At 48.0% G+C, this 567,542-nt stretch overlaps 17 protein-coding genes, 1 long non-coding RNA gene and 1 pseudogene across 58 annotated transcripts; 13 read left to right on the plus strand and 6 right to left on the minus strand.

The window, feature by feature from the left end:
- Positions 1-65,060: 65,060 nt before the first annotated feature.
- Positions 65,061-117,685, plus strand: TOPAZ1 (testis and ovary specific TOPAZ 1). The gene is made up of 20 exons (XM_045199715.2): positions 65,061-65,265; positions 65,825-68,273; positions 77,985-78,046; positions 78,756-78,883; positions 83,536-83,600; positions 85,466-85,602; positions 87,561-87,646; positions 88,369-88,494; positions 90,245-90,308; positions 94,432-94,583; positions 94,795-94,887; positions 95,996-96,111; positions 99,190-99,256; positions 100,339-100,513; positions 101,183-101,283; positions 103,210-103,375; positions 111,911-112,075; positions 113,266-113,469; positions 116,030-116,213; positions 117,403-117,685. The coding sequence occupies exons 1-20, from the start codon at positions 65,061-65,063 to the stop codon at positions 117,620-117,622; spliced, it is 4,965 nt and encodes a 1,654-aa protein (XP_045055650.2). The 3' UTR covers positions 117,623-117,685.
- Positions 117,686-119,846: 2,161 nt separating this feature from the next.
- TCAIM (T cell activation inhibitor, mitochondrial) lies at positions 119,847-146,607 on the plus strand. 2 transcript variants are annotated; one of them, XM_045199714.2, is made up of 11 exons: positions 119,847-119,999; positions 125,920-125,992; positions 128,606-128,741; positions 129,596-129,749; positions 133,640-133,892; positions 136,405-136,527; positions 138,104-138,201; positions 138,481-138,572; positions 141,764-141,996; positions 142,605-142,736; positions 144,964-146,607. In XM_045199714.2, exons 2-11 carry the CDS (start codon positions 125,964-125,966, stop codon positions 145,202-145,204), a joined length of 1,491 nt encoding a protein of 496 aa, XP_045055649.2. In that variant the 5' UTR covers positions 119,847-119,999; positions 125,920-125,963; the 3' UTR covers positions 145,205-146,607. The 2 variants fall into 2 exon arrangements, with proteins under 2 accessions (XP_045055649.2, XP_024421833.2); XM_024566065.3 differs by lacking the exon at positions 119,847-119,999 and adding an exon at positions 120,400-120,516.
- A 7,484-nt stretch (positions 146,608-154,091) lies between these two features.
- Positions 154,092-175,241, minus strand: ZNF445 (zinc finger protein 445). 3 transcript variants are annotated; one of them, XM_053929501.1, is made up of 8 exons: positions 174,849-175,051; positions 166,755-167,025; positions 163,099-163,657; positions 160,768-160,936; positions 160,344-160,420; positions 159,935-160,061; positions 159,378-159,488; positions 154,092-158,659 (listed from the first exon to the last, which is right to left on the minus strand). In XM_053929501.1, exons 3-8 carry the CDS (start codon positions 163,525-163,527, stop codon positions 156,528-156,530), a joined length of 3,045 nt encoding a protein of 1,014 aa, XP_053785476.1. In that variant the 5' UTR covers positions 163,528-163,657; positions 166,755-167,025; positions 174,849-175,051; the 3' UTR covers positions 154,092-156,527. The 3 variants fall into 3 exon arrangements, with proteins under 3 accessions (XP_053785476.1, XP_053785475.1, XP_024421711.2); XM_053929500.1 differs by lacking the exons at positions 166,755-167,025; positions 174,849-175,051 and adding an exon at positions 175,127-175,241; XM_024565943.3 differs by lacking the exon at positions 166,755-167,025.
- An 8,612-nt stretch (positions 175,242-183,853) lies between these two features.
- Positions 183,854-187,449, minus strand: LOC112309735 (zinc finger protein with KRAB and SCAN domains 7). The gene is made up of 3 exons (XM_024565945.3): positions 187,350-187,449; positions 186,910-187,036; positions 183,854-185,334 (listed from the first exon to the last, which is right to left on the minus strand). Exons 1-3 carry the CDS (start codon positions 187,362-187,364, stop codon positions 183,887-183,889), a joined length of 1,590 nt encoding a protein of 529 aa, XP_024421713.2. The 5' UTR covers positions 187,365-187,449; the 3' UTR covers positions 183,854-183,886.
- A 7,709-nt stretch (positions 187,450-195,158) lies between these two features.
- Positions 195,159-211,061, plus strand: LOC112309807 (zinc finger protein 852). The gene is given in 7 exon segments (XM_053929734.2): positions 195,159-195,523; positions 197,429-197,690; positions 202,038-202,206; positions 203,646-203,740; positions 204,062-204,188; positions 205,950-207,279; positions 207,281-211,061. Coding segments are annotated over 7 exon segments (2,130 nt in total). The 5' UTR covers positions 195,159-195,500; the 3' UTR covers positions 207,405-211,061.
- On the plus strand, positions 200,404-202,025 carry LOC112309805 (large ribosomal subunit protein uL23 pseudogene; annotated as a pseudogene).
- Positions 211,062-217,123: 6,062 nt separating the features above from the next.
- On the plus strand, positions 217,124-218,096 carry LOC139441091 (uncharacterized). Its single transcript, XR_011651497.1, has 3 exons — positions 217,124-217,369; positions 217,635-217,731; positions 218,014-218,096. It is a non-coding gene; the product is annotated as an uncharacterized lncRNA (long non-coding RNA).
- Positions 218,097-220,356: 2,260 nt separating this feature from the next.
- ZNF660 (zinc finger protein 660) lies at positions 220,357-225,514 on the plus strand. The gene has a single exon (XM_071222134.1). It carries the CDS (start codon positions 220,528-220,530, stop codon positions 221,521-221,523), a length of 996 nt encoding a protein of 331 aa, XP_071078235.1. The 5' UTR covers positions 220,357-220,527; the 3' UTR covers positions 221,524-225,514.
- A 2,915-nt stretch (positions 225,515-228,429) lies between these two features.
- LOC112309799 (zinc finger protein 197) lies at positions 228,430-284,527 on the plus strand. Of its 29 annotated transcripts, none has more exons than XM_071222133.1 (8): positions 228,430-228,545; positions 232,544-232,626; positions 232,861-233,338; positions 234,544-234,703; positions 235,080-235,171; positions 235,429-235,555; positions 238,048-240,178; positions 253,465-263,814. In XM_071222133.1, exons 3-8 carry the CDS (start codon positions 232,940-232,942, stop codon positions 254,099-254,101), a joined length of 3,546 nt encoding a protein of 1,181 aa, XP_071078234.1. In that variant the 5' UTR covers positions 228,430-228,545; positions 232,544-232,626; positions 232,861-232,939; the 3' UTR covers positions 254,102-263,814. The 29 variants fall into 29 exon arrangements, 15 of the variants coding, with proteins under 15 accessions (XP_071078234.1, XP_045055769.2, XP_071078225.1 ...); XM_045199834.2 differs by lacking the exon at positions 253,465-263,814 and adding an exon at positions 242,525-244,442 and having other exon boundaries at positions 238,048-240,293; XM_071222124.1 differs by lacking the exon at positions 253,465-263,814 and adding an exon at positions 234,292-234,424 and having other exon boundaries at positions 238,048-241,535.
- On the plus strand, positions 281,531-284,527 carry ZNF501 (zinc finger protein 501). The gene is given in 4 exon segments (XM_071222135.1): positions 281,531-281,785; positions 281,787-281,984; positions 281,986-282,333; positions 282,335-284,527. Coding segments are annotated over 4 exon segments (807 nt in total). The 5' UTR covers positions 281,531-281,681; the 3' UTR covers positions 282,492-284,527.
- A 1,829-nt stretch (positions 284,528-286,356) lies between these two features.
- Positions 286,357-291,496, minus strand: KIAA1143 (KIAA1143 ortholog). The gene is made up of 3 exons (XM_024566183.4): positions 291,304-291,496; positions 287,469-287,613; positions 286,357-286,823 (listed from the first exon to the last, which is right to left on the minus strand). Exons 1-3 carry the CDS (start codon positions 291,409-291,411, stop codon positions 286,612-286,614), a joined length of 465 nt encoding a protein of 154 aa, XP_024421951.1. The 5' UTR covers positions 291,412-291,496; the 3' UTR covers positions 286,357-286,611.
- A 38-nt stretch (positions 291,497-291,534) lies between these two features.
- KIF15 (kinesin family member 15) lies at positions 291,535-339,371 on the plus strand. 3 transcript variants are annotated; one of them, XM_045199840.3, is made up of 35 exons: positions 291,535-291,687; positions 292,799-292,841; positions 293,350-293,533; positions 295,487-295,563; positions 299,973-300,010; positions 302,836-302,933; positions 304,176-304,355; positions 305,437-305,646; positions 307,419-307,544; positions 307,732-307,854; positions 312,259-312,382; positions 312,893-312,969; positions 313,194-313,403; positions 314,163-314,340; positions 315,971-316,133; positions 316,781-316,922; positions 318,635-318,832; positions 319,681-319,788; positions 320,214-320,319; positions 321,249-321,414; positions 324,404-324,554; positions 324,762-324,847; positions 326,071-326,140; positions 327,039-327,125; positions 327,722-327,826; positions 328,355-328,477; positions 328,973-329,119; positions 330,141-330,242; positions 330,534-330,698; positions 332,098-332,207; positions 336,758-336,830; positions 337,308-337,345; positions 337,912-338,077; positions 338,486-338,617; positions 338,910-339,371. In XM_045199840.3, exons 1-35 carry the CDS (start codon positions 291,669-291,671, stop codon positions 339,024-339,026), a joined length of 4,242 nt encoding a protein of 1,413 aa, XP_045055775.2. In that variant the 5' UTR covers positions 291,535-291,668; the 3' UTR covers positions 339,027-339,371. The 3 variants fall into 3 exon arrangements, with proteins under 3 accessions (XP_045055775.2, XP_053786444.1, XP_053786445.1); XM_053930470.1 differs by lacking the exon at positions 291,535-291,687 and adding an exon at positions 291,774-291,794; XM_053930469.1 differs by lacking the exon at positions 292,799-292,841 and having other exon boundaries at positions 291,570-291,687.
- Positions 339,372-344,719: 5,348 nt separating this feature from the next.
- Positions 344,720-357,245, plus strand: TMEM42 (transmembrane protein 42). Of its 2 annotated transcripts, none has more exons than XM_071222136.1 (3): positions 344,720-344,921; positions 346,575-346,721; positions 352,883-357,245. In XM_071222136.1, exons 1-3 carry the CDS (start codon positions 344,772-344,774, stop codon positions 352,997-352,999), a joined length of 414 nt encoding a protein of 137 aa, XP_071078237.1. In that variant the 5' UTR covers positions 344,720-344,771; the 3' UTR covers positions 353,000-357,245. The 2 variants fall into 2 exon arrangements, with proteins under 2 accessions (XP_071078237.1, XP_024421986.2); XM_024566218.3 differs by lacking the exon at positions 352,883-357,245 and adding an exon at positions 347,391-349,409.
- ZDHHC3 (zinc finger DHHC-type palmitoyltransferase 3) lies at positions 350,261-388,457 on the minus strand. Of its 4 annotated transcripts, XM_045199725.3 has the most exons (8): positions 388,202-388,457; positions 374,875-375,204; positions 369,079-369,203; positions 363,679-363,775; positions 363,167-363,248; positions 362,973-363,086; positions 360,828-360,958; positions 350,261-352,007 (listed from the first exon to the last, which is right to left on the minus strand). In XM_045199725.3, exons 2-8 carry the CDS (start codon positions 375,178-375,180, stop codon positions 351,756-351,758), a joined length of 1,107 nt encoding a protein of 368 aa, XP_045055660.1. In that variant the 5' UTR covers positions 375,181-375,204; positions 388,202-388,457; the 3' UTR covers positions 350,261-351,755. The 4 variants fall into 4 exon arrangements, with proteins under 4 accessions (XP_045055660.1, XP_024421808.1, XP_045055659.1 ...); XM_024566040.4 differs by lacking the exon at positions 362,973-363,086; XM_045199724.3 differs by lacking the exons at positions 362,973-363,086; positions 388,202-388,457 and adding an exon at positions 379,592-379,749.
- Positions 388,458-388,470: 13 nt separating this feature from the next.
- Positions 388,471-412,330, plus strand: EXOSC7 (exosome component 7). 2 transcript variants are annotated; one of them, XM_024566163.4, is made up of 9 exons: positions 388,492-388,576; positions 392,430-392,619; positions 395,813-395,914; positions 396,216-396,310; positions 403,333-403,498; positions 404,635-404,705; positions 409,122-409,245; positions 410,270-410,425; positions 412,088-412,330. In XM_024566163.4, exons 2-9 carry the CDS (start codon positions 392,539-392,541, stop codon positions 412,190-412,192), a joined length of 900 nt encoding a protein of 299 aa, XP_024421931.2. In that variant the 5' UTR covers positions 388,492-388,576; positions 392,430-392,538; the 3' UTR covers positions 412,193-412,330. The 2 variants fall into 2 exon arrangements, with proteins under 2 accessions (XP_053786447.1, XP_024421931.2); XM_053930472.1 differs by lacking the exon at positions 392,430-392,619 and having other exon boundaries at positions 388,471-388,576.
- Positions 412,331-418,301: 5,971 nt separating this feature from the next.
- Positions 418,302-425,719, plus strand: CLEC3B (C-type lectin domain family 3 member B). 2 transcript variants are annotated; one of them, XM_053930473.2, is made up of 4 exons: positions 418,302-418,823; positions 420,613-421,581; positions 421,716-421,814; positions 425,136-425,719. In XM_053930473.2, the coding sequence occupies exons 3-4, from the start codon at positions 421,733-421,735 to the stop codon at positions 425,534-425,536; spliced, it is 483 nt and encodes a 160-aa protein (XP_053786448.1). In that variant the 5' UTR covers positions 418,302-418,823; positions 420,613-421,581; positions 421,716-421,732; the 3' UTR covers positions 425,537-425,719. The 2 variants fall into 2 exon arrangements, with proteins under 2 accessions (XP_053786448.1, XP_024421723.2); XM_024565955.4 differs by lacking the exon at positions 420,613-421,581 and having other exon boundaries at positions 418,309-418,823.
- A 14,507-nt stretch (positions 425,720-440,226) lies between these two features.
- LOC128781511 (uncharacterized) lies at positions 440,227-445,215 on the minus strand. The gene is made up of 2 exons (XM_053929875.1): positions 443,559-445,215; positions 440,227-442,745 (listed from the first exon to the last, which is right to left on the minus strand). The coding sequence occupies exons 1-2, from the start codon at positions 444,646-444,648 to the stop codon at positions 442,552-442,554; spliced, it is 1,284 nt and encodes a 427-aa protein (XP_053785850.1). The 5' UTR covers positions 444,649-445,215; the 3' UTR covers positions 440,227-442,551.
- Positions 445,216-464,158: 18,943 nt separating this feature from the next.
- On the plus strand, positions 464,159-502,186 carry CDCP1 (CUB domain containing protein 1). Of its 2 annotated transcripts, none has more exons than XM_053930020.1 (9): positions 464,159-464,360; positions 483,627-483,830; positions 488,929-489,291; positions 490,191-490,559; positions 491,893-492,114; positions 493,009-493,389; positions 494,977-495,339; positions 497,819-497,906; positions 500,034-502,186. In XM_053930020.1, the coding sequence occupies exons 1-9, from the start codon at positions 464,279-464,281 to the stop codon at positions 500,461-500,463; spliced, it is 2,502 nt and encodes an 833-aa protein (XP_053785995.1). In that variant the 5' UTR covers positions 464,159-464,278; the 3' UTR covers positions 500,464-502,186. The 2 variants fall into 2 exon arrangements, with proteins under 2 accessions (XP_053785995.1, XP_053785996.1); XM_053930021.1 differs by having other exon boundaries at positions 500,037-502,186.
- A 10,304-nt stretch (positions 502,187-512,490) lies between these two features.
- On the minus strand, positions 512,491-514,301 carry TMEM158 (transmembrane protein 158). The gene has a single exon (XM_053929778.1). The coding sequence runs from the start codon at positions 514,003-514,005 to the stop codon at positions 513,133-513,135; it is 873 nt and encodes a 290-aa protein (XP_053785753.1). The 5' UTR covers positions 514,006-514,301; the 3' UTR covers positions 512,491-513,132.
- Positions 514,302-567,542: the final 53,241 nt, after the last annotated feature.

Raw genomic sequence — 567,542 nt, forward strand, 5'->3', positions numbered from 1 at the left:
AATCATCTTCCGTCTCCCCCAGGTAATTCAAAAACAATAATTATAACAGCTCACACTATTGAACATAATACATGTGAGTACCTGAGTCACCTGATCCTCACAATGATTCTTCGGGGGTCCTTGTCATGCACAGTCTGCAAATGAGAGACCCCGGGTCCCCAGCACTGCGGGCAGGGAACCTGCACAAGCAGCAGGTATGCCACGGAGCTGCGACCTGAACCCAGACCTGACTGGCTCCTGAATGTGCGCCTTTAGACATCATGCTCTGAAAGTCATCAGCAGGGATTGTCGTGCCCGGGAAGACTGTGACAGAAGAGCAGCTGGAGGGGTGTGTGGGAACAGGGAAGGGCCAGCTCTGGCTTTGTGGGTGATGATAGGGTTGGAGGGTATTAGGGCTGGCTGTTTGTCTGCTAGTCTCAGATCTTTGCCCGCTCGTGTTACTGCCTCTTCACCCCACCCCATCCCAGGCTGGTTTGGCAGCCATAAACAATCCCCCTGGACTATCAATGTTTGGGGACCTGGAGAAGGGAGGAATGAAGGTATAGCTGAGAAGGTGCTAATATGTTTTGAGGCAGCCAATATATCTGTCCTGGGTCAGACATCTGTCCTGCTTAGACCAACAGATCGGAGCTGTTTGAATTGGGGAGCTCCTGAAAGTCTCTGTTTTCCCATGTTTTTGAATGGAAGTGATGTGTACCTGTAGCAGGTGCTAGTGGGGTCTCACTCATAGCCACTTGGCTTCCTCAGGAAGCTGCCTAGGGACACTTTCACAAAGTCCATAGTTTCCTTGGGCTACAGCCCGCAAGCTCAGCTGCATGTGTGGGGCGGGTCGCGGTGCCCAAGAGTCAACACTCCAAAACCAGCCTCAACCACTGAGGCTGGGAGCTGGTGGAGAGACACTCCAGCTTCCTTGCCCCAGGGAGAGATGACTCGGAGGAGTGCACACGGTCTTTCAGCCAGAGCTCCGGGTGCCCACTGTGTAACCTGCACCATCAGTCACGCACCCTGTATTTCTTGTCCTCCCTTCTCTCTGTCACCAGGCTTCTTGAAGTCACCTCCCGAATCAGCTACCTGGGTCTTTTTCTCAGAGCCTGCTTTGGAGAGGATACCACCTAGTAAGGGCCGGGAAGACTGCGTGAGGATGCACGCCCAGCCCTCAGCACAGCGAACACTTAAATAACATCTAATCTCTCCTGTCATAGATGATACATACTTGGGGGTGGAGTAGGGTTTGGCTGTGGGATTGCTTTGTACATTTGGGGGCTCTACATTCCCTGAGCTGGGAGGCTTCTAATCTGGGGTTTATTTTGGCCATGAATGATGGTCCACCAAATTCTTGATCTTCCCATTGGTCATTGAGAAGAACTCTACCTTCTAGATCACTTGGTTTTCTAATTAAACTCCCCTGTAGCCTATAAAAAGATTGCATGGAGCAGGTAAAGGCTCAGATCAAATCAAGCAGTTGGCACCCTCTTCTGCTCACCCTTCAGGCCCGAGGTGCCTTCCGGTTGCCCAAAGAGAGACCCGCGCCAGCACCGGAGAGCCAGTGTTCAATCATTCTAATCTACATCAGCCACTAGAAATAAACAGATTCGTGCTGAGGTGTGACTGCTGTGTCTACTGCAGTAGGGACCTCAGATTAAATCAAGGACCAGAAGGAGCACGTGCCCTGGCTGTCTAGGGGGTAACCGCTCATCCCTCTCCACGCACCCTTCCACCAGGCTTAGCGTTTCCTTTAAATGTCTTGTTTCAGCTGAAACTTTCATATGTGTTTTTAATTCTCTCCATAATGTGTCCCTATCTTAGAAAAATAGAACAGGGCCACATGCCCCCGACATTTCCTGACCTCTAATAGGAACCCCCTGACTTTGTTTAATCTGTTAGCTTTTGCGTCCTTTAATTCCACAGGCCTCTATGTGCATTTTCAGAAAGAAAAAAAAGTCCGAACACATGTGACAGAGTATTTGAATTAGAAAATTAAAGTGGCTTGCCTCCTCCACCCACAGCACCCTGTCCTATTTCCAGCAGAACCTCACGCTTTAGTGTAGATGAGAGTCATGGGGAAGTAGGCTGATTTTAGGGTGAGATTCTTTTTCAAGCTGGGATTCCGGTCATTCCAATAAGGATTGTCTTTGGATTCTCACTGTGTTTCTTTAAATCAGTGTTTCCCTAAGAGAGGTGTCCCTTGCACACCCCTGTGCCCACCTCTGCCCTAAGCGTCCAGAGATACTCCAGTGGATCAGAGAATGCTGCTGCTTTGCCTGTCAAAGGCCACCAACAGCTTGAAAATCTGACGCTTCACAAAGAGTCATGCACCTTGAGGACTGAAAGCCCACAAATGAACGAGTTTGTTCATTTCTGTTCTGTTCTTTTGCATGAATGTCATTTTTTATAATCCATGATTATTTATAGCTATTCCAGGACTCTGAGCTGCCTATAATGCATACCCCCTAAAGAGAACATTTATTGCATCAAATAGTAACAAAAGAAACACACAGGCTGCCCCTTGCAGGGGTTTGGCATCCACAGGGCAGGTAGGTGTTATGCAAATAGAAGTCCTTGGGGGGTTCCTGATATCTGAACGAGAACATCTCCACCCCAGTCCGATAGCCATGGTTAACTCTGCCCACAACTATTATTCCACCAGCACATTCCCTGGGCTTCTTGTTTCATACACGATCACCTCCGTTTGGATGGAGATTCACGAAAATTAAGAATACCAACATCTAAATAGCTAATGGTAAAATAATTTCTTCAAGAAGATTTACTAGACAGACCCACAGTGATTCAGTCATCACTTGTCAGCCCGAGCCAGCCCTGCATCATCCAGAGAGGCCACTCCGCCAGCTCCCGACGGGACTTAAGCAAAAGCCTGCTCTTTCACGCTGGATCACACGAGAGTGGGGGCAGGAAGAAGCCTCCTGTTCTGGACATTTGTCTTAGACTATGTTGCAGATTTAACCAATAAGAAGGGAAGGGCCTGGAGACAGGAAGCCCTGCAATTCCAGTTAAAGAGAGAGATCTAATATGTTCCCATCCTCATCAACCAAATCCATCACAGGTATGGAGCAAGCCATAGACCCACACATACCTGGAAACTAACCTCTCTCTAAAACTGCTTGGTCCCAAAGGAAGGTCAGGTCCAGCCCATTTCCAGGAGGAGATCATCCCAATGATTAGGTCTGAGCACATCATTCTACTTCTCCACCATGTCTCCATCGGTTCCCATCAGGTGGGTGTCTGGGAGCACCACATGTTTCCACCAGCTCCCTTCCTCCCACCCTGGCTTTCCTAAGCCCCATCCCCTCCTTCCTGCCCAGGCTCCTGCTCTACCTGGAGAGGCAGCATGGCTTTGTCGGAGGAAGCTCTGGTTCTGTGTAGCATGCAAAACAACTTTCCCACTGACTGCTAATCTCCCTTCAGAGCAGAGCTGGGATGAGTTATATCTTATGTCGGGTTCTGTCAGAAGCAGATTCCAGGATAAGAATTTGAGTGCAAGAAATTTTGCTTGGGAAGTGACCCTGGGAAACATTGTTAGGAGAATGGAAAAGTGGGACAGGGTAGAGTTCCTTATCAAGCTAGTGACTTATGACAGCCACTGGAGCTTAGTGCCACCCACAGGGACGCCCTGGGAGCTAGTGGAGAACAAACACCTCCAAGACCTGGGGTATTCCTCAGTCACAGCCTATTCCCAGGAGCTGGTGATTCCTTAGTTTCAGGCCTGCACGTGGTTAGGAAAATTGCCTTCTGCTGCCAGAGTAAGCCCTCAGGTGACAGCATGCAGATGTATGGAAGTCTGACCACAGGGTGGTAAGGGCAAGGGGATGAGAGTACCAGCAGAGAGAGCTACAGATTCTTAAGGTAAAAGAATTCTGTCTTGTCAAAGACCACTTCCTATCAGTGGTGAGACTAAGGGAAGGAAAGAAGGAAGGGAGCAAAGGGGAGAAAATCCATTCTCACCAATGTATTTTTAAAGTAGCAACCCTCAAGATAAAGATTTGGGAAGATTCTCAAGATGAAGGAAGGGGAAGGATGATCTCTAAGGGAAGACAACTGGTAGGAAAACACTGATATATAATTCCACATGGGGCTGGAGTGCACTTCTTTTATAGAAGACAAATACAGAAAGAAGAGTTCGGGGAGATCTCACTGTTCGCCATGCATAGAAAACGGAGCAGGGATCCCCCAGTTGATGAGCCTTATACCACAGGCTCTGGGGGCAGGCGGCAGATCCTGCAGGTTTGGTAGTTACCAAGGAGCAGCAGCATGGGTCGTACAAGGTCAGAAACACTGTAAGTGAGGCCAACAGGCTAAATACATACCAAGTGACCAGAAACCTGGGCAAGTGGATGAGAGCCACCTTGTGATTTAAAAAGATGAGGCACTTTAAAATAGAGTGTGTTGAGCAACCCATCCTTCCTTAGAAAAAAATAAGTCTGGCACCATGCAAGGGTTACCTCAGGGAACCCCAGCTCTGTACCCTGGAATGTCACCCCCTCACAGTGTGCTCTTACTCAGCACTGCCACTGACCCCCAGGACTGTTCAGCTTCTCAGATGTGTTCTTCCAAGCTACCCCAAAAGGAGATATGAAATAAGGTCTACAGGAGGGTAGCTCACTTGTAGAGTGAGTGAGCTTGTGAAGCAGGAGGTGGGTAGTGGGGAATGGAGAAAATGACAATCAAGGGTAATTAATGAGCAGGTTACTACTGTGGGCAACCGGTCTCAGCCCTGCTGCAGGCCTTCCGAGAACCATGTACAAGCTGCGCACTCATCCATAGGTCCTCATCTCCCAGAGGCATTTCATTGCACATCTCCCTTGCACTTCTGGATTGAGTGTGTGTGACAGCCCAATGGGCCTCATCAACTTGGAGAAAGCTCCAAAGTGGGAAAGCAGAGAGCAACTGTGGGGCCCACTCGTGGCAGCCAGGGAGGGTCCATGCTCAGATCTCCTCTAATGGAACCTGCTGCGGGTCGTCTCCTGCTGCTGCACCCTCAGATCTGTCACAGCACTCGCCCTAAGGCCACACTTTCCCAGGTTGCCCCCAGCCAATGAGAGCTCAACAGGGCACTGGAACCAGACCCTCCTGCCCAGTGAGGGGCTCCTCCAAAAGGCAATCCCTGCTCAGGATGTCTCCACTGGCCTGGCCAAGATTGTCTCAGCACTACACTGTGGTCTGAAGCTTTCCCTGCCTACCTTTCATTCCTGCTCTTTACCCCTCTCAGAAGTTCCCCTTACAAACCTCTTGCCCATCTAATTCAGCATTAGCTTCTGCCTCTAGAATCACCTGAAATGACACAAATCTTGCAGACTAACAAATCTTGCAGACACAAATCTTGCAGATTCACAGTTGGTTTGGAGCTGTCCGCCGCTTTGGTGCTGAAAATCAGAACTAAACCAAGGAGATGTGCTACAGGAACAAAATATATTATAGCTGGGTGCTCCCTCCCTGATTGGGCAACCATTAAATGTGCTGAACATTCCCTTGGGTCTCCTTACCCAGCGGAAGCAGCTGGCACTTTCAAAGGACTTCTTTAAATGTCACAGTGTTGCAGGGGGTGGGGGGGTGCGGCAGGGGGAGGAAACACAGAGATTGCCACAACACCACATAGAATAGCCTGTATGGGTGCTGGTCCTAGGAACATGGATGCTGATAAAATCTGCAAAGTCACCGTCAGCTGTTCACAGCCCAGAGCCAGGAGCAGCACCCATGGTTTCTACCCTGTCTGCCCTCCAGCCTCCTGCAAATGCCTTACAGTGGCAAGGCCTGACAGGAACACAATTGGCAAGATTAACTAAAAATGCAGATCCACACTTTCAGCCTTCAAAATGCAGACTGCAAAGTGAGCGTGGGAAAGTATGAATGAGACGAAGGACCCACAGACGATCCCTGGGGTGGAGAGCAATGTGTACTTTAGTCCCACCAGATGGCACTATGTGGAGTCAGGTGTCCTGGCCCCATGGAGGTGGGAACATAGAGAGGGAACTAAACTTGGATTCTGTCAAGAAGGCTTAAATCTCACACCAGCAAGAGACCAACTGTGTGACCTTGGGCAAGGAACATGACCTCTCTGAGCCTCTTCATCTTCAGTTGTAGAGCAGAGGTAGGACTAGACCAGAGACCCTTTAAGCAGTGCTCCAAGGAACCGTAGGGCATGACAGACTCGTAAGGCATAGTTTGGTAGGGGAGAGAAGGCTGAGTGCACCTGAATTAGAGTAACCCCACCCTTATCTGACTCCCACTTTAGGGTGTCCCAGGATTTTCTTTAAAGCTTGAAGTTTGCGAATTTTACACCCAGATGATCTTTAAGGCCCTTCTTATCCTTATCTTTTTTGTAAGTTGTGGAGCAAAATCTGGGTTCTGCCTTGTGTAAGTATAAACTTGGGAATCCGCCTAACACTCACTCTTCTCTGTGAAATAATGAAGTCGTCACTAAATGGATACGTGTGATGTCAGTTGGCTTTGAGACATCCTTGTCCCACTCCCATCCCTCCGAGAGAACTACCGACAGTATCTCCGTTCTGAAGCAAACACAGCTGAGGCCCAGAGAGGCTGAGCAGCACACATCACTCAGCCAGCAGATGGCTTGAGACCCACCGGCCTCCGATATCTATGTGTTTTCAGCTCTGCTGCCTGCCCATTTCAGAATGGCACAAGGAAGAAATGAAATTATGAATTCTAAAGTATTTTACAGAAATGCAAATCATGGTGTAAACAAAAAGAATTGTTATCCTATTTTAGAGCCAATTACTTTTCACACAAGTGAACTTAACTCCCTACCACAGTACATACCATGTTAAAAAATCTCTCTGGTTATAAGCCAACAGAATTTATAACCCTGGTCCATCATTTGTTCTGGATTCAGTTCACGAACCACTCCTGGCCCACTGAGCCCTGCCTCTCCGTGCACCACGGGTCTTGGCCACTTTCCTGCTACAAGCGTGACACGGGGTAAGAACAGAGTTAGCTCTAAAGCTATATGGCCTGGGTTTGAACTGGCCACTCCACTTAGGGCCTAGAGTGAGTTACTCATCTTCTTGGCTTCAGTTTGCCCATCTGGCAAATGGGGATGCAGTGAGTTTAGCCAGCTGAACAGTCTGAGGGAACAATACTCCACAAAAGACTTTCCTCACTTCTGGCACCAATTAGAAGTTGAGAGGATTCCACAAAACATTCTCAGGGTCAATAATTCACTGGAAGGACTCTCAGAACTCACTGAAAGCTATTATATTCTCACTTCACTACAGGGAAAAGACACAGGTTAAAATTAGCCCCCAAAAGAGACTCATAGGGTAGAGTCTAGGAGGGGTCCAAATGCAGAGCTTCTGGTTGTCCTAGAGGGCGTTGCCTTTCTCAGCCACAATGTGTGACAATATGCAGAGTGTTGCCAATCAGAGAAGGTCACCCATGCCTCTGGTATCCAGAGTATTTACTGGGGCTTGATCACATCCTGTCCGGGTAGCTCACCTTCAGTCTCCGGCACAACTCAGTTAAGCTAATACCTTCAGTCTCTAGTTCCTTCAGAAGTCAGAACGGATCATGGATGGCCCCAACCCCCATCATAAATCGCATTGGTAGACTGTCTGGTGGCCAAAGCCCCAGCAAATGAAGACACTCTTATCAGGCGGGACATTCCAGGGAGCTACAGATCCGCTTCCAGAAGCCAAGGCAAAGCCAGACCACTCTTTGGTTAAAGTGAATTCTTCACGACACAGAGGACAATAATAGTTCCTATTCCATGGCATCACAGAGACACTGAGAGAGATAACACAAGCCCACCATCCCATGTGTACAATTCTGAAATCCCCAATGCTCTGGAAACTGGAATGTTCTCAGAAATTAGCGGCAAAACTTACCCACAGTTGTTTATATAGTTTTATGCCAGTTAGTAGGAATTTTTATACAATTTCCTGCAGAAATATTACTGTGTGTGATTTGAGGATGGTGCTCCAAGCCACCCTGGGCTATAACAGTACAATTAGCATCTACTCCACTTTGGCTTTCTAAAACCCCCAAACACATCTAGACCCAGGGACTTGGATAAGGGATTGTGGGCTATAAATACAGGTACTAACAACAGTTCCTAGCAGACAGTAACTGCTTAATAAATACAAACTATTATTATTTTCTACTGACATAAAGATAAATGTTGTGAAAGAAGACAACACCCCCCCCAAAAGTTATCAAGGTCATGGATTTCACACCCCTTTGGGAAACTATAACCCAAGATAAATTTTCTCAAGAAAATTTCAGGAGTATATATGATTAAAATAAATTTTAGACTTATTTTGCTAGGTTTATTATCACAAGTATTACATATTATGTATTTTGGCATAGTGAATAAAAATTCAACATTGTCACAGCACAGTTAAGCCAGAACTGTTGAGGTTATGAGGAGCAGGACGGGGACCACAGTAGTTTGGGGGGTTTGCCTCAGGCTTCCAGCTTCTGGTGTACACTGACAAGCTCTTGCTGTATATTTAGTTCTGAACTTCCTGAAACTTTCCACCTGAAAAATTTCTTAGAACTTCCTACCAATTTTTAGACAATTTGATTTATCGCTTAATGAGCTTACCAATTAAGTGTTGGCATTATTGTTTTTCCCTCTCTAGAACCTTTTTTTTAAAAAGCGAGTCTTCTAATTGTGTCAAAAGGGTAGAGTTCTGCCTGAAATTAAACCCCAGGGAGAAGTAGATCAGGGCTAAAAATGTCAAAGACGAAGGAAAATTCACAAGAGCCCACCCGCCTCACGAGTGGGGAGGGAAACAGCTGTCCGGGAGCCAGGCTTGCCGTGCACAGGGCTGCACCGTCTTCAGTCCTTTCCGGAACCGCTCGGGAAGAGCTGGATGGACACAGAGATTCTCTTATCATGGGACCACAGTCTCATCCCCAGCCTCCCAGTCCAAAGAGCTCTGAAAAACGGGAGGATTTATGTGTAACTCACTCAGTTACAAACCTGCCCTGGACTGATGAGAGGCTATTTATAGTCTTTATGCTACTTGGTGTGAATATTCATGGGTTTGGCTGCAGACATACTAATGTGTTTGATTATGGGGTGCTTCCCCAAGATCCACTGGGTTGCTAAATAACATGATATTTATGTTGAATTACCTTCCTAAAAATAAAACTAAAAAAAAAAGAATCTTGAACTCTGAAACACATCAAGGGTTTTGGATAAGAGATTACAGACTAACCTTATGTGAAATCCCAAGGGGTAGGTGTTATCTTCATTTTAAGGATAATAAAACAGATTTAGAGATGTTAAGTAGCTTGCCTGAAGTCACCTAATGACTTCAGCAAAACAAATATTTTGATAGGACAACTATATTGATTTTGACTTCCATTGGACAAGACATGGCACAGCACGGTCAGGGAGCTGATGAGACCAGAAGGCAGACTGAAAATTATGAAGACAGTCTTTGCCACTGGAAAATTTATACTGTTAAGATTTCAGACCAGATCCCACAGAGGCCTCCTATCTCCAATTTCAAGGAAACTGTGCCCTCTGACTTTAAGGAGATACATTTCTTCTCATCCTTTGAAAGCAGAGGAATTTGATAAAGGAGTTGCCTGGGGAAGGGAAAAAAAAAAAACGTAGACTGAAATCAAAACAAATCATTTTTTGCATATTAATCAGGCTCCTGATTGAAACTGCTAGCTGCTTCAAGAGAGGAATATTAAAAGTAAAGCACTGCTAATTTAAGCACAACTCATTTGAGAAGATACACCTAGAAGCAGCCACATAGGAGAACCACTCAAGAGGCACTAGCCACCCGCTTCATTTGATGGGATATGCCTGGGTCGGGAGCCCAGTGTCATGGCATTTGTTTTGTCCCTGTGGGTAGAGAATGAAGTCAGCCACTCCCTGTAATCTGCAGGGCTCTGGTTTCCATAAATCCATCCTAATTTACTTCTTCCAAGTAAGGAAAGGGCCCCAGAGAGAAGACCCTGATCTGGGACCAGAATAATTATCCAGGAGCTGTCACAAAGCTTGAGCCCCATCCCCATGATGCTGGGAGGCCACCCTGCCGGGCTCACTGGTGAATCTCACCTGGGGCAGACACTGTTCCCTGCAGCAGGGATCTTCCCAGATCCCCTCAGATCCCTTCCACTGGTCCTCTGTGACCCTCCTTGAGACTCTCACTGCCTGCACACATAACTGTCTTGGGAAGATTGTGCTGGGGCTACGGGCACAGCTTTGTCTGCAGGCACTGGGAGTTTGTCCTCTGGGCCAACCCAGAGCCAATGCAAGAGTATGGAAACTCAGCTCCCTTGCCTCCAATCCAAACATAATTTGCCTCCCTTCCCCCAGCGCCTCTATGGAATCAGGTCAAAGCTGTGACTTTGCCTGAAATTGCCTTTTTTCTAAGCTGCTGCTCCTTCTTTGTCAACTCTTTCTGCACTCCCTTACTGATTTCTCCTGGGAGTTCATCCTTTTAAAAAATCGCTTATGGCCCTGACTGGTATGGGTCATTTGGTTGGGCATCATCCTGCAGAGTGAAAGGTCACCTGTTCAATTCCCTGTCAGGGCACATGCCTGGGTTGTGGACCTGGTCGGTTAGGGTGTGTGTGAGAGGCAACTAATAGATATTTTTCTCTCTTTCTCCCTCCCTCCCTCTCTCTCTAAAAAATAATAAAGTATTTCTTTAAAAAATCACTTCCTGGTTATCCCACCGAAGACCATACCCAAGGTTTTGAGATCTCAGTATAGAAGGTATATGTTATACTTGGAGATGGTGAACCTCAGGTAAACTTTCTGGACTTCTAGGAAGGACCTACTTGCCGGAAAATCAACTATCCCACAGGTGATCTCACTATTTGTCACCTGGGTCTGCACAGAGTGGCCAGGTAGCTAAGCTGCAGCCAATGGGGTATGAACATAAGGGATTTGTACAACTTCCGAGGCATGCCTCCCTTTCCCCATCCCTGCATGGACATGCTGGAAAGCCATTGAAGATCATGTATGTGAGTGTCCCCCCACCTGAGGAATGGAGGAAAAACAGTAGAACGATCCTGGTTCCCAAAATTGTGGAGTTGCCTACACCATTTCATGAACAACAACCAAAATATCTATTCATGTAAGCCAAGTCATGTGGGGTCCTGAATCAAACCAATGAAACCAATATTCTCAATAATATAATTTCTTAGAGTGCAGTAGGATTATGAATTTCAAACTATGTCACAAATAGAGGGAAAACAATCTATCTGCTTTAAGTTGGATTTCCCACAACAGACCCTGAAATGAGGACCCATATCAAAATTACCTAAGATTTACTGGAAAACAACCAGGAAAAACTAGTATGCGTGTGGAGGTGGTGGGGGTTGGGGGCAGGAAGACGGCAAGCAAGGGTGTGATATTCCATAAAGCCCCATGAAAGATAACAGTGGCTCACAGCAGCTCCAGGGACAGTGTAGCTCATGATTACAGGTGAGAGAGCTGGAGAATTTACACGCCCACCCACCCCTTGTCAGGGAAGGGATGCCCCTAGGAGAGCACAAATCACACCTAAAGCACAAGCAGCAGGAGCAACAAAAATAAGCAAGAGGGACTATGTCAAACTAAAAGGCTCCTACCAGCAAAAGAAGCTGTGGACGAGGTGAAAAGACAACCAGTGGAATGGGAAACAATATTTAAACCATATATCTGATAGAGGGTTGATACTCAAAATATGTAAGGAACTCATACAACTCAATAGCAAAATAATGATCATAATCCAATTTTTAAAATGGGCAAAAGACCTCAATAGACATTTTTCCAAAGAAGATATACAAATGGCCAATGGGTACATGAAAAGAAGCTTAACATCACTAGTCCTTAGGGAAATTCAAATTAAAACCACAGTGAGATATTACTGCACACCTGATAGAATGCCCATCATCAAAAAAGATGAGCTATAGCAAATGCTGGCATGGATGTGGAGAAGAGGGAACCCTCATGCACTGTTGGTGGGATTGTAAATTGGTACACCCATTATGGAAGACAGTGTGAAGGATCCTTAAAAAATTAAAAGTAGAACTACCACATGATCCAGCAATTTCAGTTCTGGGAATATATACAAAGGAAGTAAAAACACTAACTTAAAAAATACCTGCACCCTCACATTCATATCAGCATTATTGATAATAGCCAAGACATGGAAGCAACCTAGTTGTCCATCAAAGGATGAATAAAGAAGTTGTACTATATACAAGGTCTGTCTAGAAAAAGTCCAGCTATTATTAATAAAAAGAGAATGGTTTGGGCAACATTGATGTAACCTGGCAGCCAAGGAGAGAGGGCTGGAGTGAGTATGCACGAACAATGATGACTTCACTGTACTAGTCAGTAGGGCAATAGCCACCCTTGAGTGGGCATGTGTACCATGTGGCCATTGCACTAAAAATTACTGAGTAGAGCAATGAATCTGCATTAATTTTTGCATTAAGCTTGAATATTCCTTCGTGGAAACTATTCAGATGATTCGGAAGGCTGCAGCTATGGGCAATGGGTGATTGACAGCTTCATCACAACAATGCACCTGCTCATGCATCACATCTTGTGCAGTTTTTTTGGCAAAACATCAAATCATCAAAACAGCCCTTCTACAGCCCAGATCTGGCACCCTGCAACTCCTGGCCTTTCCCAAAACTAAAATCACCTTTGAAAGGGAAGAGATTTCAGACCATCTATGAGATTCAAGAAAATATGACAGGCCAAGTGATGGCAATTGGGAGAACTGTGTGAGGCCCCAAGGTGCCCACTTTGAAGGGGACTGAGGCATCCCTGTCCTGTGTACAATGTTTTTTGTATCTTGTATCATGTTCAATAAATGTCTCTTTTTCATATTACATGGCCGAATACTTTCTGGACAGACAAGATGGAATATTATTCAGCCATAAAAAGAAGGAAATCCTGTCATTTGCAACATGGATGGACCTTGAAGGCATTATGCTGAGTGAAATAAGTCATACAGAAAAGACAAATACCATATGCTCTCACTTACATGTTTATCAAAGACAAACCAAAAAATCCACTGAGCTCATAGAAAAAGATCAGATGTGTGGTTAGTAGAGGAGGAGAGTCGTAGGAAGGTTATCCAAAGGTACAAATTCCAGCATCAGATGATGGAGTGTGCTAGCTACGGCTTCCAGGGTGGCGCTGAATAGTGGTGGTGGCTTGTTCCTGATATTAGGGGGAAAGCATTTAGTCGTTTACCAGTAAGCATGGTGGTAGCTGTAGGTTTTTTCATGTAGGTGTCCTATTTCAGGTTGAAGAGATTCCCTTCTACAATTCTGCACCCAATTCTGATGCGTGTGTTTTTTCCACACCACCAAGCAGTTCTCCTACACCAGCTGGGTATCCTATGATTCAACTCAAGTCTGACACTAGCTGAGCTCCGGGCTTGATTAATTTGCTGGCGCAGCTCATAGAACTCAGAGAAACATTTCACTTACTAGATTACCAGTTTACTATAAAAGGACATAACTTAGTTGTCATGCACTTCTCATTTTTGTACGGTCTCTGTCTGGTTTTGGTATCAGGGTAATAATGCTGGACTCGTAAAATGAGTAGGGAAATTTTTCTTCTCTTTTATGTAATGGAAGAATGTGTTCAGAATTGGTATTTGGTAGAATTTTCCCGTGAAACCGTCGGGGACTGAGGGCTTATTTTTTGAAAGGATTACAGCTTACACATTCAATTTCTTTAATAGTTACAGCACAATGCAGGTTCTCTGTTTTATCTCAGGTGAGGTTTGATAATCTGTGTATTTTGAGGAGCTGATCCGTTTCATCTAAGTGCTCCAACAGCTGAGTCATTCGTAGAACTTCTTTCAAAGCCTGCGAAGGCTGCAGTGATATCTCCTTTTTTGTTCATTCCCGACATTGGTCATTTGTGTCTTCTCTCTTCTTTGTTCTCAGTCTTCCTAGAGGTTTATACTTTTCCTAATCTTTTCGAAATACAAACCTTTGGTTTCATTGACTTTTTCTATTGTTTTATTTTTTTGTTGTTCCAATCTCATTAATTTCTGATCTTTCTGGTGGCCTTTTATTATTATTTCACAGGTGCCTGAGGCTCTGTTCACTTTTTTCTTCTATGTTTTTTCTGTTTTTCCGATTGGATAAATTCTCTCGATCTATGTCGAAGTTTACGTTCCTCTGTTTGCTATGGAGTCCACTCAGTGAGTTTTTTTGTTATTGTAATTTTCAGTTCTAAAATTTAATTCTTCTTTATTTCTTTGCTGAGACTTTCTATTTTTTAGCATTTGTTTCCAAAGTGTTAACAGATGCTTGTTTGAGCATGTTTATAACAGCTGACAAAGTCTTTGTCAGGTAATTCTGGCCGTGTTACCGCTGCACTGGCATCTGCGGGTTGTCCTTTCACGTGCAAGTTGAAATTTTTGTGGTTCTTCATATTTGAACATGAATGATTTGGATTAGATCGTGACATTTAAGTATCATATTATTAAACTCTGGGTCTTGTTTAAATGCTATGGAGAATGTTGATATTTTTGTTTTGGCAGGCAAAGGACTTGGTTGGGTTCAAGTTGAAGCTATGTTTCCAACGTCACTTCGGTTGTGACACCTTTGCGATGCTCTTCATCTCTGTTACGGATGTTTGCCACTCAGTCTGGCATCCAGGGCTGGGGGGCAATCTGACCATTACTCTAGCTCTCAGAATCTTTTATATGCTACTCGTGATATCATGCACACTGCACAGCTCAGGAGCGAGCCCTGGAGCTCATAGACCACTGTTCCCAAACATTCCAACTGTTCACAAACATTACCAGGCATTTTAGGGGCCACCGCTGAGAACACGAGTTGTAGGGAAGAAGGTTTTTTTTAACTCAGCTCCTCCTTCTCCACAGTCTCCCTAGTGATTTTTGATTCCTGAGATCTCCCCTTTTCAGCCTTCTGGCCAGAAGCATGGGATGTAGTTATCCCACTCTGCCACACACTTCCACGACTGGGTTTGTGTTTGGGCCAAGTGGTGGGAAGACATAAAAAACCAACAAAGGCAGGCCCTACCCACTGCCCCCCACGCTGCAGGATTGCCTGGGGACTGATGTTTGAGAGGACAGTGAAAAGAGAAGATTAAATCCAGGAAACCTCTCACTCTCTCTCTTTCTTCCCCCCACCCAAATCAGTTAGTGCATGTGTAAGTGTTAGGTGTTCACTTTCTAATTCCTCAAGCTAGAAGGGCTGAGGGATTCTTCTGCAGCTCCTCTGTGCTACAGCGCTCATCTCAGAGCTTCTGGCTACATGAAGTTAGACTGGGAGATACCACAGGAAAAAGAGAAGGTCAACTCCATGCCAGGGTGGTGGTATTACACTTTGGTTTCTGGTTGTCTTCTCCAGTCTGCCTGCTAATACCTTTTCAAAGTCCTCAAATAGCTACTCCATGCGCTCTGTCGAGGTTTTAAGGTCACATCCCATAGGAGTGAGGGGTGGTGTGCTTCTCCCTCTTACCCAGAACCTGAAAACCAGGTTTAGGAATTTAGGCTAGGAGATTCATCAAAGATGTGTGCCAAGAACGTGCATTCGGGGACTTCCATCACAGCAGTGTTTACAACAGCTCTATACCCTGTGTTCTTCTCTGGAAGCAACAAAATTTGGTTGTTTTAACTTAAATCTGGCTGATTTAAGCAGAATATACACCTTTAAAGGCACATTGGGTGGCTTAAAAAATGCCAAGAGGGACGAGATGCTAGCCTATCAGGTAAGGTTAGCTGGAACGATGCTCAAAGCCAAGCCATTCGTGTCTCCCTCAAAGCAACACTGTCAGCTTTGGACACTGAATTGCAGTGGACTCTGGTCACCAGAAAATTCATCTTTCTGCCTCTGCCACTATCACCAAAGACAGTTCCCTGCTCTTCCCACTTCCCTCTGACCTATTGTGTCTCTTCTATAACATTCCACAAGGCCACTGTGGCTTTGGGTCTTTTTAATTTCTTTTTACTAATACAAGATGTTAACTGTAAGCACTAAATTATGTACCACGGGTGATAAAGGCAGCGGCATTTTAGAGGGCCACCGCTGAGAACACGAGTTGTCGGGGAGAAGGCTTTCTGCAGAGCAGGGGCAGTGTGCTCTCGGGGGGCGGGGGGGCGTGCAATCAGCCGTGGCTGCACAGCTGAGGTAAATAAACTGTCCTGGAACAGTACTTCTCACTCATAGACCTGGCACCAGCTGGGGAAGTTCTACTCCTGATTTTAATTTTGCCCTTCCCACAGTTTCTGTGACTTCCTGTGGTTTACATCCTCCTATTTCTCAGAGCTGTCAACCTGGCAGCGTAAGTCAACCTGGCCACACTGCACCAACCTGGCTTCGCCAGTTCACACAGGAATCTACTCATGTCAAGTATTTTGTGACTTAACTGCACCTCACCAAGGAGCTGAGGGTCTATGTGAGAGGGTCGTATCTTGGAACACATGGCCTTCGGCCACTTTGCTGGTTATTCCCTCTCTCTCTCTCTTTCTCTCTCCCCCTCCCTCCCTCCCTCCACTTCCCCCATTCATCTCCACTGCCCCCTTCTCCAAACCCAAACCAACCCACAAATCCCTTCTTTCTCTATTCTCACCCAGGCTCCTCAGGGTCTCACTTGCTTTCCAAAAGCTTAACAAAGCACTTCTTTCAAACTCATTCAAGGCTCTCCCCAAGAGAACATTTGGTAAATGATACATTCTCTCAAAGCAACCACAGTTATGTGGTTTTCTTCTCATCCTTCCAGTCAGTTATTCTTATTCAAGTTATTCTTATTTATGAATAACTAGACGTGCAACAAGCAAATGATCTGTGGAAGATTTAACCTACTTAAAAGGAGAGAAATGAGATGTGGCTACCTGTGTATTATCCCTTGAAGAAGCTTATAAAAGTACAGCCCCAGTAGCCAGGCTGCTCTGAGGAGAACCCCATTGGGGAGAACAATGGCTAAAAATAGTACTTGACCTTGGGTAGCTAAAAGGAAAATGATGAAAAATGTTGACCAAAGAGTTTAAAGTGTCTTTGAAGAAAAAAGAAAAAGAAAAGCATACCCATTTTTTAAAACTTCATGGGAGTCACCTTCTGCACTTTCTGGAAAAGAAAAGCTATTGGCCAAGGTGTAGACTTTCAGGCATGACTTTCAAAACAGACAAGGGGCAGCACTCCGGATACCAAGAAGATGGTGGAGGCAACAAGGCAGAAAAGGAGGCTGACAGATGCCCCCGAACACTGGAGAGACCAGAGGGTAAGTGGCCAGATCAGGAGGCAGAGCCATCGCCACAGATCAGACTGCAAAGGGCCGCTTCCACTGTCAGCAAAGTGGACGATGCCTGGGGCGCTGCGGGCCCTGGCACACAGGAACTGAACATTCCCACAAGGGACTGAGGGAGAGAGAATCCGATTCTCTGACACCTTGCTACAAACGTGGTCACCATCGCCAGCCCTCTAGCCACCTTGCAATGGAGATTCTCCTCCGGTGAGAGGAAACAGAAGACCCTGAGAAAGATTTCTCCTTGACACTCACATGCGCCGCCTCCTGACTCTCTGTGACCTTTCCCTTGTGTTATCCCCTTTCTCTTCACCAGTGAAGGGCCACCTGCATGCCAGCAACTGTGAAGGGCTCAGAAATGAGCGACACCATTGTTATCCAGACAGTTCAGAACCTAGTAAAGGAAACAAGCTAATGAAACCTGTGTCAGCTGTGCTCCCAAAGATGAGCAGGAAAACCTTGGTTCACGTTTTGTGGAGGCTTCGTGTAAGAAGGGGAGTTAAGCAAAGCCCTGAAGAACGTACTGACTTCGCTGGGTGGAGCTGGGCTGGGAAGAAGGGCCTTTAGTGGGTAAAGGTAAGAATGTCTGCCATGTGTTAGACACAGTGCTGTCCATGGCTTTAGTTAAGTCTGTTCCAACAATTTACATGCTGAGTGAGACTAGATGCCAGACACTGGGATCCAACTACAGACAGAGGAGTTACTTTCTTTGGGAAAGGTAGAGTCTAGTGGTATGATAGGCAGAATAGAGACCTCCTGCTGGGTCCTAAAGATCACAGACCAATGTAACCACACAGGTCCCTAAATGTGGGTGAGGGACTCTGAAGAGTAAGTGTCAGAGGGACACCATGTGAGAGATTTGACCCGACTGTAATCTAAAGATGACTCTAAAGATGAGACAGGCCGTGAGCAAGGAAATGCAGGCAGCCTCTAGAGACTGGAAGAGGAGATAACATGGATTCTCCCCGAGAGCCTTGAGGAAGGAACACGATCCTGCTGACCCCTCAATTTGAGCCTAGGGACATCGGTTTTGGATTGCCGACCACCACAAATATAAGATAATAAATTTGTGTTGTAAGTCACTAAATTTATGGGAACTACTGGCTGATGCTGCCAATGTTCTTGCTGGGTGGGGAGTAAAGCAGAGGGAACTGGAGAAGGTGTGTCGCTGTAGGAGGAAGCTAACCAGTGTGTCTATGCCGACTCTGCCATTAATTCATAGACTTACTCATTCATTCAACTGGAGCCTGTGCTAGGCAGAGTGCTGGATGCTGGAGTACAACAGAGAACCAGGTAAGGACGTTTCCAGCCCTTGAGGAACTTGCAGGCTAGTTAGAGAGCAGATAAAAAGCCAATGAATACGTAAACAATCCAAACAGTAATAAGCACAATGAAGGAAATTAACACATGGTGCCGTAAGAAATATGATGGTCAGGGAAGACCTGCCTGAGGAGATAATGTTTAAGTTGAAATCTATAACAAAAAAAGAGAGACTGAGAGAGAAAACCTTGTGAAGGATGTAGGCAAAGGGGACAGGGAAAGCCAGGTTCTGTGGCTGGAAAGAGCTGCTGGCATGCCCTAGGGTTTGACAAATGGCTTGTCCACCAGAGAGTCGTAAGCAAGGGGGAGACGTAGGCGGGGCTAGATCAGGCAGGCCTTGTAAGAAATTATTCTTGAGAGTAATGGAAAGACACTAAAGAGATTATAAACAGAAGAGTGTTGTGATCTTGTCTATATTTCATATTATTGTTTGTTAATTTTTTATTTTGAAATAATTATAGACACCCAGGAAGTTGCAAAAATTAAAAAAAAAAAAAACATACTAGAAGTCCCATGTACCCTTCATCCAATTTCTCCCCATAGAAAAATCTGGCATAACTATGGCACAGTATCAAAACCAGGATATTGACATTGGTACAATCTGCAGAACTTATTCAAATTTTTACCAGTTTTATATCTATTTATTTGTATGTGTGTGTACTTAATTGTATAATTGTATACAATTGTCCACTTAATTGTATAGATCTATGCAATTTTGCCACATGTGTGAATTCATGTAGCCACCACCACAATCGACATACAAAACTGTTTCATCCCCACGGGGCCCCCTTAAACTACCCCCTTTATAGCCACAGGCATCCCCTTTCTCACCAACTCTCAGCAACCTATCATCTCTTTCCATCTCTATTAACGTTGTCATCTCAAGAACGCTGTCTGAATGGAAACATACAGAATGCAACTTGATGATAGAGGCTTTTTTTTTTTTTTTCAGCACAATACCCTCGAGGTCCATTTAAGTTGTTGCTGGTAGCAACAGTCAGTTCCTTTTTATTGCTGACTAGTATTCCATGGTAAAAATGTACCACAAACTGATTAACCCTTCACCTATTGAATGACACTTGGGTCATTTCTAGTTCCTGGCTCTTACAAATAAAGCTGCTATGAGCATCCATGTAGAGGTTTTTCTGTGAACATAGTCTCTCGTGGGAACGTAAGAGTGGCTGTACCATTTTACATTCCTACCGGCAACGCATGAGTAAGTGATCCAGTCTTCTCGACATCCTCACCGGCATCCGGTGTTGCCAGCATTTTCAGGTTAGCTACTCTGATCTGTGCAGTGATATTGTGTTGTGGGTTTCATCTGCACTTCCCCAAGCGCTAGCGATGTCGAGCGTCTTTGCGTGAGTTCACCGCATCTTTGCATCTGCTCATGTCTTTTGCGCGTTTTCCAATTGGATTGTTTTCTTTCTTATTGCTGACTTTTGACAGTGCTTCATACATGCTATATATTAATCCTTTGTCCAATCTGTGCTTTGAAAAAATTTTCCTCCTGTCTGTGGCTTGTATTTTCATCCTCTTAACAAGGCCTTTCATGGAGCAACAGTTTTTGTTTTCATGAGCTCTGATTTACAGTTTTCCTTTCGTAATTTGGTTTTGGGTGTCAAATCAACTTTTTACCTAGCCCTGGGTCCTGAAGATTTTTTTCCTATTTCCTTCTAAAAGTTTTATAACTTTAAGTTTGTGATCCATTTGAAGTTATTTTTTGTAGAAGCTGAGAGGGTTAGCTTGGTTTGGGATTTTTTTTCTTTTGGGGGGACAAGGTGTGGCTACACAGGTCTGTTTATTCCAGCACCATCTGTTGGTGCTCCCTCCACCCCCCACTCTATTGCTTTTGCACCTTTGTCAAAATCAGATGGGCCTATTTTTGTGGGTCTCTCTCTCTGTTCAGTGTTCTGCTCCACTGTTCTATGTACCTACTCCTCCGCAATACCACGCTGTCTTGGCCATTGTAGATATGTAAGTCTTGAAGTCAGGCATACTGATTTCTCCCACTTTGGTAGTCTCTGCCAGCTGTTTTAGCTATTCTAGTGCCTTTATCATTTCATGTAAACTTTTAGAGTAGGCTTCGTCTATGACAACAAAAAATAACAAAGCCTTACTGGAATTTTTATGGAAATTGCATTATACCTGTAGATCAGCTTGGGCGGAACTGATACCTTTACTAAGCTGAGTCTTCTAATCCATAAACACAGCATGTCTTCCCATTTACTTAGATCTCTGATCTCAGGCATCAACACTTGGTAATTTTCAGCACAGACTCTGTGCATGGTTTGTCAGATTAATACCTAAGTACTTTATTTTCTTTGAAGTGATTGTAAATGGCATTATTTTTAATTTTAGTTTCTACATGTTTGTTGTTAGTGTATAGAAATATTATTAATTTCTATATGCTTGTCTTGTACCATGCAGCCTTGCTGAAATCACTTATTAGTCTGGGAGTTTTATAGATACTTTGGGATTTTTTTTCCCATAGAAAAACATGTCATCTGCAAATAAGAACTGTTTTATTTCTTCATTTCCAATTTGTATATCTTTTAAATCTTTAATGAATGGATTGTAGAAGGATGACTGACTTTTGGACATAGGAAGTGAGTGGAGAGTGGAGATGTTTGTTGAAATTGGATAGAGGGGAAGGTGGAGGGGAGAAAAATCAAGAGTTCTGCCTGTTGACATCTAAGCAGAAATGTTACACAAGTGATTAATTTGAGGACAAAGTCTCAGACAAAAAGTCAAAGGAAGAGAGAAAATTTGGGAACAATCAACAATCAGTATTAAAATCCAAGGAAGAGAACAGATGGAGGCCAGAAGAGGTCCCTGGACAGAGCCGTGAAGACTAGGTATTTAGTGGTTCTGGAGGAGGAGCCTGCAAAGAGAAGGAAGGGCCTCCAACGTCTTCAGACAAATCATTTCATTTCTTTACACTTTTGTTTTGGTAAGAGCACAATTATACCTTTCAGGGCCCTTCCACAGTAATGTTCTTCAACTTGGGGGCCTTGGGTCAGCAAAGAGCTAGATGGCAGAAGGTTGGACAATGTGAGACTTGGTGCTTTGGGAGTAGTAAGGACATGATTTCCTTGGACAGACAGACTCTATCCTGATTAAGGAGACATCAGTTGAGCACCTCTCTTGCCAAGCTCTTCAACCAACCACCATGAGGAATTAATTCCCCCAAGTCAGTGGCTTCATCAGTCATAAAGCAAAGCATCATGCTCCTGGGAAAGGCTGGTCGGGTTCTCCCGACGCCCATCCAGTCCAGTCCAGGCCGTCCTGACTCCACAGCGCACAGCCCAGAGGCTGCCACTTTCGATCGCCCATGCGCTGCTTCGTTTTTGCTTTTTCTCCTAACTCCTATCACCTTTAAATATAATAAACACGATACATAGGTAAGTCTGATTGTATCTATTGTTTGTCCCCAACTACAAATTTAACTCCTATTCAGAGAGGCCCAAAAGCCTAGGCATGAGGCCAGCACTAGTAGGCGTTCCAGCGTTCTTTGACAAATTCCGAAATAATGTAAATCACCTTCAGATTTTAAGTTCTTCAGGAATCATGGTCCAAAGCTGGCAAAAGGACTGTTAGTGGTATTTGCTATTAACACAGAGGAAAACTACTTGAGAATTTCTGTTTATGAAAAAGAGTCCTGAATTGTACAAAGCTTGAATTGGGCATCCTTCATGTAAAATATAACCAGTTTATAGTTTATTACATATTCATGTACTAATGTACAACCATCAAGCAAGTTTTAAAATGTATTTAATGATATATGGAAAATAACATGTTACAGTTTCGAGTTTAAATAATGGGATATAAAGCTACATATACAACATGATGAGCATATGTTTGAAAGGGGAAAAAATGAATCAGAAACACATACAAACACAGTATATACACCAAAATAGTTGAATGCTAAGATTACAAGTAATATTTTTGTATCCTTTTGTTGTTCTCTACCATTAACATGTAAAGCGTGTACAGTCAGAAAACGCAAACCACCAATATACGGAGTGCATGGGAGACGGTGTGCTCTCAGAACTGACAGTACCTGTAGGACCCCCAGAGCCAATGCCACTGAACTGACCTGCGGGGCCCCAAGGCCTCCTAGAAATCAGCCATGAATTGCCTTAGTTTTGTCCAGGAGTATTTCTCGGATGAATTGGACCCTCTACATCTTAAAGCTTTGAGGTTGCCCCAAGGCTCTTCCAAAATGTTGGGGATTCACCCTCGCCCACCCTCCCCCATCCTCCCAAGTAGGTCACCTAAAACCATAGGTAACAGAAAACCAACTCAACTTGCTTCAACTACAAGGAAATTATTTCACATAGAAGAATCCAAAATGACAGGGCAGCCCCTGGATAGGCTCAAAGTTGACAGGGACACGGTCTTTTCCATCATTCCAGCTCATTCCGTCTAACTCTGATTCTCCCCCCTGCAGTTGCCGTGGCCATTCCAGGCAGCACATGCAGGCAAATGGCTAGAGGCAGAAAGGATTCTACCTCCTTCTTGAAACTAAAGAATGAGGCTACCTTTCAGGAGAGACTCCAGCTGCCTATTTCTCATATTCATTGTGTCACCCTACCCTTGCCTAATCCAATTACCTACCTGCAAAGGAACAGGAGTTCTCTGGTCACACCAATCAAACTCACCCCTGAGGACAGAGTGAGTCAGCCTCCTCTGAAACCCAGGATGTATGAGCATTAGGAGGTATTTGAGAACAGAGGGAATGTATGGGGGGCGATGGGGTACAGGTCAGGCTGGCAGCCACAGCACCTGCTATAGCTACCAGATTCTCCCTACCAGCCAATGGGTTTTCTTATTCCAACTGAAGGCAATGACATGTAGGTTCTCTTTGGACCACCTTTGCCTCAACAATTCCTTCCATAAAAATTCCTTCAAAACACACTTGAAAACATCATATAGAATACGAAGGACTTTCATCCCTGTTCCATAATGTCTAGTCCACATGCATTTCCTGCTTTGGACAGTACTCTTTAGTTAACTGAGCTAAGCTAGACATTGCCAAGTTTGTCATTTGCTCAGAGTTATACACCTCCTAGGAAATCAAGACCTACATCTTTGCTTTGGAGTGCAAAAGTGCTCACGCAGCTGAGTGTGGACTAGAGTGAGGCTGCACAGGTATGGAGTGAAAAACTCATGGGCTTTGGTCAGAAAGTTCTGGGTTTGAATCCTGCCTTTGTTAGTTAATTGCTGAGTGATTTTAGGCAAGATGTTTAACCTCTCAGAAACTACCTTTGTACCGTAAAACAGAAAACTACCACCTACCCACAGGGCTGTTGGTCTGATTGACTACCAATCTTTTCTATCTCCATCTGCCTAGAAAATTCTGCATAGGGAGTCATCAGGCCATATAAGTGGCAACCAATACAGACTGATCTTTCCCTCTGTAGTTTTCAACATTTGACTTAAAATCTTTTTGGAGTGAACCAGAAAAACACAAAACGAGTTGATTGGCTTGCAGTAATTATACTGTAGAAAGTGGGGCTTTATTGCCTGCATGGTTGAGGTCAGAAGACCACCTGTAATTCAGAGGAGCAATGACACGCTAGCCTGGCATTTGGATTTTCCTGTAGATGGCAAGTCACAACACTTTCCGATATTTTCATATCCCATTTATGAAATGCAAAGTGTGTTAGCAGCAGCACCAAGCAATGTCAAGGCTGAACATTGTCAATGGGGCGGGTAATTTATGTTACTGCTCCTTAAATTATTGCATCCCAAACATAGGCAGACTGTGCTGCAAACTGAATAATCTAAAATGTGTAGGATGGAAATAAATGTTGCCGTCAATAGTCCAAGAGCATTCATTTCCATCCAACTTGCCGTGATCTACATTGATGTCCCAAACGGGAATTTCTGGGAGTCCTTAATATCTTGGATATTATCTCTCCTTCAAAGTTAAAAAAAAAAAAAAAAGCAATTCATTTTCATGAGTCTTTTTTTAGTAGGCTTGTGTACCTGATCTTTATGTTTTTTACAGTTTCTCATTTGATGTCAACTATGCCAGCCTGCCTTGGAGTCTAACGACTTTCATGTAGTACTGAGGGTTTTATCTGCCCTCCATTTGCACGAACCCTAAGTTGTCTCATGGAAAGAAAGTAGAATTCCCTCAGGGAGCCTCCTTCACACACCTGCTAGTTGATGTCCATCCAGAGCCAAGCACATTCCTGCCCCGCTGGCCTCATCACACTTGCAGCTGAGGACAAACCAGGTCCATTCCATAGGAAGGGTCTTGCAGTACAGCTACAAAATAACCCGTAGCTGAGAATCTGGGGATGAATGAAATGGTGACTCCCAATTTCCTGGAGTGATGAATGCGGTTTTCTCTTTTTCAAAAGGCATTTTCAAAACATCTTTAAGTCCTACAGTTCACTTATTGAAATGCTGGCCCCATACTACAAGCATTTGTTATATTGGGGGCGGCTGAGAGTTTTACTCCCCAGCAGAAGAACATGCCTATCCCTTCCTGTGCCTGAGGAAGGGCCCGAATGCCCTCCTGCCCGGCAGACTCACACAGATGCAGGCACAGAAGCTTTGAGACTTCTAGCTCACGTCACCCTGATGCAAACGCTGTTCGTATCACTCCTCCCAATGTATTGTTATTTCCCCAGTCTGCTTCCCCACCCCCACCCCCCAAACACTGATCAGCAAGCCATTTATTTTCAACAAAGAGCATATGACCTTTCATTGATGTTTATCACTCATGGAAATGGCAAGGCTGAAGACAATCAGGAAGGACTGAATTTTATGGGAAGCCCTTTAATTAACAGAGGAGCTGCCCAGATGCAAGGCCAGGGCTTCTAGGTGGTCATGTTAGTGCCATGTCCAAACCTGCATTGTGTCTGTGTCTCCATGTCACAGGAGGAATGACAAGGAATGGAGAGCACTGCGTGTCCGGTGTTCCAGCATCGGCTTTGGAGACCACACTCTGAAGGAAGAGTTTAGACGCTCCAGTGGCTGATAATAGCAGCTATCGCTTACACAATGTGCTGTATACACTAAATACGGTGCACAAAGTTTGCACGTATGTGTCATCGCTCTCGCCAACAGTCCCGTGAGCTATTGTTCTGTTCTAGAGGTGGGAAAGCTGTAGGGAAGAGAGGTTGGGCGTCTTGCTAAACATTCAAGAGTCAGGGCATATACATAGAATAGTTGTCCTTATACGAAGCATGTATCATTAGCCAAAAACACGGAAAGGCAAATGTGTTTTCCAAGCTTTAAAAAAATCAGCTTTAGAATTTTGCATAGTAGTGTGCAATACAGCAAAGCTACCTAGAGGTAAATTATTTATTTATTTCTATTTCAGTATTTTGGTTTTTTATGATACTGATTTTTTCCTTTTAATAATAAATGGATGTGAGCCAACCAAAAAAAAAAAAATGGAGTCAGGCACAGAGTCATATTGGGGCTTCCTATGAGACAATGAAGGGGCATCTTGTTGCCGCTCTCCGCTTAGTGAGCAGGCTCCTAGCAGGAGCTGTCAGGCCCCACCCGGACTCCGTAGGCGGCTTCCCAAGCTCAGGGCCAGACTGCTCATTGCCAGCGCCTTAAAGTCTCTGCCTATGGGCCTTCTTTGGCCACCAGAGCCCCTCTGCCCTTGTGGGCAGCAGGCTGGAAGTGCTGGGAAATTAATGCCCAATGAGTGACCAACTCTGAGGTGAGTGTAACAGTCAGAAGTCTCCAGAGAAACAAAACTAATGGGATTTGTTTATGTGTGAATATATACATTTTTCCACACATAAACATTATATATATATATATATATATATATATATATATATATATATAGAGAGAGAGAGAGAGAGAGAGAGAGAGAGAGAGAGAGAGAAAAGAGAGAGGGAGGCAGAGAGAGAAATTTAAAGGAATTAGGTCACGTGATTGTGGAGGCTGGTGAGTCCGAAATCTCTAGGGCGGGCAGGTAGGCTGGCAGGCTGGCAGGCTGGAGACCCAGAGAAACGCTAATGGCGTACAGCTCCGGTTCAAAGGCAGACTGCTGACGGAATTCCTTCTTGCTTAGGAGAGGTCAGTCTCTAGCTACTCAGGTCCTCACATCATGGAGGGGAATCTGCTGTAGTCAAAACCTGCTGATTTAAATGGTAATCTCACCTAAAAAAAATACCTTGACAGGCCATGGCCAGGTAGCTCAGTTGGTTAGAGTATCATCCATATGCGCCAAGGTTGCAGGTTCAATCCCTGGTCAGAAGCAACCAATGAATGCATAAATAAGAGAATCAACATATCGCTGTTCCTCTCTCTCTCTCTCTCTCTCTCCAAAATCAATCCATAAATAAAACAAACCCTGACAGAAACATCTCCCAAATAATTTTTGATCAAATATCTGGGTACCGTAGCCAAGCCGTGCCGCCACATAAAATTGGCCATCATGGCAGTCTGCACTGTCCCCTCAGTTTCCCAGCAGGATGAAGCTCCAGGCACCCACGTGATCACTAGCTTGATGGCTCACTCTGCACTGACTCCCTCCCCAGATCCCCACCTGGCGCCTGCCTCCTGAGCTCACCTCCCAGATAAACTACTTGAACTACATTCCTTGTCTCAGAGGCTATTCGGGGAAGAGGGGCAGGGGGAGACTGAAGCTGAAACAATACTCTTTGTGCTTGGGCCATTTTGCTCTTAGAAGATGGGAGCGGGCCAGATGTGAGAATCCCGTCCTAAGGAGCTCATCACAGAGAGGAGACAGTTGTGACCAAACCACCACCATGGGTGGCAATGTGCTGTGATTAAGAGCCAGCCCTGATGAGAAGTGAACGGCTTTGCCCTTGGGTCAGGGAAGCTTCACCACACAATGCAGGTGGGATGGAGGTGCATTCTGAAGGATGAAGGCATCCCCGTGTGGATGCCAGCTGGGTATGAAAGGTGTTGGAAGATGATACAGCCTTCTGCACCCAGGAGTGACTAAGACACCTTTGCAAAATCACAAAAATTAAATCAGAGACAGAGTCAGGACTGAGTCTACAGACACCTGAGTTCACATTTCAAAGCAGAAATCAAAATATACCAAACCTGTAATCATTTCATAATATATACATATACCAAATCATCAAGTTGTATACCTTAAACTTACATATATGTCAATATCTCGATAAAGCTGGGGGAAAATAAAAAGCCACACAGTAAGAATAAACACATATATATGCCAAATATCAACTAAGTACAGTTCTAATCACACTCAGTAAATCTTCACCATCATTGTCTCTCCACTGACTGCATTGCGCCCTTGTTTTGAAACATTTCTAAAGTAATTATGAGAATGCCTGTAACTCAAGGAACATGAAACAAAAGATAGGAAGTGCACTGCAGCATTTCCAAAGACAATAAAGATAATTAATTCCATTTCACCAGCACCGAATGCATAATTAAAGTGGAAGCCTGGCTTTCTCTCTGCTCAAGGTCATTGCCCGCGCCCTGTTCATGGGAGCTCCATTCTGATTTAATGTATTTCCCCAGGCTTCTCAACACTACCAAAGTGGCCATGGTCATCCTGTGTTTTGTGAGACCAGGCCTGGGTCCACCACATTTACTGTTGAATCACCAGTGCCCATCAACGTCTGACAAACGAGTTAGCAAGATGCCAAACCCTGTACCAGGCTCTGCGAGAGATGCAGCGGAACCCACCGCACCCAGGAAGGAGAGAGCCCACAAGAAATTGGTCATTCTGTCCCTTGGATATCTGTCAATTTCACTCTGTAGTTCTGTCCTTTAGCTACCACTCACATTTCATCCCACCCCCACCCCCCTCCCCAAACAACCTTTAATCTATTTCTGTATCTATAGATTTGCCTATTCTGAGCCTTTCATAGAAATGGAATCATGTAACAGTGGTCCTTTGTGACTGCCTTCTTTCACTTACGAAAATGGTTTCAAGGTCCATCCATGCTATAGTAGGTAGAAGCACTTTATTCCTTCCTATGGCTGAATCACATTGCAGTGAGTGGGTATACATATGGCTTATCCATTCATTTGTTGTTGGCCACTTGGGCTGTTCCCACTTTCTGGCAATTATAAATAATGCTGCTATAAATATTGTGTAGAGCTTTGTGTGGACACACGCTTTCAGTTCTCTTGGGTAGATCCCCAGGAGAACTGCTGAGTCAAATGGTAACTCCCTGTGTAACATATTCCTGCCATCTAATTTGGGGTTTTCTCTCCCAGGCTCTTTGTTTCTTATACCAGTACTACCACCTACGCACCTTTTTCTTGTCTTTTGTTGAATTAAATTAAGTCTCCTTAGTTCCTGTTTTTTCTTCTACTAGTTAGAAAGTTATATATTCTATATTCATTTTATAATGACTTACCCTTAAACTCTTAACCTTTACTCTAAGATTTAAATGCTTAATTCGCATGCATTTTCTAATAAGGCCCCTCTCTTTATCTTCTCCCCCAAGATAGGGCAAGAAGCATAATATGTTTTATCTTCTCATCACATCCCCCACCCCCCACTACCCTACGTCCCTACTGAAATCATCTGGACTTCTAGTTCCAGACCATTCTTTCAGAACATCTCCTCAATTAGTGCTTATTTAGACAGCTCTAGATTTTACTCAGCATCACACCTTTCCACTTCCTCCTGAACTAATTTTTCTTCTTGCTGAATTACAACTATAGTAGTTTTTTTCCAGAGACAGTCTACAGGTGGTATGCTGTAAATCAGGGGTGTCAAACTCATTTTCACCGGGGGCCACATCAGCCTCGCAGTTGCCTTCAAAGAGCCAAATGTAATTTTAGGACTGTATAAATGTAACTATTCCTTAACTAGGGGCTAGGGGGTCGGCACCGCCACCGGGCAGAAACAAGGTGCCTGGGCCGGATAAAACGAGGTGGAGGGCCGGATGTGTCTAAGGGCCTAGTGTTTGCCACCTGTGCTTTAAATCCATGTGTTTGGAAAAGTTTGCGTTCAAACCACGTTTTTGAAAGTCCCTCCTCTGATTAAAACCATGCAATGGCTCCTGATTTACTCAGAGTAAAAGTCACACTTCTTAAATGCAGGCATGACCTGGCACCCCCTCCTCTCGGGCCACAGCACTGGCCACTCACGCATCCTGACGTGCTCTTGGTCCCTCCCCTCTGTCCCTCTAACTGGAGCCATATCACCCTGTGCCTTTGTTCTAGCTCTTTTGTTCTCTGGAATACTGTGTTCTTCCACCAGACAGTCATTGAGCCAACTGCTTCACCTTGATTCTCTGCTCAGATGCCACCTTCTCACTGTGGTACCCCCATCCTTACCGCCTCCTTCCACTGATGAACCTCCAGTTCCCTTTATTTTGTTCTGCAATTTCTTTTTTTCATAAGAAAAAAAAACCTTGAATTTATCACCTTCTAAATATACTATTGTTCAATGGCAGTTGGCTTCAGATCAGTCCCCACCATTCTCCTGCCCTGCTCTGTATCCCAGGGAACTATGTCCCCAGGCTCACTTGCCCTCCAGCTTCTGGGAGGGTCAGCTAATGGGAGGCACTGGCAGAAGGTTGACGGATGGGAAGAAGGGAAAGACTGGGGTATTTCTCCTCTCACTGCTTCCTGTGGCACCTCCATCAGCATCTGTGTCCCCTCCATGGCTCTGTCTCCTTCCTCTGGGATCCAGGGCCTTCTAGGCTGCCCCACGGGACCTCTAGCCACCACCAATAGTCTCAACTTCAAGGTTCTGCCTAAACTGCCTCCTCCAGGAAACATGAATCATTACAGCCACTATGGAAAAGAGTATGGAGCATCCTCAAAAAATTAAGAACAGAGCTACGATAGGACTTAGCAATTCCTCTTCTGGGTATCTACCCAAAAATTTTGAAAACACTTATTCAAAAAGATGTTATGTACCCCTATATTCACTGCAGCATTTTTTTCAATAGCCAAGACATGGAAGCAACCTAAGTGTCCTTCGATGGATGATTGGATAAAGAAGATGTGGCAAATAGCCCTGGCTAGTGTAGCTCAGTGGATTAAGTGCAGGCCTGTGAACCAAAGGGTCACTGGTTTGATTCCCTGTCAGGGCACATGCCTGGGTTGCAGGTCAGGTTCCCAGTAGGGGGCGTGCAAGAGGCAACCACACATTGATGGTTTTTCTCTCTTTTTCTCCTTCCCTTCCCCTCTCTCTAAAAATAAATAAATAAAATCTTTTAAAAATGTTAATCTCTCTGCTGAATGCCAGGATATGACCCCCAGTACCTCCTCCCAATACTGAAGAACTGCTCCCCGCCCCCACCACCCCACCAGCAGCTAGAATGTCAGAGCTGACCTGTCAGCCTTCTCCAGAAAGGGCCCTCAGGGGAGAGAGCTGCCTCATCCAAGCTTGCACCCCTTTCTAGGGGGCATCCTGCACCCACTGACAGGTTCCCATGGGAGTAGGGAGACCCCATGCAATGCGTGACAACTCTGAAGGCCATCCCACCACAGACCTCCCTTTGGAGTCAGTGGAAGCCTTGCCAGGGCTTCACTGCCGTCCAGCACTTCTCTCGGCCTGACCCTGTTTCCTTCCCTTCCCCCGATGTCGCTCCCCATACGGCTCCCCAGCGCTGATCTCCAGCTCAGCGTCTGCTTCTGTGTGAGCCCAGCCTGGGGCAGTCTTGTTGGATATAAAGCTCTATGTTAAAGTTCTTTTCTTCAGCGCTTTAAAGCAGTAATCCTATTGTTTTGTTTGTAGAGACACTGATTATAGTTTTTCCATTTTTAATATTTTTCAATTGTAGTTTATATTCATGATTTGGTATTAGTTTCAGGTGTACAGTATAGTAGTTAGGCAATCCTATACTTTACAAAGTGTTTCCCCTGATATTTCCAGAACCCACCTGGCCCCGTACATAGTTATTTCAATATTATTGACTCTGTTCCCTGTGCTGTGCTTTACATCCCAGTGACTGTTGTGTAACCACCAACCTGCACTTCTCAGTCCCTTCACCTTTTTCACCCAAGTCTCCCAACTCCCCCTCGCATTAGAATTTTAATTCGATCTGATTCTAGCTCTTCTACACTTGTGGCAAACATTCCGATGAGTCCTCCTTGACCTTGCCGGTAGAACCAGGGTGTGGTTCAGGTTTCTGGCGGCCAGATACCTTGTTCTTCCATCTAGCCCCAGGGGGCGAAGGTGAATCACTCAGCCATTGCTTCTCCTATGTTTTCATATCAAAGCCCACACCGGATATGCTCTTTATGTGCCCCTTTCAGTACTTTCATTTATCCTGGGAGGCTCTAGGCACCCCAGGGCCCACCCAGGCTGCCCTCAGAACTGAGATCAAAGTCTCAGAACTGCCTCCCACTCTCAGCCCTCAGCACTTGGCCCAGGGTGAGACTCCGGTCCAAGTCAACCATTCAGTCGTGGTAACTCCATCCCCCTGGTCGTGACTGTTTGGCATGAAAGACTGAGTTGCCTTTTCTAGCCTCTGACCGCTGTTGTGTAGACAGTGATACCCGCAGCTGTACCATCTCGTAGCCCTGCGGTACCAGCAAACAGCAAACGCTCTGTGGGAGGCACAGCCAAAAAATGGCAGCAATATGGATATCTGATAACACTGAACCACTGAATTAATCCTGGAACTTTCCAGCCTCAGGTCTGGTATGTAAAGATCTTTCCTCATTTTAAAAAAATTTTTCTTTCAATTGGATCTTCTGTTGTTTGGACAAAAAATCATCCTAATACAGTGGGTAATCTTGTTTGTTTTTAGTAGTTTGGGGGTAGGATGTAAATAGAAGTCATTGGCTAGAACCAATGACAACCCCTTTCTGTCCTTTTCCTGCTGTCTCTTCCTCCTGAGACTGAGAATGTGTGTGTCTTGTCTCAAGCTCTAGCAGTGATTTGTCACCATAAGAGAAAGGCCACGCAAATGGAGACACTTCAGCCTTGAACCAATTCCAGTACCCCCCCCCCCCCCCCCGCCCCCGGACCTGTTACGAAGCAAACCAACTCTCAAATCTCTGAGCCACTACAGGCGGGTCTGTCACCAACAAACAAAAGTCCTTACTGATTCAATGTCCTCTGCATATCTGTCTAGCAGGGTGTCTCCTTCTCTTCATATTTTACAAGCTCTTTATATGTTATAGAGATTTGCCCTTATCTGCAGTACATTTTCTCAAGCTTTTTCTTGTCTATTAACTTTTACAGTATTGTGTCATGCAAGAGTCCATATACTTTTTCTAGTATAAGCACCACTTATGATATAATCTATCGTAAATCTAAGAATTCTTTGGAATATTAAATTTTTATAGAATAAGGATCTCTTTCTGAATTTTCTCCCAGAACAGAGAGAATTTGTGTGTTTGCAAATCCCTAAGCCAATAGAAATGATTTGATTACATTGGCTATTGGCTACTGGGTGAGGCCAGAGGCTCAGCGGGGGCAGCCTAGGGGAGACCGCACCACAGCGGGGGGGGGGGGGGGGGGGGGGGGGGGGGATACGTTACATGAAGGGGGATGAAGATGTGGAGGAGACAGAGACAGATATTGCTTTCAGAGGTGCCACTGAAAGCAGAGAGAGGAGAAGAAGGACCCAAGTTTTTTCCCCCTCCTCCCATTCTCCAGTCTTTTGCCAACGCCTCCCATTGACTGGACCTCCCAGAAGGAAGGAAAAAAGGAGCACTGGGGAGGAGGAGTCTAATACTGCAGGGTAATACCAAGAAAGTGTCAACCCAGCCAATGGGGACTCCTCGAGTGAAAGCTGTCAAAGAGTCTCACATGCCACCAGGATGCCCACCACGCTTGGTCGTCTGCTGGGAGTAGCCCAGGGGCAGCATAACTTCTGTTCAAACACCTTCATGAATCCTGAGCAGCCGCAGGTAGACTCAGTCAACTACGTTCCCCTTGGCAGGAGATCTGAGCGGCGCATTTCCACCTTTGGTTTTAAAATCCAACATATATTTAAACCACTAGAACAGAACCACCAGTGGTGTCTAACTGCAAAGCATGGTATATACTCTCCTTGTCTGTCAGTTGTCACAGAATAACTGCTTTTTACACCTCAGGGAAAATCATATGTTCAAATCAAATGACTGTTACGTCCCAAACAACGTTCTTAGGCACTGGGCAGACACAGCGGGAAAACAAGACAGACAGACTCTGCCCACATGGAGCTTACATTCCAGAGGGGAAGGTACCATAGGGTGCAAAATAAAACAGTACAGCAATACGATGGAAAACCCTGACGCGTAGGGTAGAAAATACCCAGAGGGAAGGCACCTGGGGAAGACATTAGATAGAGCAGTTCAGGCAGACCCCCGAAGAGGCAACAGTTAAGCTGGAATCTGAATGAAATTGCTTTTGCTATCTCAAATGTCCCTAACTACTGTTCCATGCTTCGAGTGCTTTTGGATTAGGGACAAATTGAAGTCAGTATATTAAATGGTTAGAATTCTTGTGTTTGACATTAAATCAACTGGCTTCTTTTTAAATGACAAATTTAGAGACAAAGTTTTAGGCTGCTATTTGCAAGCATTTCTCTGCAAGTAACAGATCTGGGTAGTATTTATTTCTAATAAGTAGAAAGCCAAATTGGAGTAATTTTTACCGCATTTTCTCTTTAGCACTGGTTGCTTAAGTAGGGGAGACGTGATCTGCTATATAAAGACCTCGAGCAAATAAATGCTACTTAGAGATCGGAGAAGAACATCGTGGGGCAAATTTGAGGTATTGTCATGTATCTTCTTAAACATATATTTCAACATCAATGTTTCTCCTGGTTCCTACCTTCTATCACGTGTTCTTTTGGCCGTGAATTAAATACTATGACTAAGAAGAAAACATTTTAAAATACAGGGGTGGGCAAAAGTAGGTGCACAGTTCTGAATACACAAAATGCAGAGTTTATTCTCGTCATGGTTAAGGTGATTGCAGTGTCCACTCTGCTCTACTAGCCACAGTGGATCCAGGTTCAGACAGACAACCCAACGCAGGGGACACAACGGGCCCCACCCAGTACCAAGTTTCCTCAGCTTCGCTGAAGGATAGAGGACATGCCATGTCCTGGTACGCGCAGCAATGGCACAGCGGAGGTCCTGCCACTCTCAGACACAGTCACTCTGAACATGGGACAACACTGAGTGTAGATGACCTCAGCCCCAGAGCCATCAGCTCTGAGCCCCTTCTGCTGTGTGCCAGCTGGCCATGTCAGCCCGCAGGCATGTGAATAACCCCTCTTTTTCAGGGCAGCTGCATCTCATCAATGTCAATTACTCATTACTCAGTAGCCAATTTGGACAATGTGCATGTACAGACAAAGCACCTGTGCGTAATCCTCCGCCAGATTCTACTTAATCAATAGCGTATCATTCCAACAATTACTTAATGTTGCAAAAAGAAAAGACCAGAAGTCAAATCCTCAGATATCCCTGAGGCTAGAGGAAAGAGCACAGAGCCAGCTGCTAACCCTTTCCTTTCAGTTCACCGCCTGCCTGGTTGCCATTAAAACCTTCTTGGTGCACCCCTGGGCTGTTATCTTACTCTTAGTACAGCAACTTCTACAATATTTGTTGTACAAAAAAATAAATATACTAAAATGCAGACAATCACTGAGACCTGGATCCTGGAATGAGGCTTTGAAATTCTCTCCACAAAACAAGTTAACAATACCCTGTGCCAATCACAAGTGTCCTGATACATATTCCTTCACCAACGGCTGCATTTCTCCCTCCTCCCTCCACTGTTTGCCCCTTTTTTAGGTGTGGACAGAAGCACTCAACACCACAGTGTTCTCCAGCAAGTTCCCAAGGGAATTACATCAACTGAGGGGGTTTAAGTCAACTTCCCAAAATCCTTTTCAACCTGGAGATGATCTTCTACATTGGTTTGGTTTTCATTTAGCTCTATCTGTGAAGCTAAGAGTCTTTTACTATACTCTGTAACTATGGCAGAGATTAAAGTGATGTGTAAGACATACATCAGTTAATATTATGGTATCATTTTCCCAACATTCCAAACAAAAATACCTGTTTTCTCATGTACCACTTATTTCCTTAACCCAGGTGGTCACTAGAGGCCACTACTCGGTAAACTCTGGGTCCCCTCTAGTCTGGGGCATGGCCATATCCCCAGGAAAGAAGTTCTCACTAACCCAAGCTTCCAGGTTTCACTGTGCAGCACCACTAAAATGAATCCAGTGGGGTTCAACACGGTGTGGCCACAGCATCACACAGATATTCACCCCTTGGACGCCATTCTGACTCCATGAACGCTGCTCATCTGGTTTTCATCCACAGTCACATCCGGTGTAGTCAAAAGGCGAAGCAGATTCTGAGACACTGTGTGAGTAGCAGGACGCAGCTCCTCCTGTACCCTTAACAGGATGCCATCCTGGCTCACAACCATACAACACACCCGCTGCCAGGCACAATAAGACAGCGTGTCCAACCCAGTTCAAAGATAGGATTTCTCTCAAGGCTAAAAAAGAACCAATACCACAAATATAACCTAAGCACACAAACCAAACAAAACAATCACCACCCCTTCCAGCCTGCTGTTACTTAAGTTGGTCGTCAGGGTGTGCTGAGTGATGTCATTTTCCTAAATCAACCCGGTAGAATTCTAAAATATATCTTGTATTCTGGCTTCAGTCCAAATCTCCTTCGCAAGGGAAAGCAAATCTAGAGGTTTCTTCCAGCATCTGCCATGATTTGGCACCACAAACATCTAAAAGTATTATTCTCTTGCTCCAAGATGCAATCTTGGGAAAAGATGACACTATCCTTTCCCAGCATCATTATCCATTTGTGTGCTCCATTTCCATCTGCCACAGTTTCCCCCTTTTTCTGTTCATTACCTGTCTCAACTCAGATAATGAGCCTGAATCTCTGGATTCAGCCATGCTGGCCACCCACAGGACAGATAGCAAGGTGAGCCTTGCCGTAACTTTCCCTTTGGTCCATACCCAGGAAGGAGGAGGGGAATTAGGAAAGCAAAGGATGAGGGAAGTATGCCAACAGGCAGCTGGGCAGCCTTTAGAGTCAGTGCTAGTTTAGACACATGAAATAAAGTCACCATCCAGCACTTGTTGCCTTAGAAAAAAGCACAAATTCTAAGAATTAAAGTGACTGGGCCCCGCATTTCAGCCAGGGGCATTAACCATCATTAGCAGGTCCTGTGTGCTACTGGAGTTCCCCAACCTTCCCTGGCTGCTGCTTCTGAAAAGGAGCCCATCATAGTATCATCAGTTTGAAAAACAGCTGACTGTTGAGGGCAATCAAATCCAAATCTCTGCTGACCCAGTTGTGAGCATGTACTGCAGACTTCAGGCACCCTTGCAGGAAGACAGTGAATGCATACTGAGCTCGTTCCTAAGAAAATGAGCAAAATAAACTAATGAGCCTAATAGAATCAGAAGCATAGAATCATGGCGTGGACTGACAGTGGTGAGAGAGGAGGAGAGATGAGGGAATCATTGCAAGAAGGTGGAGGGATTAGTCGAAGGGCAAGTAGGAAGGACCCATAGACACGGACAACAGTGTGGGGACTGAGTACAGAAGTGGGGGGCAGACTAGGTGGAGAGGGGCAAAGGGAAAAAATTGGGACAACTGTAATAGCGTAAACGATAAAACATAATTTAAAAAAAAGGAAAATGAATTGTGCCTGGCATCCTTCCAAAATTCATATAGAAAAGCAAGCTTTAGTTCACTGGAGCCTGTCTGCCTTCCTGAACAGTTTTCAGGTGTCTGGGGTGGTGAAAAGCCACGACAGCCGATATTCAGTCTCTGGGAGCCACCTGCTCTACTCATAGGCCAAACAGGACAATTAGGAGAGTGGAGAGATTATCATTCCTGCTGCTTCTACCCATTCTCTTACAGCTGAAATTTCTTAATGCCCTTCCATGAGGCAGCACTGTTTAACATTTGGTTTAAAGTGTATGTGGTGGGGAAGGGGAAACTATAGTATACATTTGTCATGTCTGCCCGGTAGCAGTGTATCCCATAAGCTGACACTCACATTCGATCTCCCCTGAGGCAGGGTTTCTCCCCAAGCACACTGGAACGGTGAGTGCCGACAACTGTGAAGGGCCTGAGGTTTTTGCCCTACTTGCAAGCTAACAAATTAGCCCACTACGGTTTCATGGTGGAAGGTAAGAGACTCTTGGATCGAAGGACCTTATTATTCATCGAACAAGAAGCATAAGCTGCATGTTTGCATGGGTACTGTGCGTATCAAAGCCCTAAGGTGGGAACAGCTTAGCTAAGAACACAAAGCGTACAAGTGTGCCCGAAGCCTGGTCCTCAGGGGGAGAATCAGGATGAAGAGACCAGCAAGGTAAGCAGGACCCATATTTGCAGGCCTGTGGATCATGGTAACAAGTCCTGAATTTTGTTCTTGAAGATAGGGATCCATGCAACTCCTCAAAGAAGGAAATGCCATAATCTGATTTATGCCTGAAGGGGACCATTCTGGCTTCAATGCAGAGAAAAGATAGAAGGTCAAGTGTGAAAAGTTTAGTTCAAATAAAGATGGTTGGATTAGACAGTGATAGGAAGATGGAAAGATGCAGGTAGATTCAAGGCAAGGTGGAGCTTGAACAAACATGTTGTGTATATGGATTGGTGGGGAGAGGCTCCATGCTGAGGGGGTGAAAGGAAAGTTGAAGGTGATGACTAGATTTTTGGCTTGAAGAAAAAACAAATATACAAGATATAGAGAGATAGGAATTGAGGTTTGGGCAAACAGAGGGGCATTGTGAGAGCTCCTTAGGAACAAAAGTGACTTGAAGTGCACATAAGTTTTGGAGGGTTAGTATTTGGGGTTTAATTAAAAGCATGGGACTAGACCAGATGACGCAGTGAATGAGGACAGAGAAAAGATCAGACCAGTTCTGCAGATGGGGGCAAAGATTCAGCTACAGTTGTGGACATCATGGTGTTTATCATACAAGAACAAAAGTAGCCCAAAATCAATTAGGAGGAGACTGATTAAACAATATTATGCCATCAGTTAAAATTTGTGTTTATCACATATTTGCTTACATGGAAAGAGGTTCATGATATTAAGGGAAAAGCGTTATGATGTAGTGTAATCCCATTTTTATTCAAGAAATTCTCTGCACATGTGCATAAAATAAAAGAAGTACATACTAAAGTATACATTAAAATATTAAAGGTGGTTCTAAGTGGCTAGATTAGAGAGTCTTTTCTCTCTGTTTTCTAAATCTTCTTTGATGAGCGTGTATCGTTTGTGTAATAGAGAACAACTGTAAAAAAAGATTCTGATTCCTTACAGCTCATCTTTGGGACTAAATCCTGCTTCTAGAAACATGTGTGGGCATTAAGCTAACCCCAGTGAGTCAGGACAGACAAATCTACCTTATTCCTCAGCATTTCTGCAGCCCATGGCTCTGAACCTTGGCTGCACATTAAAATCAGCTGGGGGATTTACATTTCTATGCCAGGGTCCTAGAGCACAGGTGGCAAAAACAAGGCCTGTGGGCTAAATCCAGCCCTCCACCTTATTTTATCCGCCCAGCACCTTGTTTCTACCCGGCGGCAGCGCGGAGCTCTCACTTAACTGTTAAGGAGTAGTTACATTTATAAAGCCCTAAAATTACATTCAGCCCTTTGAAGGTGAGGCTGATGTGGCCCCCGGTGAAAATAAGTTTGACACCCCTGCCCTAGAGATTCTGACTAAAACAGTCTGGAAAGTGGCCCAGGAATAACTATTTTGGGGCCTCAGGCAACTCTGATGGGCAGATAGAGCTGGGAACCCCTGGCAAGCCCTGGCTTGGTCTCCAAAGCACAGGCTGTAAATATTTAGAGAGGAGAACAGGGTAGAAAGCAAGCTAGAGAAGGAAGAATTGTGCAAGAAAGGGGAGTTGAGAATAAAGGATGAGAGACAAATTAATCAGGACCCAAAATGCAAAGAGGAAAAGGTTGAGAACTCCTCCCACCTCAAAATAGCTTTTATTTCACACCAGGCACTAGTTAGCTGCAAAAATCTGATCCCGGCACAGAAGCTGATAATCAGAGGCCGTTCCCAAAGCTGCTGGAGCAGGTGTTTCCTCCCGAACGAGGGCGGGCCAGAACTGTAAATCTCATTTTGGAAGTTTCGAGCCCTGGGGATACTATTCTGCGTTGCTGCCACTCTCTCTGCCATCTGTACTGCATCTCAGCTCCCGTTTCTGGGGCAGCCCTCCATCCAACTAGCAGCCCATGGTTTGCATTCTCATACAGCGTGTGAATGGAAAGGGAGAGCCTTTGGCAAGGCAGCTCTGGGGTCTCCTTCCCTCAAAAGATTCGCCAGTGATCCTGGCCCCGCTGGCTTCCTCTTTAATTGGCCTACGCTGTGGGGAGCAATTGAGATTAAACGGCCACTTGCTGGGTGGCTGTGCAACGCTAGGCATGCGTGGCCCCGTTTGGAGCGTTTGTTGTATCCCAGGATTGAATGAAGCCACTGCTGAGGCTCGTGGGGTGTTCCTTGAAGCCATGTCAAAGCAGGCTCTTAATTTTGCAAAACAGCCTCCAAAGTCAAAACAGCTCTGTACTGGAGTCATTCTAGACAAAGGGGTGTCACAGCAGAAACCAGAAGAAGGCACAGAAAAAGCGGGGCACAAGGAAATGTAGGGTTGTGAATGAAGGAAATGGGTTATTGTGCAATTGCCAGCTTGCTTTGAATAGCCCTCGAGGGACAGGGGAAGAGCCCCCCTGGGCTCCCAGGGGCTGCACATTTCTCTGACAAGGCTGGCAGCCTCTGGGGCAAAGGGCATCCCAAGAAAGTGCAGAAGTTCTGCGTTTTGGATGTGAAGGCCCAGAGCTAGGCACTGTTGACTATGACCTTGAGCAAGTCAATAAGCCTCCTGAGGCCTCAGATCACACAGGCTCTGCAAGTGGGTGACAGGAAAGCACAGGAAATTAAAGGTGTGTTTGCATCTTTTCCTGGGAGTGTTCTCAAAGGGGAGCTTCAAGAGCCCTGTTCAGCAGAACGGATGGGGGACCTCATTTAGATTGAGCCACTGTAAATGCCAGGCCCTTAGCACTTCCTGTCACCTGCACTCACACGCCAGCCTCCTGGCCTGTGGGCTCTCTGGCCTCATTTCCTACTACTTGCCTCCACTTTGTCCTCCACCGCACACACACACTCTTGCCCCAGGGCCTTTGCACTTGTTTCCCTAAATGAGGCCTGTATTGGAGAGCAAATCGAACTCATAGAAAGAACAAGCATTTCCATCTATTAAGGGTCTCTTCAGCCCCTGTTGCAAATGAATTACACAAGAGTAACCCCCCATCCACTTTTTCCCTTTCCAGGGTTTCAATTACCCTCAGTCAACCATGGTCCAAAAATATTAAATGGAAAGTTCCAGAAATAAACAACTCATAAGTTTTAAGTTGCACACCATTCTAAGTGGCGTGATGAAATCTTGCTCCATCCTGCTCCATCCCACCCTCGACATGAATCTGTCATCTGTGCAGCGTCCATGTGCCACGGACGCCCCCCTCCCGTTAGTCACTTATTAGCCATCTCGGTTATCGGATCGACTATCGTGGTATCGTAATGCTGGTGTCCAATCCTTACTTTACTTAATAATGGCCCCAAAGCCATTCGCATAACTTTTACTAAGTATATTATTATAATTGTTCTATTTTACTATTGTTATTAATCTCTTACTGTGCCAAATTTATAATTTAAACTTTATTGTGGGTATGTATATAGAGGGAAAAAACGAACTATATAGGGTTCTGACCTATCTGTGGTTTCAGGTATCCACTGGGGGTCTAGGAACATATCTCCATGAGTAAGGGGGGGACTACCATATATCCAGACAGACTAAGAAGGGAAACGGCTGCTTGGGACTATTAGCTATAAGCCAATTATAAAGTAAGAGTTATCAACCACACGAAAGACTTCGCTTGCTCAGCTCTTGGATTCTGAGTGAAATGAGCTGACAAGGCCAATTGTTTAGGAAGGCCCTTCCTAATTTTAATACACAGATGACATGGCTTTAACTTTCTTCTGATGTATGCAGTTCAGCCCCATGTGCTGGGCAATCGTTAGACGGATTAGAAGAGCACCCAGAGCCATCCGCCTGTGAGAAGTGAGGTAGCTAAACAAGCAACCAGGGCAGGAGTCACACACACAGGTCTAGCAGGTGACACTGCAGAGGGGAGGGCCCACCTACAGGGAGCAGCTGCTGCTCAGCCCCCGCCCACTGTACGCCATGGGAATATAGGCCTGGCACTACCGGATACAACTTTTCAGTGCCCCCCAGAATCCAAACTTATGTGAAATTCCCCCATTTTTCAATGTGGCAACTTACTCAAATTAAAAACCAAAAGTGGCACGGGTCAAACTACATCTTCGGAACAGATGCAGCAAACAGACTGCCAGTTTGTGATCTCTGAATTGATACAGCAAGTAAGGAATGAGACCAAGGGTACTCCATAACATAAAAAGGGATGACTCTGAGCCTGAGGTCAGAAAGGTTTTCAGAAAAAAGACACGTCTAGGACAGCACCCGGAGAACAGGGGTCAGACAGAGCTGCAGGCAGGTGTGTGTAAACCTGCCAGACTTGGGGACAGCCAGCAAAGGCACAAACTTGAGATGGACAGCCCCGTACAGGGAGCATGATGGGGAGGCGGGACAGTTCACCTTCCTTTTCTTTCCTTTCAAAACACAGTCCGCCCGTGAACAACGTGGGTTTGAACTGCACAGGCCCACTTACACACAGGTTTTTTTTTCAATAAATACCCGTCCTGTTTTTGAGCAGCGGTTGGGGACCCACGGATGCAGAGGGCCAACTGTATGCATTAATCTACACCGTTTTATGTAAAGAACTTGAGCATCTGTGGATTTTTGGTATCTTTGGGGCGGGGGGTGTCTTGGAACCAATCCCGCATGGATATTGATGGTCTACTAAGTTGGCACCCCTAACCCCCACTTTGTTCAAGGGTCAATTGTATAGGCAGCCCTGCCCTCACTGCCTCAGGGCAGAAGTTACAAGCAGCCCGGGCTCTGCAGAGCATGTTTCCAAAGTCTGAACCCCTGATTCTAGGATAGAATTCTCAAGAAAGGTATTTTGGTCATAAAATGAAGGAACCAACATAGGAAGAGCTTTCCCTGGGCTGTGAAAGTGAAAACAAGCTGAGAAGTCTGGGGGTCCCATGACAGAGGCAACCTGTTCCTCACTTCCCAGGAAGAACCACCTGGGAAGCAGCCAGACCCCAGAAAGGAAAGGAATGTGATACCTCCAGGCAACTGAGAGTCTACAAGACTGCCCAGATAGATTCCCAGCTACAGTCTGGAAGCAGCAAGGAGACTTCAGGAAAATGAACACCCCAGTAGGAACTTGTGTTGACAAACACTTCATAACCATGGAGATCCCTACCAATATCTTGGCTCCTCTGAAAAAGAGGGAAGTTAAAGTTTCTGAAGACCCTGTAAAACGGAGGCTCACAATAAAGGTTATTTTTCACGCACCTAGGTTTGTAGACTAAGGTTCAAACTGGCTCCCTATCAGAGGAGCTAAAGGTGAAGGTGGATAAATCAGAAGTACCATTTGAACTTGAATCTAAGCTCCTCCATCAACAGACACTGTGGTGGGCAGTCTCCAAGGTGCTCCCAGTGATTCCCACCCCAGGGTGTTCACACCCCAATGATTCTGACCCCATGGTGTTCACACCCTTCCACATTGTACCAGGATTGGGCTGTGTGTGACCAATAGCATACAGCAGAAGTGAGGGCATTCTACTTCCAGGACTAGGTTATAAAAAGACTGCAGTGGGTCTCATGCTCTTGCATTTTTTTCTCTTCCTCCCTTTCCCCCCTTGTCCTCCCTGTTACTCTCTCCCTCCCTCACTCCTTGCCTCTCTCTCTGCCTCCCTGGCAGCTTCAAGTGAAAGTCCCACAGGCTGGGCAGCACAGGAACTTGCACTGGGTGATTTAAGGTAAAGACTAATTTTTAAGAACAGCAAATCTCTGCAAGTCACTTCTCCTTTCTCCCACTCATTTTTTACACAGAAGGGGGAACATTTGCTGTTTTTTCATTGCCTAGAGACTTTAGCATCTGCCCCCTTGTCATTTGGGAATTCGGTATTATGGCACTTGCTGATTTTCGAGCTAGCCATTAATCACTTAGCTCCACACTCACACCAATGACAAGGCAGAAATGGTTATAAACAGAAGCACTGAAGGGTTAACCCAATATTTCTTCATCTCCTGACATGCCTGACACTTGTTCTCCATGGCCTATGAAGCTAATGGATGCAAAATGGAGACCCGAGAACCCAGGAGAGAAGCCGGGGTGGGAAAGCCTGGAATCCAGCCCACTCTGCTGAGCTGGATTCTTTCCATGGAAAGAAGTTCCATGGTCCTTCTTTCAGTGCCTAAGTGTTTGCCCACAGGTACCCTTCTGTCGTGGGAGACATCCCACAGGAGGGTGCTTCCAAAACTGTGCCAGTGACCTCCCTAAAGCATGGACCGTAGGCAGCTCCACCACTGCTAACTGTTCCCGCCAGAAAAGTGTGCAATCCTGAACAAGTTCACTTTGGATTCTGAGACTTGAAAGGACTCCTCTAAGTTGGCACAGGTCTTTCTCTCAAGAAAGTGCATTCGCGTCACCTTCGCTCAATGATCCTTCATTTTAACCTTGTGACAAGGCATCCATTCACAGAGGACTGAGTCTGATTTTAAACTCTCTTATCTGGAAGCTGGAAAGCAGAGAAGTACTGACTGTGAGTTCACGATATCTGCAGAAGGACAGCTTGATGGGCAGCCTCTGTCCAGTGCTAAGAAAAGGTCAAAGTGAATGGCCAGTGGCCTTTATCCTAGGCATTTGGATGGGCTGAGCTGGGCTGATGGCCAGAGCAGAGCCTCTGTGTGACCTTCGGCCTCACTTTGCATCTGCTGACATGTAGGGGCTTTTGCTTCCCACCTGTAGGAAGAGGTTTGGGCAGGTAAGGGAGGGGTGCAGAGAACGCTGACCAGGACAGGGATTAGGGGCGCTATGGAGACAGCTCTTCTGCCCCTTGGAAGGGTCCGAACGCCTGTGGGGAGGGGCGCAAGGGTCAGTGAGTTCATGAGAAGCTTGATGACACCCAGGACACAGGCAGAGCTGCTTCAGGGCCCAGGGGACAGAGTGGGACACAGCTGTTGGAGAAGGTCATTCTCAGCAGAGCTGAGCATGACTCTGGGCCCTCAAGGAAGGAGAATCCTATAACCATTTGCATCCCTAACTCCATCTGTTCCCTTGGAATCCGATCTGTGGTTGGACACATCGGCCTTGTCAGAATCTGTTCCACTCAGAATTAGAGGCATTGCAAAAGATTCATGTCTGTCTTGTGTGAGAAGACAAGTAGAAAGGTTTTATGTCACCAGAGTGAGCCTATGGCCATGAGGTGACAGTCCATTTCCTTCAGTCCCTTGGTTTGGTGCCTGCAGCTTGTTTCTCTAACATTACCTTAGGCTTAGCCTTCTGTCAACAGAGGCCATGGACCGTATTACTAGTTTTGCTAAGAACATATCAGGGGATGTGTCCAGAGAGGCCTCCCTGGTCAGACTGCACACCTGGAAAGATGTTTTCTGGAGCCTCTTCCACATACCCATTCCCAGGCCTCCTGACACTTAAAACATGCTTTTTTCCCACAAGCAGTGTTTCTAAACTTACTCTAAAGACTAACATAAGAATCCCAATGTGCAGAACAGGTAAAAGCAAAACTTTTGATTAAATGAGGGGACACGGCATCCAGAGGCTCACCAACCCTAGCTAGAAGCCACAGAGTAACATTAAATGGCATCTCTGAGTGTGGCCAAAAGGGTCCCCTTTGCTTTGCTGCCCAGGGTGATGTCTGTTCTGGTTTTATGGAATGATAGCCAGTTATAGGGGCTCCACGGCTATGCTAGGGTCCCGCTAAGCACCACGGGAACTGCCAGCAGGGACAGCTCCTCTGGTGATGGCAGCATGGCCGGGGGTGGGGGGGGGTGGGGGGTGGGGGGTGGGTTAAGTGACTGAACATTCAGGGTCTAGAGAGTGGTTGTACCTGATGTCGCCTGTGCATCTCTCAGGGGGACAGTTCTGTGATGTTATTTTGGGTATTGTTCCTGGTTGTGTAGTCTCTGAATCTGCCTTTTCATCTTTTCCTGCAAATTACTTTCTTTTCTGCTTAAGTCAATACTTGTGACCTAGGCTGCTGGGAGGGGAGGTGGCGGGTAAGTCATTCAATCTTCCTCCCAGGGCTGCTCTCTCACAGCACCTCGGGCTCTTGAGGTTAGTGCCATGGGGCTTGTCTGTTAAAAATGATTGTTGCCTGAGTTCAGTCACTGTCAATGCTTTTCTCTGGAACAAGCCCCATGTCTATAATGGAAGCGACACATAGATCCCACCAGGTCTTGGCCTCTCCTCCTTGCACACAGGCTAAGCCTATGCATCACTGCTTTGGGTTCATCACCGTGAAGCTGGGCCGAGGGAACAGGGTCCCCAGCTTTGGGTTCGAGGCTTAGGGGAAGAGACCCTATTTAAGCTTCAAGCACGAGTCTCAGGCTCCAGCCCAGTCTTTCCGGACTCTGTATTGGGTCCTGGGGACTTTATGGCACAGACTCAGCAAAATTGGCACACTGCTCTCCTGTGTCCCATTGTTCCTTGTGCACAGAGCTCCCTCGAGGACCTCCCAGGTCAGACATGACTAAGCCAAGGCACAAGTCAGGGTCCTTCACCACTTTGATGGCAGTAGAGCCAACCTTTGCCCATGACATTAACCTGGGCACGATGCATTTATTCTGCTGATAGCCTGAAGGTCTTCTTTATAGGTTTCATCTTTTTTTTCTAGTTACCAAAACTGTTTACCTTAAGTTATTATTTCCAAATAGATTTGAAAACCATCCCCTCATCCTGTTCCGGGGAATGCACATTATCAAAATCACTAGCATATACAGCACTAGCAAAAGGAAGCCTGGGGCAGGGGCAAGTTCTGGCCATAATTACACAACAATATCTCTGAATATATTATCATTGATGAAGTATCAATGTAAATTATGAATGAAGTAAAGAGCTTGGGCTTCATTTGTTTCTCCTAAGCTTACATTTATATTAATTTCATTCATTATTTCCAGTGATACTGTAACACTGATTCTTACTGTCACTAAACGCGTTCTGTCAGCATCAAAGAACTTCCCTGTAAGGCTAAATTAAAGCTTACTTTAATTACTTACTTTAAGTTCACCAATTTCTTTCTCCAGCCCACTAAGTGAAGGTGAGCTGTTACAACACAGTAGGTTCTCTTAATGTCATGGGTAGATCCTTCCACTGGGACTAGAGGCAAAATGGTGTATAATGAAATCAATTTTACCATAGGCTAATTGATATAACCAAGAGTTAAGTTCCTATGGCATATTTTTGGTCACAAAAACATCACCAAACTTCTAAACAGAGATGCAAAACACTTTTAATATTAAACATTGAAATACATGTGAACTATATATACATTAAGAACAATTAATGAAAACAAGTAAGATCATTATTTTCTAACCCATTTACTCCGGTTCAGGGACCCACCCTGGACAGGACACCCTTCCATCACAGGGCCTTCACACCCACCCACTCGCTCAGACTGGGCCAATGTAGACACAAAAATCCACCTCACATGTGCATCTTTGGGACACCTTGGTACCCAGAGAAAATCCATGCAGACATGGGGAGAACATGCCAACTCCACACAGACAGAGCTCCTGGCTGGGAATCATTTTTTACCTCATCAACGTTGTAAACACAACATTGGACGAAACAACGTTGTTTGAGAACCTGCTGTACATTTTTTCTACAAGGACAAGACTCGTGATTCAAACAGCATTCATGGGTCTGAAGACATTAAAAATGGTAGCTACTAAAGTGTAATATCGGGGTCATATATCCATTACCAGTGCAAGAGTTATAAGGTCATCTCAACATAGGCTGCGCCGTCATTTACAGAGAGCAGCCCGACTCAGGGAGAAGCAGCCCAGCCAGCGCTAGAGTCAGAAACTGCCCGTCGTGGTTACCCTGAACTTCAGCCCAAGCACGCGTTTCCCTTCCAAATGTTTCTTTGCCTGGAGAACTCTTCAAGCAGCGATGCTACAACATCCGACATTAGCTTTGACATGTTAGCAAACCCTCACGTTCATGTCTGTGCCAGGATTTGTTGGTGTTTTCAACACTTATAGCCTTGTTTTCTCAGAAATTAAAATGTGGAGGAGATAAGATTACCCCATGTCAGACTTTAAAGAATACAGGCATATTCTGCATAACAGCCCAACATATATCAAAGACAAGCACAGATACGGGAAGCACAGATAGGCCAGCAGTGTAGCAGGTGCCCAGGAAGGAGCAATGAGTATGTATTGATCTTTTGTCAAAAGTAGTCACCTCTCTCCTCTCCTTTTGGAGGAATGCTCCCCTACCCCTCCAGCCACATAGCTCTGGTGAGCCTGCCAATGACAGGCTGGGCCGATCAGTGGTTTATCACATGGCCTTGCCCTGGCCAAATTCAGGCCAATCAGTCCCTCCCTGGGGTTCTTCTTACTGAATTATCAAGGAAACGCATCATATGGCTGGCTATAAAAAATCAAGTCTGGAGCTGCCTGAAACTCTGGCTCTAGCTTCCTCTGTACACAAAGCCTGGGGAAAGAAATCAGCATGCGGAGAGGCAGATACAAAAGCTGGGGAGTCTCAGTGACATCCGAGTCCCCCCGTCTAGATGCCCCTGAGATCAGCCCCACTTGCACCCTGTCCCCCAGTCTAGATACCCCTGAGATCAGCCCCACTTGCCCCCTGTCTTGGGCAAAGGCTGAAGCTTTCACCTTACAGAAGGCTCCATAAACGAAGCTGCCAGCTGGGTCTTAAAGGCAGGGTAAGCCCTTGGGCGTGTGTTACGGAAAAAGAGCATGGGGTGGGCAGGGTGATCAGACTGAAAGAACCAGTGCACTGTCCAGGAATGGAAGAGGTGACTGATCAGAACAGGGACAGGACTGTATACTTCAGGGTACTGCTGTTTTTTAGGGTAAGTACATTCTCATTTCTAAAGTAAATGTTGGAACATTTCCCTCCCATGCCTGTGTCACAACCACCTCATTCCCATCCCTAGAGGAAACTAACATTATCCAGACAGCAATTTTGTACATATGTAAGCAATATACATACCTATTTTAAAAACCCTCGAGTGCCAAGATAAGGCACTTGGTCTGCATTTAGCAGACGATAGGGAAGCACTGTATTACTTTTTCTTGAGGCACAATTTATATATAATAAATCACATGCGGTAGACTCTTAAAAGACCTACATAGTAAAAGCAGTGTCTCAGGAGGATTTTGGCTGTCCGAAGGGTTCAGAGTTTCACTAGGTGGGTTTAACAGCATATTTGAGATGAAAGGGGAAAAAAGATGACCTGTGGTTAAATATCAAAACGTCTAACATAGCTGCATTTGGAGACCCATAAAATATACAGAACATAAAATATATGAAGAAATAATAGTCCCAATGTCCAAATTTGGTGAGAAATGGGAATTTAGATATTGAAGAAGCTTAGTGAGTCCTCAGTGGGATAAATATAATCAAACTACACCCAGGCACATCATAGTCAACTGCTGAAAGCCAAAGATAAAGAGAAAACTTTAAAATAAGCCTGATGAAAAGGAAACTTTACAGATAGGGGAGCAAAATTAAGAATTACAGTTGGTTTCTCATCAGAAAAAAATGGAGGCAAAAAGTCAGTGTAATGGCGTCTTTAAAAGTGCTAAAAGAACCTCGGACCTGTGAGATTGGTTATCATCAAAAAGACAAGAAATCGCTAGTGCTGGTGAGGATGTAGAGAGAAGGGAACTCTCGTGCATTATTGTTGGGAATGCAGATCGATGCAGCCACGGAGGAAAAGAGTATGGAATTTCCTTGAAAAATTAAAAATGGAATTGCCTTCTGATCCAGCAATTCCACTTCTGAGAATATATCTGAAGAAAGCCAAACACTAATTCAAAAGAATATACGCACCCTTGTGTTCACTACAGCGTTTTTTTTACAATAGCCAACATCTGGAAGCAACCTAAGTGCCCATATCAATAACCAAGTAGATAAAAAAAGCTGAGGTACAATTATACAATGGAATATTACATGGCCGTAAAGAAGAACGAAATCTTACCGTGTGTGACAGCATGAATAGAACTGGAGAGTGTTATGCTAAGTGAAATACGTCAGTCAGAGAAAGATAAATATCATATGATTTCACTGATACGTAGAATCTAAAGAACAAAATAAACGAAATTGAAACAAACTCTGACACAGAGAGAAAACTGGTGGTGGCTGGAGGGGAGAGAGTAAAAACAGACTAAGAAGTACAAATCGGTAGTTACAGAATAGTCACAGGGGTGCAAATCACAGCACAGGGAACATAGGCAATAATATTGTACCAGCTGTGTGTGGTGCCAGGTGGGGACTGGAAACACGGGGGGGACACTTTGTAAAGTAGATGATTGTCTAACCACTATGCTGCACTCCTGAAACTAATAAACATTTATAGTGAATGTAAACTGTAATTGAAAAATAAAATTTTAAAAAATATATTATCAAAGTCCTTCTCACAAACAACGCTCCAGACCCAGATGGTTCATTAGCATATTCTATCAATCATTCAAAGAAAGAAACACCAGTCTTACACAAACTCTTTCAGAAAAAGGAGGAGCAGGAAACACTTCCCAACTTGTTTTATAGCCAGCATTTCCCTAATACCAAAAACTAGACAAAGGCAATACAAAAATACTGCAGACCAATCTCTCTCATGAACAAAAGCAAAAGTACTTAGCAAAAATACTAATAAAGCAATACATCATGACCAAATGAGGTTTATACCCGGAATGCAAAGTTGGTTTAAGATTTGAAAGCTAATCAATAACATTTCCCATATTAATATTGTAAAGGGAAAAAATTATGATTGCTTCAATAGATGCAGAAAAACATTTACCAAAATTCTACACCAATTGCTAATAAAAAAATACTCTCAACATACTAGGAATAGATGGGAATTTTCTCAATCTGATAAAAGGCATCGACAAAATATCTACAGCTAACGTCACAGCCAATGATGAAATGCCGAATGCTTTCCTCCACAGTCAGTGAAAAAGCAAAGCTATCCGGCTCACCACTCCTGTTCAGCATTGTACTAGAAATTGTAGCTACTGCAAAAGAAAGAGAAAAGCCAAAATGATCAGAAATAAAGAGATCAAACTTCACAGATGACATAATTGTTTACGCAGAAAAGTTTTAAAATCTTATATATCAATTACTAGAGCTAACAGGTAACAAGATCAACATTGGAAAAATTGTATACTTATATACCAATTTAAACACTGAAATTTAAAAAGCAATACTATTTGCAATAACTTCCCAGCCTCCCTGGCGTTAGGTGTGGCCTGTGACCAACCTATAGTCAATGGAATATGACTAGAGGTGTTCTGCACTGTTCTGGGCATACCCCAGAAAATCCTCCCAAGTAAACCCTCAGTCCTCTCTCCCTGCTTTATCTTCACCAGAAACACAGGCAGCCTTGACAACCTTGAAGATGACAGAGGTACAAGATAGGTGCCCACGTCCCTGCTTTAAAAAAGATACTTGCTACCGGGATGACTACTTTGCTATTCCTAATAGTAAATGTATCAGGTTTGACCCATTAGCTAATATTACCATATTACCACAATTAAGTGCCACGAGTAAGATATATCCACATAGCTGAGCATGCTTCTTGAACAACACTGAGAGGAAGACTGAGATCCACATGTGGAACCACTTATGTAACTGGGATACATTCCACTGTACATGGAAGGAATCGTACACGTATAAAGATGTATTGGATGCATTAGAAAGGCTGGGGTAGAATGGGAGTAGGTTTTAGGGACAAGGGGTGAAAACACGTGGCCACAAAATGATACTCTACCTAGCAACTGCAAGGAGACGAAAGAGACAACATGTTAGAAGATGGGGAAGACTGATGGCAGATGCTAGTAGGAGTCTGTGTGATCAGCATACAGAGACAGTGTTAAGGATTGTTTAACAGGAAGCCCAATGGCACAATTCGCTTTGTAAAAATACAAATACACTTACAGAAAGTGCTTGGTATCTACTGTTGTATTTGCAAAATGGGATGGTATATATTTTCCAGTAGATGTAAAAATATCATAAGACAATATAGTGCTTGTCTATGTGCTTCAAAAGAAAGTTTGCGGGGAAACAGTAATCTGATAACCCAAGGGCTATTAAGGGGAGCCTCCAAACAGGAACACGAACACTCAGACTGTCCTCCGTTCAACCAGAGACTCTGCTGTGGATCTGTAAAGGAATTGCAGAGCTCGGAACACGCAGCACGTGCAGCGATTCGAACTTGGCCTTTAGCTCTCTTCTAGAAACAAAGAGGCTGTAGGACACTTTTATCAGGCACACATGAGAAGGAGGAAGATCCAACCATTTAATAATTCTATTGTTTTAAGTTCCTACATAAGAGAGGAGAGGCACAGCTCCAGTTTAGCCATTTAGGGTGTGAATTACATATGATTTTAGATGAGGCTCTTTAGACTAGAGACTCATCTCGGCATCTAACTGCTGGACAGGGTGCAATAAAAATACATTTAAGGCCCCGTGGAAATAGCAACAGTCATTGAAATTGTACTTACTACTACTTAAAGAAAAACTCCTAATTGAATGAGATTGCTTTGGTCTCACTGTAGTACTCACGTATGTGTAGTTTGGAAAGGGCCAGCTCCTGGTGATATAAAATGCATTTTGATTGTTCGCCTACATTTAGGGAGGTGTCTGAAAGCTACTGATAACATCAGGGAATACCCAAACAGGATTTCAGTTACGAGGATAAAGTATAAAATAGAGGAAAAGCTAAAAAGTCATACTGTTCTTGTCTCATTTCAATTTCAGCAATAAAAGGTTTCAACACACACTTGCAGTCTCGCACTCCTGTGCAACTCAAGACTTCGATGCATCGAACCCGTGCACTGTAAGAACTGTGGAAAGATGTAAAGATAAAATAGCTTCCCGGCTCTGTGAAACTGTTTCAGCTTGCTGAGGATGCAATCGGCATACCCATCATACCTGCTCTGTAGACGAAACTCCAGAATTAGGCCAGGGGACAAAGGCAGGCAGGATGCATTACACAGGAGATACAGTGAGCCAAAATGTGAAACACTCACTTTGAATTGTCTGGGGCATGGGGGTAAGGCCAAGAGCAGAAGGTTAAGAGAAGTCCCCAGCTCACTCCCAGAACTTTTCTTTCAAACTATTAGGCAAATTTTTACACTCCAGGGCAAAACTTTGCATTCCTTGGCAGTGAACAGTTCTGGTATAAAATAGCCTTTGGCACACCACCATCTAGTGGCAACCGGAAGAACTCGAAAGCTTTATTTTTTATGTATTTATTTCTATTTTTTAAACTCATTTGAGCAGAAAATGGGATGTTTATGCTTCCTGGGAACCTGATTTCTCTGCATTCTAGACCTTCTCCAAAGAGGGGGCAATCCACTGGACTTTAATAATGGCAGAGAAGACTGCCTTAATTTGCATGAGCCTGCCCCCTTTCATTATCTCAGGTGAGGATACTAGTACCTATTCCTAAGTTTCTTGTGAGCATAAAAGTGACTAATACATGCTGGGACCGTGCCTGGTACAAGATAAGCATTCAAATATCCTTGCCAACGACCAGTGGTATAGCCAATAATACATATTCCTACACCTAAAAACTCAACTCACCACTCTTTAGAGCTAAACCCAGCCATCCAGGCTTGTCTGCTGCTCTCCACCACCACCCACAAATGCAGGTGGCTGGAGCAGCGGGCAGAGGCAGTGCTTCCACAGAGCAAGGGCAAAAAGTCGATGAAGGAAAAGCTTCCATTCTTTCCCCTGTTTTTAGGACCATGATTCTTTCTGTGACCTCCCAACAGAATTATGATTTTAACTATTTTTGGTTGCACAGATACCTCTGGGAGGTAAAACAAGCATTCACCAGAAAAACGCATGCACAATCTTACATTTGATTTTGAGTGGTTCACTGACCCCCCCCCCACCAAGCTTATTCCCCTGAATCCCAAGGTTAATACTGCCTCAATTTGGAGACTACAGTGGCGTCTGGAAACAGGTGACTGGGGAATTGCCCTCTGTCCCTTTTTTAAGCCCCTTGATTCTGGCACTGGGGGAAGAGGTGTCAGTGAATACAGGACCTGCTGCTGTGTGTTCTCTGCCCTCGGGTAAGTGCGCTTGCCGCTCACTGGGAAAAGCTGACAGCTAACCTTTGCGCTGCTGCAGCCACATTTAGGTGTTTTCTCAAGCTTGATTCTCTCTCCTCCAGACCAGGAAACAATGCCTGGGGGCTACCCTAGGGCAGTGTGACAGCTAGAAGCCAGGGATAAAAGGCCTATTAAATACACTGGCAGCCAGACCCCAGCCACCTGTCAGGTAATTTCAGATTTTAAACACTAACATGAGCCATTGTCCAGGCTCACCAGTAGGCCCACTACCTGTATCTTCCTGAAAGCCACACCTTCTACTGAAGAACTGCTGAACCAAAGGTGACAAGAGCTGTGGCCCAGAAACCACAGGGCTCCCCCACCCCATGGTCAGTACTCCTGGACCGTGGCAGCTGGTGGGTTGCAGTATACCTTCTCCAAACTGAAAAGCTGTGCGTGGCTCACTGTGATTTTAGGGGTGTCTTATAGTTTTATATAGTTCAATAATTTTAGAGAGACATTGTCTGGTCTGGATGGGGGGTATGCACAAGCACTCTGCCCTCCCCTGGTCAAACACATCATATAGCCAGTGGGCTGTAGCATGAAGCAGGAAGAAGAGAGTTGGTTTGGGTGGAGGTCTTCTGATTTTCTTTTTCCCCTCAAGAAAAGCTAAAATTCCATTTTTTTAATTTTGGTCTCAACTTCCCTAACTTATGCGCAAGCCAAACAATGCCTCTGGGGCCACCATGCCAAACACCAAGTGTCTCCGCCTCTCTAGTCGGCCACGGTCCCTGCCTTTCGCTTTTGTCTCCTGGACATCAGAGCCATCCTGCATATGTGATGTTTTCTTTTATGATCTCTTTATACTTGTTCCTTTCATCTGCTCTTTCATCAATTCATTCTTCAGCTATATTCACTACTGTTTATTCTACAGATGTGCTCTTTATCTGTCCTTTTCTCAGGTTTCTGCCTGGGTCTCTGAGTTTTCGCTCTTGCCTCATGCTGCTAACACCGTTTGTTATGTCAAGTTCACTGATCAGCCCTGTTGCAAGTCCTTAACCATCTGTTCCAATGGTTGTGTTTCAGAGGGTTTGTGTCATTTAGTTTGCGGTCTTTTATGTAATGGCATTCCTCCAGTGTCTAGTCATGGAGACAATGGGCCACTCCCTGGAAGGTGTCTGCTACCTTACCTGTAATAAGTCCAGGAGAAGACTGAGAGTCAGGTTCTCCTCTGGTCCTCATGAGCCTAAAGGTTGAGCAGGGGAGAACCACAGAACCACCTTTGACCTCCACCAGACAATTCTCACCTTTAAGCCCGTAGAAAGACATGGTCTTGGGGAAGAGCTACAGAGCACCACCCCTGGGTTTAGAGGTGGAAGAGCAGGCACAGGACTGCCCATGGGTGGCTGGTCAGCCCTCCCTTCACTTCCTCAATTCCTCATACCAGCAGGGATTTTTGTCCGTCCGCTGCCCTGATGTTTTTTGGCCTTCACTGGGGGCTGGGTGGCTGCTCCCAGCTCCAGCGGGGAAGGAGCAGGTAGTGATTGCCCAGGCAATGTAGTGGAAAAGCATAAACAGAATGAAAAAGATTTCTTCTTATAATCGTCCTCAGCTACCTCGCATTTGATAGCTGGGGCCACCTCTCCCGGGGGTTCTCAGTTGTTTTATAAATCTACAGAGTCCATTCTTGCTTCTTACTTCTCTAGGGCTGATTTTTCTTGAAAGACCAACAGCCCACAGTGCTCATCTGGATTTGACAGATGAACATTCTTAAGGCAAGCAACATTGGCTACCCGCTGAAGTCCTATAGATTTGGCTCTAGGTGATTAACTAAACTCTTAAATAAAAAACCTCAGCATGAATTTACAGGGGAATAAGCACCATCATTTCCTAAAGGTAGTGAAATTATACTTTTTAATCTAGAAAAATGAGGCTTTGGCCATCCCACCATGTCCCCAGGGTTGGTCTGCAAGGATTGTAGAACTGAAGAACAGAGACAGGAGATGAGATACAAGGATGCTTATTCTAATCTGTATTTTTAGATTAGCGCCTCATATTGGAAAAATTGAGTGCCTAGGTGGTCGGCAGAGTGCAGAAAATAAATACCTACACACACTATTTGCTGAAGAGGCGACTTATATTTTGATTTAAGAATACCGAGAAAATCCAAAACTCCAAAGCATAAATGAACAATTGGATATTGTTGACATAAAATTTCAATCATTGAGAGATTCCCAAATATCTTTTGGATACTCCAAAAATTTAGTCTCATTTTCTAAGATATAGGATGAGATTTAAGGAAGTCACAGTTGATAAGGTGCTTATCAACTGGATTGCTGGCTAGTTATGACTCTCAACAGCCTGCCCCCTGGACAGGAAGAAGGAATGTGACTTCTACTCTCTGGTATCAACAGCCAAACTTCACTGAGGTTTCCTCCGGGACAGAGGAACCAGCAGCGTGTGAATACTTCCACACAGCAAATGTCTTGGTCCTGGAGGCTTACTGGGTACCAACGAAGTGGTGTGTGTACTACTCCTGGTAGAAGAGGAAAAAGAGGGGGAGGGAGAAAGAACAAAGGAAGAGGAGAGGTGAATACACAAACTACTTCTGGGGTGTGCTTGGTTATAAATCTATCTCCTATAAGGCTGTGAGAGTCTCAGGGGCAAGATAGTCTGGATTTCACAGTTTCAGGCTCTGCCACAAAATACAGGGTGGGGCAAAAGTAGGTTTACAGTTGTGAGTACACAAAACCCAGTTTATTCTTGTACTATTATTTATTAATTATTATATCATTTCCATATGAGTAACTGTAAACCTACCTTTGCCCCACCCTGTATAAGCTCAGTATATGCTTCAATAAAAAAGCCAACTAGTGCATAGTGACTGGATCAGTAACTCAACAATTTGCTACAAATCCTAGTGTCTCCCACTCCCTACACAGATGATTCTAGTTTTGACCAGGTGACAAGCCTCAAAGTTCATTCAACTTACAATCTTGACCGTAATGGAACTTACAGCCCCTAAAACTCCATTGCAGGACCACATAGCCACAGCCAAGGATTTTAAGTCCAGCCCTTAGGTAGGCAGATCTCCAAGAAACTCAACTTTAAAACCAGCAACCCTAACAGTATATATCCCGAGTAAAGAAAAAGGACATAAATGGAAATTCTGGTTTCCATTTCATGTGCTATAGTAATAACCCAACATTTTCCCATAATTGGTTTTAGAAATGTAATAACTACATGTAGACAAAAACATAAATATCCTATTACTTAGAGAAAACACTGTTCCTAAAGGGATGCAATGAAAAGAATGTGTGACTCTGAGTGATTTAAACCTCCCTGAACCTTAATTGAGAAGACACTTCAGCCCAGGTTGTACAAATTAAAAAAATTGTGTCTAGTCTAGCACAGTCCTGGCAGAGAGTAAGTACTAAACAAAGAGTGCCCTTCCACGAACTGCCTCGGAGAGTCTTATTACTCCTGCTATTCAGAATAGCCTTCAGACACCTAGAAACAAATACCAAAAATATCAGTCCGGTAGAAGGAAGGGTGGGGGCCCTGTCATTAGCAGTTCTATGCTACAGAAAATTAGATGGAGAAAAATCATACATCTCACACACAGTGCCTGCCATCCTCATAGATGCATAATTCATAAGGTTATAATTAAAAGGTGATGGAGGTAGATTGCAGCTCCCCATAGAGGTGCCACTCAAAGCTCTAGCTTTAAGTGTGCCAACTGCTCTTGGGGACCAACGCCAAGAACGTGGTCGAATGCTTTCTGCCAAAAGCAATGATATTTTAATCAACATGGAAGGGCAAGCCAAGCTGGGCTCCTGAACCAACGTAGCCTTTGAGATCACAAAGGAATCTTCTTTTAGGGTGTTCTGAACCTGTGCCAGGTGGAGACGAGATAGATGGAGCCACAGCTGGAGAGTGGCCAGAAGGAAATGACTACCTCTGAAAGAGGAGGCTATGTATGTGGAGAAATAAACCAGCCAGTTGGGTCCCTACCAGCTATATCTGTACATGAAACATCAGATTGTTAAATGGCATAAGAGCACACACACTAAGAATTCAAAATAAAATCTAAAGAGGGCTGTGGCCTCAGTCCAGGCCAGCAACCTCCCGAAGGAAGGTGTGAAGTGTTAGGTTGGCCAAAACATTTGTTTAGTGTTTTCTGAACAACGGCTCTAGTAGCACTTAGTTGTCTTTAACTTCATTCAGAATAATTTTGTTAGATTGTATTGTGACAACTATCACATTTTAAAAAACTTATCAAATTGGCGAATTTTTGTGCAGCCATTTTAACATTGAAGATGGAAGAAGATACGCAACATGTTCAGCATATTATGCTTTACTATTTCAAGAAAGGTAAAAATGCAACTGAGGCGCAAGAACAGATTTGTGCAGTAGATGGAGAAGTTACTGTGACTGGCTGAACGTGTCAAAAGTGGTTTGAGATGTTCCTTGGTACTATTGACATTTTGGCCAAATAATTCGTTGCTGCAGGGCTATATTATGCATAGAAAGATGTCTAGCAGCACCCCTGGCCTCTACCCACTAGAAGTAGTGGGAAGAGCTAACATACTCAAAATATCCAAATCAATAAAGTTATTGGTGAAAATGAAAAATATGTCTTTCATCTTACAGAAGAAACTAAATGGACTTTTTGGCCAACCCAATACTTTACAGATGGCACTGAGTTAACTCAGTGTCAGTTATGGGAATGTGTGACTTGCTTTCTGCTGTCAACATGTTTTGCATCTGAAGGGGGAAGAGTCACAGTAAAGGAGTTAACTGTAACTGAAAAACTATAGCAAAAACATAATTCTCTTTGTCAAAAATAAAATTCGGCATTAAAGACTTTTGATCCATATCCCAAACAAACATGGGAAAAGCCAAATTCTCTGGCTGTTTCATTCCCACCCATCTCTTCTGGGATTGGATACATCCTCATAAGCCAACCCAAACACTAGGGAAGAAGTACAAGGACATCTCCAGGTTGAAAGTCAACGGGGTTCTCTCACTGGAAATTGTCTTTAGAGCAGCAGTGGCCTCCCATGGAAGGGAAAGAGAAAAAGCCAGCGAGGCCTTGATGCGTGGATGGAGCTCTTAGGCAGAGCTTAGACTAGGCACTGCATCATTCTGGTTTGGGTATATTGGCAGGCTGCGTTAATGACCTAGGCTGGGTGGCCAGTAAGAGGTGACTTGAAGCCAGTGCTGACAAACCCGAGCAGGTGCCCAAAGAAGCACTACCCTTTATTTGGTAATGTTCACTTTTCACAGGTCTCAGTCCTGGCTTGTCTCCAGATACATTACAGCCTTGAAACAGAATCAAGACCCAACACCTGAACTGAGTTGAAAACAGAAACCCAGGAGTTTACTACCAACTAAAATAGCAGCCATCTGGCCTTTTCATAGCCATGACCAAAATTAAAATGACTGGGTTGTGTTGCCATGGTGATTCAGTTGTTACCATTGCAAACAGGCCTGTTCCCTTGGGTAGGGCAACAAGGTCCCCATGAACGTCATATACCACTGCACTTTACTTCTTTTTTCCAATCATTACAATTCAATTCCAAATTTCTGTTTCTAACCAAAGCCTCAAGGACCCATGAAACATACCAATAGCCTAACCTCCTTTCAAGGGCCATTACACTGGGCAGGCAGGATGGTTTAAATAACCCCAGGCCCTCTGCCCTTGTAGGGATGATTCTAATGTTAGATGCAGAGTTCCCCCAACTTAGGACTTGAAAAGAAGCTAAAATTCAACCCCTTATCAATTTTAGAAAAGCCATAAAGCTCCAATGCAAAAGAATAGCTTGGAACCAAAAGTTACTCCATGGAGGCAATTGCAAATTCCCAAAGACCTAAGGAGAGGCTTTTCAAACACGCCACAGAAACTAGGTCCCTGCTTTCCCCTGGTAGCTGCACAGGACACCATGGTTCTTCAGAGCAAAGTTCAGATGGATGGGACAGTGGCTGGACTCCGTGTTCTCCAGAGAGCAGATTAAATGCGCAGAGGAAATCGTTTCTTTGGAGAGAGGGAGACACACTGCTGACCTTGGCTCTCCTCCACTCCTAGGCACTCAGCTTTTTCTATACACCCATTTATTCTGGGCTTACCTTCCAAAGGTCTTAAAGCTCTGGTCACTGCTACTGGAGCAGCGGGTTTCAAAAAGGACTTAGGCACAGGCTAGATTCCCCCACAACCCATAATGGCAGAGGCTGCTGGCTCAGCCATTGCTCTCTATAAAAAAGCTCTCTATAAAAGCAAGAGCTTTTATAGACTCTGACTAGATTTCTTGCTTAGGAAAACCTGAGGAGGGGAATCCATAATTTCACTCAGCTACTTCACAGAAGCGATGCTGCACTTGAGCAACAGTGTACTATTTCTAATAATCCACAGGTGGCAAACACAGGCCCTCGGGCCAAATCCAGCCCTCCACCTTGTTTTATCTGGCCTGGCACCTTGTTTCTAGCCCGAGGCAGCACCGACCTCGTGGGCCCTAGTTAAGAAGTAGTTATGTTTATACAGTCCTAAAATCACATTTGGCCCTTTGAAGGAGACTGCAAGGCTGACGTGACCCCTGGTGAAAATGAGTTAAGCAGTCAACAATTCCATGATTACAAAGAATATGCTAGGTGGGTTCTTAAGAAAACTGGAGTGGCTGTGTTTTTCGGGAAGTACAGGGTCATTCCCCGGAGCCTCAGGTGCCGTGGGATGAAACTACTGCCCAAACAGCACTTGGAAGCATGGGTTAAGTACGTGATCCTCAGGCCTCATTGTACATGGGTCACACCTAGGGAGCTTAGTAAGGTGCAAGTTGCTGGGTTATTTGAGCACCTGCTGTAACAGCTTTTTGCTCTGACATTACTCATGTATATACAGCAAACCATTAAAGGCAGAGAGAATAGAGAGAGCACATGGAAAAGTGAGCTGTCTTCAGTAATCATTGTGGTGGCGGTGGCAGCATTAATTTTGTAGCTCTGAGGGTAGAGTGTGACATGGGAGGGCAAATGTATAATTCTGAGACATTCTAATCTATCATCCCCTGTCTCCTTGAGAACTAGTATTATCTATATGGGAGAAAGGAAACTACAGAGATAAGATGAAAGAAGTTAAGTAGGAATCCTGCAGTCATGAATTTGAAACAGAAGTATTAGTATGAACTTGAGGTATTTTTATTTAGCTTCCTAACTCTGTCTGCTGAAGAGGCCTAGAAACAATGATCAACCTGTCAGCAATGAGCACCCACGGTACTCAGACGATGGTCTTGAAACACTGTTTCCCATTAAAAGAAACCAAGGCTTCTTGGCCAAATGCATGATCCCAGGGGCAGGACAGGAAATGTATGAGATAAGCCTGGAACATAATAATGTATGTCACATGTTATATATCATACATTATTATGCTGTATTATATTATTGTAACTTTTAACTTTGGGAGGCTACATACTTGATTACCTCTTCACCTGACAATAAGTAGCTTTGTAATATTTTTCTAGAGAGAATAAACAATCTGGTCTTTTCTTGAGCATGGTCAATTAAAACTTGTTCATAACTAGTAGTTTGGAAGTATAAACACAATAATGGCATAATAATATATGATATATAATGAGAAATTATAAATATAGTAATCATATGTTACTTTTATAGATTGTGCAATGTTTGTGTTGTCAGCTTCCTAAACCTGTAATCTCATTTAATATTGAAACTTCATTTGAGCACCTGGGAAGGAAACCAATTTTTAGGGAACAAGGAGCAAGAGTATGAGTAGGTAGACTCATAGGCATCTGGCAGGAGAAAGGAAGAAAGGTTCGGGAGAATTTGGTAAGCGGGGCAGCATGATGTTGAGATCATCAGTGTAGGGTCAGCCTTGGAAAAAGAGGAAGAGCAGCTCATTCTCTGAGGCAGGAGAATGAGACTAAAAGACTAAAGGAGTAAGACTAAACATGCAAATAGAGTATAGCCAGATGATAACATGAAAATAGAATTCTGACCCACGCCCTTCTCCTTTGAGAGAAGCGGCCACCTTTCCTCCCCAAGCAGATCATGTCTTGGTAGTCTTTTTCTTCATCCGTGGCGGACCAGGGGGGCTGCGTTAAAGCCCCCCAACATCTGGCGCCCGGAACAGGGACATGGGCACCGGACAGGGACCTGAGGATTTTCGGGACCTGCACGGACCAGAGGCTTCGAGCCACCATCGCCACGGACAGCACGCCTAAGAGGACTGGAATTAGCGCTTTCATCCCCCCCAGGGACAGGGGCACTGCACAATGTGGCTGTTCGTCAGGATTCTATGGCTGGGCCAGACCGAACAGATGTCCCCGAGGACCAAGGTGGAAGAATGTCGCCACCAGAAGACACACACTCAGAGGAGCAACTCCCCAGATCAACCTCAGGGAGTAATTTGGGGTGGAATTCCAGTCAGCATTCCTGGGCAGATATTCATCATCGCCTGCAGGGCGAGTTCTCTACCAATCTCAAAGGACAAATTGATCAGCTCCAGCTTGAGCTCCACCAGCAACTCGGTGACATTAAACTGTTAACTGAACAGAAAGTGTTCCAGACCCTCCACGACAATCTACAATGGCTGAACCCTAAGAACTGGTTTGATGGACTGAATTTACAAGTTTGGGTCATGGCAGCCCTTGTGTGCGTCCTTGTCTTAATCCTTATTTGTGCCTTACTATGTATTTGGAGGTTGTTTTCTCGAGATCGCGTTCAGAAACAGCAAATGGTGTTGAGAGCTAGGAAAGAGGGCTAGGCAATTATAAGCATTGCTAAGCAGAAAACCTCTCGAAGGTCACTAGAATGAATAAGGAAGAGAAACAAATCGTCATCCGAAATAAGCTTATCAACAGGAGACAGACAGATGGTTCTTATCAACAGGAGACAGACAGATAGTTCTTATCAACAGGAGACAGACAGGTAGTTCCTCCTGACCCCAGAGCTATGCAGAGATAACCGCAACTCCCGCTTCTGTAGCTTGCTTGCTTGCTTCGCAGAGTGTATGAAAGAGCTAGCCTGTGAGCGTTCAGCGCGACTCCCCTTTGCAGCCTTAACAGGCACCCTGGGAGTTCGCTCCTGCGCAGGTAAAAATAAAGTACCATCTAAGTGCAAAAAAAAAAGAATTCTGACCCACAACCTGCAGCAACCTGTCCAGGAAACTAACCCCTTTACTACAGTAGATGGCCCAGGAAGCCAGCCTGCTATAAATAGACTTGTGAGAGGTCAGACTGCTGCCTAGTAACAATCCAGGAAGCTTACCAATGACTTCTATATCAGCCCCAAATGACCAGGACTTGATTAATAACCAAAAACTTAGCTAATTTTTTGTTTCTGCTTCCAACTTAGTATCAGCCAGAGAAAGCTTTCAGCTTAAAGTAATTTTTATGTTAAAGAGACATATTTGGGGAGAACATACTCTGGTTTCCTTCAGGAGATACTCTCATTTCACTCTACAGATGAGGAAACTGAGGCTCAAAGTGAACTTGGAATGAATATGTAACCTGAAATCTTGAAAACATTTTTTTCCTAAATTCCCCTGTTCTTAAACTTGTTTCCCCTTTCCAGGGAGTATTTACAAACTGAAAAAAACAAACCCAAAAAGTTTCTAGATCCTTTACACCTGCTTTGTTTTATTTTACAAAAGTTCCTAAGGATACTCCACTTAAACTGCTCATCCAAACTGCATCACTCTCCCTGCATCGTATTACCATCCTTTAATGCATAACATACTTCGTGTTCAGAACCAACAAGTTCCTCTTTAAACACACGACATGCAAAGACTAACGGAAGGTATCTGCCCTGAGGGAGACACAAGAACGCAGTTGAAAGCAGTGTGCTAGCGACAGGTGTGAGCACCTGACCTCTCCGAGCAGGAGAAAGGTAGCAGAGAAGCTTCCTTGCGGGGTGTTCACTGGAGTGAATATTGAAGGGGGGCAAATATGTAGTTCTCCAAGCAGATGAGCCAAGGAAGAATGTCCAAGACTAGCACGTAGAGAGGCAAAGGCCTGACAGAGCGTGTGGAATCTGGCGAACTCCAGCAGTAATCCAGTGTGGCTTAAGGGCAGGGGACGTGTAGGGTTAAAAGACAGTTTTCTCCCCACCCCCCCCTCCCCCGTGATTTCACGATAAAATCATGACTCTCATATAGATGTAAAAAGTGAGCATGTGTTAAAGATTTTATTTCTCTCATCAGGCAGATTTTATAACCACCAATCGAAAGGATAAGTCCAAAGAACAGACGCATTTATAACTCAGGAATTTTGAAAGGAATGTGCAAATGGATGCAAGCTGGCTGCTTCCACAGCGGGGGTGGGAAGTCAATTGAATTCTATAGGACAAAATTTGCATGCTTATAGACCGTTATCCCGCACTGCTACCACTCACAACTCACACAGTTGTAAAACGGGTCCCACAGATTCAGAAGCGGCTCGTGCAAAAGGGTAACGCCTCGCAAAGCTGCCCACCGAAGGCCGACTCTCCCCCTACGACGGTCGCAGGACAAAGTTCGGTAAACACTCAAGGCCCGCCTCCCAGGGCGGGAAACACCGCCCGGAAGAGTCGAGACTCCGCGGGCTCTCGGGCGTCACGCCGGGAACCTCCAGGTCCCTTCTGCGGGGGCGCCGCCCGGCGGCGGGTGGGAGCTGACTGAAACAGCGCGAAGATGGCGGCGTCACACACTCTGAGAGCCACAGCCGACGTGCCGGCGAAGGGGGAAGACGGGCTGACACACTCCGAGAGCAGAATCGATCGCACGGCTCTGACGTGGTGCCGGGGATGTAGTGGGAAGGAGCGCGTCTCTCCTGGTTCCCGGGCTCCCGCTCAGGCAGCTGGGTGGAGGGCGGGGCAGCCATCGACCCGCGAGGAGCGGGCCTGTGAGGAGCGGGCGCCCGTCTGGCACGGCCAGAGGCCGAGGTGCCTCCGGAAGAGCTGAGTGAACCTACCGGGAGGGCAGACGGAATGGGGCCTCCGGAGGCTCCGGGTGCAGCTAGCGGCCCCTGGCTGACAGTGGGGTTTCCGAGCAGGCGGGCAGACGGCGCAGCAGGTGGGACGAGAGCCCCGCATGGTTCCGAGACCGCAGGGACCTCGGGGAGCCCTCACTACGGTGTGAAGCCCGAGAGGGCGCCAGCGGCTCCTCCACGCGTTGCGCCCCGCGCGCCTGCCCCGGCCAGGCCGGGCTGTCCACTTCCGCTTCCGGTCGGCCCTAGGTGGTGGGCGAGGAGCAGGCAGGCAGACGGGCGGGCATCCGCACCCTGACGCCGAGAGCAGCCTTCGCGCGGACCGTGGGCTCCTCAGCAGGCAGGGCGGGCGGGCAGGAGCTGATGCGGCAGCCACCGCTCTCAGGCTCCACGACGTCCTCCATGCGTGGGGGCGATACGCGAGGCCTGAGGAAGCGAGGTCGGCGGCCACAACCCAGCGAGGCGGGAGTCTGCGGCCCTGAAGCCGGGCGGCAAGAGGAGAGCGGGCAGAAGAGGAGAATGGTGGCCCGGGCCTGTGAGAGAGAGGAGGTGGAAAATGACACGCCAGGTGAGGCGTCCGGGGCTGGGAAGGCCACGGCAAGGTGGCGAGTGGGTGGGTGGGTGGTGAGTGGGAGGGCAGGTCGGACCAAGCACCTGTGGGCCTAGCGGGGCTTGGAAGCAGAGGAGGCCGAGCTCCCCTTGCAAACGAGAAGGCAGACAGCAAGCAGACAGGGCCAGGGGTCACTCCCTCTCTAGCCTTTGCGCCTCAGCCCCCTCCATCTTTGTTTGACCGCTAGTGTTGAATCAGCATGGGCTTTCGTGATGACCAGGAGAGAGGTAAGACAGGTGTGTGCTCATTTAGGAGCTCCTAGTCCGAATTCCCATAAAAGGAATTCCTGTTAGTGATCCATTTTTGGCTAATGTTCAGTGACCGTGATGCCCAAGGTTATTCGGGGTATTCAGCTGTCTTAGAATTTATACAGGTTCGTGTGTAGCTCCTTACCCGAAATTAGGAAAATTTCAAGGGGAATAAAAATGGATGACATCACATTTTTTAATTTGACGTAGTATCGCTTTTTCCACCTCAACATAAAATCTTTTCTGGTATGTTTTGTCGTTTTGATCAGCCAAGGAAAAAAGAAAAGTTACTGGAGCCTCGAGCAATGATCCACAGCCAGGGACTAACCTGGTAAGAAAGGAATCATTAACCAGTTCGGAATCTTTCCAAACAGTGGAGTGTGGTGAATTTCAAAGTACAGCTGTCTTGCAGTCTTTGGGTAAGGAAGTTCTGGTAGATGGCATTAAAAGAAGAATTGGAATTAAAAAACTCAGAAGCTTAGAAAGCCCACCTTTCAAAATAACTGAAAATCACACTACACAAAATATAAAGGTTGGATGCCAAGATGAACTGTACAAGAATACTTCGAAATATTCTTGTAACAGCTTGCCACCTGCAACAGAAAATAATTCCATTTTAAAATTACAGGATTGCAGTTGCTTTCCCCATTCCAAGGATTGTAATGATGAAAATAACCTGACATATAAACCTGATGCTGAATGTCTGCATGTACCAGAGGATTCCTCAGAGTTGAGGAAAGAAAACCTTAGGAATCTTCCAGATAAGAGGGACACAAATAGTATTCCTCAGCTTTCAAAAACTGAAGAAAACTTAATGGGAGTAAATAAATTATTGCTTGGAGAAACTGATTTATACCAAAGTAAAAATAATGGCTTGCTTCCCTGCCTTCAAAATGAAAAAAATAAATCCTCAGTAGAGGAAAGCAATGTTGGGAGAAAACCCAGGAAAAAGATGAAGATGTTTGAAAAAGGAGATAAAATGGTTATCAAGATGAACTTCCCTAATGTATATAACAAGTCTGAGTTGCTGTTACAAGAAAACCAAACAGGTGCTGAAGGCAAAGAAGCAGAAACTTTAAAAGATTTGAGAAAAGTAAACCATAATACACTCTCTGCAATGGATCATTTATCAAGCCTTCCAGAAATAGAAGGAAAAGACACAAGTCCTGATCATCATGTAAATACTATGTTTCAGAAAACCCTTGAGCCACTTTTGAAAGAAGAAACAAAGAGCGTTTCAGAGTCCTTAGGATGTAAAAGTATGGAGCCAGAAGAATATTTTAAGTCGGTGAAAAGCTCAACAGTGAAATCACTTAGTAATTACCATTCTGTTGAAAAGAGATCATGGGAAGACTTAAATGAAACTGAAGAATCAAAGTTCAGCTGTCACAGAACAATTCCAATGACAGGTAAAAGAACTTGGCCTTGTTATTCATGTGCTAGAATATCTGCTCAGTGTTGGAAAAAGGCTTCCATGTCAAAATCAAATTACTCTCATCCTAGTTCTGGGGAAAGTTTTAGGCAAGATGATTTTCCTAAACAGCAAACAAATCAAATTCACGTAACTGACTCCAGATTATCAGTACAAAGTTCCATAAAAGAGACAAATGGTGACTCTTCAAGTGAAGAAAAATTGGATTCTAATTTAAATTGTTTGTCTTCAGCCTCTGAAGTAGTCTCTGCGCTAGAACGTACTTTAAAGGTTACAAAGGAACTTATAATCAATGCTAATAAAAAGATGAAGTCCGAGGAACCGAGCAGTAGTGGGTCAGAGGTAGTTTCTAATACAACTGAAGATACTCAGCTAACTAATGTGACTCAAAACTTAATAGGAAGTAAAAAAAAAGATAAAGGGACTTTAACAAAACTTAATTTGACAGTGGCCTCCCAGCATGGTCAGGAGGCAAATAACTCTATGGGCAAAACTATTCAGCGAAAAGCATGTATTGCTAAGCCAACACTTGTGGTTCCAGACTTGGTTAAAATATTGAACACAGGACGGCTGACTAATTTTAAAATTCCTTTACTCAAGAATAAAACAGAAAAAAGAAAAATAAATGCCAAGTCATCAGAGAGAGAAGCATATAGTCCTCTAGAGCTTCTTGACAATCTATCTGGAACAGAGGTAAGACAGAACAAGAATAAAGAGACCATCTCCACAATAACTTCAGGACCTCAATCTTTGAACATACAAAATAGTGTCACTCCAGGACAAGCTAGTTCTGACTCATACTGCAATAAGAATTCCTGTAGTACTTCTTCAAGTTTCCTAAAGCAAGATAATACTAATAAACCTTCTAACTACATCTCTGAATTAGGCAATATCATTTCCAATAAGAAAGCTGTTTCTCTTACAATCGAAAATAATACTTTTTTTTGTGATCCTGCGTATATAGAGAAAAGTCCTGCCTTCTGCTCTAGTGAACAAGAAACATTCAAAAAAATTTCCTCTGAAGTTAGTGGCAGAAAAACAACTAAGGACTTTTCAGATATTAAAGTTATTCCAGATATTCTTAAAGCATATGAAGATGATGTCCTCTTAATTGATGTAATTCAAGATGACCCAGACCTCTTTGGAGTTTCCAATGAAGGGGAGCTCTCATTTACTTCAGAGGTCCCCATGATAAGCCAGGAGCCCAGTGTTGCTGAAGAGCACCAGTCAACAGACTCCAAGAATGTGGACCTTCCCCCCAAGAAAGAACCAAGTGATAACTTAAGGTATGCATGTACAAGTGTGCCTCTTGGTACTTGAGGAAGTTTCAAAAGCACTTTTCTTCTCTTAGGTGTCACTAATTTATTCAGTAATCATTGAAGTTCCATTATTTTTAACCCATTTATTAAATATGATATAGCATACTATTGCTGAGACAGGGAAATGTCATTTTGCTAAAACTTATCATTGAAATAAAACAATTATATATGTGTTGGAAATCATAATGGAGCAGATTGACTGTCAAAATGGTGGTTTAGTAAATGGCTTTTTAAATTATTGAGATTGTTTCCTTCTAAGTCAATTAAATTTATTTTCATGTGTTCTTTAATTATTGTCAATATGCAGATATACATTTATTTCAGCCAAGTTACTTATTAAGAATAGTGCTGTATGTTTTAACCCATTTTCTGTGACTTCTTTGTTAGATAAAAAAATTCATTTTTGAGGGAACAGAGAAGTCTTGCAAAAGTCTTGGAAAAGTTTATTTGAAGTAGTTAGGAAGTAAAATCGGAAGTTAGACTAATTTTCAGAAGAAAAGAGAGTAAAATTGTTTGTGATTTTAAGGTTATGGTTTTAAATGATGATTTAGGCCCCAATGAGGGCAGGTTTGCCTGGTGCAACTTTAAATGGAGGCAAGTAGTAGTCTTGAGCTACTCTGAGTTGGCCCAAGTATTCTTTAATAGTATGTTACATTTTACAAACTTGTATAATTCTCCAAGCTCTAAGTTATATTTATATGTTATAATACTTGAATATTATAGTGTTCTGTGAACAAACTCAAAAGGAAACATGAAAACACTTTCCACTAAGATTCAGTGGTACATGATTTAAGTCTCTCTAGTATTTATAAATTTTAGTTACTTTTTTGATGCCATAGTCTTGATGTTCTTGGTGTTATAAGAACTTGTAATTTATCACCACATGCAGTACTTTCTATGTGTCAAATGGAGGACTAGGAGCTTGATCATTTATTTTTAACAATGTAATGAAGTATGATGGTAATCTGCCTATTTTGAAGATGGAAAAAATGAAGATGGCAAGTTGTTACTTCTCCAAGGTCACACTGCTAGTAACAGAATCTGGATTTGAACCCAGGCCTGTCTTTAAAATTAGTGGTTAAGCCCTGACCAGGTGGCTCAGTTGGTTGGAGAGTCATCCCATCACCAAAAGGTTGCAGGTTTGATCCCTGGTCAGGGTACATATCTAGGTTGTGGGTTCGATCTCAGGTTGGGACAGAAGGCAACTGATCAATGTCTGTCTGTCTCTGTCTGTCTGTCTCTCTCCCCACCTCCCTCTTTCTGTCTCTCTCCTTCCCCCTCCCTCCCACCCCCCCTCCACCAACCCTTCACTCTCTCTAAAATCAATAAACATATTCTTGGGTGAAGATTAAAAAAAAAAATTAGTGGTTAAGAGCTTGACCATTATAGTCTCACCTAGGTTTTTAAATTTTTTTTCCTTGCCACTTAATAGCTATGTGATCTGGTTTCTCTTCGGATTTTATAAATCTTTCACCTTTTAATAGCTATGTGATCTTTTAGGCAGATTATTTTACCTGAACTGTGAAAAGGGAAGATAATTTGCTTCAGGATTGTAAAGATTAAATCAAAGAATGGATGGGAAAGTTTTTAGCATGGCACTGGGTAAGTAGTAAGGGCTCAATGACAGGTGGTGAAGATGATTCTAACCATGCTTATATACCATGCTTCCTTTGAGGAATACAAAGGGAAATTAGAGCACATCCTGCATTCAAGAGCAAACATTTCTGTTAGCTAACAAGATGTCAACAATGAGCTATTGCCAAAGATAGAGAAATGTTGTGAATTGGGCAGGTAGTTTATTTTTTATTCTCTTGTTGTTGCTTTAGAATAATGGCTGATATTGTAAAAATGGTACATTTTCATTACATCAAAGTGTAGAAGAGATGGAATTCCACCACACCAGATAGCAAATTAATTGCCAACAATTTGTATGCATCATTCCAGACATCTATCTAGGCATATATCTGAATACAATTTTAGAACAATTGGATCATGCCATCTTTTTAGTAATAACATTTAACTTTATTTACACTTCATGGGTGGAGGGGGGACTGAAATGAAACATTCAAAAAAATTTCCTTAAAGGAATTGCTGAATCAATATACTTCTTTACCACAAGAAATTAGTTCCTGAAAGGCTCTTAATAAAAGAGTTTATAAGTTTGAGTTTTGTTATGACTTTTAAAAATTGTGTTCTAACTTCAGACAGCAGCATTTGCTTTCCTGATACGAAAAAATAAACAAATAATACATATTCAGTTTTTCTCCCAATCTTGTCCCCCACGTTTTTGTTAATTTTTTTTTGTTTTATATTGGTAAACCTTGTGCCAATTCCATTATCTTCAATAATCTTAATTTCAAAGACACTTACTTTTAGTTCTGTGAAATTGATTCAGTCCTCACCACCAGTCCTTTGACTTTCCTCTAATCTTGACGCTTTTGATTCATTTCTTAGTTGGCTAGAGTTCAGAGTAGGTTTTTTTCAAGAAGAGTTCATGATTGCTGTGTTCTTTAGGATCTTGGGTACATAGAGTGACTGTAGGCTAAGAGCAAATTGGGTATAAAATTATTAGTTTACATTTTTCCTCCTCAACTATGTAGCCATTCTTTCTGCTTTCTGGCTTTGAGTTTTGTAGTGGAAAAGTCTGAGACCAAACTAATTCTCTGTCACCCCTTTCTGAACCGCCTTCTTTTTTTTCCCCTTCCTGCTTTCTTTCTTGGTAGGGGTAATTATGTATTGGTCTTCCCAGGACAAGGTGAACCATTTTGGCTTGATTCAGATTTACTTTAGACAATTTTTCTATTGTCTTTGAACTTCATTTTTCTTCTTTTATATACTTTTAAAAAAATTTTATTGAATTTATTGGGGTGACACTGGTTAATACAATTCTACAGTTTTCGGGTGTACAATTCTGTAATACATCATCTGTATATTGTATTGTGTGTTCACCACCCAAACTCTTTCTTCTACCTTCCCCAACCTCCTTTCTCTCTGATAATCATCATACTGTTGCTTGTATCTATGAGTTTTGGGGTTTGTTTGTTTGTTGTGCTTAATCCCTTCACCTTTTTCACCCAGTCCCCTAACTCCTCCTCCACTCTAGCAGCTGAGAGTCTGTTCTCTATATCTATGAGTCTGTTTCTATTTTGTTTATTTGTTTATTTTGTTCATTAGATTCCACATATAAGTGAAATCATATGGTATTTGTCTTTCTTTGGCTAGCTCATTTCACTTAGCATAATACTCTTCAGGTCCATCCATGCTACCACAAAAGGTAAGATTTCCTTCTTTTTATGGCCAAATAGTATTCCATTGTATAAATATACTACAGTTTTTTTAATCCAGTCATTTACTGATGGGTATTTGGGCTGCTTCCAAATCCTGGCTATTGTAAATAATACTGCAATGAACATAGGGGTGCATATGTTCTTTCGAATCAGTGTTTCATGTTTCTTCACTTCAAAAACACCAATTATACTTTTATTGGCTCCTCTTTTTCTTTCATATCTGCTTCTGAAGTTTTGGTTTTTAAATAAACTTGAACTATCCTTAAAAGTTATTTTAATATTTTCTTTTTTTCTACACTGGGAATGAGTTTTACAGTCAACCATAATGCCAGGGTAAACCTTAACATGAAAAAATCTGAGGTATGAGAACCAGTGGGTCTGCCAGTAGTTGTGCAAAAAGTTGTTAATGGTTCTAAAACTGAATGAAGCTTAGAATATAACTCCAGATTTTAGCTCTTTCCCTTTTAGCAATCAGTTGTTAGTTCATATACTTCCTTTTCCTCACTCTAAAACACGAAGAGGTTGAAGCCTCTTAGAATGAGTTTCTGTTTTACAGAAATAGAAATTGAAGGTGGAGGGCTAGGCCCAAACAGCATCAGAAATCTGGACTGCCTGTTACTGGCAAAACAGGTAGACAAACTTGAGTTGATTCCATTGTTGGGAGAAGTATTCTCAGACGTGGTTAGGGAGAATGTTTTAAGTGTTTTAAGTTATGTTAGAATGCTTATTCATTGTCAGTCTGCACAGTGGGGAAAGTTCATATTAAAACCCAAAGCATTAGAAGCGTGTTAGAATTAATTCATTAGAACTTGAACTGATGAGCTTGGAAATGTAATTTGTAAAAATTTTGTATTAGCCTGTATAGCTGGAGAACTGAGAATGTCTGTAATAGTCAGTGATGGACAGTTTATTTGTACTAGAACATAGAATTATCTTCAATCACAATTATATTATGTGCTAAAATACCAGTTGAGTGATACTATACAGTGGGTTATTGAGATTTTAAGAATCTGCCAAGTAGTCAAGGGAATTATTATATAGCTAGGGTGGTGGGGGGAACTAATATGTTTGGAACAAAGATGTATAAACTGAAGTACCAAGAATACTAGTAGTTTAGAAAAGTAGAATGAAAGGGCATCTTGGAAAAGCCAAAATTTGTACTGATTCAGGAAGTTTGGATTGATTTAGCTTAATGAAGGGGACAAAGAAAAAAAGTTTGGCATGAGAAGAGAAATAATGAAGAAAATGTGGGCCAAAAGGTATAGATACATATGGATATGGTAGTGTGGGAAGATTATGAAGTCTTGCCTGACTTTTGCAGATAAAGATTGGAGCCACTATTCCCACAGCAACTTTTGCTACCTCACTTACGGCGCTGATTTGATGATAATATAATTTACATCTCTCTCATCTGCTCAACTGTCGGACTTCTTGGGGTAGAAAATGTTCATATCTCATAGAACTTTGTAAGCCCAGTCACTCATACATTGAGGGACAGGAGAGAATTAAGATTTCAGTTCCTACTATATCATAGGCTGTTTCTCAAGCATTGAAATACATGTAAATGGAGACCGAATTCTTTCTTTCTATGCAGATGTTGAAGAATAGTGAGAAATAAAACTTGGAAGTGGGGTGATGTCACATTAAGAAGGTTTGAAAGTTAGGCATCAAAATTTGAACTTAGTACAGAATTGATGCTGATGATTGATGAGTATCAGTGACGCCACCTTTGCAACTTAGACTTAAATCTATAATGAGTCATTGTACCTTCTAGAGCTGGTAAATAATGAACACAAAATTCTCTTGGAAATACCTAGCACTAACGCACAGAAAATAAAAGCCTGTCACTTTTACCCAGGTATTTGAGTTCCATTAGACCCATGCCCAGCATGGATCTATCCTGGGCAGATTACATCATCCCAAGTAACCAAATCCACTTGCCTTCTCAGATTCTGATTTAACCTCAGTTTGTCCCCTAAGAGATTGGCCTTGTAGAGTAGCCTAGTCACCAGTTGTACTATACCAAATGACCAAAAAAAGAAAAGAAAAGAAAGTTCCCACCAGAAGTAAAAGTCATTCTTTCTCTCCCTCATTTACAGGGGTGGGTAAAAGTAGGTTTGCAGTTGTAAGGACATGAAACACACAGTTTATTCTTATATTATTACAATCATAACCTGCATGCCTTTCCATATGAACAACTGTAGATCTACTTTTGCTCACCCCTGTATTTGGACTCCTGGGCCTGCTTTTCAGGAAATTTACTTTGTTCCGTTCTCTCCACCGAATTTCTGAGGCACTCTTAACTGTAGTGCAACATGTTACACTTAATTGTGAGAACTGATATTTGGTGTCTACCCTGTGCTAGATACATTATTTAATATTTTTTTCATGTGATGGGATAATTCAGAGGTTGAAACTGGTTCTACATTTAAAATTGAGTCAAAGTGATTAACTTTCCGAAGGATACACAGCTAGTGTCAGAACTGAGGTCTGAACCCAGGGCAACCTGCTCCAAAGTTTGTCTGACCTACATAAAGCAGCATGCTTGAGAGTGTGGCATTTTTGGTTCTATAACTTTAATTCGATTGTTCTACAGACTGCCACAGAACGTTATTTTACTTTCCATCCTTTCCTTCATCTCTTCCTACTCTTTAAAGTAGCTGTTGGGGCAATATAAAGAAGCGTAATTCTGATTTTTACTTTTTTCTTTTTTGAGCCACATATACCATTGTTTCTTGTCTGCTGAAATAAATGGCGCTGTACTTGACGGAGTAATTGTAATATCAGGAGACCTAGCACCTCACAACATGGCATCAGGCTAGCAACCTCCGACCTAATGATATAGATACTGTAATGTTTAATTGCCCAATAAATTTTGACAGTTCTATTCAGAAACAATACGTGAACATAAATGAACATTGACAACAGTCAGCTACTTAGTATCTCAAAAGGAAGCAATAACATTCTGAACTTTTCTTGGGCAATAGTTTTCAAACTTGTTCTGCTAGTAATAATTCTCGAGCAGTCATCTTCAAACATTGTTGTCAATCACCCATGGTAAAGATACATTTTACATTACAGTCCAGTACATACTTATGAATGTATGAAATAATAGATTTACAAAAACAGTATTTTCCTCACTTCAAGCGATGTACCATATTTTGTACTTTAGTCTGTTTTATTTTTTAAAAAATAGTCCTGGCCCTGGCTGGTGTGGATTAGTGGATTGAGTGCCAGCCCAAGAACCAAGGGACGCCGGTTTGTCAGGGCACATCCCTGGGTTGTGGGCCAGCTTAGGTCTCCAGTTGGGGGCGTGAGAGAGGTGACCACATATTGATGTTTCTCTCCCTCTCTTCCTCCCTCCCTTCCCCTCTATCTAAAATAAGTAAATAAAATCTTTTTTTTTTTTAAATAGTCCTGGTTGGAGCCCATTAAGTTTCATCACTCCCTTGAAAAATTCTCTGGTAGAAGATAAATGACCTAATCTGGGTAGTTCTTCAGAAGCCTCTCTTATTCTCTCAAATCTCTTTTGCTCCTCAGTTCTTCCATAGCCTCAGCCACCTCTGTTCCTCTTTTGCTCCTTCTACCCATTGTTTCCCTTTCATTCCATCAAGACAGAACTATAACTTTCCACTCCACAAATGCAAAACTGTAACATTTATGTGGATTATAATTTTGTATAATTTATTATTTTTTTAATTTAGGTGAATTTAACCTCTTGTGTCTCAAATTGGAAACAAAACCAAATCACTTGTAACAAGAGTAGCACGTGCAGTTTTACTTTCCTTGTCAATTAGTTATTCATACTAAAAAGTTTCTCACACTTGTAAACTATATCAGCAATACTAAAATACAATCTAATACTTGGAAATTAAAGCAATTCACTTGCTATACTTATTTACATTTTTTGTTTTTCAGGAATAACCTCTATGTCTGAAGATCATACCTATTATGAATAAATTTCAGGATAATTACAAACCACAGAAACATCCCTTAGTTCTTTGTTGAATTACTTAATCCTGTTCATGCTATTACCTTATTATTTCATTATTTTTCTTCATCTTAATTTTCACTGCTAGTGTCTTATTCATCTTTCCCTTGGATTATTTTGATGAACTCCTAGTCAATTTTCCTGAACTCTTTTGGTATATCCTGTCCATGGTGTTACTGTGAAATAGATACTGATCTGTCAGTGGCTGCTCACAGTATTTCAGTGGCTTCCAGCCACTGGAGGATAGAGTCTAAATTGCTTGGTGTGGCTCTTTAAGGCTCTTTAGTAGATCTGCATCTATTTTCTCTTTAATAATTATGTTGGGGGGTGGATAAAAAAGTAGGGTAAAAGGCTAATGAAAGATAAACAAGCAAGAAGCTCACTATTTCCACAGTATGTAATGTACTTGAATCCTTTTGCATGTTTCTTTATCTGGAAGTCCCTTTCTCTTCATTCAGTTATCCTTCAAATCACATCTGAGGTGTTTTTCCAGGAATTTGTTCCAATGGTCCTCTTATATATTTTGTCTGCTTGTATGTGAGCCTCCCCTTTATACTGGGAGTTCCTAGACAGGAGAGAGGCATCTTCATTTGGGTCTCCCTCATGTCTGGCCAGGAGGAGGTTAAGTATTGAGTACATACAGAGAAGCTGACATACATGGGCCTTGTTCTCACAGCGCTTTTAGTCTGTCAAGGAAGGCAAATAATTAAGCAACTACAATAAAATACGATAAAAGTGCAAGATACTAAAGGTGTCCTGGGCAAAGTGACATTTAAGATGAACACTAAAGGATGAGTAGGAATTTGCCAATAGGTGAAGAACAGTGAGTAGAATTTTGTCATAGAAGGAATAGCCTATGTGAAGGCCCACAGGGAAGAGCATGTCACATGGAAAAGCAGAAATAACAAGAAACGAAGCTACAGAATGTGCAGAAATCTCTATTGTGAAGGGCTTTACAAATAGAATGACCATAGAATTTATCTTCTGAATTGGAAATCTTTTGAGATGGAAATGGGGAGGTATTAATAATTAATATGCCAGGATAACAGGCATAAACAGACCATCCTAGATAAACTAGAATTCACCAGGAGTTTGAACTTTATCCTAAGAGATAGAGGGATTCACTGAAGGACTTTTAAGTAGCGAGAGAATCTGATTAGATTTACATTTTAAAAATCACAGCTCTGTTGTGGAGAATAAATTGGCAGGGAACTATTGTAATATTTATATCAAAAGGACATGATAATTTCAGACATAAGTGGGACTGGATTTGAGAGCTTTAGAAAGTACAGATTTATTAATTACATGAGAGTGAGGCCAGAGATAGGGGTTAACGATGATAACCTCGTTTCTCTCATTTTAAAGAGGAGTATTACAATTCTCTGATGCAAAGGGACAGGATTGGGGAGGGGTGCTGGTCATGAGGTCAAATTAAGACATGTTGAGTTAGAGAGACATTTGAAATAATGAAGTGGAAATATTCTAGTAGACGTATGAGTTAGGAAAGAAGGTGTGTTGCGGGGGGAAATACTTCATGTTTTCCAAAGACTTCAAAGAATGATGTATATAAAATGTTGTGTTCAGTTTTTCTTTTTCTGGGCTATTTAGGGTAGGTTTAATAAAACCCATTTATTAAATGAATAAATGGTGGGATTATGAGTGTCTATTATAGCTTATTCTATGAACTTTTGTATATTTTTGTGTAAACTTAAAAAAATGGAATAGTATTTGGCCATTTGTTTTGAGTGGCTCTTACACATGTGGTTTTCATTTGTCGAGCCTATGCTATTGGCTTTAAGAACATTGTGTCTTATTTAATCCTCACAATAACCTCGTGGGTAGGTGGTATTCTCATTTTACACATATGATTAGACTCAAGGGAGTTAAATAAACTCGCCACAGTTAACAGAAAGTGGTAGAACAATATTTAAACCCAGGATGGTTTAACTCTGATCTCCATAGCTTTAACCTTGGGACCATATGTTGTCTTCAGTGACCACACACAAAAAAAGCCTTCAAACTGCTCTCATACCGTGTACCTTTTACATTGGCAATAATACGTACATACACATACTTGAGAGTAGAAGTTAAACATTATCTTGTGTTGGTGTAATACTTGAAAAAAAATTTAAATACTTGGTATATGTCATCAGATTTTCTCTGAGTAACAAAATTTGAATGGCAGCATCCCTAAAAATTGAAGCGCATGGAGTTAAAGGGCCAAATTAGGAATCTACTTGGAAATGCTGGGTTCTGAGTCCCTCTGTAGTTCTCTGTCTGTCCTTGGAGGAGAACTGGTGTTCACCAGCTGCTAAGGCTAGTATTATGTAATGTTTGGAGAAGTAGATAGTTCTGCATAGGATATGTTATAATGTTTAAGCTCTGTTTGCTTTATAATAGAGAACTCCCTGTACTGGATCCTGGATTGACAAAGTCAGAGATCTGTGCTTCCTTACCAGCAGGTAAAATTTCACATCTTCAGTATATTCAATATCAAAGTATCTATTCATGTCTCCATTCGGGCCTAGTCAAAATATATTCATTAAAATAGGAAACTTTGCATTTTAGAGTCAGCTAAAACATATATTTTACAGTTTGTCAGTTTTTCTCATTTCAATTGGCTGGCTGGCAGATCAGATTTTGAGAAATTTTATTTGATTATTTCATAAATAAATTTTTTAGGCATTATCTACAAAATACAAATAATTGACCTTATCAATCTTTGTAGTTTTATTTTGAAATTGAAATATATATTTAAGTTTTATCACATTTTAAATCTGAGTTCTTTAAAAAATTTTTTTACAGTTAACATCTAATTATTGGTTTAAATACCTAGGTTTTTAGAGGAAATAATTAATTTGAAAGATAATTTTACTTTGACTTTAAAGTTTTAAAAATATGTTGAAATAGCTAGACATGATCAAGAAGGATTCTTAAATTTATCTTGATATGTCTCAGTTTTGTTTTACTGCCAGTGCTTTTTATACCATATAATAAAAACTATTTGATAAAGAGGAATAATTGTGTAACTTGCTGAAAACTCTACTTCATATTTTTCATATTGGACTTTAAAAGACTATCTGAATTCTTTCTCATTTGTAGAATAATCTTTGAATGACTTGGTTATTTTGTTGTTAGTGGTTTCTACAGTTGAATATTATTTCTTTTCAGCAGATGAGATAAAATATGATTTTAAAGATGCAAACATTTCCTTAGGAGAAGTTACTAATAAGACCTCTCAAAATGAAAAACTGGGAGACTTCAGTGAACACATAAAAAGTTCAGACTTGGATGAAAAGGTACTAGGCAATATTTTGCATTTTCTTATTTTTTGGTTTAAACAGTGGTAATACAGAAATTCATCTTAACAGTGTCATCAGATGACAAGTGTAACTGCTTTTAATTGACTAAAAGAATCATATTCTTTTAGCCAGGGGATATATTGCTTAATGTTTTGCATAAGCACAGTAAGAGGGTTTTAGGAACTTCAGAGGATAAATAGGTTGATTTATAGGACATAGGCCTGACCTACCACTTTTCTGCTTTTATCTGGTTTTCTGTGTATTTTTAAAAATGCTTTCTTAGCAATGTTATACTTATGTATGGATATGAGGGGGGACCCCCCAAAAAACAGAATTATCTTCTGCAGAGTGGATCCCTTGTAGCACAGGCTTCCCCCACTAGGTGAGTGTTCTAGGAACTCATCTGTATCAGTGTACCAGCTGGTGTTGTTGTGAGAGGCTGTGTTGGCTTTTTTGAAAACTCTTTCAAAGCACTTGCCCATTTCATGATAGGTGGTGATTTATGAACACACCTGCCCACACCGCACTGTTTGGCTGTTTTTGACCAAAAAATGATTTTTAAGTTTACCATGGTGGTAATTTGTTAATGATTCTAATTTTGAGTCCTAGATAGTTAAAATGCTAGTGTACTTTATATTTTTAACTTTTCATTTTGAAGTAATTATAGATTCACAGGAAGTTGCAAAAGTAGTACAGAGAGGATCTGTCTACCCTTCACATAGTTTTCTCATGGTTACATCCTAAAGTACAATACCAGAAACAAGAATTTGATAGTATAATGAGTACGCATGTGTATATATATATATAGTTCTGTGTATTTTATTAAGAGTGCAGATTTTTTTGTAGCCACCACTGCAATCAAGAGAATTATTCCATCATTACAAAGATCTCCCATAGGTTACCCCCTAGTTATACCTCCCTCACTACCCCTTCCATGCCTAACATTAATGTTTTCCACCTCTAATTTTGGTATTTTGACAACCACTAATCTGTTCTCCATTTCCATAATTTTGTCATTTCAAGAATGTTATATAAATGGAATCATACGGTATGGGACCCCTTTAGATTGATTTTTTTTACCCAGTGTAATCCTCTGGATATTCACTAAGTTTGCTGCATGCGTCAGTTGTTCGTTCATCTTTATTGCTTAATAACGGTCTGTGACGTGGCTTACTACAGTTTGTTTAGCTGTACACTCATTGCAGGATATCTGAGTTGTTTCCAGTTTGGGGCTATTACAAATAAAACTGATGAACATTGTGTATGAGTTTTTGTGTAAATCTTATTTTTAATTTCTCTGGGATAAATGCCCAGGTCTGCAGTTGTTGGACTGTAGGGTAATTGCATGCTTAGGTTTTAACTTGGGTGAACACACCCTTCAGATCACTCCCCTGTGGTAGCAGTCAGTTGAAAAATCTTTGCTCAGTTATTTAAGCTGGGCTGTCTGGAGTCCCCCTCACATGGGTATAGTTCAAGGGTTGGTTAGAGATTTGGAAGTTTGTAAGCAGATTCTAGGGCTTCCTATCTCCAGTCCCAGATTCCCAGCTTCACTTCCCAGTTTCTGACTTTGCCCTAAACTCTGTCTTCTGGCTCTTTATGTCCGTAGAGCAAACTTTGTCCCTGGCAAGTGGTTCCAACTAGGGCCTACCTTCAGGAGCAAAGGCGTAAAAACAGAACATTTACCCAGTGCCATTCCCTATTTCCAAATGCAGACTTCCCTCCAGGTTGTGTCTGTTTTCATATGTTTTCAGTGTTGCAGACAGAGATTTTTTTATATTTTATCCAGAGTGTATAGTTGTTACCTTCAGGAGGATTAGCCCAATAAGAGATACTCTTCCATTTCTCAAAGTGGACCTATTGTGTATTCTTTTTAATTTTATACAAAGGTTAGCCATACCTTTCTTTATCTTGCTTTTTGAAACTTAATATACAATAAAGATTGTTTCTTTTCGATGTATGTAATGATGCCTTATTTTTTAATAATATAATTATCCACTATATGTATGTACTCTATTCAACAAGCCCCACTATATCATGATGGACACTAGATTGCTCCCATTTTTTGCTATTTAAACATTACTGCAATGTGCATTCTGAGCATAAGGTGTCTTGCACATGTGCAAGCATTTTGGACTAATTCCTAGAAGTAGGATTGTTGGCAGATTGTTCTGATTTATACTTGCAACAACATTGAATGAGAACGCCAGTGTCCTCGCTGCACACTCACCAACTCAGTATTAAATTGTTTTCTTTTGTTTGTATTTGTGTTTACAAATGATTTTTAGTTTTCATTTGCTTTTCTCTTAATGAGTCTAGTTAAGATCTTTTAGTATATTTAAAAGCCATTTATGTTTTTTTCTGTGAACAACTTCTTATGTCCTTTGCCCGATTTTCTTCCGGGATTGTGGTCGTTTTTTATGGATAGGAACTTTTCATTAAACATATTTGTTCTCTGTCTTATGTACCAGGACTTTTTTCTTTTTCATTTGTGTTTTAATTTGGTTTAGGAGCTCTTCACCTTGAAGAAGCTGAAAATAAAAATATTTTTATTTAGTCACATCTACCAATTTAAGAGATACTAAGATGTATTATAAATCTAAAATATTTTTGGCTGTTCTTATATTCTAAGAGTACTTTAAGCTCACATTGTAGTTATTTAAATGTATAAATTAATTTGGGAGGAATTAACAACTTTATATTTAATATTCTCATCCAGGAACATGGTATGTCTTTCTATTTGTTAATGTTTTATATTTCTCAAATGACTTTTATAGTTTTTTCTAAGGGTTCTAACAGTATATGTAGTATGCACCATTATAAAATATGATTATGCACCTTAAAAAAGATTAGTTGTTAAGAGAATGAACCCTATGAATTCTCATTGCAAGGAGAAACCTTTTTTTCTCCTTTTTCTCTTTTTATTGTATCTATATCAAAAGATGGATATTAGTTGAACCTATGGTAATCATAGCACCATATGTAGGGGTTGGCAGGCGTAGGTTTACAGTTGTCCATATGGAAAACAATACAATAATTCATCAATAATACAAGAATAAACTGTGTTTCTCATACAACTGTAAACCTACGTTTGCCAACTCCAGTATGTAAATCAGACCATGACGCTATACACCTTAAACTCATACAGTGATGTTTGTCAATTATTTCTCAATAAAACTATAAAAAATGTTAGTAAAAAATAATAAACTTCAAAAGACTTTAGAAAGATTTAAGTAAGATATTAAGTGGTTATCTCTGCTCAAGTAATGAGTGATTTCAGGGGTTATTTTCTTGGTACCTGTTTTTCCAAAAGTTTAATATTTGAGCATGTATAACTTTTGTTGTTGTTCAGGTACAATTGTCTCCATTTTCCGGCCACCGCTTCCCCCACCCCAGTTAGAAAATCACAATTCCCAAAACACTAATTGTGAAATGTTTTAAGTATGGCATTGTTTTAAATACATATAAATATAAATATTTATTTTTTATGTGTTTTTATTGCACTGTTTTCATGTGGCTCAAAAATTACCTAGCAAAAGTTTTTAAAATTGTACACATAACTAAGGAAAAGCACAGATAAATTTTAGTGCAAACAGGGGCTTGAGGCTATTTCTTATAATCATTCACTCTATTGTCTGGAGTGACACAAAAGAGGTAGACAGATTTTGATAAGATAAAAATTAAAAACAAAACAAAAAATACTCACTCTGTAGTCCTTACTGGTGCAGGTACTACTTTCAACTCAGCTTCCTGCCCAGTCATCTAGCTCTTTTACACACATAGGCTTACACTTTTCCAACAAGTATTTATTATTAGTTAAGCCATAATTCAGGATCCCAGAGTAGAATATACCCAGGTCCCTCTTCACCTCCCTGGGAGAAGGATGGAGGACAGAGGACAGGCAGGGGGCAGCCAGTTCAGATCTTCCCAGGAAACGTGCTTCTGCCTGGTGATCATCCCAGGCCAACACCCAGGATGTGGGGCAAAGGGACCTGTACACACGCTGGTACCATTTGCACACGGAGACCTCACCCCCTTTAGCAGTCATTGCCTTCTCATAGTGGTGGAAGTCCAGGTCCTTCTGCCAACAGTTCCTGGTCTGGTTCTGGCTGGGGAAGCAGCTGTCAAGAGGGGTGGTCTTGTAGTTCTTGATTTTGGTCTTGCTGTCTTCCACCATGTTGCTGACTCCCAAAGACACCCTGAAGCTGCTTGCAGCTCACTGTGACCCTCAGCAAAGATGCTCCATCTGACCAGAAGCAGAACTAAGACCTAAATACATATAAATACTTCTAATGAAAAATAAGTTTATGTTCATAAGTACCACCTAAAAGTAAAAATTACTCAAAGCTTTTTTCTTAATGAAAAGAAGCATGAGTTTAATTGTTCATAATAATTTGAAATGTTGGCTTGTACAATTAAAGGCAATATCAGCAGCTGAGAAAATTGATTTATATTTTTCTCTCAAGCAACGGTGAAAATTCTTAAATCAATATTCAGTATTTTAAGTAATGTACAGTAGAATTGTTTTCCAGGTTGGCCATAAGCCAGTGGTTTAATTAACGCCTAATACATTCTAATAAATCTGGTAAGCCTAGTAGCTTAATCTGGAATACAGATTTTTTCACTTGTACTTTTTAACCATATCTTCGCAGTGCAAATTTTCAGACAAAGTGAGTGCTAAAGATGAACAAGAAAATACGCATGAAGTTTTCAAAAGGTCTGTAACATAATTTTTATTTATGTAGCATTCAGTTATTCATATAATTTGTCTTGAATGTGTTTTTCATTCTCCGCTGTATGTGCTTGGATTACCATGCCACAAGCCATACCTGGGCATTATTCAACTAATGTGTTAGTTATACCTAGATATCAGGGATATTGTAAATTACCTTGGAGGTGTCACTAAGTTTTTTGAGCTCTTAGAATATTTTTGAGGAAAGCATAAGGAATAGTGATAAAATTAAAGGGTGAAGAGTGTGTATGTAACTTTTTGATGGGACGAGTGACAGAAATCAGATGAACAGTACGGTTTGCAGGGACTCTGCATGGCGGCAGTGGTTAGTCCTGAGAGTTACTGCACGCTGACTAGAACGCACACAAACCCCAGATGTAGAGGTGGAGGCCCTCTGATCCATCTTCCACACCCATCCCGCCGTTGAGGCAAAGCACACTCAGATCAGGTGATGAATGTGTTTAAGTCTTTTATGTTAAGCCAGTGGTTTTCAAAGTGTGATCCTTGGAACAGCATCATGGGAGAACTCGTCAGAAATGCAGATTATTGCATCTCACCCCCAAACCACTGAATCCTAAACTCTGGAGTTGGGGCCCATGAATCTGTGTTTCAACAAGGCCACCAGCTGACCGCACACATGCTAAAGTTTGGGAACCATTGTGTTAAGGAAAGGCCTAGGTAAGAGTTAGATTGGCCCAGTAGCCCAGCATGTTTCAAGGCCATTTGGAGATCAGATCTTAAAGAAAAAGTGACAGGGTTAACTCTTTTTTTCTATTGAAAGTATTTTGTTTAAACTGAAAAGTGTCATTAGAGCCTACAGAGTTTTATCATCACTTTGGCTCTACCGTAAGGACCAGGAATGTGACCCTGAGCAAGTCACTATATTAACCGGGGCTTCAGGCATCCAATCAAAAATAAAAGAATTTGACCAGAAATGCTTGACCATCTTTAAAATTTCATAATTCCTACTTCTTTGTTTTATGTTACTCCTTTTGCTTTATTTAGAGGACCATTATGTTGATTGCATATATCAGTGATGACCCAAGTTGGGGACAGAAGTAAATGTATTTTGTATGTTTTTTTTTAATTAATCTCTATCGATGCTAAGTTATTAAGTGTGGGCCCCTCTTCTTACTTACTATCATTATTCTCTTTGAGGAACCCCTGCTGAAAAAGCTTATTAAAATTGTTTTTAAGATAATACAATATCTGAGTAGTCTTCTAAAAAGTAAATTCATTTCTATCTGTCAGTTCTGATATGCTTTCCCATCCTCCTCCTTGCTTAAGTTATTTATTTTTCTAGATAAGTGACTGCCAGATTAAGTTTTTCTAAATTTGATTATATAGAATCTCACATATTAGAATATAGTCTAAGCTGTTTAAATCAGCAACCAAGAACAATACATTTTTTACCTTCTTCCCAAAGTAAGTTCTCAAGTACATGTATAAGTTTATTATATATACTTGTCCTGAAGAATAATTTATCATTTACTTCTTTTACTGCATTATTAGTAGAGTAATTGAATGATCTTTTCTGAATTGGAATGCTAGGCCAGTTATTCCTCAAACTTTTTGTCTGGCATGATCAAAAATATTTTGCTCTAGTTTTAATCCCATCACTTCATTCCCACCCATACCCCAGTCACTTAACAAGCTTTGGTCTTCTAGTTAAGAAGGCAGAAGCAACCTGTTAAAAATACCGAATAATCATAGAATGATAATAGTGTACAGCATAGTATATAGCATATTTATAGCATTAAGTTGTGTTTCTATTTAATTTGATTCTCATTACTTTGATGTTTTTGAAATAAATTTAAATTCTGACTCTGGTTTTTCTACTCACACAGCAGAGATTCTAAAAGTGCAGAGGTCTTGGTTGGTGAATGGCAGCTAGCAGGACTGGGCCCAAAACCTCTGTGCTTGTCGTTCCCACCTTTGAATCTGAGTGCTTATCAAGAAAACACATTACGGAAGCCGTGGATGAATGGTACTGTTCTCTTAATAAAATTCTGGCCCTGGTTGGCTCAGTGGATTGAGCACAGGTCTACGAACCAAAGGGTCACTGGTTCAATTCCCGCTTGGGGCACATGCGTGGGTTGTGGGCCAGGCCCCCAGTTGGGGGTGTGCAAGAGGCAAGCAATCGATGTTTGTCTCACACATCAATGTTTCTCTCCCTCATTCTCCCTCCCTTCCCCTCTCTCTGAAAGTAAGTAAAATCTTTAAAAAATAAAATACAATAAAGTTCTGATGTCCTTTGATAATATAGAAACTATATAGGAAATTCTACCAAAAACAAAAAAGTAAAAAAAATCAAAATAAGCATAGAATATGTTAAAATTAAAGAGGTTTTGGCACCTTTACTTAGTACTTTTGATGGAATAATTTTTGAAGTATCTGTGTTTGTGTGGTAATGACAATACAAGTAAATTATAGGTTATACCTAAAATTTCATATTTTAGTTGAGTACTTAGAATGTATTTTAGAATTTGTGTCAGTTCTTTTGATAATCTATACTACTATGATAAAAATAAGCTAGATTGGGGAATGAATTCAGAAACAATAAAATCCTCTGTGTAGCTCACACCTGACTCCTTTGTACCTTCCCACCCTGACTTCGTGCCACCTGATGTTACGTACTATAGCAGCAAACCCATGACGGTCCCGTGTTTTGTCTTGAAAATCCATGTGTGTTTCATAATGAAAACGACTGCAAAGCTATGCAGCAAAAACGTTAGCTTGCTCCAAATTACATCTGATGCTGCCAAAGCAAAAATGAAATTATTTAAAATTTAAAAAAGTTTGTTTTATCTTTAGGAAAAACTTTTCCATGTCCTAATTCTCATTTTAAAAGACCAGCATAAGGGGCATGATGCCTGGTATATTCATCAGCTCAGGCTGCAATAACAAAATACCACAGCATGGGTGGCTTAAACAAAAGAAATTTATTTCACGTGATTTTGAAGGTTCAAAGTCCAAGATCAAGTTCTATCAGGGTTCAGTTTCTGGCTCTCTTCCTGGCCTACATTTGGTTGCCTTCTTGCTAAGTCTCCACAATGCCTTTCCTTTGGTGCGTGTGCATAGAGAGAAGAAAGCAAGCTTTCTGGTGTGTCTTCTTAGAAAGACACTCTCTCTATCACATAGGGCCTCACCCATTTGATCCCATTAAACCTTAATACTTCCTTTAAAAGCCCTATTACCAAATAAAGTCAAATTAGTGGTTAGGGCTTGAACACAGAAATTTGAGGGGCACGGTTTAGTTGAAACACCTGGCGTTGTGTCTATAGCCGTCTTCCCTTAGAAAAGTTTGTTGTGTGTAATACTTGTGTGTTTAACTTAGAATCAGTCATTTGAATGCAGTGCTGAATGCTGCTGTGCAAGGCTTTTTTAAAAAATATATTTATTGATTATGCTATTACAGTTGTCCCATTTCCCCCCCACTCCACTCCACCCTGCCCACTCCCTCCCTCCCACATTCCCCCCCTATAGTTTATGTCCATGGGTCATACTTCTAAGTTCTTTGGCTTCTACATTTCCTACACTATTCTTACCCTCCCCCTGTCTATTTTCCACCTATCATCTATTCTACTTATTCTCTGTACCTTTCCCCCCCCTCCCCCTCTCACTCCCCTATTGACAACCCTCCATGTGATCTCCATCTCTATGGTTCTGTTCCTGTTCTAGTTGTTTGCCTAGTTTGCTCTTGTTTTTGTTCTAGGCTTTTAAGACAGCATCTTAGCTTCTAATACCGGAGCTACTTAAGGAGCACCTGATATGTAAATCACCCTGGATTTCACAGGGACACTCCATGGCAGCACAGTCTGTGGACTGAGCATGAATAGTCCGAAGTGAAACTTGGAAGCAGATAATAGTGGTCATGTGTTTCATTGTATGACAGAAATGAGTTGTAATCTATTGGTGTGTGATGTCATTCTCAATCATTTATAGATTTCAGGTTTCCAGGAAAACATTGTGTCCTAAAGTTGCAGAATCCTGAAACCTGTGAAATATTTAAGAGGGAAAAGACTGTAAGGGTAAGACCCCATTTTAAAAAATAATAATTTTATACAGTAAATACTTTGGGCCTTTCTAGTCGTATTTATCATTTTTAAGCAGTTCCAGACATTATATGGATTTTTAATTGGGATTGGTGGTAACAGGAAGAGAATGCATAGGGATTCAGAGGCTATTCACAAATAACATAAGAGGTTAAAAGCAGAAGAGGGGTTGGATATCCAAAACAGGAAATGCAGGATGAATATTCCCTGTGCTGAAAGGGAATAGTGATGTAGAGCAATTTATAGGAAAAGTTTGTTGTAAAAAGCTTTGGCTTTGTCATTTGCCTTTTTCTATTAATCTGAAAAGCTGAGGAAAATTTTTATTCTAATAAATACATTCAAAATATGATGCATATTATAATAGAACTAACTTTTTGTGAAAGCAAATGGCACAGGTACACAAGAAGGAAGAGGGAATATACAAGCTTTTTTTAAAGGTGCAAATTAAAGAGTAATAACTGATGGAATATTTTACAGTAACGGAAATTGCAAAAATTCAGACAACTCACTGTAATTGATTTCTTCATTATTTTTTAAAATGTAAATTGTTTGAAGTTTTATTTTTTCATAAATTCAATAAGCAGTTTATCTTAATACTGTTTTAGGTATATATTTCTGATTGCTTCAAATGCTTTCTCACTTGAGTATAATAAGTGTTTTACATTTAACCCAGAAAGGAAATTTTTCCTGTTTGCTAGGTGTTTCAGAAGCCCCTGGGGTTGATGATACCCCCTGGATATTGCAAATTTCATTTTAATACATTACGTGGCTGTGAGCGACCACAATGTAAGTTTGTTCACGTGCCTGAGCAAGGGGATGAAAAGGTAAAGTATGTAAAGTCTTTGAAGTAGAGAATGTTTTAATAACCATATAATCATATGTTTTAATTTAGATTTTCATTGACCCATGATAGAGTAGCTTTGCCTGATTTTGTGCCTTATATAAATGAAATCATACAACCTGCATTCTGCTGTATCTGATTTCTTTGTCTTGGTATTTTTGAGATTCATCTTTTATTTTAACTTAATTGTGGAGTTTTCTTGCTCATTGCTATATAATATTGAAGTTCCATTATGTGAGTATATCAAAATATATCTGTTGGTAAATGTATGTTTGATGGGCATTTGGGCAGTTTCTAAATTTGGTAATTACAATAATAATGCTGTCAATGTTATGTCTTTTGATGAACATATGTACACTTTATGATGGGTTATACTTAAAACCGGAATTGCTGGGTTATAGGGCCTGCATAGGTTCAACTCTAGTAGGTAATGCAGCGCATTTCTATAGTGGTTTACCAGATTATACTCTCACCAGCAATGTCTGCGAGTTCTGGTTGCTTCACATCCTCCTCAGCTCTTGGTATTATCGACCTTTTAATTTTAGCCTTTCTGATAGGTGGTAAGTGATGCCTTCCCTGATGATTCATGAAGCTGAGCAGCTTTCAGAAACTTTATTGGCCCTGGACAGTGTGGTTCAGCTGGTTGGAGCATCATCCTGTAACCAAAGGGTTGTAGGTTCAGTCCCCAGTCTGAGCACATTTGATCCCTGGTCGGGGCACGTACTAGAGGCAACCAATCTGCTTCTCTCTTGCATCGATATTTCTCTTTCTCCCTTCCTCTCTTTCTAAAAGCAGTGGAAAAAAATGTCATTAGGTGAGGATAAAAAAATAATTTAAAGGATTAAAAAATCTTTATTGGACATGTGGATATCCCCTTTTTGGAAATTCTAAATATTTTGCCTATATTCTATGGGATTGTCTTTTTCTTATCCATTTTAAGAATTCTTTACATATTCTGGATACAAGTTCTTTGTTGGATGTGTACAATATATTACAGATACCTGTTACTACTTTAAAGGTTGCCTTTTCTCTCTCCTAAAGGTGTGTTTGATAAACAGAATTTATTAATTTTTTTTGCCCAAATTTTTCAGTTTTTCTTTTATGATGTTAACTTTTTCCATCCTATTGAAGAAATTTTTGCCACAATCATCAAGATATTTCTTTTTCCTATAAAAGTTTTATTGTTTTACCTTTTGCATTTATAACCCTAAGCCATTCAGACGTGATTTTTATTTGTGATGTGAGGTCAAGATACCTATTTTTTTCCCATGTGGATCCCCAGAATACCTAACATCATTACTAAAAAGACCATTTTTCCCCTATGCACTGAAGTAGCACCATGTCATAAATCAGCCAATTATGTATGAATAGGTCTACTTCTAGGTGCTCTGATCTTACCCACTGGTGAGTGTGTGTATCCTTGAGTCAATAAATTGTTATTTTTTAAATGACCTAAATAAGGTGTTTTTATTATAATGTTCAAGGATTTTCCTCCCTTCTTCAATTGCTTGTAATTTTGACTCTGTTTCCTTGACTCTTTCTTTGACAGAGCTTCTCTAATTAGGGCTTTTGTAATAAATTCAGTATATATTTCAAATTAACGTCAGCTTTTTTATTCCATTGCTTTAAGTTCACTTTAGAAAATTGGAATAAGCATAAAGATAGGATTGAAATTTGTGTAATTTTTATGAAAAGTAAAAAGGTAATTTTAACATTTTTTGCAATTTTTGCAGATTTGCATGGATGTGTTTAAGAAATATATAAGTATCAACGAGCTGTGTTTGCTGCAACGTGCAGGTATGAGACAATGGAATGATTACTATAAATTCATTAATATGTTTCAAACAATGTGCTATTGTGTCTTATAGTTTGAAAGTAGTTTAGTATTTGTAAGTGTGAAAACCAAATGCCTCCCCCATTTGCTAAAGCAACTTCCAGAGGATTTAAAGAACCAGTACCTTTTTTCTTTCCCCTTCATTTTTCTCTTTTTTACCTTTGAGAACCAGACGTTAAAGATGAGGACATTCAAAATAATTGAATATATAGGGAAGATTTTACAGTGATCACATATCCCCAGGGAAAAGCTCAGAAAAGACCTGAGAAAACCTTAAGTTTACATTTCAGGCTGATTCTCCCATAGAGACAGCCTACAGTAATAATGAAAAAAATTTTTAACTTTAAAAACAATAACAAAAAAACCCCCCAGCAAACCCTGAGGAAGGGAAAAAAATCTGAGCACTATTGTTACCAGAACAGTAAATTCAAATGCCCACTTTGACAAAAAGTCACGAGGCATACAAAGAAACAGAAAAAGTGTGGCCCATTCAAAGGAAAACCTAAGTCAATAGGCATTTTCTCTGTAAAAAATCTGATAACATATATATTAGACAATGACTTTAAAACAATTGTCTAAAGATGCTTAAAGAACTAAGGGAGACATGGAGAAAGTCAAGAAAACAATGTATGAACCAAATGGAAATATCAACAAAAGATTTAAAAAAACCAAAAAGGAACCAAAAAAATTCTAGATTTGAAATGTGCAATATTTGAAATGAAAAAATCATTAGAGGGGTGTAAAGGCAGATTTGAGCAGACAAAAGAATCAGCAGACAGGAAGATAAGACAATGGAAATTACTGGTCCAGAGAATAGAAAGAAGAAGCATCGAAGAAAAGTGAAAGCCTAAGGGATCTGTGGGACACCATTAAACAGACCAATATACATATTGTGAGAGTTCCAATAGGAGAGAAGAAAGAGAAATGGGCAGAGACAATACATGAATAAATAGCTGCTAAAAATGTCCCAAATTTGACAAAAATCATGAAAATAAGTATCCAATAAGTTTAACAAACTCCAAGTAAGATGAACTCAAAGAAACCCACACTGAGACACATTATAATCAAACTTGCTGAAACCAAAGGCAAAGACTCTTAAAAAGCAATCAAATCATCACATTTAAGAGCTCTTCAATAAGATTGTAAGCAGGCTTCTTAACAGAAACTTTGGAGGTCAGAAGGCAGTGGGTCAGTATTCAAAATGCTAAAAGAAAACATCTATCATCAAAGAACCCTATATCTAGCAAAACCGTCCTTCAAAAATGAGGGATAAATACAGGTAAAAGCTGAGAGAGTTCATTTGCTTGCATGGTGAAACAAGAGGACCCTAGGCAGTAACTCAAGGTCATATGGAGAAATAGGAATCTCAATGAAAGGAAATGCATGGCCAGTTTTAAAAAGCTAGTAATATTGTAACAATGGTTTGTAAATCCACTTTTTGTTTTCTACATGATTTAAAGACTAATACATTTAAGGAAAAACCATTATTAGTATAATCAAAAAGTGTGGTACTGGCATAAAAACAGACATATAATTCATTGAAATAAATAGAGAACCCAGACATAAAGCCTCACTTACATGGCCAAGTGATTTTTGACTAGGATGCCAAGACCATTCAATGGGGAAAGGATAGTTTTTTCAACAAATGGTGCTGGGAAAACTGAATATCTGCATGCAAAAGAATAAAATTGGACTCCTTCCTAACACCGTATATAAGAATTAATTCAAAGTGGATCAAAAACCTTAATATAAAACCTTAAAATAAAGCTCTCAGAAGAAAACATAAGGATAGAAATTTCACAACGTTGGTTTAGCAATGATTTCTTGGCTATGACATCAATACACAGACAACAGAAGAAAATAATGGACAAATTTGACTTCGTGAAAATTTTTAAAATTTGTGCATCAAATGATAGTGTCAACAGAGTAAAACAACAGCTAGCAGAATGGGAGAAAATTTTTGCAAAACATGTATATGATAAGGGGTATACAAGGTCTGTTCAAAAAAGTCCAGCCATTGTTAATATAATGAGGATGGTTTGCTTGACATAAATGTAACCTGGCAGCCAAGGAGAGTGGACTGGAATGTGCATGCATGAACAGTGATGACTTCACTGTACTAGTCAGTGGGGATGGTAGACACTGTTGAGTGAGCATGTGTACTGTGCGGCCGTCTCATTCAAAATGACTGAGCCAGTAGAGCAACAGATCTGCATCAAATTTTGTGTTAAACTTGAGCATTCCTCCGCAGAAACTATTCAAATAATTCAGAAGGCTGCTGCTATAGGGACTTGGTGATTGGCAGCTTCATCACGACAATGCGCCCACTCATGCATCACATCCCATGCAGAGTATTTTGGTGAAACATCAAATCACCCAGGTGACTCAGCCCCACTACAGCCCAGATTTGGTGCCCTAAAATTTCTGCCTTTTCCCAAAACTAAAATCACCTCTGAAAGGGAAGAGATTTCAGACCATTGATGATACTCAAGAAAATACAATGGGGCAGCCGATGTTGTCTGGAAGTGCTATGTGAGGTCCCAAGGTGAACTTTTTGAAGGGGACTGAGGTGTAATTGTCCTATGTACAGTGTTTCTTGTATCTTGTATCTTCTTCAATAAATGTCTCTATTTTCCATATTACATGGCCGGATACCTTTGGGACAGACCTCGTAATTGTAGAGCATATATAGAGAGAGAATATATAGAACAACAACAACAAAAAAAGAATCAAGCAGCCTGATTCAAAAAATAGGCAAAGGACTTGAATAGACATTTATCCAAAGGAGACTAATAAATGGCCAATAAGCAAATTTAAAAGATGTTCAACACCACTAATCATTAGGGAAATGCAAATCAAAACTACAATGAGATACCACCTCACACCCTTTCAGCTGATTACTATCAAGAAAACAGAAAACAAGTGTTAGTGAGGATTTGGAGAAATTGGAACCCTTCTGCACTGTTGGTGGGGTTGTAAAATGGCACAGACACTGTCTGTGTAAAGCAGTATGGCGGTTGCTCAAAAATTAAGGATAAAATTACCATATGAACCAACAATTCTTCTTTTGGGTGTATACTTAAAAGAATTGCTGGCAGGGTCTTTTTTAAATTTAATCTTTAGTGTATTTTTTCCATTACCTTTTAGCCCCCTTATACCCCCTCCACCTAGCAATCACCACACTGTTGTCCATGTCCATGAGTCCTTTTTCCTTTTTGCTCAATCCCTCCACCCCACAACCTCCCCTGCCACTTGTCATCCTACTCTCCATATATGAGTCTGTCTGCATTTTCCTAGTTAGTTAAGTTTGTCCATTAGAATCCACGTATGAGTGAAATCATACGGTATTTGTCTTTCTCCAACTGGCTTATTTCACTTAGCATAATGTTCTCCAGGTCCATCCATAGTGTCGCAAAGGATAAAATTTTCTTCTTTATGGCCAAGTAATAGTCCATTGTGTATATGTCCCATAGTTGTTTTATCCACTCATCTACTGATGGACACAGGCTGCTTCTATATCTTGGCAACTAAATAATTCTGTAGTGAATGTAGAGGTGCTTATATTCTTTTGAATTAGTGTTTTGGGTTCCTTTGGATATATTCTAGATATATATAACAAGTATAATATATATATAAAATATATATATATATATTAAAAAATACATATATATATCCTTATGTTGGTGAGGTTAAAACAACAAGAATGGGAATATGTCAAAATAGTCTGCATCCATCCCCAAATTATACAGTTTCTCATACATGACCAGGCCACTGCCTGAAGGGAACTCTCTGGGGATTTCATATTGAGACCATGATGTAAGAGGCAATTTGGACCTATTTTTTTGTGGAAAGCACATGAGTTAGCTTCCACTCTAGTTTCCTAACATGCCTGATTGACTTCAAATATCATTGTCATTAACTTTTGCTTTAAATTATTTTCATCAGATATTTCTGATATAGAAATGTACCCTTAAGAAAATGAATTTCCACAACTCAATCTTTAAATAGAGAAAAATCATCCAATTTAGAAAAGATGGGTATCTTAAAAGTAGTAAATGTCTAACATATATATTTCTTCACATTCAGTAAACATATTTGTGGAGTACTACAGAAAGTTTCCTCCTGGTATACACTTTGATTTACAAGTGCTGAATGACCTTCTGAATTCTTTACTCAAGCATTGTTTATTGAAAGAAGTGTTTCAGGTAGTGAACCTCAGCATAATGGCTAAAGTGCTGGTAAGTAACCTGAAAATATATCATTGTTTATATTTTAAGTTAATTCCTCGATTATAGTTGTAGTTTGTATAATTTAGCTGTTAAGTTTCCATGTTTGTTGAATACTTCCTAGAGGAGGACACTTGTATTTTCAGCATAAACAAATTTGAGATACCTAAAGTGTACTGAAAGAAGACATGAAAATGAGTGTGATTTTTTTTGTTTTATCCAGCCTACTGCGAAAATATTGCTAGAAATATTTGAGTATGTGGCAACTATGAAATTAAGGAACGCGGTACCTGCTTTAATTGATATCCTTTGCAAGGTATGATTTTATTCTCTCTCTTTTAGCCTCTGATAGTGAATAATCAAAAAGAAAATAATGATTTAGAAAGAAATGATTTTCAAGAAAATAATGATTCCACTTATACTCTTAAACTGACTTTTATTCACATTCTTGATACCAAAGAATTCTATTTTCTGGAATGTTTATTTTCTCCTGAAGTAGAGTTTATAGACCAGCTCCAGGGACTGACAGGCCTTCCCCTTAAATCAATAGTTCCAAGCACTCCAGATGGCTTCTTCCTGATTCGTGAACTTTCCTCATAGTTACACTTTCAGGATGATTACAGAAAGTTCTCCTCTTACAAAAGATTTGAGGTCATTTCTAACAAAAATAAGTACATGAATAAATATATGAATAGAAAATCTTGACCAAAACAAAGAAAGTAAATAGAAAATGGTGGCTAGGAATTAATTTTATATTTGGCATAAGCAAAAAAAATTATGGCTCTCTAAAAAATACTAAAATTTTTACTTTTGTTGAATACTTTCTGTTACTCGCTACTACCCAGCCATCCATTTTAGAATAAGCCTAGTAGCAGGAAAACCCCTCATTTTCTATAGGAAGCAGCATCGGAGCTACTCTAGCAGCTGAAGAAATATTTCAGTGAATAACTCTAGTTCCACATTACAAAACTTGACAGAATTACTTGCCTGCAAATTTCTTGAATCAGAAATTACTGATGACCTCTAGTGGTTAAAGAAGACCTGAGTTGCATGCTTCTCAGGAAGTTTACACTCAGGGATAAGGTTCACATCAGTGCTATAAAAAGGGCAGCATGAGTACCAAACAGGAGGTAAAGCGACAAAATTGTTGAGGTAACTTGAAGAACAGGAAGAATATTCAGATGTCATATTCAAATTGTTATTTTCATTTTTACTTTAAATTCTTGAAGTAGGGTGTCTTATTGTGGTTCTCAAATATTTAAAGAAAATTTGGCTTAATTTTTTAAGGAATTCTAATTCTACTTGTCTGTTTCACTTCCATCAGTCTCTTAGTTGTTTCACACATACTGGTTTTCAACTCTTTCCTATTTTTATGAGAATGACTACAGTAAGGCCTAAGAACAAATGTGTTTTCTCTTCTGCAGCTTGTTAAAGCTGGGATGGTGCTTGACCCAGAACACTTTAACTATATTGTTAAGCTTTTGTACCAAGTGCAGGCTTCCAAACAAGAAATAACTGCAGTTCTAAAAATGAAACCCAGGTAAGAAAAATTGTGAAAATTAAGGCTAAAAATATATATATTTTGTGGGGACTTACAAAGGATGAAGGCAAAGCACTTAATCACTGTTCACATGTCCAGACCTCTGGTTTCCCACTGTAAGCCCTTCTCCCATCTCTCGGTCGTGTCTTAGTTACACTGTCGTTAGTCAAGCTGCCTCTAGCCAGCCCTCCTAGCAGCCTCACCATATCTTTCTCAGTATCTGATTTCATCTCAGTGTCCATCAAGTGTAAAAGGAGTCTCTCATTTCCTCTGGTTCACAACTTAATTGCATTTAATGCATTCTTTTATATGCATATAAATTACTTTCATTCTTTTTTCTCTCTCACTCTCTTGTCATGCTAACTAAAAATTATTTTAATGCCTCTCCTTCCATTTTTTCTCTCACTGCTTGCTTTTCCTATTCAACTTTATGGACCTCCAAAAGCCTCAAAAAAAAAAAACTATGGTAATTGTAAGAGTAGTACCATAATATATAGAGAGTAAAAGGAAAGCCATGGTTTTACAAAAAATTTTATTAAACTATACGTACATAGAGAAAAGTCTCCAAATTATGTTATTCTTCCCCTAAGCCATAGACTGAAAACTTAGCATTTTGGGCAGAGACACCTATGGCAGAGAGCTCAGATGGCTGGCAGATGTTAGTCCCCTGCCAGAGTCAGTGGCAGCTGGCACAAGGGAAGTGTGTGTATCCCAGTTCAAGCAAAGCAGCAGTACCCTTGTGCCCAGGACAGCTACACAACTCCACCCTTCGTGCAATAACTGGGAAAAGGATGTCTTGGTATAAGAAAACTCCAGAACAAACCAGCCTTCGTTTTTAAATTTTCAATGTTGCAACCACACAAATATTTTTACAGTTTATTTTACAGCCCCTAATTTTGAAAATTGTATCCTTACATACTCTGCCTCTTCCTATGCTCCTGATTCAAAAGAATGTTTAGTGTTTTTTCAGAGGTAGTGACATTGATGACCTATTTGATGAAGGTAAGAGTAGGAAAATAACGGTAGTTAGTTAAAGGGTATATGGATTGTGGTTGGGGATGTGGACCCAGCCTTAAGGCGAAAGACAAAAATATATTATTATTATTTTACATTTGAATTTCCCTGACACACTTTGAAATAAATACCCTCTTCTGAACTAGGGAAATTAGATTTAATAAACACTCACACTTTGATTTTTATTATAGTTTTTAATTAAATAGTTTATAGTTCATTTGAAAAGCTTTCACTCTCAGTAGATAATGCAGCTACAAAGAATTCTAACATTTATATTGAGGACATCAGGGAGAATATAGGTGTGTCTGTAATCTACAAAATTTGTTAATGTACGTTTAATGTCTTAAAAATTTATTTTGAAATAATTTTGGATTTACAGAATTGTTAGAAAAATTAGTATAGAGACTTCCCATGTACCCTTCATATAGCTTCCTTTCGTATTCACATCCTACATAATAATAATGCACTTATTAAAAGCAGGACGTTAGCTTTGGTACAAATCTATTAACTATAGACCCCAGTGCATCATAGTAGGGGTACATGGTGTCACTGTCTCTTATTGCTGGTTAAGTTTACCTTGATCACTTAGTTAAAAACGTTAGCTACAGGTCTCTACACTGTGCAGTTACTGTTTGTGCCTTTGTAGTTAATAAGCATCGCAGGGACTTTAGCATTGCCCAGTGTCCTGCCTCTCCTCCCTCCGTCCTGCATTAATTTTGGTGTTCGTCAGTGGATCCTTCCTGCAGGTCGCTACTCCGGCGTTTGCCCAGTGGAGGTTCTGTATCTTCCCCATTGCTTGTGTATTTATTAGTTGGAATTCTTGAGTAAAAAAGAGCTGTTCCTTCCTCTCCACTTATTCACTTACTCAGTTATCTATGTCAGTATGAACTCGTAGGTATTTATAATATTTTATTCTATGGATTATATTTAATTTCAATGCTAGAATTAATCATTTTGTTTCTCAAATTGTTCTAGATTTGACCTTTTAGAATTCCTTAGTTTGGTTCTTATATCCTTTCATCATGTTCTCTTCATGATTTGCCTCTAGATGATTTGTCTTGTCTAATTGCATTGGCTCATACCTCTGATACAATGTTGCTAAAGCCATCTTAACCATTTTTAAGTGTACGGTTCAGTGGTATTAAATACATTCACGTGGTTTTGCAACTATCACCATTATCCATCCCCATAACTCTTACATTTTATAAAACTGATCTGTTTGTTAGTATTTTATCAATATTTTTGCATCACCATTATGAGTAGTATTGTTCTATAGTTTGCTAGTTTAGGTATCAATGTTATACTTGCTTTATGAAAGGAATTAAGAAGTGGTTCTTCCTTTTTATTGATCTGTAATAATTTGTAGAACATTGGGACTGATTACCAAAACTTACCCCATAGTTGGCTGTTATTCCCGCTTCTTTCCCTTTTTTCTTCTTTTCCTCTTTTCAATTGCCAAATGGTGCTTATCTTTTTTATTTTTGTTTTTTATTCCCTCCCACAAGCTTGTCTGCATTTCAGATTGCCTTCTTTAAATCATACAAACTTTTTAGTTCCTTCTGTGTGGTCTGCATTCTGCCTACCCAGAAACTTATTCTTTTTAGCATTTTCAAACTTAGTGTGGACTTAGTCTTTGTAGTGTTTTTTTTGTTGTTGTTAGATCCCTCTGGTAGTTTCCCTTTTTGGTTCTTCCCCACAGACTTTTTTTATTGCTTTGTTTTTGTTTTGGTCTGACTTTGCTCGTTGGAGCAGTGAGGGTGGAGTGGGAACTAGAGATCAAGTGCTGTGATTTAATATTTTTTCTCCTTTTATTCACAATTATTCGAAGCTGCAGTTTTGTATGGAATTTGCTTTTTCCCTCCTTGTTGCCTATTGTTTGGGGAGGAAATAATGTGAGGTAGGTACTTAAGAAGTTTATTTTTTTTTAGCTCTAAAGAATTTTTATAGTACATTAATGCATTCTTTTTCTTCCAGTGTCTTAGGTATAAACTGTAAAATAAATGAATTAGGAGCAATAATGACTTTTGAGGTGCTCAATTAATTAACACTTTCCTATTGTTAAAGGTTACAAATGAGACAATTTACAAAGAACTGGACCTGTGATTTAGACTCAGCCTTGAATGAAGTAGAGGTATGGCACTTACTTTTTAAATAAATTGCTGGCATCCTTGCTTAGAAACTTTGAATAGTAAGTCCATTTTAGGAAAAGTTTTAGAACTGTTACACAGAGAAAAAATGATCAAGGAAAAGAAGTTTAATCGTTTTTTAAGATTTTATTTATTTACTTTAGACAGGGGAAAGGAGGGAGAAAGAGAGGGAGAGAAACATCAGTGTGTGGTTGCCTCTCACACACCCCCTACTGGGGACCTGGCCTGCAACCCAGGCATGTGCCCTGACTGGGAATCGAACTGGTGACCCTTTGGTTCACAGGCCGGCGCCCAATCCACTGGGCCACACCAGCCAGGGCTAATTTTTTTTAATACTTTGAAATACAAACATAATTTCTAGAATTGTTGACTATCCTAAAAATAATTCTGGAAATAATTAGTTTCAAAATTAACTTATGTTAAAGTGTAGTAGTCTAAAGCTTAGCCTTTACTTCTCGTCGCTGGGCAGGCTCACTCAGTGCTCAAGAAAGTTGGTTTAGTTGTCATGATGCGTGGATGCTATAGTATGCCCAGCATTCAGAGCGTAAGAAATACAGGACTTTCAGGGTGATTTTACATTTTAATTTATGATCATTTTTGTACTCATATAGTACTTCTTGGTCTAATCTTAATTAGTAGTTATATCCTTTAAACAATTTTTGGTTGGTTAAAGTGAAAAACTATTGCTTAGTTTATAATAGAAAATAATAGTAAGTTTACTGACATTTACTTTGTAAATGTCAGCCCCTTTTGTAGAAGAAATTCCATAAAATCTATCGCCACTGTCTAGTTCAGGTTCAGGGGTGACATCATTAAGCACATTAGGAACTAGATAGAATAAATGTGTGTTGCTATCTAGAGCTCATTGCCCTGCAGTAGTCAGAAAAGCAAACTGTACAATAGCGTGTTACTAATGTAACACTTGTTAGTAAGTTCATAAGCTTTACAGAGATTATGTCTCATTAATTCCTGTGTATCTAATGACTGCATATGCCTGCTCCATATATGTTTGCACAAATGACAGCTTGCTTTCTTTTTTCTGTTTTGTCTTTAATAATTCTGATAGCATTGTAAAGAAAAAAGTGACTGGACCAAATTGGGAAATTTATACCTTAAGGTAAAAATGGGCTGTGAAAAATTTGCAGATTTCCAGAGATTTTGTACTTGTATTGCTGAAACACTAACAAAAGACTATAAAGAAGAGAGACCAGGTGTTCCATTTTGTGAGTTTGCTGAAACAGGTAAAGTGACACTGTTTTGGTCTGAGTCTTATGTGTTAGGGTGATGTAATGTTCTTAACAGGAATGTGAAGCTGTCAGTATTTTCCATGTTGAGGATAAGTTAATATTACAGATTACAGATACTTCTTCCATTTTTAAATTTTTCCATTTATTTATTAAGTTAGACTAATGATATGAGGTCAAATATTGGTATTTTAATATCAAGTGTTTCATGTTCTTATTTTTCTTTTTATTCAGATTGGTAAAGCTATTGCTAGCAAATTATACTGAAGCACTTGAATTTTTCAATCGTTAAAGTTGTCATAATCTTCACTATTACAAGTCACTAAACTTTGTGTATTTTTGAGACTTTTTTTTTTTGACATGAGCTCTTCACTGCTATATTCTTTATCAGGGGTTGGCACACTTTTTCTGTAAAGAACCAGATATTTTAGGCTTTGCACACATCACATATATTCTGTGTCACAAAGTTTTGTTTTCTTTTCAAACAACCCTTCAAAAAAGTTTTTTTAAATTGTAGTTCACCAGTTATATCTAAAAGCAGGCCTGTAGGCTATAGTTTGCCGACACCTGGTGTCTGTGGCGTATCAATAATTCCATATTAACTTGCCTTTTCATCACTTTATGTGACTGTTTCACTTTCTTCCATATGCCTGCTTTGTGTTTCAGTTAGCAAAGACCCACAAAACAGCGAAGTAGATAAAACTTTGCTGGGAAGAATCGGCATCAGTGCTATGTACTTCTATCACAAGCTGTTGCAGTGGTCCAAGGTACGTCATTAAGTTTTTGTTTGGGCTTGGTATAGAAAGTGTTAGTTTTACATTTTTGAACAGAATATGTTAAGTTAGGAATTTGCTACTAATCATCACAAGTGACAAAGTGAGTCCCAGACTAGGAAGTGAACTATTAGGTGGTGTATTAGGCAAATGTGGGGAGGAGGTGGCATCAGACTGCTACTAGGAAGAATTTCAGTGTAGGGAACACTTAGAAAGCTGGGCTAAATGTCATATTTATTTGAAGCAACTTTCAATTCAGAATTTATTTCACCAGCTCCTGACTATCAATCAGTTGCCTTGTAATTTTGCAAGAGTTCAAGTCACCTTTTTAAAAATGAAACCAGCCACTGTTGAATCAACTATTAATATGTATCTTTTGTTACTTTCTTCTTATAAAGCAGTTATTTCAAAATTGAATGAATTCGGTCACATTTAAGTACTTGGTCACTCATACACATAAAAAGTCATGAACTTATTAAAATTAAAAACAACAACAAAATCATTGTACAAAAGGTCTCTAAGGTCTCCAAGAAGGTTGGCACTTTTTGGGTGGTAGGCCTGGAATGGGCAGAAGGCACCTTGTCCCTGGCCCTGAAATCTCCTTTGAGGTTGGTCATAGCATTAATACCTTGGATATTTAATGTTTGAGAAGTTAAGGACTACCTAACAGGAAGACCCTTTTAAAAACACAGATTGAATTTGCTCAGATTTTGGAGTATATTTTAATTTTATTAGGTTATTGTTATTTCATAAGAGGCTGGTGAATTTGTGTTTGTATTTTAACTAAAAATTTTTACTATTACCCTGGCTGGTATGGCTCAGTTGGTAGAGCATTGCCCGTGACCTAAAGGTTGCGGGTTCAATTCCTAGTCAAAGCACATACCTAGGTTGCAGGTTTGATCCTTGATCCCCCCTCCCCATCTGGGCACATACCATCCCTGTCCGGTGCAGACAGGAGGCAACCAGTCAGTGCGTCTCTCTCGCATCAGATGTTTCTCTCTCTCCCTGCCTCCCTCTCTAAACACAATGAAAAAAATGTCCTCAGGTGAAGATTAAAAAAATTTACTATCTTATTTAGAATGAATATTTCATCTTGGTATTTTTAATGAAGCCCATTCCTTTTTTAAACATAAAACCATTGCAATTAAACTAAAGGAACTCTTGAAAATGCACTATTTATATGCATCTAACTCAAAAATATTATAAAATGTAATATAAAACAAAGGTCTGCAAACTAAGGGCCACATCTGGCCCACAGCCTGTTTTTGTACATCTCAAGAGCTAAGAGTGTTTTTTTATATTTTTAGAGAGTTAGAAATTAAAAACAACAACCAAAAAAGAATGTACAACTGACCAAATGTGACCTGCAAAGCCCTAACATATTTACCATCTGACTTTTGCTAACCCCTGATGTAAAATAATAATGTATGGCCAAGTTCTGGTGTCCAGACTACAGACAGTCTTTATGTAGAGCACGTGAAATAATCTGTTGAATCAAAGAAACCGTTTTCAGCTAACAGTCTTATCCTTTTTTCACTATCATTCTTTACCTAAATCATCTTCATTTTCACTTTCTCTCCCTCCCGGATCTCAGGGTGATCAACAGAAAAAGTGCAAGAACCTATAACGAATAGTTTTCCACACCTAGGCATGAAATCCTTTTGCCAAATGAAATCTTTAGGGGAAGCACAATGTATAAAACACGTGAAAGGAGAAACTGCTGGAAGGGGGCCCGGGGGAGTGGGCGGGTAATCTGAGGCAAAGCCGCGCTTGCTCCTCTTGGAGCAGTTTGAGAACTTTCCATCTAGAATGATGATTCAATTGGGTAATTGGTTTCTCTGTAATTATCAGTGTGACTTTGTATCTCTGTATAAGTCAACATGATTGATTCTCAATTACTGCTCTTTATTTTTACTCTAGGGAAGGAAGGTGTTAGATAAACTATATGAATTAAAAATACATTTTACAAGTTTAAAAGGACTCACAGGGCCTGAGAAGTTAGCACCAAGATGTCAAATTGTGAATGTTGCAGTAGAAATTTTTCTAAAAAATGGAAGCCTAGATGGTGCCATTTGGGTATTAAGAGGTAAGTTCTGATATATGCAAGCATAAAATAATTTGTGTTATAAATTCTTGTCTGTGTAATGAATTACCTTAAGTCAGTGATTCTCAACCTTTTCATCTCATGGCACACATAAACTAATTACGCAAATTCTGTGGCACACCAAAAAGTATATTATATTTTTGCTGATCTGACCAAAAATAGGTATAATTTTGATTCAATCACACCGGACAGCTGTTGTTGGCTTTGGGTGTTGTCATTTTTTTATTTGAAACTCTTAAGGGAAAAGAGGTCAGTGACCCTAACTAAATAGTCAGGTATTGTATGTTTTTAAAATTCTTGCAGCACACCCATTGCAAATTGCTGCCTTAAGTTGACATTGAATTGTGGGTGATAATTTGGTCTAAACCCTGGGTAGGAAAGATAGTTGTATAAAATGAAAGGAGAAAGTTAACCTGGCTTTAAAAAAGAAATTGTATGAAACTGCCCTGGCTGGTGTGGCTCAGTGGATTGAGTGCAGGCCTGCAAACCAAAGGGTCGCTGGTTCAATTCCCAGTCAGGGCACGTGCCTGGGTTGCGGGCCAGGTCCCCAGTAAGGGGCATATGAGATGCAACCACACATTGATGTTTATCTCCCTCACCCTCTCCCTCCTCTCTCTAAAAATAAATGAATAAAATCTTTGGAAAAAAAAAAGAAATTGTATGAAACTTTGTTGAAAAGCTAGTTCTTTCTTTGGCATAGGCACCCTACTAAATTCTTCACCTGGGTTATCTCAATTTATCTTCATAGAAGTCCTGTCAGTTTAGAATTATTACAATCCCCATTTTAGGGTTTAAAAAAATGTTGCCAGGGACAATAAGCAACTTGCCCCAGATGTGTAACAAGTAAGGAGTGGAGGCCAGATTCAAACCCAGACAGTCCAGGTTTGGAGCCCAGGCTTCAGCTGTGACCTGAGATAGGGGAATTCTGATTGCAGTCCGCATAAGTTCTATATTTGTATGTACAGGCAAACATGACTCGCAAAAAAGACAAGTATAGCTTACTTTCCCTAGTACATCAGTGCATTTAGTAAAAGTTAAATTAAGCCAGCAGAAGCAATGAAGGTTGGTTTGGTATGAGGCAAATAAAACTTCAGAGAGCACAGTGGTAGCACAGCATGGTATCTAACAGTAACTCTGGCTACTTGGACCATTAGGCAGATTTTATTTGATAAAATGGGATATGAATGAAGAAACCTCAAGAATCTCAAGAGTTTAAATGGGAAGATGGAATATATGCACAACTAACACAAATAGATAACCTTTACACTAACACTCATACACATGTATTTGCACACGTACATGTTCATACTGACTGGTATTTGTTCAGTGTGAGAGTGTATGGAACACATGTTGTGGGTAGACTTCATGATCAAAAGCTTGTTGGAAAAGGTTTTCTCCAGCTTAACCAGGGAGGTTTGCTAAGTGGGAAGAGTAACCAAGATACAAAACAGAAATTAGTAAAATGCAGGGCAGAGTTCACGAGCTCTGTTACAAAGGAGTGATGTGGCAAGAAATGGAAAGATTAAAATAGTTGATAAAAGAGGGCTTGGGTCATTCTCTAACAGAAAACCTCTGCCTGAAAGTGTCTGGCACAGTCTTTCTCAAATTAGAGAATGAGGGGAAGTTTGTGGGAGGGGTGTGGAATGTTCGGAGGACATTGAAAATCCTTACAATTTTGATGTTTTAGTTTTGATATTATCTTTAAAATTTCTATAAGTTAAAGCACAGGATTCTCTTTTGCAGTGAGTGTTCCAAATGACAGTCATTTTCATAAGTAAAATTTTATTTCTTCAAAAGAAGGACCCACGGAAGTATTAACCAAATTCTCCCCAGAATTTTTTGTTCTTGAAAGGGTTCTGTAGTGACTAGGCCATTCTCAACAAAGGAAAGACATGGTTGAGCCTCACTTGTAGTGAGAGTAATACTCACAAGAGAAGTATACATTAAGGCCCTGGCTGGTGTGGCTCAGTGGATTGAACACCGACCAAAGGGTTGCCAGTTCGATTCCCAGTCAGGGCACATGCCTAAGTTGTAGGCCAGGTTCCCTGGTGCAGGGCACGTGAGAGGCATTGATATTTCTCTCCCTCTCTTTCTTCCTCCCCTCTCCTCTGTCTAAAAAATAAATAAACTCTTTTAAAAAGTATACATTAAAATAACTAAACACCTGTCAGAATAGGAAAGATCAGAGTTTGGCGATTTGCTTTTTATGAGAGTATAGAGAAATGGGCCCTCACATACATCATCTTTAGAGGCTTTTTGGCAAAATATCTGTCAAAATTGAAAATGTGTATTTCACTTAATCTATTAACTCCATGTCTTGGAATTTCTCCTGCAAACACATTTATAGCTGTATACTAGGGTATGTATTGTTTGTTATCTGGAATCTTTTTTTTTTTTAATCACCAATGATAGCAAAGAATTCAAGGTAACTCAAGTGGCCATGAAGGGAATACCAATTAATTAAACTGTGTGGTATCTATGTGCTGGAGTAGAATGAGGCAGGTCTACAGATACTCATTTGGAATGATTTCCAGGTTCCATTGTCAAGTGAAAAAAGGAATGTGCAGAGCAGTGTATATAGTGTGCTACTGTTTGTGTCAAAGTAAAGTGAGACGGATGCCGACGTATGTGCTTGTGTACCCTTAGAGTGTTTGCAGAGGGAAACAAGTAACAGTGGTTGCTTCTGGGACAGAAATTTAGTGCTTGGAGACAGGGATGAGAGGCGGATTAACCTTTTCATAGGTTTTTCCCTATGTCTTTTCCTTTAAAAAATGTTCGTTTATTAGCTACTAACCTTTCTAAAGAAGGGGTTACATACCATGCTCGTGTTGGAGAAACACAGGGTGCTTTACCCGAGTTTGTTTTGGTGGTGACAGGCTTTATGATGAAGGGAAACCTACTGTTTTGGCCTCTCACTTTGACATTCAGAACTCCCCCAGCACAGTAGCTTGTACCTGGAAAATGAACAACAAAGCCCTCCTGCCTTCTTCCCTTTACCAACATCAAAAGGCCTTAAACTCATCATTTCATAATCATAGTTTGGAGGCTGAAAAGTAACTCGCTAGAATATAAATTTTATGAAAAGTTATGCTGCCGTTTATTGAGAAACCGCCTTTGAATTTTAAAATACCTTTTATTGCCTTAATCCAAGTAACATATGTTCATTATAGAAGAAATAGAAAAAGGCAGTTAAGCAAAACTGATGAAAAAGTGCCTCATTCAGTCACCCAGAAATGACTATTACCCACTTGTCACTATACAGGCTCGTTTTGTACCTTGCATTTTTTTTCAGGGAACAGTCTTTCTCTGGACACCCTTCTGTGAAAAGGGGTATTTCCCTGTAACATCACTTCATGGGCTGCATTGTCTTCTGTCTTATGAATAAGTAAATGAAATATATATCTATAAATATAAATACATAGCTATATCCATGAATCCATTTTTCTTAAACCAGCTTATTTTCAAATGTCTGTGATAAACATCCTTTTATAGAAATCTTTATGACATCCGCAGGATAAATTCTGATGGAATCGCTGGGTTAATTGATAAGGGCAGTTTCAGGTTTTTAAGTAAAGGTTGGCAAATATGCCCTTATTCAGAGCTGCAGCGAGTTATTTTGAGTTTATTAGAAAGCCTCTCTACGAGAAAAATTTTAGCGAAATATTACATAGGTATATATTCCATAGAGACATCGTCCTGTTAGGGGTCAGAGGTGCGTGTAAACAGTCCAGACGTTAGTGCCTAATATTCTGGTTGTCGGTTGTGAGACAGACCGGTGCACTCCAGTTCACGCAGACCCTCATCTGGCTACTCAGTATAGTCCACTCCACGTCCTATCTCTGTGAACAGAAACAAAGTGCACCTTTAGAAAGGTTGTAGTGATTATAGTCCCCTTACCAGTCTGTGAAGATGCGTGTTATGAAATACCCTTGCTAACTTTGAATATTATTTTTTCCCTCTTTGCGAGTTCGTAGGGCAAAAGTGATATTCACTGATTTACTCTGCATTTAGTTGTTTACTAGAAAATTTAACTTTTTTTATTTGTCCTTATTCTTTTATGAATTACCAGTTGATGTTCTTGGTCCGTTTTAGAATTGTGATATTTCTCTTCATTACTGATTTAATAATGTGAGATTTGCTACACACCAAGCGTTCTGCTAAGGCACCTCACTTGTGGCACCTCATTGAATCAACACCAGCCTCACCAGATAGGTGATGGTATCCCACAGAGAGGACAGACAGACTCTAAGGTTCAGAGAAGAGCACACAGCAAATAATGAGGTGCAAGAATGCCAGTCTAGGCCTTTCTGTTTACAAAGTTCATTTTCTTAAGCCCTGCACCAGCATTATTATTTACCTGGTCTTTCCTTTAAATGAACTTTATAAAATTGCAGCTAGGGCAAAAGCACAAATCACATCAACAGACCCAGACTGAGCTAGTCAACTACCGAGAAAAATGGCGATTCTGATCTCGTTTTCAAACTCGACCACCAGAATACCCTGGGAGGCTTGTGGAAACACAGACTGCTTCCACCACCCCAGGATTTTCAGATTCATTGAGCTGGGATGGCTCCTGGGAATTTGCATTTCTCACAAGTTCTTAGACATGGCTGATGATGCTGCCGGTTTGGGGACCTCACTGTGAAGACCACTGACCTACAGCACTCTCTCGTGGTGACTTCTCACACCTCACCTGTGTCCCAAAACCATACTTCCTCCAGTTGCTCCCCAGGTGTGTCGACCACTGCTATAAACATCACCATTTTTATTTTGGATTTTTTTATTATGGCTTATCTGTGGATTTGCTTCACTTAACTGTCTTTGTACTTTCTCAGGGAGGAAATTGCTGTTTGGGGAGGGGTTTTTTATTTTTATTTTTTGTAGTTTTATTGAGATATAATTGACATACAACACTGAATAAGGTGTAGAGCATAATGACTTGACTTACATGTATTGTGAAATGATGACCACAGTAAGTTTCGTTAACGTCTGTCATTTCATATAAATATAAAAAGTAAAAGAAAAAAAGCGTTTTTCCCCTGTGATGAGAACTCTCAGAATCTCCTCTCTTCACAACGTTCAGCGGGCGCACACAGCAGGGTTAACATCGCGTCCCCAGTACTGATTTATCTTCCAGCTGGGAGACATGCCTTTGACCTAGTTCCACCTCCTGGTAACCACAAATCGGCCTCTTTTTCTGCTTGAGTTTTTGGGTTTGTTTTGGTTTGGTTTTTAGATTTCACATATAAGTGAGATCATATAATATTTGTCTTTCCCTCTCTGACTTACTTTACTGAGCATAATGCTCTCAAGGTCTATCCATGTTGTCTCAGGCTGCAGTTTTTGAAAGCACGTGTGTGTGTGTATGTTTTTGGTTTTTTTTTAACTGTTAACTTTTTTGTACCAGGAAATTTAATGTAAGGGTTAGCTCAAACACCTGGACTGTGATGACTATCACTGCAGTACTAATAGAAGCATATAAACACTTTCAATATTTTTTTAAACTATTTTCTTCATTGTCAGTCAGTGAAAGTGGCTGTCCTCAGCACAAGGTTGCGACAGGCCAGTCCATCGTCAGCCTGTGTTTCCACACCACAGTGTCACTCGTGTCTAATGTATCTGGGTATGGTCGCCGTTGAGGTCACCACTACCTCTTTCCCAAGTCATTTTTGCCAAATGTGAGCACTGGTCATTTTCAGTGATGGAGTATTAGATTTTTGTTAATTTCTTCTTTGTACTTTTCTGTTGTGCTTGAATTTTTTAGTGATAGTTTATATTTAAAAGTATAAAAGTTGGTTGATTATTTTAAATCAACCAACTTGGACTCATTCTAAGTAATATAAGAAATCACAGGTTTAATGTGATTTTTATATTTAATGTGATCCTTTTATTTTTATAATTTTTCTAATACATAGATAAATTATTAAAATTATAATGTAACATCTAAAATGAGTTTGGGTACCATCAATGATGTATATATCACACTTAGTAAAAACTTTTATTGTATTTTTATTTGTTTTCTTCTTTTGCCCAACTGACATTATTTTCTGTTTAATATAAACTGCTTTTTAAACCTTTAATAAATTTTGTTTTATATCATGCTTTAGGCATTCTCTAGCTATCTCAAAAATATATGTTCACCATTATGGTCTTCACAGTTTTTTGTTGTTACTTTAAAATTTTGATACAAGGTAGAAACCCAATATTATCTATTTCCCCCAAATATCCCAACTTATCCTTTGCTTCTTTGAAACAGCACTTTTATCATATATTAGAATCTTGTATCTGCTTGGGGCTGTTTCTATACTTGTCTTTTCTCCCAGAAATCTTTTTCTGATAGCACTCTGCTCTTTTTAGTTAATATAGCTTTAGAATAAGTGATAATATTTATCTATTTAGGCAAGGCTACCCTCACTCCTTTTCCATACTATCTTTCACTGTCCTCAACTGTTTATTCTTTGGGATGTATTTTCGAATTAGTGTGTCAGATTTTAATACTGTTCTGTAGGGGAGAAAGGGTATGTTCAGCTATCCCCCCCAGCCACATATTCTCCATTGTAAGGTGCGGGTATGTGGTTGTGTCACTGACTAGCCTGGAAGTTCATTCAGCGCGGCCTGTGGTGGTGGTCTGTCCTTCTCAGTGCCTGCACTCAGAGTCTGCGCGGGGAATGACCGAACGTGCATCTGTTGAACAGTACGTGGATAAAGGGTGTCTGTTATAGGAAATTTGCTTGCCTTTGACTACTGAAGTTTTTAGACAAATGGAAAATAGTTCCCAACTGTGGGACAGGGAAAAATATGAGGATTAATGCAATAAAAACTTCCATCACCGTAAAACTAGTATTAAGTACACAGTAAACTGGTTTTTCTTCGTGAGAATTTATTCTTGTAAGAGTCCTTATAAAATTTTCATTTAAGTATTTATGTTGGTAACATTGTGAACTTGTTGAATTGAGCTTATTAATTTCCAAATGACTTCCCAAATACTAGATTCAGTTAACTTTGGTACATAAAATAATCAACTTATTCAAATTTTTAATATAGCTACATAATTTGGCAAAATTTCAAAATAAGTCTCCTAAAATATATCAGTTTTTCAAAACTGCATTATTTTACCTTAATAGTAAACAATGACTACTAAATAAAGAAGAGCAATGCGGTTTTTATGAAAAAATACCATATAGTCTACTTTTTTATGTTATTTATGCACCAGGTATGACTAACAAAAAATAGGAACTTCAGCATTGTGGATAATATTTTCTTTTTTTAAGCTGTGTGATGGGCATACAGAGTTCATTTTATTATTATGCTTTTTTATAACTTACATTGTTATATATTCTTCCCTACATATCAAATATATCTTTTAAGATTTTATCTATCTTTTGACAGAGGGGGAGGGAGGGAGAAGGAGAGAGAGAGAAACATCAATATGTGGTTGCCTCTTACGTGCCCCCTACTGGGGACCTGGCCTGCAACCCAGGCATGTGCCCTGACTGGGAATTGAACCAGTGACGCTTTGGTTCACAGGCCAGTGCTCAATCCACTGAGCCACACCAGCCAGGGCTCAGATATTTTTATAATAAAAATTGTTTTTAAAATTGAGAGGAAAAGCTGTTCCTCAAGAAGACCAAAACTAATTATATATTCTTTATTGTAAAATTATTGAAGTTCACACAAATACCATTTTACATTATGACAAGTATTTATTACAATCTGAACATTTTTGTCATATAAAAATAAACATTAACTTCTTTTTTAAAGTTCTTAGTTTATTAGCCCTCTCAGGAAAAAATCTGCAGGGCCGCCACAGATAAAGTCACTGAAGAGTCTCTACTCCTTCTGTGGCCCGTCTCCAGCTGACTTTTTGCAGCACTGACACTGGCCTTTGCAGTCCCCTGACTTCCCCCATCCTGACCCCACGTTCCTCTCTCCGTGTTCTCGAGGTCTCCTTCTCATACAGCTGCATCTGACAAGTCTGTGTTTGGGTTCGCTTTCCTTTGCACAATCCAAGGAATCATAAATCATGCCAAAGCCAGTTGTCTTGCCACCACCAAAATGGGCTCTGAACCCAAACACAAGGGTGAAAACTGGTGTGCTCTTACACATTTTGGTTAGCTTTTCCCAAATTTCTGCCTTGGGTTCTGTTGCCTTCTCAGTGTGAGGGAAGGACGTCAATGACCATTTGTTTCTGCTGATGTGGTCTGTTGGCCATGAACTTCCTGGTCCAGATAGTTATTGTTGCTCATGATGGTGGCCAATCTCAAGCAGGCAGGGCTAAACATTAACTTCTGAATCAAAAACTGATTAGCGTGCTAAGAAAAATAAAGAATTGAAAATAGTAAGTTATCACAATAATCACTGTGTAAGTTTCTAATAAATTTGAGCCGTGCTTACTTTTTCTGAGTACATATACTCATGTTTTGTCACTTTCCAAAAGATATTTAAAAACATGAATTGTGATTATACTAAGTGTAATTTTCATAGTATAAAGTTTTAGTACTTTTTTCTTTTTGAAAGAGTCAGAATGGATAATCAATACACCACTGTGGCCTTGTGAAAGACTGGACGTACTCAATCGGCATAATCTGCTCTGTACAATTGCACACGAAATCTTAGCCAAGAGCCTTTACAGACAGACTTTTGAAGTTTTGCAAAATCTACCAGGTTTCCAAAATTCCCAAGGTATGATTTTTAAAAATCTAGCTTAATTATCTCTTGCCCATCTGGTATTTAACTATGAACAAGATACAGTGCCCCACCTGTGGTTGAATTTTATATTCTAATATATATTTTTAATGATGTCATTTTCTGTAAAATACGTTTTCTGCAAATTGTATATACTTTCCTGATTTTTTTTTTAAAGCAGAGATGCTTATCTCTGAGTTGTTTGTCAACGGTTCCTAATGGAAGCCTTCTCATCACCCCCCTTGCCCTACCTCAGTCAAGTCACCGGCAAACAGTATGTTACGTGCCTCCAGCAAGCTTTATAACTTAAGAGAATTCATTGCATTGGTATAATGAAGAATACTTTTTATTATTAAAATACAGAACTGGGTTTCCATTACCTTATAACATAGGTGAGCATGGACTAAGTAGAGGAAATTAAGCAGATGACAAGCTCAAGGAAAGATCACTGATGTGGGCAGTGGCACGTAGTGTTCTTGAGTGCTAAAGCTCAGGAGTCCCCCTTCAGGGAGACAGGCAAGGGTTTGGGCAGTGGGTCCAGAGGGATGCGCGTTAGCACCTGAGGGCCTCCCCTCATTGCTTTGTCAGTCAGAGTTGGTGCTTTGGGAAATTTCCTCTGGTGGTAATGTTCAGGAAGAGACTAAAGGTAAGGAGATGAATTTCCTGATAAGACCTGGACCACTAAAAAATCCTGAAAGTGATTAAAAGACCTAAAGCCTGGGTTACAGATTGAACTGTCCAAATACAGGGCACAGAACACTTGGGAGTCTCCAATGTGACTTCATTTTCTTCTAAGTGAAGAACAGAAAGGAACAGAAATACCCGATAAAGGATTTTTTCATTTGTGAGTGAATATTTAGGAGACGATGATTTCTTATTAGTCATGGGAAATACACATCTGAGGTACGACCGACTGCAGTGCCGTCATGGGGGTGGGGGTCACGGACAGAGGGGTTAACTCAGCTTCTGAAGTCATTGCCATTGCCAGGCTTCCTCTCCTGTTCCCCATTGTATGCTGTGGTTGCACACTCCTGTTTGCCAGCCGAGAGAATACATGAGATGCTCAGTTGCATTTTAGTGCCTGTGACTCTGAAAGTGCCAAGGGGAGTAGAGGGAAAAGGGAGGTAGTAAGTTTAAGGGGCCAGAGTAGAGCCATTTCATTGTATCAATTATGTTTTTCTTTTCAGAAACTGTGGAGGTCTCACAGTATAGCCTCCTTTTTAATAAACTCCTAGATGCCTGTATAGAAAGCAACAGTCTTGGTATTTCATCCTCTGTAGCAGAATTCATGATTTCAAAGAACATCCCTATTGATTTTTCCTTTCTTAGAAGATTAATTACTTCTTTAGGAAGGAGTTGTTTGTGGCTCAAAGCCAGAGTCCACTATAAAAGTAAGTTAACATTTAAAATTTTTTAATTTGATATATTGGTTTTGACTTTGATTTTCTAATCCTGAATCTTTGCATAAAATTTACAACTACACATTCAAATATGTACAAAGAGCAGTTGATATGCATTCAAAGATAGTGGTCTAAACAGATTTGTGCTCCATTTTGAAACGTATTATTTCTCTTGTTTCCAATTACTGTATCTTTATTTCTTTGCATATTATCAGTATGTCCACTAAAGGGAATGCAAAGGGAATAAATGACAGGATTTGAACCAGTTAGGCGTATCTTTAAAATATATACGAATAAAACAACTGGGGGCTGAAGTTTAAGAAATCGTTACATATTTTATTTACCCCTGCTATATCCCTGATTTTTAAAACCTACAATATTTTGTAGCAGGCCATATAGGAAGGACAGAGGCTGCCATTACAGCAAACATGATTCATAGCAGTGTTCAGAATATGGCTCCTAGTAATAGACTTTGTTAATCTATTTATAGCTGTTTCTCTCTAACCAATAAGCCTGGAAAACTAATGCTTTCTCTAGTCCCGGCCACCTCACAGGTATTTCAATTAGAAAGTAATTCCAGGTAGCATCTAGGTCTAGAAAACAATTCTCTTCTGCCTTCCTGCAGTAACTTGTCTTATGTTTCTATTTCTATCACTGTCATGTATATAACAACATTCGAATGCCCAGCACTTGTCACCGCTGTGCGAAATGTGCCACACGTCCCAGCCACCCTTACCTTCACGGAAAACCTCCCTGAACTTGGAAATATTTTTCACCCTACTAGCTGTGATCAGTTTAGCAGGCGGTAATTTTTTCCCCAATGAAATGGGCAAGAAAATATGTAGTATTAGTGTGCATTACAAGTAGGAAGGTTAAGTATTACTTGATAAAATTTTCATTTCAGCCACATATATACATGTATGTATATATACTGGGTCATTAATGTGTAAAATGTATTTCTTACAGTAGGTTACAATAAAAAAAAGTTTTGGGCCCTGACTGGCGTGGCTTGATTGGGCAGCATCCCACAAAGCAAAAGGTCACCAGTTCGGTCCCTGGTTGGGGCGTGTAGGAGAGGCAGCTGATCGCCGTTTCTCTCTCACATCGATGTTTCTCTCCCTCTTTCTCCCTTCCTTCCTCTCTCTCTAATAAATAAATATTTTTTTAAATAAAGTTTTGAAAGCTAATGACTGGATAGTTTTTAGTACTGGAAGTGACCTAGGGAGGCAGACTGCCTAGCAGTTAGAAATCCAAAATCTGTAGTCAGAAGGCCAGGGTGCTTACCCAGAGCCCCTCATCTGTAATATGGGAGTGTCTGTACAATACCTAATCTCAAAGGTAGAAAGCTGTCAGGTTAAAATTAGATAAAACCTACATCTTTAGCACAGGTACCGGGCACGTAGTAAGTCCTCAAAGATTAGCCATCATCCACATTGGAAAGATTTCTTAAACTTAACAAAACATTTTAAACAGATTGTCCACACAGATTTAAATTGTTTTGGTAAGAGATAGTAATATAATTAATATCGTCAGTATACAATTTGAATGTCTCGGGACTTAAGGGGATTCCCCTATATATCTGTGTTACTGTAATGAGCACCTAAACAGTTACAAGTTAAATCTCTTCTTTTGATTTATGTAAAATGTATGGAACCTGAATTGGTGAGGATAGCTACAACACACTGAGCACCAGCAGGATACAAATGTATTTTATTCATTTTTATATCTAGTGTTTAGTCCAACGTCAATAAATATTTGTTGCATAGACTACAGTTGGTCCTTGAACAACATGGGGGTTAGAGGTGCCAACCCCACACACACAATAAAAAATCTGTGGATAACTTTTTGATCCCCCAAAACTTTACTATAAAAGCACTATAAGTAAGGGTACTCAAAAGTACTACAATAGGAGCCCTGGTTAGGTAGCTCAGTTGGTGAGATCATCATCCCAAGATGCCAAGGTCATGGGTTCAATCCCCAGTCAGGGCACATAAAAAGTCAACCAATGAATGCATAAATGGAACGGAACAACACAATCAGTGTTTCTCTCTTTCTTTGTAAAATCAATCAATAAAAGAGACTGTCATAATGTGATAGGAAATAAAATCTTCTATTTGTAATTTCTATTTTCTTTCTACATTTTAGGTTCATGATTCAAGATAGGCCATAATTATAAATATATGTAGTTTCTATTAGGCTATGTCCCATTAAAACAAAACCCAAGTAGCTATTCTGGTTTCTCAGTAACTCTGAAATTATGTTCTATTGACTGTAGCTTCAAATAAGTGGTTGCCATGATGAGACTCAAAAGTCATTTTTCATAGTTGTTTAAATACATTTCTCAATTCATATTTAATGTTCCAAAAACATTTTACAAAGAATAATTTTAAATGTACTGGGATAAGCTACTATATAATTTATTTAATAAATCCGCTTCTAATGTGAAGAATTATTCCCCACTGTAAGTAATTATCAGCTACGAATATTTTGGAAGTCCAGGTTTTCACCTGTTAGGGTTTTAGTAAAGGTTGATCTGTTATTTGATTTTCAGGTGCTCTTTCATTGGGTTGCTATCCACCATTAGAAGGAAATTTGTATCGAAAACTTCTGCGGATTCCTTCTTACCTATCTGAGATCGAAATGCTTTTAACTATGGAAATCTTCCTGGTATCTAATGCTAGCAGCATTCAGAGCCCTGGTTCTCCTGCACAGATGCTGCAGATAGTTTTGAAAAGGTTGGTTGACAATGTCTAATTGCATCCTGAAAGCAGGTCATGCCCCCCTCCACCTGCCCTAGGATGTAAATGTTTTATATAGTATTTATGAATGTTTATATGTACATATATACGCTTGCATATGTTTGTGTTTATATAATACTGTGGTGTACATTTGCAAACTTGTAACAGTTCAATTGAGAGCGAATGTGACCTGAGACTGAAAACCCAATTACTAGCATTCAATAAAAATGTTAGTATCTTGTTACAACAACCTCTATAAGAGAGAATTTTATTCATCCTTACAGTTTGAAAAACTGCACATAGTTGGCACATGCCCAGTCTGCCAGGTTATAGGCACCAGTTTCTAAGCCAGAAGGTACTAGAAGGCACCTGACCAACCTTTCCTCTCTGTGACCACCGGTTCCTGTTCCAAGTGGAAGTCCTCACTCCCACCACCCTTTGGACCACACTGTGCTGTTAACACAGGTGGGCCCATTCTTGGGCCTTGCTGCTGGACCCTACGTGTGCCAAGAGCAGGATGCACTGAACCCGAAAGAAAAAGTAATGCTTAATATAACGGCCCATCTCTATTTCAAACCCTTCCACTCCCTATCCCATAGGAAAAACGGCCATTTAGGTGTGAATTTTATAATCAAAAATGTAGTAAAGGAATATAGCTCCAATTTCTGTTATCAAATGTTAGCTACACAGTAAGTATATTTTTACAATTCACAATAGCCAGTGTCAAAGTAAAACGTGTTCGTAACTCCAAACTTGTTTAAATTCAGTATCCTTTTATGCATTATAATAAAATGATGTGATCATTAACTTTGAACATACGAAGATTGAGGCTATTATCAGTGTTCTAGGTCACTTTTTCAAACTGTGGGTTATAGCCCATTTGTGTGGTGAGATTAATTTAGGGGCCTTGCAAGCCCATTATTAAAAATGAGACAATGGAAAATAGAGTACATTGTCATAGGGTACCTCTCGTTTTCTGAAACTTCAGTGTTTGTGTGGGAGGGTATATACTGGTCACAATACCAAATAGCTTACTGTGCCATGGTCAAAAAAGTTTGAAAGCCACTGGTAGAAGAATATAGTAAAAAGTTTGTCATAACTAGTACTACCAAATGTAAGTATCTTTTGAAGAAGTTATATCCCTTCTTTTTAGAGTTTCTGACTCTGTGAGGCCTTTACTTTGTAGATGTGAAGAAAACAAATCTCGGATCAAGGACGATTATCAAGCCGCAGTGGAAAGATTAATGATGGCTGCTCGGTTGTCAGATCCAAAGCTTTTCATTAAGCACATGACCGTCAATGTTAATAAGGAACAGGTGTACAGTTTGGAATATTGTTCTGCCCTGAAGTGGTTGAAAGAGAACATGAAGTGGGCTGGAAAGGTTTGGCTTTTCAATAACCATTAGTTAATGGACTTTAAGTTCAGGTAATCATTGTTGAAAATAAAAGGCAATAAAAATAAAGATGGTTTTCGGTATAGTCAGCTTTACCCTTTATTTACAGTAAATTACTAGTTTTCAAACACTAAAAATTTTGATTGGTGTATGTAATATATGATGGTTTTACCCCCACTGAAGTGATTTTTCAAATCATTCTTTGACTTATTTTTAAGTAAATCTAAGTATGGTAAATCCCTATCTATTCTGAAAAGTTCAAACATTGAAAAATCATAAACTGAATGTTGTGCAGCATTTAATAAGAGGGAGCCATAAAAGAGGAAATATGCAGGCTGGTAACCAGAGTATTCAGGAAAACCTTTAAGGGTGTGAAGTAGGTTGAATGTATACTCAATCCAGTTTCTTTTTCTTCAAACCAGGTTCTAAAGCTTATTCTAAATCTGTAAATACACAATAGTAAAGTAATACTGAAAAATAACTCAAACACTAAAATTCCAGAGTACTTTCCAAGTTACACCAAAATTTTTTTTATTCATTGATTTTAAAGAGAGGAAGGGGGGGGTGGAAACTTCTACTTGTTGTTCCTCTTACTGATATATCCATTGGTTGATTCTTTTTTTTTTAAACATTTTGTTTATTTATTTTTAGAGAGGGGGAGGGAGAAAGAGAGGGAGAGAAACATCAATTTGAGGTTGCCTCTCGCATGACCCCTACTGTGGACCTGGCTTGCAACCCAGGCATGGGCCCTGACTGGGAATCCAACCAGGGACCCTTTGGTTCACAGGCCAGTGCTCAATCCACTGAGCCACACCAGCCAGGGCCGCTGGCTGATTCTTGTATGTTCCCTGAGCAGGGATGGAACCCACACCCACAACCTTGGCCTTATCCAGACAATGCTCTAGCAACTCAGCTCCCTGACCAGGGCCCATACCAAAAACTTAAGTTACCCTGTGAATAGTTTTCCTTTAGTGTATCTTACAATACTATATGTATTTTGAAAATACATTAGGTATGACTAAAGAAAACAGTATTTTAAATATGCCAGAACTTAAATTTCCAAACAAGAACTGTCCCTTCCAAACCACCTTAGGAAGTTAGGAAGGGGACTTTTCTGAAGTCCCCTTCAGAATCTGTACCACAGTCACTCTCTAAGATGGTCACCCTCAATCCTTAATTTGATACTTTAAACATAATTTAAAGTCTTTTGGAGAAAAAGTCTAAAAAAGTGAGCAATAAAAGAGTAAGTCGTGACTACAGGAGCTGAAAAATACTTCTTAAAGGAGTTCCCAGAATTTGGTAATGGCAGCATCATTGGGATAAGTCTATAACCTCACACGACTAAAAAAGTTAAATCCTAGCACTTAGAAATAATGGCTTGCCAGGACGAAATGTGGCGTGAATAAACAGTCGTATGGAAGAGGTATGGGAAAGGAGATGGGAGACGTCTAGGAAGATGACGAGTTCTCTAGCGAGAGCAAACTGGGCGACTGTAACTGCCACTATCTACATGCGGCACCTGGGATCTAAAGTAAGTTTGGGTATTAACTACCGTCAGTCTGAATGCCCTGGAGGACAAGTGAAGAGTGGTAAACAGGCAATTATAGTCTTTTCTGTAAGAGGTCACCGAAACCCAAAGAAAGGAGTTAAATGAGACTGTTTAGATGCTGACAGCAAAGAAGCATTTGAAAGCATGAAGACGCGAGAGTTCATAAATGAAGCTTTTAGAAAAAGACTGGGTGGGGGAAAAAAAGCACAGATTATTTCTAATACATCAAGATCCCTTAGGGCTGGAACAAATGGAGGCTTGCTTCCCCCCCCCCCCCCAGTCAACAATGCCAAAAGGTAGAAAAAGAAAATATAGGTTATTGTTATTTGCCTAATTTCATCTGTGGCCGTTTCAAGGGGAAATCAAAGTCAGGAGCGAAATACAGCTAACAGTAAAAAGCCAAGCTGATGGAAGGGTGCTTAAGGTTTGAAAATATCCAGATACTGAAAGAGCCAAAATGAAAAGGAAATGTAAACCGGAGAACAGAAATTTTTAAAAATTAGCTACATTTGGGACTGACAGGTCATCCCAAGGCGTCAGCTCCGAAAGCTCCGCCGACGGATCTGCCGAGGTAGCCTCGCCCCCTGTTAGAGCGCCTGGGGTTGGCGGTTGAGAAGGTGGGGACTATGGGGGGGAGGGGACGCATGCGCGCGTCCTCTAGCGCGCCCTGGCCCCCCCCCCGTCCAGCGCGTGCTCAGTTGCTCCACCGACCCTGGGGCCAGGCCCCGCCACCTGCCACCCAATCATATCCGACTCCCTCCGGCCCAGTTCTTCGTATTTCGGAGTGCTCAATCGCGCGTCCTTAAGCTTTCCGCGAGCGCGCGGAGCTCCCTCCGGCGGGTAAGAAAGAGGACGCGCGGGGGTGCTGAAAAAGGTGGGGAAGGCGGGGACATCACCTGGGCGCTGACGTCAGCGCGGGTCTGGGTACCGCTAAAGCTATCAACCGACGCCTCGGCTGCGCGCAGGCGCTCCAAGCTAGAAGGCCTGGCACGCTTCAGCCAATGAGGGCGCGTTCTGCGGCTCAGTCCCATGCTGCATCTAACCTCCAGGGACGCGCCGTGGCGGGCGCCCTTTTGCCGGGTGGGGCAGGGCGCGCCCAGCTGAGAAATTTAGAGCCGGGGCTCAGGGAGCGCCGAGAGTAGGAGCCTATCAGAGCTGTGGTCTAGTGGGCGGGGGCGGGCGGGAGCGCCGGGCCCTGCAGCGCGCACTCGGGGGCCGGGCCGGCGCCCCGGTGCGCATGCGCCTGGGCACGGCCGCGCGCGCCCCCGCACGGTCCGCTGGTACGGGGTGGGAGGTGAAACAGGTCGGAGGTGACACAGTTCGGAGAAAGCCTTCCCGGCGGACCCTTGCCGGAACTGTAAGGAGCAGGAGGGGAGGGGCTGCAGTTCCTTCTGGCTACTCAGGGCAGATGGGGGGGTCGCTGTGGGCAGAGCAGTCAGTTTAGCTGGACGTGCTAACGCGAACTGAGACTTTGCCAGGGGCCGGAGTGTCTGCACCGCATGTGTTTTAACTTGTTTTGAAATGAGAAACCAAAGACGATTTATTTAGGCTTCATTGTTTTCGACTATATTTACCCGAAGTCTTTGCCTTATCACAGGAAATTGTGATGATTCTAATCTCATAGCAAAAGATTAGAAAAGGAAGCTAAAGAATCTAGATACTTCGCTGTTGCCACAGTTTATTAATTTATCTAATAGGACTTACTACTTTTGCTTTTTCTTTGCCCTTTTTCCTCTTCCCCGAGAAGCATTCAACTGAAAAGCAATGAAATGTTGCCGACTTTTATCCCTCTTTGATGGAAAAACCTGCTTTTAAAAACCGAGTAAGGTAGTCAGAGCTTAAATGAGTAGCCTGAGCATATTAACTTTGTCAAAATAAGTTACTGTCAAGTAAGAGTTGTGCCAAATGGCCAAAAATCGACGGTAGGACCTCTGTTTGACAAACACATCACTGTTTCTGTATCAAAAGCAATTTAAGCAAAGTTTTTCTAAAACTACCCAGATTTGACTTTCCCACCAACTTAGAGATCACTTTCTACAAAATTTGACTTGAACCTAAACAGAATATTTAATGCCTCCCTTCACAGCTTAGAATTTAGGTTAAAACCAGAATTTTTCATTCTATGAAATAGAAGCTAATACCACTATTAAGTGGGTTACAGCGGACGCTTACATTGCTTTCTGAATAACTTGTGTCCCCATCTTCCACCCCACATCCACAGTGGACGACACCATCTCCTAGGGAAAGACCTTCCACAGCCTCCCGTTCCAGGTGTAGCACTTGAGAGTTTCCCATAATACTCTGCAGATGGCTGTTATTTCATTTACTGCAGTGTTTTATAATTATCGGCTTATGTCTGTTTTTCCACTCCCTCCCTCTCTCCTAGGGCTATGATACAGTTTTTGGAGAGGTGGCATTGTCTTAATGCCTTTTTATTCCCAAGACTTTGCACAGAACCTGGCACAGAAGTGCTTGGTAAATGCCTGTTGATGAATTGGGTGAATTAGGAACCCAGAGTGCCTTCCAAGTCTAACAAGACAGTGTAAGCTTTTTAGTTATTTTGCAGCATGCTTGAGGTTTCTCCCAACGGAAGGATAGTAGCTCCACGGAATACATACAAGAACCACCCATGTAAGAATTTGAAGACAATTGACCTGCAGTTGACCTGGGTGCCCTAGGCTTTCGGACTGTTTCTCACTAGCAGATGAGAGCACCCAGCTCTGCTCTGAAGCAATGTGTATTCAAGGTGCTGATAGTCATTTGATTTCCTGTGTGGCCAGTCCTGTAAGGGAAAGAACCGCAGATACAAATCTTCTAGTCTTCTCAGCAGTTAACTTCTCATAGTAAATTAAAAAGTCGACATTGATCTGATTGTAGTTATCAGTCAGATCCCTTATGGTTTTGTTTTCCCAAGACCTGTTTATTTCCAGCAGAAGTGGTAAAATTGGACCTTGGTCTTGCAGAGATGAGGACTGACCCAAGATCTGTGCCACAGGAAAGGCAAGCAACCCGGCCTGCCAGCCAGCTGGGCTCCATCCTTGCTTCCACTTAGATGTTTTTTTAATCTCAAAAAGAGGGTAAACCATACAGAAAACAAAGAACTAATTCAAGTGAAACTTTTCATAGCCTCACACTGTATTTAAGACTTTTGGACATTGATCCCTTATTTTGATAATTCTGAATTTTCCAATCAAAATGTATTTTAGTGCATGTTTTAGCAACATGTAAACCTTTATTAGGAGGGAGTTATATAATAATAATAACAACACTTGCCACTTTTATGAATTTTTATTTGCCAGATGTTATACATAATTATTTTACTTAAGTTTCACAGACATCCTGTACCTATCCCCTACTTTCACACATAATGTACTCCTAAAAACATGTACAATTATGTGATGTGGAATTCCATATCCAGAGAGCTAAAATATAATTACGATGTTCTGGATTACATTTCACCTTTTAGAAAATCTTTAATGGATATTTGCAACATTTTCCAGTTCTTTCCTAAAAACACAGTGAAGATAACTTCAGTCTAGGAAATATCAGCTAAAGGCCAATGATACATATATTTACTGTTGTTTCATTGATGTTAAACTTGTTAGTCCTTATTGCTAGTATTAGAATTGTAATTTTTCTTTTTCTACTAAATAAAGACAAAATTCCATAAAATATTCACTGACTGTATAAACATTTTCTACGACCAAGATAGTTTCTGGCTAAATTCCTGCCTAGCAGACGGTCAGACATTGTGTCAGCTGAATGTATTCTCTCGTTGAATGAAAATTTTTAAATTTCAAACTGAAGGCCAGTTTGGGGTGATGGTACATACATGTTACACAAGTGTTTCCACTGCGAGGACATACACTATGATTCTTGGAAATCTGGACATGCTGCAAGGCCATACACTAAAATAGCAGGGTTTGTGGGAAAAAACACCACTCAAAACAAGACCTGTGGAAATCTCTCGCTTTTTCACCTGTATCAGTGGCTTCCCAGATTGCTTGATGTTGTGGGAAATGTAGAGATACCTGAAGCCACGAACCATCTGCTTCTTGAACCAAAGAAAGGAACTACTAGGGGATTTTCAGGTTTTTCCTTAAGTCTTTCCATATAGCTAAAGCATTTATGATTGTAGAAAGCCCACCTCTGATTACTCCAAATCATTAACATGCCGGGGAAAAAGCTGCATATGATACATCTTTCCCAATTTACCAACTGCACATAATCTAATTCACATCAAATAAACTTCTTTGTAGCTGAACAGGCCGATCTTGGACCATCCGTATTATTTACTAGTTGACGCTGGAGGGTGAGATGGCTTGCCCTTGCTCACTCAGCTACTGAGTGCGAGAGTCTGGACTTGAGTACAGATCTCAGGCCCCCCCAGCCTCCCTCCCCTACCCCTCGAGCTGGCAGCAAGTGTTAACTTCAAGCATTCTGCCCTGCCTGGGCTTAGATGGGCGCAGCCCAAGGGAAAGTTAACATGAGCTACAGGTGTCATTTTACGTTTTTATCCAGCACAGGCCTGAGGTCATAATTCTCTTAAGCTACGGCAGTGGGAAGCTTTTTTAAGAAACAGCCTACTCACAGAAAAAGCAGGCAGGACACACCTAACTCTTAACCTGTAATAGCTTTTTTAAAAAATGTTTTCTAAGTCTAGAAACCACGATTGAATGTTCACACTGTATTTGAAAACATTTTATTTTCATTGTGAGAACCTGCTGTCACATTTCCAAGTTTTAAGGTCCCTTCTTAGTCATTGCCCAGTATAGTTTAATTATACCTACAATTACAAGGTGAACAGTGAATGAATAATTTTTCGGGACAACTGAAGACCAGTACTTTAAGTATAGGAACTTTTTTTTCTGCTTTGATTATTATTTTTTTAGTTCTCATCTAAGGATACTTTAGAGAGAGAAACATTGATGTGAGAGAAACATCAATTGCCTCCTGTATGGTCCCCGACTGGGGATCGAACCCACAACCTAGGGATGTGCCCTGACCAGGAGTTGAGCCCACAACTTTTTGGTATACAGGCTCCAACCAACTGAGCCACCTGGCCAGGACTCTGCTTTGATTATTTTGATGGAAACAGTTCTAAAACATGCTAAATAATTCTCTGTGCTGCATTCCATGTTTGGAAGCCACTAAGGGTACATTCTCCAGTTTTTGCAATTTTGCTGTAAGTAATTCTTTGGAGACTAATTCTGAACTCTTTAAACAAACCCTTCAAGCTGTTTTTGTGGCTAAATCAGCCGCTTCTATCGATTCTTACTCATAAGTGTGTAGATGTGTAAATTCCCGAACAGTGACTTGGCTGCCTGCCTCTGGAATTCTTGATGAATCAAATTTGAAGCAGCTAGTCTTTCCTAAATTGATGTCAAAATTCTTACTCTCTTTTTATTATGCTTTAATTTTCAAACTTCAAAACACTTTCTTTTCAGTGGTCCGTTTGTTTTGATGTCTTGCTTTTGCAAATGACGAATAAAGTATGTCATTTGATAACCTACATCATTTATCAGATGCAGACATTCTGATTTTATGCACTTTTAAGATACTGCTGCAAGAAACAGTTAAAACAGGTTGCTTTGTTGCAAGGCCTAGGTTTAGTGCATTGTTTAGTAATTCTGGCTTTTCGAGGCTGCTTCTGGGATCATTTTATGCTGAATAACAGATGTTGGTTGGAGCTTCGCTGCATAGTGTTTAATCTACGTCCCATTCATGTTCTTGGATGATCGTGTGCCTCCCAAGTATTCTTCCCATTTCTTATCCACAGTTTTAGCTCACTTACTGGTCTCTTTGTCACTGTCTTTGTCATTACGTGTGAGCGTGGAGAGCTGTTCTTGAGCTAGATTGGGACCACGGTCCAGGACTGTTTCTGGGCAGACAGGTTTCCCCGGCCCAGGGACCCGTCTTACATACTGAATGAGCAACGCTCATTTTTGTTAGGATCATTTGCTTCATTTCACCTGTATGCTAAAAGCATGTATGTTTTTTTTTAAGAACATATGTCACATGGTCATTGTTAATAAACTAGGAAGTAAGAAAACATTAAAGCACTTAACCTCCTACCACTAGCAAACCAGAGATAGCTAGTTAGAGATCACGCATGTATGTCCTTCTAGTCTCGTCTCTGCAAGCTTGGAGCCGTGTACCTGTGCCCTCTTGACTAAGTCTGGTTTTGATTTTTTAAATCCTTCAGATACGCATGTCTTCTGCGGATATTTCTCTCCCAGTCTGTGCCTTTTCTCCTCATTCTCTCTACAGTGTCCTCCAGAGAGCACAAGTTTTTAATTTTAATGAAGTTCAATCACCCGTTCTTTCACCGGTCCATGCTATCTGGGTCCCTGTAGCTTTACCGTGACCCTGACACTGGGTGGTGTCGGCCCCACAGCTGTTGTCCCCAGCACTGAGTTGGCCAGTCTGGGTCATTTGCTTTTCCGCACAAACTTTAGAATGAGCTTGTCGGTACCCGTAACGTGACTTGCTGGGATTTCGATTGGAATTGCATTGAATCTACAGAGCAGGTTGGAAAGAACAGACCTCTTGAGAGTGTCGACTCTTCTATCCATGAACATGCACTTTCTCTCCATTTAGTTCCTTTTTGACTCCTTCTATCCAAGTTTTGTGGTTTTTCTCATATAGATCTTGTACATATTTTGTTAGATTTATAGCTAAGTATTTCATTTGGGCGAGGGCTAATGTAAATGGTAATGTTTTTAACCTGTTCATTATTGATATCTGCTTGACCTTTTAGCCATTAATGGATGCCTGGAAGTTGACGTACATATATATTCAGAAATGTTTTGCCACCTGAGACCTGTAAGGAGGTAAGTTTCATGGTCCAATCTGTAGTTAGTATTGGGTGGGGGGAGAGAATCTGTTATGCATTTGGCTAATTTAAATTTATTGTAATTTTTCAAATTCTAAAGTTATATTGTGGCGGAGGGCAAGAATAAAAAAAGAAAATTCACATGAACAGCCTACTGTCAACATTTGGGAAACCACTCTTTGCAATTAAATTGTATACTGAGGTCATTTGACCGCTATATTTGCTATTCATGTGTGTATAACATAAATCCTAAGTCAGCATCATTCCAGCAAGACACAGGACTCCTCCAGTGGGTGACTTTGGCTCAAGGACCCCCCTGGGCATGGCTGAGCCCTTCCAGGCACTGGGCCACAGCCCCAGACTCCCTGCTCCACACCCCCTCCTTCCCGCTCTCCTCCTACAGGTGCCAGACCTGAATCAGGGTCTGAAAGCTCTCCCACCTTTGCCTTCCTTTCCCAGTAATTGTCTTGCGCATCTAATCCTGGCTTGGCCTCTGCTTTCAGCAGACGCAAACTAACACAGCAAACAATGACATACCTAAAATGTATTTACTGCCTTTAAGAATACAGGAATAGTTGAGGGTGGGTAGGTGGAAGGAAAGAAGAACAAATGAATATATATCATTTACACATAACAGTAGTATGTTCCAAATAGTTTCTGGGTTTTTGTTTGTTGAGTTCACGAGAGGGAAAAACTATTTATAATGAGGATTTAAAAGGGAAGGTTCTGGGGGACCTTGCTTCCTGGCACGTAGTGGGTGTGCAATTTGGACAGATGGAAGTGAGGGGTAGGGAGGATGTATTAGAGCTCAGACACCAAGTTGAAGAAGGAGAAAGGTGAGGATGATCATCAGGCGCTGGCCTGAGGGTTTCTGTAAGGGCTGGCTGGGTATCAACTTCGAAAGATAGATTGGAAACGATTAGAGAGGACTTACTGGACTAGACTGAGGAGTGGATTTTATTCCGCAGGAGTTGAAAGACCTTAGTAGAGGTGTTTTAGTAGGGAATACAGTGATAGTGGGACTTCAGGAAAATTAACCCATATTCAGCGTTAGGGAAAGTAGACTGATTGTGAGGCTGTGCAGTCCAGTTATGTGGGGATATTTGGTAGCAGGAAACAGAAGGAGTGACTTCAGGGGATGCAGTAGGCGAGACGAAACAAGACTAACTGAAAACAGGCTGGGGAGGGCGAGCTAGCTCTGGCAGAAGTGAGTATGAGGCTTTGTTCTCTGGCAGCACAGGGAAAGTGGGACCCCAGTAACAGAAATAATCCTGGAGTGAACTGTCTGGCTACTCCCTCACCTTCGTATCCAGGCAGAGTTTAGAAGGAAAATAGTGACCACTCCTCCTTTTTTTAAAGATCTTATAAAATTTGAGCGGCTGGCGGGACAGCTAAGTGTCTGTCGAAGCTCGGATGGGGAATAAATGGAGTTGTCACTCAACATTTACTTACACCGCCTCCTACCGAAGACTTTCATACCTGGCTTACTGTTTCCTTTACTGTCCACACTCCTATTATAATCCTTAATGCTCAACCTATGTGTTGACTTTATGAAATACATGGAAAACCAAATAAAACCAAAGGTAATCTGAAACTATGTTGGTGGCCTCTCGATTGTTGAAAAAAAATCTGCAGAAATGATTCTCTGTCCTACCATTTTAAAAATAGAAAGCTTTTCAAAAGACTCAGTATACATAGCGTATGAGACAAAACCACGCCCAATATTTAGAGACTTCTTTATGTAGTCTGTTATAGAATGGAAAAGGTAAATTATAACATGCAAAAATAGATGTCAGGGAAGTGCTTGCTTAAAATTACAAGTGAGCCCTGGCTTGTGTAGCTCAGTGGATTGAGCACCGGCCTGTGAACCAAAGGGTCACCAGTTCAGTTCCCAGTCAGGGCACGTGCCTGGGTTGTGGGCCCGGTCCCCAGTTGGGGTCACACAAGAAGCAATCACACATTGATGTTTCTCTCCCTCTCTTTCTCCTTCCCTTCCCATTGCTCTAGAAATAAATAAATACAATATTTTTAAAAATTACAAATGATTTTATTTAAATTTAAAACTATACTTTAAAAAAACACTCTCAGATGAGTTATGCCAAATTTTAAGAATGAAATGTCCAGTTATTCAATTAGAATAATATTAGCATGCCAGTAATGAGAAAATGAATGGGGACAGATCTGTATCTTCTTTCTAAACATACAATTCTCAAAGTATTTTTCACTGTAAGCAGATGACACTGTTGGATATTGGTGGTTCTTTTAACCCATCTGAAGAAAAAGATGATGCAGAAAATCATCATCATTTGCACCAAAACCAGTTAACATTTCCAAGTGGAGTTTTGAGGGGAAATTGTATTATTCTTAATTAATATTCTCATATTGTATCAGAGGAATTTGTATTCACTGTTTTTAGAAACTGTGAGGCACTCACTGCTTGTTAAAACTTGGTAGATTTCAGAAAACCACAAAGTTCTGGATTTGGGTTGCTGCCTTGTTTCTGTGGTGTTTTCCATGCAGAGTAATTCTAACGTTGCCCTCACTTTGTACGCTGGGGATGTGCTTGTACATCAGGGCCCCGACGATTAATCAGTCTGCATCTCTTTGAAAGCTTATGTCTGGAGAAGGTATTTCCACGCCGGTTTTCCTACTCGAGAGCTTTCTCCGGAGCTGAAGCAGTCAATGCTTTGAGGCCGTTCTATTTTGCGGTGCATCCAGATTTCTTTGGCCAGCACCCCAGAGAAAGGGTAAACGTTTACGATTTTCTCAACCCATAGCCCGCGTTTCTGTTTAGATTATTCACCTTGCCGCAGTGAAGTACAGAGGGCCCTGTAAACGTGCAGCTGTCATGGCCGTACATGATTGGCGCTCTGACCCAGTTTGAAATATAGGTACTACCCACTGAAAACATGTTGTTTTTTATGAAATCGGACATTCTTTATGCAGGCAATAAAGCTGTAATCTCTTTAGAGTATTTTTAATTGTGTTTTCTATACCAGTCTTTTTATTTTGAGTCAAGTGGAAGGTGTGAAAGCGGACGGGAGGCCTCTGTTGTCCGTCTGTTGCCTCCCGCCTGCGTGCGTCCAGCAGCGCCGCGCAGTGTGCGCTCAGGGCAGGCAGCCTGGCCTGAAAAACCACGCGGGTCAACATAGTTACGAAGCCAGTGGTTTCTAACATCCGATAACATACCACAAAGCTAAATGCTTTGTAATTGTTTCATTGGTTCCTTTTTTCATTAACACTGACACCCGATTCAACACGAAAAGGAATTTAAAACTCTTGAAAATTAGAACATTATTGTATTATGTTTTTCCAGTTGCAATCAAAACCAGATCAATTTTGCTTCTTTACTTTTAGAAAATACTCTGATTGTGATATCTGGTAGGCGTTGGCTAAAGTTTTTAAATCCAACATGTATGGAAAAATTAAGCCTTGTAGTAGGCAAGTATTTTTCTGCCTCTACCAGTGCTGTGAAATCCCAGCATCTTTTAATACTGATTCATTTAACATCCACAATATGTGTTTAAAAGGTCAGGACATAATTTCTGTTGTTTCCTTGTTCTATTTTATGTGTAAATGCCCCTTAATAATTTTTTTCCAGGAAGTCAATGAGAATTCTCTTCAGAGATTAAGTGTCTACTTAGAAAACCTCCAGAAACCAGGCGTCAGGTCTTTGAAACCAACTCAGCTCACATTTTATGTGAGAGAAACAGACCAAAATTCCTCTGATGGCCAAGAACCCTTCAGTACTTTTGGTACGTTTCCTTATTGCTAGTGTGTCCTTTGCAAGCTTCATGTTAAATAGGTTCATTCAGTCTGATGGTGCCAGAATAACTTTGGATTGAAGCCTTGGTCATAGAAAAATAATATCATTTAATTGATTGGTTTTCCTAGAATTAGATTCTATTCCTGGCCACATGTGTTTCAATAAGCCATTTTTTGCGTTTAAGCTTTTTTGTCTGTAAAATTTAAGTGTTCCTATTTGTCCCCTTCTATTTTAGTGCTATTTTAAGTGTCAAACTATGTAACAATTCATATCTTTTAGAAGTGAGTTTACATTCTCTTATTCATTCCTCCACGTTCCCTGCAAGGCAGGCAGTGTTTGCCCGGCTGTGACTTAGTGACCTCCCATACCGTCCCCAGGGCTGTGGAGACAGAGCCTGGGTCGGGAACCCAGCCAGGTCTTCAACTCCAGCCTTTTGCTGTTTTTTAAATGTAATCATTCCTAACATAAAACCCTGTTTGGTCCTTTGTTACTGCTTTAGCCATCCATGATCCAGTAATACTTAAAATTAAGGGCAAATATGGTTCTATTACTTCTCTAAATATTTAGCTTTTCAGTTATCCTTGAGGAAATAACTCTATTTCTAGAATGACCTTTAAAACAACTTAAAGGTTTACTAAGAGCTTTTTGTGAGTTAAGACTCAAACAATTGGAAAATACACAGTAGCCCTGGCCTGTGTGGTTCAGTTGGTTGGAGCATCATCCCTTAGCTGGGGGATTGCAGGTTTGATCCCTGGTCAGAGCACATATCTAGGTTGTGGGTTCGATTCCTGGTCCGGGCAGGTACAGGAGGCAACCAATTGATGCTTCTCTCTCCCATCTATGTTTCTCACCCCCTAAAAAGGCAATTAAAAAACAAAACGGCTTTGGGTGAGGATAAAAAAGGGACAAAAAAGAAAATACACAATAATTTTTTTTAAACAAAGTATTAATGAAAGTCAAATTTTGATATGCCTTTTAAGATGTCCTATCTATTTCTAGCTCTTTCAGTGACTAGCTGTGTGCCCTTGACTCCGGTCCTTCACCATTAAAATGAAAGAGGTGAAGCACTGTGCGTGAGTGCTGACGCTCTAACTCACACCTCACGCTTGGAAGGCGTGACGGGGAGCTGGGTCCGAAAAGCACTGAAACGGGGTGCTTCTGTCTAAGACAGCGTCCTGCCCCGTCTCTCCAGGGACTCGTGTTTGGTAGCACAACTCCTCCTACCTCTCACCCTCCCGTGACTGAGTGTGGGAGATCAGGAATCGCGAGGTCCTCTCCTTGGCTCTTTCTCCATCTCCATCTGATTTGGAGTTTTATTTAAAACAGACTCTGTTCTTCAGTGTTCAGACACAGAAAGTCAACTCATAACCCTGTTGTGAAGGAAAGGAACAGCGCTACTGGAGAAGGCTATAAACACTCATAGTAACAATTATGAGTGACCGTCTTTATCACTAAGTGACACAGTTCTGTGTGAGAGTGTAAGTGATTGTGGTGAGTGTGCTGGTGTTGGCCCTGAGAATCGTGTGAGCAGCCGAGGTTCTGTCATCGCTGGGGTAAGGCCGAAGATGCGTAAGTACCATCAAATAGACGGATGTTCCTGTTATTACTCAGGGTCAAGGTTAGGCGAGGAATTGAAAAAACCATCCTACTTACACAGGATTTTATGATTTCTCCATGACAGACAGCTTTATAAAGGCAAAGTAAACCCTTCACAATTTTTAAAGTAAAAGTATCACCAGTCTGTTTCTATTTTTGTGTTTGGGAAACTCGAGCTCGTTTCTACAGCTTCAGCTGCTACTTCCCTACCACATCAACTGGCTTTGTCTGAAATATTGAATACATGTGGAGTTCAAGAATAAACCAGGTTTCTTTGTGGAGGAAGGAACAAACAGGGAAACTTAGAAAGTTTCACACAGCAAATTAAGCATTGACCTGGTACGAGAAATAATAGCGGTACTAGAAATTCCTAGTCTAATGCTGCGGTTTATGCACTACATTTTCTATTTATTCTTCCTTTAAAATATTGTTATTAATCGTTGCCTTTGCCTTTATGACAAGGATTGGCACTCTGACGGATATAAAACATTTTTATTCTTTAATCTTTTTACCTGATTATAAAATTAAGACCAAGTTCTTTCTACATTTTTACTTTTAGAACATTATAAATTATCAATCACCTTTTCATTGATAATTGAGATGATAGTAAAGTAAAATGTTTACTAGTGATATTGACTACTGAAATTAAAGACCTGAGTCATTTCTTCATCCCATTTTTTTGGTGGTCTATGAGGAGATAAACTTTATTGTAATAAATTTTAAAACAAGTTAAAGATTTACTAATAGCTTTCTGTGAGTTAATGCAGAAATAAATAGTTGTAGTCAGCTATGTTTGAGTAAAAACAAAAATTCTCTACTTTAAATTAATGCTTAACGAACCCTTCACTAAACAAAAATAGATTTTAGAAAAAAAATAAACAGTAAATGGGAGAAAACATATGGCATATATGACAAAAAGATAAAGTTGATACATAAAAAGTTCTTAGGAATCAGAGAGAAAATTGAGTAGCTCTATTACCAAAATGGGCAAAGACAATGACTAGACACTTCAGGAAATGGTGCATATAAATAGCTAATAAACATATAAATTATTTTCCTTTAGTAATCAAGTGCAAACTAAATTAATTAGGTACTATTCCCCAGTAAAGAATATGTGCCGTCGGACACAGGCATTCCTCGCGATATAGCAGCCCTTACACTGGGTTAAATATCTAATGGAACTGACAAGATAGAAACTGAGGTTTATTTCTTGACCTTGCTCTTCTACGGATAAACTGTCTCTTCCTAACCTCAAATACAGGAACTTGGATTTTCCTTTCCTCTTTCACTGATTAGGGTCATGCCTGTGTTTCTCACTTTAGCATCAAATGATTAAACTAAAAAAATCCTTCGTAGTTTGCATGTTCTGAATTCCTTAAGTGGATATGGCAAGAGAATACGTATCCCTAAGAATGATTTAAATTGTAATATCTGTCGTCATTGGCAAAGACAAGGAAATACATTCAGCTTTTTAGGGAATGTGAAAAATTAAATACAACTTTTACGTCCATCAATTTCAGAAGTGTTAAATAACTTATGCTGCCTTCATTGTATAGGCCAGCACACGGCTACTAAAAAGATTGAGGCTGCTCTAACCATATGGATGTGGAAGGTTGCCGAGGCTGCGTGACAGTTCAGATGGTGGGGGTGTGTTTGTGTAAACACGCTGCACACAAGCACACAGGAAATGTGCGGGGCTTTCTAAGAGAACTTCCTGCAGTGATGTGAGAGCCCCGTGTCTGCACTAATACATCTCCATAATTTCACACAAAGGATGCGCTTACATAACACTGATACAATTTTCAAAACCAATTACAGTACTTTTTTTAAAAAGAAGAAGCATGTTGCAGTGGAGAAAATACTTGAGTTGGTCTCAGCTTAGATTTAAGCCCTTGCTGCAGCCTTTCCAACCTCCTGAGTCTTTGTTCCTATTTGGAAGGAGAGGGAACAGTGGCACATGTGAGGGTGTTACCATCTCTTCAACCACAGACACCAAATTCATGGGCAGCGTTGGAATGCTCCAAATCCCCTTCTTGGGCTGGGAGGGGTTTAGTCATTGGTGCCAAACTAGTGAAGGGAACTGGCTGAGGGACTGATGCAGGTAAAGATGGTGTTGGCATAGATCTGGAGAAGGGAAGTAGTGTTCCATTGACGGATGGATGGATTTGAATCGGTGATGGAATGTTTTAGAAGGTTTTGATTTTATAAATTTTGTATGAAAAAAATTTTAAATAAAGCAAATAATCAACTCTCTTCATTGTCTGGGGGAATTATATTCTCTAGGATTTCGAGCAGTCAAATTTACTTTGCACACCAGAGATCTGCTAAGCACAGTATTATATATTCTCAACTCCTGCAGTTTATCAGTTGAACATGTCCAAAGCTTGAATAGCAGTGTGCATCCCCAGCCTCTCAAAGAGGCGAAAAGGGTGCCTGACAGGCCCATCAAATGGGACAAGTCTTATTACTCCTTTACTGGATTCAAGGACCCGGATGAAGACCTGGAACAAGTCTCGAGAGCGGAAACAACCCTAACGTACGTACGTGTTTATACTTAACTAAACGTATTTGTAGTTAGCATTTAAAATTAAAGTCAGATTTTTTCAGGAAAAGTAGTCCTATCAGTACAGTTAACACAGTAATCATGTGATAAAGATGCTTCATGTTTCTTAAAGTTGGCAGAATACTTCCAATTATATTAAATTATTTATCTTTTCATACCAAACACATACAGGAGATCATTTTAAGTTTTTAAAATTCTATCCTCGAGTTACCCCGAGCACATGAAGAAAGAACATATCTAAATCTTTTTAATGTAAGCTTCTTCATGTGTTAAGCATTTTCCGTTTCTTCGAAGAGTTCAATAGTAAGGTCCTTGCTGTAATAATCAATGCATAATAAAAATGTATGGTGTCAACATTTAAAAACACTAAGTGGAACAGATTGATAAAATTTTTAATGATAAAAACCATGTACAAACATTTCTCTGTCATTTGTCTTGTCTGTAATTGATTGTCTTCAATGTATTCTGAGTATAAATCCTTCTTGCACTCTGAAGACCAGCCACCTGGTCTGTCCCCACAGTTGCCCCTAAAGAATCTGTGCTTACCAGGGACCCTCGCTCCTCGCAGTGCGGTCAGCCACCCTCAGCTACCCACTGGCAGAGCATCTGCTTTTGGGTTGTCTGCACTGACGCAGGAATTCCTCCCGTTGTCTAGCTGCATCCCAAATGAGACCGAAGAGTGTCCGCGGCCTAGTCAGGAGGTTTAGGGCTTCTGCGACACGGCCAGCACTTAGAGGCCGCCGTGTCATTTTGGCCGTATACAGTTTAACCTTTTATTTTTATTCTTGTATTGCTTAATTCATATTCATTATATGTGTAGGTTACAGAAGGGGAGGGAACATTGCTGAATTATACATTTCAGAAGTAGCATTAAAATAATTCTGCAAATTTACATCAAACTGCTCTTTACATGATTTGTAAATAGCATGCACGTGATCAAAATTTATTCTTGGAAGTTTGTTAAGGTATTTCTAACATTTCGGGACATAACATGAGAAAATACAACAACAGTATTTAGTGTGGACTTTTAATTTTAATTTTCTTTTTGTTGAGAAATATAAGCTGAAATCATCTCTTACTATTGTAAAATAAAACACAAAAAATTGGAAAATCAGTTGGGTTTTTTAAAACACAAATTAGAAGAATTATCAAAAGCTCAATTTAATCTATTTTCATAATACATCTGGTAATAACATTCCAATCTACATTTTTGAACATCCTGTGTAATTTTTTCTCAGCAAACTGTTCTTTATCTTCAAAATCATTTTACTATGTACCATATAAAAAAGGATATGATGAAAATGTTAATACCCAAGGATCTTTTAAAATTATATACTATAATAAAAGGAATTTACCAATCTAAAAAAAATCAGTAAATGCTACTCTGTGTTATAAATTTTAGTATTTCCTTATTTTGGAAATATTCTGTGATTATCAAATTATATAACAAAAACTATTTTAATTATATAAAATAGAATTTGGAAGGAGTCAACAAGCTCCATTTGTATCTAAACAATATAATCCCGTGTGTTCTATCTTTCTCATTGAACTGTAGGAAACCATTGAAATGCTATTCTGTTAGCTACTACCAGTTGATATGAGACTTCATTTTTTCTATTTGAATTTTGCTCAAGTAGTCACATTTCGCCTTCAGTGTCTAAGTTCTGAATCTGTCTTGGTGTCCACAGAAGGCCACATTGGACAACTACCCACTGGAAATATCTCTGCAGAATGTTTGGGAACTTTATAGTCATGATTTAACTCATACACGCGTTTATTCACTTTTCCCCGTGATTGTAGGCCAAATCAGTGTTTTTCACATTGCAAATCATAACATACTCTATTGACACGGGGCCAGCAAAGTCGTTTTGCTTTGTTCCTTTTTAAAATTTCTTGAAAATACGTTGTCAGAAGTTTAAATACTGTTTCCAGAATACTTGTTTCAGTTAGGTTTCTGTACGTAAGCAAGCATGTGTGGGTATGCACTGAGTCACCATTTAAAACACACCAAACTGGTTTGCCGTCAAAGAGGCCCTCTCTGGTGGTGCTGGTCACATGGAAAGGGCAGCGGGTCCTGAGGCAGGAGCTCACAGTGGCTGCTGTATGGGTTCCAGCTGGGTGGACCCCAGTTTCTTCCTTTACTTTAATCTGGCTTGGGAGTGCCCAGAGCTCTACCCAAGTCGCTTCATTCAGCAGACTTTAGCAATCTAAGTCTCTTCACCACCGAGTCTCCACCTGCTTCTGGCAGGCTGCCGTGTCTACTACCTTGGTGTCCCTTCCACCTCCATTCCCTGCCCCTCAACCGAATGCCCAGCTGAAGTCTCATCTCAACCACTTCCACCTACACTTTATTTTTTCACTTGTAATTTGGTAAGGGTTTGATCGGAGTTTAGCATGGGGCTACTTTGAAGTAGTGCACATGTCTGTTAATAGTAAGCATGTTTGCGTGGCAGTTGGCATATGCGTATCTGTTTTCTTCCTCTAGATCCTGGTTAGACAACAATGGGAGACTCGCGGTGGAAAAGCTGGAGAGCAGTCTGCCGCTTAGAAGGGAGCTAGAGCGTCTAAAAGACGAGCTGTCTCATCAGCTGCAGCTCTCAGACATCAGGTACCCAGAGAGCCTAGCTTACAGACCAGGATGAGCGTGCGTTACCTAGTGGCAGAGTTCTCCAGCAGTTCGATGTTTGGATCTCTTACTTTAATTATTCAGATAACTAAGTGTTCTTCAATTACCTTCTTATGAAAGTAATCAAAGACTCGTCTGTATAAGAGAACTATCAATTTCTTGTTTAAAATACTGAAGTGAGGTTTAGATACTGATGTAGCTATAGCTGGTTGAAGTTTTTTACATAATGAGTGTAAGAAAAATACCCTTTTTCATATACTCATAATATGTAAAAAATAATTATTCCATCATCATGTGAGGTTGGTATTCGAGTTTGAAAGAGGAAAGGAGAGAGAAAATGAATGTTGTATTGTTGGTTCTGTGTACATGAAAGTAACTTTTTCTAGAAGTTTTAAAAGATTTGCCAGAGCAGACTGTGATTAGTAAAATGAAAGGATTTCTTAACAGAAAAAGAAATAAGCTTTATTGTACGATCCTGTGGAGAAATTCCTCGGCTTTAACTCCCACTGTAGTAAATGTCGACAGGCGTCACCCACACACACAAAGGCCCACTGGGGTTCACGGGGTCTGAGAGCGCAGCCGGGTCCTGAGACCAAAGTACTGGAGGCCTGTGGACGGGACTGCTTCCCCACTTCCTGGAAGACCAGCCAAGTCTCCCAGAAACAGAGGCATTGTGACTAATGGCGTGGTTTCTAATGCTAGACAGCCTGTGTGAAAGACTGTCTATTAGTAAGAACAGCACCTAGCAGCTTCCTCACGATGTTAATTCTTTAAAATATGTCAAAGTTCTTCAATTGTGGATTAAAGGAAAAGGAATTTAAACCAATTTCATTTTATCACAAATGGCGTTCATCAGATTCAGCGTTCAGCTGCAGGAGGAACCTACATTTTTCCAGAGTGCCTTACTCTCCTCATACATGCACCTCCGATTCAAACCACGGGGCGCAGGGCACGGCCGCACCTGCGTGTATCAGAGAGAAACTGTAGGAAGGCTAGAAGCACTAGTTCAAGGTCACAGAGCTAGTAAATGCCAGATTAGGATGCAAAGGTGGGTTTTCTCATGCCGCACGAGACCAGTCCTCCTTACTTTTACAGAGCGGCACCGCTGTGACATCACATGAATGTCAGGTTCCCCTTTGCCACTAAGATCCAGTGTTCACGTATAAAAGGAGCAGATTACATAGTGTCATAACAATCACTTTCTCGACAATTAGAAAAAAGGATCTGATAAACCTAACTGGAATTCCTAATTGGAACTTAAATTGAAAGCAAAATCATCACCATTGAACAATGTGGAGGAAAAAAAATCTTTTCAAAGTCTTTCCCATTTCACCTTCTTATTTTAAAATAGGAACTCACTTTCTGGTTTTAAATCTTTAGATACCTGAACATTGGTAGTAATATTTTTACCCTGAGTAAACAACCCATTTTCCAATTGGGTGCTTCTTGAAAACGAAGCTAGTTTGGAACATGTGCATACTTGAGCATTCGGGGTGAGTGCGTGCCTCCTTCCGCGGTGCCGGGTGTTAACGTGCCGCTGTGCTCTCTGTTGGACCAGGTGGCAGCGGAGCTGGGGCATCGCCCATCGCTGTAGCCAGTTGCACAGTTTGGGCCGCTTGGCACAGCAGAACCTGGAAACACTTAAAAATGCAAAAGGTAAACAATTTCCACTTTCTTTTAAAATATTACTTAGCTGCTATACACATCTGTCAAGTGTACAGGGAAACTAAGTGTTAAAAGTCTTTGCAGAAGTGACTTTATTGCAGCTGAATTTTTAAATCCGTTCTTTTGAATAAATCAGCAACATAAAATTGGGCTTTAGACTTCTACTGAATTTAACCCTGAATTTATACACTAATTTTAAAAAACTTGTTTGCACGATGCTGTCAGTGAGGCAGCTCTGGCAGTGACCCAGGGTCTGTGTTTCCCCATCAGGGTGCACGGTGATCTTTACAGACCACTCTGGGGTGAGCGCGGTGGGCCATGTGATGCTGGGGACGATGGACGTCCACCACCACTGGGCCAAGGTAAGGAGGAGCTTAGATGCGAAAAGCCTCATTTGTCATCAGCGTACTTTCATTTCAAACTATGCTACTATGTCAACAAAATAAAGACGTTTTTAGTCATAGTGGATCAGATCAGATGCTTAATATCATGTAATCAAAAATACTACTTTAGAAGACTGGATTTCTAAGTCAGTTTTTATTTGGAAATTTTATGGTCTTTCAGAAACATCGCCCAAAGGCCTGCATCTGTCGTTTTGATTTTAACAGATTTCTTGTGGTATAACTTACACACAACATACCATGCATACGTGGTGTGTGACTTGATGAGATTTGACATAGGTGAACACCCATGAGACTGTTCCACAGTCGAGACAGTGAACATATCCGTCACCCACAGAAGTGTGCGCCGGTCCCTTTGTCAACCCTCTCCGTGCCAGCACGCCTCCCAGCGCGCCGCTCTGCTTCCTGGCGCTGTAGATAGTTTGTATTTCCAGAGGGTTGTATCACCGGGATCACACGGCACATGATTTCGGGGGTACGGGGTGGCCCGATTTCTTTCACCTAACATAACCATGTTGAGGTTCATCCATGCTGTTGCATGTGTCAAGAAAATTACTCCTTTTTATTGCCAGGTTGCACTTTATCATATACCTCTGCTTGTTTATCTGCTCACCTAGGTTATATCAGTTTTTAACTGTTAGAAGTAAAGCTGCTATGAACATTGTCTACAATGTTCCTATGGACACATAGTTCCCTCCCTCTTGGGTAACCCTGAAAGTGGACAGCTGAATATGTTAGGGTCGTTCAACTCTTGAAGAAACTGCTGGCACTTGCCCTGGCACCCCTCTCGTTTCAGCCATTCTAGCAAGTGTGTGGGACTGTCCCCTCATGGGTTTAATGGGTGTTTCACTAATGACCAGTGATGGGGAGCGTCTTCTCATGTGCTTATTTGCCACCCACATACCTTCTTTGCGAAGTGTCTGTTCAGATCAAATATTTGGTAGAAAATACCTGCAAACCACGTATCTGACAAAGTCTTTGTATCATATAAAGAACTCTCAAAACTCAACAGTGGGAAAAAGAAAGAAAGAAAGAAGGAAAATGACTGGAAAATGAGCAAAAGACATGAAAAGCATGTGGTACATGGTTAGGTACCACATAAGCACATGCCAAAGACGATGAACCCTAGGGAAACGAAGATTAAAACTATGACAAGACGTCACTGCGCACCTGTCATTGTGGCTAATGTGAAAAATAACTCCACCAAATGTTTGTGAGGATGCAGGAGATGGCCCCCCTCCTTCATTGCTGGCAGGCGTGTAAAACAATGCACACCCCCTGGGAAAGAGCGTGGCAGCTGCTTACACTTTCAGCAAGGGCTTCCCTCTGGGCCCAGCTGAGGCACCTTTGGGCATTTACACTAGAGAAATGAACAATTATGTTCACACAGAAACCTGTATGCAAATGTTCGTGATAGCCAACAACTGGGGGAAAACCCTAATGCCCCGCGGTGTTCTTTGCGTGGTTGAACAAAGCTCAGCACATCCACACGACGGAGCGCCACTCAGCGAGGAGGGGCCTGCGCTGCTGGCGCACCGTGCTGAGTGGGAAAGCCAGCCTCAAAGGGTCGAATGCTGCGTGATTCCATATCTGTAACAGTCTTCAAATAGTAAAATTAGAGAAAGAACAGGTCTGTGGTTGCCGGGGGTCAAGGGGTGTCTGGGGCTGTACACGTGCAGCACGAGGGGCCCTGCGGTGGGGCTCGTCAGTGTCTCTGCTGGGGCTGTGTCGCATGAAACTGCACGGGGAGTGCCAGGGAGACTGAGGACGTGTGATAAGTTAGTGGCTTGGGTCAGTCCCGTTTCCTGTGACAGGATACTCCATTTCCCCAAGACGCCCCCCTGGGGGAAGCGGGGTGAGAGATCTATGAATCTACAGTGATCTCCAAATAAAAAGTTTTTACAATGTAGTTACCATCTCTAAATAACCCCTTCAGAAGAAAATTGAAAAAGTAGTCAGTAAAATTATTTTTCACAAAGTGTTAGAAGTACATTATAAATCATTTGTAGACATTTTATACCACTGTTGCTTTTACTGTAGCAGTGTGTTCGATGCCTTTCAACCGCCCTGAAAGCTGCATGACCACAGCTTTCTGTCTGAAATCTAAGTCCTTAACCTGGCACACGAGGGCGTCCCTGACCTCGCGCGGGCTGCCTCTGCAGCTGTCTGTCCACTTGCAGGCAGCCGCAGTCCAGCCACACCAGACTCCTCGTGTGTAAGCGCGCTGCCCCGTTTGCGCATCCACCCTTGCCCAGGCCCTTTTGACTTCCCCTAACACACCCCACACGCTTCTAGCCTTTCCTCAGTCCTATTTCTCGTGGCCTATTGGCCCCAATGGCCCCATCAGACTTCCTTAGAAACCTCTGCTTCACCCTCCTGTGTCCGTTCACCCTGCCGAGGCAGCTCATGTGCTGAATTCAGATTTTTATTGTGTTTCCTTGTCCCCCGACTGTGAGCGCCTGACCAGCAGGGACAAACTCTTAGAATCCGTTCGCTCCAGGGGCCCAGTTTACTGCCTAAGTATATGGTAGGTGCTCAGTACTGTTCACTGCATTTAATTTAATTTAGGTGGATTAAAGTAAATTCTGAAAAATAGACTTGGAGTTGAAATAAAACCTTTATTATACCATTTAATCACTCTAAACCACAGGTGGCAAACACAAGGCCCACGGGCCGAATCCGGTCCTCCACCTTGTTTCTACCTGGTGGCAGCACTGAGCTCTCACTTAACTGTTAGGGGAGTAGTTACATTTATACAGTCCTAAAATTACATTCAGCCCTTTGAAGGCAACCTCGAGGCTGATATGGCCCCCGGTGAAAATGAGTTTGACACCCCTGCTCTAAACCAAGCTGAGATTCTTCCTAAATATCTATTAGTACATAGGATTTATTTTTATTTGGAACGTATTTCCTTTTTTCTGCACTGTTTTCATTTCCTATCTAAAAATTCCTAAAATCCTAATGCAGTTTGTTTTGAGTGTTCATGTTACCAGCATTACATTAAGTCTCTTGCTTATTGCTTACTTGAACGTTCCTTCTAGGAAAACAATTACCTTGTTAAAATATCTCAATACCATTTTTCTGGAAACCTAAAACTGAGTTATTATAATGCAAAACTAAATATTTCTTCCCTCTTTTAAAAAATCCTGTAGCTTTTTGAAAGATTACCAAGTTATTTTGACCTTCAGAGGAGGCTGATGTTTTTAGAAGACCAAATAAGCTACTTGCTAGGCGGCATACAAGTTGTTTATATCGAAGAGTTACAGCCAGTATTGACAGCGGAAGAATATTACTCTCTTCTCAATGTGTTCTATAACCGACTATTGAAAAGTAGAATACCTTTTCACCCTCGAAGTCTGCGTGGCTTACAAATGATCCTCAACAGGTAAACAGCTAAAACAAGAATGAGTCTTATTTGTTCGCCTAGGCGGGGTGTGTTAGTCAGTCGATGCAGGTGATTTGTATTTAGCATGTGATTCTTAGGAATTGCAGGAAAGGATGTTACTATACCTGTTAGCAGCGTTTTTTACACATTAGCAAAGCTAACGAGAGAGAACCGAAGGATTGACTCTCTAGAACACTCTGTAAATACATGGCCATTTACAGGGTAAGTCAATCGTGAGAAAACTCGACAGGGTTAAACTAATATTAAATCTATAGCCAACACATTTTGTGCATATACTGCATATATCGTTTTCCAGGCACTGGTCTTGCAGCTTAAGTGCATTCTCCTTCGCTCTCACACCTTCGCCGCGAAATGGGTTCCAGTCCCCATTTTACAGAGGGGGATGGCCACAGGGCTGGGGAGTACATGGTCGTCCTGGCACAGTGTGCCTCTTCGCGTGCAGCGAGGCTTTATGTCAGTTTGGCTGTCCTTTTAGGGTGGGTTTCCTCGATGAATCCCTTTTCCGTTAATCGGCCTCGTACAATATCTTCTTTGGGGTGGAGTGGGAGGTGGGGGACCGACGGTTTTCCTTGTGTGTCTCATTGCAGTGACAGATACACTCCAAGCCTGCACAGTCTCGGGTATTTTAACGTACCGACCCTCTGTGATCTTGTAAACCTGCAGTGGTTCATTCTCACCAAAGCCCAGCAGGCGAGAGAGAACATGAAGAGGAAAGATGAGTGAGTGCTGTCAGCCCTCTGTGAGGTCTTGTCATTCAGTCTAACTTTTAAAAATGCAGGTAATTCAGCCCTGGCTGGTGTGGCTCAGTGGATTGAGTGCCAGCCTGTGAACCAAAGGGTCGCAGGTTCAGTTCCCTCTCAGGGCACATGCCTGGGTTGCGGGCCGGGTCCCCAGCGGGGGGGTGCTTGAGAGGCAACTACACACCGATGTTTCTCTCCCTCTCTCTCTCCCTCTCTTCCCTCCTCTCTAAAAATTAATAAATAAAATCTTTTTTTTTTAATGCAGGTATTCAGAACTCATAAATATGGGACAGTAACACTGTACTGAACTTAAGAAATAGACTGATGGGTGGATGTTCCAAACTTACTTATTCCCCACCTTGTTCTGCCAGGGATTAGCTGTGGCTGTTTCCTAATAACCCAAATTACATTTACACCGTGGACCTCAATTGGAGAAGCAGGGCTTGTTAAACTAAAAGTCACCTCAGGAGCCCTGACTGGGTACTCAGTTGGTCGGGGTGTTGTCCCGTACACCAAAAGGTTGTGGGTTCAGTTCCCGGTCAGGGCACATGCAGAAAGCAACCGTCAACGTTTTCTCACACACTGATGTTTCTCTCTCTCTCCCTCTGCACCCCCCTTCCTCTCTCTCTAAAATCAATAACAAAATATCCTCAGGTGAGGATTTTAAAAAACAGACATAATCTGTGTCAAAGGAGGGAAGTATCTCCCATTTCTGGGCATTAGAAAAGGAAGAGAACTTCCCAGCAGCCACACTCACCACGTCAGGGTGTTTCTCCTAGTTGCACAGTGTCTCCCTTTTCCCTTTTCTTTTGGCATGAGTGTAATAATGCAGAGAACTACAAGAAAAAGCAAAAAGGATTGTTCAGATATGTTTAAATCTGCTACGGACAGTAGAGGCACCCAAGCACAGCCCGAGAGAGAGCTTGGCAAGGGCTGCCCCTCAGGGCCCAATGCCCCTCAGAGACTGTGCCCCAGAAGGACTGACAGGCCCTCCTGGATACAGAGGCCAGGGCCTGGGGGTCAGGGAAACCCTGGGATGAGGCCAGAGGCTTCTCGGGGAAGCAGTGGGAACGCGGGGCCCTGCGCAGAGGCGTGTGGAGGGCTGTGTTGTTGAGCCTCATGGCACCCTGGCCGCTCCGCAAGGCTCTTCGTTCCTTAGCCAGACTGTTCGAATCGCTTAGAGCAGGAGAAAAGGCCCTGGCAGAAAACGCCCACCGCCCCTGCTGTTGATGGCGCCTGAGAGCTCTTCCTGTCTAATCCTGCCCGGAGCAGACGTCCTGAAAGCCCCGTCAGCCCTGACCCTGTCCACCACCTTGAATCTCGAGCAGCCTGGTCTAGGAGTCACCTCACAGAAAAAAGGAACAGTGCTTGCGGAAGTGCTCTGTATATTGTTGCAGAAAGGGACTCAGTAACAACAGACCAGCACCACTAACTGCAGGCTAACCACAGCGACCATTTCTGTTTCCATACATTTCCTAGCTTATGGGTGTTTTACCACACTTATGCTTCTCTTTTATCAGAGTTTAAGACCGGGTAAAAGTGGACGTTTGGGTCTTTTCAACCAGCTCAGGACTTAATTTAGACCAGTTCAGGAGCTCTGACAGCTTGGCTCCTCTCACCTGTGGTGGCTTCCCAAGTGCTGTCTGCAGGTGAGGGCGGACTGGGCTCCTCCCACCTTGAGTTGTTCCCTTTCTAGGCCTGAGGTCAAGCCCTCTGTGGAACAGACACATCCAGCCTCTGCAAAGGAGAAGGGGGTTGGGAGGATGGGCCTAGCGGAGGGAGAGTGAAGAGGGCCTGGCCTCAGGGCGCCTGATGGTTGTGAGCCTGCTTTTACTCCGTAATCTCTACAAGTCATTACCGCCCAAGGGTCAAACTCGGGGTCATGTACACACTCAGCTTCCTGTTTTCTTCAGTTGCTAACAGCTGCTAGTTGAGGCAGGATAAGAGCTTTTTAAATTATGTATTAATTACTTTTACCCCATTACTACTACAAAGATTTAACAAATACTTTCAGAGATATGTGTGGAAATAGCAGGTCCCGCATGATAACCAGAGGTGTGTCTCTAAAACCATACAGTTCAGCTCTGTGGACGCCACTTTCAGTGTTGTGAGTAGAAAGGTGTAGCCCCCATATCTGAAAATACATTCACATTTTATGTTCTTTTATTTGCTTGTGGCAATATCATTTTTATTTTCGCTGTAACAGGTTAAAGGTTATGGAAAGTGAATTGATACAGGCTTCAACAAAGAAATTTTCCCTGGAAAAGTTTTATAAGGATCCCAGCGTCTCGAGTGTGCAGATGGTGGATTGCTGCAGGCGACTTCTGGGCCGGCCCCTGCCCTGCCTGCAGGGCATGCACCTCTGCGTCTCGCACTTCTACTCCGTCATGCAGGATGGCGACCTGTGCATCCCTTGGAACTGGAAGAATGGAGAAGCCACTAAGTAGCCCAGAAATCTGTTATTTTTAAAAAGATAAGAAACTGTTAAACGTATTTAAACCCACAATTCGCTACATCGATATTATTTACCTACTCCAAGAACAAAGTGTGTAACTGCTGCTTTAAAAGTAGACCTTTTTTAAAAAATTAATTTCTGCTGGGAAACTTGTTTTCAAAAGGTTTTAACTCCTAGTCTTATCGGATTGGCAAGACTAGATAAAAAGCTGTTGGGAAAAAAGAACATATTTTGTGGTATGTACGTAAGGAATTAGAGAGTTAAAGATGTATATTTTTATATGAGCAAATGTGGGTAAGTATGTGACCCAATTCCACATGGAACCTCATAGTCACAGGTCTCATGCTTGAGTGCACACGTGTATTTTGCAGCCAGCGTGGAGAGCTGATGTCCAAAAAAGGAGACTGATGGGTAGCAAAAACTAGATGACCGAATTTTGCCTAACGGAAAGAATAGAGGAAAAAAGCAATTGAGTGGATATATGGTATTGACGATGAATTCAGGAGTCAGATACCAGTTTGTTAAAACATCTTCAGTTGCAGAGAATTTAGTTTTAAGCCTATAAGTTTTCCTTCCCATTGGAATAGTGTAACTGTAGCATGAAACCCAACAGACGCATTTTTCGGAATCATTTAATGAGGTGACTCGTTTGTTGCCGTGAAAAACACTATCCAGAAAATTCTTGTTTCCCAAAGAGTTCTAGCAAGTGGGGTCAAGTGTAACGTGGTTCAAACCATTCGTGTTTTCTGTCGCCCCTCAGCCTCTCTTCCAGTTCCCACCACCGTCTGGAGTGCTGGTTGAACCCTGCGGGCCACCACCGCACCGCCCAGCCCAAGGGGCGTGGTGTGGCCGCTCTGCTCTGCAGACTCCTCTCTGCAGTGTTTCTTGCAGGGTGTTTCTAACCACACCCACAACCTCTTCAGCTTGTTTCTGAAGAGGGCAAGCTGTGTCCTAATTTGGGACACCATTTCCATGGCTCCTAGTGCTGAAACAATGAGACGGGAACTTTTCCCAGTGCGTTAGAAAGGGAAGATGTTTAAAACCACTCTTGATGTATGTTTTAAACCAATCAAAAACACTGATTATTTAAACTTTAAATGTGCTCCAAAGGAATATTGATTTGTAATTATCACAATGTGTGCGCGCGCACGCGCATATCATCCCTTTGAACCTGTGCCTAATAGCTGTACTTAACATTGTTTTCTAATGTAACGAATGTTCCCAGAGTCAAATGATGGGAGTGGAAAATTCCTTACAGGTTATGTAAGAAAACTTACTGGAAAAATACATTTGGATTATGCCATTTCTAAAATCAACTAATACAGGATCCTCAGTAACATGTTTTGAATTGAAATTTGCCTCAGAACTGTTACATAATAAATAATGTCAATCAGATCGTCGTTTTCTCTTTTTATTCAGTTATTAAGAGTTGAACAACTATTTCAACGTGATAGGAAATTATAGGAGAATAATGGCGGCCTGCGCATGCGTGTTCGACTTCCTCTCGCGATCTAACCTAGAGGAGAACCTTCCGCCCCAGCCCGGAAGACAGACAGGATCAGGCCCTCGAACCACCGAGCTCCTGAGGACGAGAGCTGCAGACCTGCCCTCCCTACCAGCTCTGAACGGCGAGCGAGAAGGTAAGCTTTCTCGGGAGAGGGCACTGCAGCAACCCTGCGAAAGAAGGGGCGCCCTACTTGTCTGAAGCTGCTCTGTTGGGCACAGGGTGGGTGTGACGGATCCGGTGGGAACCCGCTCCAGGCGTGGGCGCAGAACACATGGCCCTGGCCTGGCCTGGCGGCCCGCTCGACTCACGCGAGCTCCGGAGCCCTGACTCCTGTGCTCGTCCTCAGGTCCCACCCTCCGCTGATGTGCCTGCACGCCACTTGGGCCCCGGGGTTGCTTCCTGCTGACCCAGTGACTGGAGAGCCATGGCCGGGGCATCCGCCGACTCCCCTGCCATCCAGGGGACATAGCCACCCCGTTTCCACTGAGGCCTGAACACCAGTCCTCCAGAGGGAACGCCCTGCCAAGCCTTCTTCCTTGGCGGCTTGCCCTCCTCGCTAGAGTACCATAAGGTTTTATTCCATCCTATAGTCATCCTTTTACCCAAGTTTACCAGTTTTTATATAGTAAGCATCCCACTTAAATTGCTGTGTGGTTTCTGTCCCCTGCTGGGACCCAGGCCGAGGCTCCGACCCAGCAGGACCCCGGGCAGGGCCAAGGGCAAGAGGCCAGGCTGGCTCCTGGGTGCTGCAGCTGGCTGAGTCCTAAACTAGCAAACCGCTTGTTCATTTAAAACACAAAAGTTACTGCAGCATACATCCTTAGAGCTAAGGTAGCAGCCCGCCTCTTCCTCACAGTAAAGTGCATGGGCTTTGGGGCACGTTTCTCCCTGGTTGGGGCAGCCGGGATGTGTTCTGGAGGGAAGAGCCCCCGTGGACCTGTTACCTGCATGGTTGGGGCCTCGCAGTGTGGACGGGCCTAAGTACAAACTGGCAGGTGAGGGCCGTGCAGGCTACATGGTTGGGGGTACACCATGAAGCCATGGGGCGGGGCGGGGCCGGGGTGGGCGTGGTTGTGAGGAGCGGGAAGGTAGGCTGGGCCCACGGGGGCTCTTAGGACCCGGAGGGTCCTGGAGGGAAGTGCTCCGGTGTGGAGCTCTCGGAGCCTGGAAGCCCCGAGCACCTTCCCTGTACCTCGCCCTGCGCCTCTCCTCTGTCTGGCTGCTCCTGAGTTGTGTGCTTTTATATAAACCAGGGGTCTCGCCAGTAAAATGTTCGGAGTTCTGTGAGCCACTCTAGCAAATGTATGGAACCCAAGGAGGAGGGGGTGGGAACCTCTGACCTGTGGCTGGTAGGTCAGAAGCAGCCGGGGCTTGGGCTTGTTCTGTCTCAACCACCAAGTCTCCTCAGGCTCCAGCAGGGAACCGGACACACTGACATGCCACCAACACCAGAGCCGAATTTTCGACCCCTGAGTTCAGAGTAAAATGCCAAATAGGCTCTGAGGCAAAGGAAGTCTACAAAACGTCGTGTGTCCAAATCTAAGATTTATATTGAGTTTGGAAGCATTCGGGACACTTCTGTAAGAAAGTAGCAGAGCGCCTGCAGGCCGGCATCTAGGGTAGGCTGTTGCGTCCTCCCAGGGCACACAGGTGTGCAGGTGACAGGCCGCTCTGGCTCAGAAAGGCACTTAAGTGGCGTGACCGGGCAAATACTCTCCAGCTCAAAAGGAAAATCAGGTATTCCCAGGAAGGGCATGTCTCAGCTTGCAGGTGTAGGCCCAGAGGACAGAAGATGAAAGGTGGAGGCTAGTGGTGGCGGGCTGGTCCACGGGGGCCTAATGTTGACAGAGAGCCTCCTGGCGGTGAAGTGGTGACAGGGGTCGCGGAGACCAGCGAGGGGCTGCTGGCTGCAGCTTCAGCCAGCTGATGGTGGGTCAGTGTGGGTGGGAGGGAGTTTCTTGAGCCTCTGTATCTCAGTGAAGCCGTTGGAGGGAATGGAGAGTCAGCCTGCGGTTCAGGGGGGCTGGCGAGGCCCTGGAGGAGCCCGCTGAGCGCTCCCACGCTGTGATTCTCTTGGGGCTGCTCAAGAGGAGCTGCAGGTTCAGCTGCCGTCAGAGGTGGGTAGGTGACTTCTCCAGTTATCTCGTTTACCCAGAAAAACGTACTCTGAGGTTTCCTCCCCTGTTCAAAGTGACTCATAGACATCGCTACGAGAGAGAAGACAGACTGCACAGGGGCACCTTCAGTGGCTCCACCTACGCCGCCCGGGGAAGGGAGCCACCCCAGCCCCTGGGCTTCTGTAAACCACAGGCACTCAGGCTCTGTCAGGGGAACCCTTCCCGGATGCACCAGAAGTCTTTCCAGAAGCACTGGCCAGGGGTGGGGGTAGGGGCTGAGTTGGTTTGAGCATCGTCTGGATATGCCAAGGTTGCGGGTTTGATCCCTGGTTAGGGCACATACAAAAAAACAACCAAGGAGCCCTGACTGGTGTGGCTCAGTGGATTGGGTGCCTGTCTGTGAACCAAAAGGTCATTGCTGGTTCAATTCCCAGTCAGGCCACATTCTTGGGTTGCAGGCCAGGTCCCCAGTGGGGGTTATGTGAGAGGCAACCACACATTAATGTTTCTCTCCCTTTGTCCCTCCCTTCCCCTCTCTCTAAAAATAGAATCTTTAAAAAAAAAAAAACAAGGAATGCATAAATAGGTGGAACAACAAATTGATGTGCCTCCCTCTCTCTCTCTACCCCCTTCCTTTCTCCCTTAAAAAAAATCAATGAATCCATTTTTAAAAAATTCTTCCCAGGACCAGGCACAAGCCTAACTGAAGGCTCCAGATGAATTTTAAGGTCTTAATGTCTTTTCAAATTTTTGAACCCTAGCAACCTGGCCTTTGTTGTGTAAAGCGCCTCTCCTGCACAGCCCCACCTACCCCCTCCAGGCGGGTCCCTGCCAGACAGCCCTTCCCCTCCCCAGGGCTTTCCCTGCTCCCCAGGGGGCATCTGCTCTTTCTAGGGCGTACTTTACACCTGGAGCTAAATCTGGAGAGAGAGAGAGAGAGAGTGTGTGTGTGTGTGTGTGTGTGTGTACTAACAATTTCATGGAACACGGATGGTTATGTGCAACATTTTCTATGCAATTTTCCATGCAATTCAATTCTATATCCATTAAGCAAATGGTGGTTGCCACTCCTTAAACTCATTTTGTAAAGGAAGCAACAATGATTAATGACCTACAGTAGGTGGAGAAACCCTTTCTTAGGTGAAGAGGAGAATGGAGAATGCCGGATCTTCTTACAAAAAGAAAATCGATCTTGTAAATTTTACAATACATGACCGGGTGCGGCCAGCAGTATGGCCCCCAGAGAAGGCCGTGCCCTCACCCTTGGAAGCTGGGACTGTGTTTCATCTCACGGCAAAGGCACCTTGCAGATGTGCTTAAAATCACAGATCTTCGACTAGGGACACTAGCCTGCATTAGCCGGTGCCCCAATCTAAGCGCCTGAGCCCTGGAAACAGAGAGCGTTCTCTGGCTCGGGTCCACAGGACACCGCAGAAGGGATGAGAGAGGTTCTTTCGAAGTGTGAGGAGGCCTCTGCTGCCATTGCTGGGGACAACGGCAGGGGCCAAGGGCAAGCCGGGAGAAGGAAATACATTGCCCACCGTCCGTTGGTGGTCCACAAGGTCATGGGGAAGTCAGCACACCCTCCAGGGATGCCCATAATCGCGGTGGCTGCTAGCAAGGGCACGGCGGGTTCAAAAGGCGGCCAGGAGTTGGGGGAGGGAAAAGTATGAAGAGTTTGAAGCTCACCTGTCTGCAAGGTCTAGGGTGGGGAGGTCATTGGAGGGAGCTTCACAGAGGAGTAGGGGCCTTGGGGCGGGGGCGGCCCCTAGCAACCTGGCCTTTGTTGTGTAAAGCGCCTCTCCTGCACAGCCCCACCTACCCCCTCCAGGCGGGTCCCTGCCAGACAGCCCTTCCCCTCCCCAAGGCTTTCTCTGCTCCCCAGGGGGGCGTCTGCTCTTTCTAGGGTGTAAACTTCGAACTAGGGGCACGCCCTCCTCCAGCGTAGCTCGTCCACTGTCCGCGCCGTGGACGCCGGGGACTCTCGGGGGAGGAATATCTCTCGGACCCACTCCCCGCCTAGCCACCTCGGTCCCTCTGCGGACCCAGCAGCTGCCGGGGGTCACAAGGCTCTGGCCCATCGTGCTGACAGGAGTTGGAAAGGCCGTCCTCTTGGACCGGCCCCGGGTCATCCAATGAGTCTGTTCTCCTCACCCGTCCGGTGCTGCCCACCAGAGGTGGGGCGGCGGGTACCACTACGGACTCTTAGGTGATGAGGAGTCTCCGCTACGCCCCCTACCGTTCACCCAGCAGCCTGCCCCCTGCAAATTTCTGCCACTGGCACCTGTGGCCTTGAAGCTCCCAGGGGCTGCTGTGGGCCTGTGCCCAGCACAAGGCCACTGTGGAGGACAGAGCAAAGCCCTCTGCCCCGCCCTCCGTGGCTCCGCTCGGCCCTCCTCGCTACTTGTCTAGGTCCCTCCCCCAGCATCTTCATCTCTGTCCACAGGACCACAGGTCCCAGAGAATGGAAGGTACCGCATCCCACCTGACCCTGGAAATTCAGCTGGCCGTGTCACCAGGCTCTTGAGAAGTGTGCTCTGAGGGCTTTGTCTTTCCCCACCTGAAAACTCGAGGGATGATGACGGGCCTTTGACAAGCTCCAAAGTCACACGGGCACCAGTCTATGACTCACTGCGACATCCCCGGGGTCTCCCACCCAAGAGGCCGCCTCTTTCGGACCAGGCGCCTGCTCCACTCGCTCTGACGCTAACACCCTCGCCTGCCTTTCTGCCTGGCTCAGGGTCGGGGTCGGGAACACCAACAGTCTCGTGGAAAACGGCTTTTTTATGCCCAGATTAGTAGTTTCCTTTCGGTCATTAAGTTGTTCTGTTAACTCAGTACTTTGGGTGTGCTCTTAAATTGTTTCGTTAGTGACTTGGATAGCTCCTAATTTTATTTGTTCATGTTTTGAAGTAATACGCTAGGAGTAAATTCACAGTTAACATAGAGACCGCTTCTGAAAATTTTAAATTTTTCCCAGAAGTTCAAGTTCACACGACTAAAGTAACTGCCCCCACCCTGACATGCTGACGGGCACACGCCAAGACCTGCTTCCTTATACTGGCAGGGAAGGTAATTTTGCCCACTCATTGCTTTGGCAGAGCCACTGTGACAGCCAGTGGTAGGCACTGTGATTGGCCAGGGACTTTGGTGTCATAAAGGCCAGGGGATGTTGCCAGAGAACAAAAGGAGAGGACACCGACGGCCCTCTGCACTCCTCCTCGTGCTTCTTCCCTTCACATCCTTCCCCCCTCAATCCACTGAGCATGGCCTTGGAGCACACGCCCTTCCCACAGCTGCTCCCTCAGACCCACCTTCCCCACCCAGCGTCAAACCTCAAACCCTACCCTAACCCAGAAGGCAAGGGCTGCCAGAGCTCGCCGGGCAGGGTCATCACTTCATGCCTATAAAAGAAACAGAACCCGTAAATTCATAGGGCACGGGGAATGGACCACTTGGAGACGCCCAGTGGGTTTCTTACTGAAAATTAATGTGATAGATTACGCCTCTCGTGTTCCTGGAAAAGCTGGTGTCTGAGCAAAGCTGGGCCCCCATGGGGCAGGGGTTGGCTTGTTCTTTGAAGCCCACCAACCGTGTTTCCTGGAACCTGCATGCTGGGGGAGAGGGTGGATGGAGAACCCTCCTAGGTTTTCACCTCTCCTTTAGATGTGGACAAGTCAGTGGGAGTCAAGCAACAGGGCTCTCCCTCCGTTTGTGTGGGAACATGAAGTCCCAGCACACACCCCCACCCACACGGAAGAGATGTCCTCCGCGCCACCTGCTGCTGCTCTCCAGAGCCTGAAACGAGCGCCCTTCTACGGGTGCCTGCGATGGGTTGCAAATCTGCCCTGGGCACCTCTGGGGAGTGCTGATAGTGCTGCCATCCAGGGACAGAAGAGGACGCCTCTGATGCTGGAGAGGTGTGACAATGAGTTTCATGTCTACTCGCCTGGGCCAGAAACCCCCTTGGGAGCTGCCTGTTCTGTTTTTTTTTTCTGGGTGGGTGTTTTTGGATTAATGTTTAAACTGGTGGACTGTGAGTAAAGCACGCCGTTCTGCATAATCTGGATAAGCCTCATCCAGTCAGCGGAAGGCCTGAACAGAACAAAAAGACTGGCCCTCCCCAGAAAAAGACGCCTCCCCGACAGTCTTCAGACTGGAGCAGAGGCTCTCCCGAGCCTCCAGCCTGCAGGCCCACCCTGCAGGTTTTGCCATAATCACGAACCAGTTCCTTAAAATGAATTTCTATATGGACACATACGCTCTATTGAGTCTGCTCTGGAGAATGCCAGTACAAGGAGGAAGAGGAGCCTCTCCCTGTCCCGTTGTGTGTGGGCAATGCTTCCTGTCCCCAAGGCTCCTACACTGCGGCAGGGCCACTGCTTCTGGTAGCAGCAGTTGAATCTGGCTTGCAGACTGGCCAACTGGGGCCCTCCCCGAGTGGACACTAGCACCGGCCCGGCGGTGCCCTCCTCCTCACAGGTCTGCGTCTGCAGGGGTTCGCTTCCCACTTCTTACCTTTCAACAATGCTAACCCCTTCTATTCCTGCTTCATAGCTTGCACTGTAGAGGTGGGGAGAATACTCTTTCACCACCCAAACTAGTTCAGATGTCGAGACCAAGGACATCACACACATCAAGAGGTTACGGAAAAGTGAATTATTCCCATAACCAGGCTCTCCATGGAGGGGACAGGCACCCGCACCAGTTGGTTTACCTTGATTGAAAGGAGGGGTGAGCAGGTCTGGTTTTTACTGAAGTTAAGGGCAGGGGTTGCATAAACCCCCCTTCTGGAGCTGAGGAGCAGCACCTGGCTTTCTATCGGCTTGCCCAGGTGTAAGGAACAGGGCTCTAGAGTTAACCAAAGTTACCAATGGTCAAACATCAAAAATGAGGTCAGACTCTTACTATACAGCTCACCCAGGGCTGGGGTGGCAGCTGCTTCTCGCAGTCACTACCACCCCAACACCTTTGTATTTCCTTCTGGCCTTTTACTTACATATAACAAACAATTCTTTACAGACTTTTTGTTAAAATAATCACTATGGTTTCTGGCCCCTGGCAAGAACCTGTCCTCACCTCCTGAACAAAGCAGGATGAATGAATGAATGAATGCCACCTCCATCCACAGAGCCCATCTTGAGTCTGTGGCTTCTGGCTTTCCTGGTTACTATCAGGCCAGGAGGAATGAAGGAAAGAGAACTTACAACTTCCCATGAGCTGCACATTTTGGAGATCCCATGTCGACACGTGGGGAACACCATGTCTAAGTCACACGGCCTGCCGTCTAGACCGATCAGCCCAGCTTCGCCACTCCTTTCCCCAGAGCGGTTCACATCGCTCCCGATTTCTGCAGGGGGGAGCCTGAAGCCTAGAGAGATTGTGACTCATTCTAAGTCACATCACATGCAGAGCAGAGCCAGGATTCCTATAAAATCAGACAGCAGAGCCCATGCTTTAAAAAGGTTTTATTTTTAAGTATTTAAAGCAAACAGTTAAAAAAAAAAAAACAACCCACTGCACAATGCTGTTAAATCAACATGCCGAACCGTCTGCATCTATTTCAGAAAAGAACTATCACAGAACTGCAGCCTCTGGGTGCCCACCCCGACTTCATCAGCAGCCCCTCCCTGGGAGGGCAGAGTGGGACTTTCACTCGTCACTCTAATACGTGACTTTACACTCTGACGTCGTGTGATCTGAATCCACAGGAAATACATTATTGCGCCGAACAGCAACGACACGGTTTACTCTATGCCAACAACGCTCACATGCCAGCCACTAGTCTAATCACTGTACATTACCTCATTAGCCATCCTCCACCCCCGTGAGGCTGGCACTTGAAGTTCATTTTAGAGAAAAAGAGAAACACAAGGAATGTAACGGACCCACGGATGCACGGTGTTGAACTTCACAGAAATGGTATTTGTATGTAACTTCTCCCACTTTCTCAGCACCATTTTTGATTGATCTGTGAAAGATGGAACTCTAGGTCTTTCATATTCACTTCTTCAAGTAGCAAAAACGGCCCACTTCTCTGTTCATGGAAAATGAAGCTTTTCCCAACCTTGCAATCTCAACAACACTGCAACGGACAACAGTGCAATGCAGTCTTACACGCATCTCCTTCTCCATGTGGAGTTATTCTGTCGTCTGTCCAGCAGAATCACTGGGTCCTACAGTGCACACAACTTCCAATCATGGCTCAGCTAAACTAAAGTCAGCTCTGTAGTCTTTCACAGAGGCAACTGTGTGCACAACCTCCTGTGTGGCAACCAGGTAAACAAGCGCTGGACCCTGGCCTCGCTCTGACTGCAGTGGGAGATGAAACGTTCGCAAACCCAGACAACACAGGTACCGGGAGAGGTAGGGCCGGGGAGAGGGCCTAGCAAGAAGAGGCTCAGGGAATGCAGGGCCAGCAGGGACAGACTGGGGCCTTGGGCGGGAGGCTGCAGGGGGAGGGAGACAGGACAAGGCAGCCTGCAGAGAGGAGAGCAGAGCTGCCGCGCTGGCAGAACATTCTGACGCCTGGCAGGGTGGGGAGTCCACTCACGGAAACTGGCAGCAGGGATAACTGCACACAAAATTTTCAGCTCTTATCATTTTACCAAGTCCTTGGGTGTGTGGTTGACTCTTGTACAAGGTACCTTGCATTCAGAGCTCATCACTCTTCAACTCAAACTGTCCAAGAGCACCCGACGCTCACAAGGCTTGGCCCTGTGGCTCCCTGGGCCCCTCTCCCCCAGCTGGCTCGGTTCGCCCCACCCTGGCGCAGAAGCCTCCTGTCACTCCCTGAGGTCACCAGGCAAGAGCCCACCTCCTGTGCCTGGTTCCAACACCTACAGGGCTCCCGCCATGACTTCCCTCAGGTCTTTGCTCCAATTACACCTTCTCGGTTGAGGCCCTTCCTGACCAGCCCATTTTAAATCACAACCCAGCCCACTCTCTCCCTCTCCTCTGGTTCATGTGTCCCCAACACACACACCAACCAAATGCTCTATGTATCTCATGTTTATTGCCTGTAATGATCCAAGACCACAGATTTTGTTCTCCGTCCTGGTCCTGCTGGGTCTCTGGCACGTGGGGAGCTCAGCACATCGCTGCCCGTGCACGCCTGCAGCATGGAGTGGTGATGAGGCACAGGGCACTCCCTTCCCCAGGGGAGGAAGCCCGGACCCGGCTCCCCTCCATACGCTGCCCAGGGCAGACATCCAAAGCTGCTGTGCGGGATGAGGCTACAGGCAGAACTCCCCAGGAGGTGCCTGGGCCACCTGGAGGAGTTCGAGCTGCTGCTGCTTACGAGGTCAAACAACAGGCCCCGTGACCACAGGTCAGACTCAGGGAACGTAGGACCCCATCAGCCCCTCCCCAGCAGCCACAGCCCACCACGCCTCAGACACTGTGTCAAACGAAAGGGCTGTGGTCTCCCTGGTAGAGTTAGGGAAGAAGACCCGGCTGGGGGAGCTCCAGCGGGCCAGTGAACAAAGGCCACTCCCGAAGGCCCGAGTCTCCAGAAGGCCACCAAGGAGAATCTCACTGCCCAGTGGGTAGGATGGTGGCCACCCCGAGTTTTGGAACCCTCAGGAGGCGCTGTGACTCACTTCCGAAACAGGAGGGGCTGGGCGCCTGGGAAGGTCGTGCCTGCACCACATACAACTGCGGCTTCTCCAGCAGGGTAGCCAAGCCCCCCACTAGTCACCGATGTGCCCTTTCATGTGCCGAGCCAAGTTGGAAGACCACCTGAAGGTCTTCCCACACTCCGTGCATTTGAAGGGCCTCTCTCGTGTGTGAAATCTCTTGTGGCTGATGAGCTGGGAGGTCTTACTGAAAGTCTTCCCACATGTGCTACACTTGTGATTCTTCTTCCCCGCAGGCACATCCTGGAGTCCGGCGGGCCTGGCGCTCCTGTCACATGCCTCCTCCCGGGCTTCCAGGGGCATCTTCCCACTCGGCTTCAATTCCGGCGCAGCCACCCCCGTGTCCCGGGAGGGCGGCGCCGCCCTGGTGTGTTTTCTCTGGTGGATGCAGAGGGTGTGTCTGCCGATGAAATCCTTCCCGCACCACTGGCACTTGAAGGGCTTCTCCTTGGTGTGGACCCTCTGGTGGTTCACGAGGCGGTAGTTCCGGTCATAGGACTTCTCGCACAGGTCGCACTTGTAGCGCTTCTCCCCGCTGTGGATCCCCTTGTGATCCAGGAGGCTCCTTTTGCGGGTGAAGGTCTTCCCGCACTCCTGGCACCAGAAAGGCTTCTCGCCAGTGAGGACCTGAGGCTGCAGGTCCGGGGTGCCGCCGCTCTCCTGGTACACGAACAGCTTGCCCAGAGAGTGACTCCTCTGGTGGCGGGACAGGTTGGAGCTCCAGCGGAACGTCTTCCCGCACTCCCTGCATTTGTACGGCTTCTCACGCGTGTGCACCCGCTGGTGGATGAGGAGGAACGAGTGGTTGCGGAAGGCTTTGCTGCAGTGGCTGCACTTGAAGCGCTCCTCGGTGGCTGGGCCACCCGCGGGGCCCGGGAGCCCTCCATTGGGGCTGCGGGCGGGCCTGGCCTCGGCTTTTCTCTTCAGGGCGTGCTGCTTCTTGTGGACGAGAAAGGCCGCCCGGTGGGCGAACTCTTTGGCGCACTCACCGCACCGGTAGGGCTCCCGGCCCGTGTGCACTCGCTGGTGGTTGAGGAGCGACTTCTTCCCCGGGAAGGCTTTCCCACACTGCTGGCACAGGAAGGCCGCCTCCACCGCGGCGGTGGCGCTCTGGGGCTGGCTGCAGCCCGGGGGCTCCCGGAGGTGGTCTCCGCGTTTGTCTTGATTGCAGAACTTGTCTTCCTGGTGCATCCTCTTATGGCGAGAGAAGTTGGACCTCCACCGAAAGGTTTTCCTGCATTTGGTACACTTGTAGGGTTTCTCCTGGGTATGGATCCTCTGATGCTGAAGGATATACGACTTACAGTGGAAGGACTTCCGACACTGGCTGCAGTCGAAGAGACTGTCCCCACTCTGGTCCTGCAAATGATCCAACCTCGAGCCGTACGGGCGAACTTCCTTGCACTGGGTAGATTCCAGAAATTTCTGGTTCGCGTGGGTCTCCTGGTGCAGATGGTAGGCAAACATGCGCTGGAAGGCCTTGTCACACAAGCCGCACTTGTAAGGTTTCAGCCCAGTGTGAATCCTCTCGTGGCGCGCGCGGTTCGAGCTCCACCTGAAAGCTTTCCCACACACGCGACACTTAAACGGCTTCTCCTGAGTGTGGAGCCTCTGGTGGTGCGCAAGGTGCGAGCGGTGACTGAAGGTCCGGCCACAGTCACCGCACTTGTACAGCGCCCCCGCCACGTGCAGACTCCGCTGGTGGCAGGAGCTCGCGAAGTCTTTCCCGTGCGCATCCTTGGCGGTCCCCTTCAGCGCAGCATGGAGTCTCTGACGCAGACCGAACCCGCCGATCAGGCGCCGGAGGCCCCTGCCGTACTCCTTGCGGTCGTGGTGGTACGCGCTGCCCCGGAAGTGGCGGCCGCAGCCGTGCTTCAGGGCTCGCTTTCTTCTGGGAACTCGCAAATACACCACGTGTTTGAGACCAAGGCCACTGCCGCCTCCTGGTTCCCCCGATTCTTCTTCTTTCTTGAGACTTAAGCTGGTCTCTCTTTTCTTAACGCTCACTGGCATGGGATCGCCACAAGGCTCCTGCAGGCTGCTCTCCGGCTCTGAAGGCTCTCCGAGCCCTGTTTCCTCCGACACCCTCATCACACGGCATCCTGATGACATGGCCGAGGTTTCTGCTTCTTCCAAAGGCTCGTGGTTTAAGATGAGCTTGTTTGTTTTCATCTGGAGCTCACCTCCTGACACAAAACACAAGAGAATGCACTCTTTTCCCATCCCTGCAGCTGCCGAAAGCACCAAGGGACAAAAAGGTGCCATGAGCGTAGGTGGTGTGGCTTCTGCCTGACTGCCGACACCTTCACAGAACAGTCAGCGACACGGCAAAGTGCGGAAGGGTGTCCCGGATGGCAGAGAAGGGGGAGGAGAAGCAAGAAGGGCACAGCAGCTATAAGTCACATGCAGTGACAAAAGAAAAAGGGTGGAGAGGCCAGTGTGGTGCTTTAGTGCCAGAGAGGGGAGAGGAACCACAGCACGAGACAGAGCCGGGCTGGGGCTCCAAGGAGGCCGGACTGATGGGACTGGAGAAGGGGAACGAGAGTGGAAGGAGGGCTCCTGAGAGCAGGAAGGAGCAGGCAGTGGGGATTCAACGGGAGTGCAGCACGGCGCTGAGGAGCCTCAATAGATGGAAAGAGGAGGCACAGTGCGGCCCTCCCATTGGCAAGACTGTTACTGAAAGGGCGTCTGGGGAAGGGGCAGGGCCAGAAACGAATGTCTAATTAACAGGTCAGTCTGGAGGGGAGAAGCCCAGGGCCCACCACTCCTTGGACACACCAACAAGGATCTTCCTTCCAGCCGACTGTGGAGCGAGCCCCCCATGATTTACCGGGTACGAAAGACCGTGGAAAGAGAAGACCAGATGCCGGGGGAGCGGGGTCTGGCAGGTTCTCTAGAACTCACCTGCAGGGGCAGCACCTGGATCGTCCTTAGGCTGAGCTCCCTGGACATTCAGGCCCCATGGCTCCCTTGTCTCCAGCCAGGAGATCAGTGCAGGCTTGATGAGCGGCCCCACTGCAGGAGAGGGTGGGGGAGGGGGGTTGGCACAAGACGGCAGATGAGTCACACGGAAGCCCTCCCCAGGGCCCTTTGAGGTTTGGTAAGGAGGAGGGAAGAAGGCCAGGGAAGTGGGGCAGGGGGTGGGGGGAGGCTAGGGCAGGAGGCCCAGACAGCCACTCCCCACAACCCTGAGCAGTGACGAGCGAGGCTGAGAGGAGTCACCCCGAAAGGATCACTAGGCTTCTCTGCAGGTGGGAACCACATGACAACTCCCTCAGTCAAACCTGCTGACACATTTTAGATGCCCAAATGGACTAGGAACTTGACACATGGGACTTTTCATCTTTACAACCACCCAGCATGCCGGCACTCTCTTCCCCATCTCAGCCCGGGTCACCATAACGAAAGCTGAGGAGGCAGGAACAAAGGTGGGCAGGGGCATGGGGCCAGCAAGGCCTTACCCAGAGAAGCCAGGTTGCTGTAGTTCTCCAGCATCACATCCCTGTACAGGTTCCTCTGAGCAGGGGCCAGCCACCCCCACTCATCCTGGGAGAAGGTCACCTCCACATCCTTGAAAGTCAGAGCCTCCTGAAAAAACACAGCCCCGTACTTGCAGCCAGCCCACAGGAGCCCAGGAGGAGGCAGGGGGAGGGGTGGGTGCTCTGAGTGCAGGAAGCATCTGGCACAGGTGAAAGAGAAGGCCGTCACACAGCAGAAGGGCGCTGGGCCTGCAGGGGACAGTCTGGTCTCTGGGACATGGGTCTCTGGATGTGGTCACTGGACAGAGACGCAGGACACGGGGAAGCTGCAGCTACTCCATCAGGTAGCAACGCTGGGACGGGACAAAGGACTGTAGGTCTAGTGGCTCACCTGAGGCTGGGCTGTCCCCCCATTTTCTGGGCACCCCTCTCTCTGGGGAAGGGCAGGCACCTGGGCAGCAGGAGGATCTGAAGAAGAAAGAACTATGAGAAAGGGCATCCCACTGCTTGGTACCCCACTGCAAAGCCCCTCTGCCCCCCAGAGTGCCCTCCTGGGCCCACAAGCAGGAATGGCCTGCGATAAACACCCAGTTCATACTTCCCCAGCGTTTGCTGGGGGCCGGAGAGTGAGGGGTGGGGGCACAACAGGAGGAGGGGCCAGGCGGACATGGGTCACAGAAGAGGAGGGAAAGACACAGAGTTAAGGGCCAGGACGGGCAAGGGGTCTTGGGAGAGGACAGACAGTGCAACGACGGCACCACAGGAATCTGGGAGGGTGGCACAAAGCTGGGGTCTCGGAGCCAGGCAGTGAGTACCGGGTTGCCCAGGCAGGAAGTCACGCACTCCTGTTTCAGAGGGAGGCTCCAGGTGGTCCCCCAGAGTAGGGCTGCTCCTGAGAGGTGGCGCAGAGGGCCATGCCTGCGTGGCTTGCAGGGCTCCTGTGCCCATCCAGTGCACATCTGGGCTCTGGGCAGGGGCTGGGTCCTGGCAAGAAGAAAATGCAAGAGGATCCCTTGGGAATCAGAAAGCAACTCAGAGGGGGAAAAGCCACGCCTTTTATTACCTATAGGCAGAGGGGAGGAGAGAGGAAAGCCCAGGAAGGACCCCTCACCTCTCAGCCTCCCTGAGCTCTAGTGTGGGCCATGGGGGTGAGCAGTACAGCTCGACATCAGAAAGTACCTGGCAAGTGGTCAGGCCTCAGGTGCTGCAGTGACATCCACCCCACTAGCCCTCAGCCCCTACCCCTGGCCTGGAACTCAGAAATGAAAGACATTTACTCCTGAGTTTGGCAGAGATGCAGATGGACAATGTCTACCAAGCTCTACGCCCTTACATGCAAAGCGACCCCAGAGGCAGCACAGCTCCCAGGCCGTACCCTGACTGGAGCAGTAACATAGACGGAGAGGCAAAGCCAGCAAAGGTCAGCCACGGACTACAGGAAAAACATGTCAGGTGCAAAAAAATGGCAGTGCCCCTGAAAGAGAAGGAGGTACTCTGCTCTGGGCCTTCAAACAGAGCTGGTGTCGGAGACAAGGCTACCCTGATGTAAAAAACGAGCACAGGCAACTACAGCCAGGGAACATCGAGCTCCCCGGTCTGGGGGCCACAGCGTTCCCCACTCAAACAGGTGCTGGCGTGGCTGAGGCCACGAGGCACCTGCTACCAAGCTACGGACCAACGACTCCTTTTGCTCATGATGATCCCCTGTTCCTCCCAAACCTGCCAAAGGGAGGAGACAGAGACACGACCGCAGAAGCACAGCCAGGCGAGTCTGAGGCTCCACTTTCCCGCACGCTGGTTTCTCACGTCCTGGTCCTTTGGAGGAACCACAGGGTGATTCTGTAACTTCAGGTGCATCCTCAGCCTTTCGGTTCTGAGAGGCTTTCTTCCAGCCTGGTTTTCGTTTTCTCAATTCTAACTAACTTTCACCCAGGTGGGCCTTTCTGAACATTTGGTAACATTTCCATGCATTTTAAACCCTTACATCTAGATCTAAATGTGGTGACTACAACCAAGCCACAATTTTATACCTGTGTACCTTATCTCTTTTAATAAATCACGTTTAGGTCCTTTCAATCTCGTTATTAAAATTATAATAACTGCTCTTTTAGGTTTTTATAAATAGTACCCAATGATAAGCAAAGAGGTTTTCTTCCCTAAACAGTCACCCCTCGTATTGATTTATCACCATTTACAGATTGTAGACCATGTTCAGAAGTGTTATCTGATTGACTTAATTCTATATTAAATGTGGGGAGAGTATGTCAAGTGTGCTTCAGAAATCTTAAAAATAACTTTTATTTGTGCATGAATCATATCTGTAGAGTCACATATTTTCAGAGAAATAACAGTTTTAAAGAAGCCTACACAGATGATAAATGTGGTCTTAAAGAAAACCTCCAGAGACGCGGGAAGCACTGAGCAGCTCGCCCGTGGGCGAGGGAGCGGCAGGGTGCCCGTGACCAACCTGCTGCTCTCCTGCCGGCACTGGGGCTGGCAGCTCCGTTCGCAGCACCTAGGCCAAGGCCAAGGGTGTGATAGGCACTCAAACACATACCGAATGGTTTCTCACTGTTAGATCAGTTTTGCATTTTCTTTTCAATAAACTGAGGAGGCTCTGAAAGGGACAAGAACGTAGGCGAGAACACTGAGGTCGTGGGAGGAAGTCTCATCCCTCACGGAACAAATGCTCAAAAGGCTTACTGAGAAAAAAGCAAAATGGTACTAGATTGTTCTTCCAGGTCTTAACATGTACAAAGAAGCCACAGGCCCAGACTCTAACCCTCCCCCTTACGAGCAAGAGACATCACCGACTTTACAGGCTAGCATCAACTCCCAGTAGACAACATGCGCCGTGGACTCGGCACACTCTTAGTCACTGTGTCCAAACGTGTTGCTGTTATTTATGGATACTGGTGGGCCCTCCTCCTGTAGCTGATTGTCCTCTGGGAAGGTGGGAAGGGCTGCCTGCTAAAAGGCCCTCGGCTTAGGGCCTAGTGCTCAGCTACTCGGGTGTCACGGGAATGGGAAGGGAAGGCTTCCCCTACATTCCTCCACGCTGAAGGCTCAGAGGCCAAGCCCACCCCAGACGAGCGGGCCCTTGGCAGGCGGAGTTCACCGGGCACTGCACACTTGCCCACACTCACCAACCATGGTGTCCCATTGGAGTCTCTCTGCAGTTCTTCCAGCAGGGCGGCAGCCTCCCCGCCACTCTCGGGGTGATGCAGCTGCACCCAGGCCCGGAGCTCGCAGGGCAGGATGCTCAGGAACTGCTCCAGCACCAGCAGCTCCAAGATCTGCTCCTTGGAGAGAACGTCGGGCCTCAGCCACCAGCGGCAGAGCTCCCGGAGCCGGCTCAGGGTCTCGAGGGGCCCGGAAGACTCGTGGTAGCGAAGCTGTCTGAAAAGCTGGCGGAACAGCTCCTGGCCAGGACGGTTGAGTGTCTGGGGCCTAGCAGCCTGCACCGAAATGTAGCCTTCATCCTCCTCTTCTTTCTTTATCACCTGAAGGCGCGCTCGCTCCCTGGAAGCCTGGGCTTGAGCTGGGTGGACAGCGTACCACCTGCCTGGAGGCATTGCTGCTCCTCAGGCTCCACCCAGCAGGGCGCAAACCAAGCCTGTGGTAGTTGAGTCGCTGCTGGAGCCCCGAGAGTACCTTTTCAGCACCTTGATGGACAGTGCCACTTGCCAGGACATCAGACGTCACCTGCAAGAGACAAATGACGAATATTAGTGTTCCGGGGGCGGGGGGGGGGGGGGGTGGAGGTTGTGAGGATGATGGTGGAGCCTGTCCCTGTTAGTTCAGACCATCTCTGGATGTGTGACAAGAAGGCACGTGACTACCCGCCCAGTGCTGCCGGCCAGTATCCAGTAGGGCTAGGTTGTCACGTTTTTGGGGTAAGCTGAGAAAGTGCCCCAGAATGCAGTAAAATACGCCCAGGGCTTTATTCGTGTACATACACGTAAAGAGAGATCTCAAGGCAACAGCCTAACAACCTTCCACCTTAAAACACTGGGAAAAGAGCAAACTGAACTGCAAGCACACAGAAGGAGAAAAATAATCTAGAAGAGACTGGAAATCAATGAAAAAGAGATTAAAAAAGTGAAAAAACAATGAAATAAAAAGTTGATTCATTGAAACAAAACTGATAAATCTTTAGCTAGTGTGACAAAGGGAAAAAAAGACCCAAATTACGTAAATCAGAAATGAAAGAGGAAATATATTACTGACTTTACAGAAGTTATTTAAAATATTTTCACAAGTATTTTTTCATACTCCAATTTTTTTAAATATATTTTATTGATTATGCTATTACAATTGTCCTGATTTTTCCTTTGCCCCCCTTCACCCAGCATCCCCAACTCCCTCAGGCAATCCCTCCACCACTGTTCATGTCCATGGGTCATGTGTGTAGGTTCTTTGGCTACTCCATTTCCTATACTATACTTTACAACCCCACGGCTATTCTGTAACTACCTGTTTATACTTTCTTAAAGAGATTTTATTTATTTACATGTAGAGAAAAGGGAAGGGAGGGAGAAAGAGAGGGAGAGAAACAACATGTGGTTGGTTACCTCTCATACCCCCCGAAATGGGGACCTGGCCTGCAACCCAGGCTACTTGTACTTCTTAATCACCTCACCTCTTCACCTATTCCCCCGCAGTCCCCTCCCATCTGGCAACCATCAAAACACTCCGTATCCATGATTCTGTCTCTGTTCTTGTTTCCCTAGTTTGTTTTTAAGGTTTAATTATTAACATATATATATTTTTTGCCATTTTATTTTCATAGTTGTGATCTTCTTTTTCTTAAGTCCCCTTTGATGAACTCCTTTAGTTTTTTCTTGTCTGGGAAGCTCCTTATTCTGCCCTTCGATTCTAAATGATAGCTTTGCTGAGTAGAGCAATCTCGGCCGTAGGTCCCTGCTTTTCGTGACTTTGAATATTTCTTGCCAGTCCCTTCTAGCCTGTAAAGTTCGGTTGAGAAATCAGCCAACAGTCTATGGGAACTCCCCTGTAGGTACCTAACTGCTTGTCTCTTGGTGCTTTTAAGATTCTCTCTTTAACTTGTGACATTTTAATTACGATGTGTTTTGGAGTGAGCCTCTTTGCATCCATCTCGTTTGGGACTCTGTGCTTACTGGACTTGCATGTCTATTTGCTTCACCAAATTGTGGAATTTTTCTTTCACTGTTTCTTCAAACAGATTTCCAATTTCTCGCTCTTTCTCTTCTCCTTCAGGCACCCCAATGATGCGAATGTTGGACCTCTCGAAGTTGTCCCGGAGGCTGCTTATACTGTCCTAATTTTTTTTTGGATTTTTTTCTTCTTCTTGTTCTGATTGGTTGTTTTTTGCTTCCTTATGTTCCAAATCACAGATTTGATTCTCGGCTTCATACACTCTACTGTTGTTTCCCTGTAAACTGTTCTTTATTTCAGTTACTGTACCCTTTGTTTCTGACTGGGTATTTTTCATGCTGCTGAGGTCCTCACTAAGTTCCTTGAGCATTCTTATAACCAGTGTTTTGAACTCTGCATCTGATAGATTGCTTATCTCCATTTCATTCAGTTTTCTGGAGTTTTGATCTGTTCTTTCATTTGGGCCATGTTTCTTTGTCTCCTTCTTTTGGCAGCCTCCCTGTGTTTGCTTATATGTATTAAGTACAGCTGCTCTGACTCCGGGTCTTGGTAGTATGGCTGGATGTAGTGGGTGTCCCATAGGGTCCAGTAGCACAGCCTCCCCTATCACCCAAGCTGGGTACACGAGGTATGCCCTTCATGTGGGCTGAGTACACCCTCCTCTTGTAGTTGCGCCTTGGTTGCTGTTGGCAGATCAATGGGAGGGATTTACCCAGGCTAGTCAGCTGCAAGGACTGGCTGTGACCACTGACCACCAACCTCCGCCCTCCATGGAGGATCAGCTGTGCAGGGACAGGGTGGTGGTGCTCTGATGTGGTCCGCAGCTGTCCACTGGGTGTGCTGGCCCTGGGGTTTCCCAGGTGGTACATGCCAAAGTCAGCCCCGAACTGTGTTTTTCCCAGGGCACCCTGCCTGAGCTATAAAGCAATCTGAGATGGCTACTACTTGTGCTGGGCTTGGAGATACCCAGGCAAAGCCAAGCTGTGAATCTAGGCTGGCTGTTGCTAGTGCAGGGACCAGGGCTCACTGAAGCCAACTGTTATTTGTTTGATAGAATTTAGGAAGTTTGTGCTGTGGCTCAGTGGATTGGGTGCTGGCTTGTGAACCAAAGGGTCACTGGTTCAATTCCCAGTCTAGGGTACATGCCTGGGTTGTGGGCCAGGTCCCCAGTAGGGGGCGCATGAGAGACAACCACACATTGATATTTCTCTCCCTCTCTTTCTCCCTCCCTTCCCCTCTCTAAAAATAAGTAGTAAGTAAGATCTTTAAAAAAAAAAAGCATGAGCCAAGACCAGCCATTCATATGGAAAAGCAGCGTCAGTGGGCCCATAAGTTGGGTAAGGCAGTCTCTGGGGATCTCAAAGGCAGGCCAAACAGTGTTAGCCAGGTTGATGGAGTCTCAGATACGGCACCAGCTTTCAGTTCTGTGAAGGAAGGGTTTAGCAAAGGGACAATGGCCTCTGCTCACCATGATGCCAGACACTTCAGTTTCTCCCTGTATGCCACTGGTGCCTTTCAAGCTGCCACCCTGCTACCCTGGTGCTAGAGGTCCAAAGGAATGAGTCTCAGTAGGTGAGACCATGTGTGGGTTCTTTAAGAGGAACTGCTTGTGGCTCCAGCAGTTTCTGCTACCAACTCAGTCCCCGAAGTTGTGGGGACTTACCTTCCTGGCACTGGAACTCTGGGCTGAGGGTCCTGGTATGGGGCTGGGACTCCTCGCTCCTGAGATATCCCTCCTGAATTTTTTTATCCATGCCATGTGGGTGTGGGACCAGCCCTTTCCACACCTGCGCCTCCCATCAGTCTGGATGGATGTGGTTTCTTTAATTCCGCAGTTGTCAGACTTCCACTCAACTTCTGACAGTTCTGAGTGATGGCTGTTCTACGTGTAGTTGTAATTTTTATGTGATAGAACTTCACACCCACTAGGATGGCTAGAATCAGAAAGCCAGAAAATAACATGTTGGTAAGACTAGGGAAATACTGGAACCCTCGTATACTGCTAATGGGCATGTAAACTGGTGCAGCCATTTTGTAAATCAGGCTGCCAATTCTGCGTAAGTTAAACGCACAGTTACTACTTACAATTCCGTATCTATATACATATGTATCTCACAGTGAAATTAAAATAGATATCCACAGAAAAACCTGTACACAAATGTTCGCAGCGGCAGCATTTATGAAAGTCAAAAGGAGGAAACAACCCAAGTGTTCATCAAAGACTTCAAACGTATCCGCATACAGCCCCTCACACACTGGTGCTCTCTTCAAGTTAAAAAGAAATGTTTGCCCTGGCTGCTGTGGCTCAGTGGACTGAGTGCAGGCTGCGAACCAAAGGGCCACCCGTTCAGTTCCCATTCAGGGCACATGCCTGGGTTACAGGCCTGGTCCCCAGTAGGGGGCATGCAAAAGGCAACCACACATTGATGTTTTTCTCCCTCTCTTTCTCTCTCCCTTCCCCTCTCTCTAAAAATAAATAAATAAAATCTTAAAAAAAAAAGAGTCTACTAGAACCATAGATTATCTCCTTTTTGGTATACATTCTTAGCAATCTAGGAATAAAGGGAAACTCTCCAACCTGAGATGAGAAGAAAAACCCAAGAAATTTACAGCAAATGTAACACTAAACAGTGAAGAGATCAAAAGCCTTGCAATTAAAATCAGGAATAGTCAGACAATGTAATCCTAGCTTACACAACTAAATAATAAAAAAGAAATATTCAGAGAACTGTTGGAAAAGAAGTAAGGGTCAAAGCTAATATTACTCATGAATTAGATATGAACATCCACCTAAAAAAATCTAAGAGAATCAACTGAAAAACTAATATGAGAGGTCTCTGAGTAGGCTGAATATACAATCAATGTATAATCAATAACTTGCCAATACACAGCAAAGACCAATGAGAAAAAGAAGCAACACAGCAGCAGCAGCAAAAACCATAAAAATACCCAGAAATAAAGCCAATAAAAACGTATAAGACCTTAACATTAGACCGGCACAAGACGAAACAGATCTGAGTAAGTCTTTCTTAAGTACGAAAAGACTCGTATTTTCAAGATGTCAATTCTTCCTAAACTAACACGAGAAGTCTACAAATGCCAGCAAAACCCCGATAGAACTTTTCTTCTGACTAGGTAAGCATATCCTACAATCCACACAGATGACCAAAAGACCAACAATAGGCAAGACTATTTTTTTAAAGGTGGCAAGATTTGTTCCACCAGTTAATACGGCTTATATAAAAAATACAGAAGTAAAACAATGAGTATTATTGAAGGAACACACAACTAGCAGATGAAAAGGACGGTACAGAATCCTACCGAAGTCTCAAACGCAAGCATAGATCTGGCATGTGACAGAGGCAGCATTGTAAGACAGTGGGAAAGAATAGCTAAGTCGGTGACAGGCATACAGACAACCGGCAAGGCAAAGAAAAGTCAAAGTAAGGTAACATGAAAAATGAATTACACTTAAACACTTCAAAATGAGAGAGAGAGAACGAACCCTGGGATAAGCAAGGATTTCTAAGAGAAAAAAAGGAAAAGGATAGTACATGACTACATCAGTATTTAAAAACCTCTTGACCAAAAAAGAACAAAAGCATAGATCACTGTTAAAAGTTTAAATGTATACGGTCACCAGGAAGGATAGTTTGACAGTATCACATTACGCAGGCCCCAGGAATTTCACTTCTAAGACTCCCCCTGGAAAAACACTGGCAGAGGTATACCGACATTTACATAGGCGTTCCTTAGAGTTCTCTTTAGGGTAACACGACATTGGAGATAACCTACTTGTCCATCAACACAGCTAAACTTCCTAGGATGAATACTGTACAACAGTTAAAACGGTAGGTCCTCCTGGGCCCTTACACATCACAGTTTCGCCGTTCCCTGGATGGTCAGGGTGTGCGACCAAGGTTCAAAAGCAGATAAGGGTCACCCACAGAAGAGACCAGAGCCTGACACTAAGTTGCTGAGACAGAAAACAAACACACCAGGCTCCAGGGGCACAGCATTTACTTCCAGGAAGAGAGGAGAGAGACTGCACGAGATTCAGCCCCTCGAAATCCGCTGGTCCCTGAGACAGCAGATCCACCTCGCGGCCCCTGTGGTGCGGGTGGTGCGGATTCCGGCAGCACTTCCTGTTGGCCTGGAAAGACCTGGACCCCCTGCAGGTGGGGGCGGACACTCAGAAAGCAGGGCTGGGCCTGGGGCCACTGACAAGGCACGCAGGCACAACAAAGGGGATGTGTGAAGCACCCAACACGGAAAGACAGTCCCTCTCAAGGGTAGTCCCAGCGCAGCCTGTGGGAGCTCTTGGTCTGTCTGCAGGGAATGCCTCGCTCAAGGCCAGTCCTTGAAGCTGCGTCCGACTGCCTCTGCCAACAATAACCACCACCTGCTAGGTTCAAAAGAACTCCCTAGATACAACTGTACAAAAAAGCTCAAACCATACGTGTGTGTATGTTTGATGGACACAGAAGTTCTCAAAGGAATTCAATGTGGCCTGGAAGGATTCACAAAAACTGACTGAAGGGGTAGAGGCTGGGAATAGTAGTTAAAGCAGATTTTACTTTATCTGTAGTAATTTATATTTATTCATTTTTTTATCCTCACTCAAGGACATGCTTATTGATTTTAGAGAGAGGGGAATGGAAGAAGAGACAGAGAAACATCAGTTGCCTCCCACATGCACCCCAACAGGGACCAAACCCGCAACCAGGCATGCACCCTGACTGGGAATTGAACCGGCAACCTTTCAGTTTACAGAACAACGCTCCAACCAACTGAGCCACACTGACCAGGGCAGTAGTAAAATGATTTTTTTAACACGAAATTTATGTTCTAGGTCTCTCCTTTCTTTTTTTATTCAAGTGCACATAGAAAATGTGGAATGCAAATATACCAAAATGTTAGAAGTGCTACCCCTGCGTGTTATTTTTCCTCATATTTTATATTTGTCATTTTCTTTATATTTTTGTCATTTCCAAGTTTCCTAAAATAAAAATTAAAGTAAAAGGCAAGTTTTAGAAATTACAGTTATGGTCCCTGGCCAGTGTGGCTCAGTGGATTGAGTGCTGGCCTGCAAACTGAAGGGTCACCAGTTGGATTCCCGGTCAGGACACATGCCTGGGTTGCGGGCAGGGTCCCTGGTTGGGGATGCATGAGAGGCAACCCTATCTCTCACACATTGACGTTTCTCTCCCTTTCTTTCTCCCTCCCTTCCGCTCTAAGTATAAATAAATATTTTTTTTAAAGGAAGAAATAAAAAGATGTTAAAGCAAAAATCTGCAGAGAAGTGTGAGATGGATAAGCAGGCACCTGCACCAAAGTGCGCAAGTCTCAGATGAGAGTCATCCGCCTGTAACCGTGGCGCCCTCCACCCCTCACCCCTGGGAAGCAAACATAAAGAATCCGCTACCCTTACCCATGGTACAAAACAAAAGCCGTCCTGTTCTACATTCGGTATAAAACGAAAGGTGGCCTTTGTGCCCTGGACTCAGCAAGTGCTGCCAGGACCCACCAGGGAGAGATGACTGCACCTGCGACAGGAAGAAGGCTCGCCCAGAAAGCAGCCCACCAGCCAGCCACCAGGAGACACTTTGGTGCTTCAGGGGAGAACTACATTAAGGGTTCTGGGTGGGAGAAAAGCAGCCTTGTCCTGATAAAAAGGGGGCGGGGTAGGAAGTATTCAGAGAAAAGCAAAGGAAAATGAGAAGGATGATGGGGTAAAGGGCTACAAACAGAGACACCCCCCAACAAAAGCAGGCAGAAGAGGAAAGGGTGCTTCTGGGGTGAGAGGGGCCAGCTCCAACCCCGCTGAGCACCAGCAGCACAGACAGGAAGCAGGCACACTGCTCAGAAGGAAGCGGGAATCAGAGGAAGGAGGAGACTGACTTTCCCAGCCAAACTTACAGGACAGACTAGAGAGAGCAAGAAAACTGAAGAATGAAAAGACCCAGAGTGATGCTAAAGGTGAGGAGAAACCTGGCAGTGAGGCTGAAGACAATATATTTTGAAGAAATGCAACCAACAAGAAATGTACATGGTAATGACAGGTCTCAGGAAACTGAGACCCACAGTGAAACTAGCACCAAAAATAAGCTCCAAACTGTCCTGTTCTGAGCAGCTGCAGAAAGGTCAGTGAAGTAAGTATCTGTTGACCAAAAGACTGACAAACAGGAAGGGGAGGGTGACCACCTGATGATGTGGCAAAGGACTTCAAAGAAAGGGGCAGCCCACCCTCTACAACTGTGAACTTGGATAAAACTAAGGACAAAAGGCCCAGGAGTGGGCTTTTCAAACTCTGAATGAAAGACCCAGAGCGCAGGAAAGAGATGGGAGCCACTGAACTTGTCCAGTTAAGTTCAGGTATCCTGATGTGACAGGGTCCCCTCAAGTCCCAACCAGCTGTGGAAGACAGGAGAAAAGCTTCGTTCATTAACGTGCTGAGATTCTACCACAAACGTGAGCCCACAAACGGGAAACTACGTGAGCTGGATGGGGTCTCATCTCTGCGAGAGTAGCACTTAACCCAGCGGTCTTCCAGCCTTTCTGGCACCAGGGACCGGTTTCACTACAATTATTCCACTGACCTGGGGGCGAGAGGGATGGTTTGGGGATGATTCAAGAGCATTACAGTCAAGTATGCTTCCTGCTGTGCGGCCCAGTTCCTAACAGGCCCGGATGGGTGCTGGTCCAGCCTCGAGGTTGAGGACCCCGCCTGAACCCACTCTCACTCCCACCATGAAAATAAATGCTCTGAAAAGAACAGGGAAATTTCCAAACAATATCTGGCCATTTCTCAGAGGCACTTTCTTCTTTTTGTCACCTTTTCCCCTCAACTCACACCCAATGTAATTTTGTTTGTTTTCCTTTCAAAATCCTCATTAAAAAGTCTCTTATTCTCATGGTTTTCCTACCAGTGTAAAGGTACATGGGTTGATCCCATACACGGATAATAAGCAAACAAGTTCCTCAGTGATCGCCACTAAAGAAACATTTCCCTTCCAGCACATATTTAAAATGGTAAAATACAATTACACAAAAATCTCAATTAAGAAAGGAGCGTAAGCCCTGGCTGGTGTGGCTCAGTGGATTGAGCGGGGCCTGAGAACCAAGGGGTCGCCAGTTCAATTCCCAGTCAGGAACTTGCTTGGGTTATGGGCCAGGTCCCCAGTTGGGGGCGCACAAGAGACAACCACACATTGATGTTTTTCTCTCTCTCTTTCTCCCTTCCCCTCTCTCTGGAAAAAGATAAATGAAATCATTAAAAAAGAAAAAGGAAAGAAAAGAAAGAAAGAAAGGAGCTTAAACCTAGTGCCCAAAAGTTGACACCTAAATACCATTCTCCAGTAAACAGAACCAGGGCCCCCAGAAAAGTGGTTGATTCCAGGGCGGGTACAGAAGACACAAGAGGAGCAGTTTCTGAGGTCAGAAAGTCAGGGAAAGACACGAAAAGGGATGGGGGCACTTCACGGGGACACAAGCCAACCTGAAAGAGCTCCCAATGGCCAAAGCTAGAATAACTTAGGCAACAACATAAACAACAGCGGCACGGCACTGTAAGCCAAAGGAAAAACCACACATCCAACATCACACCCTGATAGACCTAATCGAACAAATAAGCAAAGGGTGGGGGGTTGGGAGGCACAACTCTTCCTCACAAAGAATTCCAGTTAATCAGCGTAGATGGAATGACAGAAATGCAAGTCACCGTTCAACACTGCCCTGCCGCGGGCCAGATCCACCAAAGAATGCTAACTGATCGGTGAGAGTCAGGGGGAAACAGGATATCCCTAGGCGAAGTCTCCAACTATCTTCCCCAAAACACTTCACCAATTACAAAGGCAAGGACACTGTCTGTACAGCGTGACACCCGGCAGACTCCACGGGATAAGGTCAATGTCACCAGTGATGAGACTCAACATCATTCTCAATCCAAACAGGAGAGAACACACAAAAAACCAAACGGTGGTCCCTCTGAAACTGCAAATACGAAATACTTCTAAGTGTCGACGTCACGGAAACCAAGGAAGACGGGGGAACTGGCACAGATGGGAGGAGCGGAAGGAGACGTGACAATTAGGGACATGAGGGACTCTAGACAGAGTGCTGGCACGCAAGGGTCAACAGTCAGACACTGACGAACTCTGCTGAAAGCCCGCGGTTTCATCAATCACACTGAGCCACCGCTAATGTCTCAGGCTTGGTGACTGCACTGGGTTGTACAATACGTTAACCTAAGGCAAACTGGGGAACGGGGATAAGGGAGCTCTGTTCAGTTCTGCAACCCTCTGTTAAGTCTACAGCTACTCAAAATGGAAGAAGTTTTGAGTTCTTACTGTGTTTTTCTGATTTCCATCTTAGATATTTAGGATTTACTTGGCAATGGAGGACATTAAATGCAATGAATTCTTATCTTTAACTGAGACTCATTCTTTCATTAGGAAATATCTAATGAGCAACCACTACGTATGAGGCACGAGGGCCACAGCAGCGAACACGGCAGACAGAAAGCCCTGCCTGGAGGACCTAGTGGGAGCACAGACAGGAGATAAATAAAACATATAGTACGTTAGACGGTGACAGGTGTTGTGCTGTGTAATAAAACGAGGGACTGCGTTCAGACTGTTCCCAATACACAAACACTGCAGGCGGCCAGGTAAGGTAGGTTGCGTTCCCTGCACTTCAGGCACTTGCTCGAGCTCGCCCGCGACCGCAGGGCATCTAGGACTGCTTGCACACTGCTACTTCCTGGACACCAGGAACCACAGAAAGCTTAGTATTTTTGATGCTTTCGCTAGTTCCTCTTTTAAGTCCGTATTGAAGTTCATCTTCAAAACATTCCCATCTTTTCAACCTACAGGAAGGATTACTTTTTAAACCAAAATTTGTCTAATACCTTCAGCATTAACATAACATGTAAGAGCAGCTTCACCGGTCAGTCCCTGAAAGCATACACACACACACGTGTGTATTAACGGATGGAAATTCCCTGAAATCTTTCATCAAAAAAAAAAAAAAACAGGTAGAAACACTCCCTGACGTTTCCTTTTAAAGTAACCAACTAATGTTAATGAGTCTTCACTTTTGAACTACACTTTGAAACCCAGTATTCTTTCCGAGCTACCAGTCCTAACTTTGGAAGGAAACCATTCTTGGTTCTGTAACCCTCTGCAAATGAGAAGCGGGACAGAGGTGTCAGATGAGAGATGTACCTCATGTTTAACAAACTGCATTTCACATGCTACTCCTACATTCTGAAAACAACCAACCTCATAACCAAGGTTTTTCTATTTTTCTCCACAAACGGCACTTGTTGAGCATTTACAGCCTCGTGCAATAGGTACAATGGGAAAGAAACAGCAAACAAATGTTTCCTTTTAATTATACTTGGAAATAGGTTTCAGTGGTATCATAATGCCACCACCAAAATTAACCAGCATTCCGCAAGCTGAAGATACTATAATATTCCAGTAAGCAACAGTATGAATGTACTTAATACCACTGAATCATACACTTTACAATGGTTAAAATAGTAAATTTTTATGTAGCATACGGTAAATGTTATATGTATATTCCATCACAGCATTGTTTTACCACAATACGTTTTATAAGCAATGCTATGATCCCACTTCCTAATATATAGGCATATAAGTTTGCATTATTATGCGTAAATTTTAAAACAGCAGGAAGCCTCCCGAAGAAAACATCGGCAGATTGCGGCTACTTTTACTTTTCTTACACTCACCTGGGTCACCTAATCGTCCGTAATGAGTACGCTTTGTTTGCATAATTGGGAGAACACGGAAACCATTACTCCAAATTCTCTCCTCCAAGCGCCCGGGGCGGCGGGCGACGCGCTCCCAGATCCTCCCGCAGCGCGGTTGGGACCGGATCCCGCGCCGGCCCACCCCGCCCCCGGCCTGGGCCGCCTCCCCGCGCCGCGCAGGCCCCGGCGCTCCCACCCTCCCGCACCCGCGCGGCACAGCGGGCCCGGACGCGCCCCGCGCCCAACCGGCCACTCACCGACTCTCGCGCCGCCTCCTCCAGGCCCTCCGGCCGCTCGCACACCCCGCGCGGGTCTGCTGCCAAGCGCGTCGCGCACGCGCGCCGCTGCCCCGGGCCTCGGCGGCCTCTCTAGGAAACTGGGAGGGCCGACGTCTCGGCTTCTCCCGCGTTCGAGGGCAGTGCGGGCCCGCCTCTGAGCCAAAAGGGGCTCACCCCCAGCGCACCCCACCTCCCGCACAGGACCTGCCCGCGCCCCTCCGATGCGCATTCGGGCCCCACAGCTCTATCAGCCTTGGCCTGTGTTCCCACTTCCCTCCCAAAGCGTGTGCAGGACTGCCCTCGCCTCCCACCGACCCACCACCCCGCCCCAGGGAAGAATAGGATCCAAAGCCGGGGGTCAGGAGATATCAGTAAGACCTCGCTGACCGCCAAGCCGTCCTGGCAGGGAGGAGCTGTTAATGCGTCACTCAGGATTTGCCGGGGCCCCCTTCAACCAGGAGGACCAGATGCTAGTTTCCAGGACTAGCCGCTTTCCCCCTCATCACCACCACAAACGCGGGTAGGGGGGCGTGGGGGCGGGGGAGAGGGCATTTTCTGTTCACAGCCACAGGCACACGAAATTTTACCTTCCCACACCTCCAGCAGTTTTCTCCTAGTAAAGAACAAATTTCAACGGAGTAAATTTTAAAAATCTTATAGGGGATGGCAGATGTTATTTAGGCAGATTACCTAACTAATGCAGATTAGGAAGTTCTTCAATGACTTTATCATTTTTTAAATTGATTTTAGAGAGAGAGGAAAGGAGAAACCTCATTTGTAGTTCCACTTATCCATGCACTGATTGGTCGCTTCTGATACGCGCCCTGGCGGAAGGAAGGTAAGAGGAACCCTCAACCTTTCCGCAGCGGTCAGAAACTAACCTCCTGAGCTACCCCGCCAGGGTCTTGAATGACTTCTTACAGGCAATAGGCGCCAGTGCTGCTTAGGCTAAGCCCCAGGCCACCAAATTGACACTTAACTTACAGTTCTGGCTCTCCCCAAAATGAAATCGTAAATCAATCAGGAATTTCCTGGTAAGCATTAGTTAGGTAATCAGCTTGATCAATGTTGTATCCCAAACGCCAGCAGAGAATCAAATGGAGATGTGTGGAGTGCACCTAGATGGTACTTTATTTTTACCTGCACAGGGGCGAACTCCCAGGGTGCCTGTTAAGGCTGCAAAGGAGAGTCCCGCCGAGCGCTCACAGGCTAGCTCTTTTATACGGTGAGAAGCAAGCTACAAAAGCGGAAGTTGCGATTATCTCTGCATAGCTCTGGGCTCCGGAGGAACTTTTGCCAGATGTCAAAATTTTCTTTTGAAACCCTGTCTCCTGTCGATAAGAACCATCTGTCCTACTTAGTATAGGTCTGGGGGCCATCTCCTGGAGGCACATGTATCCTGTTTTCAGCTTACTTTGGCTGACAATGTTGTTTCCCTCATCCATTCTGGTGACCTTCAAGATGTTTTCTGCTTAGCAATGCTTATACTTGCCTAGCTCTCAACAGTCAACACTTGCCATCCATCTCATATAAGGAAAGTAACCTCGCAATAAATGACCTGCCTTTTTGCCTAGTTTAACTGCCTTGATTTTGCTCCCTTCTGCCTGTAAAACCACTTGCCTTGTGTAGTATTTGGAAGCTCCTTTCTATCTGCTAGACTGGATGTTGCCCACTTTATGAATCACTGAATTTCAAGTTTTAAAATTTGAATTTTGTCCTTTAACAGTCAGAAAGGCCAGAGGCACTACCTTAGGCCAAGGAAGTCCAGCAGTTCCTGGGAGTTTAGAAACTGAGTTTTGTTTGCTTTTTAATTTTTTTTTAAGATTTATTTATTTACTTTTAGAGAGAGGGGAAGGGAAGGAGAGAGAGAAACATCAATGTGTGGTTGCCTCTCGCACACCCCCTACTGGGGACCTGGCCCACAGCCCAGGCATGTGCCCTGGCTGGGAATCAAACCTGAGACGCTTTGGTTCGCACACCTGCCCTCAATCCACTGAGCACACCAGCCAGGATTAGAAACTGAGTTTAAGAATTCTCTTTGTTGTTTCAAATTTGCCTTATGACTGAGGGTGGTAAGGAGCAGTGATAATTCCAAGAAGTTAGGAAGCTATTAGTTAAAGCCTGTGTGATTTCCCCAGTGAAGCGAGTGCTTTGGTCACTAGATGTTTGGGAGGGTGTACCGCAAGTGGGAAACACATTTTCCAACAGTGTCTTGCCACTGTGAGGGCGTTAGCCTTGCGGCAAGGAAAGGCTTCAACCAATCCCAAAAACATTTAATAACATGAACACATCGGCGGCCCTACTAGGGGGCAGTTGAATGAAGTCCAGTTGCAGGCGCTCAAATGGTCCACCGGAGGTTAGAGGCCTCTGGGAACAAAAATCGTTTTTCCAGGATTATGACCACGAAAGGTGGCGATTGGTTTTCACAGTCTTACAGAAGTCTCCACACCTACATTTATGTATCATTTGATCCACCTTCACTGCACCATTGTGAGTCGATGAACGGAAAAAACCAGAAGATGGGTTTTTGCCACGAAGCTTGGAACAACCAAGGCCACGTTGAGTCTCCCAGGCCGTGACTAAGTTTACAACCACTGTTTGCCCTTTGTGATTCCCCTGATTCAGGAGGTGACTGTGGCCATGTCGCCACACCCCCAGGATGACAAAAGGCAAAGTCTGGCCACAAGGGGTCACTTTTCAAAAGCAGAAAGGACTTCATTCACATATGTCACAACCCTTACAGCTTCTGTTGCTGCTGCTTGTGTGTGAAAGCCAGGCAAGGCATTTCCCTGAGTCTCAGTTTCAATCCCATTGGTATGAGCCTCAGTTCTGATGACAGCAGTTTCAGAAAGTGAGAGAGTAGCAGCAAGAAGGTCATGTACTTGCTCTCTGTTTATGGGAGTCCCACAGAACGTGAGAACATGGGACACTTCTTACGGTCATCTGGTACCGGAGTCATGTTGTTACAGATCGCTTGTCCCTTGCTGACTTGAGAGATCCTGGACTGAAGGGACTGATTCCGATTTTTATCTTTACACATCCAAGTGGAGTGTTCACGCCATTATCCAAGTAACGCCAGATTTCTCACTAAAACACTAAGTGCACTTTCCCGAGTAGAAAGTGCGCAATAGCTTCCATATCCCTTTAATATCACCGACACTGTGTAGTCTTAATAGATCAATTGAGGCACATTTAATTTACTGTATTTTGCCGTGTATAAGGTGTACTTTTTTGCCCAAATTTTTGAGAGAAAAATAAGGATGCGCATTATGCATGGGCAGTACTAATTCCGTATCTATACAAATGTTTTTAATTCTTCTATTTATGTGTTAAAAATATAACTCTAGGAACCAATAATATCTGCATGCCAAATAATACCCTGGAATACAATAATCAGTTCCTAAATATAAATAAATAAATAATTGAGTTAAAAAATGAAAACAAAAGATTGTTTTTCCTGAAAGTTTGGGCCAAAAATGTGGATGCACAGTAAACATGGGAGCATATTATACATGTAAAATACAGTAATTTGAGAAAACATCAATTCAAAGGAGGTGGTACCAAACCGCAATTGGTCAGGAGCACTCCATCAACAGAAGCTAGGGACAAGGCTTTTTATAGAGATGGGAAAGCAAAGCAAATTATTTGATGTGTTATACCTTAAAAAGTCTTCATTATTTGGGGGAGCCCAGTTGGCTGTTGTGATTGGTTGTTGTTCGTAACTTCGAGGCATTTACGGGAATTGACTTCAGCTTAGCTTTCAGTTTGCTTGGGCATCCACAAAAGTGTCAGCGCCATCTCAGTCTAATGGCCTCTTTGATGACATTAACAATTCTCCCCTTTCTGTCATCTTCTCATACGTGGAAGAGTGACCAAAATTTTGGCATTAGCATCGCTCTCAGCCACCGTGATGTTGAAGCTATTCTTGTCTCATTGTGAAACTCGTGAAACTTGGACGTTTTGATACTAGATCTTTGGAGTTGTTTTCACTGTTCACTTCATGGATCACTTTGTTTCTCTTCCTCCAAGCACAGTGAGACCATTTGAGATACTGCTGATGTCTGCAAACATGTTATTTAAGGACCTAGAGAGGACACAGTACACCGGGGAGACCACAGTGAGGGCTATGAGGAGCATAATACCAAGAGACTGGAGCATACTCCTTAGCCAAGGTCACCAAACCAGTGCATATAGAATAATGTACCTGAAGAGGCATCATCCTATTTTAGCTGAATGGTTTGTTAATTTCTTGTATTTGCTACGGAACCTGAGATGTAGGTCCACGTGTAACAGGATGTACTTGCTATGGCACAGATGCCTGCTTGTTTAGGCAATAAAGAATGTAAAACAATTTCATTATCTAAAACCACCTTAGGAAGAAAGCCTAGGACTCCCGTTGTGTAGCAATGGCCTTGGTGGCAGATTCAGTGATAGTTGTCGGAGTTAAGGAGCACTGTTTCCTCATGCATTAACAGAGAGAAAAGCAAGTAGCAAAAAAAGACAAAATGAATTAAAAAGTTTCATATTGGAGATGCAGATCTTGATCGGTGACCTTGGAAGAGTTGTCCACCTCAAGATGTCCCCTGCTTCTGCAGAAGAACCTCGCTCATCCATTTTCATTTTAGATCTCTAGCTGGTGGGCAGGTCCAAGAATCTACAGGAACCCCTTTTAATTGGAAGATGTGGACCCAAGGGCCAAGGCCTTGAAGTCTGGCTGTTGTCCAGGGAGTGAGGAGTGTCCAGGGTGGTCCCTTTCAATGAGGTTCAAGGGCAATCTTTCTTCGTAGTGATTCCAAGTCAGAAGGGTGGGGAAAGTGGAAAAGATTAGTTTGAAGAGTTGCAGCCCTGTATTTTAAAAACCTAGAAAAATTCAGGATCCAGTTGGGCTTACAGCTAGATAAAAAAAAAAAAATCCTCAGAGACCATGAACTGGACTAGAATCTGGTACTCCCAAGGGTATGTTATAGATTTTTACTGAAATATAATTTTTCTCTTTAAAATTATCCCCATGTTTAGCAAAGATAATCACATTAGATTAATTTGTTAGCAAAGTAAGTCTAGTCTTACTATTCTTGCCTTGATTATTTAAATATGTGCACCAAGAGCAGTGACTGAATGGAGGCTTTTTAAAAGTCTGCTTCATCCAGACTTTTCATAAGGAATCTCAGATTGGACTTAAAAGCCTATTGAGGTCAGGAAGCCAAGCCAGGGACTTGCCAGATCTTGCCTGAAATACCTATAGACTTGAGTGAGTTTTTCTTTCTTGAAGTTCCAAAATATCTTTGAAACCGTAAAAGACCGGCATTCAAGCTGCCTGCCACACATCAAACCCAATAAGCAGAGACAGGGATTGAGTCTTTATGGACTCTTTATTCAGATGGCCAGTGACCTGGGAAGATGGTGGGTTCACACCCTAACAGACCGTCTTCAATTCCATTTTAAAATGACCCTTTTGTAAGGAGAACAAAGTGTAGGTAAGGGGTTTGGAAATCCGGGAAACGTTAATTGGATTAAGAAAACTGCAGCATTCCCCACCTGGGCGGTGGTCTTTAGCTGAGCCCTGGGTGGTGGCCTTTAGCTGCATCCTGCCAGTTGTAGTCTCACCCTGCAACACAATGGCTAAGATCCCATCTTGAATTGCTTGCAGTCCTCCTGGGGCACAAAGGTGGAACTGCTTCTGGTCTCCTGGAGTCAGGGTGGGTCATACCTTCAGTTCCTGGAACAATAGCTTTTACTTGCATTGATTACTAAGCTTATTAGCTATTACTTAAACTAAAATTTTCCAACTCTTGAGTCCCCTACCATTTTGATATTCCTGGGGCTGTCAGGAAGTATTGGGACCCAGTAAGAAAGATACCAGGAGATTTTTCCAAGGGACTTTATTGGTTCCATAAAATCAACCTTAGTCTCTTAAAACTATATGGGTCATATCTGATTTTATGCATATCATTTTTAAATGACATTCCAAAGCCTTGGTAATATAACCAATGTTTACAATTGTGTTCTGTTACAAGGAAAATAGACTTTTACTGAATTCCTGCAAACAACTATATTGCATAAAAATAAAATACTTAATAAGTTTCATAATTCCAAAGAGATGAGATAAGGAGAAAAACATAAATGTTTTAATTCTGTTTACAAAGGTATAATTTACCAAGTTGCTTTCAGTCATATATAGCTTAAGATAAAAAAGAAAAAGATTTTCTTAAGTCTGGAAACAAAACATTAAAAAACTAGCGTGTTTCAGACAAAACTTATAACCATTCGCATCAGTTCATTTAATCCCAAGTCACTGATTCTTGCTCTGCTTGAATCCAATTTTTCCATTAGAGTTTTGGAAATCCTCCCCCAGTTTAGTTAAAGTGATCTGAACGTTATCTAAATCCTGTATTCCAGAATACTTATCAGAGTCCTTTTCATCAATCTCTCGGAAGATGAGGCGCTTTTGCAAAAGCATCATCAGCTTACAACAGCAACTGTCTGTAAATGACTAAAAGACTTTTTTAAATGGCCATGGTTAAAACTAATGAGTTCATTTATAAGAAAATTTAGTTATTTTCGTGGCATACGATAACTTCACAACTAGACAATGACAATACCGACAAACTTCTATGAACTTCCATTTCTAGATTACCTGTGTTAGTGGCACTTGTTCACACAGATGTAACCTAAGGTTTATTATTTTTTTTATGTCATTATGCTTCCCATATAACTTAACATGCCAAATAAAGCTAGTTTCACATCTTTTTCTTCCCCCCCAGAAACATTCTTTCTAATCTTATCTGAGATCCCTTCCCCAGAATCACATCAAATTCTGATTGTCTTGAGCCTCAACTCCCTTCCCTTTCCTTTTCATTGTCTCTGAGATGTAAATCACAGTTCACAAAAACTCTTCCCTCCAGAGTACATACCTAATGTACCTCTAACTTCCTTCTCCTCCTTTGTCACCTTGTCAATCCTATTGTGCTACTAAGAGGAAGTGGGTGAATACCAGATGCAAAGGTCTCCCAGCTGGAGCCTTACTGCAAGGAAGAAAAAAGTTGTTCAAAATACTGTCTTTTACATGACTATAGAAGGAGAGGAAACTCTCTGGAAAGATTCTTGCCTCTCAAGCCCCTAGGAATGAAAGATGGTCCAGAACATGACAATAAATAAGGGTACACATCTCACCCTAAATTTAGATGGCAGTTGCAGGAGACAGAACTAGTTGATGAGGAAATCAGATAAATTTAAGTCTATTATCGTAAACTCAATCATGTGAATACAAACTTCCAAGAATGCTTCTCACTGGGATTTTATTCTTTTAATATTTTATTTCTTTATTTTTTAGAGAGAGAGAAAAGGAGGGAGAAAGAGAGAGAAACATTGATGTGCGAGAAAAACATCTATTGATCAGTTGCCTCTCACACACCCCCTACTGGGGACCTGGCCTGCAACCCAGGAATGTACCCTGGCAGGGAATTGAACCCCAACTCTTCCATCCACAGGCCAGCACTCAATCCACGGAGCCATACCAGCTAGGGCTCATTGGGATTTTCAATCATCTTTGCCACAGCCAGAAATGTCAGATCTTCCTAGCAGTAAATTTTGAGGCAGTTCTTAACTCATTTGCTTAGGCATCAGGGTGGAACCAGCTAGGTTAGCACTAAAGTCAGTTAGCAGGAGATTGCTCTTTGAGGCTAAGCTAATGGTGGTAAGACTCCTAGGGGTTCCAGGCATGTCCTCAAAATTTTGGCTCAAGTAGAAGTTATGCCAAAAATTTGTAAAGTCTCCCAGGGGTACATGTATAATATGTGAGTGAGGCTTTTGTACATGATATCCTATGACAGCCACCTTTAAATTTTTTGGTCCAGAGGTGGGAGGAAAGTTCATACCCAATTTAAGAATGGGCATATAATTCTCCCATGTAACTGGAGAGTTGAATTTTTAAAAGTTATTTATTTAACAACTAGTACATGCAGATTATTATCTATATGCTGAAATAGTAAGATGTCACGCCCACCCTCAAAGAGCCCACATTCAGTTGGTGTGGAAGTACACACATATGCACTAAGTTGTGAATCATTGACAAGACAACTTAACAACTGCAAGCTGTAGCTCAGGCTAGTTCAAAGTATTGAACTCAAGTTAATAGTTTAGGGGGGAGGAGAAGCATTTCAAGAAGGAAGCTTTTCATAAATGAGTGGGATCATAAAGGTTATGAGGGGCAGAAATTAGCAACAGGAAGAAAAGGTTTTCTAGGTAGTGAACAAGTGAGGAGGGTCTACATTAACATAAAAGTTTTGAAAGGGCCAAGAGAAAAAAAAAGAACAATTTGAGATCCTGTTTCTGTCATGTTGTCAGGTTGGCCCAAATAACTCATAAAAATTCAAAAGAAAACAAGAGAGTGATTAGGTCTTGAGAACGACTTTCTATACATTGAGAAATGAAGGAGGTGGAAGAGAATAACAAAGATACAATCTCTATCCCTCAGAAGCACACAATCCGATATTATGGGATGCAGAACAAAGAAATGGAATAGATTTTTAAACAGAAAAAAAAAGGAAAACCCTACAAGTGCATGAACTGTCTCGTCCGTCCGTCCGCAGTGGTGGGCAGAGGACGCACTGTTCCCCACTCTCCCACCCTCGTGACCCGGCAGACAGCACTCAGAGGGCAGCCCACTTTCACTTGTGGGCAAAAACCCTTGTTACAAGAAAGCTTCATTCCAAGTGCCTTGCTCTCTTGGAAACTTAGGCCTTAGGAAGCTGACCGAGCCAGGCCTGAGTGCTTCTCTCCACTGTGAGTTCGCTGGTGGTGGTTAAAAGTGGAACGCTGACTGAAGGCTTTCCCACACTCAGCGCATTCATAGGGTTTCTCGCCAGTGTGCACTCTCTGGTGTACAATGAGTTGTGAGCTGTCACTAAAGGCTTTCCCACAATTGTTACATTTATAGGGTTTCTCCCCAGTATGGGTTCTCTGATGTACCATAAGGCTAGAGCTGTAACTGAAGACCTTCCCGCACTCATTACATTCATAAGGTTTCTCACCAGTGTGAATTCTCTGGTGTATGATGAGGTGTGAATTTTGATTGAAGGATTTTCCACACTCACTGCATTTATAGGGCTTTTCACCTGTGTGAAGTCTCTGATGGCGAACAAGACATTTACTCAGGCTGAATGCCTTGCCACACTCATTACATTCGAAAGGTTTTTCTCCAGTATGAACGCGCTCATGGTCCGCAAGCTGAGAGCTCTGACTGAACGCTTTCCCACACTCCCTACATTTGTAAGGCTTTTCCCCAGTGTGGAGGCTTTGATGTCGAGTAAGACATTTATTCCGACTGAAGGCCTTGCCACATTCAATGCACTCATAAGGCTTCTCCCCAGTGTGAATTCTCCGATGGTCAATGAGATTTCTATTGGAACAGAAAGCTTTCCCACATTCGTTACACTTGTAGAGTTTCTCACCACTGTGAAGCACCTGATGTCGGACAAGACTTTTACTCCGAGTAAAGGCTGCTCCACAGTCACTGCATTCATAGGGTTTCTCCCCAGTATGGGTTCTCTGATGGTCGTACAGTTTGTAAGTCTCATTAAAGGCTTTTCCACATTCGTTACATTTATATGGTTTCTCCCCATTATGGTGTCTCTGGTGTTGAATGAGATGGGAGCTGTGCCGGTAGGTCTTCCCACACTTGCTGCATTCATAGGGCTTTTCCCCCGTGTGGCTTCTGAGGTGAACCATGAGCTGAGAGGTCTGCCTGAAGGTCTTGCCACACTCGTTACACTCATAGGGTTTCTCTCCAGTGTGGATTCTCTGATGGCCAGTGAGGTGTGAGCTCCGACTGAAAGCTTTGCCACATTCATCACATTGATAGAATTTCTGTGACTTCAGAACCCGCTGTTCTGCAGGACTGGAAGACAGATTCTGACGATCCCCAAGTTCCTTGTAGTTATCACGTCCGTCTTTTGTGGATTCATTTTTACTCTCACAAGTTATTCCCAGGAAACCACTTTCCAGTCTGCTCCCTTCCTCCTCTGAGGGTCGTGCTTGTAGCTTCCCTACAGCATCTTCACAGGCATTTCCAGCTCCTGGTGCCCCAGGAGCTACCCCAGATAGGCCTCCTGGTGTCCCAGCAGATGACCCCGATCCTTTAGACATTTCCTGCCCTGGAGGCAACTCTGAATTCTCCATCTTAGTCTCACCTGATGCCAAAAGAAAGAAGAGAAAAAGCTTTTACTCGCTTCTTGTGCTACTGAGGAATCAGAATCATCAGGAGTCCATGTACCTGAAAAAGCCTTCACATTACAGGTAAGGAACGAGGTGACACAGCGAGAACAAGACAGAAAATAAGAAACGGCTCCAATTCTCGTTCATGAACAGAAAGAGAAAGGTGGGGAAGGTCGGTGGAGGAGGGTGGATAAGAAGCCATTAGGACAGACACATGGCGAGTCAGCACAGCCAAGCGAGGTGGGCAATTGAAAGGTAAGAGAAAGACCAGATGTAAAGCTTGTATGATCTTCCTGAGGTCACTGTGATACCCTGTGTCCTTTGTGAATGATCATCTCTTAAGATCTTTACCAACCACAATATCACATAGTTCCATGACTCTCAGCAAAGACATTGGGGAGAGAGAATGAGAGCAAACACCTCAAATCAAATAGGAGAAACAACATGGGCAAGCTTGAGAGTTGAAGGGAGATTTACATTAATGAACATATAATTGGGAAAAAATCTAAAACAGGAGTGATTCTGATATGACAGGACAGTGACAAGATTTTGAGAACCCATGGGTTCAGAAGTACTGACGGGGACAGCAGAGTTGTAGAACCAGGCTCAACAGGACCACTACACACTCATGCGTTCGTAAGGTTTCTCCCCAGGGTGAGTTCAATAACTTGAAATATAAACCAACATATGTCTTTGACATCTTGATAGTCTGGAATCATAGGGAAACTGAAAAGTTGAATATTTGCTTTTTAATTCTAGAATTTTTAAATATAAAAGCAAGTCGAAGGTAGAGTGGCACAGTCATTTCAACACAAAAATTTTGCTTCGTTTTGTCTTAAACAGAACCACAGCCTTTACGCCATTTTAGCCCATGGAAAGTTAAAGATCTCTGGTCCCTTGCCTGAGATCAAAATGACGCCTAAGCCCACCTCTCCAGAGTTGACTACGGTCCTAGATCTGTCATTCAAAGGACGCAACCCATACCATCCCCTTCCAGAAAACTATCAAACCGCAGTCTTTGCTCATAGGGAAGATGAGGCAACTATGCTTGGCCAAGGAACCCAGCTAATCCCAGGATGGACCCCAATCACTAAAAAGAGAAAAGAGATGTGTAGGGAGCAGCTAAGTTACATTCCCAGCACAACACTGGCATAAAAACCAATTTCTGTTTGTTGCTGAGGCTTCCAGGCTCCCCAGGCTCAACGAGGTCATGCTTCCCGAAGTCTGCTCTAGCTCATCAGTTTGTACAAGTTTCCCATCCCTTTAGCCTTATTGTAAGTAACATAGCTCATTACTTACAATAACTTGAGTGGGTCTCTAGTCCTTACAAATACAAACTCTAAGTAATCACCCCAGCTCCATTCATAGTGAAGTAAACAGAACGGCCATAAGTATTAAAGCTGGGTGATAGGCGCAGACAGGGTTATGATACTCTTCTGCTTTGTCTATGTGGGCAACTTTTCATAATGAAAAGTCAAAACAGAAGAGAAATATAGCAAAGACAATGTGAAGGATGCAGGTGCTAGGTTCCTGGGGCACAGACTCATTACCCAGTAAGGCCACGCTGTGGTAAGTTTCCAGCATGCTGTTCTGGTACAGGGCTCTCGGACTCGGTGCCGGGCCTCTCCACTTCTTCTCCATGTAGTCCGCAGACAGGAACTCATATGCTGCGGACCCCTGCAATGACAAGCTTCGAATGCTCAGAGACACTCCCTCCCCCAAAGGACAGAGGGTCATCAGGGATACCAAGAGCACAGGGGAAGGGGTGGAGGGCAAAGGGGTGGAGGAGGCAGACGCTGGGATGACACATCTAAAAGGGCAAGTCCAGGGCAAGAGACAGTCCATGAACTGGCCCCAGCTCCAGAGGAAGCAAGAAGATGGGGAAGCCACAGGAGCAGTCTCAGCAGGAGCCAGAGCCCTGCAGATGAACTCTAGCTGTTCCTGGCCACGGACTCAGGAACTCAGGAAAGACACAAAGAACCAAGCTCACCTGGGGCCTGACCATCTGAAGCACAGCTGCTGCTGCTGCTTGGTCTCCTGTGCTCCCCACTTGGGGAGGGGCAGGCGCCAGGGAAGCACGTCAAGCTGAGGGAGGAAAGAAATCTCTGAGTGGATGAGCCCTGCCCTTGGCTCCAGTAAGGCTGTACCCCACTGAGTGGGTTCAAGAGGACTCAGGCAGCTCCACACACACAGACGCTCTTCCCTCGTCCACACAGGCGTTCCTCTACGTGTGTTGTGAATTTTCCACGGAGGGGGCAGGAGAACATCACTGGTCAAGCTGAAAACTGGTAAGTGGTTTGATTTCCAGTGAGGGCACATACCTAGGTTGTGGGTTTGATTCCCCAGTCAGGGTGTGTGCAGAAGGCAACCAATTGATATTCCTTTCTCTCTCTCTCTCTCTCTCTCTCTCTCTCTCTCTCTCTCTCCCCCCCCTTCTCTCTTGAATGAGAATAAAATAAACCTTAAAAAAAGAAAAAAAGAAAAGAAAAGTGAGTGCAGCCTCCAAAACCATGAACATGGATAAATAGCTAAAGACCTCGTGGGCCTTTGAAACTGAATGAAAGACCCAGAGCATGGGAAACAGATGGGGGTGAATGAGCCGAACCTGCTCGGTGAAGTTCAGGTATCCTGATGTGACAGGGTCCACTCCTGTCCCAACCAGCTTTGGAGGACAGAAGAAAAGCTTGATTCATGAATGTGCCAAGATTCTACCACAAAGGTGAGCCCACAAACAGGAAACTATGGGAGCTGGATCGGGTGTCATCTCTGCAAGTCTCACCCTAACCCACTCTCATTCCCACAATGACAATAACTGCTCTGGAAAAAATAGGGAAAATCCCAAGCAATCACCTGGCCATTTTCCAGAGATATTTTCTTCTTTACGTCATTTAGCTTCTCAACTCACATGCAATGTAATTTTGTTTTCCTTTAAAAATCCTCATTAAAAAGTCTCTTATTCTCATGGTTTTCCTACCAGTGTGAAGGTACATGGGTTGATCCCATACACAGATAATAAGCAAATAAGTTCCTCAGTAACTGCCAGTAAAGAAAGATTACCCTTCCAGTACATATTTAAAATCATAAAATAGCAGTACACAAATAACTCAATTAAGAAAGAAGTTTAAATCTAGTGCCCAAAAGTTGACACCTAAATACCATTCTCCAGTAAACAGAACCAGGGCCCCCGGAGAGGTGGTTGATTCCAGGGCGGGTACAGAAGACACAAGAGGAGTAGTTTCTGAGGCCAGAAAGTCAGGGAAAGACACGAAAAGGGATGGGGGCACTTCACAGGGACACAAGCCAACCTGAAAGAGCTCCCAATGGCCAAAGCTAGAATAACTTAGGCAACAACATAAACAACAGCGGCATGGCACTGTAAGCCAAAGGAAAAACCACACATCCAACATCACACCCTGATAGACCTAATCAAACAAATAAGCAAAGGGTGGGGGGTTGGGAGGCACAACTCTTCCTCACAAAGAATTCCAGTTAATCAGCGTAGATGGAATGACAGAAATGCAAGTCACCGTTCAACACTGCCCTGCCGCGGGCCAGATCCACCAAAGAATGCTAACTGATCGGTGAGAGTCAGGGGGAAACAGGATATCCCTAGGCGAAGTCTCCAACTATCTTCCCCAAAACACTTCACCAATTACAAAGGCAAGGACACTGTCTGTACAGCGTGACACCCGGCAGACTCCATGGGATAAGGTCAATGTCACCAGTGATGAGACTCAACATCATTCTCAATCCAAACAGGAGAGAACACACAAAAAACCAAATGGTGGTCCCTCTGAAACTGCAAATACAAAATACTTCTAAGTGTCGACATCACGGAAACCAAGGAAGACGGGGGAACTGGCACAGATGGGAGGAGCGGAAGGAGACGTGACAACTAGGGACATGAGGGACTCTAGACAGAGTGCTGGCACGCAAGGGTCAACAGTCAGACACTGACGAACTCTGCTGAAAGCCCGCGGTTTCATCAATCACACTGAGCCACCGCTAATGTCTCAGGCTTGGTGACTGCACTGGGTTGTACAATACGTTAACCTAAGGCAAACTGGGGAACGGGGATAAGGGAGCTCTCTTCAGTTCTGCAACCCTATGTTAAGTCTACAGTTACTCAAAATGGAAGAAGTTTTGAGTTCTTACTGGTTTTTTTCTGATTTATTTCTATCTTAAATAAAAGGTGGGGCAAAAGTGGGTTTACAGTTGTTCATATGGAAAATAATACAATAATTAATAAACGAAACAAGAATGAACTCCATGTTTTGCATACTCTCAATTGTAAGCCTACTTTTGCCCCACCCTGTATTTAGGATTAACTGGGCAATCAAGGACATTAAATACTGACAATTGTTACCTCCAAGTGGGATTCATGCTTTCAAAAATTTAACAAATATTTAATGAGCAACGACTATGTATCAGGCACGAGGGCCACAGCAGTGAACGCACCAGACAGAAAGCCCTGCCTGGAGGACCTAGTGGGAGCACAGAGAAGGAAATAAGTGAAACATATCGTATGTTAGAGGGTTACGGGTGGCACGGAGTAAAAAAACAAGGCAGGAAGAGGATAAGAGGTCTAAGATCGGGAAAGGGAAAGGGAATGCTCAAAAATTCTGTCCTATAGAGCCCAGCACAGTTCACCCGAGGGAGCGCTTTCAGGTTGTCTCTGATGTAAAAATACTAGGAGCTGCAAAACAAGGTAAGTGATGTTGACGGTGTGCATTTGTAGTCTCTTGCAGCTCTCGGCCATCACAGACCGCTTGCATACTACTACCTCCTGGACCAGGAGCCACAGAAAACTTAACAGTGGAGCAGTTAGTAACTTTTTTTTTTTTTGAGAAACTATTTTCCGTCAACCTTATTTCCATTCTGTTAAGGGTTTGTGGAAGAAGAGCTTAAGAGCGCTCAGTGGTTGTTCCTCCCCATTCCCTGGCCTGCGCAGTGGGGGCCACAGAGCAGCCTGCAGTTGGAAGCCGCTGAACGGGCCCAGAGGGCACCTGTGCGCCCCAGACCGGCCTGAGACGTCAGGCTGAGCGCGGAGAACCCGGGAGCTGGACAGTGCATTCACCCTGAAACGTCTCCTCGGTCGCAGCCCTTTCAGCAGGGGCCTGCTCTTCCTTCTCAGTCTTTTCGGTGTCTCAGCAGAGGTAGAGATCAGGCAGGACCTCCCATGGGTGTTCACAGGAGAGAGGTGGGGTTTTCAATGGCAACAATGGCGTGAGCTGCCAGCAGGAGCTTCTCCCAGGCTCCCTTCAGATTTCTGGTGCGGGTGCCGTCAGTTTCCCTGCTGTAAATGTGCTGCTCCACTTGGACATCTGGGTTGGTGCTTCCTAATTGGGTTCCTGCTGCAAGGAGTTTGAGGACAAACTCCTTCATTTGCAGGACATCAAGGGCTCCAGACAAGGTGAAAATGTCCCTTTCAGTTACCTGGGAACCGAGAGCAACACCACACGGACACCTCTCTGGGTAGCATGGAAAAGGGCAGAATGATTAGTATTTTTTTTGATAAAGAATAAAGTTTTTATTCACTCTCCAAGAAAGGAGAGGGGCATGGTGTGCAGAGATGCACCAGCCTGATTCGTACTACTGATGCTTTTGTCAGTTCCCCTTTAAGGACATACCGAGGTTCATCTTCAAAACATTCACATCTTTCCAGCTTACAGGAAGGATTACTTTTTTAACCAGAATATGTCAGATTTCTTCAGCATTAACATGTTAGAGCAGCCTCACCGGTCAGTCCCTGAATGCTCACACAGATACACACGTGTGTATAACAGAGAGAAGTTCCCTCAATCAAAATACGGCTAAAAACACTCCCTGACACTTCCTTTGCGAGATAACTGACCCACTATTAATGAGTTTTCAGTATGAACTGCAAACAGTTTGAAACGGGAGGGTATTCTTTCCTGCCCACCGCTCTTAACTTAGGAGGGAGACCTGGACTTTGCAAGCCTAAGCAAGTCAGAAGACAGGGGAGGTTTCAGGTTAGAGATGCACCTCACGTTTAACAAACTGTATTTACATTCTACTCTTTCCTTCTGGAAAGCAATCATCCTAGTAAACAAGACTTTGTTGTAATAACGATAGATGGAGCCAGGTGGGTCCTGGGAATCTCAAGGGGAAGAACACTCTGTAAAGTATATAATTGTTTAACCACCATGCTGTACACCTGAAACTGATACAAAATAACAGTGAATGGAAAGTGTTCATTGAAAAATAAAATTTAAATTAAAAATAAATAAATAAAGGTGGCCTTTATTTATAGGAATATAAGAACAATAAAACGATTTTGCTCTTTTTCTCCCCATATATTGCTTGTTGAGCATTTACGGCCTCGTGCACTGTGTAGTATAGGAAATACACTGCAAACAAAATGTTTTCTTTTTAAGTATACTTGCAAAAATATGTCTTAGTGGTGTCATAATGCTAGCACCAAAAGTAACCAGTATAAATGCGCAAATAAATGCATTCTGTGAGTTGAAGTTATTATAATTTCAAACAGTGACAGTATAAATGTATTTAATGCCACTGAATTTTCACCTTAAAGTGGGTAAAATGATAAAAATGTTTATGCATCATATGATAAATGTTTGTGCAAAACCCAAAAGCTTTTAAAAAGTAATGATATACAAACACTGAATCATTATGTTGTAAAAGACCTGAAACTTAATGTTATATGTCAACTTACCCCCATAAGAAATTAAGTAATTAAAAGGTAAAATGCATGGATTACGTGTTTAAAAAGCAACCATATGGAGACGCCAGACCTCCCCACGCCTGTCTTTCCCTGCTACATCCTTTGTGGAGAGCACCAGGCGGTCCTCTCCACTGCACCGCCTCAGCTACCCTGTCCCTTTGCTCGCAGGTGTTATCTGCCTTTACTCGAGGGGACAGCTGGGGTGAAGGTGAAGTCCACGAGGAGGAGGGATGCAACCAAGCAGTCCACGACCTGCGGGCAGTTTTCTGGCCGGGCGTGCAGAGCCTAGAAAGCACTCGCGGCTCTTGCTGGAGGCGGACAGGTCTCCAGTTCTGCCTGATCCACGCAATGGCATCTTCTCCGCAGGTGCGTGCGGCCGGGCCTAGTGGCCGGTCTAGATCCTCTCAATCCTCTGGTCGCGGCTGTTTGCCGTCCTCCTCGCTGTCCCCCTCGCGATCGCCTACCTGACCGTCAAGGGTACTGAAGGCCGGGCCTTGAAAATCCATCCAGAACAAAGTGGATCCTGGACGTGTCTCTCGCCTACATCATCCTTCACCCTATCAAAGGCCGAAGCTGCAGCCGCTTTCACCCAGATTCTTCCTCCACCGGCACCTTTCTTTGCTCTCCTGCCTTTGCCCTCACTTCTTGGAAAGGTGGAGAGCCCTGGCCCACGATCAGGAGATCCGTTTTAGGAAAGGGTGTTGAGTTTATCTTATAGTCAGTGACCACTTGAGGTGAAATATTGGCAAAATTGAACAATACTCAGAACAACCATGAAAAGTCGGTAAAAAGTGTGTGTAATTAAAATAGGCTATTTTCAAAGACTTCATGTTTAAAGACTTTAATTTACAAAAGGTTAAAGATGTGCTATCCACTTATTTCTCCCTCTGTACACTCACAGAATTCCTGATGGACAGGTATTTTCATCCCATGGCCCCCCACCAAAAAAAAAGACAGAAAGAAAGAAATAGCAACAATATTACCCCATGACGTATGAATATGCATATACATGTACCTGAGTTTCTATAATTATGCATAAATTTTAAAATAGCAGGAAGCCACCAGACGGAAAGGACAGCAGATTGCGGCTACTTTTACTTTTCTTACACTCACCCGCGTCACCTAATGTCCATAACGTGTACTCTTTGTTTGCATAATTGGGAGAACACAGGAAACACGGAAACCATTTCTCCAAATTCTCTCCTTCAGGCGCATGGGAAGGCGGGCGACACGCTCCCAGATCTTCCGGCAGCGCGGTGGGGACGGGATCCCGGGCCAGCCCACCCTGCCCCGGGCCCCAGCAGCCGCCAGACCTCGCGCAGGCCCCGGCGCTCCCACCACAGCCCTCCTGCACCCGCGTGGCACAGAGGTCCCGGATGTGCCCTGCGCCCAACCCGGCCACTAACAGACTCCGGCGCCGCCTCCTCTAAGTCCTCCGGCCGCCTGGCACACCCCGTGCGGGTCTCGCTCTGAGCGGGTCGCGCATGCGCATCACTGCCCCGGGACTCGGTGGTCTCTCTAGGAAACTGGGCGGGCCGACAGAGGTTGACAAGTCAGCAGTGTTAATGCAGTGTGACAAATAAGGGCCATGACAAGCACATGCCAGGCCACCACAGGAACACAAAGGAAGGGATATCTAATCCAGGTGGGGAAATGGGGTTCATGGAAGAATGGGGTACTGGAAAAGGGGGCTTCTCAGCTATGTCTTGAAGGTCAAGTAGAAGTTTTCAAGGTGTTAGGAGACTCTCCTGTCTAGCTAGGGCTTGCGCCCTATCCAGTATTCAAGCGCAGTAGCGGGGGATCCCTGCCCACATTATAGGCAGGAGCTGGGGTGGGTTCTAGGGCCCCACCTTCTTTTTAGGGTAAGGGAGTCTTGGTTGCTGAAAAGGGGACAGTCCACACAGGTGATGTCAAAAGGTCTAAACAGTTTGGGGGCGGAAAATCTCTAGCCCTGGCTGTGCTCCTCTCTTTGAGGTCTCCATAAATCCAAAAGACCCCTAGGAACACCCTTCTGGCAGGTGCTCTCGCCTTAGGCTGGACTTAATACAAGGTGCAGAGCAGCACAGTAAGTGGTGCAAGTATTTTCTGTTGTTGTTACATATAAATGGGGCAAAGGCTTGGCCGACCTTGGCAATGATCTGGATACAGGGGATGAAGAAATGGAAGGAAACATAATACTAGAAAACATCTATAATTCCTACCATGTGCCAGGCACCATTTTAAGTGATTTCATTCATATATATATATATATATATATATACACACACATATATATGTATATACATATATACATATACACACACATATATAAATTATCTCTTTCAATGCTCGTATCAACTCTATTATTTAGGTACTGTTATTATCTTTATTTTACAGATGAGGAAGCTGCAGCGCAACTTGCGCATGGACACCCAGACCACGGTATGACATCCAGAATTCTAGTTTGGGCCTCCGGGTGAATGATAGTGCCTTTTACAGTGATGGGAATATGTGTTGAGCTTCAGAATCGAGGGTAGATGTGGGTGCTGCTTTAGGCAGGTAGCATTTGGGTTACCTGTTGTTAGCTCTGTACCAAGGCTAGTGTGATAGTGTCCAAGAGAGGTCAGGGTAGTTCCCTTGGGCCTTCTGGGATTATCTTTGGCCCAAATGCAGGTTTCCCAAGGTGCTATGTGGGAGGCATCATGGACCATGTTTCCCCCACTGGGACCCAACCTAGTCATGGTAGATCAGACTAACAGTGGTGGCTATGGTGGTACCTATAAAGACTAAACACACTGCCTGGATGAACCTGGCCCTTACAGAAATGAAGCCAACCACTTGAGCATGCAAACGCTCTGAAAATAAAAAAAATTTAATCTTGTTACCCATAGCCCCAAGAGGCACACGCTATGCTCTGCATTTTTCAGATGTTTGGGTATCTTCCCCAAGGCCACCCAGAGGGGAAGGGGTAGAGCTAGGGAGACTCCAGTTGCCCAGACCTTTAATGGTCTGAGAGCCGGACTGCAGCCGGAGGCTTCAATCGCATCCCCTCCCTGCTTCCTTCGCGGTGGCGTGATTGACCCGGGAGCGAATAGTCCCCGCGCTCCCACTTCCGGGTTCCTGGAGCTTCCGGAAGTGGGGCCTCTTTCACTTCCGGGTCGGCCATTGTTTTTCTGCTTCTCCCGGCAGCTACAGTGTCCGGCGCGGAGGGGTCGCCGCAACGGTACCCTAGTTCGGGGGCGAGGAGGGAGGTACTGCCTGGGCCGGAGTCCTGAGGCTGGAGCCACGGCCGCCCTCAGCCCAAGTCGGTGACGCTGGCCGGGCTCGCGTTTGGCGCCCGAGGCTGGCGGCGCCGTCCCCGTGGCGCTCGGAAGCAGCCAGATGTACAGCCTGCTCTTTGACGCACTCCCCTGACCAGCTGGGCCCTGCTCGGCCCGGGCCCCTGCGTGTACAGCAATGCACAGGGCAGACGTGGTCAGGTGAGCCTAGTCGAACGCGAAGCGCAGAGAGGTGTTTTCCCGGCTTTGCCCGGGGACACAATACGGAGCGTCCGAAGTGGGTCGAACGACGTGGAGTGTGACTTGGGCACTTAAAATCCAGATGAGATAAGCTGCTGAGCATTTGGAACAGTGAAGGAAGTAGGAGAAGGGCCAGAACTTCATACATGTATGGTGACATCTAAGAGTTCACAGGTTACTTTTAAGTCCGTCTTTGTCTTTTTAAAGAGATTGAGGCCTAGTGAGAAGTAGCGTCCCCAGGGTACCGAGGTGCATGGTGAATTGGAGGCAGAGCGTTGATGCTCTAGTTACCTCTAAAGTGCTGCTTTCCAAAGTTTTGTGATGTATAAACTGAATAAAAGTCGCCCCCTCCTTCACTACCAGCTACATAAACCCTATTCACTCGTTTACCGAACAGGCGTTCCTGTGTGTCAGTACGCACGCGTCGGGAGAGGACTGGGAGCCAGCCCCGCCCTCCGAGTCCTCCCAGAAAGTTGGGCAGACAGTGGCGTAAACCACAAACACAAGTTTGAATGGAAAAGGCACTGTGACCTCAGTGAGGCAGAGCCATGCTTAAAAGCCTGGAAACGTCAGGAAGGTTTTCTGGGGAAGTCTGAGGAGTAAGAGGTCTGGCGTTTTCTAACTCCATCGGGTTCATTTCCTTTGGTGGCCCCCCAGCGGCGCGGAGTGTGTGAGTGTCGAGTGGCATGTACACTGGTTAAAAATACGGTGTTAACGGGGACAGAGTGAGGGGAGGAGCTGCCAGCTCTCTCTCCACACGGGGGGGTCAGGGAAGCCTTCCAGAGCAAAGGACACTGGGGTCTTGACTGATGAGTCGGAGTTTGTCAGAAATTGGAAGGAAGAAGAAAAATCCAAACAGGGCAAGAGGATTATAGAGCTCTCCAGAGCTTTAGTCCCAAACTTTCTTCATTGTGCATCTCTGTCTCTACAGAGAAGGGTAAAAGAGTGTTGGGCATGCACTTCCAACCTAGGTTTATTTGTAAATTAAAGATATGTGCTATTTTACAAATGTAATGCACATTATAACACATGTGCTGCCCTGGCCGGGTAGTTCAGTTGGTTGGAGTGTCGTCCCATACACCAAGAGGTTGCGGGTTTGATCCCCAGTTGGGGTTCATACAGTAGGCAATCAATTCATGTTTCTCTCTCTCTCAAATCAATAAAATGTATCCTCAGGTGAAGATAGAGAAAGAGAGAGAGATGCACTAAATAGGAGTTAAGTAACTACCTAGTATTTTCTTATGCACCCTTTGGATCATCTTGCACTTCCCATATCTGGAGTTCATTGCTCTCTCTAGCCTGGGTTCCTGGGGAGAATAGTGGGGAGGGGGGGTGGCTAGAACAGGGGCCTAAGACCATGTTGTGAAGAGCTATGAATGCTGTGCATAGATATTTTGGTTTTACCCTGGAGGTTATGGGAGCCACTGAAAGTTTAAGAAGGGAAATCACTTGGAGAGATGCTTAGAGAGACTGCCCTGGTTGCTCTCTCTCTTTTCTGGAGCTTTGCTTTTTAAATGTGGAGGATTTGTAATCAGCCTGGTACTGAATGCTCTGGGGACTCTGATTTCTCTCTTGATGTTTCTGTAGGTGACACTCCCATCACCCCACACCTGAACTCTGGAAAACAACTCCTGAGACCTGAATTACAGACCATCATTTTAACTGGACAAACTGCTATCGGAACAAGCTTCTCTTTGGGGTTATAATGGCCACCCAGGGCAGGGGAGCTTTAGGTCTTATCTCCAGGGGTGCTGTTCTCCAGAAGCAGGAGGGGCGCCTGACTGTAAAGCAAGAGCCAGGGAGCCAGACCTGGAGGCAGGGCTGCAGGCTCCAAAGGAACCACCCTCCTGTTTGTGAAATTTTTAGGCTACACTTCAGGCAGTTATGTTACCACGAGATGTCTGGGCCACAGGAAGCACTGAGCCGGCTCCGGGAGCTCTGCCACTGGTGGCTGATGCCAGAGGTACGTACCAAGGAGCAGATCCTGGAGCTGCTGGTGCTGGAGCAGTTCCTGAGCATCCTGCCTGGGGAGATTCGGACCTGGGTGCAGCTGCATCACCCCGAGAGTGGTGAGGAAGCCGTGGCTGTGGTGGAGGATTTCCAGAGACACCTCAGTGGACTGGGAGAGGTGAGCAGCTGAGTCTAGAATGGCATCTAGAACCATTTTCTAGTGCTTAGGTTAACCTGGGAATAGGCATTCTCCATTCCTTAGTCCCTAGGCTCGTTGGCCCTTAGGATTCCTGAGCCAGTCATGCACAGAGAGGAAATCGTTTTGTGTGCAAGCCATAAACAAAAATGTGAATTGCAGCCAAGCTGTGAATCTCTTTGTGAAATAGGGTTTTGTGAGCCCAGCTCCAGCTTGGAAATGCACACAGCAGTCTGGGCAGGGAGAGGGTCTGCAGGTTGGTTAGAATGCGGGAGGGAGCATGCGCGGAGAGGTAAAGCTTGGGAGCGCTGATGACGTGAGCCCTTGTTGGAGTAGTTCTCCTGACTCCCTTCCTCAGACTTCTCAGAGTGGATTCTCTCTCTCCTTGCCTGGCAGGGTCCTTATGAGAGGTGACATTTCTGGGCCTTGTAATCATTTGTTCCTTTTTTTGCTTTCCAAACCCAGCTGGGGTCTTTTTGCCTGCTTAATTTCAATTTTTCCTATTTCCTTGGGTTCCCTCAAATTTAAAGCCAAGGTACTTCAAATTAGAGGAAAAGCTGGAGAGTCAAAAGAGTGATAACAGAGAAAGATCTGTCCCCTCGGGCCACAGAGCTAGCTAGTGCAGCCAAAGGAGAAAAGCTGGTAGGAAATTTTATGTATATATGAATATTTATATTTGTTATTGCTGGAAAGTGGCTTGCATGATTTTGGGAGCTGGCAAGGCAAGTCTGAAATCTGTAGGGCAGGCCGACTGGAAGGACTGGCTGAAACTCTCAGGCACAGGCGGAAGCTGCTGTCCACGGGCAGAATTTCTTCATGGAACCATCAGCCCTGAATGTCAGGCCTTACCCCTGGTTGAATCAGGCCCTTCCAGATTATCTACAATACTAAAGTAAGCTGGTTGTGGACTTTAAGCACATGTACAAAATACCTTCACAGCAGCACCTAGGTCAGCGCTAAAATAACACATGAAAAGATCATGGATAAGTCATTTCCTCCCAGTGAGGCTCAGATTGCTCCCATGTCACTAAGCGGGGTGAATTAGGGTCCCCTCTGTGTTTACTCCTTTGCAGTTTATTAGGGAAAGCCAGTATATGAAGTTTGCTGAGTACCCATCACATAATTTTATTCAGTGCTTTAAAAAAAAAAAAAAGATTACAGCTCCGGCTGGTGTGGCTCAGTGGGTTGAGTGCTGGCCTGTGAACTAAAAGGTTGTTGGTTCAATTCCCAGTCAGGGCACATGCTTGGGTTATGGGCCAGGTCCCCAGTAGGGGCGTGCAAGAGGCAACCCATCAGTGATACTCTGGGGTATGCAAGAGGCAACCAGTTGAAGTTTCTGTCACACATCGATGTTTTTCTCCCTTCCCCTCTCTCTAGAAATGAATAAATAAAATCACTTTTTAAAAAATGATTACATATCTATGCCTAGAGAATCAACACCAGTTGATTGGAGTCCTAGGGCTAGACCTTTTTCTAGGAGTACTAGCTAATGTCCATCTGGCATAATCAAATCCAATGTCAACCATTATTCCCTTGTGTAAACAAGTAAACACACAGGAATAAATCAGCCATCACTGGGGTCTAGAGAGCAAGTAGGCCCAACCACGGGCAAAGACAAGGGGCTGAAGAATGGTTTAGAGTGCCATTTAGTGAGAAAAAACTTTCCTATTTTCTGCCTTCTTTTGCTTTGTGCAGAAGAGAATGCTCTCTCAACTAAAACTCAGTCTTTTTTATCCAGGGAGCTCAGAAAAAAATGACTGAGTCACAAACCCAAGAGTTGCTGACAGTCGGCAGTCAGGGCAGCTGAGCACTCAACGCTCCAGCCTAGGGGAGGGTCTTTGGACTCCCTTTATTATTCTGCCACTGTTGTCAGCTTCACGTTTCTGATGTGAAGACATGAGAGCAGAGCTGTCTCTCCTAGCGCAGGCTCACAGTGTATTTGTGGCTGAAGGAATGAAGCAGCTTTTCCATGGCAGTTTGCCAAGGGGAGATCAAGAACTACCGGGGCGGATCAGAGTAAGCCTGCTGGCAGAAGGGAGAGTGTGTATGCGCTCACACTGGGCCTGCAAAGGGCTGCAGAGGGGTCCCTGCTGGGCTGCAGCATCACACAGCTTGCAAAATGCTTTTATATCCTTTTATTTCAGCTCCTAGCAGGCTCACAAAGTACGCAAATAGTAACCATTTAACAGGTGATAAAACAGAGAAAGGTTAAGTGACTCATCTAAAATGACAGAGCTAGGAAGCAGTCCTTTTGTCCCTGAGACTTGGCCAGTGTGGTTATTGCCCATATTACTGATTCCCGTCAAAGGTGGGAACCAGGATTTTCCCTCTCCCTGGGATCTGAGCCGCCAGCTGTCCCCTAGTGTCCTCCTGCGGAACGCCATCTTAGGCTGGAAATTGGAATGGGGGTTTCGTAAAGGAAACCTGCGAGTCCCAGCTGAAGAACAGGAGCGGTGCCAGGATTTAATTGCTGGTGAATTACAGGGTTGTGCTGTCACACTGCAGTTAGGTTCCACCATCTGCCAGTCCCCACGGCTGCTGTATGTAAGAGCTGTAACTCCCACTTAGAAGACCCATCCGTGGAGAGCCTGGGAAGCCCAGACCCAGGGAGCCTCCTGCCCCTGCCGCCACTCTGGACAGACGGACCACAGGAGCGAGTGCCCCCTTACCTCACAGCAGTGCAGATCCCGCAAGGCTACCTGAGGTTGCAGTCATTTTCTCCTCCTGCTGTACTGCGCACGAGCCAGCGCCAGGGAGCTTGTGAACGAGATTTGCGTAGGTAATGTTTCAGGCTTTCTGCTCTAACTGCTGCTGACAATAGGAACCGTGAGATTGCAAGGAGGTGCTTTGATGGCAGCAAGCAGTGGTTAGAAATTAAAGGTCTGTGCTTTGTCCTTTTCACGAAGATGGCGCCCAAAGCGAAGAAGGAAGCCCCCTGCCCCTCCCAAAGCCGAAGCCAAGGCAAAGTCCTTGCAGGCAGAGAAAGCAGTGCTAAAAGGCGTCCACAGCCACAGAAAAAAGAAGATCCACATGTCACCCAGGTTCAGGAGGCCTAAGACACTGCGGCTCCAGAGGCAGCCTAAATATCCTCAGAAGAGCGCCCCCAGGAGGAACAAGCTTGACCACTCTGCCGTCATCAAGTTCCCCCTGACTACTGAGTCAGCCGTGAAGAAGGTAGAAGACAACGATACACTTGTGTGCATTGTGGATGTCAAGGCCAACAAGCACCAGATTGAACAGGCTGTGAAGAAGCTGTATGATACTGATGTGGCCAAGGTCAACATCCTGATCAGGCCCGATGGGGAGAAGAAGGCATATGTTCGACTGGCTCCAGACTATGATGCTTTGGAAGTTGCCAACAAAATTGGGATCATCTAAACTGAGTCCAGCTGGCTAATTCTAAATACAAAAATTTTATACAAAAAAAAAAAGGTTTGTGCTTTGAGATGTTCTCAAGGTCTTTAAAGATTAGTGTTACCTGATCTTATTTGACTTTCTTATATAAATCATTGAAGAGAGGTAGTGCATATTGAAAACTGAGTTTGCGGATAACCCTAAAAAACCCACAGCAAAATACTAAGAGGAAGTCAGTCAGCAGTATTATTGATTGCGCACCAATGTTGGGCCCAGCATTGCCCTAAGAGCTAGCGGTCAGGACCAAAAGCTATTATTTTTTCATTGGGGGGAAATAGGCAGGAAAGGTATAAACGAGGGGATGCAAAGATGAACACATGCTGCAACTGACAGAGTGACAGTCTTCGCTTTGTCAGTGGGGTCAGGGATGGTTTCTCTGAAGAGGAAACGCTTTTGCTGAGAGAAATTGGAGGGTTGGTTTTTTGTTTTGTTTTGTTTTGTTTAGTTTTGTTGGCCACTGTTCGGGGGTATTGCTCCAGCCGTCAGCCTCAGCAGCAGTATTTGTGCAGGTGCAGGTACAAGCACCTGTCATTTTCTATTTGCTGGGTACTTCCGGTTGGTCTGTTCAGTAGGCCCAGAAGTAGGGAGTGTACTGAATTGCTCTCCCGGCTCCTTTTTCTAGATGGTTCTTAAAGCAAATTTGTGTCTGAAGAACTGACACAGAGGGGAAGTGATTATGTAATCTGGTCTTCAAGCTTCTAACAGGAAGGTCAACAGGGGGATGCAAGTAGGATTACAAGCTGTAGAACCTGCTTGGTCAGTTTTTCCTCCTAATTAGGCCATACTGGAGTAGCCGGAAGGATACTCTGGCTCGTCTTTTCCCTAGCTTTCTTTCTGGGGTTGCTTTTTAGAGGTTTTGGGTTCTGCACTTACAAGGGTGCTCTTTGGAATCAGGTGGTATTTCCTTCTCTCTAGGTTTTAGCTCCAGCACAGGAACAGGAAATGCATTTGGAGGAGCTGACAGGCTTGAGTGCAACAGAGGAATCTCCTCCTACCTCCCCCGTCAGTGACTGTTCAGCTGCTGAAGGCCACCTGCAGCCTCTTCATGACCCAGGGGCACACCACCCCCGCAGGGGGCACTCCGGTACTCACCTCTCCAGCTCTGGCCTCTAGTCTGGCCTTCCTTCATCTCCCCATCTCCCACCCTGTTGGAATCTTTCATTGCCCTACCCTCTGCCTTCCTTTCCCAGTGACTCTGTCTGTTCCCTTTTGCTTATTCTTCAATCATTCATGTATTTAGCAAGGTTTTGTCAAGCACGTGTCATGGGAAAGGCACTGTTGTGAATAGAGACACATAGTGCACTGTCACCACTTTCAAAGAGCTAGTTGCCTGGTTGGCAGAGTGTAAGAAGAGACAACCTCATGAGAACCATGAGTGACATCTGTCCCCAGGCATCTGATGCCATCACAAGTGAGCAGTGTGGACATTGTTAGTGGGGAGCTGGGATGTATAGGGAGGGATGCTTCCTGGAGGAGGTAGCAGTGGGATTGGACAGTGAAAAATCAGGGAGAAATTGAATGGGTAGAGGAAGGTGGTGGGCCCCAGAGTGGAGAATATAAGCAAAGGCTCTTAAGTGGTTAATCCTTGGACCCATTTGAGGTGGGGTCGAGGAGGACCGTGTTTGAGAGCATAGGGACTGCTTGTATAGGGCCTCAGAGTTGAGGCCAGGCAGATTGTGGGGGTCATGGGATGATCTGTGTTAGAACAATTTCAGAATGATTACACGCACACGTGACCATTATGATGGGATGGGGAGACCAGTGACAGAGAGCCTAGTAGGAGACTGGTGTAGGAGAACAGATGTGAAGCAATTACTGCCTAGTGAGCTTGAGTGGAGTGCAAAGTGATTGCCATGACAGGCCTTATGAGGGAAAATCCATGGGGCAAGGGACAGGAGGGTGGGAATTAGAGGCTTTTGTCCAATATCTGGAGTTATTAACCGAACTTGAGAAGTCAGGAAAGGAAGTTGATAAGAACATGCATTTGAGACACTGAACTTAAGGTGTTGTGGGACACCAAGTGAAATGTCCAAGCAACTAGGAGCTTGTGAAAGAGGTCTAGGAGAGAAACATGAACTTCAGAGCATCGTTAGAGCAGCGAGAGTCGGGGTGTCTCTGCGGAGAATAGGAAGCTCTGAGCCCAGGAGTGTCCAAAACAGAGCACAGGAAAAAGGAGAGAAACCAGGGAGTGGGGTGGAGAGGGTGCAGAGATCTCGGGGAAATTGGGCAAGGCTGGTGCTGGGCAACCTTGTGGAGAGGAAGTGGTCAGAAGTATAACTTCTTTATGGGAGGTTGAAGAGAACTAAGGCTGGGAGACCAGTTTTCAGTTTGAACAGGGACATTCTACTGTGCCCTCCATGGGACGATCACAACAAATGCAGGGGAACATGTGTGTGGATGAGAGATGAGCGTCTGTGTGTGTGGAGCTGCCTGGGTCCAGATCTTGAATCCACTCAGTGGGGTACAGCCTTACTGGAGCCAAGGGCAGGGCTCATCCACTCAGAGATTTCTTTCCTCCCTCAGCTCGACGTGCTTCCCTGGCGCCTGCCCCTCCCCAAGTGGGGAGCACAGGAGACCAAGCAGCAACAGCAGCTGTGCTTCAGATGGTCAGGCCCCAGGTGAGCTTGGTTCTTTGTGTCTTTCCTGAGTTCCTGAGTCCGTGGCCAGGAACAGCTAGAGTTCATCTGCGGGGCTCTGGCCCCTGCTGAGACTGCTCCTGTGGCTTCCCTATCTTCTTGCTTCCTCTGGAGCTGGGGCCACCTGCTGAGTTCATGGACTGTCTCTTGCCCTGGACTTGTCCTTTTAGATGTGTCATCCCAGCGTCTGCCTCCTCCACCCCTTTGCCCTCCACCCCTTGCCCTGTGCTCTTGGTATCCTTGATGACCCTCTGTCCTTTGGGGGAGGGAGTGTCTCTGAGCATTCGAAGCTTGTCATTGCAGGGGTCCGCAGCATATGAGTTCCTGTCTGCGGACTACATGGAGAAGAAGTGGAGAGGCCCGGCACCGAGTCCGAGAGCCCTGTACCAGAATAGCATGCTGGAAACTTACCACAGCGTGGCCTCACTGGGTAATGAGTCTGTGCCCCAGGAACCTAGCACCTGCATCCTTCACATTGTCTTTGCTATATTTCTCTTCTGTTTTGACTTTTCATTATGAAAAGTTGCCCACATAGACAAAGCAGAAGAGTATCATAACCCTGTCTGCGCCTATCACCCAGCTTTAATACTTATGGCCGTTCTGTTTACTTCACTATGAATGGAGCTGGGGTGATTACTTAGAGTTTGTATTTGTAAGGACTAGAGACCCACTCAAGTTATTGTAAGTAATGAGCTATGTTACTTACAATAAGGCTAAAGGGATGAGAAACTTGTACAAACTGACGAGCTAGAGCAGACTTCGGGAAGCAGGACCTTGTTGAGCCTGGGGAGCCTGGGAGCCTCAGCAGCAAACAAATGAATTTTACACTGTGTTGAATTGGCTCCTAATAGCTTGGCTTTTCCGCATGCACCGTTTCACCTTGAGCTGCTTCTTTATTGCAATTGTATTCCTTTTGCCCTGCTTCTAGTTCAGAATTTACTTAGGAAGGGATTCCAAGGGTGGTTCAGCTGTTAAATATCATCTCTGTGCAGACCTTTGGCCCTGGCCACAGCAGAAAGATGACTCATCTACAGTAAAGCTAGCTACATATGGCTATAATGCCTGGGCATCATCCAGTAACTGGTGGTCCATCGTGGGATGAGCTGGGTTGCTGGGCATAGGCCTGGTTGCCTGCACATTTCCTTCAGGAAGGACTAGAGCAGGGCAGCTCCTTGAAGGTGCTGTTGTTAGCACAGGTCTGTCATCGACAGGTCTGTTCTGGAGAGGGTGGGGTCAGGAGTCAGGGATTCAGAAATCTACCACTTGTACATTTAAAGTAGCATGATGGTTTGTAGCCTTGGTTTAGACATGATTGAAATGCACCAGAGATTTTGTGTTTAACTATAAGCATGATTGCTCTGCCGTCTCCCAACTTTGGTATTCAAAAGTTCTACAATTCAAAACCATATATTCAACTGTTCAGTTTCCTGATAATTCCAGATTATCAAGATACAAAAGTCACACTTTGTTTTATAGCCCATTATTAATGATGCCTTTCTCAATTTTTATAGCATTGTGGCACTAGTTCCTAACAGTACAGGGCTTCAAGGTCAAGGGGATCCCCACTTTTAGAGCTTTGCACTCCAGTACTTTCCTCCAGCATTTCTGAACGTGTGGCTTCTCCAAATCTTGTCACAAGATATCAACCAGAATCACTCCTTTTTACACGTTTTTCTAATTATACCCTCATAATGTAAATCTTCCTTAAACTCTCATGTTTGCCAACGCTTTTTCTCATATTTGATTTGAGGATTTTGCCGTCGCTCTCTCTCCTTAACGTCTTGCGAATCATGGAACTACACAGTGTCATGGTTAGACAAGGTCTTACGGTTCAGTACTTACTGGGAACGCACGGCACTTAAGGGAATTCTGGAAGAAGTTCAGATAAGCTTGACATAAGGTCTCTTGCTTTTCAGTTGCCCTACTCACGTGACTGTGCTGACTCAACTATCTCTGTCCTAATGGCTTTTTATCCACCCATCTCCACCGACCTTCTTCCCCATCTTTGTCTTTCTGTCCATGAAGGAAAATTTGAGCCGTTTCTCATTTTCTCTCTTGTTCTCGCTGTGTCACCTCGTTCCTTACCTGTAATGTGAAGGCTTTTTCAGGTACATGGACTCCTGATGATTCTGATTCCTCAGTAGCACAAGAAGTGAGTAAAAGCTTTTTCTCTTCTTTCTTTTGGCATCAGGTGAGACTAAGATGGAGAATTCAGAGTTGCCTCCAGGGCAGGAAATGTCTAAAGGATCGGGGTCATCTGCTGGGACACCAGGAGGCCTATCTGGGGTAGCTCCTGGGGCACCAGGAGCTGGAAATGCCTGTGAAGATGCTGTAGGGAAGCTGGAAGCACGACCCTTAGAGGAGGAAGGGAGCAGACTGGAAAGTGGTTTCCTGGGAATAACTTGTGAGAGTAAAAATGAATCCACAAAAGACGGACGTGATAACTACAAGGAACTTGGGGATCGTCAGAATCTGTCTTCCAGTCCTGCAGAACAGCGGGTTCTGAAGTCACAGAAATTCTATCAATGTGACGAATGTGGCAAAGCTTTCAGTCGGAGCTCACACCTCACTGGCCATCAGAGAATCCACACTGGAGAGAAACCCTATGAGTGTAACGAGTGTGGCAAGACCTTCAGACAGACCTCTCAGCTCATGGTTCACCTCAGAAGCCACACGGGGGAAAAGCCCTATGAATGCAGCAAGTGTGGGAAGACCTACCGGCACAGCTCCCATCTCGTGCAACACCAGAGACACCATAATGGGGAGAAACCATATAAATGTAACGAATGTGGAAAAGCCTTTACTCAGAGTTCCCAACTCATTGACCATCAGAGAACCCATACTGGGGAGAAACCCTATGAATGCAGTGACTGTGGGGAGACCTTCATTCGGAGTAAAAGTCTTGTCCGACATCAGGTGCTTCACAGTGGTGAGAAACCCTACAAGTGTAACGAGTGTGGGAAAGCTTTCTGTTCTAATAGAAATCTCATTGACCATCGGAGAATTCACACTGGGGAGAAGCCTTATGAGTGCATTGAATGTGGCAAGGCCTTCAGTCGGAATAAATGTCTTACTCGACATCAAAGCCTCCACACTGGGGAAAAGCCTTACAAATGTAGGGAGTGTGGGAAAGCGTTCAGTCAGAGCTCTCAGCTTGCGGACCATGAGCGCGTTCATACTGGAGAAAAACCTTTCGAATGTAATGAGTGTGGCAAGGCATTCAGCCTGAGTAAATGTCTTGTTCGCCATCAGAGACTTCACACAGGTGAAAAGCCCTATAAATGCAGTGAGTGTGGAAAATCCTTCAATCAAAATTCACACCTCATCATACACCAGAGAATTCACACTGGCGAGAAACCTTACGAATGTAATGAGTGCGGGAAGGTCTTCAGTTACAGCTCTAGCCTTATGGTACATCAGAGAACCCATACTGGGGAGAAACCCTATAAATGTAACAATTGTGGGAAAGCCTTTAGTGACAGCTCACAACTCATTGTGCACCAGAGAGTGCACACTGGCGAGAAACCCTATGAATGCGCTGAGTGTGGGAAAGCCTTCAGTCAGCGTTCCACTTTTAACCACCACCAGCGAACTCACAGTGGAGAGAAGCACTCAGGCCTGGCTCGGTCAGCTTCCTAAGGCCTAAGTTTCCAAGAGAGCAAGGCACTTGGAATGAAGCTTTCTTTGTAACAAGGGTTTTTGCCCACGAGTGAAAGTGGGCTGCCCTCTGAGTGCTGTCTGCCGGGTCACGAGGGTGGGAGAGTGGGGAACAGTGCGTCCCCTGCCCACCATTGCGGACGGATGGACAGCACAGTTCATGCACTTGTAGGGTTTTCTCCTTCCTTCCTTCTCTCCTTCCTGCCTTCTGTCCCCCCTAATTTGTCCTGTTCTCTCTCTTACTATCTTTCTCTTTCTTTCAACTGTTGAGAAATGTATCTCATCGTAATGATGCATTCCATCATCACACTGTTTTTGAAGGACAGAGATTGTATCTTCCTTATTCTAGCCCACCTCCTCTATTTCATAAAGTCGTTCTCCAAGACTGATTCATTCTCTACTCTCAGCTGTGGCCCTCCTTACCTACTTTTTAAACTTACACTCTAATCTATACCCTCATCGTCAGTATTCCCTATTTAGAAAAGCTTTCTTTTTCCCGTTTGCTGATCTATGTCCCTCAGAACCTCTGAGATCAATCTCATCTCTAGATCTTTCCAGATCCAACTCATCTGTGAAAGACTTTTTCTTCAGCCCCTTCTTTATTTGTCTTACTCATTTGGCTTCAGTGTTTCACACAAGTGGTGCTACCGTGAGCAGCTGTTAAATTGCTTTGTAAATTATTCTCAACTTTACCCATGTGTGTGTACATTCATACCAACTTATTGTAGGCTCTTCGAGGTTGGGTACGGTATCCATTTGTTTTATCATATAGATAATAATTTTCATATACTAGTGACTAATAAATAATTTTTTAAAACTTCCCCTCGCATTGAACCATCTTTGAGTTGGATACAGTCTACCTACCCATCTCTCCCAGCAGACTAGAAGCCTTTAAAGATGGAAGTGGCATCTCATCATAGGATATCATATACAAAGACCTCATTGATATCTTCTGTATGTACCCCTGGAAGTCTCACTACTGATCCTTCATTGTTGGTTTCTGATATATATTCTATAGAGTGTAGGTAGTTTCCTTCTATTCCTGTTTTTAGAAGAAGCAATGTAGAGTCACAGTTAAGTATGTGGATTTTGTGCCTAGGCTCAATTCTGAATCCATCAGTTTCTTAGGTGTGTGATCCTGGGCAAGGCTCTCACTTGGCTTCCTTGTGTCTCAGTTCCTCCATCTATAAAATAAAGCTACCACCCTAGCTAGTGTTGCTCAGTGAATTGAGTGCCAGCCTACAAACCAAAAGGTTGTTGGTTCGATTCCCAAGCAGGGCACATGCCTGGGTTCTAGGCCAGGTACCCAGGTGGGAGTGTGCAATGGGCAATCGATCAGTGTATCTTGAACGTCAATGTTTCTCTCCGTTTTTCTCCATCCCTTTCCCTCTCTAAAAATAAGTAAATAAAATGTTTTTAAAAACTGAAGCTACCTCAGAAGTTAGTTCATAAGTGTAAGGCACTTAAAACAGTGCTTGGCATATAGTGAACACTGTAGTTATTATTATACTTAGTTTTTATTAGGGCGGCTGTTAAATTCTGCCAAGTTTTAAAAGAAATCTATTGGTGTCATTTTATGGGTTATGTTATTTATTTTTATAATTTCTTGACAGTTTTCCCAATAACTGAAATTTCTTTGCACTCAGTATAAAGTCCATTTGTTTGTGGTGATTACTTTTAAAGGTTTTGCTGGCTTTGCAAAATGTTTTGGAAGAGTTTCATAATGTGAGAATTATTCTTTGAAGGGTAAAAGTAGCTGGGTCATATACATTCTTGGGGAGTAGGCAGTTGGGAGGGACAAATCTTTAGCCACACTTTGATTTCTTCAATGGTTGCACTCTTTACGTTTCTACCTCTTTGTTAATTTTGGTAATATATATCTGGAAATCATTTTCCTGGTCTGTCAAACAGTGGCATAAAGTTTCACCCAGTGTTCTGAAACTTTCTTCTACTCTCTTGTGTATGTAGTTAGAGCTCTGAGCTCTGTTTCCATACATGTTTCAATTTCAGTTTCCTTTCAGATTTTTGTTTTGTTTTTTTGGCATGACTGCCAAGTTTATTTTGTTTCTCTTTGGAACTCCAGTTTTTTTTCCTTATTTTTTTTCTATTTTTTTAATCTTTCCTTCGCAGTTTTTCTTGAATATATTTCTCATATGTCTTTGTACTTGCCACGAGTTGCAGAGGCTTTTCACTTGTCCCACATGTCATTTGTTTTTTCCCCATTGGTCAATTTGAGGGCTCTCCCACTTCGATGTTTGCCCCAAAATAGAGGAAGTGGGTTTTCCTTGACTTCTTTTAGCATCCTCTTGAATGCCATTAAAACTGTCTGTTTACATCTGAAGGTACAAGGTAAGTATTTACATTACTAATATGTACTAATACGCTCCTTCAGGAGTGAAGGAGCACCTCAAGGTTTTGCTAATCTGTTGAAAATGTTTGACCCAGCGCCAGTGTTTTGTGTCTTGCTTTTCATTTCAGCTCAGCCACACTTAGCCAAAATGGAAGCTCCTTCCACATTCTTTATTGGTTCCAGGTAGCTTTGATGTAAAAAGAATTGAATGTGGAAAAACCTTCAGCCACAACTCAGGCCTTATTTTTCTTCAGCAACTCCAAATCGGGAAAAGAACCTTTTTTTAAAAAATCTTTATTGCACTTTTTTTTTTTTTTTTTGCATTACCTTTTAATCCCCTTACATCCCCTTTCCCCCAAGGAACCTATTCTTAGTAAAGTGTAAGAAAACATTCAGTTATGGAAAACGTAATCCACCAGAGAGTTTACACTTACAAGAACGTTTACTCATTGTGAGCGGGAATGCTTTAGTTATAGTTTATTTATCATTTGACGTCAGAAAATCCACATGAGTTACAGCCTCTTCGTTTTTGGAGGGCAAGAAATCAGGCAGAGCTATTATTTTGCACGCATTTCTGAAAAAATATTCCTGAAATAAGTGTGGAAATCTTTTAGTTACAGCACATAACTTCGACTCCATCCATGAATCCACAATGCAGAAAAAGCGTATCAGTAAGCAGTATGAAGGAATTCCCAAATTATTTTTTAAAATCAGACAGTTTATTCCCAGGAGATGGGCATGACCCAGGCAGTCAAACATGATGGTAAAAGTGCTAGGATCTCACCGACCCTCTTACCTTTTACACATAAAGAGAAGATAGTGCGTAGCTGTACTCTGCATCCCAACCCTGGTCATTCAGCTTTAAATCCGGGAGGAAAGGAGAAGAGATTTGGGTGCTAACAAGTTGTTGAGTACTGTCCCATGTTGGGAAAGATGGTTTCTGCCATGGTGTTGACCTCTCGGAGTGCTGCAAGGGATGCATTCATGAAAACCTCTGTTAAGTGTTAGGGACAAAGTGACCACCCACCAGGTGGCTTTTGCTCTATATAAAATTAAAAACAAGTCCCCTGCCCCTAACTGTGAACATGTTCTAGCCTGGTGGGTCCTTGTAGAAGCACTTGACCGGCTGGATAAAGGGAAGGTGTCATGATGCCAGGTGGCTCCAGATACCTAATGGTGCAAGTATTTGACCCAGGATAGGACGTGGTGAGCTTATTCCTCACTGAACCACAGCACTCTTCCCACTGACGAATGCACAGGGCCAAGGGCCTTGTTCCGTACCCAGGTGGGTGCCAAGCGGGGTGGGGGCAGATTCCCACTAAAGGTTTCATGAACCCTTTACATAAAAACAGGAGAGAAATGTGTAATATCCCATCTTGCCCCCACTTTCTGACCTATGGGTATCCCTCAAGTGATGCTTGGTTAGGAATTACCAGCTGACTGACATATTTTTTTACGCCTTAGGTGGGTAGTCCGTAGACTTAAAAGTTTCTAGGATGTAGCTCAGTGGCTTGGGCGGGGGCTGCCAACCAAAGTGTCACCAGTTCGATTCCCAGTCAGGGCACGTGCCTGGATTGCGGCAGGTTCTCCATGAGGGCTACGTGAGAGGCAACAATACATTGATGTTTCTCTCCCTCTCTTCTCCCCCTCTCTCTAAAAATAAATTAATTTTTTTTAAACCTTAAAAAAAAGTTTCTAGGAATGAATAGGTGACATTTTATGATGATCTACAATAGGCCTCTCCCCCAGTTCCCTTCCAGTTGCGTCCTGTATACAGATGAGGCACAAGATCATCAGTTTCCCAACTTGGTGCTGTGTGGACTGTGGATAGACATGCACAGGGCCAGCACTCACCCGACATTTGGGTACCGTGAGAGTAATCGTAGGACACTATATATTCCCCCATGACAGTGGCAACCATGGCTTCACGCTCAGGGCCACGGGGCACATAATGTACGTGCCCAGCCACTAGACCATATACATTAATTATACTTTGATTCCCTTTTGGGTAAGATCGAAAAGCGCTATATGCCCTCACTGAGACTATGTTGCTCTCCAGGGGAGCAGGGGCCAGAACAGTTGCAATTAAACCACATCTGTGGCAACCCTGGCATGTCACAGAGCATGTCCTGCTGTCAGGAAGAGGCCACGAATGGAGCTTCTCTGAGTCAGTATCAGGCTGCTCTGGCAATGAGCAAAAATTGATGACATGCAGGCTCCTGCCAGGAGTCGAACCACTGGTGTCCCTGGGATGTGAGATGTGCGTGGCCCACTAACAGGGTCATTTGTGCGGGAAGTGGTCATGGCAGCTACTACCAGGCTAACTCTAGGCCACTGACAACTGTATTCTTCAGTCTAAGCTGTGCATTTACTCTAGGTACTCATTGTCAACATCTGTCGTGAGGAGCACTGGAACAATGTCATAGTTGTAGTCATCCTTTAAAAGACTTCCGAAAGAGAACCGTTCGAGGAATTGGACAATTCACCTCTTCTCAGGGGCTTCCTAAGACTGCCATTGAGAGTGGGTATGTGGGATACCTGAACTGTAGAATCAGGAACTTCTGGACAATCCCCCCAAATCTGCAAGAACAGGAGGTGTTGAACATGTGGCCGGGGGGCCTCTGATTTGTCCAGCGCAATATGCTTGTACAGGGGTAGAGGTAAAGGTGTGTTTTACCTGCTGTCTGCCGAACAAGTTATAAATTCCTGGCCTGCAATTGACCCCAGGGGCCAAGCCATCTCCCAACATGTCACCTGCTCTGCATCTCCAGGTTCTGGAACTCACTTTTTCCTCTTGGGGTAATCATGTGTACCCCAATCTTGTTCCTCACGGAAGTCAGGTGTACTGGTCTGCGAGGGCTGCCATAACACATGCCACAGACTGGGAGGCTTAACAGCAATTTATTTTCTCACACTTCTGGAACTAAAAGTTTGAGAACAAGGTACCATGAAGGTTGATTTCTTCTGAGACGTTTCTCCTAGGCTTCTAAATGGGCATCTTCTCTTTTCACGTGGCCTTTCCTCTGTGTTAGTCTGTTCCTAATTCCCTCTTCTTACGCAGACGCTAGTTGTGTTAGATTAGGACCCACCCTGATGACCTCATTCAATCTTTATTACCTCCTTGAAGGCTCTATCTCTAAATAGAGTCACACTGTGACGTCCTTGGGGTTAGGACTTCAACACATGAATTTGTGGGGATCACAATTCAGCCCATAATATCAGGGTTTTTTGTTTTAATATAAATTGAACTCAAGGACAAGTCCGGATTGACCTGCCAAGGAGGGGAGTTGGCCGCATTCTTTTTTTTTTTAATTCATTTATTAGTTCTCATAGTTTTTTTTTAAGATTTTATTTATTTTTAGAGAGAGGGGAAGGGAGGGAGAAAGAGGAGGAGAGAAACATCAATGTGTGGTTGCCTCTCACGCAGCCCCTATGGGGGACCTGGCCTGCAACCCAGGCATGTGCCCTGACTGGGAATCGAACTAGCGACCCTTAGGTTCCCAGGCCTGCACTCAGTCCACTAAGCCACACCAGCCAGGGCGGCCTTATTCTTAAGGGCACACACTTCCCCCAGGTTGAACACCATGGCCCCCGCCTCCTGGGTTGTATTTCATCTGGCTCCTCGATTTGTGTTTAACTTCCACTGGAAACCTGGATTTTTCAGCACTGTGGCAGGCACATGAATGGTTCTCTGGTGTGCATTCCTTATTTTTTGTTGCTTTTAATGCTTTTGTTGAAATATAATTCATACAGCATAGAATTCAACCATGTCAAATGCCTCTAGTTCAGTGGTTTTCATGCATTTACATGTGTGCAGCCATCAACACAGTCAATTTTAGAATATTTTCATCACCTCAAAGAGATCCTCTACCTTTACATCTCCCTATCCTTTGTCCAGTCTTTTCCCCCAGCCTTAATGTTGTTTTGTTTTTACTTTTTCTTATGGAGAATTTTAAATACACACACAATAGAAAAAAAGAAAATTAAGGGATCCATGTAATGCAATAAGTTCTAACACAACCTGTGAAACAAAGATTTACCTTGAATCAAATCAAGCCTGTATTTCTACCTTCCAATTTACAGGAAGTGGAGGGCGGTATGATGAGGAAACCACTGGACAAATTCACTGATTTATGATTTATACAACGTGAGATGTTGTGTGAGACTTCACCTAGACTCTTCAAACGCCAATGAAATGAAAACATCTCCTTAACTATTGTAGATTAAAAGATATTCTTTAGAGACACAACCACCAAATACAGTGAGTGGACTTTGATTTTTTAAAAAGCTGTAGATGATATTTAGGAAATAATGGAGACATTAGAATATGAAATGGATAGAACATTTAATAGTAGGTCCATTTGATGATACAGAATTATTTTTAAATTTGTTAAGTGTGATGGTTGTATTTTGGTTGTGTAGAAGGATGTCCTTATTCTTTGGAGATGTATGCCACAATATTTAGGATTGAAGGGTTATGATCTCTTCAACATATTTTCAAATGGCTCAACAATATCAAATACAATGTGTATGTGTGTGAGGAGAGAAAAAACTACTGTGGCAAAATGTTAACAAATCTTGACTATAGCTAGAAGTATGTGCATGTTTGAAAGCTCTAAAATAACGTGTGAAGAAGGTCAAAGGGGATTGTGGATGGCTCGTAATAATAGTACAAATGCCATCTGTAGCTTCAGGAGTGTGGCAGTAGGTGACAAAGCAAGGGAACTGTAGTCAGAAGCCCCAGTCCAAATCTCAGACTGTCCACTCCTAGCGTGCAACTGGAAGCAAATCATTTCACATACCCAACTTTTACTGTCCTGATCTAGAAAAGACGGACAATTTTATGTCATAAAGTTACTGAGGCTTACACTAGTCAATGCCAATGAAAGCCCTTTACAACTTGTAAAGCAATAATCATTGCAGCAATAAGTTCCATTCACTTTTAGACTTTTGAAGGATCTTTTCATTTTTTCTTATAGCCTGAGAGACATAGCCTGATTGTGGATTCCCAAAGGGAACCGTCCTGTTACCATCATCCTGAGCAATAATGTAAGACCTGACTAACCAGATACTGAATTTATCCAAATATGAGTTTGAATTTCTTTGGCTGACAGAGGTCCTGATAAATATTGAAACTGCTGAACATTTACACAATTGTGAACACCCAAAATACCCTGATTCTGAGCAGTGTGTCATTCTGGGCTGAATGAATAGATTTTTGTCAGAAAAAACATATGCTTGTGGATGAAGACAACAAGTTGGACAAGGGACCCTGGAATTTGTATTTTTAATGTGTCCCAATTATATACTCTTAAGATTTGAGAACATCTGGGGCTAGAATATTATATATGAGTTGTCATTAATCCCTGCAACCAGATGTGGAGTTAGCAGCTTGGATCAGAATTAATGACCCCTCCCCCAAATAAAGGAATAGCTGAAAAGCAAGAGCAAGTTCATTAGGACTGTCCTAATGTACATGAATATTCTTAAGTGTCTCATGATGTAGTGGCAATAGTGTCGTGCTCCTGAGTTCTACTTCCAGCATCAACTGGGGGTGTGAACTTGGGTAGATCTTATCATTTCTCTGAATTTCTCAGTTTCCTCTAAAGAATGTGGCAGAGTCACTGTGCTCCCTACATGAACTGATGGATAAGAAAGCTCTAAGTATCTGTAGATCAACAAATATGTAATGTTTGTTGATTGATGAGCTTCAAATTTCAATCCACAAGTGCCTTCTTTATCTACAATCATTCCCTAGATTATCCTGACTGCCCTACTATAGTGACATAGTGACACCTCCTAAATTCACATCTCTAGCTGTGATTTCTTCACTGAACTCCTAACTCCTATTCCAGCTGTTTGACATTTGCTCTTGGATGTCTAATTTGCATCTAACTTAGCACATCCAAAACAGAACTATTGTTCCCTCTTTCTAAACTCATTCTTTTGTCAGTCTACTCTCTTTGCAAAAGACAAATCTTATTCTAGTTTCTCCGATCGATAACCATGGAGTCACCCTTAACCAACATCAAATTCATTAGCAAATCATGCTGGCCATACCCTCAAAGTACATGCAGAACCATTTCGCATCACCTGCACTCTGTCGTTTCTAAGCTCGTCCAAGCCACTATCATTTCTCATCTGAAATACTGCAGTAGCCTCTGAATTTTTCTACTTTCCACTCTTGCCAACTTTTAGATGCTTCTTAACAGAGCAGCCAGAGAAAATATTTAAAATGTTATCCCGTGGAGTAAAACTTTCATGCAAGGTTTATGTCAGAATGACTAAGGACTGAGAGCAAGAAATTAGCGATTTATAGGAACTGATTTCTTGGCTCCTTTCATTTCTGATGGCTAATAAATCTTTAAACATGTGGCAGGGAAGAAAAGGTAAGATCATGTCAGTCCTCTGTCACAAACCCTTTGTTATTTGGGAAACATCCAAAAGCCCGTATGGTCCAAAATGTGGGTCTTCTCTGCCTCCTGATTTAAGTAAGGCCTTTGCTTCCAGATGTTCCCTCTGTCAAGAATACTCTCCCCCCAGATACCTGCATGCCTCAGTTGCTCATTTCCGGTCATCCGTAAAACAGTCCCACCGCCAGCCCTCTCTTTCTCCTCTTACTACCACGTCCTACTATTTATTCATTATTGTCTCCCCTAACTTGAAGGTGAGCTTCATGGGGCAGCGAGTTCATTTTCTTCCCTAGTGGATCCGCAGAGCCTGGAACAGTGACATGTAGGCACCCAAAAGTTATTTTTATATGCTGCTGATCCTAGCTTTGAGACTGAAAGGCGTGGGATCTGTAGAAGGAAAGATGACTTTTCCGTTCAGCAGCCGGAGCTGGCGGTATGACAGTAGGGAGCCTCAGTGCTTAGGCACGCAGGCTGTCTAAGGCTAGCCCACCTTGCCCTAGTCTCTTAGGCTCCACCCCTTCCAGGACCCTCCTTATATTGGCTGAACCCGCTGAGCCCTTTCATCCTCCCAGCCAATGGTAGGGCAAAACTTGGGTGGGGGGCGGGACCAGAACGCCTGCACACTGGACCAGCTAGCAAAGGGGGGAAAGGACTCCCACCTCCAGGGTACAGAGATGCAGAAACCTCCCGAAGCCTAGAAGGGCCAGAGGGCTGGGATGCGAGTTAGTGGGGTGTCGGTGACGTAATTCCTTCTGCGCTTTGTTCCAAGATGTGGGTCAGGAGCTTTCGGTGAGGGGTATGTGGCAGCCTGGCTTGGGGATCGGGGCGGGGTTCTGGGAGTGGGAGGGCGGTCACAGGCCGGGAGCCATCCCGCTGCGGAGATGGGGGTGCAGCAGCTCAAGGTGTCGTTGTTGGCCTCCCCCCACTTTGTTTGGGGCTGCCCTTTCGTTTTGGGTTTTGTCTCCCAATAGGCGAGGCTGCCCGCTCTGACCTGGCTGATTGATGGTAGTGACAGAACTGTGTCATCCCCGCCCCTAGATAGTGGGCCGCCCTGGTAATAGCGGTCGAAGTCCAGCTCAGGCCTTCAAAGGACCGTACAACACTTGAAAGTTTTATTAAGTCATCCGTCCAGTCCCAGCTGTGTTCCAGTGAGGAGACGGCCCCAGCGAAGAAGGCAGAGTCTTGCCCAAGGTTACTCATTCCTTCATTCCTTCATTCAACAAATACTGATCACCTACTTAACTAGTGTGCTGGGTCCTGGGTTTTAATGTGTGTGAGGCAGAGCTGCATTCTGGTAGGGAAGAAACAGAACAAGGTTCAGAAGCAGGGTCTGGGGATCTGAAACCGGAGACATAAAATATGTGGAGGCCTAGTGATCCTAAGAGACGGGTAGTTATTTTTTAAAATTCTCCATCTAGCATCCTTCTGAAGCTTTGTTTTTCCTGTCTCTCTAAAGACACGACTCAGCAAAGACCCACTCTCATCTCTCTTCTGCAAACTTTCGTGGGAAAGCTGAAGCGCAGGGAACTTCTCAGTCGGAGTGCACTTTGCAGGTAGAGGAGAATATGGAGACTGAGATACCAACAGAAGAGGCGAAAGGGACTGACTCTGGTTTGAGGGAATGAGGATTTCCCTCAGATACGGAAGGCTTGTCCCTCACTAGGCACGCGGCCTTGGGCGAGTCATTCAACCTCTGGGAGCATCATCTCCCCCTTTTAAAATATCAGTAGGAATGATCATCCTTACTGTTTGCAGTTCAACAGAAAGGGGGGTTACCTGGGGAGGGGACACTGCCCTGAGTATCTTCGTGAAGTACACACTCTTTCTGTTTACAGACGTCCAGACCCCATTAGGAACTTCCTCGCCAAACCCAAGGAAGAGATCAGGCAAGATCTATGCTGGGCAGACCCTGTGGAGGGAGGCCGCTGTGCACAGGAGAGAGTGAGTGACCCCCTTGGCTCCTCAGCAGGGGACACCTATCCTGTGAAATCAGTTAGTCTGCGGACAGGAGTCCTGTTTGCCAGAGAATATGGGGAGCAGGGCTGAGAGGGAGCATCTCTGGATGGCTGTTTATCTAGGGGAAGAGAGAGACGGGTGGGATGGGGCGGGGCTGCTGTGGACCTTGAGGAGTAGAGTTTTGGAATGAGAGGAAGGGTGATGTACAGAACTCAAATTTGTCAGGAGACTTGGACTGGAGTCCCAGCTCCCCTCTAAATTCCAGTTTCCCCATCTCTACATTTTGATAGGGCTAGTGGCCTGCGAGACTCTTCCAGCTTTGACATTCTGAGAATCTCTGAGTAGTTGGATAGGTCAATCTCTTAGGAGATTTAGCCCCTTGGATGGCCCCATTGAGACAGAATTGCCAAGAAAGCAAATACACTGTCATGGGGTTCAAACAATACGGAGCACAAAAGGGATGAACCAGGTGGAGGAGGGATGGTGGGTGGTGGTGGTGGTGGTGTTCGGAGGGGGCACGTCACCCCGTTCCTACACCCAGACAGAATTAAGCAGAATCCTGCGCTTGTTTAATTTAACATTTCAAGTCACACCGCATGTGCAGAGCTCTCTTTGTGCCAGGCACTGGGTGGGATCCACACAGGAATGTTGAGGAGGGGCGCAGACATACACACAAGTAGTTCTAGAATAAGGCAGCTCTACTTGATATCGCAGATTTGTTACAGGGTTGTCTGAAGCACAGAAAGGTTTATGTGGTAAGATCTGTAAGTCTGCTGTTACGGTGTCAGCCTTTGTTTCATGCTTCAGTCTTAGGCCTTTTCCTGAGAGCCAGTGGTCCCCTGACATTTCTTTCTTTCTTTTTCTTCTTCCTTTCGGTTTTTACATTTTACTCATCTGTGTCTCTGGAATTTATTTTTAAATCTTATCTTTTATTCTTCACTCCATTGCAGTGAATCAATAACCAAGAACCATGTGGCCACTGCTCAGAGGGACCTGAACAGGAAGGTGACCCTGGCAAATTAAAGGACTACAACCTCCACGGGTAAGTGTGTGTGTGTATCTCAGTAGCACTCAGCCCATTATGGGTTCTTTATAGCCTGAAATGAATGGTGGTCCTGACATCAGAACACATACCCATCAGTCTCAGGGAGTTGTGGGTCTGCTAGGGTTATGTATGTGTATGTCTAGAGTTACACATCAGACCTGTAGGGAGGTAGAAGGGGGAAAGGGGTTAGAAGAAGACTTGACTTGGGGTGGTGAACACATAGTACAGTATACAGATGATATATAATTGTACACCGGAAACTTGTATAATTTTATTAACCAATATCACCCCAATAAATTCAGTACAAATTTTTAAAACCCACATGCTCATTCCTGACATAGGTTTCGTGATCAGCGCCTCTGGTTATGCTGTCCCCTACTCTCACCCTTTGCCACCTTCAGAAACACTATCATTATGCCACGCACGGAGGCGCTATCAGAGTTCCCCCGCTGTGCCTCAACTAACCCCGTTCCCTGCGCAGCCTCTCAGGCTCACCCAGCAGACTCATCTGTCAGGGTGATAGCTTGGGGCAAAGCCGACAGACTGGACCAGCACCCATGGCTGCAGGCAGAGCAGGCTATGACGTGATCAGGCTCCGATGCTGCGAGGACTGTGTCACCCCTTGTCCAGGCAGAGCCGAAGAGCAACGTAGACAGGGGCCTACTACTGCGACTAGAGCAAAAAAGGAGATCTTAGGCATACCCTGAGACAGAATCCCAGTTGCTATTCTATAGAACATTTCTCCAGCAACTATTTTGTGCCAGCCACTGCATTACTGGTACTAGGGGACTAGGTCAATATGAACTAAAAGCCAAAATGATCTGAAAATTAGTCATTTGAGTTACTGAACTAAGGATCTTTCAGTTCATTTTTTTCTAGGGACTAGTTGGCTCCAATTCTGGGAGTAGAGCATGAGACAGGAAGAAAGCAGGGTGGATTTTATACTACTCATTCTCATTCTGATGCTGGACCTATTGGTCCATAAGGCTTTACCTTGGCCTCTTTGTCCGACGTCATTTTCTCATCTTGTTTGATCATTTCCCCCTTCCTTTGAACACTTCCTCTTCCATGTGAGACCCTGTGGCCTGCCACATCTTGTTATCCTTGGGTCATTCTTCTTCCACTACTATGGTAGAACAGGTGACGTGTATAATTTCTGTTTGTTCTGTCAGATGGTGAAACTGGCACTGAGGAGGTAATGATTCCAAAGTATCATTTCTGAAACGTCAGAATCTCGTACTTCCAAGAGAACTCCACAGAGGTGTTGCCAAGGAAGTCAAAATCTAGAAAGCTCCACTGAAGGGAAAGAAGACTCAGAAGGCCACTGGGATGCTCCACGCAAGAGAAAATGAGGAGAAAGACAAGAAGCTTCAAACATAAGACAGTTAAAGACAGTAAGGCACTCCCAGGAGTGAGTGACCAAGAATCTGGAAAAGACGGTAGCCGGCGCTCCAGTCCTGCTACAAACGAGGGGGTTCAGGCTGGAAAGAGACAGCACGTCTGTGCTGAGTGCGGGAGAGCCTTTAGTCAGGGCGCGAACCTTACAGTACATGAGCGAACCCACACAGGAGAGAAGCCCTATGAGTGCAAGGAGTGTGGAAAAGCCTTCAGCCACAGCTCCAACCTTGTTGTTCATCGGCGAATCCACACTGGACTGAAGCCCTACACGTGCAGTGCGTGTGGGAAGTCTTTCAGTGGTAAGTCGCACCTCGTTCGGCACCAGGGTACCCACAGCGAGGAGAAAACTTACGAATGTCAGGAGTGTGGGAAAGCTTTTAGTCGGAGTTCAGGTCTCATTTCACATCACAAAGTTCACACTGGGGAGAAGCCATACACCTGTATCCAATGCGGGAAAGCCTTCAGCCGTAGCTCAAACCTTACTCAACATCAGAGAATGCACAAAGGAAAAAAAGTTTACAAATGCAAGGAATGTGGGAAAACGTGTGTGTCTAATACAAAGATTATGGACCATCAGAGAATTCACACAGGGGAGAAGCCTTATGAATGTGATGAGTGTGGAAAAGCTTTCATCTTAAGGAAGACCCTTAATGAACATCAAAGGCTTCATCGTAGAGAGAAGCCTTACAAATGTAGCGAGTGTGGGAAAGCTTTCACTTCTAATCGAAACCTCATTGATCATCAGAGAGTTCACACGGGAGAGAAGCCCTATAGATGTAACGAATGTGGAAAGACCTTCAGGCAGACTTCCCAAGTCATTCTACATCTGAGAACCCACACTAAGGAGAAACCCTATAAATGCAGTGAGTGTGGAAAAGCATATCGTTACAGCTCACAGCTAATTCAACACCAGAGAAAACATTCTGAGGAGAAAGAAACCTCATAAATAGCACATATTGTTGGTAGGAGGACTAATTGGTACTTTTCAGAAAAGCAGGTTATCAGTATCATCAACCTTAATTGTATTTCTAAGAATCCATACAGGGAAAGTAATCAGAAGCAGACTGATTAATACATGAGAGATTCATGCCAGGAAGGTGTATAATTAAAGGAAGAAAACTAGGTTTTCACAGGCTCTAAATTAATGGTTTGCAGCCACTGTAAAGATTCTTAAAGAATATTTAATGCCATGGGGGAAATGATTTAGATAAAATGGGAGATAAAAGAAAGAGAAAACAGTGAAGTATGGTCTAAATGGGGGGAAAAACATTTTATGCATTGGACGAAAACGGGAAAGAAGTGGCACCCCACCACAGTGTTAACAGTGCTTATCTCTGGGCTACAGGGCAGTGAGTGCGTCTGTTTTCTCCTTATACCTTTCTGTGTCTTTTAGACTTCTCTACAATGAGCACATACTTTTTTATACTTGGGGGAAAGTCCAGTATTTTTTAAATGCAGTGAGTACATGCTCATCTTCCCTACACCATGTTGGGGAAGGTGCATAGAACATAGACCTAACGTCCTGGAATTGCACCCTCGTGCTGGCTTTTAGTGGCAGCGCAGCCAAGAGCCAGTCACTTCCTTTGAGAGCCTGTTTCCTGTTCAGTAGAAGCGGAAACAGCAGTCCTCGGTCTTTGTTCAGCTTTAAGAAAAGCCGACTTTATGGTTGTCAACAAAATGTATATCCACTTCCTTAATCACTGTTAGGTTAAAAGAGCACAGCGAAAATTTAAATATCTCCCTCTCCCACAGCTGTCTAGGGATCTGCAGATAACAGACACCTGCCTGGGCTCCATCTTTCCCACAGATGTCTACAAAAGTGGCAAAAATGTGCTCCTAGGGAATTGCAATAACTGCAGGTTCCTAGCCTTTGAAAAGATACAGTCAGCATCACCTAACCCTAGAGGAGGACTGTCTTCACACGGTATGTAGAGCTTAGTAGCTGAAAACGTGGCCTTTGGGGTCAGAGACACACGTGTTCTCATTCCAAAGTGACACACCAGCTTGCCAGTTTTGGACAAGTCACCAACTGCTCTTAGCCTCAGATGTATCTGTAAAAAGGGAATAACTACCGACCTCACAGGGTTGTTGCAAGGATTAAATGAGATACAAATGCATGTAATGTGTGGCAGCCCGGCACGTGGTGAATAATAATTGCTTAAGTGTAGGACATCGGGGCAGTGTTTCTAAACACTTAGCAAGAGTGATTCCAGAAGAGGTTTACCTAAGGTAGCATTGAGGATATTTTCAGGTGTAATGAACACGATGCCAAGTACTCGCAGCTTAAACCTCAAGAACATTGTTTAGTTAAGGGGAAGTCTAGAGGTAAGCCATTCCAAATTTTGTTTGGCAGCTCAGCAATTTATCAAACTTCCGTCTCAACTCCATAATTTTCAGCTTGTTGGATTTCATGTTTTGTAGCCTTATGGTTGCAAGATGGTGGCTGTCGCTTCAAGCTCCGCCCACAACTCCTTCAAACTCTGGGAGTGGGGAAAGAAGCTGAGACTCTTGTCACCTTTCTCCGTTTATCACTGAGAAAAGCCTTTCCTAGAAGAAGGTAGGGATGCTCAGTGGTCAGTACCGTAGGTGCTCCCTAGCTTCCTCTGGCTTTCTGTGTTCAGTCCTCCCAGAAGATTGTTTTCAACCAGCATTTTAAACTTTTAAGTGCTTAGTTCAAAATCCCCCTGGGAACACTTAGACTCTCTGCATACGTAACTCAGCATCCCTCTTTCTCCCTACACAGCGAGTCCCTAAGCCTGATGCCATTTGTTTTGTGTTCATAGTTTATCGTTTCGGGGACTGTTGAGGTTGCGTTATCTCATTTAATGCTCATAATGTTTGTACAAGAGAACTGAGTCTCGGTGAGGTTAGGTGACTGGCTAATAAGTGGTTGGAGCCAGGATTTGAACCCAGATCTGACTTCCAAGTCCTTGCTTCCTCTACCAAAGTGCCTCAGCCCACCATGGTGGTTGTATCCATGAGTGGGAGACCAGTTGGGATTCTTCTGAGTGGCCATTTCTGTGAAAGGTGGGTGTGTCTGCACAATTCTTTCATATGGTTTCATAAGGAAGGTGCTATAGGTCTTTTCTAAGTTCAATTTATGGCCTATCTCTGCACCTTATTATTTAGTTTTAAGGACTATGTATATATTTACTTTGCTGTTACTGGAAGGAAGGAATTGTGAAATATGAAGGGTATATTTGTATAAAAAAGGATTGTCTGGTTTTGTTCTATTTTCATAGGATGCTGGCTTACACATCATTTTATGATGTAATAGTCCCTCTTTGCACAGTTGTTCAAAGCGAGGTTCGGAGGCTCCGGAACAGATTGCTGCATTCGGGGGATAGGACTGAATCATTGGTCACCTTATGTAGCGACGTCCCCAGCAGTCTGGGCGGGCACGAGGGTAGGGGAATCCACGTGTGGCAGTAGCTAATCAGAACAGCAAATGGCACTGCCATCATCTCGCCCTTGTCACGGTTCCTTTCACAATTTGTATTCCACGCCTTTTGTCACAGCACCCACCGCACCTGCTGATCACCTGTGTGGAAGCTTGCTGTGCCCAATTCAGACTAGCCTGCCCAAACCTCTGTAGGAACACGGGCAGTTAGCTCTCCATGTGCCTGTCGGGGCTTATGCTGTGAGCACTTACTATTGCTGGGCAGAGTTGCTGGCGCCGAAATGCTGACCCTGTATTTCTGAGCAGGTATTCTCTGAACACGACACTTTCCCATCACTGTGTCATAGGGTCTGGAATTCTTTCCTCAAATAGGCTTCCTCTTTTGTCTTGAAAGACGTTGCAGCCTTCGAGGGTAAATACCTCTAGGAAGGGTGGGTACCGTGTCCTCTCAGACCCAGAGATTGGAATGCAAATCTTCACAATTGCTTCCCCCAGCAAACTAAGTTAACAGACCTCTGAGGAGGACCTCACCGTCTCCTAGGCTGGTACCTGCCTGGAGCTGCAGGAGTACACATTGCTAAGAGGTCCCTGTACCGTTTTAGATAAATATCCTGCCGTATAATTTGAACCAAACACCCACCTTCCTCTAGAGCACACCAAGACTACCAGCAACTTCCTTCAGGCAGGCAGAGTTCGAAGCTCTTACCTTCTTTTCAAGCCCTTTCAGGATGCCCCTGGGATTCAGGGTCTGTCTCTTTGAATGTTTCTTTTCTTTTTTCCAGCTTCCTGCTCTAGGGGAAGCCTGGTGGTTCTCTAAGAGCAGCGCTTCCCCCGCAGTCCCTCAGTTGTTAGCTTTCATCTTCCTCAACCTGTTACTGCCATTTCTTCTCTATTCTCCATCCCAAACCCAGCTTTTCTGAAATGGGCATCGCTCAGCTACTGCGTATCACTCATCCCTGTTCTTGTCATCTACTGGCTTCCTGGGCACTCACGTTTATTCACTTGTGTTTTTAGTACCCCGAGTACTCCTGAGGAACATGAAGAGGCAGTAGTATATTTTAGCCACAGACATCCTGGTTATGTAGAATTGCTCTTGTATGGAATAGAAATACATGTGTCTTTTTTTAGTTGAGAGAAAAAGTGTGAAAAAAAGTCTCATTTTATATAGCTTTGATTAAAAAGAAATATGAGAGACAGAATCTTGCATAGAGAGGACAGTGTCTCCCTAGGCATAGAGATACTTTTCCTTGATGGTGTGTACTATGTTAGGTCTTACTAGGAGTGGAGAAGAAAATTGAAACCAAAAGGAGCATTAAATCACTGGGTAATTCCATTGAGTCTAAATCTGTAAGAGTAAATTTCATTTCAGCTCTGTATCCACAGATTTCCTTTGTTGATTTTTTTCAATTGAATATAAATAAGTATCCTCATATTGTTAGATCGTTTTTAGAAACTAGACTCTCTTTAATCACCTCTGACGTTATAAAACTGTTTTTGCAGGGGATAGTTGTAATTCCACCAATAAATATCTGCTGTTATTTGCTTGTATAAATATCACTGATTTCTTTTTTCTTTTTGCTTCCTTCCTTTATTCAGAGTGGGAAGAAAACAATTCCATTAGCTTTTCTTTAAGCAGCTGCTTTTGGAATGAAGAAGTGATCTGGCTTGTTTCTGACTCAAATGCAAATGAAGCTTGTTATTTTCATACTTTACAAAAACGAGAGCTCTCTGGCCATTAGACAGTGTCCTTCCTGAGTTCCTTTGAGGACTTGTCCAGCCAGTTGTCCCACCTCTTCTCTGGCCTCACTATTGTGTAGACTTTAGTTGACTGTATGAAACGTGCCGGGTTCCCCCAAAAGTCCATTTCAGCTTCAGACGGTAGGATTGGGAGGGGTAAAAAAGCAACGGATGACTCCCTTCTGGCCACATGGACACAGGACCTGACTGGTTCTCTGTCCTCCCACTGACCATTCCAAGTCCCAGTGGCACAGTTTGACTATATGGGTTGTGGACATGCAAATGCTGTGGCCGGCCTCTGAAACTAAGGCCAGTGTAATTTCATACGTTCAGATGAACTCCCCCAGGCCCACCAAGACAGCGTGTCTGGAGCAGGGCCTACGGATCTATAAAACGGAACTTTCGCAGTGGGGATTGGAGAAAAAACTCCATTGGGAGCCTTGCCTCCTTACATGACTGGTTTTGTGATAATTATCGATTTTTCCTCAGAGAGCCTCTGGATCACGAAATTACTGAGACATATACCAAAGTTTGCATAGTCACGACAAATTAGCAACCAGTTTACAGCGTCTGAAAGAAAATGCTGTCACGTTTGCGGTGTGGGTTTAACCACAGAATTGAGCAGAGACTGATGTTTTCAAAAGATACAATAGGACAATACGGTAAGTCGGATAATCATAAAGCCCTTTGACTACAAAACAACCTGAAATACTAGATGAAACTTAAGCATCCTTTAAGAGGAATTTTAACAAAGTGACATAAATCCTCAGAAAATGAAGTGGAAGCCAGAAAGCGAAGTGGTTGATGATGCCTTGGGTGACATGAGGCAGTTTGGTGGCCTTGGTCCAAGGGACTTAGATTTTATCAGCCGCAAGAGCAGGGTTTGAGTTTTGGGGCTTAGAAGAGGTGGAGCACTGGAACTGAGATCTCCATAAGAAGCAGATGTTTATAGGGCTACACCCCAGTGAAAGTAACATGAAATTAGTTAAGTATGTACATTTCCAAGTATGCATGGGAGTCATTTAAAAATGAATACAACCTTAAAAATGAAGTTATCTAATTGGTTGTTGTTGAGCTTTATGGGAAGTAAACTCAGACATGAAAACGTGCAGCAAATTTGCTGGAGAGCATTACTGGGACTAACACCCGTAGAGAGGGAAGAAAGCAGGGCTAGTAGTGGGAGGAGTTGGCTGTTGTGGTCCCAGAGTTACCTGTGTGGCCTTTGTTGGCTTCAGACTTGGTTAGACAGGGATTACCTTTCAAAATTGTCCACACTTGAGAGGTCTGGGCCTCCTTCACTGAGCAGCCACTGAATGCAAGCTCTGCCACAGCACCCGGAAGGGAAGCGTGATCTTGGTGAGGTGGACTTTCTTCAGCTGCCTGTGTTTGGAGCTAAGGTAGTTCCCGGAGAAGGCAGACAATGGAGGGCTTTCAGCCTGCCCCTCCAGTAAGTTACGTAAGATTGCCCCTCAAAGGGGACAACCTTAGGGGTGTCCAGAGAGTGCAGCCAAATGTGGATGTGGGTGGCCTCATCCAGTCTGTTGGACACCTGGAGAGAACAAAAACATGGAGGAAGGATTTGTTCTCTGTCTGCCTGCCTGGTCTTTCCCTGCTTTTGGACTCAGTCTGGGATTTTCACCATCAGCTCTCCCGCTCTGAGGCCTTTAGACTTGGACTGGGACTGTGCCTTTGGCTCTCCTGGGTCTGAAGCTTGCTGACCGAAGATCTTGGGACTCCTCAGCCTCCAGAATATGTGGGCCAGTCCCTTACATCTGTCTCCTATTGGCTCTATTTCTCTGGAAACCCTCCAGATAAGTACACCAGGTATGTTCAGGGATGTGTCAACCCAATAAATGCCCTTTGGGGGTGACTGAGATTCATTCTTTGTTGTGGATATTTTCCATAGGGTCTTATCAGAGGAAATGAAGTTCTGTTTATCTTGGTGTAAAGGCATAAACATTGTAAAGAGAGGTATTTGAGCAGAGGCTGGAGGCAGAGGGCTGACAGTACTCGATGGGGCTGAGACCTTGGCACCTCGATGAACTGATGTGGAAATCCCAGTCTGAGTGTGAAGGGTGTGCTTCTCGTCTTCCTCCCAAACCCGCTCTGCCAGGGCCGTTTTAGTGCAAACTGTGTGCCACTGGTCTATGACAAAGGACCCGGGATCACTCTTCCCTCTCCGAAGTGGAAGGTCGGCTTCCCGCCTGCCAAGAGGAGACAGCGTTGAACAGGAGAACCGCAAAGGCAGGGTCGTGTTGGTCTGCTGCTCCGAGATCAAGTGGGTCACTATCTCATCGTGTGGGCAAGAGATACACCAACAGTAAGCATATTCACAAGGGGGTCATTTATAAGCCATGTTGTTAAACTGCCATAGGTTCAAGAGTAGATGGGAGAAGGTGCCCAGGAGGCCAATATGAGAAATTAATCCCAAACAACCTCAATTGAAATACAAATTAAATCAGAAAGGTCCGGCTGCTTCCGGAGGCAGCAAGCCTCCTGAGGACAAGAGCCATGTGGCTCATCTCTGCCTCCTTCGTGTCCCCAACGCAGCAGTCCCCCCACTCATTCGCTGGGAGGAACCAAGACCCAAGGACGCAAGAGCTGCGGCATTCCGGGTCTCCTACAGCGAAAAGCAAGGAACCATAGAGACGCGGCTTCCTAGAGAGCTGGGGATGGGCAGGGTGGGTGTGGCGAGCGGCCGGAAGTCGCGGTACCCGCAGGTCCTCCATTATTCTGAACCTCGGCTGCCGTCGCGTCCCGATCTCGAGTCATCTCCCAGCGTCCTGGCGCCTAGGCGACGGTCCTCGAGGCTGGAGCCGCGGGAGCTCCGGGTGAGCGGGAGGGGTGGAGCCGGGTGGGCATGCGCGGAGGGAGCCAGGGGTGCGGCCTGGGGCTCGATGGGCGGTGCGCTCCTCCCCGGGTGGGCCCCCAGCACCGTCCCACCTCAGCTCCGGGTGGAGGCGGGCCCCGTGGCCTCGGCTTAGGCTGCTGCAGGCCTGGGGCGGTCTCCCAGACGGCACCAGTTAGTCCAGGTCTGGACCGGCGCTGGCGCCACCGCGCGAACTGCCCTGTGAGAACGGAAGCTTCGGTAGCCGGGGGTCCGCAGCCGAGGCTCCTGCTCTTCCTCTTCCCGGAGGCTGATGCCCACGAACACCCCTGGCGCAGTGGCTCCCGGACTCCTCGGGACTTCTTCCCCCTTTTGAGGGATGAACCGAGTCCCATCTTTTAATTTAGTAGTATAATGGTATTTAAAAAGCAAACTTAAACTACCGGAGCAGCATGACTTCAGAAAGTGTATTTTAACACTAAGTCCTGAAACCCTAAAACTCACAATAAATGCTGTCCTTTGTAAGAAAGGTCGTTGCTAACCAATAGGTGACTATATACAATTTTTGTTTTATTTTCGTTTTACAGCTTGCCACATTAGAACTTGATCATGAAGTGTTCTTTGGAAACCATTGCTTTCGAATAGTTGTTTAGGTTTCAGAAGTCTTCTTAGATGACATTATTTTGGATTTTTGGAGTTAAGAGACCCTGAGTTCAGAACTCGCTCATGAAGCTTAATTAGTTGAGTGGCCTCCAGGGAATCACCTAGCTCAGGGGTGTCAAACACCCCGGGGGGGGGGGCACATCAGCCTCATGGCCGCCTTCAAAGGGCTGAGATAATTTTAGGACTGAATAAATGTAACTACCCCTTAACTGTAAAGGAGTTGAAATTACATTCGGCCCTTTGAAGGTGCCCGGGAGGCTGATGTGGCGCCTCCACCTCCCCCCCACGCTGGTGAAATGAGTTTGACACCCCTGACTTAGCTCCTGGGAGCCTTTTGTTCTTTTTAACTCATGACGCAGAAACCTTTTGTGAGAAGCAAACAAAATGTATGTGTAGGTATTTGCAAAGTAAGAGTAAATAGAGTTCAGGTAATTTACTGTGGAACATTACTTAGAAACCCGCTTTCCCAGGTTAAATGTGTGTGTGTATGTACGCAGGTATTTATTTGAATAGGCCTTACGTTTTTAGAGCAGTTCAGGTTCACAGGCAAGTTGACCAGAAAGTACTGAGCGTTCCCCTGCACTCCTGCCCCCACTCATGCGTGGCCTCCCCCACGTTAGCATCCCCCACCAGGGCGGCGCATTTGTTACCACTGATGAGTCCACACTGACACTTCGCTATTATCTGGAGTCCGCAGGTGGCGTTAGGGGCCACTCTTTCTGTTGTACACTCTGGGATTTGATAAATATATAATGACGTGCATCCACCGTATAAACGGTGGGGCAAAAGGATGTTTACAGTTGTGAGTGCGCGAAACACAGAGTTTTTAAATTATTTTCCGTGTGAACAACTGTGAGCCTGCGTTTGCCCCACCCTGTAGTAACACGCGGAGTGGTTTCCCGGCTCTGAAAGGCCTCAGCGCCCGGCCTACTCATCCCTCCTTGCCCCGCCCCTCATGGTTTTGCCGTCGGAGATGCCCTGTGGTGGCCGTTGTATGGTCTGCAGTCTCGGCAGTTGGCTTCTGTCGCCTAGTACTACGCATTTAAGTTTCCTCCACGTCTTTTCTCGGCTCAGTACCTTCCTTCTTTTTAGTGCTGAATGATATTCCTTCTTGAATGTGCCACAGTTTAATCACCCGCAGAAGGACACCTGGGCACTTCTAGGTGTCGGCAATGACAAACAAAGCTGCTGTGAACATCTGTGTGCAGGTTTCTGCGTGGACAATGGTGTTCAGCTCCTTCGGGTAAATAACAAGGGGTACGATTGCTACATAATGTGGTAAGAGCATGTTCAGTTTTGTGAGAAACTGCCGAACCCTCTTCTAAAGCGGCTGCACCATTTCGCGTTCCCACCAGCGGTGAATGAGAGTTCCTGTTGGCTCAGCGCACAGCCGCATTTGGGGCTGTCAGTGTTCTGGATTTGGCCATTCTGATGGGTGTGTGGTGGCATCTCATTGTTGCTTCATTTGCATTTCCCTGATGACATCTGATGTGGAGCCTTTTTTCATGCTATTATTTGGAATCTGTATCTTTGAAGAGGTGTATGTTAAGGTCTTAGGGCCATTTTTAATTTGAGTTGTTTTCATATTACTGAATTTTAAGAGTTCTTTGTATGGAATATACAAAGTATAATAGTCTTTTGTCAGATATGAATGTCTTTTGCAAATATTTTTCCCCATCTGTGGCTTTTTTTCTCATTCTTTTGACATTGCCTTTTGCGGAGCAGAAGATTTTTGTGTTAGTGAAGTCCAGCTTATGAACTGTTTATTTTATGGATCAGTCCTGGAGATGGGTAAATGCATTCATAAAAAGAGGGAAGAGCTCTGCATCCCACAAGGAAGATCAATGAGATACATTGTTAATTGAGAAAAGGAAGATGCAGTACATGATTCATGGTGTGTCCTTTGTGAAAAAAGAAGTACAAAACAGTTATTTGCACATACTCGTATACATTGATACATATAAACTGGAAAGATACATAAGAAGCTAATAAGGAGAGAGAAACTTTACACAGCGTGCATTTACAATTTTAAATTTTGAACCAAGTCCATATATTGCCTATTTTTAAAAAAACACAGAAAAAATGTAAAACCTCTTTACTGGTGCTTGTCACTTACAGTACGCGATGACCTTCTTGTTCTGCCTCTCAACTGTCTTCAGAATTTGACTTCCGCTTATCTCTCCACTCTGCTCCTGCCACCTCACCTCCGAAGTTTACTGCCCTCTTCTGGTGTGCGAAGCACATTTCCGACACAGCTGCATGTGCTGCACTCCTTTGCTTTTGAAATTCCAGTTTCCTTCCTCCCGGAACGGCTTTCCTAGTACTGCAGTGGTCTTACCATTTGTCCCTTTAAAGTCCAGTTCTGACCCGCCTTCACGAATTCCTTCCGAGTGGTGCGACCTCCTGTTCGCCATGCTGACACATCTGTCAAAATTGCATACTTAATTCTGCTCCCTTCACTCAGCTGTAAGCGTGAGCCTCGAGGGTCTGTGTGTTGAGTAAAATTAATGAAGGTCCTTTCATATGTCACTGATAGTGATATAATCCTTATAATCTTAAACGTTTGAAACTATCTGTACCTTTTTGGGCCCAACAATTTTTTTTTTCTGGGAATTTTTCCTGAAGAAATGAACAGATTATGTAACCAAAAATTTATTAGTAAGGATAGTTGTGACCTAATTTATAAAAGGGGAAAATTATAAATAATCTAAATACATAACAGCAGGGGACTCCTTAAGTATGAATGGGTTCATACGCTCTTAAAAGTAACGATGAGTATTTAATATGACGAGTGACAAGTAAGTACAGTTGTATCCAATCTTGTGATCCAAACTGGTGCAGAGAGCAAGGACTAGGAGAACATAGTCCCAGTTGTAGCGGTGATTATTCTCTGGTTCTGTATGTGTTTTCTGGTTTTAGAAACTTTGTTTTGTAATAAGAAAATTAAATGTTATTTCTAAAAAAGAACCAGAAGATTTCTAGAGAGCAACAAGCCTAAATTTTGCAAAATAAAATCTTACTCAGATTTGTCTAAATATTTTGATTAACACAATGAACAATTTCCAGAGAGTTTAAAGTATGTACAATAAAGCTACACAGAACTTAATCCAGCTTTTCTTTGTTAATTGAGGTATTAGGATTTTATCTCATCTGTATCAGGAGTAACACCATGATTCCTTGTTGATGCTACAGAACATAGGAAAGAATGTGAGTTACAGAAGGATAACTAACATGAGAATCCATATACCAGGCAGTGTTCAAAAACTTAAAAGGTATTGAGACATCAAATTCTTACAAGAAGTCTAGAAGATAGGAACTGTCATCACTCCTGTTTTGCAGGTTAAGAAACTAAGACTCCAAGGTGAGGTGACTTGTTCAGCATCACACAGGACCAGCCAGGATGCCCACGGTTGGAGTACTAGGTAAAGGACACCGTGACTGAACATTAAAAGGATTGCATGTCCATGGTTTCAGCAGTGGTCTGGCTGTCCTGTGTCAGTGTGCCCAGAACCTTGGGCAGGGCCTTCTGTCAAAGGAGGCCCTGCTCAGAGCTGAGAACCTTGCCTTTGGGGAGGTTCTCTTCATCACCGGGGGCCGACTGGGGTCTGGAAAACTTGGTTGTTTCATCGAGTTAACTTTAACAATTATTTTTTGAGGTCTCGTAGGTGATGTTCTCTAAGCTCTAAAGAAGAAGTCAAGCAAGGATTGAGAGGCCTGGAGAGGAGGCTTTCTTGCATGAAGACAATGACAAGAGAAAACTGGTCCCCCAGTGCTCTGAGACAGGAGGGTCTTGTTAAAGGGAAGGATGACACCTGGAAATGGGGAACCAGCTTCCAAGGGAGCAGCTCCTCCGTTTGGGAGACCTCCCACCTGCACTTTAGACAGTTACGGTACCATGAGACATCGGGACCCCAGGAGGCGCTGAGCCGGCTGCGGGAGCTCTGTCGCCGGTGGCTGAGGCCAGAAGCGCGCACCAAGGCCCAGATCCTGGAGCTGCTGGTGCTGGAGCAGTTCCTGAGCATCCTGCCTGGGGAGATTCGGACCTGGGTGCAGATCCACCGCCCTGGGAGTGGTGAGGAGGCTGTGGCCCTGGTGGAGGAACTGCAGAAAGACCTTGATGGACCAGCACTAAAAGTGAGAAAGGGGGAAGGGGAAGAGTTGGGGACGGAAGGAAGGAGAGAATTACGGCAGGGCAGGCTGGGCTGGAGGGTGAGGGTGTAAAAATTAATAGCACATAAGCAGCCCTAAACTAATGGACACAGGTTCATGAGCTGTTCAGACCACAAAATACTTTTTCAGGAAAATGAAATCGTGGTTGGGTCTTTGGGCCCAGTTTAGAATTAGCACAAAGGCATCGACTACTCTCCGTCCTCCTGGGTGGTGCTTGTTAATGCTGAACTTGGTTCAAGAACCCGAAGAACCTGCAATTGCTAAGCGTTCTCCTGAACAGAAGCATGTGCATTCTTTGTTTGCAACGACGACATAAGCTGGAGTTAAAAGGCAGTGAGAGAATCAGAGTGAAGCTCTCTAGATCTGGCGAGGCTGTGCCATGCGTGCCCCTACTAGGGCTTCTGGGAACCAGAGGACTGGGTTGAGATGTTTGCTTCTGATAAGGTTTTCTATCCTTGACTATTCAGTTGGGATCTGAATATGGTTTCCAGTGTGTGTGCAATCATTGTCAATCTGTAGCCCACTAGAAACATTTCTGTTAGAAGTCTGAAACAGAACTTCAACTTGACAATGGCACCAAAGATGGGCTTGTTTGTTCTAGTCATAAAAATCAAGAATTTTAGAGCCGTATATTTTATTACACATCACTAATGCATCCTTATTTGAGAGAAAAGAAAACAGAGGCAGAAAAGGGTTCACTGGATAGCCTTAGGTCAGACATTAGCTGGCAGCAAAACCCAGTGTTTCAACTCCTAATCTAATGTTCCGTCTATTGGAGCAGGAAGGGAATAAGTAAAGGGGTAAATAAGTAGAGGAGTATATTGAATCAGGTCTTATCTCAAACTAGGTCTGAAGCTAAAACACATGCTCTTAATCATTGCTTGTTACTTCCAGTTCCCTCCTTAACCCACACCCAGGTCTGGCTTCTGTTTCCACCGTTGTGGTCAGTCTCCTCTGGGAGAGGTCACCAGTGCCGTGAGTGGGGCTGGAGGGCAGCTCCGTTGTTCTCAAGGCAGAGTTTTACTGCTGTTTTGGTGCTCCATACTTGAGGTGGGTCTCTCTGATCTCACAGTTGTAGATTATGGGCAGAAAGCGGTCCAAGGTGGTTAGGTGAGTCCATTTTCTGGAGGTACAAGAAGAGCCACTTACTTTGTTTTGTTTGTTCGCAGGTTCCAGTCCTTGTCCTGGACCAGGACCCTCTCCAGGGGGGCATGAACACTCCAGGAACAGCACTCCCTCAGGTGCCCACTGGGAGCCACCCAGCATCCAAAATTTGCCCAGATCCTCTTCCTGACCCAGCGGAGGTCAGCCCCCAGGACCCTCAGCATGGTACTTGCTTAGTAGCCCTGGCTTTGGGCTTGCTTTCTTTTCTGGACCCTTACTGTGGCGTATCCGTCTGCTCCCAGATAGTTGCTTCCTCTCCTGCCCTCTGTGTGAATTCCTTATGGTAACAAGCTCTTCTGTTCTCCCTCTTGTCCTGGTCTGGGTCCCTGACCTTTTATCCATTCTTATTCATGCTCTCGGTGTTATTCCAGCCCTGCACAAGGGGGTCACCCAAAAAAGGTTTATAGGTCATTTTATAGCCATCATAGCCTGGACATGAGAGTTCTGGGTCTTTCTGAATTCCATGTTTGTAGAAGATGTTGGGCGTGGAATAGTGGACAGGAAAGCAGAAATCTCCATGCAGCTTTTCCTCTTTCCTCAGATGCTCCTGCCCCTGAAGCTTCTGCCCTTTTCCAGGAAGAGAACCCAAGAAATCAATTAATGGCACTCATGCTCCTAACAGCCCAGCCCCAGGTGAGGTTTGCGTCCCTTTTCCGTCCCAAGGCCCGATCTGCACCACCTAAGTGTGGCTCAACTGTCCTCTCACCCTAGTGCCTGGTCCAGTTCCCATCTCAATGTCAAGGTCCGTGCTATTAGAAAACAGACGTCACACGGGGCCTCCTTCTAACTCCCTGTTACCTCTTGCCCACCTCCTGACCTCACAGTGTGGAAGGAGCCTTTCAGTAGGGGGCTCCTGGGTGTGGATGGCCACACACACACCTTTATTTCAGGAGCTGGTGCTGTTTGAAGAGGTGTCTGTGTGCTTCACTGCAGAGGAGTGGGCGTGTCTGGGACCCATCCAGAGGGCCTTGTACTGGGATGTGATGCTGGAGAATTACGGGAGTGTGACCTCCCTAGGTAAGGAGCCTTTCTTCCTGTAACTCTCACCTTTGTTTCATCAGCCTTTGTGTATTTTTTGATTATGAAAGGAGCATATACTTACTATGGAAAACAGAATGTCAGAAAGAAGGGGGAAAACCTTAAACTCACTATGTGTAGACAACTACTTTCAAAATGTTGATATATTATCTTTCTGTTGTTTTCTGTGTATTTGAGGGGTTTTTTTTTACATTGTTTTAAGTGTGTGTTTGAGTGAGTGTGTGTGTGTATATTTTTAAAGCCTGTGTTCCTTGTGTTCTCTCACTCATACTGTTACAGATTCTCAGCAAATATTATCTATGTTGGCTACACAATTTGCCATAATTCAGTTAGCCATTTTCTTATTTTAGATAATTTCTGTAAAAACCATCTATCTATCTATATGCCTAAGACGTTTCTTTATGTCTCATTACTTTTTAGAAGTGGAATTCCCAGGCCTAAGTGTTTGAGTTGTTGGAAGGCTCTGGCTCGTACTGCCACATTGCTTTCCCCAGTGGTTTCTGCCCTCCCGGCTCTAACCATCGGGACAGAAGACTGCTCCTTTTCTCTGCCTTCATTGGTGCCAAGTACCCCCGTTCTTTTGAATTGTTGCTTATTTAATTGTTTACAGTTACAGTATCTATTCCCAACTGGATTTCTTTGATTAGTAATAAGCGTATTTTTAAAACTTATTAGTTGTTTGTGCTTCTAGCAAACATTAAGCACCTGTCATGTGGTGACACTGTGGGAATGAGGTGCTCTGTCGTTGAGTAGCCTCCTGTGGCCCGGGAGCCAGGCCTGGAATAAGTAAGGCAGATGACAGAGCTGTGGGAGAGGGGCCTGCGCTGCTTGCAGTGGAGAGGCGACGGCTGCAGCCAGGTCCATCCCTGGGGCCTGGGGAGGGCCGTGAGGAAGGTAGCTCTGTGCTGGCCAGAGAGGGGAAAGGAGATTTCGTTTGGAGAACTAGACATGGAAGACTGCGTAATTAGCTAATGGACTGATGTAATTTGGGCTGAAACACAGTTTTGTACACTCAGTTTAAACGCCTGCATGGCATTCCATTGTCTGCATCATGCCTTACATTTACAGCTCTAGGATGCTGAATTTCTATTCAAGAACACGATGTGCCCTGCCAGTTGTTCAGTGCTGCCTTCGTACGTGTCGGGGCTGTTTTAAAGCCCCGCGCATGTAGCTCTCGTGTGTTTCCGGTTACATTGGTTCCTCGGAATTGGAATCTCTTCTGGTGTTTTCTAATTGACTGTTGTTTGCATATATGAAAATATGAATTTCCGTATGTTAATTTTGTACCTAGCAGCATTAATAAATTATTATTGTCCATAGTAATTTATACTGTATATTTTTATATTTAGGAGACTGTATCTCTTAGTATCTCAGCTGTGGTGATGTGGGTCAAACATTCTGGTAGAGTTTATATGTTGATACTGTTACCAAACTGCTTCCTGTCAATAATGTACCCGTTCATACTCCCACAAACAGAGCAGAAGGGGGCCCATTTTCCCTGTGTGTGCTTGTGATTTGGTCAGTGTTTAAAATCTTTGCTAGGTAGGTGAGGAATACTACCTTCGTTCATTTTTCATTTCTTTAGTTATTAATATGCTTGAAATCTTGCCCCGTATTTAGTGGTCATCCTATTCATAGCCTTCCCGTGTGTGCCACACAGCTCACCGTGTAAAGGGTACCGTGCAGTGGCTGTGAGTGAGCTCACAGAGCTGTGCAGTCGTCCCCACAGCCCGTTTCAGAACATCGTCATCACCCCTGCACCAACGCTGGTACCCCTCAGCAGTCATCGTCATGTCACCCAGCGCCACCTCCAGCCTCTCCCTCTTATCTTTCATGTCTAATTAGATGAGCAAAGCTGACCCATACCTGATGTTTTTGAGAAAATAATTTTAAAATTTCCATTTCTTAAGTTTAAAAGGAATAGTGGGAGTTAATACATAATTCTAAGCATTAAGTTGCTTTTTAATGGATTTTTTCTTGTAGGTTAATTGCTTTCAAGTAATTAAAAAGTGTTTATGCACTTGACTCTTTGAAATTAAAAATTGCCTTTCAGAGTCCTTAGGTACATTTTCTTTATTTTAGAGTCCCATCTTCCTAGCATGTAGAAAATAAAATGACAATTCTTTATAGACAAATGATTCTTCTTGTTCCTTTCAACTTTCTGGACCTCAGGCCTGAACCACCTCCCACGTTCTCTCTCTCATTCTACCTTGCATCTGCTTTTTCAACATCAATTATATTTTTCCATCTGCTTCCTCAAGGCAAAGCGTTAGATGTAGCTCCAAATGAGTTCTGTGTTAACCCATTTATAACGCTCCATCAATGTAGCATTCTGCTTTGTACCTTCATTTAATGAAAAGTTTCTTCTTTTTGTATGCATATAAAAGTGTATCCTTCTAGCTTGTTAGAAGATTTTGTTCTCACTAACACAGGGACTTGGTAACATTTGGATTTTTAATTCTTTTTACCAGAATGGGAGACCATGACTGCGAATGAGGAGGTCACGTCAAAGTCAAGCATATCTCAGAGAGTGGACTCCCAGAAAGGAACATCAAAAAGACTTCAGGGAGGCATTCCCCAGGCCCTTGATTTTGAGAAAGAGTGTGAATGGCAAGCTTTGGCAAGTCAGTGGGGAAAGGGATCAAGTCAAAGAGATACAGCGGAGAAAGGCGTCCTCCATGACCGAGACAAGAGGAAAAGGACGCTGCCAGAAAAACGAGGCCAAAAAGGGAAGGAATTTGGAGAAAGCTTAGTTTTAGGTTCAGCTCTTTCTGAAAATTTAATGGGTACTGAAGGAAAGAAGTTTTATAAATGTGATATATGTTGTAAACTTTTCAATAAAATCTCCCATCTTATAAACCACCGGAGAATCCACACTGGCGAGAAACCTCATAAATGTAAGGAGTGTGGAAAAGGCTTTATTCAGCGCTCAAGCCTTCTCATGCATTTACGGAACCATTCTGGGGAGAAACCTTATAAGTGTAACGAGTGTGGGAAAGCCTTCTCTCAAAGCGCTTACCTTCTGAACCATCAAAGAATCCACACCGGGGAGAAACCGTACAAGTGCAAGGAGTGTGGAAAGGGCTTCTACAGGCACTCAGGCCTCATTATACATCTGAGGCGCCACTCGGGGGAGAGGCCTTATAAATGTGATGAGTGTGGGAAAGTTTTCTCTCAGAATGCTTACCTCGTCGACCATCAGAGGCTCCACAAAGGGGAAGAACCTTATAAATGTAACAAATGTCAGAAAGCTTTCATCCTGAAGAAGAGCCTCATCTTGCACCAGAGAATCCACTCTGGGGAAAAACCCTATAAGTGTGATGAATGTGGGAAAACCTTCGCCCAGACCACTTACCTTGTTGACCACCAGCGACTCCACAGCGCAGAGAACCCATACAAATGTAAGGAATGTGGAAAGGTTTTCATTCGGAGCAAAAGCCTCCTTTTACACCAGAGAGTACACACAGAAAAGAAGACCTTCGGTTGTAAGAAATGCGGGAAGGTTTTCAGTTCTAAGTCAAACCTCATGGACCATAAGAGGATGCACAGCAGAGAGAAGCCCTACAAGTGCACTGACTGCGGGAAAGCCTTCACGCAGAGCGCTTACCTTTTTGACCACCAGAGACTCCACAATGGGGAGAAGCCCTACGAATGTAATGAATGTGGGAAAGTTTTCATTCTTAAAAAGAGCCTCCTTTTACACCAGAGGTTCCACACGGGAGAGAATCTCTATGAATGTAAAGATTGTGGCAAGGTCTTTGGTTCTAATAGAAACCTGATTGACCACGAGAGACTCCACAACGGGGAGAAGCCCTATGAATGTCGCGAGTGTGGGAAAACCTTCATTATGAGCAAGAGTTTCATGGTCCATCAGAAACTTCATACACAGGAAAAAGCCTACAAATGTGAGGACTGTGGGAAGGCTTTCAGTTACAATTCAAGCCTGCTGGTGCATCGGAGAATCCACACCGGGGAGAAGCCCTTTGGGTGCCGTGAGTGTGGAAGAGCTTTCAGTTCCAACAGAAACCTCATTGAACATAAGAGAATCCACAGTGGTGAGAAACCCTATGAGTGTAACGAGTGTGGCAAATGCTTCATTCTGAAGAAAAGCCTCATTGGACATCAGAGGATCCACACAAGGGAAAAGTCTTACAAATGCAGTGACTGTGGGAAAGTCTTCAGTTACCGCTCGAACCTTGTAGCCCATCAGAGAATCCACACCGGCGAGAAGCCCTACGCATGTAATGAGTGTGGGAAGGGCTTTACTTACAACAGAAATCTGATTGAACATCAAAGAATTCACAGTGGGGAGAAAACCTACGAGTGTCATATATGTAGAAAAGTCCTTACCTCTAGTAGAAATCTCATGGTACATCAAAGAATCCACACTGGAGAGAAACCTTATAAATGTAGTGAGTGTGGAAAAGACTTCAGTCAGAATAAAAATCTTGTCGTACATCAGAGAATGCACACTGGGGAAAAGCCGTATGAGTGTGAGAAGTGTAGTAAATCTTTTACATCTAAGAGGAATTTAGTTGGCCACCAGAGAATCCACACGGGGGAGAAACCATATGGGTGTAATGATTGCAGTAAAGTTTTCAGGCAAAGAAAAACCCTTACTGTGCATCAGAAAATTCATACAGTTGAAAAACTCTGTGAATGTGATGAGTCTGAAAAAGAATTCAATCAGACAGCGAACCTTCATCTTCAACAAAAGGTCTGTACTGTGGAAGAACTCTCTTGGCTTCACAATGCCAGTGAGCTGAGCCCAAGATAGAGATTCAGAAAATCTAGTGTCATGTGTAAAATGGAATACAATTTCTGCCTATTTAAGTAACTGTTGGAGAAATGGCAGTATATGGTTCTTAATAGGAAAAAAATGTGATTGCCTCTTATATTCAAGAAAGTTGCATGAGGAAGAAAGTTATTCTAGACTGTTTAGACTACAAAACAAAACCAAATTCTAGTTAAAGGATATTCTGTTCCAGACCATTTGTTCTGACCTAGAAAGAGACCTTAGAGCAATTGAGGACTGAAGAAATTGGGTTTAGAGCTTATTAAGAAGGAATGATATTGTAAGCGATAGCAAAAAATACCTGTATTAAGAAGTGGAAGTTTCTGAAGATGTGTATATTACACATTTTAAAGACAGAATCACTGCTGTAGAAAGTCTATAGAGACAGTAGATTGAGACATGTCAGACATGGAGTTGGGTGAGCCAGAGTGTGGGGTTCAGCCCTGGCCAGGTAGCTCAGTTGGTTAGAGTATCTTCCTGATGCGCCAAGGTTGTGGGTTCAAATCCTGGTCAGGGCACGTACAAGAATCAACCGGTGAATGCATAAATAATTGAAACAACAAAAATCTCTCTGTCTCCCCTTTCCTCTCTCTAAAATAAATAAATTAGTTAATTAAAAAGATAGGCTTTATTTAAAAAAAGAAAAGAAGAGGATTTGGAATCAGAAGACCAAGGTTTAGGTTCTGGCTCTTTCTCTTACAAGCTGTGTGTTGTTACTAAATCAGCTTCAGTTTCTCTGTCAGTCAAATACTGGCATGATGCCTACCTCACAGGGTGGTTATGAGGATTAAGTGAGCTTTTTGAAGTCATTTTGTTGTCAGTGAGATTGGATAAAAGAGGTATAGTCAAAATCTGGAACGTGGCATAATGTTATGTTTGTTCAGACTCTGACACTCGAAAGGTGTTCACTTTTATAGTAGGGGAAGTGTGGTGGACGGCTAACCGGGATTGAGCACTCTAAGAGGACTTTAAACATATTTAAGTGAATTCATAGACAATATGCCTCGTTTGTTTTTATGTAACAATACTGGCTTATTGTGGGAAAATAGTATGTCCAGCCATTAGCACTGATACCAAGGCAAAGTTTCTTCCAACCTTTGAATTTGAAGCCTCGTGGGTGTAGAGTGCCAGAATGGAAGAACAGTCCTATGCCACGTCCCTTGTTCACGGGGAAAAGTCCTTACCTCGCACCCTATCCCTGCTACTGTCGTTCTCAGTTCTGATCACCATTTTGTCACAGCTGACACTAGACAGCGTGTTACTCTAGAAACAGCATTCTGTCCCAGCACTCAGCAACATGAGTTCTTCACTCAGCCGAGCCCTTCAGGCTCTCCTTACACCAATTCAGAATCCACCTCTGGGCAGTCAGGCCCATGATTCCCTTAACCAACCATTCATTCCATCTTCCCTTTTGTATATTTATGAAATTAATTCAGCCTGTATTCTTGAGTTGGTAATTTCGTGTTGTAGTTCTCTTACGTTGTACTTCTCAAAACTTCAGGTCTGCAGCTGGACCATTTATACCTTAGCATCAGGGTTGTGTGTTCTAATACTAGTAAGTGTTGAAGTAGTGTGTTGATGATAATAAGTATTATTAATTCAACCCCAAAGTTCCATGGGGGCTGGTTCCTCATTAGAATGAAAGACACAGAAGAGTGGAAACTGACAGGAGCCCAAGGTTAAAAGCGTGAAGACCCGGTTTTGAGTCAAGCTGCAACTTCCCTTGGACAAATGCTTTTATTTCTTGGAGCCTTGATTTCCTCCTCTGTAAATCGGGAGGAAGACTACCTACCTCACAGAGTTGTTATGAGGTACTGAATATGGAAATGCTTTATATCCATGCTGCAGAAGGAGGATCACTCCAGATTATGTAATGGTTACTAAAGGAATCGTGTACTTTAACAACGGGGAGAGCTAGTATTTACCTCTTACCTAATTAAAATGCAACAGCAACACCCTGAACATCGTGGCTGGGTTGGGCATCATTCTGCCAAGCGAAAGGTCACTGGTTTGATTCCCGTCGGGGAACATGCCTGGGTTGCGGATTTGGTCCCTGGTCAGGGCATGTGTGAGAGCTAACTGATGGATGTTTCTCACATTTATGTTTCTCTTCCTTTCCCCTGCCCTTCCCCCTCTCTAAAAATCTTTTCTAGGAAATGCAACATCACTAAGGCTAAAAACAGCTCACATACTGTGCCTCCTTGTGTGATGCAATAAGCCAAAAGTAAAACCTGAATTCAGGTTTCTTGGATCCCAGCTTACAGGAAACACAAGAGGCCAAAGAACAAGATAAATGACACCACAAGAAAAAAATCAGAACATGGGATATTGTATTAAAAAACTGCATTCTTCAAAAAGATGTGATGGAAAAGGGAGGGATAATAATCTTTGAAGCTGGATGAGTATTGAGAGTTCATTGTACTGTTCTCTGCTTTTATATATGTATGAAATTTAACAGTAAAAGTTATACAAAGTGGATGAGGAAGTTGTCTCTAAAAGGTACTAAAGAGCCATAAGATGCTAAGCTAGGAATAGACTCACAAATGCCCAGTTGATTTTTGACAAAGGTGCCAAATGAAATTGGTAAAGGGGGGCCTTTTCAGCAAATGCTGCTAGAGCAATTAGATGTCCATAGGCAAAAAAAAAAAAAAAAAAAAAAAAAAAAAAAAAATCGTGAACTAAGTCTAAGCAAAAAACTCAGATTTGTATCAGAAACATCCCCCATAAAAGGAAAAAACGATAAATTGGATCTCATCAAATTAAAGTGATTTGCTTTTTAAAAGACACTTTAAAGAGGATTCAAAGACATTACAGAAGGGGGGAAATATTTACAAGTCATATATCCATACAGGATTTGTATCTAGACTATATAAGGAATTCTCCAAACTCAGTCATAAATAGATTTAATTAGAAAATGAGCAGAAATCAAACAGACATTTCATCAAAGTATAGATGACAAGCAAATGAAAAGATGTTCAGCATTATTCGCCATTAGGGAAATGCAAGCTAAAAATAACCACAGGATGGCTTTTTAAAAAATAGTGTTAACACCAAATGCTGACAAGGATGTGGAGAAACTGGATCTCATATTTGCCAGGAATGTTAAATGGCACAGCCATTCTGGAAAATAGTTGGGCAGTTTTCTTCCCAGTATTTACCCTCCTGAGCATCACCCTCCAGAGAAATGAAAACTTATATTCACATGAAAATCTGTACCTGACTGTTCATAGCAATTTTATTCATAATCAAAATTCATAAGTGACCTAAATAACCTTCCGCAGGTGGCTGAAACAAACTGGTGTAACTATACCATGAATTCTCCCTATTCTGCAATAAAACGGGGTGATGTGATGTACCTCCAGTCACTCGAGTGAGTTGCAAGAGAATTATGCTGAGTGAAAAATTCAGAAGGTCAAATATGATTTCATTGATAGAATTTTCTAAAGTGACAAAAATGAAAAACAGTTGTTGCCAGGGGTTGGGGATGCTGGGAGGGGGCGGTAGCACTGGGGAGGTCTTTGTGGTGTCGGAACAGTTGTGTATCTTGATGGTGTACACAAATCTATACATGTGACGAAATGACAAGTATACACGCACATTGTACCAGTGCTGACTTTCTGATTTTTTAATTATGTGAGACATCTGTTGGGAGAAACTAGGTGAAGGCATTTGCAACTTCCTGTGAACCTATAATTTCAAAATAATAATTAAACAGACTAAAGAGATACAATCAGATGCAGTCTGTGAAACTGATTTGGAAAAACAACATTATGAAATACATATTTTAGGACAGTTGGGAAAATTTGAATACAACTGGATATTAGGGGATTATTGTTAATTTTCTTACATGTAATGATGGTGTTTGGAGAATATTATTAAGGGATTGAGTATTGGAGTATTTGGAATGAAGTGTTTGGATGTTTACAACTTTCAAAAAAAATGCTTTTCAGTATATATATAGTACAAGGCAAACGAGACAAAGTGATGGTTGTTGAGTCTAGATGGAGGATACAGGTGTTCATTGTACCTTCCAGTTTTTCTGTGCCGTTTGATATTTTCCAAATAAAACATTTGGAGCAAAATTATCAGGGCTTTTTGCAGATGAATGCTTTGTGGCCTCGGGCTCCTGGGTACTCGCCTCGCCTAACTGCCCCTGCCCAGCCTGGGGATGCCCCCTCCCTGAGGCCCAAGGCCATGGTCTACCGGCACTCCCCGGCTGGAGCGATAGTGGACACCCATCGAGAGGAAAGTACCTCCGCGGTTCCTAGAGAGGCCGGTCTGGCGACTTGGGGAGCCGGAAGCCCATCTCGAGGCACTTCCTGTCCGGTCATTGTTCTCGCGCCGCCAGAGGCAGAGGTCCTGGTGGGCAGTCCTGCTTCCCCGAAACCCGCGAGCTCCGGCCCGGTCTCTCGCGGCTCACGGTGAGCGGGCTCGGCGGGGTTGGGCGCAAACGTCGCGGGCGCGGGTCCCGCCATCCTTGCAGGGGGCCGGCGCGTCCTCCCTCCGGGTCGCCTGCTCTGTCCGAGGGTGGCCCCGCGCCCCACCACTTCGGACGCCCGGCTGCTGCTTGCGGAGGGCCTGGCCTGGGGCATGTCGGGCACGAACCTCTCAGGAGGCAGGCGGCCCCTAGGAACAGGGCTGCGGGAGGCCTGGTGGAGGAGCTGGGCTGCCACGTTTGGAGTAGGGAAAGGACATGGAGGGGAAGTTCCTGCTGGGGGACTCTGTGCTGTCTAGGTTTGAAGGCCGTTTTAAGTGTGACCAGCAGCCTGATGGCATTACTCACTTTAGCTAGTCTTGCGCGGTCACAGGTGAAACCAGAGTTAAAAGGGTCTTCCTACCTGGTAGAATTCAGACAGTTAAGGACAGAATAATCTTATAGAATGAAGATTTGTTGCAGGAATCAAAGTACTGCATTTCTCACGAAATCACATTGTATCCAGTAAGTTAACATCCTGTAAAAAGCATATGAACACTTCAATAGCAGTGAAAGGGGAGTTAGTAAAATTTAGCATTTATTTATTTTTAATTTATTCATTGATTTTTAGAGAGAGAGAGGAAGGGAGAGAAAGACACACTATTTGCTGTTCCAATCGTTTATGCATTCATGGGTTGATCCTTGCATGTGCCCTGATGGGGCATCAAACCTACAGCCTTGACAATTAGGATGATGCTCTGACCAGCTGAGCTACCCCTGGCCCAGGGCAGCAATTCCCCCCGCTCCCAATAAAGCAGGTAAAGGGGAACAACGAAAGTGTTAAGATAATTTTATCACCAAAATTTTTCAAAACAAAAACTTGCTGGCTCGTCTAGGATGCACGAGTACTGGCAAGTTGGTGGCGGTGTGATTTGGTGTGGTCGTTTAGAAAGCAATCTGGCAATCCAAGTCAACCGTAAAATCCTTCAACCAGTAATCCCTTTTACTTGATTTTCACAGAAAAAAAATTAGCATTAATTATTAAGAACATAACTGAAAAGAATCAAAATTCCTTTTCCTAAAGCAGTGGTTCATAAGTAAGAGATGGCTAGGTTAATTGTGGCGGTGATTGAAGTGCTGTGCCAGAATGTGAGAGCTCTCAATGCACTTACATTGAAGCATGCATCTAAGACGACTGGACCGTTGTGAAATAGGGAAATCGAGCTCAAAAACACACAGTGCAATTACTGATGATTATACATGTGTGATACAACTTGCTGTGGAAAAATTAACCTGTGAAGGTGTACATACATGTATGGCAATGCAGGGAAAAGACCAACTAAACTGGTAACCTGTGTGTATGTGTGGTGGTGGTGTTGTGTAGGGTGTATATTTAATTCTGTCTATTTCTGTGTTACTTGATCTTGTTCAGCGAGAATGGTAATTAACACCACAGGTTATTGTGTAGCTACTGAAAATGATAAGTGTGAAGACTGGCAACGTGAAAAATCCTTTTTATCTTAAGAGTAATATTTAATCTCACAGGACATTTGGAAGAAATGGAAAAGGTAAAAATCCAACAGAAAGAACCTCAAAACTACCTGTAATCACATCATCCAGTGGTAACCACCCCTAACATGTTGGTGTCCAGCCTCCCAGTCTTTTTGTTGAGATTCTTTTCTTCATTCTGTTATTTCTCTTTGGCACTAAGATCTTTGGGTTGTTATCTCCCTTCTTATTTTTTAAAAAACTTCTTTTAAATATGCTTATTGACTTTAGAGAAGAAAGGGCGGAAAGAAACATCAGTGTGAGAGAGACACCTTGAGGGTTGCTTCCCATATGTTCCTGGACCGGGGATCAAACCCCCAGCCTCTTAGTATACAGGGTGGTGCTCTAACCACAGGGGCCTCACCAGCCAGCGTGTAGTGTCCCTTCTTAAAGACAGACAGACGAACGTGATGGTAATTGTGAAAGCAAGAATTCCCACGGTTAGACACAAAAAGTTCAAGTTGTCGTGATATTCAGCGTGGTCGGAAGTTTTCCTTAAAAGAAGTCTATTCTAAAAGAAAAGAAATATATTCTACGATACACAGGGGTTATCTCTTTGGAGGTGGACCAGAGGTGATTTTTCTTAATGATTTTCTGTATTTTTCAAGTTTTTATAATAAAAATGTATTAATGTTATAACAGGAAAAATCAGTGGACTGCTTGCAATGTGATGATCACGGGGACAAAGTACATGTTTACACCTCAGCCCCTTCCGTCCTGCGAGTGAGGCGGATAGGGACCCCTGCTGCGGGGCCACCTGGCCAGGCACCGGTGAGGTTGGCCAGTGGGCCTGCTGGCCGCCAGGCAGACCTCTGCTCAGTGCTAACGATGTTTTCCGATTTCTCAGGAGACAGTACTCGTCCCTGGCCCCGGGAAGAAACTTGAGAAGAAACCCCTGAAACTGAAAGATTAGATGGGGCTTGACCTCTGCTGGGCAGCCCCCAGCGCTAGGAGTTCTCCTGCTGAGCAGAGAAGATGACTGCCGATTTGAGAGAGGCCATGGCCCTGGCCCCTTGGGGCCTGGTGACAGTGAAAAAGGAGGAGGAGGAGGAGGAGGAGGAAAGCTTCCTAGGGCAGCCATCCAGCCAGCAAGTGCACTCTGAGAACGTGCAAGTCTGGCCTCCTGGAGAGGACCCTCGGAGAGGCCTGCATGTGGCAGAGCAGGAGGAGAAGGTGAGTAACGGCCTGGAAGGAATGAGGGAGGAGAGAACTGGAGCTCTCGAGCAGTTTCAGAGGGTCCACTGTCCCTCCGCCTGTACACCTGGGCTTGTTTCTAGCTAGGGCCCTGGCCCTCAGTCCTTTGGAAGATGATGGGAACATTCTCTTCTGACTGGTGTGACATTTAGTACTTTATAAACTGGGGGTTCTCAAACTCTGCTACACAGGGTTACCTGGGGAGATTTTTAAAAACTTTGATGTCCATGCCATACCTCATTCCAGCTAAATCAGCATCTCTGTTGGGGAAACCCAGACTTCTACAGTTTTAAAAACTGTTTAGGTGATTCTAGTCAGGATTTGCGAACTCTGACCCGCGTTTCTCAAACTTCAATATGCATGGGAACCCCTGCAGCAGGGTCTTGTTAAAGTGTAGGTTCTGATTCGAAGGTCTGGGTGTGGCCTGAGGTTCTGCATTTCCCACAAGCCCACAGGTGATGGTGATTCCTTCCAACTGCGGACCACACTTTGACGGTGAGGCTGTGCATACACTGTGGTCCTTCTGTTTTCCAGCACACCCCTTAGCGTTACTAGCCAGGTGAGGCTCCCTGTGATAATGTGACCATCTTCGATCTCTAGATCTTAGAAGACCCTACTCTGGAAAATGTCTCTTATCATGCACTCACTGGCAAGTCAGGCGTGGATGCTAGAGAGGGCAGTGAGGTGGAATCACACTGATAGGGAAGAAGGCGGCAGGCTGGCTTCTCTGCCTAATTCGTCTTGGGGATTAGGAAAGACTCTGGCTTCCTTTTTCTTTAAAAAAAAGGTTTTGGGGGGGAGGGTTGGTGATTTTATGGTTTTCAGGAATAGGTACGTTCTCGTCCTCAAAAGCTGTGGTCATACCTGACTCCCGCCCGCCCCTGCGACCATCCTCTCATACACGACCTGTGCCTGCCTGTCTCTAGGGTCAGAACGCATTCTGGGACATGGCCGTAGTCCTGAAAGCAGCGCAGGAGGTGCCCGCGGCTGCAGCCCTCGGCAGCTACTCGTTTCTAGGGAACCTGGCCAGGAGCGAGGTATTGGAGACTCATGGGAACATGGCCTCTGCAGGTAAGTTCAGCCCCCTGCTTCAGAAGGCTGGAAGCTGCCTATGCATTTGTTACGGGAAATGGCTTATTTTTGCATACAGGCAAGACCCCAGACAAACACAGGTGAACTTCAGATTTGCCTTTTCCTCACATTTATTGTTCAGCAGGTCTCATATCTATTCACACATGTAGGTAGGTGTCCTCTTGGTGTACTCTGTGTTTAGCATAGGTTGGTGAGCCTGCAAGAAAAGCTACCGAAGGTGGCAGGGCTCATCTTTTACGGTGATTTTGAGAAAATGCCGTGGGGGCGTTCTGTTTCCTAGATCTTTGTGCAAATTCTAGAAGGTTTTGAGCAGTTGTGTCCGCTATAATGGTGTTCAAAACCCTCTTCATGGAGGGTTCAGTGGCATATCCCCTGGTTCTCTAAGCCGGGACTCAGGAAAGGGAAGTATGTTCTGTGTGTCTAGCAGTGGCAGAAGCTTGCCGGCAGAGTGACGCGTAACCGTGGTGAGAAGGGGTCGCTGTGAGTCCTGTGTTGTGGAGGCAACCCCTGGGTAACTGCCGAGGCCCCTCCGGCATTCATTCTGTGAGTCTGCCTGGCACGGGGCAGAGCCTGAGCAACCCACTCTCCTCCCTGGCCAGGTCCTCAGGCGTTTTCGGACCAGGTCACTTCCCTAAACCAGTGTTGTGAGGAGGGTGAGGGTCTCCACCTTCTTGTCCCCTTTTCCCTTATTGCCCGAACTCTCCGCAGGTTCTGTTCCCCACCTTCTGCTCTCTGTTCCGCTCTCAGTGGAGCATGCCTGTGTACCACTATTCTCTGCTTCATAGTCTTAACTCCAACAGCTGCACTCACCCACCAGGAAGGGCCTCCATTTTCCTTCTCGGCCTCCTCCTTCAGGACTCGGTTCCCAGCCAAGACTGACTTCCACTGCTTCTAGCATTTCCCCAGCAGCAGGAGATAGTGGGAACGCTGAGCTCTGAGAAGTAAGAGAGACCTGAGGGTAGTTGCTCCTCCGCCTCGATAACTGTGTGGCCTTGAGCCAATCCTCCCGTTCTCTGGACCTTCACTTCTGTGCTGTGAGGCGGGCTGCCTTCATTCAGTAGATGCAGGGTTTGTCCGGGGCGGCTTCCCGTGCACCATGCAGGGTGGTGGTGCTGGGGATAGAGCAGTGGATTAGACAGACCTGCCCTTTTTTAGCTCTCGCACAAGTGAAGGAGAAGTTTCATCTCGATGTAAAGTCATATGATATGCATGAAAGTGCTTTGGAATTTTGACATGTTTCTGGGTTTTTAAAGTCAGAGAGTTTAGCTGTAGTTTCCTATATAATACTGAATTTATTAAAGTTGATACATTTAAAATCAAGTTTTGAAGCTTTTAAGAATTCCTTATTTTTAGTTAATTTATACATCTAGAAACATTTTTATAAACATGAGAACACTTGTACTTTTTATTTAATTCATGGTTAGGTAACCTTCAAGTTTTACAAATTTAACTTTTTTGGTCATTTAATTCCACCTACACCTAAGCAAGCAGACTTATAAATCTTATAAATCTTGATAAACGTAAATCTTTAGTAAATCTAATGAACTGGACTTATACAAATTTGGTATATCAAATTACCCTTCATATCTCAGGATGTAGTCAGCAGCTAATTAAAAAAGTAAAAGAAAAATACTTTTGATTTTGATTTGAGCTTGAGCACACAGGATTGGCCTTGGCCTCCCTGGGTACTTGCCAAGACCCTTGTTCTTCATCTGTCTGTGTGATGGAGCTGGTAAATAAGCGCTTACACCAAGACCTTGTGAGCTGCAGTTGTTCCTGCTTCTGTAAGAATTTTAACATGCAGCACTGTGCGGATACAAAGAATGTTCTGTTGTTGGATCTGATTGGTTCAGTAGCTCCCACTGGTCCTCATCTTTGGTGTTTCTAAGTCTCAGTAAGGAAGGTGGGAGTGCGGTCAGGGGAGTGAGTGAGGGGATGAGCTGACAGGTCCATGGGCATATTCTGTTGGGGAACCTGCTTGGCAGGGGGTGGGCCCTGTAGTGCTAATGGTGAGCTGAAGGGGAGAAGGGGCTGAGAAATGCAGGGAAGGAGCGGTAAAAGGGAGAAAAGTAAGGTGCAACATAGGTGCAACATAAAGAATAGGCCAGAACAGAAACAAGAAGAGTGATGAGCAAAAGAAAAGCGGAAGAGACACAAAACTATGCAAGAGAAAAATTGGAATAGTTCACTTAAAATTAAAAAAAAATAAACACCATGAGAGGAGAGCAATAAGAGAGGCAGAAGGGAAAAGAGGTAGAGAGAAAAAGTAAGAAGATACAAGAACAGTTAAACTACAGTAAGAAAAATGGAGCAGCCTTAAAAAAAGACAGAGAGCAGTGGGAGTAGACATAACCAGAAAAAGATGAACGTCTCAGATTTTTTTATTGTCATGTTCGGGGTTCTACTGCATCTCGTACTCAGGCCGTTCCTTTCTGTGACACCGCCCTTCTTACCCGAATGGTCGTGATGGATTTTCAAGTCACCATCGTCTTAACCAGGCAGCTAAACGGGGCTGTTGTCCGGCACCCTGTGTTGCTCTGTCGCAGCCACGCATCTCTGGCTAGAGAGTTCCCCTGGCCCGGGCCAATAGGGCGTCCTGTGGATGCTGGATTCCCCTGGCAGTTGCTGGGCGATGCAGCTCTCCCTTCCGAGCTGACACTGCCAGTGGGAAGGCCTGCCTCCCACCCCTGCTCACACTCATCCCACTCTCCTTGTTGTTTGAGTGGTGCTCCTGAGCTTTATTTAATTCCCAAACACTTAATAAGGGTTTGCTCTGCCAGCTCTGGTGGAGTGTGGCCGTGGCTGCGTGGGTGCGCATTGCGCAGTCAAGGGCAGTGGGCTGGAGAGGAGACAGGCAGAGCTGTGATGTCACTGACTGCAGGACCCCTTGTTGACACCATCAGGGTCCCGATGCAATGTAGAGCAACCAGAGACTCGTCAGAATTCTAAAACTCCAGGAAGTTTCAGCCCTGGCTGGTGTGGCTCAGTGGACTGAGTGCCCGCCTGTGAACTGAACGGATCGCTGGTTCGATTCCTACTCAGGGCGCATGCCTGGGTTGTGGGCCAGGTTCCCAGCTGGGGGTGTGCAAGAGGCAACCACACATTGATGTTTCTCTCCCTCTCTTTCTCCCTCCCTTCCTCTCTCTCTAAAAATAAATAAATAAAATCTTAAAAAATTTTTAAATGAAGTAAGTTTCAGTGTTCTCATGCTATTGTTCTGCAGAGTGGAGCAGGCTACACCGTGCCTTACACTTAACTCACAAGGGCAGCTTTCTCTGGTACAAAGCGAGGCTGTTTCCTCAACACTAGGGCTGAGGTGTTTACTCCATTGTCCTTTAGTCCCTCTAGTGTTGCCATCTGTCACTACAGGAAGTGCTGTCCCCTAAGGTTCACCTGTCCTGGCTCCCAGCACCGGGACCCACAGCACCACTGGTCAGGCCAAAAGTCACTGCAGGCACAGAGCCGCTTCCCGTGCTCCATGGCACTTCTCGGCAGTTGACACAGAGGAACTCGGTTCCTCCTCTCGTGCTGTAATGAGGTAGAGGCTGTCATTGTCCCTACATCAGAGGTAAGGAAACTGAGGCACAGAGAAGTGGTTGGTATGTGGCAGAGCAGGGATTTGAAACCGTGCAGTCTCGCTCCAGGATTCATGCTCTTAACTTGCGCTGCTGCACAGCCTCTTGGTGTTTCGGAGGCTTTTGGCCACTCTAGTTGTCTTGGTGTCCAGCGTGGCCCTTTCTGTCCCTGCTTACCTTCTCTTTGAGATCCAGCGTCCTCATGCATGCCTAAGTTGCCTAGATCTCCACTCGCATGTAGGGAATCTCCCTGATGAGCCATGGGTTATGAGCAGATCCGCACTGGGAGACCAAGGTGGGAGGACAAGCCTGGCACACACTGGTGTCCTTCCGGACTGGTCCCAGTGGTGCGCTCAGGCTCAGACAGCTGGGAGGACACCCATCTGGAGACCACTGCCCTGGCATGAGGCAGCAAGTTAAGTGTCTAATGGAGGTAAAGAGAAGTGTCGGAGAGGCCATCGGGATTCCGCTCTGGGCGTGAGAGGTTGTGGACCTGGCAGGAGAACCTGTGGAGGAGAGGGGCCATGTGAGGGGATGCTCTCCTGAGATGGGCCCTTTTGCAGACTCTGAAGTCGCATACTTCCTGACCGTCGTGACGTTATGATCCTCCTCTTTCTCCAGGTCAGCAGAAGCTGACGTGTGTATTTTTGTTTGTTTCAGGAGCTGAAACCAAGAACCCACAGTTACTGGTTCCAAAAACTGAAATATGTGATGAAGCAGAAAAACCCTTCCTGATATCAGGAAGAATCCGGAAAGCTGACTCTCTAGGACTGGAGTTGGAAGGAAGGTGTGAAAAGGGGACCATGTTAAAGAGGCAGAGGATAAAAAGGGAGAAGAAAGACTTCAGACAAGTGGCCATGAAGGACTGTCACCTACCTGAAAGCTTCAAAGAAGAGGACGACCAGAAATGTCAGAAAGCTAGGGAAAGATACCGCCTCAGTTCTGGCCCCGTTAAAAACCAGAACAGCCAGCCTGGGCAGAAACCTTTTACCTGCAGCGAGTGCGGGAAAGGCTTTAGCCAGAGCGCCAACCTCGTTGTGCACCAGCGAATCCACACTGGAGAGAAGCCCTTCGAGTGTCACGAGTGTGGCAAGGCCTTCATCCAGAGCGCCAACCTCGTTGTGCACCAGCGAATCCACACTGGGCAGAAGCCCTACGTGTGTGCCAAGTGTGGGAAGGCCTTCACCCAGAGTTCCAACCTGACGGTGCATCAAAAGATCCACTCCTTAGAGAAAACCTTCAAGTGCAGTGAGTGTGAGAAAGCCTTCAGCTACAGCTCCCAGCTTGCTCGGCACCAGAAGGTCCACATCACAGAAAAGTGCTACGAGTGTAACGAGTGTGGGAAAACATTTACTCGGAGCTCCAACCTCATCGTCCACCAGAGGATCCACACCGGGGAGAAGCCCTTTGCCTGTGCTGACTGCGGCAAAGCCTTTACCCAGAGCGCCAATCTCATTGTGCATCAGCGAAGCCATACTGGTGAGAAGCCATATGAGTGTAAAGAGTGTGGAAAGGCCTTCAGTTGTTTTTCACACCTGATCGTGCACCAGAGAATCCACACCGCAGAGAAACCTTATGACTGCAGCGAGTGTGGAAAAGCCTTCAGTCAGCTCTCTTGCCTTATCGTGCACCAGAGGATTCACAGTGGGGATCTTCCCTACGTGTGTAACGAGTGTGGGAAGGCCTTCACCTGCAGCTCGTACCTGCTCATTCATCAGAGGATCCATAACGGGGAGAAGCCGTACACATGCAGTGAGTGTGGCAAGGCCTTCAGGCAGAGGTCGAGCCTCACGGTGCACCAGCGGACCCACACCGGGGAGAAGCCCTACGAGTGTGAGAAGTGCGGCGCAGCCTTCATCTCCAACTCACACCTCATGCGGCACCACAGGACCCACCTGGTCGAGTGACAGGTCAAGGGCGTAGACGCCTCTGCTGTTTCCTTCCTCCTCTGTAAAGATGAGGCCTGCTCTGCCCTTGAAAATCACATCTTTCAGGAGTGCAGCACAAAACACGAGCATTTCAGAGGCAGATGTTAAGGAAATTAAAACAAAGCTCCCACAGGCATGGGCTTTGTTTTTAACTGTCCCCTTAGCGGTGATGTTGCCTGCAGGAGAATGTGGCTTTCTCAGAAACGGGTCCTACGCAGCTAAGTGATGAAGGTCCCATTTGGGGAAAGGTAATTGGAAGCTAAATTTTGATTTTTTTAACTGGTAATTCCATTTGGGGTAGCAATTCACCAACAACTCACCTATGAATATTTATAAGCTTTCCATTCCCTAGGTAATCAAAACATTTTTTATAAGCCTGTTTACTGTCTACGCCTCCTGAAATGGACAAAAGCGAGAAAACGGCTGCTTCCCTCATTGGCTGCGCCTCATGAGCCCTGGTGTGGCAGAGCTCTGGGGGCCCTGGTGAGTCTCTCCAGACCATTCCCCAGTCTGCGTGGCCGAGCGCTTGGGGATGGATGGAGACAGCACGCTGAGGCACTTCACACCTCTCCCCATAACCCCGGTTCCCCTGCGTTCCGTTCGGAGAGAGGCTCCCCTCAGCCCTTTCCCAGGGAGAGGAGTCATGGGAAAAGCTGGCCTGGAGGCCGGCCCATGTTTTCTCCCCAGTCTAGGCGGCATCCCCACTTTCGGGACGGTCTTTAGGGAAAGTGGGGCCCTTCTAACTCTGAGGGGACCAAAGGAGGAAGTGGAAGGGGACAGAGGGGGAGGAGTGGGGTTTGTAAGGTCTTAGTTTTTTTGTTTGTTTGTTTTTGAGAAGTTCAAAGGTATTGGAATATGAAAACTTAGAAGGATGAAGAAACTGTCTAAGGTAAGATACATGTTACCACTGAGCCTTTTTACTCTTGGGAAATTATTTATAAAACTATGCAGTAGGTAGAGTTATGTAATATTGCCTTGTATTTATATGGAACTTGATGCTTTGTGGGTGCACCTTCCCGCATAGCACCGTGACACCCAGCACTTACCTCATGCTTCAGGTAGATCATTTCCTTAATCCTTGCAGCACTGAGGGAGGTGTTTGCCCCATTTACCTGCAAGTGGTCATTTAAAGCAAGGCCACGTGACAAGTGACAGCCGGCATTCAAATCCAAGACCCACATCCAGATTCTCTTTGTTCTGCCATGCTGCTTGTCCAGCCACCTGTAATCCCCACCCAGATCTGCGGAAAGCTGAGAAAGGGGTGTGTGGTCTCATTTTTAGGGAAGGAAGCTGAGGTGACGGATTTTGGGGTGTGCCTTCAGCAGTGTGACCAGCAGACAGCAAATCTAAGACTGGAATGTAAGTCTCCTGACCTCTGGGTCTGTCCACCACCGCCTTTCGGCATGCAAGAGCATTGATCGTGAACGCCGCACCTGTGACAAGCAGTTTGGGGCAACTCCGCGTGCAGAAGGCCCGTGCTCTCATTGTCTCGTGTCTGCAAGACCGGGTGTTATCGTCATGGTGTTTGGTAATTTACAGAGCACTTCCCCATACAGAAGGCATACGCAAGAAAGCTTACTGAGTTCTTTCTCCCCTTCAACTACAGTTTTTCATCAAAGCGCGTGCATCTTCTTTTCCCCACGCCACCCTGAATGAGACGGACACAAACACGAGAAATCAGAATTCATTAAGAAGAATCAAAGATGCCCAAGTCCTCACTAACCCTGGCAGTGACTGCTTCTGCCCCCCTGTCTGGGAGTGGAGAGATCTAGAGATGGCACCACACGTCTGCTAGAGTAGGAACAGGTTAAGAGTCCCCCCAACCCAGCATGATCCGGAAGCCCAAAAAAGGGGAGCAGGTGTGAAGTTCAGGATAAATCGGTGACTGACCCACCAAGGGGCCAATGGTATACTTTCCTGGAAGCTGTCACCTGGCATGTGTGAGCGTTAGGACAGGTAAACTGTGTTTAGCTGTACATTGTATGTTCATTCTCATGCTTAGTCATGCATGATTGTAATTTACTTGTGAAAGAGTTCCAATCCCAGGGGGTTCCGAAGAGGCGCCGGGTGATTGTGCCATTACTCTAGGTTTGGGGATCGGTGACCCTGCGGAGAAGCAGCAGTCTTCACCGTGACTGCATGTCACCTAGGGCTCTTCAATTTTTTTTCTCTTTTTAAGTATATTTTATTGATTAGGCTATTACAGTTGTCCCTTTCTTTTCTCCCCTTTGTCCCCCTCCACCCAGTACCCCCATTCCCTCCAACAGTCCTCCCCTTAGTTCATGTCCATGGGTCCTACATAGAAGTTCTTTGGCTTCTCTATTTCCTGTACTACTATTAACCTCCCCCTTTCTCTTTTTGCACCTACCAATTATGCTTCTTATTCCCTGTACCTTTTCCCCAATTTTCCCCCGCCCCTCCCAACTGATAACCCTCCATGTGATCTCCATTTCTATGATTCTGTTTCTGTTCTAGTTCACTTAGTTTGTTTTTGTTCTTTTGGGGGTTTTTTTTAGGTTCGGTTGTCGATAGTTGTGAGTTTGTCATCATTTCCCTGTTCATAGTTTTGATATTTTTCTTAGCTGAGTCCCTTTAACATTTCATATAATAAAGGCTTGGTGATGGTGAACTCCTTTAACTTTACCTTACCTGGGAAGCACTTTACCTGCCTTTCCATTCTAAATGAGAGCTTTGCTGGATAGAGTAATCTTGGATATAGGTTCTTGCTATTCATGACTTGGAATACTTCTTGCCAGCTCCTTCTTGCCTTCAAGGTTTCTTTTGAGAAATCAGCTGATAATCTTATGGGAACTCCTTTGTAGGTAACTGTCTCCTTTTCTCTTGGAGACAGATGCTTTTAAGATTCTCTCTTTATCCTTAACCTTTGGCATTTTAATTATGATGGGTCTTGGTGTGTCCCTCTTGGGGTCCAACTTGTTTGGAACGCTCTGAGCTTCCTGGACTTATATGTCTATTTCCTTCACCAAATTGGGGGAGTTTTTGTTCATTATTTCATCAAATAAGTTTTCAATTTCTTGCTCTTCCTCTTCTTTTGGCACCCCTATGATTTGGATGTTGGTTTGTCTGAAGTTGTCCTAGACTCTCCTTATTTTTTTGAATTCTTGTTTCTTCATTCTGTTCCGGTTGAATGTTTATTTCTTCCCTCTGTTCCAGACTGTTGATTTGAGTCCTGGTTTCCTTGCTTGCTGCAGCCTTTATAGTCTACGGGGTGCGTGAGGAGGGGAAGAGGGTAGAAAAGGAGGGGCTAGGGAAGGGCTCCAAAGAGCCTAGTGCCTCTGAAAGTCTGGTGGCCAGTGGCGGCCACTTAGTATGGGGGCCCGGTGTTGACTTTGCTGGGCTGGCTGCCAGGCAGCTAGCTTCCTGTGACTTCCTGAGCCAGGTCGTAGGTGATAGTGCTCCCAGAGGCCTGGGGAGATTGCAGGTGTTTTGTAAATTCCAGCACTGGAGCCATGGATGGGAGCATGGACTTCCTGAAAAAGCAGCTCTCCCACTAGTGACCCGGGTCAGCCTTAGAGGGACTTGGGTGGTGGGCGCGTGGCTTCCCCAGGGTACTCAGCACTTGTACCTGAGCAGTTCCTGGAAGTGAGCGCAGGCAGTGCCTATAGCAGTCATGGGTAGCCAGGAGCAAGCTGCTGGAGGGATGGCTGCCATGTTCTTGCTTGTGAGCTGGTGGGGACCTTGTTGGTGACCCCTCATGGACCTCAGTGAGCGATCACAGGTGGCGGGAATGGGTGCACTAGGCCATGGAGCCCATTTACAGAGGAGCCCGCAAGAGGCCGAGCTACGACCGAGAGTAGCAAGGGTCTGTACACTTGATAAGAGGGGAGGAGGGGCTGTCCCTCGTGGTCAGAGTCCACTGAGGTGGGAGTCGTCTCCCTTCAGCGGGTTTCGCTAGAAGTGAATGGGAGCTTTGAAGCCTCATTTTCCGAAGTTACCAAGAGCTGTCAGACACAGAGCCAGCCCTAGTGATGGACATCAAGGGTTGAGCAAGGAAACTCATCCCCACTCTCAAGGGAGACCAACAGATGTCCAGCACAGCTGGCCGTGAGTCCCTCCAGGCAGGGAAGCAGGTGTGACTGGGCACATCTGAGCTTCTGCGCTCGGGGTCCAGTCTCTTCCCCGTCCGGACAGTTGTCCTCCCCCTTCTGTTGCTTCTCCACTTGCTGGTCCATCCAGTTAGCGTGACCTTTTTGGGGTCACAACCGCTTTGAAAATCTCATGGAGGTTGTGGATCCTCCTGGAGAAATGCAGGTGGCACTTGCAGTTCTGTGCTCATTTTAGGGGCATACTGGCTGTCCGAGGCCTATTCCTGTACCCTCAGTGCCCAGAGGCTCACCTGGGGATGTGCTGCATTCGTCATCAGTGACGTTTTCAAAAATGAGATGAGACTACAAAGCTTACTTTTGAATCCCCTCCCTCAGCAAATCTTGGCATTATTCAGTGCCCAGGCTAGAAACCCAAGAGGTATTCTGGCTTCCTGTGTGTCATACATACGGTCAGCACAGAAATGTTCATCATGCACTCTCCTTGCGCCAAACTCGGTCCTAGATGCGGGGTGCCTGAGCACACGAGGTCTGCCAGACCCTTTCCTTGTGTCTTCTATGGGAAGCTGTCTGGATCCATTAACACGATTGACTAAGCCCTTCATAGTCTCTCTCCAACCTCCTCTCTCTGCTTCCTGCGCACCTTCGACTACAGCCTGGAGGCTCGTGCTTGCTCCTCTGTGTGCCTTTGCTCCCCCCGCCCTGCGTGCCTGACTCCTCGCCTCCACTCTCCAGCCAGCCCCTGCCTACTCAGCCCACATAGGTTTCCTTGCAGATTAGCCTCAAGCCCCGTCTCTGGGAAGCCTCTGATGGGCCTAGGCCAAGGGCATGCATACTTAGAAGTGTACTGAGAAACGAGGGTGTGACGTGATGTGTACCCAAAGTTTACTGCTCTGCTTTGAAGTGGAAACAACCTGGGCTGGAAATTCTGTGTGCAGTACAGGCCCCATAATGTTACACACACTAGTAAAAAGTGTACAGACAAATTACCTGAAAGAAATACCAGCACATGGTCAAGTGATTAAGTGGCGTGTTCACAGCTGTACCGGTGGTGAACGGCAGACCGTCGGCTCGGACCCAGGCCCTGTGGGTGATTAAAAGCGTTTTTTAAAATGTGATTTCCATATTTCCTACAAGGAGCAAGAATTTTATAATCAGGAAAAATAAATTACTATATGTACATACTTAGTTTTTATTGTATTAACTATAAACAGCATGTCAGTTACTCTTGTGTCAGGTGGGGGTGCACCTGCCCTTTCTCTCCTTCCCTTTGCCACCTCTGCCCCCGACAGTGTCAGGTCTGAGAACTCTTCCATTCTAGTCTGTAACCGTAGGGAGTCTCTCTTTATGCTTTGTGTATTGATTGGTGCTCAAAGCTGAAAGTAAGTGGCCGCAGAGTCATTGTGGCTGGGGAAGTGTTGTCCGCTGCAGGCCTGAGTCGCTTACTCTGACTGTTTCCTTTTTGGAGCAAGCAGCCTTTTGTTTCCACTGAAGTCCTGGGTGCCTTTTCCTCTTGCACTGGTTGCTTTTAGCTTGTCCTCAGTCGTTTTTTTCAAACTCTCCCTCCGGTTACTCTCTTGAGTCCCGTTTTCTCCTGTTTCCCGTCCTGAGCCCTGCACGTCCTGTTCCAGTCTGTCCTGGTGGTCTCTCTGCCCGCAGTTCTGTTGTTACACGGGCTCTGTTGTGTCCCGAATCCTCCATCGTCCTCTTTCTTCCTTGACTCCCTCACTGTCCTGCAGCGCAGCCTCAAGCATACAGAAGGCGAAGTTGTTGAACGCTTGTCCAGCCAAAACTGCCGTCACACTTGTTTGGCAGTTTGATTGGCTCTGGAATTCTTGATTGAAAAATTTCCTCAGAAGTTTGTGGATGTCTGATTCCAATATGATTCCTATTTCTTTGACAATAAATAGTATTTGCATTTTTGTGATCTGCTCCCCCACCCCAATGCCCAGAAGCTTTTAGAGTATCTACTTTGCCCTGACTGGTGTGGCTGAGCTGGTTGGACTGTCCTATGAACCAGAAGGTTGCAGATTTGATTCCCAGTCAGAGCACATACCTAGGTCGCGGGTTCAACCCCTGGTCGGGGTTTGTACGGGAGGCAACTAATCAGTGTTTCTCACACTGATGTTTCCCTCTGTCCTTTCCTTTCTCTCTACAAGATATGAAACGAATGTCCTCAGGAGAGGATAAGTAATAATAATAAAGTATCCACTTTATCCTCGGGGTACTCAATTTCCTAATGTTCTCAGTGGAATTTACTCAGTCCTCAGGTATTCTTACTCTTGGAAATTTTCTTGCGTTATGTCACAATTCCTCCTTTTCAAATTTTTTTTTGGTTTTTTATTCTGTCAGGAATTCCTGTCAGTCAAATGTTGGACTTTCTGGATTGATCCTCAACTACTTTCTCTATTATTTCTACTTCTTTGTGCCATTTTCTGGGAGACCACCTTGATTATTTCTCTGCCTTTCTAGTGAATTTTTCATTTTGGCAGTAATCAGTTTAGTTTCTAAGAGGATTTTTTGTAGCATAGAAAAGACTGGAAGGAAATCATGTACCTGGTGTTAACACTGGTTAAGCTTTCCTGCATTTTTTTACGGTGAGCCTGAATCTTTTACGATCGGGAAGCAGGTTGATGAAAGGGAAAGCTCGGGCCGTGCACAGCGGTGAGCTGTTCTCGTGTAGTGTGGGCGCCGGGCTGTGAGAGAAAGGGATCCTGGAGACCGCACAAACAGCTTCTGTCAGAGTCCCCGAGGACCGTGGGGTTCTGACCCAGTGAGTGGCAGGGGGTCAGGAGGGACAGATGGGATGAGTGGGCCATAGGGGCAATTTGCACATCTCACACCAGAAATCCAGGCCTCCACACCCTGGTGAGATGTGACCCGTGACAAATGGGGCCTGGCCCAGGCCAGAAGGGCCCTAGGCCCAGGTGTCCTTGTGCCTCTCTGAGGCCACCATGCACACTCGCGGTGGCCAGCACATCTGTGGTGTTGGGAGGAGAGTGGGGGAGGCAACCTGAGCTGGTAGGAAGGTCGTCGCCGCCCCATTAGTTGAGGAGTTCCTGCGTGCTGGGCTCCGCTAAGTGCCGGAGGTCTCTATCTCAATGAACTCCTCTGTCAGGAGCGAGGTTCTCTTGTCCCACTTACAGAGCCAGGAGCCTCAGTCAGGGCTAGAACAACTGAGGCTGGACCTGTGCCCTTCTCCCAGGCCACCTCCTCAGTGCACCTCCAGGGACCCTCCCCTCATCTGAAGGTGTACAAAAGCAAACAGTGAAGAGTGAGTCTCCCAGCCCAGGGTACCCAGAGAGAACTGTGGTAAAAAGAAAAAAAATCTCAATGATCCTTCTAGAGATAGTTCACACATTTACAATATTCTGCACCCCCCCACCCCCCACACACGGGAGCTTAGGATACACTGTCTACATCCCTTGCTTTTCACTTGTCTTGAAGATGGCTCTGTTGGCCTATACGATCTACCTCATTCTTTTGTTTTCACTGCCGTGCGGTCTTCCATTGTGTGGCTGAGCCATGGTGCATGTAGCTGGTTTCCTGCCCCTTGCTGTTAGAAACGGTGCCATGCTGAGTGCCCTGGCACACTCTCCTCGGCGTGTGTGCCGCTTTGCGGGATGAACTGATACAGGTACCTGCATTGATACTTCGACAGAGATTGCATATGAGCACATGTATGGAAATGCCCATTTCCCTGAAGCCTCTATAAAACTGTTGTTTTCTGATCTGAGAAATGAAAAATGCTCTCATGTTTTGTGTTCAGTTATGAGTGAAACTGGGTATCGTGCCTCGTTCTCAAAAGCCATGTGTGTTTCCTTTTTTTCTGTGAATTGCTCTTTCATGTTCTTCAGCAGTCTTTTCTGTTGGGTTAATCTGTTCAAGAATTGATTTGTACAAACTGTAGTAAAGAAATTACTCTTCTACCTGCCACATGTGTTGTAAATGTTTTCCCCAGTTTACAGGTCGTCCTTTTACTTTAACCTTTTGCTCTTTGGATATTTGCAGTTTAGCGTGAAATCAAAGCCTTCCCCTCTTGAAGACTGTACATGCTCCCATGGGAGAGCCCTTTGACTAACCTAGTCCTTTGAGGTCTATTTGAAATTCATTTTGGAGTAAGGACTGAGTTGGGTCTCACCCGCCTACCGCCCTCTTACCCCTGGGTTTAGCGGCAGGACTGCCAAGAGGAAGACACCTCCCGGTTTTCTGGAGCTGCTCAGCAAGAGCCCGAGCCTGGGCCCTGGAGATGGACTTCTCTGATGAAGTTTAAGAGTGTCATCCCAGTTTTCAAATCCTCCAAGCCTGCATTCTTGGGGGTCATTCTGAAGTTCTCTGGAGGTGATTATTTGGCTTTGTTTTTCCTGATAATTCCTATTTTGGAACCAACTCCTCAATCACAGATTGGGCCTCATAATCTAACAAAAGATAGAGAAAATAGAAAAATGCCATCTGTTTCCAATGGCAGAGACAAAATGTCTGCAAGTGATACTAACAGATACTGTAGACTTCACACTGTTCACATGTCTACAGAACATCTGCACCTAATGTGGCTACAGAAGAAGGTAGCAGGCAGCTAGGAGGGAGGGAGATGGTAGGGGAGGGGGCAGCAGGTGAGGCATTCAAGCAGAAGCCAACAAAGAGGCTCTGGTGGGTTAGACCTGGTTTGGGATTGGGAGCAGGCCAGAGTCCGGCACTACTTGCAGGTCTCCTTGTCCATGCTCTTGTTTCTGAGCCACGCTGCACCACACCGGGATGGGCACCTGCAGCGCGTGAGACCAGCCTGGACTCTGGGCAACTCTGTGCACAGACCTGGGGAAATACTTCCATGCTGAAAATGAGCTTGGGAGGCTGGGCCTGCAGGTGGCAGCAATGGACCAAGGTCACACCTTTTTCTGGTCTTTTCTCTTTCCTCTTTTTTTCTCTTCCCATTTCTTCTCTTATACATTCTTCCCCACCCCTCACCTCTGTTCCCTTTGGCTTTCCTCCTCTTTTTATTTGCCTCCTTTTTCTCCCTCAATTCTTGTCATTCTTTCCATTCATTCTCTGATCTCTTGTTTGTACTTTAAATCTTCTCCTGCTTTGGCGTAAACACTCATAACCTGTCATTCCCTGCCATCATCACTGAGGTCAGCCCTCCACTGGTGGAAGACAGACCCCCCGGCTACTTGACAGTTGGGTCAGGCTTGGGGAGACTCCGGAATGTCGGTATCCCCTGAGCACAAGGAAAACACTGTAAAGATGTACATTGCCACTGTGCCAAGAGCCAACTGAAAAACATCTTATACGGAGGTGAAAGGACCTGTAGGGCTCTCCTTGCTTCCAAATTCCTGAGGCTGCAAACCCACCCCAGCCCTGAAGGTCCGCAGAGACCCCACTGCCTCTACAGAGCCAGGCACCCCTGAAGGGCAAGGGGGACAGGGACTGTACTCGGGTCATCCACTTCAAGCCCCAGCTTCATGCTCCACGAGGCTTGCAAAGCCGGTGAAGAGCTGCTGCCACCCAGCCGAGTTGGAAATTTGGGGCTCAATTCTGGGGCCACTGCCTCTGGCTTTGTCCAGTAGCCCTTTCCCAAAGCAAGCAGGTTTTCCGAGGGGGCCCAGGGGAACTGGCAGCTAATACAGGAAGCGGGTACCACATCACCTTTAATCCCCGTGTCTCGGAGAATCTGGGACTAAGAGGAGGACTGCCGATTCTCGGAAGGGGCCATTATAATGAATTGTTCCACATTCCATTGCTGGTCACGCTGAGGATAGGTCAAAATTTAGGGGTGTGGGGCGTAGAAGCTTAACTAAAGGTTGGTCAATGGATGTAAAAGTTCAGCTAATTACTTATGAAGCAAAGAATTCAGACAGTCTGTGTCTGGCCTTGTCATTTGTAAAAAAATAAAATTTTGTTGTTTAAGCCATTCAGTTGATGATATTTTGTCATGGTAGCCTGGGATGACGAAGACAGTGGGGTGGACAGCTGGCTCCCTAAAGAGGCCACCAGAATAGACGATCGGCCAAACCGAGCCAAGGCTGATGCTCCTGCAGTGCAGAAAACCACTGCTGTGACGGGCTTGGCCGTAGGACGCGGGACGTCAAAGGCAGGGTATTTTTTTAAGCTGAGGGATGAGGCCGTCACTGTTCCGGGACAATGTAGTACTTCCTGGGACAGCGGGAACACGGCAGAGTTCGGAGGCCCGACAGAGAAGCAGCTCCCGCTTCCTACGGGAGCAGACGCGCGAGAGCAAGGGCGCGGGGCCGCCGATGACGCACTAGCGGCCGCGCCGCCGCTCTTCCGGCCAGGGCGGGAGGCCTGCGCCCGGGGTTCCGGCGTCCCTGGGACTGCGGTCGCCTCCCCGAGGGGCCCGCGGATCACGGTAAGCGGGCGGGCGGGTTCCCCGGGTGGGGAGGAGGAGGCGGCTCCGCAGCACCTCTGGGCGGCCGGCGGCCGGGGCCTCACGCAGGAAGCCTGCTCCGGCTGGTACTCCCCGGCTTGCGGCCTGCGCGCGCGGCGCGGAACTCCCGACGGCCTCGGGCCCGGCCTCGGGGAGATGCCCGGGAAGATGGACTGAATGAACGGATGGTTGAGTGAGAGACGAGTGACCCGATAAGTGTTAGGAAACGAAAGCCTGAGTCTGGGTCTGGATACCACCTACTTCCCCCAGTCAGTCCTGCAGCCGAGAAACGCAGTAGGGACCGTCCTCGTCCCCGTGCTAAACGGACGAGGGTGGGGCGGGTCGAGAGCTGGCTTCTCCAGCTCCCGGGGATACGGAGGCTGTTCGTTGAGCTCAAGTTGGGCTGTCCAGTAACCCCCGCCTGCCTTTATTTACAAGGCTCAGTGCACAGCTAGTAAGTTATAGCACCTACGCAGATGTCAGGGTCTGTCTGCAAATTTTACTCTCCGTTTCTTGCCAAAGATTGCGCAGAGTTCCGGGGCGGGGTTACGAAATGAGTGACGTTGGAGCCTGCCAAATGAGAAGATGCTTCCCGTCTAGTGTTGGAAGATGCACATACACACACACGTGAGCAGATTTTTGAGACTTTACACGTATTGATATTTAGCACTTAGTAGGTCCTGTTGAAAGCAGTTGTGCTAATTGGTTTAACCTTTACAACAACGTATTATCTGTAGTTTTTGACGAGGAAATTGAGGTACAGAGAATAGATAACTTCTCCAAGGACAGGTTGCTAGTAAGTGACCCAAAGTGACCAAAGAGATGGATCCATTGTGCAGCTGCAGCCTGGGTATGCGACGTTGGCAAGCTGACGAATGCAAGAAAGGCTTCAGCGAAGAGCACGCTTAAGTGGGGTCTTATTGAAAGAATTGTGTTTCACATTCTTGAAAAAGCCCACCTGGCTTGCCCAGAACCCTTCACATAATTATTGAGAGGGTAAAGAGGGGGCAGCAGGGAGAAAGCTTGCAAGGTATGAGGAGGCGACCAGCTCCCTGTTACTCCTAACAGGATGAAACTATTAAAGGCTTCTTTCCTATTTCCCTTCATCATAATACCCGTCTCACCCCAAATCTGGATTCAGACAGAGCCTTTTAACCTCTGAAAATCACTGAGAATCAGATTATTCCACAGTAGGCATTTGTGGAAACCTGTGCGTGTCTTTCTGGGGAACTCACAGACTCGGGAGTCAGCAGTCTGGTCCATGTTTTTGTAACGCCTGTTTTTGTAACAAATGTTTTATTGAGATGGCTAAGCTCATTTGTTTACCTATTGTCTAGTTCTGTTTTCAGACTACGAAGGCAAAGCTGAATAATGACAGAGAGAGGCCATATAGCCCTTGTAGCCCAGGGAGACTGAAATCCTGACTTTACGGCCCTTCACAGAAGAAGCTTGCAGTGCGACATAAGCCGCTGGCAGCGCAGATGGCCCGCGGCTAAAGGGCAGTGGCTGCCTGGGAGATGTCTTTCCTTCTCCACAGGCTTTGCCATCAGCCGTCGTAACTCTTAACTGCTGCTGAGTGCCTGCCTTGTGGCAGACGGTCAGAACGTGTTACACGCGTCAGCTCGTTCAGTCAAGGGTTCACAGAAAGTCAGAGCCGGAAGGACTCGGGAATACTGTCTAATTTGTCACCTTTTTCAGATGGCCTGTCTGGAGGCCCACTCACACGGGCTGTGACGGACAGAATCTCCTGACTCCCAGTGCCCCCTGAGTGGGAGGCCAGTACCATAGCCGTTGGATCTGGCTTTTGTTTTTGTTTTTGTTTATGTGTTTGGGGGGGGGGGTGTTGAAACCCATGAGCGAGATCTGTCATTTTCTAAACAACTATTGCTCTGACTATACAAGTAATGCATGTATATTGTAGGGAAAGTGAAATACATAGGAGATTCTAAAGGACAAAGTAAAATCTCCTGTTAAATGTCCTAGAGATTAGTGTGTTAACGTTTTGGTGGGTTCCCTTCTGCCCTTGGTGTGTGTGTGTCTTGTAAACATCTGCGTTTCCTAATAGTTTCTCTTTGTCGAATGCTCACTTGATGCTGGTACATGTGCACGTTTTTTAGTGTTTGGATCCTGTTTTAGTACACTGTTTTCTCGTGAATATTCTTTGAGCACATGATTTTTAATAGTTTCAGAAACTGTCATATTTATATGACATCAGTGTTTATTTGCCTGTGTTTCTTTACACAATTATAATAAGAGTGTGATCTTTGTACATAAATCTCTGTGCTCCTCTGTGATTATATTTTTTCACTTGTTTTTCTCCGATTACAGAAGTTGTTTATTTTTATGGGAAAACTTTCAAATATTGCAAAAAGATAGGCTTTAACGCAAAAGTTGACCATAATCTTATTCCTCAGAGATGATCGTAGTTAACGTGATACATATTGTTAGAGATTTAAGTTAGTTTTTAAAGAGTAAAATTAAATGTAGATAATAGAAGAAATTTGGAAACTAGAGGAGAAAGTCATTCATAATTCACCATAGTGATTGATGATTAATTTTCCTTGGTCTTATTCACATACATATTTAACATATATGATGTTAGGTTTACTTGAAATTTTAATATCCTGCATATTTCCTATTTACATATAAGAATTCAGTATTTTCCAGTTGCTCCCATATTTCTATTTTTATTTTTACTCTTAATGTCCATATAATTTCTACCAAATGGAAATACCATAATTGCTAAGCCTCAGTATCCATCAATGGAAAATTGTGTTTTCCTACGTTTCAGTTAACAGAAGGATTCAGTTTTTTCCTCTCTGGGAAGTTAACTCCTCTGTGAAAAAGTTCTGACAGTGGAATCCCTGGGTCCAACAATACAGGCATTTGTATAACACGTACGGATGGCTTTGAGGACCATCTGCGATACACAGCAGGTGTTGCATACACGTGACGACGGTTCTCGTCTTTTCCCACAAAATGATGACCCCTGTGCCCCAGCTGCACGCGACCCTGCATCTTTAGGGTCTGATACACACTGCCAGGTTTCTGCTAGAAAAACGGCACCAGTTTACGTTTTCACCGGTAACGTGAGAGAAACTTCCTTTCCCTGCACCTTTGCTGGTCTTGAATTTTAGCATTTAAGAAAAAAAATTCCAGTGTGATATAAAAATTGATTCTTCATTTCTTCAGTTTCCATTTCTTTGATTACCACTGAAATGGAACTTTGTTTTGATATGCTTTTTGGCCTTTTGTAATATTGGTGTATTTGTTGTACATACTATTTCTCTATCAGTTCATCTTTTTCTTACTCATTAAAAAGTCTTTTATCTATTAGATATATCTACTCTTTGATGTATAAATCGAAGTACTTTCCCTAGGTTGTTTGCCTTTTAGTTTTATTTGTATGTTGAATATAGAGATTGTTGCTTTTCTGTGGCCAGATTTATCCAGTGTGTCTTTGTGGTTTGTGCTTTTATGCATAACGCTTAGAAAAGGCTACCTTAACCCTAAAGTCAGTCATTTGTCAATATTTTATCTTGCGGTTTCATTTTTAACATTTAACCCTTTAATCAGTTGAGATATTTTTTAGAATACCATATGAGGTAGGAATCTCACCAGGTGTTTATTCCAGGCAGTTAAGCAACAGTCCCAATGTACTTTATGAATTATCAATTTTTTATTAAAAATGCCAATTTTATCGTATGTTAAATTCTTTTATTTTTCTTACTGGATTAGGACTCTGTAAAAGCAAAAGCCAGAGTTAAACTTCCTTTTAAATGTGTAAACTTACTGTTGAGGTTTTCCTAGACACCCTTTTTTCATGATTTTGATGATTTTGATCTGTTACTCCAGAATTTTAGTTCTCTTTATGCCAAAAACTCTCGGTGCAAGTTTTCAACACATACTCTGTTGAATGTATGTGTTGAAATACATACATACAAATACATACAAATGGAAACTCTCCCCTGTATTCCAGATAGGTGTACCTTCTTCCTGTTCGGACACTTCAAACCTGAACGTACTTCTTCCTCCCCAAACCAGTATTCCCACTCGCCCTGTCACCACACGCCAAAACTGAGCAAGTTACCCTGGATTTCTCCCCCCCACCCCGTCCTCACTCCCCCCGCCCGCCGATATCCATCTGCCCCTGTGGACTCTGTCTCTGAGGCAGTCTGGTCCTTGCTGGGGCTCTCCCACTTTTCACCTTGCCTCCCCTGCCTTGCACCCCTTATACGTATTTTTTCTTATGGGCAGGGAAAGCTCTAATGTATTTCTTTAATCAGGAAATCTAATGTTACATCTTTTTCAAACCTTTTCAAATCCTTTTTATGGCTTTTTGTCCATTTTTGGGTAAATGCCTTGAAATGATTTGCAGGGCTGTGTTTGATCTGGCCTTTGCTTGACTCGGGCTCCATGTCCTATTTCTGCTGCTTAATACATTGACTTACTGGATCTTTTTCATTCTTCTAAAGTACTGAGCTCGATTCCTTTATAAATTCTGTCTCATCTCTCTGGTATATTCTTTTCCCTCCTCATGTGTCTAATTTGTACTGATCTCTTTTTCAGGGAGGCTTTCTTCCCCAAACTAGATTAGGTACCCTCTGCTCTATATTCCGTAACACCCCATATTTCCACTTGTAGTTCCCGTATGTGTAACTACTGGTGTAATGTCTTTGTCCAGCTACGATGTAAGCCGTGGGCAGGCAGGGGCACGTCTGACATTTTCTCCGCTGTCTAGCTCTGATTATACCCAAACCCCACTCCACTCTATGTCCCTACTGTGGAAGAGGAACAGGAAATCCCAGATAGAATCCTCTTATACTTTTAAAGCTCAGCATGGAAGTATAGGCCTTCAGGCCCTGGCTGGTATGGTTCAGTGTTCTGAATGCCAGCCTGCAAACCAAAAGGTTGCTGGTTCAATTCTCAGTCAGGGCACATGCCTGGGTTTTGGGCCAGGTCCCCAGTTAGGGGGGTGTGAGAAGCAGCCGATCGATGTGATCTCTCACACATCAATGTTTCTCTCCCTCTCTTTCTCCCTCGTTTCCCTTTTTTCTAATAATAAATAAATAAAATCTTTAAAAAAATATATAGTAAAAACATTTGGCCGTGACAGGTATGGCTCAGTAGATTCAATGCCAACCTGCGCACCAAAGGGTGACGGGTTCAATCCCAGTCAGGGCACATGCCTGTGTTGCAGGCCAGATCCCCAGTAGGGGGCGTGTGAGAGGCAACCACACATTGATCTTTCTCCTTCTCTCCACCTCTCTCTAAAAATAAAAAAAATTAAGAAAAAAAAAGTATAGGCCTTCATGAGAAGTGTACAGGACCAGCCTTATTATGTAGTTCAGCAGGTACAGCCTGTTCTTTCATGCCTTCTGAGCTCTCAGTTATGGTAAAGCTGTGTCCCTCTTCCTTGAAATAATGCTGCCTATCCTACTTCATATGTCAGCGTTACATGAAGAGACATTTTTGCATAAGCTTTTATAATGTTGACAGTCCAAACACCAGAAACTACTATTTTTGTAACTCTGTGTAAGTCAGAAATTATTTTACAAAGTGTTTTATTTAAACTGTAGCCTACGCTCTTATATTGAGCTGTGCCTGAAGAAAACCTGTTTGATACGACATTTAGAAGAAAGGACAGTCGGTGTCTCTCTAGGTTGTGTCGAGTAGAGTTCCCCAACTCCTGTCTAGGTCCGTGGCATGTAGTGGAGGTGGGTGGATCAGACTTAGTGCATTAGCCTTGCTCTGAGGCCGTTCGCCATGCAACTTTTGATTTATTGACTTTTCATGTAGATTATTGTAAAATGGACAGAGTGTACTAGTTGACATGAATATTCCTGTCCACTTCTTAGTTATTTTTATCATTATGAATAACATTCTTGCTCATTCATCAAGCACTTGAACATTTGTTAACATGTCAGTCTGTCTAGTTGTCACTTCTTGAAGAGCTGACACATGGAGTTTGCGAACCTAGAGGGCCGGGAGCCAACCCCAATTCTTGCTGATGCAGTCACATAGCTAACCTGACAGGCTTTGTATGAATTTTTAGATAGTCTCCCTGGGCAACAGCTCTTTCTCATTTTTCTGTTTCCTGGGACAATGATATCCCATCCCCCACCTTTTTTCCCCCTGTGAGCAGGGCTCCCAGTTTTCCAGCCTTGACGTGTTCTACAGTTAAAGCAAGGAGAAGATTTGTGGGTGTTGAATATGCAAGGAGCTGAAGAGAGAGAAATTGGAAGAGAGGTCTGTTCAGGTGAGTGAGCAAGAGACAACCAGTGGGAAGCACAGCAGGGCTTTGGAAATTGCACAGGAGAAACCGAATGAAGCTCAGAAGATGAAACCACCCCCAGTCTTAGGGATGCCGGGGCAGATGCAGTGAGCTGCTCTTGGGGTCAACTTTCCCCCCATACTCAGTTTATCTTTCTCAGTTCCAGCATTTCCCTTTTACATTTCTCCTACTCTCCTCCACTCTCTGAATATAAACAGCCCATGTTTTCTGTCTTGCCCTGATCATTATCCTGTGGTTGTTGCTTTCCCTTTATCTCCATGCTCTCTAGTTCTCTCACTCTTCGGGTGTTTATAGCTGCCCTTTCTGTGGGGTTCCTCGCTAGCTGATCACGTTATTCTGGTGCAGATCTCTTTCACCCTTGCAGCTCTGAATTACTTGTCCCACTTGCTTTTATTGGCCCTTATCGAGACCTGTACCTTAGGCCCCAGAACTTCAGGGGCCTCCACTTTGCCCCACATAAGAGAATTCATTCTGGTGGTTTCTTTCAGGTTGGGTGAACAAGCCTGCTCCAGAACAGGATGTCTCTGAAATTGGTTCACCAGAGACAGTGGGAAAGAGACTCCAAGGGGATGAATCCCAGGATTCTGCATTCGATGACAGATACGCATGTGAGAGCATGAAGGAAAACTCTCCCGGAGACATTCCTGAGCCACGCCTTTTCCAGGAAGGAGGTTTTAGGGGAAGAACTTTCATCCACAAGGAAGCACCTCCTGAAATGATTAGCCAAGAATATAATTTTGAGAAAAGGTTGCTTTTGACCTCAAGCCTTGTTACACATCTCAGGGTTTCTACAGAAGAGAGTTTACATCAGTGGGAGACAAGCAGCGTACACGCCGATGAGACTGCAGACCAAAGTAAATGCTCAACCCTCTCCGCACGGAAAAGGTCTTGGCAGTGCAGTGAATGTGGCAAACATTTCACTCAGCGCTCATCCCTGACCCAGCATCAGAGAACCCACACTGGAGAGAGACCCTACGCGTGTGAGGAGTGTGGGAAAGCCTTCAGTCGTAGTTCATTCCTTGTTCAGCATCAGAGAATCCACACTGGGGTGAAACCGTACAGATGTGAGCAGTGCGGGAAAACATTTCGATGTCGATCATTTCTTACCCAGCATCAGAGAATCCACACTGGAGAGAAACCTTATAAATGCCGTGAGTGTGGGAATTCCTTCCGCAATCATTCACATCTCACCGAACATCAGCGAATTCACACTGGGGAGAAACCTTATAAATGTAATAGGTGTGGGAAGTCATTCAATCAGAACACACACCTCGTTCATCATCAGAGAATTCACACTGGTGAGAAACCTTATTTATGCAATGAATGTGGCTCCTCTTTTCGCAAACACTCAAACCTCACACAACATCAGAGAATTCACACAGGGGAGAAACCCCACAAATGTGATGAATGTGGGAAAACTTTCCAAACAAAGGCAAACCTCTCTCAACATCAAAGAATTCATACTGGAGAAAAACCCTATACATGTAAGGAATGTGGCAAAGCTTTTTGTCAGAGTCCGTCCCTTATTAAACACCTGCGAATCCATACTGGAGAGAAACCTTATAAATGTAAGGAATGTGGCAAAGCTTTTACTCAGAGTACCCCTCTCACTAAACATCAGAGAATTCATACGGGGGAGAGACCCTACAAATGCAGTGAGTGTGGTAAAGCCTTCATTCAGAGCATTTGCCTTACTCGGCATCAGAGAAGTCACACTGGAGAAAAGCCCTATAAATGCAATGAGTGTGGGAAGGGCTTCAATCAGAATACCTGCCTCACTCAGCATATGAGAATTCATACTGGAGAGAAGCCCTATGAATGTCAAGAGTGTGGGAAAGCCTTTGCTCATAGCTCATCTCTTACTGAACATCATAGAACTCACACTGGTGAGAAACTCTATAAGTGCAGCGAGTGTGAGAAGACCTTCCGCAAGTATGCACACCTTAGTGAACATTACAGGATTCACACTGGTGAGAAGCCTTACGAATGCATTGAGTGTGGAAAATTCTTCAGACATAGCTCAGTCCTTTTCAGACATCAGAAGCTTCACAGTGGTGAATGAACCTGACTTTAGGTTATGGCAGTTTGTCAAAAAACTGGTTAGGAATTTGGCTGAGGAGAGGGGCCAGGGGAGTTGCTGGAGGGAAGGATGAAGGAGCCTTGAGTACTGCACTCAGTATTTCAGAGAGGTATGTGGGGGCTTGGAGAATGCAGAGCCTACTCCGGGTGGGCACCTGGGAGTACAGGGTACCAGGGAAGTTCTTGCTTTTCAGGTAAATCCTTGCTGCTTGCCACTCGTCTCCCCCCATGTGACCTTTGCACCTCAAGGTGCCATTTGATAAGTTAGCACTTGTGTCTCCCTTACTACATTCCTGCTGCACCTTCCCAAATTGTCACATCTGTTCGCTGACCCGTAGGCCAAGGTGCTTTTCCAAACGCTCGCTGTGAGGGTGGCCACAGTTCTGAGGCCATGCTAAGCAGCCACCAGATGTCTGAGGCAGCTCCACCGTGCTGCTGTGGGGAGGCTGCTCAGCCTATGAACAGCCCCATCAAGGGGATGGAAGCAAGTGAAGGGCAGTCTGTGCTCGGCAGTAGGGGGTATGTGGCAAGAACTGGGCTGATCTCTTTTAAGACACATTGGTAAAGAAGGCTTTTAGCAGGTTGAGGGGGATCTTTCCTGACTCTTTTGAGCTGGAGAAAAGGAGGCCAAGAGAGACTTCTGGAATGATGCCAGTTTGTGGAAGGGCGTCACTTTTGCTCAGAGGGCCCTGGAGAGGGAGGCCCAGCCTATGTCCAGGAGGAATAGTGGCTTACCCAGCGCGGAGTGGCCTGTGTGAGGCTGGCGGTCAGAAGAGGCCACGAGCAGGAAACCTGCATGTGTCAGAGCAAGCCATCCACGTGCCCCTCCCCAGACTGAGGTTTACGCCTGTCTCGTAAGTTTGGCTGGGTCACAAGTTCACAGGGACTAGGGGAGAGGGCCCTTAAAAATCACAGTGTCCAAACAAAATGGAACTCGGGCAGGGGGTGGTTCTTTTTTCTCTCTTTTGCCTTTAGGGAGGTGAAAGCATTAGTGAAGAAGGAAGACTGCCTTTTGGGTTGCCTGGAGTTGGGGGCTGCTGCACCAGACTAAGAGTATGTTGGTTGCTGTAGCTGGGAGAGCTAGGTTTCGTTATGCCCCTGGTGGCTCTGACAGATGTGTTAGGTCTTTGGTGGTTTTCTGCTTTTATAGGCCTGTCGTATTCCTGGATATTTACCCTTTCCTGCAGGTTAAGAGTATCTAGGGAAGCATTTCTCGTGGGCTAAATCTGGAAAGCAGTGTAGGGAGGATTACCTGAAAATCAAGATACCACGGGTTACCACTGATTTAAGGTATTTTATTCTGAGAGAAAGGGCATGTTTTTGTCTTTTCCTTTACTCCCTTTCATGTTCTTAGGTGCTGCCCAGGGATTCTGCTCCAGAAGATTGTGCATAGCCTTTGATAGGAAATCAGTTCTATGCTCTGAAGCTTAATACAGCTTTTAAAATGTGGCTATTAAAAACAATGAAAGTAAGTTGACTTTGGAATGGTTGATTATTTGGAACTTGGCATTGACTGTTTTCAGGAGCAACTGTCTTATAAGCATGGCCTTGAGCCATTAATGGGAATGTGAAGAAGTACACTTTTCTCTTGCAGCTGTGAAGATATATTCTCAGAACCTGGCACAGGGCAATTTATAATTGAGTAAATTAATACTGTAATGGGCAATTATAACCCTATGAAAACTTTGTATTTTATGCTCATAAAAAATAGTCTATAGAAAGCAAATGTCAGTTTGTTTACACTATAGAAAGCAAATATGAAAAATTAAAGAATTCATTGATGGCACATAGTAAATGTTCAATAAATATTTACTTGTTAACAATCTTTGCCCACCAGAGACTAGGAAATTCCTGGTGTGGAGGGATTTAGCAGAATTAACACCCCTCTTTTTGGAGTCTTGAGTAGAGATTAGAGAGGATAAGGAGTGTTTCTTGAAAAAATGGTCTAACAAGGGTGAAAGATGTCTTGAGTTATTGTTAGAAAGATTTTACCAAAAAAAAAAAAAAAGAAAAAAGATTTTGCAAAATGAAACAGGCACAACTCTTCAGTTTTTAATGAGCAGGATTAGAGACTGGTATATTTTCACTCCCGCGGAAGCAGGGAGGAAAGGAACTCGTGGTTTCTCTACTGTCCTCATTCCATGTTCTCATACTTGCAAATATTTGTTTGTAATTTGTTCTCCGTTGCCAGCCTGCTATGTGCACAGTCCCTCCAGCTGGGCCCCGAACCCAGGAACTTCCCTCTTCCTCAGACTTTCCCCTTCCCGAGTCTTCATATCCAGTCAGCTACTGCGTCCTGTTGACATCATCTTCCAAATCTGGCAGTCACCTTCACTGCTGTTGCTGTAGTCCACTCCCCAGTTCATTTCCTACACTTTTCATTTTTCTAACCGGTCTGTAAGCTTCTTGCCCCGTTAGGCCAGCTTTCACATTTCTTTTGGACAGTCTTTGTAGGACAGCTAAGGAATCCGTGTTCTCTCTCCTAATAAGGTTCTATCCCCTTAGACAGGCATCGGAGGCCCCCCTTCTGGCCCGTGTTGTCTTTGACCTCACCTAAAATACTGAGTCAGACATTTCTCCATGCCAACATGTGACTTGGGTCTACAGTTACCAGCAGAAAGGAGATACGGTGAGTACATGAGTGTGTCCATGAATTGTCTGCAAGGAGCAATCATTCCGAACCTTTCTGCAAGAGACAGTGTGTGGTTATATTAAGCAGAGGATTCCATAAGAAGAATTATGTTGTAGAATTTTTTTTTGTTTCTGTACCAATGAGGCAAGTAAGTGTCCTACCACAGTTTAACACAATCCTTTCAGATACGTTGATGTCAGGGTCGACAGGAAGAGAGGACTGCAGGCAGATGTAGAAGCACAACTGTGTGAACAGGACTGCTGTGCAATCAGCAGGAGCTGACCGTGGTGCTGGCCCTGCGAGAAAGCAGTGAGCTTAGAATTCCCACCGTGGAAGCACTTTCTGAGCTCATGGCTTTCCCTGAGCTCTGGAAATGATAGAGAACTGGCATGTGTTGCTTATTCACAACGTGTTGAAATTTAATTTGTGGTTTCAGAAGGACACAGGAGACGAGGCCACATTAGATCCTCAAAACAACAGAAGGGAAAACAGGTGCTTGGGTTTGCCAAGGTCACATAGCTGGTCCGTGTCAAGTGAAATGGAAACTTCAGTGTTCTTTCTCACTTTTGCTTCAGATTTCTCTGTTGGTTTTACCTCTGCTCCATGATGCCTCGTTACTTGTGTCTATTGTATGACACAAATATATTGACCACTGAAGGCTCCAACCTTCCCTGTTCCTGAGGGTTGGAGGAGCTCACTTTAGATCAGGAACATTTTTGGCCCTCAAAATCAGACTTTGCATGTAAGGGTGAGAAATAAGTTGACTTTGCATTATGACCCCACCTTCCTTCCCACCTAAGGCAGATATCTAGCCTTCATCCCTCTCATTCATTCTCCACCTTTCAGTGAGAGAAGCTCAGCCAGAGTTGCTGTTAAGCACTATTTCCGTGCCCTGCCTAGGGTGCCTTCCCCCGATGCCCAGGGTTAGTTTCCGCACTGCAGAGCCTGCTGATTGAGGGATTCTTTAAAGCCTTTTGGAAAATACGACTAGGCCTCAGTTCTCTGGCCTGTGAGATACTAGGGCTGGAGGGAAGAACTTGCTGTCTACTTACTCCAAGGGAGCGCTGAGACCGGCACTGGTGATGGGCAAGCTCAACGTTGTTCCCCAGCTGACAGTTGTACAAAGGGTGCTCTTTTATTTTTTTTAATATTTTACTTATGTTTAGAGAGGGAATGGAGGGAGATAGGCAGAGAAACATCCACGTGAGAGAGTAACCTTGATCAGTTGCCTCTCGTGAGCGCCTCAGTTGGGGACCAAACCTGGAACGCAGGCAGGTCCCCTGACCGGGAACTGAACTGGCGACCCTCCTTGTGACCGGCCCCTACTCACTTCCCTTATGCTTCCTGTTTGTTTGTTTGTTTGTTTGTTTATAGACAGAGGGAAAGGGAGAAAGGGAGGGAGAGAAACATCAATGTGTGGTTGCCTGGCTGCTTCTTGTGCGCCCCCAACTGGGGGACCTAGCAGCAACCCTGGCTTGTGCCCTGACTGGGAATTGAACCAGTGACTGGCGCTCAATCCACTGAACTGCACCAGCCAGGGCCCCTTCTGCTTCCTTACTGTGAAGGGTGCCTGTTGAGATGGGTTTGTGCACTTTCTGGAGCCTGACTCTGGGCTGGGGAGGAACCACCAAGAGAAAGGAAGCCACCCCAGCCTTCCTAGAGCAGACGGCAGTGGCTATTGCCTGCAGTGCGGGCTGCGATGTCGCACCAGCTGGGCCGCAGGGGACCTTGGGCTGTGGGTGGGAGCCCTTGCAGAGCCACATTCACCTTGCTGGGCTGCGGTGGTCCTAACCCCAACCCCACCTCCTGCGGGGCGAGCAGGACCTTTTGGAGAGGAGGCCAGGGACGGGGCCAGCTCCCCTGGAGAAGCAACAAGGCTGCTGGAGAGCCCTGGGAGTTGGAGACCTGGGCTCTGTTTGCATGTAGTTGATCGAACAAGTGAACCTCTGGGCACTACTACTTCTGATTTCCAGGAGCGAATGCTAGTCCTGCTTTGCTGCTTCACAAAGTTGTGCGTGTTGCATGAGTTTACTGAGTTACCACCTTCCTTTCATTAAGTTTTTATTCTCTAAAAGTAACAGGTATGAAGGCATATAGGCTCAGTAACGATTGAACAGCAGGTAGCATTTATTGAATGCTTACCTGCCAGTATTCTCCTAATTACTCATTTATGCATTGTCACAACTGTATGAAGCACTTGTTACCACCTCTTAACTTTGAAGACACAGGAGCACAGAGAGGTTAAGTAACTTCCAAGGTCACTTAGCTAATAAATGGTGGCGCTGGGGTTCAGACCAGAGAGTGCCAGCCCCAGAGCCCTTGCCACACTTGTCTTCGGGCTCGTGGAGGAAACAGATCGTAATCAGAGTGTTAAAACAGTGGGAACTGCTACAGTGCAGACGTGACATTCTTTCAGAACATTGAGGGGAAGTGCCTCGAAACGTGAAAAGTCGGCAAGGAAGAGGGGTGGTTCACGTTGGACCTGAATGTTAGACTGACCAGGAGTCTGCAAGTGGTTTGTGCAGTATCCAGTAGGAGGTGCTAGTGGATTGGGGGGGATTGGACTGGACACCAGGCCCACGCCTTTTGGCCCAGTGTTCCTTCCTTTCTGGTGAGAGAGGGAGGGGTTCTTAAAACCTTTCCTCTCAGGAGGGGTCCCTAACATCTCCCAACAGACTCCCCATGTCCTTTTCGCAGTTTCTGCTTCACACAGAGGCAGTCTTAGTTTGCTGGAATCCCTCCACCTCTGACTGGAGTTTCCCTGCTGTTCACTCAGCCCATTCTCAAAACCGGTGGTCTCCTTGCTTGGCCCACAGCAGCTGCTCAGTTTGTACCTTTCAGATAAAATAGTGGAGTATCCAGCGTCAAACAAAGATGGACTGGAAGGTCTTGAGATTTGAGGCTTTTGCTCTTTTTCTGTCTTTTAGAATCAAAGAATCAATGTCGGTAGTAGAAGAAGCTTTAGATGTCTAGTTTTTCCATTTATTTTCACAGATAAAAAAATCAGTTGATACTGAGTGACTTGCTTCAGGTCATTGAACAAGTTAGTGGTAGAGATTAGAACCCAGACCTCTTGACTCAGTCTAGGGCTTGTCTCACTGCCCTCTACTGTGGCCCTACAGTCTTTGACTTGAAGTCAGTGGCTTCTGTACTAGATGGGGGCAGGACGAGGGGGCATCTCTGGGCTCCTCCATCGTCTGTAGAAGAATGTTTACCCAAGGATGCTTGGTCCTTAGGAGCACCTGCCCTTTCTTTGTGCATTGTCACATCTCTCTGAGGTCCACCCACTAACTGACCTTTTTGTCCTTAATGATAACCTGCTAGAACAATATATTCTTTTATTCAGACTTAAAATAGTCATTTGGGCCCTGGCTGGTGTGGCTCAGTGGATTGACCGCTGGCCTGTGAACCAAAAGGTCGCCCGTTCTATTCCCAGTCAGGGCACATGCCTGAGTTGCGGGCCAGGTCCCTGGTTGGGGGTGCGTGAGAGGCAAATGACATATGTTTCTCTCACACATCAATGTTTCTCTCCCTCTACTTCCCTCCCTTGCCCTCTCTCTAAAAATAAGTAAAATCTTAAAAAAAAATAGTCATTCAGTTAGGGGTGGGATATTCCTGGGTTCCCCTGAGTCCGGAGTATGAAGTAGGCTGACTGTGAGTGCTCTTTCTCCCTCTGTGCCTCAGATTCCTGCCCTTCCTTAAGGGAAGAAGACAAACCAGTGTCACTTGTGTTCCCAACAGCTTATCTCCAGGTAAGGGAAATGGGACTAGAGCCCAAGATGGGTTGTTACGGGGTGCTCGTTCAGCAGCGGTGGCAGACCTGTAGTGGGGCCCGCCGGCGATAATTGTAGTTAGACCCTTCGCACCGAAAACACAGAACCATCGAGAAATGGGACCATCTTATTAAAATCAGAGACAGTGGCCTATTGTGGAAGAAGGCTTTGGAGAAATCGGTTACAGGACAGATCATAGACTGTGCTACTTTTTTATCACATGTTCTGAAACTGTACCCGAACCAGCTGCCCCTCTGCAGTCACCTGGTGGGACACCTTGAAGCCACTCACTGAACCACCAAGCGTGCCTTACTGATGTGGTCAGGTCCGCGGAAACTGATGCTAAATTGTTGGAAGATCTGTTGAAAGGTGATTGTTTCCTTAGAGAACATGCAGTGGACTCCTGGCCGTTTGGAACAAGAGCCTCGGTAATCGCGACTGCCATTGTTACTCACCGTCAGAAAGCAGTGGAGCCTGCGTATCTGTTACACTCGGGAAGAACAGGACTGGTGAACCAGACTTTGCGATTATGGGAATTGTGACTAGATCATGACTACTTACATTCTGAAGAACTCAGTCTAGTCTAACATGTACACATAATATATGTACACATGTGTCTATATATGTGTGTAGGCATTGAGAGAGGTCTAGGAGAAAGTTCTTCAAAATACCAACTATTTTCTCTGAGTGGTGGGGTTTCAAGTAATTTCATTTTTATTATTTACTTTTTAAAAAGATGTTACGTATTTATTTAGAGAGAGGGGAAAGGAGGGAGAAAAGAGAGGGTAATATCGATGTGAGGGAGAAACATCAATTGGTTGCCTCTCGCACATGCCCCAGCCAGGGACCAGGCCTGCAACCCAGGCATGTGTCCTGGCCGGATCGAACAGGCCCTCTTTCTTTGCAGGACGACACCCAACCAACTGAGCCACACTGGCCAGGGCAGTAATTTCATTATTAGACTGACTTTTCTAGAATGAGCATGCATTCTTTATATGATAAAAAAATCTTTTTTATTTTGGGGCAATAAGGGAAATAAAAGTGTGGTTAGAGTTTTGGTTTTATGTTACCTTTTCAAATCACTTAAGCTTATTTTTATGTATCCATACTGGACATTTATACAGCAGATAGATAGTTTCAGGCAAAAGAGTCAGTATGTTTAAGAACCAGTGCGCGTCAGGACTTCCAGTGAGATCGGTTTCCGGCAGTAACCAATCTGTGCGATACGTCGGTGTGGACCAATTGGTTCTCAGCCCAGAAGATGCATGTGTACTAACATGACATGATCTCTGAGACACACTCCTAGTGAAACAGTGGCAAATTGCAGAGCAGCACCTATAGAATGATTTCATTTATGCGAGAACCAAATGCTATGTGTGTGTTGAAAATATGTAGAAAAAAAGACTCAAAGAATATACTCTAAACTCAGTAATGATAGTCTCTGAGAAGGAAATGGGTTTGTTTGGTTATGGTAGGGTAGTGATGGTTATAAAAATTACTGTTTTATTCCATATACTTCCATAGTATCTAAATATTTTTAAGTGAGGATATATTTATGTGTAACATAATTAGAAAACTAAAATGAAAAGTAGCCTCAGAATAAGTATGTATTGGTGTCTCCAGCATCATCCCAGGAAAAGGTTGCTTTGGAGTGCGGGACCTGAATATCCACCCTCTGATTCCGTGCACCTTTATTCAGGGCACCAGGGTTTCAGTTCGATGCCATTAGGATTATCTAAGTATCTTATCTCGCTTTAATTCTGTGCTTCCAGAGTCACAGATGACAGTAACTTGGTTCCCACAGTTTTCCTGCGTGGGAATCAACCACTACAGGGAATTTTATAGATTTCCCAAGACCTGTCACTACTTAACCTCCTTCTATGACCTCTCCTGATCTTCCTCCCAGGCCTTTGTGATCTCCTTTCTCTGTTATTGACAAGAGGACAAAAGTCGAGACTCCCCACGTAGGCCCCTGTGCTGCACAGAGGACGTTTTCTTTTGTGAATTCTTTTTCAGGTGAGAAGACCGACCCAGAAGGCACCGTGTTCAGTGACTGCAGGAAGATGTGGAGAGACGGGGAGCCTGGTCATGGGGGTTCACGTCCGGAGAAACGGAAGACGCATGCGGAACAAAGAATAGGAAGGGAAATCCTGTGGGAGCGGTTGAGAGGCTCACACGTGCAAACGTACACACAGTCCTTTCCCAGGAGAAAAGTGTCACTCTAACGACAGTCATCTTTGAGAAAGCACCTTGTAACTATCATGAATTTGAGAGACAGTTCCTTGTAAGCCTGAACCTGTTGGACAGACACCCCTTGATTGTGTTACACGTAACATGGGTTCTTGCCAGATCCCACTGCCAGCGAAACATCGGAGACTCCGCATGCAGAAGAGACCCTCAAAGTGCAGTGAGTGTGGGAAATTCTTCACGCAGAGATCATCTCACTCAGCATCAGAGGATTCACACAGGGGAGGAGCCCTACGTATGCAGCGAATGTGGAACCGGTTTCCATAAACAGTCAAATCTGACTCAACATCTGAGGATTCACATGGGAGAGAAACCCTGTAAATGTAATGAATGTGAGAAAGCCTTTCAAACAAAAGCAATTCTTGTCCAGCATCTGAGAATTCACACCGGAGAAACCCTGTAAATGCAGTGAGTGTGGCAAAGCCTTTTGTCAGAGTCCCTCCCTCACTAAACACCTGCGGGTCCACACTGGAGAGAAACCGTATAAATGCAAGGAATGTGGCAAAGCCTTCAGTCAGAGCGTATGCCTTACTTGTCGTCAGAGAAGTCACTCTGGAAACAAACCTTTTAGGTGTAACAGCTGTGGGGAAGCCTTCAATCGGAGTGCATGCCTTACGCGGCATCAGAGAATTCATTCAGGAGAGAAGCCCTCCACTTGTGACAGATGTGGTAAAGCCTTCACGCAGAATGCTTCCCTTGTGGAACACGCGAGAACTCACACTGGAGAGAAACTTTATAAGTAGCGCGTGTGAAAAGCCTTTCCGCAAGCAAGCCCACCTAAGTGACCGTGACAGGATTCACACTGGAGAACGACCTTACGAATGTGTCGAGTGTGGGAAGTCCTTTAGGCGCCATTCAGTCCTTGTTCGGCATCAGAAGTTTCATGTTGGAGAATAAAACTTAGGATATAACCAGTGTGGAAAGACTAGTGTGAAAACTCCATTTTCCCCCAAATTCTTGAAAGTTTGACTCAGTCCACAGTTGGGATGAATGTTTTGTATGTCACGCAAAAGGCAGTGTGTCCTGAAAGTTAAAAAATAGACTCAGTACCAGACAGCCTTGAGTTTGATGCCTTCTCCGCCACTTTCTAGGTATGTGACCTTACCTCTCTGAGTCTCAGTTGTCCCCACCCTCCTGCCCCCAGAGAATGAGGAGGATTGCTGCTAGGGTTGTCTTGAGAATAAACTGAGCTGTACATAATAGAGAACTGCCATTAATTGGTTGAGTTATAGATGTTCTAAAAATTTGTAAATGTGGCTACTAAAAACAAGCAAAGTTCAGCATTAATTTTTTTTTGGTTCTCAAATGTATTCTTCCTCAGAAACATTCTCGACATTCCTGCACCACATCCCAGGATTTTGGCCTCTTCAGCATGGACACGGGTGCCCTTGATAAGCCTATCCTGGCAAAGGGCATCAGGAAGGCCGTAGAAGGACCCTGGGCTCTGGCAGTGATGCGCCCTTCTCAGTACATCATCAGGTCACGATGTCAGTGTGACTTGTCACTGGCGACGGTACCTTTGGCCCTTTAGATAAGGTGGCATCTCTCTGGCTTCCCCACTGTGAAGCTACATTTCCCTTTTGTAATAAGTATCTTGAGGAGAGATACTTTGAGACTGTAAATATTCTGCTTTTCAGTATTTTTTGCTACTAATTTTGACCTTTTTTGACATTTTTTGATGAATCTATCCAACCTCACTTATGTATTTGTTTCCTGTGGCTGTAGTAACTGATTGTCACAAGCTTGGTGGCTTAGAGGAACAGAAGTGCATTCTCTGAGTTTCGAGTTTCGGGAGCCGGAATCTGTCAGGCTGAAGTCAGGGTACTGGCAGGGCTGCGCAACCTCTGAAGAGTGTAGGAGACTATGTCCCTGGTTTCTTCCAGCTTCTGGTGGCTGCTGGCACGCTTTGGCTTGTAGCCCCACCATTCCAGTCTCTGCCTGTCTGTCTTCACATTGCCTTCTCTGTGTCTAACCTCCCTCTGCCCGCTGGCTTTTAGACAATCTAGTTTTACCTATTTACCTCAAGAGCTGTAAGTTAAACACATCTGCAAAAACTTCACCACGGAAGAGAACATTCACAGGTTCCAGGGTGTGGGACCTATCTCTTCAGAAGCTGCCATCCAGGCTGCAACTGTGGAATTTGCCAAGTGGCGATTTTTCTGTTTCCATCATTCCTTCTTTTCTTGCACTTGTTTGATAGTTGATTGCTATGAGAATTTTTGTTACGTGAGTTGCAATCTACTATTAGCATTTATTTTCTTGTTCAAGTTGTTCCAGATTTGGCCATTGGTAATTAGCATTCTATAAAGACCTATCCCTTCTCCCCCACTTATGTCCTTTTGACACGCTGCCATTCTTCTCTGAGCACCTTCTTACTTTTGGGCACAAGATGTTCCAGGCTCCTTTTTGCTATCCCTTCCTTCGCTCTGGCCTACCTGTCTAGCCCTGCTCATATGCTCCCTTCCTGAGGGGCAATGGGGGAGTAAAATCTTCTCTGGCCCCAAACTCATCTGTCTCAGCAAAATAGATCCTGCTGTTAGCCGAACCCACTGTTCTTAGAACCAGTTTACAGACAGTGAAGCAGTTTTCTTAGGGCTGCCCAGCAGATCTCAAGGCCACCGTATCTTGGTCTTTCATCACAAGATGTGCTTCCTGGCTGATAACTCTCACACTTGTATTGTGGGAAATATTACCCATGGTATAAAGACCTCAGTGTGATAAATTTCAAGATTTAAGACCTGCTCTGGTTGAGTAGCTCAGTTGGCTAGTGTTGCCCTAATATACGCCAACATTGCAGGTTTGGTCCTCAGGGCACGTACGAGAATCAACCAATGAGTGCATAAATGAGTGGAACAAGAAGTCAGTCTTTCTCTCTCCCCGTCCCTCTCTCTAAAAATCAATTAATACAATTAAAAAAAAAAGATTTAATGGTCTCTCCTATTGTTTAATTTTTTTTACTTCACTTATTGTTATTCTAATAAATAGGCTTTTTATTAGCATTTCTCAAGTTTGAGTGAGCATCAGAACCACCTGGCAGGCTTGTTACAGAGAATTCTGGGTGTTGACCCAGCACTTTCAGATTCACGGGGCAAGGCCTGAGAATGTGCATTTTTAAGTTCCCAAGGTGTGCTAAGCCAACAGTCCAGGACCCACACCTTTAAGAACCACTGGTCTATTAAAAAACAAAACCACCACAAAGCACCCCCCCAACAAAATAAACACATCAGAGAAACAGTATCACTCATTCTAACTATATAATACTCTTAATGTACTTGGTATTGTTCTGGGTACTGAGGACAAGGTGGTAAATAAAAGTTCCCACCCTCAAGATTCCCACCTCTAGGTAAAGACATTAAAATTCACAGTAATTAAAACTGTGTGATGTTGGTAAAAGTAGGCCCAGCAATGATGCAGCCTAGGAAAATGAGTGGCGTGTGTAACCAGTGAGTGCACATTCAGGACAGTATTGCCGAACAGCTCCAGGCCCCGGCTGTGTAACTGAGAGAATTTCAGGGCTCCCAGCCCACTCACGAGGCACTTCTGAGTATTTTTTACACTAGTTCTGGAAATGGGGAAAGATAGATGTGGTACCAAATCCATGACCGGATGCTCTGAAATTCATAATTCCTGATGGCTGCGGCTAGTGAAGGTTTTGGCTGACTCACAATAATAAGGAAAATTGTCAGGATTTTAAGCAGGATCCTGAAAGGCTCTGGCTTTTCTGTGCTTCTCCCTTTCCCTCCCCCAAACTGGAGAAATCTCTCATTCAGATGGTCTTTCAAGTAAGTGAGAAATAGATAAAGTTCTAGAATAATTAATCATCCAAGAAAAAAGGTATGTACCAAAATAAATCCCAGAAGGAACAAAGCTTAAAATGTAAAAAATAAAAACAAAGAACGAGAACCCAAGTGATTCTTTATCTGATACAGAGACCAACAACAAAAAAGACTGAGAGATCACATAATTTACAAATTAGTAAGAAAAATACGACTACACTAATGAGAAATCAACAAAAAATTAACTGGACAATGAAATACAAAATGGTCTGTTAAATATGAAAAACAGCTTAGTCTCCCTGGTAAATCAAAGAAAATGCCAATGAAATGTAACTAGCAAACACCATCTTCAGTACATCAAATGGACAGGAATGAAGATGGGTTCCAGCCCATGACTGGTGCACTGTTGTGGATGAGGCAAAGTGTAAAATGGTAAAAACCGCTTTAGAAAGCAACTATTCAAATACTTTTCACAATAGATGTAAATTAAACCACTGTGCTGTACGCATTAAACTTACACAGTGATTTATGTCTGTTTCTCAGTAGAACTGGACAAAGGGTCATGCTTGCCAAATCTGTCCTTTAGCATACAAAAACCTAGTGGCTTTGTTAAGCAGACTTCCACTTGTATCTCTCTCTTTAGTTTTACCAACGACAGTCACCATGTTATGCATTAGACCCTGATTTGTATCAAGATCATTCGTATTAGATCCTCACCTGTCCAAGACCCGCCTGTATCTCATAACCTGCCAGAACTCTCATACGGCTACTGTTAGCAGGCGGTAGGGAAGTATTCTTAACTAGACACATGATTGTCTCCCACCCAAAGTGGGGTTTTGCTAATGAGAAAGGTAAAATAAGGGATCTTTTAAGTACAAAATTAATGTAGCTATTCATGTCAGGTGTTTGAATTTTACTAACCTGGAAAAATACTCAAAATATAATGTCAAGGGAGAAGCAGAATAGAGGACACAATACAATCTCAATTTTGTTAAAAGTTATAATTTACATACATACACGCCCAGATGGGAATTAACAAAGTGTTACTACTGTACTAGTTAAGGACTACAGATTCAGCATTTCAAGTCAAAGGAGTATGGACGGGTAGACATAGTTTTTATCTTACCGAATTCTTTTTGCGTTTTCTATAATGCACTTGTATTATCTTTATAATAGGAAAATAATATTTTTAAAACCACCCCATATGCTCCCAGAGACTAAGTCCAAAATGTTTATACTTATTAATTTTCATCATCACTGTCAAAAGAAAGGAGGCTACTGTTTTTGATTTGCTTTTGTGAGTTCTTTTTAACTGGCTCCTGCTTATTTATTTCATCTTCGCTTGTCTTTTTCTTTTTTGAGCTTGCTGTTAAACCTGAGTATTTTTCATCTGGGGAACGCTTGACTGGTTTTCGATACATGATTCTTCCATCAGCTGAAGATGGTTCTTCCTCTGCAGCAAAAACAAAGTTACAGAACTTTTTTCTCCTCACTGTTTTGCCTTTCTCAGAGTCACATGGCAGGAAAACCTTATACTGTATTTAAGGAAAACCTGGACTCAGTTCAGTTTGGTCTTCTCCTCTGCCGCCAGCTACATGCAGACCCTCAGTGAAAACTCGCTGACCTGTTCCCTAATATTGCCGTCCTTCATTAATTACAGTAAGGCTGTGTTTTTAACTATTTTGAAAAGTGACTGTAACTCCATTTTCCCCTAAACAATGTAATCCATAATTACAAATAATAAAAAATATACTACATAGCATACCACACTTCAGGCACTAATTAAATAGATCTCTGTTGACTAGTTTATGAACCTAACCACCTATCTTTTTAAGGAACAAAATGTTTTTACTTAAATTCACACTTAATCCTCCTAACAACCCAAAAAGGTGGGTACAATTACTGTCCCCATTTTACGGATGAGGTAACCAAGGTTGAGAGGCAAAATAACTTGTTCAAGGTCACACGTCTGGCACGTGTTAAAGCCGAAGTGTGAACCTAGGACTGTCTCCTTCAGACGTACCATAGTATTACATAAAATGACTTCATACTCCCGGCTCCTTGAACTGTTAGAAAAACCGATTACACTCAGACTTACCTGCTTTGGCAGCCTTTATTTCTGCTTTAATTTTCATGACTTCTTCAGCTGACAGGTCTCCCTTTTTTAAAACCACCACTTGAGGCTGTTCATCTTCTTTGTCGCTGTGGTCACCATCTTCATCCGCGAGCTGAGGCTGGATTCTCTAGGGGACAACACAGACATGACTTGTAGGTCGCTGGCCCTGAACCAAATACAACTGCTGTCTCTATGAGAAACTCTCATTACTAAGGTCAGAGGGGTAACTTTATTGACTAAATGTGTTTGGCAATGAATTTTCAAGTCACTCTTAACAGCCTAACCTGCCAAGTAGGGAAGCGGTCTGGCTGCCAGCTACCCTGGGGTGCCCACGCCATGGGATTAGTCTTCTCGGCAGGCCCCCAGCTGCAATGCCCAGTGCGGGGGCCCCCCAGCCTGCTCAGGACAGTGCAGAACTCCATCTCTTGTCTCTGCTCTTCATCAGCCCTCGCCACTGCCATCTCTTCTCAAACTGTGACAAAAAAATAAACGCCCCCAAGGACAGAAAGCAGCAAGTAAAAGGTACTCTTTCTCCCACCTCTGCTCGTCTCTCCTCCAAACAGCTTGTGTAGGAGGTACCCCATCAGCTGCTTTCTAAGTGTGTAAAAACACGGAGGTACACGAAACATTGTGTGTGCGAACAGGTCACTGGACATGCTGCTACGTGATGTGCTTTCAGTTTTTTAAAGATTTTATTTATTTACTTGTTTTTTAGAGAGAGGGGAAGAGAGGGAGGAGGAGGGGAGAGTAACATCGATGTGTGAGAGAATCACTGGTGGCTTGTCGTTTGCACACGTCCCAGCCGGAGATCACCTGCAAACCAGGCATGTGCCCCGACCTGGACTTGAACGGTGCCTTTTAGCATGCAGCCAGGGCTGACGTGCTTTCTTTCCTTTTTAAATTATGAATTTCCCAAACATAAAAAGTACAAAGAATAGCAACAGAAACCAGGTACTTACTATATACACGTAACATTTAGCCAGTTGATTCAGATTTTTTAAATACGTCAGATACCATAAAAGCCCCAGCCCCTAACTTTTTACTCAAACACTATCTTTGCACAATACCTTGAGATACATATTTCCATATGTATTTTTAAGGATCTATTTTTAAAAACCACTACCTACTACTTAATTATATACATGATCCCCCTCTGGTTGACCAGTACCTTGTAAATAAAAATTTTTGCTTGCTTCTAGTTTTTTCCCACTATGATAAAATTTTTTCACGTGTTTTGGTTCACTTTTGCAAACTTGCATGTAAGATGAATTCATGGGAGTGGAACTGCTGGGCTGAAAGTCTTGCACTCGGTCACACATTATTCAAACAGCTTGTTAGCCCCCCTCTCACAGAGCCCTCCTTGTCCCCCACACAGGACAACAAAGCCCGGCTGCTCTGGCCTCGCCCTGTCACCGGAGAACTACCCTCCACTGTGCCCCCGGCCGCTGAGCTCCAGCCAGCTTTGGGTGCTGCAGACCCACGGACACATAAGCGCCTGTGCCCACCCTCCCTCTAAAGTTCCCAGTGCCCAGAAAACCCCACTGACCTGCCTAACTCCCACTCAAGCTACGCCCTTGACCTAGATCCTTTAGAAGTACTTTCCTGATCGCACCTGCCCCTTCTCACACTGCGCACAGCGCTCACAGGTAGCGTGTGCCACACAGTGTTACCAGTGTTTTTCTCTCCGCCCACTAAATGGCTGCCTGTGTCTAAAAACAGAGCCTCGCGAACAGCAGGGACAAGAAATGTTTGCTCATCTATTCTTGAATGAGCAACAGGATGAAAAACGATGGACTTTACTCACAGGCACATTCATCTATTTTGTCTACATCCCATGTCTGCTCCGTCACCGACAGGGGTGTTCTCTTTATCGATACCCGTTCACTAATTACGCATGAGTGCTGCCTATTGTCCTCTGAAAGTTTCCAATAAACACCCACAAACAAGTAGGTAATTGATAAGTACTTTTAGCTGAGGAAATGGGAAAGTGAAATAAAATCACTCCTGCTGTTCATTACATCGAGACAGAGAATCATCAATTCTGACTTTTCGTTTATACAACTGGCTGGAAAATGAGAAACAGTTCAAAGAACGGTGGCAGCAACCCCTGAGGACTGCGCAAAGCCACTCCTGAATTAGCTCTCCACAGGCAGGGAAGATGATTCAGAACTCGGTTATATAAGGAACTATTTTCTTTTTGTTAACAATGAATAGAATGCTGATTACATTGCCAAACCGATTACACATGAAGTTTGTTTCACAAACAAAGGAACATGGGTTGTCTCTTTAAGGAAAAGTCTGTTGACTAAATAAGCCCAAACCACTGGTATTGATTGGAAAGCTTTTCCTTCCAGAGCTCTCCTAAGGCAGCATTCCGAACTATAATCATTAAGGTGTTAGCTGTGAACACACGATCATCACTAGGACCTCAGGCGAGCCAGAAACTTAGGTCTCACATTTTCGGCATTGCTGAATCCATGTCCCTTTCTCAAGCTTCATCCTCTGCGCCATCATGCCGTTTTTGGTCCTGGGAATCAGTCACCCCTACCCAAAAACGGCTCCTTGTGCCTACTGAGCAGTCCATGTGGCCTCACCTCCAGCAGCCCCCCAATCACCTTTACACACATTCCATAACTCACCCCCTCTACACTTTTACCCATCCTGCTCTTTCCATTCCTACCTGCCGACCTAGTCACGCTCCAGATCCGATCTAAACATCCCCTCCTCCGTGAAGCCTTGCCTGATGACAGGCAGTCATCTAACCAATGTAACTTGTCACCCACTATTTTAGTGCCAGGCCCTGTACTAGGTGGTAGGGAAAAAACGGAGGCATTAAGATACTAACACAGGAGTGCAAGTAATTGCAATGCAAAACCATAGGGATTATTACAGATGATATGGACCAAGTGAAGAAGAGAGGAGGAATAACGGGGGGAGCTTCAAAAAGCATCAGAGGCCGTGACCTCTGAAGGCAGACATGAGGCAGGCAAGAAAGGGTTAAAGAATATGGCATTTGGGGATCCCATCTCTTGGTCCTTTCAGAGCCTGGCACAGTGCCTGGGTTTAGCACATACTCACTGAATTGAGTAATTTCAAATAAGTCAGTCTGTCTCTTAAGCTCTACGTGCCTTGAAGGGTGGGTCTTAGTGCAAGTGCCAGACACAAAGTGCTAAATAAGTAAATCCTTTATTTCTCCACACATCCCCTGAGCCCAGCAGTCTCTTCCTTGGGCGGGGGGGGGGGGGGGGGGGGAGGCGGGCAGGTTTGGGTGTGAACCAGTTAGGGTTGAAGCCTGGGAGGGCTCCAAAGTTGACCCACTGATCCCATCCCTGAACTATTCAGATGTGGCATTTGCATACTTTTTCCTAATGTAACAACAAAGCACAGGAACAGACCCAGAGGATTCCTCCAAAGATGTTTCAGACTCAAGGCCTACGGCATCGGGTCAGTTCATCAGGTGGCCTCAGTTTATCTGGAAAACGGGACGACACTACCATCCACGCTGCTAACTTTGGGTTTGGGAATAAGTGAGTGAGAAAGAGAAGGAAAGTGATCTTTCTCCACCCTCTACCAGGGACGAGGCGCTTTACTTGCGTCCAGGCATTGTCGAGAACTGAGCAGCCCCTTGAAAACGATAGAGTTTCCTGGACACAAGAGGCTGTAGTCGTTCGACCAGCCTGCGGTCCGAGGCCCCAGCGGATCGAGGGCCGGCGCGGGTGACGGGAGTGACCCGTCAGTACCTGGCCTCCCAGGCTAAGCAGATGCCGGAAGGAGCGGGGCGGGCCGCGTCTCCGCGCCGCGACGGGCCCGGGCTCACCTTGGTCTCCACGGTGGGTCCTTCCCTGTAGCCGACGCGTTCCTTGAAGCGGGCCAGGAACGCCGGCTCGGCCGGCCGCACGTAAGACACCTGGTTCCGTTTACTCATGGTTGCTCAGCGGAGGACTGGTTCCCCGCGTCGCCTCGAGATTGCACAGAGGCGATGGCGCCCATCGTGACGTCACGCCGGCCCAGCCTCCTGGCGTACGCCTGGCAATATGGCGGCCTCGGTGTTGCGTCAATGTCTGAAGAGGGCGCCAAATTCAAATTCGCGGCCATCTTGAGCGAGCGGAATCCCGGCTCGCAGCGCGCCTGGAGGTGTGGGCAGCCCAGCGTTGGTCTCGGGATCCGGGGGGTGAGGGCGCCATGGCGCCCGGCTCCAAAAGTAAGTATGGAGCCCCGGGCTTCGTTGCCCGTCCCTGCCCCCGCCCCCAAATACAGGGTTGAAAGAATGGCCGCCTCCCGCCTCCCGCCTCCCGCTGGGTGTGAAAGGTGGGTGCCACCTGAGCGTCTGGGGCGCTTGGAATCTCCTTGTCCCTCAAAGACTCTGATGGAACCGCTTTCTTCCCCTTGGGCTGGCCAGTGAACGAGACACGGGGCTGTCCCGGAGCGAGGCTCGTTCTTCCGTCCCTCCCCCGGCGTTTTGGAGCCGGCCTCTTCCCGTGTCCCGACCGGGGCAGCCTCGGTTGCCTTGCCTGAGGCTCGGCCCTAGCTCTCACCACTTTCTGCGTCTGTCACCTTCCGTAGGGGCGAACGTGACCACTGTCGGAGCACGTCTTTTTCCTTGGAGGGCTGTAGACTCTGAATCCACTGAGCCACGCCAGCCAGGGCTCTGGCTTTTTAAAAACAGAATCTTACCGCCTGCTGGTTGAGAATAGATGGGAGTTGGGCGATGAGGGAATGGGAGAGGCAGGGAGACGGACTGTTGTAGTCACTCGGGTAAGGGACGTTGCGGGCTTGATTCCCGGTGGTCGCGGCGGTGGGATTGACAAGTTGTAGGGTTCTGGATGTATTCTGGAGGTAGGTCAAAGACCGGCTGTCAGACTGGATATGAGCGTGAGAAGGAAGTGGTTCGGAATGACAGGTTGGGGCTGCGGAATTGGAAAGGCGCAGTTGTCATTAACTGAAATGGAGAGGCATGGCAGGGGGTGGGGGGTGATAAGGAGCTCGATTTTGGACACACTAAGTTTGAAAAGTTGCCTATTGGACGTCGAATTGGAGGTGTCAAGTAGGCAATAAATGGGGTTCCAGAAGGAGGTTTGAATCTTTGAATCATCAGTATACGCCCAGCATTTAGAACCATGAGACTGAACGTCGTCACCAGTGGAGTGGGTTCAGATAGAACAGAGGGAGACCAAGGCCAGGGCCCTGGAGCACCTGCTGTCGAGGGACCAGGACTGAGAAGGAGTGTCAGCAACTGAGGAGCAGGCTGGAGAAAAACAGTTTTTGTGTTGCACTTTTAAACACCTTTAATGACATCTTATCTTTTTTCCTAGATGAGTTACGCAGTGTGACAAATTGTCAGTCTAACCAGCCAAGGTAAGGAAAGACCTTGTTAGTGAGACCAGAACAATTAGGGATGTAGTTTTCCTAGAATAACCATTTAGCGTAGTAAGGGGTACTTGAAACGAGAGGTACTTATTTCAGAATTAAGCTTGGACCTTGGCAACTTAGAAGTGTCACATCTCCCCAGCCCTGCCCTCTTTCCCTCCAGGCCGAAAGATGGAATCGGCAACATAATTCTCCCTTGGGTGATTCATTGTGTTATTGCTATTGGAGGGAGATTAGGGACAAGCAGTGCTGGGAGCTCCTTGGACTCAACTCCCTGTGAGCTGATTTCAAGTAAAGGCTTGCGAAGGTGACTGTCCTGCAGCAAATGGGCAAAGGGTGAGGGTCACACAGGACAGTTATAAGAGGTGAATGTAGTAAGTCTTGGGCGTGGTTGGGGAAGCTCTCAGTATAGGAACACGAGAGGCGACATGAGCCTCGGATCCTGTTTTAGTTTTCTTTTCTCCAGTGAACTCGGCTCCTGCATTTTTGTCTTTAGCAATGACGGTGATGCCATCAAAGTCTTTGTGCGGATTCGCCCTCCTGCAGAGGGTTCCGGGTTAGCCGATGGAGAGCAGAACCCCTGCGTGTCCCTGCTGTCCTCCACGACGCTGCGGCTGCACTCCAACCCCGAGCCCAGGACCTTCACCTTTGATCACGTTGCTGGCGTGGACGCTACTCAGGTAAGGATGGTCTCAGACCCTTAACTCTCCATTTGGAACATGTAAGATTCTGTTATTTGTGAAGGTTTTCTTTCTGGTCTATTTAGTTTGATGGCTCTCAGATAAGGAACTATTCCATAAATGTTTTAAATTTAATTTTATTAAATAATTTTTTTCCTTCCATAAACCAGAACTTCAAGCCTACTTCCCTGCCCCTGTCCATCCAGTGGCGGTGGTTAGTGAAGCTGTAACTCTTCAGAGCCTCTCGGATGATTGATAGCACAGTGGAGCCGCCTGGTATAAGGGGCGTGTCTTAGTCAGCGCTGGCAGGTGTAACAAAAGTATTGTACACTCGATGTCCCAAACAAAAAACATTCATTTTTCATGGTTCTTGGAGGTTGAGAAGTCCAACATATCCAGGCCAGGAGGTCCAGGGCCTGGTGAGGACTCGCTCCCTGGCTGGTGGACACCTGCCTCCTCACTATCGGCTCTGGTGGAGAGATGGAGGGGCAGCGAGAGAACGGGAGAGTAAGGGAGGGAAGGAGACCTAATCACCTCGCAAAGCCCTTCTCCAAATGCCATCACATTGGGGATCAGGGTTCAACATATGCATTTTGGGGAGGACACAAACATTCAGTCCGTGACAGGGAGTGAGAGATTTAAGATTACTATGATGTCAATAACTGCTTTTCTAATTAAGGACAATTTAGTTAACATCAAGTCAACACTATCCAATAGAACTTTCTGCAGTGATGGAAATGTTCTGTATTTGTACTGTCCATTACAGTAGTTAAAGATTAAATAACATTTAAAATGCAGTTTCTCAGATAAACTAGCCACCTGTGCCTGTTGAGCACTTGAATTGTGGCAAGTTCATCTGATGACCTGACTTAAATTGTATTGAATATTAACTCACTTAAATTTAAATAGTCACATATGACTAATGGCTACTATAGTGGACATCACAGCTTTTGATTACTCCTTGTACACATGGGTGTTTTTGGTGAGTCATTTAGATCTTCTGTTGTTTTTTTCATCTAGGGCATGGCTGGGCAGTGGAAATATAAAGTGAGCCACATGTATAATTTAAAACATTCTAGTAGCCACATAAAAAAAATTTAAAAAAATAAAACAGCCCTGGCTGGTATGGCTCAGTGGATTCAGTGCCAGCCTGTGAACCAAAGGATAACTGGTTCGATTCCCAGTCAGGGCACATGCCTGGGTTGCTGGCCAGGTCCCCAGTAGGGGGCATGTGAGGGGCAACTGCACATTGCTGTTTCTTTCCATCTCTTTCTCCTTCCCTTCCCCTCTCTAAAAATAAATTAAAATCTTAAAAAAAATGTTTTTAAGGTAAAATTAATTTTAATTCTGTATCTTATTTAACCCAATATACCCAAAATATCCTTTCAACATGTAATCAACATATAGCAAGTTATTAATATTTTCCTTTTTTTTGGTGCTTAGTCTTCCACATCTGGTGTATATGCTATACTTACAACACATCTCAGGTTGGAGTGGCCACACCTCAGGTGCTCGATAGCCACCTGTGTATTAGACGGTGCAGGGCTAGGAATTCATGCTTTGTTGATAAAACTGCATCCGCTTACATGTACAATGAGAATAAAAATGAGATTCATTAGTACAAGCTTGTGAGAAAAGCACTGATGTAAGTATCGGGCTATATATTTTGTGCTAATACAAGTGTAACTACATGCGACTTGCTGGGCAAAGTTCTCTATGATGTCTAGATGTGAGCTTTAAATCTACAATCGTGTAGCTTAGTGGACACAAACATGTTTCAAGTTTTGTCAGTTTAGATGTTTTAGCCTTTTTTCTATAGTGGATGGAATATCCATGTTATCACAAATGTTAAACTTAAGCACACTACCTTTATTGTTATATTTCAGGGTGCAGTTTAGGAAAAGTGTTTTTGTTTTTATGAAATGTTAACATATTTGGTGCTTACCCTTGTAGGAGTCCGTGTTCTCAACCGTGGCCAAAGGCATTGTGGAGTCGTGCATGAGCGGTTACAATGGCACCATCTTTGCATAGTAAGTTGCTGAGTGTGTCCCTATGCAAGGTTACAATGACAAGTGCTTCCTATGGCTGATGTAGCAAAGTACCACAGACTTAGTGGTGAAGCAACACAAATTTATTATCTCACAATTCTAAGTCAGACATTGGCACAGCCTCACTGAGCTGAAATAAAGGTGTCAGCAGGGCTGTGTTCCTTTCTGGAAGCTCTAGGGGAGAATCCATGTTCTTCACATGACAGGCCACTCACATTACTTGGCTTATGGCTCCCTTTATCTTCAAGCCCAGCAGTGTGCAACCGCGACTCTTCCTTAGTCACGTCACCCTCTCACTAGGGATGGGACAGGTTCTCTAACTTTAAGGACTCATGTGATTAGATTGCCCCCACCTGCATAATCACCTGGAGAAGTGTGTCTACTTATAACGGGTTCTCGAATAACACCATTCAGTTACAACTTTGGTAAGATGCCACAGGAACTTAACTCTTGTATATTGATTAGCCTATGATGAAACTGGTTTTGTTATATGTCAGTTTCACTCGTAGTCACAGAACCTATTGATTCAATAAGTGGGGACTTACTGTATTTGGAATTTTGTAAGGGAGAGTCGTCATACACACACACATACGTATGTATTATGTATGTATTTGTATATAATGGACATAGTTATTTATAACTTGGGTTATATTATTTTCAGTACTATATTATATTTATCTTGTTGCTCATATGGTTCTAGCTTGGCCATTCGAGCTGTTTGAGGTTGATTTCTGTGTCCCATGGACACATCACATCTGTTTGGGTTTTTTAGCACTTGCCTACTTTCTGGTGCTATAAGATGCTCCTGGCTCATCTTGTATTTTCCCTGTCCCGGGCCTAAGATCAGCCATTTGCCAAAGAGCCCTTCTGACTGGAGAAGGGTACTGAGGAACCAAGGTCTGGGCATTAGGTGTGTTTGTTGCTACTGGGCTATCATTGCTTCTCGGCCTTCTCAGACAGAGCTAGGTAACACAGATACTAAGATACTAAGTCACGTGTATAGTTGCTTCTTTGTGTGCTCGCATCTATATTAAGCTAAACGACAGTTCATACTGATGTCTCTGACTCCAATCCAAAGGCTTAGAATTCACTGGGTTCATGCGAGAACCCAGTGAGTCCACAGGGTTCATCCTAGCCTCCCCTGTCTCTGTGACTTCCTGTGCTGGCAGTGAGAAAGCTGGCCCCGCCTTCGCTCCTCCCTGTATCTCTTTGTTCAACCCCAGTACCTGTGAGAAACAAATTTACCAAGTACACTGTTTATGTGCAGATCCTTCCATTTTTTTAAGCCTTACAATTTCCAATCAAAGCCTCATTTTCTAAAGTTGCTTAGGTCAGCTCCTTCTCTGCCCATCATCCGCTGCCGTGCAGTTACGATGTCCTCCTGCAGTGCAGCTAGATGCATTCCCTCTGGGGTCTCTGGCATCCTGGTTGATGTGCTTTGCTTGTTGATTGAGTTTGCGCACTTTAAAGTTCATCCTTTGTAGTGTACAATTCTGTAGAGTTTTCACAAATGCAGGCAGTCACGTATTTACCACCCACTACTGAAGAGAAACAGTTCCTGCTGTTTGTCACCTCTGCAGTCACCCACTCCCTTTCCCCTACTCCTGACGTCCAGGGTATAATAATGTATTTGACGTTCCTGTGTCTGCCTTTGTGGAGTGTCATATGAAGGGAATCACACTATATGTAGCCTTTTGGATTGGCTTTTTTCTTCTTAGTGAAATGCATTTAGGGTTCATCTATGTTGTTGAATGCGTCAATAGTACATTCCTGTTTTTTTTTCTGAATAGTATTTTATTGTATGGTGTACCACAGCTTGTTTATCCATTTTCTTGCTAAAGGATGTCTTGGTTGCTTCCAGTTTTTAGTGATTATATGTAAAGTTGCCACAAATATTAGAATATTGGAGTGATGATCCTGAATTTGTGTATGTGGGCAGGCCCTAAAATAATGCCAGAGACTTAATGTCAGAACATAAGCTGGAGTCCCAGAGAGCACTGAGACAGCCTTGGCAGTCACTCAAGGTGAATTTTAGTATCGTTTCATACATAGAAATACAATGTGAAAGTAATTATTTTTTTCCTTCCAGCAGTAGACTTTAAGCATTAAAAATTTTTAAAGATGTTTAAATTTTTTATTTTTAATTATAATTGACATACACTATTACATTAGTTTCAGATATACAACATAGTGATTCACCACAATGTATCCAGCACCCATCTGTTACTGTACATAGTTATTACGATGGTATTGACGATATTCCCTATGCAGTGCTTTACATCTCCTTGACTTATTTTCCCCCTTTTTGACCATCCCTAGTACCAATAGACTTTGTTTTTTCATCCTCACCCAAGGACATGCTTATTGATTTTAGAGAGAAGGGAAGGGAGGATGAAAGAGGGGAGAGACGCATTGCTGTGAGAGAGAAACAGCGGTCAGTTGCCTCTGGTACATGTCCTATCCAGGGACCACACTGCAACCTAGACGTGTGCGCTGCCCGGGAATGGAACCATGACCCTTCAGTTCACAGGACAACACTCCAGCCAACTGAGCCGCACTGGCCAGGACCCTAGCAATAGATGTTTTTATTTTTATATTTTATTTTATTTTTAGAGAGAGGGAGAGGGTGGGAGAAAGAGAGGGAGAGAAACATTGATGTGAGAGAGAAACATCAGTTGCCTCTCCTACACACGCCGTCCAAGACCAAACCCGCCACCCAGGCATGTGCTTCTACTGGGAATTAAACCAGCAACCTTGCACTTTGCACTTTGAGGGACACCCAACCAAGGCACACTGGTCAGGGCCCTAGCAATAGACTTTTAAATTTTATTTATGACTAGAGGTTTTTAATAGGATATAGTGAATTATGTAATTCTTTTTGAGCAGCTGATGCTTTTTTTGTGTGTGTGTGTGCCTTGATTCATCTATAATTGGCTCAGAACACAAGAAAATGAAAAATAAATTAAGTTTAAAGCTTAGCTTAATATGGTACATACATTTTTCCTTGAAAATTTGCCTTTGCTTTTTATAATTCTTTAATTGCATTCGGCAGAACTAAATGTTCTCTTGAGCAGTGAGGCATATAACTATTTTCTCATTTGTCTTCTCAAGAGAAGAAATATTTTTCTTTCCACAGAATTTTCTGAGTGGTAAAATTCAAAAATGAGTTTGAAATAACAGCTACAATTGCCAGAGATTATGTATCTTTAGAAGTCTTTTCTCTGAAGACCCTCTAGGCACACTAATCGTAATATTTAATTTGTGGCATATTAATTAATAACTTAATGGAAATTGCTTTTGGTAGTTGAGGAAGGAAATGAAAGGCCCTTCGAGAGAAATGAGTGGTTTAGTTGTTGGGTGAGCATAGTTTCTGATTTTCCTGAGAGTCTCGCGTTCTAGAGCAATTGTTACCCCTGTCCCCTTCGCTCTTAACTAGGGGACTCAATAGTAGCCATTTCTCATTCTGAGTTACTAAAGAACTTTTTTTTCCTACTTCCACAAGAAAGGGGTAAATAACTAGGCCATACTGTTTTCTAGCTTTCGGGGCATTGAACCAAAAAGTAAATTCCAAATCTTATATTTGTGCTATAAATCCAAGCTAAAGGCATTTGATACCCTGACTGACCTCTGTCTTCAACATAAACTTTGAGTATTTTGTTGCTCCTGTCCCTCGGGATGGCTGAGGGGCTGCGGCACTACACACAGACACTCGGCGGGTGGCCGCGGCCGGGAGGCTCAGTGGGACAGAGATCATCCTGGTGCACCAAGGTTGGGGGCTCAGTCCCCGGTCGGGGCGCGTACAAGAGTCAACCAGTGCATGCATAAATGAGTGGAACAGCAAATCAGTGTTTCTCTCTCAAGTCAATAAATAAAATGTAATTAAAAAAAATTAAGACCTATAACAAAAGGATTTAAAAATTGGTTTATTTTTCAAGGCAGAATTTAGGATAGAAACTGCTGCATTATTTAGAATTGCAGAAACTGGAAACAAAAGTCTGGTTTGTTCTGGTTAAATAAATTACACATTAGAGAATACTATGCAGCTAACAAAGATGAAGCTGACCTCTGTTGACTTAGGAAACCGTCTGAGGTAAGATGTAGGGAAAACCAGGCTGCAGAGCAGGCACGCAGGCATTGTCCCAGTGCTGTACTCGAAGACCCCAGTGGCTGTGTTGTGTGACCCGGAAGCACTTATCAGACAACAGTGGGGAGCTCTGAGTGGGAGGAGAGAAAGGAACTGGATTGTTCGCCTTTTACCTAATGTAATTCAGAAAAAGGAAGTCAGCTCTTTGTGGGGAAAATTTATACCTGAGTAGACCATATTAAAAAGTAGGAGGGTAGTCTTACAAATTGCACATGTAAAAATAATATATAACACATTCTTTTTACAGTGGACAGACTGGCTCAGGGAAAACATTCACTATGATGGGTAAGTAAATTAAAGATCAACATTTGCTAGCTTAATCTACTTTTTCTGTGATAATAGCACCTAGCATATTTTGGGGGAAGGCATAATTTCTATACATACATAATGTGGACCTCATAAAATTGGGGGCAGTCCCCAGGCTTCTGTCCGATCTGAGTTCCATGAGAACAAAGTCCGGGTTTGCAGCCGTGTCCCCAGCGCGATGCCCAGCACAGAGCAGGTGCGCAGCAAAGAGTCTCTGAATTGTGGGCAGCGGGTTTGTTTGTGTTTCTAAGCCTGCACAACCACTACCCAGATCCAGACCCCACCACCCCATCCCCCAAGCAGGTGTTACTCTGATTTCTCTCATCACTAGTTTTGCTTGTTTTTGACCTTTCACAGATGAGACTGTACCGTATGTACTCTTTGTGTCCGGCTTCTCTCTCTCAGCATCGACTCTCAGGACTCCCATGTATTGCTGCATGTCCTGTTGCTGTCTGGCATTGTACGAGTGTGCCACCGTCTTCCGTTCTTCTGTCGATAGACATTTGGGTTGTTTCCAGTTCGGACCCTGTCAATAATGCTGCTGTGAACACTTTTTCTTGTCTGCATCTTTTAAAGTCATTTCTGTTGGGTGTGCATCTAGGAGTGGGGTTGCTGGGTCATGGCATATGAGTGTTCAGGTCAGTAAATACTGCCAACAGTTTTCCCAAGTGATACACAGAGGCTATAATGCTCCACATCCTTGTCCACACTCGACACTATCAGTTTGAAAATTTCAGCCGTTCTTGAGTGTGTTTAGTATTCTCCCCTGTGTGTTTTATTTGCACTTCCCTGGTGTCCAATAACAACTGACATACGCTTAGTGGATATTTGACTAGCCTGTCAGTAAAATGTCCATTCAAGCCTTTTTTCCATTTAAAAAATTAGCTTGTCTCTTTTTTTACTCATTTGTGGGGATTCTTCATAAAATAGATATGGCCCTTTGTCTAAAATACAGATTTTCCTCTGGGTTTTTCATTGGTGTAAAGTTTTTTATTTTTATGTGTCCAAATTTCAAAGTTTTTAAAAATAGTTTCTGAATTGTAATTAGTAATAAGGAAGATCTGCCCCTCTCTGAGATTATAACAATAGACAATTGAGTACTTACAATATGTCAAGCACTCTTCCAGGCTCTTAGGGACCACTCAAATACAAGGGAATCTTGGGGTCTTTTGGGTCTTATATTCTTGGGGGGGGGCACAGTTATAAGCAAATAAATGTCTGCTAATTATGCCAGAGGTAGTTAGAGCTATGAAGAGAAAAAAAGAAGGTGGAAAAGAGCAAGGGGACGGGGCAGCCATTATAGGTAGGTTGCTCAGCAAAGGCCTCTCAGGCGGTGACATTTAAATAGAATTACTAAGTGGAATGAACGTGAACCATGAAACTATGTGGGAGAAGAATCTTCCAGGCAGAGGGACTGCAAATGCACCGGCCGAAATGGGAGTGTGAAGAAGAGTATTCGAGGAACAGCAGGAAGGCCCCTGGCCCCTGGGTGGGGTTTTCCAGAATTTGGGGCTGGTAGGAAGGAAGGCTGGAGTTGAAACCTGAGGCCAGGTCCTGGGGGGACTGGCAGGGATTTTGGATTTTGTTATGCCTGTGATGTACAGTCCTTGGAAGGTTTTGTTTGTTTGTCTTTTTAAAGGATTATGTATAATGAAAGGGGTTGCTTCAGGCATTAAAAGGATGTGTGATTAAGAGGATTACTTCAGGCAGCTGCCTGTAGTAAAGACGCAGGAGGGCCTCTGTAGTAGGAGGGCCTATGGGTATGGTGAAGCAGGGTTAGGGGCTGAGGCAGTGGAGTAGGGACCGAATGGCGGAGGGGACTGAAACGGTGAGCAGTGTGTTGAGTATCTGTGTTACTTACCAGAAAATGTTATAAAACGAGCTGTACGCTCGCCTATTATTTGTCCTTTGTGTTCAGTTACTTGCATTTTTCTACCACTACGATAGGTATTCTTAAGGTACAGTTTACAAGGACTATTTAATATATTCCAGGTATAGCACACCAAGACAATGGTAACATTTAAAATTTTTTCTGTATCTTTCTTGTATACACCAGGATTTTGTTAGTTCCTTTGGTCTCTAAGGCATGTTAAAACTTATAATAACTCCTAGATCTTTTCTAGCTACAACTTTTTTTCTGGTATATATAGCTATAGCAGAATTAGTATTCTGTAAAATCCTGCTATTTACATATCCACTCACATCTTCCCCTTTCCCCAGTGTTAACAGCATAGAGACAGGAGTGCTCTGCATTGTTCTGTCTCCATAGAAATCTTTTGAAATATTCTTATAGTATCTTTTTTACCAGCTTGGCTTTTACTGCCAAATTTAAAAAATCGTAGCTAATGCTAGTACTTAGTAATAACTTATGAGGTAGTTACCACCATTATTATTCCATTTTATAGTCAGGAACTCCGAGAGAAGTAACTAGCCTGTGAGCACACAGCCAGTGTGAACAGTTAACAAGTAAAGTACAATTGTTTGGTATTCCTGCTCATTTTGGTACCTGGCAGGAGGAAATGTTGCAAGCGTGGTACACCTAGATGGCTTTTTAAATTTATTAAACAACAACTACTTTTTAGAGCTGGTTAGTGGTTATTGTGGGTTTTCCCCTCAGGCCCACTGATAGACAGGTTCAACTGCGTGATCTTTTAGACTCAGATGTAACTTACTTGGCGTCACAGGTAGGAAACTGATTATATAATGTGTCATCTTATTTCTGTCTAAATTGTCTGTTAGTGTTGCCATTTTGAAGGACTCCTGTGTTAACAAAAATGAATAGCTATATATTTTACATTTTTTAGGACCATCTGAATCTGACAATTTTTCTCATAACTTGAGAGGAGTAATCCCACGAAGTTTTGAATATTTGTTTTCCTTAATTGATCGTGAAAAAGATAAGGTAAAACTTCTGGAAAAAAAAGAGCAATACTATTTTGAGAAGTTAGCTACTAGTCATAATATATGGAGGGGGTGGTACTTTACAGTGTGGACAGGCTGGTGTTTTTATTTTCTAAAAGCTTTTAGTATATAAAACATGCATCATCCATGAACCCAGACTGCTGCTTTAAAGGAAGAAAGAATGTAGTGCTTCCTAGGCTTTTAGATTTCGGAAGAGGGAAATCGTAAAGAAAATCTGAACTGAAGAAAACAGTTTCACTGAGCTTCATCACCTGCCTTTACCTAAGCTCACGACCAACTGCAGGTGTTCGTAGGTCCTCATGACGTCCCGTAGTGACAGGTCCTTTGTTACCTCCCTTGCTGCACCTGCTACCACCTGACTGTGATCTCCTTGCTCACCTGTGGTGTGGCTCCATCATCCTGGGGATCTGGGCTTCCCTCTTCCATTGGCTCCCAGGTTAGGCCATTCTCACAATTGTGCTTCTTTAGCTTGGTGAATTACAGGCATAGCAGCCATTGCTGTTCTGTTTTAAGGAGACTGGTGTGTGTGTGTGTGTATAATATATAACATTTATTTACGGAAACTTCCTAACCACTGCCGTTAGAAACACACATTGCATATCAGCGACATGTTTAGTGCCATGCATTTCTGTGGTGAAAAATTCAATAGAGCCCTGGCTGGTGTGGCTCAGCGGACTGAGTGCAGGCCTGCAGACCAAAAGATGACTGGTTCAATTCCCAGTCAGGGCACATGTCTGGGTTGTGAGCCAGGTCCTCAGTTGGTGTGTGAGAGGCAACTTATAGATGTTTCTTTCACACATCAGTGTTTTTCTCTCCCTCTTTCTCCCTACCCCCCTAAAAATACATAAAATATTTTTTAAATTTTCAATAGGGAGGTTTTTAAAATAAGTTGTTTTTGGTCTTTTGAAGTATACTACCACCTTCAAGTAAAACTATGAGGAAGTCCAATATATAAGATAGATAAAAATGAAATTGCTCAGCCCTGACTGGGAATTGAACCCACAACCTTTAGGTTTACAGGATGATGCTCCAACAACTGAGCCACACTGGGCAGAGCTAGTTACCTCGATTTTTTAAAAACTGGCTTTTAGGTATCTTTCCTGGTATCAAGGATAAGACTGTAGAAAATTTACACTTGTGAAGCAAGTGAAAGATTAATGCTCGTGAAAGATAGGGATGCATGCACGAAAATAACACATCTAAACCAGGCTTCTCTGTACAGGCTGGAGCTGGGAAGAGCTTCCTTTGTAAGTGCTCCTTTATTGAAATCTACAACGAGCAGATCTTCGACCTACTAGACTCTGCATCGGCCGGACTGTACTTAAGGGAGCACATCAAGAAGGGGGTCTTTGTTGTCGGAGCGGTGGAGCAGGTGGTGACCTCGGCTGCTGGGGCCTACCAGGTAGCTGCACTGGAGCGTCTGGACCCTTAGACACAGGCACAGGCTGTGAGGTGCACCTTGATCTCAGCAAAAGCGAGACCTGAGCCGCTAGCAATATTCTGTAAAGACATGGCACAGAGTGTTCATGAGAAGGGAAGAAAAGCGTGTGACAGTGGTTTATAGATCTCTCCCCGTTAAAACAGAACTTTGTGCCTCTTGATTTTGCACTATTTTGGTGCTGTTCAGTCCAGTCAGGCCTCTTAGAAACCACCCTGGATGACATGGGGACATTTCGTAGTGTCCATGTTTCTTTAGTGGGTCCTCCTGGGAGCTGCTGCTTTGGCACACACATTGCATGTCAGCGACATGTTTAGTGCCATGCATTTCTGTGGTGAAAAATTAGAGCTACAGGGATCTGTGTTCTCCAAACCAGCTGCACATACTGGGTCCTTGCTGTGCCAAACAGAGTCCTCAGACTGGGAGTGTCACCTGGGGGCTTGCTACAAATGCAGAATCTGAGGCCTTACCTTACACCTACCGAATCAGAATATGAATTTTAACAGGATCCCCAAGTGATTAGTGTGCATGTTACAGATTGAGATGTCCTGAGCTTTGAAAAGGTTCAGCTGGCTGCATGCCACACAATAGTGAATAGTAAAACCAGGGGTTGACCTCATGTTCATCTGATTCCAGAGCCTGCAAACTGAACCTTTGTGTGTCCTGCTTGCCGTAGGGCATAGGAAAGGAGAACAAATACTTGGTGGACAAAAGCTGACAAAACTGGGGGCGTGGAGGTCATTCCAAGATTTGTCTCGTCTAGGGAAAGAACGGGTTCAGAGAGGTTTTCTGATTTGCATTAAGTTAACACAGATAGCAAATGGCAAAACCGGTTCTAGATCCTGTGCCTGCCTTCTGATTCCCCATTTGTTCTCTTTCCATAACATGAGGAGGGGACAGAAAGGAAAGGGAAGGAAAACTACCTTGCGTGTATATTCCTCAATAGATCAGCATTTTTTCTCACTACTTTTTACAGTTTTCACACTGATGTTTTTGGCTGTTGTGACCACTTGGAGGCTGTGCTGATATGTTTCCTTCTGCCTAGGTGTTGTCTGGAGGATGGAGAAACAGGCGCGTGGCATCGACGTCGATGAACAGAGAATCCTCGAGGTCTCATGCAGTCTTCACAGTTACAATAGAGTCGATGGAGAAAAGCAGTGAGACTGTGAACATCCGAACCTCCCTGCTCAATCTGGTGGATTTAGCAGGGTCTGAAAGACAGAAGGACACCCATGCAGAAGGGATGAGGTTGAAGGTAAGAATGGAATCATGGTCTTCAGCTGAACTTGTGTGTGAATTCTTACTAGAGGTCAATACCAACTTAAGTGTTGTGAGGGCTACAAAGGAATAAGATATTGTAAAAGGTATAGAGGTTTTTGTTAGGTAGGATCATACATAGGACAAGCCTGTCAGTAGCAAGAGTATTTGAATTCATGCCAGAAGGGATGATATAGTACAAGTGGCAGCAGGGGTCAGAGGGAAAGGGATGTGGCAGGGACTGCTTGGCGGAAGTGTGAGAAAAGCGTACTCTTGAGCTGTGTTCTCAAGGGGCCAGGATTTGGACAGGGAGGGAGGAGCGGGGACACATGCCCCACAGGGCAACATCTTAAGTGTTACTGTGGATACAACGTGAGTTTGGCTTTTCAGCGTAGATCAGTGGGTGGCTGGGCTGGAGGCGCAAGTTGGCCGAGGTTGTTGAGGATGAGTGCCTGGCCAGGTTTGCTGTCAACTCTCCAAACACTGAGAGACACAAGTTTTGAGTGATTTCACACAGAAAGCCTGTTCGTACAAACTTAGCCATCTGGCCCACCCCTGCCAGGTTCATGAGCAGGAGCCTAAAGAGAGAGCAGCTGCTGTTCCGTCCTTCACGTTAGGGCTCAGCACCCAGGCATAGGCCAGGTTGTTAACAGTGGGGTCAGAGGTTCTCTGCCCTAAGTGTTGCTGGTATGTATACATGTACTGTCCATAAAAGGTCTGTGGATTCTACGGATGCTCATATGTTAGGGCTGGGGACAAACAGTCGGAAATGGTGGAGGAGAGTCTACTTTTTGCATTACAAGCAAGGATTTGAGCCTCCTGAGCTCTGAAGCAGTTTTGGACAATCTCAGGCTTGTTTGTGTTGAGATGTGAAGCAAAGAAAAAGCATATGTTTATAGTGGGACATATGCCAGGCTTTTTCTAAATGCTTTACATGTATTAACTCACTTAACCTTCCCAGCAACTCTGGGAAGTAGGTACTGTAGTCGTTTCTATATAAAGAAACTGAAGTAAATTGTTCTGGAGCGCACAGCTAAGAGCAGTGCCGAGACTCCAGCACAGGGGTGCTCTGGGCCCCGGACAGCGCTCCCAGGCTTTCTGGTTTGCGGAGCAGCAGCTCGGACTCAGTGCATCGAGCCTCATCATCTCCGTGCTCTCTCCTTTTTCCTCTGCTCCCCCCACTGCAGACTGGTTATTGAAAGACACTTCCTACAGTAAAAATCCAGTGTCACGTATTTAACCCAAACACTCTTTCTCCCCAAACCACTGTTAAAGGGTAATTCTTACACTTTAGAGAATTAGACAGTTTGCTTGTAACGACTCCATCAGTGACTTTGTAGGACATGGGGGCAGGTCATGAGTTACCACACCTTGATAACAGAGCATGCGTTGTAACATAGAAGTACGAAAAATGTGCCTATTAATGCGCTGCTCCAACTTTTCTTCTCTGTTCTTTTCTAGTTTTTATCCCTGCTGATAGGTCAATTTAAAGCTGTTACAATGATGAGGTGACGCTGATTTTTTTTTCCCTTCATGTGATTTCCGTGTTTGTATTTGAATGCTAAAATTACCGTATGTGTCAAACAGGAAAAGGTTAGGGGATGGTTGAGGACATCTTTTTGCTGAAAAGTTAAGTTGTCTTTAACTGTCACGTCCTTGACTGGACTTACCTTTCCATCCAGAATTGTCACCTTTGCTAGGTATATTTTAATTCAAAATACTAAAAAGAAACTAGTGTCCCTAAATTTTTGTCTTTCCTCGATGCCTTAGGAAGCAGGTAACATAAACAGATCGTTGAGCTGCTTGGGCCAAGTGATCACCGCCCTTGTCGATGTGGGCAACGGAAAACAGAGGCATGTCTGCTACAGAGACTCCAAGCTCACCTTCCTGCTCCGGGTAAAGTGCGCGGTCAGGCGGCTTGGTCGGGGCCCTGAGCCCTTCTTTGGTTGTGCTCACTATGGCTGATAGTTGGATAATTTCTCAGCCTTTTAGCAAAGAGAGTGGACGTTTTCTTTGCTTAAAAAAGATCTTGCAGTTTCTTCCCTGAAAATGTGTATCATTAAACATTTGTATCATTAAACAGGACTCCCTTGGAGGTAATGCCAAAACAGCCATAATCGCAAATGTTCATCCTGGATCCAGGTGTTTTGGGGAAACCCTGTCAACACTAAATTTTGCTCAAAGGGCCAAGCTGATTAAAAATAAGGTAAAATACTGAGTACAGTGAAGTAAATTGGAAAAATACTTGAGCTTGTAGTATCTCACTTTTGTGACTGCCCTAATATTAACAGTAGCTTTTATTTATTTCATTGTGAAATCTCAACTCTCAGCAAGATTTTTATTTCCTCTTTCCTAGCCTTCTGTATTACTGATGTAATCTGATACCTAGATTAATTACTATGGTTAACACTTAATTTGTTTGCCTAGTTTTTTGTTAAGGGATGGAAAAAATTTTACTTTGTAATTGAGTTGGAGACTGAATTTATGTACCTAAACCATGCTACAGAGGTGTGGGGGGGGTGGCAGGGGAGGATGGATAAGTGGGTGGGTGGTGGTACAGATTCACCCTGAAAAATAATTTGACGATGTTGAAGAAGTTGGCCTTTCATCTTGCCTATAACTACAAAGGTTCTCCATTTTTCTTTATATACTAGAAGCCTCCTTGATGTACATGCACACCAGTGGTCACAGACTTGTCCTATAAGGGGCGATGGTAAACATTTTAGTCTTCTTGGACTGTATGGTTTCCGTCCGAACTACTCAGCTCTGCCTGTGTAGAGAGAAAGCAGCCACAGACAATGCCAACACAGGGGCGTGGCTGGGTTCCCATATGGCTCTCCAACACAGGCAGCGGGCTGTGTGCGGCCCATGCTCCAGCAGCACTTTGCCAACTCCTGGTGCAGACTGACACAAGGCCAGGGAGTCCCCCACTTGTCTTGGAGAGGTTGAAGGCCCCTTTTGTTCCAAATGAAAGAATCATAATGCCCTAAATTGGCAGATTAATTTCTATCTTTTTTTTAAGATTTTATTTATTGATTTTTTTTGGCGGGGGGAAGGGAGAGAAAAAGAGAGGGAGAGAGACATTGATGCATAGGAGGAACATTGATTGGTTACCTCTAAAAGCTGCCCCCCCCCACCCCCAACTAGGGACCTGACTGGCAACCCAGGCATATGCCCTGACCAGGAATTGAACCAGCGCCCTTTTAGTTCATAGGCTGGCATTTAATCCACTGAGTCACACCAGCCAGGGCTCTTCTATCTTTCAAAGGAGAAATTGATTGTTCTTACCCCTAAAGTAGACTCCTGATTATCTTATCATGTAAGAGTGAAGGGGTCCATGTTCCTCTTCCCTGAGTAAGTCAGAAGAGTATAGGCTTAGTTTCATTTGTTTTATTGGACATGACCCTCCTTGGACATTTGTGCTATCAGGAAGAAAAGTCACTAGAGCTTCCTGACCCTGTTTCTTGGGACTTATCACAAGTTTGTAGAGAGTACAGACCTGCAGGAATCAGTAGAATTATGAGGTCACTGATGTGACAGTGATGTCAGAATTTACAGGAGTGCCTTGTAATGAGCCTGGCCTTAAGAATCAGAAGCAACTAGGGATGACTTCTTAACACATGAAACAACAAACCAGGAGCCATACACGAGTCACTATCAATGGTAAGCCCCCTGCTGCAGCAAAGTGGCTAGGACATCTGGGACTTACTTACGGGCGAACTTGTAGATCTTTCCTAATGTGCAGACCTGGCTTAAGAGGGGACATGAGCCCTGACTGGTGTGACTCAGTTGGGTGTCATCCTGCAAAGCAAAAGGTCACCAGTTCGATTCCCAGTCAGAGCATGTGCCTGGGTTGCGGGTTTGTCCCTGGTCAGGACGCGTACGAGAGGCAACCAATTGATGTTTCTTTTTCACATTTATTTGATGTTTCTTTGCCTCTCTTTCTCCCTCTCTTCCCCTCTCTAGAAATAAAATCTTTAAAAAAAAAGCAAACAAAACTGGAACACCAGAACCTTGAGGCTTTTTCCTCAGTGGAATATTGGGTATTTCATAGCCGTGTCCCTTTTATCTGGTTGGTACTCAGAGGTTGCCTCTTGTTATCACCCTGTAGGTTTTATGAGTCTTTTTCAACTTCTTAGATGTTGTCTCAAATAAGAGATTTCTTTAAGAAAATTTCTTAAAGACACATTTCTTTTTTTTTTAATATATTTATTGATTATGCTATTACAGTTGTCCCATTTCCCCCCCCACTCCACTCCATCCTGCCCACCCCCCTCCCTCCCACATTCCCCCCCCCCATAGTTCATGTCCATGGGTCATACTTATAAGTTCTTTGGCTTCTACATTTCCTACACTATTTTTACCCTCCCCCTGTCTATTTTCCACCTATCATCTATGCTACTTATTCTCTGTACCTTTACCCCCCTCTCCCCCTCCCACTCCCTTATTGACCACCCTCATGTTCTAGTTGTTTGCCTAGTTTGCTCTTGTTTTTGTTTTATGTGTGGTCGTTAATAACTGTGAGTTTGCTGTCATTTTTACTGTTCCTATTTTTGATCTTCTTTTTCTTAGGTAACTCCCTTTAACATTTCATATAATAAGGTCTTGGTGATGATGAGCTTCTTTAACTTGACCTTATCTGAGAAGCACTTTATCTTCCCTTCCATTCTAAATGATAGCTTTGCTGGATACAGTAATCTTGGATGTAGGTCCTTGCGTTTAATCTTGAGTAATGTAATTATGATGTGCCTTGTTGTGTTCCTCCTTGGGTCCAGCTTCTTTGGGACTCTCTGAGCTTCCTGGACTTCCCGGAAGTCTATTTCCTTTGCCAGATCAGGGAAGTTCTCCATTATTTGTTCAAATAAGTTTTCAATTTTTTGTTCTTCCTCTTCTCCTTCTGGCACCCCTATCATTCGGATGTTGGAACGTTTCAAGGTGTCCTGGAGGTTCCTAAGCCTCTCCTCATTTTTCCAAGTTCTTGTTTCTTCATTCTTTTCTGGTTGGATGTTTGTTTCTTCCTTCTGGTCCATACCATTGATTTGAGTCCCAGTTTCCTTCTCATCACTATTGGTTCCCTGTACATTTTCCTTTGTTTCTCTTAGCATAGACTTCATTTTTTCATCTGTTTTTCAAACAGATTCAACCAAGTCTGTGAGCATATTGATAACCAGTGCTTTGAACTGTGCATCCGATAGGTTGGCTATCTCTTCGTCGCTTAGTTGTATTTTTTCTGGAGCTTTGAAGTGTTCTGTCATTTGGGCCATTTTTTTTTTGTTTGTCTTGGCGCTTCTGTTACTTTAAGTGGCGGAGCCTTAGGTGTTCACCGGGGCAGGGTAACGCTGGTCGCTGCGCTGTGACGCTGTACGTGGGGGAGGGGCCGAGAGGGAGCAATGGCGCCCGCCTCACTCTCCTCCGGATTTCAGTCCTTCACTCCGCTACCCACAATCAAACTGGGCCACTCTGGTGCTGGTTCCCGAGTAAGTGGGCCTGTGCACACTCTAGGCCCCTGTGGGTCTCTCCAACGACTTCTCCTGTGAGGCTGGGAGTCTCTCCTGCTGCCGCCCCAACCCCCAGGGGCATTTTCAATCAGAGGTTTGAGGCTTTATTTCCCCGAGCTGGAGCCCTGGGCTGCGCGGTCTGCTTCGCTGCCCGCCGTTTGTCCGGTTTATCTGTGGGCGAATGTGGTGCCGCAGGGTGCTACCCGCCACTCTGCCTGCCCCACTCTCCGCCACTCTGAGTCCGGCCCTCTGGGTTTATCTGTGCCAATGTGGGGCCGCAGGGTCTGCTAGTGCTCGGACTGCCTGCGCCATTTGTCCCACACTCCGCCAGTCTCAGTCCCGCCACAGCCACAGGAGTCCTCTCCACCCCGGTGCCCGTCTCCGCCCCTCCTACCAGTCTGGATGAATGTTTATTTTCTATTTTGTTGGTGTTGGTCCCCCTTGCTGTTCGATTCTCTGTCAGTTCTGGTTGTGCGAGGAGGCGCAGTGTGTCTACCTATGCCGCCATCTTGGTTCCCCCAAGACACATTTCTTTAAAACAGACATTAAGTGTGGTGGTAAAACAGAAATGGAGCTGTAACACTAACCTTTCCCTCCCGGAGGGGCTGTTAGGACATACAAGATTGGATCCCCTTGGAGAGGGAGGCTTCTGCCAAGCCGATGGTGCTCAGGCCAGCACTGTGGTCCATCACACCTTTATATCACGCCCAGGGGGGTGCGCTTTTCTCCATGGGGGCTGGGCTGTCTGTCCCAGGGCTCGGGAAGAAAGCAGTGTGCAATACACGTACTCAGGTCCCAGGGGTGACCCAGCCCAGCAGGGCCCAGGGCTACGCAGCAGAGCGGAGACCTAAGCGGGATCAGGCGGGAGGAGGTGTGGTGAGGACGGGAAGAGTCTCTGGCTGGGGGTCTGAGCACAGGGGGATGAGACTCCCTCCCCTCAATAGCACAGCATCCTGGTGGCCTTTTGACTGTTCACCAGACAATCCCTCTGAGTCACACAAATGTGAACAACAAGACTGTACTTCTCCCAGAGCATTCTTTTTGTTGTTGTTCTTGTTTTTTAGTTTTTCACAAAACATTCTTTTAATGCTTCTTAAAACATTCTTGAATAGGCAGTGGTAAATGAAGACACCCAAGGCAACGTGAGCCAGCTCCAAGCTGAAGTGAAGAGGCTCAAAGAACAGCTGGCCCAGCTTTCTTCAGGGCAGACAGCAGCAGCGCCCTTTCTGGCCAGAGGTGAGACGCGCACGGTGCTCTGTGCCCAGAGGGAGGCCGAATGCGGGCCCTCTGCGCCAGGCACGCCGCCATGAGGCTGCTCCTGTTTTCCCACCAGTGTCTGTTTCTCTTTGTTCCCCCTGGGGAGGAACATGGTGCTTGGTCTGGAGCCAGGTACAGATTCCACAGTGCTGGGTTCTGAGATATCTGGGAAGCAGGTGTAGAGATCATTTTGAATAATAAAAGTGCTAAGAAGACATACTAAAAAATCTCATCTTGATCCACTTCTAAGATTTGGTTATATCACATATAACTTACATATGTTTACTAAATAGAATGAGAGAGGCTTTCCTTTAAGGAACAGCTGATGTGGGGGCTGGGTTAGTTGGAAATCCATGACCTGCAGCTAATAATTTGATTCTTGTAGATTGAGAGCAGTCAGTCAGAGGCCGTTTTAGCTCATCTCTTGGTTTTCGGATTTGAGAGATAAAACTTTCTTACCCTTTCCCTTTCTTCCTGGGTCGATAACAGACAAAAATGAGACTGATTACGTGAAGTGTTTCCAGGAGGCAATGTTGCTGTTTAAGAAGTGTGAACAGGAGAAGAAGGTAGGAAACTGAGTTAGTGCAAAGGGGTTGCAAGAGTTTTAGGCTTTACTGTGTGAGTGAGGGATGCCTTTCTGAGAGGAGTAAATGGCACCGGGAAGTAAAACAAGGAAAGCTGTCAGAAATCTAATTTTGCCTTTGAGATCAAGTGGGAAGTTAGTATTTGTTGCTTAGAGAAAGTGAATTATTTTTTCATGTTTAACCAAATTATGACTTTTTTTTTAAAGTCTCTGGTAGAAAAAGTTACCCAATTAGAAGACCTCACCCTCAAAAAAGAGAAATTTATTCAGTCTAATAAGATGATTGTGAAATTCCGAGAGGACCAAATAATGCGCCTGGAGAAGCTCCACCGGGAGTCGAGGGGGAGTTTTCTGCCTGAGGAACAGGACCGGTTGCTGTCGGAGTTGAGGGACGAGATCCAGACTCTGCGAGAACAAGTGAGTGCGTGACACTTGCGGTATTTCTGAATACAAAGGACACCAAGAGCAAATAAATTTGTGGCCACATTCTTGCAATTCAACAGGTGTTTAAATGAATTAAACTGGCAGTATGATTGCAGAATCCACCCCCCACCGACCTTTTTTCCCAAAATTACAGGACCTGAAGGGAAAAGCACTCCGCCCAGCAGGTCAGGTCTAGTTCACTCCTGTGCACAGTTGCCTGGATCGAGTCCCTTCACAGTTTCTTTCTTTGTTGTTTTTCTTGTTGCCTGGGAAGGATGGATAGTTAATCTAGGCACGTCATTGAAAATAAAGATAATTGGTTATCAGCTTTGTGTGTCTTTCGAGAGATTTTATGCATATTCAAGCCAACATGTATATTTTTACTTTATGTCCTTTTGTATAAAAGGCAGCCGACTGTATGTTCTTTTCTGCACCTTGCCCTTTTCACGTAGTGTGTCTTGGAGGGCATCAGTCCTACTTGTAGTTTCCTTATTCCTGTCTTTGTGCAGTTAATATAAGCAGCCTCCTCTGCAAGAAGAGTCAGCTGCCGTGAGTGTCCTTATGCTTATCTCCCAGGCGTCTGGGTGGAAGGTGCAAGGGTGCAGACCCCGACAGAGAACTCATGCGGTCTGTCACCACGAGTGCCACACTGCTTTCCTCGGTGGTCGCAGCGGCTACCACGCCCAGTGCCTGTGACATCCCTAAGGACACCTTTGTACATACATACGTCTGCCATTCTTCTGTGTCGCGCAGGTGGAGCACCACCCCAGAGTTGCCAAGTATGCCATGGAAAATCAGTCCCTCAGGGAGGAGAATAGAAGACTGAGGTTGTTGGAGCCCGTGAAAAGAGCCCAAGAGGCGGACGCCCAGACCATTGCAATGCTGGAGAAAGCTTTCTTCGAGCTGTCTGGCACAGAGAAAGCCGACCAAAGTAAGAGGGTCATTGTGTACATGCCTGGGAGGGGCAGGGGCTGTGTTAAAGGGCACTTTGTTGCCTTGCATGGAGTGTCTTGGTGTCAGCCTCGAGACCTGACGTGCTCATTTCCTATATACACAGGGGTTGTGTATGTTACCAAAAGCTATTTTCTGTACTTTTCTCACAAATCAGAGTTAGTGCCCACCCTGGCTGGTGTGGCTCAGTGGATTGGGTGCCAGCCTGCGAACCAACCAGTTCAATTCTGGTCAGGGCACATGCCTCTCTTGGGGGCCAGGACCCCATTTGAGGGCATGCAAGAAGCATCTGAATGATGTATTTCTCACACATCAATGTTTCTCTCCCTTCCCCTCTTTCTAAAAATAAAGAAATAAAATCTTTTTTTAAAAAACCCACGAGAGTACTGTCCTGGCCAGTGTGCCTTTTGTGAAAGTGGCTTATTAGCCCTGAACCTGACTTACAGGCTTAGCCTGTAGTGCATAGTCTGGGGTTTAGCAGGGAAGTCTGTGGTTGCTCCATTTTTAGAGTGAATATTTTCATGGCCTTGTATCATATTCTGTCTCAGCAATTTTGTTTCTGTTTAGGTTGAAACTTAGAAACTTTAATCTTCTTAATCTGCATGCGTAAAGAAACCTGTTTATCTACTTTTTGAAATTTTTTCTCTTTTTTTTTTAATTTTTTCAAAATTTTTTGAGAGGGGAAGGGAGGGAGAAAGAGGGAGAGAAACATCAATGTGTGGTGCCTCTCGCATGCTCCATACTGGGGCCCTGGCCCACAACCCAGGCATGTGCCCTGACTGGGAATCGAACCACGACCCTTTGGTTCTCAGTCCAGTGCTTAATCCACTGAGACGCACCAGCCAAGGCTGAAATTTTCTTTTCCAAGCTTTTTTTCCATTCTGTTTGTGACTTAATAAAAGAATAAAATTCTCAGAACATGGGTTGTGGAGAGATTAAGATTTTAGATATTTTAAAATCAGGTTTCCTGTATTATTTCGACTACTTTTCCCTACAATGTTCTGTATTTTGTTGGCCATTTTGACCTCAATTGTACCTTGACTTACTACCCTTGAAAAATGATAATGGCAATTTCGGGACCCTGCCATCTTTAAAACAGACACCATTCCCTAGACAACCGCTCCGTGCCGTTTCCCCACACTGAAACTCGGGGGAGCACTGTTCACCGTGTTCAGTCTTTCAAGTAATCCCTGAAAATTAATCTTTTGTACCTGGTAGGTGATACCAAGTTCCTTTAACTTGCTGCTTTTGCTATTTGTTTCCTTTCCTAAAATTCGTCAGCCAGTAACATTAGCTGCCAGTACTAATTCCTGCCAGGCTCACCTGGCGAGGTTTCTCCTCCAGCATTGTGCATGTTGCACCTCGGGCTCTGCTCCTAAGGTGTTGTCTTAAACATGCCTCTGTCCCTTCCTGTGTCTTCTCAGTTTCTCACAGACAGCTTCTAGTGCCTTGTCACATCGTGTGGTATCTGTGTCTCCTGATGAGTGACAGGTTCTTGTGTTTCAGGGTCCACCTTCCCATTCATTTCTCATTTTTCCTTCCTGGTGCTTCAAAACGGATCCCTGGCAGGGAACTTAGAAAACATATTCTGTTACTTTTGTCTTTCAAAGACCAAGTCGTTGACTTACCAGGTCAGCAAGCATTTTCTCCAAAAGCTGCAAAAGAGCCACATTCGTTAGCAAACACTGAGAAGCTAAAAGCACAACTCCTACAAATTCAGACGGAGCTGAATAATTCAAAGCAAGAGTATGAAGAATACAAAGAACTAACTAGGTAAAGTATAAATGCATATTCATGCTTACTTATTTTCATATCTTTTTGTGTTTATTTATTTTAGGGCTTGACATTGTCAATTCAATTCAGCATTTTACTCAAAGTATTGGCTTGTTTTGACATAAGGGAAAAGGGCTTGCCTGTAGTTTCGTTTTTAAATTGAGGTATAATTAACATAAATTTCTAGCTCTTTAATAATATATTTAATGACTAGATAATAGGAATGTTTTAATGTTGAGATGAGTGTCTGTTGAACTTGCATAGTAAAGTATTTGTCTGGCCACCATATTGAAATCACTAATGTTATGAATTAAATCTGGATTTTTAGACATTTTAGAGTTTAGGATTCTTACTTATTGCTCTTTGAACAAAGGAAAACCACACTTGTATTAAAACAAAGATGAGTCCTATTCCAAAATACAAATAAGTGTTTTTAAATAGCACGTCGCACACGGAATCATCATGGGCCGTGTGGGCTTTGGACTGGAGCTCCGCCGTGTGCTCATTGCACACCCTGAACAGTCATTGGTCTCTGCGCTGTGTTTTTCCCAGCTGGAAAGTGAGATAGTGGTGGAGCTAGGTGAGAGCTCTACAAATGTGTGCTATTACTTATTACCTAAAACACCCAATTTTATAATGTCTTTTAGGAAAAGGCAGCTAGAATTAGAATCTGAACTTCAGTCTTTGCAAAAAGCGAACCTTAATCTTGAAAACCTTTTGGAAGCAACAAAAGTCTGCAAGCGGCAGGAAGTTTCTCAGCTGAATAAAATTCATGCTGAGACCCTGAAGGTAGGTCATCTGAAGCAGTGCTCCAGTCTTGGACCCCGGCTGTCCCAGTTTGTGCCTCCAGGCACAGGCAGCGTCCTGCGCAGGCAGTTAAGCCAGGGTGACACTAGTCCCAGTGCTCTGGTGTGGACCCAGTGGCAGGGTGGGGCAGGGATGTGCACCCTGGAGTCAGACCTGGCTTCAGGTTCTCGTCTGCCACTACCCTCCTGCAGGGTTTCCTGACTTCTGAGCCTCACATTTATTGTCTGTGAATTGGAGATGAGGATAATTTAGTTGCCTTTTAGGTTTATTAGAGCATTAAGTGAGATAATAAAGTATCTGGCACCTTAATTTTCATTCCAGGTTTTACATTTTCATTCCCCTCATTTTTAGTGAGGTCACACATCTTTCTGTGTCCATTGTCCACTTCTCTGTGCTTTTCTATGGAAAAAGAGCCCAGTTTTCTATTACTTGATTTGTGGGAGTTTTTATGTGTTAGTCTTTTGTCTGTTATACCTACTGCCAAAATACTCTGCCATCACGTTCCTTGTCTTTCATCTTGTGTGTGATCCTTTTGTTAACACAGAAGTTTTAAAATTTTCATATAGCCAGGTTTATTGTTTCTTTACCTTTGTGACTTCTCTCATTTATTTTTATTATTTTTTTCAAAAAACTTTAAAAGATTTTATTTATTTATTTATTTTTAGAGCGAGGGGAAGGGAGCAGAAAAGAGAGGGAGAGAAACAGTGTGGGAGAGAAACATTGGGTTGCCTCTCGCACGCCCCCACTCACGCACACCCCCATCCGGGGGTCTGGCCCACAACCCAGGCATGTCATCGAACCAGTGACCATGTCATCGAACCAGGCATGTCATGCCTAACCCAGTCAGGGCTTCTTTCATTCATTTTAAAAGCCCAGACAATTTCAACATCATCAGTAAATTCTATTTTCTTTTATTACTTTTATGCATCTGCTATTTTATTTTTGAGTGATATGGCATAGAGATTTAACTTTTTCAACAATCCATGTTTTCTTCCCGCTAATTTGGTTGGACAAAAAGTTACTTTGATTTTAAAGTAAAAATAAAAGACACATTTTTCATTTTAACCAATAAATTGTTCTATTTCTGGACTTTGTGTTTTCTTGCAATGTTCTATTTGACTATTCATATTCTAATAATGCACTTTTTAAACGACCTTTCCTGCCCTTAAAATGTATTTTTATATTGGCCAGGGAAGTCTTCCCAAATTTTTTTTTATCTTCTTACATATTTATTCTTTGTATAAGGTTTGAAATTGGCCTATCAAATTTCAGTTTTCTAAATTTTACTAGAAATGCTTAAATGTCTGCAATAAGTTGATAGATTTGGCCCTGGCTGGTGTGGCTCAGTGGACTGAGTGCCAGCCTGCAAACCAAAGGGTCGCCCCAGTTTGATTCCTAGTCAGGGAACATGCCTGGGTTGCCAGCCAGGTCCCCAGTAGGGGATGCGCAAGAGGCAAAGACACATTGATGTTTCTCTTCCTCTCTTTCTCCTTCCTTTCCCCTCTCTCTAAAAATAAATAAATAATTTTTTTTTAAATTGATAGATTTGTTTCCACTTGGGTGTATCTGTGCCTCCTCTCAGGGATGCTTTTTTTCTGTTTATTAATAGAATTTTAATTTTACTACCTTTGTTCACACAATTATATTTTTGGTATGTGCTAATATTGTTTTCCATAATCATTTTTTTCCTGCAGATTATAACTACACCAACCAAGACTTATCAGCTTTGGTCCCGATCAGCACCAAAATTAAGCCCTGAAACAGGGACCTTGGGGTCTCTGCACACTCAGAATTCTAGCAAATTAGATAATGATATCTTAAATGAGGCACTTCCACCTGAGATGAATGAACAAGCTCTTGAGGCCATTTCTGAAGAGCTTAGAATGGTGCAGGTAATATTTAGTTTCAGAAAAAATTAAATAATTAGATATTTATTTAAACAAATTTTATTTATCATTTTAACTCTGTAATTTGCAGTTTTCAGACCTGTTGAGTATGTTCTTGAGTATGGGTTTGTGAGGTCCCTGGCTTAGAAACCAAACTACGTTTGTTCTTTCAATTCACTTTGCAATATTCAGCAAGTTATTTTTCAGTGTCCTGGGGCTTTGGTTCTTTTATGTGTAAAAGAGCCAGTTTGCCACAAACTTCAGGTTCCAGAACTGGTTTGAATATATGGCACAGTGCTGTATCTGCTGAAGAAAATTGAAATATTTGAAAGACATGAAATATCTTGTCTTATTACACATGAAATTTTAGACAGCTTTTGCTATATTTGAAATAACATGAAATTTGATTATCTCAGAATTCTGGTGATTTGATTTTTTTAGAGTTTTTGTACTGAATAGTAAAGCTTAAAATGAGCCACACCACCCCAAATTCCAAAATGTTGCCCATTTTATGGCAAGGAGTCCTTTCTGGTGAAGTCATTCTGCGTAGCCCTGAGAAAGCTTCTCAGCAGTCTCAAGGTAGCTCTGTGGTTTAATCCATGGTTTTAATTTTAATCATTTCTTTCCTATGTGTTTCAAGATACCCACTTTGACAGGCCACAAGTAGAATTCCGATATATAAGAAGTCATTAGTGCAGTCTTTTGAAATGCTTTTCTGGCTCCAGACTGGCCTCTGATACCTTTGTCCGTCCATGTGAGATTCTCAGTTTTGTTTTTATAATGCAGAGGAAATGGTGGAATGTTTGAGATTTCCATTAAAAGACTTTTTGACAACTGAAGATTTCATGTTACAGGAACAAATGAGTGCCCTTCAAGTCAAGTTGGATGAAGAAGAGCATAAAAACCTGAAGCTTCAGCAGCGCATTGACAAGCTGGAACATCATTCTATGCAAGTGCAGGAGGTAAGACCGAGAGCATGGCCTCAGGACTGAGTCCGGTCCCCAGAGTAAAGTGAGCATCTCCGGGGGAAATGAGTTCGCAGAGCCCAGTCAAGGCTGATTTGAGTTGTGGGTTGTACTCTCCACTTTGTTACTGCTGTGCATGCTGCTGCGATACAGAGACACCCCCCACCCAGGCTGAGCTATGGCCCCCTCAGTCCATAGCGCACCTGGATCCCTTGCTGTTTGTCCAGAAGAAAGTGGGATGGTCGGTTAAGGTGCCTGCAGGGATCCCTCCTGCATCCTCACTGTAGTTGACGGGAACAGCCCAATTTCTTCCTGTCAGAGACTTGGAAGCTAGGTTTTAAAGAGAGAGACACGGTGGTGATTTGGAGTGTGTCTTAGTGTGCTGGTGTGCCCTTTCCAGTAAGGCAATCTCCTTCCCACAGCTGTTCTCATCGGAGAGAACTGATTGGACCAAACAGCAGCAAGAGCATCTCTCACAGTTGAGCGACCTTGAAAAGCAGCTTCGGGACACTCAAACTAAGAATGACTGTGAGTTTGAACAACCTGGGGCTTTAATATAAATACTGGAAGTCAGCGTCTTTGCACTCATATGAATGGATCTTGTCCCTGTGTTTTTGGTTGGTAGTGTTTTGTTTGTTTTAATTAGACATCCAGACTTGAGTTTGCCTGGCGGTGGTGCATGAAAATAATATACTGTAAAGGGTAATTTGCTTTAGGACAGCTCACAAATGATACAACTGTTTGCTGAAAGTTTTAATGCCGCTTTGAAAATGAATTGCCTTCAGTTCATAAGATGAGTAATGTTTTGTTTTTTATTAATCATTCATTTTTCAATTACAGTTTGAACAATGTTTTAAAAGTGACAAAGCATAAATTATATGGTGGTGTATATTCATACATGTAGGAGTGTCATTGATTTTCAGTTTATTTCTCCTTTCATCAAAATATTTGCAGTACTTTGTAATAATGCTGAAACAAAAAAGACAGCCATTCAATTTTTTTTGCTCTAAGAAGTTACCTAATTTTACTTTCAATTGGAGTGCCCTTGGAAAACCACAAGTATTTACCTCATTTTCGAAAGTCCTGGCACATTTCCAAGGGGTTTTCAAAATTAAAATTAGGTCACTTAAAATATGTTATATACCTTGATTTTTTTTTCTTATAAAGAGTTTTGATGCAAATTCTAAATAGTAGAAAATCATATGATATACAAGTCAGAGACAGATGATGTTACTTCTTCCTTTTTTCTTAGTAAAAAAGGAACCATGAGTGTGGGAGAGGGAGAAAACAGAACTCTCGGTGCTCCCATCGCTCAGTACCTGGCACGTGCCACGTGGCTGTGCAGCATCGACTTTATTTTGCTGCTTTTGTTTAGACGCCTGTTGTTTTTATTTGCCTGCTTTGTAAAAACTGTGTGTAGAGAAGCCTGCTGAGGATATACTTTGTTTGTCTTTTAGTTTTGAAGAGTGAGGTGCATGACCTGCGAGTCGTTCTTCATTCTGCAGACAAGGAGCTGTCTTCGGTGAAACTGGAGTATAGCTCATTCAAGGAGAGTCAGGAGAAAGAACTGAGCGACCTTTCCGAAAGACACATGCATGTACAGCTCCAGCTAGATAGCGTCAGGTAGGGAGGGTTGTTTTGTTACGAGTGGACGAGTGGCCGGTAACCCAGGACTCCCAGAAGTGCCCCTGCTGCAAACCCAACGCCAGCTAGTGAAACCGAAAGTCAATTTATTGGCTCACAATGTTGGGAAGGCTCGGGTCCATTGTGATATCAGGGGCAAACTAGGTTGCGTCTCAAACAGTATTGTCACGGTGCACCATTCTTCTATCTCTCCTGCTGTCTGTCTCTCCCTGCCTTTCAGTCCCCGCTCTGCTTCCCTCTGGGTCGCCCTCATTCTGTCCTGTTGAGGGCCTTCCTCTGTGTGGCAGGGAACAGATGGCCTCACTGTTCCATATTCGCCTCCTAGCATAACTCTTGTGAAGAAATCCTGCCTCCCAACAGCCACATACCAGCCTCCGGGAGAATTGGAATTGGTCTTGCTTGAGTCGTCTGCTTCCCTTTTGAGCAGTCACTCAGCAAGGGTGTGAGGTGGTATTGGCCCAGCAAGGTGATACGCCTGTTCCAGGGGGAGAGGTGTGCTCTCATGAGAAGAAGGGATAGCCCTGGGAGACCTAGTCCGTAGTTGTCACCTTGGGCCAAGGTAACTCCAGAGGCTGGCTGGTTCGTCTAGTGCGGGCAGAAGAGAAACAGAGTAATCTAAGAAGGAATTTGTTTTTACTGTTTTTTTTTTCCTTGCTAATTTCAGCCTTTTGTAAAATGTAACTTAAAACTGTTGTGTGGTTTTGATACTGTCCCCTGGGTGTGTAGCGGCACTTTAATACTGGACATTGTGAAGGTGGCACTGTGAATGTGATAAAGTGACCGCTCAGTCCAGAAACCCCGCTGGTCGGCAACCTGGGATTTAATTTTTATGGAGATTGCAAAAGTTAAAGCCTGTAGCTAATGAATATTTTCTGATTATACAACAAGGAATTAAAATAGAGGAAGGGCCCTGGCTATATGGCTCAGTGGGTTGAGTGCCAGCCTGCTCTCCCAAAGCTTTGCCAGGGTTGTGGGCCAGGTCCCCAAGTTGGGGACGTGCGAGAGGCAACCGATTGATATAGTTCTCACATATCGATGTTTCCCTCTCTTTCTACCTCCCTTCCTCTCTAAAAATAAATAAAATCTTTAATAAAAAAAATAAAATAGAGGAAGAAAACAAGATCTATAGGCCAAATCCACCCACGAATGTCCTTTTATCAGGCCTGCTAGTGGTTTTTTTTTTAATTAGCATAGTTTTTTTTTATAAGAGCTTTCTTATTTTTTAAAAAATCCATATATTAGCATCTTTTTAGAAATTACACTGTTGGGTGGCACAGGACCCACAGGGCTGCAGGGTGGCCCTCGGCTGTCCTGTGAGTCTCTCCTGCCCTCTAGAGGGTGTGTGCTGAGTCAGCACCACCTCTGCCAGCCTGTGCTGTGTCCCCAACAGCAAGGCTGCTGGGCAGGTACCATTTACCATCAGGTGCACTGTCGTTTTTACTTTTTTCTTTTATTATTTTTAAGATTATTTTCAGAGAGAAAGAAAAGGAGAGAAACATTGATCTGAGAAGGAAACATCAGTTGGTTGCCTCTTGAACCTACAACCCAGGCATGTGCTCTGAGCGGGAATCAAACTGGCAGCCTTTCACTTTGGGGGATGACACTCAACCAACTGGGCCACACCAGTCACGGCTGCTGTTTTGTTTGTTTGTGAAGATTTTATTTATTTTTAGAAAGAGGGGAATGGAGGGAGAAAGGGAGAGAAACATTGATGGGTGCTGGATACATCGATCAGTTGCCTCTTGCCACGCATATGCCCTGACTGGGATTTGAACTGGTGAGCTTTTGGTTCATAGGCTGGCATTCAATCCACTGAGCCACACCAGCCAGGGCAGGGCTGTTGTTTTTTCTTACACCTGGCATTTATTTTTAATATCTGAATCACTAAAATCTAATCCTGGCTCTGTCGTAAACTAATTCTGAGTGATTTTTTTTTGAAAAGTTACTCTACTAATCTTACTGGATCTTAATTTCTTTGTGTTTAAATGTTAGATCTAAAATGTTAGGTATCCACTATATTTAGCTATGTACTTAAATTCTATCTTAAAAACATCAGGTTTTTCCTTTTAAATTGGACATAATTTAATTGTTCTCAGAGTCTCAGATTGAACATGGATTACATCACTTACTGGGCGCTTGTACTCCACTGGGGCACTCTCCCTGCAGACGCGTTTCTTGAATTACTTTGCCTGCTTTGTGTATACAGTTTGTGTTGTAAATACATCTGTTCCCCCCACGCCCACTATAGTCTACACTCTTTAACCAACTGATTTTTGCCACTTTGTAGTTTGCTGCTCCTGCTCTGCTTTCAGTTGGTACAGAGCTAGATCCCTGTCTCCTAGCCTTCTGTGTGAAAGCTGGGGCATCCGTTTTGGATGGCCCACAAGTCAGGTTCATTGTTACTAGTTCTTGGCTGAGTTCTGGATGGTGAGCATGGCACAGTATGTTGGGGAGCTGACCTGGAGGGCGGAAACCTCCAAAGCAGTAAATAATAATCATGCGAATCAAAGATGGTTCTGTCCTGTGGGAGTTTACACTCTTGCTCAGCTTGAAGCCACATTTGCCATCTTGAAAACCCTCTGTAGAGTTGGGAGACTATGTAGTGAATGGCTAGAGTTAAGCTATCCACAGAGTTAGTGGCCAGTCCCTAGGTTACACGAGGGTTAGGTCTGGGACCCCTGAATTGGCGCCATTCTAGATTGCCAATCAGTTGAGCATGTCTGAAACCAGGGAGAGAGAATGAAGAAGGGAAGGAAATGGCTGCAGGTGGACACGCCCGCCCTGTCTTGTCTGTCTTCCGTGTTCGTGCGTCTGGGCCTCTCACACCAGTGCTCCAGGGGCCTGAGTCAGTCAGTGCTTCTGTCAGTTGGGAATGGTCTGTAGCTGGGGTAGATTGAACTGCAGACAGTCTGCCCAGAACTACATTAATGTTTATATTTACCATTGTGAAAATGTTTTCCTGATAAAGATTAGAAAATGAAAAGCTTCTTGAGAGCAAAACCTGCCTACAGGATTCCTATGAAAACTTACAAGAAGTAATGAAGTATGAAATTGACCAACTTTCCAAAAACCTCCAAAACTGCAAAAAAGAAAATGAGACTCTGAAATCTGATCTGAATGTAAGTTAAGAAAGGTACTGGTTATTCCCGAATTTGTCCTGGGTGTGTGGCCACTCCCTGGGGTACAGGGCAGGCACTGTTGGGGCCTCTCCCTAACTTCCTGTGGTGGCCTGGCCGTGGGGCCTGCCGCCCAGGAAGTCCTGATGTGTTTGTTGCCTGCACATTGCTAGTAAGTTACTTAAAATCCCATGTCACGTTGTCTTTTAGAATTTGATGGAGCTTTTTGAGGCAGAAAAAGAACGCAATAACAAATTATTATTACAATTTGAAGAAGATAAAGAAAACAGTTCTAAGTGAGTGCCATTTATTTTTTCCATTAGTTAACTAGAATATCATTTACTGCCCACATTCTCTATCTTGTTTTTCTTAACTGTTCATACCCTGCAGTTATTTTTTTCTAAAGCATTCCAAAAATGAATAACCTTTTTTTAAAAAAAAATAAATGACTATGCAGAGAAACTTAATTTTTTAAAGCATTCAATAACTAGCCATGGTAGCTTTTTTTTTTAAAGATTTATTTATTTGAGGTGAAGGGAGGGAGAAAAGGAGGGAGAAAGAGGGAGAGAAACGAGGATGTGACAGATGTTGATTGGTTACATCTCCACGCCCCCTACTGGGGACCTGGTGCATAACCCAGGCATGTGCCCTGACTGGGAATTGAACTGGAGACCGTTTTGGTTCACAGGCCTGTACTCAGTCCACTTGAGCCACACCAGCCAGGGCAGCCATGGTACTTTTTAAATGAATGGTGGTGATCAGAATTCAGGGCCTTCGGTAAATAAGTCACAGTGTTTATTATTGGAAGGTGGGGATTGATTTTTATTTCTGTCTCTACCACTGTTTTTCTAGCTGACCTTTTTTTCTCCTGGTCCCTTAATATGAATGCCATTATCTTTCTTCCTTTTCTCTCCGAGTTCTTTTCCTTGGTGATCTCTGTCAGTCTCATGGTCTCAGCCAACTGGATGATACTACTCTTATAAGAAGAATCGTATTGTTTATTGAGCAGATGCTTTTACATTTCTTACTATGAGACAGAGTCTCTTCTGGACCCTGGAACACAGGGGTGAATACATCTAATGAGTGCAGATATCTGGTTGGGAAATGGGCGGTTAACTTGTAGTTACTCATTCAAACACTGGGTGATACCCGGCAAGCCAGGCATTATTCTGGCTAACACTCGAACATTCACAGAAAAGACACTGATCAGTGCCCCTGTTCTCATGAGTTTTACATTCCAGCACAGAGAGGGAGGCAACAAACCAGCACGCACAGGAAGTTAGATGTGTGTTTGGGAACCCGAAGTGCTTTGACAGAGATGAACTGTTGCAACACCAAAGTGGGCCATCATTCCAGGACTGTGGACGAAGTGGGTTCAGATGTCTGGCTCGCACGGAACACAGCGCCCGGCACCAAGTTTGTGCCTGATAAAGTGTAGTTTCACTGCACTGAATCTCTATAAATAGTTCCTGTTTTCGCTGAACAAAGTCCGGAGTAAAAGATGCCTCTTCTCTTCCAGAGAAATCTTAGACGTCCTTGAGGCTGTGCGCCAGGAGAAACAGAAAGAGATGGCCAAGTGCGAGCAGCAGGTAAAGTCCTTTGCTCCGACTCTAAACTCTGAGCTTCGTAATGTTTCCTGATGTCGAAAGAGGTTTATTACAACAAACGTCTCAGTTTTCCTATGCTGAAAATTGATAATAAGTCCTGACTGGTGTGACTCAGTGGATTGAATGCCAGCCTGAGAACCGAAAGGTCACCGGTTAGATTCCCAATCAGGGCACATGCCTGGGTTGTGGAGCCGGGTCCCTGGTTGGGGGCATGCGAGAGGTGACTGATGGATGTGTCTCTCTCATGCTAATGTCTCCCTCTTTCTCCCTCCCTTCCCCTCTCTCTAAAAGTAAATAAATAAAGTCATTTAAAAAAGAAAGAAAAAATTGTTAATAAAAAGATGGGGTGTATGGTTGCTTGTGTTATTTTTCAACTCTATTTCTTTTTTCTCTCAATTTTATTTCATTTTAAGTATATTTTATTGATTATGCTATTACAGTTGTCTCATTTTTCTTTCTCCCCTTTATCTTCCTCCGCCCTGCACCCTCCTCCCTCTAGCATTCCCCCATCTTAATCCATGGGTCGTACATATAAGTTCTTTGGCTTCTCCATTTCCTATACAATTCTTAACCTCCCCCTGTCTGTTCTGTACCTACCATTTGTACTTCTTATTCCCTGTACCTTTTGTTCCATTCTCCCTCTCCCCACCCTCCAACTCATAACCCTCCATGTGATCTCCATTTTTGTGAATCTGTTTCTGTTCTAGTTGTTTGCTTAGTTTGTTTTTGTTTTTGGTTCAGTTGTGAGTTTGTTGTTTTCAAGTATTATTCCTAGTATACACTGTATAATATGGAAAACAGACTTCCAACTTTTTTTTAATGTGCATAAGTTAACTTTGTGATTTAATTCTTTTTCTAAAACTATTTTTTTCCGCCATAGATGGCAAAAGTACAGAGACTGGAAGAGAGTTTGTGTGCCACCGAGAAAGTCATCCATTCTCTGGAGAAGTCTAGAGATGCTGACAAGGTAGGTGGCGGGTGAAGCCACGTCCCTCTATGTTCTCTATGTAAATGTGGCTTCACCCTTCCAGGCTCCTGCTCTGAGGGTGACTTATAGCTAGCATTTCAGTGTGCACCTGGGCCATGTGCATCTTCTGAGGTTTCTAGAGAATGAGGTCTTTCATTTAGATTAGTTTTCCACATAACTTCCAAGTGCAAACTGTTCTATTTCTCTTGACGGGCATGTTTCTGAAACGCAGCCTGCCCCTTTTAACTAGGATGCTCTTGGTGCGGCCCGTTCCTGTTGACTCTGAGTCCCACGACGCAGAGTCTCAGGCCCCTGGTGCTGACTTCAGCTAGAATAACAAACACAGTGGGTGTGCTGAAGTATGATATTAGGCATACGTTCCTTATGTCTAGCCTTATTCATACAGCCAAAGCAGATGATTAAATATAATGGTATGAAGCCATTAAAATATAAATTGAGAACATTAATAATGTAATGTGACATTTTGCTCATATAAAACTGGCTTCTGTTGTTAGGAAAGATGAACAATCTGCCACTTAAAAATGGTCTCCTCCGTCGCGACAGTGGGTGTGAAGCTGTCGTTTCTGTCCCATCAGGAAGCTGTCGCTGACCTCAGGAGCCAGATCCAGGAGCTGAGAGCATCAGTCTGTGAGAAGACAGAGACCATAGATACCCTGAAGCAGGAACTAAAGGACATCACTGTAAGTTCTGTCCCAACGAGGTATTAAATTGGAGCCTGAGACACACTTCATAGATGCCTTGGGAGGTTAACAAATGCTTCACCAGAAAAAAGACTGCTCAGATAGGTTTGGAAATGCTGGTTACAGCTCATCAGAGTCCATGCTGGCAGGGCCGGGAGAGCCTTTAGCACGTGGATGTGAGGTGTGAGTGCACCTCAGTTGGTTGGTGGTGCTTCTGCCTTCCCTTGTGACAAGGGGAGGGTGGTTGTCAGTGTCCCCCACTCCTCTGCCCCACACAGAGCCTGGCGCCGCCACCTTTATTTCTGATGGCAGATGCTTTTCACTGGTACCGGTAGGACTTACATACTTTTTTGGTCATCTGTGCATTTAAGAGATGGGAGATCTCTTACTTCAACAAGTAGTGATTGGATAAATTTGTGTTAATATGGTCATCACTTTGGAATTCGCAATCATTCTTAAGTTTGTTTTCATCTAAAAGTACAGATAATAAAGCAGGCAGCTCTTATATCACAACTTTCTTTTCTGCAGTGCAAATACAACTCTGCTTTGGTTGACAAAGAAGAGAGCAAAGTGTTAATTAAGAGACAGGAAGGAGAGATTCTGGACCTGAAAGAAACCCTTCGACTGAGAATAATCTCTGAAGACATTGAGGTAACTTAACACACCGGGCCTCTCTTGTACTCTGTTGCTTGTCAGTACAGGCATGTGTGTACCCAGCTACTGGTGAGTAAATAGAGGGTTTTTAAAGGAATGGGCCATAATTAGAGCTGTTTTTCCCAAAGTAGTTAGGCATTAATACATGAGATTACATTCTTGTGTTTATCTGGTTGGTTTATCTTCATTCACGCTGACACCTTGTTAGGTTCTTGTAACTGACCCTGGGGGTGAGGGGAAGGGAGAATAGATTGCGGTCAGACCTCCGTTGGGATAGCTGTATTCATTCGCTGTGATATTTATCTCCAGGCCTGCTCACTAATATTAACTGCTTGGTTTGTCTTGGAATGTTTTACCACAAGCCAAAGAAAAAGTTCTCACTTAAAACTTCCTCTTAACCTTTAAAAAATCACACATAGTAATGATTTGCAAATCCTTGTTGGAGAACCACAGTTAAGAAATTCTGCTTGTTTGGGAATTGTCACCTGACAGAGGGACATGCTCTGTGAGGACCTGGCTCATGCTACTGAGCAGCTGAACATGCTCACCGAGGCCTCAAAAAAGCATTCAGGGCTCCTGCAGTCCGCCCAGGAGGAGCTAACCAGGAAGGAGGCCCTGATCCAGGAGCTCCAGCACCAGGTGCGCACCGGGGGAGGGGCTGGTCAGGGCGGGGCCGGGGGAGTGGGCTGCGTGGGCAGCTGCACTGTGAGCTCTGAAGGACTTGGCTGTCTTCCTGCTCACCTTGAACCCTTGACGCGCCAGCAGGTTTCAATCACTGTGGTGGGATTATGGCTCATTTTCATCCTCTCTTTGGCTGCTGTTGTTTTATATTTTGTATTTTTCCTCAGATGACCCTTGGATCATTTGTGAAGCTTAAAAACAAAGTTGGGTTTTTTTTTTTTAAGATTTAATTGTGCCCTGGCTGGTGTGGCTCAGTGGATTGAGCTCTGACCTGCGAACCAAAGAGTCGCTGGTTTGATTCCTGGTCAGGGCACATGCCTGGGTTGCAGGCATGTGCCCCAGTTGGGGGCGGCATGCAAGAGGCAACCACACATTGACGTTTCTCTCCCTCTCTCTCCCTACCCCTCTGTCTAAAAATAAATAAATAAAATCTTTTAAAAAATAAATAAAAAGAAAAAAGATTTTATTTATTTGTTTTTAGAGAGAGGAGGACGAAGAGAGGGAGAGAAACGTCCATCAGTTGCCTGCCGCATACTGCACGCAACCCAACCAGGGACCTGGCCCACAACCCAGACATGTGCTTGGACCAAGATCAAACAGGCGACCTGCTTTGCAGGATGGTGCTCAACCAACTGAGCCATACTGATCATGGCAAAACAAAGTTCTTTTTAAAAAACAGGGGTTTTTTGAAGTGTAAATATATTTGTGAGAGAGAGGGTGACGAGAAGGTCATGGTAGTAGTAACTAAGGTACACAGACGCAAATGGCAGCCCCAGATTTTACAATGTATTACTTTAAAAACTGCTGTGTTTTAATGTATTGCTGCTTTTGATTATTAATCAAATCCCCCCTAAAGTGTAAAAAGTGTATTTATATATACACCTCTATTTGTACACAGAGGAGGATAGGCTGTTCTAATTGGACCTTGGGTTCCATATTATTTTCTAACTTGTAACCTCACATTTGTTGATTTTCCCAGTTAAACCAAAAGAAAGAGGAGGTAGAACAGAAAAAGAACGAGTATAACTTCAAAATGAGGCAACTAGATCATGTGATGGATTCTGCTGCTGAGTTTCCCCAGGTACTTTTCAGAAAAAAAAGTGTTTTAGGAGGAATAAAGTTTCGTGAGTTTTAAAAGTTAGAGATTACTAAGACCATAGCTTTGTCTTTTTATGAAAAAATGTTTTCACTAACACCTTTTCTGCTTTTTACTTGATAAAAAGGAACCAGTATTTTTATGTTTTGCTTGGACAAGGTTTAGACTAAGCTAAATAGCTTGAGTATTTTCTGTGTGCTTGGTATATACATTTAACATGAAATCTGTGTGACATCACTTAATCGGGTATTGGGGTGAAATCTGATTTTATTTCAGAGCCCAAAAACACCGCCTCATTTCCAAACACATTTGGCAAAACTCCTGGAAACACAAGAACAAGAGATAGAAGACGGACGGGCCTCCAAGGTTTCTTTGCAACACCTTGTGACCAAGCTAAATGAAGACAGAGAAATCAAAAATGCTGAAATCCTCAGAATGAAGGTAACTGGGTAATTTAATTGTTTCCAATTAATGTTTTAAAACAAGTAGTTTTTTTCATGGTTACTGAAGATAAAAAATTCAAAAGACATAAAACTCAGTGTAGATAGTAAAGTCTTCCTCTCACCTCTGACTCCGAGCTACTTGTCTGCTGTTCTGGAGGCTCCCAGTGGAGCCAGTTCCTTGTTTATCTTTTAGAACTTTTCGGGGGGTATGAGTGAGTTTGAGCATGTGTCCCCTGCCCCTTTGGTTTTCTGCAGTGGCCCCATCATGCAGGCCGCACTGACCAGGGTCTCACGGGGCCGTGTGGGGTCAGACCGCTGTCGTTTCTATGGCCGACGCCTGTTACCTCGTTGGGGTTTTAAGTGTGTGTTTTTCTTATTAGGAGGAAGATTGGGCACCTGCGTGTTTCTGTTCCTGTCAACTGTCCTTCTCCCTGTTTTCTGTTGTTGAACTTTTTCTTTTTTTTCTCTTTGTCTTTTATTGTTGTTGAACTTTTTCTTAATGGTTTGGAGGCATTCTTTTATATTAGGTTAGTTTTTGTTTATGATAGTTAAAAATACTTTTCTCTCGATTGCCATTCTTTCAAACTTCCTCCTAGTGTTTTCATCCAGGTACACAGGGAAATGGTGTTTGTGTGAGGGAGAGAGGGTTTTGTGTGGTGTGGAGGGCTGGGCAGTGTGTGGGGGAATGCCTGGGGAGGTGCTGTATTGTGGGTGAGTGGAGGGCGGGGAGCGGGTAGCAGGATGCCTTGGAAGGTCACTGCTTTGCAGGGTGTTTTTGTTTAGGAACAAAATTAGCTTACTGTGCCCAAGTCGGGTAAAGTATATGAAGACGGTATCCCTCTTGAGCTTTGGTTCTGGTGGAGGGGATCGTTCCTGGCCTTTCTATTTAGGGCCGCTCTCAGTGCGCTGCGGTCTCAGGACTGTGGCTGTTCCCCAGATGGGCGTGATCTTGGTGCTCTGCAGAAGTAGGCGAAGGTTAAAGGCAGTCAAGTAATGGACAGGTAGAAGGAAATCAAAAAGGATGCTTCTTGCAGACAATATTATATCTTCTAGATGGGTTGTGCTCATCCTTCTCCATTAGAATCTATTAAACAGACTCAAATGGAACATTTGCCAAAGTAGAGACCTGGTGTTGTCTTTTCTCATAAAGGAATTTTAATGAGTCTTGTGCCATTGATCGGAGACTACATTTAAGATGTTGGGTATGAGCCTGAATCACAGTTCAAGGCCCCCAAGAGCTTGTCACAGTCAGCTTTTTATCCAGCATCGTCCAGTGCAGTGTTGTGTGCAGAGGAGAAGCTTAAAGGAGAAGTACCTTTTCTCCTGGTCATGGCTTTGGTGAGCAGATAATGCCTCCTCTTGTGTTTTCTGAAAAACATGATTTTGTGTGTTACTAGGAGCAGTTGAGGGAAATGGAAAACGTACGCCTGGAAGCTGAGCAGCTCAGAGAGAAGAACTGGCTCCTGCAAGATCAGCTGGATGACATTAAAAAGCAGAAGGACAGCAGGTGCGAAAGAGCCACTGGAGCCCTGTGGGCTGGGGCTGGGCCTGCCTGGGTGTAGTTCAATGAACGAGGCTGGAATACACACTGGTCTCCTCCCATCAGTTGCTTTTTTGTTTTGTTTTGTTTTGTTCATTTATTTTAAATCGTTTTTTCTTTTTCAAATACGGTTGACATATAATATCCTATTAGTTTTAGATGTACACCCCAGTGATCAGACATATAACTTACTGAATGATCATCCCGATAAATCTCGTACCCACCTGTTACCATACACAGTACCAGAATATTACTGACTGTATTCCCTGTGGTGCACTGTGCATCCCCGTGCCTGTTCTGTGACTGCCAGTCTGTACTTCTCAGTCCCTTTGCTTTCTGCACCTGTTCCCCCAGCCCCCTCCCATCCTCCCACTTGGCATCCATCAAAATGTTCTCTGCATCTATGAGTCCGTTTCTGTTCTGCTTGTTTATTTTTTTTTTTAGATTTAATCGTTGATACATATGTATTTATTGCCATTTTATTGTTGTTTGTCTGTTTTTTATCCTCACTGAGGACGTGCTCATTGATTTTAGAGAGAGGGGAAGGGAAGTAGAGAGAGAGGAACAGAAACCTCGCTAGGTTGCCTCTTGTGTGTGCCCCAACCAGAGATTGAACCCACGGCCTTTGGGTTTATGGGATGACGCTCCAGCCAGCTGAGCCACACCAGCCAGGGCTTATTGTTCATATTTTTCATCTTTCTTTCTCCTTGCTTTGAATCAGGTCTGCTGAGTGTTGATTTTTCCCAAGTGGGAGAAGGAGGCGTTCACAACTTTGCCTCCTCTATTAAATGTTGCGTTGTTGTACAGCAATGAATTTTAGGCTTTAAAAACTGAAACCATCTACTTCCATTTAAGAAGAAAAAAGGGAGCCAGTCTGTCAACAAGATGGGGGGCCCTGCAGAAAAAGGGAGGATTTCTGCCAGTTGGTTTTGCCTCATGACTCGCGGCCCTGGAGAGGCCCTCCAGGGGAGCCTTCCCTGGGGTTGGGTGTCTGGGTTTGTGTGTGTGGCCTCAGCGCGGGCAGGTTTGGAGCTGTGTTTGCTCGTGGCACGGCATCCTGTCCCAGGCAGCCACACCAGGCTGTGTCACCTCTCTGACACTTGAGATCATGTGACTGTGGGCACATTTTTTAACCTCTCAGTGCCTCAGTTTCCTTAGCAATAAAATGAAGAAAATTAGAGCTCTCACACAAGGTGTTTTAAAGTCCAAAAAACACTGTGTGAAGTGCTGATGCCAGAGCTTGGCAGGGGGCAGCCACTCGGTCAATGGCAGCCGGGAACAAAGGGAGAGTTGTGGTCCAGCCTGTTGGCAGCTTTCACAGTGAAAGGCTGCGGGTGACGGCAGCCTGTACAGCCACGTGGCCAGCTGAGGTGAGTCGGAGGGGTCTCTTTGGAATGGAGGCCCCTCTCGAATTCAGCTTCCCGGTTAGGGATGTCTGCTGCTGCCACTCTTGCCAGGGCAGCCCTGAGACGCACTGTCCAGGCCCTCCATGAGATACCAGGCGTTTGAGGGTGGGGCCGCTGGCTCAGCTGGCAGCCCGCGGTCACACTACGTAACTGCCTCAGTCAATGGCGGACTGCGCATACGATGGCGGTCCCTCGGAGCTGGAAAACTCCCATTGCCTGGTGATGTCATAGCTGCCATCGCCTCGTAGTGCAGCACTGAACCCAGTACCCAGTGTCGGTGGGAAGCCCACGTGAGCCAGCCTGCAGCCCTGCCAGTGGTGCTCCCGTCGCACTGATAATACTTGGCAGTGACACCGAAAGACTGTCGCTGGTACTGTTTCATTTGCTTACTTCTTAAAGTTAGATTTTTGTTTTTTCTTTGTACTTTACCTCCTTCTTTTTATTTTTTGAATCATCACTTGAGGGCGTGCTCGTTGATTTTAGGGAAGGAGAGGGAGAGAAAGCGACGTGAGAGAAACATCAATCGGCTGCCTCTTGCACATGCCCCAGTGGGGACTGAAGCTGTGACCTAGGTATGCGCCCTGACTGGGAATCGAACCAGTGACCTGTATGGGACAAGGCTGCAGCCAACTGAGCCACACCAGCCAGGGCACTGGTACTTTTTAGACGACCTCATACACCTTGTGTCTCTTGATTGCATTCAGTCTTGTGTTGTTTAGTGCAGAAACATACTGTGCAGGCCTGTAGCAGCAACAGGCCATACCATCTAACCTGGGGGTGTCGTAGGCTGTACCATGTAGGTTTGTGTAAATTTGCTATATGAATGTTCACACAACAATGGAATCACCTAACGATGTGTTTCTCAGCATGTGGTCCTGTTGTTAAGCAGCAAGCGCATGACTGTCTTAACTAAGTGGTTTAGTTTTCTTCGAGCTTTATGGAGCACCAGAAATGCTTGTTTCAGTAGGGATGTCACCCCCCCTCCTGGAGGGTTCTGATGCAGAGAGTGCCCAGTGTGCTCCCTAGTTCCCGCATGCTCCGCCCCCATGTCAGTCATGGTAAATGGTAAAACTTTGTATACTGCCTTTCTTTAAGATTTTATTTATTTTTAGACAGAGAGGAAGGGAGGAAGAAAAAGGGGGAGAGAAACATCAGTGTGTGGTTGCTCCTCATGCAGCCCCCTACTGGGGACCTGGCACGCAACCCAGGCATGCACCCTGACTGGGAATCAAACCAGCGACCTTTTGGTTCACAGGCCAGTACTCAGTCCACTGAGCCACACCAGCCAGGGCGGTATACTGTCTTTTATTAAGACTTAGTGTGAGCATGGAAAACAGGACGTTCCCAGGTCATTGGTGCAACTACAATTGGAAACACTGTTTCCCATGCCTTTCCAGAGGAGCCAGACAGAAACTTCTTCATGAAAGGTTGGCTAGAAGAAGACTGGAGCCCCCGCCTCTCTCTGTCTTCTGTGTGCAGGGAGCAGCTCTCCTTCCATAGCCCCTGGCCCCTGGAAATGCTCGCCTGCACCCAGGTGGCCTCCACCACTCCTTGCTCAGGAGCACCTCTCATTGCTGAGCCGATCCCTGTGTGCAGGGGTGCCAAAAGGACCCCTGACCCCCTTGTCTCTAGCTGCAGCTTCCAGACCAACACCATTTCAAGGGACATCGACCCAGTAGTCAAGTTCACTGGGGTAGGAGCTGCCACAGCAAGATGGCAGACTCTGGAGCTGGAACTGGGACCAGGTTTGGGAGCCTCGGGATTGGTGATGCCGGGAATCCTGCTGTGAAGCAACAGCTCTCCTCTGCCTTTTGGGGCTTTGCCCTCTCGGAGGCCGTGGGCTCCTCAGCCTGACGGTGGCCTTTCCCATCCTCCGCACATGTGCAGGAGCCCCTGCCACCTCCCATAGCCCTTTCTCCTGTGTCCAGCCTGCCCTGTGGGTTCCTTTTCCCATGCCTCTGCAGGCAGCCTGGGACAATGGTTGGCTCAGGGTTTGACAGAGGAAAGGCAATTAAACACTGTAGTAATAAGAAAAAAAAAAGACAAGAAAACTGTGGTAGGGGCTCAGATCTAGCCCCCAGCCTGATAGGTAAATGCAGCTGCACTGAAGCACAGCCACGCCCTGTCGTGTAAACGTTGCCTCAGCTGCTCTTTGGCATGGTGACAGCCTGACAGCTGTGACAGAGGCCATGTGGCTCCCACCCTTGGCTTTGAGCAAAGAAAATACATCTTTCCTCACAATTTTGCGTGTTTTCCTATTGAGGTCTCATTACCGTTTTCATTTAGACTGCCAGCTTCGTTAAGTGAAAGAAACTACTGTATCTTCTGTTTTCCTTTGAGAAACAATCTTTTCCCCCCCACTCATCAGGGACGGATATTCCTAGAGAAGCCTGTGGCGTTCAGGCAGGTTCTCCTAGGGGGCGTCTCCATGGTCCAGGGGCTGCTCACAGAAACCCAGTTCATTCTCCTGACCCGGTCAGGCCCAGAGATGGACTCAAGTTAGTCGGATTCCCATGACACTGACGTTTCACCCGGAACACGATTTCCTTTGTGTAGAGGGGCTTTTCAGGAAGAGATTGATGGCTGGTACTCAGGGAACCTGCTTCCTGGGGTCAGCACACCTGGGAATCCAGTGACATCAGGGACTGCCAGCTGGCTAGGAAATCCAGTGCAAGGGGCCATCCAGGGCTCTGGGGGCCAGGCCAGCCTGAAGGGCTCCTGCCCCCAATGAGGCCCCCTCACAGCTGATCACAGCCATACAGACTCCTGGACTGCCTTTTGCCTCAGCTGCCTTTTGCTCACATTTGGTCTTCAGATGGTCTTACTCTTGACGAAGTGTCTACTTTATTTTACTTTCACCTAAGATTTGATTATTGATTAGATCTCTCAGCTTTGCTCCCCTCACTTTCATATAGGAGGAGTCCTCAGTTCTGGGAGGGGCCTTAGGCCACCCCTGTGTGTCGGTCACATTTATCAAACATGATGACCTCATTTCATTGCCATTGATTTGGCTTTTTCTTTGCTCAATGGCATTGTTGCATAAAATAGACATGAAATTGACATTTGGGTGTACTTGACAGTGTTTCCCCACCCTCCCTTCCTAATCTGCAGCGAACAGAATCATCCAGACAACCAACTGCTCAAGAATGAACAAGAAGAACTTACCAAAGAAAGACTTGCTAAAGTATGATTTCTTTTTTACATAGTAGCTTTTTATTGTCTGACAAGTGCTTTTATAGTAAACATTTACGGTTACAAGTTTTAGAAGCCATTTACTCTTGAGATTTCTGTCTTTTCCTTATTTCTGCTGTTAAGTTTGGTATTCGCCATCAGGGCTTAGACATGGCTGAGGGTTAAGAGAGAATTTTGCCTTTGTGCCCAGAAGGTAATAAGCCTCCTGCTCAGTGTACCCACACAGTGGGCCACTTAGGAGCAAGGGTCGTGTGCCTGCCTGAGACCCTAGGGGACACAGCGCATGGAGTCGTGTAAATAGGTGCCCCTTTACATGTGTGTAGCTGGGATTGTGGAAAAGGATGTCGGATTAATTTTGTTACCATGGAGGAGTGCGGACTGGGTATTTTCTATTGTTTTTGGTGGTTGGTGGTTTTTTTTTAGCAATGTTAAGAACTTAAGCCATCTTTTTCTTTTTCTCATCCTACAGAATAAGTTAGTTGAAGAAATACTGAGAGTGAAAGCAGAGTAAGTGCACTGGCTTGTAATTCAAGTTCTTGTTGACCTTGTCTTCATTCTCTAAGGGGAGAAATGCTCATTATATCCACGAGGCAGGGAACTTTTTTCCTTCTGAAGTAAAATGTGAACATAATAGATGTTTACAAAATTGTTTTCCCGAATGCCACTTGCTAAAGGGCTCCTCACATGAAGCCGTTCCCAGTGGCAGTCACGTAAAGCATACACGTGTTACATGGCACATCCCTGGAGCAATGACCGGGCCGCTGTCTGAGAGCCACCGTGTGAAATGAGTGGTCGCTCCTAGGTACGGGGCACTGTGTTGGCTCCACGTGGGCTGAATCTAAAAGTTCCTGTTCGACGTTTTCATTATTTAAAAATGGTCTGAGGATTTCGCCAAAAGGAAAGTTTGGTTAAACCAGCAACAAGGAGCGTCCCTGCAGCCTGGCGACCGGTCGCCCTGTGCTGTCGGGAGAGCTCAAGACCAGCCCTCCTCCCAAACCCACACTCCGGCCCCGGGGAAGCTCTCTTGAAAGGTGCTTCTCTGGAGTTCCAAAAAGGGGTATTTACTGTCGTAGCCTGGAAGAAGTCCAGAGTGCCCTGCAGGAAAAAGAGACAGACTGCCTTAGAATGACCGAGGAAATCGAACGAACCAGAACTTTGGAGTCTAAAGCATTCCAAGAAAAGGAACAGCTGAGGTCAAAGCTGGAAGAACTGTATGAAGAAAAGGAGAGAACATCTCAGGTGCGTTGGTGTGTTTGTTTTCCCTGTACTTGGGGTGCGTGAGTTGATAGAACCAATCCAAGTAGCACGTGTCTGACTGGGTGTCCTGTGGTTCAGACCTGCTGCAGCAGACGCTGGGGCGTGGGATCGGAAGTGGGAGCCTGTGCTCTCAGAAGGCATGAACTGATGTCACATTTTCCAATTTACTGATTTTAGAGAGGGCGGGGGTGGAGAGAGAAACATCGATTTGTTCCACATGTTCATGCGTTCTTTGGTTGCTGCTTGTGTGCCCTGACCCGAGATCAACCCACACCCTTGTGCATCGAGGTGATGCTCTAACCAACCGAGCTACCCGGCCAGGGCAAATGCCCCTTTTTATAAGAAATTAAGAGCAGCTCACTTGCTCCTGCCCGGATTGATTACCTGCAGGAGGTGGAAATGTTGAGGCAGCAGGTGGAGTGTCTCGCTGAGGAAAATGGGAAGTTGGTGGGTCACCAAAACCCAAACCAGAAGATTCACTACGTCATGCGGCTGAAGAAGGAAAACGTCCGACTCGCTGAGGTAAACGCTGGAAATTATTCTGAGTAAACCCCCTCTGGCTTTTAAATGGTTAATAATTGAATCACTTACCTGCTTTCTTTAGGGAACTTCCTGAATTCAAAACAACTTAGTTAGTGCTATTCTGAGGATAATTCAGTTTTCATACACATCAGATTTCTGTTTAATAAGTAGTTTAAAGATTTAAAAATTATAGTTTTAATTTGAAATATAAATTTAATGAATGCCAAGAATAACTCTCCCTATAATATTGAGAGCCTTAATTTTTTTCTTTTCCTTCTTTAAAAATGACTAGGAGACAGGAAAGTTGCGTGCTGAAAATATATTTTTGAAAGAAAATAAGAAAAAGGAGCTTCTGACGAACGCTCTGCATTCACCCACGTCCTGCGGCAATGAGCAACCTGCTGTGTAGGGGCCCGGCCCCAGTTCCAGGCTCTGAACCCACCGCGAGCACTGGCAAGGCCTTGGGCCTTTTCGAAATAAAGCTTGTAGCTGATGTGTACAGTGGACGTCAGCCAGTTCATTTTCCCTGGGGCACTAACGTGATCTCCTCTGACTGAGTCTTAGGTCAGAAGCTCTGGATTCAGTGGTCCCAGAACTTGCAGTGAGGTTCACAGCTGATGGCACAGTGGGTATAAAAAGCAAACTTGTGAATATAGATTATTTTTGTATTTCTACTTGAAGTATTTTCATGATCATTTTTATGACTGTAAACATGGCCATTTTTCAAAATATAATAAATCTTTTTCAAATAAAGAGTCCAAAAAAGTGATTCACATGGTTCATTCACTTGTTCGCGCGACATAAACTTAGTGAGCACCGACTGTAAGCGGGGCGCTGGCCATCTGAACAGCGCAAACAAGAACCCCGCGCTGGGGGGCCTCTGGACTGCAGATAACACCCCATTGTGTGGGCATGCCAGGCTTCAGCCACTCGCCGTCCGGGGGACGTTTGCCTGTTCGCAGTTTGGGGCTGTGATGAGTAGTTCTGCTGTAAATATTCAAGTACAGGTCTTGGTGTGAACCCACCCTTCTTACCACTTGAGTAGAAACCCAGGAGTGCGACTTCTGGGTCACGTGGTAGGCGTGCGTTTCACTTGCGAAGACGCCCGCTTCCCAAGTGCTGTGTTCGGGGGCAGCACACCATCCCCTGCGGGAGGGTGTGTTCCCGCTTCTCCCCCTCTGCACCAGCACCTGTGACTCAGGTGTTTGTGACTGGCCGAGTGGGCGTGTGCTGGTACACTGACCGGTTTCCGAGTGACCGATGATACCGAGCCCGCGTACATGTGGTGGGAATGCAACCCAGTGGTGAAAAAGAGACTGATAAATGCCGCAACGTGGGTGGGCCTAAAAATACTGCTTAGTGAAAAGTCAGACTTGACCCGCCACCGACTGTATGAGTCCATGTAAGGGAAATGCCCAGAAAAGGCTGGGATGGGAGTGGGAATCACCGTGGGCCCCAAGGGAACTTTTTGATGTGGTGGGAATGTTTTAGAACTGGTTCGTGGTGATCACTGCACAACTCTCTAAAATTACTAAAAATTAAGCTGCATTCAATATGGTTTGTAAATCACACCTCACTAAAGCTGAAGAAAAATGGCTTTTACACACGTAATGCAGCCCTGACCAGTGTGGCTTAGTGGGTTGGCCATCAATTCCCGGTCAGGACACAGGTGGGGGTTGCAGGCCAGGTCCCCAGTGGGGGATGTGCGAGAGGCAACCGATCCATGTTTCTCTTGCACATTAATGTTCCTCTCCCTCTTTCTCCCTCCCTTTCCCTCTATCTAAAAACAAGTAGAATCCTTTAAAACAGCAACGCCTCGTTGAACTCTCAAGGAATAAAGAGTAAAATCCCTAACGGAACTCAGGGTAAGGTGGGAAGTAGACACTGTGCCTGCCCTGGATGTGGGGGAAGGGGGGTTTAGAACAATTTATCCTCTCAGTTCTGGAGGCCAGAAGTCCAAAATCAAGGTGGTGCTAAAGCTGGCCTCTGGGGGCTCCGAGGGACAGCGCGTTCCATCTCTTGTAGTGAGTAATCCTTGCCAGCAATCCTTGGTGTTCCTGGCTTGTACATTGCGTCACTCCAATCTGCTACCGTAGTCACGTGGCATTCCTCCTCCCCTGGTTCTGCTTAGAAGGACATTAGATTAGGGCCTGCCCTAATGACCTCATCTGAATTTGATTACATCTGTGGTGACCCCATTTCTGAATAAGGTCACATTCACGGGTGCTGAGGAGAGACACGATTCAACACTTGGTGTCGCTCAGTGAGGGGAGAGAGCGAGCCCTAGGCCAGATCAGGACAGGGCCAACTGAGAGTTTTGCAAAAAGCCAGAACCCAAGTAGTGCTGGGATCTTGGTCACCCTGGCAACTCTGCTGCTTAGCAACAGGGCCTGGCCTAGAATATGTGCTCATTTTTTTACCTGACCAGAACAAAGAAGAGACAGAGAAATGGACACAGCATGAAAGGAGAAAGGAGAGAAAAGGCGATGTTGGAGAGGGCAATAGAGGAAGAAGACATTCACTCCCCATGTACGCAGGCTCTCCCCATTCCTACTGTCTCCCACCAGGGAGTTCACACACTTACAGTCCCTCTTTTGCCCCTAAGGTCTCTTAACTGTGACTTCTAGCCCTTACAAGGTGAGGGGTGGTTTGATGGGTTTCTCGACGCACAAGAAGGTATCTTCTGCCCATCCGTCATCTTGGAGGTTTGTTTTAATTGCTTTTTGCATAAATGTGGGATGCAGCATCCTTCCTGTCCACACTATCCCAGTTCTAGTTTACATCATGTTGCTGTTGGTAAGTTTTTAAACTTATTTTTTATAATCAAAGTGTTGGCAGTGGAAGTGGGGCTCTTCCATGGGATCACGAGGAAAGCATTCCACAGACCCACGCACGGAAGATGGGTGTGACAGGACTTTTCGGGTGGAAACAGAAGGCTGCTGCCCCTGTGTCCCATCTCTGTCCATCCCACTGTGGAAAAAGTCCAAACTAAAGGCCGGGGTCCAGAGTTTCTGTTTCATTTAAAAGCTTAGTCCTCTGGAGCCTGCAGGCGGCTGCCAAGCAGTCTCCATCCCCCATCCAGGTGTCTTAGCACCGTCCCAGCTACACTGCTGTACCCAGGCTCTCACCTGGAGCCTGCATTTGGAGTCCGTGCAGCCTCAGCCACGCTGCCGCTAGGGCCACGTGGCTGTGGAGAGAGAAGGCACGTGTGAATAGGATAAGCACAGGTTGGGGGGGTGCATTGGGGGAGAGAGCGACCTTCTTTGTTGAACTGGGTGATCTTATCTTGGGCTTGGGACAGACCAGGCACTTTTTCAAAAGAACCAATAAACTTCCCAACTTTGGAGGGTTTCTGATGGATCCACCCCCTGACCACTTGATCCCTTTCCCAGGTTGGAGTGACAGGTCTTTATGGTCAAGCACCTCCCCCTGTGCTACTTTGACTTCTATTGTGCATGTGTTTACATTCCCCATTCCCCCCAACATCCCTCCTGGAGGGCAAAGAGAGGGTAGTTAACCCTTGGCAAGGCAATGCTGTGACCCGCTGGACTGTGTGAAGTTGTAGCTTCCTGGTGAAGCAAACAGGCTTACGCTTCCTGGTTGATTATGCTCAACAATGTCTGATTCCCTTTGTTTCCTTCCTTTATTAATAACTAGCTAACTACCCATGGTAACAAAAGCATAGTCCATTCAAACATTTGTAGTAAGGACATGAGCTGGTTGCGGTTCTGGGCGCTGTAGCAGGAAAAGGAGAAAACTCGCGAGGCTTCTGTGCTGACAGCCCAGCTATGGAGGCCAGTGGGTTGTGAGGCCTCCATGTGCGCTGAAGGCAACACAGAGCCTTGCTGCTCCGACATGCAGCTTCTGCAAACCTGTTAGAAATGTGGGAATCTCAATCCAGGTCTAGACCTGAATCAGAAATCTGCACTGCATTTTAACAAGGTTCCTAGTAGGTGATAAGAGCTTTTGCCTAGGAGGCAGACATCACTTCCCAGCTGAGCGGCCAACCGTCATTCCCAGAACATGGCCGGTGCTGGGCACTGGGGACCTAGAGAAGAAGGAAACTTGTCCGGGCCCTCCAGGAGCTTGCAGGCTGGCAGGGAGACCAGCAGGACCGGTGCCAAGGTGGGTTAGGGGAGCACGGACGGCTTTACAGAGAAGGCAGACCTGAGATGCCAGTGGGGGCACTGTTCTAAGAAAGTTCGTTTTGTCGTCTTTGAAGCAAGAGAGTTGATCAGGTGCAACAACACTTGCTTTCCTGTAAGTTTCAAGTAACAGACTTTAGAGAGGGGATCATCTTTGAGCTGGGCATTGAGATAGGGTATGTCTTGAAATGGCTGTAACCATAAGGGCTACAATGACTCTCATGGAGATAGTAAGACCAACCCCTCAATTACATTTAGGGCTTAGAACCTACCGAAGTCTAGCTGGATCCAACACCTTGCAGTAACCCCTAGCCTCTCTATAGGTTCCTTGTGATACCTTAGCATTACACACCCCACGCTGCCATGATCGGACGGGAAAGCCCATACAAAGACACGAAATGGCCAACAGAATTTTCCTGAGAAGTCTCCCCGCACCCTGAAAATGCTGACTATTCCCCATATTGATTGCCCTTCCCCTGCATTAAAGGAGCTTCAATGAAAGAAGTAAATTGCACTGTGGAAGGGCTGCTCTGTCTGGGGAGTAGCCACTGCCTGTCTCCCAGCTTCACTAATAAACTCTCTTTCACTTTCACCTCTACGCTGGCCCAAGTCTGAATTCTGCCCTCGGCGAAGCCAAGAATCCACAGTGGGTCCCGGAACACCTGCACCAGTGCGGCTCCTTCCTCCACTGCAAAAGGAGGAGTTATCCATGCTTTTGTTCAAGCCACAAAACTACCCAGTGAGAGAGGGTGGCAAGGAAGGACTTCCACAAAAACTTCCCAGATGGATTTAAAAAACAAAAGAATGCTGAAGTATGTTCACTGTGAATCATGTTTTCAAGAAGTCCCATACCTATATGTAAACTTTTTATTTTTTTTAAAATTTTATTTATTTATTTTTAGAGAGAGGGGGAGGGAGAAAGAGAGGGAGAGAGACATCAATGTGTGGTTGACTTTCACATGCCCCGCCACTTGGGACCTGGCCTGCAACCCAGGCATGTGTCCTCACTGGGAATTGAACCAGCGACTGTTTGGTTCATAGGCCTGCACTTTAGTTTGCAGGCTGGCACTCAATCCACTGAACCACACCAGCTATGGCCCTATATGTAATTTTTTTAAAACTTGTACTATATATAAAACTCAATAGGCACAGAGAAGAAGTTACCTATAACCGTGATTTTCCTGGAGTATGGAAATAGTCCTTCATACATTTTTTTTTCGTTTTGAATTTTTCCCCCTTCATACCATATTTTGCCGTGTGTAATGCACTCCCATGTACAATGCGTATCCTTATTTTTTCCTCAAAAATTTGGGCAAAAAAGTGCGCATCATACACAGCAAAATACATTTCAACATCATTTTCTTTTCAAAGACATATACGAAATACTTCTTAAACGAAAACCTTTTACACATCTTTAAGTGCACGGGAAGTTAATGTTAATCGTGATTATCAGAGTGGAGTGATTACTGATGACATCTTTTCTACATTTCCTGCAATGAACAGTGAGCGTGGACCCATCCGGGCCTTTTGATTTGTCCGAAACCCTCGTCCTAGCCCGCCTTCTGGCTGAGTCTGGCGGTCTCTAGCGCCCTCTGCCGATCCATCTCTCCATTTTGCACTTCTCAGTGTGGAATGTGCAGGTGAACTCCGAAGGAATCTTGTCAAAATGCAGATTTTGGTTCAACGGATGTGAGGCGGGCCTGGGATTCGGCACTTTTAACAGCTGCCCAGGGGAAGCCGGTGCGGGACACACCAAGTGGCAGTACCAAAACTGTTGAGCCGCGAATTCTACAACAGCAACCACAGAACCAGAGGCCCGGCCCCGCCCCCACAGGCTCCGCCCCGCCTCTGGTAGCCCCGCCCCGCCCCTGCGAGGCCCTCGCAAGGCCCGCATTGGCCTTCCCGCTCACGTGAGCTCTGCATCACGTGAGGCCAAGGTCCAATCCCGGCGCGCGCTCAGCTCTTTGGGTGGTGGGCCAGGCGGGCGCGAGGAGAGGCGTCTGTGGGCTATGGCCTACCCCGACACCCCAGCGGGGTTCTCCCCGCACCTCCAGGCGGGCGCGATGCGGCGCCGCTTCTGGGGCGTGTTCAACTGCTTGTGTGCCGGCGCGTTCGGGGCCCTGGCCGCCGCCTCCGCCAAGCTGGCCTTCAGCAGCGAGGTGGAGCCCGGGGCGCGGCCGCGGCGGGCGGGCTGGCTGGTGGTTTGGGCGGCGGACGGGCGCTGCGAGGCCGAGGGGCTTCGAGTGGGGCGGGGCTGGGGGCGCAGGGGCCGCCTCATCCCCGCCGTTCTGTTTGGCCGCGTCCGCAGCGGGGCGCTGCAGCCACCTGGGATGAGCGAGCATCCCTCTACTCCTGTCGCGTGTGGGGTACCAGTGTAGGCCGTAGGAGAGGTCGAGGACCAAAAATCTGCCCTCCGATGGGGCTAGCTCGCTCTTGGGGAAGACGCACACCTCCTACATCTACTCTCTGCCTCTCATTTTAAGCCCCGTGTGTTTGAACATTTCCACGTGACTCAAGGTGAGAAGCCTGTTGCCCATCTCATTATTCCGTAATTAACGGGTGTTTTGACCTGTCTGCCCTGCTGCCAGAAAACTGGAGAGTTTGGGATGCATTCTGGACACTCCCCTGATGTTGAGAACCCTTAAACTGCCTCCCTGCGCCTGTTGACCCGTACCACCTTGCCTCACCCATCCCTAGTCTACCACCCAGGGCGAGACCCTGCCCTGCACTGGGGACACACTGATTCTGTACGTTTAAGCCTAGTTAGGGCTAATCCCCGGGGCCCGAGGAACTGTCTGCCTGCAGGTGGGCTGCTACCTCCAAACCAGGCAAAGAGCCTGTGTGTCCTTTGTGTGGAAGGCTTCTGAAGATCCTCTCTCTTCTCAAGGCTGTCACCTTTAGAGAGAGAGAGAGCCCTACGGTGTGTGGCTCAGTGGATTGAGCGCAGGCCTGGGAACCCAGCCAGGGCACAAGTCTGGATTGCAACCTGGCCCCCAGTTGGGGTGTGTGAGAGGCAACAGATTGATGTTTCTCTCCCTCTCTTTCACCCTGCCTTCCCCTCTCTAAAATAAATAAATACAATCTTTAAAAAAATAAAAAGAGGAGACTCTGCGAGTTCTCCAAGTGATGCCTGGGACCACCAGCCAGATAGTCCCAAGAGGTTTTCCTGGCGCAGGGCTGTGTCCTGGTTAAGAGCAGGAGTCACCCAGCCTGGGTTTGAATCCTGGTGGCTCCCTGTGGCACTTTAGGCAAGTTATGTAATGCCTCAGATTCTCCACCTATGAAATGAAGGTAAGGAACACACGAGAAGGCACTTAGAACACTTAGCACAGGGCCTGGGCAGAGTGAAAGCTCAGGAGTGCCTGAGGGGGATGTGGCCTGCACTGAACAGGAGAGCCGCGACTGAGTCACGCTCTGCCCGATCTGGGGGAGTGGGGACTCTGCCCCTGGTGGACGGTGCCTCACACCCGATAAAAACTATGTGGTCCCTGGGGACCGAACTTCCTGCTCTGGTCACTGTGGGACCAATGAAGAGTGGCGTTCAGTCGAAAGTACTGGTTGTGGGTTAGCATTGTACTTCTGCTCCAGGTCAACATGGCCAGGAAGATGGCCAAGGAAGTGTCATCTCTGAGTTTGTTTCAGCCATAAAAGGGACACACTGTCCTCTGAGGGCTAAATGATGTCCTGGTGGGAAAGCTCGGAGACTCCCCTGGGCTGTGGTGGGATCTCAGTGGGGGCCCAGCTGCCAGTGACTGTGACCCTGGAGTGCTGTGAGGGGCTGGGCCTGGCCACAGTGACGCCTTCTCCCGCAGGTGCACGTGGGCTTCTGTGCCTTGGGCATTGCTGTGATGGCCGCCACCAACTCACTGATGTGGACGTTCTTTAGTCGGGGGCTCAGTTTCTCCATGTCGTCAGCCGTTGCATCTGTTACAGTGACTTTTTCGAACATCCTGAGCTCGGTGAGTAGCCAGAGGGTGCAGTCCCCCTGTCCCAAACGTGGGTTCTGGGTGGGGTATCCATGGGTGACCCCTGCTGCCCTGGATAGGAGAGGGGTCAGGGACTGAAGCAGAGGGTGGGCTGTGGCTCAACCCTGCTGGCTCTTCCTCTGGTCTCTCAAACTGAGGGATACCAAGTTAGATTGGCATGAAGTCCAACGGAGAAGCCACCCCGCGTGCCTCGGCTCCAGGCCAGAGCCCTCCTTCCCGTCTGCGCACCACCTGGTGTCTCCTAGGGGCCTTCCCACTCCGGCGTGAGATGCGGAGGGCCTAGGTTCCCTCCCCTGGTGGCCTGAGGGCAGCCAGGTGGGCTGAGCCCAGTCAGTCCTGCAGGAGGGGAGGGAGGATGTGGCGGGCCAGCTGGGGTCAGCAGGCACCAGGTGCCAGCTGCTGGCCTCTGCTGGTCTTACGCACTTTGCTGGGGTCTGATGCTGTGAGGAAGGTGCCCTCCCCACTTCTGCAGGTGAGGCCACAATGAGTAGAATGACGTGCTGAAGGCGACAGCAAGGTTTCAAGCCCAAGACTTGCAGCTCCAGGCCTTCCCTCCTGCCCCAGGAGGGCAGCCAGCCCCCGGGGAGCAGGGTCGGCCCACCCGCTGAGTCTCTGGGCCTCACAGCTGTCTCTGTCCCGCAGGCCTTCCTGGGTTTCCTGCTGTACGGCGAGTGCCAGGAGGTCCTGTGGTGGGGCGGCGTGTTCCTCATCCTCTGCGGGCTCATCCTGGTCCACAGGAGCCTGCTGCCGACCCAGAAGGCCCTTTCTCACAAGCAGCAGTAGCGTCGGGTGGCTGCGTGGGTCAGCTGGAGAGGTGGCGGTGGTGGCTCAGGTGCGGGCTGGCGCGTGGGAACCCCTCCCAGGTGATCTGGGGTGCAGCCTTCCGACTGTCAAGCAAAAGGAGATGCTGCCAAGGGCAGCAGGCTCTGCCCCAGCGGCCTTGAGGGCCGACAGCCCCGGCTTCTGTGGGGGAACTGTGTGCAGGAGGGCGCTGCCTGATGTGAGCTGGTGCATCCGCACAGAGCTTTGACGCTCGCCCTCCCGGGCAGCCCAGGGGCCTTGGCGGATGCTGGGACCCCGGAGTGGTCTGCCACGTGGACAGAACCACACTGTCATCGCAGCCCTGTGGCCCGACAAAGGCTAGTTCCGTCCCACTAGAATCAGTGACTGGCGGGGCTTTCTGACAACTTCTTGCCAGTGTGATGCGCCGTCTGGGTCACGCTTCTGAGTTAAGGCCAGAGAAGGGAGACTGGGTTCACGCTCTTTTGTAAATGAAAACCACCGGGTGCGGAGCCCCAAGTCTTTCCTACATTTATTTTCCCTTCCTGGTATTTTGCAGTTCATGGGGTGCAGTTGCCAGCCTCCCACCTCCGGGACCTGCCAGGAGCATGGTCCCTTCTGACGCCAGCCAGGCGGGCGCCCCTCAAATCCAGGAGGGCGCGCCCATTCTCTCGGTACTCACGGGAGAAGGTTGACCTTGTTTTGGGGACCAGGTTTTATTTCACTTGTTAGGAAGGAAGCTGGCCCGGAGGTTGCTCTCACTCCTCATTTCACCTGTAGGCCCCTTCTGTCCCTGGATTACCTTCCCTAGATCCTTGGGAGTTTCGTGCTCGCACCATGTAATTGTAGTCCGAGCTCAGTGTCTGTATGCTGCCTGCACACGGCTCCAAGTGTGGCGCTCACCTGTTCCAGTTCCCCCAGGGCTCCCCTGGGTGTCTGAGGGCCCACCTGCACCTGACCGCTGGCCCCAGGTCTTCTTCAAACATTCCCTGCTGTCAGAAGGGACTTGGGACCAGGAGGCTGGGGGAGAGAAGGGGCACGTCCAGGCCGGTCCCCCCTCTCTGTGCATGTAGCATCTTCATTGCCCTCCACTCATTGCCCAGGGCCAGGTGGGCTTTCTGGAATTACCATGGCTCCTGCTTATTGGGATCTGACCCCAGCCCACCTCTCCCGAGATTCTCTCTCTCTTGCTGCCTTCTCAGTACCCCCAGGATTCAGCCTGGGCACCCCAGTGTTTAGAAGTCAGGGAGATGTGGAGGAACTAGCTGGATGAGCAGGCAAGTGTGGTGTCCTGGGAGCACCCACAGAAAAAGGCTGCCGTCCCCCAGGCTAACGCTGAGGGTCACGTAAAGAGGAGATGGAGAAATGGCCACCGGTTGGGGGGAGAGAAGACTGACGAGAGCAGCGTTGAGGGGTGGGAGGAATGGTGGGCCGTTGCCAACATCCCTTCCTGATCAAAACATCCAACAAACTGGGATTAGAAGGAAACTTTTTTGCGTGACAAGCCCACAGTGAGCACCCCACACAGTGGTGAAACGTGAAGAGCTGTCCCTCAGGGTCAGGAACAGATAGGACAGTGGAGTGTGCCATCTGCACATGCCACTGGGCGTTCCAGCCAGAGCACCTAGGCCTGGAGGAAAGGCCATTGGAAGGAAGAGGAAGGTTGCCACTTCAGAGTGACGTGATCTCCCTTGTAGAAAACTAGATTCCAGGGGGAGCCTGCCCTGTTCTCAGAAGCCTCACGCAGGCCCAGGGGAGGGAGGCTCCACGTCCAGCAGCAACCGCTCCCTCTGCCGTCCTGGGAAGCCCTTCCCGATCTGCCCTCCAGACCTGCTCAGATGATCGATACACTCTTCATTAAATGCCACTGCTGCAGGAGGACTGGTCCCCGGGTCGCTTCTTTCAGCAAACAGGCTTCTTAGCATTTTCTGCTGGGGGGTCAGGTGGGCCCTTGGGGAGCCATCAGATCCTCTGAGCTTCCCAGGGGAGGAAGCTGGGGACTTCCTCTCTGAGGGGCCGGACTTCTTTACTCAGGGCCCTGTTCAGGACACCCAGCCCCTCCCCCAAAGGCTGTAACCCCCCAATGGAACACTGCCCGGCAGGGGTCCGTGTGTGAGTTGAATGAAGGTTAGTTTGTAATGTACATGACCTTCGGGTGGTGGGCTGGGTGCTCTTGCCCCAAATGCCCACCTCCCTGACACACAGTAGGTGCTTAATACATGCTCACTGCACACGAGGCGTTTCCTCCTTGTGCTAAAGGGTCTGGTTAGCGACTGCCCACATGCAGCCGGTGCCTGTGTGTGACACTCGTCTCCCATGCGGGAAATGGGAGGACAGAGGCTTGGGGTGACCCTGAGGAAGGACACTGCCCGGGGCCTGGACTGGGACCTGCTGCAGAAGACAGGAGACTCCAGCCCCCGAGGTCACACAAAGAGCTTTTTATTGAGAGGACCGTGGAGGTGCCGGCCTCCCGCCCAGCAGAACGTAATGATCTGACGTCAGCTGCAGTGCTTTCCACTGGAGGCCAAGTGGAATGTTAGGCTGTCAACAGCCACCAGAGACAAGGCCACGCGTCGCTGGTGTGAGGACAGGAGGCTTGCAGTTGAACGGGCGGTCCAGTCCTCCCAGAAGGGGCCCTGCTGTGGGTGGGGCCTGGCCCAGAGACGGGCTCCGCAGGGCTGACTGCAGGCTAAGTGCCTGTCCCCAGTGGGTCTGAACACAGGATGGCTTTCAGGCCAAGCTGGTTCCGAGGAAAAGCAGTTTCAAGCACGTTGTCTCGGGACCTGGGGCTTATTCAGCCCACACCTGGGACCTGGCCTGAGCTCTGCAGGGGCCAGCAAACCCTCTTCGCTTATTCTGAACGCTAACCCGGCCGCCTCAGGGACTCCCAGGGGCGGCACTGCATCCCTCCCTGGTGTCCACCGTGCTGACCCCCCCGGGGCTGCCTTCTGGGTTAGCACAAGCACCGCCGCCACCTCGGAGAACGGCTCTCCTGAAGCGGGAGCTGCTGTGCCCTGCCCTGGAGCCACATCCACAGGCTTCAGGGCCGACCAGGGCTCCTCTCGCCATTGTTAGTAAGTGCCAGAGCTGACGTCCCGAAAGCAGCCTGTGTCCCGTTCTGGGCGTGCGCCAGAGCCTGCCCATCACCCTCTCCTGGGACTCGGCAGGGCACTGTGAGCAGTGGATGGGGTAGCTCTGTGGACACCGGCCCCTTAGCCATGACCCCTGGAGCCTGGTGGGTCATCAGGTGTCGGCAGGTGCTGCAGGCCCCTTGGGACCAGGACGTGTGCATTCCTGTCTGGAGCTGGGATGGGGGGGCGGTGCTGACAGACTGCACACTGGTGGGCAGTGCACCAGAGAGAACGGGCCTATGCGGGCACGGGAACCCACTCTTGTGCAAACTGGAGCCCGAACCCCTCTGTGCAGAAGATGCTTTCCCAGCGACCACTGAGGTGGGGTTCCCCCTGCTCAGGCCTTCAGGCTTCACATGGAGTGACTAGGGTCCTGGCCTCCTGATAGAGTGTCTGGAGTGGGGGGGGAGGTGGTCTGTCTTCCTGGTTCATCGACCTGTAGGCCTGGGCCACCTCCCACCCGCTCAGAGACAAGAGGGGCTCGATCTTGGGGGAAATGGCCTGAAACACAGGCCAGATTTCTGGTTAGTTCTGGCCTGGGGGTTGTTAAGACTCCTTCCAGGAGGGAGAATAAAACGAAGTTCCCATGGGACAGTCTGGAGACTCCCCAGTAGTCCTAAATGGATGCCCCCCCACCTGTGAAGGGACAGATTGTATCCTCAAGGCAGGACTTGGTGAGGGTTCGGCGTCCATGGGACGGGAGCTGAGTTTGTAGCCCGCAAGGGGGCCCGCCTGTCCCTTGCAGGGAGCTGGGTCTGCCGGGCCTTTCTCCTAACCTAGGCAGGCAGCAGGGGGCGCCCTCTGCAGGGAGCGGCTGGGACCCCTGCACGCAGCTGTGCCAAGAAAACCAAAGGCAAGTTCTTTGCCGCCGCGGGGCTGCCCGTTCCGAGCCCCCTTCGCTGGGCGAGGCTGAGGGGCGCCCGGGCGGGGAGAGCGGCTCCTGGCAGTCCCGCTCCAGACACTCTTCGTAGATGAACTCAGAGACAGCCTCTTGTCCTCCTCTGTCACCCCGGTCCCCCTCCCACATCCACAGACCTGGCCCCACATGGGGAGAGGAAGGAGGGCTGTGGACGGACAGCAGTGCCCACGAGCAGCATCACTCGTCTGTCACCTCCACCGAGTCCTCGGACTTCCTCTCCTGCAGCCTCTCCTCCGTCGTTTCCATGTTGTCTGACATGGATGCCACCTGCCGCACCCAGTCCCCGTCGTTGAGAAGCTCTGGGTGACACGGGCCGGAGAAGGGGTTGAACCAGTTCGGGGAGAAGTTCCCGCCAAAGGTCTCTTGGACCGTCTTCCAGCTGCCCCGGTGCTCCCTGGGCTGGTGCTTTCGTTTGAGGCGCTCAATGCCCTGGGGAGACAAGGAGGTCCGGGGGGTCAGCAAGGCCCCCCAGCCCTGGCACAGCAGAGCACTGATGCCCCTCTGAGGGCTGCCGGGGTGCAGTGGGGAGCAGGGTGGAGGGTCCCAGCAAGCAGGACCTTCACGTGACCCAGGCTGCGCTTCCCACCCCCTCCCGCAGGGGCGAGGGCGGCCTGGCCTCACTAAGTGGGGCCAGCTGTGCCCAGGGCCCAGGTGGGTTGGGGCCGAGGAGCAGCACCTGAGGCCTCTGGGGCGTGAGCTGGGCCACCTGTCTTGAGACCACTGAGAAGGTGACCCTCCCTTAGCATTCTGGGCCACTCCCCCCACGGCAGGCAGGACACGCAGCCATCTTAGCGCGGAGAAAGAGGACAGGGTGAAGGGGCCAGCGTGGGGTACAAACAGCACGTGAGGAGAGGGGGCGGAGGTGTGCGGCCCAAGACGACATGCAGCGGGCGGCCGGGGGGCGCTTGGGTTGCTGTGGGGAGGCGGAGGCTGGTGTGGGCCTGCTCATGCGGTGGACACGCCCTGCGGCCTCTCCCAAGCTGCCCACTCACCTGCCTCTGGGTGTCGGCTGCAGCTCGGCCACCAGGCCACAGCAAGAGGGTGTTGGGTAAAGGGGGAAGCCCCAGGTCAAAGGCTCACAACAGCCTCCACAGAGGCTTTGACCCCCAGCGGGGAAGGACGAGGACTCTGCCTTCTCCACCTCCTCTGGAAGCCAAGGGAATGCGCCGCGGTTTGCCAGGCGTGAGGACGGTCCACTCCTGTGGCTCCCACCTCCAAGCGATCGCCACGTCCCTAGTTCTGGGTTTTCTCTCCTTTCCCACACGAGGCCCTACGTAACTGGTCTAACCCTTTCTGTTATGCAGAGAGAGAGACCAAGGCGCACACAGATCCGACCACACCCCGGGCCGTTCTCCGGCTCCTCCTTCCCACACCGGCTCAGAGGTTTAAGTTTCTTGGCTTTCGGAAACACTGTGGCTTAAAGAATTTGATTTCAAAATATCCCCTCATAAGATACTTATTAATTACAAAGGGCAGTAACTTTCCAGTACGGAAACTTTGCAGGTACCACCTTAACCAAGTCAAAGCTAAGGGCCCCTGTGCGGAGAAAGTCACAGGCCCTCAGCGCGGTTGCGGCCCAAACACCAACCCCAGGGAGACAAACGCAGCGGGGGTAGTTCTCGGAAATCCAGGCTCGTAGTCTTCGGAGGGTCCGAGTCTGATGAAGATGTTGAGAACCAGATAGAAGTGGTGGTTGCGCAATGTTATGAAAGCAACGAATGGCCGAGTTGCACTGTAGAGTGGTTGGGTTATGTTGTGTGAATTTCACCTAAAAAAGAAAGTTCGGGAAAGACAAGGAAGACAAGGAGCTCTGGCCGGCCCGCGGGGACTAGGGGCATGCTAAGTGATGCGCACGGCATCCGGGACGGAAAGAACGTCAGTGAGACAGCTGGGAGGCCTGAGTAGAGCCCGCGGGTTGGTTGGCAGTGTGGCGCCCATGCATCTGCAGGTTGCTCGGTCTGCACCACGGCTACATGAAATGTCTCCACTGGAAAGACGGACTGGAGGGCAACGGGAGCTCCTTGTACTATTCCCACCACTTGTTAGGTCTGAAGTTATTTTACAATAAAAGCGAAGGCAACCTGAGGCAGCTCCGTGCACTGCAGTCTCGGACGCTGCGTTAATAATGAAGTAGGAGACAATCGAAATGTCGGACAATGATGGCTGTGGAGTTTAGCCTGTAAAGCAGGACACTACGCAATATGACGAGTGGCGTTAATACATTTTTACACGACATCGGGAAATCTGGCCCTCGTGGTGACAAGGGATACAAGACATCCTCATGGCACCTGAGGTTCCCTTTGGGGACGGGGTTCCACATTTGTTTATGTTTGCAAACTTCCCACACGTCCCAGTTTCCACCAATGCACAGGTGTTCCTTCTATAACCAGAACAGGTGACGCTGTTTCAGAAAATGGATCCCGTTGACGGTGCTGAAGGAGCCCCACCTGGGTCAGGAGTACGGGGCGCCACGTGGCTCGTGGCCAGATCCCCCGCCAGTCTTCCCTGCTGAGCAGAAGCAGCAGTGGCCAACTGAGGCGACTTACTTTGGGGACCCAGCATTGCTCTCCTGGGTGACCATCTGCAGTGTGTTAGGAGGGGTGTTTAAACCACAGTTGCGGGGTATTGGGACGTCACCACGTGGCTGCCCAAGCTGCCCAGGGGCCCACCAGAAATGGCCAATGGGCTGCATGCACACCGACGGGGCTCGCTCACAGCCAGGACTGCGGATTCTCACAACCACCCAGAGAGGACGTGGGCCCAGTGTCGCCCTTGGCAGACGGGCTGACAGAGGCTGAGAAGCCAGGACAGTGGCGAGAGCTCGCCCTGCTGCTCACGCGTCAAAACCGGGGCTTGCACAGGAGTCCTCTCTGGCCAAGTTGTTTTCATCCTCCCGCACATGCTCGCTCTGCCGGTGCTGACCTCAGGCAGAGAAAAGCCGGGGAGGGAAGTGAAGCGCGAGAGCCCCCAGGATTGCTGGCGTCCGTCCCCCGGCACGTTCCCGACCAGGACTCGTGGATAACACTCGACCTCTTCCACGAGTCCGTGGAGGTGCCCACCGGATGAAGGTCCTCCGTGGTTCAGGGTGTCAGCTCTGAGTCTGGAGAGAAGAAATGCCAACACATCTGCAGCGTAAAAGGCCCGAAATCCTGAACCCTCAGGCTCGGGAGGAGCCCACGGGGTTACTTTTTCCTGGAAAGACTCAGTTTGGAGTTTTATGTGGATTTAAAGGTGTCCTGAAAGCAAAGTTCTTTTTTTTTTTAAATTGATTTGAGAGACACATCTGTTTGTTGTTCCACTGACTTATGAATTCATTGGTTGACTCTTGTATGAGCCCTGGCTGGGGACTGAACCCACGGCTGGGCGCGTCGGGACGACGCTCTGACCAGAGGAGCCGCCCAGCTGAAGGCCGAGTTCGGAAGCTGGAGGTTCGCAGAGGCAGCAGTCACTCGCACTTCAGGCTGAAGCGACCCACAGCGGTGGATTCCAGGTAAGGGGGCAGCGGCGCAAACCTCTTTCAGGCAGTGTGGGACGTGGGCCTTTTGGGCCTCATCGGCCTGAGGGATGCATGAGCTGTGATCTGTTAACAAAACCACCAACGCCCCAAGATGAATGCCCCAAGACCCTGGGCCCAAGGGCGGCAGAGACTCGGGTATGTGCTCTGTTAGGGCTCAGCTGAGCCACAGAGCCCCATGGGCGTGGAGGTCCCCATGGGCGCCACAGGCCAGGTGGGCACGCGTCTGCCCAGGCTCCGCTACTGACCATTTGGAGCCGCTGCTCCTGCTTGGAGGACCCGCTCTATGTTCTTTCCCCTCCCCCTTCTAGATGGTTCTTCACACAGGGCCCCTTGGCCCAGAGACCCGGCGACAGCTGAGAAGGGCAGGGCTGCCGGCCACTCCGACACTGTGGCACTCAGCTGGCAGGGAGGCCGCAGGCTGTGCGGAAGGGGCTCGGGGCGGGCACACCCGCTCAGCGCCACACCACGCCCAGCAGCACGCAGGGCCACCTGTGGGGCGACCCAAGAGCCCCAGGTGCATTTTCAGACCGGAGCGTGCGTCAGAATCATGGCAGGGCCACTGGAATCAGGATTCCTGGGCGCGACCCGCAGAGCGGGGCCTGAGAACGCGCATTTCTAACACGTTCCCAGGGGCGGCTGTGGCTGCTGCTGGTCTGGGCACCACACGCTAAGATGCCTGTGAACCTCACAGTAAAGAGTCTCAAGTGGAATTCTAGCAAAATCCTGCCGCCTTTGGTATTTAAAGGCCCCTTCTAGGTCGGGATCCCTCACCTCTACTGACCGGCTGGCCCTTAAGGCTGATGCATCGTTAAGTCTCAAAACCAGCTCAACTAAAAACCCAGCCTCCCTGGGTATGGGGTTCCTGCGCGATGTCGCCCCCACAGAGGTCGTTGACAACGGTTTCTGAACTGACCTCTCCTGGAAGATTCCTGCAGCCGGGCGGATTTTAACTTCTAAGCAGCCTAGCCAGAATGAGCAAAAGCTGGTAGCTCAGGGTGTCTCACTTCCGGTTCTTCCAGGAAAGGCGTATCACACAGACGCAGTGCTCCTGCCTAACGGGACACTTGGCACCTGTGTGCCCACCCAAGGTCCCTGTGAGCGTGGGATCCCCAAGCCCACGCATACCTGCAGGCTTGTCTGGACCTGGGCCTTTTGCGTTCTGCCTGGTTGCTACGAACGTGGGGTCCCCTAACTCAACGAGCCAGGTCACCTCCCTCTTCTTTGCTCCCTTCCGCTCTGCAGGGGCCACGTTCTGACGGACTGTGGCTACTACCGGCCCATCTCCCACGTGTGCGCCCTTCAGTGCTGTCCCGGCTCCTGGGCCGCCTTTGTGTGGAGACGTGGCCTCTCTCACCGACGCCTGGGAAACTGAGGAGCGCCTGGGAAACTGAGGAGCGCTGGGGCGGCCCCACCCCTCCTGGGTGGACCGGGAAGGGGGGTGGCTGGAGACCAGTCTCCCTCCCGCAGCAGGAGGAGGACCAGCGCAGCAGCACTGCCTCCCAAGGTGCAGACCCGAGGGGCCTGAGCAGGGCCAGAGCCCTCTAGGCCACTCATGAGTCATTTAACAGCCATACTTCCACACCCCTAAGCGGTCGGTTTAAAGAAATAAAAGCGGCCCTGGCTGCTTTTGTGCTCAGTGGGTTGGGCGCCATCCCACAAACGGAAAGGCCGCTGATCGGATTCCCCGTCAGGGCACATGCCTGGTTGCGGGCCAGGTCCCCAGCTGGGGCGTGCGAGAGGCAATCGATCAATGTTTCTCTCACATCGATGTTTAATCTCCCTCCCTTCCCCTCTCTCTAAAAAAATTAAAATCTTGAAAAACAAGCGTGAGGGAAACCCATGCTATAAACTAGAGTTAGAAGGAGACCTCAGCCTTGACCGCCACACAGACCGCAGCAGGAAGCGAGTCCCGGGGAGCTGACTGTGGCCACCGAGAGCTCTCTGGGTATAAGCGCCGAGGGGGTGTCAGGAGCTGAGGAGGTGGCAGCGACTCCCTCTGGCTTTCGGCTGCGTGGCCAAGGAAAGGGCCTGTCCCCCAGGCCCAACCCTGGAGGCTGAGAAGCCGAGTGCAGGGACGGGACGGAGCCGCAGAGAGCCAGAGGAGAGGAGGCTGGCGGGGCAAGCTTGCTCCTGAGGGGGACCTAGCGTCCTTCAGAGGGGCAGCACACACACGCACGTCCTCTAAAAGCAGTGGAAAGGAGCCCCAGCCCGCGCACTCCCTGGCCCTGGCCTTGGCAACGCTGTCAGAGAGCGGGCTGCGGCAGAACAGGTTTTGGAAAACTTTTATTGCGTTTTGTCTCCAGGTGGAAGCACTGACAACTGAAAGAGGCGTGTTCCACTCACTTTCCTGAAAAATCACATGGCTAGATTCACGGTCTCCCTATCCGAGACTGGATTTATAGACCTTACCCCCCACCCCCCAAGCAAGAGCTAAAAAAGGTTTGTGGCGATTGCTTAAAAAAAACCAACCAGTGCGTGAGAACTCAGATGGACAGTATTCAGGTTTCGGTGGTTTGCACGTGACCGGCACTCTGTCCTCACCAATCCCACAATCCTCAGGCTTTCCTCTTGCAAATGAGACTCGCAGCAGGAGGTGCCTCCTGGGAAAAGCTGGGGTGGGGGTGGGGGGCTGGCATCAGCGCCCTTGAGTCTTGGTCAGCCCCAGGCCAGGGCAGCAGCCTCCCAGGTTGGAATACAGACAGGAGGTGGGTGCGCGCACATTTAAGGGTCGGATGATCAGAAAGCGAACCGGCTTTGGCGACTTACGAAGTGAGGAAGATGGGGTGACGGCGGGGCTGCAGGTGTTGCGGCAGCCGCCCCGCTGCTGCTTCTCGCTAGGGGGCAGGGAGGTGGAGTGTGAGAGAGCGAGTGGACGGAACAGAGGGAAACGGAGCTCGCCTGAAATCACGCGGTTTTTCCCTTCTTTTGATTGTGTAAGGCATTTTGAACTGGAAAGACTTCTTCCCTTCACACTCCTCCAGCTAATCAGAGGGAATATAACTGGTGACTCGGAACACAAACACGCCCCTGCCACCCCCGCCCGTCACACAGGCACCCGAGTCCATAAAGCACAAGGCAGGCGACCGACTTCGTGGATCAGGAGGCAAACTGCATCCACATGGGGGACGAGGCCTCGGCATCAAGGGCCCTCCCACGCCTCCAGCCCTGCCCCTGCCCCCTGGGCCACACGGGACAAGCATCCGTCTTCTTCGGGGCTTCAGTCCCACTGGGGCGCCCGCCGCCACCTCCTGGGCAGGGGCGGTCGGGGCCCTCCTGCGCCTCTGTCCACCACCAGCGTCACGTCTTGGTTAGTAGGAGGGCGTGGCCCGCAGACAGCACCCTCTGCGTTAGTCAGGCCAGACAGACAGCAGAGAGGAGACCAGAGGCCAGAGAAGTGATTTTGAAAAGGAAAACAGAAGAGCAGCTTCAGTTGCCAGAAAACAGAAAGGATGACCTTTAAAAAATAAAACATGGGGACTTTTTTTTCTCTGCAATGCTCAGCCATTTCACTCGAGACATAAAAACGCTCGAGAGGAGCTGCTTTGCTTTCTTGGTGTGGACACTCGTGAGACCGGCTGGCGGCCGTGCGGTGGTGGGTCTGTCTGGGCGGCAACGCCGGCCGCGGTCCTTCAGACCACGTACTGGGACGGGTCTGCCTTCCCTTGGTCTGGCGTGGCAAAGGGGCTGGCCCAGCCTAGAGAGAAGGGGTGGCCGAAAACGGCTTTCATGTTCATCCATTTTGTTTTTTTAGCCCATCTTCTCTCTTCCTTTTTCAATTGTTCTATTCCCTGAAAACAAGAACAATCACACTTTCAGTCAAGTGCTTCACTGCTCGGGGTTCAGGGGAGGGATGTCCATTAGCTCGAAGGGAATGGGGTCAACGCTTCCTTTTTAGCCATAAAGCTAACTGCATGATACATTTTCTTTCCTTTCTCGCATAAAAAGTGTCTTTAAAAAATCATGCTTTTGGGTGGGGAGGCAGATATTTGTAAGTCCTTCCAGGAATGGCGGGACACGAGCAGCCCAGGAGCATCCAGGCCTGCCCGCCCGGGGGCCTGGGGGGCTGGGGCCCGGGCTGGGCAGGGAGTGGGGCCCCACGATGGCTGTCCTCCAGGGACCGGCCCGCAGGAGTCTTAAGTTACTATGACCACTTTGCAGACAAAAAAAAGGAGCGAGTGAAAGGGCTGTGGCCCGGGCAGACACGCCAGCCCGGGGGTCAGGAGGCACAGCTCAGAAGGCGGGACAGGAGGGGGACAGGCTGCGTCGGGGGGAAGTCGCCAGAGGAGGCGGAGATGGTTAGTACAGGTTAGAGGGCCACACGGGCAGACCGGTCAGCCTCAGTCACAGCAAGATCTTCCCAGGGCTCCTGTGGGGAGCAGTGTGGCACGGCCACCTCAGCAGTTGTCACAGAGCCCGCGTCGCCCCGACCGTGGGGCCGGTCAGAGGGCGGGGCCGGAGCATGTGCCCCTGCCAGAGGGGCAGGAGAGCAGCAGCCTGGCTGGAGCTGGCTGGGGTCTGGGCCCTGGTGAGGCGGCCAGCCGTGGGGCTGAGGGGACAGCCAGTCCAGCCTGCGTCTCTGTCTTCAGCCTAGGGGCCTGGGATGGACAGAGGTGAAGGGAAGACCCTGTTTCCCGTGAGCTGTGGGGCCCGCCCTTTCTTCTGTGCTCTCCAGCACGATCGTTTGATCCCTCGGGAAGAACATTGGGGGCCAGGCCAGAGCACTCTCCTCTGCGCCCCCAGAACACGCCTGCGTGCCTGGCAGTCCCCTCCCGTTCCCTGCAGTCCTTCCACAGAGAAGCTGGTTGTGTTTACCGCGGGGCCCCCAGCAGCATCTTTGCCCCTGGCTAGCACTGTCAGAGCCTCTTTGGAGTTGCTATGAGCCCCCAGCCTTCTAAGCCGTCGGGAGTTCCCACAGGGCCAAACAATGGCACCCTGGCAGCCGGGCAGCATCACCCACATGAGCTCTGCCACCTGAGGGGCCGGGGAGCCAGGAGGACTGCCTGGAAGCACTCATGGCGCCAGAGCCAAAAAGGGAAGAGATGCTCACATCAGAGTCGTGGGCTGACCACTGTGAGGCCCCTGCACACCTCAGGAGGGGGCAGGAGGTGGCAGTGGCATCCGGGTGGTAGCTCCAGCCTAGCACCTTCAAGGCCCCCAGAGGAGGAGACATGAGTAGGTGGAAGGCAGGGCCAGGGGGAAGCAACAGACGAGAACCAGGGCTGGGCCAGGCAGGGGTTGCTGGCCACTGATTGGGGGGCTCGAGGTGGGGCTGCCTCCCGACTCTGCCCTCAGGACCTGGGCGTGAAGTCACCGCCTCTGGGAAACCAACCCTGCCTACGCCTGTGGGGTCAGAGGGCCCCTGGCCCACCACCCTGTCCCCAGGCCTGCGGCCCCACTGGGAGGAGTCCCAGTGCTCAGCAGAGCGCCCGGCTCAGAGAAGTGACGGTGGAGCCACCGTGGGAGGGCGGAAGGACCGGTGACAGAGGGAACCCGTCACCAAGGCTGCGGGGCCGTTCCTGGTGCGACCTTCTGTGCCAGCCCCGAGGGGGAGGACTCGTGTGGGCACGGAGACCAGTGATGCTGCGCGTTGGGGAAGGTGCCCGCAGGTCCCGGGGGCAGGGGCTGCAGGGCCTGCCAGCAGCCCACCCAGCAGCCCCTGCCCCCGGCCTCCCCCGGCCTCCCCCGCCCCGCCCCGAGCCGCGCGGCGGCAGGTGGGCAGGGCAGCTGCTCACCGTCTCATCTGTGCAGATGGAGTGCACCTGGGTCCCAAACATCACCGACGTGAAGATGAGGAAGAGCAGCCCCTCGAAGCACAGCAGGATGAGCAGGATCACTGTGGTGGGCGGCGAGAAGTAGCTGCACTCTGAAACGAGGGAGGGGCGCGAGGGCTCAGGGCTGCGGCCGGCCGCACGGCTCCCACTCCACCTCAAGCCCCACTCCACCTCAAGCCCCGCCGGGCTCAGGCCTTCCCGGGTGCCCGTCTATGGCCTCCGGGCCTCGGCGAGGACCCCGCTGCCCACACCCGGCCGCACAGACACTCTCACAGGGAAGCCTGCGACAGGCTGGGCCCTGCGTGGCCACCCCTCCCTCACACACCTGTCCTTGCTCACTGCCTCTTCCCTGGCCCTTGAGTGACACCTGTGTCCTCGTGCCAAGCACAGAGCCTGCCCACGGAAGGACCCAGAAAGAACTCAGGGCTGAGGCACAAGGCCTGGCAACACCACAGACAGACCCTCGACTCCTTGGAGAGCATGCTGTGGGCGGCTCGGCTGGGGAGCCCCGTCCAGCCCTGGCGCAGCGGGTTTCTGGGCACTCCCCTTCCAGACGCTGCCCCTTCCGCGCCCCCATCTACTCAGGGGTGAGAGGTTACGAGGCAGCTTTGGGACTTGAAGCTCACCCGGCAGTGACTACTGCCCACCACCCCTCGCCCCAGGAGGGATTGGAGCCTGAGGGCGGGGCCTCAGGAGCACCTGCACCTCGGGGACAGCCAGGCCCCTGGAGCAGGCACTGTCCTGCTCCCGGCCCCTCTGCAAGCCCATGCTGGCCTGGGGTGTGACCCGAGGCAAGTCCTGTCCCTTTCTGGGCCTCTCCTCCTGCCACCTCCCACCACCTTGAAGCAGAGAGCTGGACTAGAGGTGTGCTTTTGTTTTAAGTAGTGGAATCCTTTGTCTGAACAGGAATCGGAGCCCTGACCCACCGATGAGAAAAGTGGAGGTGCTGTGGGACCTGATGACAGGGATGAGCAGGAGGGAGCCCCAGGGGAAGGTGGCCCTGACAGGTGATGGGCCACGCAGACCCGCGCCCTCGCCAAGAGCCGCCCTCGCGGGTCAGGCCCATCGCTTTGGGGTGCTGAGGCTCGAGCCTGGCTCCCTGGCTGGAGAGGGGATCCTGGAGGTCAGTCAGGCCTCACTGAGCTTGGGAAATCAGGGGTAAGTGTCCCCTCAGAGCCGCCCTGCTGGCTTCTGCACAAGAGCTCTAGGCAGGGAGCAAGCTGGGCCCAGGTCTGGGAGCTCGCACTGCCAGTGGCAGGTGGGAACTGTCTGTGATGACACAGTGGCCTTGTCAGACCCCACCACCAGGCCACCAAGGCCATGTCTGGGGGCAAACTGGAGCCCCAGGGCTGAGCAGAACCCGTGTGCTCTGAGAACATTCACCCATGACCTTGCTGGTGACCCCTTGCCCCCCACAATGCAGGACGCATGACCTGCACAGGGCCCCTCATGCCCACCCCTTCCCCCGCCCGCCCCGCCTACGGGCAGACCTCCTCTCCTCTGGCTGGCACTAGAACCCTGCCGGTCAGGACAGCGGGGGACACAGGGCTGTGGACTGAATCGTCAATCATAGCAAGACCACGCCCAGGAAGTCAGCGGGTGCAGGAAGAGCAAAGCTCCTGAAGACGGTGGAGGGGGAAAGGGGGCCCATCGAGGGAAACAGCAGAAATAGGGTGCTTCTGCTGAAGACTCCTCTGCCAGCTCACAGTGCATGTGAAGGGCCCAGCTCAGCAGGTGGCCTCTCTCAAATCTTTGAGTATCTTTAATTTTCTGGTTGGAGTCCCTCCCCCATTGACACATTTGCAGGGGATACTTCTAAAGCAGGAAGAATTTATCTACAATCCCAGTGTAAACTGGTGACCAAGCAGTTATAAATCAACCACCACGAAAAACAAACAAATTAACAAAGCGTCTCCACATCCTAGCCCGAAAGTTAAAAATGAATTTCTGCAGGACTGGAACAAGTGACCTTCGAGTCAAGCGCTTTGTTAAGGACTCGGAACCAGCGTTCTCCTCTCTGGGCAGGGCCCGCCCCCCCCCACCTCGCCTCCAGGCCGCACTCCCTGGGAGGCCCGGGGAGGGGGTCTGGGCAGCTCACTACTGTACCTGCGGGGCTGACTTTAAGGGGCTGCTCTTTTTCAGGAAGGGAGAGTCGGGCCCCTACTGCTGCTTCCCTGGGCAGTCCATAGGCTTGCCGGAGATCTAATGAAGTGAGGGGCCCTGGCACCAGGCTGGAGACAAGGAGCCCACCCGGCTCATGTCACCCCCGCAGTGGGAGGGAGGCCCTGGCTCATACTCACTTGTCCAGTCTTCTTCAAAGCAGTGCAGGAAGTGGAGCCCCACCATGATGAGGGCGTGCAGGGAGATGAGCGCTATGTACATCTGCAACGGGAGGGCGGGGCTGGGTCAGAGTGGGCGAGGGCTCCCCCGCCCCAAAAAAGGCCCATCACCAGGCTTGACCTGGGCGCCAGGGGGCGCTGTGGGCCTGCTGCATCTCCCCATTGGAGGAGTCAGGGCTCAGGGTCCTGACCACCAGCGGCCCCTCCAGCCCCACACTGAGCACGGCCCACCTCCCTGCCTGCCTCCCGACCACTGCCTCCTCCAGCTGCTCAGGCTGCGCACTGCGCTGGGGGCCCAGATAACGGCCCTCTTTTACAGCTAGTGGACTTAAGCTGACTCTGGCTGCTCGAGCACAGGGCTTAGGAACAGGCAGGCCCTCGCTGAGCAAGGAGAGCTGGCTGAAAGGCGGAGGGGAGCCAAGCACTCCACTGGTTCCCTGGGGAATGGGGCAGAACTCGCAGGTGGGACTTACTGTAAACAGGACGAAGTACTTCTGGTTGTTCTCGCCCACGCAGTTATTGACCCAGGGACAGTGGTGGTCCATCTTCCGAATGCACCGCTTACAAACACTGCAACAGCCCACAAGGCAGACCGTCAGGAGGGCCCGGCAGAGGCAGGAGGGCCGCAGGGAACGCAGAGCTGCTCCAGGCAGAGCCTCCTCCTGGGGGTGCACTCCAAGGGGCTGGACGGTGGCCAGGGCCCCCAGGGTCACAGTGGCCCACCAAGGGCTCTTGCTGGACAGAGACATGGGGTGGGGCTGATGTGGCTGCCCCCCCAATGGGACACGGAGCTGAGAACGCATGTGCTTTACTGAGGACAGAATGGAGCAGCAGTTTCGAACTTGACGAGATGGGATGGGAAAACCGCTGCTCCCCATTCCCCAGAGAGACCGAACACCGGGGCAGGCCGGGGCCTCTCGGCTCAGGGAGCTCCTCAGCAGAAACCTCCAGGGAGGGTGTGGCTGCGGGAGGAAAAAGCCCGGGGAGTGCAGAGCTGGGTCCAGTGTGGACAGTCTCAGGGCAGCAGGAAGCCGCCTCCAGGAACCTTTCAGCTCTAAGATAACAACAAAGTTAGCCTCCCCACCTCACCACCCCAAAAGCACAAAGGTCATTTCATTTGCAAATTACTAACTTGTTACTGGGATCCCTTTGGAAGGTTTCAAGCTTACTTAATAGCCAACACCCTGGCCACCCCTTTGAGGACACACCAGCCATAACACGAGACGAGAGCACAAGGCTCGTGGGGCCTTAAAGCTCAAGACAGAAAGGCCCGCCTGCCCACAGACGGGGTCGCCAAACCCGTCCTCTTTTCAGTTTATTAAAATGGTTCCTGAACGTTTATCTTGGGGGCACTTTGTGTTCAAAACAGTTGGAAATGCTATAAATATAAGCTTGGAAATAATACAATTAGATTTCTTTTCTGAAAGTCCCTCGGTTCACGCCAGCTTTTCTTCCCACTCACGTTATCTCAGGCCCCCCGACAGTGCGTGGCCTGGCCCTGCAGGAAGGGCTGGCCTCGCGCTCTGCTGGAGCGGGCAGGGCTCCCGTGGGTGAGGAGTGAGCTGTTCCTGGGCCACTCTGAGGGGGGCCCACTCAGAGGGGGGCTGCTGGGACCTGTGACACGGATGTGACCTGCGACGCGGAGCCACAGGGCTCACCCCACCCCCAGGAGGAGGGCGGCCTTTTCTGAGCAGGGCGTCTGCTGTGGGGGCAAGGCACCGGGTCGGCTGAGCCACCCTGGTCGCGCGGGCTAACCTGAGCCTCCAGCCACCGTCCACAGGAAATAAGCACGGACACAAAGCAGCAGCGAGAACGGACGCGGCAGGTGCAGACCAGCGTTGGAGTCATTCTGGTCTCCACCCTCTTCCTCTCTACAACCTCAAAGGGTCACACCTCAGGGATGCTGGCCCAGCTTCAGAACCCCCCAGGGCCAAGAGCGCTGGGCGAGAAGGGGAGGCACGCAGGGGGCGTGGGCAAAGTAAAGAGAAAGTCGGACGCTAGCAACCCCAGGGCCCGTGCTCGCTCGCTCCCCTGCCCCGTGCTGCCAATTTACAAGACGCACGCGAATAATGCACATGGGGTGGGCAAACGGAGGCTGACAGCTGTGAGCGCACAAGACTTTATTTTTGTGTTACTATTTATTAATTGCTGTATTATCGATTCGATTGGTAATGCTCGTTCCCGCCATGAATGTGTGCAGTGCCGGCCAGCAGGCAGTGAGAGCGCGCTCCCTGCGACTCGGCTGGCCGCCAGGTCCCCATCCCTCCTGGGAGCCCCCACCTCGGAGGCCTTCTCGGGACAAGTCCATCCCAGACAATCAGCCCTGGGGGTTCTGAGCCCCCACCGTGTGGGGAACAAACTCCTGAGGGGAACCACCTCCCGCCTGGCTCGAGGCTCTGGAGCACTTTCTCTTCCGTGACACTTAGTTCTAAGAGGGTTTCAAGTGGGTGCTCCGGGGCCCTGTTTGCTCAGCAGCAGAGGGGCGCCCACTGGCTGGACATCCGCCAAGCGCTGCGGAGCACTGACCCACACTCTCGGCAAACCCGTGCCCTGTTCTCCCGGCCTCTCTGGAGGGACCAGGCGTGCCCCGGGGAAGCTGACCCGCACATGGGCCTCTGTCTCACCAGCCAAATCAGAGAACTAATCCTCAGGCAGCAGGGACAGGGAGTCCAGCCCTCTGAGAGCTGCAGAACTTGTCCAGAGCACTGGTCTGTGTGTGCGGTTTACAAAGACACGAAATGCCAAGGCAGCCCCCCCACCCCGCCGGGTGGTGGCACATGTACGTGTGAATGTGTGAGTGTCTGTCCATGCTGGTGGTTGGAGGCACAGTGCAGAGGCCGGCTCCCCCACTGCTCCCAGAACATCCAGCCTGCAGGGCTCTAGGGCTGGGGCCTGCAGGGGGGTCCTTGAGCAGGTCAGTGAAGGACAGCCCAGGCCCAGGGTGGTGGCAGCCCACACCCTGCCGGGCTGTTCCACTGTGAGCACCATCTGTCACAAGGAGGATGAAAACATGTGGGCCTCCCACCACCTCTGACACCCCACTGGGGAATCGGCCACCTCAGCATCAGCCCTCTTCCAGCCCCCACAGCCCAGTGAGTGGGGGCTCAGTGGGCCCCCTCCCTGGGCACAGAAGGGCAGCCCACGCACAGCGGCCAGGTCAGGCTCCCTGAGGGCCCCTCCCTGACTCTGGCCACTTCTCTGCGGCACCTCCATCTGCCCTCTCTGGGCACAGCCCTCGGGCGCCATGTCCGAGTCCCCTATGCCAGGGCTGTAGGCGGGGGCTCCGGGCACGGGCCCCCAGTGCCTGGCAGCGAGTCCTAAGCATGCAGGGTCAGTCACGGGAAGGACCGCGCATCTTGAGTGGAGGGTTTCCCAGGCCCCTTCCAGGTGTTTAAACCACTGTTTTAGGAGAGGGAGGGTCCTTCTCCCGGCTTCTTCTCCCAGGTTCCCACCACTTTTCATTCCCTTCAAAAGCTTCAGGGAGCCCGAGAAGCTCATCAGCTCACACGCCTTCAGGTTCTTTTATGCTCGGGTTCCCTCTCCAGCGGGTAGAAGGACCCCTCCTTGGAACTGAGGCCCAGAGGGGCTGGTGGAGGCCCTCTTGCCCTCCCCAGGTGACAGCCCACCATGAAGACACAGCCGTGTCCCTCCCCACAGCAGCACTCACTCAGCAGCACCTCGGAGGATGCATGCACCCGCTCTGCCTGGGTGGAGGCCCCACGGTCAGGGTCGGGGCCGCGCCCGTCCACCACCACAGCTCGGAGCCACGCCAGGGCTCCCGCTAAGCAAGGGCCAGCGGGCGAGGGCTCCGACTCTCGGATGGGAAAAGGGCAGACCTGGCAGTGGCCTGCACCGCGTCTGACTGCGTGGCCCCAGGAGGGAAAGCGAGAAGGACACAGCAAGAGGTACCACGTGGCACCAAGCGGTGTTTCCACCTCAAAGCGAGGGCCACCAGTTCGGTTCCCAGTCAGGCCGCGTGCCTGGGTTGCGGGCTGGGTCCCCAAATCAGGGCATGTGAGAAGCAACTGATCGATGATTCTCTCCCTCTTTTTCTCCTTCCCTTCCCCCCTTTAAAAAATAAAAAAATATTAAAAAAATAAAAAATAAGCAAAGAAGGCATCTACCACAGCCTGGCCCCCGCTCAGAAACAGTTCGGGGTAAGGCAGCAGAGAGAGCACCTTGCTCTCGGAACCCCGCTCTGAGCAAAACAACCCCTGGCCTCTCCAAACCAGCCTCTGTAGGACCAGCCCTGAGGTCTCCCAGGGCTCAGATAACGTATGTGAGAACAATGCTTCAGAAACAATACTACAGCCACATAAACTCCATCCCACGAGACCATCCCATGAGAGAGACACACCAAGAGCCTGGACGCTGCCCTGAGCAGGCCACGGCGTCCCAGCCTTAGCGTGCGCTCGGCGGGGGGAGGGGTGTGAGGCTCGGCCAAAGCCAGAGGTCTCCCCCACCTTGTGCAAGAACCTAACACATAAAGCTAACACCGGGGTCGTCCACGTGACCACAGGTGGCTCCCTCCACGGGATTTCCACCTGCTTCTGTGGCCCTCGACGCCAGGAAAAAGCACCTGCCTGGGGTTCCAGAGTGCCTCTCCTCGGCTGGAAGACCCACCCGCACACCGCCAGGCTGGAAGGAACGCCTCCCGCCCCGCATTCAGGGAGTATTGGTGAAGGCCACCAGGGCTCGGAGGATGGAGAGAGTTTTAAATCCCACGGACTCTCCTGCGAGGAGAGGAACCAGACAGTTGGGCTCAAGCATCTCGCCTGAGTAGGCGAGACCGACACCAGCTTCCTCTAACCAGGCAGCAGGGCTCCTGGCCTGGCCAGCCCCGGGCCCAGCTCGGTCAGCTGTGCTAGGGGTTCTGCGCACGCAAAGCTCTGGGTGCCCACACAGCGGGGCCACCGCAAGCCACCACAAAGGAGCGGTTGTCAGCACACATTTCCTGAGTCAGGGATCCTCCCTCAGGTCACGGGAATCAGCAGCTCTTGTTGGCTCAGGCTGACTTGTTGACCAGCACTTGGGAATACCTCCCTCAGACCATCCTGGGCAGAGAGGCAAGGAGGCGGCGAGGGAACGCCAGGCAGAGGCGGCGGCCAAGGGCCCAGGGAGGAAGGAGGAAACCACTTCGCCCTTGAGCCCTAAGTCCTCACTCAGGGCGTCGTTCCTATAGCAAAGCTAGCTCTGAGAGCGACCGTGGGGACGGAATCAGGTGACCGACAAGAACAAGGTGGGCTGGGGTGCCTGGGACACGGCAGGTGCTCAGGGGCTGACCACGCGACGGCGGTGCTGGAGGCCGAGCGCTCTCCTCCGAGACAGAAAGGCCCCCCCAGACACACACCGGCCTGAGAAAGGGGCCGAGTGACGTGTCTGCTGTTCTGTAATGACAGCCTGCAGTTCAGCCACATGTCCTCAGAGAAATCTGGCCCGAATGGGGAGAGTCACCACACATGAGACGGGGACGTGACTTTTCGGGCTGAGTCCTGCCACGTCATAACTTCTTGCAGTTTTGTTTCAAAGAAAAGCGTCTAGTCGAGGACGACCCCCCATCTCCCTGTCAGGTTTAAGAAAACAGGCTCCCCCCTTAAACGGGTCAAGTACTAGACATCCAGAGAATGACTTTCTAAAGCTTCTTCTCAGGTGCCCTTCCTGAAGGAGCGAGGCCGTGAGGCGGGAAGCACAGGGAACGCCTGGGTTTTCCAGATTAGGAAGCACGGCAGAGAGTCAAGGGCTGGCCCGGGTCCTGAGTCTGGTGAGCTCAGGGGGTCACTCGATGCCCAGAGCGGGGACGTGCCGGAGCCTGTGGCCGGCGGCACCCGCGGGGGAGTGTGTGCGTGCGGGTGGTGCGCCCGGGCCGCGTGTACCTGCAGTGGTGCGCTCGGTCGGGCTTGATGCTGCAGCACTTGGGGCACTTGTATACCACCTGGCCGGGCTTCAGCTGTAAGCTCTCGATGAACTCTTTAGTGGCATTTCCTTTAGGCACTGCCCCCTGCGCGGAAAAGGACAGGCGTCAGTCCGGGCTGGACGGGGGCCCCCGTCGGTTCTGACACTCCACCGTGGACACAGTCATTTCAAAGCAGCGGCTGCACGCACAGGGACGGGACACGCCCACCCCGACTTGGGGTCTCAGTGTTCCGAATTATGCCAACACCCATGAATATTTATTGACAACTTTCCCAAGGAAACTCCAAAAACGTGACCACCTGGGTGGTCATCGTCTTATCCTGTATGCCCCCTCCACTGTCTGCAGGGTTTCAACAAAAATCTTTCTAAAGTTCAAAAATGAAGTAGGAAAAAAAAAAAATCTGGCTTGCAAAACACAGTCAGGTGCCAGAAAAGCCCACGAGAGGAATTTTAGAGCAAACAAACTTGGGGAGAGCCTTGGCGGGGGCCGTGCAGATGCAGAGTGCTACCCGGGACACCGTGTGACGCGGAACACGCCGCACAGGCCCCCAGCGACCACGGGAGCACCGGGGTGGGCTGTCAGAGGGGGCAGCAGCTTCCCAGCAGCACGAGGAATGGGAGCTCACCTCGGTGCAGTTTCTAGATGTAAATAAATGGACACAGCCACGCATGCACACCGCAGGAAGGAGCCGCCCACAAAGTACACGGCCCACCTTCCTGGAGCACGTGACCCAACGCCGAGTCAGCTGAGGGCCCCTCTGGAGGCAGCAGTGCAGGGTCGGGGCCTGGACGTGACTCCCCGTGGGAAGGCGGGCCCAGACCACCCACCACGGGGCCGATTCTCGCAGGGGCTGGCACAGGGCGTGGCCCAGGCAGAGGAGAGGGCCCACGAAAGCCCCGAGGGCCAAAAACCAACAAACAACCCCCCCAAACGCTAAGCTTTAACCTGAAACCAATACAAAATAAAACTGAAAGTAAAACAAAATGCTGAAACTTTCTGTGAAGAGACAATCTACTAAGTACATGAAATGGAGACGTACGTGGAAATCTCTGGGTTAAAAGACGGAGCATAACTAAGAGAGGATAAGAGAACAATTTAAAAGCCCAGAGGGCCTTACTTTTAATTCTCTCTGATGTAATGAGCGACTGAGTCCAGCCCTGGCGGGGGCCCGGTAGGAGCCCTGTCCAGTACACCACACGCTGTGGTTCGATCCCTGGGCGGGACGCGTGTGTGGGGGGCGACCCTCACATGGATGTCTCTCTCTCTGCCCCTCCCTCTAAAATCAATAAACATATCCTTCTTGAGTGAAGATTAAAAAGTTAAATTAAATTAAGATTCAGTTTAGGCAACCGTATGAACTTTCATGGGTCTTGAAGCCACAAAACTATAGCAGGAAGACACTGTTGTCACCCGTACACAGGGGGACATCTCCCTGGGGAGTGAAGCTCTCAATGGGCTGAGTTTTCCTAAATGAAGACCCCGGTTGGGCTCCCCATCCCACCTCACCCATGTTGTTTTAAGGTCCCGGCCACCAGAATGTGCTGTGAACCTTGGGGACCCCCATAAAGGGCTAGGAGAGCAGCTCCCACTCTGCAGAGGGCGACCGGGCGCTCCCAATAGAGACAGCAGTGGACAGCTCCGTGTTTCTAAAGGTCTGCCCCTCCAGGGTGACTCCATCTGCACAAACCTCCTGGAAGGCTCATTCCCATCAGGCCAGACCCCATCTGGCCCGTGACCCGTCTGTGACCTGTCTGTGATCCGTCTCTCAGAGCTGGAGAGTGGCGGGCCAGCCCCTGGCACTGAGGAGTGTGTGACCCGCGCACTTTCCCTTTCCCTCGCGGCCTCAGATGTCTTTTCCTCTTCTCTTTCTCCCCAACCTCCTCCTCCTCCTCTAGCATCGGAAGTGATTGGGGAACATGGAAGGAAAGCTCCTGAGATGGCATCACACAACCTCAGGGCGGGCAAGGAGAGGGCGCCAGGCATCAAACACCGGTCTGCCCCAAGCTGCTGCCCCAGCTCGTCCCCTCTGTCCATCTGTCCCCTCTCTTTACAGGCCCATCCCTTTCATCCCGTTTCTCAAAGGGCAGCTTCACTGTCAGGGGGTTGCTGAGACATTTGTGAGTCATTTCCCGCTTCCCTTTTCTGCTCAAGCTCTGCGTGGACCCACTTACTAAACGACTGCTGATGGTCCAGAAAGTACCGAGGCTGCAACTGTTTTGATGCTATAATTGGAATTAGAATTTCAAAGCTGGAGGTGGTACAGTAACTATTTGGGGAAGACTATAAGACACTTTTTTTATCTTTTACTACTAATACTAACAAACCAGTATGATACACCATGTACACATTGTCATACCTTACTTATGACCTCGGGATGTAACTTTTTCTGAAAGTTACAGGCTACCGTGAATTCTTGAGATACAAAACATTATACTCCCATTAGGGAACTTAGAACCCTGCAGAGAGCCTTTCTAAAAACACCCCCTCCCCTCCCCCACTGCGTTAATGAGGAACCCCTAATTGAACCGCTTTCTGTGTGAGGTCTGGGCGCCCACTCTGTACCTGTGAAGCCCCAGTGCAACCTCTCTGTTTACACACTGGGTTTTGTATAAGGTGTCACCTACTGGGATGGGGGGGGCAGGTGGGGACAGGAGGAGCCTGAGAGGACCCTGAGCCCGGGCCTGTCTGGTGGACGGACATGCGTTGACTCGCTCCCTTCACATGGTTGATATCTAACAGATGCTTTGTATTTTTGCCCAGTTTTCTTTGGGGCCACCAGCGAGACACACCCCGAGAAGCTGGCTGGAGTCTGGGACCCGGGCTGTGGCTCTCACTCATTTGGGACTGGAGCCGAGCGCCATACTGTAGTGAGGACCTCGGTCTCACTACGCGTCCAGCTGCAAGGGGCCAGACTGTGGAGGCCCCTGGAGACAGTGAGGGCGGCAGGAATGCTGGGCGGAAGGTCCCCCTCCTTGCTCCCCACCTGCCACCCAGTTCCCTGATTCATGTGACTTCTAGAAACCAGTGACCTCTACACTCCACTCTGACCCTGCCCCTCCACCAGCCCCTACCTGGCCTCTCTGCTTACATGTAATATAGACACAGTTCGGCCAGAACAAAAGCCTTGATTTCTCTCTAACATCTATTCTCCCCAGACTCTCCCTGTTCAATAAATGGCACCAGCAACCAACCACCCCCAGCCCCCGCCCCGCTGCTCAGACTCTTTGATCCCTTTTCATTCTGTCAGCTCTTCTGAATGGTGGTCCTCAGACTTGGATGAACCTGAGGGGCTCCTGGGAGCTTTAAAGAGTCCCAATACCCAGGCCCCCGCCCCAGACCAATTAGAGTAGACTCTCTGGGGGCGGGGCCCAGGCATCCATACTTTTAAAAGCTCCCCAAGGGATTCTAATATCCGGCCCCGCGTGATAATTAGTGGCTTACCATATACTCTAGAGCCAACAGCTTCCCTCCAGCCTCACCGCCCCCACCTCGGCCTGAGCCACACGTCTTGCTTGCGTGGACCACCACAATACCTCTCGTGTTCCTGCTTTCGCTGGTCCCCACCCAAGCCCCATCCCGAGCACAAAGCCTGGTGGCACCATGCCTTTCCGATGGCTTCCCACTGTGTTCTGAATACAGACCAGAGTCCTCAGGAGGCCCACAGGCCCTGCAGGACCTGGCTTCTGCAGCCCTCTCCACCTCGACTAGCCCCCTTGCTCCCACTCAGCGCGCTTCGGTCACCCTGGTCTGAGTCCCGCTTCTCCAACAGGCTCCCACCTCTAGGCCTTCGCACGTCTTCTCGCCTCATCCTGGGAGGCTCTGCCCTCAGACCTTCATTTGCCCGGCTTGCAACTGTGGGTCCTCAGGTCTCAGCTCAAACGGCACTGCCTCGGAGAGGCCCTGAGACCACCTGTGCCCCGTAAGGGTCGCCACATCACCCCAACAGCACTCGCTGTGGTCACAGCCCCGTCCCTTTCTGCAATCACATGTGCGGGCGGGAGATGCAGGGGGGCGGGGATTCGGGTCTGGCTTGCTCCGGGCTGTGTCCACTACTCAGAACGGAACCGCTCACAGGGCACACCGCCCACTCAGTAAACGTGCCCCTCATTTTCCACCCTCGGTGCGCTGGGCTCCTCCTCACTGTGGCCAGCGTGGCCCTTGTGAAATGACAGTCTGCTCTCTTGTCACTGTTCTGTTTAACACCCTCAGGGGCTTCAGGCTGCCCCTTATCATCCACTTAGACGCCCCACCCGATCGGCCCACCCAGACCCACTCTCCTCCCAAGTCCCACCATTCGAAACGGCACATGGGCTGCCCAGAAGGGCCGTACCCCTGTACTCCGGCATCTGTGCGTGCTGCCCCTCTGCCGGGGACGCTGTGTCCTCCTGCCTGATGGCCGCCACCCTGCCTAGATCGGTTAACGTCCCCGCCCTTGTTCCTCCCTTGTTTTTCCGCAGCAACCTGTGCTTCCTTTTGCCACAGCCTTTATGGCTCGGGGTTGGCTTCTCTAGACAGGGGGCACCTGGAAGGCAGCAACAGTGCCTGGGGCTGAATAGGAACTAAATGATATGGTGAGCAAAACACTACCTTTGAGTTCGGTATCCCCAGTAGCAAGGGCATCATAGAACCTTCTGAGTAAAGCCTTAACTTGTTACACGTACGACCAAGTTGATGCGGCCGGGAGAGCCCTTGCGTACCCCGTGCTTTGGGACCTGTCCGGCTCGAACCAGGCACTCCACTTCCTTCAGGTGCCGGCTGTTCGGTGATGCCACAGCGGCACTCACACGGGCCCCAGGGCCCCTGCCTCCCGGAGTGCATCTGCCCAGGCGCCCGCGCCGGGAGAGGCACTGTCTGGGCGGGTTGCTGACAGTCGTTGAGCCGGGGAAAGCCGCTTTCCCTTGGGAGGGATTCACAGTCCACCACCTGACCCAGAAATAACTGGAGCCCTTCGAGACGGGAACTAGCTCTTAACTGAGCTTTCCCTGGGGCCACGGGCTCAAAATCTGTGTGACCGCTGCCACCGTCACCGGAGTGCTTCCCTTTCTCAATTCAAACACACTTGTCCCCAGTACTGGACACAGGAGGTCTTTACCAAATGACACACTCTCGTGCTTCCCGCACACGATGATGAACGGGACAGGGGGTTTAACGCCAGGGCGCTTGACACTCAACAGCCCCTCGCACGGCTTGGGGTGTTTGGCTACGTCGTCGGGCAGGCGAACACCACCGCTCTCGCCCTGGCCTTCACCAGGAGGCACTTGCTGCCACGTGAAACAGGCTTGTCCCGCTTTTCAGGGAAGGGTGGGCCTCGCCCAAAGGGAAGGCCCTGCCCCTGCAGAATCCTGAACGGATCAGGCTTTATTCAAATCCACCAGCTCCAGTCCCGTCTTTGCCGCAAAGCCCTGTCCTGCCCTGACCAACCCCCGGTGCTCCTTCCGCTCCTCCCCTGGCCCCAGGCTCCGTGGTTATCTCAGGGCACCTTTCTAACTGGAAGCCGGGCTTCGCCTGGACCAAAGTCTCCCCAGCATGCCCCATTAACGCACACGCCAGCGAACACAGAGTATCGTCCACCCAGGACAGACAGGCGGTGACGCCGACAGCGTCTCCTCAGTGGGGCGCGAGTCCACTCTCCCACCCCAGCCCCGGCCCCCCTGTTCTCCGCATTCCTGAGGTCAGGGGGACATGCAGGCTGGGGCCATGCCAGGGCCGGAGGAGGAGAGTGTGGGCTGGTCAAAACAAGCCCAGACATACTCACGGGGTCCGTCAGCATGGCCCGGCAGTGGGAAGCCAGGGCCAAGAAGGCCAGCAGGTTGAACAGAATGCCATTGATGATGCTGTACACGTAGTCTCGGGACGGAATCAGCATGACAAAGAGGACCACAAACTCTGCGTAGAGGACCAGAAACCAGGTGACAATGGCACAGGCGATGCCACAGCCGTCTCGGATGAACCACATGGTTCCCGCGGGCCCGGGGTAGGGAGGCGGGACGCACTTCTCCGGCTGGAGGTACACTGGCTTCCGCTCAATGTCTCGGAAGTGGTGGGTCGGGATGAGCATCATAAGCTATTCTGTCCATACTGGCATCTGAAAGAGAGAAGACCCAGAGACTCGGTGTTGTGCTGTCATCTAGCAGATGCGACAAGTGACCTTTCCAAAGTGACCTCCTGCAGACACGTTGCCTAGACCTCTGTTCCTTTAACATGTGAGTCCCCCACCCCCCGGGCGCTAACGTAGACTTTGTGAAACAGGGCCGCCCCGCCCCAAGTGGGTCACGTGGGACAGACAACGAAGGGGAGGCTTCAAAGGGCAGAGGCCTTGCCCACGGTCAGCCAAGGTCAGCAGCACACACACGCCCACTTAGAGGGGACTAGAAGCAGGTCTCCTCGCCTGCTAGGGATCTCGGGGCAGACAGTGTCTCAGTGGGTGTGTTCAAAGCGGGACCTAAAAGACAAGGGACAGGGGGAGCACCGGGCCCCCTGGGACAACCGTCCTCAGCAGTAGCACCGCTGCCCCCCACACCACAGACGAACCCGGAGAGCGGCGCCAAGGCTCCGCGGGGCTCAGGGGGATGAGAAGGAGGGCAGGGCACAGCCAGGGCTCGCCTTAAACGGCGGCCACGGAGACATTCTACCTTACTGCGCTGCACCAGCCAGTGATAAAGGCAGAACAGCCACGAGGACGGGGACATTCTGGAAAGAAGCCTGGCTTGTTCGTCCCGTGGCCAAAATGGTTTCTCGTCCAGGGCTCGGAGACCGGGTTGACAGGGCACGGTGCGGGAATGTGGAAGAACGAATTGAAGACGCTCCCTGACCTCCTGGCCTGTGTCTCCTGGCTGAGAACACCACCTCCAGCCCCTGTGCCCCCCCGCGCAGTCTTCACAGGGCTGGCGTGCGGGGGTCGGAGGTGCCTGTGATGCTGCAGACTGGAGCGCCCCGTGCAGGGAAGATCCCTTCCTGCAGGAACAAGTGCCAGGAACACACTCTCTCCTCCGCCCGCTGCAGCTCGGGTCTCTGGAGACAGCGGTGAAGTAACTAAGGGCCAGTCACCGAAGTCCACCGGTCCACAGCACGCTCTGCGAGACACGTGAGTACAGATTTCCCTCCTCTGCTTCTCCATCCCAAACTCTACAGCCTATTGGGTCACTGATCAGGTTTCTCAGTGAGAAACTACAGCGGCTCAAGTTCACTTCCAGAGGTAGGCGCCATGGGAAAGCCACCTGTAGTGCAGTCTAAGCACAGTAAGTGACACCTCAGGCTTTTGAAAACTCAGGCCACCTCTCAGTCACTCAAAAGCAGCTGGCCACGTGTGTTCTTCTGCACCAGGGGCGAGCAGGCTGTCTTCACCCTTCCGCTCCCTCTTCCTTTCCCTCCACTGCCCTCCACAGCGAGAGAGAGCGCCCTGGCTGATGTGGCCCAGTGGGTTGGACGTCGTCCTGTGAACCAAAAGGTCGCCGGTTCGATTCCCGGTCAGAGCACAAGCCTGGGTTGCGGGCCAGGTCCCCGATCAGGGGCATGAGAGAGGCAACTGATCGTTTCTCTTCCACATTGCTTCTCTCTCTCTCTCTCTCTCTCTCTCCCCCCCCCTCCTGTCTCTCTCCTCCCCTTTACCTCTCTCTCAAAATACATACATCGAATCTTAAAAAGAAAAACAAAACCAAAGAGAGCATTCTGATTGGATCGGCTACAGTACAGTCATGGAAAAGCAGCGTGTGTCCAGAGAGCTGAGAGGGCAGGGCGTAACTACCACTCAGAATGACAGACGTTCTGGACTCAAAGCTGCACATACCAACCATCAAAGAGTAAGGCCTGGGCCTCTTCTCCCAGGGTGGCACAGAATTAGTGGTTCGAAGGTACACAGGTACCGTCCAAGAAAAGACACACTGACTCTGGTGACTGACACCGGCTGCACGCCCTGTGTTGGGAGCTGGGGACACGAAGGCATGACCATACAGAGTGACCAGCCCCAGCAGGGCAAAAGCAGCCGTTCCCCATGTCCACCGACCAGTCTTCTAATAAGCAACCTGTGACCTCCACAGGACAGTGGCAAACAGCGTTGCCAGGGGCAACCCAGAGGCATTGAAAGATGCAGGGCCACCTTCCGAAGCACCAGACAGGACAGCAGATCACAGACCAGGGATGTCTGGACCTCAACCTACGCCCAGTAAATTCTAAAATTCTAAACTCTGTGCAAGCAGAACCAAACAAACGAAAGGTGAGTTGCCAGGAAATCCCAATGATTCAAAAGCTGACCGAACGCAGCTCAACGCTCCGACCACCTCCAGAGGCGACCATTCTCTGGGTTTTCCTGCTGCCACGCACACCTGCGTGTACAGCACCGATGTTCTCACAATTACTACCTAAGCTTGAAATCAACGAAGTTCCACTGGACTGCAGCTGCGCCAGTCGGTTACAGGCGGCTCTGTCTGCTGCTGCGTCACCACGGCAGCGTCCAGTGGTCCCGACGGGGACCTGTGACCGGCAGGCCTAAAGCACTGTGCTCCCTGGCGCCTTGCAGAAGTCTGCCGACTGGTGTTTGAGGCCGCTGTTACCTACCAAATACAGGGTGGGGCCGAAGTAGATTTATAGCTGTTCCTACAGAAAGTAACACAGTAACTAACTAAACGGTAACACAAGAAGACTCTCTGTTTCAGGTACTCACAACCGTAAACCTACTGGTACCCCACCCTGGAAATAACAGAGTTCCATCCACCCCAACTCCTGCTTCCCTGCAGAACAGCTCGGCATGGCAGAGACGGTCAGTGACCACACACATCAGCCTACCTGCCCGGGTGCAGCATAACCACCTGTCCCCTGAGCGTCATCTCCCCATGTCCTGTGTGCTCCATGAAACAGCTCTCAAGGATGGTAAATGGCGCAGTTTTCGGCAATGGAGGCTCGCTGACCGTGAAGTTGAGATGCTTGTGGTGATTACATTTTGCTCACTGCACAGTCAGAGCAGGCGGTGGCTCATTCTCAATTGCAGATAAGACAACTGCTCAACTACACTAGAGTTACACTCCACACACGTGCTTTTGCTGACGAATAGGCCCTCCCACGCAAGCAAATCTCCAGGTAACTGGCTGCTTCCTGTCTGAAGTACAATAGCCATCCATTTCTTTGGAAGGATTAAGAGTCATTACCAGGAACACCAATTACTGGAGTGTGTTAGGTAACGATGTCCTCAGGGGTACGGGGTTCACTGGCCTTGCAATCTCACGCCCCCTCGCCTGTTCAGACCATTACACCTGCGGCACCTCCTGCCTCCGGTTCTTTGTCTCCTTCCTCCACTCCTGGCTGCTGCCATTTCTGTGCCTACAGTTACCTAGCCGCCCCACGTACTCTCTGTGTACTTTGCTAATTGGCTGTGGGCTGGAAAATCAAGTAAAAGGAAGCCCCATTGGACCTGTCTGTAAAAGAAGGGGACTCGTTCCGGCAGCAGGCCTTTGGGGAGCGAGCACCAGCTATGCCTTCCCACCGTTCGGTTGCTGCTGGCTGGATGCCCTGTCTTTTCCTTAGCCCAGTGCTGGGCACACGGTCGCCACTCACCACGTGAGTTCATCACACAGATGCGTGAGGCACGTGTGAGCTCTGTGGTCCCAGGCCCACCATGGGGAGGCCTTGCCTGCTCACACCCAGGGCTGTGGCCATACTCTGGAAGGTGGAGGTGCACCAAGCAGGACCATGGAGTTGGTGGACTGTGACTGTCACTCAGGAACCCAGCACGCCCTTGAACAATGTGGGACCGGGGAGTGTGCGAGGAGCCCGGCTTTCCCACAACTGCTCACTGGTGAGTGCGAACTTGGGACCAGCCGAGGGCACACCAGGCGTTGAACTGAGGGACGCCTTCCAACCCATACTTTCCAGAGTGTCAAAATAATGGAAGTAGCTTTCCAGTAAGGATTTGTTTCTTAAATTAGCCAAATGAAAATCTGGGAAACACTGGGGAAAAGACCCACCTTGAAACAAATTGTACACATTCCCCTTACTCTGCCCCTAATAACAGAAAAGCAAACTTTGCCTCTATTCCTTTCCCGTTCTGAATCAGGAAAATGCAGGTCCTCAGGGTTGAGTGCTTCTTTGCCACTGACCCCCTCCCCACGGCGCCCTTGCTCAGGACTGGTTGCTCAGGCCGCTGGGGCAGACACTCGAGGCTGGCGGTCCCAGAACCCACAGTGCCACTGCTGCCAGCCACCCGGCTGTAGGCTGTACCCTCAAAGGGACGGCCTCCTCCAGCTCCCCCCACCGGGCCCCTCCACCCCATTCCCCTGCCCTATTTCCTCTCTACCACGTGTCTTTACTTCAATTCAATTCGACTCAAAAGGGCATTCACGGAGCAGGAAGGAATTGGGCAGGGGCCACACACAGTGCGTGCGTGCTGCTGGCCCTGCCCGGCCCTGCCAGTCCTCTCTCCCAGTCCTCTCTCCCAGCTCCAGTCCGGTAAGACCAGTCTTACTTGCTTTTTCCCTACTAACCTGCAAGTCCCATTGGTTCAGCTTGGCAGCCGGGAGTCTGGCAGGAGCGCATGCCCAATCAGTGTTCCTTGAGTGAATGGGTGTGTAAACCAGAATGACACCCCCACACGAACCCTCACACGCAGGTTTCTGAGGAGCAGCACCACCGAGAGGCGATCCTTCCTCCCAAAACAAATAACTACCCCCCCAACCCGGAAGTGAGATAAATAGACTCTTCCAGGGCCAGGGCTCCAGAAGGGGCGGGATCCCTGCAGGGCAGGGAGCCAGGTGCAGAGCTGCTTAGCCAAGGGCAAGGCCGGGAGTGGGCCTGGCAGGTCGAGTGAGGTGCTGGGGGGGCGGGTGCTGGATGGGTGGGCCTCCATGAAATGTCTGCATGGAGACTGGCTTGATCAACTCAAAATCAGGTGCCGTGCTTTACCCTTGGCTTAGAGAATAAGGACCACACAAATGCTCAAAAATAAACAAACAGAATAGAAAAATAAAGGCTCATCCTTACTGGGTCCTGACCGGTAGGAACCACGTAGCTGAAACTCAACTTCCCTAACCCCTGAACGTCGGCAAGGTGGCAGCAACCCTCAAAGAGGAGGCTTTTAACACAGGCCAGCACCTGCCCCCGGTGAACAGCTGCCGTTTCCCTAAGTTACGGTGCTGGACTGCTGGCGGGGGCTGGTCCGGCACCTCCCGAAAGTGCCCCGAACGTGGGAGTCCAGCCCCAACTACCTTTCACCAGTCGACTCAGTAAACGATCACTTGAAAGGTCCACGGAAAGAGGGCAGCATCTTTTCTGATATTTCTTCCCTAATTCTCCAGTGACATTCGTCCTGACCAGTAGATCGATAACCTATGGTTTAAGTCCTACAGTCTCAAACGTTTAGAACTTCTGCCACTTCAGAGTAATAGACATAAAGTATCAAACTATTCATGGCCGGCCACACAACTTCAGAGATGAATAAATGGGCCACACCCTGGAAGCTTCAAAAATGAATCTGATCAAAGTGAAAATTAATTGATTTGGGCTACAATTATCTTAATTTGTATAAGAATCACAGGACTATACATTTTATACCCATTTTAGAGGATTCTCAGAAAAAGAAAGAATGAACCATGAATCACTATGTTTGAAATATTTCACTGAAAAAAACCCAAACAAACCCCAGAATGAGTCACTAAACTTTTTTCAAAAGGTGTGCTCCAGAGGGAAGGTGCCTCATCGTCTGCCCCACCCTCTGCCAGTGGGGGAAGCTGCTCAGTCGGGCAGAGCGTTCTGGCCTCTTCTCTGGGAGCTTTCCCAGCAGGTTTGCACGGTTTCTCCCTCCTGTCCGCTGTCTCTGCCACACTTAACCTCCAACAGAAAACTTTGAAAAGTCAAACATTGCATCCCCAAACCAAACTCTACGCCCACTCAAGCTCACTGAGGGAACCAGGAAGTGGGAAGTTAGATTTGCCTTCCTGCCTCGGAACTGGCCACCTCCCCATGAAGCGCAGCTGGGTGCACGCAGACTCCAACAACGGGCCTTCCTTTCAGAAAACCGTTTGGGATGCGGACCGGCGAGGAGTTCCCACACTTACTGCAACCGCCCCTGCCTCCCAGCTTTCTAGAACTATTAAAAAATACACCCCCTCATATAGGATGACCCGACAAGTGCCACAAACATTGGGGACCAGGAGGAACCACCATTCATGTGGGCCACACGTTCAACTCTCCTTTTTATGGGTGTGCTTTATTGTGTGTTGCAACAATGAGAAAAATTAACGAGACAACTTTAAAACAGGACCACATATAACATTAATTGGTCCTCACAGCAGCCCAGCTCGGCAGCTTCTGTTGGCTGCGTAAGTGGATGCAGCGAGGTGCAGAGCTTCTGGTTCATACTCTCCAGGTCACACAAAGGGAGGGTGTGGTAAAGCCAGGGTTCAAAGGTAGCTCTGCTGGTTGCATAGACCACATCTGAGCACAGCACATGGCTTCTTCTCTCCCACTCTCTGTCTCTCTGTGTCTCTCTTTTGCAAGACACAGAGAGGAGGAATGACCAAGCAGGAAACAGGAGTTCTACTTCCTACTCCCTCACACACACCTGAGGGCCCTGGGAAGAAGCCAGTTTACCTTGGCTCTGCCTCCGCCTCTCAGGTGAGTGGGAAGGATCAGCTCACTGAGCTGTGACTCTTTTAAGAACCCAGGACTCTAAGCAGACGTCCCTTCCACTAGCCACTGGGGGCCTGTAATGCCCATTCTTCTGGACCATATTTCCACTAGGCTAGCTGACGTCTTCCAAAATCTGGTCCAGCCTGTTCTATAGATGGGTGAAAAAAATGAAGCTCCCGGAGTCAACTGGTCTTCCCTAAACCGTTTGGAGAGGTGGCGACCTTCCTCTCCGGGTCTAATGAATGAATCTACTAGTTGCTTCTAGAGCCACCTCCTGCATTAACTCCTCCTTCCCGGGAGCCTGCAACCCAGCAGGGGGTTCTTATGAAGGCAACAGCATATGACAGACCTGGCCACCCAGTCCGTGCTTGTCGAGGAGTGCGAGCCTCCCAGTGCGGGAACCCTCTGCGAGCAGGGGCATGGTGCCATCCGACACTGGCCTGCTTTCCGGCCTCCGTCAGGTAGAATGTCTACTGCCTGCCAGCCCCTGGGCTGGACGCTAGATACCCTCATCCTGTCTGACCCCGAGTTTCCCTCCCCTTTCAGAGATGAAGGAAGCTGAGGCAAGGAAAGGTCTGCCCAAGTTCATACTTCCAGGAAACAGTGAGACAGGATCCACTCCCACGCCTTTCCTCACTTTAGAGCCTGCCTTTTGCCCGATAGCCAGAAAACAAACGGGGAAGGAGCGCGGATGCTTCCTCCTGCAACCGCGGGCTGCTCACAGTCCGGTGCTCTCGCCTGCACGAGGTCGGGCAGACAGGGCCACACCGGCGGGCCTCGGGCGGCCACAGGCCTGCACTTCCACATTTTGCACCCTAAGGTGGGGCCCTGGCTGAACCACAAGCCAAGGGTCACCCTAAGATTGTCCCTAAAATCTGCTTCTGCTAGGGAATACCTCATGTGGGGCCCAGTTCTAGCACACTGCTTTTTCTGAGACAAAGCCCACCCATGCCAGGCAGAGACCAATCCGCAAAGGTTCCCACTTACGGTGTTAAAAGTGGCACCCGACCCCACGCTGTGCCATGTGCCGACATGCAGCCACTGGGACGTCACCCAGGCAAAGGCTTGGGGTCTGTTTTTAGGCACTAAGAACAAAAGTGCCTGCACGGTTCTGGAAGAAGAGCTAGAGAGAGAACGAGAGCCCCAGTTATTGGGACTGTGCCTGGTTTTGAGAAGGGACACGACCTGAACAGACAATGGGTCAAAGAAGAAATTGAAGAGGAAGCTAAAAAGTCTCTGGAGACAAACTAAAATGGAAGCGGCACTGCACCACAGCTTGTGGGACGCAGCAAAAGCAGCTCTAAGAGAGCAGTTCATAGCAATCGACTCCTACACTGAGGAGCAAGAGAGATCCCAAATAAGCAACGTGACTCTGTGCCTTAGGGAAATAGAAAGAGAACAAACTGAGCCCAAGGTGAGGAGAAGAAAGGAAATAATAAAATAGAGCAGAAATAAATAAAAGAGGACAAAAACAATAGGAAAGAAAAAATAATAGAAACGAGCCAACTAGGAGTTGGTTCTTTGAAAAGATGAACAAAATTTTCAAACCCTTAGCTAGACTATCAAGAAAAAAAGGGCAAGGACCCAGATCAACAAAACCATAAGTAAAAAAGGAGACGTTACGATGAATGCCAGAGAAACCCCAAAGGCCGTAAGAGGCTAGCGGGGACAACTGTGTGCCAGCACACTGCATGACCCAGAAGAAATGGAAACCTAAGTGACACCTAAGTCCCAAGAAACAAAATCAAAAATAACAAGTAGGGCTACATCAAACTGAACAGATTCTGCACAGCAAAAGCAACCATCGACAAAGAGAAGAGACAACTTATAGAATGGGAAAAAAATATTCACAAACTGTATCTGATAAGGGGTTAATAGCTCAAGTATATAAAAAACTCAACAACGCAATGGCAAAAACAACAGCAAATAATCCAATTAAAAAATGGACAAGGGACCTTAATATGTGTCCTTTGGAGACATTTCTCCAAAGAAGATACACGAGAAAGTGGTCAACATCACTGGTCGTAAGGGAAAAGCAAGTTAAAGCTACAATGAGATATCACGTCACGCCCGGTCTTTCTTCCTTTTTTAAAAGAACATTTTATTGATTCTTTTCTTAGAGAGAGAGAGAAACATGGATTTGTTGTCGTACTTCTTTATGCGTTCACTGGTTGATTCTTACATGTGCCCTGACCAGGAATCGAACCCCAAACCTTGGTGCATCAGGTGACAATTTAACCGCCTGAGCCACCCGGCCAGGGCCCAGTAGTCTTCCCACCATAGACCCTTATCCTCCCAGACAACCTGCCTTTCTAGACTCCCTGCTACTATTCCTTGCTCAGAAATGTACATTTTGTACATAGCGAAGTTAAAACTTGCTGCCACGGGACCGTACTTGTCCCACTAGGCTCATTTTCCTAAGGGAAAAGGCAACCCCACCCACGGGCATTCCATCCCCACTGACCCTGCGGGGGAGATGCTGGTGTCTCAGGGCCTGAGAAAGTCCACAGTCCGATCACCAAGTCTGCACGCCAGGAAGGCTGCAGCTTGGAGAAGACTACGAAAAAAGATGGCAGTTTCCCGGCATTTCCTGGATGAATCCATTTGACATCTGCTTCCAAAGAGGAAGGCAAAGGATTGAAAAATGTAAAAACAGGAAGAAACCCGAGGCAGCACGGGAGCAGCCTCTTCTCCCCACAACAGGTCGCTATCCAGACATCACCCCCCTGTGTCTCCTTCAGGCTCAGGCTCGGTTACTTCCTACTGCTCTTAGGGGTGGTGTGTGTGTGTGTGTGTGTGTGTGTGTGTGTGTGTGTGTGTGTGTGTGTGAGAGAGAGAGAGAGAGAGAGAGAGAGAGAGAGAGAGAGAAGAGAATATTTCCAGAGAGAGAGAGAGAGAGAGAGAGAGAGAGAGAGAGAGAGAAGAGAATATTTCCAGATTTGCTAATCAGGACATGTGACCCCCCTTCTCGCACGTGTCCCAGTCAAAGTCATAGGAAGTACTCTGCCACCCTCTCAAAATGACACAGTTGTGAGGACCCTTCAGCTAAATGAGAATAAGCTTTACCCCTGTATTCCTACCAATTCATCTATCGTTGTAATCAATCACAAGTTGTAATTTCCAGGGCAGCACGACAGACCTGCTGGCTAGACTGTGGCCGGTTATTTACATCGAGTATCCTTTAAGACACGGTGCAGACAGGACCGATGCAAAGCATTTGAAGGAAACAGATCTATTGAAAAAACAACACCTGCCCCCCAAAAAAACCAGTAGCTCATGAAAACTTGGCTACCTCTGTTTAAGACCAGGAATAAAACGTTTGTTCCTCTGCTGGGCTTTTAAGAGCTCTCTGCAACTCCAGCACCACGAACTTGGCCTTGCACGGGACCTCTTCCGTGCAGCTTTTACCGCTTCCATGGGGGAAGGCTGGGTGGGACAGATTCACACCATCTCTTCAAGGTTCTTGGTGCCTGCTAGCTGCTAGCAGCCACTCCTTACCTCTTTCTCGCCCTTGACGTCTGGCCTGTGCAATTAGCACCTTATTATAGGCTGGTGTCTGGTCTAATGATCCTGAGTCTCAATTGAGCACTTTTATTGTCTTGTGCATGCACTAGTTTCCGCGCCTGGGCTACCCAGGGGCAATAAACCCTGAATTCCTTCTAGGCAGGCGTGTGCTGATCCGTGTGTTGATTCAGCTTATCTCCTCAGGCCCGTGAGAACACTGGGGACTCTTGAGCATGCAAACAAACACTTCCTGATCGTCCGAAGAGCTGCTGGACGTGTATTCCGGTGTGAGGCGTCCGGTCCTGCGCCTATGAACCCTCTGGACCAGGTCACTGGCCCCTCTTCTGCCCAGGGCTCTCCTTGCCTGTATGTAACCTCTCCCCTTCTCTAAAAGGGTTAGTTAGACATAGGGATCTCTGATTAGCACCTCGTTCTATGTTCCTCTAAAAAAAGGACTCAAGGAAAGGAAGTTTACATTTGAACGGACTCCTTGCTCTTGGAATGAAAGCTAACTGTAGCTTACAGGGCCGTTACCAACTCCGTTACAAACACAGGCCTCCCTCACTGAATACTCTGGGGAGTGACACGGGGCCTGGAGGGGCACCGCACGAAGGAATGGTCAGGTGTGCAACGATGGGAGCCAGGCTACCTGGCCTCACGTCCGGGCTCTGCCACTTCCTACCTCGGTCAAGGCAATGGACCTCTGTGTACCTCAGTTTCCCAGCCTGTAAAACAGAGATAACAGCATCTGCCTCACAGAGCTATCGTGAGAACTGAATCAGATCATCTCTGTAAAGCGTTTCAGGGCAGTGCTCGGCACTTACTGAGCACTGGGTTAAGTTGGCGTTAAACAGAACTAACAGAGTTCAGAGGTTTCGAATAGACAGACCTACAAAACAGTACGCTCTCCAAAGAATCTGATGGTGATGGAAAAGGGAGCTGGTTTAATAGACTAACGTGCCATCCTCAGCTTCTTGATTTTCTGGCTAACATACATTCTTTAAATTGCTCCAATGAGCCAAAAAAGAACTCTGGATTTTCGGGCTTTAAAAATGTCCAATGCACTGTCACAGCAAACGGGGTGACAGTGTCCTGGCTGCCCTGCAGCGGAACAATTAGTGCAGGTGTCACTGTTTTCACAGAGAATTTACACTGAACATTCTCCTGTTTCCACCCCTCACACCCACTTAGCCTCTAACATGTCGCACACCATTCGGAATATTATTTAGCAAATACTGCCAACCCTTCTCCATCAGGGAACCTTCAGTCCCTCATGGAGGAATCAGTTCGAAGAGCTCTTCTCTATTTTTTACACAGAGATGACTCCACAGCACCCAACTCAGACTTTGTTTGTGTCTTCTCCGATCTGTCCACCCGCTTCCACCTTTTAAATCTTCAGTCCTCTTAGACAGCAACCCAGCTACTTAAATTCCACATCCAGCGTCTCTCCTTTCGGAGCAATCTCTAGCACAAAACACCATTTTTAACATCAGCAGTCCCTGGTTAGCTCACAACAGAGGTCCTCATGCGGAATCCAGGTGTCTAGCCTCGCACCAAGGTGTGTGGGTGCCACGACAGGTGGAAGGAAACCCTTCAGCTTCACCTGTCCCAACTTCCCAGGAGGGCAAAGTCCAACCTGCAAGCTGTCCTCCCCGTAGATGCACCTCTAGAGATCTATGCAGAGACAGAAGAAACAACTCACGTCTAGTCTAGTAAGATAATCTATTGTGGGGACTCGCAGTTTAGTGCTTAAGAGAGTGGGAGGGTATTTCCTTTCCGTACCTTCCTCTGACCCGCCCTCGTCCCCACCCCACTGTGCGCGAACCTGTCACCCTCAGGCTCTGTGGCTACGTCGGGGGCACTGAATGGAGCCTGCCCTTCTGCGGGGGCAGCTTCCCTGGGCAGAAGCTGTGTCCTACTTGTCTTCGTGTTCCTAAGCCAGCCCAAAGCCCAGCCACAGTCAGCTCCCAATAGCCATCTGTGAGATTGGATGGAAGCTCCTGTGTGTGAAACACCAAGCTTTCTTTGGATGATCGAGCCATTTTGTTTTGAGAACAAGAAGGTTCTTCAAAAATGAGACATTTGGAAAAGTCACCAGATCCCCTCTGCTTCAGACACTTAAGGTTAACTTTTCTGCATTTATCCACAAGGTGTCTTTAAAATCTGTACCATACCCCGTCTGCCCCGCCTTAATGGGCTCCTTCGGTGACCCCATATTCACCTTGTAGGCATCCTTCCCGGGTATCCGAGGCCCACAGTCCTATACGGCCACCGCCTGGGCTGTTTTTTTCCCCTCTATGCATCTGTGCACAGATCCGGGATCCCTCCATCAAGCCAAGGCTTCCAGCCACCGCTGGGAAGCGCTGGGGACGCCTGGGCACTGCGCCCTCCGTCAGCGCCGGTTACCACGACTCTCCCCTCCAGCTACTCTTTTTGGGATCATGCTCTGGCGACCTTCAGGGACAAGGGGATCCGGCAAGGTCCTGGGTCAGCGTTTCGTAAGCCCCAGAGTGAGAGTGCGGGGGATGGGAGGGGAGAATCCCTGGGGTGGAGGGAGGACGCCTCGGGACTCACTCCTGGCCCGGACTGTTCCCACCGAGGACAACCCAAGGAGGGTGGGCTTCATAACGCCTCTTCTTTTCAACCACCCTAGGGACCAGGAAAATGCAGGGTCGAGGCGGGGGTGGTGGTAGGGGAGAATGAGGAGAGGGCCCCCCGGGCCATTCACGAAGTCCGCCTCCCCTCGCTCGCGATCTCTCTCGGCCTCGATCTCTCACACACGACCGGCTACTTGAGACACGCGCGCGCGCGCACACGCACACGACCTGCCACTTCTACTCCAGCGCAGCGCAAACTGCGCCGCGCGCCTCTCCCGCTGCGAGTCCACCGGCTCCGGCCCCCGTTCGCGCCTCTCGCCTCAGCCCGGCTTTTCCACCCAACCCCAGTTGCCTCTCCCAACTGACCGTGAAGTCGGAGGCAGTTCCCCAGTCCCAGGCCCCTAGTGAGGCTCCCGCCGCAGCCGCCGTCGCCTCCTCCTGCCGTCCCCACCCCGGGGCCCGGCCTCCGGCTGCAGCGATGGCTCCCGGGCACGAGGCGCCGCGGCTCCCCGGTCTCGGCCAGACACCCGGCGGCGCCCAGGAGAAGCCCATGGAGCTCCCGGCAGTGGCGGTGGCGCCTACCGAAGCGGCCGCCGCGCAGGCTGATGACAGCTGGGCGCGAGGGGGGGGCGCGCTCGGCTCCGGGGCAACGCGGGCTGATGACGCAGGGCGCGGCCGGGCGGCATGGCGTCCGTGTCGCTGAGCGAGGCGGAGAAGGTGTACATCGTGCACGGCGTCCAGGTAGCTCCAGCAGCGGTGGCGGCCGCCGGTCTGCACGGCCCTCGGGTCGCCCGGGAGGAGCGGCGGGTCTGGGTTGACCTGGTGATTCCGCGGCCCGCGGTTGCAGCCTAAAGCCGGCAACGCGGGCGTGCTTAGAACCGGGCAGCGAGCGTCCATTTAGGACTGAATGCGTACTGGGTTGAGCCTTCCGGGTCTACAGGGTTCCGAACCTGGGTAGGGAGCTGTAGGTCGCGTCCCTGAGGCTTTGTGGAGGGAGCCCTGCCCCAGGACCATCTCTGCGGCCTTCGCGCGTCGCTTTCCTGTGGGTGTGCGCTTCTGGCCCGCTTTTCCCCGCCCGGGGGCTGGGAATCACAGGGCGAGAGAAGGCACCGAGGCGAAAGCGCTTTGAAAATATAAATGGCCTTAGAAATAAAGAGGGAAGGTGTTTAAAGAGCGGCTCCACAGCTCTTAGCACAGTTTTTACTGTTTCCCATTTGCCATTAGAGAACTACGGGCAGCTACAGCTTTTCTAAGATCCTAAGCGCTCACTCTTCAATCCCTGGTTGTAACCACGCCAGAAAGAGGTGAAGAGTGTGGGGCCTGGTAGTGAGCTACCGAGGGAAGCCAAGTGCGTCCTCCTGGCCTGTACCCTCCCCCCCCAAACCCCCTAAGCCTAGCCAGAATCCTGTGTAGACCTGATCATTTTGTGTTTTACTTTTCACTTTTAGTTCATTGTGGTTAATTTCAGCTCTTCTGGCGTTCCTTTAATGTCAGTCTTTGATTCCTGTATTATTTCAAAGATGAATATAAAATAATGGTAATGAAATGCAAGGTGTCCGTGGGGGGACCCAAAAAGGCCCTGGAATTTATTTATAAAAAATTGTGTATTTATTCTTACATCTTAAGTCACCTTCAAAGTACTCTCCATTTGGTACAACGCATCTGTCGAGACGTTTTTTCCACTGCTCAGAACAGTTTTGAACTTGTGGATTTTGATGCCTTTTAGTACTTCTGCCATTTTTTGTTTCACCTCTTCACATCGGCAAAATGTTTCTGTTTGAGGACTTTTTTCTTATGGGGAAACATAAAATAAAGTCCCTGGGAGCCAGATTGGGTGAATAGGGAGGGTGGGGCACAAGAGTAATGCCATTTTTGGTCAAAAACTGCCGAACACTCAGCGTGATGTGGGCAGATGTGTTCTAAATCTCCCATCACGAAATGGGCAAATGCCATCAGAGTCTTCAAAAAAATTCACTGAAGCCAAATGCAGCCTCTCACAACACCACCAGCTGGTATACTGATACAAATGGGTTTCTAAAACATTCACCTAGCTGGGGAAGCCTGTATGTACTACAAGGGCTTACCGTCTAGAATATAATTCTGGGTTTTGGGGGGTCTCCCCTCATATATCAAGGGGTGCTATAGTTAGTGGAAGCCAGAGAGACTAAGGAACATTGGGGGCTGTAATGCCCTAAAGCCTTCCCCAAGGAAGTAGAATTGCTCTCCTAAATCCATGTGTCCCTTCTGTGTATCTAGTGGACTCAGTATTTCATTCATTCCACCTGGCCCTAAGGGTCTTAGAGGCTCAGCTACCGCCTCCTCATGGATCTTGGAAGGTGATAATCAACTTGTCTGTACAATACCCTACTTAAGGCCTGGCCAGTGTCCAGCACTCGGGAGGTACTACGTAACGGTGATGGAGCATGGTAGGCCTTAAAGGAGAGATGAGTGGGACAGTGTTTTCAGTTTTTAAATTCAACCTCTCTCACTGGTAGCATGGACACATTAGGGCCCCAGTTGCTCAGCTCTGTGCAATTGATCGAGTAAACCTCTTCGCGAGCATTATTAACATTGGCCACAAATTTGCTGTGTTTATGGAGGAGCAAAACAGAATTTACACGATTTGAACAGAGATCAGAATGCAGGTGAGTGAGCCTACCGCAGATGTCCACGGACTCTGTTCTAAAGTCACCTAAACTTGGGTCGAATTGGTTCCTAGGTGCCAGCAGCGCACCTTAACCAGTGCCCAGCTGGAATCCTGTTCTTGTCCCTAAAGACCTAATCGTTTTGTGTTTTATTTTTCATCCTTGGTCCTCTTTGGTCAGTTTCGGCTTCTGGTAACCCTTGCCCTCAGCCTTGATTCTGGGATGTTTCATCTTGGTGGTTGTGGCGGTAGGTAGAAGCAGTTGAAAGTAACCTCACAGTGGGTGTGGAGGATTCAGGTGCTAGTTATGTTAACCAACAAACTGGCTCACGCAAAAAAAAAAAAAAAGTTTATGAGAGGGATATAAATGTTTCTCCAGGAATCTAGGGGCGCTTACATCCTCAGGCTCGCTCTCCTTTGCTCGTCTCTGCTGCCTTTCTTACCTTCTCTGTGCTCTCCTCTCTCGGCTCTCTGTGTCTCAGGCCTTGTGGTAGAGGCTGTGGTTACCTCTCAGCTCCTGGGGTTACAGTTCCCTTGTGTAAGAAGCCAGCCCTTGTAGTTCTCTTCTAGACTCACCGCTGGACAGAATCACTAGGCTCAGACATGGCCACCGGGGAACAAGCTACACTTGAAAGAGAGCAGTTTGTGGGCAGGAGGATGAATCGTTTTAGGTTCTGGCAGAAAATGAAACCTAACTGAGATAATTCAGGAGACTTTTATGATGGGACTCTTTTTAACAGCGTGAGCGGTTTTCGGGCAACCAACAAGAGATGTCGAAGAGCCAGAGGAGCGACCACAGGGTGGAGCGACTCCCTCTAGGCCAACGGGGCGCAAATGGTGCTCCCAGATGCAGTGATTGCTGGGCGGCGGAGGAGGGCTGCCCACAGAAGTTGTAGTCTTGGGTAGATGTAGGCACTGTCAGAAATGTGGCCCCAGGTCAGGGGTGTGTGCGTGTCAGGGGGCCACTCTTCTTCCGGTACCTTCCGTTGGCCAAATTCAACCAGAACCAGAAGAGGGAGTCCAGGTGATACAGTTTGGAGGGAGCCAACCTGGGGTACAGATCGGGGCAGGGATGGACGGAGGATGGACCTGAGGAGGTGGGGAGGGGCTAGTGGGAAGGTTGACCAATCAGTATCTTAATATGTGATCTAATTGGTTCCTGTTAATCCCCTCTCAGCCTTTGAAGCTGAGGTGTCCCGCTTTTGTTAGGTGGGTGTTCTGTCCCAGGTGCAGACGGTTGGCCCCACCCAGAAGCCTGGTCCTGTCAAGGCCATTTCATTGCGCTTTCCTCTGCAGATGAAGGGAAAGACGGAAGGTGCAGCTGTCTGTCTCTGTTTCTCTGCTGTGCATCCAGCCTCACCTGTAAGCCTTGCTGGGGCAGCAGCACAGAGGAGGGAGAACAGGGCCGGAGCCTGGTCTTCAGCCGTGAGCCCGAGCAGCCAGGACTCAGCCGCTCAGTCTGGCCATGCGGGGCACTTGATTTTGAGCCCCGTGCCGTTTCCGTTTCGGGACCCACGGCCCAGAAAGACTGCATCCATGTGCTTTGCAGGGTGAACAGAATCACGTCGTTTCAAAGGCCGGAGGGGCTACTCAGCAGGCTTGGAGAGTGAAAGAGGGGCAACGTCTGGTTGTGGTTGTGACCACTGTGTCGTGGGCCTGGGCCTGCGAAGCTGGACCGGTCAAGCTCCCTTTCCTAAGTGGGGTTGTCTTCTACTTGGGGAGACACCCTAGTCTCTGCTCGCTGGCAAGCTCTGAGGCACTGGGCAAGCCAGAGCGATGCCTCGCAGGGGTGCCAGCACCTCAGAGAATCTCTCGAGTCTGAAACCCTCCCAGGGGAGTTGGATTAGTAGAGCTGACTTGTCAGCGTCTGTTAGGAAGCGATAGGACTGGGTCACCTGGGTAAAGCAGCTCTGGGCTGAGTCCTGTGTCCTTCTACTCTGTCACAAACAGGACACGGTGGCGCCTCAACTCGATATCCTCATCTGTAACCTGTCCGGGGCATTTTGGAGGATTCAGTGAGCTAATACCTGCGCCCAGAAGCAGGCGGAGGGAACCGCTGATGGGAATCCTGGGGGCTGCACCATGCGGACGGGTCCCCCGAAGTGACCTGTGGTGTTCAGATTCTCCTGGAGCTCTGCAGGTCAGGGTTGCTCCGCTTTCGAGCTGAAGAGACAGGCTCAGAGCTGTTGAGGAACTGGCCCAGGTTCACAAAGCTGGCACGTGACAGTAGAAATTTAAATATAGGTTGGAGGTGCCCCCACCCCACCACACCCAATGGGCAGGGGTGCTGTGATCACAGAGGTAACAACCTAGAAGTCACCTGGAGCATCCCGGCCTGCAGAAGCCCCTTATCTGGAAAGGTGCCCCTGTCCCTGGCTGAGGGCAGGGCTCTGCTCCCAGGCCCATCACTTGTTGGCATCTCTGTCGGTTTTTAAAGAAAGCTTTCAGTTCAGGGTGACCCCCGTTTTTAGGCGTCCACACCTGGACAAACCCCCTTGCTCCCAGATACTACAGGTGGATAAAAAACGCGGCAGGTGTAAGGCCATGAGCCGAGCCTAGAGGTGTGGGTGATTTCCTGACTTTTATGAGGAAAACTGGGTTTTTTAAAACATCGCCCTGTGCGCAGTGATTCTCGGGCTAGTTTGTTTTGTTTCGTTTTTGGCTTGTTTTGTTCCTCTTCTTTTTGAGTGCTTTTTTTTTTTTTTCTATTAAAAGAAAGGTACGGTTGTTGTATCCTTTGAAAGGAAAATTTGTAGCTTCTTGTTTATCTCCACTTGTCACTTGAGCCTTTCCCTCAGAGCCTTTCCCAGGGGGCAGAGAGTGATTTAAAGGCTGCAAAGGCAGGATCTGGTGAGGCCCCGTTTTGTCGCCTCTCCTGCCCCATCCTGGAACAAGTAAGTGGGTTGTTACCACAAGGCGCTGTGACACAGTCTTTCCAGGGTGAGTGGTATTTTCAAGTAGGTGCTGGAAGCCCTGTGCCCTTGTGGTCTCCTTGCTTTCAGGGCTGCCCATCTACCCTTTGAGGGAGGCCTGAGCCAAGTTCTCCGGCATAGTGAAGAGGCCCTGGAGATGCAGGGGGTGGTGTGGGATTACGGTGAAGAGCGCTGCCTGGGAATTCAAGTCCTACCTACGGCTGTGTGACCCTGGGCCAGCCATTCAGCATCTGTCCACCTGTTTTTCTACTTGTACAGTGGATTACTGTGCTAACTGGGTAGTGCTTTTAGAACGTTATCTAATATATACTAAATGCACATTAAATAGCAGTTACTGTTAATACTCGCAAATAATTGTGCCTAGTTTGATTCATAGATTGTAGAATTAGAGAAATACCTTTGAGGCCATTTAACTCGATCTCCTTCTTTTTACAAATGAGGAAACCAGTCTGTAGGGGGAAGGGTCCTGTCCTACCTGGGTCAGTCAGTGGCAGGACCAGGCCCGGAGCCTACGGCTGATGCTCCCACCGTGCCTGCAGCCTGGGAAGGGCTCCTTGTCAATGATGCTCCTGGGCCAGGTTTCCACTCCCCTAGCAGGGCACACCTAGGGGGCGGGGCAAACTGGAGTCAGAGAATGACCTAGAAAGCCTTCCTGTTCTGCGGATGGGGTTGTGAAGAGACACTACATAGTTTTGAGTTCTTCCCGGAGGCTCATTCTCCCCGACTTGAAATTCTGTTGCTTTTCGAGTCCACTCCCCCCAGACTCCAGACAGGGGTTGCCTGCGGGGCAGGAGTGGCGGGATGTGGGTGGGCTCGCAAAGGGACTTCAGTTTTTTCCCCTTTAACAGGAGCTGAGAGAGCAAAAGGGCCGAAACACGCATGGCACAGTGGTAGCCGGTGCTGGGGCGGGGGGGCAGGCAGCATTTGGCTTTTCTGTGCTCTGACTTCTCAGAATAAAAACGTCAAGCCCAGGCAGTCAGCCGGGGGGTTAAAGGTAAGTTTCTGAAGTACAGGTAACGTACTTCAGGACAGTGCTGTCAACATTGGAGGAGCATTAACCCCTTTGAGGATCTGATGATTCTAATGATTCTTTTACTAAAAAAACAAAAAACTGATTTCAAAAAATGCTTGCAAAGAATGAGGAAGATCTCTGTGAACCGATGTGGAGTGATTTCTTACCTATGTGCAGGTGTTAAAAGGAAACACAGTGTAAGAGTATCTGTAACAGACCACCCTCATGTAAGAAGGGGACATTTAAAATATTGCTGTATCTGCTCATTTGTGCAAAAGAAATACAGAAAGAATGACCCAAGAACCAAAGAGATTGGTTCCCTGCCGGGTGTGGGTGGGAAAGGGGAAGGGGAGATGCTGAAAATAGGGACCAGATTTCTCCGAGCTACCTTTTCTGGTAGCCTTGACGCCTAGGGCCCTGGTGGCAGGCCACACGGCCAAAAGGTGAATGAGTAGTTAAAGGTCACCAGGATGTGGGGGGCCCAGACTGGGATGCGGGCTGGTGCAAATGAGTAACAGAGCCACGCCGAAGGACGGGACAACAGTTGGAAAACAGTATTTTGAGCGGGTAATGTGTGGCTGAAGGCAAAGGGAACTCTGCACAAACACTGTGCCCATTAGTGGGTTTGCTTCTCACAGGGGCCTGGGCTAGCCATTCTGAAGGTACTTTGTTTTTAAACTAGGATTAAACAAATACCTAAAAACATTGTAGATAAGGAGGGAAGTTACAGACAAGACAAGGAGGAAAGTGAGAACCACCTCTCAGTATGAACACGTGGCTTTTTAACAGCTACGTGGGTAGATACAGAAGTAGACGCAGGTGTGCGTGCGTGGGTCAGCGTGCATACGCTTTCCTGTTCTGTCTGCCGAGAAGCTCTAGAAGCAGCGATTCCCCTGCGGCAGCAAACCTACTTCCCACCCAAACCTGGTTTTCCTCCAGTAAAGGGAAGCAGGGCTCCTGGGGAAGGGGCTGACCCCAGGGCAGGGGACAGGGAGAACAAGAGGCTGGGATGTCTTGTGTTGTTGGAAAAACAAGAAGTGCTGACGAAGATTGCAGGTTGTTGAAAGAACGCAGGAAAGCTCCGGTGGCCACACCAAATCTGGAGCGACAAGATAAATCCTGGCAGTGGTGGGTTATAGCCACAGCGCCAGACGGACACTGAGTTCCACTGACGTCAGGGAGCAGTGGAAGACGTTAAGTAGGGCTGAGGGACACGCAGTGCCTGGGCCGCTCTGAAACCCATCTTTGGCATCAGGGGTCGGCACACTTGGATGACTCACGGAGAGCAAGACGCACTGCCCGTTTCTCTAGGGGAATCAGAAGGAGTGAGTTGGCTGGCAGCCTGTTGGTTTGGGATCACAGCCTTAGGATTGCGGTTGTTGCCTTAGGAGGACCTCCGCGTGGATGGCCGGGGATGTGAGGACTACCGAGGTGTCGAAGTGGAGACCGATGTCGTGTCCAACACCAGTGGCTCCGCCAGGGTCAGGCTGGTGAGTGCTGGGGCCGAGGCCCGTCCTGCCCGGGTGGGGGCCGGGTGGGCCCTGGGGAGCCAGCTGTAGGCCCCTCCGGGCCTTTGCTGCACAAGCTGTTCTGGGGGAAATCCAAGGCCCAAGCCAGACTCTGGGAGAGGGTCTGTCTAGGCCTGAAAGACCCCTCGCCTTCTCAAAGGGCCACTTTCCAAGTCCCTGCACTGCTCTTAAGAGAGTGGCCCTGGGTTTGTGTCTGGGAGGGAGGTGGTCGGGGGCCTGGCTGCCGGCCCAGAGTGAGGACCCTTCTGTCGTTTGTCTGCAGGGTCACACGGACATCTTGGTGGGAGTGAAGGCAGAAATGGGGACGCCGAAGCTGGAGAAGCCGAACGAAGGTTACCTGGAGTTCTTTGTTGACTGGTCAGTACCACGCAGACGCGTTTGAAGAGAAACGACGTAAAAGATGAAGGTTCAGAGAACGGACCTCTGGTCTCCTGCTGAGCCCACTTTTACTTGGTGGTCAGTCCTCATTTGTCCAGCCAGCGGGTGTTTTCCGAGTCCCTCCCTCGTGCCAGGCACTGGGGTGCGTGGAAGCAGGTGCTGGGTGGAACGCTGCCCTGGTCCTAGTCAGCGGGCCCTCGCCAGCCCATTTTCCCCGCCTGGAAGAGGAGGGCGTCTGCCAGGCGCCCTGCACATGGTTGTTAGGAGAGCCCAACGAGATGTCAGATGCTTTGAGAAATAGCAAACACAGATGATAAGGACCATTTGGTCTAAAATGCCCCGTTTCCCCTTCTGCTCTAGCTTTGCAGAAAACTTCTCAGGACTTATTGGCCGCGCAGGGGCTGGGGCCAGCCAGGCGGCCTGACAGGCTGAGGGAGTGGCCGCTGGGCAGGCGGTGTGGGTGCTGGGAAGTGTGGAGTCCACAGGCTGTGCAGCCAGCCAGCCTCGATGCTGGCTTCCTTCTCTGGCCAGCTGTGTGACCTCAGGCCAATTGCTCAGTCTCTCTGTGCCCACGTTTCTTTGTCTAGACACTGGAGATGGTAATACTGTTGTGATGATAAGGAAATGAAACAGTGAAGAGACGGCCCCTAGAATGACTGGCTCCCATGGGCTTTCTGTCCGTGTTCTTTCTCTCCATCTTGTCACCTCCCTTTTTCGGGGGTTGGGGCTTTTTGGAGGGTTGCTGACCCAATATCATCTTCTGTCTGTAACTTCATCTCCAGCCGGGGGGTGACGGGGCCTTCTCGAGGTGGGTAAGGGTCTCCGATGGCTGCTGTCAGGTGCAGGTACATATTATTGGTACTGTATTGGGGTCTCCGAGACCACCGGCACATTGGGAGATTTGCCGGAAGCACTCACAGGACTAGTATAGAATTGTACTCGTGACTACGATTTATTAGAGCAACCAAAATGCAGCGACACCTGTGTGCAAGGTGACTCTGAAAGAAAACCCGGTAGAGACTCAGCACACAAGGCCTCCTTTTGGGTGCTGGTCATGTGAGCGCCCTCTGCTGAACACGCCACAGTACCGGGCTCCCGGAAGGAGAGCAGGTGCCAGCGTAAACCGTATTTTCGCAGAGACGGTCTGGCCACAGTGGTCACAGGTCCCTGTTGGCCGGGAACACTCCGGGCTGAGGGCCACCCTCTTACAGCTGGCAGCCTCAGGCCCGCTGGGCCAGCCTGTTTCTGCGCAGATGCTAACCCACATCTGCACAGTAAGTCATAGTCTCCCTGGCTCCCTTCCAAACAGACGTTCATCTTACAAGCTGTTAGTGAGGAGCATGAGTTCAGAGAGGGTGAGGGACCCTCACAGGGTCACACAGCCAGGTCTCTCCGACTCCGGGTCTTTGCCCCTTCTACTTTGTGCAGCCTTGGGGAGGCCAGCTTTGGAGGGACATTGTGCTTAGAGGTCCCAGAATCTGTCTGCATCCATCTTTCTGGCCAGTCTTCCTTCTGGCCCCTCCCTGCCCCCTGCCCTGGCCCCAGGGCAGGTTCCTTGCCTGGTCCTACGCAGCTGTGAGTTGTGCGGTGAAAGCAGCCCATTCTTAGTCACCGCGCACGATAGTGACCTTGTTCAGGCGTCCAGCTCACCTCTTCCGTTGCTCCTGGAGGAAGAGAACTGCCTCTCCTGGCCTTGATCTGCCCAGCTCAATGCAGTAACCAGTCCCAAAGGAGCAGACTCCACGTGTGCGGCACTGCAGCTTGCTTTCCCTTTCTTCCTCTTCATCGTCTTCTACCTCTTCGTCTTAGACCCAAGACAGTCACCCAGGCGCACCAAGGAGGCGTTTGGTGGGAGAGACCTGTTTCACTGTGGCTCTGCGTTTGAACAGGACTTAAGGTTTGCCTGCTGCTCTTGTCCCTTTCTTGTCCCAGCTTTAAAGGGCAGGGGGGTGTAGGTGGAGAGGAGCCTTTGAGCAGCCCTTTGCAAGACCTGCTTCTAGGACTAAGCCTCTCTGTCCCAGCTGAGAGTGGCTGCCTGCCGGTCTCTGTCCCCCTTTGCATATCTCAGAAGAACCGTGACAGGCCTAGGAGCCCAGTCCCCAGGGAGGGCTGAATCTCCCAGGACCGGTTGCCTGACGGTGGCACTCAGTAGTGCCTGTAAGTGGCCCAGTTAATGTGATCGGCCCAGCCGGTGGGATCACCCTGAGAGACCCATGAAACCCCATTTTCCTGCAGAGAAGGGGGAGATCATCAAACGCCTCTGGCTGCCTCCTTTCTCAGAGCCTCGTTGGAGTCTGCAAGGAGCATCTCTAACTTGCATGAACAGATGAGCCCCTTTACTCTGATCCAGGGAGTAGGAATGTCTCCTGGGCGCCTGTGGGTGTGCCCAGCAGTAAAGGCGCTGCCCTCTTTCCCCAGGCCCCGGGTAAGGGCCTCTGCTGGAGAGGGCAAGGCCGGAACAGAACTCTTACCCAGCAGGAGGAAGGCTTTTGGGTGGGGAAGAGGGAGGGCCCCCTCCTGCCGGTCTGAGCCCAGCTTGACTTAACTACTTTATCGGCTACTTCCAGGTTTTAATTATTTAAATTCCCAGGGGTAGAGAGTTCTCCAAAAATGAATTGCTTTTCTGTTGACTTATTCTACTTCAGTTTATCTGCCTGGAACAATGCACGGAGTCTGAGGTAGACACTGCCCCCCACCCAGCTGCCCTGACCCTGACTGCCCCTGACGCCCCCACACCAGTGGACTAGCAAAGACTCGGGGTTCCTGAGCTCTGCTAGCACTTCCCCTAAACTGGGAGGAAACTCAGCCCTCCCGACTTCTGTCTCATGTCTTTGTTAGTTTTGCCTGAGAATAGGCCATTTTAAGTAAGAACTTTGAAACGCTAGGGAAAGGTGATTCCTATCTAAAGCCCAGAGGAAAGGTCAGAACTGAATGAGCTGGCGCGTCATCCTGGGTTACCCTGGGTGACGGTCCATCGAGGCGCTTCTCTGCTGTCTGAACACACGTCGGTGGGCTCAGGAGCTGTGCTTTAGCCTCTCAGAGAGGCGTCAGTTTGTAATTGGGGGACTCTTGTGCTTTACGCTAATATTGAACCCTGAGCTTTGAGCCCTGAATCGGTGGGTGGAGCCACTTGATCTGTTCCGTGCCCGCTTAGTGCTACTTGAGGGGCACTGTTCTTGCCTGAAGGGCCTGGGGCGAGGGCCAGGCAGAGTGGAACCTGCAGGAGCCATTCAAGGCTGCTGTACTCTGATAGTCTCCAGAGTTGATAACTCTCCCAGCAACTTCAAACAAAAGCTTAGGAGACAAACTCACAAGGTGCTAGTATTCCCAACCCATTCATGGGGCCGCTTCTGTTGGCTCAGAAATGAGCGTGAGTTGGAGGTGTCTGGGCCTCTCTCGGGGCTGGGTGGCTGCTGGAGGGCTCCTGAGTCAGCCTGGGCCCAGGCACCTGCGGAAGCACTTTCTTGGCATGGGCCCGGCCTGACTTGGCTGTAGGACTCCACCATGGGTTTGCAGGCTAGCTTGATGTGAGGGGAACCACAGTGGGCCTGGTGTCTGAAGTCCCACTGCAGGTGGACATGGCCTTGGTCTCTGCCTATCCCAGTTAAACTGGAGGGAGACATGCCAGGCCGGGGGAGTGGAGTGGAGGTGATGAGTCAGGAGGGGTGGGGAGCTGGGAGGGCCTCACTCGCAGGGTTTTTATTAGTTGATCCCTCTCCCTAAGCGATTTCCTGACAGCCCTGGAAGAGTGGACCTTTGTGAGGGGTCTGCATTGGTTTGGGTAGCTATAAAAACATAAATCACCTGGTTTTGTGCTAAAAATCCTAAGTGTGTACTCTCCCCTACACCTCCTACTGTGATGCCTGGGAGCAGGGGCTCGGATGACCAGCTTGTGTTTCTGTCTCTTTTTTAACTTTGTGCCTGGTAGAGAAACCCTTTATTTAGGACTCCCTTGATCTACATGCCTTGACTCCAACATTTGTGGTCTACCAGTAATTCCCCAGACCCGAGCCCCCACTCATTACTTTGAGGCAAAAGTTGACGCCCTCACTGACGTTAGGCTACAGGCCAAACCTGCACAATGGCACATTCGGCAGAGTCCGGCGAAGCCTAGTAGACGAGGGCCAGGCTGCCTGGGTTAGCGTCTCAGCTCCCCAGTCTCCAGTTATGTGGCCTTTGGCAAATCACACCACCTTTCTGTGACTCGGTGTCACTGTCTCTAAAATGTGGTTGACAGCAGTGCCCCCCCCAGGGTCGTGGGGGGAATTAGATGAGGTAGTACATCTGAAGTGCTCAGCACGATGTCCAGGACGCGGTGAACACTTCTGAAAGGTGTTAGTTCTCCTTCCTTGTGAAGTGAGCGAGTTGGACCACCTGAGGTCTCCCAGGGTCGTCCCGAGGCCGCAGCCCACCTGCAAGACCTCTGTTTCGCTGATGGAGGCTTTTATTAAAGTTGAGTTAACCAGTCAGGGCACAGGCCTTGGTTGCAGGCCAGGTCCTCAGTAGAGGGTGCGCTAGAGGCAACCACACATTGACATTTCACTCCTCCTCTTTCTCCCTCTCTTCCCCTCTCTCTAAAAATAAATAAATAAAATCTTTTAAAAAATAAATTGAGTTAAAATGCCTTCAGAGCGGGGCTGGAAGCTTGCCCATCTCTGTCACTCCCTGCCACTTACCTGTGTCTCTTTGTGGAGAGAAGGAGTCACACAGCCGGCCCCTGTGGGCATTTGCAGTTTAGTCCCCTGGAGACAGCCTCTGTGGTCTGCACTCCGACTACCTCTCCCAGAAGGGCTCGTGCTGTGTAAGTGCCCCTAGTGATGGAGAGGGGCCCTCACTTTCCTGTCGCAGCCCTTCTCCCCATTCTTTGGCAGAACACGGGGCTCTGGCTTTTCTCATTGCACCCAAGGCCCTGCACCCCCTCCCCCACCCTGAACAAGTTCCTTCTTTCTAGCCTCCCCCTCAGAGCCACTCCAGGGTCAGGGCACCCTCTAGACGCAGGAGTGTCCTGTGGTCCCATCCGCCTCCAAACTTTCTCCTCTGCCTGTCTACCAGCCATGCTGAAAGAATGCTGTGTTTAAGAAAAGAAAGAAAAAAACTTTTAAAATGGGAAAAATTTCTACTTTTAATTAGCCCGGTGTCCCCAAAAACCCAAACAAACCAATTGTGTGTGGTTGTGTAGGTAGATGAACTCAGCCCGTTGGAGCTGGGGTGCTCTGTAAACCCGCCCTCAGCGCTGGGGAGGCGCTAATGCCGCACCTCCCGAGCAATGACTCACCCCCAGGGGGACGTGACCCACTGTAATCAGGGGCAGGCGAACATTTTAAGCACAAGCACCGCGGACTGGATTTGTCTGCACAGGGACCTACATAGATGTGTTTTAAACACTTAAAAGATGGAACTTAATACTGAGTGCTTAGTGTTTGAATTAGGAACAGGTTGTGTTTTGCTGGCTATGCAAAATAAACTTGGTCCTTGGTGACTTGATGATTTCACCATAAATGAGCTTTTTTTCATGGTTCAGTGTCAGGCCAGCAGAGGCTGGGAGAGACCAGCGGGGTTGCAATGGCAGCAAGGAAGCTTCTGTTGGGGACTTTAAATTGGGGCTCCGCTGGCTCATGGTGGTCAGGGAAGACTACAGGATTGGAGAAGCAAAGTTATTATACAGCAGTATACTCCAGTGGTTTTAGGGTTCATTTCTGGGCCTATATTAGGATGGACGGGACGAAGGGGGCATTTCACTCTGTTGGACGAAATGATGCCTTTCAGCATCACACAGGTGGGCCGGGCGCAGCCTTGAGCTTTCACGCAGGTTTAGCTTTGCCTGGACCCCCCACCCCCCTCACTCTGCCCTGCCTGTGGCCTGACCAGCTTCTACTCATCTTCAAGTTTAAGGTCTCCTGTAACCCTCAACACTGATGGAGGTCCTCCCTGACCCCCTACTCCTGCTGTTTGCTCACGAAACGCCCCCCACTGCACTGGACTGCTGACGTGGGGTCTGCATCCTCACACAGTGTCCGAGTCTGCCGTGCCTGCCCCACGGCGGGGCCCGCCACATGGAGCAGTGGGTGCTTGGGGGGGCTGCGACCCGAGAGCCACAGCGTGTGGTTTTGGGGAGCCCATGCCGACATCCCTGGCTTCCTGCCTTTCTGGGCCTTACTCATTGTGTACAGTGACCGCTGGGCTGTTTACTTACCTCTCAGATGCATTAAGGGTTTGGTTTTGTGAAGCCAAAACCCTCCACGGCTTCCTGTTAAACACTTGAGTAGTACCTCGGGCGGCAAATGTTGACAGGTCTTCATTCTTTGCTGAGGTAATTGGGCGTAAAGTTCAAGAGGCCCGAGTGGAAAAGGTCTTCTCTTTGAAAAATAGCAAGTGAAGTAAAAGAGATAACCTACTGTTTAATCGGCCGCAGTCCGTCTGTGTTATGTTCCTGCTTTTCAGCACAGCGATAAGCCAGAGTTTATGGCGCAGCTCTGGCACACTGCCGTGCGGTCTTCTAAAGCACCCCGGGAAGATTATTATCCTTACGTAGTGGCTTTTGCTTAGAGTATCATCACGCATTCCCAGGCTGTGAAAACTAGGGGTGGCGTGTATAATGGAACCCCTCTGTAAGCCAGACTGTTTGATTCTCTGGGCTTTCCGCCTGCCAGAGGAGGGTATTCGTTATACTTTCAGGGTAAGAGAGCAGATTATTTCTGGCCATGGTCCACTTTACCTTTGCTCTCTTGTTTCTCTTTGACCAGAGACGACTTCTGTTGGGAGTCAGGGGACTCCCATCACACACTGACAAACCCAGGGCTCGGCGCTGGTCTGGCTCGTCGTGTGCTTCTGTCTGGAGGCTGGGGAAGTGGCAGCTACCATCCTTTACTCATTTCAGTGCCCGTCCTTACAGCACTGGCTCTTGCAACACCCCACAGGGCAGCGGGGATAAAGCCTAGCCCCTTTGCCCTCTGCGTTTGGAAGGACTCACCGGCTTTTCTGTTGCCTTTCTGTGTGTGTAGTTCAGCCAACGCTACCCCTGAATTTGAAGGTCGAGGAGGCGATGAGCTTGGCACAGAGATCGCTAACACCCTCTACCGGATATTCCACAACAAGAGCAGCGTGGACCTGGAGGCCCTCTGCGTCAGCCCGCGGGAGCACTGCTGGGTTCTCTACGTGGACGTGCTGGTAGGCACTGCGCCGCACCGCGGGCCGGAGACCAGACCTGCCGGCTTTCCTTCCCGGCGCTTTTCCCTCCCCAAGGGGACGCTGTCTACTTCCGGGGTGAGGTTAGGTGGGAAAAGATTAGTCTCCTGTAGGAGGTTTTTTGTTTTGTTTTTTTTTAATTAAACGTAGCCTACACATAGTGCCCTCCTATAATTCTAAAGTTACAAGCAGTCCTATTACAGTAGCACCTAAAATTACCCACAGAGACTGTCAGGGGAGAAAAGGCAAGAGGTGACGGTGCCAGACAGCGGCGAGGGCAGAATTCAGACAAGTTGGCACGTTCCCCATGGAGTGATGGCAGGGTACAGTGACACCGAGAGGCAAAGCGACTGGCCCGGGAAGTCTCAGCTTGAAAGTGGTGATATTATTAGTCCTCAAAGCCAGGCCTTGGGCTGGAAAGTGCCAGTGCCCGCTCTTGACCTCACCAAGTCATCTTCCCTTGAAAACACCCTGTAACCCGCCTCCTCTGAGCCCCTGGGTTCCCAGGGGTGGACCTCGAGGCCCCGCCTCCTCCTTCCTCCGTAGTCTGCTCCTGCAGTGGAGTATACAGGGGCGGTTTGCAGCCCTGGCTGATCATCAGGACCACCTAGAGGCCGGAGTAAAACACGGGGTCCAGGGCCTCATCCTGCATTTTTAATGGGCTCCCTGGTGATTCCGACGTCCAGCCGGAGTTAGGGGCCGGCAGGTGCACGTGCATGAGGACACGTAGTAGGAGAATGACGCTCCTCAACCTGAGCCTGGCGGAGCTGCAGCGTCGGGGCCACCGTTTCTCACTTGTTTGGAAGCTGGACACAGTTCCTCTTTCAGTGCCCGTCGGCCTGGCTGGAGGAGACCCACCGTTAGAGGCCCGAGTCTCGGTACTGCAGCCATGGCCAAGTGTGGCCTCACACACGTGGCCCGTGTGAGCACTGCCATGACCGGGCAGAGCTTGCAGTGGGGGTGGGCGCTGTCCGAGAGCCAGGAGAGCAGCTACGCACACTCGCCTTTGCTTTCTCGACACGTGGTCAGCCTCTCTTGGGAACTGGTAGCCTTTGATTGGGTGCTACTTAAGTAAGACGTGATGCTTTTCCTTCCTGCTCACTCCCTGTCTGCCTTAGCTGCTGGAATGTGGCGGGAATCTGTTCGATGCCATCTCCATTGCTGTAAAGGCTGCTCTCTTCAATACGAGGTGAGTCTTCCCGGAAACAGCCCCAGGGCCTGCGGTGAACCTGGGCCAACCTTGTGGTGGCACACTGAGGAAATCTCTGCCGAGGCTCTGGGGGAAGATAGCAAGCAGTTTAGTGTTGAAAATGATGGTATTTAATGTGATGCTCCAGAAAACAGAGATCTCATCAATTGAAACTAAATCTGCATATATTCCTGTGTTTATTTTTTATATTGTTATTTGCATAAGTAAACATGTTCCATGAAGACAAATATTAGAGAACTACAGAGAAGCAAAGAGAGTAGAAGCCAACTGCAGGTGAAGTGTCCGAACACTGTTCCCGGGCAGAGGCCCTGGGGGCAGGGGCGCTGTCTGTCTGTGCTCTGCCCTGCCACCGCCACCGGGGCCTGACACGTCGCAGGGGCCCGGGTAGCCCTTGACTGGACACGTGGGAGCAGGAAGTGCTTATGCCTCTGTGGTTCGGCTTCCCTGGCAGGCTGCGTAGCAAGGGACGAGGCACTAGCCTTTCTGGGAGCTGACGTTTCCTCAGACCTTCCCCACTCTGCACCGGGCTCTTCGGGGGAAGTCTGCAGCATTTGGAAATAAACGTGACCCTGGCTGGGTGGCCCAGTTGGTTAGAGCGTCATCCTGATGGGTCAGGGTTGTGGGTTCAGTCCCTGGTCCGGGCACGTGCAGGAAGCAACTAATGATGTGTTAGTAAGTGGAACAGCGAATCGATGTCTCTCATGTCTCTCTCTCCCTCCCCCTTTAAAATCAGTAAGTAAAAATTAAAGAGAAGAAACACGGGGGAGGTGTTCATTCCACAAGAGAGCTTATGTTTGGTAGTGGGGGCCTGGGGGCCCGGGAAACGAGGGGTGGAGGCTCCCAGGGTGCAGCCTGAGGAAATAGCGGGGTACGCGAGCAGAGAGGTTGTCTGTGGAGCGTGTATTGCAGCTTCGAAGTGGTGAGGAATGGGGAACAACCTGATGTCCCGACATGGGGGGTTAAAGTCGACACAGCAGCATATTTAGAGATTTGTTAATGTGGAAAACCAGCCACTAAATACATTCCTCTCATCCTGTTTTGTCGTATTTTACTTTTGCTAATTCTTATACTTAATGTCTGGAAATATAGACACACATATCCCAAAATGGTCACTGACAATCTTCCAGGGCTCATATTATGGATGATTCACACTTATCTGTATTTTGGAGTTTTCCTCTGGTGAGTTTAAGCTGCCTGCATAATTTAAAACGAAACAAACAAAAACAAAGCTCAGCGAATTTGGGTCAGAAGTTGTGGGATGGAATATGTGCCGAGAATGACAGCTTGCCGAGCCCTCACCCGGAGCGGGGCCACTGGATTCTTGGCTGAGACAGTCGAGGGTCTGGCCCTGGCGGCCACTGGGGGGCCCGAGTGCCAGATGCCGCAGCAGCCACCCGGGCCCGGCTGTCTTGGAGAAGGAGGGAAGTTGCCATCTGTTGCATCTCAAGCCTCAGAAGTCACGCCCTGTCTGCCAGCTGGTTTCTGTGGGCACTGGGGCAGACAGGGAGTAGAACCAGCTGAGGCTCCTGGGCTGGGGGAGCGGGAAGAGGCGTGGTCAGGCAGACGGTACAGCAGGATGATAGAAGCCAGCAGCTCGGGTTGGGGAGGACATCTGCCGTGGGCATGGCCCTGCAGGCAGCAAGGAACGGGGACGCCGCAGGGCACTGGGACCCTGGCTTGTGGAGAGACCTTTGATGTAGTCAGGGTCCTTCAGAAGGGGAGAGACCAGTCTCCAGCCCTTCTACCGAACCACACCGTGGCCAAGGGGTTGGGGAGGTGTGTGCGTGTGTGCGTGTGTGTGCATGCGTGTGTGTGCACGTCCACGCACTGGTGCTTATTTTTTAACATACAAAAATTCAGACCGCTTGCCTGATCTGTTCAGGCAGGATCTCGCTTAGTACTTACACCCGGGCGCCCTGTCGTGGAGACGGCGGCCAGGGCGGGCCCTAGCAGGGCTGCTTGGTCCTCGCGGACATTCTCTGGCTGCAGTTCTTCCCTGGTTGTTGGCTTGTGTAGGGACGGATGAGTGGCCGGAGAGTGGGGGGGGGGAGGGGCGAATTTATTTATTAAAAATTGTGTGCTTATTCTTACATGTGGAAACTTCAGTCAGCTTCAGAGTCCTCTCCATTTGATGCAATATGCCCATCGAGAGGTTTTTTCCCACTGCTCCAAACAGCGTTTGAAGTTGTCGATTTTGATGCCTTTTAGTGCTTCTGCTGTTTTTGTTTCACCTCTTCCATGTGGGCAAAATGTTTTCCTTTGAGGACTTTTTTCATCTGGGAAACAAAAAAACATTACTCGGAAAGAGATTGGGTGAACAGGGAGGGTGGGGCACAGGGGTCACGCCATTTTTGGTCAAAAACTGCTGAACACTCAGCCCAGTGTGGGCAGGTGCACCTGTAAACCACCCATCATGAAATGGGCAAACGCATTGCAAGAGTCTTAAAAAAAAATTTCAGAGAAGCCAAACGCAGCCTCTCACAACACCACCCGCTGGTGCACTGCTACAGATGGGTTCCTACAACACTCACCTAGTGGAGGAAGCCTGTACTACCAGGGGCCCACCCTCCAGAAGATCATTCTGGGTTTTTGGGGCTCCCCCCCTCACTGAGGAGAGGGCTTTTGTTAGAGGGACAGGGGAGACCTCTAACGCAGTTTCCATTGCAGGCACCCGTTCCTGGCTCCTCCATCCTAGACTGGAACAAATTGATTCGTGGGTTAAATGTATTTTTCATCACCCAGTTCAAGAAGTGGCGTTGCCAGCCCCCCAGAGCCCCTCTCGCCCTGTGCCCCTGAGCAGTCACCACACTCACGGAGGACAGCCACTGTCCTAGAGCCACAGATTGGTTTTGTACGTGATGTTTTCTCTCATGTGTCTGCCTCATTCACTGAGCGGCAGGTTCTGAGTTGCCCGTGCTGTGCCCGGAGTCAGAGCTAGCTGTGTGCTGTGTGCTGCTCCATGTGGGAATGTGCCGCAGCTTGCCCAGTCTGCTGTGGACGGCGGACGGGTGTCTGGGCAGCTGCCAGTGGGGGCCGTTGCAAGCAGTGCTGGACAGGAGCATTTTGGGGCATGTCTTCTGTGCGCGTACTTGTGTGTTTCTGTTGGATAAGGGTGACAGTTCCGGGTCAGAGGGCATGGCTGTGTTTACTTTCAGTGGATCCTGCAGGGCAGTTTTCCAAAGTGCTTTTATGAAACGATTCTCCCACCAGCAGCGTATGGGAGAGTATGGGCTGCTCCGCATCGTTGCCGACCGCTGGGTTTCTGTCTTTTTAATGTTAGCCACTCTGGCGATTGTGTCTTGGAATCACAGTGCAGTTTTAATTTGCATTTCCCTGGTGAATATTTAAATTGAGTGTCTCTGTGTGTTTATTGGCTGCACGAATAGCCTCTTATGTGAGGGCTCTGATCCAGTCTTTTGCCCAGTTTTCAGTTGGGTTGTCTGTGTCTTTTATGTTTAGTCGGAATTCTTTATGTGATACGTCAGTTCACACACACACACACACACACACACAATATTTGTTTCACTCTGGATTACCTTTTAGTTTCTAAATGACACCTTTCGATGAACAGAGTTCATGATGTTAGTGTATAACAGGTACTGTGTAGGTCTTGTGTATGTGTATTTCAATTACAGTAAAATTGAATCCATCATTTTCTTCCCTTTGTGGTAAGCACTTCGTGTCCTGTTTATGAAATCTTTGTCTACTCCAAGGCCATGAAGACGTTCCTAGTTTCTCTTCCGAAGGCTTTACTGTTTTGTCCTTCACCTTTACTCTGCAGTGTGTTTGGTACGGGTTTTTGGGTTTGGTGTGAGGTAGGGGTCAAGATGCATTTTGGATATTGAATTGCCTGGATATTGGATTGACCAAGCATTATTTTTATGTACTTACTTGTTTATTTATTATTGTTAGTATTATTTATCCTCGTCTGAGGACATTTTTTCATTGCTTTCAGAGAGAGGGGAAGGGGACGAGAAAAACATCTGTGTGAAAAAGAAATGTCCATTGGTTGCCTTCTGTACACCCCCAGACTGGGGATTGGCGCCCGGACCAGGGCTTGTGTGTGTCTGGACCGGGGCTCACCCACCCCCAGACCAGGGGCGGACCCCACAACCTAGGCGTGTGCTCCGACTGGGAATGGGGGCCTCACCTTTCGGTTACCGGACAACACTCCAGCCACCTGAGCCGCACTGGCCGGGCCCAAGCAGTATTTTTAGCAAGCCCTCCTTTCTCACGCCCCGCGTCGTCGCCTGCGCGCTTTTGATGGGAGGACAGGGAGTGCGGGCGTGGTGGGCACTGCCGCGCGAGGCGCTGGGATCCCAGCTCCTGTCCCCAATCTCAAAAAAGAAATTGTCTTTCAGGAAGATGGACATTTAATTGCGCTTTTGCTTCCAGGATACCAAGAGTTCGTGTTTTGGAGGATGAAGAGGGGTCAAAGGACATTGAGCTGTCTGACGACCCCTATGACAGCATCCGGCTGAGTGTGGACAATGTCCCCTGCATCGTCACTCTGTGCAAGGTACGAGCTCGAGTTCGATGGCTTTCGTCTTCCCCATGGGTCTCTTTCCACCCTAACCCATCAAGGTTGCTCAGTAGGTTGAAAGGTTGTAGTTCACAAAGTGCAGGGAGGTAGCTTTACCCTGAATCCAGTAGTCGGTCCTCTTAGGGGCCATTTCCAGGAGGAGCTCTTTCTTCTCTTCTTACCTGGAAGAGGGGACAGGGCCCCAGGAGCTCACAAGTAGGTGCCGAGTTACAGCAGCCGGAGTTTGTTAGACTCCTTCTGCATACCAGGCGTTTCACCAGAACGCCCGTGGGCATATTTCCTCTGATTTCCTCAGCTCATTGGGGTCTAGGCTGGGAGCATAGCGATAAGGTGGTTGGAAGGCAAATAGTCTCCTCTCTGTGGGCCCCAGTGTCGGTGTCTGTGAAATGAGGGTGTTGCAGCAACCCCCGGTGTCAGGTAGGTCAGGTGTGGTTTCCACGTGGCGCCGACATTGGGCCGTTGCGGATGTGTAACCGGCTCTGCCTGAGGCCATGCAGACGGGTCTATTCTGGCTGAGGTGCTCGCCGACCCCACGCAGGATTCACTATTTAAAAATAAGACTGAGCGGGCCTCATTCCTCAGAACTCACTCCGTAAACCCGGGGTGCGTCGCAGTGCTGGGACTGACCGAGGCCACCTGCCCTGGACTCACTCTTGAGCATGTTTCTCGGCAGGTACTCTCGGTCTCACCTTTGTCAGCCGTGACACACCCCGTGGCCTCACTTGTGAATTTCTCCCTGGGCCCCTCTGATGTGGGTGGTCTGTGAGTGACTGCCTCGCCCCACGTTTCCCGGCATGCTTCTGTCTCGGTCACACGGTGGCCGGCACTGCAGTGGCCGCATGTTGCATCAGGTATTTCCCATGTGAGCGGAATCTAAAATCTTGAACCTGAGTGGGCAACGCAGGTTCTTTGCGGGTACAGGTGTTCCTCCAGGAGGCTGTCAAGGGTCAGGGTCCAGGGGGGTGTTGCCCACACCTGTGCTCTGCTGTCCTGGCTGCAGATTGGCTATCGGCACGTGGTGGACGCTACGCTTCAGGAGGAGGCCTGCTCCTTGGCCAGCTTGCTGGTGTCCGTGACCAGCAAGGGAGTCGTGACGTGTATGAGGAAAGTGGGGAAGGGCAGCCTGGACCCGGAGAGCATCTTCGAGATGATGGAGGTGAGGCTCTGGGGCCGGGGCAGGGGCAGGGCCTGGCCGGGAGTGCCCGCTGCCTCCTGCCCCCTGGGTTGGTCACACATTGGGATTCTCCCCGTATGCACCCTTGACTCGGAGTCGGAGGACAGCTGGTGTGGCTGGTGTGAGCTGGAGGTCTGCCACTCAGCCGGGCTGGTTGCTTATCTCTCCTCCGCTCCCAAGTTGCCACAGTTGCAAATGCCAGTGTGAACTGATCATGTGAAGGGTCACCTGTAACTCCCAAATCCCAAGCTTTCGTGATCGGATGGGGGGGGTTGGCGTCAGCAAAGGCGGAGCTGGGGGCTGAGGGATGGCCGCCCCCCACAGCAGTGTTTTGGTGGAGATGAGGGGAGCGGCGGCAGCAGCAGCCCTCCTGTCAGCCTCAGGGGTGCGTGTCCCTGTGGGTCTCCCCAGCTGCTCCGGGTTCACTGGGGATGCGCCTGCCTTCCTCATTGGCCCAGCAGCCCCTCTGTGGTGGGGACCAGGTCCTGCTCATCACCTGTGTCGTCCTAGACCTTCCTCACCCCACCCCCATTCCCATCCACCTGGACTGCACGCTTCTTTGAGGCTTTGACCCCGACCGACCGACCGACCGGCTGAACTGCCAGGGAACACAGTTAGCTGCATTCAAGTGGGGTTTTTGTTGTTGTGGGGATTTCTGTTTTTATTTTTGAGTGGTTCTTTTTTTTTTGAGAGAGAGAGAGAGAGGGGGGAAGGGAGAGAAACATTGACGTGTGAGAGAAACACTGTTCAATCGGTTGCCTCTCACCGCTCCGCCCCCCCCCCCCCGCCCCCGCAGCAGGACACCTGGCCTGCAACCCAGGCATGTGCCCTGACCGGGAATCGAACCAGAGACCTTTCAGTTCGCAGGCCAGCTCTCAACCCGCTGAGCCCCACCAGCCAGGGCCAGGCGGCTTTTGCTTTAGATGAACACTGTAACACGTCACAGCACAGGTCCGCAGGCCATTGCTCCCCAGCAGGCAAGGTGCTGTCTGCACTCCTCCACCATCCCTAGAAACAGTGACTTTCCACTGAAGACTCTGAGCCCTCGCTGTCTGTCTTCTCTTTTTATCATCTTTTTGAAAGCAAAAGTGGGTGGTGGTTATGGGGCCGAGGACACCAAAGGCCCTTACCCAGGTACTGGCTCTGGTCTCATCTGAGTGGTTCCGCTTGGAGATCCGCTGGCAGGTGAATTAGAAATTGCTCATCAGGACAAGCCCTCAACACCGTCTGCTCTTCATCAGGCAGACTCTGCTTGCTCTGTGGGCTCCCTGTGCCTTCCCGCCACAGCTCTCGGCTGTGACCAAGTCCGGATTTGGGTGACAGTGTTGCCGTGGTCTTAATGGCAGCAGGAATGCTAAGCTTGAGCCAAAGGTTGAGGTGGCCTTTGCTGCTTGGTGCCCAGGGGTGGGGGTGGTTGTCTTTTCTTCCCTTGTTTAGGGTGAAGGTGTTTCCAGGATGTAACTAACTATTACGTGGTGGAGGTGTGGAGTGTGTGTTTGTATTGATCTGTTTAACTAACTACATAAGGCCCTGGGAGGCAGGTGGGAGGGCGCGGCATTGGGACGGCAGACTGGCAGAGAGGGAAGACCTGCCCGGTCAGCGCGTGGACCTCACGGTGCTGCCCTGCGTCCCTCTGTCCGGCAGACCAGCAAGCGGGTGGGCACGGTGCTGCATGCCTCCCTGCAGAGCGTCCTCCACAAGGAAGAGAGCCTGGGGCCCGAGAGACAGAAAGTCGGATTCCTGGGCTGATTCTCGCATCGACCCCCATCGCTGGAGTGCCGTTCTCACTTTTCTGTGTGAGCCGAAGTGTGTGTATATTTTTCTTAACGATTACGAATTCAAAGCAATGTTTGTACGTGTGAAATTAAACTGTTTTCTGGTCTGGTTTGGAATGGCTAGGATTCTTCAGCTGTAAGCCATGATGCGGGGGGTGGCGCCCGCGAGGGTCTGGCCCTTGTCGTCTGGGCTCCAGAGGCCAGCTCCCAGGCAAAGGGCTCTGGTCTCGGGCACCTTCCCAAGGAGACTCACTTATTCCTGCTGCAGGAGTCCAACACAGCAACAAACACCCCAGAATAGGGACCTGTGAGTACAGCGGTTCAAAGGAAATGCTCATGATAGGTATTCTGTGAAGTCCCCCCCGCCCCCCAGAGCTCTCAGTATAGGGGTCACACAGCAAAAATTCACATGCCTTGTGCCTTTGGGTGCACCAGGGGAGGAGACCAGAGGAGGCACTCTGCCCCGGGGGGCCAGCTGGGGCCCCACCTGGCTGCTGAGCCTTCCTGGGGAAGCCCAGCTCTTGCTTCCTGCCCTCCAAGACATCCTGGCCAAACTCCCCAGGGGCAGGGGCTGAGCAGCTACTTTGGTCCTTAGCCAGCCTTTCTTGTTGCTCTTGTTTTGAAATTGCTTTGTGTTTTATAACCACTCCCTGCTGTTTTGTAAGATTTTCTTGTTGTGTCAGCATTAACAGGGCTGCTTTAGAGGTGCTGCCATTTGATTACTCAGCCTGCCTTTAGGCGCTGGGGATGGTGGTGGGGTGGAGGGGCAGGTCCGCCGTTCTCCATGGCCCCAGAAGGCTCTTCCTGTAAGCCTGTGTTCTACTCCGCCTGCAGTGTGTCGGAGCGGAGTCTGTTCATGGCTTGAGCGGTCTGTGTTTTTCTCCGGGGGATCTGGTCCTCCCCAGTCGGTCTTAAAGCACCCGGTGAAGGAGAGTGTTTTAGCCTTGGCGTTTGCTCGCGGCATGTTAGTTAGACAAGGAGGGGAAGGAGTTAGGACTTTATTGCCTTGTGGAAAGAACACAACGTGGGCTGAAGCCCTCGCAGACAGGCCCCAGGGGTCCTGGTGGGGCCCTCCTCCCGACGGGGCCCCGTCCCTGCAGAGAGCAGCAGCTGCTTGGGCTTAGACTCGCAGCTGCTGCCCTGTGGGGACACAGCCTGGGTTTGCATTATTTTTAAATATCTTTCCAGTGGTTGTCCCTCCAGGGGCCACGGCAGGGCTCCCGGCGACGCAGACTCCAGCCTGTCCCTGGCTGCCTGCGCGTGTTAGAACGTGGGCAGTGGTCAAGAGAAACTCGAGTTGGAACAAAGTCTAGGAGCCTTTGGTCTTGGTGGTTAAAGACATTGGACAGACGGGCCAGGCTGGTGAGGCTTTGCCAGGCCTTGCAGGACAGCCGCCCGCAGCCAGGCGGTCACAGTGAAAGTGCGGGAAGGGGAGAGACGCAGGGTGGGGGGAAACGGAGGGTTACGGTTGTGAGTGCGTGAAGCAGTTTATCCTTGTTATTATTTATTGATTGTTGTATGTATTATTTATTTGTACTGCAACCGTAAACCTCCTTTGCCCACCCCTGTGGCGTGTGCCTCTCCCACCCAGAGCTTTCCTTGAAAGCCACCCCTTCCTGTGAGAAGGGTGACAGATGAATCAAACCCGGGTGGGCAGGTCTCTCCAGGAGAGGCCTTTATCAGAAACTGGTGATTATTGCAGCCCTCAGAGAGAATACGCAGGAAGAGAAAACTGGACGTAAGGCCTTGGAAAGATAGAGTGGCCCTGAAATAAACCCCAGGGAGAAGAACTGTGAAGTCGGCCAAAGGGCAAGAGCTTGGGGGTGTGGAGGGAGAGCATAGGCGTAGAAAGAACGCAGTGTTACGGAATGTGAAAATTTGTTTATTATATTTGTGATTCCTTGGTCTCCCGGGTCATGTAAACTCAAGCCTGTAAAACACATGAATTTAGACAATGAACGGTAGTTTGCATATTGCTCCCTGGGCAGTGGTCTCACACAAACTGGCAACGGAGCATAAATCTATGCTATTCCGAACTTTTGGGAAATAATCTGGCAGTGTGTAAGGAAAGGTCTTGAAAATGTTGATTCCCTTTGACCTAATCTTTCCACTTCTGGGAATGTAACCAAAGTAAATAATTCAAGACACCAGGGGAATGAAAACACAAAATATGAAGAAGTTCATCCTTCCTGTTTTCCCTTCCCCCACCGCCTCCAGACCAACGACTGGTGTCCGACGGTGCCCAGCCTGAGCAGGGGACACGCTCCCTGCTGTGGGCAGAACTAGACCACTCATCAAAACGATTGAAAGACCTGGCTTGGCCAGTGCCGGGAGCAGAGGGGCAGCAGGCCCCGAGGGTGTCAGACCAGCGCCCTGGCAGGAAAGGGGCGGCCGTCCTGGCAGAGAGGGCTGACGTTGTTCCTGCTTCCTGATGCACCCCCACCCCCACCCCCAGTCTGGACCTGGCGGTCACCTGGAGTCGAGGAGGAGGGGCTACCAGAACTGAACAAACAGAGAAGGCAACAGCTCTGCTAAGATCTGGGAGAGAAGAGAACGGGCGGCATGTTCAAAGATTCCCACCTTGCTGGGCAGAAGCCCACAGAACCCCCGTGGGAACCAGACCAGGGAAGGGGAACTGGAGCTGCAGCTGGCAAGGGGCTGGAGGGGCTGGAGGCTCGGGGTGCCCACTCTGCCGATGGAGGGCTCCACGTTCTTCACCTCCAGGAGCTCAGCATGGTCCTCGCTGCCAATTTTGGAGAAAATACCCCTGGTGCAGGAGGAAGCACAAAGGGGCCATGTTGAAGTACCGCAGGCCGCTCTGTTCTTTTTAGAGAGACCTGCCCTCAGGAGACATTCGCACCAGAGCCTCACCTGCTGGGGCTTTACCAGAACCTAACCGACCTGGAGGAAAGGAAATGCCCAGATCCAGCCCCTCCACCATCCTGTCCCACCTGAGGGTGGGGGGTGGCGGTTGGACTGAGAAGGTCTGTGAAGTTCACAGGCCAGAGGCGCAGGCTCCCTCGCTGAGAAAGCTCAGACCACAGGCACGAGCAGAGGCCGTACTTGCTGAATGAAGGACAGGGCGCCCGGCCAGCCGGGTTTGGAAGGGAGCAGATGACTCTCCTAATGAGGGTCCGTGAGGCCACGCTTACAGGCCCTTTGCCCTCGGTTTTGACTAAAGGCTGAGGCTGCCCTTGCCACACTCTTGGAGGTGCGCCCTCTAGATGCTGCTACCCTTGAGGAGAGGGGCTGACTGTCCCGCCTCCACAGGCGCCCCGTTTCTGCTGACGCGGCAGCAGTGGGGCTGAAAGGGAACATCTGTGCGGGGTGAGCGTGGGGGTGAGGGGGTGATGCTGGGCCAGGAGTTTTCATGCCGTGTGGGCTGACTTGGGTGGGGTGGCCAGGGCTCAGTTTATGTAACTCAGACCTCCGACAGTTTGGAGGGGAAAGCACCAAACGGCAACAGAAAGAAACTCGAAAACTGAAATGTGCCTTTTGGAGCTCTCTCCTGGTCTTTCTGCCTCTGGGACGTGGGTGTAAAAAGGCTGGATCCTGGGTGGGGTGTCTGCACAGGGCCATGTCCTTGAGGGTGTGTTACTCGTGAGCACTGGCCCCGGGTCACTCTCCCAGCTGAAGCTACCTGCGCTTGCTGCCCTACCTGCTGGCAGGGGCCTCCGGACGGCGCCAGCACGTCAGGTCTTATGCACAGGGAGGATGAACTCCACAGGTGGCACCAGGGCTGCCGGTGGGTCCATTACAGGGGCCGCGGTGTGGTTCTCACGCCTGGCCAGGGAGAGCTGTGGGTGGACATGGGGACCTGGGTGTTTAATGGCCATAAGCTCAACTCTGGTGACAAGGAGGTGTGGGGGTTACGAAGAGCCCGTGCGCCTGTGGCTTTCTGACTAGAGTGTCCGGTCTGACCCCAGCAGGCCCCTGGGGCACGTTCTGGTCTGAGATCTGTACCACCACAGGGGCAGCGACGAGCAAAACCCTGTCCAAGGGTGGTTTTCAGGAACCACAGGGTGGAGGAACAGTTGGGAGAAAAAGGGGACAGGACCTTGGAGAAGAGACAGAAAAGGTGGCCAGTTTCAAATATTGGGGGGCCTCTCCCATGACTGTCCCTGAGGCTGCACCCAGGACCCTGGGGGAGGTTTCACCCAGGGGAGCTTTCTAACAAGCTGAGTGCCTCAGGAAGGAACCAGTGGCTTTGCAGAGTCGAGAGCTGCCTGTCCCAGGAAGGATTTAAGCACAGAGACATCTGACGGGGTCGGTGGGAAGCGACATCCCGTGTCGAGGGTGGTCATACCAGATGGCCTCTGACAACCTGCCTTTAATTCAGAGGTCCACAGGTGGCAGGTCGCTGAGCAGTTAGAAAAGGACAGGTCACACCAGGGTTATCACAAACGGTGGTCTATTTGAAGTGCTCACATTTAGTGAAATAGCACTTTGTAACACAGTCGTGGGATGCAGGCATCCTCTTAAATATAGCTCTGAGGTGCCGTGGGCGCTGGCCATGGGTACCAGTTCACAGTGCGGATGACCCATCTCCTCCCAGGGCAGCTGGAGCATCTCCCGGTCTGGGCAGACCCTCCCTGGGGGCCGGGCCAGGCCAAAGCTTGGGGCGGCTCAAGCCAAAAGACACCTCCCCTGCTGTGATGTCACGTGTCATTCCACAGCACAGGAGATTCCTGGGTGCTCACGGAGGCGCTCTGTGTAGTGTACATGCGTGTGCGCGCACACACCTGTGAAACCAGCAGGGCAGAAAAAACCAAAGACAAGGCTCCCTGCCGACAGAAAGTTCTCCACGCAAGGCTTCTCCCCGAAGTGCGGAGTATTCACCTGCCAGCTAAGTAGGAAGGAGTGGAGGTGTGTTCCCAGCTCTCCTGGGGGTGATGCCAGACAGAGGCTCGCTGTCTCTGTGGCCTCTATGGCCCCCCCGTCCAGCACAGCCGCACGGCTCCTTCCCTGCTGCCCCGCTTCATTCTCCATCTATGAAGAGAACCCGTTCCTCACTAGACTTCCACTCTGCCCACTTACTTATATCTGTGTGTGCTCACAGTTCCCTGTTTTATTGTTACCATTGCTATTTTGATGCCCAAATTGTCCCTGATTTGGGCCCCTGGACCAAAATCCAAGCTGGCTCTGTGTCATAAGGCCACATCCCCCTCCTTCCTTAAGCACCCCCCGCTTTCCGGGAAAACAACTTGTCCCAGGCTCATTCTCTGCTTTCCCTGTCCAGCTCTGGAACCAGCCATTTCTCCGCAGTGCTCCAGTTCCTGTCGTGGAAAGCTGTATTTAGAAGCCGGTACTTGGCTGCTAGGAGTTCTGCTAGGAGCGTCTTGGAGGGGTTGCTGGTCCAAGGCCCTCCCTGTGACCGCTGGGAGCAAGGGCACCCATTTCCACCCAAACTCACAGATGCCTTTCCTGAGCTGAGGTGCACAGTGGCACGTGATAGCCCCAGCCTTCACCCTGCACGTTGGGACTCCTCCTCATGGCCTCCCTGTCCTCACATGTCCTGCCCTTCCCCGACCGTGAGACGCCTGGCTTCCACTGCCTTCAACAGAGGGACTTGTGCGATGGGGGCCCCGAGTGCACCCAGCCTCTCCCCTCGTCCCCTGACTACGGTGGCGTCTGCCAGGTTTCTCCACCGTGGGGCTCCTCTTTCCCTAAGTCATGAGTAAGCATTTTGTAGGCTTGTAATTTGAGACTGAGACTCCCGTCCCTTCCTTCCCTCCTCGCTGGGCTCCCCACGAATGCCCCCTCCACCCTGCGGGGCGCTGACGCCCACACCAGGCCCCCTTTCCGGAGACATTCTTTTCTCCCTGCTCTGTCTCGGTAGCTCTGGGGCGCCCTGACTTCTCCCCGTCCCGGTGCCTGCACCTCCCCTTCAGGATGGCCTGGTTGAGAAGCAGGTGAAGGGAGGGGAGGACTTGCTTGTTTTTTCATGAAAGATGGTCACGTGCACAGGGACAGAAGCACAAAATCATGGTAACAGACAATCCGAACAAACATTCCGCCCCATCAGGCGGCCAGCCCCAACGTTGCGGAACTGTTCTGGAGCCACCCTGCTCCTAACTGACATCTGGGCAGCTTGGGCGAGTCCTGCCGCCTCGCTGGGCCTGTTTCCTCGACAGTAAAATGGGGAAATGGCAGGACTTCCCTCAGGTTGCTGGTGGGAGGCCTCTCTGAGCTAATGCCCAGAATGGAGTCACCCAGGGTGTGAGCTCTGAGGACTATCTGGTATCTTTCGGAACCCTAGAAAATGAAGACTTTTCGAAGGCAGGGCTAGGATGCTGGGTGGGCGTTCCCTGGGAGGCGAGGCTCTGTGCACCCCCCTCCCCCGCCCTTCGCAAGCTTGTTTTGTTTTGTTTGGGCGCGCCTGCAGCCAAGGCTGGGAGGGTTTCCTGGACCGGGGTCCCGCAGCTGCAGCAGAAGCAGCCCTGTCCCTGGCGGCCACCGCTCTGCTCTCCGCACCGGGCGCCGCACAGGCAGCAGCATGGAGCTCTGGGGGGCCTACCTGCTCCTCTGCCTCTTCTCCCTCCTGCCCCAGGCCACCACTGAGCCACCGTCCCCCAAGGTCAAGAAGTCTGCAGGTGTCAAGAAAGGTAAGGAGGGGGATGGGCCCCTCTGTCTTCCAGGGAGCTGGTCTTCAGGCTCATTTCCCCTCTGGACGAGTCCGGAGAACTAGTGAAGTGCCCCTGGGGCCGGGGAGGGTTCCCCTATAGCAGGGGTGGCTGGCAGAACTGTCTGGGTCACTGAGTCTCATAGTCGGAGAGAACCTTCCAGATCATTACAACTGACCTCTCCCTCTCCCCCCTCAATATTTTAAAGAAATCAGTCCTCTTGCTGGGCAGTGTGGAGATGCCCAACCCTCGTGGGAGAGAGCCCCTGGGCTCTGCTTTGAAACCTCTGACCCTCAGGTTTCTCAGCTGCAAAATGGGGATTGTGGCATTTGCTCCAAGGGCTGTCGTGAGGATTTAATGACACAAAACAGGCAGAGCGCCTGGCGCACAGGATGCGCTCAGGGCCCAGGGCCCGGGGGAGAGGGCTGAGTTAACCCTTGCCTGGTTCTGTTGTGTGCAGCGCCCCAAGGAAGTCGTTGTTCAGACTCAAACTGGGACACTCCCAGCAGCCTTCTTCTCTGCCTGTCACTGCTGGGGCTGGGGTGTCCTTGGGTCGCCTTGGCTGCAGCGAGGCCTGCCCTTGGAGTCTGGCCTGCAGTGAAGTCACCTCGAGCTGTGTTGAGACAACATCAGCGAAACACCATGGCAATGAACTGGGCCGTCACCCCCACTGGGCTCAGGGGCTAGGAGAGTGCCAGGCAGAGACGCAGGCGGCCAGGTCCGCAGCACAGGAAACCCAGGGCGAGGAAAGGAGGTGCGGGCCGCCCTCGGGCCCCTCTCTGAGCTGCCTCCGTCAGTGGACAGCTGCCATTGGCCATGGACTAGTGAAGTACGCAAGGTGGCCCAGAAGCAGGGAGACCTGCGGGGGGTGGCGACAAGGAATGGGGCAGAGCTGATGGAAGGTAATCTCCGAGGTTCGGCTTATAAAGTGAACAAAGAAAAGTTCAAAACACAATGGATATTATGCTGACATTTGTTTTGAAGAGAGGATTTATGTGAAAATACACACTTGTATATGTATAGAATTTTCTGGAAGGATTAACAAGCGTTAGTAACAGTGATCGCCTCTGGGAAGAAAAACTGGGTCACCCAGAGGTGAGGCATGCGGGCTCATGCAGCTGGAACTCCAGGGGCTACGTGGCCACACCTGGCCAAGGAGCTCAGGTGGGCAGGGTGGCCTCAAAGGGCAACACAGGCCCTGAGATCAGCTCTGGGGGGCTTGGGCGACATCCATTTCCATCACACACGTCAGCACCCTGAGCCTCTGAGATGGAGAGGGGGCGTGTCAAAGGCTGAGGAGACTCCCTCTGCCCACTTACCTTCCTCGGGTGGGGCACTGTTAGCACCTTGCTCCCTGGCCAGTCCTGGGCGGGGGGGGGGGGGGGGGGGGCCTTGCACACACAGGCACCCTCCTGCACATCACTAAGGTGCCCCCTGAAGTAACGGCTTACAGAAGGGCACCCCTGTGTGTGGTCTGACCCGGCACAGCCGAGGGCAAGGCTTAGGCCTGGACATATGCCCCCATTTGTCCTCTTAGCCGAGTGCCCTTGTGCAGTGTCCAGCTTGCGCCACCTCACATGGCCCCCTGTGCGTGCGTACCACATGACTAGGGACAGCGAGGCACACAGAACCCTGCCAGGCTGCCTTCCCAGCCCCAAACCCTCCTTTCTCAGCCTTGCTCACCTGGGTGTCATTTTCCTCATACTTAGTAAGTTGCATCGCTAATTTCTGTGACTACAAGTAGGCTTCCACTTGAATTTGTTTCCTGCAGTTCCCCTGCGAAGCCATTTTATGGATGGACAGAGGCTCCAACTTCACCCTTCATGCCTGTGGACGGACCGTGGAAGCCCTTCCCTACCCTCTGCCCCCTGCTGGGCGCAGCCTTTTCTGAAGTCCCTGGGATTTCAAAAAGATAGGTCCACCCACAGAGCTCTCAAATGACACACGTGTAGGAAGACCTCACGCAGGGCTGGCTCCCAGCATAAGGCCAGCAGGACCTGGCGCTCATGTTAGGAATCCGTGTGCTGTGGGAAGTGGGGGAGATCAAGCTTGGAGCCCGGGGCTCGGACCAACCCTGCCAGCTGCTGGCTCTGCGATCTTAGGTGAATCGCTTCAGTCTGGCCTCAATTCCCATCTGTGAATCTGTGGAGCGATGATGTCCAGAAACATTGCCCAGGTCACAGGGCTGGCGGCAAGCCCAGCACGGTTCATGCGCTTTGTTTCTCTCGGTCTCCCGTCTTCTGCAGTCCTCTGAGGTGGGCTCCCACCTTCCCATTTCACAGATGAGGAAACTGAACTCAGGGAGGCTGAGCAACCTGCCCCAGGTCACGCACATCCACGCGGCCTCACTGCCTGTGCGCACACTTACCTGTGCTGCTGCACTGGATCCCAACCGGAGCCCCAGCTTTGCCAATCTGTGTCTTGTTCCTCCAGCCCTGGAAGGTGGACCAGGGAGGTCTCCACGGCCCCCAGCCTTGCTTCCTGTGCTCCGTCCTCTTCAGGAGCTGGGAGGGTGGCCGGATGCTGGGGGATCACTGGAGACTCTGCCTGCACCCCCAGCCCAACCCTTGCCGGTCCCAGTGCCATGAGATCCCCAGCAGCATCCCTGAGCAAATGCAGTACAGGTCTCACTGAAGCAAGAGCCCGGGATCGGTCTCCCCAGCAGAAGGAAAATCCTGAACACTTACTTACACTATCATCAGCAGGGACAGAGAGAGACACAGCACACCAAGAGGTCAAGGTTGGGGAGAATGGATTCCCCTTGTCCTTTGTGGTTGTGAGGGAGGATCCACCCCACCCAGCCCCTGCCCACCCCAGCCCCTGCTGCCTTCTCACGTGTTGGTGATCATCCAAGTCCTTCCAACTTCATCCTAGAGCCCGTGAATCCGAAGATGTTTGAGGAGCTCAAGAGCCAGCTGGACAGCCTGGCCCAGGAGGTGGCGCTGCTGAAGGAGCAGCAGGCCCTGCAGACCGGTGAGTGAGTGCAGGTGGAGGTCTTTCCGGGCAGCCGGGCACCAGAGGGAAGGGCTCGGCGGGGGGGGGGGGGGGCAGCCAGTAACACGCCTGTAGGCTGCGGCCAGCACCAGAGCCTGGCCAGCTCCGTGAGGCCATCAGCCCCGTAGGCCAGGGCACCCGGTTCAGGGAGGCCCCTGCTCAGCCTGATTCCTCTCGGGGGAGACCCTCTGATGTGGGGGAGTGGGAGTGTCCTAAAGCTCAAAAGCTCTCCCACAAGAGTCCATCATCACCCCCTGGGGTGCTCTGTGGAGCAGAGGTGGCAGCCCACCCTAATGAGTCTCCAAGAGACCCTCCACCCAAGCAGGCCCTGCAGCCCCTGGGGCCACGTCAGCTCCCTCCCACCCCTGGACCCCGCCCTACGTGTTAGAAGTTTGGCTGGCACCATCACCCATCATCACAAAGATGCTGAAGCAGGGTCTGTTGCCCCCATTTTAGAGATGGGGGCACTGAGCCATAGAGAGGTCCCGTTCCTCACCCACCCTCACCCCCTGGCTGTCTAGTTCAGCTTAGGGCCTGAGTGGGAAGCGGCCTGCCCACTCAGGCTTGGCTGGTGGCCACAACGAGCAGAGCCTGGCTCTGAGCTCCGCTATGCTGCCTCCTGGATTACCATCTGGGAGGCACCCTGGCTCTTCCTTAGGAAATCTGCAACCCCCCCTGTGCCCATAGCCACTCTGTCACCTGCTGCTTCCTTACCAAGGCACATTCATCTCCAGGCCTTGGGTCCTCCCCTCCCCTCCTGCCTCCTCAGAAACCCCCAAGATCCTTTTCAATGGGCAGTTTTCACACACACCCTCCTTCTTTTCTTTCAGCATTCACACCGCCATCCTTCCGTCCCTCTAACATGCCACACTCAGTCCCTGTACCACAGGGCCTTTGCACATGCTTCTCTGGCAGCCTGAATGGCTCCCCCAAGACCCACATAACAAATGCCCGCAGCATCACCATCTCAAAGTCTCTGATCCCTCTTCTCAGTCAGGCTCCTCCGTTTCAAGCTCTCACAGATGAACATAAAGGAAAGAACACCCTGTATCTCATCTGTGGCCATCTGCGATGTTATATTTGTTGGTTTATGTCTGCCTTCCACACTCTACTTTGTGGCCCCGGAGAAACGCAAGGGTGCTTCAGGCTGCCCTGGTCTCTCCCCGCACCCCGCCCAGCATAGCGCCTGCCACGTGGCAACACTCAGGAAACCTTTGCTGAAGGGAGGAAGGACAGGACTGGACAGCTTGCTCAGCCGGTGGTCGGGGAGAGGGGGCTCTCGAAAGGGAGTGTCTACCTTGTTTGGCTCACATATTGAAAGTCTGACTGTAGCTTAAACAAAAAGGGAATGTGGATGTAGGCAGCTGCTTTTGTTCAGAAGCCACACTGCCTGGTTCCAGGATAGCGGGCCCAGCTCCAGGCATCACGAATGCTTTAAAGGCAGGAAGGGGGGGGACCAGTCACCTCAGTGCCATTGTCAGGAAAGTCAAGGTCTTCCACTTCCAGCCTCAGAGCTCTGTCCCATGACCACCTGTAGCCCCAGTACAAGAAGGACCTTTTGCAGTGGAGGCAGACAAGGAGGAGGGGATGGGAAGAGCACAGTGCCACCCTGGGCCTCAGCTTCCTCGTCTGTACAGTGGCAGGGGCGGGGAGAGGCTTGCAGGACTAACACGAAGGTCCCTCTCATGTCTGAGCTTTGTGCTCCTGCAAAGTCCGAGTAACCCAGCCACCACTTCCCCACTGTGAGTGGGGCGACATGGCGGGGACCTCTCTGCACAAAGGCCATGGCCTGTGGAATTCCCAGCCCCTCTCTCTTTGCCGATTCCCCAGAGGTTCATGGTCTCCTGGCCTCCCACTCACCCTCCTCTCCTTCACTACCCAACCTGTGGATCCCCTTGTCTATGATCTCCCCAAAGCATACCTGAGCCCCGTCGGCCTGGCCAAAGAGTTGAAGGGCAAGGGGAGCAACCCCCCTCCTGCCATCCGCCCCTTTTCTCCCCCAGTCAGCAACCACATGTGAGGCCCCACCCAGCATGTATTCACCTGAGCCCTTAAGGATGTGTAGGGAGATAAAGAGGGATTGCGTGCCGAGCACAGGGCCGGAGGAGGGCCTGCATGAACCCAGGGGCCGCGAGCAGGGCACGGCAACAGAGCGTTAGCAGTGGCGATAGGTACTGAGAGCCGGCCTTCACGGGGACGGCTCTGTGAGGGAGGGGGTGTTGCAGGTGGCGTTCCCAGAGAGCAGCCCTGAGAGAGTTTAGCCTCCAGGAGGTTTATTCGGGGTACCGTTAGGATCTGCTCCTCGGGAAGAGAGGGGACAAAGGAAGCAGGAGTGGGCAGACAGAGAAACTCAGCGGCACTATGGTCTCAAAGAAACCCTCGGCCAATGGCAGAGGGACCCGGGACGACAGGAGGCCCTGCAGAGTGGTCCTGAATGGGGCTCATTTGGTGCAGGCTGGGAGCAGACTGCCCTGGGAAGGGGCATGGCCTTGGGCAAGGTAGCTGTCTTCCGTTGAGGGGGTGCCAAGGGGGCCGAGAGCTAAGGGCTGTGTTCCCACAGCACTTCCAGCATCCTTCGTTCCCAAAGGGGGTCCAGGCAGTGAGTCAGTGTCCCCAGCGGGAAGGAAAGGCAGTGTGCGGCCAGCCTGGGAGGGGCCATGACGGCCAGCTTGCACAAGCTGCGATATAGCAGGAGGTGGAATGGCTGGCTTGGGACACTGAGTAACGTCAGTTCAGTGTTGCGCTTCTGGTGCCGAGTGCAGAGTTCCGGGGGGTCAGCTGCCCTTGGGGATGCACAGATATTTGTTGAGGACGTGGAGTGGGAGTAACGGTGTGGGCCAGGGGATGGGATGGGTGGGGTGCAGACAGTGCTAACATTTTCGGGGCCAGCAGCAGGCAGACAAATGGACACATGCGTCCCATCTGTCTAAAAACAAGTTACAAACCAAGGCACAAACCCAACTGCTAAGTAAAACCACAGTCCAGCCTCCTCATTCTGAAAGGAAGGGCCCGTCAGAGTTGTTATCCTGCCTTGGCAGAGATAAGGGACTCTTCACTCCTCCATCCCGTGGGGATGCCCCCCACCCTGGGGCGGGGTGTGACCCCGAGGTTAGGGGTGTGGGGTGTCTGCAGCTGAGGGGCTGACCTCATACCCAGCAGTAGTGCCAGGACCACGTCAATGGGGGCCTGGGCCTGGGGACCAACCAGGACCCATGGAACGGGTGGGATGGGGTGGAGGTTGGTGAACCTGCCCTGGCAGGACCCGGAGACCTTCGTGACGGCCATTTGTCCCCCTCGCAGTCTGCCTGAAGGGCACCAAGGTGCACATGAAGTGCTTTCTGGCCTTCACTCAGGCGAGGACCTTCCACGAGGCGAGCGAGGACTGCATCTCGCGCGGGGGCACGCTGGGCACCCCGCAGACGGGCTCGGAGAACGACGCGCTGTCCGAGTACCTGCGCCAGAGCCTGGGCAGCAACGCCGAGATCTGGCTGGGCCTCAACGACATGGCAACCGAGGGCGTCTGGGTGGACATGACCGGCGGCCACATCACCTATAAGAACTGGGAGACGGAGATCACCGCGCAGCCTGATGGCGGCAAGACCGAGAACTGCGCCTCGCTGTCGGGCACGGCGGATGGCAAGTGGTTCGACAAGCGCTGCCGCGACAAGCTGCCCTACATCTGCCAGTTCGCCATAGTGTAGCCCGGAGACGCGGAGGCGGGGCCGCGTGCGGGGTGGGGGGGAGGGGCCCTGTGGGAGAGGCTGGGTCCCGGGAGCTGGAGGAGGGGCCAGGGGACCTTCCAGCCTCTTTCCCCTGCTTGCAGACACCCTCCAGTGCTGGGAGCCTCCGTTTGCAAATAAAGTTGGTGCAGCTTTTGGAGAGTAGCTGCGTCTGTGCGGGATGCCCCGGGCTCAGGGTGGGGACAGGGCGTGAGAGGCGGCTGGACATACCACGGAGAGGGGGGCCCTGGGGAGGGAGGGGAAAGAGATCTCGCACTGCTGCCGCCTTTTTCTTTTCATTACTTCTATTATTCATTTTATTCCCTACCTACAGAAAAGGAGCTAGAATTTCTGTCTACCCTTCAATCAGATTCTCCAGACTTTAACATTTTTCTGTATTCTCTTTATCCTTTTACTTTTTCTGAACTGGTTGACAGTAAATTGCAGGCATGATGTGTGCCCCCCCTCCCGCCCCAAACGTTTGAGCGTGTCTCCTGAAAGGGGAACGTTTTCCTACGTCAGCACCCGTGCTGTTACCAAGGTCGGGAAGTTACTGCTGGTACAATATCGTCATCTAAGTTACAGCCCCGACTCAGTTCTCCAGGCTTCGAACTCCACCTCCCTGTGCTGAATCCAGCATCCCCTCCCAAATGTCAGGGCAGGGGAGACCCTCACCCCCACCCTTCCTGTCCTGGATCCCTTTCTGGGGTGCACTGACATGCTGAGTCCTGCTGGGGGCTGGGGATGGGGGGCTGAGAGCAGAGGCTGCCCCCAGGGGAATTTGCAGCTCCTCTTTGCCAACACACTCTGGGAGGGGTGGGGGGGAGTGTTCCAGAAGCCAAATTTTACAACGGCCTACATTGCCTGACTGGTGTGTCCTCTCCTTCCCACTCCTCACAGAAAACTCTGTGTTAATGGCGGCTCCCACTCGCTGAGTCCCCCATGCTGCGGGAACTTTAAGTATGTTTCTTGTTTCATCTTACCCACCCAGGACAAGATGGGTTGTTATGCTGAAGAGGATGCTGAAGCTCAAGGAAGTTAAGTGACTTCCTTTGGTCACGCAGCCAGTAAGTAGCAGAGCCAGGATTTAACCCAGGGCTGATTTATAAGGGCCTCAGCCTTTCTATAGTCACTATGATGCTTGCTTCCTGCACTGGAATGTTCCTGGGGTGACACATCAGAGAAGTGGACTAGGGGTCCCCAGAGGCTATGGGCCGGCTCCCGGCATGCCCTGGCTTTTCCAAACAGGTAGGCCCAGCTGTATCGACACCTGCTGGGTGCTGCCAGCCAAGGCATCACCCACTGTCTGGGCTGCAGCAGCACCTGTCCCTGCCTGGGTGTCTTTTGGAGTGTCTCATTGTCACTGAGAAATCGGTGACAGTTGGATCTGATGCACGGTAGTGGGTGGGCAGGGGGAGGTGGCATACTTCGGGCCAGACAGTCTGCTTGGCATTGTCACAGAAAGCGTCTCCTGTAATTCCACAGTTATGGGACGAGGTAATGACATCCGTCGTAGGTGCAGAAGCTCAGGCTCAGAAGGGCGATGTGATTTGGTCAAGAAGGCAGAGGCAAAGCTGAGGTTCAAATGCAGGTCTTGCAACTGGTCTTGGGCTCTTTACACCCACTCAGCCATCCAGCAAGAAGTAGGTGGCCGGAGGGTTTTCAAAGTTCCTGAAGTGGTGGCTGGGGGCAAGGGGGCACCGTGCCTCTGTGCCTGCGCAGAGATCCCTGGCGCACCGGCTTGGGCAGGCGGGGAGAATTACTCACTTCCAGCAGCAGGTGGCAGTGTGAGCCAGAGAATCGTTACCCATCTTTAATCGGCCACCCTTGCTCCAGCGTTTGGTCTTACACAGGTCTTTGCTGCCATATACCTGTCCTGGGACCCTTATTTTCAATTCTGACGTTGTGTTCATCATGGGTTTCTTTGCATTAATTTTCATTTTTTAAATATCTCATTCAAGCATTATTTATCATATTACTGAGGGGTTTTTTTTTTCATACTTCCTTAAATTGGTGTCCCAGGCGAGTGTATTTCTCACTTCACTAGTCCCGGCCCTGGCTCAGAGGTACAAAATTTGGAGAATTTTCCAGGGTGTATATGAACAAGGAAAAGGGATCAGTTTCTAGATCTTCAACCTCTGTGTTGCTCTACTAGAAGGGACGGTGGAGGCCTCTTTCACAGTCTCCCTTCCCCTCTCTGCCATGGTGTGTTGCCTGGTTGAACAAAGGGACGATTTGAAATATCGGCATAGGTGTTGAAGCAGCAAAAGTCAGGGTGAAACCTCCTTTTGCCAGGTTTCCCGTACAGAGTGCTTTTGACCTGTCCCTCAAGTACAAGTGACATCACTCTTTCCAGTCCCACCAACTTCTCTACCTGATCGATGTTTCTCAGCCGTTACAACTCTCAAAGTGAAAAATTGAATTGGTATCGGTGCCGAGCCCTGCTTCATTCTATGAGGCATGTACCAATTAGCATGGACAAATCCATGTTTATAACAGTACACACTATGCCTGTGATGTTTGGCTCCCCTGTGTGCGAACAGTGAGTGGGGTGGGAGGATGCTAGCAAAATCAGTCTGAAGAGCACTGGCCCAGACCCTTTCTCTGAGAGCGAGCATTGAAAGGCAGTGACCCCACAGCGGAGAGAGCAGCTGAGCAGGAGGCGGCCGCCTCTGGGAAGGGTCTTTCCCCCTCTGCTTGTGTTCCTTACCAATGCCCTGAGCTCAGGCCCCAGGCCCATTGCGCTCTCCTGCCGGTCCCATCACCGAGGCTGCTCTGTTCCCAATGCTCTCCTTTTTGTGTGTGGCCACTCCTTCAGCCTTCCTCAGCCTGGCCGTCCCAGCCACTGGTGGAAGTACAGATGGAGATTCCTGGAGGGAGAGGGGGTCCCTGGGAGACCAGGCTGGTCCTCGCTGTGGGATCTGGATAAGGTCCGTGGGGCATCTCGGCCTTCAGTTTGTTCACCTGCAAAGTGAGGTTTAGACCAGAAGCTACAGAGAGCGCGTGAGAACAAATGAAGTGAGCATGTATTGCTGGCGAGGAGGGAGCGAGAGGCCTTTTTTTTAGCCCGGTTGTGTTATCTCTTACAGGTGCACAACCTATAACCCTCTGGCTGTTTGGCCGTCAGCACTCCCGTGGTAAAGTGTGGGATTTCCTTCTCAGTATCCACAGTGAAAGTGATTCGTTAAAGAACAATGCTGAGAAATCACTGCAATATGTTTCAATTAGTTCATAGATTAATATAGCTTGTTGTCTAAAGAACTCACGATGTAGTCTGTTGCCTAGGGAACAGGGCTAGAAACAAAAGCTTAGAATTGGGAAAATCGAATAGAAATTGGCAAAGAAGCTTCATCACCTATTATTACTGCCTCTCCCACTACAGCCTCACAATTCGTGCTTCTCCTTGTTTAGAAGGGTCTCAGCAGCTCAAGAAAGCAGGCTGTGCTTGCTGAGCGAATGAGTGGATGTGATCACCTACGGTCTGGAATCTCCTTCCCCCCCACCCCTAACCCACCCCTTGTCTGAGCTCTCCCTCATAGCCCGCTGCATGGCGCACAGGGTGTGTATGCAATCAGAGTGCACCGAAATAACGGGACGGAACCACACGCCCAGCAGAGTAAACCCCACACAGTTTGGTGCCTCCATGCTAACCTTCTCCGTGCAGACCAGAGCAGACATGATGCCGTGTGCAAGCACCTGGAAGCAACTGGAAACATCTTGTGTTACTCATGCAAGACGTCTGTGCTGGCAGCCTCTGTAGCAAGTGTAAATTTTCATCCTAGAAATCAATGTCCCTGGCCTGGAGAAAATAAATTAGATTGATTTTTTTTAAACAGCAAAGACAACGGCTTTTATGGAAGGAGCTTGTTACCGGTGTTATTTATGGGAAACGTAATGAAAATACAGCTTCTTCCTGGATGCGCCAGAGTGACTCGATGCTAGACATTTTTTTAAAGGCATGCACCATTTTTAGCCTCGTGATTGGAAGTATCTCTGTTGCCAGTGTTTCTCAAAGAGCTCATCTGCAGAAATATCGCTGGGTTGTGTTTCGAGAGGCGTTGAGGAAGATTTCTGGAAAGATCTGGCCGCTGACTATAAGAATCACATTTCCGGAGAACATGTTTCCCCGTTATCCTTCCTTCAGCGGGGCTTCTGTTTCCTCACCTGGGAAATGAATGGGTTGGTTACTAGATACTCTTTCACATTCCTTCTAATTCTGAGTTTTCGAGAAGTTTTGCTCTTTGGCCAGCTGAAACGAAGCACAGTTGGTCAGTTAGTACTGAATTAGGAATCCGTGTTAGTATTTTGGTCTTTTTTTGTTGTTTTTAAGTTTTTTGTTCTTAAAGGTGAATCTGTAAGGAAAGGCTTCTTCCTCCTCTGGGTATCCCGAAGTATTTGTTTTCGTAAGTATTTCATTGCAGATAGAAACTCTGAGCACAGCAGGTCAACCTCTGGCCTCTGCAAACGGAGTGGGCTAGAAAACACAGGAAGTCCCGATGAGTGTGCTTTCTTCTTAAATCAGTTTCACTGAGGTGTAATTTACATGCAGTAAAATGCACCCATTTTAAGTGTGTGACAGATCAGTTGTGACAAATGTTTGCCCCCAAGAGAACCTACCACCCCCATCACGACACGGGACATTCCCGTCCCCCAGAAGGCCCCCTCATGTCCTCATCGGACTGGGTCTTCCACATGGAGATGTCTTTCCTTAGCATCCCTCTTCTGCCTTTGTAGAGACACGGAGGAAACCAAGGCCAAGTGCCTGCTCTGGGGGCCAGGGAGGGGGAGAGCGGCTCACACGCTCGTGCTGGAGGCTGGGCAGGTCTTCAGCCAGCAGGAGCCCCAGTTTAACTAACTCAGCCTCTGCTACTGGGTGAGGAGACAAGACTCTGTTTAGACGTTTGGGTGATGCCCCACCTGGGGGTGTCCTACTTCCCCCAGTGTCCCCAGCGCTTCCCTGAGCTGGTCTTGGTCGCCTCCCCTGCCTCTAATCCTTTCTTTGGGACAGATGGGTCTCCCAACAGGACAGGGACGTTCCTGCCGCGTCTCCTGCTGGTGAACACCAACCGTGCCTTCTCCTCCATTTTTCCTGGCAACGGCATGGGGAGCCAACCCCAGAGCTCTGAGTGGGAGACGGCGGGGAACAGAACTGCTGGGCGCTTCAGACGCATTTTGTTCTCTTTCTCTTGAAGGTGGCAGCTTGTTTTAGAAACACACTTAGCCCACAAGAAATATTTATTCTTCTGAAGATCATAATCTCTGGTGAAAGTATACTCGGTGGAAAAATAACAGTAGAAGGAGCCGGCAAAGTGAGACATGGACCTGGCCGATGTCCTCCGAGGCAATAAAACCATATTATCTTTTCTGCTGGACACAGCTCATTGGTGTCTCTACTGGCAAAATCACTTGCAACTTACCAATTTTCTACAAATGAACGTATATTCTGACTGAGTCTTAGGTCCCCATCAATAGTAAGTCAACCAGAAGTTTCATTTCCACAGGCCCCTAAGGGCCTGGGAGTGAGCTTGTTAGCCGATGCTCTGGGGGACCCCGAAAGGACACCCAGTTTGTCATTTTGCCTGCCTTTCAAGTTTGGGATTATTTCTCTGGGCATGCTTCATCATACTCCTGCAACATAATAACCAAGCCTGGTTAGACTAAAGGGACAAGTGCCTCTTCCGTGGCCCGTGGAGCTGATGGCCCTGTGGTGATATGAATTCTTTCTCTCTCCCGAGCTTTCTCCTCAGGAACCTGGGGAGGGGGGTTGGTATCTCCGTTTGGCCTGATGAATGAGTTAGTTCTTGCAGGTCCCTTTTGGGGGTTACCACGTGACAAAAAGAATACAGTTTAGTAACAGGTTTGACGTCCTTCGTTCAAGGGAAAGCAGTCTACGGACAGGGGAGCATAGAGCCTCACTAGCAGCAGAGGACCCCCCATCCCAAGGGACGTGGGGCCAGAGAGAGGTTTCTGGAGTGTGAGAAGAGGCACCGTGGAAACAGGGCACGTTGGCTAGGAGGTCAGGGATTTCCTTATAAGGCCAGCAGTTCCTGGTTTTGGGGGCAAGGTGAGCTAGCTAACGCTGAGCTGGAAGATTATGACGGGGGTGTATTCAGTTTCCTCAGCAGTGAGGCGTTTCCCAAAAGTGCAGACTGACTTGGGTTTAGATTTGCAACGTGGGCGGGGCCACTGGGGCGGCCTCCTTTTTGTAGGTTCTAATGTATGAATTACCTCCCTGGGTATCTTTGTGGAAAGGAGAGAACCATTGCATAGGAATGTTGGCTTTCCGGGAAACTGGGGCTTTCAGAATCAAAAGACTGATTCACTCTCCTTTGGCAGCTTTAAATGGAACGTTTTGGCTCATTAGTGATTTTCCTTGTAGAAGAAACTTCTGAGCAAAAGAAGGGACCAGGCCTGCCCCGGAGTCGCAGGAGCCCCTACACCGAGGCCCAGGAGAGCGCTGCCCTAAAGCTCTGGAGGCCTGTGGGGTGAGGGGCACCGAGGCGCTGAGGAAAGGGTCAGCAGCAGCCCCTGCAGAGTTTCGTAAACACACTTTGGGTGCCGTGTGCCGAAGAAGGGGCCCCGGACCCGGATGCAGGCGGCTGGAGTCGTCCATCGGTCCACCACGTTCTTGCTGCGGGGCCTTAGGCAAAAATCATAGGTTCTTGGGGTTTCATGATTTAAATTAAAAGAAGCAAGATAACAAATCCTGCTGTATGAATCTCACAGGGTGGTTATAAGAACCAATTCATTTAGAATTCGTTGAGTTGGTAAGTGCCAGGCACAGCACTGCCTCTGGGATCAACTGAACTAGTATTTGTCTTGCAAAAGAGAAGGTAGCCCTGGCCGGTGTGGCTCAGTTGGCTGGGGCTTCATCCCATGGACAGAAAGGTCACAGGTTTGATTCCCAGTCAGGGCGCCTACAAGAAGGCAATTGGTGGATGTTTCTCTCTCTGCCCCTCCCTTCTTCTCTCTCAAAAAACAACAAAAACCTGTGAAGTTGACAATCATTGAGATCAAAGGCCATGACAACCCAGGGGTGTGGGTGGGGTGGGGGTGGCAGCCTCACTGAAGGGCTGCAGGGCAGACCTGAGCTGGAAGGTGGGGAAAGTGACTGAGCTCAGAAATAGCCAACGGCCCTGCCTGTGCTCCGCCTGCAAATCGGCTCAGCCACGCCGCGGCTGCGGCCAGCAGGATGTTAGCGTCTGGTGAAGAAGAGGGAGTGGAGAGCCAAGCAGGCCCCGCTGGCACCCAGAGCCCCAGGGGGCCAGCCCAGGTCCAAGGTCCCTGCTGAGTCCAAGTTGAAGGAGGCGTGGCTCCTTCACTCACTCCCACAGGGCTGTGGGCTTGGATTTTGGCTACAAATACTTTTCCCCCCTCAAATTACATAACAACCACAAGATGATTTTCTGAGCAGCCCTTCTCAGGTGATGGGCTTTCCTCCCCAAGCTCCAAGGGGCAGCTGGGCCCCTTCACAACCCCAGTTCCTAGGATAGGATCTGCCAGATTCTGGTCCCCTCCGCCCGGATCCTTGAGAGGTCAGATCTGAAAGTTCTGGGCAACGTGAGGAAGCCTCGAAGGGGCTTGAGTTCACTTCAGCAGGGCCCCCGGGACTCCTCTTTCCAGGAGGAGGGTCCCAATACCCCCTTTCTCGCCCTGGAGGTCAGCCCCCTGAGGGCATCCTGGCTTGGGAGTTTCAACTTGTCAGACACGGATGGAGGAAGGAAGTTGGGCGAGCCAGCCAGGAAGTGGTGTGGAAGAACTTTGAGCAGGGTTTTGCTGCCACACCTTCTAGTCTTTTGCAGCCTCCAGCCTCTCAGGCAGTAACCTGGGGGTTGAATCTGGCCAAACCAGTCGCACCTCTGGGGGCGAGGGGTGGGGAGGGGAGAAGGGAGGCTTAAAGTCTCTGCGAAGCTGGACTCAAGAGAGGCCAGCAGGGCTGAAACAACCCCGGCCCCTCGCCCCCAAAGCAGGCCAGGGCTTTTATTGCATCTTTAAAATATCGCAGGTAAGTCTGAGCAGCCGTCTGGCATCTCACTGCTTCTGTAGCTGGACAGCCTAGATCCTCCTCATCAGCCTGCTGAACTGCTCCTTTCTCAGGAACATGGACACCCTCCAGAATTTTCTGACATCCCTGCTTTTAACTGTGTGGCTTGTTGAATCAAAGCAGCTGCATTTAATACAAGTTCAGTGTCACTTCCTTGAAGCAGTAACTCATCTTTCTGGGCTTGAGATACTGAGAAAGAACACCTGACCTCATTCGAACCCTATAGGTGTATTGTTTACCCAAGAAATTTCAGATTTCAGCAGGAGAACGATTCTCCCGAATAACGACGCTGCTGACGGAGAAGCGAGAGCTCATCTCGTGAAGGAAGCGCCGTGTGACGCCCTCGATGGTGCTCTGCACGTGACTGCGGGTAGGGCCAGTCCCTTTCCATTTCCCCACCATTTGTCGACTTGGAGCCTCTCCTCTTCCTTTCCCAGGAGACCGAGTTCTACGTCTATTGTGATTGAAGTCCCTCTGTTACAGAGCAAGAGGGTGGGGGTGGTTCACGATAAATTATTACAGAAAGGATTCCGCCTTTCTGTCTCTGGAGGTTCCTTCCCCCCACGCCCACCTGCTAGGTTCGAAATGCCTGCCGCCAGAGGAAAGACGTCTCTCAATGCCAGAGACTGGTGAAAAGGAAAGGAATTGTTTATTTAAAAGTTACACAAACTTAGAATAATGACCTAATGTCTTCAATAAGATACTAAAGTCCTCTAGAATACCCACAGATGCACAGTCCTTCCCTCTCCCTGTGCCCAGTGCGGGGTACCGTGTCTCAGGAAAAGATGTAGAAGTCCGTGATTCAGGCTCCCGGCACCATCAGCTGTGTGGCTGCTGCAATCTCCAGTTAATCCAAAGCCATGTGGCACCTTCTCATGGCCCAGCAGCAAGAGTCCTCTCTCCCCTTTCTCTATGGCTGCAAAGTCTCTCCTGCTGCCTAAGCCGCGTGGCAAGAAGAAGCACTCCAAAACCTCGTGGTCCTCTCTACTCTCCTTCAGAACCGCGTGGTCCTTTTCCCCACTTCAGAACCACATGGACCTCTATCTATCTACTTGCTTCAGAACCTCGTGGTTCCCCCATTTACTTCAGAGCCGCGTGGTCTCTTCTTCTCTCCTTCCCCAAAACCTTGTGGTCCTCCTCCTACTCTTTGAAGCTGCGTGGTCTCTTCTCTCTTTTACTTCAGAACCACATGGCCCTATTCCTTTCCTCTCAGAACATCGTGGTTCTCTCCTTCCTTCAGAGCCGCATGGTCTCTTTTTTACTTCAGAGCCGCATGGTCTCTTCTTTCTCTATGGCTGCCGGGCCTAGGTTTAAATCCCAGTGCCCATCTTCCTTTGCAGCCCCATTTCTGACTCCTCCTACAGTCAGCTACACCTGCCAGCATCCCTGTATTCTTCCAGCTTTACTGGGCTGCCATAGTAAGTCTGGGCAGGTGTGGCCCCATGGCTTGGAGCCAATCATCTCCACGCTCTCACGCAGGCCCTGTAACCAGGGGGAGTTACTTCCCAGTCCCATCCTGGGTGGAATTTGGTCCCATCCCCCTGGCTCAAAGCATGGCCACAGCTACTTAACACATCCATGAAACCAGTTAAAGGTTATAGATATGTTAAATGACTGTGTCAGGGGTTAGCTGCAAAGCTCTTGCTACCCAAAACAGCTCTGAATGGCCCTGTTCCATGTGTCCCATCCCCCTTGGCTCAGGCCTGTGGGGGTGAAGACATCCTACATACATTTTTCTAATATTTCCTGGACACCCTGAGTCCTGGACCCCATTACAAATCCCTTCTTGGGGCCCTCCTCTTGGCTGCACCCTGCTTCACCTCCTCAGGGTGCCCCTAGGGCCCTTCACCATAACGACACGTCCCTGGCAGAGTGATATCCCCATTTTACGGAAAGTCCAGTCTGATGGCTGAGAAGGATCTTTGTCCTCGCAGTAGATGTGGCCACAGTGAACCACCTTTTCTGCGGCAACCGCAGAATCACTGTCACAGAGTGAAATGCTCAGCCTCTCTAATTGCATGTTGCTCAAGCCTGCTTTGATCCCATGGCCTCTGGGCTAATAGCTGCTGTTTAGTCTTGTGTGGAGAAATGCTAATCACCAGAGGAACCCTGCCTGGGACTTGGGCTTTATGTATTGTTTGTCGAAGATGGGCAGGGCCCTCCTGGCCAGACTCATGTCAGCCAGGCCCGCTGGAGCCCAGATATGTGTGGGGACCAATCCACTCTGGCCTCCCTACTTCCCCTTCCCTGGACGTAAAAGAAGCCTGAACGCTATACATTTTAAAGATGGATTTGAGGATTAGGTCACCCATCCTCTCGGTGGGCACCTTCTTGGTCACTGAATCTTCCCTGACTCCAAACTCTGATGTTTTGAGTTTTGCCGAATTTGAAGCCCTGGGTGCACGGACTTTGCACCAGTAACATCTTGAGTTTTCACAAGTCTTAAAAAAGAAGTTTTTGTTTTCATTTTATTTTATTTTCACCTAAGAGATACATTCTCAAGGTGCAAATTCAAAAGTTACAAAAGGGTCTGTAGTGCCAAGTTTTGGCCATGTCCAAGGAAGTGAGTCTGGTTTTTTTGGTTTTTGTTTTTTTTTACTTAAGATGCTGTACAAACCAACTCAAATTCCGAAGCACACCCACGGAGCCTGCATTTTCAAACTCACTGTAACATTTGAAAATGTATCCCTGGCTGTCTCAGGTCAGGCTCCCCAAGCAAAGGTTGAGTGCGCTCTGCGTGTGTGTGATTTATGAAGAATGCTGTCTCCCGGAAGCCAGGCCAGGTGCCATCTCAGACTAAGTCCCAGGGCAGGTGGCGGTAGCCTGATCCCACAGGGGGCGCTGCAGAGTCAGAGGCACCACAGAATCCCCTGCTACCTTCTGCCCTCTGCGCACCTAGACCAGACTTCCACATTCTCACGCCCCCAGTAATCGGTTTAGAGATGTACATTCTTAGTCAATGTCCCCTCCCACAGCCTAAGGTTGGACCTCCAAGGAAGAGACAGGGGCCAGCTGTTAGAAGTGGGGGTGGGGATACACCCCCCCAAAAGAGAACCTGGGGTCCTGGGCAGAGTATTATAGGTCCAAATAGTCAGTGAGAAAGAGAAGGTGAGTTTCAGTGTGACAAATTTTTATCTAAAGCAGGTCAGTTGACCCCCACCCCACCCCAGGACAATTGCAAAGCAGGATCATAACAGGCTGGGTTACAAAGTGAAAAACACCCAGAACAATTGTCATTTGGGGCCAAAGAAGAAGGCTACGAAAACCCCCAAATCCTATCTGTGTAGTGAGAGCCAATAATCTGAGCAGTCCCTGACCCACTGCCCCTGAAGAGGATCCTGGCTCCGAGGCAGGTGGGGTCACTCTGGCCCCGTGCTGGCCAGTTAACCCATTCTAGGGGTGGCCTGGAGCCAGCAGCCCAGGGCTGGGCACGAAGAGAGTTACCAGGACAGTGCCTCTGTCCCCACCAGGATTCCACCAGCCTGGGAGGAGGAACTGATGCCAAGCACATAGGAAGGGACACCCTGGACTCAGAGCCCCTGCCCCCCACCCATGCCTCAGACGGAGGAGCTCCAGCAACTCACCTCATGCCAGCTAGCAAAGGCTGACAAGCAGGTGCTGGGAGCAGCCCGGAAAACGGGGCGGGGGATGGGGGGGCAGGGAAGCCTGCGTCCTTCAGCCTCAGGCAGATGTCATCTGAGGCAGATCCCCAAATAAGATCTGGGGGCCTGCGTGTCTGGGGTGGCAGAAGTCCTGATGGCACCAATTCCAGCCCCTAATGCAGGGTGACCTTATAGGCCCTTAACAAATGGCCAGTGAGGACTGTTGGGATGAAAGAGGCCCTGAACCCTCGGGTCTGGGGCTCCTGTTCCCACAGGCTTCATGTTAAGCTCGATGGTCTGTCTTTTTCTTTCACAAATCCCCAGCTCCTGGGGGCAGACCTCCACCCCAGGAGAATCTGAGACAGGGATGAGTCAGGACATTCCTGCCTGTGCCTCGCCCAGGCTGCCTGGGATCAGGATGAGCCAACACCCATTCCAAACACACTACTTACACCCTCACCCTCATCACCCAGCTCTGCCTTCAAGGGTGGCACCTAGCTTGCTGTTCCACAGGGGCCCACACCTGCCCTGCAGCTTTTCCCTCCACTTCAGCTCTCCCACAGAAGCACAGGCCTGATTATCCTGGCCCCTGGCAAGTACCTCCAGTTCTGGGGAGTCAGGTGAGTGACTACTGGTTTCTACTGCATATTTCTGGAAGGACTGGAGGCTGCTGTTTGCAATAAAGAACAAAGAGACAATCCACTATTAAGGCCAGACATGAAACAGGAGTAACAATGTCATAAAGTCCAAGTGTGTTTGCCTGGCAGGGGGCAGACATTTCTCGCATCGGAAATCCTGATTTAGAAAGAGTACTGCAACTTATACAAACCTTTCGCTCTGAGCCTCCTAGCGGGCAAGGGGAAAAGTGATTTACACTGCTTTCATTATAAATAAAAGAAAGTATATTATATCTTCTCAGAGACCCAAACTCTTTAGCAAATTTTTCTAGCCCAGAGAGAGGCTTCACACACACACACGCACACACACACACAATGTGGAGGGGAAAGAAGGAAAACAAACTGGCTTCTAGGCTGGATGCCTTGGCTGCTCAACTCTTCTTAATTATCAACTGGAGAGAGCATTGAATAAGCTGAAGAGTAAGCATTCATGGGAAGTTTTACATTGAGCGTGGGCCTACAAACCAAAGGGTCAACGGTTCAATTCCCAGTCAAGGCACATGCCTGGGTTGGGGGCCAGGTCCCCAGTAGGGGGGCGTGAGAGGCAACCACACACTGATGTTTCTCTCCCTCTCTTTCTCCTTCCCTTCTCCTCTCTCTAAAAATAAACAAATAAAAATATTTTTTTAAAAAGAGAAAGTTTTAAAAAATCAACTGCGGAGCTTGCAGAAATGCAAAATGAGAACTCCAACCTTAGGCCTATCAAATTGGATTTTCTGGAGGGAGAAACCCAGGAATCTGCATCTTCCCCTGTAACTCCATGGAATTCTCAGGCACCCTACAGCTGGTCAACTAAGAACTTCCTTACACTTGGAAACCTCATTCCAAGTTGCACCTGGGGAGAATAGCGTCCTTTCCCCCACTGCGGTGGCTCTGGGCAGCAGAAGGCCCCGCCCCCAGGACCACGCCAGCTGTGATAAAAGGAGACATTTGCTAATCAAGTCAGCCTACATCACACTCCCCGCCCGCCACCCTGCCCACTCCCTGTGTTTGTCCAGGTCTCGGAGAAGCAGATGCCAAGAAGGGATTAGACGTGCAAAGATGCTTTTGGAGAAAGGGTGTGTGTGTCAGGGACTAGAGGGCCCAGGAGGCTGCCAAGTAAGCCTGGCCCCAGGCAGGACCACCAGATTTAGCGGTCAGCATGCCCAGGTAATTGAAGACAAACGACAAACAATTTTTTTTAGCACAAACGTGTGCTGTGCAACATTGGGGACATACATCCGCTACGAATTATTTGTTGTTTGTCTGAAATTCCCATTCAGCTGGACATCCTGTATTTTATCTGGCAGCCCTAACTCGTAGGGAAGTAGGAGGGTAGTTGAATAGGGGCATCCTACATGCCGCGCTGTCTACCGCAGGCTCAGCAAAGCCATCAGGGAATCCGGGAGTCAAAGGGAGGGGCATCCAAGGAGACTCCCATCTCCCAGAACTGGGCCTGCCTAAGCACCCCTTCTGTGCTCAGCACCAATGCGTCCTCGGGGGAGCAGTGTGGTCTCCGTGCAAACGAGGGGGTGGGGCCAGACCCAGGGCCTGGGCCCTTGGGCGGTCACACTCCCTCAGTAGGAGGCTTGGCAGGCTGTTCAGCCACCGCACCCCAGTGCAGAGCCCAGAGCAGCAGCTGCTGCTGTTGGACATGTCTTCGAGCAGCAGCTCAACCTTCTAGAAATGAGGTCAAGAAAAAACCTCCCTGTCCCAGTCCTTGTCCCTGCCCCCACCTAACAGGTACACCAGGTGATGAAACCCAGCTCTTCTGATGAAAGGCTGTGGGCTCGCTGAGTGGACCAGCCTGTGTCCGGGCTCCAGTCCTTCCGGGGACGGGGTCTGCTGGGCAGGGACCCGCTGCCTCTGCCCTGCAAAGACTCCCCCAGCATCACTCGGTGGGTGCGGCCGCACTGAGCCCCCTTCCCACAAAGGCAAAGCCACAGGCCTCAGAGCATCTCTGCATCTCTCTCTGGGAAAGTGGAACCAAGATGCTGGGAGAAACGGAGAGGAAATTTGGAGGGCAGACCAGCCTGGGGAAGGGTGGGCGCAGCAACAGGTCAGGGAGAGACTCCTCCCTTGGGTGGTAGAATAACACAGGGTGGGGCGTAAGCAGCCAGGGAGTCAAGGGCAGCCCCCCCAAACACACCTGCAAGGTGGGGAATGTTGTATCCTGAATGCGAGCAGAAAATCAAATGGAGACGTGTGGAGTGCACTTAGATGGTACTTTATTTTTTACCTGCGCAGGGGTGAACTCCCAGGGTGCCTGTTAAGGCTGCAAAGGGGAGTCGCCCCGAACGCTCACAGGCTAGCTCTTTCATACACTCTGCGAAGCAAGCAAGCAAGCTACAGAAGCCGGAGTTGGCGGTTATCTCTGCATAGCTCTGGGGTCAGGAGGAACTATCTGTCTGTCTCCTGTTGATAAGAACCATCTGTCTGTCTCCTGTGGATAAGCTTATTTCGGATGACCATTTGTTTCTTTTCCTTATCCATTCTAGTGACCTTCAAGAGGTTTTCTGCTTAGCAATGCTTATAATTGCCTCATCCCTCTTGCCTAGCTCTCAACATTCCCCCCATTTCCTTGTTGGCACTTATGAGCCAAATCCTTGAATCATCTTCTTCACGGGGAAGGATAGTGTAGGGCTGGGCCAATACCATCAGCTTGACGGTCTCTATCCTCTCTTTAATAAAAGACGTAAGCTTATTAATGATGATGGGGCCACAGGTTAAACAGAGGAGTATAATTAATAAAGGCCCACTAATAGAGGAAATCAGGGTAGTCAACCATGGGGACATCTTATAGATTCCTGCATACCACGCTGGTTCTTCCAGGTTTTCTCGTTCTTTTAGTCTCTGGGTTAAGACCTTAATACTATCTCTAATTACCCCTGAATGATTAGCATAAAAGCAACAAGTTTCTCCTAATGCTGCGCATAACCCTCCTTGCTTTAAGAACAACAAATCTAATCCTCTCCGATTTTGGAGAGCTATCTCTGCCAATGAGTCTACCTGTCTTTCTAAATAAGCTACCTTGTCTTGCAGCAGAGACATGTCCTTAGAGAAAGTCTGCGAAAGCTGCCTTAACTCTAATTCTCCCCGAATGAGGGCTGCGGCACCGAGTGCGGCGGACCCTAAGATCCCAACAGTGGCTACTATGGGTATAAGAAGGGGAGTTCTCTTCTCCCTAGTCCTAGAGGGGAGAACAAAATCTGGGTTTCCTGCATAGAGATACACTTGGGGAATTATGTACCCAGTTACACAAAACTCTGGATAAGAGATTGGTGGCAAACAACGGTACATCCCTTGGAGGCATATAAACCAGATGCCCTCAGGGGCTTTCAGTACTCTTGGATTCTCCTCGGAGGAGCGGGTCATGTTTCTTGTTGTCAAACAATAATTTCTATAATTAGACTGAGCCAGATTATAGTGGCCAAATACATAGCAGGTCCCATTTCCCTGAAAATCTGCAATGGTTAAGGCGCCCTCGGTGAGGCAGTGAGGGAGCGTCTCCTCCTCATGGCTATGATCTTGGGAGAGGGTTAGAATGGTCGGTGCCAAGTCCCCTCCCTGCAAGGTATTAGCTCCTATCCCCACATAATAAGGTGGATGAGGGCTCAAGCACAGCCAGCAGGAGTCAGTTAAATCTGGCTGTGTGGAATTCAGGAATGGGGACACTTTATCTAGTAAAGCATGAGTTTGCTGATCTTTCTGGTTAGTCTCCTGCGGCCTCGGAGGTCTTATAACAGGTTGCTCCTTCATCTGAGTCATTATCTGGGTGCTATTCGGCCTTTCCTCTGCTTCTCCTGTCGGCCTAGTCGGGGAAACTTCAGCTTGAGGCACCTGGGGTGTTGCTAAGACTGGCCGGGGGTTGCTGGTAGGTTTCTTGGGCAGGCCCCGGCCTACCCCTTTCAGGAAGGGCCCATTACTAATAGGGAGCTTTCGCACAGTGAAGAAAGTTCCTGGGTCTGTCCCAGATACATATAGTCTCATTCCCCAAGTTCTGCCTTTTGTCCATTCAGGATCAGCCGGGTTCAAAACAGTTACAATGGTAGGGTTGCAGCTGTCTAGGGCACAATCATTATTCCACCCTGACCCAGGCGTCTTGCTTGGGTCGAGGTAGAGGATAATATGCTTATCCTGCCCTGCCCCTGGATCCCAGCCTAGGGCTAAAGTCTCACAACCCCAAGCTTTGCAATAGTAGTCAGTATGAGACCCACAAGTGTACCGCTTCCCTGGGGCTGGCTCTGGGCACCCGTAATGGGGGGTATACCAAAGGTTCTTGTTCATTTGTGCCGGATCGCACCCCCTACCACCTCTCACCCACTGGGTGAGTCCGTCAAGCGCGTCCTGCAGAGGGCCGTTGGGGTTAGAATGCCTCCAGGCGGCCGGGGAATCACAGAAGTGGTCATCAAAATTTTGGAAAAGTCCACCGTGAGGGTCACTGCGGCATTGTTCCAGGTGTAGTTGGAGGCAATGACAGTCCCATCCGCTGTCCTAATGAGCACCCACTGCTGTCTGCTAAGACCTGAGCCTGAGCGAATGATACAGAATAGCGTCAACAACCTCAACTCGAGGTGAGGGTGAGTCTCAAAGGTTTCTGTGGGTCCTGCTTCACCTTCCATTCCTTGGCTATTCCTTCCACCGGGGGATTCACAGGCTTTAGGTGTGACTGATGGATCCAATACGGCTTCTCAGCTACCTCACCGCGGTGGGGGTGCTTATGATTACCTGGTAGGGTCCTTCCCACCTGGGTTCAAGGTTTTTCCGCCGATGCCGCAAAATCCACACCCACTGTCCTGGTTCACAAGGTTCCGAGCCGTCTGCGTCCTGTTGGGCTAGTGCTGGCGCTGGCGCGAGGCTCGGACCTCTCCCCGGATGTGCTGCAAAGCCTGAAGGGACTTAAGAAAGTTCTGGTTAGCAGTTTCTTGCTCCTCTGTGGTCAGCCGAGGTATGGCTGGTACTGGCTGCCCAAACATAATTTCATAAGGGGTCCACTTGCCAATATGAGGGGTACAGCGAATTTTCAAGAGGGAGAAAGGAAGGAGCTCTACCCAGTTCTCGCCTGTTTCCTCCTGCAGTTTGGTCAAGGTTTCTTTCATGGTTCTATTCATTCTCTCTACCTGCCCTGAACTCTGGGGCCTATAAATACAGTGCAGTTTCCAGTTAATCCCTAGCCTAGTTGCTAACTCCTGAGAGATTTTAGAGATGAATGCTGGCCCATTGTCTGATCCAATGGCTACAGGTAGCCCATAACGGGGAATGATTTCTTTCAGGAAGATCTTGCAAACTATAGATGCGGTCTCTCCCTTCGTGGGGTAAGCTTCTACCCAGCCTGAATACGTATCCATAAAGACCAGCAGATATCTATACCCAAATCTCCCAGGAGTCATTTCAGTGAAATCAATTTCCCATAGCTCCCCTGGGGCCGTACCCCTGTATCTGATTTGAAGTGGGAACTTCCTTATTGGGGGATTCACCTTTGCACAAATTTCACATCTTGATACTACCGATTGAACTGTATCTTTCATTCTTGGGCTAAGGTAGTATTTTCTTAATAGCTGCTCCAACTTAGTCTGCCCTAGGTGGGTTCCCCTATGGGATCTCTTTGACTATGAGATCCACTGCTCCCTGAGGCAAGTATATCCTGTGGTCTGGCAACTCTAGCCATCCCTGGGCATTCTTCCTCCCTCCTAACTTCTGACCTTCTGATTCCTCCTCATGAGTATACTTTGGGCTGATGGACAATTCGGGCTGAGGCACTAGAGGCAGTATCTGTGGGGCTTCTTGAAGGGCGGCTTCTCTGGCGGCCTCGTCTGCCAACCGGTTTCCTCTGGCGACGGGGTCTTCCCCTTTCTGATGTCCCTTGCAATGTATTATTGCAAGTTTCTGGGGCAACCAAATGGCCTCTAGTAAGGCTAAAATTTCTTTCTTGTTCCTAATTTCTTTCCCTCCTGCAGTTAGCAATCCTCTTTCTCTATACAATGCCCCATGAATATGTGCAGTTGCAAAGGCATAGCGGCTGTCAGTATAAATGTTCGCCGTCGTCTGCTCTGCTATTTTAAGAGCTTGTATGAGCCCTATCAACTCCGCCCTCTGGGCTGAAGTTCCTTTTGGCAGGGCTTGCTGCCAAATGACTTTAGTTTCTGTAGTTACCGCAGCCCCCGCGTACCGCTGCCCTTCCCTAGCAAAACTACTGCCATCTGAGAACAAAGTGAGCTCTGGATTTTCGTATGCCTCATCCCGCAAGTCTGGGCGCATGCCTGTGACTCGCTCTAATATTTCATGGCAGCTATGCATGATGGTTGGATCAGGGGCTGGCAGCAGAGTGGCTGGATTCAAGGCAGCGCTTTTCAGGAACTGGACTGCTGGGGAGTTCAGCAACTGCACCTGGTACTGAGTTAGCTGTGCATCGGACAACCAGCGATCGGGAGGGGATTTCAGAATTCTCTCTATATGATGCTCCCCAATTATTTGCAAATTCTGCCCAAGGGTGAGTTTGTTGGCCTCCTTCACTAGCATGGCTGTGGCAGCTAGAGCTCGAAAGCAGGCTGGCCACCCTGAGGCTACTGGGTCCAATCTTTTGGACAAATAGGCCACGGGCCTTCTCCACGGTCCCAAAGCCTGGCTCAGCACTCCCTTTGCAATGCCTCCGTTTTCTGCCACAAACAGCTGGAACGGCTTTTCTAAATTTGGCAAGGCCAATGCAGGTGCAGATACCAAAGCTGCCTTAAGTGCCTCAAAGTCTCGGTTCCCTTTTTCAGTCCAATTTACACTTCCCTCTTTTCCTTTCATAAGTTCATGGAGAGGCTTAGCCAATTCTGCAAACCCTAGAATCCAGAGGCGGCAATATCCCACTGCTCCCAAAACTCCCGTACCTACCTCTTTGTAGCTGGTTTGGGAATCTGCAGGACAGCCTGGATCCTCTGCTGAGACAAGGCTCTCTTACCTTGCTGGAGTACGTATCCGAGGTAACTCACGGTTTGCACGGCAATCCGGGCCTTCTTAGCCGACACCCGGTACCCCATCCGCTCCAGGTCCCGCAACAGGTCAGTAGTGGCTTCCAAACACTCCTCCCGTGTTCTGGCGGCAAGGAGGAGGTCATCGACGTATTGCAACAGGACTACGGTTGGATGTGATACCTGGAAGCCCTGTATATCCTTCCCCAAAGCCTCATTAAACCGGGTAGGTGAGTTCTTAAAGCCTTGAGGTAAGCGAGTCCAAGTATATTGTCCTATGAACCCATTCTCTGGGTCGTTCCATTCGAACGCAAATATCTCCTGGCTCGAGGGTGCCAGGGGAATGCAAAAAAAGGCATCCTTCAGGTCCATACAGAATAATGACCACGGGTTGGGGGTAAGGAACTGAGCACCGTATAGGGGTTTGGCACAGTCAGGTGTATAGTCTCTATCCGTGCATTGACCTCTTGGAGATCCTGCACAGGACGGTAGTCCTCAGTCCCTGGCTTTCGCACGGGGAGGAGAGGAGTGTTCCAAATGGACTCAGCACTCCCGCCTGCAGTAGCCGCTGCAGGTGCTTGGCAATCCCCTGCCGTGCTTTGGCGGGAACTGGGTACTGGCGAACCCTGATAGGGGTGGCAGAACTGGCCAATTGTACAAGCACCGGTGGCTGATGAGATGCCAACCCTGGGGGGTTCTGCTCGGCCCATACCCCAGGTATCTTGGCCAACAGTTCTGTTATCTCTCCTCGTTCATCTGTCTCCTCCTCAGGGATTGTTACCATGAGGTATTCTTCTGAAAGGGGCACAGTCATATTGAGGCTTACTCCAATCTCCTCATTAGTCCCTTCCCCAACTGTTGGTTCTTTCCTGAAGGTTATAGTTGCCTGAAGCTTTTGCAGCAGGTCCCTGCCCATTAATGGGTACGGGCAGTCCGGTATGACTAGGAAAGAATGGGTGATAGTCCCTTTTCCCAAGTCTGCGATCCTAGCTGTTGTCCATGGGTACGCCTGTGATTTCCCTGTTGCCCCTATTATCTTGGTAGTTGCCTTTTGCATTTGTCCTTGGGGTTGTTTCAGCACCGAATAGGTGGCTCCCGTGTCTACAAGAAAGTCCACTGGCTTTCCTTCGACCCTGAGGGTGACCATGGGCTCCTGGGAGCCAACAGGGATGGAGCCCCGGCCCCCTCAGTCCAGCGTCTGCAATAGCACCTCAGGACCACGTCCAGGGTCCTTGGCTGTTCCACCTAGCTTAGGACAATCCTTCTTCCAGTGCCCCTTCTCCTTGCAATAGGCACACTGGTCTTTCTCAACCCGTCTTCGCCTGCCCTTGTCCATTCCCCCTCTGCCCTTACCTTCTGGCCTCTGGGCCGCTATAAGAATCTTTGCTACCTCCTTCACCCTGCCAATCTCAGGGTCATCTCTATTGACATATACCCTTTGAGCTATCTCTAGTAACTTATTTCTTTTCTCTCCCTCAAACCCCTCAATCTTCTGCAGCTTCTTCCGGATATCTGAAGCTGACTGAGTCACAAAGGCTATGTTAACTATTCTCCGGTTCTCTTCAGCTTCTGGGTTGATGGGAGTATAGATCCTATAAGCCTCTAGTAATCTTTCTAGGAAGGCAGCGGGAGATTCCTCCCTCCCCTGAATCACTTCACTAATCTTCCCAAAATTGGTGGGCTTCCTAGCAGCTGCCTTAAGCCCTCTTAATAAGGTTCAGTGGTACTGGAGGAGTGCATCCCTTCCTCCCGTGGTATTGGGGTCCCAATTGGGAGGCTGTGAGGGGAGTATGTCCTCTAGCTCTTGGCGAGCTGCCGTGGTCCCTCCCTCCCCTCCCAACACAACCTTTGCAGCCTCCCTATAGACTCTTTCCCTTTCTTCTGAGGTGAATAAAGTAAACATTATCTGCTGACAATCATCCCAGGTTGGCTGGTGAGTCCTAAATATAGTTTCTAGTAGGGAAATTAATCCCTGCGGTTTCTCAGAAAATGGGGGATTCTGGTGTTTCCAATTATACAGATCACTAGTGGAGAAAGGAACATATATCAACCGAGGGGGTGCTCCGGCAGGGGCATGCGGTCCGGGCGGTGCCTCACGGAGTGGCAGAAGTGCTGGAGGTGCTGGGGATACCGGGGCATCCTGCCCATATCTGGTTCCCCCTCGGGTGTGAGGAGGGCTTGCAAGTGCTTCTTCCTCCTCTGGCTGGGTAGAATGCGGCACTTCCCTCCTAGGGTAGGGAGGAGGCGCATTCAAGGGGTCTAACATGTCCTCCCCAGGACCTGGTAGTGGGGGGTAGAATTTAGGCACCCTCCGCTCTCGTCCCGTCCCCAGCAGAGAGCTAGAGCCAGTGCTGGCATCCGCTCCCTTGGCAATCAAGCCTGGTGTTACAATGTGACGGGGGTGGGGGCGGTGGCAGACACTGAACACGGTACCCCAAAGTCCTGCACTTTCTAATGACTCCACGAGTTCCAGCCCCAGACTCCCTGGGAAGATGGTCTCAGCTAGAGGTGGTGTCCCAGCAGCATCGACGCCTCTGGGGGAGGAGCCAAGTCTTGACCTCTGGTGTGTTCCCCTCAACCCACCAACCCTGGCCCGCCCCTTCCCTGACATCCCTGACCTCTCACACTGAGCTCCCTCGACCCTGAACATCCAGGACTCTGCAGGGGCTGTCCCCGTGCTGCAGGGCCCTCTCGCTGTGCTTCACTCCTAAGTCAGTATCTCTGGCCGTTCCTTACGCAGATGGCACTGTGGTGTCGTGGTTATGGATTTGGGATTAGGTTCTGCAATCCTGTGGCCTGGGCTCCATCCATTCCAGGCTCAGCTGCTGAACACATGTGTGAATGTGGGCAAGTTATTCAATCTACACAGAGCTCTCGACACAGTTCTGTGGGGTGGAGGTGATGTGGGCAGGCAGGACACCTGAGACAGAGAGGGCTCTTCATGTTTCATGTTTACGGAGAAGTGTTGTCTTGTTCATGCCTGACTTAAAGGGCTTTCTAGACAGAGCGTGGTGTGGGAGGTTGCAGCCCAGACTGTCTGCAGCTGGGGACCTCTCCACAGCAGGTGCCGGGTTCCAGCCCCAGCTCCTCCCTTTCCAGCTGAGTGACTGTGGGCAAGTCTCTGGTGTGCTTTCCAAGGCTGCTGGAAGGGCCAGTAAGTGCTTGGACGTCAGAAGGCAGGAGCCCACAGCTCTCCACAGGGTGGACTGAGGCCATTGTAACCCACTGAGTCATGTCCAACTTCTCCTCTGGCCAAGCCTGCTGTCTCCACGCCCCTACGGACCTGGATCCCACGAGCTCTCTCCAGCAAGCCCCCTGCAGACAAGCTGAGGCCAAGTCTGTTTCCCAGGGACTGGTTTGAGACCAGCACCCTCATCCTTCCCCCCTCCTTGGCCTAGGCCGCAGAGAGGAAGGTCACGGGTACATGGGGTGGCCGGGGTCAGGGGGTTCACACCAACAGGCCCCGCTGTTTCCAGCTGACAGTTACTAGCACCCACCAACTATGTAGGTGAGGGAGCCTTCAGGTGACTCCTGGCCCAGCCTGGGGCACAACCACACAGACCCAGTCCTCAGAGGACAGACTGACTCATCTCTGGACCACACACAGCTGTGCACGGTATCTGGCACATTCTCAAATGGTCCCTAGTTAGTTGCCAGTCATTCACTCTGTTTTCAGATGGAACCAAGTCAGTTCTGAACTGGGTTCAAGCGTCGGGCTGTGGACAGGCAGCCCAGGCAGGGGCTACGGAGGAGGGCCTCCCAAGGTGAAGGTGTTTGGGCCCCACCATGGAGGATGAGGAGGAGAATTCAGGAGCAAAGAGCAGCGGGCCATACACACTCTGGGAGCTGGAAGGAGCCTCCTATGGTTGGTCCCGGCCTCGCCGGTTAAGGACGGGCGGCTCAGAACCCCAGACCCCAGTCTCCGGGGATCTGTTCTGGGTGTGTCCCCTCTTCGGGCTCAGCCCAGGCACCTCCAACAGGGACACCCACAACCACCGTCTCTGTCCATGGGTAGGAGGGCTTTGACGTTTGCTCGCCAGCAACAGTCTGCTGACCGATGTTCTCACTGTGCGCTCTGCTCTCCTCACCTCTCCCTCCTCCACCTCCACCTCCACGCCCCCAGGGCCCAGCGACTTCTTTTCACCTGCTCACTCTCCATCAGCACCGCAGCTGATTACTCAGACTTCACCAGGCCCTCGAGGACAATCACTTCCCTCTAGTTCTTCTGCCAACAGCGGGGCTGAGCCACCAGCCTTCCCTGAGGGACGGCAGCTTAGGGGACAGGTGGTTTAGAACCAGCTTCCCAGGCACACAGCTACTTATTGCATGATTTTTAAGTTACAAAAGCAAGATAAGTACATAACAGAAAATGTTAGAAAATTAAGAGAGGAAGTGGCCCACAGTCCCGGCACCCTTCCCTGCCAGCTCATTCCTTGTGTGGGTTTCCCCAGAACCTACAGCGTTTAAAAAAACGGTCACAGCCTTCCTTTGCTTTTCTGCGTGAATACTGAGTTTTCCCTGTAATGCTTTTGTCACAATTTTCTATCTTAAGGAGACTTGGTGGCACGGGGCGGTTGAACTGCACTTTCTGTCTTTGATACTCCATGGTTTGGTATTTAGGTGGTTTCTGCTTTTCCCTGCAGCAAATGCCTCCCCACCTGGAGCTTTTCCCGAAAGCGGAATCACTGGCTCAGGACAGGTTCCTGGAAGACAAATGCCTGGGTCAGAAGGGGCAGCTCTCTTCCTGGTGCTGTGTAGACAGCCCCTGTGCAATGGTCACGTGACTTTCTCAAAAAAAAATTTTGAGCCCTGGCTGGTGGGGCTCAGTGGATTGAGCTCAGGCCTGCGAACCAAAGTGTTGTCGGTTCGATTCCCAGTCAGGGCTCATGCCTGGGTTGCAGGCCAGGTCCCCAGTAGGCAACCACACATTGATGTTTCTCTCCCTCTCCTTCTCCGTCCCTTCCCCTCTCTCTAAAAATAAATAAATAAAGTCTTAAAAAGAAAAACAAGAAACTTTAAAAAATTGAATTGATTGTCATAATTGATACTGCTACGGCTATGAAAGTATTAGTTAATCAGTGTAGAAAACCTGGAAAAGTTGAACGAAGGGAATAATGATCACCTGTATTTCACCCACCTACAGACACGCATTATCGGTAACATGCTGGTGTATTCCTTCCTGTATTTATTTTGGTTTAAGTAAGTTTTAGAGGTTTTTTGCTTGCTTCAGTGCATGTGTGAATTAACATAATTTGATGACACTCTAAATAAATTGGAGATCACAATTTTCCTTGAGCATTACAGCTAAGCATTTTCCGCTTTATTGAAAACTCCCTAAAGGTCGAGTTTAAGAAACGCATGATTTCCCACCGTGTGGGTGCACGGTCATCTACCCGCTCGTTAGCCTATTAGAGGGCGCTTCAGTTGATACCAGTTTTTTCTTTTTCTTTTTTATTTATTGACTTGAAAGAGAAAGGGAGAGAGAGAGAACTGATTTGTTGTTCTACTTATTGATGCATTCATTGGTTGGTTCTCGCATGTGCCCTGACCAGGGATCAAGCCCCGCAAACTTGGGGGACCTAAATACAAAATTTTTGCTTTTAAAAACATTTGCTGTGAATAAATTGCCAAGTTACAACTTCAAAGCCCATTTGTAAGTTGGGTAAATAGAAAAAGTATGGAAACCCCTAATAAAAGAGTTGACTAGTTAGTCTTGATTGCCAAAAAGATTCATTTAAAAGCTCTCTCCTGGACTCATGAATGGGATTTAAACCACCAGGGGTGTTTTTGTCTTGTTGCGCTTTTTGACAACCAAAGGGTACTGATTGGGAGGCAGGACCCCCATTCTCTGATGGCTTTGCCTCTTGCCATGTGACCCTGGGCAAGTCACACAGCCCCTTGGGATGTGATAAACTGAGCCAACCAGATGGGGCTGCCCCGGGTAGCGTCGGTCATGCCTGCTGGCTGGCTCCCGTCCCCACCCACACCTCTGTAAGCAGCTCGGGCACCCCAGTCAGCACGTTCCACTCGCCATCTGCTTCCTGCCGTCCTGAATCACACGGCAACCTGGGGACACAGCTCTGCAACCTGTGGGCGGGAGCAGGAAGTGTGTCCCCTGCATAAGCCACAGACAACGATGGGTGTACAGACATGGAAAGACAATAAAAAATCTTGTTACGCTGAAAGAAAACAAAACCCCAGGGGGCAGAGCAGGTGATAGTATGCTATGATCCTTTGTTTAAAAATCAAATAGAGAGCCAGCTAGACACAACGCATTTAAAAAGAAAAATGAGGCACCCGGGACCTGGAAAGCAGCAAAGGGCTCCGCAGTCACAAAAAGTGTGGGTGCCTGTTGCTCCCAGACAGTGACTTAATTTTCATACAATAATTTGAACTAAGATAAACGTGAGTAACAGTTGACATGCTGAAGAAGTCACCTGGTAAATGGCACAGGTGTGGCTGGACCAAAAAAGCCAGTTTCTCCAAACCCGCCCTCCGCCCAGCCCACAGGCTGACCTGCAGCTGAGAGCCCCACCCGACCCCATCACCCCCCCCCCACCCCGCTGCCCTCCAGTCCCAGCAACACACCCAGAGAAGGAAGAGGGGCGCGGAGGGAAGGGAGTGGGAAGGGAGTGTGATAAAAGGGAAAGCTGGCCACCTTTTGAACAACCAGAAAGACGGCAGCAAAGTTTTGATGGTGTTCCCTTTAGGACAAGTTCTTCAAGTTATAGTTTTTAAGGGAAGCCTGCCTCTCATTGTCTTTCTGTCTCTTAGCTGCTCACAAAGGCGAGAGATAGTCCCACCTGGGATGGGACGTGGGGGCCCAGGTGTCTGGAAGGGCTAGGTGTGCATCCAAGTCCCTGTTAGTTCACCCTGAAAAGAGCCGCTCCGACAACCTGCTGCGGCTTTGGAGCAAAACCTTTGAACAGGCTAAGGCCCCAGGCGGTGAGATAAGAAAGAGCAGGGCTTGTACTTTCGGAGGTCTTTTCCTTATCTCTTAGGATTAATCTTTGCTGACAAGGAAACGAGATTGGACAGAACACGTGGGGAAAATGAACAGGAAGCAGACATCCTGAATTACAAAGGGAGGAGGTAGGGACATGGAGTGGACAGAGTCCTGCCCAAGACAACGCGACAGCAGGGGACCTGGAAGGCCACCAGTGTCCAGGCCCTGGACCACCACGGCCTTTGCATCTCCTGGCACCATCTGAACAGGCTCCTCCGCTCAGAGGCAGGGCTGGCTGGAGGACACTCACTTTCTTACTTCCTCCTCTCCACCCCCCAGCTGGGGCAGTATCTCCGAGTGGCAAGCCAAGGCCTGCCCCACCACAGGTGTGGTTTGCACGGAAAACTTCTCTCTGACCTTCTTCTTACTGCTTCCAACATGAGGGACTGAGCCAGCCAGAGTCTCCATGTCTTTCTTATTCCTGAAAAACGACTCAGGAAACAAGATAAAAATGTTGTCTTTCCGATAGATAATAGCCAATGCTTTAGCTTGCTTGCCAGACACCAAGCCTCGTGCCTAGTGCTGTGCGTGTAATAGCCCCTCCAATCTTCACAGCAACTCTGTTAGGGAGACACGATTATCTACCTATCCCCCGTTTATACTGAAGAAACAGGGAGGTTAAGCAACTCACCCAGGACCACACAGCAGGCTAGATTTGAAGCCAGGCAGTCTGGGAGTGCGTGTCCTTTACCTCATTACTGATAAAGCTGATCAGAGGACTCAGATTTGTGGCCAAGGGGCTCATTAATAGTCGGTCTTAAATGGGACTGGCCTAGCTCAGCAGTCACAGTGATAGGAGATCTAAAGTTTAAAGATTTTAGCTTCAGTGAAAGTCGATAGGCTTAAGGGATTGATGAGGTGGAAGTCATAGGCTTAAGGGACTGATTCCTGAGGAAAGTGCTTCTCCCAGGAACTGGAAATGCACGGCCTACGTGAGGTCAGTTCAACCTTTGTGCCTCAGGCCTCTGGGGGCCTGGAAGCGCTGAGGATGGTATCTGAGCCCTTGTAGATCGGCAGATAAAGAAATACTAGGAAAATTGCTGGTGGACTGCAACCCTTGCCCAATTAACCTTTTCCCAAACCCCTTCCCTACCCTTGCCTTCTCCCTAAAAAAAACAGCTTCTGATGAGATGTTAAGATGGCTGTTGAGGGCATGTAACCCGCTGTCTCAGATTGCTGGTGTCTGAATAACACATCCATACAGATTCGATCCTTGCTTCTGCTTATTGGTTCTGGTAGTGACGGGTTGCGCGAACGCCGACCTTTTTGGTTTCAGTAGCTGGCCATGTCAGAAGAGGGTGGGGAGTGGACCCCGCAGCACATCTCACAGAGGAGCTGAGGACACCTGCACCCCAAAGAGAGAAAGGCCACTGAGCAGAACATGCCGCAACCCCCAAAGTGGGTGAGCGCCTGTTAGAACAGTGATACAGAGAGATCTGATCAGATTACTGGGGAGGAGTAGGGGGGTGCCGCAGGAGGAGGCAATGGTTGACAGCCTGGAATGGGATTGGCTGGAATCCCAATGCCTCCAGAGAGCATGGAATCATGGGTAGAAGATTTGAAATAAAAGAGGGCCAGCTCTCTGGCTCGGAGGCTCTCAGGCTGGCTCTTGGGCTCACTCGTGGTCTCTCAGGCTCTTCTTCCTCAAGGATGCCTGGGTGACGGTGCCGCGGCTGCCTACGCTTCCCAAAGGACAGTATTTTGGATGGGAAGGAGCCCTGGGAGCCACCTAGGGTCAGGCTGGGCTGGCAGAGGGGGGCAGGGCTAGTCTTCTTCGGGTGTTCTAGAGGGGATGGGCTCTGAGGGGGAAGCCTGCCATTCCTCCAAAACTGTGTGGCTTTTGTATCTTATATTGTTTTAGTTTGTAAACTAACGACAGAGAAATAACTAAAAACTATCAGGGGGAGTCCTAGGTGAACTCAGGTGTTAAAGCGTTTAGCCTTAGCTGATAGGCTTAAGTGACTAATGCGTGTGGAAAGCTGTTTTTCCAAAACTATGAAGCTTTTGAGTTGTGAAGACTCCTCTCGTTTGTCACCAAACCTTTGCCTAGAGAGGGGTGGTGGGCAGTGGGACCCCAATCACTGCTCAGTAACATAAGCACTGAGCTAAGTTCTGCGGGGCGGTCACCCAGATAAATAAAATGGAATTCTTGCCAACCGTGGAGCCAGAAACTGCATTTCATCCATTCTAAAATGCATGTTTTAGAAGCCTTAAACATCTCCCAGGTGGGGGCCCCTCCCAGACGTTGCCCCCGCAGCAGTCCTGCACGGTGGTCAGGCCCGTACACGCTCCCATTTGGCCTTCACTGCTCCTATCACATTCAGCCCTTCAGCTGAGTGGGTGGGGTTTCCATTTAAAATCCCACATAAAATTACAGTGTGATTCCAGTAGGGAAGCAGCATGTTGGCCTGGGCGCAGAAAGGCAAGGAAGTAGGGCAGCGGGACAAAAAATTAACAGTAGACCCGCAGATACCAGTTATTAGAGGAATGACCGCAATTCCATATTTTCTGGCAACGCTATCGCCAAGTGTTTATAGGACTTCGGAAAGGATGCAGAAGAGACGGGTTAAGCTGCCCCATCACTGAGAAGTGTCCAGAAGGAGCGCGGACCACACACGAAGCACCACAGGGAGGTGGAGAAACTGCCGACCCCGAGACGGGTGCAGGAAGCGTCCAAGTCACACAACACGAGCCCCTGACGGGGTAGACGCCCACCCGCTAAGGCTGCCGGAAGCACGCCAGACAGCCGCCTGTCAGAGGTGGCCTGGTGACTGTGACTGAACTTCTGGCCAATTCGATTCAACACAGGAAAGAGTAAAACTGAGTTTGGCAAAAAGGAAAATGCTGACCTGACCCCAAATTGGTGTTCTCTAGCTTGCCTCAAAGCTGTACTGACCGTGTAGAAGACCCGAGCGGGAAGGAAGCGTGCCACACATTCGTGCCCAGTGGGGTTTTTCCCCTGTCTTAGTTGTGCATAAAATAATGGTGTTTCTTACCACGGGTGTTATCTTTGATTGACCGAAATCTACTATGTGTAACGAGGGTGGGAAGTGACCTGTCTTCATTAGGAAATACTTTGACAAGGCAGGTCCTGGGGGATTTAAAGGTGTTAGAACTGAGGTAACACAGTGGGTATCAAAGCTGCTATTGTCACCAAAAGGACACAATTGGTGTTTCCTGATGGGAGTTTGCCACCCCCCCCCCCCCCCCGCCCCGGCCCTGCGGTGGTCCTGCTGGAAAAGTCAGATGTGGGTTAGATCGGGCTTCAGGTTCAACTACAGGTTTGTAGGAACCGTGGAGGGCAAAGGGTCACGTTAAATCACAGCCAGGCCCTGAGACCCATTCCAGGGCGAGTGACCCACTTTCTTCGGTGACTAAGTTTTGAGAAAAAAATGAGAGATGCCATAATCTATTGATTAAAATGGGTTTTAAAGACATATAACGCACTTGGTCGTACATATCGTGAGCTTAGTGATTCCAGGGGCAGAGCAGGGAAAGGGGGAAATAGTAACTTTATGGTGGAGAAGCCTGGAGACACCAGGTAACCAAGTGACGGAGGGGAACACCCCAGCAATGTTGTGGGGTGTCACCCACCCCCTGATAGGATGCGACAGGAAGAGCTCTCGCCCTGGCTGCTGCGGCTCAGTGGACTGAGTGCTGACCTGCAAACTGAAAGGTCGCCTGTTCAATTCCCAGCCAGGGCACAAGCCTGGGTTGCAGTCCAGTTGGGGGCATGCAAGAGGCAACCGATCAATGTTTCTCTCCCTCTCTTTCTCCCTCCGTTCCCCTATCTCTAAAAATAAATAAGATCAAAGAAAAAGAAGAGCTCTCCATCTCTGTGGTGTTCTTACCAGAAATCCACATCTGGTCATGTGAAAAGCACCAGACAGCCCAGACTGGGGACTTCTACAGGACACCTGGCCGGCACTCGAGACGGTTAAGGTCATGAAAAGCACACAAAGACAGAAACTGCCACAGGTCACAGGACCCGAAGGAGACATCCCGACCAGATGCAGTGTGGTACCTGCAGCGGAATCTTGGAACACAGGAAGGATATTAGTGAAAAACCTGCTAAAACCAAATAAAGTCTAGAGTTTAGTCAGTAGTCAGGTACCAGCATTAATTTCCCAGTTTTGGCAAGCGTATCGTGGTAGCTAAGAGGCTGGCATTAGAGTGCCCTGGATGAAGGGCACACGGGACTTTTCATACTATCTTTGCGACTTTTCCGTAAATATAAAATTATTCCAAAGTAAACAGTTGATTTTATTTTTAAAAAGTTTTATGGACCAATTGCAATACACGAGCCAGGTTTTGATTTTGATTCAAACCGCCATTAAAAATGGGACTGATGGGGCACTGGTGCAGTCGCCCACTGAGCAGATATTCGATACTATTAAGGCGTCGCCATCCATTTCCGTGTAGGTGTTGCCATCACAGGGTCCAGCAGTTCCCCTTCTGGGCATGTCCACGAAAGAGCTGGAAGCAGGGACTCAAACAGATATCCGTATGCTGGCGCTTGCAGCAGTATAATCGCAGTAGCTAAAAGGCAGAAACAACCCAAATACCCGCTGATGGAGGAGCAGGACAGGCAGATGCGGTCTGCCCGTTCCGTGGATTATTACTCAGCCTGATCGGGGAAAGGAATTCGGACACAAGCTGCAACACGGATGGACCTTGAAGACTCCATTATGTTACGTGAGACAAGCCAGACACGAAAGGACAAACACTGTGTGATCCCATAGCATGAGGTGCCTATTTAGGCAAATTCATAGAGACAGAAAGTAGAAGGGCAGTTGCCAGGGGCCTGGGGGGAGGGGCGAACAGGGGGTTGTTTATTACAGACGCAGTTTCCGTTTGGGAAAATGGACAAATCCTAGAGGTGGCCGGCGGTGATGGTCGCACGATAGTGTGACTGGACTTAATGCCACTGGATGGTACACTTGGGAATGGCCAGAATGGTGAGTTCTGATACGTATATTTTACCGCAATAAAAGAGACTCCTTTCAGAGACACCTGCTGAAATGTACTGCAGGTGAAATGATATCATCACCTCTGAAATGGGTTTCACATAACACAGGACGTGGGAACAGTGGATTGGTGGGTGAGTTCATAATCCTATTTTTCCCTGTTTCGTGTATGTTTCGAGTTCTACGGAAGACAAGAAGCAGACAGTGCACTGGCCGGGCCGGCAGAGCTAAGGTGCTCGTCCCTGGGCACCAGGTGCCACAGCAGATGAGGGAGGGGCAGAGTCTGTGTGTGGATGGGACAGAGCGGAGAGGTCTTCCCAGAGGAGAGCATTTGAGCCACCAATGGGCTCTTCACCCATTAAGTGACTGTGCAGTGGGAGGGGACTCCAGGCAGAGGCAGTGACCCATGGCTTCTGTGTGGCATGGTTAGCCCTGTCTCAGCCCCTCCCAGCCCCCGACTAGGCAGGCGGGAAGTCTCAGAGGCTCAGCCTGCAACACTTCCCTACCCTTTTCCTTCTGAAACCATTTTCCTGTCACCAGTTCCTGTGTACCAGAGGTGGAGACTTTGGCCATTCTGGGGAGAAAAGTTCCAGCAGAGCAAAGGGGAGGGAGCCAAGCTGAGAGGGGCTGGGTGTGGGCATCGTGAGTGGAAGGTGAGGAGGGTGAGAGGACCCTGGCTGAATTGGTCCGGGACAAAGAGCCTATGGGCTCCGGGATGGACACCTGGCTTCCACTCTGAAGGTCCTGGCAGTGTCACATCCCCACTCGGTGACTCCATCCAGCCGGAGGTGACTCCCAGATGAGCACGAAGACCTGCAGCCCAAAGGGTGTGTGACTTACCTCCCTCTCCAGGGGGAAAAATCCAGGAAAGCATTATTAAGACTGTTCTCCTCCCAAACCCCAAGTGAAACAGAAAGGAAAGAAGCGAGGCTGGCAGGCAGGGGCCTGACCAGGGCAGGATCACTTCCGAGGGTGGTGCTCCCTGGGGAGGGCACGGTCTGGCTTCCTTCACCCTGAGGGCAAGTGGCTTCAGGCACAAGCCTAGGAAGGGAGCAGAGGAGAGCTGTCTCCAGCTCGACTTTCCCTCCTTTGGCCTGCTAGCCATTTACCTTGACTTCTCAGGTGGCATCAGGTGGCACAATTTGGAGACGTGATGGAGTGTGGGTCCCCGGGCTCCAGGCAACTTTGGCTCGATGACAGGAGGTGCTCGCTGCCTCCTGGAGAGTCCCTGAGCCCTGAGGAGCTGAGTTCACTCAGCCCCCATCCACAGCTGCTCCTTGAGGACTTCCCTAATTTGTCTTACTCACCCTAGGACTGGAATTACACCACATGGTTACCCCTGGGGCAAAGTGCTTGGCAAAGTAAGTCACCCCCAGGAACACGTATCTCAGCCCCAGACCACAGCAAAGGCCTCCGCTTCCAGGCTCACAAAGGGGCCTCTCTAGCCGATCCATGACAGAGCCCTTTCCTCCCTCAGTCAGCAGTTGGCATTGCAGTGACTAGGGCCGTTCAGGCACTGCAAGAGTCTCCACTTGAACTTGCTCAATCTCCTGGAAAGCAAGGTCTCAGAGAAGCTGCCTGATTCAGGCAGATGTTCCTCCCACTCTTTGTTCAAACCAGATGACGTCCTGGCCTGCTAGATGCTGGCCAGTCCCCAGGGCCACGATGGCTGCCAGACACCTGGCCAGGGTCACAGTGGCCTCATTCTGGAAGCCAGGGGCCCCACCCCTTTTAACTATTTTTAATAAAAAATTTTATTGTATTTTTTCCATTATCATGTATCCCTGCTACCCCCCGCTCCCACCCTTTTAAAAAATGAACTGTACATTTTTTTTTTCAGGGCTCCCAGTTTCCAGGGGCTCCCCAGGAGCAGCTGGGTGGGGTGGCAGGGAATCTGTGCATTCATTGGCTAGCGAATCCACTCATTGCCCTGGTGCTGAGCTCTGACCATGTGCCAAGCACCGGGTACATCAAGATGAGTAAAGCAGAGACAACTTCCTGCCTTGGGAGCTGACACTCTCATGCTTGAATGAGGCCATGAAGAAGTCCGTCTCCGGTCTCCTCTTTCCTGAACCCTCCCCTCTAAGGCTTCCACCCCCTACCAACCCGATCCCCACTCCCTTCACCCCAGCTCCCTTGGCGATGGCCATCTCAGCCATCCTCACGGTGCATTTACTGTGCGCTGAATGTGTTACGTAGACTGTCTCGTTACTCCTTCCTACACCTGACAGCGACGCCCTCCATAGCCCTGGTTTATGATGAGGAAACTGAGAAACACAGAAATGAAAGGAGTGGCCCCAGCTGGTAAGTTGTAGAGCCTGTATTTGAACCCAGGACCCTGACAGCAGAATTGGTAGTCACTGAACTACTGCACCTCGCCAGCCCACTGAGGTCAAGTTCCCTTCTGCAGTGAATCACTCGGGCCTGCTATTCCTTTTTTCTCAGCACCAAAACCCCCCTCCTATGCTCGCCTTAGTGAGTTTCAAGTGACTGGAAGTCCAAATCACAGAAGCTTCAAAAGGCAAAGTTTATTTCTCTCCGGCGTAGCAATCCAGGCAGGTGCCCGGGACCGGCGTGTCCCTCCACGGTGCAGGCTCCTCGTCTCTGGTTGCTCAGCGGTGTGTGGCTCAGGTGCATCCGCAGAGCACAGGTACGAGGAGGTGTGGGGTGTGGGTACCTCCACCCAACACCGTTATCACTTTGGGATCGCATCAATGAAAGTAACAGCCTCGTTTGTTTTTCCCTGTCCGTCTGTTCACTTGGGAGGGATCCCCACCACGATCCCTGGCCACGTGCTTTACAACCTGACTCAGTCTGGACTCCGGGGGCTGTAAGTCAGGCGCACGCCACCCTGGGAGACCCTTGCTTCTCCCTTGGGCTGGATCCTGTGCTTCCTGTGTCCAGAGGCAAATAAACCATGGGGCGAAGAAAGCTCCAATGTCACCCTCCCAGGGGCATCTGCTCCCCTGGTCAATGTTTCTTGTAAAATCTGCAAAGGCACATATTGGAACTGCAAAAAAAGTTCTCCCCTCCCCCCCCCCCCACCCCTCCAACACACTCCCTCATGCAATGCAGCACGGAGTGGCTGTGGGCATTTTGGGATCGGGCCGGGGAAGCGGAACTGGAGATACATTTAACTGGGGTGCGGCAGGATGTATTTATGTAGTTTGTGGTCACTTTCATGTGCGGTTAAGTCATTGCTTGCCCTGATGTGCAGTGGTGGCTTCCAGGAATGCTCCTCCCAACCACTGGGCTGACTCACTGGTGTGGTGACCGAAAGGAGTGAGGCCAGACGAGGTGTCACCCAGACGTGGTGTCACATTACAAGCCTGCTGTGCAGCGCCTAACACCAGCCGCAGGTGGATAGTTGGGGGGGAACCAACTTTGACGTGCACAGAGCCAGAAGCTGGTCTGTGGGAAATTCCTCCAATTAGGAAAGCTGAAAACTTAAGCAGAACATTCAGTTCTCTATAAAGGCTAATAATGCATAAAATTTATCAAAAATGAAGGGCTTTTTTTGTCAGAAATAAATGAATAATGCAGATTGTAAAACTACAAACATACCATACTGTTTACTTCTTTACATATAATAGGAATCACACACATAGAATTTGTATGAATTTCTGCATCTGCATTCAGCGTTTCTGTGAACGATGAGTATTTCTCTGTGCGAATTCACGTGTTATGCATCTAAATAAATCAAGACGGCATCTCAGCTTATCTGATGCATGTTCTCATGATGAAATGTGGCATAAAGAAATGAATGCTATAGAGCCGTACCAGTGAGTCGATAGTAAAGATATTGTTATTTTTTCTGGACTTTGTGACCTTTGTGATCATTTTCATCTTTTTCAAATTTGTAGTTTGTTGTGATTGCTTTTCTCATTCTAAATAAATAATCATGTTTCACACCTGGTTTTCTATTTGTGACTGTGTTATTTTTCCGAGGTGATTAAGTTCAGCCCCACAAACCTGCATCTACTCCTTCCTGCTTCATGCATCAATGTTTCTTGTTTCTTGTTTTCCTGGAGCTCACCCTCCAATGTTTCCCTGAGAGAAGGTGTGCGAGAGTTTGTTGTTTGAGGTGTTTTTGGTTTTTTTTGTTTTAGATCTTGGATGTCTAAAAGTGCCCTCACCCCTTTTTTAACTTTTTCACTTAATGGGTAGATTGGCTGGGTATAAAATTCTACGTCGGAAGTTATTTTCCTTCAGAATTTTTAAAAAGGATTTTATTTATTTATTTTTGGAGAGAGGGGAAGAGGAGAAGGGATGGAGAAAGAGATGCAGAGAAGCATCAATGTGAGAGAGAGACAGAGACTTGACTGGCTGCTTCTCAAACGTGCCCCAACTGGGGACCGAACCCGCAACCCAGGCATGTGCTCTGACTGGGAATCGAGCCAGCAGCCCTTCACTTTGCAGAACGACGCCCAGCCAACTGAGCCACATCAGCCAGGGCCAGATCCCTCAGTTTTAACATTTCTAGAAAACAGCACTTCCAATTTCCACGGGGGTGGAGGAGGACAGTTGCCCATCGTGGAGGACAGTTTCCAGGGACATTACCATTGAATTTCTAAAACAGCTTCCTCCCAGGCTTCCTTGTAACACCCTGTGCTACCAGTTGCTGGGGGAGTTGTCTTGTTTTTAAAGAATTCCACTGTATATATCACGCTGTTCCTCAGTTTCCCCCACTTCTGGCTCAGGGTTCTGCTGTCTCCATGCCCCTAAGGCTGTTGCCACTTCTCCACCTGCTTTCCAGCTTCCTGGAGGATTTTGCTGTTGTCTTCTCTCTGTTCTCCCCGTATCTGTGGGCTTATGCCTTAAAAAAAAAAAAAAAAATCTCTGTTTTGTAGCTCTGTAGGGCTCCCGGAGTGGTCAATATTAGATGAAATTGTCTGTTTTGAAACTTACCCTTCAATGTGTCATTTTTCTTTGGCAACAGACTATACCTGCCTGGATTTTTTTCCTGTTCAGAAATAATCTTCAAATTGACTCCTTCCACCCAGCCGTGTTTGTAAAGACAAAACACGTCCATACCTCAGCAATCTTTGCTCACACTCCTCTCCACACACCAAGACGTTACCTCAGGATGTCCTGACTTTGGCTGCGCGGCTGGGCTGTTGTGCAAAGGGTGCTGAGATACCTCCCGCCTTTTATTTTTTGGGCTCACAATTTATTTAACTACTCTCTATTGTAACACATTTAGGGCTTTTTAAGCATTATTAGACATGCCATGATGGGCATACAAAGACAGTTCAGTGCCCACATATTTGAATATTTCTTAAACACTTTTCATTTTTCTAAATATTTTATTTATTTATTTTTAGAGAGAGGGGAAGGGAAGGAGAAAGAGAGGGAGAGAAACATCAATGTGTGGTTGCCTCTCACGTGCCCCCTACTGGGGACCTGGCCTGCAACCCAGGCATGAGCCCTAACTGGGAATCGAACTGGCGACCCTTTGGTACGTAGACCTGCACTCAATCCACTGAGCTATACCAGCCAGGGTTGAATATTTCTTAACGTGGAATTGATGCCAAGATGCCTCCCTAATTTTTCATCTCTTTCTCTTTGCCACTGTCATCTTTTTCTCTTTAGGACCATCACTAACCCTTCACATCTGAGAATTATTGGGTCTCAAGTTATTTACAGGAAGTTAGTTTCACTGTCTGAGGGAGGCCAGTTAGGCAAACTCTGGAGAAATGAAATAACTTGTTCCTTAAGGTTAGACTTGTTAAGCCATATTCCCAATATTTTCCACTCAACATACTTCCACTCATTATTATTATTATTGGGGGAAAATGGTGTTCTGGATGCTAGGAAAAGAAGCTGGGGCATGGATGCCTGCTTAGAATGAGAAAAACAGACAAAATTTGCTTTTTCTCTTCTGGTCTGCATCAACATTTTAAAGAATGTTAGATTTCTTTTTCTTGATGAATTTGCCCTCAATTCCGTGGGGGAGAACCAAGAGCCTCCCTACTTTTCTCACCTTCCCCTTCCTCTAGGACTCAGTTTCCTCATCTGTCTGCCTGAGGGGGACCCTGGACTAGAAGAGACACACTGAGGGCCCCTCCCACTCACAGTCCCCCCACCCCGGGAGCCTGGGTTGGGTCATGTCCCCAGTGTGGACATCTCTGCCTCCATCACGGACTGTGTGCTCCCTGCGTGCAGGGTTTGCTAAATTCTCATCACTGGAGACACAGAGAAGGAAGGGGGAGACGCTCCTCAGAGATGATTTCGCACCCCGTTCACAGTGAGAGCAGGAGCAGCCTGAAAATGTTGTTTCCCAAAGAATGAAACAGAAGCTGGGGCTGGACTGTGGACTGTGGACTGATGCTCTGCGCAAGCTCTGGCTCCTGTCCCGGCCCTCCCAGGTTGTTCTGCCTGCCCTGGGCACAGGTAGGCCCTAAAGGGGCCATGGAGCCATTTTGGCAAAACCCTGGTCTGCCAGCTCAGAGTCCGTAAACCATCCACTGCCTCTCCCTGTGGCCCTGTAACCCTGCACTTGGTGCGTGGCCTGCAGAATAGGAGAACCCAGAGACCGAAGGCACAGTGGCAGCTGGGAGGAGGGAAAGGAGCCTAGCACCCTTCATTTTTACAACCCAGCAACGGGCCTGCATGCCGCCCGCGCGGACCGCAGGTACTACCCCACTCACAACGGAAGAGAGGGGCCCCTGTGGACCCGGTAAGGTTTCTTCTCTTGGCCGTTTCCGGCCTCAGGCATTCATTCATTCAGTCACTCAATCGTTCTTCAAAAATTTAACAAAGCTACTTCGTTTGTGGAAAGCCCATCCTGCGCGGTCAACTCCTGCCTCTCAATTACTCACTGGCCCAGAGAGCGCGGGCAGGTTGCCTAACTTCACAGCAAGTCTGATTCATCTGTAATGCGGCAGGGTCGCTGAGAGCGCAGAAATACTGCCGGGGAAGTCCGGGGAGCGGGTGGCAGGCTCGCAGCTGTGGCGCCGGCTTTCCAGGCCAGTGCGCTCCGCTCGAGTCCAGTAGTCGAGGACAGAGCACGGAGGAGGAAGCCAGGGCTTGGGGGATCCACAAATATTCCCGTGCAAAGTGGGGAGCGCAGTGGCCTCCTTCTGGACAGTGAAGGGAAGGCAGACTAGCTTCCGCCAAGAGCGACCACCACGGCTTTAGACCAAAAAGGAAAACCAACCAACCCCACACACACCACCAACAAACTCATCGCTCTCAACCTTGAGAGTGGGGGCTACACCCGGGAAGGTGAAGACAAGCCCCGGGCTCCTGGGCTTGGAAGAGGCGGGTGCTGAAGCAGGAAGGGGAGGAGGGGCTAGGAGAAGGGACCGTCCGGCCAGCTCCAGCTCCTGCTGCGCAGGGCGGAACCGCGGCCGGCCCGCCCGCGCGCAGGTGAGAGAGCCGGGGCGGGGCGGAGCGCAGCGCTGCTGGTGCCAGGCTCCGGCGCCCGCGGCCGCTGTTCGGGACCACCGGCCACAGTCGCTTCTCCCGCCGAGGCCGAAGCGCCCGGAACCATGGGCGGCCTGAACTGCGGGGTCACACTCACACTGCTGGGGGTCCTGCTGCTGAGAGCCGCGCGCCCGACGGGCGGAGCGGGTGAGTGCGGGGCTGCGAGAGCACGCGGCGCTGGGGGGCGGCGGTGGCGGGCGAGCGGGCGCCGGGCGAGGAGGGGACGGACGTGGGCCAGGGGCGGAGGGTGCGGGGATGGGGCAGGGGGAAGAGCAGTCGGGATGCGCGGACCGCGCGGGGGTCCCCCGCACCGCCTGATTCCCGGGCGCGCCGCTTCGGGTGCGGTGGCCGTGCCCTCCTGGATTTCGAGCGACCTCGCCCTGGGCGGAGGCCGCGGCACGTGGGAGTGTCCTCGAGCCCCGAGTCCCGGAGTCTGGGGCCTGAGCCCCTCGCGGATCGCGAAAGGAAGGAAGAGCGCCTGGAAGCCGAGGCGCGCCCCGCGCGCGGCGGCTTTACCTGGATTATTGGGGGCGCCCGGTGAGCCAGGGCGTGGGAAGGGGACTTTCCTTTTGGCCCCCAACTCCTCGCCTGGACCAGGGAGAGGGGCAAGGAAATAGGTTTTGGCGTTGGGCTTCCCGTCTCCGTACGCTCCATTCTCGCTCCCCTGCAGTTCAGGAACATTAACGAAAGTGACAGCGCCGGGCAGAAGGCCGCGGAGGCTCCCGGTTCCCCCGCCTCCCGCCTGGTGTAGTGGACCTTGACCGCTGAGGGGTCGGCCGAGCTGGGGGTCCTGATCTCTCTGAATTTCGAGCTGTTCCGTTTAGGGGTGGGACCATCACATCTTAGCTGTTCGTGCCTGCGAGGAGGTGTCCCGCGGGCGCTAGGAGTTTGGAAACAGTAAATCACCTGGTTTCTTGTAGGAACTCGATGTGAGGCCTTTCCTGAGATTAGCACAGGTTTTGTGTCTTGTAAAGCTGTCCGGGAAGCGATTTGGGTCTTTGGTTGCCCTTCTGCTGTTCCTGAGAGGGGTGTTTGCATGTCCCAGGTAGGTCGATTAGGGTAAATCATAAACTAAGGAATATAACTGAGCCCGGGAGGTGAATTTGGGCGCTTTGGTAACTGCCATCATTATAAACCCAAGCCAGGAAAGCTTCCCGGTTCCTTTCTGCCCGGTAGAGAGAACATTGAAAGACGTCATTTAAAACAGGGCATATTTACCGTAATTTAAGACTGAGTTTTCAAGATTTCGCTTGAAGAAAAAAAATGAATTTAAGAATAAAGAGTAATTTATGCTCTGGCAGGCGGCTCGGTTGACTGGAGCGTTGTCTCCCATGCGCCAGGGTTTCGGGTTCCATTCGGGGTCAAGCACATACAACAGTCAGCCAGTGAGTGACGAAATAGGCGGGACACCAAATCTAGGTTTCTCTCTACGTCTTTCCTTGTCTCCCTTTCTCTCTCTCTCAAATCAATACATAAAAAAATTGAAAATGAGAATAAAGAGTCTCCTTAATATGTCGGATTTTACTGTGTATAATGTGCTCCTGTGTATAATGCCCACCCCTGCATGTTTCAGCACTGATTCCCGTGTATAATGTGCATCCTTATTTGTCCTTCAAAAATTTAGGCAAGAAGTGCACATAATACATGGCAAAATACGGTACTGATTACAAAGCAAAAAAAAAAAAGAAAGAAAGAATAAAGGGTAATTTAGCAAATGAGAATGTGAGGGATTGCGTGTGTGAGAAAAATGTGCGCCCACCACACTCGGGAGCTGTACTGAAACCCTGGGAATTATTTGCAGTGTTTCCGGTGGTCTGTGATAACAGCTGAGAACTTCCCCGTTGAGAACATGGTGTTAATCAAGGCGTTACTAATGACGGAACAATTGCAGCCGGTTCTGAGCTGGCTTCTGCTACCTTCTGCTTTCTCTCCGTGGGCTGGAGAGGCTGCCCTTTGGTCTCTGTAGCTCCAGTAGCAGGAGCCCCTCCTTCCAGGAAGTTCTTAGCTCGGGAACCACGTCTCCTGGTTACGTGTGTAATTAGGAGGAAGCCTAGGCACTTTCATTTCGCATTCTGAAATCCTTTCCGCGGTGTCTGGAACTGGCCCTGTGACAGACTTAACTGAGGGCCGTGCCTTTGTGGTTGGAGGAGTTGCCTGGTACATTTGCTTTGCCTGAAGTCTTGGGGTTGGTCTAACCATTGGGGGCGCCTTGGAGAGGTTACTGGAGCTGGTCCTGAAAGGAAGAGAGGAGCCAGAGAGAGTACTGGTGCACTTAACCTAGACTTGGCAGAGTGAAAATGAACTTGGCCTCACTGCGGAGCTGAAGGGTAAAGGAAAGTTCGCTTCTTGGTGTGGTGTGATTGTGTGAGTTTGGTATTGGACCAGCTCCCCTGCTTCCAGGAGAGAAGGACTGGTTCAGTTGGAATTCAGTTGTTAAAACCTCAACTTAGCGTCCTTCCAAGCACCACCCAGATACCAGAGTCGGGCTCAGTGACCCCATTCTTGCTGCCATTGTTTCTGGCCAGAGATGTAGGCAGACACCAAATGGCGTGCACCCTCGCCCTGGGCGTGTGTTCATCATTCTTCACGTTCAAATGAGGAGCTGCTGGCTGGTGCCTGCCAGGCGTGCCTGGCGGGACTGAGGAGCACCCCTCCCCCGCACCCCACACGTATGCAGGACCATCTAGTCTGAGGTGACTGTTCCCTGCCCCACCCCGCGCTCTTCCAGGGACTGTCCCAGGCTTCGCTGTGAATCTGGGCACGCTGGTTCTGGAGCGCGGGCTCTTCACCCCTACCCCCCACTGTGGGTCGCTGCTTCCTTTATTCTGTCCAGTGGCAACTCACCGATGGCTTTAGGTGAGGGAAAGGTATTGAATTTCCTTTCAAATATTTACTTTTAGTTAAGTGGTCAGAATGCCCTGAGCACTGTGTACCAAGGAGACTGGAGACAGGCGTGGGCTCTGTAGCTTCTCATGTTGACATTGATGAGTAATTTGTTCTTCCTGACTTTTTACATCGATGAGTCTAAGAGTTAAGGTGTAACGCACTGTAAGCTGCTGTAACACGCAAGCAGAAATATGTATGTTGGCTCAGACACAACAGCTGTTTATTCATTTCTTGCTCACACAAGATGACAGACAGGGGAGCTCCTCCAGGCAGGGGTTTGAGCTCCTTCCACTTTCCGGCTCTCCATCTCCAACAGGTGGCTTCTCTGTTCAGCAGCATCCCATTCATCCCATGTTCATCTCTGCCTCACCCAGAGCCTGGGGTCCTCCCTTGGCCGAACACACCTGTACGTCTGTGCTGGTCCCTTTATGTGTGTCCAGGAGGGAGTGGAGGGGGGTGGGGGTGTGTTTGCAGGAGTGCAGCCCCACTCCCGGCAGGTTTCAAGGGAATACCCAGGAATGGTGGCGAACGGCCTGTGATACAGTGTAAAGGGTGTAAAGTGTGTGTATGTGCCGCATGAGTCTCGTTGTGTTATCTTTTTGTCTTCCCGGCCAGATCTCGCGGGAGCTTAGGGGAAAAGGGCTGGAAGGAGCTGGTTACACTGGATGTATCTGGCTGCCCGGTGTGGCCCTGCAGAGGCCTCCTGTGTGAGGACAGTTGTCGGTAGCACTCACGACCGTGACAGGGACTCTACATTGTCCTGTGTGGTCTCCCACCATAGCCACGTCGCTCCACAGTCCCCTAACTCGGCTGGTTTGGCTTTCTCTAAGTAGTGATGTGGAATCGGTGATAGAATACAGTCCGAAACCGGAATTTGCTCTGTAGGCTTGCATTTCACTAACTTTTAAGTTTGAAAGTGTTTTCATCAGTTATAATAATTACTTTAAAAATAATCCACACTTACCAGTTCTCTCCTGAGTGTGGCCCAAGCCAAGGGCACCGAGGAAAGCCTGGTTGGTCTGACTCGGACAGGGAGGGGCTGTCCACTCTGCCAGGTGGACTTGCAGCTCGGTGACATGGCTGTGCGGCCAGAAAATGCCTCGCCTCAGAGCGAACGTCTCTAAATAACACATTTGGAAATGTCTTTTAAAAAAAGAACAAACTGCTCCAGCTGGTGTGGCTCAGTGGACTGAGCACTAGCCTATGATACAAAGGGTTGCAGGTTCAATTCCCAGTCAGGGCACATGCCTGGGTTGCAGGCCAGATCCCCAGTAGGGGGCGCTCCAGAGGCAACCACACATTGATGTTTCTCTCCCTCTCTTTTTCCCTCCCTTTCCCTCTCTAAAAATAAAATCTTAAAAAAAAAAACAAACAAAAAAACCAAACTAAAACTCTACCACAAGCACAGGCAGTGTAGCTTTCTTGAAGTTTCAGTGAAGTGTGAACGCTGCTGCCCTGGATGACGAAAGAGCGAAGCATTCTGGGTGACACGTGCCATTTCTGCAGAAAGGTTGGAGGTGCCAGTCTGCCGCCTTTGTCAGGGACGGTAAAAAGACAGTCTCCAGAAGGTCGTCAACTCTCTACATCCAAAGGTCATGAAGCTTAGAAGTCGGGCTGCCGTCTTTGGTTTGGAGCCCGCCTGCTGGGCTTTGTGCGATGTCACGCCACCCTGGGAGCCACGGAGAGGCTCTGCAGCACTTGACACCGTGTGGTCCAGCAGCGAGCTGGGCTGTGATGGTGTAGGTCCAGGCACCTGCCGGGTTCCTCCGGACAGAAACCTTGTCTCCATGACTGATCCCGAGGCCGGAAGGTCATGCTATTTCAAATGAGGATGTTTGGCTAAAGCCATATGGGAACTGAGAACAACTCACACACCTCTGGTGAGGGGTTCCAGGATGCCACAGGGGGTGCAGCGGTGGTGAGATGAAGTGCCTGAGTTTGAAGGACTTGGGACATCTCCCAGACCCAGACAGACCCTCCGCCCTTGTGTGGTGGCATTCTAGCCATGGAGAGGAGGCCACGAGCCAGCAGCCTGGAGGATGGTGTGATTGCTGCTGCTGCTCCTGCTGGAGGCTCCGGCCAGCCCTGGATGGACAGATGGACGGACGCTGTGGGAGGACCACCACTGAAGTCTCTCGGCAGCTGGGCCTCGGGGCATCTCTGAGGCTCACACCCAGCGCCTCTCAGCCACTCTCAGCCTCTGGATTCTTGCTGACCACTGCATTTTTCACTTCCCCAGGCCACGCATCCCAGGAGACTCAGACCCCTGACTGCAAACCAGCAGAGGGAGAAGGGCAGAGATCTGTCAGTTCCCTTCTAGCTTTTTTGAAACAACCGCCTTCTGACGAGCTTTAGAGGTGGACGAAGCTGGTTCAAATCCTGACTTCACCACTTACTAATTAGTCATGGAGACAAATGACTTTGCCTCCCCAAGACTCAATGTCCTTAGTTACCAAACTGGGGTGCCAGCACCTGGTGGGTGGCTGGAGGTCTGAAAAGAACAAGATGTGCAAATCACTCAGCCCGGCATCTGGTCTCGGACAGATTCCTTGGTTATGGGACTGTGACTACTTTGATTATTTGAGTTATTTCCACTGCAGATGACCTGGACCAGCTCCAGGGCAGAGCCTGTGTGACTGGGCTGCCCTGAGGAGCATTGTTTTCGGGTCTCGGCCGCTGTCCCCAGAGCCCCAGTGACTGTCCCAACTGCAGGTGACGTCGGGCACTTCCAAAGACATCTGCGGGGAAGTTTCTAGAACTGAAGCTGCTAGAGTAAAAACTGCAAGAAATGTTCTCAGCCTAGAGCAAGCTTTTGAGAATTGTTTGCAAGTCTACATTGTACACCTGAAACTCCCATAATTTTGCATGTCAACTGTCATTGGAAAATTAAAAAAATCATAAACTGTTTTGAATGAGCTTCTACACACACACACTTCCTGCCACGGAGGAACTGGCCAGACTGGTTTTATAGGACGTATGTGGGAGAAATGAAGGAAAATGCCCCAGTGGGCTTCGGAGGGTTACAGCTGGGCTCTGGAGCAGTTGTCTGCAGGGCTGGCGGGGGCCAGGCTGTGCAGCCAGAGCTGGGTCTTCTGCGGAGCCTGGCAGGGCCCCGGCCTTTTATCCTCACTGAGAGGTGGAGAAAGATCGCCAGACTGGCCTCGAAGTTGCGGAGAGTCTTATCAGGCACTTCGGCCTTGGGCTCACCCTCTCAGGGGAAAGTCCTCAACGCCTCAGAAGATAGAAGGCATTTTGCAAATGCAGACAGTGCTTGCGTCATCTTACAGAAGCCCACCATGACCCAACGGACCCTGGAAGTGACATCTTCCAGCCTCCTTGGTCACCGCCTTTGGGAATACAATCCAAGTTCCCGGCAGGGTCCTGGGGCTGGGGATTGGGGCGGGTGGAGGCATGTCCCACTGGTACTTTGAAACTCGAGATAAACATGTTCTGCTCCTTGCCCTAGAAGCCGGAGAGTGGCAACAACCCAATGTTGTTAGAAGCCTGGGTGGATAAAGTATGGTACCGCCAAACCCTGGGATGCTACGCAGCCATTTAAAAGAATGAGGTACAGATTCTTGCTGTACTGATGTGGTCGATCTCACAGATGTGGCATCTGCCGTAAGAACCATCCTCTGATGTAACATATTCCATAATGGCCCTTCTCATTGACATAACACCTCCTGGGGGCTGTCCTGGCCCCTCTGGGTGAGGAAAGCATGTGTCTGCCTGCCCCAAAGATTTCCTGGGGTGGGCAGCCTTCCTTTGCTGACCTGGTTTCCCCCAGGCTGCCTGGATGGCCAGAGGGATCACTTTATTGACCAGCCCCAGGTACTTGAGACAGCTTCAGAGACTTACGTGTTCTCTGCCCTGGTCAGTGTGTGGCTCAGTTGGTTGGAGCATCGTCCTGTAACCAAAAGGTTGAGGGTTCAATTCCAAGCAGGGCACATGCCTAGGTTGTGAGTTCGGTCCCTGGTCCAGGCTCAGGTGTGTGTAAGTACCGGTCCAGACACATACATCCTGATCCGGGTGCTGATCCCCAGTCTGGGTGCTGATCCCCAGTCCGGGTGCTGATCCCCAGTCCGGGTGCTGATCCCCAGTCCGGGTGCTGATCTCCAGTCCAGGTGCTGATCTCCAGTCAAAGGACCCCTGGTCTGGGCGTGTTGGGGGAGGGGGGCAACCAATCGATGCCTCTCTCTCACATTGATTCAGTGTTTCTCTCTCTCCTTTCCTCTCTAAAGCAATGGAAAAAAAAATGTCCTCAGGTGAGGATTTAAAAAAAAAGTTATTCTCCATGCGCTGTGGGTTGACACCCCTTTAAGATTGCTGGAAACAATGACACCAATAGAAGGTCCTAATCCCTGGTCCCTAAAACAGGAGGTTTACACAGAAGGATACATTCCCAGTTGGCCGCCATGGCTCCCGGGATGGTGATTCACTCACACCTCCCAGTCACATCCCCCTAAGTGATTAAGAAGTTGGTCCTTGGTGGTGAAGAAGCAAGTAGACCCAGGCCCCCCCTCCCAAAAAACCATATTCACCAATCTCTCAGCTGCCACAGGTGAAGGCGGAGGTCCCAGATGGCCACTGCCTCTCACTCCCTGGCTGCAGTGGGCAGAGGCTGCAGTCTGCCCGTCCAGTTGCTCCAAGGACAGAGCATGGGCCAAGTCAGCCAATGGTCCTCCTCCAGACAAGGCAAAGGCAGCGTGCAGAGGGCTGCCAGCGTGTCAGGAGTACAGGTGGTGAAGGAGGTGGTGAAGGTGTCAGCGAGGGTGACCAGGTGCCACCCCTGGCTGCCCAGGACCTGGCATTCATGAGGCCAAAACAAGTGTCTTTGACATCTGCCCCTCCCTAGCCTGTGGCCTTGAGGGTGGATATCTTGGTTAGCATCCGGTGCGTGGGCTTGGGAGTCAGGCAGTCCTGGGTGTGAAGCTCAGCTGTGTGTCTTCCCAGCTGTGACTTTGAAGTTTTCCTGAAGAAAATAAAAGTATAGAAAGTACCCAGCATGTGGCAGATGCTGAACAAATGGGGACTGGTCAGTTATTGCCATTATTCCTAGAAGTCACCTCCCAGCAACCTTAAACCTCAACCAGCCCCTCTACCGCCTGCACTCTCTGGGGTTTGAGGCCAGGCTTCCACCGAATCTTGCCTGTTTCCTGCTTATCACCTGAGCTGCCTGCAGGTCTAGGTGAGGTGACCAGCCATGAGCTCTTTTGGCCACAGTGTCTCCTTCTCCCGGACCCACTCCTCCACCTCCCTGCCCACCACCTTCCAGCATCTGGACACTAGAGCTGTATAGTAAATACCGAGTTCTTGGTCCCTCTCGTGGGTGTGCCCTGCCATAAGGCCGCTCACTCAGCATGGCCCCGCCCACAGCGGTGATTCAGCTCAGAAGGGGAGGTGTGGGGGGGGTGTTGGGCACACAGTACCTCACATTTCCCCAAACCTCTCCTGGAGCAGCTTCACAGGCCCTGCCTGGGGTCCCATCTGGTTCCAAGCTCTAGATCATGTTTCTATTGCTGTGTACCGAATTGTCAACAGACTCAGTGACTTAAAACAACACCCATTAACTAGGTCATAGCTCTGTAGGTCAAAAGTTGGGGATGGGTTCTCTGCTCAGTCCCACAAGGCTCCAGTCAGGACGCTGGCCAGGCTGCGTTCTTATCTAGAGCTTGGAGTCCTCTCCTAAGCTCACGTGGCTGCAGCAGAATGCAGTTCCCTGTGGCTGCAAGTCCAAGGTCCCCTTTCCCTATGGCTGAGAACCAGGGTGGCTGTCAGCGGATAGAGGCCGCTCACGTTCTGGCCCTGTGGCCCTTTCTGTCTTCAAAATTGACTTCTAAGAACCCTCCTCACGGTGAATCTCTTTCACACTTTTTGAATCTCTTTCTCCAGGAAAAGCCCCTTCTGTTTTAAGGGCTCAACTGGCTCAGCCCTTCAGGATAAAGCCAACTGGGCCACGCAAGTGGTTCCCTCTCGTTCACAGTCCCTCCCACACTCTAGGGGACGGCCGTACATAAGGGCATGGGTCATCGGAGTTCAGAGACTCGGCCATGGCTTTGTCCCGCCTGCGGGGATGGTGGTGACCGGGGCCACCACAGCCCTGTTCTCTGTGCTTTACACGTGTGGTCTCGTTTCAGTACCTGCCGAAGCCGCGCACGGTTCGCTGTTTGGCCAGCTATTACAGTCAGGGCACCCGTGGCGTAGAGAGGCAAGGTGGCTTGTCCAAGTGGCCCAGCAAGTGACCCGAGTGCCTGTGCTCGTGAAGCAGGGACTGTCACCACCTCAGGCCCAGTGGTGCAGGTCAGGGCTCGAGCGGACCCAGGACAGGTGTCTGTCCTAACGGAATCTCCCCTCCTGCTCCCTCTCCCCGCTCCCTCGAGGAGGGTTTTCAAAGCTGCCGCTGAAGGCAAATCCAAGGTGGATGTTTTAATAATGAACGTTCTCCTGCCACCTCCTGACCTTCAACTCTCACATTATCCTTTGAGGGACGGTGAATAATCAGGAAGAAATGGGCTGGTGTAAGCTTCTGGAAAAGCCCCTTTGAAACTACACTTACATTTAGTTTAGCGAGCTCCCGGCCGATGTTCAGACAAGTAAGAAAGCTTTCTTTTCTGTTGCTCCTAATCACCAAGGAATGCAATCCTGTCAGGACGATTCCCCTGCTCAGGTGGCTGTGCGTGCCTGCCCCCAAGCCGGGATCCACCGTCAGCCTGTAGCCACGGACAGGAAGTAAATGTCCCTGAGCCATAGTGGCCGGGGGTGTGTGACCATGGGACCACATTTCCACTTGGCAGAGACATGCTGCTGCTTATTTCTCATAGCCTTTTGCCATCTTTTCTAGTTATCGCCATCACTTTTGGTTTAAAGAAAAGTTCCTACCCCTCTCACAAAGCAATGACTATGTATAGGTGTGACTTGGAGTGTGTGTGGTTTAGCTTAATTCCTGGTTGTTATTCAAATCAACAAGCAGCAATTAATCCTCAGGATTGAAAGCGAAGCACTCCTACATTGTGCTGCGTGAAATGAGCGAGACACAAAAGGGCGGATGTGGAAGGAGGCAGAAAGTAGGACAGTGGTGGCCAGGGACGAAGGGGTGGGGGATGGGGAGTGGGTGTTCCGTGGGGCAGAGCTTCCTTTGGGGGAGTGAGGAAGTTCTGGAGAGGGACGGTGCTGCCGGTTGTACAACACTGTGAATGTACTCCATGCACAACACGCTTAAAAATGGTTACCATGGTGCAGGTGTGTTTTGTACACTTCATCACAGTGAAAGAAAGGAAAACATGTTCGCAGGGCTTACGCACGAGCAGTAGAAAGATGAGTGCTCTTTTTCCATTTTTAATTTGTTTCTTTACCCTCCCCTCTCCGCCTCCTTACACACACGAAAGCAAAGCTCGCCTTCGGGTTTCGGGCTTGCCTTGCGAAGGTGCTAGTGCAGCTGACGGGAACCCTGAGCTCAGACGAGGTCTGGACACACCCAGGGCCTGTCCTTTCACACGGTACCCCGGGACATGACTCCCACTCAGGGTTCAGACCACGGCGAAGCTGCGTTTACTTAATCAGAAGCCAACAGGCTTCTCTCCTCCCTCTTCAGAGCTGGGCAAACAACAGGTTGGTGTGGCAAGAAGCGTGAGGCTCTGCCAGAACCTCGTTCCCTAAGGGCAGAGACTTCGAATCCTTTGTCAGGAGACCCCATGGCCAGCGCTGTGTGAGCACAGAGATCGACCGGGAGGGCTCAGTGCCTGCCCAGAGGGTTGAGCATCTATCTCACCAGAGAAAGTTTCAAACGTTAGTTAGCAACAGTCTTCCTGAGTTTCAAAATTTGCTTTATTCAGGCACACAATAAGTACACAGATCTAAAGTGTACAATGTGATGAATGTTACAAATACACCTGTGTATCTTGTTCCAGCGCCCCCGAAGTTTTCCTCTTACCCCTTCCTCGTTAATACCCGCCCCCAGAGGCTCAATTTCTCCAGCATAGAGTTTTGTCTCCTTGACCTTGATGTAAATGGAATCATACAACATGTAGTTTTTTCTTTTTCATCATCTCCCTGCTTTTTATCAGAAGACCTTGAACAATTATATAATCTCTGATGGTAAGGGGAGGCCGTCAAACCGAAGTACCCTCGGGCTGGAACACTAAAGTCATCAGACTTTCCGTAACTGCCGACCGTTTAGCAGGTGGGGAAGGGGAGCCACGGCCCACCGCTCTGTGCACATCGCTGGGCACCCATCAGACGGGATCTCTCACCTGCCCGCGATTCCTCCCTGTCAGTCCTGTGATCCTCGCAGACGCCCACGATCCTCGCAGACGCCCACGGTCCTCGTCACTCGCACTTCCAGCTCTGCCAAAGTGAATCTTTCTAACATTTCCTAAAATGTCCACATGATTTAAATAGACCCTGTGGCCTTGTAGCATATCATCATGAATTATTTACAGGGGCCATAAACTGACTTATATTTTCCCCGCCTTCCCGGTCGGTCTTTATGGAGCTTTTGCTACCTCTCTGGGCCTCTTGGAAACCATCCCTCCAACCAGCGCTGTGTGATTCAATATGGAGGTAAAGCCCGTGTCTTGGGTTGGCCATAGTCCCAGAGGGACTCACACATACATTAACGTGTTACACAAGTGAGTGTGTCCTTCCGCTGCAGACCGTGGCCCAGACAGGGCCCGCAGCCCAGCTGTGGGTCTCTGACATGGCGCGTGACTGTGGCCGTAGCTGGGGAGACACCCGGGAGGGTTTGGTGGCTCCCAGCAAACCCGTCACCGCTTCAGAAAAGTGATTCTCAGCCCAGGCCCTGCAGACAGGGGATGGCCAGTAGACACCCTGTGCAGGATCCTTTGGTTACTTTATAAAATAAACAACTTGCATGGTTGCCTGTGAATTTCATTCCTGCGTAGTTTGGGGAGTAAGAGTAAGGCGTGAATGGGTGCACCTAACAGTCCTCTGTTCCAAGAAGTCAGGCTGGCTGGGAGTTCCTGTGAACAGTGCACTTGGAACTTTATTTTATATGTTCTCTCCGATCCTCTAAGAGCTGTGGAGGGGATAAACTATTTTAAAGGGAACTGTGGGTCTCTCTCCCCGACTAAAGGAGGAGGAAATTCGGTAGATTTGGGGAATTCTCCGAAACCTCGGTCCAATTTTGCCCAAGTGTCTCCCTGGCTGTAGCCTGGAGAAGCGAGCACCACAGGCCGCGGCTCCTGCAGGATGTCGCTCTGCCAAGACCCGGCACGAGCCCTTCACTCCTGAATCACGGCTCTTTTTCTTGTGCCACCTACTCTGTCACCTCCTGTCTCCTGTGGCCACACCCCCCGCAAACCTGCCGGTTTCACCTTCTCAGGCCCCTGCACTGAGACACTGCCAAAAATAGGCACAGAAGAAGAACCACACCCTAAACATTCTAAGTGCCAGGGAACTTGGCGTTTCGATTCAAACTCCACTTGCCAGTTATTTTGAAATGAAGGATCCGTGTTGATTCGGTAACGTGCCCCGTTAACGATTTCAAACAAACATCTGTCCCTTTCGATATCCTGGAGGTCCCCCAGAGAGCCAGCCAGCCGCTAGGAAGTGTTTTATCCCATCGTGACTGACTTTGCTGGTGAGAACTAACCATTCTCACCAGAAAATTCCTGCTGTGCATGCAATTTCTTGGGCAGGGCCCGCTCTGCTGAGTAATCAATCGTTGATCAGGCGCTGGGCTCCAGGGTCTGAGTGCTCAGGCGCAAAGGCCGCCCTGCCTCTAATTCACCATTTAGGCCTGGACAAGTCACTCAGCCTCGGCGAGCCTCAGGGCCCTCATCTGTGAATGGGGGTTAATATTAGATACTCATATTCACATCCGTGGGGTGGTGGGGATTTATAAATACTTCTCAAGCACAGGTGGTGTCTAGATTCCAAAGACTCCTCACCCAAGAGACAAGAGAGGCCCATGAGTTCTTGACACAGCGACCTGGGCTGAGGTTCTCTCTCATGTGGGGGCAGGAAATGAATCACTTCCAGGTGGGCAGGTGGGTGGGCCTCCTGCTGTAGGTAAGACCTTCACTGCCATTTACCAGTCTGTGAATAGACCTGGCCAAGTCAATGCCAGGTGGATTCAGGGTGGCTGAGCCGGTTGTCCCGCCGCTGCCGGTAGGTCTCGCTGCCCCAGGTCCACGGCGCTGGCGAGACTCCGAGTCTGGTGGTGTGACAGCCTGACACCCCCCCACCCCCGCCACAGCAGGCCCCATTCAATGGATTGATTCTGTTGGTGGGGCCGCCCAGGCCCTGGGGTCAGCCTGGCCTCGGCAGCTTGCATGAGTGTGGTTCCCAGGGGAGTGGAGAGGGCAGGGGTGCTGAGGTCGGACCAGAATATCCCAGCTGCCTCCTAAGCTCAGAGATGGGAAGCGAGGTCCCTTCTGTGAGCTTCAAAGGGGCGCTGAAGTCACATGAGTCACTGAGTAGAGAAGGGCCTTACCGGCCAGTGAGCGGAGTGGGGAAGGTGTGGAAAATTTAAGGAGGCACCAAACTGGCACGAGCCCGACAGTGAGGGTGCCTCCTTAGAATCTGCCCCTAGGAGCCTTACCCGGCCCACTGTCTTCCCTGTCCAGTCAGCCAGGACTCTGGGCTTCAGACGGAGAGCCGCTGCTCCCGAAGCTTCCTTGCCTCACACCAGGGCGTGGTGCCCCTCACTAGTATTAGTAATTGTGATCTGCTATCATTCATAATACCAACAACGGCAACTAACAGGGACTGACTCCTGGTAGGTTCTAAGCCCTTTAGGGGTATTAACTCTTTAGTTCTTGCAATAATAGCAGTATTATTTCCATTTGCAGGTGAATAAATTGGGGGCGGAAAAGCTAAGGAATTTGCCCAAGGGGACACAGCTGGCAAGTGGTAGAGCCAGGAATCACCTCAGGCAGTCAGATTCCAGAATTCAGGCTCCTAACCACCACCCAGAGCTGCTAAGATTCGCTGGTCCCACTCGGTGAAGCCCCAGCTCTAGGGCCAAAATCAAACCGCTCCGTAGCCTGGCCCCAGCCTCCTCTACCCAAAATTCCCTTGGCTTCTGGCCAAATCAAACTCCCTGGACTGGCTCCAGGGAAGCCGTACTCTTTATACCCCTTTGTCTTTGCATCTGCTGTTCCCTCCACCTATTCTTCCTGATGCTGTCTCACGGTCCCTGGCTGACAAACTCCTATTCATTTTCCAAGACTCGTCTTAAGTTGTGCCTCCTCCATGAAGCCTTCCTTGACCACTGCCCCCAGAGTGTTAAGAGCTGACCCTTGAGAAATCATGTCAGTGGTTTGAGTGTCCCCACCAGGTGGAGGTGAGGTGGGGGGAAGGGTGAATCACCGCCCCTTCTGCCCGAGTCACTTCCTTGGGCTCCCAGGATGTGTGCATCCCATGCCTGAAGGGAACATCCACAGTGTATTTGTTTTGTCCGGTGCTCAATTGGAGAAGCAGGAATCCGCCCCACAGAGGAGCACACCCAGCCACCGCCGGTGAACTTGTTGAGAGAGGGACGTGAGTCTGCGATGTGGCATCTTTCTGAGAGAGGACGGGGCTGTGCTGGCCAAACTGGTTTCCCCTCATGGGCTCACTTTGGAATCTGACTCCCACGCAGGCTGTGCCGATCAGCCAGGCTGATTCACGATGTGCTGCTGGCACCTGCGACTGTCTCCCTCTGCATCCAGGGGACTCCTCCAGGGCACCGTTTGTCTTTATACGTCCGTCTCCTGCTGCCCAGGCTGTGCCCAGTGCCTGGCTGAGGGCTGTTCCGTTTACCTCCACCAGACAGAGCGAACGAGACCCCAGCCTCCCAGGGAGCCACAGCCAGATTCGAAGCAGCTAGTTCTGCCCCATCCCAGAAAATTTAAGTCACATTTGTCCGTCTTTTAAACTGTATTTAAGAAATTTGGGAGCAACTAACTTCCCTGGTGTTTATCTGGTGAAATGCCCTTCCTTGCATCTGTTTCCCTTGCAAAGAAAATAGAATGGCAGGGAGGAGAAAGAACGGGACGTTTGTACCGTATCCTGTGATATAGGGATTAATGAATGGTGATTAATGAACGGTGATTAAAATGATTGGAAATCCCCCCCAGAAAGCTGCTGGTGAGGCAGAAGCTGGCAAAGGTGTCCTAATAAGGAGAGATCGGGAGGCAGGAGAGCGAGGAAGGGCTATGAGTCACGGGCCCAAGTGTGGTGCCAGCCTGCGTTCTGACTGCTCTGAGCTTCTTTCAGCCCGGGAGGCCTCACCCACCACAGCAGAGTGTGGAGCGGGGAGGGGCTGAGGTTTACTCCACGGTGTTGGGATCCCCACTTTCAAGGTCAATGGTGGTGAGAGGGGAAAACGGAAGATGTGAAAGCAAATGGCGTTCTCAAACCCAAGCGTTTGTGGTCAAGTGAGTTCGTTATTTTACTCCACAGTGGGGGTCGGTCTGCTACCTTTATTACAGAGAAAGGAAGCCTTTGGAGTGTGGCACAGGTGGTGGGGGTGGGTAAGGGGAGCCCGGGTTTCAGGTTGGTTCGTGCTCGAGTCGTTATCTTTTCTCGCTCTCGGGGCACAGTTGGAAGTGACAGCCCTGTGGGTGATGTGGCCTTGTCCGGGGCCCTAGGAAACAGGCTGTCATATCCATCGTCTCCTCCTGCTTCCGAAGTGGGCGGACCCGGCTGTGGTGCCTGTGTCCGTAGTTTCCCGTTTCCGCTGGAAGCCAGGTGGGGGTTACACCTCCAGGTTCTCTGGCCTCGGGGACTGCGGGAGAGACACACGGCTGTGGCTGGGTGGTGCAGCGTGCCGGTCGGTCTTCTCAAAGTCAGAACAAAGAAGGACAGTGAGGTGTGAGATGCACACCCAGAGCCCTGACCGGCATGGCCCAGTGGGTTGGGCGTTCGATTCCTGGTCAGGGCACATTCCTGGGCTGCAGGTTCAATCCTAGGCCAGGGTGCATATGAGAGGCAACCGATCAATGTTTCTTTCCCTCTCTTTCTCCCTCCCTTCCCCTGTCTCTAAAAATAAATAAATAAAATCTTTAATGAACAAAGAAAAGTACACCCAGAGTGAGTCATTTAACCCTTTCAAGGCTTGATCTTTGTTAGCAAAATGAGTTTGGGTGACAATCTGGGTCATAGGTCACAGAGACAGCATCCGGGATTCAAGACGGAAGGACTGACGAATTGGATAATTAGAGTTGGGACACGTGCCTGTCCAGGAAGAAGGTGGTAACCTGGCTAGCTGGGCTGCAGACCCTAGACCGGGTGAGGCTTCACTGGGCACTGAGTCAGCCCCCCGGGGAGCCAGGGCTGGAGGCCACACGAGCGAGCGCGTGCGGAGCCTTCCCAGACTGGCACTCCAAGGGTTCCGTACACGTGACACGGTGAGACGTGTTTAGGGTGACAGGACAAGAGCACAAAGGTTGTCACATAACGTGGATATGAACCTCACCACTGGGTTTCTGCACACAGATTTAGACTTATGTTTTAAAATTAAAAAAATTATTTTTAGAGAGAGGGGAAGGGAGGGACAGAGGGAGAGAAACAACGATGCAAAAGAGAAATGTCCATTGGTTGCCTCTCATACACACCCGCAGCGGGGGATCCGAACCCCACAACCCGGGCATGTGTGCTGACTGGGAATCGAACTGGTGGCCTTTCGCTTTCAGGATGATGCCCAACCAGCTGAGCCACAGCCATCAGGGCTAGACTCATTTTTAATCTGATGTCTTAAAAAACCCTTGGTCCTTCTGATCTATCACAGAAGAGGTAGCTACGCCGCTTGAAGTTGAAGCATGTAAGTGAATAAACGGCTGCCTCAGAGGGTGTTTTCTGTCTCTGAGAGTATGAATTTAAAAGCTCAGAGTTCCTGGTCCCCACCCAGATTTATTAGCGCAAACTTCAGTTTTGGAACAGTGTTGTGTCTCTGAGACACGAAATGCAGCAAAGACAAGGAGCTACAGATTCTAGTTGGGTTTTTTTTTTTTAAGATTTTATTTATTTATTTTCAGAGCGAGGGGAAGGGAGGGAGAAAGAGAGGGAGAGAAACATCATTGTGTGGTTGCTTCTCACACACCCCCTAACTAGGGACCTGGCCCTCAACCCAGGCTTGTGCCCTGAATGGGAATCGAATCAGTGACCCTTTGGTTCGAAGACTGGCGCTCAATCCACTGAGCCACAGCAGCCAGGGCAAGATTCTAGGTTTTTTTATGGGGCTGTTGGGTTAGGGTTAGAGCTCCTGCCTCCACATGGGCACCCGGCACAGTCTAGGTCCTGTGGGTACCACTGAATAGAGCAAGGTCCTGCTGCATTCCTGTAGGAAGTTCACCTTCTGATCGAGGGAGGTGAGCCCAGATGGACAAATAGCATGGTACTCCGAGTCAGGGACTGGAGTAGGGATGGACATACAGGAAGTACCAGGTGACTGGCTGGGGGTGGGAGGAGCACTGTAAGCAGCTGGTCAGGGAAGGCCTCTCGGAGGAGATGACCTTTGAGCTGAGACTGGAATGACAGAAAGGGCCCAGCTCTTGCTAGAGAAAGCATTTTAGGGATCGGGACCAGTGTGTGCAAAGCCACACTACTGAGAAAGGGGTTGGTGTGTTCAAGAAAGGAGGCAAAGCCTGCCGAGCACAGTGACAGAGGCAGGGACGCGGGGCAGTGGCTGGCGATGCTTACACTTGCAAAGTCACTTCTTACTTACTTGGCTACTGATCACAGACTCTGAGCTGTCAGGGACAGAGCTTTATTGTAGCCCAACCCCTCATTTGACAAATGAAGGCACAGAGAGGCCCAAAGAGGGTGAAGTTCTTACCCGATACACTGGGGGAAATATTTGCAGTTCATTATCACAGGCGAAGGTTCAATTTCCTCCCTTGCTTTCCATGCTTGCTGGAGCCGAGTGAGGAGGAGGAGAGGTGCAAGAAGAGAGTGACTGAACTCCAAATATTTGATCACACACAGCTGCTGGCCTCTGTGAACACTCTTCTGCACCGTGTGGGAGGGGAAATGTACTCAGCTCTGGTGCTGGCGAGAAGTTCTGGTGAAGTTACAGTGCATGGCTGGCCAACACCTGGAAGGGACCCGGATGTCACTCAGCAGGTGCATGGATAAATAAACCGTGGTCTAGCCAGATGGTGAGATACCGCTCGGCAATAAAAACGAACAAACTACTGACCCGTACAATAACACGGACGAATCTCACCACCATGCCGAGCAAAGAAACCAGGTGCCAAAGAGAATATTTTGTTGGATTCTACTTATACGAAGGTCCAAATCCGACAAAACTCACTGAACGTTTTCTGGGGTCTGGAGTGAAGGTGGACTGCAGGGGGTGCCCCAGGAACTTTGGGCTGTGATCTCATATATCTGTATTTGTCAGAACTCTTAAAATGAGTGGGTCTTTCTTAATGTATGTAAATTATAGCTCCACAAAGTACATTAAAAACATAAGTTTTTAAAAGGCAGGGAAAGCACAGCTGGAAAACCAAGAAAAGCTTTCGAGTGGGTTGCTGTTCGTTGGCTGGATGTTTCCTGAGCGCCCTCCGTAGGCAGGTGCTGTCACAGCTGTTGACCATCTCTTTGCTGCAGAACACGCTGGGGCAGAGGCACCCGCTGCAGCCCGCAGGTCTCTGTGAGCCCCTGGGTTCCCCCCACAGGACCCGCCTGCGGACAATCGTCCCTTCACGCACTGTTTCCAGGCCCTCAGCCACCCAGCCCTACTCTCAGGACTCGTCAGGGAAGGGGTGGTCGCTGCCAAGGAGGACAGTGACTCTTCCCTGTCAGTCCGAGAAGACTTAAAGGCCGATAAAGCCAAGGGAACGGGAGGGAGATGGTGCTTGTTTGTGAGTCGGGGCCCCTTCCTGGCCAGAGCGCACACCTCTGTTTACCAACCAACCCCCGTCTCGCTCGCTCCGTCGTGTTTGTTCAGATCATTTGGCTGAACCCCAGCCTGAGGTGTTAGCATTGTTTTGCTCTAACTTTCCAGGTTTGCGGTCCTAATACACGTATATGTAACTTCTGTACAAGTTTTCCTACCCTCCGCGACTGTGTGTGTGCCTGTGTGTGAACGTGTGTACGTACACAAGTGTGTATGTACACGTGTACTGGGATGCGGAGCACCCAGGGCAGGAGACGGCCGCTCTTTGCAGAGAAGCGTGTCCCTCCACAGACAGTTCCTGTGTGTGGACTTTGGTCTGCCGTCACATTGAGGAGAAATGTGGCAGTTTCTCTGATTGCTACTTAACTGCAATTTAATACACACAGGGTATCTGAAAACGTATAGCTTAAGACATGTAGGATATGGTATAGCATTTTTGGGTTTTAGAAAAATGAATAAACCAAGCGAGAGACACCTGTCGAGGCCCACCCACAAGGGCCCGATTCTTCCCCACTGGTAGGGACACCGCTGTCATTTTACACCATCCCCTTCTCAGGCCGGGGAAAAGGAACCAAGTCATCCGAGAGGAAAGGGCACCCTGCCAGGACCAGCCGAGGGGAGGACAGCAGGTCTGCAGACCTAAATTGCCCTGCTCACTGCGTTTCTCTTCCTTTTTTCCAAAGCTTTCGAGATTGGCCTGCCCCAGGGAAGCGGCATCACCGTTTCGATAAAGCCTGGGACCCCACTTCCGCCAGGGAAGCCCTGTTACATCATCACTAGAAAACAGACAACCACGTTGCTCATCGAATCTGGAGAAACAAAGGGCTTTTCCTTCAGCTGCCAGAATCCAGAGAACTACTTTGTCATTGAGATCCAGAAGAATATTGGTAAGTACGCCCTTGTGGACGGTGTGGTAGCCAGCCTCCGATGCTAGGGACGTAGGATCTGTTTTGGAACTCTGCACTTCATTCAGCTCTCTCAGTGTTTTATGTAGGTTCAGTCATCAAATCCCCCAAACAGCCCGAGGAGGAGTTTGCAAAGAAAGTGACTCGCCCGAGATGGCACAGCCAGCGGGATGTGAACCCAGGTTCTCGGGCTCCTGCGTCTGGGCCTGTGACCCCTGAGCCACAGTATCTCTGAACAGAGCTGTGGGTCTTTAGGTCTGTGATACTCAGTGTGATGTGCTAAAAACACCCAGCTGGTGACAGGCAAAAGTCAAGGGACTAGAGGACAAAAGAAATGAAGGTTGAGGGGGTGATAGTAGAGAAAAGGCTGGATGAAACAAGGGGAAACAGCAGCTTTGGAGGCTGAGGAAGCTGGGTTTTGGCTTCAGTCTCCAGGGCAGTGCTGATCATGTGACCTGATCATGTGACTTCATGCAAATTACTTAACTCCTCTGTGACTTAGTTTTCTAGTCTACAAAATAAGAGCCGTTGTACCAACCAATAGGGTTTTTATGAGGGTGAAATAAAATAATGGGTCAGGAGTGTATGATACACAAGAATTCAACAAACTATAGATAATTGGTATTATTATTACTCGGAACTTGAGCTTGGGGTAGGAGATTGACATAAGAAATAATAATCGGGCAGAAAAAACCAAGTATATGGCCTCCCAGTCGTTTGCAGGGGGGCATGCCAACCAGCCGTTCATGGAGGTGGCGACCACAGCGAGGATACTTTTCTGATCTAATCAAAGCCACACGCAGGAAACTTCTTTGCCTTTAGCTGAGAATAAATGAATCGGGCAATCGATCATGAAGGAAGAAAAAGGATAAAAGAAACCTTCAGAGGAACGAATTTGGGAAACTAAGAGTTGAAATGAAAAGTCCTTAAAAGCAGTTTTGAAACTACGTCTGATAACTGAAACCAAGGCCTGGTTTTTGGTAACGACCAACTGCATAGACAAATCTCTGGCTAGTCTCCTGGAAAAGAAAGAGGAATTACAAACAGGCAGCATCGAAGGTGTAAGTGTGGATTTAATGCTGTGTACACCAAGGCAGTTTCTGAACTTGTAAGGGACTACAACATTGATGCTGTTCCATGTGAACGTCTGAACAACATGGTGATTTTTCAGGAAAAACCGAGTGGGCTGGGCTGACTCATAAAAAGGGAGGGAACCTGAATAAATAAATAATAATGGAGGAGATTCGGAAGATGTCCCAGATGGAGGAGAGCGGGGATTGGGTCAGTTAGAGATGGTTTCATAGAGGATCCCGTAAAACTTGAAGGAGCAAATAATTCCCATGATATTTCACCCTTCCAGCGGAGGGTTGGCAGGCTTTCTCTGTGAAAGTCCAGCTAGCAAGTGTCCGAGGCCAGCCTGTCGCTGCGACAACGATGCAACTGAGCTGTCACAACACAAGGGCAGCCGTAGATAACGGGTAAACGAATAGGCAACGAAAGTCCCAGTGAAACTGTATTTACAATAACAGGGGTTTGGTTGGATAGACCTCCTGAGCTGTAGTTTGCTGACACCCATTCTGAGGATAAAAAGAGAAGTTTCATAGCTCATTTTATATGGTTCTTACAACCCTGACGTCAAAATCTGCCAAAGGCTTAAACAATAAACAACAACAGCAAACCCGCAGACCAGCCGGTTATGACTAGCCATGCAAAAGAACAAATCCTAAGTATAAATATACCAAGTCCAAGAAATGCTTGAGGAGAACGAAGGGCCAAGAGCAGGGAGACCGGAAAGGTCGTTCTGAGAGAAACAACCATCTGTGATCAGCCTAATCGGCTACTTGACATGGTTTTAGTACAACATTCTCAGTACAGCAGAAGTAGAGGGGTGTTTTCTCAATCCAATGAAGTGGATCTACCAAAACCTCATAGCAGAAGTCATACCCAGCCGTCCAACAGAGAAGCGTTACCAGCAACACGGGAAATGACGTGAGAGTTCCCACCGAGCCTGCTGTTGGCCACCATCGTTCACAAGTTCTAGTTAAACGTTTAGGGATCATCTGGATATATGCAGAGGATGTACACAAAGTAAAATAGAAAACTTTACTGAAAGACAAAAGAGAAGCTAGAAATACATGGAGAGATGTACTGTGTTCCTTGATGAAAATCTCAGTACTTTTTAAATGTCAGTTCTCCACCCCCAATTAATTAATCAGTTTGCGTTGATTGCAATTAACATCTCGGTGATGCTTTTACAGAGCTGAGGAGAACGTGGAGGTATTTAAGAATTCAAGGGAATGGTGTGTTGCTCTTGAAAGACTGAAGTAAATCTCTGCATCTGATATGGAAAGATAGTTTTGCTCTGTTGAAAACGGTGCAGCTTATAGTGGGAAAACAGTTCAAGCCCACGTTATTACATGCACACATAGACACACGTAATCATCCAGAATCCAGAGTTTGGAGGGCTCAACGCCAAAATGTTAACCTTATATTGTTTCCGTAGTGGGTGGGGGAGGGGAGCAGTGACATCCATTTCCTTCTTTCTGTTCCTCCATATTATTGTTATTATTATTATTATTATTTTACAAGCATACATTGCTTTATTATTATTATTTTACAAGCATGCATTGCTTTATAATCATTTCAACCAATAAAGTGAGTGCCCTCTTGGAAAAGGAAATGGGTTGACGTAATGCTTTGCACTATTCAGTGAGAGAGAAAAAACTGCATAGGGTCCATCGTCTTAACAGACGATCATCCCACAAGTCACGCGTTCGAATGACTGCATCAGGCTCTCAGCCCTAGGGTGCAACACGCAGTTCACAGTGAAAGCCCATGCTCACAATTTTTGAAAATGATAGGAAGATACTAATTTCTAAAATAATAAATCTAGACTCCAGAATCCAGTCCTGTGTCCTGCCTGCCCCTCATTTTAAAAAACCTGTCCTGAGTAAGCATTCTGAAAGTTTCAGACAAAGTTTGAGATCTCTCCTCTTACCCTTTCTTGAATAACGCCATTAAAGTTAATGAAAGTAGAAGTCTGTGCCGGGGGCACATGAGCTGTGAATCACTTCTGATCGGACACTTCTCCATCCTCCACATGGGAACCTGTAGTTATTTAATATTTTGGCACTGGACGGGGAATAGACACTTGGACGTGTGCCGGTCATTGTGGCTGCTCTTCGCTGTGTGTCCATCCTCAACACTGAAGCTCTCCCCAACGAATGAAAGAGTGCTTACACTCCCTGACTGTCCCAGTGTCCACGGCTGGAGCAGAGCTGTGGCTGAGGGGTGGAGCCTCGTGACTCCAGGTTCTTGGTGTAGAATTAAATCATGATCTCTTAGGTGGCCCAGGCATGTGCATTTTTTAAGCGTTTTCCAAGTGAGTCTGGTGTGGAACCAGGGCTGAGAAGCACCACCTGAGCGGGGGTAAGTGACTCCGCAAGAGTGCAGAACCCAGCAGCAGCCGCTCCACGTGGCCCTGGGCACAGCAGAGCTGTCGATGGAAAGTTACAAAGCCAGCTTTTAGAAGGAAAGGCGTGGCTTGATGGAAACCATGAAGTTTGCAAGAGCTCCTAAGAATAGGTCCTGTCCGTACTGACACACGAAATCTGGTTTTAGCCACATTTGTCACCTTGTTGTCTAACCCTGTGTTATGGGTTAGGTGACGCAGCGCATTGGCCAGGACGCGGGTCAAGCAAACACAGCCTGGGCCTCCGTCCTGGGATCACGTGAACTGGAAGCACCGTGCTCACCCCCTGGGCCCCGGGGCTGCCTTGCGAAAAGGAGAGGTGTGGCATGGATGGCCTCAGGCGTCCAGTTCTCAAATTCTCCCATAGTTCCATTTTAAGTTGGAAGTAGTGTTTTGTTTTGTTTTTTTGTATTGATTTGAGGGAGAGAGAGAAACATCCATTTGCTGTTCCACTTACTCACGCATTCATCGGTTGGTTCTTGCGTGCGCCCTGACTGGAGACTGAACCAGCAGCCTCGGGTATTGGTTCACACTCTAACCGACGGAGCTACCCGGCCAGGGCTGGCTGTACCTTCAAACCCGCTGGAGCACAGTGCAGATTCGCAGATTGTTATCACAGTGGCCGGAGTCCTTCCCACCTTTCACACTGCCCACACCGAGACAACAGGAGCCTTAACTTAACTGGGTCTCTGCCTGCGTTCCGCTCCTTCTGCTGCGTGCTTTTCTCTTATTCCTCCCTGGCAGCAGCGTCTCTCCCTTTGTTTTAAAGGCTTAGAAAACAAAGTACATCAGAGGATGTCATTAGGTGTTAGCCTGTAAAAAAATCCAACGTGGTAATAAATCAGGAGCATTAAAGCCACAAGGCAGGAAGAAACTGTGCCTCCAGGGTCCAGCCGTTAAGGGGCTTGTACAGGCTGAGTGTACTCGGTGTGCTGATGAGTGTGTTGCTGGGAAAACCAGTTTTTAAAGGTAGAGCTTGGCACTGCCCCCTAAAAGTTGTGAAACGGTGGCTCCCAGAGCGCAGGCTCCGCGGCAAAGCAAGGGGCTGTCCTCAGCCTTCTGGGAGGGCCCGCCAACCGGACTGAGCTGACTTAATCTGAAGACACCGGAGTTAGGAGGTGTCTTGGGTGTCGTTCCCTGGAACAGAGCCTGCGTGGGGACTTTTGTTCGAGGCATTTTTCAAGAGAGTGCCCTTAGAAGCACCCTGTGAAGGAGTGAGGAAAGCAGGAGAGAGCAAGGGAAGAAGTAAACAAGGATGTGGGTTTAGCTAACGTGTAGCTTCAGGCCAATGCACTGGAAGCCAGAAGGTCAGGCTTTTCTACTACTGACATGAGCCGACGTGAGCCGTGATGGGCTGCGGGGGCTGCTCCCTGCTGGGGTGGGCAGTGAAACCCCTCAGGTTTTTCTGGCCCCGGGAGGCACTGCCAGCTGAGGCACTTCACCAGTGAAGGGGGAATCGGTGTGCCAGTGGCCATCCACACTCACACAACCTGGGGGTAGGTGTGCCCGCCTGGTGGTGCCCCCAGAGAGCCTACTAATGAGGTAGGGAGGAGCAGTGAGTGGCCCGGCAGCATTTGTGACCAAGGTTGTTGTGTGACTGTGTTTCAGACTGCATGTCGGGCCCGTGTTTTTTCGGGGAGGTCCAGCTGCAGCCCCCAACATCAGGGTTGCCCACCCTCAACCGGACTTTCATCTGGGACGTGCAGGCTCACAAGAGAATCGGTCTGGAGCTGCAGTTCTCCCTGCCGCGCCTGCGGCAGATCGAGCCCGGGGACAGCTGCCCGGATGGAGTCACACACTCCATCAGCGGCCGCATCGATTCCACCACGGTCAAGATTGGAACCTTCTGTAGCAACGGCACCGTGTCCCGGATCAAGATGCAAGAGGGCGTCCACATGGCCTTGCACCTGCCATGGTTCCACCACAGAAACGTCTCTGGCTTCAGCATCGCAAACCGGTCGTCCATCAAACGTGAGCACACCATGCCCTCCTGTAATTTGCTGAGGTCGAAACACACAAAAATCACCCCTTCCTCCAGGTCGGAAAGGGCCGGGTTTTGGCAATTTTGTGTGATTCGACCTGAGTTACTCTTCTGTAAGCGACACAGGCCACTGACATCCAGGGTGGACCCACCTTTCTCTGCTAACCTGGGTGGCGGCTCTCTTTTCTCTGTCCTTTGTGCACATGAGGTTTGTTTTCAAGAACGAGATGGGATGGGCTCTGCAGACTTATCGTGATCGCTCCTTTTCTAATTTCTTCGTCCTGTCTTCTCTCTATTTTACATTTCCTCTGATGGCATCAGTGGTGGGTAGCGCTGGCTCACCCTGAATCACAAAAGCTGGTCCTTCCACGTGCAGGAAGATTGTGAGCTGGTGTTAAACAGAGCCGTTCATACAAATAAAATTGTGTAAACTTACAAGAAAAAAAATGAGTTTAGAAAACAAAGGTCATAAACACTCAAAACTCACTGCCTCCTAATGATTTCACTACATTTTCCTCTTGTCTGTGCTCTTGAGGTTGCTCATGCTGATTGTATCTGGAGGTGGCAATCCTGTGTGATGATGAGTCACTGCCCGTCTCTTCCCAAGGCCACACACGTTCAGTCATCTCATGTTGGTAGCTTGAAATCAGCTATGGTGGGAGTCTTTACACCAAGGAAGTGGTCAGACTGTACATGTTAGGACTCCCCCCTCCCCGAGTCAGTTATTACACACCCACTCCCACACCACCAATGTCTTCTCCTCATGCCCTACCCAGACCGGCAGCTCAGGACCTGAGAACCACCTTCCCCTGTCCCCAGCCCGCTGCCCCTCGGCTAGGGACAACCAGGGCAGGGTCTAATCACCTGGCTCGGGTTCCCCTCCCAACAGGCCTGTGCATCATCGAATCTGTGTTTGAGGGCGAGGGCTCCGCAACCCTGATGTCTGCCAACTACCCCGACGGCTTTCCTGAGGACGAGCTCATGACGTGGCAGTTTGTCATTCCCGCACCCCTGCGGGCGAGCGTCTCCTTCCTCCAGTTCAACGTCTCCAACTGCGAGAGGAAGGAGGAGCGGGTGGAGTACTACATCCCGGGCTCCACCACCAACCCCGAGGTGTTCAAGCTGGCAGACGAGCAGCCGGGGAACATGGCCGGGAACTTCAACCTCTCTCTGCAGGGCTGTGACCAAGATGCCCAGAATCCAGGGATCCTCCGGCTGAAGTTTCAGGTTTTGGTTCAACATCCACAACGTGAAAGCAGTAAGTGAGCCCCTTCCCCTCCCCTCCTGCTCCAGCACTCTCCTTCCTTCCTGGGGAGTCTGCCTGGGGGGAGGTTCCTGTCCCGTTTCTCATCGGTGGCTTCTGGGCCGCGTGGCTCCTGCACCCTGGACCCTGGGAGAGGTGCGGGAAGTGTGTTGCAGGGCAGCGAGACAGGCTTACTGGTGAACAAATGGCGTGCATGCTCATTTTCACACAGTAAGAAGCCTCCATTATGGGATTAAGTCTGGACCAGGATGGCTCCAGGGGGAAGGCAAAGGTCAAAGTCATGTCCAGGATGGCTGGGAAAGACATTTAGAAAGTTACCGTGACGGGACTGTCCATGCTCCTACTGCAGTGTGAGGGGCTGTCTCCCCATTCTCTCCCCAGCACCCCATATTGTCAAGCTTCTATGTTTTCCCCCGCCTGATTAGGGGGAGATGGTAACGCTTTGTCTTCATTTACTTTTCTCTTATTGCAAGTGAAATGACAAGTTATACAAGAACTCTTCATATTTTGTATACTTGGACATTTGTATTTCCTTTTCTGTCACCTGCTCAGTCATTCCATGTCACAAATATGTTCTCCCCTGTGTCCCTTGTCCCTTAACGTTATTTATGGTGCCTATTATCAGAGAGACATTTACATTTTTCTTTTTTGCTTTTGTAATTCGCATTTGCTCTACCATGCATTTATAAGACATTCTCTTTGTTTTTATTGTGGTGGCTGCTTTGAGGGACGGGGCTAATTTTATTCTTTTACTAATGGAAAGGCAGTTCTTCTGGCCTAGCCTATGGAATAGTCCCTCTTTTTCTCACTTATTTGCAATGTAGTGTTCATTAGAGACTAAATTGTAGTATCTGAGGTTGCATCCTGTGTATGAACCCTCTATTCCTGCACTAATACCGCACTGTTCTCAGTCACCACTCAGAGTGGGAGACTCTTTGTACACGTGATGATAAATCTCCCTTGGTTGACAATTGTGCAGACGCTAAGATGAATGAATATTTTAAGAGACTAGTGCATATGAAAACTGTAGTAAAATACATAAAACTGTATAAAATAATAAAGTGAAAGCTGAGTATGAAGTATTATATTCACTGTAGTTTCCAGTAGGTAAAAAATATGCACGCGTGTGAGCCAGGACTGAAACGAATCTGAAGACAGGAAAGAGGGTCAGTAAGGGTGGTAGAAACGTGGTCCATTATTTTTTCTTTCAAATTTCTTTAAAAGTCTCGTGATGCTGCCATCATAATAACAGTGTTCCCAACGCCCCCCATGTCACGGGGTTGCTCCGGGCGCGTTTGTCACGCCTGTCCTCTCTGTGTGCTTCCAGATATAACCTACGTGGTTGACTTGAGCAACGAGCGAGCCATGTCGCTCACCATCGAGCCGAGGCCCAGCAAGCAGAGCCGCAGGTTTGTGCCCGGCTGCTTCGTGTGCTTGGAGTCTCGGACCTGCAGCGCCAACCTCACCCTGACAGCCGGCTCCAAACACAAGATCTCCTTCCTCTGCGACGACCTGACGCGCCTGTGGATGAACGCCGAGAAGACCTTCAGTACGTGCCCCTCCCACCCCAATTGGCACGCTCCTCGCGGCCCACAGGCACCTCTCCCCATCCTGCCCTGTCTTCTTGGTGGGGTTCACGGCATGAGCTGTAAATAGTATGACCAGAAATGTTCCCCGTAGTGCAGGGTGAGCAGGGGCAACCACGAAGCAAACCATGAGGTGGAGACAGGCATCCTTGGGGACTGGCGGCCTCACTTGGAACATGCATCCTTCAGTAGGGCAGTGCGTGTATGACCTGTGTCCGCGTTCACATCTCCTCTGTCCAGCCCCCAGTCTCCACTTAGTCTTAGGCGTTCTCGTCCTCTCCTGGCTGCATGGCCCCTTGCTCTCACGCTCGCTGCCCACGTGTCTTCTCTCACATGAGACCCAGAGTCTTAAGGTCAAGACCTTTGACCTGTTCCATTTCTTATCCCTTTAGTCCCTAGCAGTGCTGAACACATACTAGTCACATAATAAATGTGTGACGAGTGGGGGACAGCCAAGGCAATAGTCCCCTGCCTGTGGGGCCCCCATCATCTCTGACGTGGATGCCCCTAGAGTCTCCGCAGAGGCAGCAGCCGAGGCCACCCCGTTAGGAAGTGCCTGGGTGGAGGCAAACCTCTACCCTGCCCACACAGCACTTAGCATCTCAGACACAGGCTCACAGAGGTGAGAACCAGACAAACAAGAAGTCTGTCTGCCAGTTTAGGAAGAATCTGAGAGAGCAGGAGGGGAATCTAAGAGTGGAAGCTAGAAGCTGGTGGTGGTGGTGGGGAGGGGGGAGGACAATGGAGAAGGAAAGACCAAAGGAAAAAGCCAGTAAGCCTCGGGATGCCTTGAGAGCTGGGAAGATGCTCTTCCCCGTCTCCTCCCAGCTTGGGTACCACGAGCTCCTCTTTTCCAGGCTGCATGGACCACCGGTACTGCCTCAGGAAGTCCTACCCCCTCCAGGTGCCCGGGGACATCCTCCAGCTGCCTGTGCAGCTCCGCGACTTCTCCTGGAAGCTGCTGGTGCCCAAGGACAGGCTCAGCCTGGCCCTGGTGCCGGCCCAGAAGCTGCAGCAGCACACGCAGGAGCGGATCTGCAACACCAGCTTCAGCTACCTGGTGGCCAGCGCCAGCCCTGGCCAGGACCTCTACTTTGGCTCCTTCTGCTCTGGAGGCGCCATCCAGCAGATCCAGGTGAAGCAGAACATCTCGGTGACCCTGCGCACCTTCACCCCCGCCTTCCGACATGAGGTCGCCAGGCAGGGCCTGACCGTGTCCTTCATACCCTACTTCAAAGGTAAGGGCATCTTTCACTCTCTCCCCTCTCCAGGCCCCCTTAGCCTTTCTCATTTGGGCATTCATCTTATTTTGCTTTGGTGGTCGTCTTAATCAAGTTGTCAGTCTGAGGAGGAGAGATAGCTAAGTAGGCCGGTTTTCAGACAAGAAATTTGAAGAAGGATGGTGAGTCGTAATGCTGACTCCGCCATTAACCTAGTGTGGAAAATTCCAGGAGTTGGAAATAAGACCATCTGACAGTGGATGGCCGTGGTTGATGGCCACAAAACACATAATCAGATTTGTGTCTGTTTGGAAGCAGGCTGAGCATAAACTAGAAGTAGCCACACATCCCCACGTCCTGGATTTTGAAGGTGGTAATGTGGGAATCCTTGCGCAGACATATTTGTGATCCTGCTTTGAGAATTCAGGATGCAGTGCGGAGAGCACCAGGAAGGAATGCTGGGAGAGAGAAGGATGTAGAACTCAAGGGTCCTGTTCTTCTGGGAGGCTACAGCGGCCTTCAGTGTCCCAGGCAGGAAGTGAGGTCTACATCGGTCATAAAAGTGAGCTCTAATTTTAAAAGCCCTCATCACCATTACAAGTTACTCAAAGTGAGAGGGCATTTCAACACTGACCAAGGGCTTGATTTGAGGTTGACTTCGTTCTTTTGTTTGCGGAGGCAGGAGCGTGAGGGATGAGCATCTCTGGCCATTAGATTAAGGTCAGTCTAGGCTGCCCGGTATCTCCAGGGTTATCAGAAAAACGCCCCCTGGGGAGTCGCATGTATAGTGTGGAACATGGGGCTTTGTCTCAGCCGAAGGTGAGGAGTAGAGTAGTTGACACGTCAAAGGCTCTTTCTGCTATTCAGTCCCCGACTTCTTCCCAGGACTGGATGTGTTTTTAATCTCGGAAACAGAAATTGGTACACAGCCCTCCCACTGTGGGGCACCAGTGACTGTTGGCCACAATGAGGGCATCACTGAAAGGAAGCTGAGTTAACCGCCTGTTTGGCCAACTGGCATGTTTTTGGCTTGTTTGTTTGTTTTGCATAAGACCCGAGCACCTGATTGGACTGAGACTCCAATCCTGAGCTGACCAGTACAGTGGCCACTGGTCACATGTAGCAATTTAAATGGAAATTAATAGTAAGGAAAATTTATTTTATCTTATTTTAAGATTTTATTTATTTTTAGAGGAGGTGAAGGGAAGGAGAAAGAGACGGAGAGAAACATCAATGTGTGGTTGCCTCTTGCATGCCCCCTACTAGGGACCTGGCCTGCAACCCAGGCATGTGCCCTGACTGGGAATTGAACCTGCAACCCTTTGGTTAGCAGGCCCGCACTCAGTCCACTGGGCTGTACCAGCCAGGGCTAATAGTAAAGAAAGTTTAAAACTTAGCTTCTTAGTCACACCAGGCATGTGTCCAGTCTTCAACAGATACGCGTGGCCACGGCTTCTCGATTGGATGGTGCAGATGAAGAACACCTCCGCCGCAGCAGAGTGCTCCATCTACAGCGCTGCTCTGGACGGCTGGCCGTCCCTGCAGCACGACTTTTTCTCTCCATTGGGTGAAACGTCTGTGTGTCTTCTCTTCCCTTTCCCACAGAGGAAGGGGTTTTCACGCTGACCCCGGATACAAAAAGCAAGGTCTACCTGAGGACCCCTAACTGGGAACGGGGCCTGCCGTCCCTCGCCTCAGTGTCCTGGAACATCAGCGTGCCCAGCGACCAGGTGGCCTGCCTGACCTTCATGAAGGAGAGGACCGGCCTGGTCTGCCAGACGGGGCGTGCGTTCCTGATCGTCCAGGAGCAGTCATCCGTGGCCGAGGAGGTCTTCAGCCTGGAGGAGGTGCTGCCCAAGCCCAGCTCCCACCACCACAGCTTCTGGGTCAACATCTCCAACTGCAGCCCCGCGAGCGGCAAGCAGCTGGACCTGCTCTTCCAGGTGTCGCTCACCCCGAGAACTGTAGGTAAGGACCTTCAGGGTCTTTCGGGAATGGTAATGGAGAGCAGATTGGGGGATGGGGGGAAAGGAGCAAGCCTGGGAGGTGAGTCACAAACATAGATTTGGGTCCTGGCTGTCCATGTATCCATCAGCTATTATTATATCAGTAATGCTGCATAACAAAGTCCCCCAGGACCCAATGGCTTAGAAACAGCCATTATTAGCCCTGCCTGGTGTGGCTCAGTGGATTGAGAGTGCTGGCCTGCAAACCAAAGGGTCGCCAGTTCGATTCCCAGTCAGGACACATGCCTGGGTTGTGGGCCAGGTCCCCAGTAGGGGGCGTGCAAGAGGCAACCACGCATTGATGTTTCTCTCCCTCTCTTTTTCCCTTCCTTCCCCTCTTTCTAAAAGTAAATAAATAAAATAAAATAAAAAACCAACCCCAGCCATTGTTACTGCTTATACATTGGCCGGCCAATTCTGGTCTGAGCTGGGCTTATCAAGGTTCATTCTCTCATGCGCCTGTGGGCAGCTGCAGGCTGGCTCTGGCTCCGGGACTTTGCTGATCTTGGCAAGGGGCGCTCTCACATGTCTGGGGCCCAGCCAACATCAGCTGGGATAATGGGGCTTCCTTGGCTCCCCTCTGCATGCTGCTCTCTTATCGTCCAGCCTAGACCTGTCCTCATGGCAGAGGAGAGAGGCCAGAGCAGGCATGCAACGTCTCCTGATGCTTTGGTTAGGAATTCAGACAGCATTTCTTCTACCGCGTTCTTTTGGCCAGCCCAGAGTCTAGAGGTGGACAAATAGACTCCACCTCTTGATGGGAGGAGCTACAAAATAACATGGGAGAGGATTGGCTCAGGAAAGAGATAGAATTGGGGCATTCTGGTAGTCCATCTACCACCATCATCAGGGGAAGGAATGCTTTTCCCTTCTGACCTTCCTCACCTGTGGAGAGTCTTTGATAAAAGTGTCACTGGGCCCTGGCCGGGGGCTCTGTTGGCTGGTACCACGTAGCATTGGACTGTATAACTAAAGGCTGCAGGTTCGATCCCTAGTTGGGCATGTACAGGAGACAACTGGTCGATGTTTCTCTCTCACGTTGATGTTTCTCTCTCTCTCTCTCTCTCTAAAATCAATAAAAATATCCTCAGGTGAGAATTAAAAACAAAAAGTACCCTTGGGCATTCAGTGCTGGTGATTAAAACATGAGGACCTGGAAAAGGAGACAGAGGTACCTGGCGTCAGCTTGTTGATTTATTCAGAGACACACTGGAGGCCATGAGATGCCCTTGGTAGTAGCCCCAGGGTTTTCCCAGGGAGCTCAGAGTTGCAGGTCCACTGAAGAGTTTCAGGCAAGGACACGCACGCGTGGCGGGGCAGTCTGGCGGGGCCGTGTTTGCCCTTTGTTCGGAGACAGTCCCGGAGCATCCCAGGCTGTTGGAACCCGAGGGGACCACGCAGGTGCTCCCTCCTGGTATCTTCCCTTTCTGGTGGTCAGAGAGATGGCGTGTCCACCCACGGCCACACAGCTGGTCAGCAGCAGGAGGACTGATGGGAACCAAAAGCCATGTGGTAAAAGTTCTCCTAGGTACTCAGGTTCGCTCCCGGGTTTTCTGCCTCTCTGACGTTCGTCTTCTGTTCGTACTTCTGTTCCTATTTTCTCCTCATCCCCCCTTTTGTTTTCATGTGGGACAAGCAAGAAATTCTTCATCCCTGGCTGGTGCAGGGCTCCCTCTCTGGTTAATTTTCTCTTTCCATTTACGGCTGTAGGAAAAGAACAGTACAAAATGAAACGACCCTCTCCTTAACACTTTCTCTTCTGGCTTTTGGCTCCCCGCTTTCTCCTGCACCCCTCTGCTCTCCTCTCCTCCTCCACAGGCTCTGGCGGCCAGGGGAGCACGCCCAGTGTAGGCCCGGAGTAGCCTTTGAGTAGATCTGGTGGGTCCCCAGTGTGTTGTGGTTACTGAGTGGCTCGGACAGTGCCCATCTTGTTTGCTTATAAGTCAGGGTCAGGGATTCGGACTGGGCCCAGCAGAGTGGCTCGTCTCTACCCTGAGCTCTCTGGAGCCTCAGCCAGATGCCCTGATGAGCGAGAGAGTGGCCGGGTGTCTCACCTGGACACATGTCTGGGGCCTTGATGCCTGCGTTTGTCCAGGGTCCTCGGCTTGTTTTCCTCACAGAGACTCCATGTAGCTAGCTTGGGCTTCCTCCCAGCATGGCGGCCTCTGCAGAGTCAGGCTTCTCACCTGGTGGATGGCTCCCCCTCAGACAGCAGGTGCGAGAAGAGAAGCGGCCTTGCCTCCCTCCCCAGGGTGAGGCCCAGAGCCAGCACAGCCCAGATTCGCGAGGAAAGAGGCTCCTCGGAGTCTGAGAGCAGCATGTGGGTGCAGGGAGGGGGGGCATGTGGGTGCAGAGGTGGCAGGCACCTCTGGAGATGACATCATCAAGCTCGTTGTGCACCTCACCCCACACGTCTCTGTCCCTTGTGTCTCTGCTCCCAGACCTGACCGTCATCCTCATTGCGGTGGTGGGAGGCGGTGCCTTGCTGCTGTTTGCCCTCGGGCTCATCATTTGCTTCGTGAAAAAGAAGTAAGTGCAAATCCCATACCTGGTGGGGGAAAAAGACCCAAAAAGCAAAAACACCTGGGTGGTGACATTTTTGCCTGCAGTGTCCATGTAGCTGCCTCAGCACAAGCCCCAGGCACCGTCTACCATCTGCTTGTTAGTCGGTGAGTGTCGCCCCGGCGGTGGTGGCGGGTGATGGCCCCATGGGCCACGCCAGACCGGCCTCCGAACCCGCTCGCTCTGTCGCCTCGCAGGGCACCAGCGCCTATGGCCCCAGCTTGTTCCTTCCAGTTCCTCAAACAAACTGTTTATGCGTGTGCATTGGACTCCGTACAAGCCCCAGAAGAAGCCAGATCTGTGGGCAAGAGGAAGGAGGACCGAGGGAGCTGACTCAGTGTCTCTTCCCACCTCCTCCTCAGCGTGAGAGGTTCTGCTTCACGACAGGAAGGTGGTGCCCTCTGTAGACGGAGTGCACGCTGCTACCAGATGTGACCAGTTCTGCCCATGTTTCTGGTCAAAACCCTGAGGGAAGGGAGAAATCGGTTTCCCCTGGCATGATTTGACCTTCCAAAAATACATATTTTTTAAATTAAGTGGGGCCATGAACAAACAACTGGAGTGCCTGGTCAGTGATGACACTGCCTAGAAACGTCCCACAGATGAGGAAGGCCCTGCCCGCGGGGAGACCCGGGGCGAGGCCTCTTCCCCGAGACATGGGCTGCACATCGGTCACACGGGAGACAGGACTTTTAACAGAGCACCATTACATTGTTTCTCCTGGAAACTTCCTTACCTGGGGTGCACACTATGCCCCCTCCCCCCAGATAGGAAGTGTGGCATTAACCCTGGGACCCAGTTCCTCATCGGGGGGGCACTGGGTGAAAGGAGGGTGCAGCGCTGGCCTCCATCTCTAAGCTGCCCCAGTCCTGGCCTGCGGATCCCCAGCCCCGGCCTTGCCTCGGGGAGGCCACTGGCTGTTAGGAAGGCTCATCCGTCCCCAGCTTGCTGTGGTTCTGCAGTGGGCAGGAGGGAGGACAGTGGCACTGGACTCATGTTTCCGAGGGTCTCCTGGGCACTAGGAGCCATGCCCAGCACTGGGTCCCCGACAATGAGCCAGGAACAGGCTCCTCCCCCACCGCCCCGAGGGGTGGGGGAACTTAAGAGGCAGGCAGGTGAAGCAGTCAGTCCCAGCACAGAGGGAAGAGAGCTTTGGTGGGGACACGGAAGGGCAGCCATCACAGGCTCCGGGCCGGAGCCCTGGGAACCCGCCATCCTGGCCAGAGTCTCCATGTGACAAGCTAAATGTACTAAATTTATTTTTATCTCAGAAAAGTACAATTAGTGAGCCACCAGCCTGCACATTATAGGGCCCATTATGTTCTTCGAGATAATGTCCTCCCTTTGAATCAGCAGTTAGCTAAAAAGGCAGCAGCCCCTGCTTTTGGTTGGTGCAGGTGGAGGGCGAAGCTTTGTTTTCCGGAGCAGAGAGCGCTAAGGCCCATCCGCAACCAAGCACCAAGGAACACTACTAACCAAAGGCTAATGGTGTCACTGAGGAACTCTGGCACCCCAGCCTGACTTCTGTCCTCTTTTTTCGATTATTTCCCCTGTTGGAGGTTACTGCCGAAGAGGCTGGATCCCTCTGCTAATGCTGAGCTCTTCTGGCCCCACCTCCAGCTCAATACACACAAACAACCTACCATCCCGAGCCCTGTGTGCTGTTGTTTAGAATCCAGATGGTCTCCGAGGCAGGCATGGAGCATTAGCTACAGGAAAAGCACTGAGCGTGGTAGAAGGTTGGCCCAGGTGTGCCTGTGCCTGGCATGGCTGGGCTGGGCCACCACCCCTTTCCAGTAGGGAAGAGGGGTTGTCAGATGTCCTCACCATTGAATAGTGTGCAACTATTGAAGCAAATTCAAGTGCAGATAGCGTTAAAAGTACCTTCTCTAAACCACTGTCTTGAAAACTGGAGACCAAAGCCAGTCCCTTTTAAATACTCACCAACGACAGCAGTTTCAGGTTCGAATGCTAAGCGGTTTGTGGGGGACATGAGGTGAGAGCCTTGAAGGATGTGATGCCCAGCAGGGATGGGCAACAGTGCACATCCGAGCGCTTCGTCCTCCTGACATCTGCCCATTCCCTCTGTCTCAGCAGGAAAAAGAAGAGGGACAAGGGCCCAGCTGTGGGCATCTACAACGGGAACATCAATACCCAGATGCCGATGCAGCCAAAGTTCCAGAAGGCGCAAAAGGACGCTGACCCCCACGTGTACGCAGTCATTGAAGACACCATGGTGTACGGGCACCTGCTGCAGGGTTCCAATGGGTCCTTCGTCCAGCCCGAGGTGGACACCTACCGGCCCTTCCAGGGCCCCGCGGGGGGCTGCCCGCCCTCCCCGCCCCCCACGTGCTCCAGGGCCCTGACTGTGAAGTTGGCCCCCGAGGAGCCGTGCCCTGGCTTCAGTCCTGAGTCCGAGAGTGAGCCGTACACCTTCTCCCACCCCGCCAAGTGCAGCATAGGCAACAGGGAGACTGACGTTCCCTTGCTGGACGCCTGCGAGCCGGAGCAGCCTGGGGAATAACGTGGACCCCTCCCAAAGACTTTGTGTAAAGCAGGGCACTGAGGCGCCCTGTCGGGTGCTCACCAGAAACCCTGAAGAAAAGGGCTCATGTGGAAGGAACAGCAGGAGGTTTTCCTGGACTCCCAGCTTCTGATTTCCAAGTGGACTCGTTTCGGTGATAAGACACCGAAAGTGATGAGCTCTGGTCTGGATACAGTCACCACTGGTCACATCTTTCCAAACTCAGGTGCGGATGTAAACCAGGCCGCAATGAGAGAGAGTGCAAGTCACCCAGGCCAGGGTGGCAACAAGCTCTGGTTTGGATTTGGACCTCTTTGGGGGGCCGTTTGCCTACTGTGCCTTCCTGCCACCGAGGAGAGACTACAAAACAATCCAGCCTGCAGGCGTGTTTTCTTTAGCTGACAGAATTCTTTTAAAGAATTGATTACTAACATTTAACGTGATAAAATGTTTGCATTACAATCCAGATCAGAAGACCTGGCCAGGCTGGGGCTCACATTCTCACCAGCAACAACTGGCTGCCTTCCGCTGGGGCCTCTGGTCTACCAGTTCCCCACAGTCCCCGCCCCTCTCCCTGACCCCCCACAGGGTCGCTTTTCTCTTGCTGTAGTGAAAAGCGTGGGGCCTATATGGCCTATCAAATGAGAAGACAGGCCTCGAGGCTGGTGTGCGCTTCAGGACGTTTTCTTATTCGCAGCCCACACCCCTCATTTATTGTAATTACCTGCCCGGCTGCTGTGGGTGTGTGTTTGCCTCCATGGGCCCTGCTGTCTCCTGGGAGGAGACAGATTATGTTAGGGCTTGTCAGCACAGTCCAGAGTTCAACGTCTCTATGGCAAAGCCTCTGAAAAATAAACGCACCACCCCGAGCTCCGTGAATTCACCCTGGAAACACACCGGCTGGACTTGTTCGTGGGCTGCTTTACCTTCACGAAAAGGAGCTTTGCAGTCTCCTCCTGCAAAGGTGTGTGTTCTAAGGCCTCTTGAACAACTCTTCCCAGAAGGAAGAGTTTGTGGTTTTGGGGTTTTTTTCATCATGCCCTCAGGGAGGCTACGGCACCTTTCCCTTCTCAAAGGCTGGCTCCCCGCCAGGGACCCCCGCCTCCTGGCCCCTCCTGAGGGTCCCTGGCTTGGTGTTCTACCTTCCACCCCAAAGTGAGGCTGCCGTCTTTGGTGTGGCTGTCTTGTCATCACACACATCACCTTTAATGACAAGGTTGCCAGGTGGCCACTGTCTCTTAACCGAGAGCTCAACACTGCAGGCCACCCTGCTGTCTTCCCGAGACCTTAGGTGCTCTGAAGACAAGCCACCTGGAAGGAGCCGGCCCGGAGCACTCACAGCCCTTTAAAGCCCAGGCCCCACTTATGTAAACTATTTTGGGGTCACAGGAAACCAGTCAGATGCGTTTGTTGATGCCCCCACACTGGGGCTGCCGCTGCCCAGGCTGCCCTTGCACCCACCTGCCATGGCCATGGGGACCCCAGCTCAAGAGGACCCTCCTCCAATGCCACAGTCACCATCCATGGGATGGGAGGGTCTCTGGGACGAGAAGGGGGGGAAGCACAGGTCCACCCACGGGGCATGACCTCGGTCACCATCAGCAGACTGGTTTGTGTGGGTCTGCGATGCATCCCTGGAAATAATTTATTTGTTGTAGATACTTTTTTAGGTACCATTTTATTTCCTACACTTTTTAAAATAAATAAATGTACACAAGAAAAATGGGCATCAGATTGTTTACATGCTTTGGCTACTTGTCCCTGGTTCAGCCAAAGCCCCAGATGTCCCAGCGGTCCTCTGGGACAGATGTACCATGGGCTCAGCACGTGCTGTCTTCTCTGTGTCAATGGGGCAGGAGGCTGCGCTGTGGGCTGCCAGTGGGCCCCTCAGAGGCCAGAGCTTGTCCTGTTCTATTCTCATTGAGGGAGCAGGAGCCCCCTCTGTGTGGCCTCTCCCAATACCCCCACAGAGGCCTGTGGCCACCCTCAACACTGGCCGCCACTGAGCTCTAAGCCAGTGTGGGTCACCTGCCACCGGAATAGAAGTAAAGGGAGGATCGGGGAGAAGGGACCTCCAGATGGACCCCCAGCATGCACTTGGAGCGGAGAACAGATGTTGCTGCGTAACCCACTGCCCCAAGCCTCAGTGACTTCGGGATAATGGTTATTTTGCTCACAAAGCTAGTGTGAGCAGGGCACAGCAGAGATGAGAGCTGAGCTTCCTTGTCACTTGGGCCCCTCTAAGGGCTTTGTGGGGCTTCCTCACAACATGGTGGCTGGATTCCCAGAGTCGGGAAGTCGCGACTGCCAGTCTTTAGTCTGTGGGTGGGCGCATCGGCCAGAGCCCACCCAGATGTATGGGGAGGAAGCAAAGCCCACATGTCTCAGTGGGAGGGGGGTCAAAGAATTTGCAGGGATCTTTTATAGGGTACAGTGGGGCTGGGCAGGTCGGAGCCCAGTGTCCCTGCCCGTGGAGAACACTGACCATGTCCACCGCTGGGCCACATCCCACCTCTGACTGCCTCATGCGTCCTGGCTCCTGTTCTTGGATCCCAAGCTTCAGTCTTTGGACTTCTGGCCTGTCGACTGGGCACACTGCCCCAGGGGTTCCAACCGAGTCCTCTATTCTACGATGATTACACCGCCAGTTCTGGCTGGCACCTCCTTGGGTACCAGCCGCACATTTTCACTGCCTGGTGGGTTTTTCCACCTGTACATCCCCGTGCACTGCGACCCGATTACTCCCGAGGTAAATCCATCCTCTCATCTCTTGCCCCAAATCATCTCCCTCTTTCATGTGAGTTCATTTCCTGACTCTGCCCCTAATTAGCTGTGTGACCTTGAGTTAGGCCCTCTGTTTTCAAATGCCTGCACAAGATTAAATCTTCAAAGCTCTCGCTTTCATCTCTAAAAGGCTTTGATGTCTCCAGTCACCCAGGCCCACAATATTGGACCCAACCTTTGGCTCATCCGTCTGTCACTGGCCCTGATTGCTGTCACTGCGACCCAGATTCCCCCTCCTTACACCACTCATCACGTGACTCCCTTGCTCAGAAATCTGTGCCTCTGAGATGTGTCCCTTGGAAAGAAGTCCTCAGTCTCCTGCTGAGGCATGGCACCTCCAGCTTACCGCCTGGCCCTCCTTACCTCTCCAGACCTCTCCCTCCACCCAACCCCCATCCATCCCAACCCTACTTCAATCCTCAGGGCTCATCAAGGACACTCCTGTCTGCTTATTTGTTCATGCTGTGGTCCTGGACAACATCCCTTCAAAAGCTGTGCTCCCTCCCTCCCTCTTTATGAAAATCCTACCAGCACTTCAGAGTCCATCACAAGTCCACTTCCTCCAGGAAGCCCTCCAGCCCCACCAAGCCCTCCCTCTAACTGCCAGTGGTCCTTACAATGCCTAACACTGGACTTGGGGACAGTAGTTTCAGTACTTAGAAATTTGTACTTGCAAGTGTTTGCCTAACAGGATGGTATTGTTCTGTTACTCAAGCAGCTCGTGAGTCCTGGGAGCTCTGAGACATTTCTGAGTTCAGATTCTGCCTTCTGCAGAAAGGCAGAAGGTGGACAGCTTGGTTTTGGGGAGTAGCTGGGTGGGATCTTTGAACACAACCTGCTTTTATCTGTTGTCTACTGAGCTAATCTGGGCCTCCTGGAAAGGGTGCCACCTGGTGGTGGACACTCAGCGGGATGGGAGAGTTCTTTCCTCCTCTCTTACCCGCTCTCTTGCTGAGCTGGTGCATATGGTGGAGGAGGGGGCTTCAGCAGGGGTAGGGGGGGGAGATTTACCCTCTGCAGTCTCAAACTTCCCTGACAAGCCACTGCCTTGCTGGCTTGCTGAGTGACGGCTTGGCTGGGGCCCTGCAACCAGACGCTGGAATTCTAGCCCTAGCTTCACCCCTGTGGGGTCTTAGGCACGTTACCAAATGTCTCTAACATCAGTTTCTCATCTTTAGAGGAGAGCTCAAAGGACCTGCTTCCCTGTGTTCTTTGTAGAGGATAAAGGAGATTATGCACTATCCGAGTTGGGGTTTCCCTGATCTGCTCCTCAGAGATGCAGATGTAAGCAATTTATTTGGGAAGTGATCTCAGGAAACACCACTTGAGGAGAGGGATGGGAGACCCAAGGGGGAGGGGACAGCAAAAGTGACTTATCCGGCCAACGTGCTGCCAGTGGGGGCCTGGGCTCAGTCTCTTATGTGCTACCTGGCCCAGGGTGTTGGAGCTGGGACATTTCTCCACTGATTCCCATCAGCCCCCCTGGGTTACCTTCATTGCTCGGCACTTCTGGCTTATTTGGTGCCTGGGCATCGTGAATTAAGGCAGAGTCAGAAAAGATGGCATTTGGAAGTTGGGCCAACACGCACGGACATGGTCAGTGGAGAGTGGCTCTGGGTAGGGAGATACCAAAGTCTTCTGTATGCATATTTAAAAGTTCTCAGGACGGAGTCGGATGCTAGTAACATCTCAATAAACAGCGTTCCGATCAAACCCACCCCTCCCCTGTCCACCAGAGTGGCATGGCCCATACACAGGAAGGGGGTACAGACAGGCTGTGTGCTGTGGGGAGTGTTGGGCGACAACCACTGTACAGCAGGTGTTGGGTGGCTCCCGTTTCATAGATGACGCAGCGTGTGCGCCTTGAGCGCCGAGCCCCGTCGTGGGCGTGGATCCCATCTCGTCTGGGTTGGTTTCCCAGGGGGCAGCTACTCCTATTCCTGCCTGTGCGGGGATTGTAGAGTTTTCATCCTGCGCCTGAATTAAGACGCCCGCGCGCTCTCTCTGAGCCCAGCCATGACTGTGCAGAAATTTATTTCCTTCTGTGAAATGTCAAGGCTGCATCTTTTACGTCTTGCCCTGGGTCTGGGCACCCCAGTGAACTACATCCAAGCCCCAAGGCTGCCTCCAAACCCTGAGATGCCTTGGGAGTTGGGGAGGGTTAACAGAAGGAAGAATTCTCAGTGACAGGAGAGAGCAAGGAAATGATATTTTTCCTGCAAGACCCAGACCTGAGAGAGAAGAAAACGGAACGGGCGGCAGCAGGGAAAGGTCGCGTCCCTCTCGCTCGTTTCCGGTCCTGCCCCCATGGACCACTGGAGCCTGTCTGCCCATGGGGTCTGCTTCAGGTCGGTCCACCAGGGGCCAGAAGCCCAGGGACCCATTGCCTGCATCACGGTCGGGAATAGAGGGTCTGCTCAGCTCTCCCTCCCAAAAGCCACAGCTGCATGTGTCGCTGCTGGTGACCAGGAAAAGAGAAGCCCAGGTACCCTCGTTCACGCGGTGCTAGCAAGAGAGCACGCTAGGAGAGGGCGGGGTGGGCGGGGCAGCCACAGAGGGGGCGGGGCAGCATCGTTCGGGCAAGGAGCTATTTCTGGGTCACTGTACTGGGCAGAGGACGAAACCCATCTTTTCTGGCCCCTGTTAAGGTCTTGGTCGGAACCAGGTAAGCCTTTCCTTTCTTGTTATTATTTTAAAAATACGTATTTGTGGTAAAATATGCATAACATAAAATTTGCCGTTTTGACTATTTTTCAGTGTACAATTCAGTGGCGTTAATTACATTCACAATGTTTGGAAACCGTCACCAATCTCTATTTCCAAAACGTCTTCATTTCCCCAAAGAGAAACCCTGTACCTTTAAGCAGTAACTCCAGTGCCCGCTCCCCCAGCCCCTGGTGCCCTCTACTTTCCATCTCTCTGAATTTGAGTCGTCTCCGTACCCCGTGTAGGTGGAATCATACAAGATCTGTCCTTTTGTGACTAGCTCACTTCACTCAGCACGATGTCTTCGACATTCATCACGTCGTAGTGTGTGAGGGAATTTCTCTCGTTTTCAGACTCTGCCACGTTCTGTGTATCCCTGCCGCCGTTGATGGAGGTTAGCCTCCCCTTTACATCTACACCCTAGTTGTTAACTTTTTAAAAAGATTTTATTTATTTATTTTCAGAGAGGGGAAGGGAGGGAGAAAGAGAGGGAGAGAAACATCAATGTGTGGTTGCCTCTCACATGCCCCCTAGTGGGGACCTGGTCCACAACCCAGGCATGTGCCCTGACTGGGAATTGAACCAGCGACCCTTTGGTTTGCAAGCCAGCGCTCAATCCACTGAGCCACAGCAGCCAGCGCCACCCAAATGTTCATTTTAAAAAGAGGAGCAAAGAAGGTACTCAGCTTCCTTATGACACTCTCACAGCACCGACCTGTCTTGCTCAGGCCACCGACGACACCGGTGGTCACTGACATCCGTTGGTGATGCTTCTGAGGACAGTGATTAGTAGTAAGAATAACTCCCACAGGTTTCCGTCAGTTACCGGTGAGCATGGGTTCAACCTTTTGGACCTCAGAGGTGGCTAGCATAGGCTATTGTTTTATGAGAGCAAGGTCCGGGCCTGTTTGATCTTCACTGTGTACCCGGGACTCGCCGTGGCCCACCAGGCATAGAGTAACACTGAAGGAGTATTTCCTGAATATGGAACGAGACAGCTGGTCTGCGGGACGGGGGAGGATCGCTGCCTGGGAGTAGTACCACTCCCAGTGCTGTTTGTCAAGCACCTACACGTGCCTGGTACTTCACAGCCATTCTCACTCTGCCCCCGACAGCCCTGCACGGACAGGCGTCATTACGCCCATTTTACAGACGAGAAAGCTGAGGTTAAGTATTTAACCCAAGGTAGGACAGGGCAGAGCCAGGGCTCCAGCAGGAATCTGTGTTTTTGGAAGGGTATAGGGAGAAACTGAACTCTTCAGTACATTATCTTTTAAAATCTTTACAGCAATAGCTATAGGGAGGTACTATTATGATCCCTATTTTCAGATAAGGAAACTGAGACCTAGAAAGCAGCTAGAAAGTGGCAGGGCCAGGATTTGAACCTGAACAGTCTGGCCCTATTACCCTCACCTCTGCCCTACCTGGCTGGTCCTCACTCCATTCTGCAGGAACAATAACTCCATGAGCTGAAATAGCAAACCTGGCTGGATTTTTGGCTTCCCTCCGAATGCAACTGGTGGGCTGGAGTGAGTCTACAGGGATTCTGCCATCTTGTCTGGCTAACTCAGTGAGCTCCAGGGGCTCCCGCAGGGGCGGATGTGAGTCATAATGAGCCTGGGCTCACCCGAACCCACAAGCACGCTAGTCGGGGATCTATGTTTAGAAGGGATTTGGGGAGCCGCGATATTAGGCTGGGGATTCCTGGAATGACGGGGGGAGGGAAAGGACGTCCTCACAGTGCTGAGGGAGACTTGTGGGGAAGAACCTGAGAATGAATTTGCTGCATCGTCGTTACCACCACGTCAGTGGGTCTGGCCACTGGCTCCGGCCTCTGCTGGCCTGCGCTGCTCACTGAGCCAGCGGGCTCTTGTCTGATGCTCAAGGTCATGGGCACCTGAAAGAGACCTGGTGCCTGCCCTTGGGGCGGCGGTGGGGTTGTGGTTCAAAAAGCATGACCTACCTCGTGAGACTGCGTGGGGGAGGACTTGGAAGGCCAGGTGCCTGGCGTGTCGTGGGCACAGAGCCCATGCTCCTGTCTCCTTGTCCTTACCTTGTGTAGACCTGCCTTCAAGTGTGATGCCCGAGGCCAAGTGACAAAGTCAACAATGTCAACAATTTCTCATTTCTTATTTGCCTCATTGGCTTAAAATATCTTCATCACAGGGCAATGGCCATTTGAATAGAGGAATGCAAAACTCATGAGTTTACAGTTTGTTAGACCCACACAAATAGCCAGTTTAGACAATCCAGTGGCAAAAACCCTTAAAGCTCCTTTTTCTTATTTGTATCATATTCCCCCTCAAGTCACCCAGAAAAATGAGTGGCCTTGGCCCTGGTTTCAGTCTGCCTGGCGAAGGAATCCTGCAGGGGCGTTTCTCTGTAGTTGTGCTTGACGGACCTGGCAGATGGGGAGGGGAGCCAGAACGCCAACCGAGGGCCGGGAGGCGCCCGGGCCTCACCTGTCCAGCAACCTCGTTCTGCAGCGGAGGAAACTGAGGCATGAAGGAGGAGGGCTTTGTCCCTGGCCAAACAGCGCATTAATGGCAAAGGAGGTGCCCTGGTGTCCTGTCTCATGTTATTACCAGTCTGCTGGCAGCTGCAGAGATACTATTACTTTATCTAATATCAATATTAATACTAACACTGATACTAACACCGTGGGACCTCCCTTCTAGTAATGCAGTATTGGGGAGCCAGGACCTTGAACACAGAGACAAAGACGGGGACTTCTGGCTTCATCAGGGAGGGCCGGCATGGCACAGCCAGCTACATTTCAGTCGGCACAAGTGCAGGACACCCAGAGGCTATGCCAGCCTGAGATGGGAGGTCAGCACCCAGGCCAGGTAGGGAGCTAAAAGGTCAACTGGCCTGGCTGAGCTTCGCTCCCCACCCTGCCATCACTGGGCATGGGTCTCAAGAGCAATGGGAGGCCCGCAGTGAATGCAGTCGGGCCCTGCCCAGGTTCCCTTTCCGGGCCTGCGGACTGCCCCCACTGCTGCTGTGAGGGCGGGGAGCAACTGCTCCATCTCCGGAGAACTGGGCCCAGAGAAAGGGGAGCTGCCAGGGAGGTGGTACAGCCCCCAACACCAAGGTCTTCCCAGTGACTGAAATAGGAAGACAAAAGTCCAGCCCTTTCCCTTCAGGGGGGGCAACGTTGAGGTGTCATTGCTGCTCAGCAGCTTCCCCCGCCCCCCGACACCTACAATAATCCCTTGCGTGAGTCCCTCTGTGACAGGCTCTGCTTCTAGGGAAGTCAATCCTGGATGAGATCCACCACAGAAAACCTTAACGCCGTCCATTTATTGCAAGGGGTGCTGAACATACTTTGACCCCCTGATGGGTCCTGTCTGGGGCTGCGACTGCCCATCTCCTTCCTCCCTCTGGCTGGTCCACCCTCAGCACCCACCCCTGCAGCAAGGCGTCTGCATCCAGCTGTGACCCAGCCCTGTGGAGCTGTGACAGCTTTGGGGGCAGCATCGTACAGACGCAATATCCTTCCTGCCTTTTGAATTTCAGAATTCATTTTTGCACCAAAGACATCAGACAGACCTCGATACTGTAAGGCGGCTCTGGGGTGATGACTGGCAGGGATGAGTCCCATTGTTCCTCCTGTAAAGTTCTGTTCTCTTCCTTATCAGCCACACCTGGGACCTCGAACTCCAGAGTGGAGATCTCACTCCAGATGGGTGGGAAATTCAGTCTGGCATTGATATGTGTCTGGAGGTGATAAACTCGGGATGGAAAGATAGCACACCTTCCCCCACCCCTCATCTCTATCAGGCCTTTGGTCCTCAGCTGGATTTCAATATCCTGTGCAGCTGACCTCGGACCCGCATATCAGCAATGTACCCACGTGTCAGCCTTCATAAACCACCTGCCCCGTGAGGCCCTCCGTTACCTTCTGCAGAGGGAGGGGACCACTGAAGAGTCCCTGAGTGGGGAACTAATAGCCCTAAAAAGTAGGCACCTCCTGGGTTGAAATCTGTACCATAGATGCATTTGAACATTTTTGATGAATGTTAGCCACGGCCCTTTATGAGTGCTGGGGTTGTTGCTGATATTAATTCATTGATCTTATGAAGGGTAGTTTCTCGTTTTCTGTGATGTAGCACTTGCATAATGAAGCAAAGTTTTAAAAACAGTTCAGTACAGCACAATTCCATTTTCAGCTATGTCACTAGCAACTCAAGCTGTCTCTAGGAGGCTTTCAGAACAGGCTGGGATCTGGGGATTCCGCCCCTGCATGCACGCAGGCTGTGTGGGCACACTTCTTCTGTCCAAGGAGTTAGCGAGTGCCCTTCAGTTAACCGCGTGCTTGGCAGGGTTGCACTGCTGAGACCATGTGAACCGAACCGACGAGAGGGCACCAACCCCACAGCGGAGGCTGCCTGCGCCTGGCTTCCTTCACCCCCTGGATGGTCCCAACTTGAAGTGACTGACAGAACCTCAGTCGGTAGTCCCCTGCTTGGAGCTCCGGCTCTCAGAAAGCAGCCAAAATCAGCATGAAGGAGAACTAACCAGCCCATCAGATTCATACATACATGTACACACACACACAGGTCTGGTTGCACACGCACTCCCCCCACAGCCTCTCTGGCAATTCTGAAAACCTTCCTTCTGGAAGGTCTATTGTGGTAGCAATTGATACTGGTATTTCAGACCTACCCTAAGAAAGTATTCGTTAGGACCCATCCAATGAGTGCATGTACATAAAGTTATATTAAGTGCCGAGTGTCTCATTTAAAATTAGTGCTCCCTGGCCCCTTTGGGTTTGGGGCTCCCAGAATCTGACAATGACAGGGGTGGGCCAACAGAGGAGCAGACCCTGAGTGGCTAGCTCCTAATTCTCCCAGGAAAGGAAGTTTCGGCAGAAGACCCAGGTTTGGTCTCATCTTTGCCTCCTCGTGCAGCCGTGTGGCTGTGAGCAAGATGCCGGAACTCTCTGAGCCTCAGCTGCAGCTGGGGAAAGAGCAGGGAGAGAGACTGAGTGTACGTTGTCCCGGGAATGCTTAATGTGCCTTCCGGACTTACAGATGCTATGATTCTATTAACAGAGACCAAGATTATCGGTTATTGGTTTCCTCCTGCTAGTTACCGCAGGGTAGGAGAGGAGGGTAGTTCACAACCCACCTTGCTCTGGGGCAGAAGATTGACAGTGAACTGCAAAGCGTAGGGGATTTGCATTACATTGAGCTTCTTCAACGTCTGGGAGGCTGGCCTGTGTCAGAGATAGCCCTGGACCCCAAAGAGCCAGAGAGGCAGCTGACGCTGCAGGGCACTGAGCCAGCCTCTCCTTCAGATAGATTCCCATGAAAAAATCCTCCTGTTTCTTTGATATAATACCGGTATCTCAAGATAAAAGGAGGCCATCTATGTGGAAGGTTCTCCGATTTGAAAGGCATCAGAATCCATTGGCGGGCTTGTTAAAACAAACTGCCGGGCTCCACCCCCGAGTTTCTGGTTCAGCAGGTCCTGGGTGGGCCCGCGAGTTCTGCATCCCTAACAAGATCTCAGGTGATGCTGAGGCTGCTGTTCCAGGGACCACACATTGAGAAGTGGAGCTCGAGAACGGTACAAGGTGTTCACTCAGCAGTGGGCAGAGGGAGCTAGGGCAAGCAGCTGTTGAGGTGGTGTTAGCATTCAGTCACTTTAAGGACTTCTCATGTTTTCTTTCGAAAAGCAGGACGAATTGGAACTACTCAGCAGACACTGGAACATGGACACCAGCAGTAAAGGAAGCCTTGTGATCATTAACTATTTAGTCCCCAATAATCTACCTCATAAAAAGCTCCTCTCGCCGTGGCTGGTGTGGCTCGGTTGGTTAGAGCGTCATCCTGTAACTGAAAGGCTGTGGGTTCGACTCCCCGTCAGGCACATTACTTAGGTTTTGGGTTCCGTCCCTGGGGCCAGGTGCATGCAATCCCCAGTCAGGGTGAGTATGGGAGGCAACCAATCAGTGCTTCTCTCTCTCACATTGATGTTTCTCTCTCTCTAAAAGCAATGAAAAAAATGTCCTCGGGTGAGGATAAAAAAAAAAATCTTAATGCTAAAATAATATCTCCAGTGTTAAAGGCCTGCCGCTGAAATGTGCTCACGTGCTCAAGTTTACACGAATGAAAAGGAAATCTACGCGCTTTTTAAAGTGAGTCATTTCCGTGAGACACCCGGCTCAGAATACGTATTGATTTTTCCATTTTGGTACTTTACTGGGTGCTTTGCAGAGCCAGGGTCAGTGGATAAATAGATAAATCACATAAAAACCTTGTTTGCGGCCATGACAAATGGCAGTGAGCTGAGAGGTGGGAATGGGGGCAGTGTAGTGCCAGGCAAAGCAATTGCCATCAGGGAAAAGAACCTGCCTCCATCTCTCTCACCTTTCCCAGATGGGTAAGAGAGTCGGAATGAGCCCGTCTCTAACTTCTTGGCGAATCCCTCCCTCCACATTTCAGGGGAACATCTTACAATTCTTGGATTCTTTTTCTTAAGTCAAATAAAGAAAAAGCTACATACGCAACTCTGGAGGAAAATGTCTGTATTAAAAGCCAAAAAAAACAAACAAACCCCCAAAACCCAAAACACAGAAGTACAAGAAGAAACGCCCACTAGGCCACGTCACTGGATAGATCGACTTGGAAAAGGTTCATAAAATTCATTTTCAGCGGTAACAATATATCAGTGTTAAATCATTCCCATGCCCGCCCCCTTTTAAATAAATTTAAAAAAACAAACAAACTTCAAATACTGTTTGGGTACAAAGAACTTGCCTTACTACAGCAATAGCAATTTGATTTTTTTTTACTAAAACTTTCATTTAAAACAGTTATTAAATATATAAAACAAATACACAGGATTTGGTCATTTTCTGCCATGAATATAGGGCACGTGGGTGCGGAAGGGAGGAGGGCAGGGGATGCAATAGAGGGGAAAGGGCCCAAGTCCCTCCTCTCCGTCTTCCCAGCGGCGGACCCCACCCCTCGGCAAGTGCCAGGGCTGGCGGCACCTTTTCGGAGCCACAGCGCCGCACACACCTTGCTTTGCGAACACGCCGGAACCCTTCTGGCGACCCCCTCCCCGGAAGAACTAACGGTCACTACACGAAGCACACGGGCCGAGCTCGGGCGGGAAAGGCCCCCGAGAGCGCGGACACCGGGAAGACGCAGGGGGGCGCGGGGCGGGTCACTTGGTCGCGGCCCCCGATGTCACGGCGGCGGCAGCAGCAGCGGCGGCAGCGGCAGCGGCGGCCGCGGCGGTGGTCCCCGCGGGCACGGCGGCGGGGGCGGCGCTGGCGGCGCTGGCGGTGGTCCGGCGCTGCTCCATGCCGTTGGGCAGGAAGCCGGCAATGATGGGCACCGGCCAGATGAGGGCAGCCACGCTCCACACGACGATGACCAGGGTCATGAAGCAGGCCACCAGCGTGGACTCGATGGGCTTGCGGTTCAGCCTCCAGCCCGGCTCCCCCTGCAGCTCCTCGAGGCTGAAGTCCAGGCAGCAGAAGTGCAGCGGCTCGCCCTGCAGCCACAGCGGCCCCGCGGGCTCGGCCGCAGGGTAAGCGGGCAGCGCGGTGGGTGCCCCGGCGGCGGCGGGCCGGAGGCGGCCGGGTGGACGCCCGCGCACCCAGCCGCAGCCCACGCAGAGGCGCAGGTCCTGCTGCGCGCCGCCGGCTGCCAGCCCCAGGTGCTCGATGAGCAGCGGCGGCCCGACGCGGTGGAAGGCGGCGGCGAAGAAGGCGCGGCCGTGCGCGTTGGTGGAGAAGAGCAGCAGGTCGCACTGGAAGCCCCGCGGGCGGCCCCAGCGCACGAGCAGCGAGCTCAGCATCTGCCGCTGCACGCTGATGTTGCACGGCGTCGCTGCCTCCTCCGGGCCCGGGCGCTCGGGGGCCCCAGCAGCCTCCGAGGACAGCAGCCGCGGGGTGGCGGGCTCGCCCGCGGACGACGCGTTGACGGAGGCGTTGGGGGGCGCCCCGATGAGGCCCGGCGCGTCCGCGACCCCGCCGCGGGCAGGCGGCAGCGGGCAGGCGGCGGCCAACAGCACAGCGAGCAGGGGCAGCATGGCCTGCGGTGGATGCCTTACGCGCGCCGGGCCGGCGGCGGCTGCATGGCGCGCGGGAGACGGGCGGGTGAGCTGACGGCGGGACCACGGGAGCTGGCGGCCGGGCGGAGAGCGGGTGTCCAGACACCTGCCAGCCCGCGGGGACTGCGCGGAGGCGGCGGCAGTGTTTCGCTCGGCGCGGGGATCCTTCCCAGCTCGGTTGCTCTGGGGTTCCCTGCCGCCCCCGGCGCGGGGGCCCTCGGACCGCGCGGATGCTCTGCGGGGTCGGGCGCTCGCCTGGAGCAGGATTCCCCGGCTCGGCTCCGCCTCCCGCGCGCCCCGCCCCGCCCCGCCTTCCGCTCGCTCCGCTGGGGGACTTGGGGAGGGCGGCGTTCCAACGGAGGGATGTGGGGCACGGCGCGGGGACTCTGAGGCCAGCTCGAGGGCTGGGCCGGGAGGAGGGGTGTCGTCGGGTGGTCTGGACGGGGTGTTGGCCGGGCCGCGGAAGTCTGCGTGCTGGCGTCTCGAAGACACTGCGCGAGTTCGTCTCCCAGCAGAGAAGGCGCTCAGGGAGAATTGCGTGCTCGGAGGGCCGAGAGACAATTCCTTTGTCACGCCTCGGGGAGCCTGCGACGTCTTACTTGGTGCTCGCCTGGTGCCCACCTGGATCCCGCTCACTTTACAGAAGGGGAAACTGAGGCCGATAGAAGAGGAACGACTTCCCTAGGTCACCCCAGGAGCCAGAACCGGAACTCGGGGCCACTAGCTCTTTCTGTCTTTTTAAGGTGTCTCTTAGAACCTCAAATCTGGAGACTTTGGCTGGTTTTGATGTCTGCAACACAATAGGCCCACCTGGTATTCCCCTCACAGCAAGCAAACCCGGAGGAAAATTCCAAGAATTCTCCGGAGTTTAGGGTGGAGAGGGGCTGGTGGGAATGTGCGGCTGGCGGGGGGGGGGGGGGGGGGGGGGGGGGGCGTTCCTGATGGGTCATTTCAGGGCCCCTCCCTGCCTGGCAGGTCCCACGAGCACGCGCTTATGGAAGGTTTTTCTGTAGAATCCCTGTCAGGGGACAGTTCAGTCCTGTTAGGTCAGTAAGCTAGGGGAGGCCTGCCTGGTATAACATACCACGAATCAGACTTATATTTTAAACATACATTCCTGGTAGACTTTTGGCTTCTTAGACTTGGAAAAAAATTTCCCTGATCTCACTGTAAGGGTGAGCCTGTGGTTTGAAGTCACTGTGCCCCAGGGCACCAGCTGTTCCACAGTTTGGGGGTGGGGGTGGTGGGAGGGGGCAGAAACAGGCAGTCCACCAAATGGCTCTCCCTCTAAGCCAGCCACCTTTCCCGAACAGAACTACCTTGCTATGTATCCTGGCTGGTCACATTTCGGAAGCTTTTGTCCATTGTTTCTAACAATGAGTAAAAACCAGGTTGAGGAAGATGTAAAAAAAAAAAAGCACCCAATATAGGTCCCAAACCTACCTGACCTCTTTCCAGGTCTGCAAGGCATTATCCCGTCTTGGCCTTGGTTTCCCTGTCGAACACAGTGTCAGTGGTACTTGCCTGGCAGGACTGCTGTGATAAATGCATTCGGCCCAGTGTCTGCCCCTCTGTCCACAGAGGTGCTTCCCTGGTACGGTGGCTGTCAGTCCAGCCCCAGCTGGCTGTCTGGAACAGCTCTTAGTTTCTGCAGAAATGGTTAATTTCCCTGAGGGGATAAGACTTCCCTTTTGTTTAAACCTTTATTACTTTTCTGCTGGGAAGTGGTGCTACCAGAGAGGACAATTTGACATTCCGTGCTTTTATTAAAAATTGTGCATCAGGAACAGTATCTGCTGTCTGCCGAGACGGGACTGTTTTGGTCTGAGCCGTGTGGCTGGTGAACAGCCCGGGAACGCGAAGTAATTAATCCCGAGGGCCGAGAGATGTCCTGGTCTTCCAGGGGTGCGTTTTGAGTCAGGTCACTGACTGTAACGACGGGGAGACACTCCGAGGGTTCTAGCCAGAGGAGGGGGCTCTCTGGCTTTGTCTGTGCAGCAGGGATGGAGGCAGCCAAGGCAGAAGACACAGACCTCGGGCAGCCACGCTGTTCCCTGCAAAGTGGTGCGGCTATAGCCCTGCGTCCCGGCGACCTGCTTTCCATCCACTGTCCCAGCACGCGCCATGGGCTCTGACACCTTGCACTCATTCCGAGGGATATCACATAGTTCCTGTGTTAGCTAGATTGATGCTATCTTTTGGACCATTGGAATTTGGGGAAAGAAGATAAAATATGTTATTTTCTGTTTTGTTTCCTGCTGTGTTACCAGCTCAGGTTAAGTACCCAGCACAGGGCAGAGGCTCAGTATTTGTTGATTGAACATATTTGCCCATTTGCCGATAGCTCTGACTAGTCATCATTTGTTTTGTACTTTCCACGTGCCGGGCGTTTGCCACACATCGTCTCTCCTCTTTGCAAAGATCCTGTGGATGTGATGCCTATTTTATGAGGAGGAAACAGGTTCAGAGAGGGCGAGTACCAACCTGAGCTCCCACAGCGGTGAGTGGCAAAGCCAGAACATCAGTCAGGTCTCCAGTGACTCAAAAGTCTGTGCTTTTCAGAGAATGAGGGGCATCTCATCTCATGGAGGTTGGGTTCCAAAGTCTGTATCAGCTAAGAGGGTACAATGCTGTTTTATTTTGAGAAAAGCTTTTGGTTGAGTTTTTTTCTTAAACATATAGGCATTGTAAACCTATTATAGCAGCGTTATACAAAAGTTGGGAAACCGGAGGGAATGTTGATCATCCCAGCTACCTGATGGCTTTACTTTTCTGCACCCACATTATGAGCCTTCTCCACATTTTTCATATTCTCTAAATCTGCAGCGATTACTTTTGAGGGAAAAAAAAGAAGAGACAAGGATGTGAAAGTGCCACTGTCTTTTGCAACCATTACTGCCTCGTGCTCTTCCCTGCAGCCCAGCAGGGACGTGGGGCGCTGGCCGGTGGCCTGGGGCACTCGACATGCAGTGGCTGACCGATTGAGCTGGCCTGCTGCTTACGTTGTGGCCAACCTGCTCTTAAGTTGTAGCTCCTGGCCCCTTCCCTGGTCTGTCTTCTACCACTTTCCCTTCCCCTCGCCCCTCTGTTCCTGCTGTTCCTGGAACGCTGGGAAAACTCCGGGCTCAAGGTCCTCGCTCATGCCGTTTCCTCTGCCCAGGACACTGGTCCCTCTGATATCTCCCTTGCTTGCTCCCTCGCTTCTGTTAGTCAGAGCTCTGCCGGGTGTGGACTCCCCAGAGAGGCCTTTTCCCACACTCCTGTAAAACGGCACCCGCCGCCTCCCACCCCATTACCCTCCAACCTCTTGCGCATTGTGTGTCTCCCTGGTCCTTACAGTCGGCTGATACACTGTCTGTGTTTCTCCTTCAACATCTCTCCCTGCATTGGAATGTCTGCTTCCCAGAAGGAGGGCTTCACCTGCTTTGTTCAGTAGAATAGTCCATGGCGCAGAGTAGGCCTCAATAAATACGAGGGGGAGTCCCTCCAAACCCGGAATTTATTTGTAAAACATTATGTATTTATTCTTCTACGTGTAAACTTCAGTCCGCTTCAAAGTCCTCTCCATCTGATGCAGTGCACCCATCGAGATGCTTTTCCGCTGCTCAAAACAGTGTTTGAAGTTGTCGATTTTGATGCCTTTTAGTGCTTCTGATGTTTTTCGTTTCATCTCTTCCACATGGGCAAAATCTTTTCCTTTGAGGACTTTTTTCATCTGGGGAAACAAAGAAAAAAGTCGCTCAGGTGAGATGGGGTGAGTAGGAGGGCGGGGCACGGGGACCATGCAGTTCTCAGTCAAAAGCTGCTGAACACTCAGCGCGGTGTGGGCAGGTGCACTTGTGAACCACCCATCATGAAATGGGCAAACGTTTTGAATGAGTCTTTCAAAAGAAATTCACCGAAGCCGAACGCAGCCTCTCACAGCAGTGCCAGCTGGTGCACTGATGCAGACAGGTTCCCAGAACAGTCACCTACAGGTGAAGCCTGTACCACAAGGGCCTGCCCCCCAGAAGATCATTGGGGTTTTTTTGTGTCCCCCCTCATAGTTGATGAATGAGTGGGTGAATTCAATAGACTGGACCTGCCCAGTAGGCAGGATGTGGGCAGCAGTTTAGGGACTTGAGCTGGAGGGAGGTACAGCAGTCCCATAGCAACAAGACTCACGTGGTTCCTTTCAGCCCGTGGGCCTGGAGCTGCCGCCCTGTCTCCCGGGTCCTGCCCTGCCCTGCCCTGCCCGGGGCTGGCCCAGGAGCCGGGCCCTGCTGGGGAACCACCTGGCTGGGCAGGGTTCAGCGTGGAAGGCAGCCCCAGGGAGCGCCAGCCTGCGCAGGTGAGCCCAGACTCTTTCCTCAGATTTCAGGAGGAAAAGCAGGTGAGACTCCTTTCCTTTCTCCAGATCCTGTAATTTTTGTAAAGCGAATGGAAGACTCTGATGAATCTCCGATTTGCCCATTAAGTACGGATAGCTAGTCTTTGTTCGTGGACTGTCCCGTTAGAAAACAATCGCCGAGGACTTCAAAGAAAATAAGTAACGATGCACAGTCATTCTCCTCACTCCCTTTGCCCCTCCCCGGGCCGGCTAATTCTCCCTGATGCCGCCTGTTGAAGTCCGGCCTCACGAGCGGGTCGCTCTGGGTGACTGTGAGTTCCTTTCATCCGCTGACCTCAGACTTGCAGCAGGTATAGTAATTCGTTAGTCCTCTCCTCCCACGTGGGTGGAATTCAGATCTTATTACCACACATTGTAGACCGAGAAATAAGCAAGAACTACAGAAGAACCATAGAAAGAGGAGAAAAGAGGGACTGAGAAACCAGTGATTCAAGTATGTCAGAATCACTGGGGAAGGCTGTGAGATGTGTTGGGGGTGGGGCCCACTTGGGAATGGGGGAAGACAGCTTTTCATGCTGTTTCCTTGAGAAATCCCCTTCCTCAGAAGAGACACCAGCACTGATCGCAGGAGCCGCTGAAGAGCTGGCCTCGGGAGCAGCCCCTGGCAGAGCCCCCCAGGTTCGGCTGATGGATCCCGGGCCCGCTGCTTCCACGCAGATTCTCGATCTCCCGGACTGCCTTAGCCAGATCTCCGGGATGCGGACATTTATCCTTCCCGACCGCTGTGGGCAGAGGGAGATCGGTCACCACACAAGTCCAGCAGTTACAGCGGGACAAGGCTGCTGTTGCCAGCTCGAGCTGTGACACAGACTTAATTCCGTCTGGGGTGGTCCTTGTTTGCTGTGGCCCCCCTGGTGTGCAGGCTGGGCAGGGCCCCTGCTGGTGTGGCTTTTCCATCCAGAGACCAGGGCTTCATGCTGGGCCTCTGGGAAGATTTCAGCAAAGAGTTTTTGAGGAAATAAGAAGCCTCTGCTGTTGTAGAAAGACGGAGAGGGTCTAAGAGAACTGGTACGAAAGAATTCAAAGGGAGAGAAGTGCCCGCCGAGTGAGCACCTCCTCTGGGACTGGCCTGGCGCTGGCGCCTGTGCCAGATGTTGCTGTCCCTTAACGGACACTTACTGTGCTCCGGGCACTGGGTCGAGCACATGAAATGCATGCTCGCCGTAGTCCCCTGAGGAAGAGATTGATTACTGCGGCCATTTTCCAGATAGGGTAAACTGAGGCTCAGATTAAGTTGCTTACGCAAAGTCAGACAGGGTGGCACCAAGATTCCCACCTTATCTGAAGAGTCATTCTTAATCACAGCCCTGCAACTTGGTGACAGCGGTTGGTGGCCTCTGCTGTCACCAACAGCTTTGCGAGTGGAGGTTGTCGTCCTGCTTTACTGATGGGGAAGCTGGTGCAGGATGGACAGCCCCGGGCACAGGCAGGTCATCTGTCTCCTCAGCCTTCAGTATCCGTCTGTCCTGCACTCAGTCCCCATTCGTAAGTCCCACTAACCCCGCAGCCCTGGAGGCTGTGTTCCCGCTCGATGCGTCCTTACTGAGGAGGCCCTGGATTTCGGCTCCCCGAGTCCATGGCTCTGCCCCCGGGGGCGCCGGGGTGCCTGGTGCGGAGTAGCTGCTCAGCAAGTGCCGGTCAGGAACCTGGGATCCTGCGAGCACCACTCCACTGGGCAGACAGCTGGCCTGGAGCTCCTGAGACACCTGGGAGCTTTCCGGTCTGCCATGCATGGATTTTGAAAGGATGTTTTTACAAATTACTTGGAGAGGTATTTAAGATAAAGGTAAACAGGATCAAGGATAATGACTAAGTGTCACTGAAGGGGACAGCAGAGCAGTTTCTGTGACACATTGGCCTTATTTCCAGGGCTTGCGTCTGTCAGAGGAGCCCGCCTGCGATGATCTTCTAAAGCCACTGGTTTGGTCGTATGGCCGTGTGCATTTCCACAGCATCGGGGCTACTTAAAGTGGCTTTTCTGGAAAGACAATCCTTAAAGCAAGTGATATTTTTGTGCTTCATAGATCTACCTCAAACAAAAATGAAAATGTCACTTAGCATTTATAATCGTGAATTCTGAGGATTTCATTACGGCAAATCTGGGAAGCAGAGCTGGGTCATCAGAGCCCAGCTGACTGACCGTGTCCGGTCAGCCACTAACAAGCATCCTAAAATTTTACTTCCCGCTGCTCCTAAAAAGCGCCCTCCCTCCCTTCAAAGGAAATCATTGGCATTCCACTTTCAGAGGAAGGGGGAGATGGGGGAGCAGCCGGGGTCATTGGGGCACATTCATCAAAGTCTTTTGAGTCTTCTAGCCCCACCCCTGGCCACTGGATCTTCCAGCCACAAGCGTTTGGGGATATCTGCTGTTTGCCTGGGCACGCTCCAGTGATGCAGGTGTCCTGCCTGACATCCCCTTCATGTTGAGGTGGCCTCTTGGTCTGCCCATTCTCTCTTTTTCTACAGAAGTCCCCAGATTGGGGGATTTGAGAGAGTTGTGACTATGAGCACGGCCTTTGGAGCCAGACTCGGATGCACGACTTGACCTTTCTGTGTCTCAGTTTTCTTGTCTGTAAAATGGGTTGTGCTACTGTAAGGGTTAAGTGAGGTCACTGCTGTGGAACAGTCAGCTGAGGGCCTGCACTGAGGATGGCTAGCACCTTCAGTTCCAGAAACCTGGGTGTGTGGCTCCTCCTCTATCCTTCCACGGCTGTGGATATTGGGATGCCTGCACCTTCAGGAATGGGTCATTGTACATGAGAAATAAAGAGAGAGGGATGCCTCCTGGCTTAAAACAAGCTCAACTGCAGTCTCCACAGAACCATCCTTAGCAATCAAGCAAGCCCGGGATCCAGTGGCCGTGAGAGTTGGAAGGGATCCCAGAGGCCACCTTGTCCAAACTCCTCATTTTATACTTGGGAAAACTGAGGCCCAGAGAGGGGGGCTACCCTTGCCAAGGATCATGATCTGGTTGGCAGCAAGACCAGGGCTGAAAGCCAAGCCCCTCGGCCAACCGCGCATCAGACACGGCAGCTCTCTAAGCAGAGTCGTTGGCAACGCTTTTGCAGCTGCTCTTTAAAGCGGAGGTCCGGTGGCGAAGCGAGAGCAAAGAGCCGTTCTAATTTACTTAGAGAAGAGGAGGAAATGACAGGCTTTATAATCGCCGGAATTGCACTTCTAACCCTGTTTACAGTTAGAAGGACAGATTGCATGGGCCAAGCGTATCCGCACACCTGGCAAGCTGCTGTTCCGGTGCAAAGAAGCCTTGCTCGTCCCAGCTCTGCTGAGGGCCTGGGTCAGGCCCCAGGACACCAGGTCTGAGGTGGAAGCCTCGGCTGGACCAGCTGCGGCCTCAAGGCCTGAAGAAGTCTGTGGGAATAGGCAAGAATGTGGAGCCCTCAGTCCAAGCAAAGCCATCGGGCCATCGGACCATGCTTCCTGGTCCCTGGGCTGCTGGCCAAGCCCCTGCGATCCTTCACGTGGTAACAGAACCCCCACGTGACAGCCTGCCTGAAGCTGGGTACCAGGGCCTTGCCGCCCCAGCTGGCCCCACGATGGCAGTTTCCATATTGATCGTGCCTGGGTTTGCTCTCCCTTTACACTTTGGAGAAGTTTTCATAAAACCCCCATGGAAGAGCCCAGGGCTACCGTGGAGCTGGACCTCTGGTCCCAGCCCTGTCCAATAGCCTAGCAGGGCTCACCACCCCCAGGTGGCTGTTGACCAAGCAATGGAACACACAGATTGGAGGGATCAGACTTCTCCAGAAACCAACCCCCTGTGGAAATTGAATGAATGAAGCCCAGAGATCTCCTGAGCTGCCTACGTGCAACTCACTTTTGAGTGACAGTAATGGAAAGAAAACACTATTGGCCTTCTGCAGACACACAGAGGCTCACAATGTCTCCAACTCCGTGGAAGTCCCCACCCTCTCACTGCCTTGGAGGCTGACGCCTCCATTGCCCACAGTCTCAGGGGTGAGCAGGTCCCAGAGGGGGCCCAGGAGGGGTCAGAACCGCTGACCCCTGTGGCTTACTCCTTCCTTTACCCTAGTCTGTGCCAGTCTCTTTTTCATCCGTGATCTGGCAACTTGCTTTAAGCTCAACAATGGCACATCACCTTCCTCTTGCAGTTTCACTGGGCGGCTGCCCGAGTGCTGTGTTAAGAAGGATTCTTAGGCTCAGGGGAAAATGAGGTGATGGTAGCTGCCAGGGTTCAAAGGAATACAGAGAGGGAATGACTGCGGCTTTGTCCGCCACTTTCTTCTGGAAAGGACATCCCTTTCTTGTGGGTATTGGCTGCTCACTAATCCCATATCTTTCTGGTGGGGCAGCCACACACGAGTTTGTGCCTGGGGCATTTGCTCCCCAGTTGCTCCAGAGAAGCAGAGAAGGGGAATCCCAGACCACCCATCAGCTGGGTTTGCTTAACTGAAGAATCTGGGCCAGCGCCTGTGGCTTAGAAAAACGATGTCCAGCAACGAACCAGGGCACCTCCTGTGATCTCCAGGCCAGAGAAGTGCCAGCACTGGGGCCTGGGGCCCCAGAAGCTAGGTCACAGAGGAAGACCAATCAGCACAACTGGCAGCTGTTTTCGGGTACCACTGTGCCGGGGTGTGTCAGAAATGGCCGAAGGCACAGCTGGGCTAGCCCTCCGGCCCCCTGCCCCGGCCCTTGACCTCTGCTGGGGGACATAGGCCAGGCCAACATGTGCTGCTATGAAGACATCTTAGACTCGTGGTAGGTGCTGGTGGAGAGGTCCCTGGTTCTAGTCCCAGCCTGAGCATTAGCTAATGAGGCTTTGACTTTGAACATGTCATGTCACCTTCCCACGTCAGTGGGGTCAGTGTCTCATTGGCAAAATGCAGGGCCTGCTCCATGAGACCCCATGGTCAGATGGGTCCTCAGGGCTGGCATTGCATTCCTCCATTCAGAGTGTCTTATTTTTGGAGGAGGAGACTAGCTCAGGTATTGTGAGAACGTGGGCCAGTTATCACCCCTGCGTGCATTTTGTAGCCTCCTTTTTTGTGAGGGGTGGTCGGGCTGAGAGACACCCAACACCCTGTCTTGGTCTCTGGGGGGCTCCTTTTGCCCTGACTAGTGGAAGCAGGATGTTGAGGAACACAGGTGTGGAGAAGGGTGGCAGACTTGGCTTCCAGATGTTGGGAGTGCCCAGCACAGCTGGACCTCGTGTGGCCCCAGTGGATCTGAAGGCACAGGGAGAAATGTATGAATGCTCTTCCTGGGCGTGGTGGGCAGCTCTGACTGCTTAAAGTGGACCTGGTCTGGGAAAGGAAGGGGGTTGCTCTACTGGGAAGGGACCGAGGACAACCTGCTGTCCGTGTGCAGGAGTGTGGGTCCTCCCTGGAGCCAGTCGTGGGACTTGGCACGGCCTGCAATGGTAATGGTGGGGTTTGGGGGAATTGGTGTCGTTTCTGCAGATTCTATAGCCATGCTGGTCCCGGGACTTAGAGAGGGCTCATCTGTCCACCGGAGCTCCTGGTGGCCTTGCCCACCTCAGGCAGGGCCCCTTCTCCTGCCAGGGCTTCTTCCCTGTGCCCCTCTTCCCAGTGCCTGGGGAGTCTTTGGCTGACAGCTAGCTGAGCACGTCACACCTCATTGAAAAGTCACCACGATGATTACCAGATCATTAACAGGGGGGGTTTGAAAAGGCGCTTCAAAGTGTCTCTCCCAGAATTGCTAAGACAGGTGTGACAGTCTCTCTGGGCAGAGAGCGGCCAGGGTAAAGGGACGCTGGGGACTGGAGGGGAGGTGATAATGAAACTGGGCTGAGCAGCACTGTGGACAGGCAACCTTCCAACCCCAGCACAACAACAGCCAGGCCTTGGGCGGAGACCTGGCCGTTTCGGACCAAACGCTAAATGTACAGACTTTGTTGCTCCCCTTGCCCTTCAAGGAACTTGCCCTAAATCCTAAGTCTTCCTTAGAAATCCCAGTGCCTGTTTTGGCCGGGTTCACATACAATAAATGTAAATAATTTTACTAATGAAGGTTCATGAAAACCAAATGCCTAAAGCACTGTCCAGATAGGCAGGTAAACATTCCCTCTATCGATAATCTCACAGCAAGGTGTGAATGGCTAGGTCTCACCTGGGCGAACTGCGCCCATTTCAGCCCCGCACTTGACAGAAACCTTAACACGCCTTGCTGCTTTATGACCACACCGGATATCCAACCCTTCCCTACCTGGGGACCTCATCTGTGGGGACCTTGCCCGCTGGCTATTGATCTCTGGGCAGCAACAGCCTCAAGTTCAGGTTTTAATCTTCCTGCCACGGTCTAGGTCAGTGGGTTCATCGCTGGCTGCATGTGGGAATTCTGGGGACACAGATGCCCTACCCCATCCTAGACATTGGGAGCCAGAATTTCTGGGGATGATGAACTGGCACCCATATTTTAAAACAGCCATCCAGATTATTCTTATGCAATCTTTAGAATCCTGGAGTTTGGGGACTACAGGAGCTGAAAACACTCGTCGTGAGTTTTATTTATTTATTTATCTAATATTCAAAGCTACTTCAGAGCTCAACTGCTTTAAAATGTCGCCTTTGGGTCTTCAGCAGTGTCACCCCCAAGAAGGCTGACTTGCAAGACGAACTTCCTAGATGCCAGACAGAACGCGTGAGCCAAGCACCAGAGCGCCTGGGCTCGTGGTGACCGTCTTTAGCATCACGCAAGCGACTGTCTGGCACCTCGCAGGCTGGCGAAGCCGCGCGTGAAGCAGCCAGCAGCCCATGGTGTGACACGTTTGGAGTGAAGCAAACTCCTCCTAGGACATCCTGCTCTCTGGCTATGATGTGCCAAAATGCGACTGTGTCCCTTCGTGCGTGAGCCCACGTGTGCTGTGTCCACGAGCCTCAACGTGCCGGCCGAGGTTCCCTGCCTCGCTCCTGGGCCGTGCAGCAGAGGCTGCCTTTTGGTACAGCTGTGGTGGGAAAGGGAGGCACTGGGTGGTCTCAGAGGGGAGAGGGTGATGGGGGATGCTGGGTAGTCCTGGGGGCGGGGAAGGGGCTGTGACAATGTGATAATAGGGGCTGAGTGGCCCCAGAGGGGATGGGTGGGGGAGGGGTAGGAGGCAGTGCTGGGAGGAAGGTGTCACCAGCCAGATGAGGATCCACGGCTTGGGGGACCCTCTGTAACTCACATATCAACACACACCCCTCCCACCCCAAGTCCTTCAATGGGCTGCTTTCAACTCATCATTTTGAACTGTGTTAAAATCCCCTGGAAATTGGTCCCATTTCTATAGACAACCTGATGTTCCTCACGCACCTCTGGGCAGTTTCGGGCCTCCCCTCTCTCCTGCCTGTCTCTGGCCCTGGTTCTCACTACCGCAGGATTCAAGTTCTGTTGCTCTGCCCACCTCACTCAGCCCTGATTGGTTCTTTCCCCCAGAGTCCCACCCCCTTCACACTGGGTGGGTCGACTTTCAGGGCAAGTTCAGCAGAGCCCAGAGACATCACAGGGACACCTTTGCCCTCTCCTGGCCCGGAGCCTTTACACAGATGCTGCTCCTTATGCCACAAGAGCAAAACGTCCATCCCGTTCCTGACCCAGGTCCCCTCTTACCTAGCTTCTCTTTACTCCTCAGAGACCACTGACACCCCACCTGTCAGGGCCACTTGGTCAGCACGGAAAGGAGAACGGAAAGGTCAACAGAGGGAGGGAGAAGGAATAACCTTCCTGAATGTCTCAATGACCTAGCTTCAGCATTACAAACAAATAGCTGGGGATCAGATTCTGCAGGCATAAGCCAATTACATGCAAATTTTAACAAATCACATGCAAATGACCAATGTGACTCTGCCCTGGATCCCATCTGCTTAGCTGTGTGTCTCAGGAGCAGGCAAGTAGAGATCATTGGTAAAGTGCATTCCAGATGTGGGGGCCAGAGGAGCGGGAGGAGAAGGGTGGCTTCTCACACCCCAGCTACATGCCAGGGGATTGTGCACGTGTCATTTGCTCAACTAGCACTTCCTGAGTGGCTGCCATGAGCCTGGCAGCCAGTGAGGTGAGTGAGAAACAGCGCACTCCCCCCTCCAAGGAGCCCCTAGGTGGGTCAGGATGCAGATGATAAGCAGAGGGGCTCCCACGGTCTTGGGAAGGCGAGGGTGGTGATGTGTTCAGGGTGCTGGGTGGATACAGTGGCCATCCCATCAGACTGGGGCATCCGGCGGCCTCCGGGAGGTGGTGAGGCCTGAGCGGGGCTGTGCAGTGTGAACAGGAGACTTAGTGCAGGAAGGGCGCATGTTCAGGGCTGCCTGGCACTCGTGGGAGGGCTGTGCGAGGTTGGGGGAGGAGCTGGATCCTCAAGGGCTTCCGCACTGAACTAAGAAGGTGGAGCCTTCGCCCTGGCCAGGTGGCTCAGCTGATTGGAGGACTATCCCCACACACCAGAAGGTCCTACGTCTCATCTCCTGTCGGGGCACGGTGGGGGCAGGTGTGGGAGGCAACTGATCGATGTTTCTGACATGAACATTTCTCTCTCTCTAAAATCGATAAACATATCCTTGGGTAAGAGTTGTTTTTTTTTTAAAGGTGGAGCTTTATTCTGAAAACATGAGGGTGTGAGCTGGAGGATAATGAGATATGGAGAGGTTTCCGGAAGCTCTCAGACTGCAGTGTGGGGCATGGCCTGGGGTGGTCCAGATGGGGCAAAGAGGCCGGTGAGGAGGGGGAGCCTGGACAGAGGTGGGACAGATAAGAGCACGGAAATCATCGGGAAAGCCGCTTAGGGGTCCGAAAGAGCAGGGCTGCCGTTGTGGAGGGGGATGGTGAGAGAGGGCGTATGATCAGCAGGGTTGGGGCTTGGGAGAGGGGCACGGGACCATGGGAAGAAGTCAGGTGGGAGGACAGTTCTATTTTGGACATGTCTGGTGTGAGGAGCTTCAGGGTATCCAGGAAGCCATATCCAAGATGCGGGATGCTGCTCACTGTCCTGGGTTAGCGTCTCCGGAAGCAAGGGCCTTATTTGAATGCAAGTATTTTATTAGAGAACTGCTCCCAGGAGAAACAGGGAGGGAGGAAGCCAGGCCAGGGTGCAGTCTTGGGCAGAGTTCCCTGGAGGGTGGCCTCCCCTGATCCCGTGGGGGAGTTCTGGTGTCACACCTCCAAGTTACCCCAGCCTGAGGCAAGGGGGCAGGGCCATCCTACCCTGTAGCTGTCCAGCAGGAGCTTGGGGCTGCCCTGGGTGGGGTGGGGAGGAAATCAGCAGGTCTCCATGCATGAAGGCTGGAGGGCCCAGTCCTCTGAAAGAGAGCGGCAGCAAAAGCCCACTGAAGGAGGGGAGGGGGTGGTGCAGAAACAGCAAAAGCCATCGGAGGACATCTGGGCAGGGCACCACGGTGTCCGATGACCCCATGGAATACTCACCCATCAGGACTGCTCTGCAAAGCAGGTGTGCCCACACTTTGCAGATAAGGGCACCAGGTTCAGAGAGGTTAGGTAACCTGCCCATGGACACACAGCTAGAGAATGAGGGTGGGCCCTGGAACCCAGGTCCTGTAGGTCTCATACTACGTCATGCGCCTCACAGCTGCTAGAGCACCCACTGCCAAGGGCTGGCACCAGACCAGCCCTGTGTACCGGACAGCTGCTTGGGCAGGAGCTGTTTACATTTCCAGTTTGCAGGCGAGGAGGCAGAGGTGCATAGTCAGCGGGTGAGCGCCACAATACTAATAAGCAAAGAAACTGGGATTCGAACCCAGGTCCACCTGACTCCAAACCCCATCACAGACACCATAGCCCCTGGCTCCAGGCCTGCCAGGGGAGGCACCATGCCAGCGAGGGCCCCAAGCATCTTGGAAAATTTGTGGGGCGAGGTCAGGGAGAATATTTTAGGTTCATTGGGGGTCATTTCATCACCTTGGGCAAGAAGGTGGACAGAGCAGAGCCCGGAGCCTGCGCAGCTGCTCGGCGCAGGCTGCCTTGGCCGCCCACTGGCCCGGGAAAGAGGGCTGAGTCCTGGCAGTCCCTGAAAGGGGTGTCTGAAAGGGTAATTTTGCACACAATGCTGAGAAGCTGACTGTGGCAATGCATTACCATGTCAAAAGGAATTATTTTTATCACTTCCTGTGTTCCGGGTCCCTCAAGAACTCTGCACACAGGGAGAGGTGGAGTGGGATATTCTTTTGTATGAGCCAAGACTGCAGGCACAGATGGAGTGCATGGGTGTGCACGCACATGTGTGTGTGCATGTGCACGTGTGTGTTTCCATTCCCGCCTGCTTCTCTGCTTAATGACATACGTGATGCCGTCGCTGCACCCTTCCTTCCGAGGGGTGTTCCCAGGAGCCTGAGATGCTGCATTTTCCCTGGAGACCTGCGGGCCCCGCACGTATCGAGAGGAACTGACCTTAGGGAAACCGTCCTCAGAGCCTGAGGTTGACTTGGACCTAAGAGAAATGGGACGTGGGGTGGAAGGCTGTCCCCAGATACCCTCTATGGAAAGGCTGACCATGATGGGCCCTATTACATGCCACCGTTTGGACGTACACACCTGGTGCAACTTGTCAACTGTTGACGAAGCCAACACACTCAGTGCTGAACACACCCGTGCCACCAGCACCCTGATCAAAAAAACAACGTGACCACCCCCTCCCCTGAAGTCCCTTCCACTCCCCTTCCAATCGCTCCCCCACCAAGGTGCCTTCTCCTGGCTTGTGACAGCATAGATGAGCTTTGCCTGCTTTTGTACATTATATACAAAGAGTTGTCCAGGTACATTCTGAAAGGATGATTATAAACTCGAGTCCTGTAAAGCACATGATAGGTTCGTTGTCTGGGATGCCTGTAATTTAGAGGACTCTTTGGCCTCTTTTTGTAGTTGGATTAATCGTCCTCGGACCCAAGCCTCATGCCTGCTGGGGTTTCTCACTACTGAGCACATCTTTCAGAACAAGAGATCCGTTTGGGATTCTGGGAATCTGCCCACGGTGCAGGCGGAGCGTCAGGGAGGGATCAGCAAGCCTGACGCTGAGTTGTCAGGAACCAGGGCCATTTGCATTTCCTTTTGTCTTGGAGTGCCCATGCTGAACCTCTGGCTGCACACGGAATCCCCTGGGGAGTTTCAAAAAGTCCGGATGCTGGGGGTCCCACCCTCAGAGGTTTGACTTTGATCACTGGGCCTTCACTGTGCTCAGGGTTGACCTCTAGGGTGTGAAAGGAAAAGTTATTCTGACGCTTGGTAAAGTGCCTTACTCAGGAGGATGAGGACAGTGGCGTTTAACCGTAGGGGGCAGAGATTGGGACCAATGCCAAAAACAGCAAGGAAAGGCAGGGATTTACAGACAAGGAGCAGGGTGAGGGGCGTCAGTGAGTGGGAAGTTACTAGAAGTGTAGTGTAATTCTTTGCTAAACGGACCTAACCATTTTCTTGCTGAAGGCATGTCAGGCGATCAGATATGACTTTATCAGAAGAGGAAGTTGACCAGATATTGAGGGTGATCAGAAATTGATGGGGGATTCTGGCTAAACCAACGGGATAGGATTCCTGAATTCTTGCTCAAATGGGACTGTGCAGACCGGCATGGGAGTCCAAAAGTTGAGCCTTGTTGGGAAGAGGATGGAGAGGAGCCTGACTAAAGTTTAGTCAAGGACACGAGCGGTTGAGGGTTATGTAATCTGGGGAGAGAAGGTTCTGGCATTAAAAAGGCTTGGGGATGCTGACATGAGGGAGGAGCCAAATGATGCATTTGCCACCAAGATGTGGAATTAAGCCCGGAGACAGGACAGGGGTCACTTCTCTCATCTCCTCCAGTGACAGCCCGGTCCCTCTGGACCAGAGATTGTTAGGGTGGTGATGGAGTGGGGGTGAGGAGGAGGAGGAGGGCGAAGCGGAAGAAAATTGTGTGGCCTGGGGGAGAGTTGCTTAAGCTGGTTTTTAAATCTATAAAGTGGGGTATGATAATGATAATACCAAGCCCATAGGCTTTCTGGGATTGTCAAACCAGGTAAAGCGTTTAAGCCATGTAGCGTGGCAATGGGCACATTGCAAATGCTCAATCGAATGCCACCATCATCGTTACCATCGCTGAAAGTTGCCACGGCAGGAGTGCTTGTGACTCACCATCCTCGATTAAGATGTGCTCGCCTGAGCCCAGCCAGGTAAGAACAGAGACATGAAATTTGAGCCAGACGGGCCTCTCTCGTCTGGAAACTACTCCAGGGCCTTCAGGGGCCACAACCGGGAAAACAAGGGCCTGGAGACAGTGGGACTTCAGGGTGTGACCACCCTGCATTGGGTCTGCTTCCTGACGCAGGGTGAGAGCTGGGGAAGGGGCCGGACAACCCCGTGCTGGCCCATTTAAGGCTCGCCAGTTGGAGGCGGAGGAACTTTCCTCAAGAAAAATAATGACTCTCTTCCAAGAGCAGAGTGAAGTGCGGTGGCGTCGAGCCAGAACCCAGAATGTTGTGAAATTGTGAAGAGATCAACTTTCCTGCAGCTGAAAATTTAAATAACCACGGCTCCAAGCACTGGCTCTGCTTGGGTTGTGATGAAATCAGAGTCACGTGAAGCAAGGATGGAGCTAGTTTAGTAGGGAATTCAAGGTCAGCCACTCACATTCCATTCCAGTGAAGGGAAAGAGAAATCTAAACTTGACCAAACAACAGGCTTTGCGTTAATGTCCAGTATTAGCCAGATGACGTCCCCACATGATTTCCTCTGGGCCTGTCATGCTTTATCGCTTAGTTTTACCTTCTACAAGAATATGCAGTCCTTTCATTTGATATTCATAAGTACCCTGTGTTTTACATTCAGAATGATACCGTCTTCACTGCTAATGTAGATGTATTGAAAATACACTCATTTTTACCTTCTTCTTTTTAAATTTGAGTTTTGTTTCAGTAGCTACCTGTGCCCCACATAGCTTAGAAGAAGGTGAGCATATCTCCGTCTTCAAGGAGAGATCTTGATTCAATAACCCCAATCCTTTCAAATGAATGTTTAGTAAAGGACATGTGACTCAGTTTTGGCCAATGAGAAGGGAGCAGTTTGCTGGATATCATCAGGAACGTTATCTTTGCTCCTCAGAAAGAGTCAGCCTGAAAATTTCTGAGTCTGGAAGGGGCTCTTGGAATTGCTGCTCTGATCTTGCTACTAACCCAGTAATAAAGGCCATTGAGATGGCAGAGTGGAGCGTTGGAAAGAACCTGTGTCCTGGGTAATGCTGCTGAGCTTCCGCGTCTGCTGAATGCGCCTGATCCCTGGACCTCCAGTTACGTGAAGGAACGATTTCCTGAATTGCTTAGAGTTTTCTGTTATTTGCAGCCCAAAGCACCCTAAATGCTATGTGAGTATCCTGGGACTCAGAAGGGAAGTGAATTGCTGATGGTCACCCAGCTAGTCAGTGGTAGAGGCCAGCTGAAACCTATTATTTTCCCACTCTGTGTTCAGCTTCCGGCTCTCCTCTATCCCAAAGTGAGGATTTTACTCTTCTGAAATTCATCACAGGCTATACCGTCATTGAGCCGAGTGCCTACAATCTTGTTCTTCCTCAGGGAAGTCCATAAAGCAATGGCCAGTAATTGTCCTGGTAGCAGATGGAGGTTTCACATTCTCACTGAAACCCAGCATGAGTCCTACGTGGGGCAGATACTGAGGTCCTGGCTGTCTCCAATTTTCATGACTCTCTGAGTTCGCTCCCTCTGCCATCTTTGCTGAAATGTCTGCCCTACACCTTTCTCAGCCCAAGTATTATCCATTACATTCCAGTGGCTGTAACCCATGCAGAATCGGCCCGCCGTTGCTCTGGATATCACGGGAGCATTTCCGTGCTTTTATCTCACTGCCACAATGCCTGTTTTACTCACCTGCTGTATCAGGATGTCTTCATCCACAAGATTCATGACCTTGTCTCCCCACTTAATGAGAAGTCCCACCACTGGCAATAACGTCTGTCTGTGGTACCCAGCTCTACACGTAGAAGACTGCAGACCCGCCTTGTAACTGTTGTCCTGTTTCCAACTAGCTGTGTGACCTCAGGTGAGTCACTCTGCTTCTCTTGGCCTCTGTCTACTCATTTGTCAACATATGATATGATCAACGTAAGCATCTCTTCCAGCATTCAAATGGTGCGTTATTTCTCTTTTCTAAAAGAAGAAAGAACGAGGGCATTATTAAACCCTTGGGCACCAGGGCATGCACACACATTCTCTTCGCTGAAATATATAAGGTTGATGTTGCCAATCTCTGGCATCTCCTGAAATGCTATGGGCAAATGGGACTCACACAGCACTCTCTTCTTCTCCTCCAGTACTAAGGGACATGCTAATTGTATTCATATCTTCCTCCAGCATGCCTGGATAAAGATACACTGAAGCATTGTCCAGGCTCCGAATTCCAGGAAATATTGCTAGTTGGTTCCTTTTGATACACCACCTTTTAAGGAGGAAAAGTCGTATACATGGACAGGAAACCCTGCATTGGTTTCTGCAATGGTTTTGAGTCACTGGCTTCCTGGAGTGGGCTGTGTTCTTTTATACGGAAAAGAAAGAGCTCTTCCCTTCTGCTGGCCTCCCCTTTTGTCAGACTGTTTACACTGTGAGCTCCTGGCTTAGTAGTCAGAACGGGGCTGTGGGTTTATTGGAGAGCGTGCAACCTCTGTGATAGCAGCAGAGCACGAAAGGATGGCCAGGGTAACTATGGAGGCTCCAGCCCCAGAAATCCACATAATAGTTGGTTTTGGCCCGAACTTGCCTCCCAGACAGAAGACATGGAGCTGTCAGTGGGATAAAGTTTTAGGGCTCTGTGGAAAGCAAAGACCCCATTTCTCAAAAACAATTTCCCCCACACTGGTGACCTTGTACTTCTAGCCGTTCATTTCTTGGGTCCCGTAAGGTGGGCCTAGTGGAAATAGCCTCGTCACCCGCACATGAGAGACTCTGCTCTTCTGTTTGAATTTGGGAGAAGAAACCGAGTGGGAGCAGAGGGTAGGAGAGGCTGGAGGAACCAAAAAGACACCAAAGGGAGATGCTAAACTCCATAATGGAGTTTATACTCACCCAGAAACACATTAACAAAATCAGTCACCGGTTTATGTTCTGCCTAAAGGAGAGGCAGGCGAAACGGAAGCAGGCATGCAGGGTCCAGCAGGCATGTGGGAATTGGAGGGAAGGAGAGCTCATTTATTCACCCATCTTTTTATCCATTAATCGTGGTAGACAGCTTTCAAAGATGGACACCCTCCATTTCTTCCACCAAGAGCTGGGTTTATTTTCCCCTCCACTTGATGTTGGGCCAGCCTGTGACTTGGTTTGACCAGTGGAAAGGGATGGAAGTGACAGTATCCCCATTCCAGGCCCAGCCTTTGGGAGCCTGCGCCACATTATGAAGGAGCTCAGGCCCGAATACGGGATGACGAGAGGCCACTCGGAGAGGGAGAGGCCATGTGGAGGAGCCAGATGCATGAGCAAAGGCTTCTGGACCTTCTCGCCTGGCGCATCCACGCATGCAGGTGAGTGAGAGACCCCGGCCAGTGCCACATGGCACAGAAAATCCACCCAGCTTTAACATGACCCCCAGTTCAGGACCCACGGAATCACGATGTGTTAATTGCTATGGTTTTAAGCCACTACACTTTGGGGTCATTTGTCATCCAGCCATAGATAACTGGACATTTATGACGTGCTTTTGGAAGCTATGTTTGAAGGAGGTTCCCTTTTATTCCAGTTTTCTAAAATAAAAATTGTAATAATATATAGGAGTTGAATTTGATGACTTTTTCTGCCTTTATTGAAAGAATCATGTGATTACTGTTCTCCTTTAGTCCATTAACCTTTCATTTGCTCTGAAATTTCTTATAGTTTTTCAGCAGAGAAAGGTCTCGTATCTTGTATGTCTTTCATCAAACTGATTTCTAAATACTATGTTTTTAATGTTACTATAAATGGTATCTTTTAAATTTTTATCTTCTAATTGTACAAATAAAATTGATTTTTATATATTGACCTTGTATTTTTGTAACTTTGCTTAACCCCCCTGTTCATTTTAATAATTTTTAAAAAGATTCCTATGGGCTTTCTACATACATATCATGTTGTCCACAAATAGGGATGTTTTTACTCCTCCCTGACCAATATTTGTGCCTTTCATTTCTTTTTCTTGCTTTATCACACTTGCTATGACCTCTAGGACAATGGTGAGTAGAAGAGGTAAGAGTGAGCCTCCCTGTCTTGCTCCTGCTCTAGGGAAAAGTGCCCATTCTTTCATCATGAAGTATTACGTAAGCTTTAGGTTTTCCACAGATGCCCTTTATCGGGTTGGGAAAGTTGCCTTCTACTCATAATCTGCTGAAAGATTTTATTTTGAATTTTGTCAAATACATTTTCTTTCATGAGATCTCACATTTTTTCCTCTCCTTGATCCTGCTCCTGGGGTGAATCACAATGCTGTTGGCCTCCTCTGAGACGGTCCCCAGGAGTCCCCTCCCCCTGGCATCCGTGCCTTTGTGCAGTCCCCTCTCCTGGAGAGTGACCTGGGTCTCGTAACTCAGTTATAGTGAATACAACAGGCAGAGGCGGTGGCACGGCACTCCTGAGATTAGGTCATAAAAAGGCCGGGCAACTTCCCTCACTCACTGGCTCCGGGAAAGCCAGCTGCCGTGCTGTGAGCTGCGCCGTGGCTAGAGAGGTCCACATGGAGGAATGAGGGAATCCTTGGCCATTAGCTAGAGGAGAAGTGAGAGCTCCCATTCAACAGCCCATGGAACTGAATCTTGCTAATAAGCACACGAGTGGTCTCAGAAGGTGATCCTTCTTCGGTCAAGCCTTTGGATAGGACCACTGCCCTTTGATGGAAGCCTCGTAAGAGACCCTGTACCAGAGGGCCCAGTTAAGTGATACTGGGATGGCTCACCCAAAGAAACAGCGAGAAAAATAAGTGTTCATTACTTTAGGAAGCTAACCTTTTTTTTGGGGGGGGGGGCGGTTCTTTCCTTTATGCAGTAATAGATAACATACATACATTGATTATTTTCTGAATAAGAAATAAATCTTGCATTCTTAAGATAAACTTCATTTTACCACAATCTATTACCCTTTTGTACACTGTCGGATTTGATTTACTGATATTTTATTAAGGATTTTTGTGTCTAGGTTCATGAGAGATATTGGTCTATATTTCTTTTGTTTTATCTTTGTCAGATTTTTGAACAAATTTTGTTATTTATTCAAGTATAGTTGATATACAGTGTCAGGTTTTGCTGGTGGAGATGGGCTAGCCCCATAAAATAAAATCCCTTCTCCTTTACTTTTTAAGAATTTATATAAGACCTATATTATTCCTTCCTTAAATTTTGTTTCACCCGTGAACCTGGAGTTTTTTGTACTAAGCTTTTTTTCCTTAATTATACATTCGGTTGTCTCATGTACAGGGTGGGGCAAAAGTGGTTTTACAGTTATTCTTATGGAAAATAATACAATACTTAATAAATAATAACACAAGAGTAAACTTTGTGTTTCAGGAATTCACAACTGTAAGCCTACTCGTGCCCTACCCTGTATGTAGAACTATTGAGATTTTGGGGTTTTTTAGGCCACTAGTTCCCCCTTCTGCAGTTTTAAAGATTGAAAAACCATGTAGAGGGGTTGATTATTGAAAGAAAGACAATGATTACATAACAGGAATTTCTACGGCTGCCGAGCAGAACTGGGCTAGGCAACGGAAAAGGGGCACGCTGCGTGGAAATGCATGGATTGAGAAGAGTCCAAGAGACAGTGGGGAAAGGCAGCGTTCAAGAGAGAGTTATGCTGGAACAGGTGAGTGAAAAATTTTAGGGCTTGTAGGGTGCTAGAGAGTGGAGAGTAGGAGACTTTAATAAGTTGCTAAGGCGTTGGCTGGTGTGGCTCAGTGGACTGAGTGTCAGCCTGTGAAGCAAAGGGTTGCCAATTCAATCCCCAGTCAGGGCACATGCCTGGGTTGCGGGCCAGGTCCCCAGTAGGGGGCGCATGAGAGGCAACCACACACTGATGTTTCTCTTCCTCTCTTTCTCCCTCCCTTCCCCTCTAAAAAATAAGTAAATAAAATATTTTTTAAAAAATAAGTTGCTAAGGCCTAAATTAGATCCCATGATATCTTCAAGAGAGAGAAACATGCATTATATTAAAATTCTTGTCTGCACCAGGCTTAGGGGCGACACCCCTTTGGGATACCAGTACAAATGTTTGGGACACAGGGGAGGAGGGGTGTTCACAGCTCTGGTCTGGTACTCTGTGTCCACTGTCTTTCTAGCCTGGACACACCAGGCAGCTGGGTCCATGGCAGGAAACGCCCTGGTTATTATTAATCTATTTTTATTCATTCGCCCCTAAACCGCCTAGCAGGAGGCTGTGCCATTAACTCATCTTGATGAGACATAGCCAGAGAGATGCAACATCTAGTCCCAGGATTAGGGCTCCTTCCTCCACAATGAAAATATTGGTCCTAATTACAGAATAATACATGGGGAGGGCTCCGGAGAGCGGCAGAAGGATGTGGAGGCAACAGGCTTTTGTGAGAGGAGAAGACGGCAGTCCTGATTGCTCATGTTGCCGGTATTTCTTTCCCCACTTAGAGAAGTGACAGTTTTATTTTTCTTTTTTAACATTAAAAAAAAATACCCATAAAATGCTTAACTCAGGAAAACAACCAGCCTGATACCCAGACAATTGGATCATCCTGTCTCTTTAGCAGCTGCTGTTCATGGGTATCAGCTAAGTCCACACCACTGCACCCCCAGACTCCCCAGAGCAGGCGTGTCCAGACACCCAGCTCTGAGGAAGGGGGCACTGGGAGGTGAGGCAGGCCTGGACCAGCCGGACCTGGGCCTGTGAGACGGTAACCAAGCAACAGGCCTGCATGTGATGGGCAAGGCCACGGGAGGCATGTGGCTGGTCTGCAAGCAGAATCCAAGGCTGCAACCTCGCAAGTGAGAGGTCTGGAGGCGGAGCGCTTGGAGGGCCAGATACACAGGAGGAAAGCTCCTGGTTATTAGAGGTGAGGAGTCCAGACAGCCATGGGAAGTCCTGCGTTCTGCAGCCACAACCAAATGACAATGAAATCACCTTGGTACAGAAGCCAGATCCCAGCCCACAGAGGAACTGCCCAAACACTTCCTTTTAAGGATGAAGCCATTTTAATACTTAATAAATAACACGCAGCAACACTTAACAAAAGAAGCTAGACAATGCTTAGTGGCCACTAATCTTAGGAAACAGGCCTGAAATTTTTTAATCAGAGGGGAAATGAAAACCGAAACCACAGTGAAACATTGTTTGACCCCACTAGGGTGGCCCACCTCAGAATGGCGCCACCTGTTGGTGAGGGTGTGGACCAGCTGCGGGGAATGCGAAATGGTACAACCATTTCGGAAAATTGTTTGACGCTTTCTCCGAAGGTTAAACCTGGAGACATCTACCCTCTGCTCCAGTAATTCCATTCTTAGATATTTCCCAAGAAAAGTGAAAACACATGTTCACAAAAAAAACTTGTGAAAGAATGTTCATGGCAACATAATTCATAAAGAGCTCCAAACTGAAAAGAACCCAACTGCCTATCAACTTGAGAACGGATAAATAAATTTTCCACCTGATGAGTTCCAGTCAGCGATTTGAAAGAGCAAACCTTTGGCACATGCCGCAGTTCATTCTCACGGGCATTGTGTGGAGCAAGAAGAGTCCACATTCATTTCTGTGCAATTCAATCAAGAACAGTCGAAAACTGACCCCTGGTGACGGAATGCGGTTGGGGGTGGGGAAGGTGACTGGGGCGTCGTGAGGGGACTTTCCAGGATGAGGGAATGTTCTGTATCTTGTTTGGGGTGGTGGATCCAAGGGTGCAGACAGTTGTCAAAATTGCCCTTTGCTGTATTCTAATTATATCTCAATTAAAAAAAAAAAAAAAAGGAAAAGAAAAGCCATGGGCAAATGGAGTCTCCAGGTCTAGGATGACAAATCCAAAGCTCATACACTGCTGCCTCTGATGTTGCCCCCGGCAGACAGTATTCTGTCCCCTTGATCCTCAGCGGGGCTTCAAAATACATCACAACGTGGGCATAGCTCTCCAAGCAGCCACTATCAATCTGCCCATATGTTTCCTTTTGGGTCTTTTCCCAGTAGTAAAGAATCACGTCACGTGTGTGGATACATATATGGTGGACGTCGATTGAGTGAACCCACCCAAATCCATCTCATTCTCTTCTGAAATAACCACCACATTTCCCCTGGGGGTCTCCTCTCGCACCCCAACTCTCGTGGGTATTTAGCCTGTGAAGGTCAGTCAGGGGTGCTGACCCCACCTCCTGGAACAAGGGTTGGGACACGACCCAGGCCTGCCCATGAAGCATCTCCAGCCCTTATTTCAGCCGAGCCAACTGCTCCATCCAGGACTGTCGGAGGGGGTCCCCTGGGGGTCTTTCTTCTGGGGTTGCTGGGCTGCAGGATGTGAGCCTGGACCTCTGCGAGCTGCCTGCATCCAGGACCCAGCTGCGGCTGAAGCTCCAGACCCTCCTCTGGACTTCATAGTTACAGGAGCCAATTCGGTTCTCCGTTTTGCTTGAAAGTTGAGTCTCTGCCACTTGTAAGAAAAAAAAAAACTGTCTGAGTCAGATAATATGCATATTTACAGAGATTTGAAAAGCACAATCACAACATCTATATTGGTCATCAACTTAATTAAAACAACTTTTTTCTCAAATAACATCGTTCTTATCCGTCCCTTTCCGTACCAACCACCTTCCGTTTCTCAGTGTCACGCAGCAGCTGCTGTTGAATAAACTACGTGTCTTTCGCAGGTGCCGGTTCAGGGGGATACCTGTTCGTTTTGACTTTCAACAATGTGCCTCATTACTGCTGTCGTTATTAAAGAAACACACACCTGATCAAAATGAAATGGGACAACCCCTGGAAAGGTCTAAGGTGAAAAGCCCTCTGCCATCGCCCCTGTCCTAGGCCCCATTTTGCCCCCAGGGACGACCACCGAGAAGGACTCCCAGTTTTCCATTCTTCTGGTGGCTGCCCATGGAAGTCTCGTGTTCCTTTTCCGCCTTTCACCATCCTCCGATGCAGAGGCTAAAGGCTTTAACTCACTTCCCCTCCTTCGCTGCCGTTCTGGGAAAATAAGGTCTTCTCCAGAAAAGATGTGTGAGCTGCCCTCTAAGCCCCTGGGCAGACGAAATGTCACATTCTTTACTTTTTCTAAATTAACAACATGCGTTTTAGTGTCTCACCCAGAAAGGTGGTCAATTTTCAGCTGTATCCCCGTCCCTCCCTGGGGTCGTTTCTAAACCTCCAAGGCTGGCAAAGTTCTCTTGAATCGAGAAAAGGCCCCTCATGCTTCAGCCCAGCACGGCCTCCGTCCTCACTGTGGGTTCTCCCCTGGGCACAGGTGCTGGCAGTAAGCCAAAAGGAGTTAGTCTTCCCAAGTCCACTAGCTCAGCCTGCCTGCCGCGGACGGGCTGTGGAGATGCCCCTCTCTGGGGTTTTTCCAAGGTAAACAGGGCGTGAGGAACCCGGGCAGAATGGAAACTCCCAGACACCAAGGTAAGGAGGACTTTGTCCTGGGCGTGGAGCCAGCCCTCCGCCAATGAACTGCACTCCTGGAAGGAGCTGCCTGTGCTCCTCCCTCAGCTTAACGTCTGTGACTCTCAACTCTGCTCTGCTCTGCTGCTCTCTTAAATCCCTACAACCCGATCCAAAGCTCTCCCTGGGAAGTCACCCCACTTTCTTTACAGCTTTTCTTCAGGAGGAAGCCACAGCTTCCCACTAATGTATGCTTTATTTCCAGGAGGAAGGAAAAAAGGGGAGAGGAAATAGAGGGCTGACTAGCCCAGCTGTTGCAAAGCAGCTCTGTAAGGAATGGGCCTGATAATTGCTCCCCGCCCACATCTGAGTTTATATTTGTTCGTTCCAAGGTGGAAACTTTTCTGGGGTTCCCATGGCAATGGCTGTTTTTACCTGCGGTATTTGACTATTCTCTCCCCTTTGCAAAATCTTATATGATTTTTTCTTTCTCTAAAGCGTAATGAGTTTATTGATGTAAAATTTCCATTACCAAGAAATGATCAACGTGAATACTGATATTTAACCCAAGGATGTAGATATTAATCCTAAAATTATCCCTCAAACAACTCACAGTGTAACAGACAGATGAATAAGTTAAGGGAATGTGTTTAAAGTTTGTAGAAATTTCACTGGGGGCTCAAAAGAAAGGCATCAATTCTAGCTGGGGATGGGGGATGGGATTCATGGGAGAGGTGGTCCCGGAGAGATGGGTGGGGATTTTCCGTGTGGACAAGAAAGAGAAGTGAGTCCTGTTCCAACAGGGAAGTGAGGAAGAAGCGATTCACGGGGGAAACCGAGGCACAGGAAAAATCCCCTTCTGTTAGTCTCTTCTTTCATCTCAGATTTTCATTCTGGGGCATTTACTTCTTTCTTAAGCACATTCCTTAGACGGTTCTTCAGTGAAGATCACTTGGGGGTGAATTACATCAATTTTTATTACATTCAGTTTACATGACTGAAAATGTCTATTTCACTTATTCTAGAAATACAGTTTTGTTGGCTTTACAAATCCAGTTGACAGGTTTTAAAATTTTTTTATAAGTTTATTGAAGCCACGCTGAGGACGTGTGCCAGGCAACAGATGCTCCTCCACTAGTGTTATTTTTATCAGCACTTTGAAGACGTTTTTCCACTCTTTTCTCGCTTCCATATTGGACGTGGAGAAGTCAGATGTAAATCTTCATACCTTTGTGGGAAGTGCGTATTTTCTTTCAGGCTGTTTTGTTTTGTTTTGTTTTGAAATCTTCTCTTTGTCTTTGGCATTCTGTAACCTCACTACGATGTATATGGATACACAGCCTTTTAATGGTTTATCCTGCTGGGGACTTTGTTCTGGAAATTTCTAAATAGGAGGATTCCTAAATTTTCCCAATTCCGCAAAATTCTCAGCTACTATTTCTTTGCATATTGCCTCCCCGCCCCACATTCTCTCTGTCTTCTGCTTCTGGAGTCCTCGTTAGTTCTGTGTTGGACCTTCTCACTCCGCCCTCTCATTTTCTAAACCAGAGTTTTCCCATATTCTTGTCTCTTTGAGCTGCATTCTGTATAATTTCTTCAGATTTATATTTGGGTTCACTTGCTCTTTTTTCAGCTGTGCGTATTCTACTTTTCAGCTCTTTCACGGATATTTTCATTTCTATTTTTCATTTCTAGAAGTCTTTTTTGGTTCTCTTTTTAGTACCTCTGCTCATTTGTATAGTTTTGTGCTTGCTACTTTTAAATCTATTTACTTAATCATATTAAAATAATTTTATATTTGACCATCCTAACATCTAATCTTTATGAGTAAATTTTCCCCCCTGCCGCACTCTCACTCCTGACGGCTTGTCTATTTGGGCATTTTCTGACTTTAGTGAACTCATATGCGATGGAAATGTTCCTGTATGAGCTTTATGAGGTCTGGGTTGAGGCTCCATGCTTGCCTCTGTCCGGAGTTTTAGAACTACGGACCTGGATCCCTCTAAATTAGATTCTTACCGTTTGGTACATTTCAGTGTACAAACCTATATGAGGGTTGGTCAGTGGCCTTGAACTTCCACAGGAAGCCTTTTCCCCTCCAGTGAATTGGTTCCGAATCACTGTTTCTTGCAGTCAGCCTCTGACAGGCAGGGTGCCTTCTCCCTCACCGCTTTCTGAGGGCGTGCCCCTCCAAGTCCAAGTCCTGGACTTATGAGCGGTTTTGCTGCTCTCGCTCGGCGTCACTCCTCAGGCCCGAGGCTGGCTCTCCTTTCCTACTCCCCAAGCCCCACCCCAATCTGCTTCCTTATAAGGAAACTCTAGGTCACTGTTTTCTAAAAATGACCTCAAGTGGGGAAGCGCCTTTCAGTTTTTCACCTTCCAAGGCTGATGTTCCTACTCATTCCTGAATCACAGGGGATCCCCTTGCTTTGCCTTCTTATAGATGATTTCATTGCTGTGAAAGAGATTGTGTGTGTGTGTGTTTGTTGTGTTAGGGTGTTTTTTTTAATTCAGAAGATCTCAGGACGTTCAAATTGTTTGCTTCTCTTCTTCAGGTATTCTAATTTTCTTTATGTTGGCTTGTCTTTGTTCATAATATCTATTTGTGTAAATTAAATTTTATTTTTATCGTTTATGCTGTTACGCATAAACGATAAGTTGTTCCCACTTTTTCTTCCTTCCCCCCACTTCTATCCACCCTCTCCCCTCCCCTGTTTATAATATCTATTATCTTCCTTCTAATTGCATTAATACCTTGGCATTTTTACTTTGCATTAATATGATTATTATAATTTCTTCTTTTATAATAGCAGTTTGAGTTGAGCCTTCTATTTCTCACTGTTTGTAACCGTTTATTCGTTCTTTAATGGTATTGGTTTTGCCCTCAATTTGTTTTCTTAGTTCTGAGCGATCCATTTTAATTTCAGTCTATTGATTTGTCAACTCACCTTTTAGTTACTGTTTCATCGAATTCGTTAAATTCATTAGGAGAAGCACTCATGTTCTGGTTTTTGAGTCACGTTTTCCTTTAGAATATGTGCTCCAGCTGTCTTTCTGCATGCTTTGTTGTCTTCTTTCTTTTTGTTTATTGTCGTTTGCCTCCATAGTTTCAATGTGGACAGCTATGTTCCCATGTATTCTGTGAGATATTATTTCCCTACAAGCATTTCTCTTTTTTACCCCTTTATTTTGATTGTCGCCACTACTGCATATGTTTCCATTAACAGCCCTCCCACCCCGCTTTGGCTCCCCTTCTCCCGGCCGCCCCTTCCTCAGGCCCTCACCCCACTATTGTCTGTGTCCCTGGGTTACACCTATACACTCTTCGGCCAATCCCTTCACCTTCTTTCATCCAGTACCCCCTCCCCTCCCCTCTGACAGCTGTCAGTCTGTTCCACGTATCCAGCCTCTACAGGTATTTCTTTTTTATCTACCTCCCTGTACCCTTAGATCACGGCCAGAGGGATGATGGTTCTCACTCACAGTGGATTCCTGAGAAAGTATCTCCCTTCCCCCTCAGTCCCGTTTCTACTCTCTTATTCTACTTCTCATCCCCCATCCAAATAGAAGAGGGGGAAAATGTCACTTGGCTCCAAAATAGAGCTATGAGTAAAATTCTCAGGATTCTGTTGACTCACCGCAGCTCCGTGTAGGAGGTATTTCGTACTCCATCATATTCTGCGTTTTCCCCTCTTCGGGACTACTTCTTGAATTCTTACCTCACTAGATTACACCCTTGTCTGGCTCCGACTGATACATTGTTTTTAAATTTAGTTTTTACGGTTTTTGTCATTTCCTTAGACATTAGAGGGGAAAGTTTCTGGGATTATATTTTGCTTTGTCAACTCAAGCCAGTCTCCTCTGTTTCCTAACTTCCAGAATTCTCTCAAAATTTTTATTAGCTGCAAACTACCACCGTGGTTTTCCTGCATGTTCATAATTTCATTCCTTAAATACTCACACACACAGAGTCCAGAAAGTATCCAGCCATGTAGTCTGAAACATGGAGACATTTATTGAAGAAGATATAACATACAAGAAACATTGTACATAGGCCAATGGCCCCTCAGGCCTCTTCAAAGTCGGCACCTTGGGACCTCACACAGTTCTCCCAGCATCTCTTCCACTGTTCAAAACACTCTGCAAAATCCTTTGTTGGAATTGCCATCAGCTGCCCTGTTGTATTATCCTGAATCTCATTGACAGTCTGAATTCTCTTCCCTTTCAAGGGTGATTTAGTTTTGGGAAAAGCCAGAAGTCTCAGGGTGCCGAATCTAGGCTGTAGGGGGGCTGAGTCACCTGGGTGATTTGATGTTTCACTAAAAAACTCTGCATGAGACATGGTGCATGAGCGGGCAAGCTGTCGTGATGAAGCTGCCAGTCACCAGTTGCCCGTTACAGCAGCCTTCTGAATCATCTGAGTAGTTTCCGCAGAGGAATGCTCAAGCTTAACACAAAATGTGATGCAGATCTGTTGCTCTACTCGCTCAGTCATTTTGAATGCAATGGCCACACAGTACACACGCTCACTCAATGGCATCTACCGCCCCTATACAGTGGGGTCGTCTATTCACGCATGCACATTCCAGTCCACTCTTCTTGGCTGCCAGGTTACATTGATGTTGCATAAATGGTTCTTATTATAAATAATGGCTGGACTTTTCCCGGACAGACCTTGTACGCTCTGCTTGGGGAGCAGCCATATATAAAGGACATGTGTTTTGACTGAGGTGCCCATTGCTTAGGGAGGCTCCCCGGCTTTGGGCTGGCAGGGACTTTTACACACTCGCTTGGGTAGGGTTTCCTGGGAACTATGGCCACACCCTCAGGCCGATTGCTGTTCTTCTCTCCCATGCAACTAGCTGATGTCAAGTTCAGGAGTTAGAGTCCACAGGACTTCTGAAACAGAGAAATGTCAGACAGCCGTCAGTACTGGTAACATGAAGGCATTTTTCTGGGGACAGAGGCCTCGGCTTTCATCAGACAGCCTCTCCAAGTCTCCATCTCCTCCCCTGTAAAAAATGGGGGTGATGTGGATGATACTCAGAGGGTCATTATGAGGGTTCAATAATGGAATTCTTATTTAATCTTATTTACTCACATAAAGCATTTGGCTTAAGGTCTAGAATGTAGCGAGTACTACACGTGGCTTTTCCCTGAGCCTGGAGCTGGGGTCCCAGGGAAATCCTAGGGGACCTAGTCATGGACGCTTCAAGGTTTCTTAGGATCTAAGGAAGCGAATACTGGGAGATACGAATACTGAGAGTCTTGGTTCATTAATGGAGGAAGGGACGTATTTTGGAAACTAGCTACCACATTTTACGTTCTCTTCCAGCCCTAATATTCCACAGTTACATTGTCATAAACTTCTCTCCGTGCCTGTTAATATACCAGATACCTTCATCTATTTTCTCATTTCACCCTCGTAACCTCCTTTCGAACCCCCGTTTTAAAGATAAGGAAACTGAGCCACAGATAGGCAGAGTGACTTGGCCAGCATGCTGTAACTCCAAGTCCAGTGCTCCTCACCGAAAGGAAGAATTGCTTGAGTTTGTCTCCCGGGTGTGGTTCACAACAGGACTTGAGAAATGCAAAGATATTTTTATTTACTGGCTGTACACAAGGCCGGAAAACAACCTCTCCTTGAACAGTTGTCTGTGAGAAGTGTGAACCAAGGCATGCCGGGACAGCTCCCCAGCCAGCCCCCTTTGCTGCCCACACGGATCAGCACCCACGCTCTGCCGTGACTCCGTGCATCCACGGCCGTGTGGTCACAGAGGAGGGTCTTGACAGCCCAGCAGACCCAGAACTAATCTCTTCCGCCATCAAAATCAAGATCACCTCCAGCCTATCTTGTCCGAGCATGTAGCTGCCCACCTCAAACTGGCAGCATCAAGGCAACACCGCCCCAAGCACCACTAAAACAGTATGGGGGGGCACGCTGGAGGCTCTGAGTGTCCTTTTAGAGCCCCCCTCCCGACCCCCAACAACTGCTGCTCTGCCCAGCACTTTATGAAGCCCTCTCACATAGCCCGTCACATGACACTCACTCCCCAGAGACCTTGAGAGCTGGGCATTATCCGTGTTTTACAGGAAAAGAAAAGCAGGTGGGAAGAGGGAGGGTGACTGGCTCACAGGAATGTAGTTGGTAAAGGTCACAGCTAGAATCTGAGTGACTGTCTTTGGACCCTAAATGCCAGCCTCATTTGCTCTCCTGCAGCCCCCAGGGGCTGTGATGACACTGTGGGCATTCCCGGCACTTTCAGGACCCCCCATGGCCCCTGAGGAACCCCTTGTGCCCACTCTGGTGTCTGCTGGCTGCAGCAGGGGGGACCCAAATGGAGAGCAGGAGCCACCTCAGCCAGGACCCCCAGCTCAGTGTGTTGCATTGGACAAACCAGATTCCTCCTGGGTGACACATATTCCTCTTCGGAGTCCCCCACAATCCCATTCTGATACTCCCTTCCCCATGGAATAAGATGTAAACGCAGGAGGGAAGGAGGTAAAGGAGAAAGAGCCGAACCATATGTGGTAGAAAGTGTGGGTAGGTGTTTCAGCTTCAGTTCCACTACCATGTAGTCTTAGTTGGTGTCCATCCTTCGTGTACAGCCTACTCCACGTGCCCGGTCATTGGCAGTCACCGGAGCTTCAGACGGAAGTGCATGGGTTGTGGAAGCAGGCACACCTGACTTCAAATCCTGGCCCTGTCATATGCTAACCTATGACCTTGAGCAAGTTGACCTTTTACACACATTGATTTCCTTATCTGGAAAATGGAGATAGTAATGGTGCTTACATTTTGAGATCATTGAGAAAATGAAATGGACGTTAATGACTGAAAACTGCTTAGTAGAGTAGAACCAGGGGGTGAGTTCTTATTAGATCGTTGTTGTAATTAGTGCCATCATAATCTTCATCTCTACTGCCTTGCAGCTCCAAGGACAATGGACTGGGAGTGATGAGAGCCTTTTGTGGAGAGGTGAAAAATTGGTGCGTGCGGGATTATATCAGATAGCTGCTGGGTTCACAACATTGAGTTAGCAAAAAAAAAAAAAAAAGTCCTTTCTAAGGTGTGGTGAAGAATCCCTAAACTTCATGACTTCCCCAGGCACACCACTACTGTTTGGTCCACCCGAAGGAACACCCTCCCCCTTCTGGGAGGTGCTGTAGCTCCCCCTCTGACCGTATGGTTTGATGGGACAGCCAAATATGACCCACGCTCCCTGCCCAGAGTGATCTCGTTGGCCAGCAGACCCAGCCGGGGCCAGGCTGACACCTTGTAGGGCTGTTGGAACCGGAGACAGAGTTGGAGTCCGTCTCTAGGGCTGCAGTTGGAAGATCCACCAATTGTTCCGCTTCACACACAGGGAGAAGTAGGTCTGAGGGAAGGCAGAGAGAGACAGAGGCCAAAGGTGGCGGGGAGAGGGCTGGCTGCTCTCACGTCATGCTTCTGTCTTGCCTGCTAAGGCCAAGGAGGGCCTTGCCTGGGTCCAAGGTCATGACGACTGTACCCCCAGCATAATCGTGGTAAGGAGAGCGTGGCTTTTGCTGCCCAAATGGCTGCAATCGGCCACTGTCGTAGCCACCTGCGTGGCAGTAGCAGATCCGACTGGAGTCTTCTTGTTTCCAGTTCACTGTGACGCAGCGGCTGGTGTGTACGTGATGCCCTCCTGCCCCCTTCAGCTCCTCTTATTTATGACGACGTTGGCATCGATCCCACTGAAGGACTGTTTCCCCTCATCAGCTCTTTAGTTTTTATTTTCTCCTTCCCTTCTTCCTTTATTTCTTGCCTCATCTTTGTAGGTCGGCCTGTTCTTTGACATCCCTTGCAATTACGAAGTGGATGGGTTCTTTGGTGATAGGTTCTTGAGAAATTTCTACCGGAGAAGAACAAGACATTGCAAGTCTCCCCTCATCCCGACAGCAAGCTGTTTACACGTTTGAGTCGCAATCAGAAAGGACTAACCAACCCAGACGAATGCTCCACACAGCTTCTGTGTGGGCAGGCAAGGCAATTAAAAGCTAGACAAGCTCAAGTCTTTTAATGGATGTCTAGGTGATGAAAATGCTGTCAACACATCCAAGGAGGATTCTGCCAGCTCTTGTTGAAAGAACACAAATCTTCTGTCAGCAAAGGGAGCTCTCATCTCTTCATCAAGCCGAGTGTTAATCCACAGAGGGGTGTTCGCGGGAGCGGGGGAATGGAGACAGAGCCGAGGCAGCAGGCGGCTTCGTGTGGCAAGGACAGCCAAGCCTACCCATTAGAATTCAGAATGTGCTGCAGAACTTCAAAAAAACAATCTCTAAATTTCTAGATGGAACGAGAGACGAGTTGCGTCAGGATGTGGCTAAAGGCCTCCTTCGAGAAGTTTGAAGGACCCTTCAGCGCCAGCTGGGTCTGCAGCTTGGACAGGCTCATTGTCATTGCCACTGCGGTTTGCCTTTCTGCGCCAGGAATGTTGCCATGAGCTTCCTAACTCATCAAACGTGCACGGCCAGCCCGTGAGGGAGATGACCTATTATAATTAGCTTATTTTATGGTGAGTAAACGGAAACAAGCCTAACTGTATAACGTATGAGCTAAAACCGAGAGTGGGCAAGGAGGTGACCAGCATGACATGCTCATCGTGGTGGAGCGGGGACTTGAACCCAGGCAGTGTGGCTGCAGAGTCTAGGCGCTTGACCACTAGGCCATGCTGACTTCACATGAAATGCATGGAGCAGCTTCTATGGGCCAGAGGCTGCACGAAGGGTTTTCCAGAGAGGTGCTGGCTCCCTCAACAAACCTGTAAATGTGAGGAGCACAGGGAATGCAGCCTAGCCACATGCTGGGGAAGAAGGGGACATGCCTGGATCGGTGACCCTCAGTCAGTGCCGTGCTGGCCCGGCCAACTTCTCAGCAGAGGAAAGGGGATTGGACTGGACACAGGAGCCCCAGTGGTCACTCTGTCACTGCCTGTATGACTCTGGGGAGGTCATGTCACTGTCCTCAACCTCACTCTCCACCTCCGTGAAATGGAGGACCAGCCAGCTCTAGCATTGACTTGGACTATGCCAGTTGCCCAGATGAGCCTTTTGCCCAGCACAGGTGTTTAAAATGTTTAAAAATTCTCTCTTCAAAAGACAGGCCCCCTGTCAGCCCAGATATGTCAGGTGAAAGGAAAGTTGCTTTGGCTGGAGGCCAGAGTGGGGCTGGGGCCCTATGTCCCTGGCTGCCTGCTCCCACCTTTCTGCATTGGGGTCTCTAAGGACCTCCAGTCTCCACAGGCTGAAAACCAGCGTCTGAACAGAGTGCATGCCTGGGTCTCAGGTTGGGCCTAAGGCAGGGCCGGCCACGGGGGTTTCAGGGGCTCCCTGCCCCACTCTGATGAAAACAAGTATGCTGCGTTGGCCCAAAATCCTGCCCACGGATGTTTATAGCAGCTTTATTCATAGCTGCCGAAACGTGGAAGCAACCACAGTGTCCTTCAGTAGGTGAATGGGTAAACAGACTGTGGTCCCTCCAGAGAAGGGGATGCTATTCAGCGATAAAAAGAAGCGAGCTACCGGCTATGAGAAGAGTGTCAAGTGGAGGAGTGTCAAATGCATTTTACTAAGTGGAAGAAATGGGTCTGAAAAGGCAGCGTACTGTGTGACTCCACCTCTGCGACACGCTGGGAAAGGCAACACGAGGGAGACAGGGACACGACCCACGGCTGCGGGGGTGCAGGGGGCGAACCGGTGGAGCGCAGGGCATCATGGGCTGTGGAAGCGCTCTGTGCAATGCTACAGTGGTGGATCACGTCATGACCCACGTGTCCGAACCCACAGAACAGGCAACGCGAAGAGTGGACCCTCATGCAGACTGCAGACTCCGGGTGATGATGCGATGTCAGCGCAGGCTCATCAGCTGTGACAGCGTACCTCTCTGATGAGGTCGGGGCAGTGTATGTGGAGGGGGCAGGGAGTGTGTGGGCAACCTCTGCACCTTCTCACTTTGTCTGTGAACCTAAAACTACTCTAAGAACATGAAGTCTTTCAAAAAATAACCACAAAACAAAAAAACCCCAGTCTGCGGGGGGTGGAGTAAGGGCCCTGACAGACCCTCCCCAATAGACGGGATCGGCAGCTCAGTTCCCCCGAGAGCCCCCAGCCCTGGCCTGTTTGGGAGGTGTTGCCCGAACTGAAGTCGTCCCCAGGTCCCCAGCACCCACCGTCAGGGTCCCGGGCGCACAGTCGACATCAGTTTAGACTCTGAGAGCCATGACTTGTGGAGGAGGGGTCACTTGAGCTGGGATGTCGCTGACCTCACTGTGTGGCCCAGGTCCCACCTGGTCCTCTCCATTTTCTTGCAACATCCTTTGGGGCCAGACATGGCAAGCAAATGTGACCCCACCCTCTGACGGGAACATCTGGTTAAATTGCACAGCTCCCTGTTCACCGTGTTCCCACGCCCGCACTTGTCCCTGGGCCTCCTCCCTGGCCCCAGGGACTGAGGTCAGAGGTCCCGTGGTGTGAGCACCGCAGGGGCAGGGCTGATGGAGTGGACATGCTGTCGGGCCCCTTGGCGGGCAGCTCTCCTTCCAGAAAGTCTAAAAAGCCAGACCTTGCAGGCCACTCCCTGTCCGGCAATCCCGCCTGCCCTCACAGTGGCTGCTCTGGGGAAGGGACCGAGGCTGAGCCGAACGTTCTTGTCCTGTGCCTTCCAGCCCGATTCCCAAGATTCCCAAACATCCGACCTGGGGGTGAACCAACTCTGGCCTCCAGATCAGTCTGCCTTGTGGAAGGAGCCAGACAGTTGCTCACACACTGGTGCTGCTTCTGAGTGGAGGGTCCCTGGTGCAGAAGGCAGCGGGTGCGATGGGACCCTAATTGGAAGAGGAACCTGTGACGGCCAAAGCAATTAACTGATTTCTCAGGAGCTGGGGCCGGCTGTGTGAGCAGAGCCTGGGGCTGCTGCAGGTAACAAGCACATTTTTCTCTCTCACCTAAAGTCGCCTCAGTGATCTTTGGAGGGATTGATGTGCATACTTACCAGGCCCGGAAAACCGGTCTCGGGAGAAGCAAGAAAAGTGACATTAGCCACCTGGATTTTTCAACAGAGGCTCTAATGAGGCAGGGCCAGGTGGCTAGGGAATAACCCTTCCAGCGATCCGGAAGGCCGCCTGGCCCAGCACAAGAAGGCGCCTCGGGACCACTGCTTTCCCAGGGGCTGAGGAACCTGGGGGGTTAGGCTTTGGCACCTCCACCCCCAGTCATGGCCCTGCATTCGGAGGTGTCCCTAGAGGCCACCGCAGGGCGATAGGCTTGTCCCAAGTCTGGACGGTGGTCCATGGTTACACGATGCTGTGCATGTGTCCAGGGTCAGTTCCACTACATGTAACTATTTCTGAACTTAAACCCACGTGGAACACACACACACAGTGTCCCTTAGGCCTGCCCTGCTCACCCCAGCCTGGCTAGGCCTCCGGGGGCAGATGTTAACCCCCAGTGCTGCTGCCAACTCCTGAGGCTCTGGGTATAATCGTTCAAGGAGGGGAGAGGGGGAGAGACGGCAGCAGAAGGTCAGGAAAATGGGGAGACGGGTAAGGCAGCCTGCCACCTTGGCCGCCCTGAACACCCCCTGGGGGCTCTGAGGAGCCCTGCCCAGGCCACACCCATCCACCCAAGTCAGACTCTGTGGGCTGGGGACCCAGCCTCAGGGTTTTCAGGTGCCCCCATCCCAGTCCTGTCCCTGGAAGCTCGGTGGTGACATTGGGAACCACAGCTCTGCCGTCAGGAGGGGTGGCCCTGCTTTCTGTCCTCCACCAGCATATCTTTGGAGCTGCAAGACTACAAAAGACCGTGGGAGGGTCTGTGCTGGCCTGGCCCCCACGCCCCCCACAACCCCCCCACACATGTGCTGGGCTCCTCAGAGTCCATTCAACGCTGTGGGGGACGCTTGAGGGGCTCGTCCCTCTCCCATGCAAGGATGAGTTCTGAACTATGCCCCTGGGCTCCCACCACCTCCTGCCACCTGCCGCTCTTCTCTCTGTCCCTGGGAATGTGTGTACATGTCGTGTCCCCAGAGGAAGAACATGACCATTGGAACTGAACGCTGGTGAGGTTCCCCAAGGGCCCCGGGCCAGGGCAAACCCCTCAACCTCTTCCAGCCTCGGGTTCCTCCTCAGCAAGTTGGGGGCGGTGGGTGAGAGGACAAAAGGGTCCAGAGCCTAGGCAACATTTTCTTGGTCGGCCCCTGCAGGGCGGGGCCTCCTGACCTTCATCTCTGGGATTCTAACAGGGTTCCTGGCCATCAGTCTCCTCGCAGGAACACCCGATAGTCCCTTTCCAAACCGATGATCGCTAAACCTCGTTTCTGGTGGGGAAAAGGGCCATGCTGCTTTCAGGCCGGTGGGTCAACGTGGAGTTGGTGCAGGCCTCTGTCACCCCTGCTGGCGCCTGCTGGGTGGCTTTGGAAGTGACCCAGATTTCTACGTTCTCCTGTCCTAATGGAAAGGCTGCCACTGTGGCTGTGCCCGCCTGCCTGCCAGGCGGGGGGGTCGCTGAGCCCTGCCTCCCACGCGGTCTGTTCCTTCCTGTGTGGCACTGACGGGCATGCAGCTGTCCCTTCTGGAGGACAACTGGGAGGCTCTGTGGGGAGTGGTGCTGTGTGTGTGTGTGTGTGTGTGTGTGTGTGTGTGTGTGTGTAACCCCAGGACATGTTCAGTGATTTTTGGAGAGAGGGGAATGGAGGGAGAAAGAGAGAGAGAGAGAGAGAGAGAGAGAGAGAGAGAGAGAGAGGGGGGAGAGAGAGAGAGAGAGAGAAATATTGATCGGTTGCCTCTTGCATGCGTCCTGACTGTGGACTGAACCTGAAACCTAGGCATGTGCCCTGACCTGGAAGTGAACCGCAACCTTTTGGCGTACAGGACAATGCTCCAACCAGCTGAGCCACACCGGCCAGGGCACAGTGTTGTGTTTTGAAGCCTTTCCAGAACTGGTTGGTTGAGGGACACTTTTTTAAAGGGTCCCTTCTGAATGTTGGCAAAGTGCCCAGACGGCCAGAAAAGGCGATGACAGGGACACTGTCTTCCTGCCACCATCAGGCTTTCCCACCCTCTTCAGAGCCCCACCCCTGGGCACCGTGGCTCCCGCTCGAGGGCGGAGGGTCCCGTGTGCTGCACTGAGCAGAGCTGGAGAGCCTGAATGACAGAAATTCCTAGTCTCTTGGCTCTGGAGGCTGGACATCTGGAACCGAAGCGGCCCTCACGCCCTCTGAGGTTCCAGGGAAGGGGGTTCTGCCCAGACTCCGGTGGTTGCTGGCAATCCTTGGCAATCCTTGGCATTCTGCTCTCATTCTGCTCTCGGGCCGTCATCCCATGGCCTTTACCCTGTGTGCCTTCGCTCGCTCTGTTAGAGACATTGGTCATGGGATTTAGGGCCCACTGTAATCCCGTAGGACCTCAGCTTAACCAATTACGTCTAGGGAGACTATTTCCAAATGAGGTCTGAGAGAACCTGAATTGGGGGGCGGGGACACTGTAACCCCGTGCGCCATCCCTGGGGCTGGCCCACTCCAAACCCATGAGCCTGCCCATTCGGCCAAAACTTCACCGAACCAGAACTTACATTAAATGTTACTTGGCAGATGAAAGCATACTGATATCTGATTTTAGTTTTTATACCTGATTATTTAAGGAAGCTGAACATAGTCCCATATGCTCATTAGCCCTTGTGGGGGTTTTTTTGTAATGGTTTAATTTCCTGCTGATTGGGTCTTTATCTGTGTTAAGAAGAGTAAGCCTGGCTGTGTATTGCCATCACCCTGTCCAACCCAGGTGACCCCCTCCTGTGGCCACAGTGGCCTTGTGACGAACTCCAGGATGAAGCTCAGAAATCCTCTCCTCCTTGCGTCCCCTCCTCCCACCCCAGTCCCTGTCTCCATGTGCTCCTCGTGGGTCCAGGCCTGCTTGGACTTGCCTCTCAATTTCCCTTCAGCCCAAGCACAGGCAAGCTCTGCAGTCGCAGCAGCCTGATCTGGGAAAGCCCCACCCCCAGTCGGGTGCCCAGCTCTGCGGGCCGCCCCTCTAACAGCTGCCGAGGGTGGCAGCCGGGCAGACGGAGCGTGAGCTGCCTGCGTCCACAGAGAGCCTCGTCCAGGCTGGTCTGACGCAAGAGGACATCTGTCCTGGGCAGGCACATCACTGGGCACCCCTCCGGGCAGATATTTTTTTTTAAACGATGTTCAAATACAAGTTTATTCTGCAATTCAGATAAGAACTGACACTTATCATAGATAGTCATGTAAAATAACACAGTTGTTTCTATTGCAAACATCAAGAAACATTTTTTCCTCAACACATATTGATCTTAGTACTACCCTGTGCAAAAAAAAAAATTAAAGACCAGATAGATATATTTTATTTTATTGTATTTATTTATTTTTAGAGAAAGGGGAAAGGAGAGAGAAAGAGAGGGAGAGAAACATCAATGTGTGGTTGCCTCTCACGTGCCCCCTACTGAGGACCTGGCCCACAACCCAGGTATGTGCCCTGACTGGGAATCGAACCAGCGAGTCTTTGGTTTGCAGGCCAGCACTCAACCCACTGAGCCACACCAGCCAGGGCCCAGAAAGATATTTTTTAAAAATTCTACAGTGGGAAGTAGACAGAAATCTCCTGTTCTGAAAAACAGCCTGCAGGAAGAGCTTTTTCCCCTCTGTTCCTGGAGCAGCTTCTCTAGACCTCTGCTGTGACTTGTCCATCTCCTCTGACCAGGCTGTGTGTGAGTGCCCGGGAAGCGGACACTTGTCCCCTTTGTCGCAGAGTCCCCAGCCCCTGGGGAGTGTCTGGCACTAAGAACCTACTGGAATGAATTGCTGACTCTCGTTCTGGAAACGGCTGAGGCAGACACACAGACTCGAAGGGAGGAGCCAGAGACCCACCTGTTTCTGACCACAGGCCCCTTTAGACACTGGCTCCTGGGTGGTGGAGCAAAGCCGGGAGACTTCCCCTCGTCCTGTCCCCTTAGCTACTCCCGGACTCTCATCTCTCAGTCACTCTGAGTCACTTTCAGCTCCTCTTGTCCTGGATTAACACCAACTCAACGGGGAGGAAGAGAGCGAGAGACAGCAGGCGAGGGTCTGAGTGGGCTCAGGGCTGGGGTGGGGGGCACACGCCGTCCTCCACACTGAGACCAGGACTTGGATTTGAAGCCCGGAGCTGTAGGCAGAAGGGGCTTCAGAGATGGCCCTGGGCCAGCTTGAACGATTTAGGGTGGCCTATTTCCTTTCTCCCCCACCCCACTACGTGCTTTAAATCATCTAGGGCTCTCTGTACACTAAACATTTTTAAAAGAAAACAGCTGTGTTAGAAACCTGTGTGGACAAAGAACAAGACCGAAAATAGTCATTCATTCTCCAGTTGTCTCACTCCTGGCCCTAAGGTGGCAAGATGCCCTCGCTCTCCCTATCTGGGCCCTCCCACCCCCCACCACCACACCCACCCACACACCCACGCACACTCTTCCTAGCCCCAGGCTAAACCCATCCCTCTAGTCCTCCGACACCTGGCCCTTGCCTTTGAAAATAGTATCTTTATTGCAATTTCCACAAAGTATCTTATTTGATTTTGCTACCTTGCAAGGTCTGATCCCCAGTTTTGTCTGGAATCTTTCCAAGAGCCGTTCACCATTTCAGAAAACTATGTCACAACAGCACGGCGGGATCTGAGTCGCTAATTCAGCTCGCCTTTCTCCATCTGCCTTTCTGAGAAGCCGCATTTGCGTGTCAACAATGTGTCCACGATGTTTCCTGGTGCAACGGTGCTCAAGCATTTACTGCTGAACCGAATGCTATGTCATCACATAAATTCCGTTTGTCTCTTCTTTTTACTGCAGCTAGGAGCATCAGTGGTCATTGTTGTAAGTCACGGGTGTGGGTAGATTGTTACATTCAGGACCCAGAAAGGGATGTCACGAAGATGAGCCACAGAGGCTGCAGCGGAACCACTGCTCTCTCTAGTCCGGTTCCCAGCCCTCTCCGCCTCTCCCCCGCAAGACGCCTGGACTCCCTTTACCGCTGACCGTCGCACCAGTCGCAGGCAAATGGTAATAGTGGCTGTTCGTGAATGTCTCCCAAGTGCGGGGCCTGGCCTGCACCTCCTCGCAGATTGTTCGCGCTGCTTCCGATTCGCTATTTGGTTGCGGTGACAGTGGGTCGGCCAAACAGTCCGTTTAGTTTTTTCCGTAAAATAAAAGGCACGTTTTTCATTTTCGCCAATGACTTTATCAATGTGGATAGTTTGAGTATGTCAAATCTCCCAGGTGGTGTAACATTGATTGATTGGTGTCCATTAATGTCTCAATTTGATCGCTATCAACTTCAACTGGTCTGCCCTAACGAGGAGCATCGTCCAGTGAGAAATCCCCAGTGTGAAACTCCGCAAACCACTTTTGATCCATCCCATCCGTCACAGCACCCTCTCCATACACTGCACAATTCTTTGCTTTTTGAGTTTCAGTTGCATTTTTACCTTTCTTGAAATAATAAAGCATACATGCCAAAAATATTGCTTATTTTCTTCCATCTTAAATATTAAAATGGCCACATAAAAATTCACCAATTTTGACAAGTTTTTTTTAATGCACGCTAATTGACAGCTGTCACAATACAATCTAACGGAATTGTTTTGAATGACGTTAAAGACAGCTGAGTGCTGCTAGAGCCATCGTACAGAAAAAAACAAATGAAGGATTTGGCCAACCGAATACCTATCCTCACCTCCCTTTGCAGCTATAATAAAAATCAGTATGTCAATAAAAAGCGCTGAATTTGTATAATAGAAAAAAAACTATAGATATGTTATTAACAGCCGCTCCTAGAACAGGGCTTGGCTGTGCTAGGTCTCCAGCCCTAACTGACCAGCTTAATCTTAAAGGAGACCTCACTGATTCAGACGGCACATAGACCAGGCATGCCCTACACCAGCCCTTCCCCCTCCCCCACTCCTGTGGGTCAGAAGCAACGCCCCCTCTTCCAAAGCTGTCACATCCCAGCTCAGTGCTTATTTTCGCAGTTACTATATTGTTTACACAGTAAGGCTCACCATTCGAAGCGTACAGTTTGATGAGTTTGGGTAATTGTAGATAATCACGTAACCACCATCACAGCCCCAACCAGAATCCCCCCTCCCCTAAGAAAGCCCTCCACCCTGTGGGCTGCTCCCCGCCCCCCACCAGCCTCAAGCAGCCAGGGGTCTGCCTTCTGTCCTTATAGTTTTCCTTCTCTAGAATGCCACACCGATGCTCTCGTATAATACATAGTATCTTTTGTATCGGACTTCTCCGACTTGGTGCAATGGTTTCCGAGCTTCCTCTCTGTTGTTCCACGGATTGCTATTTTGTTCCTTTTCGCTGCTGCGTGGTATTCCATCTTATGGATATTCTACTACGGGTCTGTCTCCTCCCCAGCTGGTGGACATTTGGGTTGCTTCCGGTTTGGGGTGAGGAAGGGCACAGTTGTCATGGACATTCACATACACATCGGGTGGACTTTTGTTTTTGTCTCTGAGGCAAGTACCTCGGAGTGGAATGGCCGGGACGTGTAGAAAGCTTGTGTTTACCTTTGAGAGACCCTGCCCTACGGTTTCCCCAGCGGCCGCCCCATGGCGCACGCCCACGGCGGTGCCTGAGAGCGCAGGTTGCTTCTCATCCTTGTCCGCCTGCGCCGGCTCTCTGTTGTTGTTCGGCTGCCGTGTCTGTTTGTTCTGGCCAGCCTACCAGTTGTGTTGTTGTGGCTTCCCTGGCATGTCTCCCATGAGGCAGCGCATCCTCTCATGTGTTTATGGGCCATTGGCACACCTTCCTCGGTGAAACGTCTGCTCAACTCTTTTGCCTATTTTTGTATCGTGTTGTTTGTCTTCTCGAGTGTATGGCGCTCAGTTTTCAACAGCGAACATTTCCCTCCTCTGAGGAATGAAGGCCTGGGTTGTCGCAACTGCTGTACCTCACTACGAGAGACAGATTTAGGGATCCTGAAATTCAGAATCTGTCTCTGTCCACGTCATGCTGACTGTCACAGTTAAAACCGAAACAGGAATTGTGATCAGAACCCTACACACGGTTAATGTGACTCTTACTTCCCTTCCTGCAGAACGTAAACATGTAACAACCTTTGTGGAGTAAAACGGCCACACGGAAGCCGACACCTGCTTTATGACTTTCCTTCTGTCAACTAAAGGGAGGTGGTCACGGACAGAACTGAGAGAAATCTATTCCAGAGATAAATCCCTTTGCTTCTTGGTGCTCTGATGTCTCACCAAGTAAAAAAATCCTGACATCAGAAAACGGATGCCTTGGCTCACGTTTCTGAAGTGTCTGCTTTTTAGACAAAGTCCTAAACAGGCCAGGGGGCCCTGATACGTGGTTCGTCGAAGCTTCCGTGTGTCAGCCAATTCCCAACCACGACAGGACCCAGAAAAATCTGGTAAGTTTGATAACTTCACAACAGGGACCATTTATAGACGGCCTACTGCGCGCCTGGCCCTAGGGACCCCGAGTCCATCATCTCACTGAATCTTCACGTAAACGCTGAGAAATGGCAACTGTTGTCACCCCGACTTGCAGGCTGGGAAGCCAAGGGCTACGGTGAAGCAGCTGCTGAGCACCCAAGACCTCCCAGCCAGCAGGGCCGGGCTCCCAGGGCAAATCCCGTGCTGCTAACCATTGCGCCGCACTCTCTCTCATTCTCTGTGGCAGGATTGCGTTGTCTGTCTGGCCAGAAACCAGTGGCGCATGCATGGTGGCCCCTGTGCTGGACACACAGGCAGGCTCACGCCCTCTGTTGGACCTCACTCTGTTGGATGAGTTGGAAAGCTAACACAGCATTTCTTAGACTCCTTGGCTAGGGAAGGGAGTGGGAATGAGGTTCTGCCCCTGAGACACCCCCAGGTTAGGAAGCGTGATGGGTTACATTGTGTCCCCTGCCAAACACACACTAAAGTCCTAACCTCTGGTACCTGTGAGTCTGCCCTTGTTTGGAAATGGCATCTTTGCAGATGGGACCAAGTTAAGATGAGGCCATTAAGGGAGGCCCCAATCCAGTGTTGTGGGTGTTCTTGCAAGGGGGAAATGCCACATAAAGACAGATACCCGCAGGGAGAGCCTGATGTGACAACAGAGGCAGAGACTGCAGTGATGTGGCTGTAAGCCAGGGGACACCAAGACTGACAGCCACCACCGGAAGCTAGGAGGAGGCAAGGAAGGATTCCACCCAGAGCCACAGGGTGCGTACAGCCCTGGCGACCTCTCGATTTCAGGCTTCTAGCCTCCAGTCCTGAGAGGGAATAAACTTCTGTTTTTAGGCCACCCATTTGGTGGTCCTTTGTTATGGCAGCTTGAGCTCACTAATCCTGGAAGGTGGGCACAGCCAGGGCTGTTGGCAGGCAAGCTCAGGAGGACACTCCCTGCCTCCTGCTCTCACATCTGCCTGGCTGGAGGCCATGTCCCGCCTCTGCATCTCCACTGTGAGGCTGGACCATGAAGTCTGACAATCAGGGACGGCCCCCAACTGTACTTCTCCAGGCCTTCTAACGATGTCTGTAAGGGCTCAGTTGCCTGCAGGAAACTGCTTCTGCTTTATTGCCTGTACTGAACGTTGACCTAATACTGCAAGCATTGGACGGCCTTAAAGAGGAGACGGTTCTCACACGGCACTCAGGGCGAGCTGTGATAGAAGAGCAGCCAGAGGGGTGGAGGATTTCAAGCCTGCCCCGACTTGCCTCTGTCTCTCTGGTCCCCAGATGAGGCATTTTTTGGTCTGCCAACAGTCTGCTTTTCTTTTGCAGAGCCGACATCCCAAGTGTGTCTCACCCAGTTTAGTTGGCAGCCTGGGCTGGATTGTTCTGTTGCCAGTGTGTCTAGTCTGGGGACTCTGTTTTCCAGAACCCCCTTGCTAATGTGGTTTGAGTTTGATTTGACCAAAACTAAGGTTCTGCAAGATCCAAGTGACGGAAGCGAAGCAGCAACCCAGAAGGTCATTGTTCATGAGAGGCCCCAAGAGAGGGGCGGGGCTGTAGGAGCTCCAGCTTGTCCACTCCGCCCTTGCTCTGTTCCCTCTCCTGCTTCCCTGGCCTGCTGACCAGTGACAGCCCAAGGTCAATGCCAGAGGCCTCGCTGGAACCTCCCAGGGGCAGTCACCACTACTGTGTGGTCAGCATGTAGGGCGGCTCATGTCTTCTTTGAAACTCCTGCTTTCCCTCTATCCCAGGACCCGCGGCACCCTCTGCTCAGGGTCCCTGCATTCCCCTCTTTTTAGGGTTCTTTCTCTTCCTTTTGGAATTCAAATGCAAAAGGGTCGCTTATGTTCCAAGCCCCCATCTACCTCCTGGTTGCTTCATGTGATTAACGTAGCTCTGAGGCCTGCCCTGCTTTGAGGTTGGGTGCTGGGTGAGAGGAGGACAGGCAAGGGTTTGAGGGTCACTGTTGGTGGCAGGATCCCCTGGGGACAGTTATAGGGCTGATCGGTGCGTGTTGTCCATCTCAGACTGCCAAGAACCATAGGCCAGTTGAAGGGTTGAGAGAACTCCCAATGAGAAGCATCACACTGGCCGTTCTGTCTGTCCCGATAGCTGCCTTTTTGATGCAGGGTGAAGGTTGTCATGGAGATGGGAGAAGGCTGGTTGGGGAGGGCTTGGTTTTGCCTGTGATTGTGGGAAGCACTGTGAAAGTTTTCTCCTTGGAGCTGGGCTGGGCTCGAGCCCGTTCCCTTACCACTGTGGACATCACGAGGGCCAAGGAGGTGTTTTCTAGGATTCCCAGAGCCAGGTCAGGTCTTCTTGGCCTTGTCACCAAGCCCGCAGGGCGCCCACAGCTGCCAAAGAGGGTAGGGAACAGCCAGGGCAGGTGGCTTAGTGGCTGGGAATAGACATGATTTATTGGTCATCTTAATTCCTCTTTTAAAGGTGGTTATTATTATTTAGATTTATTTATTTTTTAAAGATTTTACTTATTTATCTTACACAGAAGGTAAGGGAGGGAGAAAGAGGAAGAGAATCATCCATGTGTGGTTGCCTCTTGCACGCCCCCTACTGGGGACCCAGACTGAAACCCAGGCATGTGCCCTGACTGGGAATTGAACTGGCAAACTTTTACTCTGCAGGCTGGTGCTCAATCCACTGAGCCACACCAGCCAGGGCAATTATTTAGCTTTATTTTTGAGGGTGAGGGAAGAAGGAAGTACTACTTAGGTGAGGAATGTTTAATGACCACTGTAAGTGGTTCCTTGGGGCTAGCTCCATATTGGTCATTTTTCCATCTACTTCTTTGGGCTCTAAAATTTGTACATTTTTAAAAATTGATTTTAGAGAAGAAGGGGGGGTGAGAGAAAAGAACACTGATTTGTTGTTCCACTTATTTATGCATTCATTGGTTGATTCTTATATGTGCCCTGACCAGGGATCAAACCCACAACCTTGGTATACTGGGACAATGCTCCAACCAACTGAGCTATCTGGCCAGGGCTGAATGTATACATGTTAGAGTGAAGTGTGTAGCTGCATTTCTGAACTAGTCATAACCCCTTGATAGCTACAGACTGCTTTCACTTGCAAAAAAGACAGAGAGCCTGTTGGGGACAAAAATCACTTGTCAGACTTGGGTCATCCGTTCTTGAGGAAATTCCTGGATGGTGGAAACCCTTTTGTAAGAATCCAGCCAACTTGTGCTTACTCCCAGGAGCGACCACAGTGCTCCTGCCTCCCCCGACCGCCCTGGACCATGCAGACCTCTCCTTCGGCCTCCGTGGCTCAGGGAAGCCATCTCGCTTGCACAGATTCCGGAAGACCCGGGCTTGACTCACACACTCTGCTCTTGACTGCTGGCATCATCCTAGCAGATGGAGGCTGTAATTATACTAATCACTCTGCCAGCTAGACCTTGAGTATCCCCGTGATTAATGGAAGAATTCGCTCAAAACACAAGATGTCTCATTTTCTAGTTGGGTGTACAAGCAAAATACGGCAGAAATGCAGCCTCCGCCACTCCAGCTGAAATGTCTCAGCGGGTTCCCTTGTATTGCCAGGCAACTGGAAACAGCAGGGGTGTCTCCTGAGATTCCAAAATTGTATTCAGGACCGGGGGTCGGGTGGGGGAGGGAGGGCATCGCTAGAGGTCACAGGTAGGTGTGTAACAAGGCTTCGGAATATTTACTTTCAAAAATCATTTTATTTAAGTTCACTATTGAAAAGTTGGACATTATAGAAAAATATATAAAAGAAACCAGAAAGATATCCATAATCCCACCAGCCACAGATAATCCTTTTTGAATATCTATTCGCATCTGTTTTTGGCACATACATATGGTAATAATAGCTCACACAAAATATTCTGCTTTTTAACTTTTTTTTTCACTTTATCATATGCAAATTATGAACTACTGCCGGTCAATGCATGTAGAGCATTAGCTAGGTACCAGGACTGATTTTCCATGCTCTGCTGGTATTATCTCCTTCAATCTTCCCAAGTACTAGAAGAAAAAAAATCCTTTTAGCTCTTCCATTTTACAGATGAGGACACTGAGGCACAGGGCTCTTCACAGTACTAGCTCGGGGCCATTAGTTAACACACAGTGGAGTTGGGATTCCACCCCAAGTGGCCTGGTCCCAAAGCCAAGCTCTCAGCAGCCGCTGCTGGCTCTCCCACTGGTGAGCCATTGGCCGTCAGTGAGCCCCTGGTCCCTCCCTTCACGGGCTGGGTCGGCCTGGCTTCTAGGCAGGCTGGGCCAACCTGTGCTGAGCACCTCCCCTGGGTAAGGTGCGGTGGCTGCAAATCCCACAAACACAGGGCCTGTCCTCCAGGGTCCCAAAGTGTAGTGAGGTGACAGAAGCTGTGGCAGAACTAGGGTTCATGGGAACGCTCTGGAGGGCATCCTGCCGACAACAGCGAGAGCAGGGGGCCTGCTGTTGGGGTGAGCGGCTGGCCAGCTTTCAACCCTGGAAAGGAGGGCTTGCTCCAAACCGTTGTGGGTCCCTGGGGTTGCCTGGGCTGGGCCAGGGCGGTAGCCATACTTCAAATCGGGCAGTGGAAGGGCCCTGGTGCTGGGAGGTGCCCTGGTTGCCATGGTGCCCAGAGACCAGAGGGGACCAGCGGGGAAGGAGCCTCTGTGCCTCTGCCCCTCAGCTGGAAGACACTTAGGTAGTGGGTGCGGGGGAGGACACGCCCAGGCAGGGGTCAGGGCCCAGTGCCAGCCCCAGGAGAACCAGAGGGAGCCACAGTTCTGCCCACGACCTGGTCTCACACAGGTTGGGCTCTGGGAAGCCTGAGCTTCGAGTGACAAGGATGCTGAGGGTAGCTGCTGCCACACTGCCAGCCTTAGCCAGGGCCATCTCCTCAGTGTTTGTGGCCGAGTGACACCTGGGACAGGCTGGGCTGCCTCTCCTGTGTTCCCCCCCTTCACCTGTTGGACTGTGTGGATGAGAGATGCGGAAGAGCTCCGAACAGCGGAAAGCAGCCAGCCCCAGCCGGGAGAAGAGGTCTGTAGGTGTGCTTTGCCTGCAGAAAAAGTAGGTCATCCTCATTAATGCGTGTCACATGAGAACTGAGCCCATCCCCTCTGGGTTGGTGCCTGGGCTACATCCCTCTCTTGTCAGAGAGGTATCAGCATCTGGGCAGCGCCAGCTGGTAGTATTTTCCTGTTGATAATAGCCATGACCCCGTGGCTGCAGGCATTTCCGGGCACAGGCATTTCCTCCCGCAGGCCCTGGGCAGAAAGTGTTCGGTGCAGGGTCTCACTCAGCCCACACAGCAGATCACTGGGTCTTCGGAGCCTTCAGACTTGGAGCCTTGGGTTTGGCCTTGGTGAGCCAGGCTGCCTTTGGATAATCCTGACTTGTTTTAGACTTAGGTCTTAAAGAAATAACTCTGGCTGCTAAATGGAGAACAGACATGGGGTCAGGAGCCAAAGGGGATGCCGTTGGGCGTCCAGTGGCTAGATTTAGGTACGTGGTGACGGACAAGCTGACAGGATGTCCTGACGCACTGGATGTGGGGTGTCAGAGGAAAAAGAGGAGACCAGATAACGCCAAAGTTGATTTTATATAGGAACAGTTTTCAAAGTGCTCCTGGGTGAACTACTGCTCATCTTGGCTAAGCCCCAGGAGGTGGGCTGGACTCTCTTCATAGCTGGGGACTCTGAGGCCTGGAGAGAGAAGGGGATTGTCCCATATCGTAGGTGTTGCTTCCAAGGCCCATTCATCAGCTGCGTGGGAGGCATTTTGTCTCATTTCTTGTGTTATGGGTTTTTTTTTCCCCCTAATTCTCACCCAAGAATATATTTATTGATTTGAGAGAGAAACATCCATCAGTCACTTCCTATATGTGCCCCAGCCGGGGATTGAGCCTACAACCTAGGTGTGTACCCTTTCTGGGGATGCTCCAACCAACAGTACCACGTGGCAGGGGCCTCGTGCTGTGTTCTGAGAGAGCCCCAGACGGAGGGTTGTACAGGGCACCTGGGCTGAGGCCAGCACGGAAGGCAGGGCGGGGCTGTGGTCCCCATAGTCTTGCGGCCCCACCCTGCCTGGCGTGGTCCTTCGCCACCCATAGAATGACTGTGAATCAGCATCGTCCTCTCCCCTGGTACTGGGTGGCAGGGTAGGTCTTACGCGCTGTCACTCTAAGCTCCCACTCAGCTCCTCACGGTGGCCACGGTGTGATTTGTCCATGACACACGGAGGTCCCCCAGTCTCAGAGCAGTCGGGGAAGCCCAGGCCCTTGGCAGTGATTCAGGGAGGAGATGGGAGACACTGATACCTGGAGAGGGTGTTCCTATGCCACAAAAGGACATCTTGTCACCCAGCTTACCAGTCGGGGTCCTGGCTGGGACAAAATCCAGTCACTGCAGACACTTCAAGGAAAGGGGTATTTACAGACCCTGAGCAGGTTCAGGAAACCCAGAGACCACCCACAGTGGAGCTGTTGCTACCCCTGGGCCTGGAGAGAGGGGAGAGAGGAAAAGCTGTTCTCTGAGCTGCAATGTGAAGGAAAGGCCACCCCACCAGCACTGTGGTCCTGGGGTCACAGCCTCGGGGTCACAGCCTTGGGGTTGGGCAGGGGCCCAACAGAGAGGACATGCTCTGGCTCTCCTCCTCCCCTCCCCCAGATCTCTGCCAGTGCCTCCCATTGGCCAGCCCAGTCAGCATCCCGAAGGAGCAGGTGAGGGGACAGGGGACAGTGCGGTCCTCAGGCCCGGGCTCCTGGTACGCAGCGCAGGGCCCAGAACCTGTGACGGGCGAGCCGGAGACAGAAGCAGCAGCACAGCAGAGCTACCTTAACCCTGGGGGGGACGTGTGCTTCACACCCACACTGGTTGTTCGCTGCGGCTTTCTGTGGGCTCGCGCTTAAGCTGCCCCTGGAGAAAATCAAGCTCTCTGGAAAGAACATCTCGGTAGGAATAGTGACTTAGGTTTTCACTAAAAACCAGGGACTGTAAGATCCAGACTCTTGAGCATTGCAAAGCAGATGCAGTTGGTCACTGGCTGTGGGTGCCGATGTTCCGGAAGGCAGAGGGGTAGATGTCAAAGCTTTGAAGTCGTTTCCAGCTGTAGTATTAACACATACGATGCAGTATTTTCCACATTTTCAATATAGCGGCACCATAAATCCTTTTCCCAGGTCAGTAATTTACTAGAATAGAGACAGGGACTACAGCCGTGTAACCCTGTTCAGAGCAGACACGTCTTGGTAATTGGGATGTTGTAGATGAGTCTCAAAGTCCTCATACATTCAAAATAATTAGAATGCTTTGAAACCCAAAGGAATTCATTATAAACCATGACTAAATCCATTGCTGCTTAAGTGTAAAATATTATTTAAAAGAAATTAACACATTGGTTATTCCTCCTGCTCCCCAATGAAAGTCTAGATTTCCTCGGGAGACCGGCTGGCCTTTTAATTTAAGCAGAATTTGCAACTGATTATAAAGTCAGAGATCAATGCTTAACACAGACCAAGTCAGCCCGGAAATCTTTTTATTTCCTGAGCTCGTGTGGGCGGCTTTTCTGATAACATGCTCTCACTCAGCGTTGGCATGGGAAACGTACCCTACAATTGCTTTCCCTCCCTCCTCCCACCACCCCCCACAGGGTTGGGGGACAGAGCCTGGGCCACAAGTTCTGAGGCCACTATCTATCCAGAGACAGGGGTAGGCCTTCAGGGGGCCTCAGGATAGCCCTAGGATTTGCAGTCTTCAGCTCCCTGCCTCCGCACCTTCTCTCCTTGACGGCCTCTCGGCGCTTCCATCTTTCACTTATTTTCCCCCTTTCTCCTCTCACAGGGATTTTCTGAGAAGGAATTTTAAATTATAAGCATTTGCACACTCACTCCTTCGAAGGAGAAAGGATTTAGCGTTGTTGGATCAGCGTCTTTTGTTTCGTAGAATCCTGGAAAGAGATAAACAAGAAAGACTGAAACTTGGTTGTGGATGAATGGGTGAATAGACATCTAACACAAGAAGCCAGAGCGCTCAAACTGAGCTTTGTAACAGAGTCAGAGAAAAGAGGGAAGGAGGACAGAAGGAGAGAGGGAAGAGGAGGGAGAGAGACATGGCCTTGGTTGAAAGAGGAGGTCTTCATTGTGCGGCACCTGATTGGAAAGAATTTAGCAAGATGTTGATTATTTTCAACCATCAACCTATTATTGAAATGCATCCTGTCTCACGGCAAGGTCCCTTGGAGCTCCAGGTCTCTATGGTTTCATTCCCTCTCTATGTGGGGGGAAGTGGGGGTAGTAGCCCTGGTCCTTTCCAGCCTTTTAAATTCTTCCCCCCCCCCACCCCGCAACCTCCTCCGAGACTTTGCTCTGTCAGTCACCCGTTTCCAAACTTCATTCTCTCCCTCCTCATTGGGTCGTCTCCTCTGCCCATAAACCTGCCCAAACCACCTGCCCTGAGAGGGCTACCCATCTAGGCTTCTGACCTGTCACTCCCCTTCCCTCCTTGGATTCTTCTTTTTCTCACCCCAGATTGGGGGTGGTGGTGCTCCGTCCCCGGTCTCTCCATAATCCCTTCCAGCCGTGGGAGCCTTGAGAACATTATGTGGCTCCCTGACCTGTTCCTTTCCCCTCTCTCCCTGCTTCCTGGGGCCCCACACTCCTCTCCTCCCAGCGCATCAGCCATGCCAGTTCCTGTTCTGCCCTCTCTGCCCCCAGTTCCCTCTCTCCTTGGCACCAGGCTGGCCCCGCACCATTCCAAATGCCAATTACAGCCAGACTTCTCCAGAGGCTAACCTCCAGGCCCCCATTGCCCCTCCCTGCTCATCCCTGCCCCCCCCAGCTGCCTTTGGGCCCCAGGAACATTGTTCCTCCCAGCCCCCAGGCCCCCAGCTGTCAGACCCCAGGGTTTTCTCAGTCTCGTCCTCTCTCTGCGGTCCTCCTGGACGCTTCCAGCCTGGCTCACCCACTGCTGGGAATCCTCTCCTCCCATGGTTTGCTTGGTGCTTCTCCAGCTCCCATTCTCTCTTTAGAAGCTTCCTTATATCTCCCCTGTACATAAATATGTTCTGAGTCTCAGCACCCATCTCTCCGTTCTTGCTCCACATTACCATGAATGGGGATCCACTTTGCAGGGTTCTTGTGAAGACTAAGAGTGAGGGTGCCATACT

Source organism: Desmodus rotundus, chromosome 8, assembly GCF_022682495.2.
Source record: "Desmodus rotundus isolate HL8 chromosome 8, HLdesRot8A.1, whole genome shotgun sequence".
Lineage (NCBI taxonomy): Eukaryota > Metazoa > Chordata > Mammalia > Chiroptera > Phyllostomidae > Desmodus > Desmodus rotundus.

Bases quoted from the DNA above. Each gene is read 5' to 3' on its own strand.
- KIF15 (XM_045199840.3), top strand. The intron at 327,827-328,354 runs GTAAGTTCTGTC...TCTTTTCTGCAG, and splicing joins AGGAACTAAAGGACATCACT to TGCAAATACAACTCTGCTTT. The intron at 330,243-330,533 runs GTACTTTTCAGA...ATTTTATTTCAG, and splicing joins CTGCTGCTGAGTTTCCCCAG to AGCCCAAAAACACCGCCTCA.
- CDCP1 (XM_053930020.1), top strand. From the start codon at position 464,279: ATGGGCGGCCTGAACTGCGGGGTCACACTCACACTGCTGGGGGTCCTG. The intron at 492,115-493,008 runs GTACGTGCCCCT...CCTCTTTTCCAG, and splicing joins GAACGCCGAGAAGACCTTCA to GCTGCATGGACCACCGGTAC. The intron at 495,340-497,818 runs GTAAGGACCTTC...CTCTGCTCCCAG, and splicing joins GCTCACCCCGAGAACTGTAG to ACCTGACCGTCATCCTCATT.
- LOC128781511 (XM_053929875.1), bottom strand. From the start codon at position 444,648: ATGAAAGGAAAAGAGGGAAGTGTAAATTGGACTGAAAAAGGGAACCGA. The intron at 442,746-443,558 runs GTCAGAAGTTAG...AAGTCCCTTCAG, and splicing joins TCATGAGGAGGAATCAGAAG to GCTTTGCAGCACATCCGGGG.
- ZNF445 (XM_053929500.1), bottom strand. From the start codon at position 163,527: ATGCCTCCAGGCAGGTGGTACGCTGTCCACCCAGCTCAAGCCCAGGCT. The intron at 160,937-163,098 runs GTGAGTGTGGGC...TCTTCTTGCCAG, and splicing joins CCAATGGGACACCATGGTTG to GACCCAGCCCCTGCCCAGAG. The intron at 160,062-160,343 runs GTGAGCCACTAG...GTGTTTTTTCAG, and splicing joins GGGGGACAGCCCAGCCTCAG to GAGGCTCTGACTTTCAAGGA.
- ZNF660 (XM_071222134.1), top strand. From the start codon at position 220,528: ATGAGGAGAAAGACAAGAAGCTTCAAACATAAGACAGTTAAAGACAGT.
- TCAIM (XM_045199714.2), top strand. From the start codon at position 125,964: ATGTTTTGCCACCTGAGACCTGTAAGGAG. The intron at 125,993-128,605 runs GTAAGTTTCATG...TCTCTTTGAAAG, and splicing joins CACCTGAGACCTGTAAGGAG to CTTATGTCTGGAGAAGGTAT. The intron at 133,893-136,404 runs GTACGTACGTGT...TTCTTCCTCTAG, and splicing joins AGAGCGGAAACAACCCTAAC to ATCCTGGTTAGACAACAATG.
- TMEM158 (XM_053929778.1), bottom strand. From the start codon at position 514,005: ATGCTGCCCCTGCTCGCTGTGCTGTTGGCCGCCGCCTGCCCGCTGCCG.
- TOPAZ1 (XM_045199715.2), top strand. From the start codon at position 65,061: ATGCGGCAGCCACCGCTCTCAGGCTCCACGACGTCCTCCATGCGTGGG. The intron at 90,309-94,431 runs GTATGAGACAAT...CTTCACATTCAG, and splicing joins GTGTTTGCTGCAACGTGCAG to TAAACATATTTGTGGAGTAC. The intron at 103,376-111,910 runs GTAAGTTCTGAT...TCTTTTTGAAAG, and splicing joins TGCCATTTGGGTATTAAGAG to AGTCAGAATGGATAATCAAT.
- KIAA1143 (XM_024566183.4), bottom strand. From the start codon at position 291,411: ATGAGTAAACGGAACCAGGTGTCTTACGTGCGGCCGGCCGAGCCGGCG. The intron at 287,614-291,303 runs GTGAGCCCGGGC...GTTGTCCCCTAG, and splicing joins GACCCACCGTGGAGACCAAG to AGAATCCAGCCTCAGCTCGC. The intron at 286,824-287,468 runs GTAAGTCTGAGT...TTTTTGCTGCAG, and splicing joins AATAAAGGCTGCCAAAGCAG to AGGAAGAACCATCTTCAGCT.
- LOC112309799 (XM_071222133.1), top strand. From the start codon at position 232,940: ATGAAGACAATGACAAGAGAAAACTGGTCCCCCAGTGCTCTGAGACAG. The intron at 233,339-234,543 runs GTGAGAAAGGGG...GTTTGTTCGCAG, and splicing joins TTGATGGACCAGCACTAAAA to GTTCCAGTCCTTGTCCTGGA. The intron at 240,179-253,464 runs GCAAAGAAAAAC...GAAAGCCTTCAG, and splicing joins GATTGCAGTAAAGTTTTCAG to CTACAGCTCCCAGCTTGCTC.
- LOC112309735 (XM_024565945.3), bottom strand. The intron at 185,335-186,909 runs GTAATGAGTCTG...TTTTGGCATCAG, and splicing joins CCACAGCGTGGCCTTACTGG to GTGAGACTAAGATGGAGAAT.
- CLEC3B (XM_024565955.4), top strand. From the start codon at position 418,715: ATGGAGCTCTGGGGGGCCTACCTGCTCCTCTGCCTCTTCTCCCTCCTG. The intron at 418,824-421,715 runs GTAAGGAGGGGG...ACTTCATCCTAG, and splicing joins GTCTGCAGGTGTCAAGAAAG to AGCCCGTGAATCCGAAGATG. The intron at 421,815-425,135 runs GTGAGTGAGTGC...TCCCCCTCGCAG, and splicing joins GCAGCAGGCCCTGCAGACCG to TCTGCCTGAAGGGCACCAAG.
- ZDHHC3 (XM_045199725.3), bottom strand. From the start codon at position 375,180: ATGATGCTCATCCCGACCCACCACTTCCGAGACATTGAGCGGAAGCCA. The intron at 363,776-369,078 runs GTACACGCGGCC...GGGCTGTTGCAG, and splicing joins GACCGAGCGCACCACTGCAG to TGTTTGTAAGCGGTGCATTC. The intron at 352,008-360,827 runs GTGAGCAGCTGC...TTGTCTCCCCAG, and splicing joins CCATCTGCACAGATGAGACG to GGCATTGAGCGCCTCAAACG.
- EXOSC7 (XM_024566163.4), top strand. From the start codon at position 392,539: ATGGGAATCCTGGGGGCTGCACCATGCGGACGGGTCCCCCGAAGTGAC. The intron at 404,706-409,121 runs GTGAGTCTTCCC...TTTTGCTTCCAG, and splicing joins GCTGCTCTCTTCAATACGAG to GATACCAAGAGTTCGTGTTT. The intron at 409,246-410,269 runs GTACGAGCTCGA...TCCTGGCTGCAG, and splicing joins GCATCGTCACTCTGTGCAAG to ATTGGCTATCGGCACGTGGT.
- TMEM42 (XM_024566218.3), top strand. From the start codon at position 344,772: ATGGCCTACCCCGACACCCCAGCGGGGTTCTCCCCGCACCTCCAGGCG. The intron at 344,922-346,574 runs GTGGAGCCCGGG...CTTCTCCCGCAG, and splicing joins AGCTGGCCTTCAGCAGCGAG to GTGCACGTGGGCTTCTGTGC. The intron at 346,722-347,390 runs GTGAGTAGCCAG...TCTGTCCCGCAG, and splicing joins TTTCGAACATCCTGAGCTCG to GCCTTCCTGGGTTTCCTGCT.